The sequence below is a fragment of the Agelaius phoeniceus genome, chromosome 2 (assembly GCF_051311805.1).
Source record: "Agelaius phoeniceus isolate bAgePho1 chromosome 2, bAgePho1.hap1, whole genome shotgun sequence".
NCBI lineage: Eukaryota > Metazoa > Chordata > Aves > Passeriformes > Icteridae > Agelaius > Agelaius phoeniceus.
Genome location: NC_135266.1, coordinates 82,271,954 through 82,822,794, shown reverse-complemented (window position 1 = coordinate 82,822,794; position 550,841 = coordinate 82,271,954). Strand labels below are relative to the sequence as shown.

The 550,841-nt window shown below is 38.1% G+C and overlaps 4 protein-coding genes and 1 long non-coding RNA gene across 10 annotated transcripts; 2 read left to right on the top strand and 3 right to left on the bottom strand.

The window, feature by feature from the left end:
- Positions 1 to 111,758: 111,758 nt before the first annotated feature.
- LOC143693376 (uncharacterized) lies at positions 111,759 to 138,344 on the top strand. The gene is made up of 4 exons (XR_013180986.1): positions 111,759 to 111,814; positions 113,965 to 114,204; positions 118,679 to 118,737; positions 136,872 to 138,344. It is a non-coding gene; the product is annotated as an uncharacterized LOC143693376 (long non-coding RNA).
- Positions 138,277 to 176,577, bottom strand: RAB38 (RAB38, member RAS oncogene family). Its single transcript, XM_077174010.1, has 4 exons — positions 176,306 to 176,577; positions 160,492 to 160,762; positions 152,556 to 152,836; positions 138,277 to 142,636 (listed from the first exon to the last, which is right to left on the bottom strand). The coding sequence occupies exons 2-4, from the start codon at positions 160,694 to 160,696 to the stop codon at positions 142,484 to 142,486; spliced, it is 639 nt and encodes a 212-aa protein (XP_077030125.1). The 5' UTR covers positions 160,697 to 160,762; positions 176,306 to 176,577; the 3' UTR covers positions 138,277 to 142,483.
- Positions 176,578 to 176,722: 145 nt separating this feature from the next.
- CTSC (cathepsin C) lies at positions 176,723 to 193,415 on the bottom strand. The gene is made up of 7 exons (XM_054654539.2): positions 193,203 to 193,415; positions 192,094 to 192,239; positions 183,733 to 183,899; positions 183,169 to 183,324; positions 181,039 to 181,154; positions 178,463 to 178,594; positions 176,723 to 177,857 (listed from the first exon to the last, which is right to left on the bottom strand). The coding sequence occupies exons 1-7, from the start codon at positions 193,366 to 193,368 to the stop codon at positions 177,355 to 177,357; spliced, it is 1,386 nt and encodes a 461-aa protein (XP_054510514.1). The 5' UTR covers positions 193,369 to 193,415; the 3' UTR covers positions 176,723 to 177,354.
- A 41,349-nt stretch (positions 193,416 to 234,764) lies between these two features.
- GRM5 (glutamate metabotropic receptor 5) lies at positions 234,765 to 480,557 on the bottom strand. 6 transcript variants are annotated; one of them, XM_077174005.1, is made up of 11 exons: positions 480,420 to 480,557; positions 478,879 to 479,040; positions 470,361 to 471,240; positions 369,500 to 369,749; positions 296,044 to 296,279; positions 283,974 to 284,220; positions 278,086 to 278,254; positions 274,834 to 274,960; positions 263,435 to 264,374; positions 251,267 to 251,365; positions 234,765 to 242,178 (listed from the first exon to the last, which is right to left on the bottom strand). In XM_077174005.1, the coding sequence occupies exons 3-11, from the start codon at positions 471,037 to 471,039 to the stop codon at positions 241,356 to 241,358; spliced, it is 3,570 nt and encodes a 1,189-aa protein (XP_077030120.1). In that variant the 5' UTR covers positions 471,040 to 471,240; positions 478,879 to 479,040; positions 480,420 to 480,557; the 3' UTR covers positions 234,765 to 241,355. The 6 variants fall into 6 exon arrangements, with proteins under 6 accessions (XP_077030120.1, XP_077030122.1, XP_077030123.1 ...); XM_077174007.1 differs by lacking the exon at positions 480,420 to 480,557 and adding an exon at positions 480,152 to 480,306; XM_077174008.1 differs by lacking the exon at positions 480,420 to 480,557 and adding an exon at positions 479,639 to 479,847.
- Positions 480,558 to 507,067: 26,510 nt separating this feature from the next.
- On the top strand, positions 507,068 to 549,454 carry TYR (tyrosinase). The gene is made up of 5 exons (XM_054628022.2): positions 507,068 to 508,036; positions 517,528 to 517,744; positions 526,851 to 526,998; positions 544,930 to 545,111; positions 548,985 to 549,454. The coding sequence occupies exons 1-5, from the start codon at positions 507,194 to 507,196 to the stop codon at positions 549,206 to 549,208; spliced, it is 1,614 nt and encodes a 537-aa protein (XP_054483997.1). The 5' UTR covers positions 507,068 to 507,193; the 3' UTR covers positions 549,209 to 549,454.
- Positions 549,455 to 550,841: the final 1,387 nt, after the last annotated feature.

The window sequence follows — 550,841 nt, the reverse complement described above, 5'->3', positions numbered from 1 at the left end:
GAAAGTGACACCAGTGACACCCTGGGGCTTCCTTTGTCCCATCCCTGGAACTCTCCCTTGAGGCGTTCTCCAGACTCACAATACAGTCACTTGGGCTCTGTCTCTTGCAGCTTTATTTTGTTCTTTAGCAATATAAGCTGTTTTATTTCCTCTCAATGGGCCTGAACTGATGGCAAAGTCCTTGTGTCCTTGCCTGAACAACTTTCAATCTAAAGGCAGAGTGAACACAGCAGTGGCTATCCGTACCAAACAAAATGTCTGAGAAAACCAGATAATTTGTTGTGTCTGGATAGAATGTGTGTGACTTTCTAAGATGCTCAGGGCCAGGTCATCCTCAGATATAAATCCATTTACCATTAACTTAATTCATTGAACTTGAACCAGTTAACAGCAGATGGAGGTCCAAGCTATTTATACCTTTGCAGTCTTGGCCTCTGTACAAGAGTTATTCCAGCTCTGTGCTGGTAGAGGGTCTTGAGCAGTAGGGTCAGGCCACAGCAGAACCTCTGTGTAGCAGATAATATTTTATTTTAAATGAGTGCTCAGAACCTCAGACCTCAGCAGCAGTCAGATGGTGCAGCTCCTTGTCCACAGAGGTCAGATCCAGGTGGATATCACATTGCTGGAGGCAGTCTATCATGATTTCTGTTTTCCTTTTAGTAGTGCCACTTGAATAGAAATCCAGCCCTTATGTAATGAATAAAACACTTGTATCACTTCAGATTTCTCTTGTATTTAAAACTCTTCCCCATTCAGTTATTCATCTGAATAGAACATCTATTATCAATGGCCATTTTGTCCACTTCAGATCCTGAGAGAGCAAAGGAATATATATTGCTATTAAGCTGATGTCCAGCACTTTAATAGGCTTTTCATAGCATTTCAATGAAAATTAATAATCTTGGTGTCATATTAGCTTGATTTTGAAGAATCACATGAAAAGAATAATATCCTGAGTTAGCAAACATACTGTGTAAACAGCAATTACTATGGAGACATAACTGAGTTAGAGGTAAAGCATATTAGCTAAGTGCTTACACCAGGTAATTCACAGAAGGCTTATGGCCTCTCCAGCTAATATTGTCCTAAATCATCACCCAAAGAAATTGTGTTAAATTGTGTTAAAACAGGGAGTTACAGAATGGCAGACAAACAGCTAATTAACTTTATACCAGAGAGTCATAAATATTTTGCTGCTGTTCTTTTTCTGGAGGTTTGTGTGTAAGCAGATATTTAGGCAGAATCTATGCTGCTGCTAAAAGACAACAAAGGGAAGGTCCATGGTTCTGGGCTGCTGTGGTGGAAAAAACAGTTCCAGAGACAAGATACGAGGGCCTGGCTTACTACAGCCTTGAATTGCTGTGCAGTTCTTTGGGACATCCTGCAGTGTGTTACAACAGATTTCTAGGGCTTTTCTGTAGGAAAACTTCCCCTAGGCTGCTTCATGGAATTTAGATTATTTTTAAGGATAGGGGAAATATTTTGATCATTTAGCATGGTCTTCTTATCCCATGTATTTCACTGGGCATTTTCAAGACATGGTTGGACAAGACAGTAGATAATCTCAACTAGGCTTCCTTTCCCACAAAGGATTGGATGAAATTATCTTTCAAGGTCCCTTCCAGTGTGGACTATTCTATGATTCTATGTGGAGACATGAAAGAACACTTTCAAGAAAGTATGTTGTTAATGAAATTTTGGAATAAAAGGGCCTGGACAGTGGCTGATAAAACTTCAGTTTTGGTTCCAGAAGAGACTGTCTGGGAAAAAAGCCTCTTTGTCAATATGGATGTGTCAATAACCAGAGTAGGTCCAGTATTGGATAGCTTTTGTGTACTGAGAGAGAGAGAGAGGAGCATACCAAACACTGTAGAGAACACTTCTGGAAGAAAGAAGGTGAAGTAACCATAAAACATGGCCAGTCACAAGTGAAAAAATGCTTGAAGTTCTAATTTTTTAAATGTGATTTGTTATAAAAGGCAGAGCCTCAGCTGATATGAACAGAAATGTGTGATTGGGCAAAAATGTTTGTCAGGTGTGTTTTGCTGTTCTGCTTTCGAGAAAAATAAAAATCTCCTTTTCTAGGTACTTTATGACATGGCCTTCTTTGGCTACAGGAGAAGTGCTGAGGTTGGACTCCATAGCTGTTTTCTTTCTGAGTAAACTTGGAACAATTTGTACCAAGCTTTATGCTTGGTCCATGTACACATGGTCTCGTGCTTAAAGTGAAATGCACCAGGATCCTGTCTCAGGTCCTGAAAACAAGAGTTATGGCATGTCCTCTTTTCTCTTTTGTCCAGAGCAGGATAAAAAACCTATCTGTTCCCCACTGGGTACAGTCCCTGTCCTATTCCCCTGTGCTATTCCCCTGTGCTATTCCCCAAACTATGTCCTGCATATGTCTGGAAGAATGTTGGTTGGCATGGGCCTTAACTACTGGCCAAGGTTAACAGCTGAGGAGAGTGGATAGTCACAGCAGAGACACATCAGGAGCCTTTCTGGTGCAGTTATGGTGGAAATTGCTGTGCAGCTCAGTAAAAGCAGCCTATCAAATGGTGTGTTAACAACATAATGGCCCCAGTGACCCAGACCTTGTGAGCACCTATGATTTCTCAGATGCCTGGGAATGTGTCTTGACATGAGCTTTCAATCCTAATTTCACAGGGTGGTTTTACAGTGAACTGAATGAATTCTCTCCAACCATGCTCACATGGTTGGAGCATGGAAAATTGATCCCATGGATGGCACTGTCTTGCTGGAGGGCACTCTATGTTACTGCATGTTAATATTTCCTTTAAAGTATAGAGGTAAAATCTGAATGCTGTTGATCTGACTGTGGTGGGATTTTAGGGCAGAAAGATTTGTGTCCATGTCTAAAAGAAAGGTTTTGGATACCCCATCCCTGGTAGTGTTCAAGGCCCAGGCTGAATGGGACACTGAGCAACCTGATCTTGTGAGTGGCATCCCTGTCCATAGCAGGAGGTTTGGAACTAGATGGCCTTTAAGATCCCTTCCAACCCAAAGTATTTGATGACTCTGTGATTCTAAAAAGTGACTGATAACAACTCTTGATCCAAGTTTCTACAAAGATGCTTAGTGACAAACTGAATTTCTGCAATTTTCCAGACCCTCAGTATAGGAGAGAGTTTCTGTATTTTCTACTTCAGGGAATGAGTTTTGCCTTGAGAAAAAGTGGTTATCTTAGTGTGCTGTGCCTGGAAGAGGCAAGGGTGAGAGCAAGTGGCAGAAGGATCAGCTAAATGGGCTGGCAGAAATGTGACCACTCCAAAAGCCATTGTCAGAGCTCTGCCAGTAACACTGGTGCAATGCACCATGGACCTGTGGGACACAGTTGGAATGTTCTAGTGTGAAGTCCAAGGTTCATTTTAATGTATTCTGGCCTATCAGACCTCTTTAGTAATTAAAACAGGTATTTCATGCTTCTGTAAGGAAGAAAAAATAGATTCTATTTTAGATATGTACATCCAAGACATATAGAGGTTGTCAAGGAAACCTGTTCTGTTGTCAGCCTGAGGCCAAGTTCTGTGACTGGAAAAGTGAGCTACAAGAGACAATCCAAAATCCCAAAGAAAGCAAAGTAACATTTCTACTTGTACTACCCCTCGGGTCAGGCTTAAAATATACAAAGAAACCCTCACATACCAAGGTAGCAGCCCAGTGAGTCGTGGGAAGGATTTTGCTTTCGTGTTGAGGGCAGACAGTGAAGAAACTTGAAAGACCGAACCAGTGCCATGTACTGTTGACTGGTGGATTTGGAGCTGTACCTTTCTGAGACTGTTCATTTCTTTTTGCTTGCCTGTCCAGGACATCTCAGTGGGTATGAGCTGAGGGAAGATCTAATCCTCCACCCCCTTTCTCACAGTTTTTAACCTGTGCTACTTTGAAACAGCCTGCGGTGACTGAGGAAAGGCTAAAACCCCCGCAGACATTTGGCAGCATTTTGTCACTGAATTTTCAGGGCTTTGTCTTGTAAAGAGACTAGAATTCAGACACAACTGTTTTTCTTTTTTATTAAGTTGCTGGGCACTGTGTAATTTCAATGCGTCTTGGCATGAAAAATCTTGTTCTCTTTGCTTTTGTAAGCAGATTTAAAGGATAAGGTTGATTTTAGGAAATGATCTCCACAACTGTATTCATCTAAGAGATGTAGAAAAATTATCTGCCTTCTGTCTTATGGTTCTTAAGGTCTTATGTTCTTCTGGAGTGTCTCTGAGTTTACTTAGCTGTTAGGATGTAGGTGTGCATTTTACCCTGTTCCTGTGCCTATCTGAGCACTAGAGAAGATATACATATGGCAAACTAAAGAAAAAGGTGTTATTTAGTGTGCTAGTTTGGCTAGGAAAGTGCTTTTTTTTTTCCATAGTAGCTGCTCTGCAGCTATGATTTGGATTTATGTTGGGAACAGTGTTGATAACACAGGGGTATTTACATCACTGCTGAGCAGTTCTTACATGGAGACAAAGCCTTTTCTGCTCCTCACCCCACCCCATCAGTAGGGAGGCTAGGGGTGCACAAGGAGTTGGGAGGGGACAAAGCTGGGACAGCAGACCCAAACTGACTACAGGAATATTCCATACCACATTGCACCATGCTCAGCATATAGAGCTGGGGAAAGAATAAAAGGAAGGGGGAGACATTCAGAGTTATAAAATTTGACTTCCAAGTCACTGTTATGCAGCTGCTCAGTCCAGGTGAAGGATTGGATTAGCAGCCTGGATATACAAGAGATGTTCACTACTGGATTTAACTGGAAAAGGAAAGGCTGGCAAATCTCCACTAAGTTTTATCAATGTGCCTAATATCGCTTCCAGTATCCCAGGGACACAGCTGATTAAAAGAGAGTGGGACCTTAAAAAAGACATACATAGAGGACAGAGAAATGCTCTGTGAATCAGGTGAGTAACCATGTCTGTGGTCATTGGCCACCTTCCCTGGTCTCTTCCAGGGAGCTACATACAGAAGGGTTGTTGGTGAGCAGAACTCTCTTCATTCAGCTGTCTGAAGAACACCTCAGCAATGGGTGGTACCTCCTAATTTTTCCCATTTTACCTTTGTTTCTTCGCCTGTCTGTATTTTGCAGCTTTGTATTTTCTCTTGTCCTTGCTGGGATAGAGTAGCTTTTTCTTTTGTGTATATGAAGCAGTGCCCATGTTTTCTATCCCCCAGGAACAGGGAGGAACTGAGAGCCCTCCAAGTAGTTTGGAGAGTGTTTCTCACCCCCAGCACAGCATATCAGGGGTTAAGAACACCCTTTTTACTTTGCTACAAGATTCCTTGCAGTTTGAGGCTGACACTCTAATCATGGTGTATGATACCCAGGACTTCTTTTTGTCACTGTAAGGACACAGCAACAAGTTTTCATCTGGGAAGATTTGCCCCGACATTGCTCTTTTGAAATAGTGATCTAAAAGGTGAGAAAGGCCTTAATAGAAGGCATTCTGTAATATTGGAGATGTTATATTATGAGTGAGGATCAGAAGAAATGTGAATGAGTCTCCAGTGTTCTCAGAGCTGCTGAACAAAAATAAGTCCTTTTGAAAATGCTACTGCTAGGGATCAACAGAGGACATACAATGAAAGTGTCTTCTTGCTTTGGTCTTATTTAAAGGTTTGTTTGGACTATAAAACCATAAGCAATTGGCTTCTGCTCTGGGTAAGACTCAAGCTACCTGGGAACTTTAAAAATCCACTTTATGTCCAAATACGTAACACTACTTCTTCTTTTTTCTCTCATTTAAGAATGAACTGCAAATAGTTAAAATTATGACAAAGTGTAAGGGCAAACTCTACCCGCAAACAGTAATTGAGAGTGTTGTGACTCTCATATTGATATGATTAGGGGAAGAAGGCCTATTTATCCTTCTTTCTAATCAAATCTTTAGATAAGTTCTACCAAGTTTAGTAAAAGGAGCCTTTGAATGCAGTTAGTCCAACTGCCTTTTGAAATATTGTCTATCACCACACCTATTCCACCTCAGGAGTAAAATTCTGTAGGGAGTTTCTTGGAGCTATGGGTTTCATGGAACTAGGATCCCCTCCTTCCCCTATTCAAGACTGGAGAGACCTTCTTGGAGTCACTTTTTTCTTGAAGTAATATCCTTATCAGGTCCTGCTCCACTGGGCAACTGAAGCTGACTGTCTTTTTCAATTTAAAGGAATAACAAAAGGGTGGGATGGAGAAGAGGGTTAGTAGAGGCACAAGCCATGGCATGGACTAGCTCTCACTCAGCAAACTACAGGATATTTTCCTGGGTAAGGATTCTACCAAAACTACATCTGTCAAAAATTCTGAGTCAAATTCAAGCATTTTTAAAATAAGATCCTAAAGATGACCTACCTCAGGCTTGCACCTGAATGTAGCAAGTGGTGGATGTAAATCACATAAATTGACAACTCCTAGCTGAATGCACATCTCACCTGAAAAAAGTAGCTTTTGGTATTGTTTGTATGCCGTATTTTAAAGTGAAGAGCTTTGCACTGTGAGGAAAGATCATGAGTTCTAGTTAGTTTATTTTTTAAAGAGCTTGTCAAGGGAATCTTGAAGGCTCAGAGATATTTTCCAGTCAACATTTAGCCAAAATGATGCTCAGAGCCATAAAGCACAAACCCTGTGGGGGACAGTTCATCTTCTGTTTGTTTTTCTGTGTGCCTGTGGTACCAAAGAGCCTGTTTCAGTGCTGTAGCAGTTCAACATGTGGACTGTGCCTTGACAAAGAGCAGCTGAATTCAACCTAGTGGCAGAGTTCAACCTAGTGGCACACAGAGGTGCCTGTTTTGCTAGCCACTGAACAATAGCACAGTAGCAGGCAACCTTTCCTATAAGGAGAGTATAGTTCAAATAATCCAGGCAAGAGAGATGAGTTTTCTAAAAGTTTCAAACAGTTAAAAAAAAGTTCAAACAGTTTCTAAAATTTCAAACAGTTTTCTAAAGACACCCAGCTTGTGGTAGGTCATAAAGAGCATTTCTGGTAAGAAGACAATTTTTTAAGGTTTCAGATATTCTTCAGTAGACACACCATGCAAATTTATAATTATGGGATTTTGTGTTACAATAAGTGCATCATTTTTTATTTGCAGCAGCCTTTTTAATGAGACAGAAGTTATGTCACATTGCCTTGGTGTGAACCTGTGTGGAATGTTGGGAGGCTCTTTGAGGGAGGCAGTGAGCTGCCCAAAGGACTGCACCTGAGGCATCAGGCCAGGATTTGGCTGAGAAATGAGGCTGAACTGTGTCCAACATAGGCAATGAAGGAGTTGTAAGAAGGTGAAGAGGAATTAATTAAAAAAAACCATCTAATTATCTGGTTGGAAAAAGTGAACAAAGCCCTGCTTTATTCCTGAAAATGCAGAGCCTTTCCACTTTGTGGTGGAGAGTTAATTTAAATTTTAGGTAAGGAAAATGATGCCATGGCAAATTTTTTTATGCAGCAAAGGTAAAACCAAAACTACTGTAACAGTTTCTTAAAGTTACTTCTCTGCAACCTGTTGAAATATTTATTAATTACAACACTTATTTAAGTTAAAACTTAAAGAGTTTTTTAAACTTCTTCAAGTTTAAAACTTCTTAAAGAGGAAAAAACCCTATACATATATGAAGGAATAGAGTACAAAGATAAATACAAAAATTCCACCACTGACAGTTGTACTCTGTTGTATTAATGTCACCCATCTGTTTCAGCAAAACCTTCTCCTACCAGCAATTTAAAGTGCATTCATTGGGAAAGCAAACACAAACCCCTGAGCAGGATAATTCATCATCCTGTTGCATTTTTGTCCATGGAAGATAGCCATGCCTTAAAACTTCCACAGCTTAATGAACATTTGTCTTGTGGGTCTGGTAACAGTTTAAATCTCTGTGTAGTCATATAAATCTTGGTGCATTAAGATGAGATGGAAAAGATCAAAATAGGCTGCCAGAGAACTGGATAAAACAATCTGAATAACTTTTGTATCATAATTTAAAATTGAAAAGTATTTCCTGTGTATTTTATCTGAGTTCACTGGATTTGGTGGCATTGAGCTGACTCTGTTGTATCAGCTCCTTGGTTTAGTAATGGTGAACATCAGACTGCTTTCAGGGTTTATATACAGATAACATATAGAACAAGATCTTACAAGGAAATTAAGGTCTGGTTTACAGAATTGCACTTTGACGTTTTCTCTCTGGTCTGTGAACTAAATGCTACTTTTAAATTTTGTAGCATGTGAAAATGCCTGCAGGGGGAGGGGGGAAAAATTTGTTTTGTTATATCCATAGGGGACATGAAGAAGACTTAGATCATGTGAGGAAGGCTTAAACTGAAATAGTGTAGATTTGGAATAGATATTAGGAAAAACTTCTTTACCATGAGAATAGTGAAACAGGTTGCTTAGAGAAACTGTGTATGCCCCACTACTGGCAGTGTTCATCGGGGTTGGATGGGGTTTTGAGCAGCCTGGTCTAATGGAATGTGCCCTTGCCCATACCATAGAGGGATGTACCTAGATGATCTTTAAGGTCCCTTCTGACTCAAACCATTCGATGATTTATTCTATCATTCAACAATTCATCTGATTTGTAGATGTATTTGAGGACAACTGACCAAGCAAACAGATCATTCTCATTGAGCTCCTTTAAAATCTCTTCAGCTCATCCAAATTCTTTTGGAAAAGCAGTGCTCAAAAGTCCATTTGAAGCTTAGGTAAAGTGTTACTATTTCTGTGGAAAATGAAGGAATTTTTCTTTGGTGCTGTGAAATCCAGCAGAAGCCTCAGGGTAATCTGGCCTGCTTATCACCTTCATAACACCGCCAGTGTATGATGAGGTTTCTCAACGGCATGCATTTAAAAGAACAACAAGAAACAAAGCAATCTTCTAAATTACTTTGTTTTCATTTGGAGCTTAATGGTATTTCCAAGTCTTTCTATAATGACCTTGTAAAATCATTGACTGCTCTCTTCCCTTTTTTTGGTACAAGCTGCTTTTAAAATCTGAGTCAGGGCTCTATATTAGAACACCCTATTCAGTAAAAACAGTAGATAATTTAATTTTACATTGGGGTAATGTAATCTTCATGTTACCTTTCTGTTTTTATTTATAACTGAAGAATTCATTTCCTTTTGCCTTTCCCCTACCTTCTATGGCCAGAGAAGAGAAAAAGGTCATAGAAATCTCTACCAACATTATTTTGCATAGTCACCAATATGGTCACAGTCCTATGCTGCAGACTTTCCTCCCTCTTTTCCTTACTCCACCTCCCTTAGTGCCTCTGCTGTAGAGTCAGTTTGCCATCCATCAGCTCAACAGCACCCAAAAGCCCATCAAGCTGATTCTTCCTTGCAGCCCATCAGATTTGCCTCTTCTCTAAATGATCAGGGTGCTACTTGTCTAGGCTATTTCTGTCCATGAAAGTGCTGTGAGCCTGCAGGCTGAAAGCTGTTAGTGTATAGCCAGCTTTAAGATTTGCAAAGGGCAGTACTTTTTATTTCTTAATTTTCAAAGCATTGTAAATGCCAGGGTATGCAAATGTAGGACATGAAGCTTGGCAGAAACAATAGCTCTTGGAAAACCTCATTAGAATGAGTACCTCATGTACTACTGGGGACAGAGCAGAACTGTTCTTAAAAATACACTTTTGTTCAGAGGGCAATGCACAGCAACAGCTTGTTTACCATTGTTCTCCATCACCCTCCAGAGTCCAGCTCTTTCCACTTAGAAGGACACAAAGAAATAGGCTTGGGAATAAACTCTGTTATGTTCAATTTCCTGCATTGGCACTAACCTTCTGGCCCATCTGTTAGGAAATCACATAGGATGTGGAAAAGCTGGGTTTGCTTCCCTCCTGTCTGGGGAGATGTGAGCCTGATTTTTTCCAAGGGCATAGCAAGTCTTGTATTGTACTGGTACTTGTGAAAACTGCTTGACCTTGAGTTGTTAGGGACAGCCATGTAATTCCTCGAAAAGCTGGTGGTGTGAATATGACTTCATATAGAATTGCAGAGTTAAAAAATTGCTGATGTAGGAAGGGACTTCTGCAGATAGCCTTGTCCTACCCTCTGCTCAAAGTAAGGTCAACTGGAGCAGGTTGGACAGAACCATGTACAGTATGAAACAAAGAATCTCCCAAAGTATTATTCAAACACAGCCTGTCTGGGCAACATGCACTAGTGCTTTACTCTCCTCAAAGTAAAAAAAAAAAAACCAAAAAAACTTAGATTGAATTTTCTTTATTTTTAATTTGTACCCATTACCTCTTGTCCTGTAACTGGTCATCACTGAGAAGAGGTTGTTTGCATCTTCATTATTCCACTCCATCAGGTATTTATAGACACTGAAAAGATGCCCCAGAGCCTTCTGTTTCACAGGCTGAACAGTCCCAGGTCTCGTGACCTCTCCTTGCATGGCAGGTGCTACAATTCCTGAATGACTTTTACTGGACTCACTCCTGTCTTTCTTTGTTGAGGACCCCAGCACTGATCCAGCACTCCAGATGTCTCACCATTGCTGAGTATCAGGGGAAGATCCCCTCCCTTCACCTTCTGGCAATGCTCTACCTAAAGCATCACATTATGCTTTTGATTTTCTTTGCCACAACTGCCCAATTCTGGTTCATATTCAATGTCTTGCCTCTGCAAATCTGCATTTCAATCTGTTATGTGTTGGCTCATTTCTCCAGCTTGTTGAGGTCTCTCTGTATGGAACCACAACTCTCCAGTGCATCAAATGCTCCTTCCATTTTTGAATCCCCTAAAAACCTGCTGAGGATGCAGTCTGTCCCATTTAATGGGTCATTTATGAAGATGGTGAGCAGTTTTGGCTTTAGTACCAGCCCCGAGGTGCACCACTAATGTGTGGCCTCCAGTGGACACTGTCCTGATGACTGTAACATTTTCAGCCTGGCACTTGATAACAGTTTTCTGCCCACCTTGCTGTCCATTTGTCTCATCTGTTTGTCACTAAGTTATGGGAGGCTTGGTTTTGCTAGAATCAAAATGAAGAACATACACTACTCTCCCCTTATCCAGTAAGACACTCATCTTCTTATGGAAGGCTCTTTTTGTTCAGGCATGATTTTCCCTTCATAAATTTGTGCTGAAAACTCACAGTCACCTACTTGTGCTAAACAAATTTGGAAGTGCTCCATCACCTTCCCAAGGATCAAAGTGAGGCTAACTGTCTGTACTTCTCTGGATCCTCTTTCTTGCTGTTCTTGAAGATAGGAGTGACATTTGCTTTCTGTCGGTCCTTAGGAAGTTCCTCCAATTGCCTGGACTACCACAGCAAGAGTAGCCTCACAATGTCATCAAAGGGCTTCTCAGCTGTCATTAGTTCCCATGGGCTTATGTATGTCCACTTCAAGTCTTCAAGTGTTACCTGACCTGTTTCCCCTCATTGAGGGGAAATTGCCTTATCTAGATTTTTTTATCTTGTTTAGGGTCTGAGATTCCCAAAGTCCTCTTCTATCAGTAAATACTGAAGCACAAATTTTCCGTAATCTTTTTTCTGCTTTTTATAGAGCTGTAGAAACTTTTCTTACTGTTCTTGTCTTTTGCCAGATTCAGCTATTCAGCTCCAGCTTTTTTTTTTTTTTTTTTTGTGTGTGTGTTTGGGCAGTATCTGTATATTCCTCCTGGTTGATCTCACACTGCTTGTATGCTTTCTTTCTATGTTTAAGTTTAGTCAGAAGCTCCTTGTTAATGCATGCAGGCCTCCTATTACATATTTGATAGGTTTTTGCATGTTGGATTGAACCACTCTTGAGCTTGGAGAAGGCTTTGATATGAATCTGCTCTCCACCATTCTTTTCTCCAGGACTGTATTACCTAGTATTCTTCCAAGCATATCTGTAGCATGTAAACTGAGATGAGCCACTGGGAAATCCCTGTGTCACTTAGGAATTACCTTAGGCAACCTCAAAAAGAAGAAGAAATCCTGTTTGTTGATAAAGCCAAAGGAAAGCACAGGTCAGCCTGTCACTTTCTATAAAATGCCCTAATGTTCTGACATACTGGAATGATGAAGAGTAGGGAAGCTCTTGGGGTTGCATAAATATGAGAAATGATTCTCACTTTTTGAATTTCTGTAAGTGATCTACAGTAGGATAGAATGATCTTTACTTTTCCTTGGGAACTTTTGTCTGCCATTTTGTTTTTAAAAGTTTCCAATTTTTTTTGGTCTTCTTTTTCTCCTGCCAGAACAGAATGCAAGATATTTGGGGTTGAAGTTTGAAACTGTCTGTGTGGATTTCTGCAAACTTTTCTTTATTGCATCTCACATTTATTATGGATGAAATCGATGACGATTTTCATTTAGAGTTGCATGTCAGATTTTGAACTAATCAAGAATGATAATTATTATCAGGGCACATTCCAGGATGAACAGATATTGTTGACTCTCAAATAATTGCAAACAAGAGAATGTGGCTCAACTAATTCTATAACTGAAAGTTGTATGTTAGGGATTTTGGAGGAAATATTAGCAGAACATTCAACAAAATCTGAGACACTATAAAGTCCCTGACGAAGACTAATGATGATAATGAGTGGTTAAACTCCTGTTTAAGACTTCCTCAAGATAACAGGGCTTGTCTATGTGCACCTTGTTCCAGCTGCATCCTTCTCTGTGCTCTTCAGTACCCTTCTGAGGTGGAGAAATACTATGCTTAGATATCCAAACTGAGGTTCAAAAAGGTCTATGAGCTTAGACTGGGCTTGTTGACCCAAGAGCGACCTTCTGCTTCCCTATGTTCTCTTTATAAATAAAAGTTTGGATTTTTATTCACAGACAGCCCCTGGGCTGCAAGGCATTAATTATGTAGCTCACATGTAGATTGAACATACAGTGGAAAAACAATGCTCAGTTGTGTTTCCCCTTGCTCTGTGGTTCAATATGGCTGAGTGATACCTGGCTCTGTATGAGCTGGCAGAATTCTTTCAGAAAGCCTTGATCTTACAAAAGGAGAAGATGCCCAGTGGCACATTTAGCATGGCACATTTATATCTTACATGACAGTTAGTGTTATTAGAAGGTGAGTTTGCTATGCAGGCAAGAAAATTTCCATGATAAACTGAAGAAGCAAAGGTAGCTGAAGGACTTTTTACTCTGTCCCTTAGCTACAGTCCACTGTTTCCTATGTTTTATAGGATCTTTTCTACAATCTGCTATGTATTGCAGCCCTCTGATTTTGAAAGACTAAATTTTTTGCTGGTTTGAGCTACACTATAACTATCAGGACAACAGCAGAGCTACCAGAGCTCTCTCAGGATGTCTGTGTTGTGCCATTTGGATGGCAAAGATAATTCATATCAACTAGTCCCAGTCTTCTACTTCATGATGTTCACTTTATCAAAGCAAGTTACTAAGAGTTCAGTCTCCTCTTCTGCTTTGGGTGCATAGATCAAGCCTCAGTGTATTACACAGTGAAATCAATTGGTATTCAGCTGCAGATCCTCTGCACAGTGGCAGAGACTTGTTGGCTGCCTTCCAAGGCAGGTTTCAAAAGGACTCTTGAGCACATAGAAAATAGAAGAGACACTAGAGGAATTATTTCTTAGTTAAGGATAAAAGAGACATGACTCGCAAAGTGACTTGAGGGTCTTTTACTGACCAGTATTGATACAGCTTTTCTTACAGAGTATATATCCTATTTCCCTTTGCCACAAGTTGTAATCTTAGGGGTTTTTTCCTATTCTTTGCTCTTAATTCTCTCTTGCCCTTCAGTACACCTCCCTCTCTTTACCTTGTGCTGGTTCAGTCAGTATGAGCTGGCGTATTTGGTGCCTTTTTAAGAGTGCAAATACATGGATGGTAGTGTCACTTGCCCATTATGGTTAGGGATCTGGGTCTGGAAGACTGACAAAATGCATCATTTTGTTTTGAACTGAAGAACCCTTTCCTGAACTGGAACGGCAAGAAACATACAGCTTTCTCTGAGGACAAATTGTGTTTAGAGAGTTGTGTTTAATACCTTGATGTCCAGTGGACATTAGTGACAAGTGGAATTCCTTGGGGATTATTATTGAGACTGGTGCTCCTTAATGTCTTTTTCATTGATGTGAACAGTGGATTCACTGATCACTGGAGGAGGGTGCTGAGGGCACCCTCAGCAGCTTTGCCAAGCTCTGTGGCGCAGCTGACGCACTGGAGGGAAGCGATGCCATCCAGAGGGACCTGGACAGGCTTGAGACGTGGGCCTGTGTGAACCTCATGAAGTTCAACAGTTCAATAGAAGGCCAAGTGCTAGGTCCTGCATGTGGGTTGGGACAATCCCAAGCAAACACGCAGGCTGGGAGGAGGAGGCATTGACAGCAGCCCTGGGGAGAAGGACTTGGGGCTGTTGGCTCACGAGAAGCTCAGCAGGTCCCAGCCATGTGCAACTGCAGCTCCTAAAGCCACCCATGTCCTGAGCTGCATCCAAAGCACTGTGGCCAGAAAGGTGAGGGAGGGGACTCTGCCCCTCTGCTCTGTGCTGGTGGGATCCCACCTGGAATGCTGCATCCAGCTCTGGGAGTCCCAATGTAAGAAGGACATGGACCTGTTGGAACAAGTCCAGAGGAGATGAGGAAGATGCTCAGAGGCTGGAGTACTTCTCCTGTTAAGACAGGCTGAGAGAGTTGGGGCTGTTCAGCCTAGAGGAGAGAACTAGCATCTTCCAGCACCTAGAGGGAATACAAGAGAGCTGGAGGGACTTTTGACAAGGGTGTGTAGTGATAACATATGGGGGAATGACCTTTAAACTAAAAGAGGTATGCTCAGATTAGATCTAAGGAAGAAATTCTTCACCATGAGTGGGGTGAGGCATTGGTGCACATTTCCCAGTGTGAGACAGTGTGGATACCTCATCCCTGGAAGCGTTCAAGGTCAGGTTGGATGGGGCTTTGAGCAACCTGTTCTAGTGGAAGGTACCACTCATGTCAGGGGGGTTGGAACTCAGTAACTTTAAGGTCCCTTCCAACCCAAACCATTCTATGATTCTGTGATTCTATGAGTTGAGAGGAATTGCTCTCCTGATCTCATGCAAAATAATTGTTAAATAATGCTCAGGTGGATCATGTCAAAAACCCCCCTTGTTTTTCTTTTTTTCTTAAAACCAGCACATGACAAGATGCTTGCAAAACAAATAAGTGAGACAGGTAAATGAGACCCTACCCTATGAAATTGCTGGAATAGTGTTCACTGGAAGATTGGTGAATTCTCCTGATCTATGCAAATGCTCATTTGAAGAAGTCTCAAAAACTGCAGGATTGCTCGTCAGAGTCAATTAAGGTCAGTTTTGCCAGATGAAGTCTAACTATTTTTTGTCTTAAGTTTCATAGTAAGTCCTCTCTTGGAATACCTTTGTGTCAACCTGGCTGAATCCTGTATGCTTTGAGGATCTGAATCTGTCATCTGAAATGCAGGGCAATATTCCAGGTTTTGGACAATCTTTCTTCTTCATGGTAATCTCAAAAATACCTCTGTAGATTCCAGATACAATTTCTGTCAGGTGTAACGAGCTCCAAGTTTAATTAATGTGCCTGAACAAAATGCCTCATTGCAGTCATTAACAATGTTTAAGAGATTTATGTACCATTTTAAATTCTAAATATAAATATTTGCTACTTAAAAAAAACAAAACAAAAGCTGTAGTAGATAATGAAAGTTAAAATTCTAGAGGAATCAAGAATTTGGAAAATTTTATAAATCAGATTAATCCCAATATGTGAAATGAAATTTTGAGAAGCTGAAAATATTAATTATAATACCATTTTCCTAGCAGCACATGGTTTCTTCCCTAGATCTATGAAATACACTGGTATGCATTTTGTTTCTGTTAGCTTTTATGTCCTTGCTCTGGCATTGTCTGGCTGGCAGGAGCAGCTAGCAAAGCTGTCCAGCATTTATTCCTCTTGGCTAGGGATGAAAATGGTCAAATTTCACTAACTCTAATTTGGATCCCTATAACTGATATTTAGGAAAAGGATTTTTTTTTCTTCTGGCCTTATTTACAAAACCCTTTTACATTAATGAGCAGTTTTTTCTGCAACAATAGAAGGGTTCCTGAGCAAAAAGAAATTCCAAATATTTTGTGTGAAAAAGTAGGTGAGAACTGTATCACACTGCAGTGGGGAGAAGAAGAGTGGGAAGAGGCACTGTCAATTTAAATTAGATTGGTACATTTTTTATATTCTTGTCAAAACCCCTTCTCTCCTAATTCTACAGAGTCTGGCTTGTATTTACTTAGGTGCTTAATTCAGCTCTTCTGACTTAAGTTGAGTCCTGTTAGGCATGTGCACAAATGCCTTCAGTGAGAAGGGTGGAAACATCCAAATGGAAATATACAGGGGTTTGTATGTTTTGAGCATCTGTGTCTTGACTAGAGTGAAATTTGTAGGTGCACCAAAGTGTCGGGTCCGGCTGTCTGTCTCTGCCCCAACACGGGTAGGGTGGTTCTTGGGTGGCACGCGTTTCAAAGGACGAGTCTGGACTCCTCAGTTTTTCGGTCTTCAGGTTGTTTATTATTTCTTATCTACAAAATTTTCTGTCTGCCCAACAGAGGTCTGATCTGCAAGCAGTCACAGGCACTCTCTGACCACCCACGGGGCGGTCATGTCTTTTTATACTAAAATCTACGTACACAATATTTACCTTTATTTCCCAATGCTTTTCACCCATGTTAGCAAGTGCACCTTCACCATAAACCAATCCCCAAGTGCCAACATCATCACAGGAGATGGAGGACAAGAAGAAGAAAGAAGAAGGACGAGACACGCCCTGATCCCTCCATCTTGTCTCCATAACCCCCCTGTACCAAAAACCTTAAAGTCTATATCTCACCCTCTAAATATGTCTCTTTTACACTTTTCACTCTAATGTGATTCTCATGCCCTCAAACTCTTGTTACTTCTGTGGATGGATCAAAATCAAGCCACCAAACACTCTTGGCAACATTCCAGGATTTCCGAGACCCCCCCCCAAGGGTTCTCCTGGCATCTCTGGACATCGGGAACGATGTGCTGAGATCCCACACCAAAGCACTTAAATAAGTGTCTAAATGTAATTTCCAGGGTCTAAAAGGGTGAAAAATCTTGGTTTAATTTTATTGAGTTATTATTCCTTGGTGATAAATAAATAGAAACTTCAAGCACGTGTTCCACTAAATTAAACTACTGTTTTTCAGTGTTTGCTAGTAGGCCCCAAGAGTCAGGGAAAATCATTGCAGCATCAGCAAAGCAGTTTGCCACATGCCAAATTGTGCTCTGTCTACTTCAGAGTCAGAGCAGCCCATGTGTATTATTTAGAAACATTTAGAGCAGTTGATGGACCAGAAGGAAGGAAGGATCTGGTCTAATATATCTTGATGTGTGGTTTGAACTGCACCACAGCTGCTGCTCCTCCTTGTATTTAAAACAATGCAAAAACTCCATGTCTGAGTGCTCTGGAATGCAGTCCTCAATGGTCACAATTTGTCTTTACAAACTGCAGAAGAAAGGATTTTAGATGTTTGGATTTTTTTTTTTTTGGTGTTTGCTTTACCAGTGAGGATAGGGGCAGAGAGAAGGTCAAGGCACTTTTTGGAGATGTCTCCCTCTTCCTTTATTTCTGTCCTAGTTACTTGGAATGTAGCATTTGTGCTCTTCATGGCATTCCTGTCAAAGGGCTTTAGCTCTTGAAATAGCAACAAGCCCAAGATGGACATGCTGGGCTACTCTGCCAGTAGCCAGTGTCTTCTCAGTGTCCTTGGTGAACTGAACCCCTGGGAATGGATGGCGTGGGCATCCCTTGGCTGTAGGATACAGCACCACATCGGCATTTTTGGGCAGATCTGCTCATTGCACCCTGAATTGTGTTGGTGTACCAGGCTGGATAGCACTGACCTCCCCTGCCTTGTCTGCTGCTAAGTGATAGAAAAACAACATTTCTCAGATGTGCACTTGCTGCCTTAAGAGTTTTGTTTTAGAGCTCAGGTTTTAATATCTCTTTCTATTATTAGCAACAGAAATGGGGACATGTGCCAGTAGAAGCGGCCAAGTATTTAAGGAAGTGTCTGATGTTTGAGTGAAAGCCATTCTTTTCTGATTACAGTAAAGTGCATTTAAGCACCCTGATTTCATATTGTAGGGACCACAATGCCCAGGGGTAGTGGCTAAAGCAGTGCCCCAGTTCTGTTTGCCCACAAACCCATAGGAGGGGGCACTCAGCTGCACAAAAGCAGTGTCTGTAGCACTCCAGAGCATCTCCCGTACCTTCCAGCAGTGCCCAGGCTGGGAACCCCACAGTGGTTTCCTACTGTAAGAAAGCTAAAAGCATTCTTACAGGCTGGTAGACTGTAAAGCCAGAGAGAGCAAAATATTTGCAGGCAGGAGTATGAATACATGTAGGGATAGCAGAGATATAATGTTACTGAAATATTTCTTTCATCTCCTTGGATTTGCTGTGACTCCAAATCAACCTCTGTTTCTGTGACCAAGAGTATCTACAGGCAGTGATTAACCACAAAACCTCTTTTAAGAGGGAGCGATGGAGACAGGAAGGGATGGTTGCTGTATCTCTGTCTGACCTAAACATTATGTTTAATTTGTGCTTGCATATTACCTAAGCTGTGCTCAGATGTGCATGATGGGCTCATATGGGCTTACAAGCCCAGCTACGTGCTCTGTACATGCTTTCACCATCAGCTTTGACCAGCTCTGCAAGTCATAGCCACAAAGACTGTGGATGACAAGGTTTGACCATCCTTGGCCATTTTCAGGCATTGATTTGGGGTGACAACAGAGAGCTGATGTTGCAAGCAGAGGGTTTTGAAGCTGCAGCTTTGATTTGCTTTTGCCATAAGTGGAAGGACTTGATTTAAAGGCTTCAGTCGCCTTCCAGATGTCTTTCAGGAATGAATGAAACAGGGCTTTGAATCTTTGGTGAATTTGGTGGGAAGAACTGAAGGATAAACCAAGTATACTTTTCCTGAGTAAAGGTCATTTTTGATAGTAAAAAATAAAATGGCTATCTTTGATATGCTGAGAAAATACAGGACAGATAAACACTGATCCCTTGCAGTCCCAGGAAATTGCCACTCTACTATGTTGAAGAACTTCTCTCTGTCAGAGTTGATAAAGGAAAAAGTATTTTGGAGTTCATTAAAATATGTCAAATCATAAATACATCCAGACACTAGTATCATGAGAAATTAGACTCACTGCTTCTGTAAATATTAAAGCAGTGACTATTTAATGATTCACAGGTTTAATTACAGAGAGGATGACATCTTTATTATAACGGAATAAAAGTAATTATGCATCAGAGGAGCTGGACTGAACTGTGCTCGGTCCTGCATTCTCGGCGCGCAGCTGTGCAGAGCAGGTTGTCAAACACCCACAAGTCTGTGACAGTCTGCTTTTGTTTTGCAGTCAGCTGAGCATCTGTGAAAAATGGTATCCCTCCCATGGCAGAGCAGTGTTTAATTGACCACAGCTAAAGAATTGGCAGGGTGGATTTTAAGCAGTCATGGTCTGAGACAAGAGATTTTATGTGATTGTATAGAGAACAGAAGGTGTGTGCTGGTGGACTACATATCTTCTACTTATTGCAAATAATGCTTATTTGTCAATACTGAAGAGTTAAAAAAAAATTTAATCCTGTGCCATCCATAGAATTTTTATTTGTGTGGAACATATCCAACACCAAGCGAGCATCTTCGTAGGTAGATTATTCAGTCTCCTGCACAATGCATTTTTAGGCAAGTGGAATAAAAGGAACACTTCAGAAACACACAAAGTAGCTAGGGACAGTTTTTGAGGAGAAGTAAAAAAATTACGAATATACTCTTGCAGTTTTTGTTGCTGTTGTTCTTTGTTCAATCTTTTATTATTATCATTCTTCTCTAGCTCAATTGTCTCTATGCCAGGAGAAAATGGGTCACTATATTCACCTATTTTGTACTTCAATAAGTAATTTTTGTATGTGCATAACCCAGCTGAAATCCAGAAGAAAAAAAAAGTATTGAAAGAAGGCAGAGAGAGGAAAAGGGTTCAGGGAAAAGGAATATATCTAGGCAAACTTACCTCAGTGTTACCAGTTTGTCACTAAGACTGTGATTCAGGTCCTCGCTCAGGAGGAGTCTGTATGAAATCTTATTGGCCAGGTCTAGCAACTCTGGATCCCAGTCAGAAACTTGTGTTTGATGTGATGACAAGAGGTTAAGAGTAGAACTACAGTACCCAGTGGTGAGAGAAAGTGAGACAGAATGAGAGTTTGATAACCAAGACTTGGTTTATTCTACAAACAAGTACCTCTGTTTGGTCTGGATGGTTTCTCTTTGCAGATAGGCAAAGTGTTGTCTTTTGGTGTTGGTGTTGTCTTTTCTCTCTGCAGGCAGGATGACCCAGCTAGTCCTGGTTCCAAAAGGAAGGATGAGGATGTGTTTGTGCTGGAGTTAATCCTTTTTTTGGCACATCTTCTCCAGCTCTTCTTGCAGTGATGTGTATGTGACTGCCATCACGGGTCAGAGTACCTCCAATTCATTCTAAACTGGCTGTTGAGTTTCCCTCATTGGAGATAATCAAAAACCATCTGAGGTACATTCAAGATACTACTACTCAAGAGTCTGTATGTAGGAGCTTTCTTGTCTCATTAGAGAACCATAGACATACTGAATATTTTAAATTGCCAGTTGAGAACTCTTGGTGCTCTTGTCTACCTTTCTGCACTAGAAGCAAGGCCAAATTTCAGTTAACATTAGTCTTCTCTGTATGCTTATGGGACTGAAGGTCATTGTGTGCTTGTGGTATGGTGTAAAGGTGAGATGGTGTATAAAAATGTCCAATTATAGAATTCAAAGCTGTACATAGTGAATTAAATGGATGAGTCTGTGAATGAACCAGTCTGTCTATTACACTACACAGAGAATAAGAGCTTGAGAGATGTAATGTGCCTTCATCTTTCTGTCACTGTCTCTGTGAATGACTTTGGGCAACTTTCATCCTTTCCATATTTTGCTTATGAGAACAATGATATTTCCTTTGTCAAGGCCTCCATGATGTACAAATTAAGGGACCTGTGTAATAACCAACCTTGTTTTGGTTTTCTGAGACTATAGCATGGGTGTAGCTCACAGCAAAAGTACTGTGGCAGAACCTGCAGTGCACTGAGTGGATTCTATGAGTGAAGTGTTTGCCCTTGGAGGTAAATGGCAGATATGAGGAAGAGGTGTTTGGCTTCCTAGAATCATAGAAAATACAGCAGGAAAGCACCATAAAACTTTATTTCATTTACCTCTCAGCCCAAATAATCATTATGTAAAGTATTTGACTGGAGTTTGTCTAACATATCTTTCATAAATGCTCAATTTCAGGGGTTTCTTAGGCCATTTTTTCTAATGTTTTTCTGTCTTACCTATTGACAAACTTTTCCTATTGTCAAATTAAGTTTTTCCTTTTTGTGGGTTTTAGATCTTGACAATTTTCCCAATCTCAATGGACTTGAAAAATTGTTTCCTTCTTTGAAAATACCATTCACATATTTGAAAACTACTCCTGTGGGATTCTTCTTCTTCTTTTTCTTCTTTGCATCAAGAATTCCAGACTCTTCACCTTTTCCTCTTGAGACACATTCTGCTGTCCTCTAATTATTACCTCTGTTGCTTTCTTATAGACTTTGAGTGGCTCATTGTGGTGCATAAATCTGCTCACACAACTCCTGTTGAGAATTTTAATAAGTTACAGATAACAGCAAGATTACTTCATGTGTCCGGCAGATTATTTTGTTGACTTTTGTGTGACTTGTGGCTCTTTCAGATTTCTGCAGCACTGAAGAAAAGTTTCCAAAGCAGTTTTTTCCCATTGAGTAATTGCAAAGTTAATCAATCCCATAAGAGTGAAATATTTTTTTGAATTTTGTTTTATGTTGTTGGGCTACTTTAAGTCCTGGTTCCTTCTATTTTTATCAGCTGAAAATTCAATCTCTACACATAATAATGACAAGGATGGTAGGACAGAAATATAGTTAGTACTAGGTCATGGATAGACTCCTGAAGGAGCTGCACTTGATAAATCAGTCAAGTGTAAATACTGGTGTAACTTCTTGGTGATTACACTCTGACTGTGGCTCACAATGAGTTTTTTGTGTGACAAGAATTTCATCCAGGTCATTTTGCCTTAGCTCACCCTTGAGAATGTTGTAGAAGATAGCATGGCAGGCCTTGTTGCTGCTGCTCTGTCTACAGGGTACGCTGTTCCGGGCTAGAATTACCCAGTGTACTTTTTCTTTATGAGTCATTTGTATTTATCACATACTTAAGTCTGTTACCTGACACTTAAGGGGTGATATTTTCTCACTCCAGGGCGAAAAAGGATGTTTCTTCTTCCATTATAAAATAATTTAATTGTAAGCCCACTTTCATTATCATTGTTTTCTAGTGTTAAATCTCCTCAGACCAGAGTCTGGACATTCCTTCAGTATTCTGAAACCTATGAACGCTAGTAACTAATATTCCTTCTACTCTACCTTATATAACAGTATTTGTTGAGTTAACCTTTTTTGAATAAAACCTCAATTCATCTTGGTACTGAAGAGATATAGACAAGCAGATATCCAGGTGAAATTCATCTGGCAGCTGTTAATTTTCCTTAATTAACAGGAAGCAGAGCGAGACAAAACAGTAAGTCAAATTCAACCCAAATTCTGTTTCAACACATTTAAAAATTAATATTTTTTCCTTAGGTTTGCTTTTAGTAAAAACAGTAGATCATGCAATTGTAACCAGGAAAAGTAAACATTTTAGAAGGTCTATTCTGTAAGTGAAATACATAATTACTTTGGAACTTCTGCAGCTGGAAATAGTGTTGGGCTAAAGTTTTCTGGATGATGGGGTCAAGTGCACCTTCAGTCAGTTCACAGACAAGACCAAATGAGGCTGTAGCATTGATCTGCTGGAGGACAGGAAGGCTCTGTAGAGGAGCCTGGACAAGCTGGACTGACGATCTGAGCCCAATTGTATGAGGTTCAGCAAGGCCAAGTGCCCAGCCTTGTACTTGGGTCTCAACAACCCCATGCAATGCTAGTGGCCTGGGACAGAGTGTCTGGGAAGCTTCTTGGTGGAAAAGAAACTGGGGGTGCTGGCTGACAGCAGCTGAACCTGAGCCAGCAGTGCCCAGGTGGCCAAGAAGGCCAGTGGCATCCTGGCCTGGATCAGCACTGGCGTGGCCAGCAGGAGCAGGGCAGGGATTGTCCCCTGTACTCAGCACTGGTGAGGCCCAGTAATCCACCTGTAATCCACATTAAATCTCTAGTTGTGAATCACTGAATTTGTGGTCCTTTTTTTGTAGAAGACTGACTGTGCCAGTGAGTGTATTTCCTTGAAGGAGTGCCATGGAAATCTTCCAGAAGCTCAGTTAACATATTCACAAGAGTGTTTGAAGTGAAAGTATCTCCCTAATCATCTTGAAACTTAATTTCCCATAGCCTGCTTAGATAATTTTCAACTCTTGCCCATAGGAAAGAGAAGCAATATGACACATTTTTTGATGATAAGTCTTGTAAGACTGCAGGTTATTGTCCCTATAGTCCTTCACTCTGGTAAGTTTGTGTGCAATCGACTAATAGTAAACAGGATTTTTGTGGGATCAATAACAGCAGGTTGTCTAAATGTTGGTTATAAAAAGACTTATCTTAAATAGTAGCAAATCTCAAAAAAAAAACCCTGCACAAACATTTTTTTGTGCTATTGTTTTTTTCCACACTTCCTAATCTCTCTTATGTTAAAAATGCATATGAAGATTTCATCCTAAGGCACTCTTTTTAGATTTAATAGCTAAAACCTCACAGTAAAAAAATCCTATGAGAAGACTATCAAGTACAGACAAGATTCAGAAGCAAAGAAAAGCATTCGCAAGTTTTGGAAACAATTAAAGTTTCTCCTCTTGCAATTACAAAGGAAAGGAAAAAAGAAAAAAGAAACACACAGGCTTAAAAACTGTCTAGAAAGGTTTAAATGATCTGTAGTCTAGATTTGAAACCATCTGTAACTGGCATTTCATAATTAGTCATGATTGAGGTTTTCATTTTCTTTCAGCTGTGCTTAATTCTGAGTTTAAAGAAACAGTTTCTCATCTGTTTGCTCCATCATTTGGAAAATCAGTTCAGATCAGGATAAAAAATAGTCTTGAATATAATAAGAGAACATTATCATAGAATAGCTGAAGTTGAAAGAGACCTGGAGGCTGCCATCCACCGACTCTGCCTAAATAAGTGTCCTCTATCACAAGCTGCTCAGGGTCAAATCTACATAGGTTTTTATTAATTCCAAGCATGGAAACTTTAAAAGCCCTCTAAACAGCTTTTATTGACTCTTTCTCAATTGTTTAGGATTTTAAAGAATATTTTCTTTGCCTCTTTCTCCTTTCAGAAGTAGCCAAAATTGTTTGTGCTGCATTATTTTAAAACCGGAAATTGTATCCTTGTGGTCATATCCATCATGCTATCCTAAGAAAGGGTCCTAGAATTGACAGGTAGGTAATTTCCATGCCAGAAGCTACTAGAGAGCTTGATACATTTAGATTTCTATTTTTGGTCACACATTTCAGTTCTGTGGTTGAGATAATAAAAATGTCATCATTTAGATAATTTAAAATAATTTTTTTTCTACTTTGGTTTTAGAGCTGTGGGCTGTTCAGGCAGTTTTTCTCACAGAGTGAAGAAGAGCTCTTGGTAGCATCTGTGACTGGCATTCATGTTTCCTGGATAAAGCTCCTTTTAAATACTTATATGGAAATACAGGTCCTCAACCATGGAGTAGACAAGCACTCTCTTACATTCCATACCTATTAGTGGAGACACTAAATTCAGTCTACGCTGGTGGCTTAACTTAAATATGTGCTCATTTGCCTGAGTAACAGATGTCTTTTTCAATCACAGCCTCTGAAAGATCATTTTACATAAAAAAAGAATTTTGTATATGTTTGAGAAGAAAAAAATTCTCTGTCTTTATCTTATAAATTCATTAGCATATGTTTTTCTGAACTGCAAATATTAACATAATTTGTTCTAACTTATTTAGTTTGTATCCCACCTAATTTTGAATATCAATTATGGCACAAAAATGGGGTATATACTTACATAATGTGTTGCTCTTGCATAGAATATGTAACATCACAGAAGCCGACCACTGATGATTCACAAATACAAGGAAAAAAACCCAGTTTTGGAAATATTCTGCAATATGTCTGCAATTCCATAGGTTAAATATTTCTTGAAGGAAGCAAGCTGTTTTAGTGGATAAACACATTCTGTATGCTTGTGTGAGATCATGCTGATTATCTCCTGCAAGCTGGTACAGGCATAATCCTGACAGTTTTGAGGCTCACAGAGTATAACGAGTTTCAGACAGAGCAAGCATAAATTCATCTCCCTACTGCCTTTGTCATTTGGTCACAATGGGGGGATGCTAGAGAGCCACATTGTCACCCAGGCTGGTCAAGTTTCAACCACTAGCAATTTGGGGACAGTTTGAGGCGAGTCAGGTGTCTGGAAGTCCAAATACTTCACTTTGGAAACCTCAGTGCTTGAGGAAGGTTGATAAGGTAAAAGGCCGGAGTGGGTGGGGGACCATGTACTTAAGAGTTATCCAAGATGGAAGCGAGTTCTCCAGCCAGCTGAGCTGTGAAGTGCTAGAAGAGCCTTTCAGTCAGAGGAGAGCTATTTGCACAAGAGTTGCTCAGAACAGTATGTGTGATTTTCAGCCAGGATAAACTTGCCAACCTCTCATCCCCTGTGGAGCCAGCAGGAGATAGAGCTTGTGACAGAGGTGTGGAAACTAGTTTGGAAAATTTTATCTTTTTCACTAGAGAGATGACTCTTTTCCATAGCCTGAAATAGCTTCTTTTCACACCCATATTGGTTTCATGTCCCCATTAAAAATAAAAGCTTTAAATTAGTTAATTTAGATTTTTTTGTTGTGATCAGTCTTTGCCCTGACGTGAAGCTAGACTTCTAAGCACAAAGTACATCTTAAAATGCTGACCACGATACCACTGGCCACCTATGCCAGCTTTAATAGCAGATCTGCTGGGTGTAAAACCACTTTATCCAAAAGTGCTCTGTTCAAGGTCCAGCACAAGCTGGAATGTGCAAGCAAGAATATCTTACAGGTTCAGAAGGTTTATGGTTAAGCATGTTCGTGGGCTTTGGCACTGGACAAGGCTGAATAGATAATTACCCATTAGTTATCAGGACAGGGTCCTTACTGAGACACAGTAGGCAACCCTACAGCCCAATTTTTCCAGCACCAAACCTTATGTGGGAAGTCATCCTGCATTTCTGCAAGAGGGCTTTGCTATGAACCCCTCCTCAAATCCCTGAATTTATATATGGGTACAATCCAGTTATACATCCCCAAACCTAGGGAATACTTATATGGTGCTTTTTAAAACTATGTCTTAGCAGCAGAGATAGCAGAGTGAAACACTCTGTTAAACCCAGCCACTATCTCTGCATGATTTTGCAAATCTTCATCTTGCCAGGTTCACTCCCTCATGTGAGTAGAACTTCTTAGGATATACCTAAAGGATCTCTTGAGTGCTGAAATTTGGGTATGTGTATGAATATTTCCTTGGGTGTTCTCTGGGGAAGGAGGAGTATCAAATGTCACTGGGGGATTTGTTTTTATCTACACTTTAAAATAGACATATGACAGCTGAAATAAACAGTGGGACCTTTATCCTACATCCTTTCTGAGTGTTTTCTGGCATTAAACCTGACTTAAAACTTCAACAGGCTCCAGTGAGATGGCTTGGCATATGGAGGAAAGTGGGGTCAGAACTCAGATCCAACTTGAAGCTTTAGCTAACTCTATAGGGTGGCAACTTGTGTAACTTCAGATAATTTTCATTGTCGTAAAAATTCAGCTATGTAAACAAATTTTTACCAGAATTTTTCCTGTTGTACCTAAGGTGTTCAATTCTGATGAGGAGGTTACTTTGTATCCCTGTAAAATCCTACAATGACAAAACTTCCCAGCCTGAAATTACAAGTCAACTATTGCTTAATGAAGAAATGAAATTGCTATTCTATGCTACATCTGCATGTGAGTTTCTATTATGAGACAAAAAAATATTTAGCAGTCTGCTGATTACTTTTAATTAAGGAATTTATGAAAAAAATAACCTAGAAATGAAAACTTCACAGTTCACCGCATAAGAGAAATTGCAAAATTCTATCCTTTAATGCTATTCAGGCTTGAGCATCACCAGAAACATTGTCCAGAGACCAGACCTTGTACTGCTCTTTTGCTCAAAGAGCCCCTGGAAGTTGTCAATAAGTAGGATTTCTGTTTGCTGGCATATAAGTCTCCACTTCTTTGTATTTCTTTTTTCTTTCTGGAGTTTAGCCAAAAGAAAGCTTCTATTTGAGTGCCAGAAATTATTAATTGCTTATTTCTTTGTAAGATCTTTGTGACAGACTGGATTAATCTGCTGAGAAATAAGGTCAGGTAGAAACTGGAATAACAATCAGCTTAGAATTATCAAAAATAAATATTCTCCCTCCTAAGCTTTAACTGAAAAGGCTACTTGGCTTTTAGAAAACAAAAAATGTATGAGAAAGACTGTAACATGTCCAGAAGAAATGAGATTCTCTGCCTTGGACAAACATAGATAATTTTTTTCTGGGAAGAGTTAGAGTGACTTTAAAGAGTAATTTTTCATCCATTGTCTTCAGTGTTTGGCAAGTATGAATCAACATTTATTCTACACAGGGAAACTAAGGCATAGAGTGCTAATTACCCCCAACAATGGATCCATTATCTGGATCCAACATTGCTGTTAAGCTCATGTGGTTTCGAGCAAGTGAACACTCCTTCTGACATAAGTGGGTTTGCTACCACGCCTGCAGAAGGGCTGTTCATATCAGGAGCTGATAATAGAGATGAAGATACCCAGTCCTCAGTCAGGAAGTTGGAAAGGATGTAGATGGTGGTGTTCACCTTACCTTACTGTGAATGCCCATATCTGAGCTACTCATCCTGTGCTCCTTCCTCTCCTAGAAAAAATGGGCGAAATTCATCTGAATTTTTAAGGTGGGTTGACCTTGGCTGGCCACCAGATGCCCACCAAGCCATTCTCTTACTCCTTCAACTCAGCAGGACAGAAGAGAAAACAAAGTGAAATGCTCATGGGTCAAGATAAAGGCCATTTAATAAATACAAGCAAAGACCAAATGTGGAAGCAGGAAAAAATAACTCAATTTCTTCTCTATTTCCCATCAACAGGTGATTTCCATCCACCTACTAGGATGGTTTTGGTATGTGCAGTGGTTGCTTTGGAAGACAAATGCATTAATAATGATTGAGTCCCGCCACCACTTCCCTCCTTTTTCCTAGCTTGTATTGCTGAGCAGAAATATGGCATGGAATATCCCTTTGGCCAGTTTGGATCAGCTGTCCTGACTATATTCCCTCCCAGCCTCTTGCCTACTTCCAGGTTACTGTGCTTGGGAGTCAGTGGTGGTTGGATTGTCATCTTGGCGCTGTGGGATCACTGCCCAGGAATAGCCAAAGTGTTGGTGTGTTATTTTCTTCAGGATGAGATGGACCTTGGTCTGAGAGTGCCTTTTTGACTGTGAACTGCAGCAAAGAAGGTTAGTTGGGATGCAGACAAGCCAGAGTTTTCTCCTCTATTACTTTGGATTTAGGAATATTCTAGCCTACCTGACCTGTGTTGGACAGGATCAATTTCTAAATAATTACTTTAGTCAGAAGTTAGGAAGCAAGAAAAATTTTATGGTTCTTTGTAATCAGAAATGTGTCAAAAGTTTTTAACCTGACTGAAAGCACAGAAATAATCTTTGCAGCTGCAAGTGCCTAAAACAAGGGTGCAAGGACTTTTCTATCTGCTGGACTTGATGAAGGTTGATGCAATCACCATGTTCTGCAATTATCACTTGACAGCAGCAGATTAATACTTACAGTGGATGCTATTAATGTATGCTTAACAAGATGAATACTCTTGCTAATGAATCCCAGTAGTCTCAGAAATCAGAGGAAGGTTTCTGTGTGTGCATGTGCATGTGAAAGCAAAAGCAAAGCACCAGGGGTTATTGGAAAGCTATTATCAACCCTCTGAAAGCTGTAAATCAAAGACAAATAAAACAGCTTCCAGTTTGTCTTCTGCTGCTAATAGGTGTTTAGTGTTTGGACTGACATACATAAAGTTTAATTTCTGCCCAATGTATTGAAGACACTGACAGTGTAGTAAAGCATGATGGCCAAGGACACAAGGGATTGTCATGGCTAGTAAGAGGCCACAGACTGCAAGACTCTATCCTGTCATAAAGCCATTTTGCATGCAGCTTTGGCAAGCAGTTGGCCATTTAAAGTCCAAAATTAGAAAAGTTCAGGTGTCTACAGTTTAACCAGATGCTTTATACACCACCCTGAACCCTCATTCTCAGTGTGGAATTATTTCCATCTAGTTTAACTGAATTGTATGATCATGGTTTGCCATGGTATATATGCTAAAATTTGGCCTTACCATACACAGAAAACCTCAGCCAATTACCATGAGTAAACAAAAATTACTTTGAGTAAGCATAATATTATATTGTGGAATAATAACTGCATAAAAATAATGTCAGAACTCCCAAAACAAAGAAGTATTGAAACAAGAAACCAGCACCCTTGACATCAGCCTGCTTCTGATCATTCACACTAAGCTAAGAATCACGTCACAAGGCAGCAAATCCCCTAAATCATCATAAGGTAGCAAATATAGTTGGAGAACACAAAGGAATGGGGGCAGAACTTGCTGTTATGGGTTTGATGGGAGTAGTGAGCACTGGACTGTGACTGGCTTGGACACAGGGTGTCCCTGGTGCAGCTTTATATGGACACCTCCTGTCCATCAGGAAAGGGCGAAGATTGACCCCAAGTATCACAAACTCTCTCTAAGGTGTTACTGCAGAAAGCAACAGACACAGATTGGAGGTCCTGTACACCTTTCTGTCATCTTCTTCTTTCCTCTCTCTGGTAGGCTTTGCTTTTGATTCATTAGTTTTCCTTTGTGAGTGTTAGCATCCATTACATTTTAGTCACACAGTACATACAGGTGCAGAGGTTCTTGGTTCCCACCTACCAACACAAGGCATTGTTCAGATCTGACCTTGAGAGGTGTAGAAGTGATTCTGCCTTCCAACACAGGTAATAAAGTCTCCCTGCTTCCCACCAGTCATCTGCAGTCTCTGGTGTCCCATTGTTTGTCAGTGTCACAGCCCTGATGCCCTGAAGGACTTCTTTTTCCATCAACCTGTGCCGCTGGCTCCTGTCTTCAGTAGCTGTTGCATCAAGATGAAAGAATGTGAAATAGAGCTTCAGCAATTTTCTCTCTGTCTTGGCAATAGAAGGAGATTTTTGCAGGAAGGTCTTGATTGCCTTCATCTGGGCTTCCCTTTCCTTCTGCCACACAACCTCCTGCTGCCTCTACAGGAAGACACATGGGCTCCCTAGGCCAGGGGGAGCTCTACAAAACTACAAACATTCAAATGCAGACCAGACTACAGAAGAAAGAGCTTGCAGCCATCCAGCAAGCTTAGATGCTTCCTTCTTCTGATGACTGTAAAGGGATAAAAAGATTCATTGATTAGAAGAAACTTGTACTTATCTAGCTTTACAATTGGATGCAGATGGTGGTCTTTACAGTGTGCAACTGCTGAAGCACACATAGCAGCTTCCCAAAGACACCACATCCAATCATCTTCAGAAGCAGCATTTTTATTTATTTTGGGAGTAGGCTCTAAGAATTGTATATAGATTTCTTTTAAAATATCATTATGTCTAAATCTGTCAGTAAAGGCAAGATAAAAATACCTAGAGCAAGTTCCATCAAATGATACCATTTCTTTGCTAAAATAGATGTAATTCATCACAACAATAGATGCTAGAAATAGGAGTCACACTGTGGAGCATTAGTATGCTAAATTACTGCCTTTTGCATAAAGTAATCACTGAGCCAAAGCAGTAAATAGCTGATATTAAAGCAAAAAAATTCTTTTTATATTTAATTTACTAAATATTTCTATTCTCTTGCACTTCCCTTGTTGCCCTCTCACAGTACTAAAGAAATCTATTTCTTCCTTTGCACTCTAACTAAAATGAATTTTCCTTCATATATTAGTGTGGATGCTGGAGGCACTGCCTTCTCTGTGGGGCTAAAAACCAGCCTTCAGTTCAGTTCTCTTCTCACCAAAAAGGGTGATTCAACTTCCCAGTAACTGCATTAAGATGGATATAAATCCTGTAACTTTGCTTCAGGCAAAAACTCGCAGCCTTACACAGACAAGACTGACTTCTTCTTTCAGCACTTTACACATGTTATAACAAAAATGTTGTTTTTCCTTTTAAATGCTAGAAATTTGAGGGAAAGCACTACACTGGGATCTTACCAGTGCTTCTGAGGAAGGGTTATCCTTCAGGTGCAATGGTGATTTACCTCCATTTCAGAGCAGGGAGATACCTGTGCCTACTACCACCTGTGAAATGGAAATCCCAGATTCAGCTCTTTTCTCAACTTTGATATCTGTATATGTATGGTTACTGGAGAGCACACAACTGATTCAAGGTGCCAGATCAATACCTTACCCTGCTTTTCCTTAGCTTTTTCCTAATCCATATGGCAGCAGTGTTCCTCACAGGCAGTCCATAACTCCAGCCACAATGGTTGATTAACTTCAATAAAAGGGAGAAGAGTTCACAGTTCAGTGCATTGGTACTGCAGTGGTTGCTCTATGGCTGGAGTCCTCTTTATTATTGTTTTCTTTTGGAGATAAGTTCCAGGCCATCACTGGGATTTCAGAGATCTCATTTAGAAATGTATGAAGCACAGAAATGCCCATTCTCCACAAAGGTCCACTCATCACCTGGATGACATTTAGCCAAAAGCCTCCTTCCAGAAGAGTAAGAAAATTAATCTGCTGAAAGGTTATCAGCCCTTTCTCTGTCTTTTTAGACTCCTTTTCAGAATTATTCCCCTGAAAAACAGATCATTGCATGATTATTTCTATCTAGAAGAATTCTGAACAGACCATGGCAATTCCATGAGTGAGGAGGACCAGGTACAGCATCAAAAGAGTCTCCACCACCCTCTTGTCTCCCAAGAAGCAGCCAGAGAGAAGTGAAAGCCCAAAGGCTGTTCTTTCCTAGTAACCCTCTGGTACAAATCTATAACAGCCTTCAGCATAGGACAAAGATGCAGAAGGAATTTCACCTGTGACTTCATATCCAAATACCTCCTAATTCACAGCCAGAGCTCATGGGTGCAGCAGTAACACTGCCACATTTTCTCTCTGCAACTTGACAAAAGTAATATGATTTCTGCATTTCATCTTCCTCTCTGCACAACAGGGCTAATAATAACCTCCTCCCTGCTGCACCAGGTTTGTTGCATTAGTAGCTGTCAAATATCTGTAGAAGGGGAAGGGTTTATTCAAGGGTATGTCTCTCAGGCACAGCACACACAATGTGAAGATGAATATTCAGGAGAGTGTAATTAGGTCTTGCTCCTGGTAACAAGCTCATGGGGAACATGAGGAATGCCAGTCAGAAAAGACCTTTGCAGTAGCAGCACCCAAAGTTTCCAAAACCTGATGAATGAGTGAGTAACCCATGCTCAAGTACCTGCTCTGGAGCTCAGACACCAACTCCTTTCCTCTCCAACACTTCTCTCTAACACCACTCATGCTTTTGGCCTGTTTTTTAACCCCTTTCCCATGCATCCATCTGATCCTGAAACTACTCTGGACCCACTGCACCATGGAGTTGCCTCCGTGTTTTCTCAGATGGCTTCTCCCACAGACATCCTCAGTCTGTGACCTCTGGAGCACAGCAGAGGAAAGCCAGAGGTATGGTTAGCAATCTGGGCAAAAGCTTGAGAGAAGTAGTTAAAATTCACATATAGAAATAACTCTTTTCCAGACCTGTAACTGTGGAACAAGAATTCTATTTTGGACTCAGCAGTGCCCCATCTCCCCATGCTGTGCACACATTCCTCGTGCCCAGGCAACTCACTGCAATCCCTGCTGCAGCCATAGCCCCCTCATTTCCAGCTGTTGGCTCTGTGTCTTCCCTTTAATTAAGGGAACTAGCCAAAGGAAATTCATTACCATTTGAGAGCATAAAAATGCCATTTTCAAAGCTTTCAAAATCCATTCAGGGTGCTGTAGGAGTTGGAGTTATTCTAGTGAACTGAAGTAAATGAGGCTGCAGCATAGAAAATAATTCAGAGCAGAAATTTCAGTAGCTGGACAAATTGCTGGAAGGTTCACGTTCCTGGTATGATCTTTGTTTCCATTATGATTTAGATCTGTACTGTTTAGGTGTTCCTCTGTGTATTACTGAAGATCAGAAAAAACTTTTGAATTGCTCCTGTTTTTGCAGATAACTTTAAACAGTAAACCAGCAAAACATACATATGTAGCAGAAAAAATTCTTTGGGACACTCCCACACTGAATTTCCTTGATTATTGCAGCATTTTTTCTATATGAAATTCTGACAGCAAAATGAAATACCAGCAAAAGAGTAGGAAAGAAGAAGTAGACAAATTATGGTACTTCAGGGAAAAATTTAAATGCAGTTCTTAATTTGGGTTTTAGAATCAGATAATACAGTAGGAAGCAATTAGAAAGGTAGGGAGAAAAGATTTAGTTCATGTGTTGGTCTACTTAACATTAATCCCATCCACTGTTGTCGTTCATATTAATCAGCACATTGTAATTACTGTGTTGTCTCTGTCCTGGTGCTCCTGATGCTGTCACTTATTGTGACAGCATTGCATGAGGTTTAGAGGGGTTTGATAAGAAATGAAATATTCAAGTTCAAACACTGAAACTCATCATAATGAGAACTAAGGTAGACTAGAATAAAAAATTCCACAAGTTTCCTTAAACAAAGGTGCTCACATTGCTGTCCAGACAAAGGTATGTTTGCTGTGCTTCTGCCCTCAGAAACTGAGTTGTCACAGGAAGCCTTAGCACAAGGGCATGATGTAGTAACTATTTGTGCCCCTTTTACATGGAGTGCTAAGTAGAGTAGGGTATCTTACTCATTCCAGTTTATCCATGGCTGAGGTATCTTCTTTAGAAGGTATGAGGCATCTGATTAAAGTGCTCCTCCCACTAAGTGCACATCAAGGGCATTCCAATAAGGGCACCGCCCAGAGCAGCTAATTACGCAGCAAAAATGTGAATACTCCATGAGAAGTCAGCCCATGGCACAAGGTCATGTGTACTCCAAGTCCCTTCCTCTTGCACCCAGACAACCATGGGAACCTTTACTCTTGAAACCAACGAAGTGAGAAAGAAGGCAGCAGTTTTACAGCATAGGTTACAAGAGGGGAAGTGTGGACTGCTGCCAGGGTATGATAAAGGATCATGAAATCATCCTGGGCTGATGTTGGTGAAATCTTTCCAATGACACAATGACATTCAGAATGTAGATTTTCATCCTTTTGCTTTCCTCTGTCTAGTTGTGCCATTCCCCATCTCCCTTTTTTTTTTTGGTTTTGTTTTTTATCTGGCTCTGCAGTCCATTAGGCTGCAATCCTGCTGCAATTCTTCCCCCCTACAGAGCTGAGTGGGGATGTTGTAATCAGCACTTCAGACAGCTTTTCACAAGAAATGACAACGGATTTAAAAAAATGGTATCAATGACTGCTAAAGAGTCACTGTAAAGTGCTTGTAATCAGCATGAAAATTATCTGCAATATAATTACAGAAGACAGCCTTAAAGTATGTGTTCTGATGAATGTAAACAGCGAAGTGTCATCCACTACAGTTTCCCTGGTCTACGGGAACAGTCAACAGTCTCATGCAATAGTCTCAATGCTTCCATCAACATCACAGTCCATATTCCAAAGTGGTGTATGGGCCATGATGGGCTTTGTACACCACAGGAGGCACAGGGCCTCTTAATTCTCTTTGTGACCTGAGGATCACCACCCTGCCAAGCTGCCACAGGGAGCGTATATGTTAAGAGAGTCTAGAAAGCTGAGGGAGAGATGGCTGACCTACAGATCACACAACAAATTAACAGCAGGGGCAGGAAAAGAATGGTGATTTTTCAGCACACATGTCAACTCATCAGGCTACACTACCATCCAGCTGAATCATCTTCCATGCTAGTATAGACCAAGGTTGAGCTGAGTATGGAAATGTGGTCACCCAGAAATGTATATTGGCTATTTTTACATGGGGTAAATAAAGGTTCCTTTCCTTTGCTTGAATAAATACCTTGTTTGAAAAAGAAATCTGTAATTTCCCACAGACAATTGAAAGCCTCTCTTTCACACTCCAAAACACTCATGAAACAAGAGGCAGAAAAACACACGGTCTAAAACCACTTAAATAATCTCCGACCCCTCTGACAGTGAGTCGTTACTAGGTCATTAATAATTTCTGATGAGTTTTGAATGATCATGTTAACTAGTTATTCTACTAATTACGTTAGTTACAGCAAATGGGTTCAAGTATTTCAAATTTCATCTTAAAACCAAACAAGAATGACACATCTTTGAATTGAGAAAATGAAGCATGCAAACAAAAAAAATATTTATTTCTGAGTCTCACTGCAACTTCAGCAAAAAATTAATCCCCTCACTCTTCAGTGTGCATAATCAAACAAAATGCAAATGTGCCTTGGGTAGACAACTTCCCCTTTCCACTCTAGTCCATTTCTGCTTATAATTTGATTACACTTAAAACTGGTTTACCTTACAATCCTACAGAAATATACATTTCACCAAATTTTAGTCATCTGCATATGAGCTTGCCCAAAATATTCTTTGTAGCAAGTAAAAATAAATATTTTGGTGAAATTCTTATCTGATCTGTACCTCTGTGAAGAGTCATGAATTTTAATTCCTCTACCACTTTCCCAGGCATTGGTATCAACATAGACTTTGTTCAACTCTTGAGAAACTGCTAATCACACTGATTTGAGACCTGGAAAAAATCAGCTTAACAGTTTAATAGTCAACTGTGTAGGAACCAAACCTGTGAATATGGTGCAAAAAGGCTGCTATTAGACACCAGGATATTGATCGCTCATCTTTTAATATGTAGCTCAGTTTTCCTCTCTTGTTCAATGGTCTGTGCTGGAGCAAGAACCATGAACAAAGCCAAATTCAGCACAGCTTAGCTCACTAATTTATATTGGCATAACATGATTAAAAGAACACTCAGTTTTATCCCGAGGTCACTACAAAAGCTGGAGACACGAAGCTTTGGTCCAGTTAAGTTTTGTAGAAACTACTGCAGCATTGTGAAATCTTGGCTTGTTTCTCTCCTTCAGCTCTGCAGGAGCAGAATTTCTATCTAGTACCTCAGAATGGGCTGTGCCTGCAGAACTACACCAAAGTGATCTGATTCAGTGCAGGACGAGGATGAGCAGGAGGGCCTATATAAAAACTTGTTTATATATATATATAAAATATATCAACTGCCCAATATATGGGCCAACTTTTGAGAGTGGCACATGTGCATCACTTTAATAGTTGGTCTCCCAAGCAGTGGGAGAAAGCAGGATGTCAGCATTCCCCGCAGACCAGAAGAAAGCTACTGCCCCTGAAGAATGACCCAGAGAACCAGTGGAGGGGAACATGCTTGTCCATGGCCTGAGTAGGGAAAGGGGATGCCTCTCTCCCAGCCTGTGGGCCTTGCTGTAGGATGAGGAGCAGAGGCACTGTAGGACACACTCTGATGTGTGCTCAGAGCCACACTGTCAGACTGGCATCTGCCTTGACAAGACTGCCACTGCCACGCAGTCCTGGGGCTCTCCTGTGGCTGCAGGTGGTTTAACTCCCTGGGGCAAGCCCTTAACTTCCCATACTCACAGTTTAGCTTTACAGGACATTTGTTTCTTTCTGTTCCTCCTCCTCCATCCTTTAAAAGCATAACCAGAACTTTTCTATATCTTATATGTCATTCTGCTTTCCTTTAAGATTGAATTTAATAATTCTGTCTCCTCTGAGTTTGTTCACACTAAGAAAAGTAAACTCTGCTTATTTCTTTATGCAAGTATTTCTGTTTCAACAGCCCTATAATCCCTTTTCACATCTTTGCTGTCTCGTATTAGGCAATCATCCCCATTTTCTGCATCTTTCCATTTCACAAATAAATAGACATAATTTCAACTAACTTTTCATAGTTGTAGTGATTTTATAATGAAGGATTTCTGAATGGTTTTATGTATGACCTAATTTTCAAATAAATCCCAAATGGGAGGTGATTCATTACATGAGAATCTTACATGTTAAACATAATGTGGATGTGTAACATAACAAGACAGATAATAAAGAGCTTTAAAATTAGGTTAGAAGAATAAAGACTTTAAATGTTTCCTAAAATGAAATGGGAGAAAAGGTTAGCAAGATCATTTATGCAATAAAATAGTTATTGCAGGAAAGAGCCCTTCAAGAAGAAATTAAGACAAAAATAGACATTAACACATGTAATGACAAAACCCAAGAAGATCAGGGCAAAGGCTACAAAACAGTAATAGGGCAACCCAGCAGTATCAGCACTGAAGATGACTGATCTGTGGAATAGTTCTTTAGGGTGCAATAAGTTATGAGGTTTTAATGAGTTATTTTTTATCTACTAGTTAGAAAATTAGTGAGTCTGTGTTTGAAACATCACATTTCATTTTCTTTTCAATTTGATTTTACTGTTTAAAATCTGGGTAATTTAGTTTGAATTTTGCTGATGTCCTAGCTATTGGATCTTTTTGTGCTCTGCTACATAAAAAAGCCTTATGATATTGCATAACGTTTCTCTGAGAAGGTTAATTTAGATAATCCTCAAAATGGAAGAAAAAATATCCAATTCCATTTTATTTCATGTGTTTGAAGAAGGAACATGGTTTAGCTTTTAATGGACAGAGACAGGCACTTCTACATGACAATTTATCCTTCCAGTTTAAGATTGAACTCTCTAGAATTGACTGACTCGGGAAGGGACTTAAACCACTGAACTGGAAAGGATGATCAAATCTTAAAATGGTGGATACAAGGTGCCATGAATTCTGACTTGGCAGGAGGTATGAGCTCACTTGTTCAAACACACCATGGAAATGAATAGTTCACAGATTTAAAATGTCTGAAAGCAGTGCTAATTAAGGATTTAAAAGAGCTCCTGAGATAAAATTTTAAAAATCTAGCCATTATTTTTTTTAATTTTGATTGTCAAGTCTGAGATAGTTTGTGATAGCTTTATTGTATAGATTTGTAGATTAGGAATCAGGTAGAGATAATACAATTATACTGAGGTAAAAAATGATGACATCTGCATTTTTACAAATGAAACACAATTGAATGCCATGAATTCTGCAAGACCATCATATTGCCACCAGTTTCGAAGTAATTTGAATCCAAGTGAATTATTTTGATAGAAGGTGCCAGATTCTGACAAATGGCAGCATAACTGGACTAAATTCCAAATTTCAAAACCTATTCACATGTACTGCAAGGTAATAGTTCAGGATACCCAGAAGAAGAATGAAGAAGGGAGGGAGATAGCAATAGATTCTGCAATTTTAGATAAATTAAAGCGCCTGCAAAATTGCTACTGGTTTTCATCAGCAAAACAGTTGTCTGCACTTTGGTCTTTTATCCAGCTGCCAGTTCTTATTTCTGCCTCACTGTCACTTTGCAGGTCATGCAGCCTTGTGCCCTGGCACTGAGTGTCTGACAGCTATGATGCTGATCATTGCTGCAAAATTATATTCCACACTCCTACATCTGTCTTTTTCTGAAGAGTGCTATTGTGCTGAGTGGGCGTAAACTGATAATAAAGTTAGCTGGCTGGATTATGTCATTGTTGTTACATCCATGGCAAAAATATTCTGCGCTATTTTTCTTTAGTGATCCCAAGCTTTTCAAGCATTGTGGATGTCATTGGTGTTACCATTACCCCCTCTGATTTTTAAAACTGTTGAAAATTTTTTAAAATTATACAGCGGAGAACTTGTATATTGAGGGGTTTTGCAGCTGACTTTTTTTGGTAAATGTTTACTTGCCAATTTGAAATGCCAGTACCATCTCTAATAATAGTTGAAAGGGATGTTTAAAGAAAGAGTCCTAAGCATTTAAGTCCAATTCATATGCCTTTAAAACAAAACCTCCCAAATAGCTTAGTTATGGAAGTTTCCTATTTGAATTCTCTCAGTTCCAGGTTTGTTTTAAATCCTAGTAGAGACCTTTGGAAAATTAAACTTACACTTTCAATCCCTGGAAAAAATACTTTCATTGATCCAATTGCCTCCATATTTCCCACTCATCTGCCAACTGGGAAACTCTCAGATGCCAATGGCTCTGGAAAAAGGGTGTGAAGAGACATGATGGAGTTATGCTGTCACCTTTATCTGCCTGCTGTGTGCAATTGAACATCTGTGAGGGACCAGGTGAAGGTGTCTTCTTCCATAAAACCTAATAAAAATGTTATCTCTAATCACAGAAATGTTAAGAAAGATGATCAATTGGTGAGATGAGAGGAACAGCTGGTATGGGCTACTGTTGGTATTTTGTCATATAGTTCTAAAAATGCTATTCTGTGACTAAAGGTCTTTGGGCTAGAAATAAAGACTCAAAGGAGCAATAAACAGCTGGAGAAAGCAAGGTCTTGAAGCTCAGGTCAAATGGACAGTGAAAGTAAGGAATGGACACAAGTTAGAAGAAAAATGTAGATGTTTTGTAAAGAACACAGGGATACTAGGCAAAGATATATAATGAGCAGGAAGAGATTTATGAGGAAATCAGGAAAATTATGGTTTTAAAAAGCTTTATAGAATAGTCTGTAATGTTGATACATTGATAGCAAGCAAGTGAAGCTGGGCCAATACTGAGTACCCAGAACCTCCCAGTCTCTGCAGCTTGCAGATCTTTTCTGTCCTAAGAAGTATTTGAATTCTTGACAACTGTTAGTATTGGCTGAATAATTGCAAATATGAGCTACATTAATAAAATAAATAATTTTCACAGGATCATGTTCAATTTACTTTTGATGAATAAGACAAAATAATGTTTTACTTTCAGCATGTAAGATACACATCTTATATCCATATATGTTAGATACTGTTTTTTTGCTCTCTTTGTTGCCAGTAAAGCCTGTTTGTCCAGGTCCAGGGCATTTTTTTAACTGCCCATTTCTGAGTTGTTTCTAGTGTGGGGGCTGTAGAGCCAGGCTCAACCCCACCTCTTGTCATCCCATGCCTGTACTCCTTTCTGCTCCATCCTGTGCTTTCATATCTTGAGGCCTCTTCTATTTTGCTAGGTCTGTATTTCTGTATACTACATCACTGTGTTAATCAGAAATATCTCATTCCACACAGAATGACTGTTTTCTACCTATATAAAACTGCAATTGTACTGCATGAAGATAACAAAAGCAAAAAAAAAATTACCCACAGAGATGTAATCAATTAGAGAAATTGCTGTTACAGCTAAATCAAGTCATAGAAACCATAGACAGGTCAAGAAAGGTTTGGACAAAGCAAGCCTGGACAAACCTCGGTCCTGAGGTCCTATGGACCCGGTATCTGTGCTCTAGATTTCCAGCAAAACAGGGCTACACAGTCACATGATATTCCAAGTGGACATTATATAAAAATATAACTAAGCAACTTAATTGCAGAGGAAAGTATTATTTCCATTTCCTTTCGCAAAATTCAAGTTGCTGATAGATGGATGCCCTGCCTGTATAAAACAGGTGAAAATGCCAACCAATTTTCTAACAGGAATATGTTTTTTGATGCAAACCTCTTCATATGACAAATTATTTCAGATAGTGCACTATTTCTTTACTGGAAAAGTAGAAAACTCTCCGAAGCTGAACTCTTTGCCAGAATGATGCCAGAGTCTTAATAACAAAAAAGTGTCTGTTCTTTAAAAGGAAGGTGGCAGATGTTTGTACTGAAGAGTTGGTCAGCAATGAAATAGACTAACTTAGTTATAATGCTCCTCATACTGCTGAGATGTGGAGGTTCTTGTGAACCCTGTCAAGTCACAAGGATAATTCTTGTGATGGAAGTACCCAGATGCAACTTTGTGTTAGAAGTATGGTAACTGCAGAGGAAGATTTCGTGGTATTCAGCCATACATCTACTATTTGAGGCACAGAAAGAACAACATCCCTGTGGTCTGTGAGGAATAGAAGAATTCTGATTATTTTAGTCTGTGGTATTTAGCTGTATACACTTCCAGTCCCCCTCACTTCTAGTTGGTGGGGAACACTATTGGTCTTGCCCTATACTTGGTTTTGAAAAGAACAGAGCTCTTTGAAGACAGGTATTCATTTAATAAAGAATTGCTAACTCCCCCTTCTTTTTTTCTTTTCTGCCTCAGTCTATCCAGCTTTCAAATTTTTGTTCTGTGAACATGTTCATTTGAGTGGATCTCTTTATTGCTCAGTAATGCACTGGGAGATTTGCAGGCAAATGAAAGGCATAGGAATTATTATCTTTGTATATATCATATTAAATGTGCATAACTGGACTTTGGCAAAGTACCAGTTATTTTTTCCTTACTTCTTGAACTTCATTTATGTTATTTCATTGTATTCATTTTATATTGAGAGTGAGATTCTTCCCTCTCAAAGCTGCTTGTATTTCCAGGTATAGTTTTTCTTAATGACTTATCCCATTGCTGCAGACAGGCAGGGTGTGAAATACTTCATTTGTAAATTAATAGATGTTTTTTCTGTCAAATATTTAAGAATAATAAATACATGAAGTAAAGAAAATGTGATAGAGTTTATACTGTTTTTCTAATGGCCTACATTTGCAGTAACCAGCTAACTGTCAGAAAAATGGGGAAAATATTCTATGACATTTTTGCTTTTAAAAGTATTAGTCAATTATAAAGGGTGGCTAATTGCCTGACTTAAAATAGCCACAAGGGTTAAGTAAAGATTGGGATAATTTTGCCAGAATAAGGAATTTGTCCAAGTTAATATTTTGGGAGCAAATGTTTGAAACTTCAGAGGCAGGGAGGATGTTCAGACTTCAGCATGGCCATTTGTGTGATTAGCTTCCTATGGAGGATGGAAGGGTTGGTGGATGGATGGATGGATGGATGGATGGATGGATGGATGGATGGATGGATGGATGGATAGCTGATGTTCATGCACTGAAGGAAGCTGAATATAGTTTTCTATACAGTTTTCAATGGTCTTGATAACCAGGGAAGGCAGGTTACTGCTTTTGAATCGTGGACTCTGCCCTGTATCTGAGCAACAACACAAAGAGAATTTTTTACTATAAGGGATCTACTTATTCATGTCATCAAAAAAAGATCTGATGTGGCAAGGTGCTCAACACTTACATCTTCTGACCTGTTTCAACAGCTTGTCCCAGGAGATTGTCAGTACCTTGAAAAAATCCATCCATTGGCTCTTTGACTATTTTGTGCCTTTAGCCTGAATCACCCAAGATTTGTTGTAATGGTAGTTTTGTTAGGTAGAAGCTTGGGATCTCAGTGCTATTGTGCTCTCCTCTCCAAGTTAATCAGTTTTCACTTCTAGAATTCTTAACACAGATCCATTCCTGCTAACTAAGGCATGTTGCTTGCTCTGCTGAGAATCTAGGACAGACTGTCTCAGGGAGCTGGCATGGGTGTCATACAGGTGCAATCACATTCTATCTGGCTTTGAGATATCCATAAAAATTTCTTGGCATATTGCATTGTTAATCTGTAAACTGTAAATTTTAATGGAGTAAAACTTGACTGTATCCCTCTGGTGCAAACACTTAGAAAAATACTGTACCACTAAAAAGTTAATGAAAATGTTTACTTGTGGGCATTTTTATTCTTTTTCTACCAAAACCAGACAAATTTCAGACTATTTCCCTTCTCTTCCTGCTGTCTAGTACACCAACAACATGTTCAAAAGTTGTTCAATAAGTAAGAAAACATTTTTCTCCTGCTTATTATTGTGATGACATTGGAATCATCCACCAGTGCAGAAATGGTTAAAGAAAGATGCCTAAAGCTGTAATTCTCAAGTTTCCTGCTTTTGTTTTTGCTGATGCTACTGCTTTAGCAGTCCCAGATTTGCAGTCAGAAAAAGTGATTTTCAAATTAAAAAGAAAAAAAAGCATGTCTGCTCTCAGCTGGACCTATTCATTCATATCACTCAAAGCACATTAGGTATGCCTTTGAGCTCTAGGAATTTGGGGAATAAATGCTATATTGTCTCACGGGTTCACTTTACTCTTTCTCTGCACCATCTCCCTGGTGCAGATTCCCATGAGCTTTTATTAGAAATTCCTAGAAGTCAACCAAGCCAGTCTGTCACACTCAATAACAGCCATCATATCCCATGAGTCTCCACCGTGTCTGTTTTCTTCATTCTGATACTTAATGTAATAGAAAATAATAGATACTCTTCACTGTAATGAAAAATCTAATGGCATTTGTACAAAAGGAGAATGTTCAGAAAACGATATATTTTCACATGAAATAAAGAAAGAAGACAGGGAAAAGATAATCAGTTAAAATTTTGAAGGTAAATGAAGATTTATTCCATTATTTTAAAATGGGAAAAAGATATTTGCCAATGCTTAGTAAATATGTATAAATAAGTGGAAAAATAATCAATTTTTTTAAAAAAACAAGGCTCTTAGAAACAACATCAGCTTTTCTGTTCTCCATTGGCTGCTCTAAGTCCACTTTCTAGACACTCAACATTTATAGATCAAGGATTTTTTAGCTTTTATGATCCCTCAGAACTTCACTGGGAATTTTTTGCTCTCTGTTTTTTCTTGAAATGGTAGGACTGAAAGAGTTTTCTGAAAATCTGATATAGGAAGAAATGCCATATGTCAGAAATCTGACATTCCATCTTTATTTTATTTACAGATTGATCCACTGAATAGATCAAACTTCTGGATCACTAATGGATATACCTTCCAAATACTCTTGAAGGTTAGGTAAATACTAAATATCTTCAGTTTCAGAAGGGAATAAGAAATGAGGAAAGATTAGTAGTTTAATTTTCCATGGCATTAAGCACCCACTTTTTAAAGACACAGTCAATAGAAACAACAGCTCTCAGCACTTCTGAAAATTGAGTGATAATGGTCTTAATTAAGTCACCAAGTAAGTCGGTATCAGAGCTAAGAATACAGCTGAGGTTCTGTGACTGTTTGATTGTAAACATAAAACTTTTTCTTTTTTTAGTCAGCAATCAGAAATGAGCATAGCTTACAACAATTTTAATGCTTATGACTATAGATTAAGTATAAGTATGCAGTGTAAGACTATCTGCAGGGTTTTTTTGCAGGACAACCTGTGATTTAAGTCAATTGGCTGCTTTATGGAGTACTAAATGGCAGAGAGCAGCCATCTTGTCCTACCCTAGGGAGCTAAGAGACCTTGGAAAAGTCCAGGGATATCAGATGAAGGCACACATTCCAGATGTAGGCAGTCAGTACTTTATCTTCTAGGAAACATTCATGTTTCAATCCCTTAGTGTTATACTGAATGGCAGGATCATCCATTTCTTGGTGTTACAGCAAATGACTATTTTTTCCCATTGTCCTGAAAATCAGAACATCCATTTCTAGTACTCTAGGTAGTTTTAATGTTGGGCCAAGTCAATAGTCAGAATTAATTGGCTCTCTCAGACCCAAACCCAAGCTCCTAGTTAATTTTAATGGGAGCTTTTTCTGTGTCAGAATTGCCACTTTATTATTCTTCATTATTTTACTGCAGTGATGCTGAGCAACCACAGCTGTGTTCCCTTAACCCTGCACTTCTAGACAGTCCAAAAATAGATATCAGCTGCAGAGAATCCCTACTTTTAAGGTAAGACTTAGCTCATCTATGCTGAGCAACTATACACACAGTAACTGAACAGCAGTACAAAATGTCCCATAGTCAATGGACAGAAAAACACAGTTCCTGGGTGTAACTACAGTTTGAAGAAGCTTGCTGAGCTCTTTGCTTATGCTTCCCAGTTGTGAAACTAAAGTAAGGACAGATGAATTTGGGACTAAGTCCTCAAATATAGTAGATGACTTGCAGGCTCGGTGTTGGAGTTGAAAATGTGCTCAGTAACCCTAAAGTCATTATCATCCCAGGGAAGTTGATTGCCATTGTGTTAAATTGCAACCAAGAGCCAGTACTAAGCATTGTGCATTATCCCCCGTGCACTGTACATGATTATATAAATTTGTATGTGTAATGATGCGGTTTTATGATATATATATTTCTGAATGTGACAAAGTGCTTCGTGCTGAGATCTGAGTGCTGGTGTGCCAAATGAAAAAGCACTTAATGACCTGATTACAATACAGTTAAGAACTGGTACAATTCTTCACAGAATCTATTCATCATCAGGATGGGAGGGAAGGAGGGAGGAACGGTGGGTTTAGCCCTTCCTAATTTCTGTCAGTAGAACTGGGATTGGTTTCCACATTAGGGAACCTAAATGAAGGTATCTGTATGCATGCTTTGTGCTTAGGATTCCCTTAGAGTCAAAGAAGAAAGCTGATTCAGAGGTGAATTCGGTTGCCTAAATGCTAAGAACTAGTATTATTTGTGATAATTTAAAGTACTTGAGATGACTGCCCACATATGAAGACATAGGAATTACTGCACACCTGCACCCTTCAGAAGCAGGAGATGCCAGATAGGTTGCAGTATCTTGACCAACAATTTTTGTGAGCTCTAGATGTTCAGTTCCTGCAATGGGAGCCTAGACCCCTATCTCAGAACATGGACTCCTACATAGGTGCCTCTAAATACGTATTTTCAACAGAGTCTGAGGCTAGGGCCTTAATCTTCTAAATTTCTACATCTGGGCTAGATATCTACACTTGGCCTTGCAAACATAAGTTAATACACAGTCAAAGGAAAATAAAGGCACTTTTGGTTGTTTGTCTAGAAATTTTTTTCCAAATAAGATTTTGTGAAATGACTATACCCTGAAATACCAATTTCTCCCCACTCTCTCTAAAGGGAACCTAATTTGACCACACAAAGACACCTCCATTTATAAGTTGCCACATTTGATCAGAACACCAGCACAGATAGCAAAAAATATATTGAAATGGAAATGCATTTTCAAAACATGAACAGCAATTAACTTGGTGGCAGAAGGACTAAAACAAATATTTATTTATTTGTGAAGAAATCCTTTCTGAGCAGCAGGACCTGAAGGCTGTAAATCTGAATGGAACTGTGCGACCTACTAGAATACACAAAGTTGTATGAGTTCTCTAATCACATCACCATCTCAGAAGACAGAGACAAGGACAAAGGTCATGCCCAGTTATCTGATCACCAGCTATGCAGCTTTGTTAAGAACAAACTGAAAGTGGGAAGCACACAAATCTAAGCTTATGTGCTGATGTAAATAAGATGCAGCTGTGAGCTGGATCTCAATTTTAGTTCCTTGTATCTCTTTCTAAAAGATTACATGTATTTCATCAGTGCAATACAGAAGTTATTCCTACTAGTCCCAGAGAGCAGCAATTTGTGACTGTGTTCCCTGTTGAAAATCAGGCTTAAGATAGAACTTCAAACGTGAAACAACTTTATGATAGGCAGTTTCACGCTTAGATACTCAGAGAATGCACCATGGATGTATATTTGCTTAGGTTTTTGTTTTGGAGTTCTTTCATTGTATTCCCTTCTAGAAGTTTTCTGTCATCAGTGGATCAAAGCAAGCAGATAATTATTACACTGATTTAATTTTGTTCCCCAGAATAACTTCAGTTTTATTAGATGCTTTAAAAAGGGTAACAGTAATAAATACCCTATATGTTTTTTTTTTTCTGTAAATGAGTAAACTGATATGCTTTCAGAAATATTTAAATGAAAACAGCAAACTCTACCCAGAATAATAATGTAAAAGAGAAAAAAATAGAAAAATAGCATTGAAAGACATTACTATCTGAGTATTTTTCTCACAGGTCTGGACATAGTTTCTGGAAATTCCAGACTCCTGGTTCAGATGTGCAAACTGGAAGGCACAAGCAGAGGCAGTTGCCCCCACACATTTTTTCATGGTCAATAACTGTGTGGCTGCATCTTGCTTTTATGAGTGTATGAATATATCATCTGTTCAGTGAAAATTCAGATGATCCTTGGTTTGTGAAAGAGGGGTAAGAATTGTGCTGTCATCCCTCAATATTCTCCTTTGTTTTTTACTACCAGAACATACACCAAAAAAACTCAAACAAATACACACAACCTCCCCACCCAAACAAGCAAGCAAACAAAACCAAACAAAACTCCTGCAGTCTGCTTTAAAAGATTCAGACATTTTTCACCCTAGCACCAGCTTTCATGCAATATTCCAATCTGCCAGACTCACCAGCAGCAGCAACCCTGCTGTAGCACTGCACATACCAAAACAAATGTTGTAGTGACCAAGGCATCTTCACAGCTGTGACAATTAGCACTCTTGCAACACAACCAGCAAAACACATGGTTCATACACTTTTACTCTAGAATTTGCTAAATGTCATGCAGTGCACAAAATGTCCTCCTGAAAATTGGGAGTGTGACGCTAACAACCACTGTACATCAGAAAGAACGCACACTGGGAACTGGCGAAGGAGAGAAACCTGCAGTGGAAAAGCATTGCACTTCCTAATGCATCAGAATTCTAAAGAATAACTTCTAAAGAAAGCCCAGAAAAGGAATTCATAACCACAGGATTATTAGAATTATGGTCTCAGCAGCAACACCAGTTCTGGAGTTCATTGAGGTCTTTTTTGTTTCTGGCCCCCATTCTATTGCACAATCACTAATCATGTTTTCTTCTTGCTGTTGCTGTTCTCTCTTCCCCTGCCAATCCCCCAAAGCTACAAAGCATCCTTCTTTGTGTAACTGATTAACTTAATGAGGCTGGACTAACAGCACTTATATGCTGTCTGTCTTGGATTTTATTCCTTTTTATCATACTGGATGAAGGCCATCCACTTTCCCAGCTAACTCACCTGGGGCTGAAAAAAGATGAAGCTTCTCCTAAAAAACTTGTTTCTACAAAATAATTTTTCACCTCATGACAATGCACTCTAGTTGCTGTTTAAACAGAGTTACTTTCTCTTAAACCAGTATTCAGTGTAGTCAGTGCTGAAGGCAGAAATCTCACTGTAGTTCCAGCTGTGTCTGCAAAGTGACTTCGGGGAATATGACCTTCAGGAGACAGCTTGTTTCCTGAGAATTAATGAAAATTTTCTATAGCTGCAGAATTGAAATCATGTCCTACAAGAGCTGATTGTCCCTGTAGAGTAAAATGCAACTGGGTTATTCTGAAGGCAATATCTGGATGTTTCCTGTGCTGAACTGTGCAGAGGAGTGTTAGAATCACAGTTAGAGTTTTAATGGGATTAGAAAGGAGCAGTGCCTGCAAAATTCCCTGACCACCCAGCCAGCACGGGTAGCTGAGGCTAGCAAGGGATGTCAAGAATTTGCTATTTCATTACACTGGGGCTCTGTGCACCTGAATTCAAGTCACTATTCTGCTATGCCTCTGCGAGAAGCTTAGGGTGATATTCAACAAATCATTTAGCACTGAGGATCCCAAGTATAAAAACTGATTTTTTGACTTTCACTGACATTCTGGTTATCTAATGAGTCAGTCTGTCAAAAGCAAGCAATCCTGGCTGCAGTGTGATGGCACTGAGTGGCTTATGTCTACCTTTTTCAAGATTTTGGCCTGTAGAGCAGATTGGCCATGGCTGGACTATTTTGGGACAGTTTGACATCTCTTTAGAGCCTTTAAGTCTTAAAAGTCTTCTATTTGCTTGTTTGCTTGAATTGCAAGTGCCTAATTTGCTGCAGTAAAGTGTTTCCATAACCCTAGAGGCACAAGTATTGCTTCAGCTGAGACTGGGGAATGTAGAGATATTGGAGGAAACACAGCCTGTTGGCTGCCTTGGGACAGAAGGCTGCATGGGAATTTAGGAGTCAAACAAAGGCCCCGAAGTGCAGGAATATTTCCACGTGAACAGTTTATGTACTGCGCACTTTACACACGAGGTAAACCTTGAACAGTTATCTGGAAAAAATTAGGAATAATGAAAATGACAGAGTTCAAACATGTAGCTGTTTAATTGTCCATCTGTGGAATGGCATAACTGCACTTTTGCATCTTTAGGTAAACAGAAGAGTCCTGTAGTGACACCACTCCTTAAGCACTATGGCTTCTTTATAGGAATAAAAAAAAGTCAGGATAATCAAAATTCAGTATTGGGTAGTACCTATAAGGTCTCAAGAATTGAATCTTATTTTCTGGTTAATGCTGAGATAGGTAAAACAGCATTAAAAATTCAGAGTATTCTGACTGCCACCAAGCCAAATCTGACAGCATTAGATTTCAGATGTTTCTGAACTCTCTAGTGATACAGTCTTAGGCCTTTGATTATTGCTTTGATTCAAAGGACATTAGGTGCTGCTTTTCCACGCAAATCCTCTGTATCTGTAAGCTTCCAAATTGGGAAAAGTCTGAGTGGGAGGAAGAAATTTTCAGAAAAAAAAAATTCCTACGGCTCTTGTTGCTTGGCAACCACTGCCTTTGCCTCTGTGTTAAGAGAAATAGCTTCCTTTGGAGTTCAAGTCTCAAGCCTGGCTTGAACTAGAAACGAGAGGAAAATAAGAGAAAAGCATGCTGTAGGCTAGGTTTTTCAATAATTACACTGTTTTCCCATGCCATTCAGCCAAAGGAAACAGGGAAAGAAGTTAACAAGCAGTAAGGAAACATGACCCTTCCTGTTGGTCATAGGAATTATTATTTACTGAGTCCTTAAAATGATGCAAAAACATAGGAGATACCTTGTGGTGAGAGACTAAAAGATCTCAGCCTATTTCATACATCAAAAAGAAGATGGAAGAGTCACTTCACTGTATAAGTAGATTAATGGGGGAAATGTCTTGTGTAAAATTACTTTTTTGTCTAGGAAAAAATGTTAAATGAAAACCAGTTCTATGCCAGAAGAAAGGAGGCATATTTATGTTCAAATGAAGTCTCACATTTTTAACAATGACAGCAATTAAGCACCAAAACAAACTGTCTGGGGAATCTTGTATTTATCCCTTGAAGTCTTCAGGTTGAGATGGATGCTGTTTGAAAAACACACCTTAGCCAAATAGATTAAATACAAGGGAAACAAGCTACAAGGAAATGTTATGTGATACGCAGTATATCAACTATAATACATTTATCTTGAAACCAAAAGAGATGGTCAGAAAGTTTTCCTCAGTTATAGTGTGCAGGAAGTGATTTTCCCCTCTAGCACCTGGGGCAGCCTGACACAATGGCTTCACCTCTGAAATATGAGGAGTGACACACTGAGAATTTAGGGGCTAATGTCATACAGGAGAATATTACACTTAGGTAATGAAGTGACTGTTGGTACCACTCCAAGTTCCTAGGATGATTTAAATTCCATTAGAAAATGAAATATAGATCTGTAAATTTTATCCCCTTTCTGTTTTGCTCATACCAACACATAGTTTTTATGTGGGAGCTACTTAAATTTTCATCCCTATGAAGACAGCTAGATGTCCAAAAGGTACAGACAGAAGAGAAAGAAACTTAGATTAAGTTTGCTTCCTCAGATTCCCCCAGCAAATAGTGTCTCCTGATTTAAGAGTGCAATTGTCCTCAATTTTCATGGTTGGTGAGGGACAGAAGTTGTGCTATTAATGTGACTGCCCAAGGTGCTCTGCAAGAGCACCTAGAAGCACAGAATACAAATACAAGATGTGTCACTGTTGCATACAGGTAGGGATGTTATAAAAGCAAGGCCTTATAAAATCAGGCCTTGCTCTGCTAAATTACCAGCTGTCCTGTTACTTCTTCTAAGTGCAGCTAGTTAACTTCCCATGTGAAAAAATATAAGAATGAAAGGAGTTAGCACAGCAAGCTATTCTGCTAAGAAAACAGTTTGCAACTGTAATAAACAAGAAATCTGTCCCATGAGAATCCACAAAGGAAAAATGTAAACACTTAAGTAAAAGAGAGAGTTAGCATGAACATACAAAAACATCTTGAATTGAACACCTTGATTCTAACCAATGAATTGTGTGGCAAGAAAACTACCAGCCAACTGGAGTTGAACATGGTCTCTGAAAACTGTATAAAAATGAGTTATGTGAATAAAGAATTGGCTTTTCCTGCATGAAGAAACTGAGTCCTGGATGCTTTATTGCAACATGTCACTACACAATCTATGAAGAGAATTAACTCCACCTCAGCCAAAACCAGCAAACACATATAGGCTTCTCTTGTGAAGAGACAACCTGTAGCTTTAATTTTGAGAGTGTCACATGAGACTGCTAACTCATATGATGAGGTATACTTAAAAAAGTTAGATGAAGAGTTCATTTAATAAAGTTCTAGCAAAAAAAAAAAAAAAAAAAGGAAGAAAAAAGTTGATTCCACTGATGCATGATCACCTGGGAGCAGCAGTTTTGACAGATGAGTTTGGGACTTTAAATGGGTAGTCTGCCTAATACCCACATTGCAATCATTCCATCCATTCCCTCATTAGGACTGAGGGTCAGTCAGTCTGGAAACTAGTTCTAAGTCATGAATAATCCTCCTGAACAAAATATGAAAAATTGCTGTTAACTTAGACACCTAAATAAGGTAGTGCAAACTTAGTATTATGTCTGGTTTAGAGAAAATGGGAAAATGCATTTGAAAAATATGCCAATTATACACTTAAACAAATTTAGCATAAAAACAGTCTGTCTGTAACAGATTGTTTCTTAGTTCCAAGGTTATTGCTAAAGCAGGTTTTCACTGTTTTAGCTATATCACATATATTTCAGTTAACTCATTTCAAATCTAAAAATGAGCAGATTACCTTTAGCAGGAATTGCAGCTGAAGTTCACAACAAAACACCAAAATAGTTGGCACCTGCTGCATATTTAAAATGCCTAGTAAATTTGCTTTTATCAGTAAAGTGTCAGGCCATGAGAGCTTGTTTTACATCATGAATGTGTGCTTGATGGTTTCATGCAGTCAGGGCATTTGGTCAAAGTCAATGATGTGCAGATAGGAAGGCAATAGAAACATCTGATGGAAATTATGGCAGTCCATGCCTGTGAAGGAGCATTTTTCATCTTCAGGTATGACCAAAACAATGCATTAGTCCTTCTACAACTGGGATGAATCAAGGTAGGGACTGGAATCATTATGAGAGAACAACCTAAAATGGCATGCAGCCCAAATATGCTCCCAATCAACAAAAAGGGAGAAGTAGGATTTATGTTTTAGTTGAGGAGAGAATAGAGGTTTTGTATTGCCTTGGTCAAAGAATCACTCTAAAGAGTGATTACTTTGTGCTTACTTTCATACTTGTCTTGTGTCTCAGTAATATTTAATTACATCATAAAAGCAGAACAGTTTTTATATGATAGCAAAAGAGGTTTCCCCTACTTTTATACTGAAGTGGGTTATTAGACTAATTGCCTCAGGGGAGAAAAGAGACAGACCTTTAGCTTCTGAGGAGACTGTCTTAACCATGGGTTGTTTTGGAAAAGGCAAACACCTCTTCTTGTCTGCTGTGGGTTTGGTTGGCTGTTAGTCCCTGAAACACCCTGCAGTATCCATTGTGGTGGGGAATTGGGGAATATGGTCACTGCCTTGATTGTGGCTCTGCAGGGTTGTCTCTCTGACATCCTCAGACATTGGAAATCCTGGGCTGGAGCAGATCTGCAGGAAATTTTATTCCTGTTTCATTGGTGCTGTAGCATGGCCTAGCATGTGAGTGATTGGAGTCTGAGATAATAGGTGTTGGACTTTGTTACACACAAAGACTCTTAGTTAGGACACGGGCGTTTGACTCCTTAATAGACTTAGCTCTAGGTGAATTTTTCATTATAATAATGCTTACAATATCCTGAAGTGCTCTCATTTTTCCTTGTATATTATTTGAGTGCTGGTGGGAAAAGGAAGATGATTGTAAATTATGTTAATCATACCACTGCCAGGTAATTCTGATTCTGAATTATTTTCAGAACATGAGAAAAAAGGACAATAAGTAAATTTAGAAATTAAATATAAGAAGGACAGTACACTTTGAAAGGAATTGTGGTTTGAAATATGTGTTAAAGTTATGAAATAGTTATCATTAATAGTCCTTCTTTAGGTCCTTGAACAGGCAAGACTCTGAAAATTCTGTTCCTATTTTGAGCAGGGATTGAGCCACAGGGCCCTCACATGCTCTTCTGAACTAGACTGCTGAATGAGTCAGTGGTTTTACATGTCTTGCTGAATTAGGAACTGAGACTGGTTAGATAAATGGATGTAGTAACATTTTTTTCACCTAGGACACACTAAAAGATTATGTGTAAATCTCAGAAGTTCACTGTGATATTTTGTACTTTAACTTTCTTTTCATTTTCACTGTGTTCCTGAAGACCAAAAGATTGACTAATAATGACAATCACATGAGACTGACCCCCACTTGGCTACAATCTCATTTCAGGCAGTTGTAGAGATTGATAAGGTCACCCTTGGGCATTTTCTCGAGGCTAAAGACCTCCAGCTCCCTCAGTTGCTTCTGATAAGATTTTTGCTCTAGGAATTGTGATATTAGCTCAATAATTGTCAACATATTTTATACATGGTTGACACACAGCATTTAATTTCTGAATAACCTGGTACCTTCACAAAATTTGTGGAGTGGGGCAGAGTAGATTGGACTGGGAAGAAAACAAGGCTCTTCATTTTCCATAACAGAAGGAATGCAAGGATAGCTTAATGAACTGTGGTGCCTTTAGCAGGTGCCCTATAGATGAAACACAACCAGAACCTGCAATTCTGGTTCAGTGGCTGAAGATTGCAACCCCTTAGTCACATTGCCATTTGGCCTTAGTCTAAAAAAAAATGATTGCTTCAGCTTATTTACATTTTAGCAAATCCATTCATGGGGCTTAATTGTTTTATTATTAACCTAGAAAGTAGTCTCAGAAATTCACAAATCCAGAAGATTTGCCCACCTCTTACACAGCTTTGAATAATTGGAACAAATCAGATTGGCTTTGTTTTGCAGAAGAAACCACTCTGACTGTTCTTAGGACTGCTTTTCAAATATTTCCTTTTGATCTATGTGTTCTCCAATTGATGTCAATTAATGTCAAAATGACTGCTTTCTATTTTCCCACCATTTCTTACAGCCTTTCAGAAAAATGGTCAGTGGACTTTAATATCTTGCCTGCCCATATCTTCCCAGCTGTACACACACTTTTTGAGTGTAGGCAGTACTGAAACTTTAAAGGAACTTATCTAGTTCCTGAGGCAATGGAAAAGCAAATTAATTTCTAATATTTTTGTAATGGCTTCAAGAAAGCAGTTAAGAGATAAAAGCAAAGTTCCTTTTTCTTGGGAAATAAAAAACAGATTGAAACTTCAAGATTAACAAAATTTTTCTTTGACAAAACCCTTTGTCTTAGTTACAACACCACAGAACAATATATATACACAAAGGAAAAGGATATTTTTAGACACAATTCTGAAGACAGTGTAGAAATACTGACCTGGTTTGTAGTGGTAGTCTGTACCTTTAACAAAGAAACATTTTCTTCTTCATTTGCCTGTCTTTGTTAATAAAACAAAGAAATGAATCTGGCTAGAGTTGAGTGCTCTTGCAAACTCTTGCGAATGCGGAATGACTTTCTGTCAGAAGACACACGCAACCATCCTTCATTGTTCCTCTTTTGCTGTTAATTTGATAATTGCTATATTCCCAGAAAAGGAGCACCTTTGCATTGGAATTAGAAATTCCGAGTAGCCAAGGAGGATGATTTTTTAAACTTCATTTCCTGCTGCAGGAAATTTTGGGTTTATTCCTGTCTTAAGAAAAAAAAAAAAGATTATGTGTCTAACAATACAAGGAGAGGAAACCAAACACTATGTTTTGTACACACAAAAATATACCTTAGGTACAGATGCTTGAAACCAGTCCTGGCGTGATGTTATTAAAAAAGTTGATGGAAAACTGAAGAAACACTTCTATTTTCTCCCACAACCTGCAACTCATCTGTAGAACTCATTATTATATAATGCTGAAGCTAAAAGTCAGAGAAGAGTTAGGTGGTTTTTAAAAAATGAAACCTCATCCTTTTTCAGGATCATAAAGTTATTCAAAATTGTTATAATGGACAACAAGAAGACTATGCTGTCGCAGACATCTTTTCATTAAAAATCCTTTCTTAGGATTTTTCTTCCTGAGAAGCTGAGAGGCTTCAGGAACAAAATGTAAACAATGGTTATCTGCTGCTGTGGAATGCAACAGGTGCATCTGTGATTGGCCCATCTTGGATGTTTACAATTAATGGCCAATCACAGCCCAGTTAGCTTGGACTCTCTGTCCGAGACACAAACCTTTATTTTTCATTCCTTTCTATTCTTAGCTTAGCTAGCCTTCTGAGATGAAACTTTTCCTTCTATTCTTTTTAGTATATAATGTAATATATATATCATAAAATAATAAATCAAGACTTGTGAACATGGAGTCAACATTCTCGTCTCTTCCCTCACCTGAAAACCCCTGTGACCACTGTCACACCATGCTTTTTAAAGAAAGCTATGAGAAGGGCAGGTTTACTCCTTCCAGGATTTATGCAGGGAAGAGACAAAGTTGGAATAAGCACAGGATACTAATGAGGCATGTCTCGATTTTTAATTTTTCAGAGGTCAGAGTCCCCGGTGCATATTCTCCACTGCTGGCTGCCTGCAGGGTTTCTTACCACAGCTGGCCACAGTCTTTGTCAAGCACAGAATTTTAGACTAGCAGCATAATTACTCTGATGATAATGCTTGAATTCCTGTGGAAGGTACTGGAAGGCATAAAAGAACTCACACCAATTTTTATCTGAAGGGATAGGAGTTTCCCGGGATTGCTCACTGTAAAACATTGTAAAATTGAAAACAATCATATCAAAGGAGAAAAGATTCAGGCATTACCTTCCAACCTCTACAAAACGGCATCTTAAATGAATTGCAGATTTGAACTCCAAAACAGGAAGGATTGGGAGTGACACATTCAGCTCTGTGGACAGAAAAGGGACAGGACATTTGCTCTATTAATTCTATAGCCATTCTGTTTTTGCAGTGACAGCTGTAGAAGGCTTTTCAGATTCTTAAAGGGTCCAGTCAGAAGTGAATACTTTGAGAGGAAAATTAATTACAAGTATCCCCCTGCCTATTATAAATAATGTGGACCTAACTTCCTGAGAAGGATACGTGAAATCCCCCCTTCGTGTTCTGATACTGCTTAAATTACAATAATGTTCAGGGTTGTAAGAAGCCAGTGGATTGAATATAGTGATTTCCTGAACTCTCAATTCTAATTAAAATTCTGCAGGCTGACAACATAAAATACAAGTCAAAGTAATAATCCAAGGTCATTTTTGTGCTGCCCAAAGTAACTTATTTGAAGTGTCATGCTGATTAGGAATATCTAGCAGAGAACACATGGTCCTTCCCTGTGCTTGCATTTGTGTGATTTATTAGGTTGAAGGACAGCCTTCTGCCATTGTCAAACAGACCTTGTCAAAGGATAAAAAAGATATTTTGAAGCCTGATCAGGAACCTGAACAACACAAAAAATTTCCTCACAATGGAACATTGATAAAAGATTTTTCTGTTCTCTATTTATTAATTATGTGAAGTATTTGTAACATTAATATTATATATTTTTTTACTATAAGACAGAGGTTTAATGAGCACAGTGCCTTGAACTCCACTAAGAAAGGGAGCAAAAAGAGAGATGGACAGAAATATCTCTTCTGTCATTTCCAGTTTTCTACCATTTTCCCTTCCAGGGACTAGAATTCACTATTGTTAGTTGTTTGACTCTAATAAGATGTAATGTGGTGGCACATGTGAAATTCCAGTAGGTTATTTATGAATAAAATGTATGTTTGCAGAACAGCAGAACTCTTGTAATGAAGAATAAGCACTGAAACTTTATGGCCATCTCTGCCAAATAGGTGTAATTTTTTTCCCCCCCAAACATCATACATGATGCATTTCTTCCTGAATTGGAATTAATCCTGACAGGTTGTTTCAACATATAAATCCAGAATGATAAAAAATGTAACGTTTTTTTCATTTTACAACAGCATAGTTATAATTAATCTCTCTTAAGTTCAAGTTAGTTTTCTAGTCCTCAAAAGCTCTGAAAACAGTGAAGTCTCAAATGAAATTTTCTAAGCCTATTCTCATTCCATTTATCATGTCTGTAATCAGACAAATTTCAGAATATATATCTTGGAATAGCTATCTAAATTTTATCTTCATCTAATTACTTCTTCTGAGATGAAGTTAATAGGAATTTTTTAAATCTTCAGTTTGAAATTTGTGATTATTTATCATTACAGTTTCCTGTCTGTGCTTGACCTCAGAATTGTAATCAAGGCAAAGGTAGAAGCTATGCTAGGAAAAAAAGAGAAGAGTTCTTCACCTGGGTTGTCAGTAATAACTCATTGTAAATTGATGGCAAAGACAAGACAGGTTGAAGTTTCCAAATACAGTCGTTTGAGTAGGCCTGGGGCTTGTTAATAATAAAGAGGCTTTATCTGTCACTGTCTCTTGGTCAGGGGAAACTTGACAGGTCCTATTATATTTCCTTTTGTTTTTGTTTTTGGAGGTTTTTTTAATATTTAATTTAATGTGTTTTTTAAATTCACAAATGGGATAATTATTGCATATTTTTACTTCTGCATTTTTTATGTTTCCTTGCCATGTGCTCCCTCAGTTCAAGAAGTTTGCTGAATTTCAAAATAAAGCTTGAGAAGATCTAGCCTGGTACTATTATTTAAAGAAATGAGCTTTGCTCTCCTGTAGTAGAGACTACAAGTGTGTTTGATGTGGTCATGCCTTTCCTGCCTTTCTCAGGCCCTTGCATTTTATGCCAGCTTTGACAGAAAGTTCCTGACTAGGTATGTAAAGTTATGTCCTTGTGGGCTACTGTAGCCATTATTGGTCATTTCCAGGGGTGTTTGTGTGTTTTCTTCCCTTAATCTATTGCAAGTCTCAAACTTTGCACCTCTCTCTTGTGCAGAAAATGTTGGCACCCAGTTAGAAGTGAAAGTATTATGCTCTGTGGATTGTGGCAAATAAGATTTTTCATCTCCAATACTTGGTAGTGTGGGTCAGTCCTTTTCTATAGTGATTTCAAAGCTATTTGTGGTCCTGGGAGATCGGGCCCACAGCTGCCTGTGTTTTCCCATCAGGTCTGCCTGCAGAATTACACATTCCAGCTGAAATTTTAATTTTCCTGTGAACACTTGCCAAGGTGATGTTTCAGACATCACCATATTTGAGATCCATCTCCTCTTTCTGGGCAAGGTGAAGCCAAAAAGACTTTTACTTCTCTATGCCAGACTTGCAGGATGGCAATCAATGTGTTTTATTTTGCACTTAAACATTCATTTCTTGATGATAGTGCTTGAAGCCAGAAGAAAGAAAATATGGTGCCACAGTGCACACCACATCTCCTGGCAACATGAAAATTTTGTTGCCCCATTTCTGATTCTATCAATGTCTTCCCATGGGAAATATTAAAGGAGGCTTACACTGCTGAGAGATTTCCATGTTGGGGGAGAGGAGGAGATGTGGATGATGTGCCACCTCCATGTCCTGTGAGCTCCTTGTGCCAAATCCATTCCCTGCCTTTATGCGACAGGAAACAGAAACCAGCTATTCAGTCCTCTCGGTAACGTGTACAAGAGTAAAAATGAGCAAAAAGATATAAAGCCCTCTTTATTTTCACTTGTTTTATCATTTGGAAGGTAGAAGGTCTCTGTGAATGAATTGCTTGAAGAACACATTTCCTCAAATATCTATAATCTTTGTTTATGTACACACAGTTATAAGACATTTATGCTTAGCTCTTAGCACGTGGCATATTTCTTCAATTTCCAGAACATTTGCATATGCTTTATAAATAGTCTGAACAGGAAAATAAGACTGAAAGATTTTAGGTAAATTATTCAGATGATGATGATGATTAAAAATAATTGGAGTTCCATTAATACGGTGCTATTAAAAAACAAATGGAAAAGTACCAGGATGAAGTATGAAAGGAGAGATATGAAAGGTTCATAGAAGATAATTACATTTCAGTCATTTTGTATTGCAAAATACAAGCATGTTTTAATACTCTATTTTGTTAAGGAAAAAAAGACTCCTGACTTTAATTTTTCATAGCCACCATTGTTCAATTTTTAATAGAAAAATTTCTATATTTAATTATGTACAGATTTCATGTTTAAGTATGACATAGCTGAAGTTATGAAATGTTCATCTTGAAATCTTTTTACTTGCCTGCTGCCAAGAAATACCATAAAATGAGGTGATCTAGATTTTAATTTAGCTCCAAATTAAAAAAAAAAAAAACTTGGGTTTTTTTTTGAGACAAGACAAATATTTAAAATATTTTTTTTTTTTCACAAAAATTTTAAAAGTAAAAAAAATTATGATGATATATTTTGTGCCTGGGTAGGTGATTTTCTATAGTTATTTTCCATTCCATATCTCTTTTTTATTGTCACACTATGGTAGAAACAGATTTGACCATTGTCTCACAGGGCAATCACCTGTCACCTCACACTGTGTGCTGGTGCTTCTGTTGTTTCCTATGCTGCCCATGGTCTGTGGTGGATGAGTATGGGAGTGTTATTTGTCACTTATTTAATTCTCCTTGCTCCTAAACCTTCTTCAATTCCCTGTTCCCCTGAGAATGACTCTTCTCTCTTTCATTTTCACTGTCAGGAGAGGCACCATTTTTCATTTTCTTCATGTTCTAGTGATTTAGCTACATCTTGTCCTTCGGGGAAACTTCTGCAAAGTCAGGCTTGGATAATTGCAATAGAGCCAAAACAGGGGCAATACCTGCTTCTGTCTGAAAATCCTCTGTAGTGTTTTTTTCTAAGGATTTAAAACTGTGCTCCACAGCTCACAATATGCCTGCACTGTGCTGGAAGAGGAGCAGGAGCACAAGTTAAAGCTGACCCACACAGATTACTGACAAAGTGAATGCTGCATTTGAGTACCTATTTGGGTCAAGAAGTGACATTGCTGTGCTCATTGGGTGCTACCTCCAACCCATGTGCTTCTTTCATGGTTGAAGTGGCTCAGGCAGAGCCACACTGGGCACTTATAGTAACCATCAAGTCTTTCAACTTTAATTTTAGGTCTTATTTCATGTTGATGAGAAGGGATGAGACTACACAGAAATAATTTGGAAGAAAAATCCTAATTCTGCACTAGTTCTGTATTTCTCTAAAGTATCTTGAGATAGCTAACTATTCGAGTATTCAAGAAGTGATGTCCCAGCTGGAATAATGTTTAGCTGGGGTATAGTATTTGGGATGAAATATTTACTGATTTGAGTATTTTGAGATGACAGGCTTACCGTATTGATTTCTTCCAACTGCATAAACACCCATTAAATACAAAACTACGAAATGTCTTCACACTCTTCCAATCTTCCATCTGTTTAGTTACATCCATCGGGAATAACCTAGAAGCACAGAACAGACTAATGTGTTTCCAGCTGTAGCAAATGTTCTGCAGTGCTCCCTGCTGTCAGCCGAGGGATGACCCCCACAAAGGACAAGCTGTTGTGAAATGTGAGGCGTCCATCTCAGGGTTTGGGGAACACGTCCAGCTTATGGCACATTTGGAGAGCAGTCAAGGTGCACAGAGAAGGTGGTTTTATGGGTGAGGAGTAGGCGATTCAGAGTATTTCAGGTTAAAAGTAATGTTAACAACCCACCTGGGAGGCAATAAATAGCCTGTCTTCTACCAAAGAGTCATGTAATGTTTTAGTAGTAAGAGGAGAGCAGGGCAAGAACTGTCTGAGGAACAAGAGAAAATGATAATAAATTCTTCACTTTGCTCTCACTCTAATGCAGCTTTCCACAAAGATGAACCAAGTTACTCCTGTGAAGGGCAGTTTGATATATTGTGCCTCAAAGGGGACACCTGAGTGTACCCTCTTAGCTTTTATTTCTTATGGTTGTTTTGCAGCTCATTTTGTATTTATCACAGCAGTTCTCTTTCCTCTCATTTTTCCCTTTGTTTTTTTCCTTTCTTTTTTTTTTTCATATTTTCTCCCAAAATTTCCTTACCTTCTTCACTTTCTTATTTGATTCCTCCTTTCTTCTCTCCATATACACAAAAAGAAGCCAAAGTGCCTTTTTTCTTCTTTCAGCATTGCCTAGCTGTTTGGCTTGGAGGTGTTCATGGACAGCTAGATTTCCTTTTGAAGCTGAACGTTGACTTTCAAAGTCAGATTGGGAACAAATTTTAAAGCTCCTTCACTGAACTTCTTAATTCAAAGCTAAAATTTAAGCAGGCCAACTCTCTTAGAAGTGAATGCCACAGGCAGGACAAAGGACAAATGTGATCCAAGTTGCCTTCCAAGAGACTGAACATCAAAGAACAATCACTACCCATTCCCTGAGCTATGCAGAAGGCTGGATTTCCTGGGCAGACTTATTCTCATTTTCAAATCTTGCTCTTAGGACAAAGGCCTTTAAGGACTAAATTTTTCAGTATCTCAAGTAGAAATGCACTGTGTTAACCAGTCAAAGGGCAGTCAGTGGGAGTGAAGGTTTTTGTTATTATCTTCAGGCTTTTGATTCTCTAATTTAGGTAGAAGTTTTCACACCAAAGGGGGCCCCTTCACCCCAATTATTTCTTCCTGCTCCTCTTCCCCAGCCTGGGTCTCAGAAGCATTTGCAACAGTTTGTCTTAGTCGAGTTTCTAATAAAACTAAGCTGGTGCTTCTTGACCTGTTCCAAATTTCACTCTTATCAAATGTTCTTTTTTTCTTAATAATTTTCAAGTTCAGAAAGACATCTTCTGAGCAGAAAAGAGGATATGGAAGAAAATGGACAAGAAAGATTAGAAGAGCAGGGCTTCTTTCCTTTCCTTCCTTTCTTCCCTTTCCCTATTTATGCATCCCTCACTCTTCTCTCCCTGAGTGCCTGGCCAGAGGCAACCCCTGCACCCTCAGTTCCACTGTAATGGCAGAGCTTGTCTGGTCTTTGCTTTATTACAAATCCTGTCACATTTGGGAAGGAAGATTCAAAAGTTCTCATGTTACCCTGCCCCTTTCTCACAGAACATGAACTACAGCTCAATATACCTTTGAAAATCAGGGACAGACTGAAGGCAAAAAATCTAACAATGGTAACTTTAATCTAGAAACTACTATCTTAAACTTGATGGCAATTACAGTGACTTATTAGTGGTGGTATGTGGTTTAGGAGATAGAAATGTAATGTGTTGGCAACTGTTACATTTTGCTTCTTCTAGTGCTTGGCTGCATGAAAACATCAATAAATTGAACCAACATAGACCAGGATAAGTGCTTTATTCCATGCTGAGAGACTGGTATCACTTTAAATAAACCAGCACACTCATAGCAATAAAACTCTCCACTTCAAATAAATCCTAGATGAATAATAATATATAGTGTTTCTGAATGCTTTTAATGAAATTAAAATTCTATTCTGATTAGCACAGTAGCCAAGCCTTGTTTACTATGACCTCTTCTGATTCAGGTAGGAGACACATTTCTCTTTCAGTAGCAACACAAGGAGCTTGGAATTTTTTTAGGTTCCTGACAAGAATCTCCAGTATCTGTTTAAAAAAACTTCATGGTTTCATTTTTTTTCCAATTTTTAAATTTTTGTTGCTGAAAAACCATAAACCTTATACATCCTCAGACACTCATGTCAGGAAAATGAGAAAAGAGATGCTCCTAGATGACACATGAACGCAGAGAAGATTAATTTTAAATTTGAATATTTTGATTTTCAGATTATTTGGATGATTTGCTTTCACAGAATAAAACATCTCCTTGTAGTTTGGTCAATAAAAGAAAGACAAGCACTTTTCCTTCAATATCTGCAATCTTAAAAGACTAATAATCATCAAAGAAAAAAGACATCTGGGATACTTATGCTTTACAATTGCACTCCAATTCAAGTGTATTTTTATGTTATTCTTTTCTACAGAAATGACATTGAAAGTTTCAGTCATTGTCTATATGAGGAAAATGTGTTCTTTTTCTCCCGATTCAAAAATTTCCCACTGTTCGGCGTCCCGCAAAGTCGTATTATTGAAGTGATAAATTAGATTTTATTGTTTACTGAGCAACGATTGGACTTCTGCTGATCATTCCTAATGAAGCAAATCATGTTAACAGTGGGTTGCAAGAAAATCATTGCCAGTAATTTTATTTTAAGGAACTATTTTTATAAATTAGAGAAGGGAAATTAAAAAATATTGTTGCTTGATAAAATGCAAAGGATTGGAAAGAATATGGCATTTTCCAAATATGGATCATGAAAATACTTTTTTTCTAGCACCAAATTCTCACTGGGTTTCTGTGTCATAAAATACAAAACAGTAAATGTTTGTAGAAGAACAGAGGATGAATCCTTTCCTTTTGTTAGAAGAGACTGTGTGGAGACAGGAGACTTCCCTGTGTATTGTTATTACATGATGAGATTTCATTTCACTCTCTTAATTAACACCTCAGACTCAAGCATCCTCAGGATCACTTGTTAGTTATTAATATTTCAGATAAAGTGAACAAAGTCCCAACACAAATAACAGCAGTGATCAAATACTGTCCTTGGAGGCACTTCAGACAATGGAAAGAAGTGATGGTCTACAGTGGCTGCAGTTTTTAAATTTCATTGCCCATATGGTTTCATATTTCTCCCCTCCTTGTTGAATGAAGGCCCTAGATCTGGACCCCAGATCCACGTAGATGTGCCCTGTAGGTCCCAGTCCTCTTGCACTCCAAACCACCAGTAATCACCACTTTCTTCCTTACTTCCTTCATCTTTCTGACCTGAAACTTTTATTAGTCCATTTTTCCTATAACACTACTCTCTCTATAATCTAGCCCCCGTGTGCAGCTGCACAATTTCCATCAGACAGAATACTCCAGGAGATGATGGAAATAATGTTAAATGCTTACCTTGGTGAGCTAGGTGTCATGAAAGTGGCTGTGAGCCTGAAAGAAAAACTAGTATGGATTTATTAAGAAACTACAATAATTTTCCTAAAAAAGAGACATTGAAAGGCATCATCCGGAAAATTTAATAAGAAGCAGCACTGTGGAAGAGTGCAAACACCTTTTCTTTCTGGGCTTGAATTTATTTACTATGTAATGGGGTTTTTTTGTTTGGTTGTTGGTGCTGTTATTGTTTTTTTACCTCTACAGAGAAAAATTTTCCTGAAAGCATCTAGCTCCTCAAACTGGGAATGGGACTGAGAGCTGCTCTTCATGTATGGGGTTCAGAATGTGTACAATTGGATGAGGGAAAGGTTTGGGTCTTTACTTGCCATAAACTCAATAACCAAAATTTAAGTAAAAAAATGCTGTGCTACCCAAAATGCCACTGTTGGTGTTTTAGGTAGGCATGAATGATGGTTAAAGACAGATACCAGCCAAATAGTTTTGTCATATGACTGAGAACTTCACAGAATGATCCCATGGTGAGTGATTTGCTCCCTTAAATACAGAATTAGTTGTCACTTTAACATAAGTATGAAGGAAATAATTGATTAGAATTAGTATGTAGATGATGTAAATAAGGTGACTACTTAGTTTTATTTTCCTAAAATTTTTATTGGTCTACTTTGTAACCTGAGAGTTTTTTCTGTGTTTTCAATGTTTTTTTCATCTCACAGATTCTGAAAGTGAATTTAGAAGACCTTTGAAAGAATACTGGGAAACCTTGGAGAGTCCTTTGAAGAACTCCATCCTATTATTTTGCACAGTAGCTCACATAAAAGAGGTCTGTGTAGTGCATAATAAGAGTCAGCTCTCCTAAATGTCTCCTTACGAAAACGGTAGATTTCAGTCTTTCTGTTTCAGACTGACCTTCCCCACATTCACTTTTTGAGGCTACTTGTATAAAAGTTACACTTGAGGACACACATTTCTGAATTGTCCTTGAGGAGGAACACAGGACTCACCTCTCAGGCTCCACCTGCACTCGAAAACCCCGCATTCCATGGCCTATTCATTCCAACTTACCTTGGTTTTACATGTCTTATTTAGACCTTGGCAGAAGGCACTGACACCCTGGCAATGAGCTGACAGGGAACATCCAGCCCAGGTGGCTTGGGTACTTATATTATGGTACTGGCTGATGTCTGTGGTTCTGTTGGAGGGTATTGGAGCTTCTCTTCACTGCCACATTGAACTGCTCAGTCCAAATTAAAACAACTGCTGCTATAGGTCCACTTCATTTTTCCTTAAATTACTTTGAAGTTAATCTAGTTTCATGGACTTTCACTGACTTATTAAATTTCACCTGCAAAGATAGAAAGTTTTCTAAAAAAAATCTTTATGAAGAGAAAATTCGACATGATGAAACAGCTCAGACAATGTTAAGAAGTGGAACAGGACACATGAAAGGCTGGTACTTCTGTATATTAATTTCTCCATTATATCAGTCTGCTGAAAACAACTTAGTAATAACAGCCTTGTGGGTATAGTAATAAAACCTACTCTGCTTAGTGCATCTACACTTTTTTCAGAGGGACAAATATCATAGTTTAGGAAGAGTATTCCCCAATTTAATAGTCCCACTACAAAGAAATCCTCAAGCTACTTCCCTACCTGCCCTCCAGTGGGAGACACAAAAGGCAGAGATCAGGTTGAGATAAGAACAATTACTGGAAACCGCAATGAGCTAAGGAAACAAAGAGTAACAGCAACAATATCAATAACAAAAGTGTACAAAGAGAGGGTGATTTATATGCAAAATGCTGACCAAGCCTGGACAATGTTGGACAGACCCTATATCTGTCATGTTTGCTGCCCCTCCTGGAAAGGGTCTTCTTCCCTGAGTGAGAGGGTAGTCCCTTCCCCCTGCCCCTGGTGTGCTTCAGCCCTCATCCTCCGAGGCTGCCAGAGCTGACTGAACTTTTCAGTGTAGCTGAAAAATACAGGTCCAAACTCTTCACCTGGACTCATTTAATAGCCGTCTGGAGATCCTTCAAAAAAGGATCACCTCATTTGCTCACAGAGCTGTCCCTGAAAGTACCTATCTCTTTCCATCCACTACAAAGCAATCTTGGGCAATTAGCTGTAACTGCTCACAGCCATCTTAGACACCTGAGTTTTGGAAAGCTATTGCTGAAAGCTCCTGCTTAGAAGGGGAGACATTGGCCACATAAAAAGCATTATCCTCACCTCCATTTTAGAGATGGACAGGTTAGGCAAAGAGGCTGCTAGTTGTTTACTCAGTGTCCTGTCCTGTACTATGGCAGTAATAGGTGCCCCATGAAATTCTGTACATTAACCATTAAATAAGCTATTAGAATGGCCAGACATCTAAGTTTATATAACAGCATGACATGAGTGATTGTGGATTGTTTTTAACCCATTTATAACTTCACTGATTGAATTAATAGCTCAGATTTCAGGTCCTAATAAAACCAGCATGCAATATTTGGGAAATAATCTCCAGATTGCTGTTATTTTTTCTACTGATGCTTAAATAATTTTGATGGATTGATAAGTAGTTTTGAAAATGGTCAAACTGCATCTGACTTCAGGATTTGGACGTAATGACTTGACTGCAACAGATGTCATGTTTATGTCAGAATGATGCATGAGTCACACTATTCTGCCATGTTAAAAGAAACACTTGCTATTTTTAGCATTTGGCTTATAAACAAGCCACATTTCCATTTGCTGCCCAAGGGTGAAAGAGTAGCTGTCACTTTACTGATTGCACATACTCCACCATATGTCCGAACCCTGAACTTCTGCAAAGTTGGGTGGAAAAATCAAATGCAAAGTGAAACTTTTTTTCTCTCTCTCTGTCTTTGTCTTTTCAAGCATGAAATCTTTAGGGCATTATTTTCATGGTTGATCTCATTGTTTCCATCAACAGAATGCAAGAATCAGTCAATGATTATAAGGCTGCCTTGTATGTGATTTTAAAAATGACTGAGCTTTTCAGGGATTTGTACTCTTGGTCCACAAGACAACAGCAATTTTTGGAAATGAAATTCTAAGGTTACTTAGTTCTGTATCACCACTGCTGACAAATTTCTAAATTTGTGCCTTCTAGATATATTTTTGTGACCATAATATCCCTTGTTTTTTCTGTCTTTAAAACATAAAAGATATGTCTTTGTATGAGAACTCTCCCTTGCTGTTGTTTTTTGTCTCAGTGAGGAAAAAATAAAAGAAGAAAAACACTTAAATTATGCAGTCATTTTCAGGAAAAAAGGGCTTTCATTGTTTGGCAAGGAACTAAGATGGGAAAAATGTTGGACTGTGTTTTGGAAAGCCCAAAACATTTCTTTTGCGTCCTGTTTTTTTACGCTATTTCACTACCTTCAGATATTTTCCCATTTGATATAGTCCCTGTAGTCATTGTTTATTTGGGTTGAACACCCTGGTCTAAACTAATTCTTGATGCAACTCTGGTGTTTCTCTCAAATTGCAGCAGGGATGACATTATCCCAACTTTCTGTTCTTGTTTCACCACAAGGCAGAATGTATTGTGACCAAGATGCAACAATATGAAAAAATCAGCTCCCCAGAAAATTCGTCACAGAAAATGAGACTTGATAGACTGACTGGAATAACCCAGACTCTATTCTAGATAACATATTAGAGAGCCACCACTATAATTGTAATTGGGAATGAAAAAGAGGGGGATGAGGCATAAAAAAAAGTCTATATGAACATGAACCTATGACTAAGAATTTTTAAAAATAAGTTGGTATCAATTTACAAAAGTAAGAAGTGGATGGAAATTGGGAAAAGTGAATACAGAAGGCCTGACAGCAACAAAGATCTTGTATCTGTTCCTTGCTTTTCCAGTGCAGAACAGAAATTAGCCCTATAATTTTAAAGCTTTTCCTTAAACATAGGTATTTTTGCACTTGTGTATATATATGCATATATACATATATATGTTTTCAGATAAGCATAGGCCTTAATGCTTCTTCCAAAGGAGTTTCTGGTGTAAGAGAGGAACAGAAAAGTGAATTTGGGCATATGCAAGCCTTCTGTATGGATGCACAAATCACATCTCTCAAGCTGATTGTGCTCTCGGAGCAGTGTCTCTGAGCCTGAATTCCTCAGGTGTGTCACATTGGTTAATGGAGAGCCTGATGTCAGACAGTTCACTTTTACCTGTTTATAAGGGCTGGGAATTTTACACTGTCCTCAAACTGTGATCTGAATCCAGTTAGCCATATGTCTTCCAATAAAGGTCAGTTTTAATAGTAATTAAATGGTGTTTCTTGTTAGCTGTGAAATATTTCAAAACTATAACTATCTCTTAATATTTTTCTCTTTATTGAAATCTTTCACTTTTTCTTCACTAAGTAGACATAATTCATAGACACTGTCTTTGGCCAGATGTTGCTTTAAATCAGTGTCATGTTATTCAGAAAAATGTTGTTCTCAGAGATTTATACATAATTTTCTTCTGCTGCCATCATTGACAAGCCTGTCTTCATTTTTTTTACCTGCAGTAGACTTATTTTGGGAAGGAAGATGAAGCATAGCAATGGCTTTTGTTCAGCTATTGAAAAGGATTTGATTCTACATAACTCAAAGCAAGGAGAATTTGACAGGGTTTGAGTGCTAGTCCTGGCAGACTATAACTGTATGAAATGTTTTTTTTATTCATTGTAGATCATGCAACTTATTATGCCAGTAAAGAGGCTCTAGGAGCATAGAACTAACTCTTCATAATGCTGAGAATCGATCATGTTCACATATACATTTCCCACTGAACTGTAACACTTTAAATAATTGGTCTTACTGTCTGGTAGGGCTTAGGGTGTGCTCATGGGCTAAGAGGCAGCAGATGAGAGAGATGGTGATTCCACTCACAGCATGGAATTAGTGTGAAGTGGAAGTTCTCCTTGTCCATCTACAGGAGCTGGAATAACCCATTAGGTTCTCTCCTCCAGTGGCCTGCTTCTAAATACCAGGACAGCAATGCCTGAAAATATTAAAATGCCTTATAAAAGAGCAAGCATATGATTCTCAAATGTATTATTTAAAGTAACGGGAATGGAAGCATTTTTTAACACTTGGGATTGACAACATTGCAATATAACACTACTGTAATAAGATAATATTGTGTGCTTAAAATTTTTATGAATCACATCAGATATAATTGTTTTTTGTTTAAGAAATGTCTGTTTCTACCACCAAGCTAATAACTCGCACTGAAAGCTTAATTGGGTTTAATTATGGAATACTCTGAGCAAACCTAACAACTTTTTCTGCCTTTAAGGTGCCAGAGCAGGCATTGTTTCAAGAACTAATGTGCATTAGATGATGAGGGAAAACTGAATCTGAAACTCTTAGCCCACTTGGGAGCTTCATGGCTTTAATTTTTACACTGCAGATGAAGTAAAAGCTTGTAATTTTGCACCTGAATATCCATCCCAGTAGCACAACTGTTATAGCCTGCCCTGGAAACTGAAATTTTAGAAACTGTTTTGCATTTGAGTATATGTTCATAGAAATTGGGAAAAAAAAAGAGCATTTTTTAAAATTTAAATAGCACAAGTATGAGGTTTTGAATACCACAATGAGAGGTTTTGACCCATTCTTTAGAAAATTGCAGCATTTTAATATTATTTACAGATTCTAAATCTGGTGTTCCTCTCATAAGGTGTAAACAATGCCAATAGAATTGCACTAGAATAAGACATTATAAGAAAATAATTTGGAACACGGAAAAATAACTGTTTGGAAACTGTCCTTTGTTTATGGACAGTTAATAGATCAAAAGGAGGCCAAACTGTGCACAGTTGCTCTTAATCACTGCATGGTCCCAGTCTCAGCAAAGTGCCTTTGGAGACCTGAGTAGAGAGCTCATTCCACTGTAGTTCCTTTATTAGAAAAACCCTACCTACAAAGAAAAATATATAATGTAGCAGTTTAGTCATGGACCAAAAATAATGAAGCAGACTGAGATAATGGAATAAAGGGAAACCAAGAATACCTGTAGAAAAGGGAATAAAGGTGAAACTAGGGGTCTCTCCCATCCTCCTCCTACCAAGAGCAATGAGTCCCAACTGTCCTAGTGGTCAAAGGAGCATCTTGTTTTAGTTCATAAATTACAAAAATCTGCTCATAATGAAAAGTCTGGGTCCATCCATCATAGCTGGCATGAAATGAGATGTGCAATGCTCCACACCTGTCCCTGCTGGAGCCTCTAGTCCAGAAATGCTGTCAGCCCCTGGCACATGGGGAACAATGCCCTCACCCTGCCCATGGAGCCCCAGCTGAGCCCAGAGTGGCCACCAGACAGCAAGATCCACCTGGGGATAGGGGGGTGTCCATAGGAGGCCAGAGTAGATAAAATCCATTGCCTGCCCCAAGACAAATTTAGTAATTTCCCTATTTTTCTTTGATTTTATGGCAGCTGAGACCATGCTGGATGCAAGAGCATTAGCTATATCTTAGAGATATCTTAGAGGTCTTTTCCAACACTGAGTGAGAGGAAATGGCCCCAAGTTGCTTGGGGGAGGTTTGGGCCGGATATTAGTGAAAAATGTCTTCTGAAAGAGTGGTCAGGCATTGAAACAGGCTCCCCAGGGAAGTGGTGGAATCACCAGCCCTGTAAGAGTTCAATAAATGAGTAGATATATGGTTCAGTGTGCAGAGTGGTATGTGGTCAAAGGCTGGACTTGCAAGTATTTTCCAACCTTAATGATTCTATGATACTGTGATTTTAAATGGTTATATAAGTCTGTGATCTCAAGTGATTGCTTGATTGCTGTTCATATGTGAGTTATCTCCCTGGGGTATCTTTAAATATTTCTGTTTTCTAGTTTACTCTGTTATCTTAGCTGAGAAACACAAGAACATGGGCATATATGTAAATATTGCAAGCCAAGAGAATGAGAGGGAGCAATATGGTAGGCATACCAGTTATTTAATGAAATTTGGGACATCCAAGTTATTTTTTCCAAAGTACGTTAAAAAAAATCAGCTTAAAGCAACAGACCTACATCCCACAGAAGTGAAAAGATTGACAACGTCACAGCACCTATTAACAGTCTCATTCTGCTGTTTTGTAGTGCCTTTGTATAGCAATATGCTGTTTCTACCATTTTATTGAAAAGGAAATATGATTAACTGCTGACTTAATTGCCCATAGTTGACCAAGGATTGAATAAAGTGCATTTTCTAGAAACAGTCCTGTATATACTGTATGTAAAATTGCTCTTCAATGTTCGGCAATGCTAAAGCTCACTTTACTTTACAGAAGTAGGCTAATAACTGAGTATTCCTCCACAGACAAGCTAGTACTCATTGAGTGGTCAATGTAAAACCACTGTAAGCTAAAACATTTAATACATTGTTTGCTAAAAATAGATTGTTTAGTTTCTATCCTCTGCTAGTTATTCCAAAATTTCCATCCGAGTCAAATTTTCTGTGTTCTTAGTAGACAAAATAAAGTGCCTCACTCATTTTTACTGCAGAAAATTTGCTTTTCTTTCAGATAAATACACTGATTTTAGCAAAAGGTTCAGCAAGCATACAATCCCTGGAAAGAGGAGACAAATGCTTTTGGAAATTTACACGGGGATGAATTTTAGTCACCTGTACTGGAGTGTCTCTCTAGTACTGTCAAACAGCACTTCTAATGCCAAGATACAGAAAGACACCAGTTATACTGGGGGAAATCTTTCTTGTATGATCTTTTCCTTCTCATACATCTTCACTTCAGAGTAACTAGTGTGAATCTATTCTGATTGCCAGTAACAGCTTTTCTTCTTTAAACCAAACTCCCTATAAATTCTGGTAAAAATGTCTCTACTCTGCCATATTAACAACAATTAGATTTAAAAGAAAAAGAAAACCAACAGTATTTTGAAGTTCAAAATCACCAGTGTTAATACGCAGTCATGGCAACACAGCTACAGTTCTGGAAAAAAATAAAACCAAGTCAAAACAGCAACTAAGAAAAATACAGAAATAAAAAGTAGTTTTTTCTTACAGTGATCTTTCATTCACTTAAAATTTATGGATTTCTATTTTGCAACTTCTTTGAAAGCATATTTAATGCTTTTTAGAATATGCCTGGGCAAAGAAATGACAATGTCATGCCTCCTAGCCTTCAAAATATGGTGCTGTGTGCTGAATGCCTACTGAGGGTGCTCTTTACAAATTATAACTCCTGACTTATGCCAACAAAGCCTGTCAATGACTTACTAATACAGATAAGTGTGTTTGAATGCCCAAGTACATTCTTTGCCACCCTATTAGTGTAAAGTATCTACTAGTATAGGCTATTTCACTAATTAAAGGGAGCTTATGAGAAAGATAGAGGCCTTTTATCCTGTCCTGTAGTGACAGGAAAAGGGGTGTTTGTTTTAAACTGAAAGGAGGTAGATTTAGACTGAATGTAAGGAAGATTATTTTATGAGAAGGATGGTGAGACACTGGATCTGGCTGCCTAGAAAAATTGTGGATCACCATAGACATGTTCAAGATCAGGTTGGACAAGGCTATGAGTAATCTGGTCTAGCTGAGGTGTCCCTGTCCATGGCACTAGATGAACTCAAAGGTTCTTTCCAACACCACCCTTTCTATCATTCCAATTGCCACATCTAGAGAGGCTCTCACTCCATCAATTTCTACACTGTCTCATTAAGACAGTGTAAAATTGTTAAAGCATAAATCTTCCATGACATCATTCATAGCTCAGTGCACTAGGACTGTAAAGGAAGGTGACTCAATTTGGCAGGCCTTGGAGAAAATGTTCTGAAGTCAAAAAGTTATGGTGGGAAGTATGCATTGCTCCCGTGATAAGGCATGGAGAGCAAAGAGTAAAAAGGCAAGTAAAGAACTGAGAGAGTTGGAAGAACACATGAGCTTTAAAGATGAAAGATCTTCTTCAGATCTGAGCAAGAAGGAGGACATTTCATTTCAAGCAGAGACTGAGAACAATAGTTCTAAATTTAACTTTCTTATGGTAATGTATGAGATGGGAAGAAACAGCTATGTGATACATTTCAAACAGAACATGGTGTTAGTAAGTGGTTATTGCAGTTTGAGATATAGAAAGGTGGCAGAGTGAGCAGGTCTATCTTTTAATTTGACAGAAAAGCTGTATCTCCCTATACATGAATTTTAGAAACCAGAAAAATCACATATTTCAATTTCCAAGTATTTTTGAAGGAGATGGGAGACCGATTTTGTAGGTAACCCTGAGGGCTCAGGACTGGGATATTATAGAAATAAAAAGTACTTTGCTACTCATAATAGGCTACTTCTGTTCCCCAGTGATGCTTCCACAACTTTGTGCAGTTTGTGTTCAGTCAGCTCCTGGCATGTCTAGGCCAGGGAGTACAACACAAATGCAATAATGAAAAGTTTTCTTCCTAAAGGAGCTATAAAGTCTCTACATATCTGCCCTTGAGAAACTGCTGAGTGATCTTAAATAACTCAAGGGGATCAGGAATTTTCTGTGAGAAGGACCACATTTCTGATACAGTTTTGCTTTTACCTATCACTCTTGGAGCAGTTCTGCTGTCCTGATGATATTTCTTTTTTCCTTAATCACATGTGGCAACTGCTCCCTTTTAGATTTCCTGAAAGTCTCCCATCTCAGAAAAACCAAAACCCAGAATCATATAAATATACATAACGATTCTTTAAAAGATAAGGGTGTTTCTGGCTCATTTTTTCCTTACCCTCCTTCAAATCTTATACATATTCTTTGCTGCTTCACTTCAGGTAGCAATTTCTGAAGGAGGAATTTTCATTGTGTTGATAGGTCCTTGTTGCTTAGGAACAATTTTCAATTTGCCACTGTGTTGGTATTTAGGTCACCAGTGAATTAATCTTTTTAAAATTATAGCTAGGCAGTCCATCACCAATTCTGAACTATCCCATTGAGAATTGGCAGTACAGTACTTACTTGCTTATGGATTGAAAAGTTAAATTGAATGTTCTGTTTGGAAAGAAATTCTATGAAAGAGAAAAGAAAATGGTTTTCCTTCATAGGAAGAAAATATCTACACTTTGCAATAATAAACTCTGATATTTTCTAACCTAGATTAGTGTCTAAAGTGTCTTAGTGTCTAAAGGACAGACACTGCCTCATTAGGGTTTTCCCAAAACTGCCTTCACTTCAGAAAAGCAGGGTCAGATCTTATCAGAGCAAAGGAAATTCAATAATCTCTCTTTGAAGTCACTTACTCAAGATCAATGGAACTTTTCCATATTTCATGCTGCAATATATGGCAGTAATGACCATCCTTCTGTAAAAACTCTAAATAGTCATCATTCCTGAAACATGAGAAGACATGAAAAAAAAGAAAACTTTTCTTAATTATCAAGAAAGTTATTTCTTATGTCAGTATTGCATTTTGAGTATCTAAAACACAGGTCTTCTAATAAATTAGGGAAATTTGGTTGGTATATTCTGATTGCTACCTCATTTTTATCGTGTTACTGGGAAGGACAATTTGCAATTGAGACCAATCTCTTGCCACCTCTCTGGTAATTGAATCTGCTCATTCCTGGAATGCTGTAAAGTAAGAGAAATAACTGGATAAAGTGTCAATTGGAAGATGCCTTGAGTCACCCATTTTCCCCACCAAGGACCAGTTCTGCCTATTACCCTCAATATCTCAATGCTGGCCCTCAGAACTCTCCAGGGATGCCCAGAATTGAATGTGGTATTCCAGGCATGATTGTGGTAAAATACCAGGCCTTGCCCTGTAGTGCCTCTCCACACGCGCTACTCAAATTGGTAAAGGGATTTGAACTATCCGCATATTACTTCAAAATGATCCAGGAGACAATAAAATGGTTGTAATAGGCACAGAACAGTGTTTGTTCAACTTGCACTGAGATATCTCATTATTAAGGAAATAATGTGATACTGAATTTAGAAAAAACTATGGACTGGATCCTCTGCTGGTGCTTACCTCATTGGTACCATATGTGATCGTAACAGTGGGGGTCCTTCTCCAGATCACTGTTACAATGATAACTGTGCATAGCACTAAGGAGAGAGATACAAAAATGGCCCAGGTAAAGGGTTAAAGACAAGTCTCAGGGGAGATCTTATTGCTCTGTACAACTACCTGAAGGGAGTGTGTGGTGAGGTAACTGGACATAGGACAAGAGGAAACAGACTGAAGTTGTACCAGGGGAGGTTTGGAATGGATATTAGAAAAAAATTCTTCATTGACAGAGTGATTAATCACTGGAACAGACTTCCCAGGGAACAGGTGGAATCACCATCCCTGGAAGTCCTCAAAAACAAGTGGTGTTGGCAGTTTTGATATAATTTAGTGGGCATGGAAGCATTGGGTCAAAGGCTGGACTTGATGATCTCAGAAGTCCTCTCCAATATAATTTAGAAACAGAAACAGTTCACACTAGAGAGAGATTTCAAGAGAATGAGTTTAAAATTGTAGTAGTTCTAAGCCCCACTCTAGTCATTATAGCATTTATGAAGCATATTTCCTGGCATTTTCATGAGGAATACTTTTAGGTTGATTGGGTTATTTGTATGCAAAGTTATGTGATGTTATATTATTATTTGCTATGTTATTTTGTGATTTATTTGGTTTTAATGCCTTTTTAAAATTTAATTTTGATGAAGACGAATGCCAAATTAAATAATATTGTCAGACCCTTTATCCAAAAAAGGACACCAAACAGGTGAAAAGCACAAGTAGTCCAGAGGGGAACTAACTTAACAGCTTGATATATTGCATAAATAATCAAATCTTTGGGGAAATAAATTTAAAGTTTCTATACTTAAAAGTATTCTGGTAGAAGATGCTGTGATTGAATGAGGAAAGGAGGAGGGTGTGTTATCATAAGCAAGAGTAAGATTTCGTGAAAACTCTTTATAGAGATAACTGATGAACTATTGATTGAGTTCCAGGTGGGAAAAAAATCCATTTTATTTAAAGTAAGGTTCTCTGATCACGTTTACTGATTCATCCATTTAGACATCCTCTAAGATCTACTGGGAAGAGCTATTCACTTTTCCCCCCACATTTTTATACCTGATGTTATATTACTCTGAGGGATGAAACTCCACTGATCTCCTTTGCTCATGTCAGTTGGATAGAATTAAGTCTCCTGCTGTGTCAGGATAGTAGAGTGGAGATTGAAGGAGGCACTACCTCTCCCATTACATGGGAACTTCTCATGTCTCCTTTTGTGCCCTTCAGGAGATGCACAATCCTTTGCAGGACATTCAGGAAGCTTGTCAAGTCCTGTTTGAATACAGTAAGAGTAATTGGGTGCTGACTTTTGAAATGTTATTGTTCATTTCTGTAAGAGACAAGGAATAACAAGCTGGCATTACAAGGAGGTTTCCAGTTGCTCTCCAGGGGCACTTGTGCTCCAGCACTTGACAAATAATTTTTTTTGGACTGTGTCATTTGTTCAGTTCCTTGGGAAGATTTGGTATGAGCAGGGTTATATACTCAGTGCTTGTTTATTTTTTCCTAAAATAAACATGCAAACATTGAAAGGAGCAGAAGAGCAGAAGGGATTTCTTTATAAATACCATTTTCACTCGCATTTGTTTGCATTATTCCAAAATGTCCTGAAGATACAGAAGAGTGCTGCATGTTCAAAGGCTTTCAGCACTTTTGAGTCAAAGCAGACACTATGGGAGAAGATTTCCATAGCAACAGAATTAAAAGGAGGAAAATATCAAAAGTCAGTTTCGGATAAGTATACGAGGAGATACATATATCGTGGTGGGAGGGGAGTGCAGACTATGAGGGGCTATAGAACAAGCAACTGAGCTCTGATTGCTCATTCTTTCAAAGACAACAGAATCACCAAGAACCCCTAAATGTCCATTTAATCAGATTTGCATAAAAGATCTAGCTGATCATCCCACTCTAACTGTGATTATTAATTATATAAAAATTAATATCTTAATTATTTATTAATATTCAAAAGTATAATATTTCTTTCAGTACTATAAGCTTTCAATATGATTGAGCAGTGACACAAAATGATATATGTTGCCTCCCAAAGACCTCAGAGAAAGCATGAACATGCAGTGATCATCCTGTGAATAGACACACTAATAACACTCATCAAACACTCATTCAGGTGTTTTATTCAGTTGTATTTCTCATTTATAAATGCCCATTACCTGACAAACAAATTATTTAAAATACAATATAATTATCTTTTAATTAAAAATATTAATAAAAAGACAATCAAATTGTATGTTAATATGTCTTTGCAAAAGATTGCAAAGGATTATAATAATGTCTATAGATTATTATTAAGTAAGGACCATAGTCAAGACAGCATAAAGACAGGCATCTCAGTAGGAAGAAGAGTGCATGTCCGGGTCTGCCCAGCTGCAGTTCATGTCCTAAACTTATAGTTTTCATTGATATTTCAGTGTGAGACAAGGCTCCAGAGAGACATTAGTGCAGCCTTTCAGAATGAGCCTGTATAAAATATGGGCACAAACTTTCAAGAGGGGCTTGTTGAGATAGGACAAGACATAAAGGTTTCAACCTAAAAGAAGGAAGATATAGACTAGATATAAGGAACAAAAAATGTATAAAAGTGGTGAAACATTAGCACAGATTTCCCATAGAGGTGGTAGATGCCCCATTCCTAGAAATATTCAGGGTCAGTTTGGATGGAGTTCTGAGTAACCTGATCTAGTTGAAAATGCCCCTGTCCGTGGCAGGGGGGTTGGACTGTGATAGCCTTTAAGGGTCTCTTCCAATCCTGCTATGATTCATTGATAGACTTAATGTTAACTTAGGTTGGACTCAATGATAATATGGTTGTTTTCCAACCTAAATACTTCTATGATTCTATGATGCTAGGATGCTATGGAGAGAAATGAGATATTTTAGTTGTAAGTGGTTTTGTGGGTAAAAGATGGGAACAAGTATGGTGGGAGTAAAAGCAAATGCATGGCTACAGGGTAAGGAGGGTCTGGAAAGGCAATGGATGCCTCTGACATTTATGGAGAAAGGAACACAAACTTATGACTTCCAATGGACACAGGCATCCTTACAGACCTCCTGGCAGGTTAGTAGGAATTAAAGGGAGTTGTGGAGGACTCCAGCAACAGGTGATGAAAGATAAGCCCATACCTATGGGAGGATAGAAGAATGTGAGAAGACCCTGGAATGTGCAATGTTATGTGCACAAAGAAGAAACCTCCTGGGGTTGAAAATAAACCAGTCAAAAAAATCATTGTTGCTGCACACCAGAAGCATTTGTATTTAAACTTGCCACTTGCTGAATGTGCATTATTTGGAATAGATCAGTTATATTCAGCTGATACTTTCCTTGGTAATCTTCCTAAATTGTTACCTAGTTGTGTGTTCTCTCAGAATCACAAACATTGCTTTAAAATCTACATCTGATATAGATGATTTGCAGTAGACAGGAGCTAGACATGTCTACAAGAGTGATGATAAATAGCTACCTCCACCACAAAATCTGCCTCTCCCCCTAATTGACAAACATAGCCACAAATCCATGCTGCTTTTTTTGGGCAGACTGGCAAGCAGCAACATGGCACAATAACAGCTTAGTACTCCTCCAAGAGTTAGTGGTGTGCAATTTCTCTGTCTCGAAACCAAAATGGCTCTGTCTTCCTTCATGTGTGGACTACATTCTACTGCACTGTGTTGACTTTGTGACACCTACAATAAACATTTCCATGTCTGTCTTGTGCAAATTTGCAGACAGACACATTACTACACATGTAGTAATAGGGAATTGTTTTAAACTAAAAGAGCAGAGATTTAGATTACAGTCTTCACTCAGGGGTAGTGAGGCGAAAGTTGCCCAGAGAAGTGGTGGATGCTCCACCCCTGGAAGTGTTCAAGGGCAGGTTGGATGGGGCTTGGAACAACCTGGTCTAGTGAAAGGTGTTCCTGCCCATGGCAGGGGGGTTGGAATTAGATGACCTGTAAGGTCCCTTCCAACCCAAACCACTCTGCAATTTCATTCTGTGATATGCACACTTCAAGCACTATGCAAAGTTGTGTATCTGGTATGTTCTTGTCATGCCTGGACCCGTTCAAACTTGCAAGTGACTTTTCCTGAAATATTTTCTGATATGTCTGCTACGCTCCATGTTAGTTGCCATGTATAATTTTACAGCCAGTTAGGCACACTACACATTGATTGCCTCTTTCCCCTACGGAACTTACCCTTAATTTCCAAACAGCTTTAATTTCTCTTGGCATATGTTGTAAAAGAGTAGAATGGAGGATAGCATTTAATATACTTCCCAGTGGCCAAATGATATTCTGCTAGTTCTGCCTCAAAAAACAGAAGCCTGCAGATTTTGACATCAGCAACAGTACTGTACTTTTAAGAGAATGATGAATTCTCATCTGACTTTTGGTTCTACCTCCATTTAGATGAACTATCTTTTTTTTCAACTTTTGCAAACCCTTTTATTACCATTCCCACTTCTGGATCCAGGTGTTGTTTCTTTCCTTCCACCACACCTCAATGCGTATCTCTGATTTCTTCCCTGTTCACTCCTAACCAATTTGCGTTGTTGGACTGGGTTTGTGTGGCCAGATTTTGGTAGAAGGGGACCTATAGAGGTGGTGTTTGTGAGAAACTGTTAAAAGCTTCTCCCATGTCCAGTGGAGTCAGTGCCAGCCGGCTCCAAGACAGAACTACAGCTGGCCAAGGCTGAGCCTGCCAGCAATGGTAGTAGTGCAGGAAGGGAAAAGGTAATTAGAACGTGAGAGGAACAGCCCTGCAGAGCCCATGGTCAGTGCAGAAGGATGGAGTTCAGCTGCTCCAGGTGCCAGAGCAGAGATTCCCATGCAGCCCATGGTGCAGACCATGATGAGGCAGATGTGTCCCTGCAGTCCATGGAGGATCCCATGCTGGAGTACCCTATGGGAAGCCAGCACTGGAGCAGGCACTTGGCAAGACTTGTGGCCTGATGGAGAGAGAGGAGCCAGGTTAGAGCAGATTTGCTGGCAGGACTTTTGACTCTGTAGGTGACCCACACTGGAGCATCCTGTTCCTGAAGGACTGCACCTCATGGAAGGGATCCACTGGAGCAGTTTGTGATGAACTGCAGCTTGTGGCAAGGACTCACATTGGAGAAGTTGGTGGAAGACTGTCTCCTGTGGGAGAGACCCAACTCTGAAGTAGGGGAGGAGTGTGAGGAGTCTTTCCCCTGAGGAGAAAGGAGCAGCAGAGACGATGTGTGATGTACTGACTGCAGCCTGCCTTACTTGCTCCCCTGTGCCTCTAGGGGGGCAGGAAGAAGAGAAAAAGAAAGTAGGGAAAATGGGGAGTCAGTTTGGTTTTTTAATTGATGAGTGATCTCTCCCTGTCCTTATGTTGACCTATGAGCCTATCTTTGTATTTTCTCTCCCCTGTCTATTTGAAGAAGGGAGTGATAGAAGTGCAGCTGGTGTCCAGCCAGGGTCTGCCCTCCAAAATTGCTGAAGCTGGCTGATATTTCTCCATCCTATCTTGTTTCCTTCCTGGTTTCTGACCCTACTGATTTCCTTCTTCATCTCATTTCACCCACCCACACTCATCTTTAATCACTTCTGCACAAAGGACAAATTTCAAACAGTCCTTCATGTACCTCTTTTTGGTACCTAATTTTTACATCGGGACTGATCCTCACTATTGGAAACACAGTGGACCCTCTTCTAATTTTCCTGGATCTGGCTAAAATCCCTTTAAGTTTTGTTTAAGAACTCAGAGATGTACTTTTTTTCCCCCTGAACAGATTTAATTTTCTTGTTACTTTAAAGAATATACATATAAAAATCCTGTTTGTTTCCCTGACATTTCTGAATGAATTCTGAAAATGGAAGAAACATTATTAAAGGAATCATGGATAGCAAATGTAAGTCATGAGGTAATTATACAGTTTGTTAACTAATTGCAAAAAAAACTTAAGACCAGGTAAAATTGTAGGTTCTAATGTCTTATACTGTTTTCAAAACTGTGCTGCACTTTCAATTTTTCCAGTAAAATTCAGATCATATTATCTATCAAAAGACAGTAATATGCTCAATTAACTTGCACAATGTAACTTGTAAGAAAAATGCAGCTAGAAAGATCTTATTTCAACAAAGTAGCTAGGATGAATCAGTAAAACCTGTTCTAAAAAGTCATTGAAGAAACCAGTGAAGGTGAAGCATCTGATGAGACTTTTTTAATCAAAATTATTTTGGCTTCATTTCCTCAATGTGATACTGTGGTTAAAGACATCGGTAGCTTATTTTAATTTCTATTGTCCTCTGGGGAGCAAGTGTTTTTGTGTTGAGGTTGATTTGCCATGCTGGCTGTATCTATGCTAATAAGGCATTTGAGAAAAACTTAAGGCACAGTGTTGATAAACAGATTTCAAAGCTGATGGCACACTGGGATTATTTAGATGCCTGGTGACATCTGTATTTGCATTCACAAGTGTGGTCTAGTATTTTCTGCTTGCTTCTGTGTTCAGTCTGCAAAAGCTGGGAAAACATTTGAAGTTTTGGCATGAAGGCACGTGCCAAATGCACCATCCCACCCTACAATGAAATACCCTAACTAGCCCTTCCTAAGCAGCCTTGTGAAAAGTGAAGGCTGAGTTTACAGAGGAACAAAATCAGATAAAGCTGAACCAAGAGCTGTCCCTTGCTTTCCTACCTTTACACTGGTGCTGTGTTTAGTGGGAGAGTGAAGATAGGAAGCCTTCACCAGACCAACAGAGGAGTTACCACCAAAGGTGTCATTCATTCTTGATTAAAGCTGGTGAAAGCTGGTGTAAGTGGAGTAAGAATTACACTCTTATTTTTACCTTGTACATACACTGGGTTAACTTTTGTATTCTTGGCTATACAATGTACCAGATACCTCAGTGATCAGCTCTTAAAAATGGCAACATTTCACTATGATTCTGAAGGATTTGTTTTGCACTGCAGATGGAAAGGGGATCTTATATAGGGTTTCTTATATAGCATGTGCTGCTGTGTGATTTGTACAATACTGCAGCCCTAGAACTCCTACTTTGCTTTAGCTGTTTTTAAATGAAAATTTAATACTGTTTTTTCTGTTTTAAAGACCACTCAGATTTAAAACAAAGACAGCCAAACAGCCTTTATCTAACTCTTCAGAAATCATCCTTTAGCTTAGTGACTGAATAGCAGCTTCCCTTCAGAAACAAAAGAAGCACATTTAGTAATTTTGGCTGAAGAGAACATAGAAAGCAAAAAGGCATTAATAAAGCAGTGTAATTCAGATTAAATTTACCTTCCAAATGTATACATGAAAGTCTCCAGCAAGAGGAGATCCTTTCTGTTCTCTTGTTCTGAGTGATTCCTACTAGAAAAGACCTTGAAATTTTAAAAGTCCTCTATTAAACTTTCAATATGTATATTGTCAATAAAAACTTCCATTGGGTACACTATGAGCTCATCCAGATTCTTTCCAATGCTTGGGTAAGCTCCTTGTTGTCTGTATATTATCCCCAGATTTTGTAAGAAATATTTCTTTACATAATAACTGGTACATTCATAGGCAATTTGTGCTCAAAAATTACTCGTGCGAGTCTCAGAGCTAATGCAGCTCAGGTTGGATTAACAATATCAGCATTCCTATTTCACATTTTTATTGTGAAATTTTTGTGGCTGTAACCTTGTTATTTCCAGATAATTTTGATTTTCTCTTTTCATTTGATTTTTTAATGGAATCACAGAATGGAATTGGGGTAGGAAGCCTACCCTTGCATGCAAAGCCAGGGTTCTGTGGAATACATATCACAGGGCTGTAACTAGGCAGGTTATGAATATCTCCAAGGATAGAAACTTCACAGTCTCTCAGGGCAACCTCTTTCATTGTGTGACCATTCTCAGAGGGAAAAAAAAGAAGGTTTTTAAACTTAAATAGAATATTCTGTATTTTAATTTGTGCCCATTTGCTGTCACAGGGTACCACAAAGAAGAGTTCAGCTCCATTCTCTCTACACACCCCACCAGGTATTTCTACACAATTAATAAGATTCTCTTTAGCTCAATTCTTCTTCAGACTGAACAGTCCCAGCTCTTTTGTTCTTTCCTTGTATGAAAGATGCTGCAAGATCTGCATCTTCTTCCTGGCCTTTTGCCACTTCAGTGTGTCTGACTCTCTCTTGTGCTGGGAAGCCAAACACTGGACACAGAGCTCCAGATGTACCTCACCCAAGCTGAGTAGAAAAGAAGGATCATCTTCCCCGTGCAGGAATTCAAACTTAGACATTTTCACCTCATAGAAAAATATAAAATCTCTCAGGTCTACATCTCATGAACTCTTAACTGACCTTACAGTTTTGGGGCCCAGTTTGTGATTCCTGAACTGCTTTACCAGAGTATTTCTTATGGACATCTGTGAGGCATTCTGGAATGTCATTATCTGCTTTCTGATCTGTGTCCACCTCTTATTGGCAAGCAAAAAAGTTTGCCAATAAAGGCAAAAGGAGGGGGGCCTCTTTCTTTCCAGGGAAAGATTCAAATTACATAACAATTGAGACCACAAGAACTAAAGTTACACAGCCTTCTTCTGTATTCCTCCATGTTGAATTAAAATTGCATTAATTTTAAATAGAATTTAAATCAGCAGATAATGTAACAGAACAACAGCAAGGGAAATACTCTTGCTCCTCTTGACAGCATTTGTTTCTCTCAATTATACTATTGTTACTCCTTCTGCTTTTTCTTTATTTTTTCTCTACTTTAAATTTTTTTCTCCTTATTTTACTTCCAACTGACCATTTTTATTCAATGCTCTGCTCTTCATAGTGAACAAGTTTGAATGTCTGTTTGACAGAGCAGAAATGCATCAGGGGGACCAATAGACTTCTCAATATTGCTCTGAACAAGTTATTAAAAATGTTTCAGAAGTTTGTGGTACATTTGCAGAAGAGATGGTGATTGTCCACAGATGCAGTGACCATATATAAGAAGCAGGCAAGCCCAACTGGACAGAAAATTTCAGTGTTTGGGAGTGCATATGGACGGTGTTGCTGCCCACACATAGACTTTCCTCACCTCTGAAAATGTATAATCCTCTTCAGCTGCCCCTACCCAGGAGGACTTCTAAGTCTTCACTAGAATAGATTTTGATGAAAAGTCAAAGACATTTAGACTGATATTCCTAATATTTGTTCCACCCCAACATACAGCAGCCTAGTTGGAGAATGGGTTGTGAATGACCTGGTGTAATTAAGTGGATTTTAACCCCAGCACTTCAGGTTTAATGCTAGGCTCCAGGATGATATGATAACTTCAAAGAGAGAGAGGGAGACACAGGGAATGTTTCAATCTTTTGAGTGCTGCTTTTTTAATATCACCCTCTCTAGAAGAGCTGGCTTTCGGAAATTATTCCTGAAATTGTTCACTTATTGCTGCCTTGAGTAGGGTAGGGAACAGATGTGTGGAGAAGGCAATTTATTAAAAAAAGAAAGAAAGAAGTAAAAAATAACTCAATAAATACCCTACTTTCCTGCCATCCAGCAGCTGGTGACCCTCCAGAGGATGGGTGCAAGTAGCTTTCCATGTCCCCTGGGTGTGCCAGTGGCACCAGGCATCTGTACAGGGAGTATGGTGGCCAAAGCCCAAGGGATGACAGTGCAGGGCTGATTGATGAAAAGCACTGATCACCTGGGATCCTGCCAGCCTAGTTCAATGCTACTGTTTGCATGCAGACACAAAAGCCCAACACTGCACATTGCTTCCACTCATTGTCTTTTTATGTCTCTTAAACACATAAGAAATTAACTGGCAAAGTGATGTATTTATCATAAGATATAATAGTGCATAAATCTGGAATTATGGTTTTTACACATACATGTCTAGAGTAATGTTCTTACATTCTGCACATAAAAATTATTCACACTAAACCCTATTTTTAAAAAAATCAAGTATTTCAAGCTAAACAGTATTTCAGTTAAACAATCACCAGTCTAGAACCATATGAAACAATTTCTATTTTTAGACCCTGTCATGATAACAATATACAATTATTATATATCAAATTATTATGGATTAAATACTTGAGGTATTTGCAGTGGTTTAACATGCTGTATGTTCTAACACTTGTTGGAATTTTTCCAGTACTTTATTTATTTATCTTGAGAGAAAAGTGGGAAAAAATCTGCCTGGACATTGAGTCAAGATAAACCAGTAACTATTTTTATATTTCAGGATCTCTGCCACTGGTGATCAGTTTGAGAGTAAAGTAGTTTCAGTTACAATATTTGGGAAGAAGAGCTTGCTCTGCATTATACAAAAAGGAAAATCTTTGACAGAACTAGCAATAGTGAAATCAGAAATGAATTTTTTGCTATTGCTTCAAGGGGGAGTGGTAAGATAGGCTTGTCTCTCTGTAGTGAATTGTCTCAAATGGCAGGACATCTATTATTTTCCATCTTTACAGCAAACCTCCAAGCATCTGAATAACAAAAAATTGTGGTTGCTGGGAGATTTTATAATAAATTACTGGATCTAAAAGGTGACAAGAGTTATTATTAGTAAATTATTGTGCAACAGAGAATAATTAAGATCATTATTTATTTTACCTTTGGTAATGGTTTGAAAGTTGATGAGGAACAAAATAAAATAAAATGTTTATTAATTATCTTAATCAGGAAATATTAATGATATAAGGTGAAGTTTCCAAGCATCTTGGCTAGAAGGCCTGTATTTTAGGGCTTTACTGTTTTGGTGGGGCCTGAGGACATGCTCCTTTGTTGGGGTTTAGCTACGTGGGCTTAGGGCCAGCTTTTGGAAGGGCTGTTAGCCCTTACATTGATGAGCAGTTAGGAACCTCAGTGGACAATGTCCCACTTCTTCTAGTAGCACTTTTAAACTCAAACTCCCCTGTCAGTCTGTTTGAGGCATTTTTCAGGTGGCTCCTTTACTCTGACTCTGATCAGACCTGTCGACTTGGCATCGTGATTTGATCACACACCTCCCTCACCACAGTCCCTTTATCCCCATCTCATACAATTCTTCTGTCACTGGTTTGGCTGTATTATTGTAGCCCCAGCTTCTGAGCCTCTCCTCCCCTTATATTTGATAGTTCTGGATAGTCTGGCTTTAATCACTCCAGAAGAAGACACACCATTAATCATAAATTTTAAAAGACAGGATAGTGAGACCTCGTATAAAACAGAGAGTGCAGATGCTTCTGTGAGTGGCATGAATTTTGATGCAAATTGCCTTTTGTTTCAGAGGAAATCATGGCAGAGTGTTTGTTAGAGAGAAAATCCTCCTTAATTCAGATCTTGGCTTAGGTAACACTTCCATGAGCTATCAAATCTCCTAAGCTTCAGGACTGTTGGTAGGTGACCAGCTGGCAAAAGGATTCTCTTGCACAGATCCTCACAGTGACATCTCCAGCTGGACTTGGAGATGCATGCATTTAATATCTTAATTTTGCATAACCACATACCAAATACTCTCCCTACATGAAGATTAACGCCACCTCAGACAGAGCCAACACACCATTTGTACAAGGACAGTTAATACTGGCTGTTTAGAGATGTCTAATGTGTGCTGACCATGGCCTCTCTAGAAGCAAGGGCCTCATAAGGATGTGGCTGGAGGGAAGGGACCAGCTGTCCACCCAGAATAACACTTCCTTCAAGTGTGCAGTGTGGGCTGGACACAGCAGGAGCTGCCCAGGGAATCTCTAGAAGTGTCTGAAATTGTGACCTGTAGCAGCACTCAGTTGTGACGGTCCAGGAGTCAGCAAGCTGCTTCTTTGTCTCAAACCATTCCATGGGCTCATCCCTTTAGATAATCAGCTCCTGAGCAACCCAGGGAATTTATGAGCTTAGTGCATGGCTGTGCAGGGATGATACCCAACTACAGCACAATTATAAGTCAAAAACTAACTTTAGTTTCCTACTTATCATCACTCATTTATAACTTGACTGTCACAGCTTGTGCCATAGCTTGTGCATTCATCTTTGAAGAGACATGGGACTACTGCAGTGGGGTCACCAGCTAATTCCTAGAAACTGACTCTGGGACTGAAAATGCAATTTGTGAACAGTTTGTAGATATTTTATATTATGAATGTATTAGGCATTGTTGAGGGCTGGTGAAACTGTGCTCCACATGAGCCTGGGATTGGTTCTAAATCCTTTCTGTCTTGCAGTTTTTTGTATCCATTGGTACAGCAATGCAGGACCCCGACGTGACTGCATGGTGTTTTACACCTGATGTTCCTTTCTTTTGCTCTGTGTTCACAGCATGTGAAACAGTTTTTGCATGTGAGACACATTATTCCTTTTTTCTTCCTTCATGTATATCCCTGTCTGGCAAGGGCAGAGGCTCAATACGGGAAGTCACAAGTATTTATTTAGATCGCAGGAGTGCTGGCTGATTGGCAGAGCAAGCAGACCATGCTGATGTCTGTGTGTCTTTCTGTGTCTGTGTGGAACATAAGAAAAAGGGAGATGCAACTGCCATTAAGAGATATTATAGATTCACTTTAGCACCATGCAAACATGATTGAATTGGCCCAGCTACTCAGCATATGGTTAAAAATCTGTGTGGCTGCATATATGCCCACAAATAATCTGAATACACTGTTTTGGTCTGCAGACCTGGAATAAGCAATGCAGATTCAAAGAAGTGAGTAAGATGTGGGAAGGGGTTTGACTCCTTGTGCCAAAATGTGTTTCAATACCAGTAAGACACATAAACACATACATGTTTTTCCTGAAAGGATCTTGAGCATTATAAAACAAAGAACAATTTCTTGTCCAGAAGAAAAGTTAAGTTCCTGAATGCCAAGTGAATGGTTTCTTTTCCAGGGGTTGTTTTAAAGAATTGAGGAAATATTTTACTAAGTGTCTTGGTAAATGTAGGCCACAGAGGCCTCTCTATCACTCCTCTCCACAGCTGGACAGGGGAGAGAAAATTTGATGAAAGGTTCATGAGTTAAGGACAGAGAGAGATCACTCACCACATACTGTTGTGGGCAAAACAGACTTGAATCAGAGATATTAATTGAATTTATTACTAACAAATTCAGAGTGGGATCATGGGAAGTAAGGCCTTATAAGATGTTATAAAAGCTTTCCCCTCACCCCTCCCTCCTTTCCAGCTGTAGCTCTTCCCCTTCAGCAGCATAGGGAGATGGGGAAAGGGGGTTATGGTCATTATTTCTCTGCTGAGGGAGACGAGTCCTTCCCCTGCTCCAGCATGGGATCCCTCCCACAGCAGGAGCTGCCTGTAGTGCAGTCCTTCAAGGACATGCTGATAGAGTGTGGGTCCCCCATAGGGAACAAATCCTACCAGGAAACCTGCTCCAGAATGGGCTCCTCGCTCCATGGGTGTGCAGGTCCCTGCCAGGAGCCTGCTTGGGGTCTTTCACTGGTTCACAGTCTCCTCTCCGGTATCCACCTGCTCCAGCATGGATCTCCTCCTTGGGCTGCAGGTGGATCTCTGCATCCCCATGGACGCCAGGGGCTGCAGGGGAATCCCAGCTCTGGCACCTGGAGCACCTCCTGCCCTCCTTCTGCACTGACCTCAGGGGCTGCAGGGCTGCTCCACTCACATATTCTCACCCTGCTCTTCTCTGGCCCCAATTACATCTGCACAATAACTTTTTTATTATTTAAAGGTGTTATCATGGAGATGTTACCATCTTTTCTAATTGGTCCAGCCCCAGCCTACCTCCATCTTGGAGCCTCCTGGGATCGGTGCTGCCAGACATGGAGGAAGCTTCCAGCAACTTCTCACAGAAGCTGTCCCTGCAGCTGCCCTGCTACCAAACCTGACCATGCAAACCCAATACAATTTCTCTTAGAAACTGACCCTTTGTTCCAAGAAAAAGTTTTTGAGAACTGCTTTTTTTTCCTTCTTAAGAGTTTTCCTATTTATCTAAGATTTTACTTTCCCTAAAGCCTCTGAGAAATAAACAAAAACTATTGAAACTTTTTTATGGCACTATCATTTATCACAAATGATATTTGGTAAAAAGAGAATGTGGAAGACAATTTCCAAAACTTTTTCAACAATAACTGTAAATTCATATTGACCAAAAAAAAAAAAAAAAAGAGGAAGAAAAGGAAGAGTAATATGTCTCTTAAGTCTGTGAATTCTTAATGAAGGTGATGTTTTATATTTTGGCTGGCTCTGCAGACTGTAGGCAGGATGAAATAGAGTTTGGCTGTTCTTCTGTAAGCTTCCTGATATGGAAAGTGACCATGCAGATAGCCTAACATTTCTGGTCTTTCTCTTCCACATCTCTCTAAATATCTATAAGAGACTTGGTAAAAGAGAAAAATATTCTTCCTCATGGATATGTCCTCTATTTCTTTAATGTCTTGCCTTTTTACCAAACTCTCACTTAGAATGGGATTTTTTGAGTAAAATATTTTTTGTTACAATCTTACTTCTACCTCCAATTTGTGTCAACAAACTGAAACCTGTTTGGCCAAACATGGTATAGTGTATAGTTACTATCAAGGAAATACTAAATGATTTTTTTCTTTGTTTTAAAACTCCAGAATTTACCCAAATCAATCTTTAGTAACTTCTCTGTTGAGTGCATACAAGTTTTATAAGCTCTATTAAAATCTTATTACTGCATGGAGTTTAGACTTTGAGCATGTTTGGTTTTTTTTAAATATATGTCATGGTGAGATTAATTCCATAAGAAGCATCTCCTACAAAACACAGAATTCCTGCATATGGTAAATTATGCAATTATGCTGAGAGAGGGAAGAACACTCTCTATTTAACACCGTTGGGCATCTGTTAATAAATAAATGGAAAAAGCTGGTCATGATTCAGTGCGTAGGCTGCTTAATTTCTTTGTAAGGATTTATTAAAACCATAAGGCAAATAACGATTTTAGGTGACATTTCAGCAGTTTTCAGCTGTGAAAGAGAAAACTACAAAGGTTATGTTTTGAGAAAATAATTCTCTAATTCTCATCGAAATGTATACGCTTACCATTTGCTGTAGTCAGAAGTCTGATACATTTAATGGATGCTGTGGTTGTCCTTAAGTGGTGCAACACTTCTTAAAGACAAGACAGTGCCACCATCTATGTGTCAGCCTCCCAGATAAACTTTTTATAAGCTTGTTGTATTGAGAAGAAAATTTAGCTTAAGTGCTCTTTATTTGAAAGACATAAGCATGATGCCATGGCAGAATACAGACCCTTAGAGTTCACTGTAGGGAGTCAGAAGTTCATCGGCATTATTTTACTCTGGAGGAAAATAGCTACCAAAAGATTCTCCAAAACACAATAGGGCTTCCAATCTACATTTTGTGCAAGAGGAATCTTTCTCTCAAATGTGATAAGCTAAGAGGGTTTCTACTGACTTTAGTATTCTGTCCTAATCTTTCCTGTTTTTCACATATTGGAAAATTCCTGTTAAATTTGCTAGGAATATTTCTCATTTAAGGGTTTATAAGGCTTCTATCAAGACATCTTGGGAGGATAAAGATGATGACTAAGGAATAGAAAGTTTATTCGTTTAATATGATAGAAAATGTAATGATTTAAAAATCTTCCTTTTGATAATTTTTGACTCAAATATCAGAGATACTCAAACTGCCTGTGACATAAACTGGGATGTTTTTATTTATAAACTGCTAAAGCTTAAAGACAAAAATTTAATATAACTTAAAATTTATTATTTGAACATTTTAATCCTGGCAATGTTACCTCCCGTACCTCCTTCTCAGGAGAATGTTAACTAACTTAGAAACATTTGCAAAATTACTTGAAGTGGAAAAGTGGTATGCAAGTGCTAGCTGCTTGTATTACTAGATTATTTTAGATCAAGAATCTTCTTTTTGGGAGGGGGGAACATGAATTGGAGGAAAGTGGTCATGTTTCTGTGCTAAAAGTAAGGGAAATAATGTATTTCTGGTTTATTGACTCTATCTCTTATTTTGTTTTCCATGGTGATCCTACAGATTATATTTTTAATGTCTATCTGGTTTCACATCACTGTCAATTAAATAACTAACTACTCTTGTGTCATTGTGGTGCTGTGTCTTAATGCTGTACAGGATCTCAGTGCCAGCCACTGAAGGCAAAGGTACCTTCCTGTGGCCCAAAGAATTTACATGTGAATAGTTGAATAGCCCTAAAATGACAGACATCAGAAAGATACAGATGTACTTGGTTTATTAAAGTAACTACTAATTTCATCTAATTTTTGGGCTTTGCTGTGTGGAGGGCTGCACATGACGTAGTTACCTTGATTCCTTTTTAGATCAGTGGGAGAAAGAAATACACCTTGGCAGGCAACAAAACTGGCCTCTTTTCAAAAGCTGATTTAAAAAGGAAGGAGACCCTGATCTTTAAAAGTTTTCTGTCCATAAAGGGAGTCCAGCTCTGTAGCCATTCACTGTCTAAATATCTGGCAAACTACAGGACAGTTTGGAGGAAGACTGTCAGAAGACTAATACAGGAGTCTTGAGGATGTTTAGATGTTCTGCAAGGAAACTTGATTTGCACTACTGTACACTGAATCTGACAGGCTGATTATACACAAGAACCATAAAACTGAACAGTGCCCAGCACAGATGTAGGGCTCTGATTGTGTGATGTACAAAGATGTATTAATTACTAGAATTAGCTTTGCTAGAAAAAATTCACCAAAGCCATACAGGCAGCACATTAAATTTATTCTATAAGAACTAGTAAGTGGCCCTCAAAACTGTTAAGACTCAACTAAAATTGTTTATAGGTTTGTTTTCTCTTGCTTTGTTTGCTCTCAGGTTTTCTTAAAGATTTTCTAGGAAAGAGGGGGTATCCCAAAGTATAAGCCTAGGTCATTAATTGATATAAGTTCATTAGATAGATATCTTACCAGGACTTGTTTTGATATTCCTACCTCCTTTCACATTCCAGTTCCAGTTCTAATTTCAGATTGTGCTGGCCTTACTCCACCATATAAGAGGAGAAATTTGCTCCCAAGGCAAATCCAGCTGCTACTGTGATCTACTTCACAATCATTAGCTTGTTTTTTTTGTGTGTCAATGTTTCCTGTTTTGTTGGCCCTTGGAATGAAAATTAACAGTGAGGCATGACAGATGAGTGATGCCACCAATGGCCAGAAGGTTGAGAAAGAGAATGGCAATGTTCTTGTTGCTGACAGTCTTTTGGTATTTCCTTGTTTACTAGAAGTGCTTGGGCTGCTGTTTCAGGATCTAAGGTTTTCCTGATACAAATCTCAGGAGTTTTCAAAAAAGAGTTTCATTCGAGTTAAATACCTTTGATTCTCCTGCATATTCCTCTGTTTTGCCAGAAGAGGCTTGAACAGCTGCAAGGGCTGTGCTGTCTGTTGTCTGAGCAGTCACATCAGTATGTACCCTGGCTGACAGCACTAAACAACAGGAAGAAATATCTGGAGAAAATAAGAGGTATTTTTTTAATCAGAATTTGATCACAGATGAAGTTAAAGCATCCAAACTGTACTGGATGTCACAACATTTGCTATGATGATGGTATTTGCTATGGCAATGGTTCAAGGAGGGTCTGTGCATTACCTCCTCTCTTGAATCAAGAGCAAACCTTGTGGTTTGGTGGCAGATTGTTAATGTAGTCTGACTCCTTCTCAGTTGCTCTTGATCTTCTGACTTTTTGATTGTTGGCATCAGCTTCAGAATACATAGAAGCAGATGACAGGAAGGACTTGACAAGCAGCTAGAATTTCAAAATTCTTTCTATCTATCCATAGAGCATACAATCATGGACTGATTTGGGTTGGAAGAAACCTTAAAGAACATGAAGTTCCAACCTTCTGCCGTGGGCAGAGACACCTTCTACTAGATAGGTTGCTTAAAGCACCATCAAACCTGGCCTTGAACACTTCCAGGGATAAGGCAGTCAAAACTTCTCTGGGTAACCTGTGCCAGTGCTTCACCACCCCCACAGTAAAGAATTTCTTCCCAATATCTAGTCTAAACATGCCATCTTTCATATTAAAGCCAATACCCCACATCTTACCACTACACGCCCTTGTAAAAATCAGTCTTTCATACTTGAAAGGTCAATAAATTTATTCTGAGCATGCAAAGGTAGAATTACTTTATTCCCAACTAATTTCAGAGTGTTCCTGTAATGCAGGACAGTAAGTCTGAAAATCTGTTTTAGAACATTTAATATTATCATTTCCAAAGAAGGGACAATTTTTTCACGTCACTGCCTTACATTTTTTTTTTTGAACTTACATTTCTGAGAGGCCTAAGTATCCTCAGCAAGTCCAAAAAGTTGTTTAATGAAACTTTTCTTCTGTACTCAGTATGACAAGGTTTACATCCTAAGTATAATTTCATTGCAGCAAACAGACAGTCAGCCGTAAAAATAATAATTTAAAGGAGGTACACTGAATAAAAGGACCTGAGCTCTTTTATTAGAATTCTTCCATAGAAATAGGATCAGGCTGTCATGGACGTTATCCTGTGGAGCATGACAACCAAGATAAAACTAACACATGCCAATTTCTAGAGCTGTTCAAAATAAGATTTCTGCTGTAATCTTGAAACAACTGTGGCTCATTGTGTGTATTTTCCCAGCCAATTCCTTGTTTTCACTAGAACACACCAAAATTCGAGCTATGTCTTTGGGTCTTGTACCTTAATCAAATCAATGTGGCCCAAAGGTTAACCTCATTAATGGGAATGTGTAGACATATATCTCCATTGTCACTACAGTCTGGGCACCTGTAAACCAGGTAGAGGACTGTTATCCTGCTAGCTATCACACATAAAATGAATGCCTACACTGGTGGACTGAGAAGTTCACAAGCGTCTTCCCCATTTTTCTAGTTCCTTTTCTGGTCACCTTCCTGGATATTTATCTGCTTTTGAGATCACAAAGTTGCTCTGTACTTCAGAAAACAATGTTTCTGCATGCAGTGCCTGGTACACAATGTTCCTGTCCAGCCCAGGGTGTGCAGCCAAGGAACAACACAGGACAGTAAGCCGTAGTCTTGCCTGTCCCTTTTTCTCCCATTTGCACGGCCTGATAAGGGATAAGATTTGAATTGCATAAACTGCTTAGGAAACCAGCTTTGCTCCTAATCCTTGGTGTGGGATGTTGCCAGATGGGTTGTCAGAAGATAGGGGACTTGCAGGTGGCAAGGAAAAGGGACACAGCTGTGGCATCTGCTGCTGAGGGGGCATTTGTTTCACCCTTTATGGATTTCATGGAGGGACAATCAAAATCTCCCCATGCAGGGCAGAGCAATCACAGTGCAGAACCATGCCTTCATTAAGGATAGCTCCATTCCTGAGTTTCCTTGGGAATACTTTTTGCTGAGTCTTTGGCACTTCAGTGCAATGACTAATGCACATGTAAAGCAAGAGTATGAATATTGTCCCAGTGTGACTGAGGTAACAGCAGAGGGCACTCAGTGATTCTTTATGTTTAATCTTTCAGTACACCCCACTCACCTGGACACTGCTGAGTAATTGGAGTACACGTGCTCCTGGGGTACAGGATTTATACAGGCATAATTCCTAGTTTATTACTTCACATGTTGAGGTACAGTTTTTCAGTGGGGGGTTCAGATCCTATCAAGCAATTTTCATTGTCAGTAGAGGGGTAGTTACGTGAATGAATCCCACAGTATGTGAAAAATGCTGTAGTTTCTGCCTCTAACCACTTCACAATTTCCTGTTTATTTTTTCCTGTGTTGTATCCACGTCTGCTGAAATGCAAATCTGGCCATTCAGTTATTTGTGTTTAGCTGCAGGATCCCCAGGTTAGCTCCCTGCTTGAAGCTTTACGTTAATCCACTTTCTGGTTGGAAAAGACGTGAAATTTACTCAAGAATGAAATTGTACTCCACATCCTTACACTGTTCTCATTAAATCTATTATTTCCACTTCATCGCCCAAGAAAATACCCGATGCGAGAATCCTCCTAGAGTTCACTTCCCTAATTCACAGGACAATTACAAAATTGTTTTTGCCACAGTGGGAAATGTTGACTGCTGGGTCACTTAAATTCTTGCAGTGCCAGCTAATAAGAAAGAGCACTGTATCTTCTTGCAGAACTAGAATGCAGCAAAGTAGCCAGAGGATATGAAAGAGCTTTTGAATTTGACTTCTTTCTCTTAATTTTGTTTTGTAATTTTTCTTTTATTCTGTAAGAAAAAAAGTTTTCTGGGAAAAGTAAGTGAGATTTACATGTGGGTTGTTGGGTGGGTTTTTTCCAAGACTGCTGTCTTGGTGTTAAATAAAAGAAATTTGTTTTTAAATCAAGCATTCCATTTATGTAAGTGATTGCACTGTAAAAAAAAAGATTTCTCCAAAACTGTTTTATTCCAGTGTTCTCCTGATAGAAAAGTAAACCTCATATAAACACTTTTAAGAGCATATTGACATATAAAAGCTTTAAAAACGAACCTCTCTCCACATTCTTTTATTCTGTGATAGTTATGGAAGCATGCACAGAAATATTTGTTGCCTGTTACAAAGATTTGAGTATTTTTGTAAATGGCTGAATAGCCTCTCCACAGAGAGCTGAGAAAGCAGCTGTGTGGACTAAAGGCTACTCTATGTTATTTTGAGCAGGGACTTGATCAGCAAAAGCACTCTTAAAATCCTGATGAAATAAATAATAGAAATATTTTTCTTGATTTATGTGAAGAGTAAAGGCAGCTTTGAAGATTTTGGAAACCTTATCTTAAATTGTTCAAGGCTGTTCTGGAAAAGCAGAATCTTCCTCTAAGTTATATTAAGTTGAATACAGAATCACCATAAGAAAGCTATTTGATTTCTTTTTGAAATGGACTTTAAATGATGGCACAGAATTGGTTTTAATGATGGCACAGTGATCTTGTCTCTAATTTCTGTAAAAAACCCCAACATAAGGTTTTCAAATATTTCCATGACATGAGAAGGGTAAACTCTGTTCAGGTGAGTCATTAGTTCTTGCCATTTAGATTACTTGAAATGACCATTTTCTCTTACAGAAGAAAAACAAAAACAAAAACAAAACCAAAAACAAACAAACAAAACCAAAACCAAAACCAAAACCAAAACCAAAACAAACAACAAAACAAACAACAAACAAACAAACAAACAAAAAAAACCAAAAAAAACCCCCAAAACTGGGTTAGTAGTAGGCAAATATGGAAGGCTATAGTCTTTCATTAGACATCCATGTGAAAGCTACTTGTCTAAATGTTGCTTGTAGAGAAAAACACGGTATGAAGCCAAATTTGAGCCCAGTTTTGCTGAACTCTGTCTCTGCCCAATGTCTATGAAAGCAGCCTTCAGCTGGTGTTCAGATGGTGCCTCTGTTCTGTGGATCTCCAACATAAAAGCAAATCCCTCTCTGATACTTATTTAACAGAATGAGATGGTAATTTTCCTTACAATTTTCTCATAATTATATAAGCTACTGAAGCAAATTTAAGTCAAAGCTAAAAGAAAAACTGTACCTTAAAAATACTCCCTCTGCCCGAAAGACACAGTATTTTCAACTCTATTTTCTGTTCATGTTAATAAGGAGAAAAACAGGACCAGTTTTTATACCATATAAATATATTTGCACACCCATATTTATTTATGTGTATGTAGATATTCATGGTCTGCCTGTAATGTCTTCCATTCCTTCATGGTTTATAACCCATTAAAGCTGCCTCTAAAAGTGCTACAGATTTTGCATATGCAAACAAAATGCACATGCTATATCTAATTTTCATGTGATTTTAATGACCCTAACAGATGTTCAGGCAAGGCAAAAGTTGCACACCTGTTTGAGTTTGTAAATCTCTTCTTGCTTATTGTATTTGCATAATTATTTTGTGTATATAAAGCCTTGTATACATGCTTAAATGAAGGTTCTGATCATGTATTTGCATGTTCACATTAGCAACAAATGAAGTGACTAAACTTGAGCAGTTGCAAGTCTGAGTGTAGTAAAGCCTGAAAAAGAAGTTGAAGAAAAAGTAATAATCACAAAGCTGCCCAGCATTTCTTTATCAAGAGTTATATATCTAGTAGGAAAGAAAATGTGCAAATTTCATCTGTTACTGAATGAATATAAAAAAGAATGATATTTTTGAAACAATGACATGAAAGGTCAAACGCTTTCCTTATTTTTCTATCTATCTATCTATCTATCTATCTATCTATCTATCTATCTATCTATCTATCTATCTATCTATCTCACTATCTCATTATTTCACTGATGCCAGATGGCAGTTTTCAATTTATCCAATTAAATGTTATATAGTAGTGAAAAGTGAATAAACAAATATTAAGGAACAAAACAAACCAAACGAAACAATACAGCAAAACATAAAAATTCCCAAACCAACCATGGCTAAAGACAACTCAGGTGTACTCAGTGAGAATTTTCAAAAGACAGAAAACACATCAGAGGACACTTGCTAGAGGTTCAGAAGAGGACTCTACCAACTGTCTTTAAACTGCTTATGACTTTTGGCTGGCTAGTGAGAACTAGTGTCATATTATTGAAGAACAAATTTTGGTAACAATAGCCAATCAGTCTGGAACCATAAAAATTGTCCAGATTGGTTCTTGTGTAAAGTAGACTTGGATTCCTTACTCAGTACAAGATGTCTTCTCTCAAGGCTTGTGTCTCCTTCCACCTTTCTTGCTAGAGAAAATACAAATAGATTAAATTCTCTGTAGATTGTACTTACTGGGCAGTGTTGATGCAGTGAATTGTTGAAGGAACAGAGGAATGAGTACCTCTTTTCAGAACATCAGTCAAAGTTCAACATCCTGAAAGTTTCTTAGCATATCTCAGTTTTAGCTTCTCAAGATTTTAAAAAATTGAGAGCTTAAAAGCCTCTGGAGAGGCTACTTTTTAATTTTTGTGAAAAAACATATGATAATGTTCTTACTCTGTTCTGCTTTAGCACTTCATTTGAGGGCAAACCGCTACCTAATCAAAACCTATTGTCTGGACTGGATTAAAAGCTCTCTCTGAGGGAGGCTGTATCTTAAAAACACAGCTCTATGATAAGCTTTTACTTTGTTCAAAAAGTTATAGATGAAAAACTAATACACTCCATTTTTGCTGAAAGAGTGAATGTTTCAAGACTGTCTTCCACAGCATAAACCCCCCCTCCCCTAAATCTTCAGTGGTTCTGTACAGACACTGACTGGTTTATGACAGTTTTGTGGAGTTAGGCAAATAATCCTTTGTTTTACCAAATTCTGTCACTGTGTCCTCACCGACATCTAAACCAGAGACTTAGAGAAGAATGCTACTCAGAGGCACACAACTCACCCTTCTTTCAAGAGCAGTGTTCCCCAGAAAACTTGAGAGTTTTCAGATCTCTAGCAAATTTCCTTAAAAATAACCTATTCAAGGCTTTTCATACATTCTTTAGAATGACAAACAATCTGTATTTCACCTCAGCTTTAATTTTATATTATTTTTATCTTCTGTGTTTCAGTAACACATCAAAAGCTGCAAAGTACTTGGGAAGTTGGTTTAAAATGCTTTTCATATTCTAATTGAGGGAAGACCATAAATATTTTAGTACTGGAGGTTTTTGCAAATGCTTTTTTTAAACATGACTAGTCAGTTCCAGCTCCCACATATTGCAGTCTCAAGGGTGATATGCAATATGTTAAAAATATTTCTGCCAGATTTTACAGGTCTTAAAATGTGAGATTCAAAATTATTGATTGACTGCAGATCTTAGTAAAGCTAAATAAAAAAGGGTAGTTAAATAAAAGAAGGGTAGTTAAAATGCATATTTTCTTTCAGGATCTACACACGTATTTTCATCTTCCCAGTTACATCTTATCTGTCTTTGCAAATGACCAATTAATATTTGTGATGTTCACTGAACAACCCAAGGAAGTGTAAGAGCTCCAAAGAAGGTTAAACTGGCCTAAATATGGCTGGAACCTGAAGTCAATGGAGAGAAATCTACCAATTTTGTTACAAATGGACCCACTTTATAAGGAAAAGTTGTTTAATTATTCACTAAAACCATATGTAACTATATAAGCTGTTTTGAAGGTGTTTTTCAGCAATTACAGAGTCACAGCTCTGTATGGCCAAACTGCTCTTTATACTGCAATGCTAAAGGCAAGATGTGCTAAAGAGATGAGATTTATGCTGGTGTGGACTCTGGGTGTGGACTCTGACTGAAACTTAAAGCAACATCTATTTAGTTGTAGACAACCAGGGGTCTGCTTTTAACTTAAGAAGTGACTACATTACTAGCTAGGCAACATTTATAGGAGATTAACACTTTCCATTATGTTGGATAATGTACTTGGAAAAAAATAGTCAAGAAAGCCAAGAAAGAGATTTAAAGAAAAATTGGCACATCAGAATATTTTTCCTTTCTTTTCCTAGCAATAGAATTCTCATAATGGTTACTAAATCTTGTTACAATTGCTGCCATGTTGGTATCCTTAGGCCTTTGTCCATAACAACTCTGCTACTAGAGGCTGTATAATTTGAAGGTAATGAGGGATTTTCCAGCTTAAATCAAGATCTGTAAATCTATTGTAGCTTTCTTTTGAATCTAGTGGAGAATAATTTACTGGGCAGGGAGCAGACAAAATGTCATAGTTTCTCAGCCTGTGTGTCCTGGAAAATATCTTACTCAAAGAAAGGTATTTGTACTTAAAAATATGCAAAAATACTTTTTATTCATGATATCAATGCACATTAATCTAGAAGAGACAGTGCCACTGTCATTCAATCAAAAAATTCACCTATTAGGTCAATACATTCAGGACAGTGCGCTATTGCCTCTGAAATGCGAGATAGGTTTTTTAACTCTAGATTTTTGATTTATGATTATGATTATTCTGCAATAAAGACCCCTGAAAAAGTACTAGAAACATAATTTTGTATCTTGGTGCAGTCTTTAAACAGAAAATTTCAGCTTGTGACTTAGATACTCTCCCATACAGAAAAAAAAATCACATTTAAAAATCTAATAAAGTCGTCTTCTTAAGAGGCAATAATGTAACACATTATTTCTTAAGAGACAGGGCAGAAACATTTCTCAGGATGCCTTTTTTAATTATCTTGGCATTTATTTGAAGTTCAGCAGTGGTTGCGGTATAAAAAATTGTAGAATATATCAAATATGTTAGGTAAATAATTAAACTATGGGTTTGCAGCTTAGATATCACATTTTAGTAATCCAAACTATAATTTCTAGAACACACTACTTTTTATAATTTTGTTTATGCTGTGAGCAGGACCCAATGTTGATAAAATCCTTCTTTGTAAATTTGTAATTCTCTTGAATTCTTAAGAAAAGCAAAACCATAGCTAATCAACACTGGTCTGAGCCTTTCAGCTGATGTTTTCTTGAGTTTTCTTCTCTAGTCTCTCAATTAAGCTCCTTGGTAATAGTATGGATAAATGATATTTTTCTGACTGCATGGTGATCAAATGTCCTTTTGCAATAATTCATAGGAACTTTCAGGTATATATGCTTGAAAAAAACCCCACTTTTCTCCTTTGCTGGGTAGAGTTGGAAATAAATGAAAATTCACAAATTTATCTCTAAAATAGTATCCTAATTGTGTCATCCTTAATGAAGTTTATGCAGTAATAAGCCAGGGTGTTATCATCTTGTCTAGTAAATCTCTGTGATGGCTCTGATGTGGATTCCTCTCAGTTCTTTCATCTCTTTCTCTTATAGGGTCTTTTACCTGAATTGGTACAGCAACCTACTTTGTATTATTATAATTTTCTAGGTTGGTCTACTATTATGCAAAAGTTGAATAGGCTGTATATATTTGAGTGCTGCAAGAACATGATCAGAGACTCACAGAATCTGTATCATGCAGGCTAGTTTTCAATTAATGGCTGCTGAAGCGTTTATTTTACTTGGGACAATTTTGATTTTAACTTTGTTCCTTTATTCAAGGAAACAGTCTTCCATTGTTCCTCTCATGCTGGTTAATAGATGAAAGAATATTTTAAATCTTTTACAGAAACCTTTTCCAAAGGGAAAGCCAGCATCATGAAAACAGAAAATACGTCATAATAATGTGTCAATTTAGGCAATGCTTTTTATAGGAGAAATATATTAGCATACATTTTTTTCTTTTTTTCATAAGTAAATTTTTCTTTTTTATAAATATTTAGTACTATCATATACAGTACAAAACAAACCTAAATCAAATAAATCCAGAGAATACAGTAGTAATAACATATTTTATCTTATTAAAAATCACATTGCAAAGGCCTAAAGTTATTGAGGGCCATGAATTAAAACTTTGGATGATTTCCCCCAGCCTCCACATGGCTTTAAATTTCCCAAAATTTTAGTTTAAATTTCAGTGTTTCCATTTGGAAGGGGTGAGATGATGCTGAGTTAGCTCAGTTGTGTTCTTTGCTCAGTGTGTGGATTGTTACAACTTCAGCAGTGAGCTGAGGCTTATTTCCAGTTGTAGCTGAAGCAGGCAGTGCTTGGTAGAGACTGGTTGGATATTGCCCTTGGTTACAGTGTGGTTTGGAAATGTTGGGATTGCTGGCTCTGCCAAGCAAGGGGCTATCTACAGACCATTGTTCCTTCATTGTGCAGATGGTTTGGAGCACATTGCAAGATGCCTTCTTGCACAGAAAGCAGTAGAGGCTCTAACAGCTCTGCTGCCCTATTTCTTTACACAGCCCTCCCTTGTCAGAGAACTTGTAGGCATTTTCACGAGCTTTTCCCCAGCTGCTGAAGTTTCAAGCAGCAACAGTTACTGTTTGCAATAGTTGATGACCTGGGTTAGCACTGAGCGCATTTTCAGAACATTTCTGGAGCAAACAATGACACTTTTGGGAAAGGAATCCATGTCCATAAATTGGTTCATTTCACACAGATTGTAATAGCTCTCAGTCACATTTCAATGGACTTGGATTTGACCCAGATGTGGAAAGGTTTTCACTTTTCATTTCAAAACTGCTGAGTGTGCTTTTGAAAAGCTTCGTAGTATCTATTTTCATTACCAGCTTCTTAATTTTATTTTTTTTCTGTTTATTGTAAGTTCTCACAACAGAAATATACAAGACTGTATTTTAAGAATCCTGGCAACTGCAAAAACCCACAAAAAAGATCCCAACATAGAGACTACTGTGTCACAGACATCTTTTATGAAAAATCCTTTCCTTAGGATTTTTCCTCCTGAGAAGCTGAGAGGCCTCAGGAACAAAATGTAAACAATGGTTATCTGCTGCTGTGGAATGCAACAGGTGCATCTGTGATTGGCTCATGTTGGTTGTTTGTAATTAATGGCCAATCACAGTGAGCTGGCTTGGACTCTCTGTCCAAGCCACAAGCCTTTGTTATCATTCCTTTTTTTCCTATTCTTAGCTAGCCTTCTAATGAAATCCTTTTTTCTATTCTTTTAGTATAGTTTTAATATAACATATATAATAAAATAATAAATCAAGCCTTCTGAAACATGGAGTCAGATCCTCGTCTCTTCCCTCATCCTAAGACCCCTGTGAACACGGTCACACTACTGGGGCAAGGAAACCGGGCTTTCTTCAGTTTCCCACTTTGACTGAAAGGCCTTAATAATAAGGGACAGAACAATGCTGCCGTACATTTTAGTCCCAACACCATATGTTATTTTGAATGGATACTGTGAAAGGGGGCTTAACAGAGAAAAAACTGTTGAGCATGAGGTTCTAATTGTTATGTATTAAGCAAAGCCAACAAGGGCAATTACTAATCCTTTGCAAACATAATGACTACCATCTTTGTCATTACACAGAAAGCGAACCCATGACCTACAGGGTTAGAACATCCATTTTCAGGGTCAAGGTGTTCTACTGAATAAAATCTAATGGATCTATTCTCTTGTTTTTATTTTTCCTTCCACTGGTTTACATTCTAAAAACATAACTTTTTATATTGCAGGATTTTCTTATTTGCCTCAAGAACTTAGTAAAAATAGAGAAATATTTTTAAAGTATGCTTTATAAATGAAATAAGCAATTTCTGTTCAGGGGTGGCTGGTTTTGCCAAGTTCCCTTCTGGACTACTGTATTTATGAAGGGACCAACAGCCTGGTTGAGGGATTTTTATATTATTGAGGGAATAAAGAAGGAAATAGTTCCCAGTGTCTTATTTTCCATCATTCAGAAACTGATACAATATGTGATATTTTATACTGATTTTAAAAAATCCTGTCTCTCTAGTCAAAGCAGTGTGCATAGAATACTGAACCTTTTGAAACCTGTTTGCTTGAGGCTTCAGTAGTCTACTCTTGTATGGGATGATGATTTTCATGTTTCTTTGTTGATTTATTCTGCACCTTTATGTTTGAAAGGCTGCTTAAAGAGAACTTGTTCTGAAACTGCACATAAGTAATTTTCTCCCAAAGAGTTCTGCTAGAGAAATTTTTTGTGCTACAGTGAAAAGAATCAGGTGATATATTTAAAAAAATGTGTGTACATGCCTTTGGCATTTTTCATTAGTGCTGCAAAAATTCTTGGTGCTGTTTGCACATCTTATTCTTTGAGGAAAGATGATTATATGCTTTAGATCAAAGGACTTAAAAAGGTTACAAAAGTCTGAGCAGACACCAGATCCCTGATCAGTTTAACAAAGAGCAAGCTATACAGCAAGGTATTTCTATTTCTTCGGCCATTTTAACACATGGAGACCAGAAATTTTATAATAATCATATAATAATTCCCATATTTTATTAACTATTTATAAAATAAAGTTTTTATATATGGTCATTGGCACTATTATTACAGTAGTGGGCTTTTGCTGATGTTTCATGGAGGGCTGAAGGGCTGCAGTGTTGATAAACTCTCTGAATTTTCATCATTGTTCCTGCTCTCTGAATGATTTTTCTGTAACAGATTACATCAGAGTTTCATGTGAAATCCTGAAATTGTGCACAAAAGGGTTTATATTCAATCCTTTATTTTTCTTTTGGACAAAGACATAGACAAAGGATTAACACACAACAATGTTAGCACCATTTTAATTTTTTTTCCTGGATACTTGTGATATTACAGCAATGTAATTTATTATGATCTCTTTCCACCCATGGTAAGATGTCCATCCAATAATTATTTTCATTTAAAAATGTAGGAGAAAGTATTCCTCTTTTCCAAAGAGAACTCTGTATGTATCCACTGGGGCCAAGGGCAAAGATGGGCCATGTGTGCTTCCTCACCTATTCTGTTCATCTTAATCTTCCTTTCCTGCAAGCATTTGGATGGTGAAAACTGGCTTCTGCTTAAATTTATATGATGAATTTTTCATCACTGTGTTCTGTCCTTTAATCTTCATCATAACAGAACCAGACAGTTTCATATGAAAGCAAATATTCATTTTAATATGATTAGTTACAATTTTAGGATCTCTGATTAGCAAATCACTATTCCAAATAGAATCTCTGATTACCAAATTGTCTAAACATATATTTTTTTTCTCTTTGCTAAACCTAATATATATTATCAGTAAAGAATTTATCTGCTTTCTCTTTCAGAATTCTTTTCCTTTTCACCTGACACAGAATATTTATAGCGGGTGTCTGCAAATAGAGAAATATTTTTTGACTTTTCAACTGAGCATTTATTTTGCTGGGCTTGCAATATACACATTTTCTCTTAGATCAAACCATTTAGAAACATTTCTGTTTGTGATCTCTTATACACAATCTGAAAGCCACAAAGTTTATCATCTGTCCTTGGAATGGTGATTTCCAGGATCTGAGAATATGTCTTGCATCTATACGCACAACCAAGCATTTTTCCTTAACTTCTTAAATCCAGAATAATCAAACAGCCTTCTCTGATGTTGTTATTTTTCCTAAAACATATTTTATTTTTTTCAGTGAAGTGCAATTTTCCCACCAAAAAAGGTATTTTTTTTAATAGGGAGGGAGAAAACTATGTATGTGGTTTTATAGTAAAATCACTAGTCAGTAATCTGCGCTATATCACAGCTTTATACACATGCTATAAAGTTAAATGCCTTACATGCAGGTTAGTGCTCTTTTTATGTTTTCAATATGCTCAGAGTAATCTTTCCCTTCCCTTATATCTTGAGAAATCAAAGCAAGCTGTCTCTTTGATTTGTTTCTGCTGCAGAATGCCATAAAAATACTTCCACCTTCAGCCTGTCCTGTATGTGTCATTCCAGAACAGGTGGAGCAGTCTGCTCTTGGATGAATTCCAAGAGATTATCTTGATTTGTGCTGATAGAAGCCCATTTCTCATAGTCTTCTTAATTCCACAGGGGAAATATTAGAATTGTAGAAAAATCTAAACCCATGGGCTTTTTGGTTAGTTTTGTTAGGTTAAACCCCAGCCATTATCAAGCAAAGTGTGTGTCTGGAACCTGATTTTACTTTGCTGATGTATGTCATGTGCCCAGCATTGGCCACATTCCTGCCTAGGGTTAGGATTTCCATAGTTCCATGCTTGAGACAGGGCATGGAGAGGGATTCTGTTGGACATCCTGCACCACTACTGCATTACTGAGCTCACGACTTCCCCTTTGGCTAACTCTCAAGGAGCACCCCTGGGAAGAATTTATGGACATCTCTCCCGTTGCTCCAGGACCTTCCTGTTCAGTCACCATTGGCTCGTGTGGTTTACATAATCAAGAGGTAGCTCTATTTGACTCTTGAATGATGTGGCTAATTGGGGTTTTATACTGTCCTTATAAGTGCCTGTCCCTAGAGATAGGCTGGAGATCAGCATGCAACCATTTCAGTAAGAGGCAGCAGCCTTTTCTCTAAGCTCTTTTCTCTGTACATTGTAATTATGCTATGTACATATTTCTTGGTGTAGATGAAATCTCTGCAGATAAGAAGCAGGTGTCAAAATAAAGATCTCAGTTTGTCTGAAAATAGTACAGCTGAACATATTTTATCCTCTCATTTGATAGTCAAGTCTTTAGCTTCATAATTAAGCTGAATATCCTACTATCCTGATGAGTGTATTTTTACAAAAAGAAATCATATACTTTTAAATTTTTTCTTGGCTTTGCTTGACTTATTTCATAGAGGATAACTGCAAAGCTTATGGAAAGCAGAGCAGAATATTTTTGTCTACATGTTCTTTTTCTACATTTTTCCATCAGGTTGTTAGTATTGCTGGACTATGTTAAATGACTGGAATGTCTGTGTCCATTTTTCATCCTGTTGATTAATGTGTCATTAAACCAAATATTAGCTAATTCTTATGATGTAAAGAAGATTCCACCTACCTCACTTGTTTGTGGGCTATTTTTCAACATTTATAATGGTTTATTAATAATGCCTTAAGAGATTTCTGATTTGTTTTGCCAAAATTTGAACCTTTGCTGTGTGTAATGCAATCAATACAGTCAAACATCTGTCTTTAGAATAATTATGACTCCATTATTCATTTTGTGCAAAGTCAGCATGCATTGGAATTAAATTCTCAAAAATGTATTTTTCTCTAAAAAGAATAATTTTTCTGCATCATGAAAAAGTGATGCAGTTTCCTTGTTCATATTATACAGTTATCAAAGATTACTATCTGTTCTTAAAAAAACAGGTGCAGGAGAAAATCTCCTCCAGCCTCCTGTTGCCCATCACGTTCTTGTAGTTGTTTCATTCAAAAAACGTCTGTGAAAATCTCAGTCAAAGCTTCTGTGGTGGTATGGTAGAGATCTTTACATCCAAACAATAAACCTAAATGTCTTCACATGCCACTGAGTGTTTCTTTCCAATTATGTTTCTATCACTGTTTTCCATTTGCTGGAGTTTGTGGTCCTGACATACTTTCTCCTTATTTCTAAATTCTTTGCTTCAGCCAAAATAACAGCACACACCATAGTTATTCTTTTCTATGGATTAAAGTATTTCTTAACTTTTCAAAAGCAGCAGTACTAGGCCAGAAGAGTAACATTGCATTTTATTCCAGAATTTTGTTTGTAGAAGCTGCTATTTGTCCAAGGTCTGTATTTCAGTAAAGTACTGCATCAACAAGTTGCCTATTCCTTTATTTGTAGTCTCTTTTGAAGACCTTGAATAAGCATATTGAATAGTCTGATACCTCTTTGCATGTTCAGATGTCTGCTGTCAGGAGTAGTTCATTTAGATTTACAACTTGTCACCAATTTGGCATAAATTGGCAATGTGCTTTTCAAAATTCTGTTACCTTTAAAAGCAGCATTATGTAAATCTTCCTTGACATATAAAACGAGTTTGAAGAGAAAACAATGGTCTTAAATATTTCTCATTCCAGTGACTATCTCTGTGTGCAGTCAACACAGGTTGTGAGACATGTCTTGTTCTTCCAGAGATTTTTTTAGTTCTAGCACTGCAAAGACATAGAAGATCTAGAGAAGCAGAAGATTTAGAAGTCCTGCACTGTGATCTTATGCTGCCTGTAGCATTGGTACCTAGTTTATGCTACCCAAAGCATAAACTGAATATCCACTTTATGTCAAACATTGCCACTATTTCCCTTGAACACCATCACTGTCACTGTTATGGCTGACTGTGGAGTTTTCTTTGCTCTCTTGCTTTGTCACCCCAAAGCTGTTTCAAGAATTTGTTTCAATGTTATTATTGATCCTAATAAAAATACAGCACCTTACTTCCAAGAAATTGTAACTTTTTTTCCAGTCATACATAGGATTTGTTTCTCCAAACACCGGACCATACTAGGTCAGTTGTCTCAAAGTCAGGACAATATTCTTGGAAGATTTCACTTGGAGCTTATGACAAAAGAGGTGCCATCATGAACCAGACCAGAAGGATATATTGATCCTTGTAATGCTGAAACCACAAAATGGCATTTGGGAATATGGTTTAGTGCTCAATATTGTGGTGTTGGGTTAACCATACATTAGTTGGACTCAATGATATTAGAGTTTTTTCCTAATTTAATGATTTAATTATCCTGTATTGAAGATTCAACACCCCTGTTCTAGTTGTTTCCAAATAATTCAGCATATGCTTAATTAGTTTTAAACAGGAACCTGGAGACACTCAAACTTTCCATGCCTGCTTTGATTTATGATCTGTCTGGATCTCAGAACTCTGAGGGATGCAGGCTGTCACCCTCTGTATTTTCTACAGAAAGCCAAACCAGTTTCACTTGCAATTGAAATGTGTCCTCTCCACTGTGCCTCTTCTCACCAACATCAGCCAAGATTGTGCCTGGTTTTGCTGATACCTTACAACAAACTGGCTCAGCCTAAGTGTGAAGAGAATCTTCTTCCTGCCTGTGTGGTCTGACAGGCAGCACCTTCATATCCAACCACATCCCAGTGCTTAATTAGCACAGAGATTTCCCATGAAAATGGGGATTTAAAAAAAGACAACTAATCTCCTAACGCATTCCTGTCCTTTATTTTTGGTGGCTCCTGAGGCCTAAAAGGAAGTAGAGGGTCAGGAGAGATGACTATAGCAGATATCCTAAGGTCCCCTTCTGAACACACCCTATGAAATTTCCATGTAAATATATTTTTACAAGATCAGGACCCTGTTTATAGATGATACAATACAGTTCATACACCTAAGATGTGACTTATTAAATCCCACAGCTGGTCAGATGACTCACATAAGTGACCATATCTATTGCCTAAAAAGGAATTCAAAGCAGACATGTTTGAATGCAGACATTTACACTATAGAAATCACTAGACTGCAAAATTCACTCCAAATATCTTGATACCACCACAAATATTCCAATGAAGTGGTCAGATGCTGCTTTCCTGCTTGTATGCAGAAATGCCAGTGCACATTTTGTAAGGGATGTTACAAAGGAACAGTTACTGGGAACATTATATCAGTGAGGAAATTCCACCATCATCCCCTTTGAAGGAAAGATATTTAAAAGCACTTCATTAATATTTTACAGTTTATTTCAGACCTCAAGTTTTAAATGAGAGTGTTTTGAAATGTTAAACAGTTTTTAGTTTTAATAAGTGAGTATGCCTCCAGCTGTTCTGTAAATAACCAGGAAATGAAGGCCAATTGGTTCCCATTTGCAGTCTGAAGCTGGATGAGATCTGCTTGCATGCTTCACAGTTAGATATGAGCTTGCAACATCTTCCACACATTTCCCTCTTATTTCTGAATACACATATTAGCTTTTTCAGTGGTCTCATGCTTTATGGAAAGTAGAATATAACTTTTTTTCAGGTGTGCCTCATCCTTTAGTCCTATGGTCACATTGAAATACTTTTGATATTTGGTAATTAAATTGATTAAATTATCTTTTTTTCCCTCTTCATTTTCTGTGAGATGTTAGTTTATAATCAGAATAAAATGTATCTCATTATTTTCTGACAGATACATTTTTTTCATTCCATAGATATGAGAAATTCTGATACTACATTTCTTATGTGCCAGAACCCATCTTAAATTAATTACTAATCTTCACAGAAAAGACCAGTTTCTTTTGTTATAGTACAAATAAGTCTACTACATTGTTTTCTGTGAGATACTAAGTTAACAAAAAATTCTCCATAGCTTTTTTTTTCTGTTTTGAAAAATCTGGGTAGTCACAGACTTGTATGATCTTGTCATAACATCACAAATACTCATTGGAATTACCACCACAGTACCAGAGGACTTTTGTTTTCCAAAGCCATATGCTTTTATTCATCTATCCAGGGATTAGAAGTTCAGTCTGCATGGCTGCTACTTCCACAAATATCACGGAATGAAATTCTGCCTTTCAAAATGAAAAATAATCATGAAGTGGTTAGGGTTGGAAGAGATGCTAAAGATCATTTGGTTCCAACCTTCCTACCACTGTCAGGGATGCCACTCTCCAGATGCCCCCTCTCAGGAACCCATAAAATCCCATCCAACCTTGAACACTTCCAGTTGTGGAGCATCCACAACACCTTTGGGCAATTTATTCCAGTGTTTCACCACCCTCTGGGCAAAGAATTTCTTCCTAACATCTAATGTAAACCTGCACTCTTTCAGTTTAAAACTTTTGTCCCTTGTCCTGTCACTACTGCATGTATAAAAACATCCTTTCCCCACTTTTTACAAGCTCCCTTTAGGTACTGAAAGGCCACAATGAGGTCCTTCTTCAACCTTTCCTTCCCCAGGCAGAACAGTCCCAGATGTATCAACCTGACTTCATAGGAGAGGTGTTCCAACCCTGTGATCTTTGTGGCCTCCCTGGACCCACTCCAAGAGCTGGCTTTCCTGTGCAGAGGAGCCCAGAGCTGGATGCAGTGTTCCAGGTGGGGTCTCACGAGGGCAGAGGCCCCTCTCTCGTGCCATGCTGGTGCAGGCCAGGACATGCTTAGCTTTCTGGGCTGTGAGCACACATTGCTGGTGGCAGATTTGTATTCTGATGCTCATGTTTCATCTTCAATGATGCCACAAGTGCCAAGAAAGATACTGACAATATTATTGCTCTCTCAGAAGGAGAACAGCATTATCAAAATTTCACATGCATATAGACTGCAGCTTTTGTTCCACGTAATCCAATTTTAGCAGATATTTGTGTTTCAAGGGAAAGGAAGATTGTACAAGTCTATGACTACCCAGATTTTTCAAAACACACAAAAAGAAAAAAATGGAGATTTTTTTTTGTTAATTTAATTTGAAAGGCAGAATTTCATTCCCTTATATTTGTGGAGGTAACAGCCATGCAGACTGAACTCCTAATCCCTGGACAGATGACTAAAACCATATGGTTTTGGAAGACAAAAGTCCTCTGGTACAGTGGTGGTATTTCTGATGAGTGTTTGTGATGTTATGACAGTGTCTCTGCAATAAAACTTTTAGCAGAATAAAGCATTCTTTAGAAAGGTTTTATTCCTTCTTCAGGAAGTTTATGGAACTCCAATGTCTCTATTAGGCATCAGGAGACAAATGACTGATTGTCATTCTTGGGCTTTCAACATTTGTTTGGACCATTTCCCATCAAGTGTCTGGTTCATTTAGTACTTCATCCTTCATTTTTCTCTGGAGTAGAAAGAAGCTATAATTTTATTATGATTAACTTGCATGAGTTTGTTCAAGTGTTTTTTTCAGGTATATGAATTTCTACTGTAGACTGCTCGTTAATCTCTGCAGATTCAGAGGGACTTGTTAGAACCCAGAGGTTTGGTATCATCTCTGTTTTGTCTTAGTATTTGATATAATGGGGGTGACTCAGTGTAGGCTGAAAGAAATTTTCCACCATTATGCTTTAATAGTTCAGACTCCTGCCCATTGGTGAACATGACCATTTGCCCTGGACATCTGGTTTCTCAGTGCTAAAATGATCTTTCTATTTTTTTCATGCCCCACATGGAAGAAAACTATGCACTGGATTTTCTCCCTCACTTTCAATAGCTACTTACCAAGAAAAGTTGTGATGCTGTCTAATTCACAATGTATAATGTTTTGCATTGTTTGAACAAACATGAAATAATAGATTAAACATTTCTGGTGCAAGTATTCAAAAGTTCTTGAATAATGTGTGAAGTCACAGTTTGGCAATGTCAGTGTTTACAATAATTTACTGTAAGGGCTGAATGTAGATTTGAAGATATTTTGTCACAGATTTAAGACCAGTTAGACTCATTTCACAAAGCCCTTTATTCTATAGAAAGGAAAATTAGAGTTGTCAAAATCGTTATTGCAATTTAAACTATCATTAGAAGTGAAACACAGGTGTCAAAGATATCTTCAGACAGCCAAGAATTTTTGGGAAAAAAACCAATCAATTGGTATTGCCAAATTCTCTGACATGTTTGGTACAGTTGGTATTATGTGTGTTTTCTTCTTTACCCTGTGTGTTAACATCTCTGCTTTCTCTGGGAGTCTATAGTGACTAAACTCTCTTTTTTGTCTTCAGGCTACTTAAGAAAAACCTTCAGGCTGTATGATGAGTCATCCAGCTTTTCTTTAGGTATTTTATTTGTCTTCTGTAGAAATCAGACAGCACCATTATCCATTTCATACTGCTTTCCTAAGATTGCCTGTTCACAGGGACAAAAGCTCCAGCTCTTGAAATCATTATTTTACTCATAAAATGTCTTTAATTCACATTGAAAAATGGTAATACATTTTGTTTTGAGAAGATGCCAGTCCTTATTAATTCTCTTTTGTACCCTGAAATGAGAAAAACCTGTGTACCAAGAAATGGTGCACCAGTTTTCCAAATAACCTTTACTGAGAAAAACAATGGAATTCTCATTTAAACCATCCAACAAGATATTGTATAAAAATGTCCCTCCTCCCCCCTTATCAACCAAGGTAGTCACCTCGTAGAAGGTTATCATGTACCCTGCTTAATGCAAAAAGCATGCATCATATTCTGCTTTCTTACAACAGTTCTCTTTCATCCTGAACACTGCTGATATCTGTTGGGACTGGAAATCACTGTTTTCCAGGGCAGGGCTTCAGGTGGCCCTGCCAGAGCAGTGAGATTTGAGCAGATGACTTCCAGAGGTCCCTTCCAGCCTCAGCTATTGTGTGATCCTGTAATTCTGTGAAAGTCAGAGTATTTTAGATCTTTCACAGTGTTGCATGCACTTCTACTCATTTCTCAAATTCTTTTTTTGCTCCTGGATTGATTATTATGGTCACATATGTTTACATTATTCTTTGTTTGTTACGTTTTATTTTGTCCATGTGGAAGGAGGGAGATAAGAACTGCTATTTCCCTGCAGCTTGCCCCATTTTGGACAGTGAACCTTCCTTTTTAACTATTTGTCTTCAACTGGGTTTAGGGGTAATGAAAAGAACAAAGAAATACATAGGTAAAATGCACCTTATACAGTGCATTTGGGTGCAACCTGGAATTACAGACCAATGAAGAGAGAAACGTATAAATATATATATGTGAAAAGTGTTTTCTTTTAGACTGATATATTCAGTTTCTGAATATCTTCATGTGAATATGATATAAGGATCTGTAATATCTGATACATGTTGGAATGAGTTAAAGATGTAGTAGGAGGCTTAGAATGGATGAAAGGTATGTGATTTCAATAAGAATGGGACAACAGATTCCACCAGCCTCAATTTTGTCTGCTGTTCACTTCTTAACACAATTGAATGTAGATTATTTTCTGTATTAATTCTCACTATGAAATACCACCCAGTTTGTATGAATTCCTATGAACATTTTATCCCGATACACTGCACATTCTGTGCTGCTCTCTGTGTTTATACCGAATAATTCATTTCCTTATGTGAGTTCAGTAAAGATACATTATTATCATGAACTAATTTGAAAATGGAATGTTTATTGCTTGCATTTATTTTGGAACATCAAGATAGAAGCATTTCTGATTGATTCTCTCAATTTTATACACATCCAAGTTGGGTTGCATTTTGCAGTAATTTCTTCACATTATTTGTATATATGAAATGCAGTATTTTATTGTGCTGACAAGATTGAAAGGAATTTCCTATCATTTTTTCTTCCCAAGGGAAACTGCAACCCATAGAAATTTTCCATTGCTCAATTTTCATAAAAGCACTTGTCAAAAAAGTTTTTATATAATGCTCTATTATAGTAGATCGTTTTATTGCCAGAGAAACAGAAGTAGTAAAGTTATTCAAAGCTCACAACTGCACACTCGTTCTATCTTCCTTCAAATGAGCTGAGCAGAAAGCATTATTTATTCCCATTTTAAAACGTGAGGAGCCAGTCAATACACACAGAAAGAAATAAATTGTCTTTCCACGGGTGTATAGTGTTCTAACTCATAAATAGCTTGTACTAATTCACAGAAGGTATATCAGTCCTCTGTAATTATTTTCTTTGTTGTGATACCTGCATGATGGGAGTGCTCCATTAAACTGCCTGTGTTGGGATGTTTTTTACTGTTGTACAATATACAATCATGAACTGAGCTACAAAAACAAAACAAAACAAACCTTCAGGTCAGTTTCACAAGTAGTTGTATGTATTTGTGTGAATCTGCAAATTATGTATCTATTTTTTATTTCTATATGTGTTCAGTAGGAATGACTATACTGTGAAATTTCAATTTCAGATAGAATTCTTTCCGGAAAACCTTTCTTTGAAAAGTATTACTCTTGTTTCAGAGGTAAGCTCAGACATTCCTAATGAATGTGACCAGCCTTCATTTTCCTGGGATTGAAAGACTAACAGCCAACACTCACAGAATGGTTTGTGCTGGAAGGGACCTTCCAGATCATGGAGTTCCACCCCTGCCATTGTCAGGGACCCCTTCCACTAGACGAGGTTTCTCAAGATCCCATCCAACCTTTCCTCTCTCTGTCATCTGGAATTCTGAAGAAAGTCATCAAGGAAGGACAGTTGAGGTATTTTTGTTGTTTGTTTGAAAAAGCTGACAGTTGAGTGTTGTGACATAAACTTGAATATCACCTGGGTTTTAAGTTATGCTAAACAGCAGCAAAATTCCATGAGACAAAGTATTAAGACACCTACCTTTAGGCTATGTTAATCTTAGCAAGTGGTTTTTCATAGCAGGAGTGGATCAGCAGTATGAAATTAGTCATATCCATCTACAAGAAGGGCCCAAAAGAGGACCCAGGAAACTACTGACCTGTCCAGCCTAACTTCACTTCTGGAAGTACTAGAATGAGTCATCTAAAAAGTACTACTAATCAGAAGAAGTAGATTACAGGGAAAAAACCAGGAGGGATTTGCCAAGTACAAATCAAGCCAGACTGACCTGAATCCCTTTTTACACCAAAATAACATGTATTTATATGGGAAGTGCAGTGGATGTTGTTTATCTAGTTTCAAGCAAGGGTAGAGACATGGTCATTTGACTCTACTCAGCATTTGTCAGGCCAATACCTGGAGTATTGTCTCCATTTCTGGGCCCCACAATTCAAGAGAGACATGAACAGACTGGAAAAGGTCTAAAGGAGAGCTACAAAGATGATCAAAAGTCTGAAGAACAGCCCTCTGAGGAAAGACTGAAGATATTGGACCTCTCCTCTTTGGAGAAGGATCAGGAAGGATCTCATCACAGTTTCCAGTACTTCAAGAGGAGCTAAAAAGAGAATAGAGGTTCTGTATTCCCAAGGTGGAAGACAAGGGACAATGGGTAGAAGTTGCACCAACAGTTTTACCTTAGTGTAAGAAAGAGATTTTTTGCAGTAAGAGCAGTCACTAACTGGACCAAGGGAATGACCATCACCAGGGATGTGGTAGAGTTTCCATCACTGAAAGTTTTGAGCTACCATTGGACAGAACCTAGATCATCTCATACAGATTCTCTTTCCCATGAAAAGTTGAACCAAAGGATCTTTCAAGGTCCCTTCCAGCCTCAGCTATTCTATCATTCTACAATATGGTGATGCTACCACTTCACCTACAGTATTTGCCACTTGACAGGATTAGAATAGACAATTTCAATCAAGTAGCTCAGCTCCTGGTTCAAAACCTATGGTTTATTAAAATTTTCATGCTGTCATGTCATACATAGAAAAAAGTAAAGCTGTTATACATTGGTCACATCTATAAAGAAATAATTTCCTGCACAAAGTAAAAATAATGCAGTAAAAATATTACACATCAATTAGACTACTGTACATTTGCAAAAATAGGTGAATGAACCAATAAAATCCATGAGCATGTGTAAACCATGAGATAGCATAATCCTTTTATATCCCCACTGTTATGTATCTCCAGAAAACAGTCACACACTCTCTATCTCTGTCTTTGGTTTGTCTACACTCTAGAAATACAATTACTTAGTCTACAAGACTTTAAAAATTGTGTGGTCATCTGACTGCTGCTCTGCCTTTATGAGGTCATGTCTTAAATCTATTGAAGTTAATTAGCACATCTGAGGAGAAATTCTGAGAATAAACTTTCTGTCATTGTTATTTAACTTCATTGTCTTAGGCAGCCCTGTCTATGTACATTGAAGACAGTTAACTCTAGTAAATGAGTTCAAGTATATCATTTTTTGAAATGCATGAGACCAGCTGGCAAGAGATAAAATCATCGTTGATTGTGGAAAATTTCTTGATATCCTTTCAAAACAAAGCCCCAGTTATTTTGGCACAGTACCAAATTATATCTTTCAGCTGTCAGTGATGCTTCAAATGGAGAAGGAAAATAGTTGAGACAATCATCATCATTGAATCACTGCAGTTTTGCAACTTCACCAACAATAGTTTGTTTCATAATTTCTATTACTACAAATGAAACATTTGTGAAAGAATCTTTTCCTAGCTGACTTCCTGGCTCTTCATTATCCATTTACAAAAGGAAAGGGAAAAACATTCTGAAAGCAGATTTTGTCTATAGGAGCAAAGTATTCTTTCCAAAACATGAAAATTAGAATGTGGAAACATCCACATCTTATAACTTTTCCCTGAAGACCTGCATATTGCCTAAGATAACTTGTTGATCAGTAATGAGGATTACTTGGCAAATTGGCTCAGTGTTAGACCTTTTGCCAGATGGAGACTCCATTCTCACCTATGAGGAATAAATACTCTACTGAGAGCGCTATCTCAAATTCTCATCGTCTTTTGCAAAGTCGGATGAATCATAAACAGATGTCCTCTGTCTTTTGAACTGCCATCTGCTGTAACTCGTTGGAAGATCTCTGGCTATTTCTGTCAAAGTATTCTAACTTTTTTTCTGAAAAGACTATTCTTTAGACAACATGTTTTGAAGAGTAACCCTGGAAAGACAGCAGCTGGTTTTCAGAGCCTAGCAAGGCTCTGATTCTGTTAATTATTTTCTTTTTTTCCTTTCCTTTTAGAATGGAAACTGGTTGCTATTCTCATTCATCCTGTAAGTTTTAAAAACTGTCCAAGCTGTATAATTAGGATTTCTTCACAAGCATCTTCTGCTGAATAGTTCACTACCTGAATCATTGGAATCATAACAGATGGAATCATAAAAGTTCCCTGAGTCATTATTAAGCTGGTCCAATGTCATAAATAAATTTTTGTATGTGTTTGATGTGTTTTATCCAATCCAAGGGTCATAACTGTCTAATTGAAGGAGCTCCTATTCTAGCCTATAAAATGAATTTCGTAAGTATTATAGTAGGTATGCACTTTTTGTGAATGATTCACATTCTATGTGAATAAGTCTGTCCACATTATTTCGAACTTTAAAACAAGACTTTCTAAGTGTCGCTAACTTCCTAACTTGCAGAGAAAACAGCACAATTTTAGCATGTACCTGAAATATCTTTTAGATCTTGGAAGTTTTTGGATCTCATGTCATTCTGTATGAAGCTTCTTACCAATGACAGTGCTCTTATTCCAGCCAATCTGAGAGACATCAGGATTAAGACGCATCCCTGCTACTGGATTTCCCTCTACACAGGGAAAGTGATTTTTGTAGTCTCCACTCTTCTTTCTTCTTCTGCTCAAACACCATAAATTACATGACAGGGAAAAACAAATTACAGTGGTGCTTTAATTGTGAGTAAGATTACTTGTGATAAAAATTGCCTGTCACTTAAAAAATTAGTGATGAAAGTGATGAAAGAAATCACACCTTAACTGCTACTTATTCTCAGCTTTCAAGTAACAGATGCTATGAATACCATAGGTCCTCTGTTTTTTTAACCATTCACAAAAGTATTGCCTTGTGGTTTAATGACTTTGCAGAGGTGCCTGTTTCATTCTCTGAGCCCAAGGAATTACAGGTTATCACTTACAAAAGCATAGCTTCACACCATTTCCCTACATCAAGTGGGACTGCTTAGCAAAAATGTTGATTCTTTACACCAGGAGAATACTTCAAGGAGCTTGAAACTCACTTTGTTTCTAATTCCTAGCCCAGTGCCTTATTCTTCCTCACTGTACCTACTTTTCCTCATTTTAGTTTCAAGTCTGTGTATAACAGAACATTTATGTGGCATATATTAATATGCAAAACTGAAAGGTTTTTAATATGATATGTTTATGTGTATTCTGCAGTGGTCCACATACCTGCATCTGTTAGTCTGTCCATCCATCCACACATCCATCCATCCATGATGGAACCAAATACAAACAGCTTGGAAAGAGAAAGTTGTTTCTTTCCCATACTTACATAATATTTGAGATAACTTACATAATATTTGAGATAACCTACATAGCATTTGAGATAACAACAGTAAATGTAAAAGATATAAACATGTGAAGCAGAGATATGACCCAATAGTGGAAAATGAAGAAAAGAGAAGGCAGAGATTTAAAATGAAGTAGAAAAGGTGTTGTGAAGGAATAATTCATGATGAATGGAAAGAAAACATTTTGAAATTTTGTAGTATTCTTTCCTCCTACTCACACTCCTGTGTTAGCAAGGTGAATCACTTACTCCAGGACCAAAATCAATTTTTTTTTCAATTGACAAAGCATGATTGCAGACTTCCAGTTTAAATGACTTTGGATAATTTGTTCAAAGGAAACAACAACAAAGAGAAAAGATAAACATCTCCAAGAGATCACGATTATGTGTTTAACTTTGTACCTCCTTCAGGAACACTCCTTCACATATGACTGAGTAATGCCTAGAAATGACTGAAAAAAAATCTACTAAAAAGAAAACTAAAATACCAACACTGAGGTCTTTCCAGCAGCTAATGAAAAGATTTGCTTCTGACTCAATAGATTTGAGAAAATAAAAGAACAATAAGAACATGATATATGTGATGTTGACAGAACTGAATGGTGTTTGAAAGCAAACCAAGCTAGTGCAGCAAGAAAGAAAATTGAAGCAGGGACCAGAAGCAACAGAAAGTAGAAATGCTGTTTTGTATCCTTAGCAACCTAACCAAACCCCTTTTCTCACTGTCCTTACTTATAGGGCAGAGAAGTTTCTCCAAAAGCTCAGATTCTTCCTCATTCCCTGAGACCTCAGAAAAGGTAAGAGAGTGTTCTGAGTCCATGAACCACAGGAAGCTGTTGTTGGGCCTAAGGCATTTTTTGCAGCGCCTCATCAAAGTTAGGAGAACCTAACTCCCAACCAGCTGCTTGAATTTACTGAGGATGCTCCAATAGCCTTCAGCCAACCAAATCTAATATTATTGAAGTTATTATTAGTTAATTATACACTCACCATCAGCCCATAGAATACATAAGCAGATGTGAGAGCTTTTGTTTTTGTTGGAGGAAAACATGACTGTAGGGGAATAATCAGCAGAAATAAGTTTAGAATTTAGGGCTTCACGGTGAGTATATCTATCTTTCAGCTCATTTAGTGTTGCTACTAAAGAAAGAGAGAAAATAAATGTTCCACCTTCAGGTCAAACAGCTCAAGACTTTTCCCAGCCTCCTGGCACTTTCTCACCTGCCTTTAATATGGCACTGTCTCTGAGGCACAAAATGTCAAGTACAGCTGTAACTCTTCAACCAGTTGAGTCTAGAGTTCACTGGTGTTGATGATCAGCACAGGTTAACAAAAACATCCTGTTTCTCCTTCTGAAATTCTTACTGAATTTCATGAGTATCTTAGACAATTTTTTAAAACAGCAGGTTTTTTGTAGTTTCAATGTTATCAGAGCATCCTGACAGAATGGAGAGAAGTGGACTGGGGACAAAGCCTCACTTTAGCATCTCCTGTTGTGTCAAAGCAGTTTCTAAAGCTTCAAGAAAATTAATGTTTTTTCATAAGTATTCATTTCTTCCACTCAAATGCTGTGTTGATAAGCCTTTTAGGGTAGCAGATAATGTAAAGGACTTCAAAGGCTCATGCAGGCATTCCCACTTGGCTTCCTGAATACAGCTGGGAGTCAAACTAATTGGCAGTCTGCAGTGAGGCAATTAGCTACAGGATGAAGTAAACTGGAAGCAGAGACCTAACATTAAATATGTGTCATTACTTGAATATGTGCTTTGTTTTGTGTGAGAGGAACTGCTATCAGAGTACTGAGATAGTTTCAATACTGAAATTAATCTGTGGGGCACAGGTCTGAACCCCCCCCTTTGTATCCTCTGGAAAAACTGGCCAACCAAGTAGGGTAAAACCATTATTTAAAAAATTTAAACTGTTATTTTAAATTATTTGAAAAGCTTGTGTTCTGACTGCAGGTTTTGTACTTGGTAAACCAGTACTAAAGAAGTGACCTGACGTAGGTGCTGACCTCTACCACACAGTAAAATGCAAATTAACTATTGGCTTCAATTACATTTTTCTGGTTTACTTCAGAGATTAAAATCTAATTTGGCTCAATTATAATCACATCATACAGGAAGAGTGTTTCAATTTTTCTTGGGCAGATACTGGCAGTAAAATAATGAGATTGCCGCCTTCCTTTTTTGTTCCTCTGAGATCATGGGGACTGCAGCAAATGTTCAAAGATAATAATCTTTTATAAATGAAAAAATGAAGTGGTGCCATTCACTGTGACAGATTAAATGATTTCAAAACATCATAGAATCATGTAATAGAGTGTTTTGGGTTGGAAAGGGCCTTAAAGACCATCTAGTTCCTACCCCCTTCCCATGGACAGGGACACTTTCCACTTGACCACTAGGTTGCTCAGAGCCCCATCCAGCCTGATTCTGAACACCTCTAAGGATGGGGAGCCACAACTTCTCTGCACAATCAGTTCCAGTGTATCACCACCATTGTAGCAAAGAATTTCTTCCTTATATCTGTAAATCCAGAAAAGGAAATCTGAAAAAAGCTTACACCTGGGAGTAGGAGGATTGAGAATCTGCTCAGGTGAGTAAACACTAGATCAGGAGCAAGAACCCCCTACTGTCTCAATTCTGAGTTACCGTACCAAGTGCATTTCTCTCTTGATGTTTCTCTTGCAACCCTTCAGTGGTTCACCTTGAAAAAATGTGGCATGAGCCATGTTCTACCGGCTTGGCAAACAGAAATATGCAGCTGAATCTGTATTTCTAAGCTCTGGGCTATGGTACAGAGCAAGTTCACTGCTACTTCTCTTCCTTTTCCTTCCTACCCTAAACCAAAATTCAGTGCTCTGTTCAACCGCTAACTAAGGCCTCTTGATTTCTTGGTGTATCCTTTGCTTGTATCTTCACCTCTCTCTTTCAAAACCCTTTGGGATCTTAATACCATACATTTTCTACAACCTAAAGAGTGGCTGTAGTAACTAGTGCTGAATAGATACATAGGGACCTTGTTTAGGTGAGGAAGAAATAGTACCATAAACACAGTGAAATGTAGGTTTATGAGATTATTTGGCATTTCATGGTAGCAAGTGATACTATGACCTTGTCATCATCAGAAACTTAGCTAGGTTCATTAGGTGTTACTTCACATCTGCTTTGGAATTGCCCTCAATGGCCATTGCATTCTGAAATCAAAATGGTGCAATCCTAAAATAGATGTTCTTGTCATGAAACAGCTTTGTGCATTTCTGAATTAATTACTTTTATTTCAAAGCAGAAAGCCTACAGGGGTTACATAGAGGGAGCCAAGTTGGTTGCATTCCACCATGTATCATTAATATCCTCATTGCATTTTTCCACTCACTTTCCCTCTTGAACTGAATTTCATCTGTTTTGCAGGGTTGCTAGGGAAGTTTGGGAAATCTGGTGGAGTATTGGCACAGTCTTGCTGCCAAGGACAGGCAGTTATTTCTTCAATTTGTGGCTTGTCAGATGGACTAAACTTATCTAGAACAGGACAATTCAGAGGAAACACCATGTTGGAGGATCTGATGTAGATATAGTGTAATCCTAAAAAAAGAAAATTAGTTTAAAAGTGCAGAACTCTTTATGCATAAATTGCTCCAGAAACAGAAAGAGTTCTTTGCATCATTTTATGGCTTCATATTGAATTATGTCTTCCTTGGTTGGTGTTTACTAGGGCATGACAGGATATTTAATAGACCTATACAGAAGCCGGAAAGAAACCCTTCATCAGGAACTGTATTTATAAGGAACAGAATGAATGGATTCAAACTGAAATAAGGGAAATTTAAGTTAGGTATAAGGAAGAAAATGTTTACTGTGAAGGTGGTGAGGCATTGGAACAGGTTCCCCAGAGAAGCTGTGGATGTTGCAGCCCTGGAAGTGTTCAAGGCCAGATTGGATGGGGCCCCAGTAATCTGGTCTAGTGAAAGTTATCCCTGCCCATGGCAGGGGGCTGGAACAAGATGCTCTTTAAGGTACCTTCCAACCTAAACCCTTCTATGATTCTATGACCATGCAGACTGAAAGCTGAAAGGTTTTGACAAAAAATCCTATTATAAAATAACAAAAAGAGCAGAGACAACATCCTAATGAAACTAAATTGTCATCATCACTACAGTTCTGAGGCACCTGCTGTTTAAGCCCTCCAGTTTTGTCATTAATCACACAAGAAAGACATCAGCTGACATCACCTCACTGGCTTTTCAATAGCAGCTCAAGGGCTCTGACTCTCCAAACTCAGACAGCTGGAGACTTGTAAAGGAAATAGCTTCAAAACATATCTACTTTTGCTCAAATATTAATTGCACCAAAAGCAATTGTTGACAGGAATTTTCAACCTGATACAGTGTTGATGAATTTTGTTGCTGGCAAAATTTTTATTCAACAGATAATGCCTTGCTCTCCTACACAACCATGCGTTTTGTTACAGTGAATTGGACCTTTCTAGATTTATTCTTCTCCTAAACTATCAATGCAATATGTGTAACACCAGCACATGTTGTTATCTAAGTCAGTCCACTGTACCAGTTAGATCCCTTCCCATTATGTCTAATTGCATGTATTAAAAAGGCAAATCTGCCATTTTCTTTGTGCCTTTGAAAATATTTTATTGCCCTCTGAACACAGATATGCCATTTATGGAGTTGCACACATTAAAGTTTCCAGTAGCAAATTAACTTGTTCTACATTTCCCCATTTAGCTTTTTAAATATTTGCTTGGATGTTTGTTGCTGCAGTGAACAGGATTTAAAATTATATAAAAGCAATAATGAAGCAATAAAGTGCTCCCCTGTGTAGAGTTCATATTGCATTTAATTGGCACAATGGAGCAGTTTACAGCAAGTATTCTTAGGTGAGTGATAGTTTACTGTTACTGTGCTGCAGATGTTTCTAGGTAACCTTTAAAAGGAATGGAAAATATAGAAATTTCAGATTGCTGCTTGAGTTTTATGAGCATATTTTATAGAAATCTATAGAGATGAGAATGACAAAAAAATAAGTGACATTATTACACAAGAATAGACCACCATTAATATGTCTCATAGGGGTTCAATAACCCCACAGTCATGGTGCAACTTAGTGTGAAATCCAAGTTTGCCTTTTCCAGGCATAGAGATCTACAGAAAATCAGCAGAGGCAAAAGCTTACAGGAAAAATCTTATGGCCAAGCTCGAAAGAAGGAATACCAAAGATAATTTATTAAGAAAATGTTATATATATTACCCCAAAGTATAAAACGGCTATCAATATTTAGGTATGTACACATACATAGTGCATACACATTCTAAATACTTTCTAAATGTTGTGCCTTTGCTGGCAATACCTGACAGATGCTTAATATCAGCTCTGGAATCAAATGAATGAAGATTTTGCAACACTCTATTTTTTCTTTCTGTTGTAGTGTGCTCTGAACTGTTAGTAATGCCAATTTAACCTGTCTGAAGTCCCAAGGAGTCACTAAGCCTGAAGGGATTAGCAGTGGCTAATCTGCAAGTGGAATTGTCTGAGTGTTATACAAGAGCTGTAAAACTCTTCAGGTTTCATAGGTCTTATCTCCTCATGCATTTTTTTCCTATGGTGTTACATTTCCTTGCTAGCCCTCTTTGCCCTGTCATTAGTGAACCTCTTTACCAACACAGAATTCAGGAAAGCACACTGGCCCAAGGTGCAGGAAGTTGAACTTAAACCCAAAGGACTTCACTACAAAAGACTGTAGTCTTGGAGAACAAGTATGCTATATGTTCTCCTAGAAAAAAAAACATAAAAACCAACAACAAAACCCAAAGCCAAATAAATGAGATCCCAAACAAAGAAACAAGGGAGAGAAAACAAAGAAAACCACCCCAAACTCACATGTATACACACACATCAAGTAGAAGGCATAGGAGATATCACCCATTAAAATTCCATGCATATGCAGTAAATTAAGCACAAATACAGGCTGAGCAGAGGACAGGTCAAGATTAGTCCTGGGTACAAGGACTTGGGAGTGTTGGTGTACCAAAAGAATAACATGATGCAGCAATGTGCTCTTGCAGCCCATAGAGCCAATTGTGTCCTGGGCTGCATCAAAAGAAGGGAGACCAGCAGGTCAAAGGAGTTGATTCTTCCCCTCTCCTCTGCTCTAGGGAGACCCTACTTGGAGTGTTGCATCCAGCTCTAGGTCCCACAGCATCAAAGGAATGTGAGAATTTTTTTGGAATTTATTATCTGCAGGTTATAACAAGTTTAATATATGAGAAAAATAATTACTTTACTGTGATGAATTTGCAGAAGAAAATTACCATCTTAGTTACAGACATCCTCCACTTGAGGGAATTTTCCTGTAGAAATGAAGTCCACAAATTTGGGTTTGGATGCATTCCCATTTGTACTTGAGAATACTGGCAATAAAAGTACATTTAACTTTAACCAATTTAACAGTTATCATCTTATGTGATGCTGCCTAAACTGAAGGCATTTTTCATTGCATTTAACAGTGACAGCCATCCCTAATTGTTTTCACTGAATGTTTGAATCAAGATGAGATATATATTTTCTGCATGACTAGAGAGACTATTGTTTTTAAAATCCTATCTCCCTGCAATGACATCTTTGTTTTTGGTCATAGTTTGCTTCTGGAAAGTTGAGTTAAATTTGCTGCCTTAACTGGTCACAAAGGTGTGCCAGCATCTCTGCAGAATAATTCAGGAGATGACACCCTGAACATATCCTAAATGGTCTTAAGGGAGGCAGTGAAAATGGCACCAGACCCTTCTCCAAGGTGCACAACCAAAGACAAGCAGCAAGAAATACAGCTTCCAGATTTCCAGCAAGGAAAATTTTTAAGTTAGGTAGTGGAATTGTTATCCTTAAAGATTTTCCAAATTCAACCAGTAAATACTCTGAGGATCCTCCTCTAAGTCTGAAATCAGACCTCCTTTGAGGAGACATGTGGACTAAAAGGGATACAAAGCTCACTTCCCACCTAAATTATTCCAAGTAGGGATCCAAACCTTGACAAAGTGAAGTCACTTTCTTTGAACAGCGCTTGACCAATTACTTTCCTGTTATGATTTCCTTCAGAATTCCATAGAAATGCACAGTCTGAGATCTCTGTTCATACTTTGAGCAATGTCAGACAACTTTCATAGAGATTATTAGCAAACAACTCTGTTCTACTCATTTTTTGAAAGTTATCATTAAAAGAAGTAAATTTAATAATAATATTCTGTTCCTTTTCTGCAATATTATCCAAGATGGAAGACTGTAAAAGGTTTTACACATACATATATATATATCTGTACACAGGTTGCAATTACAAATTTCAATATACAGCTTGATTAGAAAAGGGATTTAATATGCTTAGGTAGTAGGAATTACATTTTCCCTCAACACTGAGGTTCAGGACTGAACCTTGTTCCTGCATTATTTTGATTCTGCAGGACCATGCACAATCCAGCTAGATCAATTCAGTGCTCAGAGAAACATTATGGCTTCACAATTCTCCTTTTGTTTACAAAGTTGAAGGATGCTATATTTCAATCTCTTGAACACTTGCAGTACCTACCTCTAGAATGAACAGTGCAGAGTTGTTACACACTGCTGGCTCACTTGATTAGTGCAGCAATTAATGCTGTATGTTCTCTGGCACCTGTTTTTGTTTTATATTTTGTCAGAGATGAACACATCCTCCCCCGATGAAGGTTTCCTTCTCCCAAGGTCTATAGTGCTTTCACAAATTTTTTCCCCTAAGATCTCCAACATTTAAATCATTTCACATACATTTGTTTCCGCAGGAAAAAAATTAGACATTTTTAGATAGAAATTGGTCTAGTTCTCCCTGCTCCTTCATAAGTAGGCACATCCTATATTTAGTATGTTGAGTGAATTATACTCCATGTATTCTAGTTAGCACTGTCTGGCCAAGGACCATGACTTAGAGGTAGGATCCTTGCGCTGGATTGACATTAATTAGATGTGACAGCCACCCAACACTCAGGCTCAGAGCAGATCCTGAGAGTGTCAGGAGCTCAGCACATTTCAGCAGGAGCTTCTATCCTTGACAGCAGAGTGTTGTGATTACAAGTCTAACCTGCTTGAAAAGGGAGCTTGCAATATTCATTGCTTAAAATTGATGGGAGAAGTACCATCTCATTAAGAGTGGGATTCTTTCAGTGTTCCTTGCATTTTTAATGTGATAAGTAAGGCTCTTCCCCACAGTGCAGCAAGCACATAGTAGGGTAATGCAGTAGTGATAAATGTCTGTCTCTGAGAGTCTGTCAGATCCAGCTATGCAGCATGGGCAATGCAGACGATGTTAAAAATGCCCCTGCAGGACCACAGATAGAAATGCCTCAGCAGGAACTGCAAGTGCAGAATCCCTTCAAGACCCAGTAGGCCTGGCTCAATGAAGCATTGGGGCATGTGATGGCTGGGGATGTCTCTAGATTAAGTGCCTGCTCTGGGTCTTCATAAAATCACTGAGTTTTAAAGTGTGGTTTTCAAAGTAAACACATTTGAAGGCACTGAAAACTGGGTTTGGGGGGAATGGGAGGAGGAAATGAATGTCCAAGAGTATAAATCCAAGAATCCTGATTTAGAAAAGCACTCAAATTCAAACACAAGCCCAAAACACTTTTCTGCACAGGATGTGTGGGATGAATCCATGCATTACAAAGTATGGCATAATGCTTAGTAGAGTGTGACATTACTAAGAGAACATGACTACTTAGCACTTGAAACAAGTGTTTTAATCTTTTAATTCCAGCATTACTAATGGTCTAAAGCTTTTTAGGTTGATATGGTTTCTTGCACTCTAGTCTCTTTTGTTTTCCTGCCTAAGATAAGGAAAGCAAAAAAGTGCTACAGGGAAAACAGCAGCACACCTTCTTCTGTTAACATTGGTCAAAACATCTAAACTTGTGTTAATGACCCTGGTGGTAAGAATAAATATACACAAAAAAACATCACCAGGTGCACAGCACACAGGATGGAAGTCTGCTGGTGCAGAACTACTGAGCATTTGTTTTTCCATGAAGTAATGTATGATTAGGCAAAAAGACTAGACACATCTCTTCCTGTGGGACAGGCAGTGGAAGATTTGTTTTTTCTGTGTTAAAATGAAGTTGGATATAAGGCACTAGGGATGAGGCCCCTTGGCAAGCCTTGGTTGTCTCTTCTGGTACTGATGACTGTATCATAAAGCTTATCTGCAGATCTAGATCTATCTGCTATCCTTCTTCTCAGGAAATTTGTTTCTTTCTTGAAGGTTTATCGTGCCCAAAAATTCAAAAGTAATATGCTCCCAGGAAGATTCTTGGGGCAGTGACAGACCCCAGATCGATCTCAAGGCAATTGTACTGTTTCCATCCCTTCCTCTTGCAGCTCAGAGGCAATGCAGTACAGGAGAGAAGTATATTCAGTGCATTGTAAAAAGAAAAATATTGCACTTGTTAAAAATTGTGGTGAATGTAACTGAGTTCAACACTGCTGTGCATCCTAGAAAAATGTCTCTTGGATGCAAAAATATGTCTTCTCAGGAGGGAAATTTGAGAGAGATTTCTCTGAAACTTCACCCTAAACAGCCTTGCTACTCTGTCATATAAAGAGATTTCTCTTTCTGGTTGCTCTTTGTTGACCTGAGAAGGTGTGGACTTCCTGTTCCTGGAAGCGTTCTAAGACAGGTTGGGTTTGGCTCTGAATAACCTGGTCTAGTGGGAGGTTTCCTGCTCATGGTAGGGTGTTTGGACATAGATGATCTTTAACGTTCCTTCCAACCCAAATTTTTCTATGATTCTATGATTCTGGGACCTGGTGGAACCCAGACATTGCGAGCTGTGTGGGTGGATCGAGCCCCATGGGCAGACAATGAGGCAGCAGCATCTGTTATGGTTTAACCAGGGCAGAAAAGAAAACCTTAACAAGTTATCAATGTGATGAATGTCATGAGAATATCTTTCAAAAAATCCCACAGTGTTTCTTGCTTCTGAGGCACAGTGGGAGTTAAAGTCAGCATTTTAAGGTAGTGGGGCAGATCACTTACAGTGTCAGCAATTCTTTCTTTTGTATGCTCTGTATAGAGATGTTTTTCCATCAGCATGACTTATTGAGAAAACCACTGTATTTTACAGCAGTAAGTTAAATTGTTCACTTGCCCAGGTGCACAAATACATCCTGAAACACATTTCATAATCTTCTGATTCACTACACACAACACATATGCATACAAGATATTTCATTATCAGAAAATACCCTGATCTAAAATTTTAATACAATTTTTATGATTCTAGTAGGTGGGATAATAAAACTAAATAATTTCAAAGAACTATCCACAGAAATTGCAAGAAAAATTCCACTACAAAATCTCAAAAAATATTTTAACATACTGAATTATTCCTGTTATTTCAAATGCTCCTGTAGGAGTAGCTCCATTATGAGACTTGTAATACAGAGTGAAAAATATTAAAGCCACTTATAATTGAAATAAAATCTTGCAATAAAGTAGATGTGTAAACTTGCTGCTATCACTCTTTTGTGGCCTCATATTTGAATGCAGTAAGTAAATATACCACAAATCTGTTGAGACAAGACCTGTAACTTTTGATTAACACCTGCTAGGGCTACCTTCATTGTGTAAAGATAAATAATAATAGAGATTTTATCCCACCTAAGCAGGCTGTTGGTTCACATACTGAGTAATACTCTTGTGTTTGGGCAACAGCAACCTTTGGGTCTTTGAAGGATTAGCAGATCTGTGAGCTTTGAAACTCTATTGCAATTGAATTCTTAAAATTGCCCTAAAGAAATCAGTACTTTTGCCATTTCTTTCTAATTCACTTAACATCTGACTGGTAGAGTGAGATGTGTAGTTTTCACTAGTTACAACCCAATTCTTTCTAAATCTCTTCTTAATGAGTCTATATCTAGGACTTCCTGTCAGGCAGAACTCTGAGCACTGGAGAAGCTACAAAGAAGGGATGGACTTAAATATTCCAAGTCAGTTTCTTCACACAGGAAAAAGAAAGAACAGTGAAGCTTTTCAAGCTTGCAAGCTGCTGTTATGCACTTACAATTCAAATCATTTGACAGTTTCTGTGTTAATTCCACTTGCCTGTACTAAAATGATTGTTCTTTGGCATGAAATGTTCATATATAATTTGATTATAATCTGGTGAAAAAAGGCTAAATTGCGAGAAATTAAGAGACTGATTTCTAAAGAAAAGAAATGGATTTTGGTGGCTAAGGATTTAGCAGGACTGGTGGTTCAGAGGAGCTTAACATGTGGGTATAATTTGCTAAAGGATTTCCCAGAGAGCTAATGTGGTAAAAGAAGTCAGATGTGTTACATGATTAATACAGCTGCTTTGTCATCAAAATTCAAGAGGTCATCAATTATATCAGTGTAATGGGGTCAACCACAAACTGTCAAAACTATTCAGATCACAAACAGGACAACCACTGAGACAAAGATGGGGAAAAATACAATGCACCGAAGACAAAACTTATGTCAATTTGTTGGCTGATAGAATGTGTTATTATAGAATAACTAGCTGAAACCTCATAAATGGGTTATGAAAAGATTAACATAATTATTTAGAAATGGCAGTACATCTTCTACCAAATGACCTGGAGGGGACCATTTGTTGCAACATGAATATTGGCTGAAATTGGGTAAGATCTCAGTTGGACAGGAAAACATAATCTTCATTATCTGCTACTGTCTTTGATGAAAGATAAAATAGACAAAGGTAAGATAGAGCCAAGAAAAAAAGAACAATTGACTCCTAATAAAAAACAACCACCATAAACTGATGTCTCACTTTGTCTTGTAAAAGGTAATCAAAGAAGATGCAAGGAAGACAAATCATTTCAAATAGCAAAGGAAACTAAGAATATATAGAAAAAAAAAAAAGAGAAATCCAAACTCATTTGCCTCAGAAAAGCTATAGTGCCTGGTGAAAACCAAGATATTTTCAAAATATAAAATATACATATAAAATAAAAATTTCCTCACAGGAGTTACTGTTAACTTAGGATTATTAGAAGAAATACATGTTATCTAATTTTCCATATTTATGGTATATTCTTTGCCTTTTTTCTATTAAACTTTTCTAAGTTGCAGTTTTATTTGTTATAGGCAGACTTACTAGAACACTTGATAATGCATCTCACCCAAAATTTTGATATAGGTCAGCCAGGTATTTGTGCTGGTCATGAGTGTGTCTGCCACATCCAGTGTCAAATCATATCCAAAGATGGCTCCTGGCTTCCTAAGACAGATACCTAAGCAATGTATCCTTCTCTTGGATGTCTTTCTTGTTCTCCACAGTCCAAAGACAGAAAAGGAAACAAGCTCAGAGTAGATGTTGGCATCTTTGGAAGAGTTGGGAGTGGCAGACATGAAGTGTTATGAACTGACTGCAAACCCCATTCCCTATCCCCCTGCACTACTTGAGGGGAGAAAGCAAAAAAAATTAAAGTGAAGTTGAGCTTGAGAAGAAGAGAGAAGGTGGGCAGAAAGTGTTTCAAGATTTGTTCTTACTTTTCACTATCCTACTTTAATATTAACTGGCAATACATTTAACTAACTTCCCCAAGTCAAATCTGTTTTGCTTGTGACAGTAACTTCTGGGTGATGCTCCTGTCCTTATCTTGACCACTGAGCTTTTCTATCACATTTTCTCCCCCACCCCATGCAGTTGAGAAGGAGAGTGACAGAGTGGCTTGGTGAGCACATGGCAGTCAGCCAGTCAACCCACCACAACATATTATGCATAGGAGCACTTTACATTATGCTAATAATTACAATATAAATACTCAGATTGTCAAATTGCTCCAAAGGGTTAGTGGAGAACAATTTTCCTAACACACAGTAGCTCATTATCTCTCAAGGCCAAAAAGTTGTAGCCCAATTACCCTGGATCCCTATTGACTGAAGGCTTGTTTACCCCCAACAGCAAAAGATTTCAGCTGTCTTCAATTCACTTACTGCATAACATAAAAAGGTCCATCAGGACTCAGACTAAGGGTCCAGTGCCCTATTCTCACTATCAAAAAAGCAACAGAAGGAGAGCAAGAAAAGTGCAAGTCCTTGATATTGCCTCAGCTACTAACTATTCTTATCTCAAGAACATTTAAAGCTGCTTGTGGTTCTTCAGCAGATTCTACTCCCTCTAGTTTTTCTGGTCTCTGAATGCACATGAAGTCTTCTCTGGTTCTTATACAGCCTTGCTGCCCTGAGATTCTTGCTTTGTTAGAGCTTATTTTTGTTGTTGTTGCTACAAGAAAATGAGAAGATTTCTTATTAATGACTGAAATCTTAGACAGCCTAATGACTCAATCAATGGCAATGATTTCTGTGGCTGCCAGACCAGCTCAGGTTTTAGTGAAGATTTCTTTGAGGCCAGTCATTCACTGGTGCCTGTATATCACTGCAAAAAATGGGCACAAGGAAGGGTGTGAAAAAGCAATTCAGCTGTTGGTTTGAAGTGTGGCCTCTGGGAAATGGATATTTAAATGCCTTACTGTGTAACTCTTACAGAATTGGTTCATGTGCTGAATGATCAGTACACTTCAGCAGCTCAGCTACTGAAGCTTTCCCCTTGGTATTTCTATCTTCCTTACCTAGGAAGGAAAGATACACTTGAGACTTAATCTAAGAGGGTGGTTTTCATTGATCTTCACCCTATAGCTTTTGTATAACAGTCACCAAGAGATAGGAAAGAATTACTCTTTCTGTAGCCTGCTAAGATTGGTACTTCCCAAGAGACTACAATGAGCTGTCCTTTCTTACATTTTATGAAGATACTTTAATCAGCAAGCTATGATGTAAAACACTACCTTCCACTGAGCCATCTGCTTTCCATTTCCTGGATCTGTCCTAGTTTTCTGACTTTAGGGTCTGTCTGAAGGGACCCTCTGTGAGAAGACACCACATGCTGCCCCCCATGTCACACACATACACACAGTTCCAGCTGGCTCCAAGTTGGACACACCACTGGCCAAAACTGGACCCTTCAATGATGTTGGTGATGCCTCTGTAATAAGATATTTGAGGAAAGGGATAAAATGCTGCACAGCAGCTGGGAGAGAGTAGTGAGAATATGTGAGAGGGGCAGCTCTGCAAACACCAAGGTGAGTGCAGAAGGAGGGGCAGGAGGTGCTTCAGGAACCAGAGCTGAGATTCCCCTGCAGTCCCTGGTGCAGACCATGGTGAGTCAGCTGTGCCCCTGCAGCCCATGGAGGTGCAGGGTGGAGCCCCTGGAGGATCCCAGAACTATGAAAGAAGCTGCAGCCTATGGAAAGTTAGGGCTAGAGCAGGTTTTCTGGCAGGAGCTTTCTCTTAGGAGATTTAGCATCCCTACAACCACAGTTGCATACAAATTGACTACACTTGTACTAAGCAAGCTATATAGATAATACCACAAGTGCATACTACGTGTATGCAGAGTATTATTACTATAAATTTTATATATATGTATGTATAATACTGTGTGTTGTAATAAAGCCAATATTTTCAAAAATGACCGTTGAATTTGGACAGTCCCTGAAAGCCACTAATTAACACAAGTTAGTGGCAACGCTTTTGCTGGGCCTCCAGTTTCTGGAATCATGTGGGTCTGTGGGAATTTTTTTTGCCTTTTTCAGAAAAAAGATATTCCAGATTTTGTTTGATGAGAAAAGCTAGAATAAAAAAATTGCATGAAACCTTCAGTGTTCAGAAATCAGAAAAGAAGGGTGTGTTTATTTTTTAAGAATCTCACGACTCTGAAACCAACAGGCTTGTATTTGGGGAGATTTTTTCCTCATGACCTTTGAATACTTGAAAAGCATTGTTGTTGATTTTTTTATTTTCAGTGTCTCCCTTGTATAACAGTAACACACCCACCAACAGCCCAGGGGGCCCTGCAGGTCTCTCACAGTTCCAGAATTCAGTCTATTTTTACCTCAGTACTAAGAAGCAGATACGCCGTGTGTATCTATCCTGTGGACAATGAGCATATACATATCTGAGGCATGGTTTTTGAGTCTGATTTTTGGTGCCATCTGCACAAATGCATGGCACAATGATTTCCCCTCTTATAAATGTCATCTGCCTGGGATAATGTAAAACTGCTGATGCAAATTTGCTCAAAGAGACATAAGAAGAGCTACAATCCCTTCTTGTTTCCCTTGTGAATTTGAAATGTTGTATTTCTTTCCCATGTAATTTTAAAAAAATTCATCATGTCATTTCCTATATTCCATGTTTTTTCTTTAATCACCTCAACGCATGGCTCCACCATGTTCTGATAGTCCCATCCATTTGACATATGTACTTGTTCTTATTTCCAATTATTTACTTAATAAGAGTATCCTTTTATAAATCTCCATTGCAAGATTATCCCTTATACCCTTATTAATACTCAAGAGATATTTTGAAATTAATTTCTCTCTGTTAACATTTTTAATTTTTTATTGTTCCCCTTAGTTTCTTTATTAGATGGTAGATTACATCACAAATACTTTTATTGCTTTCAGAGCAGAAGGCCAATGTCCATCCAGATGCACTTATGGTTTTTGTATCTCTTAAATCAATCACTTCTTACAGAAGTGCAAATTGAAGCTATTTCATTTCTATTCAAAGTTTACTTGTGATGCATAAACACACAGAGGCAATATATAAAAATGAAAAGAGACAGCACTTATAAAACCATAGAGGATATTTTATAGATTTTAGAGACCTTGTACCTCTCAATCTTAAGCTTGATTCTTAGCTGTATTTCCACAGCAATCCCCAGATCACTGGGCCATGGGATTCTTGACCTGAGGCATAAGGCTCATAAAAGCTGTGATGAAGCTTTCACCTTTCATCAAGCAGTTCAGGATTTATTAGGAAACAGGAAACCTTTGGCCATGTGCATTTGTAACATGGTGGTTATTGCAGCAGGCCAGGAATGGGAAACATAAGACCCTGTGCTTTTTCTCTTTTTTATAAAGCCACACGGATGTCTTGGTTCAGCCCCAGCCAGCAACCAAACACCACAGAGCCACTTGCTCACCGCCCCTACAGCAGGAGGGGTGGGGAGAAGACAGCAGTAAGTGGAAAAGTGAGAAAAGGAACCGTGTGGGGGAGGAAAACTGAGCATTACTTGGGTACTAAACTGCTCAGTCTTGTCAGCACAGGGGCATCCATGAGCATGCCAGGAGGCAGAGTGAGGCAGCTGGAGCACTGCTGCTGCCAGGAGCTGAGGCACTGCAGAGCTGGACACCTCAGGGCTGGCAGCTGCCTCTGCGTTTTGAAGATCACAAGGGTGGATATTAAGCTTTGTCATCCACTAAGCGATTACATCCCATTTTAGATCTGACTTTCCTTAGAGAGTTCAATCAGTAGTGAATAAGTCTGCATTTTGAGTTGTGTGGGGCTGTGCTACCAAAGCTCAGGTGAGGCTTCACAGGAGCTGTGAACTGCTGCTTTTTGTGGCAGGTTGGGCCCATTCCCATGTGCTGGCTTTACCAGGAGATAGGAGTTATGTCCTCTTCAACTGCATACTTGGGCTAAGGCTGTGTGGCCGCAGCCCTTGTCTCCTCCTGCCAGGAACCCAAAGCACTGCCTATTTCCCTTGAACAAACAGAGATTGTGAGCTCTAGCAGAGAGGATTTGCCACAACATTGCAAGCCCCCAGCTGCCCCAAGACATGGTGTTTCCAGGTATACTGCTTTCCATTCCCACACCGACTGCAGATTAGGGTGTGAAGATGGAGGGTGACCCAGGCAAACAATGCATGTGAGCTTATTGAGATGGAAACCCTAAAATGATTGCCATTTATATGTATACATACAGCCAGATTAATAAACACTGAAGGAAGAGGCATATAAAATGGGTAGATGGAGAAGTAGATCTAGTGAACATGATAAATATTCATCTTGTTTTATTATGCTGGTCATAGAGTTTGCAATATTTCCAATCACTATCTATATCTTTTTGAGTGTTTTGATTATAAGCCTCTTTTGGACAGAGCATTTCACTTTTTTCCATTAGTCTAATGTCTGCACTTGGATAGAGATGGAGACAGGAGGAGGAAGCATAATTCTTGGCCTTGGAGACCTTAGAACATCAAAGGCATCTACTGTAATGTCAGATTCTTAATGTTAATAACTATGAGACCTATGAAAGGGCAGACTCTTACCCCTACTTCTGCCAATTTGCTCTATTTGTGTAGCTTTCATTAATCTCTGGCAACCCCACTCATCACTTTCCCTGAAGGCTTTCTGCTGGGTGGATTTGTTACTGTCTGAACTACCTGAAATAAAGACCTTTTATAATCCATTTGGGGTAACCGTTTCTAGAGACTGGCTCCCTTTCCTCTCAGCTCGGCTCCTTTCTCAATTTCATCAGCAAGGCTGCTGGCAGAATTCCTCTTCTTTCTGTTCCACCATGACTATATGTTGAGGGTGTCTCAATTTTGTCACCTTTCCCAGGCAGTGAATCTTTTCTGATAGACTGAAGTTGGAAAGGCAAGCTGAAACATGATAGATCACTTTTGGGTAGTTACCCAGAACCACTGGTGCAAAATAAAAATTTTGATCAGACTCTAACATTAATTCTTAGTTTGTGCACATGAAATAATGTGACACAACAATTTCTCCATGTGTGAGCATATACCCAGCAAACAGTCTGACATTACTGTTAAGCAAAGGTTAAAAACCCCACAATGCTGCAGTTTTTTCTTTTATTGCCCCTTATTGCCTCTGTCTTCCTAACTCATTTGTGCCTCTAGATCAACAATAACAACAGTAATTTGTAATGAGAGAGAAAATAACAGAGTGAAATAAAAATTAAAAAAAACAAGTGGTGGAAATGAAAACAATTTCTCACCACCAACAAAGCAATGCCAAGAAAGTCATCAAGTGACCCCCCACACACCACCACTAACCTCCTCTCTAGCTCATTGCTGAGTGAGATGTCACATGGTATGGAATAGAGAATCACAAGATTATAGAAACATAGAATGCTTTGGGTTGGAAGGGACCTTCAAGACCATCTTGTTCTAATCCCCCTACCATATGTGGGGACATCTTCAAAAGGACTAGGTTGCACAGAGCCCCATCCAACCTGGTCTTGGACACTTTTAGGAATGGGGCGTTTACAGTTTCTCTGAGCACCCTTTGCCAGTGCCTCACCATCCTCACAGTAAAGAGTTTGTTCCTAATAGCTAATCTAACCTACTCTTTTTCAGTTTGAAGTCATTCCCCCTTGCATTGTCATTACACTTCCTCGTAAAAATCCCTCTCCAGCTTTCTTGTAACTCCCCTTTAGGTGCTGACAGACCACAAAAAGGTCACATTAGAGCCCTCTCTTCTCCAGAATAAGCAAAACCAATTCTCTTGATCTCTGTGATCTGGATGAACCTCTGTTCTGGTTTGGCTGGGATTGAATTAATTTTCTTCACAGTAGCTAGTATGAGGCTATGTGTCCTTTGTCTGAACATACCTGACATTTGAATAAATTAAAAAACTTAGAAACCTGACAGAAACTAAAAAGTAACAGCCTCAGTCTTAATGAGTTTGATAAAAGTTCCTCACCAAGTGTCAAGTCAAGGAGACAAGGTGGCACAAAAGGCCAAAGAGAGAAAAATCCTGAAATAAACTAGACATTTTTGGCAAGGCAGACAGTAAAGAAGCAAAATTCAAGTCACACAAGGCACAAGGTAAAAACAGCAATTTGTGTCCTAGAAAATTCGTATAACTCTATGTAATAGAAACTTCATGCTGTGTCAGATTTTCATAAAACTTCTTGCTGAGGAAGTTGTCAAGCATCAATGCTTCTTTAATTGGTCCTGGATTGGTCCCAGATGTTTCTGTTCACCCTCACCCTGGTTGCTTGCTATTCCTTGCTTCCCCATTCATTATGTTTACCTCCTTTGCAGGATTTTGGATGTGGCTGAGGCATCACTGTTAAAGGAGCATCTTGCAGTGGCCCTTTCCTCGCATGGTTTGTGAAGACTAAACACATGGATTCATGGAAACAGAAGATACATGGATAGATCTGCATGGTACAGCAAATTAACCTTTAGGTGCCACTAGTTAGGCACCACTGACTTAAAACTTTAACAAAGATGCCATTTTTGGAATCAAAACTTTCAAAACTATGTAAACTCTGTAGATGCCAGGTGGAACTATTACCAGTTGCTGTGGAATTGAGCTGCTATAGCTTCACAGCTTATTTTCTGGAAGAAACCGGGCAAATACCAAACTAGAACTTTCTGTTGTTGACCTACAGAGAAGTCTACTGGGAAATTTTCATTTTCTCAGCTTCCACTCCGTGGAGTGGTGTGCTGTGGTTTTTCTCAGTTTAATATCTTGTCTTTGTAAACGATTATTGCTGAATTTGAAACATAGGACACAGAGGTTCCAATCTTAATTCGGCATCTGATGCACTGCAACTGTAAAGGGGATCATTTTCAGAAAATTAACATTCCCAAATTGTGCAGTCAAATATATTTCCTTGTTGAGAGATGCAGTCAGTGTAGCTGCAACTGTGCCACCAAGTACTGGGGATTTGTTGAGGGTCTTGTAGCACCCTCAGCCATGGGGTGTGAGAGTGTCAGGTTGCACCATTAAAAAAGTAAATTAATCCAGAATGCAAATATTTTTGCTTTTGTAGCAGAAAAGCTGAAAACTGTAAAATAAATACTAGACTGACACTGCATGCAATCTTCTCTCTTTTTCTTTTTTTTTTCAATTAATAAGACAATCTAATATTTCTAGGGAATCATGAAAAGTAAAGTATGAAACACTGCTGGAGGTACCATCTTGTCCTGACAACTGAAGAAAAATGAACTTATTATATCCTAGACATGCAGGTGCCCATTTTACATATTTAGGCCATTTTTTACCCAGTAGGACTTTCAAGAACTGAGCCTGTGGTTACTAATGAGCCTCCAAACTGATGATGCATCTATTTGTGAGCCAAAAATTCTGCCTGTAAAATCAAACTTTGAACTGAGGTTCTTTGAAGAGCTGGAACCATAAAAATTGCATCTGGAATTGGATATAAAATAGGGAGAAAAGGTGGAAGGTTTCTGTCTGAGATATGTAACCCTTTAACCAAAGTCAAACATTAACCTGGATGGTTTAAAAGAGAAGTTGTACAGAAAGTAAGCAGTTTAAATTAAATTATTAAAATGGACTTTTATATATGTCATAAATTGTCTACATATGAGGAAAGCTGAATTACCTTATGGCTATTGTATGTGCCTACTTTGGCTAATGAATTAATTTTACAAATTACTCATATTCCATGTCTTGTCAGAAATACCATCTTTTATTACAATAGAACCTGTGGTCACATGCATAAATATTGGTGCAGTGAAAGATATTTTGACTGACTATTTCCTGGAAATTGACACTAAATTAATTTCTCACATCTGTTTACCAGTTTCACTTTATCCAGCTAGAAAAGGTGTTTCAAGAAGTAAAACAATACTGCTGTTTAAAGGTGCACATTCTCCTTCCCTCTCTCTCTCCTTCTCCATTTTATAGAGTCAGGTAGGTTAAAGCAGAAAAAAATCTGAAGATAAAATATTGATGTACAACAATTCAAGCTGAATGCATAAAGTACTGTTGGAACAGCTATTCCTGAATAGAAAAATTATTGAAAACACATTCTCTAATATAAAAAGTGTGTAAGAATAACAAAGCCTGATTTGCAGATTCCCAAATGTCTGTCTATTGAAAGCTGAACCTGGTCAAATAAATGATGATCTTTCTGGAATAACTGAATAATTATCTCACTCCATGTATTTTCCTATCAGCAATATGTCTATGCTGCCCTAAGTATTTAGGGTCATGAGGGGTTTTTTTTGTATGGAGCATCAATACAGAAAATGAAAGACATTCTGTCATTTCTGGTGTTGTAAATGATGTCCGGGGGTGAAAATGTTCAACCACTGTTTTCTTTGAGTATTTTGGGGTAATCTCTCATGTCCAGCACCTCCCTTGCTCCCTATCAACATGTGGTTTGAGGTGCTGGGACATCCACAGGGCTGTATTTTGAGAATTAGAATGAAAATGAATCTTAATTCTGCTTTGCAGTACCTTTGCCCATTTGCAAGGCAATAGAGACTCATGGTTCATTACTTATTGCAAACAGAAAGGGAAAATTTTTAATTTTGAAATGGACATGTGATTAAGATGCCTGGTCCCTGGTGACCAGAAAAGAGGACATAGCACAGAGTGCATAAAAAAACCTAAGGAAATCCAAGCTTTTAGGGACTGACACTTTACATTTCCTGAAAGGGTATTGGCACAAAGTGAGCTCATTAATTCTAAATTAAAGCTTTTATTCTGGTCTGCCTACAACAATAACCTCCTCTAAAAAGGCTCTGTTTGCTAGATATTCAGGTTGCATTCACACATTCATTGTGTTACAGAAAAAGACTTGACAGATTTTTATCACTTTAGTACAAATAAAAATGAACATATGTAATTATGTAACCTCCTAAGGAGGCCTGGTTCTTTGTGATACTCTTCTAATTCTCATGGTGTAAATATGTATGACTTTAGAACTTACATCTTGTATAGTCCTTAGTCTAGCAATTGACCACACTCTGTCCTCCATCTTCCAGAGGTGGAAAATCTGCCCAAGAAGGGACTGCAGTGGAACCTGACACCACAGAAACATTATGGAACAGATAATGAGCCCATACTTTAAAGCTGGTTTATACCATAGAGTGAGGAACAAAAATACCTCTAAGTGTTTATTTAAGTGTTTTATTTATGCAGGGTTGTTTTAATTACTGTTATACCAGATCTTTAGCCGTAGTTCTCAAAGTCTTGAGGAATCTCCCATTATATTTAGTGTGTATTGCTAGAAGCCACCAAATAAAGGTGATATGAAGATAAGCAAAACACATTAGGAACTGCTAAGTTTGTTGCGAGTTGGGCATAAAAGTATATTTGGACGAAATGGCAATTTCCTCTGCTTCACCTGAGATCCACAGATTCATAAGTGAAGTACGGGGCTCAACTCATGAAAAATTAGCCCTTTAGAAGCTATCTGAGATATCTAGTTCCTTGTATTAACCATAGTGTTGAATCAGGATATGAATTGTTATCCTTAATAAGGCGTCCATATGACTCGACTTAAATGATGCTTTAAATTTGAAATACCTGATGTGGCTCTAGTTCTGAATTGCAGCTTTGTTGCTGAGATTATTAAACTAGTGCCATGACATCTGTGCAGCCACAGCTTCCGTTTGCAGACCATCTGCAGCCAATCTGATCAGCCCATGCAGTCACACGTTGCTTTATAACCTTGACCAGCCTAACTGAGGTGGAATAATTGAAGTTAATTTTTGTAGCACAGGCACGCCTTTGATAGATTTAGAACACTAAGGCTTTACAGCACCATGTATTTATGCTAGAGGGCACTCATATTTTGTTCTGAGCAGTATCAGAGCTTGGCATTTGTGTATCCCCAAAGCACAGTGCCAACAGTATCTTTCAGGGAGTGCTGTGAGGTAGGCGTGTACATAGATCCCTGGTTTACAGTTGAGGAAACTGAGGCAGGAAGCTTAAGGTATTTGACACAGATCACAGCAGGAGTTAAAGAATGTTTAACACAGGCATTAAAGGATACACAGCATCCAAGACAACTTGAAAATTACTCTCAAAAAAGCTAGCTCATTATATTTATATATATGTATCCATACATCTATGTCTGTGCAGATTAATTCTGGATGTGAATTTTTATTTTTAAAACTAGAGACTTTGTTTTCTTAATCCAAAATTCTGTGAGAAAAATGGAAGGCTTTAGGAAGAGCACATAAAGAGCTATGTCTCTGTCCCTGGCTCTCCAGAGAGAGAAAAATAGCTCTTATCTGCAGTGCCTATATAGTAACAGAGAATTTAGTGAGAGGCACAAAGTCATAGCATCATTTAGGTTGGAAAAGAACTTTGAGTCCAAACATACATTGCCAAGCAGGATGAATTTTACAGGCACATGAAACTCATAGGTCCCACAGTATAAGGTCAGCTTGAGGATTTTTTTTTCATTTTTCCTATGCACCAGGTATTCACTAGACTGAGAATTTCACTCCTTCATTTCCAACTAAGTGTTCAGTGAAGTACTGAAGTGGCATCTGCAAACATAAGGCAGATTTTGTCTCCTCCCTTCTATGCTGTTACACCTCTCTAAAAAGAGGAACTCATGTCTGAAGACAGCTCCTGCAACTGACAGTTCACAGCTTAGGAAGGAAAAGTCTGAGTAAGAACAGAATTTGCAAGTGATTTGCAGGATAGAGACAAAGTTTATCTTGAAGGAGCTTGCAGCCAGATGTCGAGACTTCTTGTCTAGACACACTTCTCTGAATGACTCCACCAACCTGCACCTTTTGTGAGATGCTGAAAATCAACAATTTTATTTCCACAGTATGGCTCAATAAATTCTTCACATCTTCCAGAAGTGTCTCTTAAGACTGTTTCATTTTGCTTGCTTCCTGTGATGATTCATATACATTTTAGAAGAATGTTTTCAGAAAGCAAATACCCTTCTGCTCAACACAGATGGATTCCTGAAAAGTTCTGCTGGTATCTTGGAGTGTGGATAGTGAATTTTCCCATGAGAATAAACGTAATGAAGGGATGCATGTTAGGACTTATACAATATACACAGTTTAAACACGCGGGGATATCTGTGGCATGAGGGATGAGAGGGAGGGGAAAAAATCAGTGTGAGCTTTCCAGAGGACATGCTGGCTTTATAGAATAGATAACCCTTTCTGAAAAGCCTGATCTGCTTCACCCAGGAGACTGTATCCCCGATTGCCTGTTTTGTCACCCTTCAGCCTTGACTTGTTCCATTTTGCTTCATCTAAGATAAGGCTATCAACTGTGAGAATGCAACTCCTCAGAAAGAGGGAGCAAATTCTTCATCAGTCTCGGAAGGTCAGATCTTCTGGAGAACTGAATGATGGGAAATGTTCCTGCATGTTCAGTCCTGTCACTACATCCAGGAGACTGAACTTGCAATGGGAATATTTAACTGTGAGCATTCTTGGTGTCTGTTTCCGAACAGCTCAATTTTCATTTTCATCATCATCTTCTTCATATCAAACAAGATCATTCAAGTTTGAGGGGTGACAAAGAGTGCAATGATGAAATTTGCCTGGTCAAGGTATTGAGGAAACATCCTGGAAATCAATGGACAAGTAGGGTGCTGCTGCAGTCTCATCACAAATACGAATTTTCAGAAACCACATGGCAAAGAAATGGGTTTTGATATCACTGGTGCCACCCAAATAGGAAAACACAGCCATCACCATGAGTCTTACTTGACCAATAGCCATAGAGAATTTTGAATAGTTGCTAGGAATGAACACCTCATAATAAATTTTAGCTGAAAAAAAAAGAAAAATTTAAATATATTTTTGAGAAAATTACAATCTGCTTAGGGACAATGTAGGCAGGCTGGTTTTGTTGAATAAAGTATAAATTGTGAATCATAGCTGTGCAGCTCTTGTAATAGTCTGGAAGTCTCTTAGGATTTAAAGCAAGCTGAACAACTGACAATCTTGGAGGAATTCAAGTGTGGTTTTATAATATCTGGTTCAACCGATTGAACTGGATCACTCTCACTAGCAATTATGTGTTTCACCAAGCATCTGGAAGCTTCATTGATGTTTATATTTTCCTGCAAATAAAAGAGAAAGAGAGGTTGATTAGTCAATAATAATAAAAACATGTTGCGTATTTCCTGCGCATAGTTAAATTTTTCCCTCAGCAACATCAAAAGTTTACTTACCATAATAAACAGTTTTCAAAAATTGACTGTGTTAAATAGTGCTTACTGGAGTTTTGAAGTTTTATATATATTAAGATTCATATATGTTTTAAAATGTATACAGAGCTGATTTGAAATTACCTCAATCTTTTGGTGATTTGATTGCTTCAACAAACTAAAAAACAAATGCCAGAGAGGTGTTGAGGATCAATGCCTGAAGTAAAGCTCCAAAGTCCATATTTCACTGCTTGAATAATGGTTACTCATTTCCAAATAGTTAATTACCTACCAGTAATTACAGCCATGAATAGGACTTATTTTTTAAAGCCTATCCCACAATTTCAAGATTTCTGTATGCAATGCTTACAATGAAACCTGTGATGGACCAGTTTCATTGAATAAATGATACAATCTCAAATCACTCACAAAACAGTAAAACGGTTCTGTATGGTTTGGAGTCCTCCCTTATTTCTTGTTGAGGTTGACTGCAATGCACTGCATCTCCCATGCACTGATTCAGAAGAAATATATCACTGCTGGTTTCGTTTGTAGGACAGAAAGCCTCACTCTAGGGATTCAAAATGAAAGCTAAAGCACATATTTTCCTACATGGGCCTGATATCAACTGCACATTTAACTTGCAGCAGTTCTTACCCTGTTTGTAGAATAAGTAAAGCTGAAACAGCTTGATCAGTGAGACACAGCTCAATGCAGCATAGAAAATAAGCAGTAGTACTGAGTAAAGATTTTTTTTTTTTTGTAAATAACAGCCACCAATATGTTTGGAATGAAAATTCAGGCTTTCTGGCATAAAAGGCACTCTTCTAGTGTAACTATTGGCATTGATTACTTATTTTACAAGGTGGGAGATAGAAACTTCACTGTAGCTTCAATCTTCTAGGAAATTGTATCACACAGCCACATACATCCATATGGAAATGCATACCAGTATATAGGCATACATTTGTGTATATACACACACTACTCTTGCTCAGTAAAGATAATGTTCGATTTGCAGCCTAAGATTACCCAGGTTTTCAAGTTGAATCTCTGAGTCATAGACTAGTTTTGACTGGAAGGGACATTTAAATGACATCTAGTCCCAATTCTCAAGCTTGTCCAGGTCCCTCTGGATGGCAATCTAAAGCCTGCTGTACTGTGGCCATAAACTATAAAAGAAAGAAACGTGTGTGTTTCAGTAGAGAAGACACATTTATAGGAAAATCAAAAGCTAAAGGAATAGATTCTTTGTCTTTTATGCTATCTCCCACTTTCCAACTAGCCACCACATGCTGGACCATGACTTTATCTAATCCCCTTGAAATCAATGTCAAAACTCCACAAATTCCATTGTCCATCCCTTTGAATCACAGTAAAAGACTGAAATCTGTGGATCTAACTGAAAATGTGCAAGATTTCACAGGTTTCTTCAATGACAAACATGAACTTAAATATTTTGTATGTAAAGAATATCAGTAAGTTGTAACCTCCCAATACTTAGGAAAAGCACGTATTAACCTACATAGTAACTGCTAGAAAGTAATATGGGGCTGGGAATTGTCTCTCTACTGAGATGTTAAAATTCTGCTGTATCACATGGCTCTCTCAGACCAGACTAGAAAATTCCTCAAGCATGCACTGAAAACCCTTTTCAGAGCACTGTGAAATTTTATTAAAAAAAAAACCCAGACAATGAAAAATATCTCTCAGCACTGCTTAGAAAACTGAAGCCAAAACAGGATTGTGAAATGCAGAAAAACAGAAATGTAAAAACCTTTTGCATTGTGTTTGTTTTTACTGATGGACTGGTGAGCATTTAATTTGCCCATGTGCTGCTTATGTGTTGAAATAGCAGTATGTGTTTATTTAATAAGGTCTTAGGGACTATCTAAGATTCTACCCAAAATGATTAATGTTCAGATGTATTAACAGCAGCCATCTTTGTCAGAGGCTACCATTTTACAGCACTGGGAAAGGGGGAAGAAACCAAGCCCACAATAGCATAAAATTTATATATGTGGACACCCCTCATCCCTGCTTGTGATAGATGGAAATCCATGTGGCAGACGTGAGCCTAAAAATGCAGAAGAAGAAAAATTCTCCAGCCAGTACTCAAACAAGAAGAAAAAAAAAAAAAAGCAAGAGGGAAGGAATAAAAAGTCCTGTCCTGAGGCTACTGAGTCTAGAGAGTCAGTTTGTCACCTTTAACATTTATGTGAAGTGTTTAAGTTGTGTGGATGACCATTTCAGCTGGGGTACAAGGGGAGGAAGAGGGTGACCCTGACAGACAGCACAGCTGGTTTTGAGTTTGTGTCTAGCTCCAGCCTGCTCCTGTGGTTCAGATGACAACTGGCACACAGTATGGATGAGAAGTAATATGTTAAGTCACCTGCTGCAAGGAGCCTGTGGTCATTCCAAAAAAGCAACTCCTGCTGTTCCAGATCCCTGCCTTGACCACTTCCTTTCTCATGCTACTATTGCCTTTTGTTACTACCTTAATCCTGTGGTGTCCTAGACCTTCAGATCAGACATTGCTGTATTCTGGGCTGACTAATGAAATATTGATTTCTCCACCTCTCCTTCTATGGTGTGTTTTGCAAAAGAAAAATCTGTATTCTGCTAGGCAGTGAAAAAGCTACAGACAGTAGGAGGTGATCTGCTATCCAAACACAGACATCCAGAAGTCTGGTGACTTCAGGGCCCATGAAGTGTTGAGAGGCAATCAAGGTGAGGAAAGAGAAAGAAGAGAAAGTTAAAATCCACTCAAACACAAAGAAACCAACAATCAGAGTGTAAGATTGTACAGAGAAGAATAATCACAGACAACCCACTAATGGTATTGAGACATGGAAACTACCTCAATTATACCTGAAAATAAAATTAATTATGTTTCAAAAAAGCAAGAAAATATAGGTGAGACAGTGGAGTGAAAAACTATCTTTCAGTGGGTCTCTATGTTGAAATGCCATAACTGTCACCTCCCATATGGCTTTGTCCTACAAAAGAACATCACAGAAACTGTGATGATTGCTGAAGTTCAGACTTCTTTTTTTTCTCCTCTCCTCTCCTCTCCTCTCCTCTCCTCTCCTCTCCTCTCCTCTCCTCTCCTCTCCTCTCCTCTCCTCTCCTCTCCTCTCCTCTCCTCTCCTCTCCTCTCCTCTCCTCTCCTCTCCTCTCCTCTCCTCTCCTCTCCTCTCCTCTCCTCTCCTCTCCTCTCCTCTCCTCTCCTCTCCTCTCCTCTCCCCTCCCCTCCCCTCCCCTCCCCTCTCTCCCTCTTCCTCGCACCTGTAGTGCTTGTTATCCAGCCTCCTCAGAGGCCACTTTTACCTTCACAGTTCTCCAAACACAGGAGACACTCTGTCTCCCTATATTGCTTTCAAGGCTGGTATTACTCAGCCCTGCATCTTTGATGTGTTTATCTGGACAGCAGCTTTCTGTGATAGGGAAGTGCTGCTATGGCCATTTGTCAGAAGGAGAAAATGCAGAGCCAAATGAATCCTGGTCCACCATGCAGTGGCTATTTGGAAAGTGGGAGATAGCATAGGATGAAGTGTTCACATGATAAGGTAAGAATGCAACAATTTCCTTTCTCAAGAAAAGCTCTTTCCCAAGAGAGAGCTTTTACTGCAAGTCCAAAAAGGATCTTACCCACGTTATGGTGTCTTTATCAGTCCTGTATCCCTGATTCAGCATGCCAGCCTTTATAAAAGCCTTTCCCAAGCACCTTGCCTTGCCCTGTCCCCTGAGGTGCCTAGCTCATTTCTGTGTGGCTCAGTAAGCCCCAGAACCTGATACACTATCCCAGTCAGTGCAAGAGCTGAGATGTGAATCCATCCCTGAGTGATTTATCCTCCATCAACCTGCCAAAAGCTGCCAGAGCAAGGACCTGAACCCTGCTTCTGTGACAATGCCTGACTACTTGTTCAAGTCTTTCTTGTGGACTCATCAAGAAGGAATGGAAAGGTGAAAATCAGAACATGCTACTCTTTATTCTATTACCAAAAAAAACCAAAAAAACAAAGTAAAGAAAATAACTCTGATTAATCTCTGAAATCCAGAAAGGAACACTGGAGGACACAAATGAAAGTAGCATTAGTAGATCAATCTTATTAAAATATACCCTTTCAAAGGGCACTTTTATGGAAGGGATAGCAACTGAGGTCAGGGAAAGAGAGCTGCATTATTGAAAACCCTTGAACTGATTGCTATTGGAAATAATGTCTTGTAAGCAACAATCAACTAAAGGGAAAATAAATACATTATTGAATGTGACTCAAAGCAGTACACAAGCTCAGCAATCATTTTTGCATTCTGGATTACCTTACCCCTTATCTGTCATCTCTACTGCAGATGCAGAACATTAACATTTAGGGCATTCCTTTTTAATATATGAAAGAAGTTCCCACAGATTAGAGTGGCTCTTAGCTCTTTGTAGAAGAATAAAGGCCCTGACAAATTTTAATGGCCTGTATCAATTTCAGATGAAAGAAATTTTGTTTCTTTCCCATGCACGTATCTTGGATTTGACTATCTGGTTGTTTTCTGATAGAATGCTTTTCCCATTGACAGTTTCTTCCTCTTACTGATTCTGATGCTTCTGAGTCTTACCTTGAAAACCAGGGTGAAGAACAGTGTGGATGCAGGCACAGAGCTCTTGGGGAGCTCTAAATCAGTGCTGCCTAGAGACATGACCTTAGACTACTGCTGCACTTGAAGGAAATTGACTTCCCATAAGCAAACATTTACAAATTGTGAAATATTCAGGTATTAGATGGGAGCCTAGTGAGAAGCTCATAGCTTCCACATTTTATTTCCATACTGCACTAAAATCCAGGAGCAAGGAATTTACTTGAAAGGTGCTTTAACCTGCCCTCCCCTCAAACTAGCACTCTGAGGGAATGGTTCCACATGCTCCCTTAGCAGAACTCCCTGGAAACTGCTGGGAACAGAGCCTTATTAGGATGGTGTGCTGTGCTCCTGCAGTGGTGTTTCTAGGAAAATGCAGCCATACAACTTAAAAGCCATCTGGATGCAGGAACATGAAATTCATGGATGTGAACTGCTGTGACAGCAACTCTGAGAACAAGATCTTTTCTGTGATTGAATTCTTATATCTGGTTGAATAGCCTGCAACAAAATTATTTCACTTAATGACTTTCTGATTTCAACAATTTTGTGTTTCTCTGAATTTCCAGATTTGGGACAGCACTAAATAATGCATTGCATAAAAGTGATCCAGAGAGCTACAGGACAGCTCTAATACCCATAGGATAATCTGAATGGACTCCTTTTAATTACAGGAAAAAAACTCTGCAGAGGATTCTGCTCAGAGTGATTGTACATCTGAAATGAAATATCCTGCCTTAAATCTCAGCTTTATTTCTTGCTTTATGGCAGAATCTGAAATATTTCCTCAAACTGTACTGTGAGATTGGTTAGACTTTTTTGAGTGAATTAAAAAGACAATTTAGGGAGCCACACATCCCTAACTGGGTCTGGCAGTCTCAAATGGATTGCTTGGATTAAAGTTACCAGATCAGCAGATTAGTTTAGAGTGTCAGCCTAATTCAAATATATGTCCAAACCTTGTTTTTCTTTATGGAAATCAGAAATGCTTATCCAGTTCCTCTGCAAATATACTTCATAGCATGCTTTTTTCATGTTTCATAATAATTGTCCAATCAAAAGAACTGAAGAATCTGTGATTTAAACAAGGGCTAGTAGAGCCTATATTATTCACTGAGTTCCCTGGTAAGATAGGAAGAATTAATGTCTTTGTTTTTTGAAAGAAAGGCTGGAACAGAGGAGAGAATGACTTTCTGAAGGCAACATAGCAATGGCAAAGAGAACTTTTGATTGCTTGTCCAGCATTTGGGCTCTATAAGGGCTCAAACTAGATTATTTTTAAGGTCTCTTCTAACACTACTAATTCTGAATCTATGGTGGCACACCATGGACTGCCTGTCAAACAAAAGCTGAATAAAGGACATCTTATTATCCAAATTTTTTAGAGGCAGAACTATAACATTGTCCTGGTCCAAATAGGATGTATCTAAATAGTCCAGAGACTCAGACTGCTCATCAGTCTCCAGGTCATGATGCTCAGGAGACAAGGAGCTGTGTGCTTAACCTAGTTTTGTAAGGATCTGAAAAGCACAGCTACCAGCCTTTCTGGGCAATTTGGACAAAACATGAATGTCTTTTCATCTAATTCTGTATTGCTGACAGCAGAATTACAACAGGGAAAAGTGGAACTCAGGCATAATAACAGCACAGCCATAGCGAGTTGTAAGGCATTTAAGGTTTTTCTGAATTAGGTACTTTCAAGCACATTTAGTTTTGCCTGACTTGTCTGTTTTGTTGCACAAGTTCCATTTTTATTATAAAGTGATAATAAGCTTGAAATTGCTCCTTTTCTAATCCAAGTCAAAAGCTCACCTCTTTGAACTAGGCATGGTGGTGAAAACAGTTTGAAGGCTTGGAAATGTGAGTGGAGCTCTCAGCTGCTCTGGCCACGTGCTGGATAATTTAACGTGTGACAGGAAGAAGAAATTTCCTTCCTTTAAAAGAATGATTCTTTCACAATAGTTGTGGTCATGAAATTTATTAAAGAATTAACTATTAAGGGTTATTTGGTGACTATCTGGGGATGTGCCTCTTAGACTGCAATCAATATGGGTGAAGTAAAAATGCAGATATAAAAGAGACCAGGCTCACCACCGGCTATATGGCAACAACAGTGTAACTTGTGACTACACTGTGAGGTGGTGTTGCCCAATAAGGCCCTTCTCACATGGAAAACTATCCAAACAAAATCTTCTGTCCTTGTAGGGAGAAAACTGAAAGAGGGTTATTTCCTTCAGATCAATGTAAGAATCAGAACTAATACATAAGTTTGCATTAGGTGGCTCAAATATTTTATATTGGAGTGGTTACCTTACAAAAATAGCACCAGGAATAATACAGAGATTTTTTTTGTGTAATCTTCCAGTGAAAAGCTTAAAAACATTGACAGCTTGAAATATGGTAGGTACATATATAGCATGCTACTTTCTGCAAGGCAACCAGAACAAAAATATGTTCTTTTTATAAGTAATCACCTTTGTTTTTCCAAAATGCTTAAATCATATTCAGTTTGTTCTCAAGGCTTTAACATTTCCAAGCACATCTCCAGAAAACCTCTGGAGATCTAATTATTCCAGGGTACCACAAAAAGAGAGTTATTACTTATTCGAACTGCTAAAACTGATAGCTGCAATATGATGACTCCTTTGTCCATGCTATTCTGCTTCAAAAGAGTTCCTATTGTCTGTAGCAAACAGAGTTAGTAATTTTTTTTATCAGACTGAAGTTCAATTACTTATGATGCCCTAGGCTGAAAGAATACCAGGTATGTACAATATCCAGAATTCTAAAATAGTAGCAATATTAACTTTTGTTTAGAAAAGGAAGTGCAAGGTTTAGTTTAGGACTTAGATCAAGTGGGGAAATTATTTTGATCTAACTTAGTTTAAATGTTGTGATTCTACCATCTTTACTGGAATGACTCTCTGCATAATTTTAAAGTCAGAAGCCTCCAATTCTGGGTGGAAATCAGGTGTGTGGATTGCAGAACAACAGGTCCTAGCCTTTGGTGTATAAGAGCAGAGAACAGTCTGGTAGCATCTGTGTGCCCTCGATTCTCATCATTCCCTTCAGAGTGGCTTTTGAAAGCAAGTCTTTTCATAGCTGGATTTTTTTTCTGTTCCTACAGGATTGCATTGTTAATCTGGGGACTGCTTGGCTTTTGGAGTTAAATAATGTAAGAAGAATCTAGATATTTACCATATCTAAAATAAGAGAAATTCTTAATTCTGTGCAGCTTAGAGAAACTTGGGGAAAATTCCTCTGTTATGACTTTAAAAAAATTTTTGTTCTCTATACATCTTTTATGCTGCCATAGTTCTGCCCCAGACTGGCTCCATCATCATCGTAAAACCTCTCTGTGATCTTTGAAATTGTTTGCATATTCCTTTTCTGTCATGATCTGCAATGACTCTTGGCACAATAAATGTGGTTGTCCTTTTTGAGTGGTGGACATGTGCTTGCTGGGGACTGGTGTATGGAATTCATGGTACAGATGCCATTCTCACAGTAAAATGTAGTTTATCATAAAGAGGAACGCTGGATTCTCTTGGCCTCACCCAACACAAATCAGCAGACGAAGCACAGACCTAAATGCAAACGAGGTGCTGCATGTGAACGAATAGGAATACCCTGTTGTAGAGCAAGATAGTTTACATACATACTTAGACCAACATTTCTCTCTATAAATGGCATCTTAAGAAACAGTGGCTGGATTTGAGACCCATTCAGTAGAGAAGCAAAGGCATTAATTACAAAGGCATAGAATCATAGAATGGTTTGGGTTGGAAGGGACCTCTTCAAATCATCTTGTCTAACCTGCCTGCCAGGGCAGAGACATCATCAGCTAGACTGGGCCGCTCAGAGTCAAATCCAATCTAGCCTTGAATGTTTCCAGGAATGGAGCATCCACCACATCTGGGTGAACTTGTTCCAGTGTTCCACTATCCTTTGTCAGAAAAAAAGATTTCTTATCTCTAGTGTAAATCTACCTTCTTTTAGTTTAAAACCACTACCCCTTGTCCTATGACAACAGGCTCTCCTGACAGGTTTGTACCCATTTTTGTTATTAGCCCCCTTAAGTACTGAAAAGCTGCAGTGAGCCCAGAGTTCATGCAATGCTTGAGGCAGTCTGGGATATGCTGCTATTCCCCTGCTGTTACTTCTGCTGATTACTAGTGAAACATCTTTTAAATATTATTGCTTAAAGAAGGTGTCAAGACCAGAAAAGTAAAACACAAATATACACCCAAAAAGTTCTTAAGTACCTTACATAAACTGTTTAAAAGGAATTAAACAATCAAATGTAGCATTTTGGCTTCCAGCCTACTAGAAATCTAGGTTAAACCAGAACCAAACTGTTTACATTTCAAACATCCAAAAGTTCCCCAGAGCTGTTAATGATGACACCAGCTTTCATAATAGGATACAATCAACACAATATCCACTGAATTGTTGTGTTCAAATCAATATTTCACATGCCAGCTTCCAAATCCTGCACAAACTGAAATTATCCGAGACATCTCAAATTGATCTACAGTACCTACTTTTGGCCTTTGTAATTTGAAAGTCTGAGTGCCCTTTCTGATTTTTATCTTAATATTCCATGCACTCAGGAAATCAGTACCAAGGCAAAGAATTGAACCTCAGAGCAGCTCATTCAGCCTTTTGACCACTGATATTTTCCTTCCTCCCCAGATATGTGATTTTTTTGAAAAGACTTTTGAGAATGAGAGCTTATAACAGTGAGCATTGTACAAGCACTACAATAGACTGACTTTATTTCTGGAATCTAAGGCAATGAAGCTATTGTCTCAAATCAGCATTTCTCAGGCAAAGTGGTTACATAAATATTTAGAGACAATATTCAATATTAAGAATGATGAAAAACATCTTCATATCATTCACAAGAGGTAGCTTTTATGCCTTGCCTAAGGTCATCCTCCTCCCCAGGCTATTGAGCAGTAACCTGTTGACTGGGTACATACTTTACTGCTGGCCTATCATGGCACAGCAGCTGCATTTCAGAATGTTGCAACAAAATACCTGAAAGAAATAGAATTGCATACTATATATTTACAAATCTATCTTTAATTATTACTACCAAGAGAGGAGTTTTTCAAGGTGCATGTTTAGAGCAAATGAACTATTTTAGGAACTGATTTCTCTGTCCTTAGAAACATTTGAAAAGAAACAGAAACCTTACCTTGGCTGATGTTTCAAACCAGCCCACGAACCCATTCTCTTTGCAGAACTGATCCATCTTGATGCCGTTGTTCATAAGAACATCTATTCCCTGGTCACATTTGTTTGCTAATAGGACTGCTGGCACAGGTTTTCCATTTGGAAGAACCAACTTAGAGTCCAAATCCTCTTTCCATTTTGTCACTGCTTCAAACGTCGCAGGTCTTGTAACATCAAAGACAATAAAAGCTCCCATAGCCTCTCTGTAATACACCCTGGTCATGTTTCCAAATCTTTCCTGTCCTGTAATGAAGAAAGTAGGAGGGAAAAACAAACATTACCTTGTAAAAATCAGTGCTTCCAATCCAGGTCAGTATTTCACATAAAACGTTTTTTAAGATAACATTACTGAAGGCAGGACTTCATTTTAAAAGTCTCTGGGAAACTACTCTTTGCCTAAATAATTATAAATACCATGCTAGAATAATTTGTGTGAAAATGCAGGAAAGTATTGCATGAAAAAGGAATTTTCAAGCCAACATCCAAGGAAATTCAATGAAGTTCATTATAAGTGAATAATAAGTGTGATAAGTGAATAATAAATGTGATAAGTGAATAATAAATGTATGGTCTTATTAGGCTACCAAATTTCTCAGTCTGTGGACAGTGCCAAGAGTCTTTGAGTACATTATAGGACTTTCAACAAGAGACACAAAAAAATATAGGCACCAGATTGGAAACTCCGTGGTACTATGGTATTTTGTCTAAAACATCTAACACAACCGAAGTGCTCAAGCATGAAGAGGATCCTGCATATTCTCATGCAAATGATAATAACCAGCAGTACCATAACATAGGTCTGGAGACATACCAGGCATCAGTGTAATTATAAGTTTGCTTTTATTGGCAAACTAAAACACAGAGGTGAGGAAGGTGAATTTAAAGCCTTGCAAACATGGAAAGTGCTCCAAGAAATATCATATTGCAGTAGCATTATGAAGAGCTGCATTGCTCCACTGAAAAGATCTGTGAGGAGGGTTTCATACCAGTTCTGTCCAGAAGCTTCATGGTTTTATTTGTTGAATTCAAAGTGCTTTCTGGGAAAGGACAGAGTTTTTTGTGAGCTACCAGTACATTAGTATATTCAAACATAGACATTTGTAAATATCGTTCATTTTATATGATTAAGAGTATGAACAAATTAACACATGACATCAGGATGTGGTATGTTGATCAGCTATGGATTTGTTAATATATCTGCTGTTTTCATGGGAACTCTGGAAAAATAACTCTGGAAAAGTAAATTACACAGAACTTTTCTTGAAAATAAAAAAATAGATTTTTTTCTAATGTCTGCAGCACAGCTGTGATCCAAAGAAAAATTGTCAGCTCCTGAAACATTTCACAACAATAGGAGTTTTTAAGACAACTCCTGTACATGCTTCCATAGCTGGGAAAAAGTGCTATGGAAATAGAAGCATTGAATACAAAGCTGTTTCTAGCCTTATTTTCTCAACGTGAGCAATTTTGAGTAGGTTAGGAAGACAAGAAGATTGGCGGTCTGTCTCTGACCCCAGGAAGGTTATTTGTGGAGAATTTGTCTGATATAAATTTTGCTGTCAAATGTAAGGGAGGGCTGAGAAAGGAAAAGTAACAATTGTTTAGTTTCTAGACCATGCACTTTCATTTAATGGAAATAGCACTGAACCCACTTAGGGGGTCAACACCATCAGTTTGTGATGTTTATCTTTGGTTTTAAGCACTGTGGCAGCAAGGAGACAGTCATACACATGATTCAGAAACCAAAGAAGAAGCCTGTCTTCTCTAAATTCATGTAATTTTTTTTTTATCTTAAAGAGACACTGTGTCCTATTGATAAAGCAAGATATAAAGAGATTATTTCTGGGAAAGAAGAGGTCATATTCAAAATTTCTTTTGTCTATATTTTTATTCAAATGTCTTATGATTCCTATCAGTGGGATAATCAGATGAATGGCTAAGTCATGTGCTATTCAATAATCTCCTTATTGAGAAATTCTTTTTTCATCTGCAAGAAGGTGCCTTCCACCAAAAGCCAAGGTTTAATTAGAAACATGGCAGTGAGGTAAGCAGCAACATATACAAATAGTTTTTTTTTTAATATTGTATTTCACTGATACTTTATACTTCTCATTCAAAGTTCGTGAGATGCTTATACTGTAGGTGATATGAGAGCAGGTCAACTCAGGCCTCACACATATTTATTAGGACACAGATCACTGGGATAGGTGGGACATGGTGTCACAGAACATTAACTAAATTATTCATTTGCAGAATGAAATCATCCACCATGAAGGAAGTTACTAAAGGAATAAAAGGCTCCTAAGTTGTGATCTTCTGCTTAGTAGTGGCCCACAAATTTCTGACAAATTGTATGGTACTGATTCTTCCTCTGGCTTCCAGCTGCTTTTTCAGATACACAGGATTTTTACTGCACAGAAAAGCCAGTGTGTTCGTAAAAGCAGCATTTTGCAGGAAGACAGAGATAACCAATTTCCATCACCAACCACTTCAAAGAAAGAGAAAGAATGGAACTGCATGATTAACTGTCTAAACTGTTTTGAAGTGGTCTTTTTCTCCATCAGTTATAATTAATGTATCAACATACTTGACATAAAGGCATTAGGCCAGTTTGAATGGAAAAAGAGGTGTTTTATACATCAGAATTTTAGTTTTATGACCTTTGCATAATGACTTTAATTTAAATTGTGGAAAAAGTGATCTTGAGTATTTACATTGAGCTTGGAGAATTAATAATATGTCTAAAGATGCAGAAGTACTCTTTTTTCTACAGATTCTCCCTTATGTGAACAAAATCCTATATTAATAGATGAGCTTCCTAAAACCTTTTAGTTTAGCAGAATTGCTCATAATAATAGGCACTGCTTGATGTATTAAAGATGTCAAAATCTGGCCTTAGGTTTTCAGCAACACAATGTCTTAGGCAGGAATTAGACTAGAAAATAGATCAACCATTAGGTATTCAGTGATATCTCTCAGGCAGACTTGAACATTAGAATCTGCTTTACTGCAAGACCAACTGGGGAAGATTGGTTTTGCTTTTCACTGGAAGGGCAGGAAGCTTGGGAAATATTTGATGTGGCCCCTAGTACTTTACTGCATCACTTACAAGACCCCTGGCATCTGGAATCAAACCCTGCAATTCCAATGGCCTTTGTCCATTGAGATGGGGCTTTATGTTGGGATTATCAGCCCGGAATTAGATTAAAAAATTAACTGGGAGTACTGAAGGTTAGGATCCCTTTGTAGTCCGAGACTGGGAAAAAATGTCTAATTGTTAATTCAGATGAATCCTACTCTGCTTGGAAGCAAACTCAGTGAGACCAAGGTGATAAAGCAGCAAAATTTCTACTAAAGGAAAACACTCCCTGTCTGAAGGGCAGCTGCCTGCACATTTATCCTAATCTCAGTGGCACTGAGCAGGCAGCAGGCAAAGCTATCAGTTCATGGGTTTAAAGCAACCATCAGCTGAACTTTCACAGCTTATAAAAATTTACCCCAAATAAATTTGTACAGTAATCTAAAATTTTCACTAACCACTATCATCTCTAATAAAGGTATAAAAAATAATGATAAAGGGACTAAACTCAGATAACTTTCACAATTTTGACCACAGCATCTGAAATGTGGCACAAAAATTTAAATTAAAAAATTATTGAAACTGCCCAATGCTGAGTTTTATGATGCATTCTACTTCTTGCCACTGTCCTAAGAGATAATGCTTTTGGGAACAACCTTGCTTTACAGACAGCCTTTAGCCAACACTGAAAAGCTGGAAACTGTGGGAAAAAATTAAACATCTTTTATCTTTCCCTTAAAAATATCTTTTAGAATATTGACACTTGAATTCAAATAATTGTCTTTATGGACTGAAGCTTAAGCAGCCCTTGAGCTGATGTTCACCACCCCTGAATGAGAAAAGCAGGCTGTCAGCAGGATCTGGCCCACAGATTCCAGCACCCATGTCTACTGAAATAAAACCCTCCCAGCAAGAGACTTATTTATGTTTGCAGAACAGTAATTTCAAGGTAACTTAGCCTAGAAATCACCATGACTATCTTATTTATGCATATGTGCTGCAATGCTTAGCAGCTGCCAAAAGCCTAAAATGCTGAGGACGTGCTGTGCCTGGCATTAGTGAACAGGTTCCCACTTACTCCCTCTGCAGCATAACAATCCTAAAAACTTTACAAGTGCAGAGATACTCATCTATATCTGTGGCTAGACTGCTACTTCTGAAGGTGAAAGTGACCTGGAAAGGAAATGGAACTTTCCGCAAAGCATTGGTCCAACCGTTTATGAGATGAGAACCAGACTTTTAAACACAAAGCAATATCTTTTTGGTAGCAATGAATAACCCAGCCCACTCAAATGCAGAAGGAGTGATAAAGAGGATGCTGAGATGGCTGTGGAAAAGGAGCAGGGAGCAGGCACTGGTGTGCTGCTCTCTGATGTACGAAGCTCCTCCCTGCAGTAAATCTATGGCTAATGCTGGTCTTCAGAGAAATCTCTGGACTGTTTGGGCACAAAACAAAGACAGTAGCACAGAGAGCAGCCTTGCAGAGAAGGGAATAGCAAATACACCCAGATCTTCTGTCTGCAACAGCTGTTTTCTTCAGAAGCAGTGTGCCAGCCTGCATCTGCAGGGCCAACACCATCCATTGTAACCTTGTGCAAAATATGATTCAGAGTTTCTTTAAAGCTTTCCTTCTCAGAATTTGTTAATGAATTTAAAGAACATAAACACAAAGACAGCAGAAAAGATAAAGAAATAAAGACAGAAATTGACTGAGGGGCAAGATTTAATGTTGTATGACACAGCAGTGGAGATGATGGCACACTTTAACAGGAACACCTAAACTAATAATTTGTGAAACAAAATGGAATTGTTGTGAAGAAATTAAAGAAAGGTGAACTTTATCATGTTTATCTCCTCCCACACTCAATACTAAACATTCAGTCACCTCAAACTTAGGCATTTCACTGAATCAGACATAAGTTCACAGATTTTAATGACAGCATGTTGTTACAAACACCATAACATCACATAGCATTAAGGTTAATCTTACTATTCCTGCCTAACACCCACAGTTTCAGGAATACAGTATGTGTTAAAACCACTGTCTTAAAGTAACAACGTGTAATGCAGAGCCTACATTATCCCTGAATTAATTTTTGTAATACTTAGTTATCCTTGTTTTTTGGCATTACTTTCTCATCTAAATAAATGCAGTTTCAGCATTTAGCTGTTAGATCATATTATAGTTTTGTTTACAAAATTAAAAAACACAGAAAAATATCTTACACAAGTATTAACTAAATTCAATTAGATGGCACCAGATAAACCAAATTTACTTTTTCTTCTTATGTATGGTAAGGGTAAACCAGGCCAAACTACTTGGTCCAACCACAGCTGGAATGTGTCATTCCTCAAATAAAGTCACAACGTACATAAACCCTACTAAAAATGTAGATAAGTTTGACACTAGTTTTAATCACAATATTTTAAAGAAAATTATTTCTAGATTTTTAAACAATTTACTGCCCATGAAAAGCAAGGAGGAGTACACATATGCTTGGTACTAGGTTCACTGCCTGTATAATAGAGAGGGGAGAGGATATAAGAGCTAAAATAATACCTGATATATATATATATATAAATATGATATAAATATGTATTCATATATCATTGCTGATATGAAATATTATCAATGTATTTGCAGAATTTGCTTCAATTCAAGGTGTTCTGCATGCTAAGCCAACATCCTTCAGCTTGGTCAGGGACTGAAAGTTTATTTCCTTACCCCAAAAGATAAGCCTGACTTGATAACAGAGTCAATCAAAAGAGAAAGGATGTTTTTAGACCAGAGATTTTATTTTCCTCCCTCTTCTCATTGCCCATTTGTATTTTGCAAATGATTTTACATGACCAGCCACAGCCAGGAGAAATCAATTCCATTCTCTCCATATTTCCAATCAGTTTTACTTCTCTTTCATTTTTGAACCTCTTTTTCTCTCACCAGCCAGATGCCTTATGTGTGATAACTTTTATGCCTGCACCATGACCATCTAAATTCAGCATGTTGCTTACAGAACTTGCTCTCAGTGTACAGCCAGCAGCGGCTAAAGCTCCTTAAGCAGAAGTCATTAAAGCTAAGACAGCAACTCTTTTTATTACCAACCACTGTCTTGACCTTCACAATGATGCTTTGAATTGGGCAATTCATACGAAATTTAGTACTGTGCTGTAATTCTCTCTGTCATGTGTGATAACTCAGAAAGCATGCTAGTCATTCAGTACTACAACTAGGTGTAATTGCTTTTGCAGCCTGACTGAAAGCTACATCATATGATCTGCCAGCACATGATTAGTAGTGTAATAAATCTCTGAAACAAGGCATGCAAAATACATTCTTTAAGTCTCTGATACAGTCAGAATTTACTATTAAATGCTTTTTTTCTCATGCAGAAATGTTTTTCTGGCAGTGTACATACTTGTTGTTACAATCAGCCACTGGTGAACTGTAAAATAAATGTTTGCCACATTATTCTATCTTTTAATAAAGAAAACTGAGCACATATATATTTAAAACCATAAAACCACAAGACTGAATTAGTGTGTGAAAAAGCGGAGTTTATACGTTTTACATAAAGCAGTGTTGTTGCATAAGTTTTAGTACCTCAGTGCCAAATTCAGAGCTCAGACATGAGACAGCTCAGTGCAGCAGAAAAGCACTCCCTCCACCAATAAGAATGCCAGGAATTTTTTCATTTCACCAGTTTTACCCGGTGCTGTTCCAGACTAGATCAATGAACCTGAGTGGGCTCACAACTCAGGCCACAGGCTGGTACAGTTGCCTAACAGCTGATATGATGTTCACCTTTATTCCCTATTTAATGAAAGTAGTTTCTTAATTTAATTGAGTTTTTAAATGCCTCCCCTTATGCTGTAATCTATTGTTACAGTTGTATTTGATTTTTGCATTCCCAAAATGAAAAATTATTACTTACAGCATGGGATATATGCCATCAAGATAAACTTATTTTTTGGACTGAAACAAAAATGATTGATTTTTCAGAAAGGTGGTGGCAAAAAAAGTTGCCTGTTTAATTTGAAGCCAAATCAAAAATGTCTGAAGCACTGACAGCCACAATGTCAAATTCTGTGTGTTTTAATGATGTAACCATGTGGACATATCTGGACTTTACTGTTTTTCTCCTTGCAGAGGGTAAATAGTCTTTTGTTTTGCTTAATGTTGGAATAAGGGTATTTAAATATGAATAATTATATATATTTTAACAACCTGAATGATTGCCAAATAGAAACATTTCTCTTTCCAAAACACATAAGAAGTTGATTTCATTGGACTGAAGGAGGGCAGGTATGAGAGAGAGGAAGAAGGAAGGTATTTCAATAAACTAACTCATATACATTTTCTTTATTTTTTTAACTATAAAAATAATTTTAATCATCTTACTGAATGCCTCATCTATTCCACCAAATTAAAAAGATTTTACAGGACATTCTTGTTATTCTTCCTCCTGTCATAGAGACCTGTTAGTTCAAGGAAGCAAAACTGAACATTGTCAGCTACAGGGAAAACAACTGGGGCATTTGGAGAGAGGTGCCTGCGTCCCTTAATATGTCCAAGGTCTTGGGACAAAAATCAGCTAGCACACGTTCCACTCCCACTCTCTGGCTTCCCTGGTTTGGGAGTCTGCTGATTTTAGGGAATCTCCAAAATGTCAAGCTGCCCTTAAAGTTTTCTCTCCTCAATCTGCTCTCCCTCACTGCACAGGCAGTGGCAGTTCCCAGCTTTCAGATCAGTACAAACGAGTTGGGCTCTGTATTTTGTATTGTTCTTTGATAAAGGCAAAGGGCTCTCCTCTGTACTCACCCGCAATGTCCCAGAGCTGCAGCCGTACCACAGTCTCAGCATCCCAGTTCAGCACCTTCAGAGCAAAGTCCACCCCGATGGTGGCCCGGTAGTGGGGGGAGAAGTTCTGGTGGACATAGCGCTTGATGATGCTGGTTTTGCCCACTCCCAGGTCCCCGATCACCAGCAGCTTGTAGAGGTGCTCCTTCTGGCTGTGCTTCTGCATCTTTCCTCTGGCTGCGGCTGCTCCCTGCAAACTGATTGCATGCTCTGCCCCAGGAATCCTGCCAGCCTGAGGGGAAGAGAGGGGTGAGGGACTGGGGAGGGAAGGAAGGAGAGCAAGGTAGGTGGAGGCTCTCTCCCTTCCTACGGAAGCAGGATCACCAGGTCCAGCAGGCAGCCCTGCTGGGAGATGAAATAAGGACGAACTGGGGGAAGGAAGTCTCCCAGAAAGTTTTGTGTGTATGTGTGTAAAGGTCAGCACGAGGTGTGTCTGGGATTAGTCTGGCTGCTAAAGGCTTTGCAGGAAAATTCATGCAACAGTTCTGTACTCTGCTTGGCTCCTTGCTGAAAGGACAGTGTTTCTGTTGTGCACTAGTTTTACACACAGTAAATTTTGAATCACTGCCTTGGTGATAATATATGCTTGTTTCCAGATGTCTTTAAGATGCCAGGCACTGCAAAAAAACCCTGAAAACTCCCTTCAGAGGTTTCATTTTTGCACTAAAGTGCAAAAATTAAACCAGTGTGACTTCAGATTTGGATGAAATTTGGTTCTAATCTGTGTAAGTTAGTGTGAATGCAGTTACATCACTAGTTATAGCGATATACAGCAGCTCTACTTGTGTCCATACTAGGAGGGCTGTACAAATTAATTTACAGCAGATACATATTTTAAAATTTTGTTATCATAATTGTAATTGTCTCTCTCTACCTATAATCATGCTCCCATCTGAATGCAACATGCAGCTTGTGCTTTGTTTTTTCATACATCTGGACTCTAAAATGCAAAAAAATCCAGGTTTATCTCATGACTCCGATAATCAGAAGTTATGAAAGCGTAACATCATTCGAGCATATGAATGCCAGTGTCTCAACAGTCATCTGTTTTCCAAAACAAGTGATGCCAAACTTGCAAACTGAACCCATTTGAGTAAATAATTCCCCTGACATGACTGTCCCTTTATTTTGAATGAAGAGCACTGTGAATTTTACATAGGCAGCTTAGCTGGAAACCTCTACCCATTACCTAGAGGTGTTTGATCCTTTTAGCAGCTTTGATAGCAAACCCACAGAATTTAAATATTGTGTGCAACTTATCAGTGAATTTTTTTTATATTTTTTATGTTCTTGAAAATGAAAACATATTTTTTACTTATTGCAGTATTATTTGATAGAGTTCTTATCCAAGTGTGGACTGAAACGGCATTAGTATTTTGTCATCTATCCAAAAAGCTGGATTTTAGTAGACAAAGAATCCAGAACATTCATATTATGCAATCTTTCATAATCGGTCTTTAAACTCAAATTTTAAGTTTGTTTTTGTGTGTGTATATATACATAAACACACAAAGTGGAAATAGCTAACTTTAGAGGAAAAATGTCTTATTTTCCTTGAACCTTTTTTAATAAGAGGATTTTTTTTCAATAAGATAAATTGTCTTTCCAAAAACAAGCTGTCATTTGTATCCTGTTTGGAGAGAAATTTTAAAGAGCTTCGCCTTGTTAGGATGGACAACAACTTGATAGGCAAACCAGTTTGATTAGTTAGTATATTTGCATGATTCAAGCTCATTATTGTTATTACTGGCAGTGTGTGCTATGTCAATTCTTGCCTTTACAGCACCTCTGTTTCTTGAGAGGATCCAATACTTGAGTACTTCTAAGCATTGACCATTACCCTCTAAAGTTGAAGATTTCCCCTTTTAGAGCTTAAACAAAGAACAGGCTGATGGGATTTAGCAATTTTGGAAATAACGAAATCGGTGTTTTGGATAAGATTTAAATTACATCTGATGTTTCATCCTTCTTTGATGATGGCCATTGCTCAGAGAACAGTGTGTGGAAGGTCCCTGAAAGCAGGTGTTTGCTAACTGGAGGTCTTAGGCTATTAGTAAGTGTAGTTAGAGGCTGGCCTATACCCAGAAGCATGAGGCTTTATCTCTCTTCCAAAGTTGTTGTTGGAATTAGCTATAATAGCTCTGGATAATCGTGTTAGTTGTTTAAATCTCCAATTCTTCTCTGAATTCTAAATTCTTGGCCCCAGCAGCACCCTGGTACAATGAGCTCCTCACAGGCTCAATCAAGGTCACCCTGGGCTGGCAGTAGGGCTAACCAGTGAGATGCTCAGTAAGGTGTTCAGATGTGGGGGGAGCATGAAGGAGGGATCATTGCAGTCAGAGGGATGATTTGCTGAGCTAAAGGGAAGTAGGGACTGAAGCATCTTGCTGAGTGAAGGCTGTACCCAGATCTAACTTCATGGTGAGCTGGCTTTTATAGGCACCCTCTGCTAAAATGCTCCTGAAATGTCCTGCCTTGCTCCACCTTTTTGGAGCCATGTATCTGTACTGGTTTGGCCTCCTTGCCATCCAAAGGCACTGGGGTGGGGTGGTGCGGACCTATCATTAATTTGCAGCCCTGCTGCAGCACTGTCATGGGAGAAGACAGCTAATTTGGGCTGTTTATGGCTTAGATGATCATTGCAAGGTTTGCTTGATGATGCCAGCTGATCCCCTCATGCACACAAACAGGTTACTGCAGCTCAGCTATCTCCTGCAGGCAGAGGTGGCCAGGGAAGCGCACTGAGCCTGGAGATGATGCAATGAAATCTGTCTTGGCTGAGACCACACTTAAGGACAGGTAATATAAACCATACCAGCTTGCATTTGCCAACCACAGGTAGGTGGTTAGCAGGGCTCAGCTGACGCCAAATAACTTGTTAGGCTGGGTGAACCAGATGTTGCCCCTGAGCCCTTACTCTGCTGCTGTCCAGGCAACAAGAACATGAAAGCACGCCAACAATTTGGGTGATATTTCTGTGTTTATATTTCATTTGTTTGTGTTTTCTCTGGTATATGTACATTTAAAACTTTATAAAATCATTGTAAAAAATAATTGAAATTCCATGTGACATTTTGTATATCTATGCTGTTTTATTTTTGTATTTTCTGCCTAACCATTTTTCTATGTTAATACTATACTAATATTAATTAGAGTCTATTAGAGTCTATTAAAATTCTATTTTAATTGGCAGAGTTGATGATAACTCTATACATCTCAGTTGTAAATAATAACATTTTTGAAAATTCCATCAAATTAAGACATTACAGGCTGTGTTGTGCTCTGCATAAAAGTGAAACTCATTTTACAGTATTAATTTTCAGAAATTCCTCACTATTTCTCTGTCACTAGTAGAGACCTTTTTCTCTGAAAGAATAGATAAAATTGAAGATATTGAAGATGCAATTACATTGACAAGAATCAAGGAAAGCATAACTGCATCCTGGATTCTACCACTCCTCTTTGTGTGGCTTACACCAGAATAAAGGATTTTAACCTTGAGCACCAGACTTGTTATCAACATACCTTTTAAAAACAAGTGCTGTCTGAGATAATGAAAGCAATAGTTTTTGTAAAAAAGAGACATTCACAGAATCATGGAAGATGCTGAGTTGGAAGGGACCCACATGGATAATCGAGTCCAACCCTGCCCAAGAGTTACACCATGTGCCTGAGAGCATTGTTGAAATTGCTGCTTCTTGAACTCTGTCAGGCTTGGTGCTGTGACCACTGCCCTGGGGAACCTGTTCCAGTGCCCAACCACCCTCTGGGTGAAGAACCTTTTCCTGATATCCAACCTAAACCTGCCCTGACACAGCTTCAGGCCAATCCCTCAGGTCCTGCCGCATTGGTCACCTGAGAGAAGAGATCAGTGCCTGCCCCTCCTCTTCTCCTCAAGAGGAAGGTGCAGACTGGATTGAGGTCTCCCCACTCTCTTCTCCAGGCTGAACAGACCAAGTGCCCTCAGCTGCTCCTCGTAGGGCTTCCTCTCAAGGCCCTTCACCATCTTTGTTGCCCTCCTTTGGATGGTCTCTAACAGTTTTGTATACTTTCTTAGATTTTGGTGACCAAAATTCAAATTATTAGAAATGTATGTATTCAAAAGATTTCCATCTAAAATGACATAGGGTTTTCACACCACAGCTATTAATGTTATATCTGGTAGCTTTGAATGTCTTGAAGGGAGTGACCTACACCATCATATTGATCTTACCTAATATGACATATCTATAAATGTTATGCTGCATAAATGACAGCATAATTCAGAGACATGTTAATACACATCTCTCTGTGTGTATGCATATATATATATATACACACATATACATACAAATCAATATCATAGACTATAAGATAATTTAATTTCCTACTTTAAAAAGAAAATACAAAACATTGACATTCTGCACAGAGTTTTTTGCCAGTTTGTATTCCAATTAATTCTGGGATATGGAATGAATATAGAGTTGTCAGCTACACAGTTAAAAGCTCAGTGGTGCATGAATCATTGTGTTAAAAGAGTAAGACTTTGTGGCTCTCTCACCATTGCAACCCTTAGTCTGACAAAGGAACCAAGTTTGACTACTTATTGCATATTCCAACATAGCTTCCATGTCTATCAGCCCTGTGTGAACACAGACAATGCTCAGATGCAAATGCATATTTCTACTTCAAAAAGCTCAAAATTAATAATAATTTGATAGAATTCCCTCTCTCAAGGATATTTGTTTATATAGATCCATACAACCTAACAAAATCCAAGTTCAAGTCTATCCTTTGGAGCTTGCAGCAAAAGATCTTAGATGAACTGCAGAGCATTTTATACCAAGTGTATTTGAACAGTCACCTGGGAATACATGAACACAGTGCAACTCAAAAAGCAATAAGGCAAGGACCAGAATGTCTGCCAAGGGTAAAATCTAATAACAGGGGGGTCAGTAATACTCTGGGAAAAGTAAAATGGCTTGTCCCTGGGGCCAGACAGCAGTGAAAGCATCATACAGCACAGATTTAATCTGAAATGTGCCAGTTCCAAAGGAAATTTGTTGTACCTTAGATTCAATAAGTGAAGTGTAAGAGCACTCACTGAGGCTGCAGATGGAAGCATCCCACTCATTGCAGGAATGCTACTTTGGAGCTGGACAAAAGCCTGGACCATATGACATTGCAGCAGTTTTAACCCTCTCAGGCACTGAAGAGTATTTGTGTGATGAGAATCAGTTACAGAGCTACACACTTACAGAGGGCATGTCTAAGTCAAGCTAGAATAGTTCTGATAATCAGTAACCTGCATTATGCCCCTCCCATGAGGGTCAATTTGAAACCCCAGAGGAGGAATTTAGAGAATAGAATACCCTGTCCTCCACAGAGACAATCTCCTTTAAGAATGGGGCTGAATCACATTGGTGAAACTTTTGTCCAATTCATGTAGATTTAAGTGTGTTCTTGAAGACTATCACTATCATCAAGTGCAGGGAAATTTGTAAGAGTAGGTCCTAAATTTATATGCATTGGCTTATATAATTTCCCTTGTAACTGTAAATTGAAACCATGGAAGAAAACAACAAAAGATACTACCTTTACCTGATAAAAGTTCATCAGGAGTTTCTTTTATAAATTGTATTCAGTATCATTTCAAATAGCACGGAAGCACTGAGGCAGGAAAGTACTTCTGGAGATTACTGAACCTAACATCCTGTTCAAAGCAGGGCAGGTAAAGGCAGGCATGAAGATTTCACAGTCTCTGGGCAATATATTTCACTGTTTGACCATACAGACAATAAAAAAGCATTTTTTAAAATGTTTAATGAAGTTTTCATTTTTTCTGTATTCTTTACAGTTTCTTCAAGATTACCATGAGCTTTCTCTACTCCAGATTAACTGCCCTAGCTCTCTTCTCTCTCCTCGATGGTCCAAACTCTTAATCATCTTTGTATTCCTTTTCTGGACTCAGTTACCCTCATTTGTTTTACTGGGGAGCTCAGAATTGGACAGGGCACTCATCATCCACTGTTCTCTCTTTATCCACACCCAGAGATTTCATCATAGGAGGCTATCTGTTTGGTAAGGCATGATATATCCTTCATAAACCTACACTGACTACTCCAAGTTGCCTTCTTATCTTTTCTGTGTTTTGAACTACTCCCAGGAGCATTGGCTCCACCACCTTTCCTATGATCAAATCCTGTGATTTTCTCCATAACCTTTCCTGTGATGCTTACCAGCCTGTAGTTCCATGGATTCTTCTTTCTCTTTCTGAAAATACCAGGAGAGGAACCTGGGTGCTCCCACCTGGGCTGAATGTATATTAATCTGTAACATAGTCTGTGTTTTGTGGGACTTTATCATTGAGAAGACAAGAAGAGGACCAATGGGATGCTGTTGGAATCTATGGAGTGGGGACACTTTTGTACCTAATCTGTCTCTCTATCACTCTCTCTCCCTTCTTGTCTCTTTTTATACTTCTTTCTGTTTCTGCCTCACATTTACAGTTCAATAAAATTCATACTATTTTTACTTCAGCATAGGGTCTCATTTGCACCTTAATTTGGGCAGAGGCATCTCTAATAATTTTAATAATCAGACCTCACCAAGGCTCAGACAGAGTGTATATATCCATCCCCAGTCACCTGTCCCTTCCATCTATTTTATAAATTTCTTTTTTATTTTTGAGTTTAGTCAGAAACTCCTTATTCATCCTTGCAGGCCTCCTGCTGCCTTTGCTTGATTTGCTACATGTGGAGACAGACCATTCTTGAACTTGGAGGAGGTTATCCTTGAAAATCAATTGGATCTCCCTGACACCTCTTCAGTCCAGGGTCTTCCAAAGGATTTTCCTGAGCAGGATCAGGCTGAAGTCTGTTCTCCTGAAATCATGGCTTGAACCTTGACTTTTCCCTTTTTCCTTCTTCTCAAAATCCTGAACTCCCCTCTCTCCACATTGCCAGCCAAAGCTGCCCCCAGTTATCATATATCTGTACAGTATTCTTTTGTTTGTAATATGTGGTCCAGCAGAGCATCTTCCCTCATCAGCCAATTCATCTGTACAGGAGGTTGTCACCAACACACTCCAGAGACCTCCCAAGACACAGGTAACACACAATAAATGTTTTTATAAAGACAGTGCTGGGCTTGGGTTCCTTCCACACTTACTCGTTGTTTTTTAGCCTGCTATCAGAGTAGCACCTCAGGGCTCAGCAAGAAAGGCTCCTGTGTGCTGAACACTGCTCCAACCCTGGATGGTGGCCAGGCCTGCTTCTGGAAGCCTTATCTCAGCAGGACAGACAAACAAAAAATAGAGATAAGGAGGATAAGTAACACTGTGTGGACCTCAGTTCATCTGGTGAAGGGTTTCCAGACTGGGATTTTTGTCAGTGTTCTCAACTGCAAGAAAATTAAAAAAAAAAACCAAACAAACAGTCCTTTCTGTGACTGTTTGTGTATACACAGTCCTTTCTATTCAGCTTGTGTATATATGCATACACAGAATATATTCATTATTTTTATATATATATATATATATATATAAATAAAAGAAATGTCAGGGCATGTTACAAAGCAGCTGAAATTTTGCATTTTTCTCAAATCTTCCCATTTTGTAGCTTTTTTATGAATACGTTTCAAAATAAGAAAAAATCCCTACGTAAATCAGAAATACCAAGATTTTAGGTTTGAGGTTTAGTTTTCTCACATTTTTGAACACTTTTATCCTGGTTTTAGCACTCTTGTCAAAGAAGAAAAGAAAAATAACAACAAACAAATGAACAAACAAAAAACTCCAAAATAAAAAACTCCCCCCAAAAAACTCCAAAAAACCAAAAAAAAAAAATCAACAACCCTACCCATTCTGGAAGTTATCTTAGCAGTGAGACAGCTGCCTTCTCAACTGGTAACCAGACTCCCAGCTGTGATTTTTTTTTATCTGATACATAACAGAAGAGGGCCATCACCTGTCCTGGTAGAGCTAGAATTTCTTTTCTTTGTGGAAGTTGGATTGGAGGGAAGGGTGCAAACAAATTAGAGGGTATACATGAGCTTTGACATACATGATTGTTCATGGGTTCAAGACAGCACACAAATTAACTCTGAGGAAGGGAACTGTACTTGGAGACCTGTAGTTGAACTCTTAAGCCAGAGATTTTGTGGTAATTAACATTGCTTCTCTCTAGCAGCAGTGCAGCAAAACTCAATCCAACACCTATAGAAGGGGAAAATAATTCTATTTTAAAACATACATCAACACACTGACACCCACCTCCTTACAAGTGCCATGCTCTGTGTTAAATTATTCTACTTCCCTATACCCACATTTATCACAGTGCTTTAGCCAAGTTTTCTTACAGCAACAGGAAGGAAGTGGATGCCAACTACTCAGCCCCCACCACCTCCTCATCCCCAGGTTAGCCTTCAGGGGCTGCTTTTGGAGGAGTCATGTACTGCTCCATATCTGTTCCACTTCCATGAAGCATTAGGTTTTGCTTATTAAAGCATCTGTCTTTTTACCTGGAAGCTGCTGAAGAGGGTTTGTCCTTACTATCACCTCTTAGTGGCATTTGGGGTTTCCCATGTATGAAAAACTAGATAACCTGGCAATGTGTGCTCACAGTGCAGAAAGCCAACCATGTCCTGGGCTGCGTGGCCAGCAGGGCAAGGGAAAGGATTCTGTCTCTACACTCTGCCGTTGAGAGACTCTACCTGGATCATTGTGTCCAGTTCTGGAGTCCTCAACACAGGATGATGGCATGAAGTGAGCCCAGACGAGGCCACAAAAATTATTGGGGCCTGGAGCACCTCCTATGAAGACAGGCTGAGACAGTTGGGGTTGCTCAGCCTGGGGAAGAGAAGACTTTGGGGAGACTTTACTGCAGCCTTCTAGTACTTAAATTGGCCTTATAAAACAGAGGGAGAGGGGCTTTTACATGGGTAGATAGCAAAAGGACAAGGGTTTTAAATGAAAAAGAGAGATTTAGATTGGACATTCTTTCCTGTGAGAGTGGTGAGGCACTGGCACATCTTGTTGTGGAAGTTGTGGATGTCTCATCCCTGGAAATGTTCAAGGCCAGGTTGGATGTGCAACCTGGGATAGAAACTGGCATACATGCTTAAGGCAGGAGGGGAGGGAGTTGGATCTTTAAGGTCCCTACCATGCCGATCCACTGAATAGTGTTTTTTTCTTGAGATTGTCTGTTTTTTTATGATATCCCTTGCTTTATTTAGTTTACTCTTTGTTTCCTGTTTTGGGTGTCCCAATGTACTTCATGCAGATGTGCTGGGAACTTAATTTGCTGTCAACCCAGGCACCATCAACACCTGCCTTTCCCATAGCTCATCTCCTGTTATCCCTCCTGGTTCTTCCACCCTCTGATGGTCCCATTCATTTTCCATTTGGAGACGTTTTAATGCTGCTATTACAACCTCTGCAATCCTAAAGGATAAGATGGAGCTCAAGTTTTACAACCTCTTTAATTAAAAAAAGAAAAAGAAAATCATCCTTTCAATGTTACAGCTTAAAAATCAGCCCCCAAAAATCAGGAAAATGCAATCACCCTATTTCTACTTTCTATATAGAAAATATATGCCTTTTGTGAAAAGAACATTTCATTGCTTTTATTTTATCATCCCACTGCTGAGTTTTATGTATTTGATTTGGCCTTTTAGTCTATTTGATGTAATTGATTTTTTCCCCCTCCCACAACTGGATACAAGTATTATCCTGCTGAAATTTAAACTTGTGCATATAATCCCAAGGTTAATAGAGGGTTTCAGGAAAGCAGAGAAAAATGTAACTGAGTGACGAAACTCAGCAGCCTTACTAACGTATGAGATTTAGAAGGAAATCTTCATGAAAGTAAAATATAGTACAGACTGCAGACTTAGTCACCCAAATGTCAAGCTTTTGGAGTATTCTTGTTTATGCCTAAAAACCTACAGGGAGAAGTGAGAGAGTCCCAAAATAGGATCAGGATTTTAAGCAGGCTCCAGATTTTCCTGAACTGTGATGCAGAGATAGATTTGGGAGCAAGAAGTGGCGCAGTCAGACCAAGAGCAAAGTACAGAGTCAAGTCAGGAGACAGTAGGCTTGGGCATCACCATTCCCAGATGAAGTAATGGCCTCCCAGAGGTCATGGACCGTGTGCTTTCAGGAAAATTTGCCTTCTGAGATACTCAGCTTCCTTCAGTCATCAGCGCTAATGAGAAGAAAAACCCTAAGGAATTCCATTATATAGCCCAGACCAAAAATCCTATTTATTCCAGCAAAATGCTAAACAAAATGATAGAAGGGGCCATCAATTTATATTAGTGTTACAAGTGTTAAATAAGAGAGTAATAGAAAAGCTAATTAAATGAAGTTTTAAAAAATCTACATACTGTATCCTTATGTATCCTTTGCTAAATATAATTATAAGGGTTCTGTACAGTTAGTTAATGGTTTTGGGAAGTTTTCCCCATCTAACACAAAGAATGTCAAGTTCGGAACTGCTGGACATTTAAGAATATTAAATATTTTTCAAGATTCTGAAATCCTCCTAGGGCAAAGACATCCCTTCTAATGTCTTTGGTGGTTATGACAGTACTTCCAATTTATCACCTGTCATATTGCTAAAGGGATATCAGCCCTTCTACACGGCCCTTAAAAGTATTCTTTATTTAATGAGGTAAGCTAGAGGTTCCAAGGATCACTTCAAGCATAAACATGCACAAATATCTTAAAGTGCAAATAGCAAAATGTGCTTGAAGAGCAGTGAGCTAAACTATCACCCTAGTGAAATGTTAAGAGAGATGAACTGAGAGTTTAATTTAGCTTGTGCATCTCATGCTAAATAGCATCTGCTGGATCAATCCAGCTGATCCAAATGAAACAATTAGGAGTAATTGGCAGGACTACGTGTCAGTGCCTTTCCTATTACAGACATAGAAAAATTCTACATGTGCACATAGGCTATACAGAAAGGCTTCAACCTCTCCTCCTCCTGCACCACCTGTCATTCAGAGGGAACTGATAAAAACTGATGCTCTGTTAATATCCTGCACCTGACCACCTCCTAAAGTTGCAGGTTACTAATACCATTTTACTGCCATTAAATGCTTTGTACTTTTTACAGATACACATGCTTACACTGCTTCAGCCAACAGCCTATCCAGAAGCCACAGTAACTAGCACAGAAATTTCAGCCTGTTTGAATTGTAGTCTCCAATACCTTCTCCTCAGCACATAAGATACTCTGGCTCTCAGTGAAACAGAGGCATTTCACTTAAAACTCACTGTTCAGAAAGGGTATTCAAGTACGTTGCATTATCTTATACTGAAAAGCTTTCACTATTGTTTGTTTATGACATGCTACCCATATTGCTCAAGGTAAGGAAAAGACTTGTATTTTCTTTAAATATGTTCAGGCTCACCCTCAAACTTTCAAATTCAATGTCCAAATTAAAATCAACTTATTTTAAAGTAACTTGTTATATCTACACGTGTAGTGAATGGATTGCAGTAAGGAAAATGTTAGCCATGAATTGGTCTGGGTACAAGCATGTTCACATCCACAGGCTTTTGGCCCTCATGAACACATTTTACTTTACAACTCAAGTGCTGTTTTGCTCTCATGGTGCAAATGAAAGCATTAATAAGGCCGTGTTGCCAGACACCCAGTGAGGATGGACCCCCTCTGCACAGCCTGAATCCCCCCAGCTGTCCCTGCCCTGCTCCTGCAATACCCTGGAGTTCCCACAGTCACTAGTAGATCTGGGCAAATTCCCCCAAGACTTCGCTCCTCACCCACTGTGCACCACTGTGCACCCACTGTGCACCACATCCCTGAGAGGCTCCTGGCATTACAGCACACTCTTCATTTCACTGTGGAGACCACACCAACCCCAAGCGAGACAGTTCCAGTGGTTATCAGGCAGCTCTATCCCTGCAGGTTGTCTAGAGCAGAGTTAAATAAGTCCCACTCATTCAGGTGAGAGTAAAATCAGTCATGGCTTTGATGTTTTAACAGGATTTTTAACACATACCAGGAACGGCTGTTCTGAAGTGTTGCAGTGTGATGCCATTTCCTGTTTCACCTATCCCAACCCCTCAGGTGTGCCAACCTTTCCTTTCCCCTTTTGCCCTCCTGCTGAGAGCTGTCCATCAATTTTAGCATTCCAGCAAGGGCGTGGTGTGGTTGGCAGAAGTTCAAAAGATGCCCCTCAGGTCCGGGCTCATTGGCCTGTCCAAGCATCTGTATCCCTTGAGCCTTCCCCTCCTCACACCTGGTTGGCCCTCACCTGTCCCTTCCCCTTCCCCTGTCCCCGGGGCTAAAAAGGACATGAGACCATGCGGCCCAGCGTGCTACTGGGAGCTGTTACAACATTCAGAGGTCGACCATCCTGGAATAAAACTCTGGATTAAAACTCTACAATAGAATCCTCTCCTTTCTCTTCACCGTCACCTGAACCTTTTCCACCAGAGGTAAACTGAGTTTCTACTCTGCCTGGATTTGTTCCGAGTGCCCAGCTGCAGCACCCAGCCGGCCAAAGGTATCTCTGAGGTGAAACACCACAGCTGCCGCCTTTGGCCCAGCAGCAAGGGTCAGATGAGGCCAGGCACATCCCACCCGGAAATATTGGGATTAATATTCCATACTGAAGAAATTAATAATTTGATGGGGAGAAAAAACATGCTATGATGTTTGGTTTTTTCCCTAAAAGTGAAGAACGAAAAACTGAAAATTGAAAATCTTGGTAAAATATGCTCTTTTGTAGATTGAAACCACTGCGAAAGTGCTTCCTTAGTCCATCTTCCTTTTTGTTGTCTAAAATAAATAACATCCCTCCCTCAGCATTTGACCCTTTTAAAATACAAAAATTGAGGAAAAAATGCTTTTCAAAATTCTGCATTAGACATCCTTGGAAATGTTTCACTAACAATACCTCCAGACTTACAGCCTTGTTTTAATCTCATCTTGATCAAAGTACTTTAGAAATATATCTTATTAATTTCAGAGGTCATAGGAAGTTATGGAATATTAATCCCAATATTATAGGGTGGGACGTGCCTGGCCCCGTCTGACCCTTGCTGCTGGGCTAAAGGCAGCAGCTGTGGTGTTTCACCCCAGAGATACCTTTGGCTGGCTGGGTGCTGCAGCTGGGCACTCGGAACAAATCCAGGCATAGTAGGAACTCAGTTTACCTTTGGTGGAAAGGCTCCAGGCTTTCCACCAAAGAGGTGGAAGAGAAAAAGGAGAGGATTCTGCCGTAGAGTTTTAATACAGAGTTTGATTCCAGGATGACAAACCTCTGAATCTTGTAACAGCTTCCAACAGAATCCAGACCGCATGGTCCCGTCTCCTTTTAAGCCTGGGGACAGGGGGAGGGGAAAGGAGAGGTTGGCACACCTGGGGGGTTGGGATAGGTGAAACAGGAAATGGCAGCACACTGCAACATGAAGTCTGATGTTAGCAGAAATTTCAAAAGTAGTCTAATGTTCTTAACTCCATTTAAAAGCTAGTTTTAAACCTCCAGCAATGGACAAGAAAACAATGTATAAAATGTAAATAATTAAAAAAAAAAGGCAAGAAGCTATCAAGCTTCAATATTGTCCTGAGCTTGCCATTTTAATAACTTGACCCCTGGAACAACACAACTTTAAAATTATTCAGTCCTAAATTCAGCACTTTGAACAAATCTAGGAAAAAATCCCTGCTGTCACTTTATATGAAGTTTATTTACACTGCAAAGTTAGACTGACAACTTTGGAATTTACATGTCACCTTGTGTTTAAAGTTCTCAGGTCACAAAGCAAGAAGGAGTCATGATGACCTTGCCAAGTCTCCTTCATAAACACATTGCATGAGTCTCTGAGCAAGTCCGGTGTCAGGGGCAGTCCTCAAACTGGAAAATCATCCCACTCCAGTGATAGAGACTCCACCACAGTTCTTAATAATTTTTAAGGATTTCAACTTTTAAAGAGATGTATCTTTCTTGTCCTCTGTATGCATTAATTTTCAAAACACAAAACTTTTAATATCTCTGTTCGCTATGCTGATGATAAGCTTTATTTCCCCTGAAAGTATTTATCAGTCATGACATTATCCATTAACCTTTGATGATAAGTCAAACATGTTAGGGCTTTAAATGTTCACTACAAGACCTATCTGCCAACCCTACAATTATTCTCCTGAGTGATAGCATGTTTTCCATTTCAGCTAATGCATTGTTTATAGGAAGAAGCCACATAAACAATCTACATCCACATACCAGCTCCATCAGGCTGACTGACATTCTTCTGTGCAACTCTGGAATACAGAAAACAGGGACATTCACACACTGCAGTCAGCCAGAGGCAAACATCTGATGACAGTCACTGGGAGCAGTGACAGTGACAGACCACTCTGAGAACACTCCTATCTTCCTATTAGCACTGGTGCAGCTGCCACACACAAGCAGTGGCAGACAGATGAAGGAATTGCTAAGAAAATAACAGAGAATGTTATTCAAAACACATGAAGTTAACACGATACAACGCATGGTGAATAGCAAGTACTTTTGTATTTGTAGTGCCATGAGTGTTAGCAACAGCTTGGTGATAAGGAATCAATTTCCTAATGGCTGAAAGATAGTAAAAAGAAACATCTAGCTTTCATATTCTTATTCTCAAGCTAATCCCATGCACTCCAGCTATTAAAAAAATACAGGAACCTAGCTCCTCTCCCACCCCCAACTCCCTAAGCTAAAACAATGCAGTGCACAGTATGACCTATTTCAGAAATCCTTGTTCCACTTCTGGCAAAACACAAGTTCTAAATTTCCAAACACATCTGCACAGAACCACAGAACAGGCTGAGTTGGAAAGGACCCACAAGGACCATCAAGTCCAACTCCTGTCCCTGCACAGAACACACCAAGAGTCACACCATGTGCCTGAGAGCATTGTCCAAACCCTTCTTGAACTCTGTCAGGCTTGGGGCTGTGACCACTGCCCTGGGGAGCCTGTTCCAGTGCCCAACCACCCTCTGGGTGAAGAACCTTTTCCTGATATCCAACCTAAACCTGCCCTGACACAGCTTCAGGCCAATCCCTTGGGTCCTACCACTGGTCACCAGAGAGAAGAGGTGCCTGCTCCTCCTCTTCCCCTCACAAGGAAGCTGCAGACTACAAAAAGGAGTGTCCTCAGATTCCTCTGGGCTGAACAGACCAAGTGCCCTCAGCCACTCCTCATATGGCTTCTCCTCAAGGCCCCTCACCTTTGTGGCCCTCCTTTGGACACTGTAATAGTCCTTTTTATAATAGCCCTCCAGATAGTCTTTTTTCTATTTTGGCACCCAAAACTGCCCCAGCACTCAAGATGAGGCTGCCCCAGTGCAGTGTAGAGTGGGACAATCCCCTCCCTTGCCCAGCTGGCCATGCTGTGCCTGATGCACCCCAGAACCCCTCCTGGCTCCAAGGGCACTGCAGACTTGTGTTCAACTTGCCATGGAGCAGGCTTAATATTTTTTGGGAGGGGATTGAAAAAAACCATGAAGCCTTTTTCTGCCTCTCAACTTCAGCAAACTAGAATCCAGGATTTCTTGTGAAATTCTGCTACTGAAATAAAACGTAAGTTTTCCCTTCTAAGTTAAATGGGATAGTTTGATTACAGGAAACTGTTCCATTTTTCTGCATTTTATAAATTTCCCTACACCTAGAAAATCGACCCATGAGGCTGTATTTCACACAGAAAAATACCAAATAACTTTGGTCACATTTTAACAGAAGGTTACTAAAGAAGTTAGCTTCCATGTATGAAACTGGCACTCACCTTTATGCCATTTTTGTTTCCTCAGGTGAACAGCAAAGACCAGTTTGCTCCAACAAAGTACTGTGTTGCTGCTGAGAAATGGTTAATTCCAAGTGTTTCAATCCCTCCTCTCAACCCTATGTTTCTACCTTGTATATTTGAAAGAAATAGAGCAACAGATTAACAGAAAGGATTTAAACAGGATTACTGGGGAGTTAGCAAATTTAGTCAATGAATTGTTCTACATCCACAGCAAGGACTACTGCATTTCTGGACAACTTGCTTGATGCTGTTGTGATAATCTCAGCTTCACATGGAAGATTTTATTAGCTCTTCTGCCCTCTCATCCTTCTTTCACACCAGCTTCTGCTGAAGTAAAAAGTTCTTGACAGGAAGCTCAAAACTCAGGTCACCAAAAGAACTAATTTCTTCCACAAATACAAACTCCTATAGGAGTGGGGTGTTCTTTATTGAACTCTGAAATGATCAATTGTGAAGCACAGCAATAAAATCCAGAACTAGAACATTTAGTAACAGCCTGAAACATAGAATTGATTTTTATTGTCATAAAGATTTGACATGCAGTTTTCACAGAACACTTAGAGCTTTAGAATTTTATTTTCATTGGCATAATTGCTCATTTCCTACCCAATACACATTTATGCTCCAAATTGCAGTGACTTCCTGATTTCTGAGAAGTAAGGCACTACAGTGTCCCTTCAAAGCAGTTACAGACTATCATAGCAGACACTTCCCTCAGATTTGAAGGTCAAGATTGCCCATGGAAAAAAATGCAACTGGTAATTGAAGGTACATCCAATGATGAGTAACTAATCACCACCGTTGCCAAAACAGCCCTTCTGGGTGATCTACTGTCAGACTTGAGAGGAAGCCTCCAGTGCACAAGGCAGATTTAATAGTCTTCATCTTCTCACATATGGAAACTGCTCTGTTGTTGAAAAATTCCTAAAAGCTGCCTTTTCAAGCCAGGGAACAGATTTTAACCAGAATTTTCAACCATCAGTGCGTTCTCGTGGCTCAGGACAAGGCACTGGATGAAGACATTTACATTATAACTTTGGAATAGGAGTTGCAGCCACTGCAATGCTTTCAATTGCACATTCATCAGTGCCACGGCGGATTCTGAAGTAGCCATCTTCTCCCCATGAGGTGCCCCAGCTGTTCTTCACAATCCAGAATTTCTCACCACTTTCTGGATCTTTACCATAGCCCACCAGTAAAACAGCATGATTGGTCAATTCAAAAGGATTTAAATCATCCCGCAGCCCGGTGTGATGGTAGATCCCCTCTTTATAAAGCATGAAATCATTATAAACCTCAAAGGCAACAGCCATTGGGCCATGCATAACAAGCTCAAGTTTCATCAGGGCTTCATTGCAGCCTCCATAGAAACCACCAACATAGTGGTACTCAGATGTGTAGTAGTGGTAACAGCTTCGCTTGAAAAGGCACGGAGAGTCTTGGGCTGTGTAAGGGAAGCAGTCCTCTTCCACCACACCAAAGTCTTGGACATACTTTCCACCAATGAGATATGGGAAGCCACCATCACAACCTTATAAAAAAAAAAAAAACAAACAACAAAATAAACCAAAAAAGTGCTTCTTCCCTTTGAAATTCTCTTATTTGTGGTGGGAGACTCTCCCACTTAAATCTTTCATAATTCTTTCAGATACAGTATTGAACATACGTCAGTGACCCAGATCATCCTAGTACTCCAGTTAGCTACAGTCAGCTTTCTGAAACACTTGGGCAAAAATCACATCTCTGGGAGCTATATTGGGAGCACTGATACTTGGACCTTTTCTCATCCTGACAATTCCTTTCAGAACTAACAACTAGTTACATGCAGTACAAGGATCTGTCCTAACAAGGACAGGGTCCTCTGGAAAGCTTTAGTCATTGCTTTTGCTCATTTCCCCTCCCTCTGAATATACCACTGGGAGAATATTTAGTTCCATTCCTTCTAGGTAAGCATTGTAATCAGCTCCATTTTGAACCTTACTCCTTAGATATTTCCCATCTCACAGTGATATGTATGAAAAGGTTTTATGGAAAAAGTAACTTGATGGGGAAGGGATGGAAGTTTTCAAACTTCCTGCTCCTTCTCCAGCATTGTCATTACTTGAAAGGTGCCTTTATATACACCATCATCCTTACCCTGAGAATACTGGCTGCAAGACACAACCTGCTGGGGGCTGAAGACTGGTTTCTGAGTGTTATTTGTGAGGATACGTATCCTTGCCTCCAGCATGGCCATGGAGGAAAATGCGTAACAGCTGCCACATGAGCCTGAGGAGGGGAGAAAAAGGAGTAGTCAGTAACATAAACAAGGCTAGTCACCTGCCATCAGGTACATCTATTCCTAAAGTCCACTGAAAAGAGTAAAAAACCTACTAGACAGTGATTAGAACTTGAACATCAATAGAGCAAAAACTTTAAATCTTCATTTAGCTTTCATGCATGCAATTCAAAACCCACTTCTAACAACTTCTCAAGGAACACTGAGCTTATTTTCAAGAATAAGAGGCAAAGTACTGTTCTAGTGTTTCTCAGCAGTAGCACTTAAGAGCTATCCAATTACTCTACTCCTTCAGAATGAACCTCCAGGGACCACATTAGCAGGGCTGAGAAGGCTCTATCTACCTTTTATGGAGCACATATGCTATGGGGCAATGAGCTATTTGAAGTGAATGCTGACAATATTGCTCTTATTTCAACCTACCAATGGATTTAGTCCCGTAATTTCCAGTTGAAAAAAATATTCTACCTCTACAGCTACCTCTAAAATAACTGACTTTTAAGAAAATAGTGGTATAAATAGCATGTTTAATATAATGGATTCATCCCCGCTCCTTGCTTCCCAAGGGCATGTAATTGTACACTCTCTTTTCAGAAGCACCCTAATTTCCCTTCTGCTTCCTGGCAGACAGTTAAGTCTCCTTACTTTTGCATCAAAATTTAGTATTGCTTCTAGCTTTAGGCCTCTGCACTCTTTAGGACCTTCCTTTCACTCATTAAAGACTTTGGAAATGGAATGACAAACCTCACAGGAAGAACAATTACTTGGATGAGATCCTATTTTATCTACTGATTGTCATCAAGGTGCCTGATTTCCTTTTGTTTCCTGACGGTGGGAAAGTCAAATATTTCAGAGCTATGAAAATGTGGGAGCCTTGAGGAACAAAACAAAATACTTTCTCTTGAACTGTGTAGGCGTATAAAAGCGGAGCTATTACAACAGCAAGACTTCGTGAAATTGCACCTTCACTCAGGTGGATGCACCTCTGAAGGGACAAAATCAGCCTGAACAGGAACACTCTTTTCCCAGCAGGGCAAAGTGAAGCAGTGAAAGATGCCTCCCACTCACTGTATCACATGTCACAGCATCTGAGATGGGCCACACTGTAGAACACTGTTGCATTATGTGTGCAAAAACATAAAAAATACAATTCACTCAACCATTTCAGTCTGAACTCTGCTGGACTGGCTGCTAAATTTCTTTTCATGTTACCACAGTGGTATTTATAAAATCCACAAAATGACCTCTTTTGTAGGTTTTGTTTGGTTTTTTTTAAAGCCTTAAAGCTAAAATTCTAATTTGATGGAGCAGAATGCATGTTCTACAGACATTTAACATACTCAGCATGGACCCTCAGATTACATAAAAAGTGTAGGAAGCTCTTTTATTGGAAACAGCAGACTAGTTCTCATTTAGAGAAACTTTGAAGCAACACCACAGAGAAAGGTAAGTATGGAACTGAGTGTTCAGTTGTTTGGAAGATAAAAGAGCCCTTGGGAAATTCATAGTTCACACCAAGAGAAAGTACAGGACTCACACATACAGAGGATGATATAATTTCCTGTTGCCATCTTCCAGTGCTTCCACATAGCTAGAAATTCTATAAACCTTTCTATGCTGCTTCTGCTACCAGGAGTACAGCTGGCAGAATTTGTCAGAATAACTAAGTCATAAAAGAGGGATTGGTGATTTAAGTCATCCCTTTCCCACCATGCTAATGTTATGCTTCTTTCCCCCAAAAGCTGCCACCACATAGCTACCAGTAGATGCAAGTTTATGGTGGCACGGGGAAGGGACACATTAATGGAGCTTACTCCTGGCCTCCATTATATAAACATATAATTTAGGCATCTCACACCACAGTGCTATAAACACTCCCTACAGAATCAACACATATCAGCATGGTATCCTTCTAAGTTCTTACCAGTATTTTATATTTATCATTATCTGCAATTTTCATAGTGACTAATATCTCCACTTGCAACTAGCCAGTTAAGTAACATCCGAATTTATCAGGGTGATAAGATTTGGAGGGAGTATAAACAATTTTCATGGGTTTATTCAATAAAGCTACAAGATAATTTGCCATCAAACGAAATCAGGGAAAAAATTAAACGTACATCAGTTAGTGTGCAGAAAACCATGGCTAAGATTGTTTGAACAAAACCTGACAGCTGTGTTTATGCAGGGTACTGTGGTAATAGGCTTTCTCTCCAGCAAGTCAGTGCTATCTGGACAAGCCAGTACCACCACCTATTTCAGTACAGCATTGTTAGCCAGGACTCCACCCAGTTTCCACAGGTTATTCACAATAAAAGTGCAACCTGTCAGCTGCAAGACACTAGGCAAAACCTTCTGGTTAGCAGCAAATTACAAACTACATCAAAGGAACTCTAAAACGTTGAATTCAGAGGTTTTATTTATTCATTTTTACCTTGATTCCGAACAGGGCTGACATAATTGACACCATTAACATTTCTCCAGTCCCAGGATTCTGGCAAGCTTGAAATTTTCTTGAGTAACTCAGGTGTTAGAGGTGCAGGCTTTGGTCTAAAGAGGAGAAAATATTTTTGAAAAACATATCCCACTGTAGGCAAGGAAACAATTACATAACACTCAGTTTTCATCTTTGGCTTCTACTAGTTGGACTTGCTTCACACTATGCAATTTAAAATAGTCTCCATCTAAACTGAGTGGGTGTCAATATGAAGAGATAAGCTTGAGCAGGATTCAAGACCTACTCAAACTGCTCCCTGAGGGAACTATATTATTAACTATACACTGTTGAGGAATACATTCAGGACAGGTAGTTCAGTTGGCAAGCAGCAGTGTGAGCTTCAAAGAGCTCTGGGTGGCAAAATCCTTTTGTATAACAAAGGGAGCAGGGACCTGTGACCCAGCCAGGTAACAGGACACTCAGAAAGGACCCCAGACTTTTCACACTTCAGGCTGGGGGTTAAAAGCCCAGGGGCTCCTTTGCTTGGGGTCCCTCCTCAGAGGGACCCAGTACGAACTGCTGTTCTACTATTTAGTTACTGCACCAAGATCAAATTATTTTAAAGATCTAGACATCTGAGCCTCTGCTATTGGAACCCTGGCATCAAGCAGGTAAGGAATGCTGGTATGACTGTGAGTGTGGGATGCAGCTGCAAAGGGGTCTCGGTCCCAGCTCAGGTGGTGTGAGTGCAACAGCCAGAGTGGCTCCTGGGTGGTCCAATGGGGGAGTTTCCTTAACATCCATGAGCTGCTGAGATCAAGTACTTTTGCACCGATCTGACATGCTGAGGTAACTCTCAGAGATTATAGCAACACAGTTCTACAACAGTTATTTTACTGCAATTACAAAGTATGTAGAATATCTGACTGCAGAAACCATTTTGCCTTGGCAGCATGCACTGACAGCAACTACAGTTTCACTTCAGGCACAGGCATGGCTTACACTGACAATTCACTAACCCACCTGCCCTGGAGACTTCTCTGGGGCAAGTTTTTACTGTGACTTTTGAAGAGGTATCGAATATTACCTGTCCTCATCTACTACCTGCAGTCAAGTGATGCTCCTATCAGCAAAACAAGAGCTTCCTGCATTCAACTTTCACATAACCTGATACTTGTCCTCAGTGCCATTCACAAACACCAGACTCTGGGGGCTGTTTTGAATGCCCAAGAGGGTCAACAAAATACTGTCATGGTACTGCATGGGTGGAAGAGAGCTTCCAAATAGGTGACTGTATTTAAGATCATCTACAAGGTGACTTTATCTATACATCTGCATGATATTCCCATGCAAATCAGCATTTTTATTCTACAATAGGACCTTCTTCAACAAACATACAATTGCCGCAGTTAGGAAAAGTACCATTCCTACTCACAGAAATACCAAGAGCTGAAAAAGCAGAACTATGAAGATTCTAAGACAGCTATAAAGAAAGGAATCTCTAAACCCTAGTTCTCAAATTGTGTAGCACATGATGTACCCATCCCCATTACCACTCTCAGCTAAGTGATCTGCAAGACCCTGAAGGTATTCTCAGAGTTACTTTCATGCTTCTTCACTGAGACACTTTACTCCTGCTAGAGGACTCTTGTTGCAGGCGTGGCAAATTATCAAAGTAACCAGGGAATTCTCTCAGAAATCTTTGATATTCATGTTTAGGAGCAGAGAGCAGTTCACAGCTTTACAACTGCAATTATGAACTAGCAGAACCAAGATGAAGCACAAGCAGAAACTCCTGACTATGGCAAGCAGCTGATGAGCAGACAGGACAGTGAAATGATAACTGAGACTGCACTGAGATGGTAACTGCTTCCCTGCATATATGAGTTCAGCAGTGAGTTACTGAGCAAGACTAAAGGGTAGGTGACTCTAATTTTCCCAACTGCTTGAGACAGCAGAGGCTCAGAATAATCATTCAAATGAAAAATATGTTTGCATCCCATGAACAAGAACTGGAAGGCCTTGAAACTTGATTAAACATCTGAACTAAGCACACCTAAGAGCCAGGACAAATACAAGCAGACTCTTGGCAGCAGTGGGGTTTGTTGCAGAACAGTGTCCTATTACCTTGAAGCTCTGGAATAGAGACCCCCTGCTCTTTTAGTTAGTTCTTCCAGGGCAAAATTCTCATACTCCTCATATCTTGTCGCTCTCCATGATTTCTGGTGAGCATTGATAGCATTTACAAAGTCGAAGTTGTGCACATAACGTCTCTGGGAGAGTCTGCAAACAAAAGGAACCAACCAAGTAAAACAGTAAGAAAAGGACTGAGATTGAAACTAAAGGTGTTCTTTAAACTCAGTATGTAACTCTGGAAGTGTCTTCCGGTAGGTACTGATAAAGAAACATGGAATTACAGGATCAAGGCAAGGTTTCTGAAACTTGAGACAGACTAAATAAAACCATCTTAGACATGCCAGATTTATAACAGGGCTTCATCACAGACTGAAGAGACTGTGATGCAGCAGGCAAGCCCTCTTCTGTTATTCTGCATTCAGGTTTATTTCCAACATTATCACTGGCATTAACTTTGTCCTCAGTACTGGAATTGTTTCTTACAATTTTAACTAAACCTCAAGCACTGTTATGAAACATTTTATTCCAGTAAAAGGTAACTTATCTGTTGCTTACCTTCCCCCAGGCTTCTGGAGAGGTAGCTCGTTGATATGAACATCAGATGGAGATGAAGAAATCTTGTGTCCTATGAAACAAGCCCAGTTGCGGCCAAGTACATCGTGCACCCATCCTGGCAGGGTCTCATTGCAATAGCTGGTTACATTCAGGCCTTCCTTTTTGTACTGTAATGTGAAGAAGTTATGCTTGTGTTGAGCAGATGCATTTGTTAGCATAGCCGTAGTTCCCCACCCACTCACAGCTGCTTCTTCCTGCCTGTGTTTCACAGGAAGTGGCCAAACACACTCCAGAGGTTAAGAAGACGAAAGAAACTGCTATTTACCAAATAGCTGCAAAAGACAATTGGGTTGTGACTTGCACTTTTAGCAAAAAAGCATGCATTCGTATCAGTATCAACTAACCTGTGCTAATCATTTCAGTCCAACAGCTACTTTCTCAGCAAGATTCAAAAGACCTCTTAGTACTCAACCTTCTCCTCAAGGCCCTGAGATGTCTTATACCAAATATGTGACCAGTCAAACTACCTCTGGATTGCCACGGAAGTTTGAGAAACTAAGACTCAGAGGGAGAATGGCAAGTTTGTCATCCAGTAACCTTACAGGAAGACATGCACTATTTCTGTTTTAAAATTTATGTACTATTTATGCACTGTTATTGTTTCACAAGTCAAAACCAAAGACGAAACTTCCAGCCAGTTTTTTAGGTTTGAGCTGTGATGGCAAAGCATCAAGAACAATTTCACAGGAACTATCAAAATGAGCCAGTGAGAAATGATGATCCCTCGAGAACAGCTCATTTAAAGATTGCAGCAGAGACTGCCACTAAAGCCTTGAGTCCCAAGTCCCAATATTTCCTTATTCAACCACACGAGTCTTCATTTTACCACTGAAGAGCAACATGTAATATATTCAGCAAAATGTGTCTTCATACAACAGTTACCAGCTTTGCCCAGGTACCTAAATTTTCTGGATTTGTAATTCTCTGACAACAGAATGTCTCACTGTGGGGGTGTGTGGGGCTCTTTGCTCATTACTCACCTCTTAAGGTTAGTGTTTTGTGTTACACTACAAAGGCACCTGAAAATCCCATGCAACAAAGCCTTTAACTTTACTCTTCTATTCACAAAAAAAAAATCACTTATACAGAATTCAAGTTTCCTAGTCCAAGAAAATTTCATTAAATCTCATCCTCTTTGAGCAGCACATGTACAATGCAGGAATCTGTAACTATGTTTCAATAAAATGTTTGCTCAGCTTCTTTACTGAAGAAGGTGGTGGCTTACAGTGATGGAAATGCCCCAAGAGGGATAAGATTAATTAAAGAGACTGGGAGGTTTGTGTCTATGTTGAGGTTTTTTGAGAAATCTGAAGGAGAACTTACAGTAAAATAATTAAGTTTATCGATCAGCAGAATAAAGGTTAATCCTCTGACTGTTTTGGAACAATGGGAATGTGCTTTGTCCCCAGTCAGGAGGATGCAGAGGCAACACACCTACACCCAGCAAGTGTGTTTGCTGGCTGGAGCAGGGTGGGGGCACTAGAAGGCTGAGCTTGTTCTATTCTTCCTATCTTATTGTGCAAGATTGTGCAATGTGGGAAATAACTACACCTGGCCAAATACCAAGGGCAAGGTCCAGAGATGACTTTTGAGACACACACTCTTCACAACAGCAGAACTAGAAATCCAGACACTTCCAAAAGCAACAGGTAGTGACTTTATATCTAAGTTACTGTAAGATCACTTTTCTGGCTCTACATGACCATAGAAATTAATACCTGGTTTTTCCTATTTAAAGTTGCCACAGATTAAAACAGTACAGCTATTCTCAACAAACATAGGCCTTAAATCTGAAAACTTGAAGATTATCAGAGGAACAGGCCTGCTTCCTGCCACAATCCTGCCTTGCAATATGTTATTCTGAATTAAAACAAGTAACACAGATTTGGGGCTTATCTCCATGGAAAAAAAAGACGATGAGTTATCTGCTAACTAGCAAATTAAAACACCAAAACAACAACAAAAAAGTGTTTTTCTCCTAGAAATCCCTCTCCCTTTCCAGAGACAAAATTCATTGCTTTTTTAAAGACACTGAGAGACAACCAAGATAGCATTCACACCATTTGTGCAACTTATCTTTCAGAAAAGTGAATGTAGTGAATTTCTTGCACTTTTCTTTCAGTTCACATGTATCAACAAAATTTAGAAAGGAGGTGAAAAGACAGCCAGTAGCAATGCTTCAATATAAGCAAGACATAAAAACCAATTTCAGACAGTCTGTGTAGAAGCCTAAAATTAAGCAATTCTAGTCCTCTGTAGCTACCTTTTTGTAGAGTGCCAGACTAAGCTACTACTGAACTGACTTTGGAAAGTGGACATGGATACTCTGAGACCATAACATATGAATGACATTTGGATAGAGGGAATTTCAACTCCAAATAACAGTGTATCTAGGAAATGAAAATATACCTACATAAGGTCACAATTGCTTCCCCCCCGCCCCCGACTTTTAATCGAGAACTGCTGATGTAGACAAGTGGCAGACAAGCCTTTAAAAAAACCTCATCAGTGCCATAACAATGATGGCCACTGATTACCAGAAGGTACACCATAAAATCATTGCTAAAACCACTTTGCTAAGAAATGCAGCATTTCTTATTTCTACTTGTGGAGGACTGACAGATAGGATCTAGGAAATTTGACTGTACCAGTTTTAGGGGACTGACTACGAGTACACCTGCCCAGCTAACAGCAAGTCATATGACAGGGACATGGCACCATTGCACAAGCAACACCTGACTCAGGTGGATATCAATTACAATGTCAGACTCAGCAGAAGCTGCCAGCACAGTACCCAAAATATCCACAGAGCCCACCCCAGAACAACATCCTTCATGGAGGGTAACAGCCATACAGCTGGGATCACCAGCAACTGCTGGACAACTGCTCTCACGTGTTTCTCGGCAGACTTTAAAGATGGTTTTCAGTTTTGAGTTAAGATGACGGCAACTGTCACATGATAATTTCATCAGCTGGTGAAATCTGCAGCATTAACTCCATCCAGCGACCTGACCAATCTAGGAGAACTCCTTTAGAAAGGCACCCAAACTATATTCATAGTTCCAATTCTGAGCTTTGAAAAATTTAATTCTACTTCAAATGCATATTTTTCTCAATCCTGACAAGTCATGTGGTTTTGCCTAATGCCAAAATTTAGCCAAGCCACGCCAACATTAACCTTCACGTAGCTAAACTTCAAAAGCTTGCTGTTAGGTAACTGAACCCAGGTAAGCTTTCAAGTGAAGTATCCTTTTAATAACGCCTTTCCTGTGTCGGTCATCATGACAATCTAATTGTATGTTCAATTCTAGTCCCAGTAAAAATCATAATTGTTTAAAGCTTTTTTAAAATCTTTAATCTCCCTAAGAGGAAAGCAAGAAAGGATGAAGACCTTATTAGTCACAGCATTTTAATGAGAATTCAGCAGTGCCACATAGAGAGGCAGCCATCCCATCCTCTTTGAAATCTACTGTTCTCAATTTAAGCAATGCCTAGGCAATAAGCCAACTGAGTTCCAGGAGACAGGACCACCCTACACATTAAACCTGGTGGAGAGACTTATCTCACAAGTTTACAAGTGTGCCTATGCATTTTATTATGTGAAGCACACATTGAATGAGAACAGAGCTGCAGACTTTCAGCTGCCCTACTACACAAAAATACAGTAGATAATGTTACCAGAAAAAACTAGTGCATCTTGCTACACAATATAAAATGCAAGCAAATATCAACTCCAGGTGGATTTTCTTTACTTTTGGAAACATTCTGCAATTCTGACTTTTGTGCTTTCAGATTTACACTTTAGGAAAGCAGCAGTTGCTCACTACCAGTTGAGCAAGCCCAAATTAGACAGGTTAAAAGCTGACTTTCAATTGACTTGCAGGATGATTGAGTTACATTAGCAACTCTAGCACTTCTACTTCAGCAACATGAAATAAAAAGTTTGGGGTTTTTTCCCATATCCTGAAAACTTAAACATTAACTGCTGTCACTGTTCTAGTTTGTTTTCTGTTTGTTTCAGAACAGCAGTCCTTGATTTTAACCAAATTTGGGAGCACTGGGGAAGAGAGAAAAAGATATGACAAAGATGTCACCAAGGCTGGAAAAGATTAGTAACTTGAGTGGTGAAATATTCTAAAATCTATATTTTTTTTTTTTTTGAAATAGTTGTAATGCTTCAATGTGAAAAAGAAAGTCAGACTTCTGGTATTTGCTTAAGAGCATCTCAGGATCCGAAGTAGAACCACTTTGCTTAAGGGACAATGAGAAACTTAGGAGACTGTCTCATGTCCAAAGTGGTAGCCTTAGCAATAAATAAATACCTCAAAGACATCAAGTAATTGAAACAAGTTGGCCTCCACTTTCCCTTCAGCCTCACTCTAGCTTTTTATGTTATACTGTTCCTATTTCTTTTGCCATCCCTTGGGGGTAAAAAAAAAAAAAAAATCACTAAAGCTTTATATATTGCATAACCCTAAAAAATCCTTCTATCATCCAGCAGAAGCACATGAACAAGCTTCTGCCAAAAGCAAGTACACTAACTTCACATCCAAGTTCAGTACAGGGATGTTTCAGAAGCACACATTAAATAACTTAGTTTGTGCTAGAAGCAGAATGCAAGAATGCAGTAGGATGCTGCAATTTGGCAAACTTTAAATGTATGTACAACAATTGTTAGAAAAAAACAGTTAAAACATCTTTATTTCGGACACTAAAGTAAACTGAGGAAAAAAATAGGATTGATAAGCTCACCCAATCCATACCTCTGGTGTATAAAGTCCTTTCCCCACAGGCCTCAAGTGAAAGAACAAATATCTTGTAAAGGCAATGAGACCCTACAGAAGTTTCAGTGGGTGTCTGTTTAGTAAGCCACAGGAACAAAAAGCTATTAAAAACTCATTGAAACATGCACAGCCAAACAGGCTGTGTCTATATCTACACAGTGCAGCAGCTCTGATAAAGTCACCACTTAGACAAGCCCACAGCATTCCTGTCAGTAATTAACAGCTTAATTCTTTAACACTAGGAAAAAACACACTGGAGGTTCAATTAGCAGAAGTGGCACTTCTATGCCTGAAACTCACAAAGTACTGTATTGGCTTAAACACTGCTGCTCATTGTACCTGGTAAATCCTCCCTCTGCTCAATCTCAGACTTGCTGTATTTCTATTTCATATGTAATGCAATATTTACTGGATTAAAATTAAATGCACAGTTAAATATGTCACAAGGTCAAACAGTTTGTAAGGAACCACTTCCTCCCTCCAAGTGCCCACTAACAGTTGTGAAATTGGGAGTTTTGCAGATAGACACATTGCATGTTGTTGCCCAATAACAGCAAGTAGCTGTCTGCAGCAAAAAAATGCATTTAGTAAGTGCTGTGGTATTTCCTCATGATTCTCAGCATTAGACTTGCATCTTGGTAATCTGTTGGTCTTTTTACAGCAGCAAAATTATTAGAGAGGGTAACTGACCTGGGCTCTAATCCTCCCTATGGTGTTTAAGGAAAGAGGTCTTTAACTTAAATATGTCTTGTTGATGCTGCCCCATTACTGAGCAATGACCCACACAAGCTTGCTATTTCTTAATACTGAAGCCAACTTCAAAACTAAGAATTAATCCATCAGCTTACAAAGGGCTGAGACACATTTAATGACCACAAAATGCAAGCTATTGTGTATGCTACTGCTCAGTATATTTGACTTTGTTTTGAGCAGCAAGATGAATCAGATGACCACCAGAAGCTCCTTTCAGCTTAAACTATTCTGCAACAGTTTTGGTATGTTGTTTTAAGAGTACTTTTGCAAATCAATGCAACACGTGAAATCAATGCAATACATGACATCAGTGCCTATGAGTCACTTGACTTAGTGCTCATCTTCTGGGGATGTATTTCACAAGGTATGGAGAGCAGCAGCATTCAATGACTCTCAGCTGTCTTCAAGTTGGCAACTAACAGATCCATTTATATCCCAGAGCAGGCCACACTGTTTCTATGATTAAATTCCTCACACTCAGGAATTTGTTTGATAATCAGCAACTCTTTTATGGCCTACAAGCATATTGGCTTGTAAAGCAACTCTGTATTTCAGTGTAAAATATCAGCCCAAAGTCTGCTAGTTCAAGTATATTCTCCTCAGATGAGTCCAACAATGACTGCTGAATTGTCCCTGCCAGAGATGACCCCTCAAAACCAAGTTCATGGACAACACTACAGCATACAGTGCTCGGCTGTCCTCATGGAGGCAGCAAAAACTTTTAAGGCAGGTCCTCCCACTGCAGGTGAGCTCACAGAGGTGTCTCTGCCTGAGAAGTTTCAGAGTAATTCTGCTCAGTTAGATTACCCTTCAGTGTCTCTGCAGGCTTTGCTTTATCACCTGCCAAACCTATGAGGAATGCACATCACGGCAATATAATTTCACTATCTTATACAGATGTTTCAATCAGGTGTTTCTCTCTCATACTTTGCTTCTGCTCAAGTACAAGACCCTGTCTTGTTTAAAAGATTGAATTCTTATTTCAAAAATTTCCAGTTATAAGAGTGTGCTAGGTCTTGACAGTTCATTTTATTTACAGTGGCTCATATAATGCCACATTTCAGAATTTTGAAGAAAAGAGTGATTTTAATGCAGGGATGTTTTAGTTTAGCTGAGCAGTGCTAACACAGCACCAAGGCCTCATCTGCTCCTCAGACAGCTCTGACAGCAGATAGACTGGGGGTGCATAAGAAATTGGGAGGAAACACAGCTGGGAAAGCTGACCCAACTGACCAAGGAGATATTTCATGCCAAAAAGTATCATGCATAGAAATTAGGAAGGAGCTGGGGAAAGGAGAAAAGAGGAACATTCAGAATCATGTCATCTGCCTTCTTATGTAACAGTTGTGCACAATGAAGCCCTGCTTTCCTGGAAACTGCCGAACACCTGCTCATTATGGTGGCAAGCAGTGAATGAATTCCTCATTTTGTTTTGCTTGCACAAACACACAGCTTTTGCTTTACCTATTAAAGGACCTTGATCTCAGCCTATGAGTTTTTGCACTTCTATCCTTCCAATTCACTCCCACAACACACTGATGGCTGAGTGGTGCTTTGCTCTTTACTGGGGTTAAGCTACAACAATGAGCATGTAAAAAACTTCCCCGGTAGTTGTGCTAAAAAGTCTATACAGTCCTTTCCCTTTCATGAGCCCAAATCAGCACAGATGGAACCTGCAAGGAGGTTGCAGTTAAACTGGAGCCTTCTCCAGAATTTCTGTTCAGTAAGGATTCCAGTTCTCTTGAAAGAGTGGATCACTTGCTTTTTTAACACCTGAAAACAGTGACTTTAAAATAGTTGCTGTAAAATAAACCATCTACAGTGGCTCCCAGAAAGACAATTTAGAGCAAAAGTGATTTCTTCACCCTCCTTAGTACTAGCCAAAGTTCAGAGATTTTGTGCTTGGACAAGGCCTGGATGTTTACTACTGACTCACAAGATCATGCCTCCTGAAACAACCAAAAACACATTCATTGTTCCTGCCCAGGGCTGCACTCACCAGCTGAGAAGCCCTGCTGCACAAAGCATCTGTCTTCCAGGTAGTAAAGCCATCCTGCAGAGATTACTCCAAACCACCCTTCAGATTCATCATGCCACTCATCAGGACAGCAGCAGAGCACTCCTAACAAGAGTGTTTTCTCCTGTCTAATCCCTGCCTACCATCACTGTTTTCAGCTTGACCTGAAGGCATTAACAGGGGCTGAAGAGAACAGTATTACTCCAAAGGAATAAATACAGGCAGTAGAATGATCCCTTAGATATTAGAGTAGTATTCTGAAATAAAATTTATATATCCCAGAAATCCTCCATCAAAGAAGATAGATGGCTCTAAAGTGTCCATGCATTTGATAACATTTGTAAGGAAAGATAAAAGCAATGGTATTTGCTACTTGACTTGGGTCCACAGAGTAAAAAAAAAAAAAGAAAAAGAAAAAAAAAATCCAGGCTATCAGGAAAGTTAGTTTCATGAAGGCCTTCAATTGCTTTAAGCATTCCCAGAAGGGAAAGTAGCAGCATCTGTATTTTTTTCAGATAATGACCAGTGTGGAATACCTCTTCCCTCTCTCTGCTCCCTACCCAGCCACTGATTGCTGTTTCCTTATGTTCAAAAACGAAAAGAAATCCTTTATCTAGCAATCCAGGCAAACCTTAGAGCCAAAGATAATCAAGTGTCCCAACTGTGGCACCCAGGGACTGAAGAGAAGCCTAACTACAGGCCATTTTGGCAACAGCCAGTGGTGTAGAACACACCAGGTTAACTCACCTTAAAAAACGCGAACCACTTGTAGTCATTTATCACAATTTCAAAGCCTTGATTGTAAATCAAAGTGAAGAAACCATAATTGCCCAGACTATCCTGAGCCACATCTAGCTTCTGAAGATTGACAACCACCTTTTTCTCCACAGGCCCTAAAAGAAAGAAACATTAGGGCATGATTACTGTATGGAAGAGAAAAATAACACAAAAAATGCATAAAGGATGTTGTAACATTTATTCCTGAAGATGCTATAGTACACTTGTTGAATACAGTCTTCTGCAAAAGGGCATCGAGACACTTCAGGACCTCCACTTACCTGTCAGTGGGACTACGTGCTCATTTTTTCCACTGCTACACAGTATCTGCACATTTTATTAGCAGTAGCACCAAACAGCTGTGATTGGGACACACCAGCTTATTGAAACACAACTTGCTGTAGGGCTACAAAGGTGTTGGATGCTGTGTCATTTAGGCACTGAGTCTGCATTGACAACTCTTCCCGTACAACATCTGGGATGAGGCATCACCCATCCTACACTCCTTCACACCAGTGCTCCAACCCTACCACGCACCTCACCTCCAGTGCTAGTACTGCCACTTGTCTCCTCTGATCAAAAAGCAGATGACACAGAAAAATGCAAAGCATCGACTATTTTTAAAATGACACTGACATATGATCATTAAATAGTAACTCCCCACTACAATTATCCTCTCGAAGGAAGTGATATTTCCATCTGTTTGGATGCTGTCAGGCTTCCCTGACAGCCCCTTAGGGGGTGCCCAGGTGTCACCGGCGCTGCCACCCTCTCCTGCTGGGAGCATCCCCGGCCTGGGCAGGCAGAACCTCGCAGGAAGGCACCCGTGAGAGAGGGGCAGCGAGCCGGCATGAGCCATGGGGCCCGTGGAGAGGCCTAGTCAAGCCCTCATCTGAACAGCAGAGAAACAGAACCAGTAAAGTGGAACTGCAGCAGCGCAGGAAGCCGCCTTCCCTCGCCCATGCCGGCTCCGGGGGCTCCGGGCACAGCGCGGCCGCTCCCCCGCCCGCTCCCGGAGCACCTCCCGGCCGCCCGCGGCCCCGCGGGGCGGGAGCTGCCCGGGCCCGCCGCGCTCTCACCCGCCTGCGAGCAGTTGCCGTGGCGGCCGCCGGCCCGCCAGACGCGGAGCTCCCAGGCGCCCAGCAGGTCGGCGAAGGAGCAGTTTGCCGGCGTGTCGCCCAGCACGGCCGCGGGCAGCGCCGCCAGCAGCGCCAGCACCAAGCCCCGCAGCGCCCAGCCCGCCATAGCGCCGCGCCCGCCGCCGCCGCGCTGCTCAAATGCGCCCGGCCGCCGCCGCCTCCCCGCCCCCGGGCCCGGGCCCGCCCCGGCCGGGCCTCCTCCCCACAGGGTGTCCTTCCCGAAGGTCGTCCTCTTCTGCAGAGCGCATACACCTCCCCAAAGGGCATCCCCTTCCCCAAAACCCACCTACCTCCCCACAGGGCATCCTCCTATCTAGCCCCCCTGCCCAGCCCCAAGCCTCGGCAAGTCCCCAACAGGGCTTGTTCCCGGTGTCACTGCAAGCCTTCGTCTTGCTGCCCTGGAGGACGGGGCCTCCTGTTCGCCATGGGTTTAGCAGCGCAAAGTGACTCAGAGTTTCCGCAGCAGCCGCGCATCACAGCCAGGAAACCATGCGGCACGAACCCTGCTCGGGGTGTAACCACAACACCCTGCGCCACCTGCGAGACCCTTGCACACATGAGCAGTTGACATAAAGCACAGAAAACCCATCCTGAAAGTAGAAGCTATGGTGACCTGCAAAATCTTGCTTGTCCAAGAATTTAGAGTGTTTGCAGGGGACGGGTGCTGTTGGGATCAGAGATATCTCCACCGAACTGCGAGACCCTGGGTGCATGGCGGGGTGTGCAGGGAAGTGGCTCTTTTTCCTCTGTCTCTCCAAAAGCAAAATGTGCCCGCTTTCACATTCCCAAAGATATATGTGCAATCAAGAAGGCTAAAAGACTTGCTAATGAGTAAATATACCCTCATTTAAAAAAGAGTTATATGAAAAATAACCCCTTTCTGGGGAACAATAAATGGATATAGTATGAAAATTTTGGCTATGAAAATGATGCACTAGCTTGGCTATGGATATAAATTTAAAATAAATGTCGTAAAACTAGTATAAATCTGCACGTAGATGCTCATCACAGATTTCAAAAGTGTAGCTTTAAATAACTCAGGAGCTAAACTAGGTTAAAACTGTAAGTATCCTGATCTATTTTTGTATTGATTTAAATCAGGAGATTAGGAATTGCATCAGTAAATTTAAACTGTTTTAAGTAATACATTATTTTGGCACCATTACATTCTTTTTATGCCATCTTCTCAGCCTTTTGGGGAAGGATTAATTTGACATTTTGCTGCTGATTTTTAGAGCAACCAGCTGATAGATGCTCTTACTCATACCAGCAAAGAGATAAAAGCTCTTGTTTAAGACAGTATTTTGAGGATTCTAAAGCACTGACTTAATTGGAGAAGCAGGATTTCCTCTGTGTTTCAAACAAATGCTGTTTCTGTTCACTAAGATTCTGTTATCCAGTAGTGCTTTGGTATTAAAAAAAATAGTTCTAGGTTAGTTTTTTGCAAGGGTAGCTGGACATAACATACAAGCTGGACATTTTGCTGGTTATGCCATACAAGTGCATGCACCTTACTGCTCCTGATCAAGCCTCTCTAAACAGATGTGGCTATATCATCCTGTCTCTTTTCTTTAACGATGACTTTTTTTTCTTCTGGCTCTGCATTTTCAGAGATCAGCCCAAAAATTCCCCATGACCTTAGGAAAAAATCCTCTGTTACTGTTCTTCTGGTTTTATGTGCAGGAGCTGAAAAGGTCTGTGGTATCGCTATCTCATCCCCATGACATTGGTTGGAGGATCCTGCCTCTGCATTCTGCAGTGCTTTGAGTCTCAATTTTCAGTTTCAAATTGTGGCCACTGCAGGCTGTCATTGCACAAAACCATATGGGTTTCTCTGTAATTGCCTTAGAGTAACAATAGATTATAGAAAACAGAGGTGTATTTTACATAATGAGGTTGTACCATGGTCATTGTGACCAGGCAGAGATGGTTCACTCTGACCTGTTATGTTCACTCCAGTTCTACCCTTCATCTGTAACCTATTTCACCTGTGTAAGGTAAAGGCACTGCCTGTGCCTTCTCTCCAATAGTAATCCTAAGCTAATTACTTCTGTGGGAAAAAAAGTCTTCCTTGCTCAAAAGCACTGATGTATCTGGATTTGTCAGTGAAATACAGCCTTAAATTAGTATCACCCTGTGTGTAAGACACATCAGATGGGACATCTGTGTTTGGTGGCAGACTTGTTCTTTGTTTGTCACGCTGTTACTGCTTTCTTGAAGCCAAAATTTTACCACTTAAAAGACTCCCTAAAACTCTGTTTTGTCAGTGTTTTACAAAGTTCCCGAGGAGAGTTAGATAAGGAGTGATCTAGTCAGTATGATGGTTTATTGTCCCCAATAAACCATCATATAATAAACCCCTCCCAAGGGGAGTGGTTGGTCTACTAAGCTCCTGATAGCTATAGTATGCACTGGTCTTATTTGTAAGGTAATTGAAGTCACTGTCACAGGGTGGGGGGAACCCCTTAAAAATAAACAGTGAAAATCTTCCCTCCAAAAGGTGAATAGCTTTCTGCTGGGTTAGAGAGTTGAATCAGCACAGCAAAGGATCCAGGGCTCTTTGCTCACAGCAGTCAGCAGGAATTGCATGGGGAAAAGGCAGATTTTCCTTTAGGTGTCAACATGTGAGAAGATGGGCTAACCACATGCTGAATGCTTGTAAACAGAATTTTGGTGAATAACGACAAATAAATCTTTTACTTTAAGACTCAGTCCTGGCCACTTTGACTTATCACTGTCTGTACAAGCAGAAGTGGTGTGTGAGTGGATAGTGAAGTGCTGTGGGAAGTGAACCAGCTGAAGAGAATTCTGGGAGCAGAAGTCCTGGGGTGGTTGTTATTCAGTCAAGTCAGTTCCCCAATCTGGGAGCTAACCATGACCTGGGTGGTAATCAGCCATCCACTTTACAGGGGAAAACATAAAGATTACATTCCTGGAGTGGTTCACAGAAAGCTGATTTTAGGGTGAACAAAATTAAAGAAAAAGGATCCTTGTGCGCAAGAGCTACCCATGTATTTCAGTGGTATCTGTCTAACAAAAAATGATACCTCCTTACAAACCCTGCTGCACTTTTGTTGGTGTGTCACCGTCCCTACCTCTGATGAAGCTGTTAGCACAGTATAATGGGAGTAATTTTAAAAAATTTGGAGCCTAAACTTAACTGAGGACTGCTTATTCCTTTTCTTGTTTTGGAAAGGTGTGAGAATATGAGCATTTGCACGATCCTGTGTAGGCTCTGAAATTAACTCCTTACTGAGATGGTAGGTGCTGTTCTGCAGGTGGCTTTGCAAGAGCAATGTCCTACTTATATGCCTTTAGAAAGTTAAGAGCTGTACACAAAGACTTATTTTTCAGAGCATTAATAATATATGATCACCATCTCACTATAAAATTTGACTATTTTGTTTTATTGCAGAGTACTTACACCAGTTTAGCACTATATACTTCTAGGCATGATTGAAGTAAACATTTGCACTGTTTACTTCGCAGGGAAATTGTTTCTGGCTGTTTCTGGGAGGTGGGTAGATAATATGTATTCATCTGTTACAACTATAAACTAATGGTGTTTCAAGGGAAGATGCTCTGCAGAACAAATCAAGCAGTTTCTAGCAGCTACGAGAGTTAATTTTGTGAACAGAATGAGCGTGATGTACATGTACAGCTTGTTGTTCAGCACTTTGTCTAGGGGATCTAAATTAACAACTGAAGTTTGCAGCTGTCTAGAAAATGTGTTTTTCAGAAAGTTGGTTTTGAAGGTTTTTCTGGGAATTCATTATTTATTTTGGTGCAGGAATTAGTAATAAAACAAACAAAAAGACTGTTGATTAATTCGATTAACTTCTTCCTTTTAGAAACAACCATATATTTCCTCATATTCTTTTGGTGTTTTTTTAAATTATTTTCTTCACTGGTTCTAGTGGGAAAAAAGTTGTGTTAGTCCACCTGAAAGACCATCCTGCTGAAGCACAGAGCTGGGAATAGTTGGATGTAGGGGAAAAGAGACTCTGTTCACTCCAATTGCTGTGGAAACACCCAAATTGTAGAAGGATGTCAGCAGAGTTTGGCTTTTTTTCCACAGCATACTGCAAATTTGAAAATCATAGTGGAATCTGATTCTATAAGTCAAACATAAATATCACCTTTCAGTTAGTTTACCTGGCTTTTTGTCCACTTAGGACATTTTTTCTGCCAACTTTTTCTGAAAGATGATACACAGAATACTTGTCTGCATAGCCTGTGTGTATATGTGTTTGTGTACACAAATATAAGTGCTTTGTTCCTGGAAAAACATGTTATTATTTAAATAGTGTTTTTTTCTCCTATTTAAAAACTTAGGAAAATTATTGAAATCTTCCTGGAAACTATTGCTCCACAATTGAAATATCTAGATAATGTTCCACTTGGGGTAGAGTAACAGGAAATGTCACTGTAATTGAAATCAACAAGAAAATCCTATTATCTTCAAAACTGCCAGGAATGTAATAAGTTTAAATATAAAGAAACTTTACCTCAAAAAAATCTTTTTTCCTTCAGGTATTTAGAAGTGTAGAATATTAAAGCATCAGGGAATCAAGAAGGTGTCAGCTGGAAGGGTTTGGAGTAGTCCCTTGCGGAAAGATGTGAGAGAACTGCTGAGAGTTCACAAGCATCACCCCATAGTGCATCATGTATGTGTTGGGAGACATAAGCTGGTATTGAATAGATGGTGACCTCTTGGAGAGTCCTCCAGCCCTGTGGTTCACTGAAAGAGGGTGAAGAAGATGAAAAAAATTTAAGTGACTTTCTCAGAGGTGCCTTATCTGAAAGAAATACCATTTTTCATATCTCATCTCATAAATGAACAGCTTTTCTGTCTGAGTGCTCGGTACCTATGAGCATTTTTAATCTTCAAAGGGTAAGGGATTTTGCAAACCTGAAATAATTAAATAACTACACATGTCATAGCAAAACACTATTATTTCTACTGTTAGGAAGTGGAAAAAAAATAGAGAGAAGTTAAATTAATTTTGTGTCCTGGAATTTGATTTTACAATATGTAGATCAGATGGGAAATTGAATGGCCACAAAAAGTAGAAATTCTGATAGAAATGTAGCTGTATCATGTTGAAATAAAATAAGAAAATCCATTATACTTAGGATTTCCAGTTGACTTTCAAATAGGCAAACAAAATGGTAACTCATTTCCCTTTCCTGGTGTGTGTTTGCAATTTGATGTTCAGCTTTAGCTGGTATAATTGCAGGCTGCCAATGCAAAACAAAAAACAGTCCTGCTCTGCCTCTTCCTGCCTTTTCCTTTAGACCCAGCAGGTGCTTTTGTGGCATCAAAGCCAGAGATTGAGCAGTCACAGGCAAGCAAGGTAATCAGACAAAAAAAAAAAAAAAGAAAAGTATTTTTCTATTGCATTAGATCACTGAACCCATGTCTAGATAATCCCTGAGCACAACGGAAGGCAGAAGCAGGAGGGGAACAGCAGGATCTCTTTCACTACCATAACAGTAGTGGAATTGAACTACCCTCCATAATAGGACTAATTAATTAATGATCTAACCATTTCTCCCAGTCTTCTGGCAGGTTTTCTTATTCTGAGATGCAAGTCTGCAGTTTGCTGAAATCACTTATTTAGGTACATGGTTTTGCCTATTCCAGGCAAAAAGGTCATCCATCCACTGCACCCTTGAGGTGAAGTTTATGTCCCAGCTCTTGGGGGGGTGCTCTGCTGTCCATTGCAAAGCCAACTCAGTTTTGTGCCATGGAGTTTGAGTGCTGCCTCAATCATGGCCATGCAAGGTGTGGTCACAGCACCCAGAAGGCTGACTTAGTGCTCCCTCTGCCAGGTGAGCACCTGCACAAGTCAGGGACAAGGACATGCTCAGTGCAGCAAGGTGGGTGCATTCTGTGTACTTGGTAGGTAACAAGGTATTTCCAATGCACCACAGGCTGTTGTTACTGCCCTGTAGGAGCTGGAGAACTGCAGACAGTCAAATGTAATTTTTCTATCAATTGCTAAAGTGAGACAAAGCAAGGTAAGCTCCCACTCAAAACCTCCCTGTTCTTTGTTTATTGCTATGTATTGCTATGTTTATTGCTATGAGAAACTCCAGGGCTGGATCGGGTATGCTCCTATTTGAGGAAGGGTGAAAAACAAAAGATATTTGTGATCAGAAATGCTTAGCAGCCATCCTTTTTGCTATTGCTATCTATAATGCAGCTGAAGTCCTTGCCTAGTTTTGAAATAGGTCTGCAGGGTGCAGACCTATTGCAACTGCCTGGTGTGACTTCGTGGTGTGACTGCCAAGATAAATGCCAGTTAAAGTATGTGTGTACCAAAGAACCCTGTGCATATGACAAGTATTTAGTATTGCTTTTCCACACTGAGTTTTGAAAACAAACACTGAATGTCTTTATTTTCTTTTTTTTCCCTTTTATTTATTCCCTTCTTACTCCAAGATGCCGGAGGATTATACAATCAGTGCATTTTAAAGTGTGTCAAGTGCTTGTCAGTTTGTAGCAAGCACTTTTTTCTGAAATGCTGGCAACCCAAAATATTACAATTTTTTGATCAGACCTGAAGTCTGGCAGGGATGAAATGTAATGTAGTCTCCCAAAAAAGGTTTTGTCGCTGTCTTTCTGTTTATCACTAATTTCATTTTCTAATTGTTTTTCACTCATTTGTTACCAGGCCACAAAAAAACCCAGTCTGTCTTCCATTCTTTCTCTTTCACCTTGTTTTACCTTTTTAATATGAAATTAAAAAGCTTCTTATCTGAGAGTGTTCCTTAGCTATTTTGAGACACAGATGCAATCAGACTTCAATCCAAATTGCAGGTTTTGCAAGTGCACTTTGCTTGTCTCCATTTACAGGGGATAAAGGAGTCTATTATCAGCTCTGCCAGTCACTCCTTGCATCCAGGCAATTATGAAATGCAGGATACAACATTGCTGGCTGTTACAGCACGGAGGAGGTAACACCAGAGACAAGGACATGTGTAACCTGAAGCCAGACGACTACTGGCAGAGCAGCAGATGGGCACATACTGGCCAGGTCAAAATTCACTTTGGAATTCAGAAAGCAGCTCCTACCCTGAAAGCTGTTGGGTTATCCTACAGAAAGGGGGAAAACTTGGAAAGCCTTGTTTTAGGAGGATTACAGGGAGCTGTTTGGAGCCCAGTCTGAGCTCAGTGACCCAAAGGTATATCTCCAGGCTTTCAACTCAGCAAGTATGTAAAACATATGAAGAGCAAATAGCCTAATTTAGGCTCCTGTTTTGAATTATCCTTTGAAAGAGCCTCATTCTTTCTTTTCCCACTGTTTCCCAAACTGGGAACCTAAAGAATCACACTAACTTGTGCCTCTGTGTTTAAAATTGCCTATTTTCTGAATGCTGCTAACTAAGAAAATCAGAGTAGGCTGTTCATTTCTGTTATTCAATAGCTGATTTTTTTTTTCCTTCAAAGAGACCAAATTTTCTCTTCAGGGAAAATCTTAACTGAGTCAGTGTTGGTTTTAATGGAATAAATTGAGTGTCAGAATCTGCTGCTTCTGTTTTTAATCTGTAAAGCCACTCAGTTGTCGTGAGTCTGTCTCATCCTTAAACATGATTTTTTTAGCTTCAAATACACTTGCAGGAAGCCATTCAGTGAATATTCATTCATCTTTTTTGCAAAAAAAAGGAAATGGTCCCATATTATCTAAATGTATTTTCTAAAATATCAACAAAAATATTATGTCTGCATAGTTAAAAGAAATTTGCACCTATGTTGAGATGTCAGTCATTTTAATACATGCCAATGCTCTGAATTTGTGCCACAGAAGTCTTTGGAATGTCAGCGCACACACAAGATTTTTGGCAATCACAATACACTTGGTTTTGGACAATACCCATATGAATAGGGGTGCTTTAACTTTTATAAATACAAAACTACATGCAAAAAAATTGCATTGAGTTGCAAAATTCTGAATTAGTACATCTGCGTTGTATGGCTTGAGGTAACAGGAGTCAAAGGTGATTTGCTCTGAAGTCATCATAAACAAAAAATACAGCACATAAGCACAAGAAGCCTGTCTGTTAAAATCAACATTGCTGATTAGTCAGGGCAGGAGAAGGCAGGGATGGGGCAGAGGAGGCTCCAGGTCTCCAAATTTGAGCCTGTTTTCCAAATCATGTCAGGTGTGAGACAGTTCAGGAGGTGGAAGTTGGTACCATGTCAAAAGTGGGGGAAGTGCTGCAGACCCTCACTTATCCCTAGTGCAGCAGAGATGTGTTAGTCACCACAAAGCAGATGTACCACCCCCATTGAGATAGACCTCTGCCTTTTTTTGATTCACTCTTTTAGAAAAAAAGCAAAAATTTGGGATTTTTCATATCATTTTTTCCAGCAATTGGAGTTACATGTCACAGCATCATTTTGAACCTTAAAAATTATAAAGCTACCATCTCTGGATTTTTTCCCCTCTTCTGCCTTGTGCATTTTGTTTTGCTTTTTGTTTGTTTGGTTTGTGGATTTTTCTTCATCTTGTTGTTCTAGTTTTCTACTTCTCATTTCTGCTTTGATTCTCCTTATATTGCTCCCTCTTGCAAGCAATTTTTGCTTTATTGGAAGCAATATCAGACCTATTACAGAGCTTCAGGGCTTGCATTAACTTTAGGATTGCTTCACACCACTTTGGGTAAGAAACTGAAGGACAGTTTCCCACTATGTCTTTGTTTGTACTCCCCATCTATTATCTGTAGATATTGTCTTTGACAGGAAAATCCACAAACACCTGAGGTTTATGTCCAAAAAGGAGACAGAGGAGTCCTGCAACTTTATTTAAACAAAGGCAGAGAGTCCTCTGGGGCACACACACCTGCGGGATTTTCTCTCTCGAGGTTTCAGAGGGCGCAGCCTCCTTTTATCCCAAACTCCCTTCTGCATGTTGCCCTCTTCCTTTCCCCATTGCTGAGGTACTTGGAGGGTACAGCCTTCCTGAACTGCCTACCACATATTCCCCCCTTGAACCTAGTGTTTTACCCCAAAGTTCAGAAGTTCAGGGGTGCAGGCCCACTTGGCTGTTTCAGGAGTCAAACTGTTGGGGCTCTGTAGTGAACCTGCTGCCCAAAGCCAGTAGAGACATTAAGACCCATTTCAAAGATGTTAACACCCATCCTTTCATCCATCAAATTATTTGCAAAGACATTAGCTTTCCTCTCATCTTGTCTAGCACATGAAAGTCACAGGGATACAGAGCTCAAAGGTTAGGAGTTGTCACTTGATTTTGGTCTTGTACAGGACCTCCCCCAGCAGAGTCCAACTCCTAGGTACTGTTGCACTATAAGCAATGCATTTTTTTAATGTGATTTTTCAGTTGGATAACATGTAAGTTTGAATATTACAAATCAGGAAAAGGAGGTTTCTGTAAGAGTGAAAATCCATAACTTTTTCAGCTTTTAGCTCTGCAGACCTGATTTTATAGTGATAATATTCTTGTGTTGATCCACATTCAGTAGAGATGCCTTCAGAAGGCATCCCATACTGGAAACTTGCAGTGGCCTCTGGAGACATGTGCAGTGATGATCTCATAGAGAATTTACATTTATTTGCACTTGCCTTATTTTCTAAAACAGCAGTGAGATGGGAGAAGAGGAATGAGGCCTGAAGCATTGAGCCACACCCTGGTACATTTTTTTTGCATCTGACTTCCATTTTACATGAGTATAAAGAGATTCATGAAGCTGCAATCTAGAGCAGAGTCTGGCCCATCTGTTTAAGATACAGTATAAATCCATCTTTTCACTCTGCCCCACAGTACATGAATACTTGCATGAGAAATTAAAAATGCAGAATACATTAACACAATGCTGAAATACTTCCTACCACAGAAACCTCTGAAAGACAGTGGCAGGAACATCTTTCTGGCTTGCATCAAATGTCACTTGATTCATAGTTACCCCGACTGATGATGATTTCAGTATGGTGATTCCAAGGCCATGACTGATTTTAGTACACGAGTATGGTGATTCCCTTTCTGGACACTGACAATGTTTAACAAAACATAGGGATTTTTGCTCTGATGAAACCAAATCTTGCTTAAATGATGCAGACCTCATTTCTGGTTTTACAATCTGATTTCCAGGTCATGAAAACAGTAAGATATCAGACATTCTCTCCAGGTGGTCCACAACTTTACTGCAAAACTCTGCTCACAGGCAATGAAAACAACTTTCTTTTGTGTGCTGAATGCCTCTTGAAAGGGCACTTTCAGATTTTAATATTTGGAATAATTTGGAATTAATGTAACACTTCTCTGTTCAAGAGAGGAAACCTCTTGTCTCCTCAGACTTGCACAGTCGTCTTTAGCACTTCCTCGAGGCACTATCAACACCCCTTCAAGGAGGTACCAACAAAGCAGTGCTTCCAAAATAGCACCAATACTCATTGTGCCAGAGCTCTGGGACTTGCAGCCTGAGATGTCACCATCTTGAATTCCTGCTCAACAGCAGCCTGGAGCCAGCACAGGGGACATGCACAGAGGACACAGGGGCTGGCCCAGGCACAGGGCTTGCAGCCACCCTGCTCAGCTCTGCAGCGGCTGAAGGATGCCCTTTTGCTTCTGCTCCCGTGATCTTACTGCAGTTATCTAATCTCACTTTTAAACAAGGTGTCTGCCATTTATCAGCACAGCACAAATGCAGGAATGGGCCAACCTTTTCTAAACAGGTAGAAAAGTGGAATGTCCCCAGAAAATGACCAGGCTACTCAATGGTCCTAATTCAGGGCAATGGCTAGTTCACATCCAAACAGTGTAATTTCTCACTTAAATTAATGTAATGCCTGATAGGGTATATTTCAGAAACAGCTATTTGAAGCTTTTTTTGGGGGGGTTTTCTCACTAAGTTTTGCACTGCTTTGATGACATAGTTTTTGGATAAGATAATTTTAAAGAACAGTCAAGCTCTGCTCAGGAGTTATGTGTATACAAGGAAGCACTTGGTTGCTAAACATGTTTATATTTACCACTTCAGAGCAATAGCATTCTCATTTGCATAAGGATGCACCTGTGCCTCTTCCAGTTGTGGCCCAAATTCCTTGCTGTTTGTGGAAGGAGTGAGTTTCTATAGCAAGGAAGCAAGGAGAGAGGTGGTGTTTTCTCCTGCAAGCTTCTGCTGAAGTTACTGCTTCTAAGGGTTGTGACCACTTGGCTTCTCTTTGTTTGCTCTTCCTTCACAAATATATCAGACAAAATAAATCTTAGCAGAGATTTCTCTGCTTTCTGCTTGAATACTATGGTCTCCTCAACATTCTTCAGGTAGAGATGAAAATCTGACAATAGGTTCCTGCAGGAGCAGGAGACCATGTCCATGCACAGGGAAGCTTGTCTTTCTGAGCCACAGCATGGACGGGGAGATTGCAGTCTTTGATGCATTCCCTTGGAAAAGAAGATGTCCAAAATCTATAGGATCGTGGAACAATTCAAGGTGGGAAGGGCTTTGTGCATCTCCACTTCCAGCAACCTGGCCAAAGCAAAATCATCTTTGAATGAGATCAGGTTGCTCAGGGTTTTAGGCAGTTGGGTCTTAAAAACCTGCAAGGACAGGGTGTTCAGAAACTCTGGGCCCCTGTCCCACTGCCTGACTGTCCTTGTGGTGAAAAAACCTGTTCCTAATATCCAGTCTGAATATTGTCTGTCATTCTCCCACCAGGTACCCGTATGGGGACCTTGTCTCTGGTTTCATGAGGACACCACAGGAAAAGCTTTGCCCAATACCTTCCTGCAATGCTGTAAGGGGCAATGAAACCATTCTACTTAGCCCTCTGCAAAGGCATGGGGCATATGATGATTCCTGCCTGATTTAGAACTGGGGGGACAGCGACAGATTGAATGCAGAAAGAGATTGTAGGAAAGCCCGTGAGTTTTAAGCAGTCTTGAAATTGCCTGAAGATATGGAAAAGCAATCAGGTCTCTTTCACTGTTGTCATCCTGTGGACAGAAGAGTGCTTTCTGCAGTGCTGGGAATAGAAACAACAGCTACCTGAACTTCCTCCACTGCTCTCCAGAAAAGTGTCCATCTGGCCCCTGAAGCATAGGTCTCTGGAGGTTTTCTGGTGTGTCCTGTCAGGCTAGTGGGATTACCCTGTGTGTGATGCCTTGCTTTTAGGTTGGTCTGAGGTTTTGGGGTGGAGGGGACATTGTAAGTTCTGTACTGCAGGGGTTTTTCCCTGTGACGGTTCTTATCCACAGCTTTGTGTGGATAAGAACAGAAGAGTTAAGCCTCCATGTGATACAGTTGTAAAGCCAAGAAAGAAACCCCAGCTGGGAGGTTTGTACTGAGATTAGCCATGTTGATGCAGTGTTTTGCAAACCCTCAACTTGGGTGATGTTTCAGCTACAAGGCTGTCCTCTCCCATTCACAGGAGAGAAAAAGTGCAGTCTCAGCTTTGGGATCTCCAAGACTCTTTCATAGCAGAAGGCAGTGAATCTGGCTGTGTACTTCATTTTTACAGAAATAAAGGATACTTCTGTCCAATGAAATGCCACATCAAGTGATCTTATCTCTTCTTTGCTTCAGTAAGGCCAAAGGAATCAGCTTTCTCTTTCAGTGTGAAGTTTGTTGCTCTCATTCTCATTCTTGCTTTGCTACTTGTTTTTCTACCTCCAGAATTTGTCCACCTCTCTTACTTAGATCCTCTTCTCTTCCAGGCAGTCACTTTCTTGCCCATGGGAGAACTGCTGAACACAGACTGCAAAGAGCCTTCATTGCTGTGTGCAATGAGAGCAAGTCCTACTGCAAACTGGAGATTAGCATAGGTACCAAAAATATAGTTTGTGTGTGTGTGTAATGTATTAAAGCATTTAAGCAATCAGGATTACTTTTACAATCCTATGATTGCTCCTTGCCTAGTTGGAAGTATTTGTTAATCATTGGCATTAAAAGCTAAAGTCCGTGAAACCCAGCATGTGCCTTCATTTTAGGAAGATCATAAGGAAATTTTTTAGCCAGTTGGACACATACCTATTAAGCAAGATCTTGTCTATAAAAACATGCATATTGCAAACTAAGGGCTTTCTCATGACTAATTTTGCAATATATTTATTTTTGTTCTCCAGGATGGCATTCACATCAGTGTTTCCACTGCACTTATTTTGCACTTGCTAGCTTTGGCCTGAGTTTTGTTTTTAAGGAAGCATGAAAAAAACAAAATCAGAAGATATGTACGTGCGTTATCAACACTAGATCAACTTCTTCTTTATCAGTCATCTATACTTTTGCTGGCTACTAGCTTACAGTTGAGGCTTTGGGGTGGTGATTAGGTTGCATCCTCTGCCCAGAGTGCCCATGCAGAGAGCTCACTACGTCTGTCCAGGACAGTCAGCAGAGTCCAGGTCAGACTGGTTTCATGATGCACAAAATGAAGAAAAACAAGAAATTCCATAAGTGCAGAACAAGAAAGACCAGTATTTTGTTTTTAGACATAGCACACAAAGAAGTTTGAAGATTAATTATTAATATCTTGTCAGAATCTGGATGGTGCAGGCAAACTGATATGCCCAGATATCTCATTACCTAAAGAGACATTTGGGACGAATAACAGTGGGGGAAGAAAGGAAGAAGGTGTAAGTGAGTGCTGTGATGCATGTCACTGGTGTTACTGTTGCTGTTTTAGCTGAGCTGGCAGGGCAGACGTGTATGATACACACACCAGCATGCACACAGCACAGGCTTGCTCCACCACAGCCTGGCATAGGAGCTCAGGCTGAGGCTGAGGGGAAGGGGTGGGTTACCCAGGACAGGAGGTTTGACACAAGCATCAAGGAAAGTGTAGTGCTCAGATAACCCAACTGCATATTAAAACATGCAGCTCAAGCTTCAGGAATGGCTTAAAGCTTTCAAATAGATGTGAACCCAAACATGTTTCCATGGATTTAGTGTTCAATATAATGGCCCTTCTCAAGAAAGAAGTACATATGAGAGATTTGTTTCCCTAAAGCAGTCAATAAAAATGCTACACATTTTTTTCTCCTTAAAATATTGCCTAGCACAAAAATGCTGAAGTGGTACTGAATGATACTTGATATCTGAATTTCCAGGCACATTGCTGAGCAGCCTTTGAGAAGCACACTGATATTTATGTGAGCAGAGAATTCCCCATGGCTCTGTCTGAAGAGTTCCTCACCTGGGCTGAGCTCTCCTGTTGCTCCCTCCTTTGCAAGGAAAACCTGGCATAAGTAACACAAAACCAGAGTGCAGTGCCAAGCTCTGCTCCACAATCTTGGGCAAAGCAGAGTGCATGGGGTTTAAAATACCACTCACTGATGATGGAGTGAGCTGCTGCTGAAAGCACAACAATTCATCCAGTGGCACTTGCTTCTTTTGTTTTCTTGGCTTGTCAGAAGCAGCTGTAGTTACCTAGCAGCCAGATTGGACAAAGTCTATTAGGTTAACGTAAAGTTAACATTTGCAGTGTATGTGGGGAAGAACAGAGGCTTGGAATCACTCATTATCACAGAGTAAAAAAATCTCACAATGAGGAATAAGCCTGAAGCTTTTGCCTTTCTCTTTTTTGCATGCAGAAAAAAACCCTAAACTAATTCTGAAACCATCTTAAAAAATTCTGAACTGATTTCATACAATCTTGACAAAAGGCTTTCAGACTGAATTTTGGCAGGGTGTTTGATAGGCTCTGAATGTAGAATTGAAGCACTCAAAGAAGAATCTGGGCTATTTACATTAGAAAAGCTGAACTCCTTTTAGTAGTACATGAAAGCACATAATTAATCTGTTCCCTAAATCATTATTTTTCTTTCTAGTGATTCCACTTTTTCTGTTATGCAGGTTAACAGTGGATGATTCTTTGGGTAGTGTGTGTTTAATTTATTTTATAGTTTAAAATAGTGTTTGTACAGTAAAACTGCCTCGGTCTGGATGTTCCCATACTTTTTACTTTTACCAATACACAGGGAATATTAGACATCAATCTGGTGAGTTTTTAAATTCCTATTGCAGAAGCGAAGAACAGGCATGAGTATTGGTGGAAACAATTAAGTGTGAAGTTTCTGGTTGCTGCCCTGCTGATTAACTGCCCTCACAGAGGGCTGTGTGGTTTTATGGTCCATGTGCCTTGCTGAGAAAGTCTCAGTGCCTGATTTGCTACTGGATCTTTTTCTCATGGAGCTGGAACCAGATCACAGTTATGGGTCATGCTGACTTCTAGGGTACCAAGAACATGATCCCAGGGCACACCTGTGAAAGATTGTTTTCAGTTAAACTATGTTTCTAGAATCACAAAATGGCCTGGCTTGGAAGGGATCTTCAAGAACACCTGGTTCTAATCCTGCTGCTGTGGACAGGTTTTACTGAACCAGATTTCTCAGAGTTCTATACAGTGTAGTCTTGAACACTTCCAGGGTTGGGGTATTTACAACGTTTCTGGGCAGCCTGCACCAGGACCTCACCACTCTCACAGTAATGAGCTTTTTTCCTAATATCTAACCTAAACCTAGTCTCTTTCAGTTTGAATCTATTCCCCCTTGTTCTGTCATTGTATGCTCTTATAAAAAGTTCATCACCATCTCTTCTGAGGGATGCTTTCAGGTACTGGAAGGCAGCAATTTGGTTACACCTAAACCTTCTCTTTCCCAGGCTGAACAGCCCCAGTTCTATCAGCTTTTCCTGCTGGGAAACGTTCTGTATCCTTCCAACCACCTTAGTGGCCCTCCTTCTTCCAACAGGTTGATGTCTTTCCTGTGCTGGGGATGTCGCTGGTTTTATTTCAAAAAATCAGAATGAGCACAGGTTTTTCTAAAGAATGAGCTGCCAGCTAAGACTATAATGACAAAATGATTTCATTTTAAGATAAAATGTGCAGTGATATAGCACAGAGAATCATTTTTGTAAAACAATTTGGAGTAACACCTCGGGGGATTTCATCCTGCTTTAGAGTGCTCTGCCAATTCACATTCACAATAATGAGAGCTACACAAACACCTGCCATGTGTTTAGCAGAGCACAGCTTCCATGGAAACTTCATGTATAATGAAGTCATCCTAATTTGGATGGGTGGAAGAAGTGGGAGAAGGATGTCTGTCTAAGCCACAAGCTCCTCATATGACCTTGTACAACTCATATATAATTGTGCAAGTTCCCCATTGGTGGAGCTGAGCAGTGCTTTAACATTTTAATTCATCAAGGGAGAAACTAAAAATATTCTTATAGGTGGTCCCAAACTTGGAGAAATTATAGGGGAATGTGATCTCTACCTGTTACTTGAGAGATGAATCTTTTAAAAGGATTTATCAAGAGCATAGTGACACTGCTGGAACCCAAGCCATTACCTCTGCCTCAAAGAGACAATACCAAGCATTTAATGTGAGAGCTGAATGGCCAAGCTGCAGGCATTCATGGCATCTGCACTAGCCAGCTCTGCTCAATACTGTTCGTGGATTTTCCTGACCTGTTGCCTACTTGTTTTTCAAGCAGCATTTGGCTGTCTTCTGACAGTGATAGCATAAAAGGTAATGAAATATATTCATTCACTAGTGCTTCAGGCAAATACACAAGTTTAGCTGCACATAAAGTGTTTCTTGGAACCTGATGACTACCTTCATGCACACTGATGATTGTTGCTGTGTAATAATAGAAACCAGAGAAGGGAACACTTGAAATAAAAGAAAATAAAGAGCAAACGTTTGTTAAAGTAGCTTTGAAAAATGAGGGTTTAGTAATGAACTGGGAAAATGGGAAGGGCAACTGAAACCAGAGAGCAATGCAATAAATATGTTCGGATTCATTTTTCAGATAGTTTTGTAGATTTTGTCCAAGGGAAAAAAAAAAAAAGTGATTCATGTGTCCTAAAAACACTACATTTATGAGTAGTAGAACTAATTACATATTAGTTCTAGAAATATTGCTGCTCAATTTAAATGACTTCAAAATAGGCAAAGGCAATAAAGTAACTAGCAGCCAGGTTTCAGAGAAGATCTCTGAGCTGAGGCTTTCAAACCACAGCTTAATGCCTTGTGACTGACTTGAGGAGGATGATTAACTCTTGATTCATAGCTCTGGGGCCAGCAGCCAGCAGCCACTTCCTCTGGAATAGTGCTGATGTGCAGGGCACTGCTTCGAGCAGAAAATGCTTACTACATGCTTTCACAGAAATGTTGCAAGTGCTTTCTAGTGCCCCTTGCACTGGTCTTGCTCATACACTCATATGGAGCAGCTTCTTGTGCAGCACTGCTGGCAGGTGGTTGCTTGCCTGTTCTAGGTAATTTACTGTCTTTAATTTTGATGAACAAACCTATGCTAAGGAGAAGAGGAGAAGATGACATCTCCACTTTTTTTTTTATTTTGCCAGTGCATTACTGACAACAGGATTGATGCCAGGTTGCAGGATGCTATAGGTTTGTGTGCTTGAATAAGGTATGTAGGTTTGTTGAATAAAGAACCATGAAAAGGTTAAAAATTCACTTAAGTACAGGACAAATAAAAGAAGGTATGAAAAATGAAGGAATAACCAACCTGCAGGAACTAAGAACCATGACCCATGAAGAAAGAACAGGAGAACACTGTAAATCAAACTATAAAACTTTCCTTCAACTATGTGTTCATTGGCTCAGTAAAGCACCCACTGATAGACTGTCATTGCCCCTTATTCACATAAGCTCCTTCCTCTTAGAGCATGAACAGTAAAATCAGTGTCCACTGTATCTTTATATTTAAACAGAGACCAGAGAAAGAAAAGCCAATGTATATTTAAGTTGTTACATATACAGGAGATTACTTCTTTTAATTGTGGAAATGTATAAAAATGAGCACTTAGTATACTGAAGGTGCACCAACTTTGTGCCTTCATCACCTACAACCCATCTCTGCACAGATATTAAATGAGTTCAAATATCTCAACTCCTTGTGTGGGATGGCCTCTTATACAGTGGGAAAAATAACCCATGCTTGGGAATACAGGTTTGTAAAGCACATTCCTATCCTTTGTCAGTGGAGAAGAAACCATCAGATGGGATCTCAGATCCTAGAATTCAGAGCTCTTTTTTGACTGTCGTCAACATGTGATCACCTCGAGTCCATAAATGAAACTGTATTGCTAAATCATTCACCTGTCACTAACCCATCTTCACACTGTTTGGATTTGGCTTTCTGTGTTGCAAATATTTCATGGGGACATCTGATTGGAATGGCACAAAAGAAACCCAGGAGGAGAGAGTTAACCAGAAGTGCATGAATCACCATATTCCAGTGATTCAGCTTGCTTTTTCGTGTTCCTTGTTTAGCTTCACAGATCTACTCTTAAGAGTCTCAAGATGGGTGGGATGGATGTTCATTACCCTGTGGGGCTGGGTCTTTCTTTTTCTAGGGTGTTTTCAAATTGTTCCATCAAGGAGCTTTTTGCTTATCATAGAACTCTGCAAATGGTGCTAATAAATACAGGATGTTTCTCCCCAGTCAGAGTTATTCCAAGGACTATTCCAGGGGAATTTCTAGGGCACATCTTTCTGATGTCCTTAGTACAGTAGCAGTTATTTAAGATAAGGAAGTAGGAGGCCAAAGGCTCTTTAGCAGCCTGCGTGGCTGATGCAGAATTGTTGCAGCAAACGTGTTGCCAAACCATGAACAGCATAGAACATCTGATTTCTTGGTTATTGAACCTACGGCCACTGGATGAGGCAGAAAAACATTTCACTCAATCATACTTCTGCTAAATCAAACTGAAAGTTCATTTGGAGGATTTTAAAATTTTTTAAAAATAATTTAGTCTGGGAAAGACATGCAGTTCATGGTATTAGTGATGTTGTGGAAAGAAATCACTCAGAACGTACTGATACAAAATTTCTCTATCAATATTTTAGGAAAAAATAAAATTAATAGAATTTCCTTACTTTGAAGCCTGGGGCTGTGCTGGTTATCTGAAAATAGGAGTCTCAGAGCTGTCTTCACATGACCTGCAACCGCAATTCAGAGGGAGGAGGAACAGAGAAGTGACACAAAATGAAAGAACAAGAGAAGTCCTAATCAGTGGTTTTAAGGTCAAATTTTAAGTGATCTTATTGTTCACTCTTTTCTTTTTTTACCAGTTTCCATCTTGTGTTTTTGTCAGTTCTAAATCTTGCTCCTAAGGACAAAGTGCAGATAAAATCTAATCTTCTGATGTCAGACAGCTTCATGACTTTGCATCAGACTCTGTCTCATTTCTAAAGATCAACACTAACTTTTTATCAATAAAAATGTCCCTGATAAGGTGGGCAGGCTAGGTCCCAGCCTGAGGCTTAGCTGAGCAGACCATGAGAAACTGTGGGTGTAACAACTAGCAGTCAGAGGAGATGGCAAAAACCATGGGTAACACTATAAAGGATTTTTAAAAAAATTGATTAAAAATCAAATTTTACAGGTGTTTAAGAGGAAATTGTGTGAGAAGCAGCCAGATCCCACAGACATCTCTTGAGAGGTACTGGGGACCTCTGGGAGCTGAGGTGGCAAGGTCTAGAAAACTCTTTCAAGCAGCGTGTCATGTGGCTGAAGAAATTATAGAGATAGCAGCATCACAGATACCAAATTGGGGTACAAAGGCAGCAAAAATGGGACTGAGATAGAAAAGTAACATGGGGTTTTGTTTATTTGGGAGAACTGGGAGCTAGAGAAAGGGAGATGAAAATGGGCTAGAAAAGAGCAAGTTTGGGAAATGGGGAGAAGAGAGAACAAAAGGAGTTTGTTTTGTATAAGCAAGTGGCTGGTTAACAGCTTGGGCCAAACCCTTTACCCTATCTTGCAGGTTACCCTGTCTTGTTAAAATCTGTTTCAATTTTCTGTGTGAACTCACTTTCAGTTCTGTGTGTGAGATGTTGGAACACACAAGGGGTCTTGTAGAGTTCTAAAGGAAGTGAAGATGTGAGCCTAAACAAAAGGAGGTGAGACAGATAAGTAAAGACCTATAAACTGCTGACAGAGGGCAGCTTCTGGTGCATGTGGACTTAATATTGCAATAAGGCAGAGGGAGCCAGGGAGCATGGATCATTCACCTTGTTTTCTGGAGCTGAGTAGGCACTGGCTCCATTTAGAGTCCCTAAGGAATAATTTACTATACCCCCAGTCTACTAAAGACCCAATTTTTAATTCTACCTATTCTTCAAAATCCAACCACCTCTGACAAGACCTGTTTTTTCAGGAAGGTCAGCAGTTTCCCATGCTTCAGCCAATTCTGATCCAACAAATAACTTTTGCAAGTCACTGGTATCTAGGAAGTTGACTGATTTACAAAGTAGATGAGCTTTCAGGACAATAAAAACCACTGTATGCAGGACAAAGTATTTTAAAGAAGAAAGGATCTCAGTTTGGGATTAAATAATTTTTTAGACAAATTCAATAATCTATCTCATTACACAGTGTTCATTTAATTTATTTTCCTTTTTTTTCCTCTGGAATATTCAGTTTTAAATCTGGCCTCAAGAGAGCTGAAGAAAAGCACAGAAGAAAACATGAAAGATCACAGATAAACCTTATGAGGACACAGGACTTCTATCCTAAGTCAGTTTTTCCAGTGCAATATCTTACTCTTTCTTAAAGAAAAGAGGCCTATTGCTAAAGCAAATGACATAGAATGGTTTAAATATCAACTATTTTTTTCCTCTGCAAGTTAATGTCATCAAAGGTCTTAAATACGCCTGTTTCAAATGTGTAGAAACAATCAGTTGAAGAGACTATTTTATACAGAAGTGCTTGTTTATCACCACTCTTTCCTGAAAGGTGATACCTTACTAACTTCTGGTTTAGGACTTTTAGGGTTATTCCAGCCTCACCTTCACGGTGAGAGGTAGAACTAATTTTCCACTGCACTCTGCATGCAGTGAGGTGGAACATTTCACAAGCTCCCTGTGCCCTTGCATTCTTTGGAGGCTGCAAAGATCAGGACCTGTGGGTTGTTACTGGCTTGGGAAGTTAATTTCTCAGTCTTGAGGAGGTGACCCACTATGACTGAACTCTAAGCATTGACTCTAACTCATTATTGGGTCCAACTTTTGACATAAAATACATTGAGTTGCAGTATATTTTATTACCAGCACACAGGCCAGATTTACTTCACTGTAAAATTGGTTTCAGAGACCTGACACAAAGCCTTGTAAAGATGCTCCTAATTCACATCGATGAGTACAGCACCAGTCTACGGAACACACGGGTGTTCAAAATCTTCCAACTGTCTTTGACAGATATTTTTGTGGAAGTTTACAGCTATTATGTCTTTCAGCAAAACAAATAGCAATAATTTCATTCAACAGAATTTATAAAAGCAAGGTAATCTCACATGTGTCAACTCCATGGACCATGTGGATACTGACATGTTCCAGTGGGAGGAAGAAATACAAGGCACTCACTTTATGATGCTTCGTGTTTCAGCGGCAGACAAATATTTTTAGATTTTCCAGTCATATGCTTCTATATACACTCAATTTAAAAGGAAAACACAGAATTGGAATAAAGAGAATCCAGGTCATCTTGAGGAGTAGGTATCTTGACAAGAGATCAGGAAATGTGCATAAATATAAAAACCAATGACAATTTGTCACAATTTTATTAGGTCTATGACAGCTTAAGGAAATAAATCTCACTCTTTTTCATATATTCTTAAATTGGTTGATGACTTATGCAGTTTTGAAGAGTCCTTGCACACAGCAAGAAGACTTCAGAAGCAATAAACTACAAAGCCATATTTGATGAATATGGGTGAGATTTTAGCTTTGGAGCAGGGTTTTCTAATCTAAATGTCTTAAGGTCATCTCTTTTACATCATTATGGCAGATCTTATACTCAGTGCTTGCTTAGAATTCTCAGCAACTTCAATGTGAGAACAAAAAGATCACCTGCAAGTTAGTGATAAGTTCATGCTCATTATGAGCTTCAACTTTAATGTGCCTCAGTTAGGAGTTGTGTGGGAGGACTAGACCAGTTCTATTTAATTTGGAGTGACTGTCTTATACCACAGATACCTAAAATTAGTGAATCTTGTGTATGGTGTGCAGGTCTTCTGGAATTACAGCCACTTCAATAACATCCTGAAAAATTTGCAATATACTGTGAAAAACATGTGGACAGGACAGATGGGGAGAATGCAATCTGCCAATGAGATCAATGTATTACCTGTATTTCATCTAAGTCAGACACAAAATGTTCCATATGACCTTTGGCAAAATGTTTGCCACACTTGTGGTGACTTACATAGAATTGATAGACTTCTAAAGTTCATGGCAAAATATTGAGTGCTCTGCCATATTTTTTAGCTTTAGTAACCAGACTTGCAATAATCACTCAGCAAATGCATCTGCTCACCATCAACATTTTTCTATCACATTCTGATTTCCTAATTAGTGGATTCAAGCAGTAGAGGAAGCAATATGTTTATATTGTTTTCCTTGAGTGCTATTTATAATCCCTTGATGGCCATGTCAAACCCCAATTGCTTTTGTGATAGCCATTTCCTATCCAAGGGTATAATCCTACCCAGGGAATTTATCAGCTACAAAATAGACATAAGCATCTCAGAAGAGGCATTAAAACTGTATTTTAACTTATCCCATTGTCATTAAGCTTGATGAGATATTTTCAGGTCTGTCACTAAAGGAAATCTCATGAAAACAAAAGACTCCAGATGTTTGGAGCTCCTCTGTAAAATGACTTCAAAGAACCAGAACAGTCTAGGCATTATGGGACAAAATTCTGTGGTACCTGATTCAACAAAATTATTAGTGAACCCAAAAACTTTTTGTGGTTTTTTTCCCCACATAATTTATTTGTGAAGAATGCTGACTGCTTCTTATTTGTGAAGAATACTGACTGCTTCTTCCTTTGTCCAAGAAACATCTATAGCTCGGACCCTTGAGCAGGTAATGACAAAACACAGCTCTTCCCTTCCACTGCACCTGGCTGCAGTTACTGCAAGCTCTGAGCAAAGACAACTGGACAAGCTAAAGCCAAACTTCTGATCTTGCAGGTAACAAAAAGCAGAGAGTGATTTGGATATACTGCTGAGATCTAGTAAATACCAAGAGAAATAGGCTGATGGAGAAGTATCAGCACGCTACTTAGACAGTGGAAATTTATAAAAAATAAATCTATCAAATCAAACGAAGAGTGAGGATAATTGGTGTTAAAATAATTGCTTTCTGTAAGAGATCCAGTCCTGTTGGCTTCCTAGAGGCATGAGGTGCAAAGTGCACCAGAGTCAGAACAGATCAAAACAGCTTATGTGTTAAAAGACGGTGGGAACAATTGTGTTGGTGCTATCCATGATAGACAGAGAACAAAGGTACAGGCAGAAAGGTAGAGACGGTTCATAACCAAGAATCCCAAAAAACATTTTTTCATCTGACTTTTTATGACCAAGAACAACTTGTTATGGAGAAGATTTTAAAAAAGGTTTTTTAAGGGAAAAGGAAAGCAAAACCTGCATAAACAATTCAGTTTAAAGAACATTTTACTATATATAAGACTTAAGGCAATATATAAGACAAAGACAATAGAGCATACAAATGATGCAGTCATTTGTGAATAGTCTTGAAGAACCAAACAAGCTAAATTATTCTTCCTTTGCTACTCAGTGTGTGCAACAGTGTTTAGAAGTGCAATTAAAAACAGTCAAACTAATTCCTCTTAGAAATTCTGAGTTTTGTCTTTCAAGGTTTTTTACCTCAAAGCATATGGTTTAACTGAGGACAAAAGAGGGCTTTATTTTTTTTTCTACTCTACAAACTTCAAATCACAGAATAGCTGAGATGGAAAGACATGTCTGGGTACTGCCTACTCCCCCTGTTCAAAGTAGGGTTAGCTAAAGCTGGTTTCCCAACATCTTGCCTTGATGGGTTTTGAAAATTTTCAACAACGGACACTCCACAATCTCTGTGTGCAGCCTGTGCCACTGTTTGACACCCTCACTGAAAGGGGTTTTTCTTCCATTTAAGTATTTCCTGTATTTGAGTTTGTGGCCTCTGTGTCTTGTGCTATCACTCAGTGTTATTGGGAAAGGTTTGGCTCTTTCCTTTTCCTCCATCCCTGGTATTCCTATACATTGTCAAGATTCCCCATGAGCTTTCTCTTCTTTGGCCTGATTAGCCACAGCTCTCACAGTCTCTCCTCATATGTGAGATTTCCAAAGCAAAGGGAAGGGATCACCTCCCTCAACCTGCTGGCAACACTCTGTGCCATTCAGCCCAGAAGGCTGTTGACCTCTTTTGCTGTGAGGGTTGTTTATTGGCTTATATTCAGTCTGGTGTTCATGAGGACTCCCTGGTCCTTCTCTGCACAGCTGCTGTCCAGCTGTCAGCTGCACCTTGCTGTGGTGCTTGGGCTTATTTGTCACCAGGAGCAGGAGTTGACATTTTCCTTTCTTGGACTTCATGAGGTTCTTCTTGTCCCAGTCCTCCAGCCTGTAAGGTCCCTTTGAATGTTAGCACAATCCTCTGGTGCATCAAGCCCTATTCCCACATTATATTCCCTGCAGACTTGCTGAGGGTTTTTCCTGTTCCATCACCCAATCCTAAATAACGCTGTTGGGCAGTGCTGACTTGAGTACAGACTGCTAGGGTGCACCACTGCTGAATATTCTTCAGTTGGGCTTTGTACTGATGACCACAACCCTTTGAGTCCAGAAGTCAGCCAATTTTCAATCCACCTGACTCTTTACTTATGCAGTCCTTACTTCATTATTTTGTCTGTGAGGATATAATGGGAGACAGGATTGGAACACTTGCTGAATTAAAGGTAAAAAACATCCACTGATCTCTCCTTTTGAAGAGTCCTCTTCACCAATGAAGCAGTCAATTCAGTCACCTGAGTTATTTCTTTTCCCTCTGAAAAATACTAAATCTTTCTAATTGGCAGTTAAATGGTTTGGGAATTGCAGTCAGATTTATATGTTATCAGTTCCATTCCCTTTGGTGCTACTGTCAGATTTTCAGAAAGGCTACATTTGCCTCCCAGTGAAAACTAACAGTAAAAGTAATTCTCCTCACTTGATTTTAAATGTTTAAAGAGGAGACTTTAGTTCAAGTCATATATTTTACCTGTTACGTAGAAAAATGGAGTGTGAGATATCTGTGGATAACAAGTTTTCCTGTCCTGATGTAAATTTCTAAGGTAAGGGGATGAATTTCCTCTTGGAAGTAGTTGTCTCTTTACACTGATGATCTATAGAGTCCAAATGAAATAAGACTTTTAGTTTTTATGATGATAAGTGAAATTATCCTCTCCCTTACATAAAAAAATGCTGTAATCATGCTTACATCCTTAATGTTTTACTGATGTAGGCACCATGCTGTACCCATAATTGTGGCAAACAGGGAGAAAGGCACAAAGTATCAGTCTTGGAGACTTAATCCCTGCCACTGGCATGGACTCCTGATCCTGTAGAAGAATGGTTTTCCTCTAGGACAGACAATATAGAGAATAATCCCTCCACTTATGTTTGTCCAACCCTATGCAGTGCATGGGAACAAAGGAACAACAGCAAAAGGTCTCCCTGCAGAGCTGACTAACAGCATCTGTAGCAGGGATGCTGCCAATAAAAGTGTAAGTGGCACCCTGGTGATGCTGCTTTCTTGACAGAGAGACATCAGACTGCCTTCTATACAGAGATGCTGCCTATAATTTTGGGTTCTTATTTGCCTATTTTACTGCTGTGCTGGAGTTAATTTTTTCCATAGTGGCTGTTTTGGAGCTGTGTTTCAGGCTTATGCTGGAAACAGTGCTAATAATACAAGGGTGTTTTAGTTACTCTTGATCAATTCTCAGAGTCAAGGCCTGTTCTGCTCCTCACCCCACCCCACCAGCAAGGAGGCTGGGGGTGCACAAAGAGGGGACACAGCCCAATTGATCAAAGGGATGTTCCATACCACATGGTGACATGTTCAGCTGATAAAGCTGGAGGGAGAAGAAAAAGAAGGAGGTTCAGGGTGATGACATTTGTCTTCCCAAGTCATTGTTACATGCAGTGGGTCCCTGCTCTCCTGGCTGAACACCTGCCTGCCCATGGAAAGAGATGAATGACTTCCTTGTTTTGCTTTCCTTATGTGTATGGCTTTTGCTTTCCCTATTAACCTTTCTTTATCTCAATACACACGTTTTTTTACTTTTATTCTTCCATCCTGATGTGGTGGAAGAGTGGGCAAGAGGCCATGTGGGGCTGAGTGCCAGCTGGGATTAAACCATGACAATGGCTTACTGCTGCTCCTTTACTCCTCTGTTTAGAGTGGCCTCACTAAATTCAGGGCCACCTCATCATAAACATGATTTCTCCTCTGCTGTTCATAGCCAAGCACAATTGCACCAATTGCATCATGATTAGCAGCAATATTCATCTCTGGCAGAGGAATGATAAAAGCCCTCATTGCAGTTAGAACAATTAATCTGTGAAGAAATGCTATGAAAATATTCTCACTCTGCAGACTGAGAATGGAATACATTAGCACAGAAGAGTCTATGTCAATATAACAGTTAATGGTTCTTTATTTTGAGGAACTAAAGAAAGGTTTTCACCAATTTGAATAAATCCATTTAAATGTTACATAAATGCATGAGATTGCATCTAGTGTCTGTTATAATAGGTCAGCATTGTAGATAATTTCTCCATTGCAATAAGGCCATGACAGATCTGGAATATATTATTCTGGAATAGCCAAGACTGGAACACAATAATACATAAAGATGAAAGAAGCTATAATACCTAATGTATTTCTATATGCTGCAGAAATCTGTCTTCCATATAAAAATTAATGAAGCCTCTTTCCTGGATATTGGACTTGCCTGTCCTGCAGTAGATACTTTCCGTAAGTGTGTGGTTTGAATGGTAGAGCACACAGCCATGCCCCCACCCCATAGCAGAAGTGATTTCTGATTCTGATATTGCAATTACCAAACATATTGTCTTAATTTTAAGTAATTGTAAGATGTGTAATTCCATAGCTATTTAAAGGAATTTTTTTTGCAGGAGAACACTTGGCTCATACTTATTTTTGAGAGCACATACTCACTAGGTTCCTCTTTACCATGGGCCAAACATCACATTGGCATTTCGTGCATATTCAGTTCTGCTTTTCTATGGATTCTTGTAAATAATTATGGTCATCTTCCAAATTTTGACTGTCCCTTTTTGATATCAATTTCAAGACTGTTGGCACCACAGTATTTTTTGTATATCTCGATATTGATGAATATTGAATGCCTAATGATCTGAGTGAATGATACACTCCCTCAGTTTCTGGTAGCTAAAATAGTTTTAAAAGGTCCAAAACAGTGAAACAGTCATCCCTGAGAGATGAGAGCGCTTTGCTCTTATCTAGACTGCAACTTCCATATCAACTTAACTTTTCTACATGGATGTTAATCTGGGAAAAATTGCTGTGAAATCATTGCCATCACTATTGACCAATATATTAATTTATATTCCTAATTAAAGTCAAGAAATACATTATAATTGTATTTATTATCCAGGCATTTAATTTTTTTTCCTTACTTGACTTTACTAAGCTTTTAGCTGTCTTGTCCTTCAGCTGGGAAGGAAGGAAGGAAGGAAGGAAGGAAGGAAGGAAGGAAGGAAGGAAGGAAGGAAGGAAGGAAGGAAGGAAGGAAGGAAGGAAGGAAGGAAGGAAGGAAGGAAGGAAGGAAGGAAGGAAGGAAGGAAGGAAGGAAGGAAGGAAGGAAGGAAGGAAGGAAGGAAGGAAGGAAGGAAGGAAGGAAAAGAAAGAAACCTTGCTTTCTTACAAGCAGGAAAGCATTTCTTACCAGGTTGCCAGATCCCAAGGTTTTCTTGGCACTGAAGAAGAAGGATGCTGGTTTTTATGACTTGTTTTTATATCAAAGAGCAATTTGTTTGCTGATAGATGGTGCAGTTAGCCATAATATTAACCCACAAAAATGATAAAAGTGATTTTAGATTGGTGAAAATATAGCCAAGTAAAGGGCATACAAAATACAAGCAGTCTGAAGCTGTTAGTAGAAGAAACAAAGGGAAAGAGCAATAAACATCAAAACTGCCTTGGAGTTCATAAGGGATTAAATGAAAGAATACCATCAAGTGCAAAATGCATCTTCAATAAAGCTTATTACTCAGTAACTTTCAGGTTAGTTACTAGTTTAGTAGTGTAACTAAAATCTTGGTATGAGAGAAGAGGGGGAAAAGTCATGGTAAGTTTGGACAAAATTTTAATAGAATGTGTGCTTCAAAGGGGAAATTCAGAGGTCAAACAAAAATTAAAACTCCACAAACTGTCCATAGGCTCACTCATGAGAACAATTCCTTCAGGTTGGAGGGAAGCTTTAAGGTTTACAAAGAGGTCACAATGTGCCTGTAGAATTTAACACTGAGCATGATAGCAGTGTAACATTGCACAAGTGTGTCACTCTGTTGGTAAGACAGTTAACATACAATATGAAAGAAAGCAGGGCTTATCGTGAGTGACTAAAGAAATTCCACTAAATTCACCCAGGATAAAAGTCCCACAGTATATTGAATGACAAACCTTCCTATTCCTCTGGTAATCTTTGAACGAGACCATCTGGATGAAAAAGTCTGTGATCTCATCTTGATTGTGGAGGTGGTCACTGTAAATAGAGGGACACTCTCACCTAGAGAAAATTCAGTAGCATTTTTACCATGAGAAAGAAATCTGTTGCTGTGGGTTGTAGCTGGCATCAAGAAGCTGAAGGCATGCACAACAAGGACAGCATATCCCATCCATCCTAATGAACACTGAGTCATAGAACCTGCCACTAAATTTAAACAGCTTGACACCACATGGTAACATGAGCACAAAATGTCCTGTTTTGTGTACTCACAAAACAACATGAAGATGGCATAGATAGTAAAGTGACTGATGGAATGGCAACACAGACAGGAGTGAAGAGGCAGTGTTGACTCATCTGTTGGATCAGAAAACACAGACAAGTTCTGTGGTTGCCTGTTTCACATGATGGACAGCCTATTGCTGCCAAGGAGAGTTGTGCACTGGGAATGACATCAAATAAAAACACAAAGCAGAACCAAATCCAAATACTGTGCAATACACAGCAGATGAAGAAGAAACAAATGGGGAGACAGTGGAGACTGTGATTTCTATCTGAAGATAGATTTTAAAATTTCTCAAACAGAATATTAACGAAGAAGTAGAAGAAGACCAGGATTTCAGCAAGATTAAAATGGGATGATGAGGACACTGCAACAGATTTGTGGACTCCCCATCCCTGGAAGTGTTCAAGACTAGATTGCACAGAACTCTAAGAAACCTGGTCCAGTGAAAGGTGTCCCTGTCCACAGCAGGGGGGTGGAACTAGATGTTCTTGAGGGTCCCTTCCAACCTGAACCATTTTATGCTTCTGTGATTCCATGACTGCTGTAGCACATACTGAAAACAAATCTCATTTCTGACTAAACAAGGCACCTAGTAAAACAATCTTGAGAACAAGGTCAGTATCTCTTGCACACCTTGGACATTTTTTGAAATATTTGGTAGTGCTATCAAACTTTTATTGCTTCACCTTTAATCAGTCAGTCTCAAGATATGGGATTTAATTAGAAAATTCAGTCAAATTTGTCAATTCAAAAGCCAAACAATCTCTCTACCAAGTTGTCTAGGTTCTTTCTAAGAGAAATAAATAGACCCTCCTATCTCCATGCATAGTGGTGCAATGAGGCATAGGGGACTGAAGGGATGATCAGAATTATCCAGCAACAACCATGGATCATTTTTACTAGCTGAAAGGTCCAGTGAAGCATCAGGCAGAGGTATTCTCAGTTCCACAATGAGTTAGCAACTATACAGCAACTATATATAAACCATACAGGCATTGTTTAAATTTCCAACTCAAATAAATAAAGATCAATTAAACCAGACTATCACCTGATTCTAATGTATTCTAAGACTCATTCTTGCTGTGGAATATGATAAATCCCAAAATTATGATATATTTTTACTTTCCCAGTAGTGGACTAGAATACAGTCTCAGCTGCAGAATGAGAAAGGATTTTATTCCTTATCATAAATATGTTTTTTCAGGCCTACACATAATTCAGAGTCTGTGAAAGTAATTACTTCACCAGAGCTGAAGTTCTGATAATTGGATGAGTTGTTTTAACAGTGACAATAGTTTTTCTTCCAATAAGTGCCCAGTCCCAATATAAGAAAATCTGAGAAAAAATGTGTTGCCTGTAGCAGTCAGGTTAGATTTTATGGTCAGATAATCTTAAGTGGTCTTAAAATGTTGGATGCTACATCAGGTTGCCTGTAGCAGGAACAGAATAGTAAAATAATAGTCATTACACTGTTATATTCTCAAGCATGTTTGGTGCTTATATAGGTGTTTTTATAATTCAGAATGTTTTCCAAACTAATATCTTGTAGGAAGGTAAATACATGATCATCCCATATTTGGAAATGAAGACAAGAAGAATTTGAAGTTTCCTGAAGCTGGTGCTTTTGTGCAGAGAATTGATCATGTCACTTACTGTCGATTTTGTCACAGAATTAATTTTATGAGGTTAGCAATCTCTGTGATGGACTGCTGCTTGCATATCTGGTCCTGCCAAACTCAAGTGGTTTTGCATAACTTTCAGCAACTAAAACTATCTGAAAATCCATGTTCATGAAAATCTGCCTTTTAAAGTGTCAAGCTGGAGGCCTTTCCAAACTGCTTCTTTTACATTAATCTTCTATGGCTCCTGAGAACCTGTCACTAGTGTTTCTTGCTATTGATTATGTTTGATTTACAGTCTCAGTGAAGCATATTTAACCCAGGAGAACATGCTCCTCATCTCTATTCCTTTAATTTAACCCATCAAGCAGTTACTTTGCTGATTCTCCTAACACCTATGAATTATTTTATGACAGCATATGCGGTGCAATGGAGGATCACAAACTTTCAGTGTTTTTTTCAATTATTTTTTCTCTCCTCACTTGCAAGTAAAGCACTAAATAAGCAATAGCCATCTGACATCTCTCCTCACTAGATTTCCTCCTCTCGGAATAATTTTGATAACTGTTGTGAAAATTTTTAGTTGCCTAGTAGCTGAAATGAAGAATTGCATTCTGTTTTAATGGTAGGAAAAAAAAATCAGTACCAGAAATCTGATATGTCTTCTTTTTAAATGGTCAAGTCTCTCTGCTATACAACAGTATTAATGTCATGACATAAGGAAACATTTCTTAGATGGAAGACATTAATTTCAAGGAATAAAAAAAAAAAAAAAGAAAAGAGAAAAGTGAGAACTGAACCTCCAAGATGGCTTGAACCTCAACTACTGTACCTTTTTATCAAAACAAGATGATTTTCATACAATACCCATGATAGTTGCAGAGTTACTTAGTGTTAGGTACATAGTTACATAGTACTATAAGTTAAGATTTTATCATAATCAATAGATAAAATATTTGAACACTGCTATACAATTTCCTGACAGTCTCTACTGGACAACATCAAAAAAATACATATGTGAGTCAGCATGTTCTGCTTGTTTCATGCATCATAAAATGTTCTCCAAATCTAAGAAAACAGTATCTGATGTGGCAGGAGTTGTGATAGGGTCCTTAACTTGCTTGATGTTGATATACTATCTTCTGGAAATTCCAAAAAAGCCAAAGGCAGTTAAATGGGGCTCTTTCAATTTCTCTCTTGTTTTATTATTATTATTAGAGGTCTGGGACTTACCTATGTTATTTTTCAAAAGACTTCTTTTCTTTCAGGCTTTGAAGATGGAAGTGATAGTACACATGCAAAACAGCAGGTGGAGGCAGTAAGATCTGAGATACCATATTATCATGGATGAACCTATGCATTTCTGATCCAGGCAAAAGCCATCACATGAATAAATCTTCCACTGAAAATGTTTTGATTGTTCATATTGTGCAGATTTTTTGGATTATTTTGAAACTGAAAATGCAGTAGGTTAGAGAAAGGTCTGCTTCTTGATAAAGAATTTGTTGCTGTGATAAGGATAGGAGTTCAGTACTGAGGTTCAGGAATCTTGTTTTGTTAAATGAGGGATAATCTCTTTCAGATGAACCCATGTGGATGCAGAAAAGGCAGAAAATTTCCCACATGCTCAAAAATCAGTTTTCAAAGCTACTTGGACATCAGTGTTTGTTGCTGGCAAGGGGAGATAGAACCCTGCCTTATTTTAAGGAACTGATCTTCTGAGTTGTGTCTGTGGTTCTTGGCAGCATCACCAGTGTACCTGCAGTGAGGCACAGATACATCTGTCCTAGATAGAAAACACCAAGGGCTTTTTCAATACCAGATGAGCTGTGTGATGAAAAACATGGCATGAGCTGATGTTTAACTGTTTGCTAAGATCACAGATGGATCCAGTGGTACCTGTGATGAACTGCTGCCAGTCCCCAGGCTGATGTTTTAGCTTTCTCAGATACAGAAACACCTCAGTGCTGTGAGCAGCAGGAGACTAAGTGCTAAATGCAGCTCTGCTTCACAACACAGGATACATCACTTCCCCAGAGTGAGCTTTCTATTTCTCCTCCTGACTTTCCTATTTATGTATTACGGTCTTTTTGGCCAAGCTATCTTGAAAGAAAGGAAAGTCCAGCTGCCTTTCACTAGAGTTGTTAACAAAATTGAGCTCACTTCCTCTATTACCCAGCTGGTGTAAATCAATAGAGTTCTGGTGAATTAAGTGGTGCTTTCTGCCATTTCCTCTAGTTACAAACTCAATTCAGGATCTCCTTGATAAGTGTCATGGATGAGAACAAAGAATGTCAACAGAACAGCATTATATCTTGTATTTCTTCAGTGGGGATATTTTTCCTCTCAGCAGTCCTTTTCAGTTTTATTTAATTTTAAATTTTGTTTGAATTCTTTGCCCCATTCTTCTGCATTAGCAGCTATGTGGAGAACTGTGAAGTAATCTTTTTGTTGCCCTGGCCTTCCTGAAGTTTTTTCTGATGTACCAGAGAGGTAGGCTGAACAGGTTCCAGTGGCACTTGCTTCTTGATCACTGCAGAGGCTTAAGCAACATTTTACACCAGAAGGAAAAGAAAGGCTCCCTGAAAGCTAAATAGCTCTGTGTGGTTTGCCACCCACCCACTCTGCTGAAATATGGTCCATTAACTCAGTGGGGCTGATGCAATTGAAAAGGGGCAGCAGTTCATACAGCAGTCTACATTTGCCAGTAATTACTTTGTAGATGCAGGGGAAAAAAAGGGGGGCACAATGCAGAAGTATTGTAATTCATTCTGAAAAACATATAATAACTAGCAATGTCTTCTGAGAGGAATAATCTTGAGCATGATAACATGAAGGACAATGTACAAGGTTTTTTTAAGTTTTATTTTTATGATTTGAATGTCTGGACCATTTACATGAGACATAATAAGAGTAGATATAGGTGAATAATGGTAGGTCCTCTCTACAAATACCTGAAAGGAAGTTATAGTGAGGTACAGGTCAGCCTCTTATCACAGGTAACAAGTGATAGGACAAGAGGAGTTATGCCAGGAGAGGTCTAGATTGGGTGTTAGGAAAAATTGCTTCAATGAAAGGGTGAGTCAGGGTTTGGAACAGGGTGGCCAGGGAAATGGTAGAATCACCATGCCTGGAAGCATATGTATGGGGCACTTAAACACATGGTTTAATGGTGGGGTTAGCAGCGCTGGGTTAATGTTAGGACTTGGTAATCTTAGATTTCTTTTCCAACCTAAAACCTTCTATGATTCTATGGATAAACAATACATCTACCAGGATTCACCTGCCCATATATGTGTTTGCATTGACACTGGAGTATTTATTCAATTGTGAAATGGTAATGGCAGTATTTCTAGTACACAAAACCAATCCCAGCAGCTAAAAGAAGATGAAAGGGAGACATAATAACTGCTGATCAGGATATAGTCTATTTGACAGCGTTTTGCTGTATTCCTTTGCAAAGTTTAAATTGGCAGCTCTAGAAGTGTGTAATGGGAAAAAAATCTGCTCCTGTAGTAGGGTATTCAGTGATAATTTTTAGCTGGCTCCAAGCAACCAAAAAGAGCCAAAGTGTCATTGATTTATTTGGGTTAGAGAAGGGATGTTGTGTGCTGCCTAAAATTTGGGATGAATTAAATTCTTTATTCTGCATTGACTTTGTAAAGGATTTGGGGGAAATAACTTACTCTCTTGTATCTCATTAGAGGTTTGATGGAAACACAGAGGAGGTGATGAAGCTAATGATCATCCAATAAGTAATAAGGCATAAAAAGACTTGAGCAGGTTAGAAGGAAATGTATCACCTGAAAATTTGCTGATATTTGCAAGTTTCTCCACTCCATAATGTGTTGTGTGTTTTATTTCATTTTTATATCTCTTGATTTATAGCTTTTCATTTTCTTCATCCTTATGAAGCAAGTTCAAGGAAGAAATAATAGGATTATCTCTGATGTGACAAGACAGTAAAATCCACAGAGCTGACAGCCAGCACCATTCTTGTTCCACCAAAGGGATTTTTGACATTTGGAAGTAGGATTCTGCTAGATGGAATAAAAATAGTACTTAAATAACCCTATTTGGAAATAAAACCCTCAGGAAGAGCTTTGCAAAAATGTTTTTCTTTAGAGGCCTTTTTTTCCCCAAATACTTAACCAGGTGGCAGTTGAGAAAGGAAGTGTAGAAATGACAAAGCTAAGGTTTTAGCTGTAAGGTTTATTGCACTGGGTCAGAAGCTTTGCCAGCAGAGCTGAAACTGAATGGAGTTGTGCTGAGGAAGTAGGATGGATGAGATGGCTTCAGACCTTTTAGGCTGACCATTAAATCCTCACCCATTACTGAACAAGACTGTCTTTTTACAAGTCATAGAAATAATTAGCTAAATCCCACTGAGTGAGAGGTATGAGGGGTGGCTCACAGCATGTGCTTGGGGTCAGCCTTCAATTATCCACCTTGGGCTGACCTCAGTTTGCTGCAACGCATAAAGCACTATCACTGCCTTGTATTCACTCAGATTTTGCAGTGCTAACTCTATCAGTGCAGATCAAAATGTTATAACTGTTTTTAGAAGTGGAAACACAGCTAACGGAATTAAAAAAGCAGAAGTTACATATCACATTTTAGTCATACTTTTTCCCCATGTTTTGGTCCCTTTTACAGTGGAACAAAAGCCTCTTCTTTGTAGCAGACAATAATTTGGAACTTGGTTCCTCCTTGTCAGCTTAATTTTTTGCCTTCATAATGTTGAATATTTAAAGACAGAATTACTTTTTTCTTGTTAAAAGGAATGCTAGAAAGAAAGAAATTTGGTTGTTCTGCTTTCTTTGGGAGGGGGGGTTGTCATGCACGAGTCATCTTGCTGAATTAGTATATTTTGGCTGATGCATAGCAGATCATGTATTGGATTTAAACCTGTGGTATAACTTTAAGTTCAGGGAAGAATGTTTGAAAAAGTACATTTTACCACTTGGGAACTCTGTGTATTGATGGCAGTGGTGATCTTGCAGAGAAATGAGCTAAACCCCATTATCTTTTCCAGCTTTATGACTGAGGGAACTTTTTGAAGACAAAAATATTAAAATACTACTAAAACAAGAAAACAGTCCTTTTAAAAAATCTACCACTTAAGGAATCCCCTTTTTGTATCTATCTTCTCATGCAAATATATTTATTACAAAGAATGGTTCAGAGAATACAGATACAATCAGCCACTGAAAATACTAAACTCTGTTGTCATAGATAATATCACAGTGGCTTTGAATACCAGAAATTTTATTATCTGTCAACTCTGAATCGACTACTAGCAAACTGAAATGTTTGAAGAATGAAACCTTGTCGCACATAACCCTAATTACATTTGACCTATTCTGTGCCTTTTGGTTTGATGTGTGGGTGGAGGAAAAAACCCAGGGTTCCGAGTGCAGGTCACATCCTTTGCCTGTCAGGTGCTGTGCAGCGTGAGATGACTGGCTGTAGAAATACAGCATCAGAGGTACCAGCCTGCTCTGGTAAGAAGCTGTCAAGAGAGGCAGGAAAACAAAATGCAGTGAACAAATAGAATATTTTCACTGCTGTCTAGTGTAAAAAAAAATAAAAATCATAAATTAAAAAAGTCAATTCTAGTGTTTGCATAAATGGCAACTTTGGAAAACATGAAGTGCTATAAGGAAGACCAGCCCTGGTTATTTCCTGAAAGCTGCATAAAATGCCATCTTGGCCAGTTGTGTACCAAAACCCCCAGTGAAAAAAGTGTATGAAATACAGGGAAGTATGTGTTTATGAGTGATCCAGGGGTATTAGAAATTAATAACATGTTTTTAACCCTCCAACAACCTGAAAGCTGCAATGAAAACACTGTCATCACTGACGAGAATGGAATTTAACTGTTGTACTGGTGGTTTTATGTCCCAGCAGCTGCAGCAAAAAATCTTTGGGGCTGAATTTGAATACTGCATTGGAGCTCTTCCCCTCTTCCCACAGGACAGAAGAAATGAGGCATGAAATTTGTTTAATTCAGAAAGATTTTGACAAGACAGTGATCATTCATCTTAGATCCAGTTGTGTTGAACACTTAGAATTCTGTCCTGATTCTTTTCATGTTTCAAATATAAGTCAGTCCTGAAACAGAGAGCATGGCTTTATATCTATTCTATTCTAGTAAATTTAAGATGAATGGGAACATTTCCTGACACTGAGATTGACTGGCGTGATGAATCTTTGACTATCCTCATGAACTTATTCTCCCAGAAAACAGTATTAAAGGTAATTGGTGCGGAATAAAACAGTGTATTAGTCAGGAGGAAGTACAGCTCTAGTCAGGAGATGTATTTCTGTGAGCATGCAATCTGCAGAAAATTACCCCCTTCAGCAGTTGTTGGCCAGGAACAGTGTCCCTGCTGATGCACATGGGCTGTTACCAGCTCCAGCATAGAGAGGGCTTAACAATGAACTCCAGGCTTACTCACTGGTTAAGTAGTTCTATGGCTGAATTCCCATTCACCTAATTAGAACTGGGAATTGTTTTTCTGTGGTTTTGCTTAAGTAAAAAATGACCAGTATTGGCAGTACTAATAGAAAATTACCAAGGATTGATTAAAATAATGCAAGTAGAAGGTTTAATGGGATTTTCAGTGAAATTCAGATACTCTGATTTTTGTAGATAATTTTTTGAGAAAATTCAAAGCCGAGAAAATAGTAAAAATAATCAAATGTAGAAGCTGGGAAAAAGAATTCTAGTAAAAACAAGAGATGCACATTCTTTGGAAAAATTGTGCTATGGAAACATACTGAGAAAAAACAAGCTTGTGAAGTATGACACTGCCAGCCATACTGAACACAGCCTCAGACCCTGATCTGCTACACACTCATAAGTCTCATTCACATGCATCACCACTATTTTCAGTGAAATTATTCAGGATTAATATCGCTGTAATCTGAGTCTTTTTTTTACCTTGTTTGGTAAAACATGTTTTCCTTCCTACATATGGCTTCGTGCTCCCTCTGAGCCAGTGTTGATGCATTGCTTGTATCTCCCAATCTATTTGGAAGACAGCTGCTATTGATGCAGTGTGAGATGATTGAACAATCCCTGTCAGTTACTGTGTTGAGTATTTTTTGTATGATTGGGGTACTGAAAGGATGATGAAGAAATTAAAAACCCACTATTCCATGGTCTGTCATCAGACAACTGAGGTATAATAGAGGCAAAAGTACTTCCTATATTTTCATGTAAGTCCAGCAGTGCTGGACTTTTCTATGCAATTTTATATTTCCTTCCTTTCCTTTGGCATTCAGACTGTTCTAACAAATCTACAGGCAGAGTTTTACTACATGGTGCAAGAAATGTGCACCTTTTGGTCTGAATTCAAGCTGTCATTGCCCAGTGAACTCCCCTTTATTTCTGTTGGTATTTGCATCAGATGTGAGTTCTCTTTAGCTGTGTTCAGCTATGGGTTTTCATTTGTGGTTGGGAGCTTTAATTCACTGGAGACATGAATGTTTTGTTATGACTGGGCTATTGTTGTGCTTTTCCCTAGCCTGAGCAGATGCAGTTGGCTTTGGAGCAGCAGTGCAATCAAGAAGCCTGGTATTCTGGGGCCTAATGGACCAAGCCTCCCAGAACTATTTGTGAGGCAGCAGGGGTAGACTGTAAGTGGCACAAGCCAAGGCACCCTGTTATATTGCTTTAAGATGAAGCTTAGTAAAGCCTGTTTGGATGAACACTCTCTGATATTTGGTATCAGCTGGCCAGCCTTGTCTTACCAAAGAGCATGGCAAGTCTTTGTTTTTTCTCCAATTCTGCTGCACTAACTTGGTGCCAGATTTTCCTTTACCAAATATCTAACTGTTCAGCATCTTGCTGGTCATCAAATAACAATGACTTAGAAGAGGAAATGGGACAAAATAATCTATCAGGAAATAATGTAATTTCACACAGTTTATAACCCTGATAGGATTTCGGTATGATGCCAGCATGAAAATCCTGACCTCAATAACATCTTTACATTATTTCTTTCCTGCTCTTTACTGCTCTTCCATCCATAAAGTCTGCTTTATGTCAGTGTGATACTTAGCACTTTTGACTGATCAGCTTCCAGGTGGAGCTCCAGAGTTGTGCTGGCCTTTTAATTGTTTCCTAAATTTACAGTTTCATGATTATTCCCTCAGTAAAATCTCACTTCTAATACAGTCTTGTATTTTTCATTTTGGTGTACTTTTCCTTATTTTTCTTCCTTAATTTACCTCAATATTCTATATGTTGCCTTTATTCTTTCTACATAAATTACAGGCCATCTCCTTTTCATATTTTACCTCACTGGAATTGCTTTTGTAATCTTGACATTGACACCTAAAATTCAGGGCCCCCATTTGTGTTCATATTCTGCTTGGAAGTAAATCTTATCCTCCCAGTCTTAGACTGAGATTTTTAGGATTCCACATCTTCTGGGCATTTTCCTCTCTGGGTTCATCAGTGATGTGTCTACACAGTTAGTTAAATATCTGTCTAAAGTGATTTTTAAGCTGAGATTAATTGACATCCTTGGTGCTTACACACATGTTTAAGGGAATTTATAATGGAAGCTCTGGAGCATCTCAGGAGTGCTTAGGCAGAAGGCAGTAGAAGTTCTGGGAATTACTCTCGTGAGGGCCAAGGACCAGCCCACAGTGTGTGTGTAACACACCACACCAATCTTGTGACAATCACTTGAGCCCACTCTTCACCTCACCCAACAAGCACAAATCTGATGTCTCACTCCTCATATACTGATGGAGGATGTATTTCAAGCAATGAAACAGGCTGCTCAGGATGTGGTGGAGTCATCATCCCTGGAAATGTTAACAAATACACATAGATGTGAGGCAAGGGGACATAATTTACTGGTGGATTTGACAATGCTGGGTTAACATGTGGACTTGATGATGCTAGAGGTCTTTTTCAAAACAAAAAATTATGTGATTCTATGACACATATATTCACAACATATGTAAGAAAGCCCAGGAAACCCTTAACAGTGAAGGTTTTCATTTGCTAATCTTTGGAAAGAAGTTACATAAGTTAAATAAGTTATGTGGAGGTAAGTTTTGAATCCCTGTTAAACAGAATCATAGTGAGCATGCTGATTGCTTTGTTTTAGTCTAAAAAATTGACTTAATTGTAGCACTTGGTTTACAAGCAAACAAATAAAAGCAGATGGTGATTTGAAACTACTGCCCTGAAAAAATGTTAGTACAGCACAAATGTCTCTCTATATGTAAAAGAAAGCTCATCCATTTCCTTTGCAGTAATAAACACCTCACGCTCTCCACTGTGATTTGGTCTTAAACTCCTACAATAGGAAACCAAACTTAATAAATAGTCCCTGAACAGACACAAAGGGTGATTAAAATTCCAGCCCTTTTCCCAATGTTCTGTGAGCAGACAGAGAAGGTGCTCCTGTAAGAAGGAGAGGAGCACCCAGTCCATGTATTAGTTTAGCTGAGGAGGACAGTACTGGCAGTAAGGCTTCTCTGGTATCAAATAACAATTATGGACCAAATGTGAAGGAAAGATAAAGCTCCAGACAGAGAGAGAAATTAGACTCCAAACTTTTTAAGAAATTGAACTTTTTCTCTTCTCATTACTAATTGCCCTGATATTTCTGAAGGTGTATTATAGAATAGTGCCCCACTCTTTTTAATCAATGTAAACATTGATTTGTGATTTAATTTGGAATGGGATTTATTATTTCATTAGTTTCTAAATGTCATCATTCTGCAGTGATAACAGAAACTCAGAAGAAACATGGCTGAGAGGTGGTCACAGAGCATGGCATAAATTAACTGATCTTGCTAACAAACCAATTTTGATCTAGTGTTCCAGACACTGCTTTAAGAATATTCTGCAATGGAACAAGATGTTGCATATGGTTTTCAAAGTCTTTCTCTTCAAATTGCAATAGTTGCAATGCTTCTTTTGGTACAAAGCAGTATATTTTGCTGAATTAGTTGCTGTGGATTTTTACACTGAAGGAATTAACTTTGGGATGTGGAGTTTTAGGTGGTTCAAAGACATGATATGAATTCACATTGTTTTTTAGCTGGAGTTGGGCATTTTACTTACCATTGTGTTATGAATTAGTCACCTTAATTTGTCAACAGCAAATTAACTGATTCAGCAGTATCTCTAGAGATGTGTTTAGAAAATAATGTGTATGATTGGCTTTTATCTGAGAGCTGCAGTTCATACTCTGCATTTCACTGCATGCAGTATAATTATTCCAAATTCTTACCAGTCTATGTAAGAGTATTAAGACTATTACAAACCCCAGATTTTGGAATGGGAGGGAGAGGATTTCCAAACTAGAAAGTTGGTTTTGTTCTGTGGGGTTTATTTGTTGTTTGTTTGTTTGGTTTGGTTTTCGGTTTGGTTTGATTTGGTTTTGGGGAGGGCTTTTAGGTTACATTTTTTGTGTGGGTTGGGGTTTATTGAGTAGTGGCTTTGTTGTGGTTTTTTGTTTGTTTGTTTATTTTTGGGAGTTGGTTTTTTTTAGCATGTAGCAGGGAAGATAGCAAAATCTATTGGCTGGAAACAGAATGTAGCCAGATGTGAGATAAGACATTTATTCCTATTGGTCAAAAAGGCAGAACTCTAGAAACCAAATGTTAAAGGATATAAAAAATTTCCTCTGATATTTTTCTGCAGTTCAAGATTAGATGTGAATCTACAATTGCAGGAGTATAGTAGTTTCTTAGGACATCTATAAAAATAAAGTTTTGGTATATGATTCCGGGTGGAGGAGCTTTGTTTTCTGTTGCTCAAGACTAGATTATTTTACTATTTTCTCTCAAATCTATATATGCCTCATCAATGAGATTGTGTGTGCGTCAAAAGACAAAGATCAAACTATAGTAGAATGTTATGTAACTATGATACCATTAATGTTAACTTAATCCTTTAAAGCAACAGAGAGGGAGGAGTAAAAGAGAGAGAGAGATTGTTTTTCAAGCGTTTGTGCACAGGCATACCTGGTTTGTAGAAAAATGCACTGAAGACATAGCTGTAAGTGTTCTGGAGAAAAAAAAATCCAGTTTTCAGTCATATCACAGATTCTTTTTAATACTGTTCAAAAAGTACCTGACTCTACATAAACACCAACTATAACATGATGTAGACAATTGAGAAACAAGCAAGTGTATTCTTCAATGCTAAAATAAATTACATTTGTACAGGTAGAAAGCAAACCAAAGCTGATAAAAATGTTAAATTTTTATGAAAAATCTTTTTCAGTTCACATCAAAATAATAACTTTACATTCTCTATGTTTTAATAGTATAAGCAGCAACAACATAAAAAAGAACAAACGGTCACAGAATGTTTGAAACCAGTTCTTCATAAGTTATTAGCAAATTAAAAAAAATAATTACAAGCACTTGTAGCCCACATAAATCTTTTGGAATTGGCACCATCTCTCTAAAACATCTATATTCTATATAGATTTCTAATTACAAATACCACCAGCAGCTGCCATATAATCCTATTAGTACATGTAATATACATAGTATATTTGTTCCCATTTGGCAGATTGGAGTGACTTAATATTTATTGTTTGTTAATACTGTCATTGCTCAGGTGAGACAAAACCAGCCATATACACCAGTTCATCACCCAGATGAATTTTTTACTTACCTTTATGCTTCACTGGCCTGTATCTCTTTTCCTTTTCACAGTATAAAATTGTTGGTGGCAATTGGAGATATTTGAACTGAGGATAAAATAATAAACCATCACAGAAAAAAAAAGAATTCAGGTAATTCAATGTAAGTATTTACTAGATTAAGTGCACACTGAAATGGGTAGCAGATGAATGATTTTCTTGTTCATGGAGAGTATTGACTTCATTTTTGGAGTTTCATTAAACTGCCAGAAAATTGTGATCTCTTGGGTATTTTTGGACATGTTCACTCACATCCCTTAACATGTTTAGTTAGAGGATGACTTTCCCATTGGGATACCAGATAGAGTATGAATGGTAGGAAGGACCTATTCACCAAGCCTAACTTCAGGAATGAATCTAGTAAAATCCATCTGCTGTTTGATTCAAAAAAGAGTGGGAAGAATTTCCTGTCATTGTAATTCTCTGCAGAACAAATAGTCAAGTCTAGACTTCAGTGACCACTATACAACTTTGATTATCTTTATATGGATATTAATCTGGAATGATTCTATTGACCCAAATAGATGAAGGACTTCAGGACTTAAAATTATTCTGTTTAATACATAGCTTTTTGCTCTAGTGTGGAGGTCAGGACCTTTTGTTAAATATCTAGCCTTTCTGTGGAGTTTGTGAGAAGAGTTAGTGCCCAAGAAATCAACACAACAAGGAAAGAGATGTCTAGCAATACTCTATTTGAGCCAGTATGCAAATGTGCATACTGGCTCTGCAATGTGCAGAAAATGCTAATTTTCCTCTGGGATAATATTCTGGAGACACCTATACTTTTTCTTACAAAGATGGGCCAGGTCACCTTTGTAAAAGGTGGCTGGAGGAAAATGAAATAAGTCCCTTTTTCTGCAGTCTCAGAGAATAAGGAATTCAAGTTTAATTCCTTTGCCTATCCAAGAAGATTCAATCTCTCCTTTCTATGTTGGGGTCTGAGAACTCCAGATGGAAAACAACATTTCTGCAGATAAGAAGTTATCTAAGGGCACATCCTTCCCTCCTGTCACAAAAACATTTTTCAGGGAAGCATTTAACTTTTTTTAGCCAATATGTAGCACAGACAAAAAGTTGCCTTTACTTCTTTGAAGTTAAAATACCTTGTCTCTGATCCAGAAATTTTAAAAGTATTTTATATTAAATGGTCATATATGATCTATAATTTTATTCAGTGTATGTCTTATCAGGTTGCACTGTTCCTTTTCCACTGCAATACTCTTGAATTTGTTCCTGTCCTATGAAAATACCTTGGGGAAATGAGTAGAAACTCAACACTGAGTCATTGGAGCATTTTTCAGCCAGGAGACTTTATGGTACATTCTGTGTACTCTCATGTATTTTCTGCATCCTTGATGGGTTTTAACATGAGTTAGGTACAAAGATCCTTAGATGTGTGATGATCAGGTTAGTTCTGAGCATACACAGACATGCTATGCTAGATGCTGGAGGAAGGTGGCATTCGAATAGTTGTTTTAAAATTGAGTTTAAATTGTAGGTATTAAATTCTACTTAAATCCTAACTTTAGGCTCCAAAGTCTCTTTTTTGGGGTCAGCCAAACCAGACCTGACACTGGTCTCCAATACAATACAAAATTTGTGGTCACGTTGTTAGTCCTGATCATAGTGCTCTGATTTCCCTAAGGAACCCACTCTTTTTTATGCTGTCTGTTGCTGTCATCTTTTATCCTCTCACCTCATAAATGATGTATTAAGCAGAATAACAAGGTTGCACACTTTCCTTTACAGAACTTATGCCCACAGCTATGCAGTCTTCCAGTTTGGTCTTGCACACTAAAGAAAACATTTGCAGGGGAACTCTTCTATCATCCAGAGTGAGAGTCATGGATTGGGCTTCCCATTTACTTGCTTTTGATAGCTTATTCTCTCTGTTTTTAACACTAGTTTTCCTTTTACAGACACAGCAACTGAATAAACATCCAAGAAAACTAACATAACTTTTTTTTTTTTCTTTTAGAACTTATAACGGTTTTTGAATTAGCATTTAGTTTCTATCTCACTTTTGTAGCTGGAAATCAATGGAAGAAGCCAGCACCTTGTGATCGACCAGGCTCCATGAAATATCAACAAGTGATTTGTGGACTGTGGTCTAAAAATCTCTGGTCTAAGGTATCTGCATGAGTCTAGGCACCAAATGTTCAGATAGAAGTACAAGGAAGCACATCTTCAAAGTCATGCAATCATTATTCAGAGACAATTTAAAAATACAATTCTTCAGTATTGCAAAGGCTCCTTTCCAAATGGCCTGAGAATGGCTCACTTTATTTCAAAAGCATTGATCCAGAGGTGATTACACCATCACTCTTTAGGGCTGGCCTCAAGCACAAAAGAAATAAGAGATTTTTTTTGAGGTCCATGTGGTCAAGAATGACAGTAGTTTCAAATCCTTTAATTCCCTTTGTGTCAGCAGCACTATATTGGAAGGCAAATTTCAAGCCATACAGTTGGTACTTGCACATTCTTTAGTTAGATCAAAAAGTGTTCATGATTGTAACTTTTGCATTTATATCTGAAAACCCTTGCCACTCTAGCTTAATGTCTTAAACTAAGACTAGCATACAAGCAGCATAATGAAGTCATGATGTCTGTCATTCATAATTTTTTTTCTCTTATGTCAAACCCACTGGCTTCTCCCAAAGAACTTTCCAGTCTTGCAAATCTCCCACTGGGCTCATTTGGATTATTACTACAGACATTACACCATTTTTGCCTTCTTCTCCACAAAACCTTTCCTCCCTTTGTTGAAATTCAAACATGTAATAAAAAATTACATTGATGCACTCCAGTCTGCACAATTAAAGCAGATTCTGCCTTCCTTAAATGCCTCTAAGGCTGCCCATCTTTCAATAAAAATAGACTGATTCCTAGAAGATACTACCTCAGCAGGGTCCATCCATAGTTCCTTGCATCACTAAAATGTCTGCTGTGGCTGATAGATACACAAAAGATACATGACTCCTCCAAAAGTGCGAGTGAACAAAAGTGTTTAACATTTCGGTTGCACAGCATTAGGGTTTTAGGCTCTTAAAACATGCATTCAGGGCACATGGGGCATCTCCACCCAAATTGTCATGACAGTACACATGACCATTGTCAGGAAGCTCTGAGCAATAGCTGTGGTGCAGTTTGAGAGCAGAAGAGGTATATTTATGCTGAGCTTGACAGTTTCTATTTTTCACTCCTTTTTACTAGTTTTGTATTTAAGGAAATATTTTTATATTTGTCATATAATCCTTATTTCCACTGTTGATTATTTCACAGTGCAGTGAAACCCACAGATTTTAGCAGTAATACAATTCTATTAATTGTCCACCACCATAAGAAAAGACTAAAGGGGATCTGAAATTCTAGGGAAGGATTGAGATGGAGGATGTTCTTGTAAGAATATTGGTCAATAATTTGAAGTATAAGAGAACAGGTAGTAATAGAATCCCTTTGAAATTCACATTAGTTATCTCAGTACACTCTATATTAGAACAATATTGCACTGATGGGAGACAAATATTATAATATGAGTCTTCCATGAACAACATTTAAGTGGTCTAAACTCCCCTAATAAGAATATTTGTATCACAGACTGATTGGACATGCTTTTCTCTTAAATGTGGGTTGTAACCTGTAACAGAAGATGCTTTCTCCTGATGACATGGACAGCTAAGGAATGATGAGACATGCTAGTACTGTGAACCAAGAGGGCAAAACTGAGCTCTAGTCTGGGAACCGTGCAGCTGCACAGAGCTGAGTCTGTGCTGATCAGTCATGCGAGGATGCAAGAACTGCATATGGGCAACAAGGACCTTCAGTCATGCCTTAGTGCAGGGATCTGCCTTCTGGAGTAGAGCTGTTTTGTGACCTGCCTGTTCATGCTATTGGCGAAGCTGATAAATGACTGTACCTGACAAGACAAGCATGCCCAGACTGCAATTGGATAACATTGCCTGACTCTAGAGTCACTAGAGTACCTCTGTGAGGTGCTGGTCTGGATTCAGTCATCTATTACTTTTAATTTTTAAATGTTGTTGAGCAGCAAATTGGGGTGCAACACATAATAGTGAAACAAGCATGCCAAAGAAATAGAAAATGCTCTTTGTTAAAATATGTGAATGTGCTTTCATCTTTTACTTGTTTGATCAAATAGCTATTTTGAACAAGGGGGAGAAAAAGGAGGTATGAATTTTGATTACAAAATATTTGTTATTTTCGAAGAAACAAGATCTAAAGGTTTTGAAAATAAAATATAGCAGCCTTATTTCAAGGCTCCCTTCCTTGAGGCTGTCTTCTATATAAGGCTACATCAACTCAACTTTGAATTGAAGTACATTACTCATCACTTCATGCTATCCTTCAATAAAATAAAACAAACCCATAAAAGTTTGGCACCTGAGGACAGCTATGTCATGAAGAAGAGAGCAAATACAGTGTGCGTTTAGGGTCTGACTTACAAGTTCTATGTAACTACACCTATCAAAAATTATTTAGCTACTATTCAAACTTTAAAACTCTTCCCTGCCTGTATTAAAAAAGTGCTGTGACAGTATGAATTGCACTAAACTGTACTACTTTGATATAGGAAAAAAAATTTGAGGAATCCCCTTGTTTCTTCTGTGAGTTGCTAAGAAACAAAGATTCTGTTGGTTCATATCTCATTAGGTCTTTGTTTTAACCTTTACTCTGTATTGCTTTGAATGTACTTTTTTGTCACTGTTCATAGCTGCAAGGCATCAGCAGCAAAACAAATTTTAAAATTGTTGCTTATTAAAGAATAGCTTAATCACCTCTAAGCAGACTTTGACACAGGGTTTTTTTCCATATATATGTGTATATTAATTAAGATTATGACAACCTTTCCCACTGATAGTTAGCATTTGTCATAATCCAAATTGGTATCCTAGAATTCTGTCATTCAAAGGATGGAGAAATCCTTAGGGAATAACCTGTTTGTTACAAGCAAAGATGGGAGTCTGAATAAGTATTTTAACTGGTAACATTATTATGAGGATGTCCATAAAAATGTGTTAATTTCTCTAGGGAGTGCAGCTATAATGTAGCTTGGTAGTGCTGCTAGAAAGAGAATATTCATCTCAACAACTTGCCCTGGTAAGTGAATTACAAAACAGTACTCCAGAAAATATTTTTTGCTACTTCAATATTAGTTGGCAACATGGTGAAATAGTCAGGAGATCTTCCTTGGGTTTTGTTGTTGTGAAGGTGAATCCAATGATAACAAATTGAAATTTGATACTGATAGAAGAGAATTTCATAAACAAATGCGTAGGTTGAGAAGTCACTTGTAAAGCCCTCCATATTGCAGTCACTCACTGCAAAGCCTCAGCTTAGTGTTATCCATGTGTAACGTATCACAGACACAATATTCTTCAGCAAAAGGTTTCGTAGTAACATACATTACTGCTTTTTGTGATCTTCATAGAAAAAAAAGAGAGAAAGCTTGACATGTTGGTCCCAGATTTGAGTCTGTTAGAAAATGTACATTCAATGTTTGGTCTTCTATTCTTGATAAAAGATCAAGGTTCACTTCTGGGCAAGGGATCAGAGTAAACAAACAAACCATTGTACAGTTGTTTACAATCTAGTTACCCCCTGTCCCCTATATTGTACACACAGTTCATTGTAATACTAAAGCAAAGCACTTGGTATGTAACTGGATTAACAGACTCCTTATAAGCCCTCAAAAATAGATACAGTGTTTCTGAAAAGCCCATGTTTTTTTAAGGCCACGATAATCTGCCAAGAGTCATTTTGTCTTTAAATCAGCAAAATTAATCTGATGTTTCCGCCTCTCAAGTGATTCCTCCTCTTCCATTCCTCGCAAGATGACCCAATGCCTCTCACTGTGTCTGCGTAAACACTGGAGATCTTGAAGACTTGGCTGTCCCCTCACTACTTGCTTGCAGTTGTTGAGCTCCAACATTGTCTTGGACCACATTCACAGCGAAGAGGAACTTTGAGTATAATCTCTGATGAGGAGTGTGTCGTATTTGGGGGAGGACGGGATACAGAGAGCTGATTCAGAAGCTGGAGAGCTGGGAGATGCACTTCCAGAATCAATGGAGTCTCTAAAGGGAGAAGGAGGAGTTAAAGCCACCAACTCCTCCAGGTCTTGCTTGGTTGTTGGGGTCTCTGAAGTGCCTTCTTTGATGCTGTCATTTGAAGGTTTCCTAGCAGCCTGTGAAGAGCCATTGACTTCAATGGCAGGAAGTGGTTGGATCTCTGCAAGTGTGGTCATTGTTGTAGGGAGCTGGATTTCCCGTGGAATCAGGTACGAAGAGCAGAGAGGAGCAGCCCCCGCTGTCCCTGGAGTAGGTGTTGAAAGCATCATAGAGTTCAGCTCACTGATATTGGCTGTGAAGCGAGTAACAACACTGCTGATCTGCTCCATGATGGACCCTTGAGAGGAGCTGCTTCGCTGAGGAGGTTCTGACTGGAAGGTGGGGGCTTCATCTTCTGTTCGGCTGACAGAGGCAGTTCTGTGGCTCAAAGTGCTGATTGGTGAGGGAGTCTGTGGTCGGTATTGAGCTGGGTATTGCTCTTCGGCTTCCGAAACGTCGTAAAGCGTTTTGGCACTAGCCTCGGGAAATGTAGCGCTGCTACTGTGCCGGCTACTATCTGTGCTTTTAGAAAAAGGCTTGATCACTGCAGTTTGGTTGGTGTTCTCTTTTTTGTTGATGTGGACTGACAACCGCTGCCAAAGGTGTGCTCCTCGGCTGCTTTTCTCGTTCTGGGCCCAGGAAACTGATTTCCCATTAGAGCTGTAAACACAAATGAGATAAGATGGTAACTTGCTACAAAGTTAAAAATTTAATTGCTGTACCTATATCAAGGGTATATGGTATTTTAGAGTTTATATTTACTATAAAGCTGACTGTAATTTCATCTATATCTATTTATTGCAATATATCTATCATTTATACCTGTATGTTTGAGGAAAACAAGCAGCAAGTCAGCTCATTTCACGGGCCAGTTGTGCACCCAGCCACCACCTGTCCTGTGCTAGTTCATGGCCACTGCTGACCCCTCTGTTGAGGCCCTTGGGGCATAGGCAGTGTCCATGCTGAGGGAGAGAGCAACTTGATGGCTTCCCTTCTGTTGGTCTGGTGTCAGGAAGAGGGCCTGTGGGACTGAGGGATGCATAGAGGAGTAAGGAAAAATTAAATGCTTGAAGAGAGTGAGAGACTCGGACTGGCTAGAGTGCAGAGGCAGGTGTGTGGGCAGGCCTGGGAGCTTTCAGTGGTAAGGAGCTTGGTATAGTGTTCTAAACATGGATTCATGGTATAGGGCAGGGATTGTAGACTGGGAGATGAAGAAGTTTAATCTGTTAAGGCTGGGGAAAAAAATCTGGTTTTGTCCCACTATTTGAAAGCATTGGAGCAACACACAGAAAGGGACTATACTGGTTGTAGGTAATGGGCAACAACTTCTTCATCAAGGTACTTGGCAAGCTACCTGCCACTAAATTAAAGAAATAATTAATTTTTTTCAAATTACAGGTCAGCTCAAAGAATTAAACTATGTTCCTAGTAGGAAAGAAATATCAGACAAACTATACAAGCTCTTCATGGTAACATGAGTTTGGAGACAGCAATAAACATTTTGCTCCACTTTTCTGCAAAATGAGTCCTCTTAGGGTAAATTCTTTTCAGATCCCATCATACTCTTTTTCAAAATTACTTATTTGTCTCCTCTTGATACCTAAGAAAAGCCAGCTGTGGCCCTTATGAACACACAGTATTTCCTTCTACATGTTCCTCAGTCTGATGAACTGGTGTTTGCACATGCATTAACATATAGTTCTTGGAAATAATGAAGATATTAGAAATATCTCTTAGCTGAAACAGACAATGACTCTGAAATGATGTCAACAGGAAAAACAGTCCACACATACAAATAAACATGATTTATACATAAAATGCATCAAAACTTTAGACAATTCGCTTTGGTTTCCAAAACATTTGCTATAGCCATTTAGGATTTGTGAAAAGACAACATTGGAGACCCTGATAGACTAGTGCAAATTTGTTTTTTGTTTGCTTTTTAAGTCTGCAATAGATATCCTCAAATGTTAGCCTGCAGCATAATAGTTTGCAAAGCACATACTTTACTAAATACAGATGACTTTATACCAGCCTTCATGTGGAGGCTTCCCTCAAACTATCCATTTAATAGCTCTTCTGGCCATCTAAAAAAAGTTGCATGTTGAGTGTAAAATAAAACCTCCTGATGGTTTCATGTCTGTGATTACATTACATGGAATTACAATGGATCATGTAACACAACATATATCAACAGATTTTCCCTTCAAAAGAAGCATGACAGAATCCAGAAGACAAACACAATGTAAAACAATGGGTACTTTAGGAGAGGGAAGACTGGGAAGGGAGCTGTATAAGTACATATGGGTTCCCCCCTTTGCTGCAATGGTCACTGGGATGATATTTGTGTCTTGGAAGCTGTCTGTTAGGCCCCTGTCCCCAAAATGCCAGGCAAAACAGCTGGTGGTTTGTAACTTGCTGTTCAGACAATCCCTTCCTTCTGCTGTACTGCAATCAGAGCAAGAAGGAAAATCAAACTCTGTCCTGTAGCACTGCTCACTGAATCTCTGGGAGTCCAGTTCTGGACTGAGCAGGAGATGGCACCAATGTCTTACAGAGTAAAACTGTTCCCTCTGAGGACCATGCACTTTTTTCCTTGCAACACATACTCTGAGGGTGTTGAGAACTGTTTGAGAGCCCTGGCTCACTGGTCATGCTGAGTCCTGAGCTCAGTGGGATCTCAGTGACAGCAGCAGGAGCAGATTTTGGATTGTTTGGCGGATGAGATCTTGCCTCTAGTTCTGCTATGTGACCATGAAACCTTGTCCCAGCTGCTGCTGCGTTTGACCTGGACCAGGAGGGAGAATGATCTGGCACTTGTAACTTTGATCAGGAAGAGAGGATGCAGATCCAGTCCTGGATATCCTCCTAGTGAGGTCTTAGAAGGGCTTGTGACAGGCCTGCCTGCCACAGGGGTGAAATAAATGCCATTAACATGAAGGATTAGTCAATGCAAATAGAAATGTTTGCCCAAAGAAAGTGGTGTATTCTAGCACCCCTCCTGACTTCAAGCACTGACTTAGTACAGATGTTCAAACCCTTTTAATAGTGTACTAAATGCATATAAATATTTTCACGGCCTGAAGACCAGATTGTAAGAGTTTGTGAAAGCAACATGCTACTCCCTCCCTGGTCACAGTTAAAAAGACAATAATTAAGGAGGGATATGAGGCTGAAGAACCTGGAGAAAGGGAAAGGATGAAATCTGAGTTTGCATCGAACCCTTGGGAAAGATAGTGAACAGTTAAATGTTCTGTGGTGCAAGTCACCAGCCTACCTGAATCTCAGTCTGGGTTTGGGTAAGTATTGGCTGAAATACACTTCTTTTGTACTCTGCCCTAGAGTAATTTCTGCATGTGGCTCTCATCTTGATCCTAGGGCTCTGAAGGAGACCCAATGGCTGTTTAGCACAAGTTTTGTGCAAAAGTCTGAAAGACTTGACCATTATTCACTGCAAATACCTTGATATTACAAAATGAATAGGACAAAAACACCATCCACTGAACAGGGGGTGGGGCACTGGAATGCGCTGCCCAAGGAAGTGGTAGAATCAGCATCCTTCTAAGTGTTCAAAACACTTTTGGATGCAGCACTTGAGAAAATGGTTTGGTGGTGAACACAGTGATGTTGGGTTAACAGTTGCACTTGATGATCTCAAAGGTCTTTTCCAACCTTTTTGATTCTATAATTTTTCAGTAAGGAGTGTACCCTATAGCTAAAGAATTTTTGTGTCAGAAATGCATCCTATGTTTTATCATGTTGCACCTACTTACTAGGAAGTCAACACTGGACTGAATTGTGCAATCATTTTTTTGCCTCTGTAAAAGGAGCACCACTTGTTTTCTTATACTGCCATGAAAGTGGGTTGAGGAGATATTGTTGTGATAATACTTTAAGATCCTGCTCTAACTGCATATTGATTGGTACTCCGTCAGGTTAACTGGAAACCACGCAATGCTCACAACTTAAAAACAGAGAAATAAAGATAGATCACAGACATAGAATAGGATATCTAGGAATGGAATTGTTTACATTTACTATGCCCTGTTATGCCTTCACTCTTCAGTGATGGGAAACTTTAGGATAGTGAAATTTTAGATTTTTCTTTTAAACAGATTTTGGCTCCATCAGTTGAAAACAGAAGAAATAAACTTTTGAACTCTCAAAGGAATTTCACTGCAAAGTTTGGCTGAATACAAATTTTTCTATCCCATTCTTCTGCTCTGCCAGTTCTTCTGCTAACACATTGCACTGAATAGAGCAGAGGAGAATGGAGCAAACTTCAACCAGTGATACCAAAATGTTCAGATTTTTTTTAAACAAAGCCTTTTGCAAAACTTTTATTTTTGTTTTTAATTTCTTTTGCTATAGGTTAATTAGGTTCACATTTATGCACAAGAGAAATTTCCTGAGAACCAGACAGTAATTTTTTCTCCATTGTCTTTACTAAAAGCTGCTTTGATTTTGATAGACTGACTTTTTCTCTGCCTTCTAGACTTACATAATATGTTCAAGAAACAAAATTAGAATAAATGAGAAAATTTGAAGTAGCTGATATTTCAAATATTTCTTCTGCAGTTGTCCACTTGATGACAGAATAGCAATTAGTTTTGTTTCTATTTTTTTTTCTCCTACTGAATCTCTTCAGAGACACTTGAGTTTTGTCTTTAAAGATTTTTTCTGTTCAAGAGAGCTATTAACTGCTTTTTATACACTTAGATGTGAAAAAAAATTCCTCTCCCTTTACAAATATTTTTTAACTGTCTAGAATGGGTCACTTGGTCTTTTGTTTTTGTTGAGGTAGTAGAACTTTGTTGCAGTATTTTCTTCCTCTGTTGTATGATTATTTATGAGATGGTGCATAGGTCTGCCACTAGCCAGGTGCTAGTGAGGCAAATTTGTTTTGTAAGGTACTTCAAAGTGCAGAAGAAATGAAAAACAGGAAGAGGAATTTACAGACACAGCAGCTGAAAACTCTCATATTTTAACAAGGGTGCCATTCTTGTTAATTATCCAGAGCTGCTAAAATTAATTCTGTTGCTGAATGCCTAGGGACCAGTACTGGGGACAGTTACTGAAAACTATGCCATTTGAAAATAAGTGACTTCCTCTCTTAATATCTTTCACTGAACTAGGAAAATCAGTTTAAAGTGATGGAATTCATTATTTTTTAAGAAAGCCCAGAATGTATAGCTGCATAGTGGAAACCAAAATATAAGTGGAACCATAAAAATGTAAGGGAATTTTTAGTCTTTGTCACATACTAATATGGGTATCTAACTCCAAATTTGAAATGGTACAACTGCAAACACACACTGGACAATAACTTGATGGAGACGTAAGATATGTTTGCAACCCATCCTCATGTGACTACGGAATTTCATATTTTAGAACACTGGTCCAAATTTTATGGAGCTAAAATTGGTAGTAAATTTGTGCCCCAATGTTTCAATGGCTGAAGTGTTGCAATTAAGGTGTAGTTCTGACACTGTGCAGACTTCTTGCATCTTTAAGGGTGAACTCTTCCCGTGTTATCCCCAGAAGCAATTGGCAGTGATAAGCAGGATAAACTTCTGTAATTGGCTCAGCCCATATAACTTTCTGCCAAAGAGAACCCTTATTATTCAAAGTAAATAGTAAGAACATTTTAGACTCCTTTGCTGAAACCTTATTGAGGACCCAATGATATAATCATTCTGCCTGAAAAGGATTTGTGTGCTATCTGCAGACTTAACTAAAACTTGATTCTTCTTAAGGGATGGTGTGTGTATGTGTGTGTGCCCATGATGAATTCAAGTAGGGGCAAATATGCATTTTCTTTCATCTTGTCACCTGCAATCTCAGATCATTATTTCTTTTGCTTGTAGTGACCCAAGTTCTTCATCCCTGGGAGAGTGCAAGTGCCTTGCAACATGCTAAAAACACCGAAATTAAATAAGTGGTAAAGTGGTGAACTTCAGTATACAACTATGAAGAAGCAAGTCATAGTTTCTCCCAGAAATATAGAACAACCTGGATAACTTGATGCAGAACCAAAGATGTCTAAATTAGGTAAATTCTACCACTGTAACGTTTTATTTTGTTGCTATTCCTCTAATTTAAAAAATCTTTTAAGAAAACTCGACACGCCTATGTAATTTTTTCCCTGGGTAGAAGACAATTCTGCCACAAACAAATAACCTGCTAGTGATATATCACTCAAGTTATTTAGTTTAAATTAATCTCATACTGCTTTTTCTGTGGAAATAAATGACAACAAAACAGAAAAGAGGAACAATACAAGGAAAAAAAAAACTTTTGTCATGTCCTGAGCTCTAGAAATAAACAATGATTTGCAATTATTTTTTCAGAGTAGTTTTCTGTTGTGAACAGCAAGAGCAATTATTTATCATACTCTAAAAATCATAATATGTTGATACCTCCTTTCCTCATGAAAATCCCAGCTGACATTTATATGAGTGACTTTAATATGTAAGTCTGAAAGAAACTACAAAGTGAGAGAGAGTTGATGGACAAAACCTTTGTCAGTGACCTTCCAGTGTAGCCACCAGTGATGCTGATTCTGGTAACTGCTTCAGCAGCCTGCCTGGTTAGATTGGGAAATGGAGGGTCTGGTATCTGAATGAAACATTTCTAGTACATCATTACCCAAAATGCAAAAATGATCCTGGTGTGAGATGTATCTTCTTTTCTCTACTACCATGACCTCATTGCTATTGTTAATTAAGGTAACTAGAGTTGTGTTATGCTTTTTGTGTGAAAAATGCCCTTTCAAGCATCTCTGAGCACATCTCTGCTACACTGGAGCATTCTATTCACAGGATGGAGAGAGGACAATGACACGTCTTGAACTCTGAGCTCCTCTTCCTGAGTTCCACTTAAAGCAGAACATGCTTTAAGGTGTTTTCAGCATTTATTGGCCAACTTGATTTTTCATTGTTTTCATTGCCAAAGGTATGAAGTGGGAATTGGGAAAAATTGAAACCATCACCTTATCTGACACTGAAATCAAGTGTAAAAGCAGTGCACAAAAAATAGAAACACAAGACCCACACACAACACAAACAAAAAACCAACCAACAAACCAACCAATAGACCAATGAAAAAAAAATTAACTCTCCTAGTTGTATCTCCAAAGTCAAGAGTTGATTTAACTTCTATCTTCTGCAAAGCGCATGCAATTGGAGGAATTTTACATGTTTGGCATGCCTAATAAATAATTACAGAAGTATTTTTGCGCATAGGACTTATCAGCAGGAAAATTACTCCTGTGAGTTATTAAACAGTTTCTTATTCATTGCATTCAATCAACTAAAAATGTATATATTATGCAAGAAGTGCAAAAGAACTGATGTTATGGCTGCTTTGTGAAAGCTTCATAAAACATCTCATTCCTATAGTTGATTTTATCATATATGTGTGAATGATTCTCACAGGTGATGCAGGAGGTTGTAACTTCCCTAATTAGAAACAGCCTTTCAAGGCAACACATAATGTACCCACTACTTCTATTTGTGTGTCATTTTTCATCTTGCAACATCCAAAGCCACTTGTAATACTAATATAAAGGAATAGTTAGGCCCAGATGTGGAAAATGTCCACACTAGGGCTGGAATGCAAATATAACTTTGCATGAGGTATTTGAGGACATAAGCTGAACAACACTGCCCAGTATGAATTGCATGGCATTATTTAGGCTGGAAGACTGTAAGGTGGGTCAGTATCACGAGACCTCTTTGTCCCATGAGATGATGAGGTTTTTTCATCATTCACAAATGGTCAGGCCCCTGTATGTCTTTTTCCATCTGCTCTTCATCTCAGTGACTTCTAACACTGGTCTGATACCTGCTGGGATGTCAGAATGTACCTGCTTTCTGAAATGTCTGAGTTCTGTCTGGGAGATTCCCAGGCTGCTCAAAGGCACCTCTGCTGAGCTCACAAAATTGGAAAAGGACCATTGGCCAGGACATTGTGGCTGGAGACACAGCCATCAAATGCAATTGCACTCTCTATTAAGCAGCAGGTGTTCTTAATTGTTTGAGTATGTCTTGCAGCTGACAGACTTCCTTCCATTAGACTGACAGAGTTTCCAGTCTTTTTGACTGTTAGGGCATCCTCTTTAACAGGAACCTTTTTCTTCTCTCTACTTGACTCAGATCGATTACAGTCTGGAATGCAAACAGATTATTCACTGTGAAGATATAAAAAAGAAGTTTTTCAAATGTGTATAAATGGCCAGGTAAACCAGAGTTGAATGCTGTACAACAAAATACAGTTGTCTGACAATTATATGTACTTTTCCACTCTTCAAAGTTCCATCATATATTGATTTCAGATAGCTTTTAAATGAAGAATAAATATTTCTGAAGGCAATGCAATGTAAAAAAAAAAAAAATTCCAGATGACACATAGACAAGAAACCCCTCCAGTTGACAAAAATATACTTTGTGTGCAACACTAAGCAATCAAGGTTTCTGATGGTATTTTAACTGCAGAAGCCCTCAGGTGTGTGCTGTGTGGTGTGAGTATTGATAGCCCTACGAATGTGTGTGAATGCTGTACCCAAGGGAAACATAACACTGTGCAAGTGCAAGTGTCTCCCTGAATACCCTCCTGCATTGATAAAATTTCCCAAGGGATGTAACACTTGGGAAAAGTGACGGTAAAATTTGGTCACCCTGTGCTCTACTGTTACATTTGTAAATATCCTACAGGGCTTGATAAGGAATGAGCAGGTATTTTATTAAATGGTAAAATGGTTCTTATGCTTAGTAGGACATAACACAATGACACAATGCTTCTTAAAAACATTGTTTCATGAAAGATGTATAACCATCTTTGGCATGTATGTGCTTATATATTTATGAAAGGACATATATGGAGAAATGAAAATTCTGTCCCATGGGAGAGCTCAACATTTGGAAATCTGGCTGGACTCAAAATGAGAAGAATTGCTGAAATCTCCAAGTATTGCACAGAATTATGTAGTTTGAAGTATTTCAAGAGGAAAAACATCAAAATGGCCATACTAAAGCAGTTAATCCTAGTAACATTGAAGAAAAACCATTATTTGATATTCATTAAATTGTAGTGTTGCTTAATGTCATGCAAAATATAATGACAATGAAGCAAAATAAGTATATGAATTAAATTGAGAAAGTTATTAAAAAGATGGTTTAAACTGTATTTAAAATTACTTTGAAACCTTTCCTTAAAATAACTGTAAAACTCAGCACTTTTCCATAGGATATTTTGATTTAGAAGAACCAACATTTTCGTATTGAATATGTTTTTATCAATCAGTTTTTCTCTGCCCTTTTTAAAAGTTCTTTTGGTTAGACTTAATGTAACCCCTGAAATGAAGTGGACCTACCCTTACTCCAGGTTTGAATTCTGCTTCTTTTCATCTGCCCAAGTGGCTTAATGAGTCTTAATCTTCAGTTAGTGAGTAAGATTGTGTAAGATTTCTCCTCCCCAAAGCACCATATTACAACAACATCACACAGGACATGTGGTTCAGATCACTGGAATGAACACGGTGCAGGGTTTTTTTGTAGTCAGATGGAACACATAAATCAGCAGTGGCAACATGTTTTGTTTTTTTTTTTTTTCTTTTTTTCTTTTCTAAACATACTTTATGGGATACACAGGAATTACAGACAGAAGATCTAGCCTGGAATTATCCAAGGCTGCTTCTTCTGTTCACAGACATATCACACTGACCTAAGGCCACTTGCTCTTTGCTTACCTGGTCATTGTAGCTCGCCCACCATTCCCCATACTCCCTTTTGGGGTGAAACACTCTATTTCCGACTTGTGCGGGGGGGCCAGTCTCCTGCCTTTGTACCTAATAAATCACGACAACAACAGGAGCAAACAGAGAGAAGTGATTGTGTGCTCAGCTTTCTTTGTCAGCTGCTGTGCAAAGGGCCATGCACATGAATGTTACTGTGGCAGTGCTAGAGAAGAGTGCAAAGCAGCTGGGGGAGTGGTGGAATAACTGCATAAAATCCCAGACCAGTGTTAAAGCCAACAGGGTTATGCAGGATGGGTGCTCACTGTTTTCTTTATATATATCTCTATATATATGTATCTGTAACTCCATATAGGAGGAGCCAAATAGTTTTACAGAATAAATAGCATGCTAACACTTTAATATTTTTTGGAGTTAGACCAAAACAGAGAAATTAGACCAAAAAGAGAAAAAATCTCCTTCGAGAGAAACAGTTTAAGGGAAGCAACACTTAAGTTAACTATCTGTGGGAAATCAGCTGGTGTCCATGTTCTCAACCATAACTTATTTCCCTGATCCTACATCTCTGTAATACGTGGTGTGTTTCACTTTTCAAAGCAAACACCAGTGTAGTGGGTTGTTTTGGTAAAATTGGTGTGGGCTCACAGTTCATGTTGTGAATGGGACTTCCTCTCTCCACTGGCAACAAACTGATGTTAGATGACTTGCTGAGATCTAGACATAAAGTCAAGTGAGATCAATCCCAAACCTAGAGCCCAGTGCAGTACTATGTGTATTTTATGTACAAGACCTTACACTTCGATGAAAAAAATAACTTGGATAAACAGTTTAATACTTGATCATCTAATTAATTTATGGATGAGATACAAGATAAGACCTGGTCATTGTTTACTGTTGGAACACTCAGTTGGGGTGTGAGTAATGTAGAGGTCTCATACGGTCTCTCCTCCCAGCAGTGAACTTCACCCTAATTGTACAAATTCTTGTGCTAGGTGTTGAAATACCTATTTAGGTCCTTTAAGAAAAATTTGGGGAAAGTACCTGCGTATGTCTTCTCAAAGAGATAGTGATATCCCATCCTCAAATCCTATGAGCTTCACTGTGGGGTTTTAACATACGTCTGTGGGGAAGCTTGTGCATTAAACACTGTTAAAATCACAGAATAATGAACTTTTCTGTTGCTCATTCATTAATCTGATCTAGATAACAAAAGTACCTTGAAGAGAATTACCCTGTAAAAGATAAATAACCTGAGTACAGAGAAAGTGAACTAAATATTGGATGCAGATGTAGTAGACCCTCAGATGCAGAGTATATTGAATAAATCACTAATGAAGAAGCTTAGTGAATCTGAGAGTGAACCGGAGACAGCAAAATGAGGTGTATAAGTGCAAAGTCCTTTGGTTTACAAATTATAACCTTACTGAAAGGAGAACAACAGCAATTTTGCAGACTGGCTACCAAGGTTTTAAGACCATCTGGAGTGTGGTATATGTAGTGCTCCCAGTTAGGCACGAAGCTCACACAGGACACATGTACTAAATGGAAACCGATTCCTAGAGTGGAGAAAAAGTGGATGGGTTTAGAGAGTAGATAAATTTACTGGAAAATACAAATGAAGTCAAACTGGATTATACAAAATTAATTGGGATAGTCAGAGAAAAAGAGAAGAAAGAAAAGAATGTGCAGAAACTTCACAGGAAAAAAAAAAGGAAATAAACTTGAAGTGAAGGTGTTAGACATCAAAGAAAGTAGAATTTAAGAAGAGCAGGATGGAAATACAGTTATGTTTAGAGTAAATAACCAAAAAAGATATTTTGTCTAGCATAGCGTAGGGAAAAATTTGAAACTAGGAAAAACTGGGAGACTCTAAATACTCACGATAAGCAGGATTCTAGAAAGTAGCCAACAAAAAGGAGAAAGAGGTAAATAAATGTCCTTGGTAATCCCATCCTGAAGAGCCCCAGGTTAGGATGGATGTGACCCAGATAAATAAATCTCCACAACTGTCCATTTCACATTAGCATAAATTTCACTACCATGAAAATCAGCAGAGACACTGTTATGAATCTCTCGAGTTTATCCATCCACTCAAAAGCAAATTGCACTACCAGAAACACCATGTTGCCTCATAAAACCTCAAAGCCTTGAGCCATAGTAACTGCTACACTGCCATTCAGTCAGTGCTAAATGTCCATGGAATTATGAAAACAGTGACCAAACTCTCATCAGTCCTGCGGGTGTGGAAAGTGCTTCTAATTTGAAATGAAGTTCCAAAATTCTTTGAGTGATGATTCTGAAAAGGCACACCAAAGATTCTGCATAAAATGTTTTCAGCTCTCAGAGCAGACACAGGAAATTACTTTGGCTCAGAACATCTTGCATTAGAAAAATGTCCCCTTCCAGGTTGTTAAAATCAAGGATTGCTTTAAAAGAGCAAATCTGTTGAGAGGGAAAACCCTCAGGAATTTCTTTGCAGTTGACATAAGAACTACTAATGTGAAAAGTAATTGGGTATTTTGGAAGAGTCATAAAACAGTACAGTGTGAGCAGTATACACAAGAACAAATTTATTTTTTCATTTTTTCCAATTCCAGGACTATATATTGGCTAGAAAAAAGATAGAAGACTTTGATTCTGTGCAGAAAGGCAGCAACTAAATTCTGTTATAGGATTTAAAATATTTTGGGTCATCTTTAAGTGTTTTTCTCACCTCTTTTGGTGGAAATGGTGATCTGTGTCATTTTTTTGTCACAGGAGCAAGTTTTCTTAAGGAAAATATTTAATGATAAATACTAATATGTTTTATAAGTGTTGATCAGTGACAGGAAATTTGGGAAGTAATTCCCAATAACTCAGTCACTGCAGAGCTTATCCATTTGCCAAACGCTTGGTCACATCATTCTATCTTACACAACAGTGCTCTGCTCTCTCCAGAGCCTCACTAGAGAGAAGGAAACTCCTGGGCTGAGAAACCATGACTACATTGCCTTGGTTTTTAGGGAAGTCAATGTACATTTGATACATGGTAGGAAACACCAATGAGACTGCTCAAGTTTGAAGGCCTTTCTCTGGCCTTCTTCATCTTCCAATAAAACTCCTCTTGTAGACCAATATTAATGGATACTATGGGAAACAAAGGGGGAATATGGGTATCAGCATCCTGAATGAGATCAATAGTGATTCACTAAAATATGTAGAAATCAGCTTTTATATATGTGTAGAGTCCTACATGTTTTTCCTTTTTGTTTTTTTTTTCTTTTTTTTCCTGTGCTGACAGGAAAAGCTGACAGGTGCTGACAAATTTCTAGATATGGGCTTTTTTTTACATTATGCCTGCACAGTAGATCCAGGTGCTGGTATCCTGGTGGTCTTAACTTCATGTTAGGATGAGACCCATCTTCGTTCATGGTCCCTCGTACTTCTGCTCTTTCCCAGTTTCCCTGCAGAAGGTGTTGGATACCTTGATCAGCAGCACATTTCACATGGCTGCACATCCCCTGTCTGCTGGATGCTGGCAGGGGAGACCTAGAAGTTGTGCCATAGCTTACATTTGTCAGTAGTTTGGTCAAAGGCACCCTTTAAAAATAATCTATGGATAGAATGTGGATGGTAATGCACAGGTTCTGTTAAAATGTCCACACTACACAGTGAGATTTATCAAAAGACAAGAGTTTGTAATACCAAAAATTGTTTTTTTCTAGCAACCTGTTCTCTGAAAAAATAATATGAGCAATTATAAACTGGTTTGTACTCTTTGACATAAGGGGATTTTTTTCCTCTTTTTCAGTAAAAAAGTTTAACTAACTGAAGATATCTCAGGGTATCTAGGTTTTTAAAATGTAAATCAAATGTAATTTATTGTGTTGGAGATGGAGATCAGTCATAAATCCCTATTTCAAATGCAATCTCATACTGCCATGTAGAAGTGCCATTGATTATTGAGCACCCAATCTGTGCTTGACACTGTTAACTTATATACAAGCAGTATATTTCACCTGCAATATTCCTTGGTCTTGATATTAAGAAATGATGAAGTATTTAAGTTTCATAGCAGCAGAGTTAAGCTTTAGATTAGATAATATCTTTAAAGATTTAGATTAGATAATATCTTTAAAGATTTCTGCATAAATGCTAAAGAATGGAATTTGAAAAATATTTAGTGTTTTTACTGTAGGGGTTGCTTTGATCTTTGATCTACAAACATATTGTATTCTTGAGAATTGATTCTGTGAGATTGGACATGCTATCTTGAAATTGCAGCATATTGCACTGAATATTTTGAAAAAGTCTCTGCTTATTGTGTGAGATTTCCCCATTTATGTAGTGGCTAAAATAAATTGTATATTATTAATCATGCCACTTTTTTCATTAAAAAACCCCCAACATTTAAACATTAGTTGCTTATTAGCACAATTTCAGCAAGTAAAATTGCTTTAGATCAAAACTTACAATTTTTTTTCAAGTTCAGCATAATATTTCACTTTTTTAAAAAGCTTGTTCTAATTAAGCAATCATATGTAATTGTAGCTGGTGAATCAAAATAACATTTTTGTTGGAATGATATACAAAGCATTATACTGGCTCAGGGGAAGATTAGACTGATAGCAAAATATTACCAGTCTTTTTAATTCCCTTGTTCCAGAAAGTTTTTTCTGAGGTGTTGGAAAAACCATTGTACAGGTTTTTAATACAGTAGAGTCTTACTTATAGAAATGTTCAATATATAATACTGTAGCCAATACTACAGCAGATTAAGATTGCTATATATTATAAACATATATAATGATTATATATTTTAGCAGACATCTGCCTTAAATTTCAGTCACAGTCATGAAAAGGTATTTGTCACCAAATACAGCTCTCAGCCAGATGAAATGCCATCTCTTCCATTAGTCCACATCAACATTCAGGATACAAGTACAAATGCCATTCATTGTAATTCATACAGGTGCTCCCTCAGTGGCAGACTGCTCCGTGTCTTGGGGGACCTTGGAAGGAGGAGGGTGCATGTCCTAGCCTTTTGTTTATCAGATTAATTACAGTGCATCAAATCAATTACAATGCCAGTTTTTATCAAAGTTTGCTGTAGAAAGAAGCAGAAGTTCCTTGGGTAGACAAACCTGGTAGACAGGACCTACATTGTGCATGCTAATGAACATGAGACCACCTGCATGGAATCTCTGGGTGCTCTGCAGCATGTGTGACAAGGACAGTGGTGATACAGCATATGGTGGCCTTTATTTCTCACCTGAATTTTGGGAGACAGGCTTGAAGATTAAAAAAAATGTAAAAAGGATAAATATTGCTATTAAAAAATAGAAATTCTTCCTTTCCCCAAATAAATATGAACTTTTGGGTCCTGTCTTCACTGTTCCTTCATTTCTTTTTTGCAGTGCGGTAGCAAGACCTCATTTTGCAACCTAAAGCATATGTGGGCAACAGTAGGCAGGGAACTGTTCACAATGTCATTTAATTTCCAGACTTCAGCTATGATATTTGTTTCAAAATTATGGTAACAATGTCTTAATAATATAAATAATGCCTAATATTAGGCTTGAAGACATGTGCTCAGTTAATGCAGCTGAAAAAATGATATCAATCAATCAATGAATATTTTAATTAAATTTGAGGGGAAAATTCAAAACAACAGCACTAGCACTGTACACAAAGTCTATTGTAAACAGGTCATTCAAGAGTATAAATTTATTATACAGATGGAATGTTTTAGCAGCAATTTATCAAAAGCTTTCAGTAATACCTTTCACTAAGTTTTATAAAATATTCTTCAGTCATTTCAGAGTATTTGAAGTTTGTCCAAAAAGACACTAAGACTAAATTATTTAGGGAAAGTGAAGGACTCAAATCATTCAGTAATCTCTCAATCTAAATTTTTGTAGCATATTAGATTAAAATAGCTCTAAATGATCCATTTGGGAACTGATTCATTAATAAATGCAGACTAATCCATCAAAAGGATAATGACTTTCTCTGAAGAGTCAAGTTTTTTTTTTACCCTGCATGCATCAAAATTCAATTTTAGCAAGGCTATGAAGCAAACAAATAGTATCTTGTATCACTATGCCTAGATTTCCTTTTTTTAGATAAGAACAATACCTGTTGGGCCAAACCTTCACCTCAAGTAAATTGTTATCTGCTCTACTAAGTCATGTAAGATGTTTAGCCGTCACTTTTTGACCATAAAATCATAATACAGAGACATCAACCACTTTTGGGCAATTTGAAGTCAAGTGTCCCATTAAAGAGCATCTGGAGAAATTAACTTAGTTTTTGGTGCACAATGATTTTTCTGTGACATCTTTCACCCTACAGTAATATGTGGTCCTGTTTTGAACAGCTTTTCTACTTTTCAGTTTCCAAAAGAATTTATTGCATTGAGGTGGGCAATGGCTAAAAGGTCATCACTGTTACCACTGTTAGTAGTTGAAAGATGGTGCCAATCATTTCTAGAATGTGACTTAAGCATTAGTTCTTCCAGTTCACATTCTCTGATAATCTCCCAATTAATTCTCTGTACACACAAGAGCTGTTTAGCAACAATAAAAATAATTTCTAAATTACTTCTTTAGTCTATGAAACTTCGTCCCCCACATCTTTTTTTTTTTTCCATGGTGAAATAAAACTGGAATTGGAAAGCTCTTTTACTGTAAAGGTATTATAACAGTCTGATGTTATAACAGCTTTTACTGTAAAGCTATTATAACAGTCTGATGGGTATAAGACAGGTGGGCTGGGACCTCTCCTCTGACATTGACTGACATTAAAAATAATTTTTCTTTTTACCAGGGTAGAAAGTAACTATTTTTATTCCCAATGCTTTTTTCTTTTTTCTTTTCCAAACAGTGTTTATTGTATACCAGAACAGAATGGCTCCACCAAGTTCCAGTAGGAAAGCAACCCATGCTGTCATATATTACAAGCTGCTGATATTACTCCATACAGCAGTTATGCACTAGTTATGCACTAGTTTTGAGCTCAGTCTTGTGGGTTTACAACCTTTTCTATATTTAGTTTCATGATTTCCATGTTTCAGTCAGTTCAACTGCCTGCAGAAACTGCAGAACCAATGACTTTTATGAAATCTGTGACTGTTGGTCTAGAATTTAGGAAAGTTGTGTTTTGCCTTGTTTTTCCAGGCAATGGACCTGATGGAATGTTAGTCTTAGTGTACTGTATGACCAATCAGATCACCAGGAGTATCTCAGACCTTTGATTATGAAAATTTTGAGTATGAACCTATAGGCTGTGTCCTGGAGAAGTCTGGTAAATAAAAAGTTTTTAAAAATTAGTTTTGAAGTGAGGTGTGGTTTTTTTTATCATGGTTCAAAACGTGTCAGAGAAATTGTTCAAGCTGTATATATATGAAGTCAAAACTGGCACTTGCACTATAAAAATGTGTCTCAATTGAATGTGCTGTGGCAGAAATTCAGGATCAGTATCTTTCTCAATATGTGTCTGCACATGAGGAATGAGAACCAGCTTCAGCTTTCCACAAAAATCTCTCAGTTTTTCTTGAACTTCATCTTCTTTACAGGACTAAAACTCTGTGTCAAACAACAGGCCTATTTCATATCTCAGGCAAGTTGTTGAGGCATGGGAAATTTGAATCTTTCCCATTTACATTTGAAATCCTCATGCTGATAATAAACCCATGAACTCTAAAAAGATTTGATCACAGCTTGATGGCCATGACTTCAAATCTATCTGCTTATTCATATATGTGGCTTTCAGCCAGTGAAGAGTTGATATCTGAATAGTGAGAATTGCATGGGTTGCATCTTGGGGACCTTGGCATGGAGTGTGTAACAGTGGCAGAAGTTTATTCTGATGGGGTTTCCCACTTGTCTGGAAAATCAGTGTCTTCTCAGGACTTTCTTTATAATGCAGCATAGCAGTAGTGAAACCTCGAAGTTTTCACATTTTCAATTCTCTTGGTCTTTTTCAGTACTTTGTATGGATTTCATTCATATTCAACATTAGAAATATTGTTTTAAGAAATTCTAATGGAAAAAAAGAGTGGACTTTTTGAGAAACTTAAATTCAGACTTCTGAAAAAGCTCACCCCAAGATTTCGGTGCTGAAATATGGTATGCAGATGCATTATATAATACTTAGACTGGAATATTTCTAACTATGAATGGCAGCTTCTGGACTGATACAAGCACATTTTATGTTATTTTTTGGTCCAAAATAGCTTCTGTTAGAATTGGAACAAAATATATATAGTCAATCATAAGCAGGAAAATAGGAAAGGGAAGGGAGAAAACCAGCTGCTCCTTGCAGAAACAGAGCATGCAGTGTGCTAGTAGACACCTGTTTCCAAAATAGTTCATTATGGCACAGTTTGGGACTGCCTGATGTCTAATTATACACTAACTATAGACACTGGTGGTCCAGGACTGAATCCAATTCAGTGGGAAAAAATCTACCTTGCTTACTATGTTTTCTTCATAGGAGAAATGGAATGGCAATTAACAGCATGTGAGCCCAGGCACCTGATGGCTTTTTCTGATGTGGCATTGTAGTGCTTGAGGGGAAGAAACCTGATTCTGGGGTGGATGTGTGAGCATTTTTGTTTAAGTTTAGTAAGATAAAACAAAGTGATGGTGATTTGTATAAGAAAAAAATTGTGGTTCCCCTAATGAAGCACAGGTGAGTTTGGCTCACTAGGACAAGGGATCCCCAGTCCTGATGAAAGCTGTCAGTACTATCACTTCTGCAGATGCACACAGAGCAATGCTCAGTTCTGTAATCATACAGTGCAGGACAAACTTCTTAAGTGGGCAAGACAATACATTAAAAATCAGGTGAGTTTTCTGTTTAGTTTCACAGCCATAACTTATTTTTAAATATTTGGGAAATACTTCATCACATAGTTAATCCGAGTAGAATAAAGTGTCACTGCCACACTGAGTTATTAAGCTTTAGTCTAAAAAAGATTTGTGAGAGAAGTGTCTATGATAAGGTGCAGAAATTTATGTGCATAGTTATTCTGTTGTCTAGTATTGTGCTGTTCACAGCTGTATGGAATAATTAGGCACAAAGCACTGCCAATGTATCTTGAGTACACCTAACATTATCTGGCTGAGCTGGTGATGATTCTTTCCTTTAGAGTGATCACAGCTACCTGCCTAGGTTGTAGATTGAAAGTGCTGCTCAACCTTCTGGCTTAGTTACAGACTAAGAAGATGATAATCAGTCTTGTTTTGTTTCAGGAGGGTACTTTTGGCTGGTACTGGACATCTGTAGGCTTCTCTCTTTTGAGAAAAATACTGGTAGGACTTTAAAGAGTTAAATAGCACATATATTTGCGAAAGACAGTATTTAGGGAGGTTTTTAATACTTGGCTGGTTACTCAGAACAGTTTATTACTTGCTTTAAAGGCAAGAAATCTTGCTGTTCTTCAGGTAGTTGTGGGGAGGTGAGTGTGAAGCTTGGAAAATGGAGCATGTGTGCCATTTAAAGACACCTTCCAGAAGACATAAACAACTAGTGGTTAATTTTTTGTGCGAAATCCAGGGTAATGATAATAAAAAGCCAAGAGGAGCTTTTGAACATCTGCACTATTATCCAGGTCAGGGTAACATGACTGAGACCCTTTGATGTACAGGCCTGACTAGAAATATCATAATAGCAGCTCTTGTAGCAGAAATATACAGCCTTTATCTTGCATGGAATAGTGAGTTATCTGAGAGTGAGGAGAGGATAAATTAGCCCTGTACTTTCGGCCCTTGCAAAAAGGCTGTGTAGCATATGTGACAATAATTCCTGGTACCTCAAGGCAAGATTTACTCAATGTACTTTTGGCCTTCCTAGTCACTATGAAACCAACTGGTAAGATGACTGGAATCAGAAATTCCAGATGCCTCTCTACACCAGTTATAGGGCTTTGACTCCAGCTCTGTAGTACTCTCCTTTGTGAAGTCACTGCTGATAATGTCAGGTTTGTTAACCTCACCTTAAATGAGGGCAGAATATCTTTTGGTGAGTACTGCTGAATCACAATAGCCTACATGAAATGATTTTCATTTCACTGGGCAATGAATAGTTTTACTCTCTCCTTCTACATATTTCAGTATGCGAAGATTCATTCCAACACACAATCACAGCTTGCCTGGGTTTTCTTAATTGAAGAACACCCCATGCAAAAAGTCATTTAGGACTGTAACAGATGCATTGCTTTATTTAGGCAAAAGCAGTCTTGTTATCTGTCATTTTGTGGCTGATGTGAAAGCTCTGAATGGAGTGTTGGCATTATCTGTTTGACAATGATTTGATGCAATGCTACACTGTGCTATAAATTAGTGTCAAGAAGCAAAATGCTAATGATAAAGGCCCCTCTATGCACTGGTGACTTAAATAGCATGTTTCTTTTAAATTCAACAGTGACTCACTCTCTTTTAAATAAAACCCCTCTGAGCTATTTAAATGATGCCATGAAGTTCTAGTGCATATTTCCTTTGATTCTGAATACTTTGGTGTTTACTTGAATAACTTTCAAAATAATCTTTTGAGCATTGTACTGAGCAATACCTTGAAACCTATTGCTTTGTGTAACCAGATATTTTTTCAAAGAAATATTTAATTATCAAGTAAAAGGGTGGAACTCTGTTTGCTCATTTTCTACACTAAATGGAATTGAAGCTGACAGTGGTTTTCTGTACTTTCTCGGAGATTATACCAGACCTAGGCGAAGTCCTGAGCACCATTTTAAATGTTCTTATCACCTTTTAGGACTCTCTCTCATGTAATTGAATTGGTATTGACTAGAGAGAATTTCCCAGGATTGATGGAACCATTTTGCTCTTGGATGCCTTGACCCTTCAGGCACACACTAACTGAGCCCTACTAAATTCAGCGGCACCATCACAGCTTAATTGGCTGGGGATTCAGATACATGAATTAGGAGGATCTTCTTTGCTCCAGTTTTGTGCATTGATGAACGCTGCTGATGACATATAAGTTTTTCTCCAAGTTTCAAATGCAAAGTACAAGTTCTTTTCATCCAGGGAAATATGTCAATGTATCAGCTTTCTGCTGCTATTCTCATCCCTACACACACATACTGGGCGCTCTCAAAGCTCTTTTGGATTGAAGTAATTCCCAAGACAGTCACTTCCAGGCTAGACATACATAGCTGAGGAATGACAAAATTTGTGTCATTTGCTTCTTTGCAGTTTCATATCAACAGATTTTTTTGTTAATGCCTGCAGTTAAATAACCTAAATCATTCTCATAGCGTCCATACCAAAAGTAAAAGGATCAAAGGATGAATACCAACTACTGGGCAAGTACACAGTACAGGTTCTGTTTATGGAGCAGGGCAGTTTTCACTCCAGAGCTCTCCTTTCTATTTAATGTTCACTTAAGATAATTTTTATACATTGAACATAAAGTTGTCTTCATGATTGCTGAATTCAAATAATATATTAGGAAGAAACAAAGAAATATAAGGGAGTATCTGTTCAATGGCAGGGAAGGTAGACAGAGCGGGGCCCATGAGCAGCTGAATTTGTCAGCATTAGGAAGATGTTTACAAAAAATGGTAAGGAAGAGAAGATAGGCGAGGACAAAAAGAAAGAAATTAGGAAGAGATAGTATAAGAGAGGAAAATCAAGGGAACAGGAGATAAAAGGTGTAACAGAAGAGCCATACATAACAAATCCTCAGATCCCTTAGAGTGGCTGCTCATGATGACTCTTGTGTTTAACACTCCACCTCGATTATGGAACTCTAGCAGCAACCCTGTTGTCTTACTGTTGTCACTAGAGGCAAAATACAGACACTAAGATGTTCATTTAAGGGAAAGAGATAATAAATGGGTCCATTCAGGACAAGGGATTGAGTTGTATTTCTTCTCTTGGGTTTTTTTACTCCCACAATCTTGTTTTTCTCCCTAGATTCATACACAGTTGTCACACCCAGCACTTCCAACTTTGTTTTCCCATTGCTTTGTCAATAATTTTTGCACAGCATTTTGACTAAATCAAACCCAAAACTTGGAGATGTGGGACAGAGGACTCACTCCACTCCCAGTGCAGAGGCAAAGGAAATTAGCACACTTCCCTTTGTCCTTCCACTCTTAGTAACTCTCAGAAGATGACAATTGCTTCCCCACACTCCCACATTAGAAAACTTTACCTAAGCGTTTCCCCAGATGATCCCCTTCTTTTCCACAGGTTCACCAGGCTGCTGGAGCGGCTGGCGGCTGAAGAGGACTTTCCATCGCCTACGTGCATGCGGACTACTGTCGACGTGGTGAACGCACTGCGCACGTTCCTCTCTGGCTTGGCGAGGATGATGTACACCTTGGGCACAAACATGCAGCCAAGGGCCACCGTGGCACTCAGACTCACTGAGAAACACATGGTGATTATCTTGTAGTTGCTTCCAAAATATATTGGCACAAAAGCCAGCCAAATGATGCAGGTGGTATACATGGTGAAGGCAATATATTTTGCTTCGTTGAAATTAGCTGGGACGTTTCTTGTCTTAAATGCATAAAAGGTGCAGCTCAAAATTAATAACCCATTATATCCAAGGGGAGTCACAACACCCAAGTTGGTGGTGTTACAAATCAGGTAGACCTCTCGGATGCTTGGGTAATCATGCATTATGTCTGGTGGCTCCATTATAAAGAGGGCAACTATGATGCCTAACTGTATACATATCAAGATAAATGCAATAACCAGCTGGGCGCAGGCACTCATGAACCTAGGTTTCTTTGTACAGATTTTCTTCTTGCTTCCAGCCAGGATTCTTGCAATGCGGTTGGTTTTAGTTACTAAAGCAGAATAGCTCATAGCGGGTGAGAGGCCGATGCCGATTCGCTGAAGGTAACAGTAAATCTGTTGAGGTTTTGCAATCAGACAGAAAGTGCACAAGTAACCCAGGCAGATGCCAGCCAGAATGATGTAGCAAAGTTCTCGGCTGGATGATTTGACCACTGGAGTGTCACGGTACATTATGAACACGATTGTAACAAACAGTGTGGCCAACAGACCCAGGCATGCAAAAACTACGGCTGCAATTGGTTCGGGATCGCCCCATCTGAGATACTGGACTGGGATGAGGTCACAACCTGCAGAAAAAGAAAAAGAGAAAGGTAAACTGAAGTATGTAGATGTGTGATTCTTTAATGGTAGTTAGAGGTTTTCCTGGTATTTCTCTTTTTTGTTTTTGAGGAAGCTGTCATTGTGTGGAGTGTAGGCTCAGATTGTGTTAAAATAATGTCAGTATCATGGCACAATAAGTACATTTCAATGACAGCTTTTTTCAGTAGTACACTTTATCTGGAATAGAACATGACCAGGCTGGTTAAGATAAGTCACCTCTTACAGTGCAAATTTGCTCTTTAAATTCTATGAAATATAGGAATTTGTGAACAAATTTCTGCAACAAGTTGCACTACTTCAGTATAAAGTGCTTCAGAGTTTTCTGCATGCTATTTGCACATAAATGACTAGATGTCAATCCTACTAAATATACTGTACACCGTGAAGGATATTGGTATTTGCTTAATGATTGTGGAGAGAAATCTTGTAAATTTTGACTGTCAAAAAAAAGAGACAGTTTCTCAGATTTGCTACCTTTTTTCTAACAAAAAATTTCTAGAACTGGAGTTGTAATAGGTAATTTGGAATGGCACACTGTACTCACTTCTTTTTCTGACATTCATCCTTCTGAAATTTCTGAAAAATTAAAACCTAATCTAACTTGTGAAATAAAATTGAAGTTAATAAATTAGCAACAAAGCTAAATTAGCAGTGTAACCCATTTAAGGACACTTGTTTTTCAGTTTTGCATAGGTTTTAGTAAATCATTCGATGCATCTTGGTCATAGCAAGTCAAAAAGTCTTTTAATTCTACAGTGAACAGATCAATAGACAGGAGTAAAAAACTGTCAGAAAACTTGTTGCTGTCATCCCTTCTTCTTCCCTCCTTTGGGTATGCACTGTCAAGGCTGGATAGATATTTTTGCATTCTGGCCAGTCTATGGTCTCTTCCAGGATTTCTGGGCAAACATAGTTGTTGTGTTGCTGACTACAGCCATAAGCATCCATCCTTGCATTTTATTTCCAAAAAACTGAATCTCCTGTTCAGGTCCTTTGACCTTGCTTGTTTTCATGACTTTCACGCAAGATGCAGGTGGGTTCTGTGTCCTGTGGCACCAGAGTATGTTATACCAGTGACTACCAGCAAAAGAATTGTTCTCTACTTCCCATCAGCAGGTGATACACAGGCACTTCCTGGGAAGCAGGGCTTCAGTAAATGTAGCAGTTTCTCCAGAACAAAAATGTCAAAACGAAAAATGTACACACCCACACCTTTCTCTTAGGTTTTATTGCTGAGCAGACATCATATGGTACAGGATATCCTTTTGGTCAGTTTGGGTCAGCTGTCCTGGCTGTGCCCCCTCACAAGATCTTGCTCATACCCAGCATACTGGTGAGGGAGGAATGTTGAAGAGACAGCCTGGAAAAATGGCTGCTGTGTTATCAATGTGTCTCTAGCTACCACTGCAAAGCCCAGCACTGTGAGGGCTGCTATGGGGAAAATGAACTCCATCTCAGCTGGACCCAGTAATAACAAAGGGGAGGATCTTGGTGTTCTGGAGTGTAACTTCCTGAAAACAGTGGCATTGCCAGCCAGGGCAGGATAGCAGGGAGTGGATGATGGAATGGAAAAAATGCATTTCTCCATTACATGTGTTTCTCCTATACATGTGTTAAGCTTGGTTGCAAAATCTAAATTAATTCAAAATATTGTGGTTTTTGTAATCATGTTGCTGTCTCCTGGTTAGGTCATGTAGGGGAGTGTCATTCTGACTTGTGGCTTGTGACAAGGCACTTCACCCTGTGAAGATGGAGTGCCACGTGCTCACATCTGCATTTTCTGCAGTGAGGGTAGTTAGGACTGTCTGCTGGATATTTGGATGACAAGAAATTTCAATTAATTAGGCAACCTGGCATCTCAATGTGTTGATGAGCAGGAGTAAATGTAGATATCATGACTATAATTTAGGAATTTCTACATGGGTAATCTATTGTATGCTTTTTCCCGTATTTTATGTTGGGTTTAGAGTTTTCCAAATGTGCCACTAACATTCTTAGTGGCAAAAATCATGAAACAGTATGGTTAGATATTAGGCCTAACTCCTTTCTTCTCCAAGTATCTTTGCATTCTGTATGCCTACAGAAATAATATTTTTGAAGATATAATACCTTCAGTCAGGTGGCAAAAGTACAAGGCAGATACTTCTGTGTTCTTGAAGTGAGTGGAAAACTCAGTAGGACTGGGGTCAATGAGTCTTGACATTAGTGCATTAAAATATACAAATTTGCAGTTGGGCTCCTTACTGAATACAGATTAATTTCCTATCCATACTTGCCTGCTTTGATGTGAAAAGCTTTCTCTTGCATTAATAAAATTATTACCACATCTAAACATATGAAAGACATTACATTTTCATGAAAAATTTTCACTGCACTGGTTGATAATACCTTTATAACTCTTTCTGGTTTTATGGGTTTTCTTATTTAGTATTAAGTGTGAGGGAGACATTGTATTTCTTTCTGACTTTTTCAAGTTTAAAGTAGCACAGTAATCACATCATAAAAAGCAGCATTTTACACAAGTGAGAGTACGGGAAAAGGGTGAAAACAGGAAGGAATCCTCTCTTGTGTGCAGATATCCTACTGTGGGTTTTTCCCCAGGAAGTTTTATAAATCAGTGACTTCTAAATCTATTTCTGATTTTAGCAAGATTTAGCTAATATTTTGTGGAAACAAATAGTTTCCAGCTTCTAACACTGCTACTTATTCTTGACGGGAGATTTGAGAAGAAAAGGTCTTTATCTGGCAGCTGGCCTTTGCATGCAGACAATGATATAGGGGCTAAATTTTTGCCTCATTTCTAACTTTGTAGCAGAGGTGAATCATAACCAAATGTTTCTCATAGTTTCAGACTATTTCATGCCCTCCTTGCTTTATTACTCTTTTTTTACATTTTCTTGATGAAATACCTAAGAAAAGAGTTGAAAACTTGTCATATTTTTCCCATCACTGAGTATACTTTACAAGGAGATTGCTAAACTTGGCAATGATTTATTCCTCAATTAAGATTTAAAGACTGGATCATCTTCATGAAACAATGATTGGTGAAGTTTTCATATAATAATTTTGCAGGTAATGGTTTCTGACAATTGCACTTTTCAGAGAAGGACAACTAGATCAAGTAAAAGAAAGATGGGAAAACAGCACTGTGACTGTTCCTGTTAGATTGATGACCTGGACAATACCAAGACAAAAGCTGAAAAATGGTAGCACAAAAAGAACTCATTCTTGTCAATGGCCATGACAATGCCCCACAGCCTATCTCTTACACTTTGTCAACATCTCCAAGCACCTAGAAAATTTTCTCTCCTAGCTGGCTCAGAAACAGGTAGAAGAAAGCCAGTAGTCTTGTCCTATGGTGCCCAGTCTTGTCCCGTGGTACCTTAGCATGCTGAGGCACTAAGGTGGTCTGTGGCTTGTGGAAAGGCTCTTTGGACCCAGTCCAATTTGGAGCAGGTGTTGAGTTGTTCTATGCTCAAGGGTGCCTGGAGTTCAGTAAAATTGGCATAAAACTGTAATTATGCTCTGCTGGCCAGAAAGATAACCAGTGTGGAGCAAGACACCAGATACACATGTGAATAGCAAGATGAGCAGATAGAAAAAAAATCAGAATTCCATTTAACATGCTAGGGAAAGGTTTTCTTGAAGGACCCCCAAAAATCACCAAGAAAATACAGATAAGGATGTCTAAGGATCTTCTGAGAAAAAAAGTAGTTTTTGATATTTTGGAAAAGCCTCTAGCTACTTCATGGATAGACCAAATTTTGCCACGAACAAGGAGAAGAAATGCTCTTGAAGGCCTGACCACTGCCATAGGTAAATTAGTAGGTCTATTAGTATACTGTCCTCTTTCTGTAGAGGCAAATTTGTACCTTATTTCTGATCTTTCATATTACATTAAAATTAGTTCATCTGGGAGAAGAGTTTACAGATATAAAGCATTGTATTATAGACCATATTTTCTGTGGATTTGATTCTTAGCATGGTTTTAATTTGTTATTACAACCTTGACACCTAGAAGATGCCTTCAGCATCCGTAAAACTGCATTAGCTTAGCACTGAGAAATCCCTTCCTTGGTAACCAATATAAAATACAGAACTAAACTATTTTCAAAGGTAAAGTTGACAGAATAGGGATTGTGAGTAAGATTGAGACTGAAAAGTGAAGGTAATTCAATAACTTCTCTTAAGTTAACATCACGAACTAAAGTTCACTGAATCTGCACATGGAGAATAAAACTGGAAGAAAATTGCTGCTAGTTTAGTAAGTTCTAAATATTTTTTAGTTGGATTTGGCATCCTGGTCAGCAAGTTTGACCTGTTAAAATAGACTTGATTTCCTTGGTAGTTTTTCAGACATCCTTCCAAGATTATCAGAAGTCCAGATTTCAAGGTTGAAATGCAAACAACAACGTAACCACATTTTAATAATGAATGTGTCTTCATATGGTATCTAACACTAATTATTCAAAGTCTATTTATGTTATGAAATCAAATATTTTATATCAAGGCTTCTAAATTTTTCTCTTGTTATTTAGCACTAATTATTCAAAGTCTATTTATGTTATGAAATTAAATATTTTATATCAATGCTTCTGAATTTTTCTCTTTTTATAGTTCCAAAAGATGGGAGAGGGATCTCTTGATTAGTTATTTAGGCTTCCACATATATGGAAAGCTGAGATGCAAAACCGTCAGCATCAGAATAAAAATTTGCATAAAGCTGATGGGGTAGCTTTTATAATTTGTTTATTTTTTCAACCCCAACATTATCCAAACAGAGGATTACACTCTCCAGAGTCCTGGGGGACATATCAGGCCCCTGACCTTCACATGGAATTGGGACCATCTGAAGGGAGAGAGGACATTAACATGTCAGAACTTTGCTCTGGTGCTATAGCAAATTACTGTAGTCACCAATCATTTGCCCTACTCTGGTGGGACCTTTTGAACTTGTTACAAAAGCAGCTGCATGCTGCAGCACCCACACTGGCACTCGTTACTGAAACTATCAGCAAAGGTGGCTTTGCACAGGCAACAGAGGCAGCTGATGACCGGGCATGTGTGTATCCTGACACCTCTGCAGGACAGGATTTGGGGCGGGTCACATCTTAAACCATGAAAGCTGGAGCACCTGCAGCTCAGGCACTTGACTCCCCAGTAACTGGAATATGTGGATTTAGCTGTGTATTGCAGTAAGAGGTAAAGCCATGAATCTTAGAATAGTACATTAAAGTTACTTTGCAACCATATGGGAAATTATTCCTTAATTACACAAGTATGCAGAATGACGGGAACAACTGATGAATTACAACAATCAGGTCTATCCTTATGCCAGCTCCACTGGTTTGATTTAAGTTTCACTAGAAAGTGCTGGCTCTGTGTGTTGTAAATGTTTTGTTCCAAATGCAAACTTTCCATAACATAAGGCACAATTACAAGTGGATCCTTCTGGCTTTGTTGGCGAGTTCCTCTTCATCCAGCCAGGGAGACTCCAAGTGCTGCTTGTTGAGCTCACAATATTGAATGAGCTCACTTGAGCCAGAAGTGCTGTGTGGCTCATGTTGGACTGGAAGCTGAAGTTCACACTCTATCTGGAACAAGCAATTGGGGAAAGAAAAGTGTGCAAATCCAGAACCAAGGGAGCAGAAAATGAGACCCTGGTCATAATATTGCCAGCTGAACCCTTAACTCATCCACATACACCTTTTCCAAGAGGAATAGAGTGAAAGTGACTTATGGCAATGGTTACATTTCCTTTGGAGTAAGAAATAAAAAGGAAAGAGAAATAAGGGGCACAGAAAACAGGACATCTCTGCTGATGTGCATTTAGAACTCTAGAAATAACCACATGAAAATTGTGTTCTCCTACCCTCAGCCTCAATTATAGCCTTAACAATTATGATCAAAAAGCAAGGTCCTAGTAATATTTCAGCAGAAAAATCAATGTCAGCACAGACTAGATTGTGTTCTGACCTGCGTCAGACAATTGCTGAAATCACCCATGGCTGCAACATTTTTGTAAGAGGGAATACAAGAAAGCAGCCTGATGGGAGCAAGCAGTTACCTTTTGAAAATATTTCAGGCAAGAGATGAATCACCTTCTGCTTGAGTGAGGGGCAGAATCCAGTCTTATGAGACAACTGAGGCTCAGACCCTACCACACACATTTTTCAGTCTTTTTCATCCAAGGGTTTTTTGGATAAACTGTCTCTTATCTGTCACTTCCAGATGGGCAGTAAAATCACCCTGTTATCCTGGCTTTACTGTACTTTATTTGGTGAAAGCATTTTTGTGGCTATAGAAAAAAAATAAATATTTCTGATATATACTCTCACCCTTGAATGGCAAAGAAAACATTTCAAGAGGTGTAAATAGTTAAGCTCCTATTTTCATGGGAATCCAATTAAGAAAATCAAATAGTCAGCATATTTTGAATACACAGAGACTGAGAAAAATGTCAACACAACCTGAAAATAATCCAATTGTCACTGAAATTAATATAATCTAATTTTCTTGCCCTTCCTGAAGTCACTAGACAAAACTTTGGTTTTTGTATTGTTGTATGCTGTTCTTGAATGCCAGAAAGACAGAATAATTGCTTCTTTCTCACCTCAAAAGGTCCTTAAATGTTACTGGTAACTGAACCAAGATGCTCCTACATACACTGGAAAACCTCTGAGATACTGAACAAAATTTATTTGGTCTTTTTAGAGCACCATTTTTGAATGCAGAAGGTCACATCCTCAGATTCTCCTAAAGCTTCTGAAAAATCAGCGTTAGTGTTGGTCATCAGCACTAAGAAAATTCCTCCACCTGTATCTAAATTTGTGTGGCATGTATTTCTCTTCCACCTGCTGTGAATAGAATGCAAAGAAGAGTTCTGAGAAAGAGAGAAGTGACTGGCATATACTTCTGGACTTAAACCACTGAGTTCCTCCTGCTGTAGCTGAGTCTGTGGCTCAGCCATGCTGGCCACATTAGTGTGTAAATTGGTGCTGTATTGGATGGATGCTGCCAACACAACACATGGGGACTTAGAGGGGCTACAGCAGACTGGGAAGCATAACTTGATAACAGGCCAGGAGGAAGAAGATTACATCTGGTACATGTTGGGATAGTACATATAAATCTTAAGGAAGCAACTTACTAGGTTTCTGTCCAAGGAGGAGCCTGATCCCTGGGGAATTTTGCATGCAAAAGCAATCTGAAATTTGTGACATAATAAAATATGGGCAGTTAACGTTCTCTTTCTTGCCTCACCTTCACTTCTAGGTGGAGACATTTTCCAGTATCTGGTTTAATCAGGAGAAACTCTTGTTCCCACTTACCTTTTCCATTACTTTTGGATTCTCTGTGCCTTTCTGTACTTCAGCACTTCTATGTCTTTTTCTGTTCTGAGAATAACTTTGTTTTCTTACAGATATTGCAACCTGTTGCAATATGTCTTTTCCCTGCTGTATCTGAATTCTGATATTCCATAGGTGGCTGAAAAAGTGCATTAATCTGTCTTCCTTTCTGTCAGTAACACCCCTGCCATTACATGTTTTATTTAGTAAACTTTGTTGTACAAAACTGATGCTGATCATTGAGCATAAGAAAGATGTAAGCAGTGTTTTCTTATGTGAGCCAAGAAAGGATTCCAAATAAGTTTTTATCCAAGGTCAGATCTCTGGCAAACAGTGAGGTGCAGCTCCATGTTGAAAGCCATTTCAGGTGTGTGGCTGATAAATTTACAGGACTCTCATCTGAAGGTGATCATGCAGGGAAGACTTATTCTAATGAGGTTTTGTATGTGTAGCCTTGTGGAGCTGACATTCCCTAGGAAATGGCTTTATCAAGCAGCAAAGCAACTCAGTATGCTGCAGTATCAGATGTAGGGACATTTCAAGGAGATTGCTGTATACTTTAATAAACAGAAAGGAAATTTCCTTGCCAGAATAAAAAATACACCAACTTCTCCTTACTTTTAATGCACATTTATTACTAAATCCTATGTTTTAAACAAGATTGAGAGGTAGTTTTTTTATAAGCGCAAAAGTTGGCGCTAGGAATCCGATAATTAAAAATAGAGCTCATTGTTTTGTATGGACGGGCTGGCAATAGATTTCTTAAAATCCCTTTGTGATACAAAGTTAAATAAGACAAGATACAACCATCATGCTGATAATGAGCTGGGTGAGGACTAGGCAGCTCTGGAGTTGTGAGATGGGTGTCCTATTACTAGGAGGGCACATTCCACTAGCTGTGCTCAGGGAGGGCAAAGAGGGCTTGGTTTCCAAATAGGGCCTGCCAAATTTGTACCTGGCTGAGGAACAAGTGTTAGATCTCCTATGGAATATTGCTTGGCACTGATGTCAAGGGTTCCTTTGTGTACAGATTGATTTTGGTCCCCATAAAGGCATAAAATGCATGTCTGAAACCAGACAAATGGTTTGCAAAATGTAATTTTACAAACAAACACAAAATGTTTGCTCATGTACTGCAAAAATCTATTGGCTTGGATAAAAATACAACTGATTTCCTTAAAAACAATCACTGATAGGTGGAAAACTCAACCTATGAAAGCTTTTGAGGGGCCAATCCATCTTACTTTTCCATTGTGAGGGCAAAGTGAGACTTTCAGAGGGTGAACCCTCCCAGGAGACCATAACACCATGTCATTGAACATGGAACAATGTTCAGTGACATGGTGAACCATGCTTGAACCATAGACATTTGTATATCCTGGGGATCCAGCTCAAAGCACAGAGCCTGAGGGTCAACCTGGGGCCTGGTGACTCCACTTTGCCTTACATGTGGTGCATAGTGTCTAATTACACAAACTTCACCAAGTCAGTGGACAGTTCCTTCCCACCACTGGTTCTCTGGCTTCTCTGTTGGCACTTGGAACAAATGCCCTCCTAACTGACTTGCAGCAGTTCCTTTTTTAGCTGATCTATGCTGGGTAAAACCTCAGGTGCTCATCTGAGCAAGGGCCTGGGCTGGGATATACAATATCTCAGACAAAATCTCTGGAGGCTGAAGAGCTGACCAGTTACACTAGTTGGCCTTCATGAATTGACCAGCGTGGTGCAGTAATATCTGGGGCCTGCAACGTGGCCTTTGGAAGCTTCTGAGAAGTGTACCCCGCGTTGTAACTGCACCCTCAATCCTCTGTTTTTGGGGACACACGCAGCCTATTCTCCTTTTCTCCCCTTCACCATTCTCCTGACACAAGAAATCTTTCCCTGGGAGAAGAAGACTTTGCTGGCTGGTTGCTGGTTGCCCAGGGAGGCAGAACTGGGGGAGCAGGGCTACGGGAGCATAGATGCAGCAGAACTGGAAAGTCCATTTTACTGCTAGTCCAGTTTCTCCGTTGAAAGATTTTTTTTCTTAGCGAAAGGGTCATGTTTGACATTTTCTGAAAAGTACCACATCAGTTCAATGGTTAAATAATATTCTTGCAATAATTTGGTAGCCAAGCTCATTTATCACAGCAATGCAACGGTCTTTAAACAGGAAAGGCTTAACTTTCTAAATAAAAATGTGCCTAGAGGCCAAGCCTTGCGTTACACTTTCCCACTTACATAAATTCATGCATCAAACTGCATTTTCCTTTGTCTTTCCTCACACCTCAAAGTGCTTCCCCTCATCTGTAGAAACTATATGCAAATCAGGTCTGTGAAGTCTTCTAGAAAAAAAACAACCTGTCTTTTCTCCCCTTGTCTATATAAAGCCTGGCACAGTGAGAACATGATCCCTGAACAGTGTTTTGAAATGGTTTGTGCTCCGAGCATTTGAATACTTGAATTCTGTTTCTTAGTCATAAAGAAGAGGGGCTGTGGAATACAATGTTGGAGTAATTTATCTCCAGAGAAGCCTAACTGGTATTCTGCAAGAGCACAGAGGTCTATGCCAAGGATGAACACTGTGTTCCAGAAGACTCTGATGAGCAAAGGACTAATGCAAACCAAAGTCTGTTTGGAGAACTTGAGCTTTTAGCAGCAGTAACTGCAGCAACTAAATGAGAACTTTGTCAGATTAAAAAAGAAGGTAGTGTACTATTCCTTTGCTTGGGGGGATAATAAAACTCCTAAATTCAATATTTCTTAATAATTTCTTTGATAAGCATTTATTTTCTGTATAGGAAGGGTAAGATCTGTATTATCAGCTAGAGGTTAGGACCGGTCTGAATACAAAACCAGGACTTATTTTTTATTTCAAGATCTAGTAGTTCAGGTCTTTAGAAAGGAGTTAACTATGTGAATAATTCCTAGATCAGGTTCAAGAGATAAATATCAGCTTCAGTTCAAATTCTAGCTTCATCCCCATGTTCCCTCTGACCAAAATCATCCTCATACTCACCTGTATCTGCCAGTTGTTTCTTCAGCTCATTAGATGAGCAGTTTCATTGACAACACAAGCACAACTCAACTCATTTACCTGTGAGGTCCTCGTTGGGCCAGGAGCCAAGCTGGCAGGCTTTGCATGTGTATTCATCAGAGACATATTCATTTTCTTTACAAGGAGTGCAGGTCCAACAGCAACTCACTTCTCCTTTACGGATCACCTGAGACAAAAATTGACATTTATTTTAGCAGCCTAAACACACATATGTGCTCACCCAGTTGCTAATTTAATTTTTTAATGTATTTTTTTTCTAATAGAAGAGTTTTTGAAATTTAATTATTGCTTTTCATTATATGTTTTCAAAGAAAAAATGTGACAAAAGTTCTTAGTTCTCCCATTGTGTAGGTACCAAAAGAAAGAATCCACCAATGCCAGAGAAGTATAAGTGGAGGTACAGGATGACAAAAAAGATGAGGTTTTTTTCCTCTCTTAGAATTTGCAAAGCTCCATACATGTCAATGTGCTTACAGAAGTCAGTCCATGATAGTGAAGACACATAATTCACTCCAAGGTAGTCCATACAGAGAAACATGTCAACAGTACTGTGTCCCTACATGTTGGTTACCCAAAGACTGTTGGGTGCTTATTTTTCATCCAATAGTGAGTGATTTATTAAAAACTTATTTTTCCAGAGAGCAAACTGAACATGCTTTTTCCAGAATTATTTAATTACTGCATTTCTAGTTACCATTTAAAGGTGAGAATCTTATCTTTCTCCATTCTAACATCTGACCTGATTACTCATTTCATAATTTACTACCAAATGTTATTGCGTGCTTAGGATTGAAATGCAGATTTTTAAAGACCCTTATTTATCATCTCTGGGAACATCTGTGCTTCTTGACAATAAGTTTTTCTTTTGAAATAAAGTATTCCCAGTTTCTCTCCTCTTCCCAAACAGTTTGCAAACAAATACTCCCAATTATAGCATAAGAAATAGGTTGACTTTTTTTTATCTTTTGCAATGATGAATTCAGAAAGTGTATTTAAAGGCAAATAACTTTATTGCAATTTCAATTAAAAAACCAAACATGTAAAGGAGCATAATAAAAACGAATAGGATTGCACTTTGCAATGCTGCAGTGAAAAACATATTCTATTGACTAATTTTCATCACCAATATGGAAACTTGAAAAACTTCAAGTTTTTGTGGTTTGGTTGGTTTTGTTTTGCTTTGTTTTTAATTGTAGAATGTGAGAAGAAAAACAGCAAAACTCCAAAACAGTTAAATTGATTGAAAGGCTAGAAGACCTTAAGTGATTTATTCTTGAAAAATTGAGACTAGAACTACTTGCAAAACAGAATATCTGTCCTCCAGAATAAATCAAATTTTGGGATTTCTTTCATTTTTAAATAGAATGAAAAGTTGAAAAAATGATTTTTTTTTTTGTATTTGGGAAAATCAATTTTTAGAAAGCTTGTACTAATTTTAAGGTACATATTTTGATTACCTTGACACATTATAAAATCCATCATTTTATTTTTATAAAATAGTCAAGAAAATTAAATGGAAAAATAAAACCTTATGTTATTATTAAACACCTGAAATTCAATATGAACAATTAATTTACCCTTTTCTGTGTAACTTTCTGGTCAATGAAGATCCTCTGTAAAATACTTGGAATTTTACGAATCAATCAGGACACTGGGACACTGATAATTTCTTACCTAGAACTACCAGAGAAGGATTATGTATCCTCCTCTAGAAATCAAGATAATTGTTCCTCAAGACTCAGAGTAAAGTCAAACTTTTTTGTGTTAAATTTCTTAGCCAGCAATTTATTAATCCTTTTATTTTTCATTTCCTGAATAATTCTTTGTTGTATCATTTAACTCTAAGTTATTTTTTCTGTCCCTTTTAAGAGAAATAATAATCTTTAAAACAAATATTATTTTCCTTTCCCCTTGTCATCTGTACAATCCTTTGAACCTGTATTTATTTAAATAATCATATGTCCACACTCTTTCAAATATATAGAGTTGGGTTGCATTTGGGTTTTATCAGATCCTGTGGTTGGATTCCCCAACTCTAGCTGAATGTTGTATAGCATTACATTCAATGTTTTAAATCCCTGCATAATAACTCAGTCACAGAGAAGTTTGCAGGAAAACCACCACAGAGCTTGGTAGGGTCAAGGTCCCACCATCATGTATGAAGACCATGAAGATAAAGACTGTCAGGTAAACTCTGAGATTTATGATCAATAACGAAATGAGGAGCAAACAGAACATTTCCAACACCAGGCTTCATGCATATATCTAAGTGTGTGATGACTTGGCTTTGTAGTGAAGGATCGTCTTGAGAGAATCCCTGGGAGCATGGGCAGAAGGTGGAGGGTGACTGTGTTAATGGAGATCACAAGATACTTCCCTTCAGCTGTGTTGTGACAACATATCACAAAGGAGCTCAGAGCCACACAGTTCTGAAGATGTTAGCTGTTTGTCCATCTCTGTCCTCCCTGTGTGTGACAATGCCTGGAGCAGGCTAACAGACCCGAGTTCAGTGTCTGTGGGAGTAACTCACATCTGTATTAATGTGTCTGCAGAAGGTGTGTTCTCGTCAGAACCAACTGTCCTGTCTGGGTGTCTTTTACTGTCAATGAAGAGAAAGAAGTCGTTCTACACCAAGCCTGATCTTAACTGTTTTTATGACTCCTCATCTGGAATAGCATATTATTCATAAGTCTGACATAATTCCTTATGTTTACACTGGAGACAAATACAATCAGTCTGATGAAACTCACTTAAATGACTCTGCCAAAGACTAATTAGTGACTAAAACAGGGTGACCATGTCCTAAAATTCTGTAAAACTCAGGCTAAAGAGATTAATTTCGTATTGCAGAGACTGGTCATGCTCCCACCAGCCCTTCTCTGCAGCTGCTTCCCAATTTTCAGTCATGCTGTTTTAACACATGAGAAAATTGAGCCTCCAGTGAGACTTGTCAGAAATCACACCTGATTTTTTTTTACAGCTGAACATGCCCATCTCCTCATTCCACTGGCTTTTATATAAATGACTGCAAGGTAAGCTACGGACTTGCAGTATTTTAACTATTCTGCAGGAAGCATCATGGGCAACAGTCCACAGATAGAGGAGTCACGAAAATGGCAGCTTATTAAAATAGCAAGATGATTATGATAAGAGTAAGAATTAAATACATACATCTGTACATTTTAATTTAAGTGTGGGATACTATCTCCATGTAGAAGTCAAGAAAAACTTGCTTTCAAATTTCAAGGCTGTGCATACTACAAGACTGAAGCAAATGAAGAAAATATTTACCTTTATCTGGCCTTTTTCACAGGGTTCACTGCACACAGATCTGATGATATTACTTTTCTCTGCCCATATTTCGTCATCGTCCATTTTCAGCTCACCATTGTCCCAGCTGCCAACATTGATATAATCAAAGTAGTCCTTCCCCATTTGTTTAAAATTCATGATTTCATATCTTTGGAAACAGAAAGGAGAGACATAGATGAGTTGAGGAGAACATAATGAAATATTTCAAATTAAAGGAATACCATACAGTCAAAAATCAAGCATGTTGAAATTAAGAAGAAAAAATTTAAATAATTATGAGTACAATACCCTTGAGTATCTCACAATAGTTTCTGTGATATCATAATCTTGCTTTTCCTTTGTATGTTAAGTTGGTGGGTTGGGGTGTTTTTTTTGTTTGCTTTTTATTGTGTTATGTTTTGGGTTTATTGCTGGGGGGGTTTTGGGGTTTTTTTTCCATCACCCTAAAAAGTTCCCTGAACACTCTGGGGTTAAGTGACTCTGTTTTTGGGAACAACTATTTATTTAAAGAAAACAATGAAATTAGTCAAACAGAATTAAATCTGTGCAGCTTCCAGTCCTGGAAGCCAATTGCATATGGAGCCCCAGTTACCACTATAGCAGATATCAAGTAATCTAAACCTATAATGCCAATTCTTAACATTATGTCTTCCTCATTGTCTGCAAGTGCTTCTTCCCCTCTTGAGGGAAGAAGATGATAGATAAACTCTTAAAATGGGGTAGAAGCAACCTGTGTATGATCAAAAGAAAGTTCTTGTGCTCTAAGACTGCAAGATGAAATTTGGTGTGGCACCCAGAAAGGAATCAGGCATCACTCTTAAGGCACAGAGTCCAGGAATCTTTCTTTTTTTTTTTTTCTTTCCCTTTTCTCTTCTCCAACATTGCATCCGTAAATGCTGGTCTTTCCAATCTATATATTCATTTTTATGTAATTCCTTTGTGATTGAAAGACATTTCATTCCTTGTAAAGTATGGTGTGGAAGAGAAAAAGTACTCATGACTCAGTCCTAGGCTGCTTTTGGGTCAAAGATGGAGCTCATCAGAGTTTTCAGTTTCGTGTTCCTCTTCCTCCTACTTTCTTTTCAGTTCCCACATTCCTGAAGAAAGTCTGTGGAGCCGCGCAGGGCTCACTTTCTCCTACAGCTGAACACCAGCCCACCTTTTTGCCATATAGGCCTCCTGTTCTTTGAGCACTATCTTATAAGGCGTGTTTGCAAAGTTGGGCAGCTCCTGAAGAAATTGTTCCATGCTTTTCTTTGCCTCTTCTTTAGTGGAGTTAGAATTGATATGTCTAAGCAATATGAAATTTACTGAAGGCAAACAAGAAAGCAATGTAGACCAAGAAGGTTATGAACCTCTTGACTTTAAAAAGCTGTCTCATAAACGAGGAGACATCTTTTTCCTGTCAGTCAGCACCAAATTAGTCCTGAAGGCAAAGCCTATAGACAGACTTGCATTAACAGTGGTATTGTAAGAGTGTAATTTATGAAGTTCAATGCACAAACAAAGAAAATAACCTGCTCATTAAATCAAACAATCTCTCTAGTAAGATACCCTGCTGGGTTTAGAAGGAGTAATTTTCTCTTAACAGTATCTGGTATAGGTTTGTGTTTTGGATTTATGCTGTAAACAGTTTATAATATAGAGATGTTTTTGTTATTGCTGAGCAGGATTGGTACGGAGCCAAGGCCTTTTTGCACTGGCAAGTTGGCAAGGAGGCTGGGAATGAATGGGAAGTTGAGAGGAGACTCAGCTGACTCCAAGTTACTCAAGGAGTATTTAGACTACATGACATCAGACTCAATATATAAAGTAGAGGGAAGAAGGAGGAAGGAGGTGATGTTTGAAGCTCTGGCTTTTGTCTTCCCAAGTCATCATTATGTATGATGGGGCCCTGTCTTCTTAGAGATGGATGAACACTTGCCTACCTAGGAAGAAATGAAAGAATTTCTTGGTTTGGTTTTCTTTGCTTGTGTGGATGACTTTTGCTTTTCTTTTAAACTGTCTTTATCTCAACCCATGAGGTTTCTAGCTCTTGCTCTTTCAGTTCTCTCCCTGATTCTATTGATGCAGGACTGAGGAAGCATCTGCAAGGTACTTGGTTTCTGGCTGGGATTAAACCATGACAGATACACTGATATCTCTCTTAAATTTTGAGGAAACACTTCTAAGATGGACAAGCAGTAGCCATACTATATCTAACAGCAGTATTTTTCCTGTGCTGATGTAAAAAACAAACAAACAAACAAACAAAAAAACCAGGAAAACTGCTTTATATTATTGTCCATCTATTGATCTCAAGATGCTTTGCATCATAAAAAATTCTGTCACAGTGGGGAAACTATGGTACAGCAGGGATTCAATGCCAAAATCACACACAGGGCAGGATCAGGACTGCAAGCAGCCTCTAAAAGGAAATGAAAGTGGAGTCTGACTGAATGGACAATGTGATATTACACACATTATATTGTTTTTGAATCTTTACAAAGAAGAAGAAGTAAGCACATGTAGAATGAAAAATTTGTTATACTTCTACATTTTGAAATATTTCACTTTCCATATTTTATAAAGAAGGAAATGTCCACAGCTTCAACAATGATCTCAAGGTTGGAGATATGAATGCTAGACTTACACAAAATAATTGAATCCAGATAACACAAACACAAACCCAAAGAAACAGACTTGTGCACATGGTTATAAACTAACTTTTTTCTGAGGTTCACAGCCATAGTAACAGTTTGTCAAGGATTAAAGAGACTAACCAAAAAGTTAGCACAGAAGCCACAGTAGAACCATTATTCAACAATGTCAGACACTCAACACACCCATGAGTATAACTTTGTTAAAGCTTTCAGTTTAGGGTTTCATGGACAGACTAACAAAAGTGCTGCCAGTGTTTGACAGGCCACAGAACCTAAACGAATGATCCTCTCCAGTAGTAGTTCCATGCATACATCACAAGGGGAATACTGGAAAGGAACCTAACAAATTTAATACAGTATTGCCTTAATAAGTCTTGTCTCTCTTCTCTGTGGAGAGCAGCATTGATGAATGGGTAGAAATAGCCAGATTCAGTAAGCCCATTGCTACAGTGAAGGCTCATGAGTCACTGGTTCCCTGGAGGTTCCTTGAGATAATACAGGGACAGTTTGTCACTTTAGGATAGGAGAGACCAGATGGTACAATAGCACATTTCCAGCAGTGCTCTAATCACTGTGCAAAATACTTGTTTCAAAACAGAAGTGCCATGATGTTGCTAGGAATACACATTCTGCTGGTAGCACAGTCAAAACATCAGCATCTTTTTCATGCCTGTTCTTCCCTCCTCAATTTCTTCTTTCGAGTTTTGATAGCATTTAAAGATAATTGTTATCTTCCTGAGCAATCATGGCTTCCATACTCTTTGTTTTTATTTCCATGTCTCCTGACTCACATAAAACAGGCCCTACACTAGACTGCTTAAAACTCAACATACACATAAAGGACTTTGAAATAGGGTCAGGATTCAAAACATCTTGTAGGATTAATCATCTGTTATATAATATCAAAACCTTTTTTCTATACATTAAAATCCTGAGTTATCGAGGTCAGAAAGGCTTTTTATGTTCTGATTTTCTGCTTAACACCACCACCACAGTATAGCTGTGAGGATTTAAATTCCTGTTTTACAAAGTGAAGATGGAGCTATCAGTGCAAGGAACCAGGGCAGATGAGTTGTTCCAGTATGACTACACTATCTCCAAGCTCTTGCAAATAGTGTTTGACAATGCTTAAAAGACTATATTCTACTCAAATCCTGGAAATTAGAAATAGAGCTTCCTATAAAGTCTTCTTAATCATGAAAGAGTACATTTTGACTCAATGTTGTCCGACTTAAGCACATAGACTGGATTTAATGATGTGACTATTTTTGACAAATAACTATGATTCAAAAGAAAACAAATTCTGGTACCACTTGTAACCACTCACAGTTCATTAGTTTGAGTAGACACAAATACCACACAAATCCAGGGAAGCTGGACCTTCTTAAAGTTGGGCTATCCTGAGGTACACATTCCACATAGTGTCCCCATGCTCTTCAGGGAAGTACTTATGTCCAATTGTGACTGAGCAAATGACTTCACATGATATAATTTCCTCATCATCTTTCTTAGAATTTAAAAATATCCAAGGTATTCAATGAAATTCATTGAAACAAATGGTGCTAAATTATTCTTGTTAAGAATGACAACATGAGGAAAAGAAAAGCAAAAGATCTCTTTGCAATATTTAGATATTGTTATTGATGTTGTCAAGTCACATATTTATTTTTGACAGGTCACACATCACTCACTAATCACAGTCATTTTTATACAAGAAACTGATTGGAATGGAGTAGGATAAAGTCCACTGCATCTGAGCACCTTTAAAACAAAAAAGAAATCCTTTTAAAGAAGTCTGAGATGTCTTTTAAAAATAATTTGGCCAGAAAAATTCAGACTTAACACCTTCCTTCAAAATTCAGCTATTTGTAAAAATAGAAACATTTAGCAGAAGACAGCCTTGCTCATGCTAAAAATGCTCTGAAAATAAATTTCCATCTGAAATTTTCCTAGGTTTCTGCTAGTTTGTGCCTGAGTTCTCCTACTAGCTCACAGTGCCCTTCCTTAGAGTCTGATTCAGAAGAATTTGAAAATTTGTGTCTCCAGAAACAGACACAGACTGCCGTGTAGGTGGCTGTCCTGCTCACTTTTGGGGAGAATGCTGAATTTACAGGTTTGCAAATAGAATGAAGAAAAAAATCAGGTTTGAAATCGCAGAAATTTTTGGAAATGTCAAAATATTTTGACCAATGAATTTAAATTTTCCAACTCATTTCTACTAAGAAGTTATTGATTTCATTTTTGTTCACATTAGCGGGAGGAGACAAAATTTAAATGAGTATACAGGATAAAAATTTTCCCTCTAATCATCTGTTTATATGGAACCATAACAAAGATGTTTAAAACCTTCCAATAATGTGGACATAATGGGCTATCTCAAACAATATCAGAGCAAAAGCAGTGAACAAGGCAGAAAATACGTCAAAATATAGGAAATAAATATACTTTGAATAATATCATACTTGCTGTTCTTCCTCTGAAAATTCAGTAGGAGAAACCCAGAAAAATCCCCCTTCAAGAGTGTTTCCACTATGCATTTCTGTGGATGCATGTGTCATAGAGAAACTTGCCTTATATTTTGTAGATGTATGTATACATATTTATGCATGCTACTGGCAAAATAAACTTTGTTTAAATTCAATTTGTCTTAGAGTAGCACAGTATGGATTGATAGCTTAGTGTGATATGCAAGTGGAAAGATTTCATTTGGAATATATGTAAGCAGGTTTTTTAACAATTCTGATTTAAAAAAATCCCAGATGCATCAGTACAATATTACTGATATTGTTTTAGCTTTCTTAATGAAAGAACTAAGTCTGCTATGATTGTTTATAGGTCAACCAAACACATACACTTAAAGTCCCACATAAAGAGAGAAACAGGATGTGGTGGACATCATGGTCTACAAACATAAAGGTCCGATAATTTGTTTTCAGTAATAGTACTTTTAAGTGGTACAGACAAAAATGCAAATTAATGCAGGAAGCTTTTGCACCTGAAAGCCCACATCTCTAACTTGAAATGCCATAAAAAATGCACATTAAAAAAACCTCTCTATTTTCGCAAAATAAGCACAGGAATCAGGAAATGTAAAACTAGGAGTATGAGACCTTAACTCTGTTGCAAAGTCTGCACATACCTACTATGTTCTGTTATCATCTCTGCTATTAAATAGTTTAATAATAATATATTAAGAGACAAATAATAGACAAATGTCAGCGTTACCTTCCTGGTGAGTCACCATTCTCATCAAACAAGATCATGTCCCCAGAGACCCCAGTAAAGTTAGTCTTCATGAGGGATTCCAGGAGTTTCCGACCATCTATGGGCTTCATGGCATCACAGAGGCCCACGTAGCCTGGGCACAAGGACAGCTGCATGTTGTGGAGCCCATAGGCCATGGAGTATATTGCATTGATTACAAAGCCCATCTTGGAGTCCTGAACATGCTGGGTCCTCAGAGTCATCTGGCCTGTCAGGGAACAAGCAGAGGGTTTAGTGAATTGGGCTGGGATACAGCCAGATCTTCAGACATCTGCTGGTGGCTTAATTATTAACAGTGGGAAAGGTATTTTGAATCTCTTAAAAAGCTCATAAAACATGTTTTTATTGGTACACATGCTGACCATGTTAGAATAAAAATGAAGAAAGGAAAGTAGAGGTTTTCTTTAAATATTGTATTAATCAGATGATATATTTCTTTCTGCAGCTCATCAGCTCACCTCACATATGTTGGTTTTAAAGTGCTGCTCTTTCATGTGTATTTTTAAAGCATGCACCTTGGACACTATAACATAATATATTAGGGAACCCAGAAACTTCTCTCCATCAGCAGAAATTTCTTCAAACCTTCAGAAATATTCGTTGAAGTGTAAATGCTAATAAGAGGTTTATTCCCTAGAAACCTTATAAAAAAAGTTCCGTTTGTGGAAAATCAGTGAACTCTGTTGCCCAGAGAAGTTGCCGATGCCCCATCTGTGGAAGAGTTCAAGGCCAGGTTGGGTGGGGGCTCTCAGCAGCCTGATTTGGTGGAAAGTGTTCTTGCTCATGGCAGAGGAATTGGAACTACATTATCTTTAAGGTCTCTTCCAAGCCATTCTATAATTCTATGAAAACACTTGTTTCCGAGACATGGAGCTAATCCTGTGCAAAGAGAATGACCTAGGCACCATCCCTCTTCTGTACCAAAAGTTCCCCCCAATATTTCTTCTACGTCTCTTGCTCTTCTCTCTTTACCAAGTGAAGATAACAATGCAATACAGATGACTACATTAAAATATCTGTGAAGGGTTTGACAGTGTGGGTTAGGCAATGACTCTGTTTAGCCAAAATTGGTGAAAGTTTTTTTTTTGGCTTTCAAAACATGATGCTTACATTTCTATTCTCTATTTATGCTTCTGTAAAATGCACAGAAAAAAAGAAATTCAGCAGCACCTTCAATACCTTTATTTTTTATATCACACTGTTATTACTAACACAGATTTCCTCTGTTGACAGCACCAGGAGAACTAAGGAAGGGTAGGTTGGAGATTTTCTTTCAGCTGCACTCTGGCCACAAGATCTTTAATACTGGGGAAGAGTCAGAGATAAAACAACTGCATCAATGGTGCTGGATATTTATCTGACACTTAGAAATATTTATCTCTTGAGGCAGGACAAACAAAAAGCTCTATTAGAACATTTGCTCTGCTTTTATCAACCAAGCAGTGACCCAGGAGCTAGGGGATGCCTTGTGTGGGCAGCCCAGAGTAAAGGGAATGTAAATAACTTGTCCACTCAATGAGAGTCTGCCTGCCACTGAGGCATTAGTGAGGGGCAGGGATGGTGCTCACACCTGCCCATCTGAGCTGCAGAGGCAGCACAGTCTGAGAAGTATTTTATGCCATGAGAAGATTGAAGCACAGACAATATTTTTCTTCAAAGAAATGAAGGCTAATATATGGCTCTCAGGGTGGCACTCATCTACTTTAACAAGATCCATCCAGAAGACAGGAACCCATTCTGATGGGTAGACACCTTTATTGGAAAAGGGTAAGAATCTCCAGCTGGTGATCAATTCTGCCATAAAGCAGCTATGACTGCATACAAGCACACCTTTTCAGTGGTGAACAATGACATCACCCCACAGTTCTAATCACTAAAATCTATTGCAGCACTGGAAACACCAGGAAGGGTAATAAAACACATAGCTGGAACTAAAAAACACTGTGTAGAGGTCAGAAAGTAAATGAGAGAACTGAACGATTCCTTTTTCCCCTCTGTTTTATGTGGACGCTGGCACCACCATTTCCAGTCAACCTCAGGAGCAGTGATTATTAACATTTTGGAAGGCTAAACAATACAAACTTGAAGTATGTTAATGAAAAAATAAACTTGGAAAAACGCACAGTGCTGCTCATTTGTTCTGTTCTACCAAGGTATTTCTTTTCCCTAATTAAAAATAATAGGCATAAAACTGCAACAGTGGAGTACATGTAAACCCATATTAATTGAAATTAAGTGGAAAATTGAACAAGCATATTACACTGCAATACATAACACTTGTTTTAACCAATTATTCATCCACAAAATTAGCACCTTACACACCATGCAGTTAATTACAGTAGCCATTAGAATGAATCAGATTTGCATTGGCAATATTATTTATCATAAAACAATATTTCAGCTGCTTTATTGCATATGATTGCTTAAAAATCTAATAACTTGCTTCTTAATTCTTACTCTCCACTGGGCTTTGTGCTTCAATTTTATGAAATTATTATTCTGATTTTCTTGAAACACTGAACCTCATTCCGTTCACCTGATGATTTATAATGAGGCTGCTTAGCTCTTCCTAGAAGCTGGTGGCAATTGTCAATGGAGTTGTGAGGGATTTAGCTGCTGTGAGAATTTTAATATACTTCCTGCAGCTGCAGAACACATTCACCTGAGAAGTCAATTGCCTCACTTGGCCATATACAAATTCAACCGGCCAAAGTCAGTTTATAGTACCACAAGATTCTGTATTTAAGGTAATATCACAAAAACTAAGACAAAAGAATTTTTTCTCTTTTTATTATATTGTAATAAAGCCTTAAAAAATGCCAGCATTAAAAAAACCCAATCAAAACCAAATCTAAAAGTTACTTTCCATCCATTTCACAAAGTATTTTGGCATGCCAAACTTGAAGCATATAAGTAACCCTTACACCAGTAACCTTAGCAGTGGTTTTAAGGTCAAATACACAAGCTAAAAGGTAGTATCTCACTCAACAACAAAAACAAAAAAAGTAAAAATATTTTAAATCTATCTCTGCAACAATTATACTTTAGGTAGCCTTAAACACATTGTTCACTCAAGAGTTCTTGCATATTGCTCTTGCTGGAACTCTAGCACATGTTCTTGCCCTTATTATTCATCCATGAGTGCTGTCTTCAGTAAAGAACCTTTCCTGACCCAAGGTTGTGACATGGAACGGTGGCACAGATGAATTTAATGGGGATGACAGTGTTTGGAATATTTCAACCTATTTATGAATCTATGCTGAAGTTTTTAAAAGGGCACATAGTGATAGGACAAAGGGGAATGGCTTTAAATAGAAAGAGGTGAGGTTTAGAGGAAGAAATTGAAGGTGGTAAGTCATGGGAACAAGTTGCCCAGATTAGCTGTGAATGCTCCATCCCTGGAAGTGTTCAAGCCAGGCTGGATGGGGCTTTGGTCTAGTGGAAAATGTCCCTGCCCATGGCAGGGGAACTAAACTACTGGATCTTTATGGTTTTTCCTTTCCAATCCAAACCATTATATTCCATGATTCTATTGTATGATTAACTCTATGGAGATGGCCCTGCACTAAACTCCTCATCCAAATTTGTTCTTTTCTGTTGTCAAGTCTCCAAAGCATACAAATATGTAGATGATGAAAAAGAAACATTTTCTCTCACCTAGAAAGTGATTCCAACTAGCAACGGTTAATTTCTTGGATCTATTTAGAAACAATTAGTGTACTTACAGGCAGTGATCCAAGAAAGCACTTATGGATGCTGTTAGTCCCTGTGCATGGTGAGCCAGCTCTGGACTGCTTCCCATGCTCCAGAGCTACTCCAGCAGCTCCCAGAACTGGTGGTCCTGGCTACCAGAGACTAATAAAATAGTTCTAGGAATGATCCCCTTCTTCCAAATATGGGAAAACAAACCAAACCAAACGTACATCTTTGCAGCAAATTCTGAAATTTGGCTACTGTTTCTACTACTGAGCATGAAATAAGCATTCTTTAATAGATTTCATTATTTTATACATTTTTGATGTAAAACTTCATTCCTTTTTTTTTCCAGATTTTAACCCTCAAGAAAGATGAAATACTATTTTTTTTGCTTGCCAGCTTGTAATACTACAAAGCCTCATCAAGCAAGGATGTTAAAGAGTGCAAAATTACTATGGCTAATATGCTATTTCTGCTTTTTAGCTTTTCCAAAGATGACAATACTTTGCATTTTAAAGAATTAATAAAGGGTAAAAGGAAGAGTGAAAATACTTTACATTCCAGGCAATCCCTCAACCCCTCATTTCATTTCCTGAGGAGAAATAGGAGAACAAAATAAAAGACACAATATGGGAGAATATTTTTTTTCAAAGTGCAGAGCAATTTGCTTACTTTGCCATGTGTTTAGCACTGAAATGAATGGAAATTGTTAGTTATTATTATTATTATTATTATTATTATTATTATTATTATTAACAGTAACAACAACAACAATAATAATAACAACAATAATTTAAAAATTCTCAGTGATCAAAAGGTTGTTTATTACAAAGTCATAAGAGGCATTACAATGAAAACCACAGGCATATCCTACTGCCTCCAATTATTTCATAATGTTTCTCCACGATTATATCGCAATTTAGTTTCTCTATGATTACCATAAATATGCCATTAAAATATTCAGTGATTCTTTGTGATAAGTTTTGTTTTGAGGGACAAGAGGCTGACAGAGATGAGATCTAGTTTTGCTGGCAAGTATGTCCCACATTCACATTCTGCTCAGCGTACTTTAAGTCCATCAACCAATGTGTTTTCCTTTATTTTCTTTCCTTTGCTTTAGTGAATTTCTTAAAAAAAATCAGGACAACAGTAATATTTCCAACAAAACCATGGTAGTGTCTATCTTCTGCAGGATCTAGTGTGTGGCTTCTTATCTCTGTCAGCAGTCCATGTTGTCCCCGTTGTGTTCCTTGGGAACATGTGTAACTTTCCCTGGATCCATATGCTCTGGATGACATGCCACCAAGTCAGTCATCCCAGAAACATGCACTGAAGAAATGTGTGGTATCTGGTAAAACAGAGGAAAGGTTGTACACGAGAACCATATTGTTCCTATCTAGTTAAATTGTCCTTGTTTAAAGATATAGGGAAAAATCTGATTTTGGAACCTTTTCCAGAGTCTATTATCAGAGCTTTCTAGCAAAGCAATGTGAAATGATAAAGTAACTTTCAGTTCTGTATAATTTGTAAGGTTCTGGGTGTATTTTTCTACTAAAAATCAATTGCAGTAGTTTATTTATTTATTTGTTTCCCTATTTTAATTTATTATAGGCTCTTGGACTGAAGAAAAAAGGCATTTTTTGCTCTGTGGGAAATTTCATGCAGTTTAAATATCCTTTTTCACCGGGAAATGTAGTTTTGATGTTGAGGCAAAACACGTAGCATAAAACTGAAACAATGTGAAGGTAAATTAAAAGCTTAACTCAAAGATTTTCAGAGAGATAAGAAAGCCAAAAAAAAAAAAGAAGACCCATTTTAATGCTGCTATGGAACATTTTTAAAATTTGACAAGGAAGTCCCTTCCAATGTAATTCCCTCACCCAATGCTTTTGACCAGTTCTAACTCTCACTCTTCTTAAATGAAAGCCAGCATCAGCACTGTTACATTTTACATGTTGAGTAGAACCAAAATGTTGAGAATGACCGAGAGACCAAATTCAATGTATTGAGATCCAGAGATGACTTTGAAAAGATTTTTTCAGAGTACTTATCTGACTTTGGTATTTTACATCTATTTAAACCTGCACAGCAACTGCTATCTCAGAGCACTCACAAATCTGCTGAGAGCTGGACCTTCACCCCTGGGTGCCCACAAAACAGTGGCAGTCTGGCTTCTCTAGTCAAGTTCAGTATGATCAGCAAAAAAGAGTATCAGCAAAAGGTAGTCCTAGGAGAAGGTAAGTAAATAGATACCTATTTCTCCATATAATTTTCTTAACAGTACTATTATTTCTCTACACAATTCAGTTTCTTTGGTCACAAATTGCAACAAAGCTCAACTGCTACAGGTGCAAAAGTACATTAAATGGTGGCATAAAACTCTGTACTTGCAAACATGCTTATATGAAGTATTTTAGAAAGTGGAGCTGCTGAGAGAAAAGAATGGCCAATTGAAACATCCAATATGAAATGTATATAATCGGAATAAATTTAGATATAAATTAATTTTTAAGGCTAGAGAGACGTGATCCAGATAGTTACCAAGGCTCAGAAAGGCAGTTGGAAAACGAATTGCAATATAAGGGGTCATATCAGGTCAAATCATCACATACATCTAATATATTGAAGGAAGAAATCAGGGAACATAAAGAGAAGGAAAAACAAATGTGGTTTTGCAGTCAGACTTTGGAGGACCTTGATGAATTCTGTAACAACAATAAGAAGATTCAAGCTATTAAAGTGTTTGAGTTACTGTTGTGTTAAATTCGGGATTAATTAATATCAAAAAGACTTTCAAAAATATAAACCAGAGCATATAGCAGTTTTTAGTGTCACACTGCTTCTTTCTCTGAATCAAAAAAAATAGCAACACGTCTGTGTGGGCTCCTGGCTCAGATTATATCAGGCTGCTAGAAAATTCAGATCTGGACTTATGCCTTACAGTTGATTTGCCTTTGGAAATTTCTGGATCTGACCCAGCATTACTGTAAAAATAATAATAACCATGTTTGAGTTCCAGGTCTGAAATGTGGGGCATAAAAATGAGGGCTGGACCATAATTAGGCTTGCCAGTGCCCAAGCATGAATATCAAACTGAATGACACACAGGATTTATTCAGGAGAATTAAAATGCTTTCTAATTCACTGTTTAAAAAACAGAAATTAATTTTTACTTTGCTCTGCTTTTATTTGCCGTCTAAAAATAAAAGTATAGGAATGTTAAGTCTGAGGAATATGATGTTTAAATGTGACACATTCCTTAAAATATGGAAAATACCTTTCCATTCTGACTGCACTTATGTTTTGTTGGCTGAGTTCTGATTAAACCAATTTTGGCATTAGAGCCTACATTTAATCAACAGATTTGCATGTTGCAGTGCAAAAGACTAGACAGTCATGTTTTATTCCTTCATTCTATCTGGAAACCCAAAAGGGACATTTGTTAAACTAAATTTCTGTTCATCTGAAACCATGGACTTTCTGTGTGTCCCTTTGTACTCATTAAAAATAGCTGGAACTGGATGAGATTCAGCAAACAGGTAGGTATTTTTTGCACTTTCATTTTATGTGCACATTTGTACCTTTAGCAGAAAAGCTTTTCTCATATTTATCCCAAATTTCCCTAATCTCCCTTTCTGCAAATAAACTCATTTATTCTTAATCCTCTTCTAAATTGCTTGGAGATACATTGGTCATCCTTCTTTTATGAGAAATTTTACACCCTCAGAAAAAGCACTTTTATCTCAGAGAAGACACATGGTTAATTCATTAATGGATTTTGGGATTTTTGCACCCTTCTATGATGCACTCAGAAAGCTCTGCAAATCACTGCCAATCTCCTTTTCCTGGGAGCTGTAACCAGGACACCTGTACATCACTGTGTGTTCTTCTTCTCTATAAACCCTGTCTGTGGGTCCTTGCTCCCAGCCATGGCAGACATAAGCTGCCTTCCTCACTTTCAGTGCCCTCTACGTCTTGTTTGTGGCTGACCTTTGTCTGTGATGACCCAGCCCCCATAATTTCCCTTTGTTTTCTACTTCACTGCTTTGAACTGAAGTATTTAATGTCAGGACCCTGATGTAAGTACCTGCACAAGTGACCTATCACCTTCCTCCAGATTCTTTTCCCACTGTTCCTTTACATGAAACTGCTATTTTTTTCTTAAGTCTGTAGCCTCTGTCAATCAAAGTTAGATACTGCAGATAATCAAAGTAAGATACTTCAACAGCATCAGCCTCTATTTACTCTTTATTGTCTGTGACTTAGATCACAGATACTTGGGATGTGTATTCTGGTATTGCTCTGTGTTTGAGTATCACCATAAATAATGCTGTTCCATCCATGCCTCCAGCTTTTGCACAGCATGGGAAAAATAATATCAATTAACAGTGCAGGCAAAATAAATAATTTAACAGACTGGTAAATGTAATAAATATGCTTCTGCTCCTGGTGACTTTGAGGACTTGTATTTTTCCAGTACTGTCCACTTAGCCAGAGTTTCATCACATAATTATGTTGGGTTTTGTTTCTGCTTGGTGTAAAGATGCATTTTTTAAAACACCCTCACCAGGATGAAAAGGTACTAGGAACTCTGTCTAAAAGAAAGCAATAGCATAAACATCTCATCTTCAAAGGTCTAAAGGCAATAAATACCAAGGGTTTAGATTAGCCTTTTGAGACCTAAAGCTGGTCACTGAGTGGAGTGAGTTACTCATCTAGATCAGCTAGCACAAGTATTTATTAACTTCTTTGAATTATGGTCTTAGATATTAAAAAAAATCTCTGACTGGTGCTAGATGTGAAACCAACCCCAAATCTTGTAAAATCCCTAGTGTTTGGAGGCCATTAAATGTCTCCTTTTAGACATGCATTTTAAATTCTTTGTTCTGACTCTTGTTCCTCAGAGGTGGCTTGTAACAACTTTCCTGTGTCGTGGAACTGATTACACTGAAAATCAAGTCAGATAAGTCTGTGAACTTCTCACTTTCTGTAGTGCTCCAGCTGGGCAGAAAGTCAATGTTCTTAGCAGCAACAGCAGTGACACACATTTGGATTAGGCAAGTATGTTCTAATCTGCAAATGAAAAATGAGCTGGATGCTGAAATTTTCATCTCAGTATGAACTAAATCTATGTGTAGGAATGGAAACTTTTTAGTCCTTAATAGAAATGAATGGAAAAAAAGCTTTATTGTTTTTTGGATTCTCTTTGTTCGGATGATTTCATAATTTGATTATACATATGATACTGAATCATGTATTAGTTAATAACAGTACCTTCCCTGAAAATTTCTATGAATAGTTTATGTTAAAAAGTGAGAAAAATACTCACAAGTCACTGGAGATGGTTACAATTGTTTATGGTTTCATGTATTTTCTGTCACAGGGTTAAATGTAGCCTAGTATTCTACTAGGCAGGATTCATCAAAGCAAATGAAGAGATTTTAACAGCTAAATTCATAGCTGATGCATAGGTGAAGTCAGTTATTACTTAGATTTCAGCCATATTTTCCAGTGTTTATTTTCTTATTGAATAAACTTGACTATACTGTTAACCATTCTTTATGGTTTTGTGACAACACAACTGGATTACAAAGAACAATTAAGTTTGTTTCCCACTAATATAATGGTTACTGCCTTTTATATAGACATATTCATTTAATAATGACTTTGTTTATTAACATCAGCTCTAAGCTTATCTTTTTATCTTTATTCCAAGAAGTAAAGAATTGCTTGACTTTTGACGTAGAAAATAGGTTTTGATTTCTCTCCAGCATTTCTCAATGAACTTAATCTCATTATTTGTAATCGTAAGAAACACCTGTAGCTTAATTTTTTAGTGTGTTTGGGGTTTTCAATATTTTTTTTAATGCAGCTTCTGGAGAACACCATATAATTAGTTAAATAAAATAAAGGACATAGTCCTGTTTTCTTACCTGGTGAAATCAGAAGCAAAACTAATTCCTCATCATGCAGAAACTCTTAGGACATTCTGTGAAACATTTATGACCACTGAGGGCAAGTATCTTTATAATTGTGAAGTCTGGTCTGAGGGAATTTAGAACTCACAACTTTGACTGTTCAAAATAAATAAATAGTAATATAGGAATTGAAAAGATATAATTTTCAAATTCGTATGGGTGATAGGAAATGAGACAGAAACAACAACTACCATGCCAATTTCAAATATTCATGGTAATTTTGACCTCATAGTCGCAGCATCAAATGTCTCACTCTTGCAATTCTCAGTGAATACATTTATGTCTGTCTTGCTGGTTAATCCACAGGAAATTCTACAACTGCAATTAATGTTTTTGCCCTACAGCAACAAGAGAGAATTCAAGCTTTTATAATCTGGTTTTAATTATTTTACTATATGCATCATGGTCCAGCCCATGCCATGTTTTATTAAAATAAAACTGAAGAAAAGGAAATTAGAGCTATCTATTTGGAAAAAACCCTTTTCTATTCATGATTTGCAAATCAGAAGATTTGGATTTTTGCACCTTTTTTTGTGTCTTTGACATTCCTAGGTTTTAGGAGCCTATTTGAGCTGTGGTTCTTTGTAGGAAAGCTTCCAGCCATGAGTACTATTCACACCAAACAATTCATGCTTAATGATTGTCTTATATCCATGACTGGTGAATTCATGTATAAAATAATATCTCCCTGCACCCCCATGATAATTTTTCTGTGGTGGTGAATTTTATTTTAGGTTCTACAAAAGACTCTTTAGGCACTTACATTTCACAGTTCCCAATCTTTCACATAAAACATAAATTAGATTCTCACATTGTTGGTAAAAGGTAAGTTAAAAAAGGAGACAAAAAAAGTCAAATTGAAATGTTTTTTACATGGCACACTGATGGAAACCAGGTATTTATTACCCTGCATCCAGCTATGCACACTACATTGACATCTCAGGAAACAGGTCTATATTATCATGGGGAAATCAATGAAGTTTGCTGCTCAATATGCAGTAGCTGTCAATAGTGCAAATAAAACCTGTCTCAAACTTTGTTGGAAGGGTAACTGAACAGAAATAATGGGGAAAAGTGAGTAGAGTGTGGAAGGTGTCCACTGAGATTTTGGGATTCCTAGTTTCAATTTACATCTCACTCACAAACTTCCTCTGAGACCTTGTCCAAATCAAAAGAAAGACTTTAAGATCGTTAAGTGGGATTTAGGTAGGAGTTTGTGTTGTGTAAATCCAAGACTCTGATCCTTTAAGATATTTCTTGGTCTCATGGGTGTGTGGAAGATTTTCACAAGGGAAGAACCCTTGGGGTTTAGAGCTGTGGTTGGACGAATGCCCAGCACAGCACCACATTATCCCCAACACTGCCAGAATACCAGAATACTAATACAATGGTATTAGTGACATCTCAAGGGTTGGAAATAGTTAAAAATTTGCCCAGAGGGTTACAGAGAAGGAGAAGGGGCTTGTGAAACAGTCCTGCTAGCCTCAAAGGAAGGACTCTGAGCCCAAACAAAGGACCCTTTCCAGATAGTCTGGGGTCTTCTTGCTGAGGCACTGAGTTGGTTCCTGCTGAGTCTCTTGCCATTTGACTGGTGCCACAGGGCCCCATATCCTTTGGAATGCAAGACATGGATGCCAGTTCACAGTCTAGACAACATTAGTATTGCTTGGCACCTCATGAAGTAAAGAGCAATTAACAGAAGTAATAAATAAAAAAATAAAAAAAAAACAAACCTACAAAATCCCAGAAAAATGTATCACATCTATCTGTAGTGCAGAAATGACAAAATGTGTGAGTTTTTGCTAAAATTAGTACAATGGAACAAAAATAATCAGATCAAAATGGCATATCCTGAAATGACCCATGGCTGAAAGAAAACCTAATGACACCTTTCAAATCACCTTTTTTCTGAAGTTCATAAATACTCATCACTGCCATAAGGGCTTCAGATTACTTTTAGTATATTAGCACTGTTATTGCTTTTGTGAGCTAAAGCAGTATGATCAGCTTTTTTTCTGAAAAGGTACATTTTGTACCTTTTGCACCTCTGTACATTTGCACCTCTGAAAAGGTGATGCTTTGTGTTGCAGCATTTTTGAAAGTGTTTACATGCCTATGGAGGTGGAGTAGCATCAAGTTTTTCAAATACAGAGACCAGTTAGGTACCGAAACTCTATCTGTTTCTTTAGAAACCTGAACACTTAAAATTGTGCTTTTTATAACTTTGAAAACCACAAGCATGGAAATTAAAGCTTCTTCTCCTTCCAATCTGACTCACTGTTTCACCAGACCATGCTGCATCAGCCCAAACCTTCATTCACGTTGTTTCACTCAGCAGAAGCAATAAATTCACTTACTTGTGCAGGTCTTGTTGTATTTAGGGTTCTCTTGGGGAAACCCTTCCAAGCGACACTGGAACCTGTGCTGCCAAAATTCCTGAAACCATGGGTTCCGATGGTTGGTTTCTGGCCGGAGCTGTAGGTAGTAATCATCAAACCATTTCACATCTGGGGACTGCAGCTTGATTGTTATCCCACCGACAGCTTCGTTCTGGTACCCTTCTGTCACGTCATACCTGTCTGCCCAGCCGTCACTGTAGGGGTAAAGGAGAGGGACACCACATTGGCCATCCAAAGGAATAAGAAAAGAGCTTCCTAGGCATTGAAAATCAGAGCCTAGGAGCACACACACTAAGCAGTTGTGGTTCTGAGTGGAGTCCTGTAAAGCACCTGTAATTCTTCCAGAGGAAGAATTCAGTGTTTTACTTACATTTGCTTGACATCAGGACCTTCTACTTAAATTATCTATTCCAAATCCTCCACGTAGGGTAATTGAAACAATGTTAAAAGTCACAGATCCTGAAATCTGCTGTATATAAGTGTATCTCTGCATCAATTAACCTCACTGAGGGGAGAAAACCTTGTGTTCAGAGTTTCCCTGACACTGGGTTGATACTACTCTTACCTGGGAGGAGAGGATGTGGCTTTGGGGACAGGACCTCTCACTGTGCAAAGGGCAGGGCTGTGTTGCAGACCATGTCCCTACTTCTTGAGGAAGCACAGCACAAGGAGCCAGAAGCAAGTCTTGAATGGGCTGGCACTGCTCAAGCAGAAACACCAGCACAGAGACAACATGACATTGCATCTGAAACAATTAATTCTCTCTGCGGACATGGCTAATGAAGCTGGGCAGAGCATTATGCAGATCCAGGTGTTGCTCCTATTTCTTTGTTGCTTGTGGCTGGAGCTTTATGGAGTTGTGTGATACTGTACTGCACACAGAATTTTAATCCCCTTCTGTTAACCTTTCATCTTGCAACACGCAAACCACAAGGAGACAGAAGCAACTGACAACCCCACTCAAACAAAATATCACAAACATTCAGGGTAATTGCCCTCTCCTCATTTCACAATGGAATTCTTCTGGAAGTACTGCCATTTATGAAGTTTCACTCAATCCTAAAAATGTACATATCTTATTAGAGCATTTCAGATTTCTTCTCTTTTATCATGAACATGATATTTCAGTTTTTCAAAGCTCAGAGACTTGGAGAAGAATCTCAGATTAGCATTTGTCCCTCCTCTAAGAAGTCACTGATGTTGACTATAGAGAGTACCTTTAAATCCTAAAAGTTGAGTAATTGAAGGATGAAAAATAAGCTCAACTTGTCTTATTTTACATCTTCATGATTTGTTTAAAGCTAGCCCTTCTGTAAGTTAGTCATGCTTTAAGTGATGTAGGTGACCTTTATATGTGTGGATCTGTTCTCTTTTGATCATTCACTGCCTGTCTTAAACTTTTCTTCTGTACTGCAGAATGGGCAGGAATCCTGCTGCAGACACCTGGTCCCCAGTGCATTCCTTAAGCTGTGCATTCAGCTGTCCACACAGAGCAAACACATCCTCAGAGAGTGACTCCTGCACAAGACACTATTTCAGCAGAGCCTGGACTCTTGACTATGTCGTCCTAGCACAGCTGCAATGTCAGTAAATAGCAGCTTCACCATGGGGAAAAAAATATCCAGTGTCTGGAATCAAAATGAAAGAACCATTAAACATGCTTCAGATTTCAAATGCACTGATTTACTCAGCACAGAAGAGTAAAATATGCATTCAAAAAAGGAGGAAGATAAGCATTGCTGTTTCGCTTGAGTATAACACTTGGAAAATTTACCTTCCAGCTTAGGGGATTAACACAGGTGTTAATGTTCCCAACTGCACTCAATAGGCTCAGTAAGACAAACAGCCCCCACTTCCACCAGGAATGTTTACTGGACAGACTTAAATCCCATTATGGGTTGTTTTGTGATAAAAGCCACAGAAGGTGTTTTAAATTTATGACTGATTTAACCTTTCCTTTAAAAGATTCATCTTGTTCTTTGGCAAGTTTTTAAAGCAGTTTTATCCACCCTCATGAAACCTGACAAGTTTTTTAATGCAGGAAGTAATAGGCTTTGTAGTGTGGGATTTTTTTCCTTAAACTGGGTGGAATTTGAAAGAATTAAAGCCATGCTGTCAGTATCCCAGCTTTATGAGTTGTCCCATGAAAAACAAACAAACAAACAAAAAAAAAAAAAACAAAAGAAAACAAAATAAACCCAAAAAAAACCCAGAAAAAAAAAAAACTGCTTTCTTGTAATTAATTTCTTTATAATTTTCAAAGGTGCTGATTTGTAGATCTAATCCAGGAGGGTGCTATAAAATTTACAGAATTACTTTATGATTAGCTATCCCTCCAAGAAGATTTGCAACAGAGATACCATTTTATACCTTTAAATTATTAAAAAATATGGAAATGACAACTTTTTAATGACAATTACATAACCCTCCTTCTCAACTTTTCTGCAGGAGAGCTTCTTAATTCAACAGATCTGCTTCTCAGTCAAATAAGTATTTCAGCTTAGCTTCTTGAACAAAAGGTGTTTAGGAATATTTTATAAAACCTACTCAAAGTACATATTGTACAGACAACAATGTAGAGATAACAAAGCCTCAGATAGACAATGTGGAAAAGCAAATGTTAAACTACTATTCCAAAATTGGTGAAAGTGGAGTATTCTACAGGAGAGAATGACTATTTAAAAATCTAGTTTGTTTCAGAGGTGAAGGGTGAACCAAAAAGTGAGATGATCTAGAAAACAGGCTTGGTTGAATTAGCTGAAGATTTATAGCCTAAAGAACCAAACACAGTATTAGGGAAGACGTGCTATTTGTCTTCAGGTACATCAAAGCATGAGCTAAAAGATCACAAGTTGTTTATCATATCGAGATAAGCATCCAGGACTTAAACTGAAAAGAGAATGACTCAGACAGCAGGAAATTTTCCTCACAGCAAAGAGAATGAGGAACTAGAATAGCTTGAAGTGAAGACTCTTAGGAGTGTCACAGAGCAAGACAGACAAGCATCCATCTGATATAAATGTCCCTGCCTTGGTGAAGGGATGGCAGCAGGCTATCTGACTTTTTGACATCCACTATGCATTAGTAGTTGTTGAGATTTGACATATATCTGGGAATGATGATTCCGTAAAACCCAGCAGGCTAGACAAAAAATTCAGAGAAATTTAAAACAATAACTCTCCTTCACAGCTCCCCCAGCTTCTTGTAGTGTTTTGCCTTAGTTATTTTTTTCATTATTGTATTTTTTCTCTCTCTGTAGTTGCTACGGGAAGCAACAAGGAAGAGAAATTTATTTAGGCTAAATGATGTGTTAAAGCTATACACATAGCTAATTCCAATGATGCAGTCAGGGTAGGCAGGAGTATACACTGGGTTAAAATAACTCTTACTGAAAATGAAACTGTTTTATCTCTCTTTTATTGGGTGAAAGGAAAGTTTTTACATCTAATCCCCAAATAACACTGTCTCAGTACAATTAAGATAATCCTTTGAGGTTTAAAAACAGAAAAGAAATTCTACATTCCCTAATTTAGACATTTTGGTTGACAGTCTGAAGTAAACAAAGGTCTGGCAGTTTAAGGCCACTTTCTCAGTTTTGAATATCCATAGCACCAATTCTATAATATTGGCCCTATATGTAAGACTTGTGACTTCCATAGCCCAAATGACCTTTATCATGGGAAATGGAACTCCAAAACCAATGAGTCAATGATAAGGTATCATATTTGAACAACTACAAAATGATTTGCTCAAACTGACATGCCTACACACTAAATAGACACAGATTTAATTTTTACATATTACAAGTCTTTTATACTTGATTAAGCCATTTCTTAAATCTCAGTTATAGGGTTTATAATATTGATTTCAGTGAAAGTTTTCAGATTCTTGAGAAGCCTTTCAAGGAAGTGGGGAAATTCTGCCACCTTTTAGGGACAGCTGGACTAAAAAAGTTTCAAACTGGAAAATCCAATGCTGATAAAGAGATTAAATAAATATTATAATTGACTATTTTTCCATTCTGTACCACAATATCCTTCAAGGACAACTTCAGATTTAAGTACTCCTGAACAATGCCAATGTCTGTCGTGGTTTTGTTTCATTCCATGCAGTATCTTGGCAGAGTTGGAACTTTGCTGTTCTGGGAATCAAATTATGGTAAAAAATATACAACCTTCAATATGAAGACCATTAACTATAGTCTGTTTCAAAATTTCGCAAGAGTGTATGTTGGATAATACAAGAGGGGCAGAACAAAGAGGTACACTGTGCAAATTGGCAGTCCATGAAACTACTGCAACCCTTTTCAGTCACTATTTTGTGAATACACTCTTTTGTGAATATTTGACAATCAACTCCTTTTAGTTCCCTTGTACCAATAAATTAAGCAACAGTGAGTTGCAAATATGGTTTTTTTGACTATTGGAGATATTTTTCAAGCTATAGCTAACATTTCTTTTCTTTAAAGCTGCACACTTTAAAAAAAAAAGGTTGCCATTGATAAGCTATCAAGGTATCAGGTATATACTATCAAGATCTATTAGGTATTATTAGGAATATACTATCAAGATATAAAGATGTTTTTGGGAACTAACTAACTAACTAACTAACTAGAATGGTGCAGTTGCCTGCTCTGGGCTGCTGCCAGTCCAGGGTGGGAGAAGGCAGCAGGGAGAGGTCTAATGCTAAGCCAGCTACATCTGCAATCTGGTGGATGTCCAGGACACCAGCCGGAGGTGATGTTCCTGCAGAAGCTCCTCCCCATGCTACCTTGTGCCCTGTCTTTTTACTGCAGTTCTTTAGAGCATATAAAGCTGCAGAGATGTCTCATGGTTTGGTCCATTAAATGATTCACTAGACTGAAAGAAAGTTTTCAGCTCTTGGCTCTGGAGAAATTATGATCAGTAAAACATTGTGAGTTAGTACCAGTGAGCTGGCAAACATAGCTTTAGGATTCCTGTGAAAATCACCTGGAAAATTCAGCACACATTCTAAACCTCTATTTCTAAGATTAGACAAAATACTAAGAGACACAGGTGTACAACAAAAATAGACTCCCTTTTGCAAACTATTCCACTTATTTTTCTATGTTGAAAATGCAGCAGGGTCTTGGAATCAGTTGAGCTGGTTTCTTTTTCTCTGAAGTCCCTTTCAAGCTATAGCTAACATTATTACAGTTAATGAGTGCATTCATTAGGCTGTATACTGGTGTCTTTTTTGTTATGCAAAAAATCTGTTTGTGGGCAGGCCACATAACAATGATGAAAACTGCTGTTCTGCCCACATCTATAATCACTCTCCTGCCAAAAATCTGACCAATAGCACTTGAAAATATATTTCTCCACCTGTGTAGGAGTTTTTGTCTAAGTGGCTTTAAAATTAATTTAACTTATTTCTCTGCTCTTCCAAGGTTTTTTCCATATATTTTAAAAGCTCTATAAGTATTAAAGAGTCCTCATGCTCTTCTCAAAGCACTATGGGTCTTGCAAAGGTAAATTTGTTTGGTTAATACTGAGAGAAGGGTCGCATTTCTTTTGCTGAGCAGCTGTAAACTGATGCATTTAGATGAGCTCATTTTATAATAACTGTGCATGCAATGAATTCTTGTTTTGCTGCCTGGCTTTTTTTAGATTGCAGTTACTCTTTTTTTTTTCCTTCCTTTTCATGTATTTTTTAAAAATAAATAAATTTAAGGGTAATTCAAAGGAAAGAAATTACTTGATTATTTTTAGGCAGTTTGGCCCACAGTTTTCTACAATGTGATAGCTAGAAGTAACTATGCAGTGAATTTGGCCAGTACCTTACACAGGGGGTTGCTGGTACTAATTACTTGCTGAGTATCCAAACTTCCCCAAGCTGAGAAAGGTTGTGATGGCAACTTGAGGGATGGTAGCCTATAGCAACATCTAATTTGCATGAAAACAGAGAGTTTTGCAGCTGTGTTCATCTCTAGTTCAGAGCTGCAAAGTAATTCAGCCTGACTGTATTCGGGTACACAAGAAAAATACACTTTCCAATGTGTGATTCCTATTTCTTTACACTTACCAGGTGTAAAAGCTGACCATTTTAACTGAAGTTATATCTATATATATAGAAGTCATGTGAGATGCCCCCTAAATTGAGGGGAAATTTGCCTGAAACTCCTGAAAACACCAAGAACACTCAAATTGTGCAGTATGCTCTCTTGATTCTCAAATAATTCTTTCATGAGGAGAAGGAAAATATTTGACATATTTCCAAGAAGAAAGGCATTTTGGATGGCTAGAAAATTTGCTTTTCTTGGGATCAAATGCAAAGTTGCGCTACAATGGAAGTCCCTTTTTTTGCTATGTTCACACTAAATCAATTGTTTTGATGTTTGTCTAGACTAATTAGACCCAGTTTTATCCAACTTTCCTCTGACAAGCTGATTTTTAAATTTGCTGTCACTCAGGGTGTCATTCTTCCTGAAGTGCCCAGCTGGTCCTTGTCTCTACAGACTCAGTGCTACCTTGGGATGCTCTGGTAATGCCGACAGTGTCATGGACGTGACTTGGGTGCTGCTGTCAGTGAGAATCAAAATGAGAGCTCTGTGGGCTAAAGATGAGAAGGCAGGGATGGAGTGTCTTCTTGTGATCTGAATAGACATAGGGATGTCCTATCCCAAGCTAATGCTTGTTCACATTCCAAGCAGGCAGCTCCCACACTGTGTCCAGTCTCCTGGCTATAGTTACCCAGGAGAAACTGATAAGCCTTTAATAAGGGGCAGGGAGGGAAGAGAAAGCAAACTTTTCATGACATGTTGTAAAAAAAGTAGTGGGAAGCACTTTTCTTCAGATTTTGCATTAGATAAGGATGGTTAAAAGAGAGTAAAACCAAATGAAGGGATGTGCCCTGTAGGAAAACCTAAAATTTCTTTGGGAACTGGCTATCAGACATCAGGACTGCTTCTTCACTGCTGTTTTACAGGGTAAAAAGATTACTTCATATCCTTGAAGTGTATTTTCCAAATGTTGCAGCAGCTTTTCTTTTCAACAATGTTAATGCTGTTGAGTCATATCTAAAATTCACTCTAAGCTCCTCAAACCATAAACCTCTCCTAGTGACAGCCTAAAAGCCACCACTTACATAATGTCAACAACAGCAGAAAAAAAGGAAAGGAAAAAGAATGGTTCATGTCTAAAGCACTTCCATTTCATATGTATTTTTACTGTGAAAATACTGATTTTTATCTCCTCCAGAATCCCAAACTTCAGAATAGTTTCAGGGCCCTAGAAAGTAGTATCCATTGCAGTATTATGTAATCTACAAAGAGTATATAAACAAATACCAAAAAAAGTCATGAACAGAAATCAGGGCTTGGCAGAAATGATAAGCAAATACCTACTGTCTTCAAATGCTGTCACAAAGCTATTTTCTACACATCCCATGCCCCTGGAATGGAAACATATCTGGGATGACCCTAAATGCTGCAAGATCCTCAGTGTGTTCTGCTGCAGAAGAGATATATAAACCAGTACTGCATTTCTACTCATGATTGGTCCCATTGATTCAGAGGATTTTTTAATTACATCAAGTCCACCAGGACTATTTTATAGTCCTATAAAACCTATTCTGAATCAGAGTTATCTTATGATAGTAATTTATAGAGGCTGCCAGTGATGAAATGATTCCACATTAGACATCCAACCTTTTAGGGACATGCAACAACAATCTTTAAGATAAATTCAAACATAGGCATATGAATGAACAGATAACTATGATGGTCTTACTACTTTCAAAATATTCCAGAAATGGAAAAAAAATGGTTTAAGGGAAGCCATTTACTTATTTGACAGAAAATGTAACACATATAATCATATGATTTATATATGCATACATATATATTTTTTTTTCCTATGAGTGTATATTTACAGGATTTTCACCCTGAAAAGATGCATGCAATAATCAGCATGCAATAATCTCTCATGTCTGTGTGCCAGCTATTAAGTGGTTTTTTTTAACATTTAATGGTTCATTTAACAGTTACTAAACTATGCTATGAAATATAATTCAAAAGAACACTTGAAGTGTTGCCTCTTGTTGTTGCAGAATAACACTTTTAGTAATAAATAATATACTTAATGTATAAACAAGGAACAGTATGATTAAATCAGTATAAACTAATATATCTAGGTATTTTATAGAGAAGTAAACATTAAACAAAAATGAGTTTAAAAGTTAGTCAGCACCAAATAAAATTTAAAGAAACATATTTCATATTTCAGTAGCTACTCTTAATAGCAATGCATATGTTAACACGATACGTTCCTATTTTGGAGAGAATTTGTTTACGAATAATCAGAAACTTTAGGATGAACCGTTGAACATGGAACAGAAAGGTAAGGATGGTATGTTAAAAATATTATTTAGGACCTTTTTTTGAAACCGTGCCTACCTAGAAAAGTTGCACTGGTCTAATAGTACAGAGGTAAGCAGAATATTACTTTCTAAAAAGTCTTAAATCTCCTGACTTTGGTGTATACTCTAGTAGATCTAGAGGGTCTAATATAAAATTTCTAGTTGAACAATGTATAGCGAATTCTGCATGTGCAAAGGTTTTAAAATGAAAAATATCATGTAGGCTTTTTCAGAGAAAGAGTAAGTCATTTCAAGCCCATAAATGCACTAATTAGCACACAGTTAATCAAAAATACAAATAAAATAATATTCACAGTCTCCCAGGGAGTTAGTAATTTCAATAATTTTTTAACATCCTGTCCAGCAAATGGAGGCAAATACAGCAAGGGAAACCAAGCTAGTGAAAATATACTGATATTCTCTTCCTGCTTAAATCAGCTGAAGTTTTTCCACTGACATCATCCAGGACTGCCTCTTGCTCAGATCAAGACATATCCCTCTAATTCAGTGCCTGCCCTCAGACAATATAATGCATGGTGATTGGCTCATCCCATCCACTCATATTGGTATTATCCATGGATATAGAGAGAATTGAATTATAGAGCAGCTTTACAATCCCTTCATCTTCTAAAGCTCAATTCAGAATAATTCAGGCATCACAGGCTATAAACATGATGTTCTTCTAGTCAACTCTGTGAGGAAGACCAAGACTCAGAAAAAGAACATCACTAGACAGTAATTGCCTTCAGAGGAAGAAAATGTGTCAAAGACCTTGCAGTCTGACTGCCTCTTGCTCTACAGCACCCAAAGCCACCTTCTTCTTGAAAAGAGCGGTTCATATTGAATGTGCTGACACCTCAGAGCTACGATGCAATATGTACATCACAAGGTTTGAGAAGTCTGTTGAAGGGATTTGTCACTGCAGCAAATCACAAATCTTTTACAAGAATCAGAGCTCAGGAATATATTTATATCTTAGTGGCACAAACTAATCTGAAACCAGAGTGACGTCCATTGTTTTATTTCTTTAAGTAATTGGGTCTCTTTGAAAAACCTGATCTAGTGGAAGGTGGTTCTTCAAACCCTAGCCATTCTATGATTTTATGATTTCTTTTGTTGAAGCATTTTTTATTTCTCATTTCTACAGGTTTAGGACAATCATTTTCAAAAGCAAATGCACATCTATGCACTCAACTAATTTTATACCAATTACTTGAGGTGCCCAGAGCTCGGAGTTAGACATTTTAAATAAGTGACCATAACTCCCACAATGAGGGATTGATTTCTGTGTTGCCATCCACACAGACAAGATAGAACTTGCTTTACCGTGCTCAAACCAAAGCTCACGAAACCCAACAATCTCCTCCTAATGGAGTTCAGTAAAAAAATTTTATATGTAGTCAAGGCCCAGAAGAAGAATTTGAATAAGTTTAGCAAACAGCAGCTCACGTGTTCCACCATTTTAATGGGTGAGAATTTATGTCAGCAACATGAAACAAAATAAGTCTGATTTGAAGTAGTCTTTAGGATCATTTCAATTTGGGTGAAAGTAAGACTGTAAATCATAACACCTGTTTACAATACCACTTTCCAAACAAGTACAGGAAATCTTTAAAATTCACAGCCAGTGGCTTCTTTACCATATCTTTGTGTTTTAGTGTGTCATTAAAAAAAGTAATTTCTCTCATCATAAATATTGCTGAGATTTCTTTACACTGTCCTAACCCATGTGGAGGAGGAATATTTTTAAAATAAGGTGAGAGAACTCACAGATATGAAGCCCATTAGATCAGGACCATTAAATTTTCCCTAGTTTCTCTGTTCAAGTAGGCCTGATTTTCATTGAACAGCACATTTATGGCTCCTTTGTTGTATTGAATTGACAGATATTTGCCTTAACAAAAATAGAATGAGACCCATGGGTAATCTGTACCCTGTGAAATTGCCTTCTGCATTAGAAATTTGCTTAAAAATACAAATGGTGAAAGTGTAAAGTTGAAAACAAATGCCATCCAGAATATATTGAGAGAAAAAGAACAAAAATGTGATGAGGAGATCATACTTCAAGTGAAAATGTATCACTTAACACATATTCTGTATTAAACTGTAAGTCTACCAAGAAAGTATTAGTATGTACTTTTAACCTATTTTTGTTGAAATTACTGAAAACAATGCTTATACATATGCAAAGCCCTTAAGACATCATGATCAGGCTTTAGGTTTCAGAAATGTGGCTGTGGTTACAGCCACATTTGAATCCTGCACACACTTGAATCCAGAAAGTGAAGTTTGGCAGTATCTCCATGTCTGTCTCAGAGCACAGTCTATCACTAGAACTGCTCACTCATCTGCAAACATTTAGATCTGGTCTGGGGGGTTTTGGCTTAAAATCTATTGAAACAAAGCTTTGAAAATAAAGGACTGTTAATGGCCTACAGGAAAAAAAATGGATGTGGGGTTATCTAAAAAGCTTAAATATCTGTTCTGCAGTACAATAACACAACAGGTTGTTATTTGACAAGTTCTTTCAAAAATTGCATTGAAAATACATTCCAGAATTAACTTATATAGAGATCACATGGATTACAAAAATTCAGGAAATAGTGATACAAAATCAATACCTGATTCTTTTTTGTAAAATAAATTTTAACTTCATGAACTGCATGCCTGTCTGTCTTGCAATTATATGTCACAGATTTTAAAAAAAATCTTAAAATTTGAAAAAATTCATTGTTTGAAAAATGACATTTGAGATGTACCTTGTTAATATTTCCAAGTGACATGAAAGACATAGGGCAAGGTGCAATGATTCCATCAGCAATTTTTTATTACTTTCCTTAGTGTATCCATGTCCTAAACCAGTGATAAATTATGATAATAGGAACTCATCTATCATGATTTATCAGTTCATACATAGCAAGACCTTTCCTTGTGACAGGATTGTAAGTGAAAACCTCCAACTAAAATAGCAAAATATGTCTCCAACTAAAATGGCTCACATATGATAATACATTTTGTATCTATTCCTCTGTAAATGGTACATTAATAGTAGCACTATATCCCTAGTTTAAAATCTAATTTACATATTTACATTTAAAACACTTTCATTCAGGGTTCTTACTCAAGGGCAAGTCTCTTGATGCTTGCAACTGTTTATCACTAGCTTCATGGGCAACACAAACATTATTTATTGCTGGGAGCAGCTTAATGAGTTTTCTTGTTAGACTGTATTTGAGCCAAATCCTAACATGAATATTCCACTGGAAAATTGATTCCAAATTTTATATATTGAGAGAACATTTTCCAGAGATTTGGTTGGCATTGGTCAGCATGAAGAGAGAAAAGCCTCTACATCACAGCTTTGTTTTACATATCTTGAACTTTTTGGTTCCATAATTTATTTCAGTGCTTACAATACTCTAGATATTTCATAAAATTTTATGGGAACATCTTCATAACATTACAAATACTGAAGAAACAGATCTCTTTATCAATCTTTCAAAGTTAGAAAAAAGGTAAAGTGCTGAATCCATATCCATGTTGCCAAGCAACACTTTTCAACTAAGAAAATATAAAAATATAGAAGGAAATATTAGAGTCAAGATGGGATCTATGCCAAAGAAGATCACTAAGCCATGTTAAAAGTTTGGATGTACTTTCTTGAATCAAAGTGTCAGTAGATAATCTTCTGTTTCCCTGACTGAAAAGAAATATTGATTGAGGGTATAAACTTGCTCTCCTAACTAGGAGAAGCATGATAAAAAGTAAAGTGAGAAGTGACTCTGAAAAGAGTTAATATTAGTAGGGTTATAGTGCCTAATAGAGCTTGAAGTACAAAATCATATAAGTGCCAGGAGAGATTTTGGTTGTAACAAAGTCTCAATAGCAGCTTTTCTCAACAGAGTGATGTTATTTAAATTTTGTGATAATAGACTGGTAGAAGCTCTGTTTTAAATTGAATTATGCCAAGAAGAAAAAAAAAGAGAATCTTTTAAAAGGATTTATTTTACTTATTTTACTTATACATCTTTTGAGCCATAAACTATTGCTCAATCACTTAAAGACTCCAGAAGTACCTAACAATAGTAAATCAATGGGCATCCTGACCTTTTCAAAGAAAGCTTACAAGAACTTTTTCAAAGTGCACCATATAGTCCAATATTAGCAGTCTCAGAGGCTTTAAAAGGAGCAAAGGAAAGGAAGCAATGTGAAAAAAAAATAGAAAAAAAATCTTCTCAATTCTCCACATTGAGGGACATTTAAAAGTTTAGGAGAAAGAACCTGCCTGCCAATTTTAATTAATTTTCATTTCAAAATCTATTGAAATACTTTTTCTAGTCTATTTAATACCAATAAATTTGAAACAAAGCCGTTGGGATTTTTTTTACCAGATAACCCTTTCAGCAAAGCTGGCTGGCAGTATGAAACCTAGATATTTAAAATAGTTTTATTTGACTGTAACTCTATGATAATTAAATAAAAATTGACTGTTTACATTGAATATTTTATTTCATAATTTTTAAATCTGTTGCTTAAAATAAGTATAGTTTCAGTACTTTTACTTCTTTCCTTTTTTTTTAAATACAGCATTAAAGACTGTCCTCTTTATTCTTAATAGATTAATAAATAAATCTTAAGAATATATTTACTTATTTTCATTCGTCAGTATCAGCCAGAACTCTGAGTACCTCAACAAATGATGCCAAGGTTTTATTGGATGATGATTCTTAGTTCCTGTTGTAGTCAACATCCTGACATGAATATTTGTTTATAGCACTTAATAAAATGAACCAAATATTTATCATCAGACCTCTTTTTGTCATTCTTTTTCCTGTAGATATCAAGCTGATATTATTATTTTATAAAATCCTGTCTACATCAATTTATTAATTGGAAGTGTGAATGAACATGACTGAACAATTTGGTGTTTAGACCATTAAGCTTGGAAATAGAATCCTTAGGCTGGAAAAAACCTCCAAGGTCATTGAGTCCAACCATTAACCCAGCACTGCCAAGTCCACCACTAAAACACATCCCCAAGTGCCACGAGAACATTTGGATGATTTCTATGTAGTAGAGCGGAAATACTGATGAGACTGAAAGAGAAGTAGCTCAGAATAACTTCTAAGGAACTTATTGATAGATCAATTTCTATCCTGACTGGAGGAAGAGGGGAGCTGAACACTCTTCCCAGGAAGGTGAACATGATGGAAGTTTGTGCAGCCACATTCTATGACTGCTGGTTTGTCACAGGTGAAAAAACTGCGACATTCTACCACAAATTATTGTTTAACATGTTTCTCCTGAGATATGAGTAAGTCTCTTACCATCATGCCATCCATTACATGTGTGCCTACTCCCTCTGCAATATCCTGGGAAACTTATGAATAGCCTACATGAAGCAAATAAAACAGGCCCATGGTGCTCTCAAAGACATGAACAAACACTGTGAACACCAGCTATTGGAGAGAGCAAAGCAGTCATTCCTTCTGAACATGCTATGCAAAGAAACACCACTGACACTGAGGTGCTCCTGTGGTCTATGAGTGGGCAGTGACACAAAGCTTACAACAGCATTTGCTGGCAGCCAAGAATTCATATTCATAGGAGAAACAGCTTCTCCAGCACAGTGAGACAAAAATTTATTGTGTTTGTTCTGTTGCCATAGTTTTGGTTTCCTTGAGGCTGTTGTAGGGACAGAAAGGGCAAGAAGGAAATACTATTGGGTAAACATATAGAAGAAAAGCTCATAGTGAAAAAATACTGTGTTTGAAATTATGGCAGTGTGTAGTAGGGTTGGAACTGCAGTTCATGTGCTGCAGATGGCTGGTAGAGCCCTTGGTGTGTGGACTGCATGGTACCCAGCCTTGAGGGGTGACTGCTTTTTGGAAAAAACATCTACATCATAAGCTGAGACAGAAATATCAGAGGCGGACTAAACTGTAATTTAGTCCCTCTAGTCATGGCACATGAGGCAAAATTAGGTCTACATAGCAAAGGTGGAGAAAAAGACAAATCATGTGTCTCTGCTCATGGCAGGGAGTTGGAGCTATGTCATCTTTAAAGTCCCTTCCAACTCCAATCATCCAATGATTTTATGATTCTATGAACCTTGGTGCAAGTAAACAGCAATAATGTTGGGCCTGAGCATACCAGCAAAACAGCATTTTCCTTAAATAAATAAGTCACATACTGCATTACTTATCTTTTTTTTTTTTTTAATTTCTTAACCTTGCACTAGAAATGGAATTGTAATAAGTAATATGGCATGAGGAAATGTAAAATAAAGGTGCAATTAATACAGTGACAAACAAAGACCAAGTCATTGCCAATGTAGAATTTTTCAGGAAAGAAACTAGCAATATACAGAAACCAGATAATTCCTTCTTATTGTTTACAGAGATTAAGTTGACTGGGAAAGATACTTTAATTTGGGGGGAAATATCTAAATGCAAAATGCTGTCGATGATAAAGTGCCATCACAACTGAGGTCTGAAGAGGCATTGAGCAGATGGCTCCACCTAATGTTCAGGCCAGTGATGTCATGAAGAAACCACTCTCCTCTGACAGGTTACACAATTATTTGGATTTTTTTTCTTTCTTTCTGACAATAAATCAGAAATTCCACCAATTCCGTTAGGCTGGAATAGTGTAGGGTGTTACAGCTGAGTGTCTATCCACACAAGTATTAGTGTGACAAGAGGTGTGGACTACACTTCTGATGAAATAAAGTAACTTGTGCTGGTAATTTCATAGTTCTGAAAAGTTTAGAAACTTGTAAATATTCTTATGATTGATTCCAAACCAAGATTATATCATCATTGTATTTTGTGACATTTGAGGATTTATTTTGAACCTATATTCTTAAATTCTCTGCTGTGCTGTAAACTATCCAATCCTATAGGTTGGAAGAATGAGACTCAAATTAGTTTTACTGTGATCATGCATTTGATTTCTTAACTGAGAAAGTTAAACAGTGATAGCAATGATCAGAGTACATTTGGAATTTGGGGATTTATTTCTGAATTCTTTGTGGGTTAAGAACCCAAGACTCATGCTTCTCCATATTTGTCACACACCCATTTATATCCATCTATATTTTTATAATTGTTTTAATAACTTGAATTGCTCATAAAGAAGAAAGATGAAAAAGAGCTGTGGGGACATTAAGAGATGAAACTGCCTTAACCAACAACTTCAGGAAAAAAAAAAAAAGAGAAATCAGAAGTACTTTTTTTGTAAGAACTTGTTTCAAAATAGACTCAGCAGCGAGGGTCTGATACAGGTAAAGAGTTCTTATATTTTGATCTTTTATAGCCCAGACTGCCTTCTAAAGTTCTGCCAAAAGGATTATAAAGGACATTTAAGTATTTTGTGAGGATTTTTCATCCCAGAGAGGCTGCTAAAATAAAAGCATGACCTTATCTGAGATACTTATATTAGTCACAGAAAGTTTAGAACAATAAAAGAGTTTTTGAAATTGCTTGGTGTCCTGAAATCAAAGTGCTTATGTGATGAGAAAGAATTATGCAATAAGAATTGAAGGGAAAAAAAAGAGACAAATAAACATACTTTCTAAAAAGAAACACATAACTTTAATTCACAGAAAAAGATCCCAAACTAATCCCCTGAAATTCTTAAGGGAAAAAAAAATTAAGATTTACATACATAATTTCCATGCAATTAAAAGTCCCAGAGGTTTCTTTATTATTTTTCAATGATAAAAATGAAGATAATGCTAATAAGTACTGTTATAAAAAAAGAGGAATGGGAAGAAAGACATGAAAATACCTGAATCGGTTATTTTCCTAATCTGAGGCAGAGGTTCCCAAACCATGAAGTATGAGCCAAGTATATGGACAGAAGAGAAACTAATAAATTCTTCTGATGCTCACTCTCTCAATGGGATCTGCTCTGGCTGGTGTGAAATTTGGCTTATAAAAACTGGGAATAATTGATTCAGAACATTTCCTGCACAACATTCCCATGTTACTCAGAAAGCTATACTTAGTTTGGCTATAGCATAAGTATTCTTTGGCTAAAATAATTAGAAGTCAAGCTACCAAGAGGCTTGTGACAGCAAAGGAAAATATAAGACTTTGGTAACAGCTCATGTGACAGGGCAAAGACTGAGGGCATGGGGAACATAATAGAGGTGTTTTATTTTGTTTCTCTGTTGTTCATGGCTTTCTTGGTGTTTTCCAGTAGATTGCTGTCAAATGTCTTGGGACATTTTCATGGGACTGTGTTTGGCAGAAAATACTTGGATCATTTCCTGAAAAAATTAACATTGTATAGTTTTTACTCATCCAACCAAACCAATAAAACCAACAACGTTTTATGCTCCTATGTATCTGCTCAGCTGAAAGTGCAATACTTCCAATAGGAGGACAGCAGAGAATTCTGGTTTTATTTTAACTTTAGTGTTTGCTGATCTTGAAATTATTTCTGCATTGAAGGAGGTCTTGACGGTAAAACACATACGCAAAAGTAAATTTAATAATAGAACAAAAGTGCAGCCACATTGCCAAACTGAAAAAAAAAGTAACTCAGGAATTATTCAGTCTGGAATTTCATGGCATATGTAGCATAAATTTAAAAAGAAAGAAAGCCAAAACTAAAGACTGCAACCACAAAAAAAGAAAAAAAAATGTAAAGGTTATTTACAGTGAAAGTATAAGAAAATTACTGCAGTTTGTTAGTTCTATGTGGGAGGGATAAATTTTCCTTTACTTTATTTTCTAGGATGATTGTAACTGCCAAAGGACAACAGTAAAACCTTCCAGAAAAGAGGTAGTGATGCCAGCTCCAAATCTAAAAGAAAATATTACAGAAGTGCTATTTATATGAGAAAATATGGGGTGGTGAAATGCAGGGGAGTAAAGAAATAGAGGTTTGGTTAGCTAACCATGGTCATTGAGCAGCCTTCAAGTGACTTTCTTTAGTTTCATCTTCCTTTAACATGACTTTTAATAATATTTATTGCTTTTGCCATAGCCATCTATGATTCCATGACAAACCATGGTGCCAGAATGTCATCTCTTTGATATGGTGCTGTCTCTTTGATCTGGTGTCCTTTTCCAGCAGAACATGCTGGGCTTTGTCTGGTACACTCTGTTTAAACTGCTCCTTGAGGTCTTCTTGACCTAGCAGCACATTAAGAAGCCCAAGTTATTAAAACAAAGCTTTCATTCATCAGATGGGCATTCATCAGATTTGAGAACTCCTTGGACTTGAGAATTTACAGTGGAGCATCTGTTCTTTCTGTTTTTATTCTCAAATATTCATTTTTGAAAGACAAAGATTTTTACTAATGTACATGTGTGCTGTGTAAGATGCTGATTCATTAGAACCAGCTATAAAAGTATCAGGGATTTGATTTAGATGCCTTCTCTAAAGCAATTGTAATTCCAATTGTCATCTGCTCTAAATTGAAGTGTAATTAGAATTGCCTACTGTATTATAACTTAATTCAGAGTATGCAAACCAAATTTCTTCTTCTAGGAATTTATAAAGAATAGGATGTTAATTTTATCTTATTCCCTGAAACTTTTGCTCTAACTGCTTAGAGTGATGGACAATGCAAACTCTTAGGTGAAACTGAATAATATCTCTTCTTCGTGAGAACTTACATGAAAAATTTAATGGAAGTACATTTATTTTTTCCTTTTAATAAAGAAAAAAAGGAAAAAGGTATCTAGGTTGAAGTATATAAGCCTCACTTCCACTGAAATAGATGTAAGGCAGTAAATCTCTGTCTCATTTTATCAAAAGGTTTGAGATTCTGTGAACTTTGTGACAGATATGATTTTCTCTCCCATCTCTTAAAAGATAGACAGTCCTAATGGTTTCTGTTTTGTGGTAGGGTACATTGAAGTGTCAGCTCATGACTGTGTCCTCTAAGGCATGAAATAATTAATAGCTGCCTACAGTACTGAACAGTGGGACTCCAACCTTCTATAATACAAATTCAGAAATATCTTTAATTTCTGCATTTCTTTCCAAGTTGGTTTTTCTCCTTTCTTATTTTATATGACCAAAATTATATCCAAAAAAGGAACTTCATGATATAAAGTAAGATGGCTGGTCCTTACGTTCATCTTCTGCATAATGATTATTTCACTCAAACTGCAACTTCAGTCCTGAATAGAACCACAAATAAGGCCAGCATCTCTTTGCATGCCATTTAGACAGCCTTTCCACATTCACTCTCCATCCCAGTGTAGCCCACTTCACTGGATGTACACCAGCCTGGACGAACTAGGAGTTATGAAACCTTCTTAACATTTTTTTTTCCAAATCTATCTTGGGTTTAGGGTGTTTGCTTGAGACACATAAGCTCAGTCTACCTTGGACCATGGAGGATCCAGAAGAAAAGCTTCCTATCTCCTGGCCAAGTGCTGTACATATTAAGCTATTACATGCAAGGTACGTATTATCTCTAAAAACCTGTCTCCACAAAAGTGGTAATGGTAACTCTTCATGGGGGAATCCATTCAGTAGATGTTAAGCTTTCTGTTGCACATTCCCTAATCAAACCTGTTAGAGGATTAAGATACATGAATGTATCTCAATCATGCCTGCAATCATCTCAATATAACTTGCAAACCTCCTTTTGGTCATGGGAAATGATGGCATTTCATGACTTTGTTCAGGTCTGTGGAAGCAGAGCCACATGTTCTAATGACATGGACTTGGGGCCTCTCCCATGTCTCTGAGCAGTGGTCAGGCAGAAAAGTGAGACAGTAAGGTGAGCAAGACCCTCTGAGGCCTGAAGGGCTTTGCTCAGTTTGAAGGGATGAGAACCATAGTGCAGTAGGATAAGACCAGAAGGCAGCTGATGAAGAGAGCACTGCTTGTTGTCTGTATATAGATAATAATAATTACAACTTAGGACTGTAATTCACTCTTATTCTGGGCTTCTTCATGCTGCTCTGCTGGTATCTAGGGGCCTTTCATACACAGATTTAATCAAACCTGGTAGGATCCCTCCCTTGAAAAGCAGTCTGTAATTAACATAAGACGACTATACCAACCTTGTTCTGGCCGTATGAAGGGACATACTGAGTGATAAAAGAGAAAGAAAAAGGTCAACTACTTTTACATCATTAAGCAGGCAGTTATGCCTTAGAGCAAGAATAGAGCTAAAGCTACTGCTCAAATTTGACCTGTGCTCCAGCCTGGGAATTCAAGCAGCTAGTATGATCTGAAGTCCTTGTAGTCAGCTCATGCCTCTCATGAGGCATTTCTGAAAATTTCTGAAGCATATTCATCATTACTATGATTTAACTCAGATAATTCTCAAACACAGGGACACATGGGTTTACATCCCTGTGCAATATCACATTGATTTTACTGTTGAAGATTTCACTTGAGATGTGAATGAGCATGGGGAATTCACCACACCTGTAAAATACAGTAGCAGTTACCTGCTGTAAGGCAAACAAAATAGCTTACATAAAATCTGTGAATTCTGCTCAGATTTCTTTTATCTTCTCTGTACAGTGATGTGATGCAGCAATTTGGGATCCCACCTTGATTCAATCTGGACTTGCAGTCTCAGCCTGGAAGCAGGTCTTAGGGCTGTAACCTGAAAAGAGGTTTTAAGGAATGTCCTATTCCCTCAGCACAGACTACAATGTCTGGACATACACTTAAAAGTCAGTGGTGAATGCATATGTTGCTGGAAGCACAAGAGTAAGTATCACAAGTTGATTGTTACAAAAAAAGCATCAGGATGAGAAAAGAGCACTGATTCCAATCAGCGTCACATACTCTCAGAATAGCCAAATTCCAAAATAGCACTACTTAAGCTTCTTCAAATGAAGCAACAAGAGCTAAAAATGTAGAGCAAAACCTGCAAGTTGTACATAAAAACATCCTTCTCAATGAAAACTCATCATGTAGTGAGTATGACATGAAATACATCGGGATGGAGACATGCTAGTCATGCTTCGGACTAGATGCAAGGAAGATAAAGAGGGTTTCTACTCAGTGTTTGGAAAAAGAAAAGAAAAAAATCCCAGCTTGAAGAAAATTGTGGAATAACATTTAATTGTCTTGCTCAGCAGGTTGGCAAGCAGCACCTCCAGAGGCACACAGCAGTGACAGGGTTAAACAAGTAAATCTGTGAATGGTTTGAAGAGACATTGCAACAGAGCTCAGTTCCCAAATTCCTGCATCTTGCTTGTTGGCAGCACACAAGGATCTCAGCAGCAAACCAGGGCTCTGACACACTAAGTACTACACAACCAGCAAACAAAACTGCAGTTCTTGTCTCAAACCAACTATGACAGAAGAGAAGATTTTTGAAAATATGAGACTACAGTTAGAGAGATGCTTTGGAATGCTGGGTTGGAATGGGTAGTGATGCAGGATTACCTCTGCGTATGAAATCACTTTCTCAGATATGCGTGTTTCAGGTACCCAGCTTAGCGGCACTTTTAAACAGTCAGCCAAGTGGCTTCAAGAACAGAAAGTCTGTGCAAAGAAATAGAAATTACGAAGATGGATGAATGCGGCTGAGTTTGGAAAATGTTCCTTCTGTAGCTTAACTACATGCCAGGGGCCATTCTGGTGCATTGCAGATCATTATAAAACCCAAGAGCAGGCCCCACTATTTTTGCAGAATCACCTACTTGGGAGCTGTAATTTTCATTTTAGGCTCACTGCATCAGTAAGCTAGGTTCTTTTTTTCTGATACAGGCATCAAACCTGATTTATTTAAGATATATATCCATTAAGGCCATATTGAATTACCTAGAAAGTAGTACTTCAGGTAGTTGTAAATTAAATAAATAAATTAGAAGGTATTACATGGCTTAACATTCTATGTTTCAACATCAGAAAAGCTAAGGAGAGATTAAGGAGACCAACCAAAGAGACTAAATTTGGGTTCCTGTCAGTATTCTGAGGCAATGTATCAACTTACACTAAAAAATGTTGAAACCAAACACTTTGAAAATAAAATCCTGATAAACCATTTTTCAAGTCACAACCTTATAAAAGATATCCCCATTTAAACCCTTTGCAGGACAGTTTGATGAAGTACCAAGTAAGTTAGGCTCTGAATTTCATCTGCATTCTATTGAACTGGATTCCTTTTATAGTTACCTGTTCTTGGATGAAATGGTTTAAAATTACTCTAATCTACGAGAAAAAATATTTTGAACATTTTGAACCCAAACTGCAAAATAAAGAACACTGCAATCTCTGCAAATGATGTCATTTTAATGAACTTAGTTTTTACCTCCCAGAATTAAACTGCAGCAACTGAAAGTTTTGCTCAGTAAAAGGGAAAAAAAAAACCCCACAAACATAAACAGAAGCAAAAAAATAATTGAACAAAACAAACCTCCAACCTAAGACTAATTGCATAAAGAGATTTATCTGTTCATAAGAGCTAGAACCATACTTGTAAAACAGCTAATTGAGATTACGCTGCAGGAAAATCTTTGGTCCATTATTATGTGCATTGGATAAATTTGTGTAAATTTAGTGGCTAACAAGAATTTTCCTGAATGAGAGATTACAAATTTATTTAAATGCAGCCTGGAAAAGGGCCAAAATGCTTCTAACTTTAGATAACCTGCACCTAGGAGTGAGAGGATGAAGAAAGTAGCACTTGACCTCTAGTCTTTCTGGCAAGAGCCTCAGGAGAAATAAAATTACTGATTTGAGGATTTTATAAGTAAATAAGGGGAAAAACCCCTCACTTTCACAAATAATCCTAAACACATTGCTGTGCAGACCAGTTTAGCACCATAAACTGGTCACTGCTACTGGTAGGTTTGAAATCTCACTGCAATAGCACCATAGCAGTTGGCTGTCTCCAGCCTCCAAAAGCGTTCTCTGCTCTTAAATCTCCACTTTAGGCACAATTACTAGTTAAGTTGAAAGGAAAAGAATAACTTAAAGTGTATATTTTTACTTCTAAAACATTCTGGGGCCATTCCCTGGCACTGTTGAGAAATGGCACTGTTAAATTTGCCCATGACTAAATGTTTTCTTTCTCTCACTTCCCTTGGCAATATGGTCTCATACTGCCTGCTGAGAGCAATTTATGGCATGTACTATTTCCCAAACCACTCTCCTGTCCAGGAAAGTGCTGCTGGGTTCAGGTTAAAATCATGCCTGGGAGTGTGCTAATCATATAGCAGTCAAAACAATGATGGATTAGTGTTGCACTCTGTGTCCTTAACCAGCTTCCTAAGTAGTGTAAACATACAAAATAGCACAATGCAAGTTACAGTACTCAACCCTCTTTTTTTTTTCATGGGCAACAGATTCCTGTAAAGTTGGACAGAGACTCCATCCTTAAGTTGTCTTGGTTTTTTTCTTATTCTTTGGAAGGCTGCTCAGGAACATTAGTGTTTATTTCCCACTATTACGGAAAAAAGTGACATTTCTAGTTCTTCCTTACTCATAGATAATTGACATGATTTGCTTTTCTATTTTTTTGTTTTGTTATTTGTTTTGTGCTTTTTAATAAATTGCTCCTTCCTTTCCTTATGATTTTCCTTCCTCTTTCCCACACAACCCTGAGGGTCCCTCTTACAGGAGGAAAAATTCAAACCTCTCCATTAGGTCAGCAAAGTCATTTTGTCTAACTTGTCTATAATATAGGATTCACTGCTTACTTAGTAAATGTCTCTCATTCCCATTTGAATAGAACTCCGTGGGACTAAGAGCAGAGTTTTTACTTCTACCAGAGTTTTTTCTATCAGCATTTATCTGATTGGAGACAAACAATGTGTTTTAGGTGATCTGCCTCTTCTCTTAACCTTATTTGAGTCCAGTTAAAGTCAATTGAAAGACTGTAATTGGCTTCAAAGTTAACAACTATCTAGTCTTCTGTGAAAAAGTGGCCTTTTAGTGTGGGTGCTTTAAAGCTGGTGACAATCTTAAGTCCTTTATTTCACATTTCATCACTAAATAAATTGCTTTAAAATTCCATTGTGGGACAATGAATTCCTGTGTAATGGTTCATTTTGTTTATGACAATTTGTGTGAGGCTCCTTGTGGCAGTACACCAGCACATCCTGGTCAGTGTAAGCAAGCTTGGGCTGTACCCAGCTGTGTTGGAGATACATTCACAACCTCTCTTCATAAGAACACCTTGATAAGCTCACCACCATTCATATTTTCTGCATGGCATTTCAATGGATGGATTTAAAGGGTGTGAGATTTATTTGCAGTCAAGAATGCTGCCACAAACTTCTCTGGTTGGAAGACAAGGAGGCTTGTTCACACACGCCTTCTCACCATATGGTCCCATCAGTTTGAGTCATTCCCTGTGTCAACATGCTTTCACAGATTTGGAGCTGACACTACTTTTATTATGCTGCATAATGCCACTTCTTGTAATTGAGTTTCTTCTAGATTGGATGAAAGGATTCAGCAGTCCATTTTGAATGGATTCCAAGTGGGAATTGCTCTCTGATGACTTCCTGCTCTCCTCAGATTGGAGTTAGCTTAGTTGCACACCTAGGTTTCATATATCACTTTCTTCCCTTATTAAGCCAGCAATGGCTTAATGTTCAATGTAAATTAAACATGATCTATGTCCTTAGAATAGCAAGTTTATGTTTGCTGCTCTATGCCAGTTATTGGAAACAGAACTTAGACTGAAAGATTTGACTAGAACTCTCCTTGCACTGTAAACTCAACTTTGGGGGGAAAAAAAAGTTTCATTTATTAGTCAAATTAATTCTTCTAAAAATGAGATTTCTTTTTTTAGAAGTATCCCATAGTTATCTTAATTCCTTGAAAAATTAAATTTGTCAGGAGTTGAATACAAAATCAAAACCAAACCTCTATTTTCTCAGTGGGAACTGAGTTTAAGAATCACTAATTCTCCCTTTCTAATCAGAGGATTACCCCTGATATTTTTCTTCCTTCCTGACATCTGAAGGCTCAAACATACTTTCTTAGCAAAGGGGCAAATTCTGGGCCTCTGGGTTGTTTTGTCACTCTGACTAAACCAGATTTGTCTGTAGCTGTAAGTGCTTGAAAATTTACTCATCAGCAAAGTAAGATATAGAAAAATGAATTGGGATTTGTTTGTTAAAAATATTAATTTCATACCATGATGGTTGTTGATGTTCATGTTAAATATGTTAAATGTCATCTTTCTATTGCCCAATTCTGGGCAACCCAGTACAAGAGAGGCATAGACATACTGGGGAAAATCCAATGAGGGGCCACAGAGGTGAATGAGAGACTGGAGTATCTCTTCTCTGAGGAAAGGCTGTGAGAGCTGGGACTGCTCATCCTTCAGAAGAGGAGACTCAGAGTGGATCTTATTGATATATATAAACACTGGAAAGGACCATGAAAAGAAACTGGAAACAAGCTCTCTTCAGTAGTGCTGTGCCACAAGCAGAGGCCATGGGCACAAACAGAAACATTGGAGCTTCCTTTTGAATATCAGGAAACTATTTAATTTTTTTAATGCAACAGTGGCCGAGCATTGAAAAAGGTTTTCCAGGGACGTTGTGGAGATTCCATCCCTTCTGATAGATATTTAAAAGCTATCTGATACATGATCCTGGGCTACTGGCTCTAGGTGGTCCTGCTTGAGAAGGGAGGTGGGACAAGATGCCCTCCAGATGTTCTTTCCAACCTCAAACATTTTGTGATGGTGTGATTCTGTTGTTAATGTAGACAGGCATATTAAAAAGTATGTTATTCTTTTTATATTACTCAGGAGTAAAGGCAAAGTCTGAAGCAAGGATAAAAAGTTCAGGAGCCTTCAGAGCACAACAAATTGGCTTGCAAGCCAACAGACTCTCATCTTAACCTCTTGACTTGTAGTGCTGAAGATGGAGTAAGAAGCAGATTAGAAACTTTAGGCTGCTCATGTGAAGCTGGAACTATATCAAATGTGCTGGGGAAGGCTGAAGGTTTCTGAATGATTTTGAGTCTTAGCTGTATGCAGAGTAACATGAATGTAAATAATTTGGTATAGAGGTAAGAAAAGCTCATTAAAATTAGGGCTAAGTTGGATGCAAATAGGCACAAGAGCATTGGCCAGACTGTAGTATATAAAAAGCCAATGCATTCACTTATATTATTTATTAGTGTGGAAGCTGTCAGCCTGACACTCAGGCTGTGAATGCTGATGAAAAGAGCTTCAGCAAAGAACTGAAATGTAAGTCAGCTGTGTCCTTCAGCAATTCCCCTTAAGCCTCTTCAGCTGCTTCTGTCTTCTCAGCTTTGGACTTTTCTCGCTGACTGCTGCCCTCATACTAACCCTGTCACAATACTGGGAAAGCCTCCCAGACAATCTCTCCCTATCAGATAAGACAGCAATAAAAAACTGGAAGATGTGAACCAGCTACAGACACTTCAACCTTCTTCCATCATTTTCCTTACGCATCTTAAAAATACTGAACAATCTAGGCAATGCGTATCAGTTTGACAAGATGTGATAGAAACCTAGGGGCTGCAGAGCATCTCCCAGCCTCTCTGGAGAAGATTTCAGGTGATCCTAAAATATGCCCTGAACATAACATCATTCATTCTCATCGTGGACAGTATTCCAGCATCTGTGTGTGTGGGAATGTGTGTTGATCTAATTTGATCTAATACCCATAATGGGACATTAATCTGAGCCACACGTGTCCATCCACACAGCCACAAAGGCTGTCTTATCTCCTACAATTTTGCCTTGGTACACAGTAACAAACAAGTCCAAGGACACAGAAATGCACCCTGTGCTTGGTGTTTATTCCAAGCATATAGATGCTGGAACAGCAATAAAATTGCTCAACTTGAATTGGAAAGCATTATGGCTGTTGGCAAGCAATGACACAGAAAATATCTTACTCTGGCAATAAAGTTCCCATTTCAGAGTGCCTGTCCACATACCAATTGGTAGAGAGCTGTTTCAACTCCCAAGAAAACTCAAGCTATATTTTAAAAAGAAAAGAAGGTAAATATCTAAAAACAAAAGTGCTAACACAGTGGGTCAGACCAAAGTGACACGGAGATCAGTATGCTGTCTCCAGTATTTGCCAGAATTGGCTATCAGTACACATTTATCTTTCCATTGCTGATTTATGCTCATTTCCTGCTACTTCTCACTTGGCAGCTCCCTGAACAAGAGACCGTATTTGGACCTACGGTATTCAATATTCACCAAGTTTACCTTTCCTGAATTTTTCTCATGCTTTTTTATTGTGCATTTTGGGCTCAAATATCAAAGCTTAAAGCCTCAGGTTCAGAGGAAAAAGGCCAAAACAAAAGACATTTCATATTCTTTCCCATAATGAAAACAGTTTCTAATGATCGTATTTGTCTCCAGCTGTTTCTAAATATAAAGGATACATTACTCTTTTACAAAACACTGACATTATAATTAAGTGTAGATTAATCAAAGAAAATTTTAAAGCATGTTATGAGTTATATGATTTTACTCAAGAATGAGAAAAAACTTGAACTGGTGTCCACATTTATTTTGTTTTCTATATACTGCCCAGGAACTGGGAAATCATTTGAATTATTTGAATTAAATGAGGAGAACTTGTCCTACTTTCTATTTTACTTTTTGTTATAAAGTAGCAGAACACTCATATCATTGCTTCTTTGTTCCACGGTGCTGGTTATAATAAATCCATCTCTGGTTCCCCAAGATGGACCTTCAAGAACATAAACTTGATTCGGTATTGTGGGTAGTAGAGACAAAGTAAAAACAGAAGGATGGTCCCCTGAAGAGCTTTGCACCAAAGAGAATAATATGCTCATCATTAGTCCCTGCAGAAAGCCAATCATCAGGAATCTGGAGTGTTTGGGTAGAATATTTTTGTAAACCTAATACAACTGGTACAATGAAACAAAATTTGAGACATGAACTATCGGATTCATATAAAGCTGGTTAAAGGCAGAAAGAAAACTATGGCATATAATTTTCTATAATTTAGCTAGGAAATGCAGTACATTGTGTAAATGGTCAAAAATAACCATCACTTTAGGTAGCCTTCTTTTCAAAAAGCAATTACAACTTGTTACCCTTTGAATTTTGCTTCTTCTTTACAGCATTAAAAAGAGCATGTTTTTTAGCTTCAGAGGTCTAAAATGTTTTATAGAAGCTTTGTTATAAGGTTGTTTCATGTGCCAATATCCACTACCCAATTTAAAAAAAAATAAATTAAACTCAGTGGCGCATTTTTGATCTTTCATTTCCAACAGAGACATTCTTCAAATCTTTTCTATTTTTCTATATTGCATAAACTAATGTGGTGTATAATCATTTCTCAATTTTTCTCTGCAATCTGTTATCAGAGACCTTAATACTGACACAGACCTCCAGACTTAAATGAAGCTCTGCATGGGACTGCTGTACTGCAGAAACAGATGCTAAATTGGAAGGAATAAAAATAACTTTTCTGTACAACATGTGGAGGTTAAGGAGACTTTGCAGTGCACAATTCTGCATGATATTTAACTCTACAGGAACTTTTTTTATGTCCAGAGGTGTAAGAGAATCAATCTTGTATTTCATTCTTTAAACAGATATAAAATAATGATACCAGAGATTGAGTTGTAATTAAATGGAATAACTGAGATTTTTTCAAAATAATGCGGGGGAGAATGCAGTAAACTAACCAAAAAAAGAACAGATTTCCTGGGATCACCCTTGAAGGTTGGACCACTCTTAACAACATGATCACCCCTGAACCCCTGTGGTGTAGATCTGTGAGACACATGCAATCTGAAAATCATCTTCCCTGAGCTTCTAAGTGCTCTGGGGGGGTTTAGCTCCATTTTGCAGCTGTTAATTCAAACCTGTTCCTGTGACTACAATTTTGACCAGAAGTAAACTCCCTTTACTCTGTGGAGTTCTTCAGTCCTTTGTCCAAGAAGCAGTGTTAAGGAACTAAAATGGATTTTTCCTCAAGTGCTTTCTGAAGAAAGTTTCCTTATTTATGCTCAGTCTGTTTCTCCTTATAGCACAGTCACCTGCACCCCTTTCCTGTACAGTCTAACATCGTTTGTCACTAACTGCTTTTCCCTCTGACTAGCTCCAGCTCTCAGCCCTCGGTTGTGGATAGGTGGCCTTAGCTTGGTGTGGTTGTCAGACTTGTTTTAGGAGGTTCTAATTCTCAGCAAGCCAGACCAGCTTATCTGGGGAAACATGCTTTTAGCACAGACCTTTCCATCCTGGATTTTATACCCACTACAGTGTCACACTAGAATGCTGCTCTAAAATGAAGGAGAAACTGTTATAGGAAGCCCTGTCCGCTTGGACACAGAGGCAGACCTGGCATTTCTACCTTTGCATGGGTGACCTACCTGGACAAAGCTGCTGACTGTGATGATGGCTTCAGATGGGCACCATTCCTATCTGTACTATCTGTTTTTACCCCAAATCAGAGCTTAACCTCAGATTGAATTAACATGTAACAACTGTTAATTATTTAACACAATTAACGCAGTAACAACTGTGGAGAACATTCTGATATCACAAAATGGAGAGGAGAAAAAATGTGCTTATCTTTAAGTCAAATCATAACTGAAGATTTACTATGCCTGTGTATGCTAAATGGGAGACCTGTGGACCGTGACAGCAAGTTCTGTTAATGCTATCAAAAGCTGTAGAAGTTTTTCTAATCAGTTGAAACAAAAGACAATAAAAGACATTTAAGAATAGATGCTGTTGCTTATTCTGCATGAAAAGGAGTTATCTTTATCACAGGACACCTACTTCTCTAACACTAATTTCTTATCTTCTCACGATAATAGAAAGCAGAGGTTATTACATGTCAATCAAGTGGTATGAAATCAGAAGTGTACTATTCCATTTTTATTGGAATAATGTTCCTTCTTGCTGTGAGCAGTTCACAAAATCTCCTAAAAGTGAGTGCAATCCACTGCTTCCCATTGTTCCCTTGTTCCATTATCATTAAATTGGACTCAAAAAACAGGCTGGCAAATGAATAGGCAAAAGGAAGATCAGGAAGATCAGGGCCTGACACACACAAAAGCTGTGGGACAGTGAAATACAATTCACTTTTATATTGACACACCTCATTACTTTCCCATTCCTTTTGAGAAAAACACATTGGGATTGTACTGTATATCTTGCCAACAATTGATGCCTAGTTATCACAGACAGAACTTACTGGCTAAAGAGAGTGGCTGGTCAATGGGTGTTTCCAAAAATAGAAATAGTCTGAAGAAAACGGAAATTAAATACCTGTAATGTAATGGAAGTATAAATGTCTGTAAGTATGCTCAGTTGCCCTTCTGTAATGCAAACAAGGGAAAGAACAATATCTGCAAAGTGGTGGAATCCTTTTATTGCTTACCTAACCACAATTATATTCCTGTCTCCTTTAATGAAAATGTATTACTGACCTAAATGGGTGAAAAGCTGAATGCCTGAGAGACATCATCTACTGAACTGCTCAGATTAAAACTGAGCTGCCAGGAATATCATTCTCATTTTAGTACATTCCCTAGCAGTCAGGAAAAAAAACAAGAAGAAAGAAATGTTGAACAGGTCTGTAAAATCTGTTTAACTTGACAGATGAAGCCAACACACACACACACACACACACACACACACACATACATATGGTTAAGGGAATTAAAAGGATATTTATATTTGGGCAGGTATATTCTAAAATTCTTTTTTAAAATTATTTTTTCAGAGTTTAATTTTCCAGTAAAAACCAGGTTTTTAAAAAAAAAACAAGTTTGCTACACGCAGATTTTCTTGTGAGTTAAAATGATATTTCTTACAGGTATTCATCATCTGCAAAAGTAAGTTACCAGCCAATCAGGGAAGAGGGCTTAACATTTCTATTAGATTTTAATTGTAAAAAAGGTCTTTTTCATGTGTGTTTTCATATGGATATAATGTGTACAAAAAATACACAGAGAGATAATGAGTTTAAAGTAGAACAAAGTTCCATTAAATATGCAAGAATCACAGTTTATCTGGAACTAAACTGTGAAAGTACCACTGGAAATAAAGATACCTATTGTCTTAAGTTCTCCAAGTACACAATATTGCAAAGGCAGCTGAAGAGAGTTACCTCTTTGCAGTAAAGGCTGGAATCAAACACATCTATTTGAGACCCCCATTTCTCAGAAAAAGTATATTTTTTAGTTAACCAAGTATAAATTCACTCCCTATTGCAGTAACTTTCAGGAGTTACAACTTAGACCCCTCCTGAGCTACAAAGTGTTCATCAGGTCAGAACTGATGTACCTGTGCCATCAGGTGGAGAGAGAGAGAACCCAGATCAGAGGGAGATATCTTCCTCAGGGATACAGCACAGAGTACAGGGCTGCCTGCTGGTATGCCAGCTACTGACACTCCTCATCCCTCCACTAAGGAGAGAGAGACTGCTGTAGTGCCAAGAAAGTCAAAGAGCTTGCATCTGGCATTGCCACCTGTGCTTCCATAATTCCAGCTGTCATAATATGAGAAGGGTTTTCATTCATGGGGGAAATGTTCTACCTACCAATCCTACTTTCCCTTTGGTAGTTTGAGCAAAAGCTGCTGGAAATAGCCTTCATGCATTTATTGGGATGTGTGAGACTCTTGTCCATACCATGGATGTTACTTTGGTAACATCTCTTCCTTTTTCTCTCCATCCCCATACAAAATGCATCTCTTTTCCCACACAAAGGTTAGAAGCCACATGGGAGCTGCTTGGTGCTAGATCATCACAACATCATAACACTGTAAATACTTAAATTTCAAATACTGGGAGTCCTGCAGTTACTGCTTAACCAACAGGATTTGTATTTCAAATAGAAAGATAATCTAGAAGCCACAGAAGCTGCATCATTTTGCAGCAGATGCTGATAATCCTCATTTGTTTTATGACTGTACTGATTTGAGTGGATTATAAGGACAGCTCACTCAGAGAAAGCTTAGCCCAGCTGGATGTCATATCAAAACAGAGCAGGCACAGAGATATACAGCTTTTATGCTTTGAGCTGTAATGTTCAAAGGAGACTATCAACTTTAGATTATATTTCTGTCTTAGATTGTTTTAGTGGCTGCTATTATGAAAACACTTGTGCTTATCAGAACTGCAAAGCATTATTTCTCAGGAATTTGTGTATTTGCATTAGTTTGTGCTTTTGATATCACTTTGTGTCTAGTCTGTGCTATTTCTCTTGTAAAAATCAGGCTGCCACTGAGAGCAAATTATTCTACTTGTGCATTTCCTTTGGTCTTATATCTGAGATCTACAAACGTAATAAAATGTGCTATCACCATTCCTGTCAATTTGCCAGTATTCTTCTGACATGCTGCTTCCAAAGCAAAGAGAAAGCAAATAACAGTTATGTAAGATATGAAAATAAGACTGTGAAATAATTATCTTGGGGTAACTAGTCACAAGTGTGTAGCTAAAAGAGATTTCTAAATGCAACATTCGTCTAGATTTTACACATTTTTTTCTTTTCTGATTTCATGTCTTTTCCTAGCTAGGCACTACCTGCTTTCAATAACAGCTGTTTTCAGTAACAGATGTTTGATAATTTAAGACTGCCAATGGAAAAGGTTTTTCATGGTTGTAGGGGATAGGTAAACTCATAAGAATAAAGATAAAGCAGTTTTATGACTGTGTGTTGCTCAGTGAACAGCTGTTATATAACTACAATATAAAGCTGTGTCAGTGCATTGATTTCACTATGAAAGAACCTTAAAAGTGCAAAACCGGCAGTGTTGGCTTGTCTGGTGACATACTTCTCTGAAAAATGCAAACACACTTTGCAGGTAAGACTTCCTAGTGACAATCTGACTGGTCTGAATGTTTAAGATTTCAGAATCCCTTTTTTTACCACTGTTAGACTCTTGTGGCTGGTTACGTCTATCATAGCTCCTAGAGGGAGAAGAAAACACCAGTGCAGGAAACAAGGTTAATTTCCAGGTTAATCATCTCATTTGATACAAAATGACAAAGTGCTTGGTCTTTTTCCAGAAAAAATATGTAGTTGATTGAATGGAATCAGGCATTTCAGGAAGTATTTTTCTGTCTCATTTTCAACATGAAGTGTTGATCAGCTTCCAGTGCTTATGTCGGACAGAAATTTTTTCTTTCGGCTTAAAGTAACCAATGTTGAGGGCATCCTCTTCAGCTAAGGGATACTGTAGTTCAAGTCTTATTCTTGACTTAAACTAGGAACTCAAGCTGCTTTTTTTGATGATCAAATCTGAATGCTCTGGCATCTGCACTGCAGTCTGCCTAAAGGTCTCTACTCCTGGGATGGTTTCATAGGAAAAACCTGCACATAGTGGTTGCATGAGATAGGCAAATTGAGTCAGGTTTATTTTATAGTACAACTGATATTTAATACTTTAAATAGGTAATGCCACAGAAACCTCTTCCCTGGTAGTCAGAAGAGTTAGGATGCAGACACTTGTCTGGGGTGTTGGTGTAGTACAAGTCACTTCAAGGAAAATGTGCTTCTCCTTTATGTCTTAGAAAGCAAATGGAAAGATCTGTGCAATCTCAGCACCTTTCACAATGAAATTATTTAATCTCTGACAAGTGTTATGCAAGGCTTGAGAATTTTAGTGCCTTGTCTAAGGCTTGCAGGATTTATTTGCAAGAAAAGGGTAATAATGGAGACATTTTCTGTAAATGTCTAGAGCCATTTCAAACACTCTACATTTGCATAGGACTGAAGAATACAATACAGGAGTGGGGGAAACTTTTACCAGTGAAGAATGACTGCTGGGGGCCAGGCAGGAAAAAAAGAGACATCTGAAGTAGAAGTAGACCACTTGCATCTAGGTAATCCTTTAGTGACTGGAAAGGGTAGAGGATTATACTGAGAGTCTAGGAGGGATAAGGAGTAAAGCAACGCTCCACAACTCTTAAACTTTCATATTTTTCAAAATAAGCACACACAGGGGAAGTTTCATTTGCCTAATTATAAGTATTTAGCTCTATTTGAGATGCCCAAGGGTATCCCACCCAACTTCCGACTACTGGTTTAGCAGGAATCACTGAATCCTGCATCTCATATTGCAGTTCTGGGAAGATGTCCTGATATCTACAATAAACACATATACACTTGTGCACAAAACTTATGTATGGATGACTTGTAGCTGAAGTCACAAGCCACCCATAAATTGCAAAACTCTTAATGACAGATGCAATCAAAGGTATTATGTGACAGATATTTGTGAGCTTGCATTACATAATATGCATTTTGGCTCTAATTTTCTCTTCTAGTAGGCAAATATGTATGCTGTAAAATAGGTGACATAATTCGAAATCTATTTTAGTAGATTCAAGGGAGAGATAAACATTTTTTATTAATATTTTTCATGATTTGTTTAATACTTGCTGCATTACCCAAACTATTGTTACTGCGGTTTGGAGCTGTGATATTGTCCCATCAGTGTCATTGAAATGGTGCTGATTTATATCTTTGGAGAATATTGTTTTTAGAGTCTAATTCTGTTTGACTCTGTTAGGTCTTGTTCATGTGAGTAGTGATCGCAAGGACATCACTTATAGCAACATCAAAATAAGGTGACAGGATTAACACGACATGTAAACGTCTACAAAGTAGAAGTCAATATCTGGTTAATGACTCCTGTACTAGTAATTTGAAAAGAGGGAAAAACATTAGCCATAACAGCCTTAAAATCCTGCTGAGAACAATTACACTAAAATACAAAATGATACCCAATATCCGGCCCAAGGGGACTGATTGAAACCATCTCATTTCTAAGTTAGATGAGTCTGTCCATGTCATCCACTTACAGAATTTTAAGACCTTGATTCATCTTGGAAATTCTGTCAATCACAGTAATAATCTTTCAAAATGATGAAAATGTCTTGGTTAAAAGTGCATTAGCTATGAGGACAGTCAATCACATAGATCGTATAAGGAATATTCAGTCCTAACAGCCCTCACCATGCACTCATGACAAATTCATGACTTTGCCAAACACATAACTTTCCCACTCCCCATTTTTCTCTCTCCCTGTGCCTCAGTTGCTTGGAGAAGATGTGTGCCAATGGTGAACAGAGGAAGGATGGTGAGCGCCATGTGACATCCCCTTACTCCTTTGCTCACAAGCATTTCTTTGGTGAGACTGGTCAAATGCCATCACCACTAGTGCAGGAATGAGGGCAACAGAGATGGGTGCAGTGTTTCATTATTTGTGCTGCAGTGCTCACATGAGTAAAACTTTTGTGCAACTGCAAGATTTAATGTATACTACAATTACCATGTACCCTGCACCCTAACAGCTGAAAATAAGAGACAAGAGTTTTCTCCATCCTAAACTATGCACAAATGTGTGTAGATATAAGCAGAGTTTGAATGCATTCCCTCAAATAAATACTATTTTATAGAGAGAAAAATTCTTTGCCTACTCATTCCTGGAAACCTATCCAGTCCTTTCTGCCCCAAGTTCACAGATGTAAAAAAACAGAAGCCTTTTTCTGTTGCATATAATCCATAGTGCAATTTTTTTAATGATGTGTCAACTAGCCTCTGATTTAACACTTCACTTTAACTTATCCAAAAATCATTTTAACAACTACAAATTGCTGTACAGCAGTGATTTTGATGTTTTCTGAAGGTCTACAGATTAGTGTATTCAAAAATATTTCAAAAACAGTTTCTTATTCATTTTTTCTTCTAAAATGTCACTCAGTTCCAGATGCTCTTGTCCAAAATAAATGAAAAGCAAAGAACCTTGTACTGAACTCTCATTTTTCAAATAGAAGGTTCTGATTTGATGCCATTGTATTCTAAGATTAAGAAATTGCTCATTTAGAGAATTGCTTATATAAACTACAACCATATTCTGTTCTTCCAGGGTTCCAAAACTGAACTAATTTCTTTGGCCATCATCTTGTGAAAGAAGTAAAGGTAGAAAAATGGTAAAAATGACTGATTAAGTTTTTGGTTTGTTTTTGTTTTATCCAAAGTGAAAGCAAAGCTGTTACTGTGTTTCAGAAACACATGAGGTGCTTCCGTTTTATTCTGCTAATACTCTGTAGGTTTACACATATAAAGTAAGGTATTTGTAAAGGTTGGTAGATATAACAAAGAAATACTTAATAAGGCTATATTAATGAATCTGCTGCATAATACTAATTTTCTATGTGATAAATCAGTTCATTTGTTTCTGTCTTCTTCATTCTTAAAGGAGTCCTGCCCGAGCCCCAGACGTGTCACAGCAGCACAAGGACATCCTGAAATAAATCTAGTGTCTAAATCTAGAAAACCATGCATCAGCATAGTCACTGCATGTTTTACTAAAAAAGTTTATTTACATCCTTCATAAGTTCTGATCCCTTTAAGTTCTGAAAAGCTGCAATAAGATCTCCCCAGAGCCTTTTTTTAATATGAAAGGTGTTCCAGCCTCTGACAATTTTTGTGGTTTTCCCCTTGGCTCGCTCTAACAGGTCCATGTCATTCTTGTGCTGAGGACCCCAGAGCTGGATGCAGCACTCCAGGTGGTGTCTTGTGAGGACAGAGTAGAGGGACAGAATCCCCTCCCTTGCCCTGCTGCCCACAATGCTTTGGATGCAGCCCAGGACATGGTTGGCTTTCTGGGCTGTGAGTGCACATTGCTGAGTCACATCCAGTTTTAATCCACTGGTATTCCCACGTTTTTCTTGGCTGAACTGCTCTTAATTCCTTCATCCTCTAGCCTGTATCAATATCTGGGGTTGCCCAGCTCAGGGCAGAACCCTGCACTTTTCTTTGTTGAACATTATAGATTTTGCATGGGTTTACTTCTCTCACCTGTCAAGCCTGTTGAGCTGATTATTGCTAAGAAGGGGCCACACCAAAAAACCAGGACGGAGTATGAAAGTCAAGAAGTAATGAGTAGCCTCCATGTGAGGTTTTGCTGACCAGATCCATGTCCAGCACTGGCCTTCTGAGGGAATGACCTTGGAGGACAGATCACCTCTCAATCTCTCCTTACCTAAGGACAGATATGTAATAACTACTTTCCTTTCTAAAAATTGTTTGAGAAGAGAGCGATGGCAAGTGTAAGGAGGAAGAGCAAACACAACCAAAAAGAAAGGAAGAACATAAGAGACATAGAAAGAGATATAGGCTATGCCAAACAAAGCGATGGGACTGATGGAAATAAAGGAGCGTGCAGCAGCATTTGGATGTGGAACAACATACTAGAGGGACAGCAAAGGGAAATGTACCAGCAGGATCAACACAGTGAATGGGATCCAAGTATGAGACTGACATGCTGGCAGAGGGACAGTTTGAGTTTTTACACATTAACAGTGTAAAACAAGCAGAACCAGATCCACTAAAGCATGATACATCATGAGTATAAAGCCTCCAAAGAAACAATTAAAAGTTACTTCTGGTTCCTGCCCAACAACAGATACATGAAAAATGCCAAACCACATGAATAAATCTTTCTCACCAAGTTCTACACATGAGGAAGACATTTCTGCTTCTATTTTTTCCCAAATGCAATTTTGAAATTATTCTTTTGTTTGTATCTCTGGACTGAATTCCTGGAAAGTTTGGATTGCAAGTATAGGGTTTGTGCATTAAAATTTTCTATGGGGTTGCCCAGGGAAACTGTGCTTTGTATGTCACTGTTCAACAGCATGCCAATAAAAGTCTTAAGAAAAGCAGAGCAATCACCTCTAATCTTTCCTCAGCTCTCATGCAGTGCAGCCTAAATGCGAAAATTTGCTAGTTTTCTTTGAAAATGGGAAAAAAATAATTTAGATCTAAAAAAGAAAAGCCCACCTGAACCATAACTATTCAAGGCATATGAAAATCACAGTGATTTTTCTTTGAGTTGGAGAAAGAATGGTTATTGTTAGCCACTGAAGTAATAAATGGTGATGGGTCAATTTAGCATATTTTGTTAAAAAATATTTATCAATTACTTTGAGTTTAAAATATTGATTCAAGTCCATATATTCAAGTATATATACTTATATGTAACCTTACCATTTAGCTTTATGTAAATGAAAATGACGTTATTTTGAATCAATAGACTACAATACCCTGAACTTAGCCATTTACACTAAAATAAGACTGTTATAGAATATTCTGAGTTGGAAGGGACCCATAAGGACCATTGCATTGAACTCCTGACTGTGCAAAACAACCTAAAAGTTAAACCATATATCTAAGTGTGTTTTTCAAACCCTTTTTGAATACCACTGGGCTTGAGGCTGACTTAAAAATAAGAGGCTTATTAACGAATGGTTCTTCAGTCTGCTTTATACGGTATTAAGACTTTTTTTATCTTTGCTTTCCTCTCCTTGTATTTTATATCTTACTAGGATTTCTACAATTATATGAATTCCAAGTGTTTAGAGACATACACAACAAATCTAAAATATCTAGGAAACACATCCGAGCTACAGAGCTGTAACTCAAGATACGAAAGATAAGTACCTTGAAATACAACGTGTTAAGGCATCCTCTGTAGCTGTTTCATTACTGCAGAATAAGACAGGTAAGATCACTCAATTTTACTGCTTAAACGTTAATATGCGTGTAGGCTGATATATGTTCAGACCATGCCAACCAGCACTGTTTTGGACAGTCAGTCCACAAGTATGGTCTGTAACAGCCCATTCTGGAAAGCAACATGGTTGTTGTCACCCTGTTGTGGGAGAGGGATAATTAGTCTGTGTTTACAAAAATTGTGCCAGTCTTGTAAGTCAAGGGATGGTCCCTAAGCTCTTTTATTCATTAACTTAGATGTTTTTTGCATGTCTCATCTGTTTGCCACTGGCTGTACAGATGGTGGCTCTGTGTCTAAAGTAGGGCCCCAGGTAAGAGTATAGTGATGGATGGAGTCAGTATGGGCCAAAGTGAAAAGCACAGTGGCAATAATGATGTGTTGCTCATTCACCTTAGGAACAGATGCCAAGAAATTGAATTCATAAAAGTACCTCTCACCCAGCTGTGCTTTGCTTAGAAAGCTCAGATAAATGTGATATCTGTCACATTTCCTGGAATCACTAAACATGGTTTATTGGCCTCAGTTTGAAACATGGCTGTTTGTTCTAAAGGTTGCTGCTGTCCCATGAAACTTCTGTAGTAGTGCAAGTCTACAGTTTTTGCATAAGGCTCATAAGTCATCATCATTGCAAACATTATACATAGATCACTGTGCATACATGGACTAAATGTGATTCTTCTGTGCTGGAGACTTATATGGCCATTTATTATTTTGCTCATCTCTGTAAAATGCAATTATTTTGTCTCTCCAACCTGCATACGAGCATGTGATATGCCCTTTTTATCATGAATTCTTTAGCAACCAAAATAACAGACTTATGTCCCTATCTTCTCTTCATCCTGAATTTTTCTAGCTTTCAGTATTCTCTATTATGGCCTCTCCACTTCTTGCCTTTTACTAATATTCTGCATGTCTTCTTCTCCTAAGGAGAACCAAGCTTGGACCTCCTCCTTGTTTCATTGATGACAACAAACATAATAATCATGGTCACCATAGAAAAATATTCTTGGTTTAACAGTATGTAGCAGATGACAATAATATGGAAGATATTAGCTATCATTTCCCAAGGCTGATACTGTTTGAAGATAATTTTGCTGCATATGGACTGCAATGCTTTGGTTTTTACATAAAGATAAAGAGGCCAAAGCCTGTAGATTTAACTTTTATATTTAATGATATTATTTCATAGAAAAACAAAGAGTCTAATAGTGATAACAACAAGTGCTTCATTCAAATTCCATAGGGAAACATCAGAACAAAAAATCTAGTCCCTCACAAGACCCACAGCATTCATGCATCAGGCAGTGCACTCCAGAAGCTTGTTTTTCTAATATATATAGCTAATAAACAAAGGAATTAAAGAGGAATCTTGTATTTTATTTCTTATTTACCTAAACATACTTGTTAAGTACCACTCTGTCAGTAGGAACACAGATTGAAGCCCACAGATTACTTCTATTCCCTCACACTTGAGCAGTTCTTACAAGCCTCATTCTTGTTCCTTGCAGAAATATCTTGCCTAAAAGTCCTTTTCAAATGGGTGACAAACTTAAAATATGTCCTTCATTTAAATATATATTTTAAACACTAAATTTTTGTTCACGCTTCTCTACATTCAAGGAGGTTCTACCATCTGCCTTGGTAATTCAGAGCAGAGGCCTGAAATGTCTCCTGCTGCCAGTAATAGACTTTGTCTATGTTACATAGCAGAACTACTTCTAGAGCAGTTTACTGAGTAAAAGCATCAGAATCTGTCCTGGATTGCTATCTACATCTACAAATTATCTGTCTTCCAGAAAAAGATCTTCAAAAAACTAAGAAGTTAGCAGAGAGAAGGTAATTAAAATAATTGGTAGCTCCTTGGTACTTGAAGTGCCAGTGAAAGCACTGAAATAGGACAAAATATTCGCCCTCTGTTAATGCATTCCTGCCCTGTGGTTTCATGGATTATGGCAAGAATTAATGCAGACTGTGTCCTGTAGGGCTGCCCGTGCTGACTACCTCTGGATTTTCTGGAGCTGGCACTGGAATCCTTAACAATTTCATAACTGAGCTGAAGAAAATATCTCTTTCTATGCAACCAATATAAAATGTAGAGAGACATTCTAGTTACTGAACAGTTACTGGTATAAATCCAAACATACCTATCATACATGCTTTATAAATTCAACTTTACAGCACTGATGTTAAGCAAAGCTATAAAAGATTGGACTTTTGCTCTGCTAAAAAAAAAAAAAAAAAGAAAAGATTGCTGGTACTAGTTTTCATTTAAAAGTGCAATAATCTGCAAATTTCACTGGTGATTCATTTGAACCTTAACCTGAGTTCAGCTTTATTGCCTGTCTTTCAGTTCACTCCTGTAACACAGTCTGAAAATGTTATTGTTCAGTTCGACCTGATATAATTTTGAATGCTAGTCCAGACACATATGAAGGCAGCTCTATGTGAGCAGGTGGTAGATCACAGAAATGCAGGAAAAGAAACAAATACAAGAGATTTTTGGCATCATACTGGTTTATTCCATATTATGTTTTATTCACCTCTGTAGCAGATACTCTTTTTTCATCCTGCCTTTTCAGTGTGCTTGGAGTTTGCAGTGAGACTTACTCAGCTATGGCCAGCTAGAGATTTTGCCACAATGACATGGGTAGCTTCTCCAACAACACAGCAGAGAAGCTGGAGGGTTGCAAGGCTCTCTAACACCTTGGCATCACTGCATGTTACATGGCTATATCTATAATGGCAAATAAAACAACATTAGACACTTGCTTGGCTTTGAAGCCTAGAGTGTAAACCAGTTGTCCTAGGGTGACTTTATGATGTTTGTATCCCAAGTTGTCAGTTCTGTTTGTGCTGGATATTAAGCTCTGAACCTTAAAGACTGGTTCCAAGAGTGAAGAGGGAGAGAAGAAGCGTGCAGTTTGTTTTCAGGAGTTGCACTTGCTCCCCTGCATCCTCTCCTGGACTGTGCTCTCTGCAGCACTGACAGACAGTGGGAGAGAGCTCTCCTTTGCTTTTAGTTTGTTTTTTAGCTAGCTGAGGCAGAGAAGGTCCCCAGACTGTAGCTTTTCTTTTTCTTGGAACTGATCAACCCTGCTTTGGACTGAAAACCCAGAAAAGCACTGGGAGCTCATATCTGTGGCCCAACAGGGCCTGGGACATGGCATTTTCCAACACAGGAGGAAATGAGACTGAGTGACCCAAGCTACACCCCATGAAAAGGACTTTCTGAATTTTCCACCTCTTCAGAATAACGAGAGGTTCCATTGTTCAATATTATTAATTTTTTTTATGTTTGTGATTACTTTGCTTGTTAAATAAACAGTTTTTTCCACTATTCTCAAAGGAGGTTTATCTCCTAAGCAGGCTGGGGGACAGGCTGCTTGAATCCACTTTCTACAGGAGAATAAGTCAGAGATTCCTTTCTAAATTTGTCCCAAACCAGGACACTGATCATGTTCAGGATAGACAGCCCTTGTTCATGGGTTCTTTCTGAGCTCCATGCAAGGATTCTAATATATAATTATTATTTTTGCCATCAAGAAGAATTCTTTATACAAGATGTGTAAATAATAATATCAACTTAGGTACATCATTTAATACTCCATTTAAGAAAGACAAATCCAGGCCACAGATATCTACTTTCTGAGAGAAAATGAAGATGTTGTTTTGCTTCAGGTGCAGATCAATAATGACTACATGACTACTATTAAATGACAGAAAGCAAGTCAATAAAACCATGTTCTCACAAGCCAGTTGGAGGCAAGCAAAAATGCACAGACAAGTCATGGCACTGTATGACATTTCTAGCCTTAATATTTAGCCTTATTTCTAGCCTTATTATTCTAGTCTTATTTCTAGCCTTAAAAACTACTTATTTTAAAGGGAGACAGTTAACTCTGTAGGGTTTTCTTGTGTCTCATCATTGGGGTTTCTAATGGTTTCTCCTTTCCTAATTTTTACCCTATTTATTATTAAAGCTAAACTAAAGCTAAAGCTACAACATTCTACTATATTTTCTTATCTAAAATTTGAGTTTCACATATCTATTTGTTGATTTCAAGTTATGCAGAACCAAATTGATGTGATAAAATGAAGAATCATGAATTCAAGTGAATTGAAGTTTGAAATGTTGTGGTCTGGGTTTTATCCTAATTTTAGAAAGGTCTGGATCATTCAGGAAAAAAAACATTGTTTTGGCAATATTTTTATGGTGGTATGGTGCATAAAGCAATATTCAGTGATTAAATAGTGGTGTTTAAAGTGTTATCCTAAGATATAGAGGAACTAAGTCTTCCAGTAGCAGAAATAAGGAGACTAGAAAATGTCTGCTTTCAATCAGCATTTGAGAACACCGCTCTTCCAGAATTGGAGGTTTTCACACAGTAGAGAATCTAGTTCTGGAATTGCTCAGCTAGACATACATTACATTTTCACAGGAAAATGTGTCTGGCTTGAGGATTATCATAGTGTGAAATTATAAAAATAAACTGAAACCAGAAAATTTCTTAGAAGAAAAAGAACCTTTTGTTCAGCTTCTTTTGCTAATGAATGGAGGGAAAAAAATATAAAATGTGGTGCAACTTGAAATTTATTTATATTTATTTGAATTTTTTTTTCTATCTACCCAAAAAGCAATTGCAAGATTTACTGCATGGGCTGGCAAAATCCAGACTGAGAGACCAGATATGAAAATTTTCTCAGTGGTGGAGAAGGTAAAATGACATTGTACTCTACAAAAGGTCAGTCAGTGAAGAGTTAAAGTTCTTGGTGCTTGAATAGGATGGGATGTTCTGACATTATGCTGATTCAATAACCTTTTAGCAGGTGGTTGGCTCAAATAATGCTTATGTTGTTTGCATATTGCTGTGTTTTACTTATCTTTGCTCTTGGTTTGCGTGGAACTTTCGGTCTTTAGAGAAGGCTGCATTGTTACTTTTGTGATGCAAATCATCAAGGAAGGAGCTGTTGCAAGTAACAAATGTTAGCCTTCTGCTATAAATTTTCATAGATAAAACACTTTTCTTGAGGTACTATTTCTAAGATTTTTCAAATTATTCCTTTAAGCCCTGGGAAAAAAACGTTTTCCATGTTGTATGTCCGTGTTACTTTTGCATCCCATTCCAAAGAGGGCTTCATATTAACCTTCTTCATTCTTTGTGAAAAATAAAGATAAAATTGCTCTTCGTGGCACTAGTGCAACTCTGGAATGGAAGCATCTGTGCCCTTATTAAGCCATATAACCAAAAGCATAATTTGGCCTATGATTTTCCATATGTTTTGGAATAAGAGTGATTATACAAATGGAAATGGTTGTTATTGTTATTGTCACTGGCAGTGCTAGTACAGCAGCAAGAAAAAACAATTAAAAAACAATTAAGTAGTCTGTGTATCCAACCTGTTTTCTGCTGGCATACAGTTCTTTCTATTCCAACTTACATCTACAGCTTTGCATGGTTTTTTAATGAAGTACCAAATGATAAGTCTTACATGGATGCCCATTCTCATACTAATTGTTTTAATATGATGATCTGGAACCAAGGCTACAATTATGTCAAGCAAAAAAACCAGAAGAAAAGACACTATATTTTTTTATTCAAAACCAAATACAGTTGCCACTGTAGGGCAGTGTTTTATGGTGTTTCAAAAGGTTAAGTACCCTTCCCTTCCCTTCCCTTCCCTTCCCTTCCCTTCCCTTCCCTTCCCTTCCCTTCCCTTCCCTTCCCTTCCCTTCCCTTCCCTTCCCTTCCCCCCAATAAAAGACTTATGGAAAGACAAAACTGAACAGGAGAAACTTGAAATATGTTTCACTCTGCTTCAATGATCCTTAGTGACATATTATTGTATCCGTTAACAGCTAGTTCACAGCTTTTCAATATTAAAGGAACTGATGAGTAACCCACAAGGTACTACAAAAAAGCCCAAGATGGCATCACTATATATAAAAAGAGGTTTTAAAGATGAGATGATTTTACCTGGCTGGAAGCTAAAAACCAGTGAAAGTTTTTAAAAAAGCTAAAGATCTTGAAGAGCTACTTAAAAAAGAAATATAATTCTGCCTAAAGGTTTGCCAGGAGGATTTTGGTCAGACCCAAACTCTGACATCCATGAAAAACATCTCTGAAATCCAGCCCTGATGGAGAACCTTTGTGCTAGGAAAGACATGGCTTGTTCCGGACTCAACAGACTATGAGTTAGACTGACTGTAAAGAAACTCCTTATTAAACCATCAGAATGTTAGTCACAGACTATCCTCTCTTTAATATACTCTTTTGACCAGCAGTGATCTTTCCTGCACTGAAGGAGTGCAATTAGTTTTGAATGGAATTAAATCAGTTTCTTCCACAAGCTCTTGCAGAACATTAAGACATGAGTATGAAAGTGTCTGTACCTCCTTTCTAGTGAGTTTTCTTCTGTTTACTACAAAGATGCATAATTCCTGGTTTATCCCCCTAGGGGAGGAGGGTGAGAAAATCCATATTTTTTCATATTTTAGTGAGATAAATCAGATATCCCTGTGTGCATCTGCTGCTCTTTCTCACTTCAGAAGTCAAGGGATAACAAATACAGAAGCCACCTTTGCTTGAGGGAGAGATTCTTTATAGAGACTTTCTATCACGCGTGCCTAAGGCAGAAATTAATTCTGGAGCAGGGTCTTATACCCTATAAGGAGATACTGCTCTATTACACAGTCATGAATGAAAGGGAGGAAGGGAATAGCTGCAGATTGATAAAACATCATGAGAAAAAGATATCAAAGACCCTGCATAGCGGGGCTGAATGTCCATAAAGGTTTTATCAGCAGTTCATCCTGCTAGAAGATTGAATGAAAAGTAGAGAATCAAAGGTACACTATAGAAGTAAAACTCAAAGTCAGGAAAGACACTTTCCCTCCAAGGCCTTCAAATAGCAGAAAAACAGCACTGCAAGGATGAGAAGTTTCAGGTGGCTCAAATTCAGCGGAATTAAACTCAACCCTCAGTATTTACCTAGTATTTACCACTTGGAAAATATGACATGGATACATGAGATAGAAACATGAGATGGATTTTAAACTGGAGTTGCAATAATGCCTGGTCTAGCAGACTTTATCAGTGAAGATGTTATTCTCCAGTCCAAAGTGAAAACTCCTCCACCCAAAAAAGCCAAAGGTATTTTGGTTTGTCTTCATGGGTGGTCTGCAGCAACTGTTTTTAATAGGTGTATCCAGCAGCTCAGTCGAGGGCTGGAAGGGTATTGTTACAGCCTCTTGATGGATATGGAAACTAAGGCTGTGTTTGGCTACACCGATTGCAGCCAGAGGTAGTACCCTGACTGCTCATGCTCCTGTCTGTTCATGAGGCTGGTTGTGTGATCCTGTTCCCTCAGTTTTTGGGATTTGTGAGCATTATAGAAGGTACCAAATGAACCTATGTGATACGGACATCTTCGTTGCAGAGGAAATCTTTGCTACAAGGCAGCAGTTGCAAAAACACCCTGTCTCTGATCATGAAGCCTGTTGATACTGATCTACTCAAATAAGCCTTTTTTACTTAGAAATGGATGGAAAATACAGTGTGCCTATGATGACCCTCAACGGCCATCCTGAGACCACATAATGGCACCTCTCAGAGGATATATTTTCCCAAAATTAGAAGAGATACTTAAAAAATTCCATGGCATTTATTTATGACGATTCAACTATAATGAAAAAAAAACCCCTGTATTACTGTTGGAAGTAGTGAAGTAGCTTAGACCCCCCCCCCCCCCCCCCACACACACACCCTTTTCAAAAAAGGATTGTAACATGTCTTTTTTGGCTTCCTGTTTGATTTGACCTGGTAACTCCATGTCTTTGTTGCATAGTGTTTTGCTTATTTAGAAAACTGCATCAACCAGATGAAAAGGAAGGGTCTGTGTACACTGGATATCAGGCAATACATCTGAAAACTTTTCTATGAAAAATAGACTGGATTGTGAAGACTTTTAAGACTAGAAAAGTGAGACTTCAATGCAAATAGCCATCTAGTGAAGATCTAATGAGATACTTCACTAATAAACTGCCAGGAAATAGCTAGCCTTGATTCTGAACATTGTTGAATACTTTCTCTAGATATTTTAATCCCTTGAAAATGTGACTATTAGGTAAATGTTTGTAATAACACATCTTCAAAAAGTTTCTAATCATTTAGGGTGAAATTATCTTACTTAATTTCAAGGGCTTAAAAATTAAATGAAATACTATTGGAGAGGTAATTTAACTACCTACACACACCTAACTGAGAGAGACTAAATAACTATATTATATAAAACATTCAGTAAGCAGATAAAGGGGGGCAAAATAACCCTGAGTCTCTAATCTAATATCCAGAAATCAAACAGAGATGCTACTTAGATTAAAGAACAGGGACATGAAGAATAGACAAGTGCTTTATAGTTTGACTTTTTCAAACTAAAAATCTTGAGTAAAAGAGATATTCATAACTGATAGATTTTGTTCCTGGGATACTCATTTTATCAGTTTTAGTATATTCTAATACTGACTATTGTGATAATGAAATCCATCTATACGAAAATATATGAATAAAGCACAACAAATAGTCAAGACAGTGTAGACAGTATAGTACACAAGAAAGGACAATGGAAGAAATTCATTATTTGAAAGCAAAGCAGCAGACAGGACAAGATTTATGAAAACCAGATTTTTTTTTTCATAAAGCAATTGAAATAAGTATAAAAAAGTTCCAGTTAAGTTTGCAGTTAGATTTTTGAATATTATGAGAGAAAGTTTCAGGGTGAAAGAGAAGACAAGAAAGAACATCATTAATTTTTAATCTTTGCAAAAGTTGTCAGTGAAAGGGATTATGGATTCATTCTAATTATAATTTGTTAAATGTAAAACAAATCCATTTATTTAGACTTCTTTCTTAACTCCCTTATGGATAATTTAACAATTTGGATAATTTGATTTAACTTAATGATTCCAAGGGAAGTTCTTGGCCCTGAAGAAATTTGAAAGATACAAGACGTTGTAAATTTGACATTATGTCTTAGGAAAGACATATCTCTAGTTACTCTAGTATCTCTAGTTACTGTTTGAATGATCAACACTTTATATTTGCTTTAAATTTGTAGTCTTATATACTGTATAGATGGATGTCTAAAAATAGTTAAATAACTATCTTTAATGGATTCAATATAATGCTTTGTTTCATGCCTTCATTATACCTAATTTTTTTTGTTGTTTGCTGATATGAAATTGTAGAGACAATCTTCATAGAAGAAAACAATACCAATGATTAATTTCCAGACAATTACACAGATACCTACCTGGTTAAGCTTTACTTTCCAAGTTTCTAGATGACTGAATTAGTAGTTCCTTGCATTCTTTCAAAATTTAAGGGCAAATATGTTCTATTTAGGTTTTTTCAAATCTTTTTCATCCATTCACATCGGTCGATTACCCCTCAGTTCAGCAAAGCATTTAAATACGTAAAAAGCTTAATGACAGTGAAAAGTGTCACTAAATATCTCCTACAAAACTTATTCTAGCATTCAATTTGTTTTGTATTTTTGCTGATGTATTTAGAGATCATCTAATTTGTCCTTTAGCCATAACTTGTTTTTCCCTATTTTTATTTTTCTCCTGTTTCATTTAACAGGATTCATAATTGTAATCTTCATAGATGCTAAGACATTGCACTTGTCTTACTCTATACTAGGATAATATCTGAGGCTGCAGAGACTGGCCACATGGTCATAGATGGGCAAAATGGACAAATGAATTTGAGTATGATGCATCAATTTTAAGATAAACTTGAGTGTTTTGGGTACATGACAAAACATCTTTTAATGGGAAAGGTAATCATATCCAGTATCAATCCCGTTCTCATACACTGTGAAACCTGACCACTTCTGCTTGGGGTCCTCAGCTGTAAGATTCTTTCCCCTTCAAACATTTTAAAGTCTTTATTAGAACTCTTGAGCAGTCTAAATAGCTGTTCTTGTCCTGGTATTGCCTGATAGAAGACACAGGTTTACATAACTGCTTCTTGTGGAATACTTGAGATGAACATAAATCTATGACCATCTCCCAGTTCTGATGAAATCAAAGACTTTAAACTGTGCTGGAAATACACTTGAGTGTGCTTTTACTGTGGCTTGCTCCTGCTGAGTTGCAAAAAAGAATTTAGAAGACCTAGAAATACAAGTGATCATGGCAAGTCTGTGACTCACTCACTGCTTAGCAGTCTCACTAAAAATCTGAGAGAAACATAGGATTGGGAAAGAGTTCCTTTATTATTAAAACCAGTTTCCTGATGCCATAAGTAAATGTGATGTAATTCTTTTCTTAAACTGCTCAGGTTTTCTCTGAAATCTAAATGGATTTTGGAAGCTTGGTTTTCATTACTACTACATAAGTGTTCAACAGATGTGTAAGAAAGTTTTCAGACAGAAGAATCCTTCAGTGGACACAGCAGAGCAGTTATCTGTCACCAGTTCTGAGCAGGAGAGAATGATTTCTTCTTAACATGCCAGCAGTGCTTTTCCTAACACCATCCACGAAGCTATTCATCACCTTTGCTCCAGAACTTGTTGTTGGGGGTTATTTTTAAGATACATTTCTCCCTCTTCAACTTTTACATGGGTTTAAGCTGATCTACTACATTTACTGAAAGGAAGCATGACATCTTTCTTCCTCCACTGTGCCACACCGAACAACCTTTCTATCTTACAGCTCCTCAAGTGGACTTTAATTTTTCAAACCATACCACAGTGCTTTTTCATGCTTATTCCAGTAATGCTGTACTTTCACAAATATGAAAGATGCTATGGAGTCTTCCAGATGAGACTGTAAGAAAGATCAGACCAAAATTTTTGATTTACTGTCTATGTTGTCTCAGCTGTAGCTTAGACAGTGGTTCTATAAGAATAACATTATTACCTGATTCCTGTTAGAGATATTATCAGCTCATTTTAAGACAAGAAGAGCATATTCATAGAACATAAAGATTAGCAAATTACTATGTGAATGTGTTTGCTTTGTGACATTTCTATTTAACTGCATGCTTACAGTGGAAGTCTCTTCATAGATGGCAAATACTGGAAGATGTCACCTCAGCCAAACCATCTAAAAATGAATTGGTGTGGTGATGCACAATTTTGAACATTGTACTATTACGTTTTCCCTTTTGAATTACTAAAACTGCTTCTATCTTCTTCAATTTTCTGATTCTTTGTTTTGGCAACATGTCTCAATTTTAATGTATCAAAATGAATTTTTATCCATTCACATTCTTTTATTTTTTTGTGCCATCTGCCTTTGTGAAAATAATAAACATGAACCCAAGACCCTTTCTCTACTTGCAATATTTTCTCTCTCAACAAAACTAATATTCATGAAGTCTTTTTGTAATTCATTTCATTTAATTTCACAGAACTACAGAATGGGTCAGGTTGTAAGGGACCACAGTAGATCATCTGGTCCAACCCTTATGGTTGGTGAAGCAGGGTGACCCTGAAGCACTAATCCTACAACAGCTTTTTTTTTTTTTTTTAGTGTCACCATATCATCTGCCTTGCCGAAACTCAAGTGATAGTTGGAATACATTCACTTTTTCCATAGGATTATTTATCTTAGAGAAAGTTAGCAGGTAATTCCTGTACAATCTACCTTTTGTATCTTGGGTTTTATTTAATTTTATTCAATTTTCTGCTTATCTCTGTACAGCTTGGAATGATACTTGCAAGATATTAATATCTCCAACACCATTTTTAAATATATCAATTTTTTTTTTTTTATCAAGAAGCCTTTCAATGACCCTCACAAATTCATTTACCAATTTCAGCCACATTCTGGAACGAAAAACTGCTCTTTTGAATCATTGGGTGCATCAGCTGCATCTCAATCAATCTGAATGAGCCCCTTTTCCAGAAGTGGTGTAAACACTGAACTCTCTACCCTCTACCTTTTGTTGTTCCATACAACTGCTTTGGGCAAACATAAAGAGGCCTTTTCTGTCACGTCCAGCTGTTTGTTGATTCATTTGACATACTCAGATATGCTTTCACGTGCTCTGAAAATTACTTTCTGACTCCTTATGAACTTCCACATTAACAATCAGTTTAGTCTTAACAGCAGGTTTAGGTCCTGACATAGTGCTAAAGACAACTTTCAGCAGAGGGTTAAGGTATGTCCTGTTTTACCCCCACCTCAAATAGTTGAATTTCAGTTCCATATCCAATGAACTAATGAATAGTCCAATTTTCTCATATTTGGAAAAACTATTCTTATGGAAAGTGAGAGGAAAGTATTTGTCTCCCAAATCTGCTAGGTGGAATGGTGTGGTACTGCTACTGACTTAAGCTCCATCCCTTTCAAGTGGGACAGGTTGGCTGTGACTAATGGACAAATTGATGTTGAATTCATGCCAGGATCAGTTGTAGAAGATTTGGGGTGACATTCAATGCTTTTAATGTACCCTGTGACAAAATGTCAGCTGTTTTCATTTGCAATAGTATATAAAAGTGTGCTTTAAATATAGCTATAAAGTTATATATACAAAAAGTGGCTTGCTGTTCTTAGCAAAATTTAAAGACCCTCAGGTTAAAGATTTTACATATGAACTTTACCAAAACTGTAGAAAAACTAGATCTTGACCTTCTGAAAACTTCTATTAAATAAATCCATCATTTACTTCCTGAGAAGGAATTTAAACCAAAAAACTTCCAATGAAGACTGAATCCTCCCTGATTGTGACATGAATGTCTTTCTTTTCAGCTGTGAGGGAATATTTTCCTGTTTGTTTAAAACATCTAATTGCTGCTTCTACCATTTAATTTCTTTAGGTAAATTTATGATTTATTGTATTTCATCTAGTGTAGGCAGAGGGTAATACTATTTAAACTTAAATGATATAAGGGCAACATCTGTTACTTAGTAACACAAATATATTCTGAGGTAGGTAGCTGTTTTTCTAAGCTTTTTTGAGCAAATTACATAGCTCATTACACTTAGAGTCATCCACATCCTACACAGAATCTGTGGTAGTGCAAATTACGATCACAAATGGCCTTGGGGGCATTTTTGCCCTAAACTGCTTCTGCTGGGGCTGATGTGCCTGGGAGAGGGCTGGTACCACTTGAACTGCTGAGGCACAGCACGTTCCATCTGGATTCAGGACGTGTCTGTGCCTTGAAGCCTGAAAGGCTGCAATCCTTCCAGTCATTCAGGACTGCCTGAAAGGTTTAGCTTTGTAAGCAGAGAGTTAGAGGGACAAATAGGTAGGTAACAAGGAGATGGTGAAACAAAAGTAATCCATATGACATTCAAGGCATGTAGAAATTAACAGATAGAGAAATGCAGTCATCTGAAATAAAGGGAATGTGTAATCTAGAGGGGTCCCTGGAGTAATGTAATGCTAGGAATTTGGGCAAAGGTGGAATAAAAAAGAAACACTGTTAAATAAATAAGATATTAGGTCAGGTTCCAAGCTTCTTTAATAAAGCTTTCCTTTGCTGGGCCTGTAGCTGAGGATGGATAACATCTCTATAGGTTTTGAAGCACTTCAGGTAAAGTCATACATCACCTATTTCTTCTTTGCTGCAGCTGATAAGAATGATGACACTGGGTAAGTGAGGCTCAGGTGGGTCATGCACAAAGTGCATCACGCACCCAAACATAGATGACTTCTGCACTGTGCTACAAAATGGTGCACGAAAAGGAGACAAGGCCTGAAATGACATGTGAATGAGGAAATTTATATCCCTGCAGATGAAAGAGCTGGATATTGCATCCTGAGGAAAGGTATAAGCAGGAAGAGAATAAGCATTCTTGGCCCTGATGTATAGGTTTTGACAAATTTTTTATCCTCTTCCCTTTGTGCAAGTGTCACCCACAGATTTTGGCCTCTGACTCTTGCAGCAGCACCTGAATGCAGAACTACCAATGAATGTTGAGGAGCTATGGAGTATTTGCTCAGCATGGGCCACTCTTACACCACTTCTGCTATGATACTTCTGATTTTTGATTTTCTAGTGACATTTCTTCAGATATTTTCCTATGTGTTTTTACTTCACAGGCTAGATTTAGAGATTAATATACAATATTGACATGGATAAGCATAAACAATTACTGAGAGACTGATGCAAGTTAGCAGGGTCTCAGTTATACTTCTTATAGTCAATTCTATAATTTTTGTGCTCTTTTCTATCAGAAAATGCTGCTGGGTCAAAACTGTTTTTCCATATTTTGAGAAGTAGTAGAATTTAAGAAAATCCTTTTTGATGAGGCACTTTCTAAAAATAACCCGACTCTTAATAATCAAATCTTTAGAAACCAATACAAAATAACCTTTCCACTTATGAAAAAATCTCAGAAGAAGTAACACTTCAGGCTAATTTGCATGCTACTTTCAGTTGATTAGAATCCATTATAATCAGGATGAGCTGAGAGTGAAATGATATGCTGAAAGTTTTGATCATTTGCAAAATTATTCATAGCATGTATAAATATTTAGGGATTAGACACATTTTATTATTTAGCACATCAAGGCCCCAATCTTCACATTAAACTTACAGTGAATTTTGAATATTAAAATCAAAAACTGAAACAAATATGTTCAACAGAACTACAGTTGTGATACAACTGAAAATCATTGAGGTGCCTGGGGCTACAGAAACTGCACATGGAAATTAATTCTGAGCCATAAGCTAATACAGGAGCTCTCCACCACTCTCAAAAGATGATTTACTCCAAGGCAAGGTTGGGGCAAGCCCAGTCATAAATACAGGCTGGGTGAAGATGGATTGAGAGCAGTCCTGAGATAAAGAATTTGGGGTTGTTGGTTCATGAGCTTCTCAGCATGAGTTTTCAATGGGTGCTTGCAGATCAGAAGGTGAATCACATCCTGAGCTGCATAGAAGAAACATGGGCAGGAGGTCAAGGGAGGGGATTCTGCCCCTCTGCCCTTGTGAGGCCCCACCTGGAGTGCTATGTCCAGCTCAGGGACCCCAACCACAAGAAGGATGTGCACCTGTTGTAGCAAGTCCAGAGGAGGGTGATAGAGGTAATCAGGGGGCTGGAACAGATTAGATAGGCAGAATCACGTGTGGAGATTCACTTCCCCTCACTGTATTTAGTGATGGAAAATGGACACTTGGATAGGTGGCTCAGTCACAAGCTAAAGAGTTCTGTATTGATTGCCTAAAAATATTCTAACTGCGTGGAGGAATCTAATGCCAAATAAAATTAGGCATATGCATAAAATTTTTCAAGGTCTGTATTCGAATTTCAGAAAGGAGATGAGTGTCAAAAATTTGGTTGAAATCATGTAAATGTTTAGAAATAAGTAACTGAATATATTCAAAATATTACATGTAGCTTCCCAAGCCCACACATACACATAAGCTGTAGCAAAAATGAATTGTCACATACATGAAACACTTTCAAAATATCTTCTCAAACTATGAGGAATAAAAACCCATAGTAAATGTCATATGCAAATAGCCACATATATCAAGGGTTTTTGGGAAATAAATTCTAGAGTTGGGCACAGATGATTGCAACTAAAAAGAAACAAATATATGTTCATTTTCATTTTTTTTTCGTGGAAAACAAAATTTACTCTTTGGAATAAAGCTACTGATAATTATGCAACCATGTGAAAATGTATTTATTCAATATGTTTTGTTTTTATGTGCTTGCCTACTCTCTTTCTAAGACAAAGGCAAATTTCTAGGCAAATTAATACATATTTACTGCATACTCACACATATATAATCAAATAACTAACCTGGGATTCTGTCCCAAGATACATGGTAAAAAGATCCACCATAGAAAATTATGGAAATGTATTAAAAAACCCCTTTTTACTAGGATGGGTGATAACTCTGCTTTATGAATCTCCTCCTCCTTTATTTTTCTACTTTAGACTATGCTTTGAACATTCCTACATGCTTGGGTTCATGCAGTTTTTATTTTAATGTATGTTTTACATAACCTTCAGGAGAAAGAAATCTCTGAATTTCTGCTCTTGACCATGATGTTGACACTATTCATCTATCAAATAGTGCTATTCTGAACTAAATTTACTTTGCTGATTATTGTAAATTGACAGGTCTTTCTGGGGAAGAAAAGAGAAATATTTTCAAGACCATAAGAGTAAGATTAAATTTTAAAATTTAAATAAATGGTATATTTTTTATCTCCCTAAATCTCATCAACTGGAATTTGATGCAGTTGCATTTATGCAAGTATCTACTTCAGCATGTAGCAGAAGAGACATCTGAAAAAGGCTAGCAGATGCAAATCAGGACTTAAGGATATTCACTTTTCCAGTGGCTGCTAGGGGCCTGACAGAGTAGATGTACCCTGGTTTTGGCTTAAATCACAACAGATGCAACTACTAAAACTGAACTCTTGGATTCATTCTGGAAGTGATGAAATGACAAAGGAGTGTATTTTAGAGAAAGGTGAATTGTCCCCCAGAAATATTTATCTCTTTCTATTTATCATAGAGCAAAACTGATTTACCAGATTGGGTCATGTATTCAAATTTTACGTGGCTGAAATTAAGTAAAATGGGTCATGTCTCAAACATTCCCAGTGCTACACACTTTTTCTAAGGATCAGAAGTCTTCTCATGTAAGACAAACAGTTCTAGTCTACAGGCCATACACATACTATTGTGGCAATATGTTGACTAGACCTTTCCTCCTAACCTGTAAGTCTGTTTGTCTTGGTTTATACTACAGATTTAGTCAAAGAACTGAACCAGCCAGGTTCAGTATGGATAAGTTTTTGGAAATCCTGTCCCAAACTGTAGCTTGTCAGCACCTACAGAGATAAAGGTTGGTAATGCCAGATTTTAAACCTGAGCACGTGCTAAGTGACTACAAAATATCTCCATAGTTAATGTGTGGTAACCTCTGAAGCTTTTGAAAAACTTGATATCATTCAACTTGAAGGACATAAGCATGCATATATAGCCAAATTACTTTCTGTAAAATTTCCACCAAGTCCAGCAAACAATTTTTTGTTTGTGTGCCACTAGCTGATAATGAAATACAGTGGAAGTGATCTTGGTAAGTCATCTCCAGCTGCCTCTGCTTCCTGTGGAAATATCATAAAATAACAGCAGTTAAAAAACCAACTGGTGTTGCAGCTCTTCTATATTGGTTCTTAAATAATCACAAGTTCAGCTACACCATTCCATTGTCATCAAAAGGCATGTGTTATTGGTTTGCCATGAATACAAATGTTATATCTTAAAAGTTATAGCTTTGTCTGGACATATTTCAAGTCCTGAGGATGGTTTTAAACTCACATTTCTACAAAATTCATGTGATGAGAGTCTCTGGGAATTGTTAGTTTCAGCAATACCTAATTCATACCCTCAAGCACGTGCAAGTGAGAAATGTATTTCAAGACGCAACTCATTTTCTCTTTGAGTTAAAATGTTTGTCTTGGCATAGGTCTTACTGCCCACCACCGTTAAGATTTTTGGGAGCATTCATAATTATTTATTTTCTAGAAGTTACAGAAGAAAAATGACTGATGAAAATTGAAGAGATGTTTGAAGATATGATTTTTTTTTAGCCTTTAATGGTGTTTTTTAAAATCTGGTAGTGTTGAGATGAATCAGCACATATTGAGATTGTAAATGGAATGAGATAATCGGATTTATTTTTAAGTAGCACAATGCATTTCAAGCCACTAGTGCCATTTGCCTGCTTAGAGTTGACATACAGATGAACAAAAAAACCTCCCCTATTTGTCAATCTTCAGTGTATTTCTTTGATGGAACTGTGATGGTGGAAATGGCACAGAGGAATTAGGGAAGATTTCAATTTCTCCTAAATAAATTTTTTTCAGAGTTTGTAAACAGCTGATGATCAGATTCATTATCACAGCAGTTTTCTTGCTCATCAACATCTCTGCTTCATTTTTCCTTTTCATTCAGTTTGGGATTTACATTGTTCTCAGTATATAAGTTATTTCTTCTGTCTTCCAATATATTATTATAGCAAGTCTTCCTTCATTTTTAGATAATATTTATTCTAGCCCTTACCCATTAATTTAATTTTTTATATTATTGCATTTATCCTTAAACATCACGAGCCATTATACTGAAATATTCAGAGAATAATTACTAGCAACCTAATTTTCCTTAATTTTCCTGTATACTGACACATAGCATCTCATCTTCTCATTATGTTTTTTTTAACTTTTCTCTAAGGACTTTAAGAACAAAAATGAAAATTGAACCACTATTTAATGACATTTATACATGTCTTATTAGTTTTATTTGCACTAGCTGAATTCACATTTTTAAGTTTGCAATTCATCTATATAAGTAATAGAAATAATATTTTCTTACTAGCTATTATGGGCAATGTTTTTAAAGTGGCTATAAATCCACTGTCATAATTAATTGTAGAATGAAGGACGAACCCCCAACCTGACATTTCTTTCAAATCAAAAGAAGACCGGACTGGTTTGATTGGACATTTTCAAGGGGGAAGGAAAAGAAAATGCCTTTGGGTCATTTTGCAGAAAGAGAAAATATCACGTACATAACCAATCTTAAGTGTTATTTATTATTGATTTTAAACATCTCAGAGTCTTCTGATTAATCCATAGGCATGAAGAACAGCTCTTTTACTTATAAAATTTGAACACCAAAAAGATATTTAATATGACTTAAAATGGAGAGGTTTCTTTTTTGGTTATGCAAAGTCAAGCCTTGATTTTGAGGGCAACCACAGAGTTTCTCCATGAACATGAACAAGTGACTTTGGTGATAGTTATGCAGATGGATGTGGGCTCCTGTTTCTGCATTGAAGGTGTTTAAACACACTCCAGGTTCAGATCATTAGAATGTCACTGAACTTGTGTGAATGCATTCTTCCTGAGTGACCACCTTCATGCCAATTGGGACTGAAGAATTTACTTATTCTGCACGTACAGCCCACAAGTTCATTTACAAGAGTGCAATTGCTTATTAGGAAATATAATTTTCAGCTATTAAGGAAAGTAAAGTCAAACAATTCTTTTGAGTTAATGCATGAAATACATTTTTCCTCATTAAAATGATGAGAAACCTCATTATTATGTTGTTCAAAACATCCAGTCTCAGAGTCTAACATTAGCTGATTACATTGATTGGATTTCCCTCTATACAGAACAGAGGGGATGATGAACCGTAGATTTCCAACCTAAATACTAAAGAAACATCATGAATGCTATCTACTGTATCTTCCAAACTTACTGGCTCATACTGATCTTAAAACATCTGTTTAGGGCTCATCACCTTCTTTTCTTTCCCAAATGGGTCCTATGAATAAAACTGAACAGAAATTGCGTATTAATCCTAGGGAAGAGCATACCCATACAGTAGTAATTTCAGAGTGACTAAACCCATGTGTCCAACACAGGGGATGAAAGACTCCACCCCACCTGAAACCCAAAACTCCTGTCTCTCAGATGTTCCAGGACCCAACACATCAGACATGGTCTCCCACATAAAAAGGTAACATCTGAAAAATGCTTGAAGGTTCAAGGACTGAAAGACCAAGGCACAAAAAACCCCTCTGGTGTACATAAAATCAAGCAACTTTTCCCTTCCTGTTAACATCTCAATGACCCTGCACAATCACCAGCCAGCCAAGAGTTTTGGTTCAGAACAAACACACTTCATCTCCCTTACAATGATATTTCATGCCTGCATAAAGCACTTGGGTATTTTTAACCTAGTGACTCTCCTTTATTGGGCTTTTCAGCTTACTTGAAGCTTCTCTGTGTTGTGAGATCCCTGGCATGCCAGTAGTTCAGCTGCCATAACAAAATGCACAATTTTAAACAGCTTGTTTTTAAATTAGTGTCATCATGAGATATTCATTTGTAAAGTGCTTATTAAACATCTCACATAGATTTCCATGATAATTTCTAATTACTTATTTTTCCTACAGGAGGGTGAAGTAATAAGAGAGATGATGCAGATAAACACAAAATCAAAGGGAAAAACATCAAAAGTGGGGGAAAGCATAGAATACATATCTCTACATCCAAGAATAGCACTGTTACCAGGATTACAGAATAGAAAAAGAAAATCACTTTTATAATAGAGCAAATAATCTGATTGTTCCAATAAAATCTGTCTCTTAGGATCTGCAGTCCACAATCCTTTTAAATGTGGAAGTTCTTGTCTCATTAAGACTTGAAAATGTCCCTATTTTCCAAGCAGAATCATAGAATCATAGAAATATTTGGGTTGGAAAAGAATTCAACCATTCAACCATCAACACAGCACTGCCAACTCCATCACTAAAATGTGTCCACTCTACCACCACATCTACATATCTTTTAAATCCTTCCAGCATTTCCCAGGACAGGCTGTTCCAGTCCTTGACAACCGTTTCTGTGAAGAAACATTTCCTAATACCTAATCTAAAACTTCCCTGGTACAATTTGGTTGATAGAAGCATGCATACTAAATGTGAGCTTACTGAATATAATGATCTTCTTGAAGTAGATCATAAATGTGATGGTTTATAAAGCTGTCCTAATTTTATCTGGGATACAGTTAATTTCCTTCTCAGTAGCTGGTACAGAGTTGTGTTCAGATTTTGTGGTTCAGATTTTATATGAGAATAATGTTGAAACACCCTGATGTTTTCGTTTTTGCTGAGTAGCAATATTTTAAAACAAGGTTTCAGATTAAATTTTCTCAATATACAGAGAGGGAATGACTTTTTTATGCACATCCTTTTACAGTGGATAATTAATAATCTCTGGATTAGTGTTGCTGAACATAAAGCTGGATGGAGGAATAACAGTAAAATTCACCGACCAGCTGTTAACAAAAAGCCCAGTAATGAACAGTGTCAATTAAATTAGTTTGTTCAAAATAGTAAGTTAAGTAATGTTCAGGACTGACAGAGTTATCTACTCTCAACACATTTTTTTTTGAACATTGAATTTGAACTGGGAATTAATGAATGACAAATTCCTCTTACATATTCAGTATTAATCTGGTGTGGGACTTTAAGGCACATAATTAGTCTTCCTAACCAAACACTTCAAGAGAACATCATATAGCAAAGACAAGCTGAAGGGATGGTGAAAAATCTGGGAATATCTCATAAACAAGAGTTTTTCATTTCATAAATACATTTTTCGGTAAAGAGCAAGGCAAATACAGTAAAATCAGGTTTATATGTGTGCAAATCATTTAGTTCAAGGTAAAGATAATTCAAGGCTCTAGAGAATTTTCCTTAATCAGCATTAATTCAAGATCAGAACTTGCTTCAAATGCAGAAGAAAAGCATTTATTAAGACACTTGTTTCCATTCAACTGATTTTTCCAATAACCACATCCACTGGAATACAAGATCCAATTTAGAAAACAATTTAGTGTATCTTAATTAAATATCACAGACCGTTGAAACATTTTTTTTCTATGATCTAATAACAAGATAGCCAATTAAGATGCTAATTCTGAAATAAAAGGCAAATTGTACCCTGTGATTTACACAATGTCTCTGAGTTTAAGAGTTGTTTATATAAACAAATGAGAACAATCTCTGATTTAAATGAGTGATTTACCTGTTTTTTTCCCAAATGCTTAAACTCTTCCTGTCTTTTTAAGCATGTGAGAGAGGATTTGCCTGTAAAAGTCTCAGACAGGGAGTAAATGGACTAAAATATGTTAAGGCCTGAAACCAATGGCTGGAAAGCTACCTAACTAGGAGCAGTGAGTAGAATCTATCATCAATATTATTTTAGAATCTAAGATTCATAGACACAGTCCAGGAGTCTGGGGTGTTAAGACCTCTGCAGGACTAGGCTACATAAAATATTTAGAAATAAAATCAGACAGAAGAGTAAAAACAACACAAAAATACATAAATACAGGAGAATAAAAATCAACAGTATCATGAGGTAATATGATATTGACTTTCTGCTCACTATTGGCATGTTTTTAGAAGGAACATAGAAGACAATATCTAAACTGAGATTTTAAAAGAAAATGACACATTTGTGAATCTTGAGAGGAAGCATGTCCCAGATAAAAAAGGCTTCCATGGCAAAGAGTGCTCTGCAGAAATCATCACTTCCTGAAATACTTATGGTCAGAAACATAGTTCATAGTTCACATTACTTTTTGACTGCTCCTTATGGCTTGATACAGACTAAGGTTAGCATTTAATTTCAAAATCAATATTTTTCTGGGATGAAAAATAACAAAAAAAAAACCAAAAACACTCCAAAACAAAGAAAATAAATGTTTTCTGGTATTCCTTACAGCTACTGTGTCTGATTTGAAAGTCCCTTAAAATGCCAAAATTAACTGAGTTTTGTTAAAATAGTTGTGACAATTATATTCCCAGTGTAATACAACTATAATGAATTGAATGACAGTGAGCAGAATGCCTACCAAAGAAAAAAATTTTAAAAATTGATATAAAGGGAAAATTTTCTAGTTGCAAAGTTTTGTAATTTGGGATTGAAAACCATGTAATTTGTAGTACTCTAGAAAGATTTTTTTAATTCTTGAAGGTTTTTTTTTCCCAGAAATTTGAAAGAACATGTATTATTACAGCTGAGGATTTTTCAATTCCTAATCTAGCAAGAAAAAGTTGATATTTCTAAAGTGAATATTTTAAAGAAAAATAATTTGTAATAAAGTTTCAATACAGTTTATGCAGCAATGTCATTAATGAATATTGATCAGTAATTTTTTTAAATAATAATTGATTTCTTTTTAATAAGATGAAGTTTCTGGTTCTTGACCACTGATACAAATTATAATAACAAAACAGACATCAAGCTGTCTATTTTCTAGTCATTTTTTAGAAAATTAATTTTCAAAAGACAGTAACTTAAAAATACCCTTGCAGATAATCTGCAGGAGTATACAATTCATCTTAGAAGTCATTTGCTTTCTTCTGATAGTAAATTCTCAGTTGTTACAAGCATATTCTGTTTTAAGAGCCTGAGGGAGAAGGTCACCACTAAAGCTACTACACATATAGAAGAGAAAGCAATGTTAGAAACGATTTTGTAGTGTATCTGTGCATCTGGATCCACCTTGGTCTGTCTCTGATAGCTCCCAGACACTAAATCACTAGAAATGTCAGGATGCAACATCCTCAGACAGAATCAGTGGAGCTGAAATCAAGACCAGGAAACAAATTTCTTCCTTGAAATTTCTCACAAATAACTGTTTTGAACTTTTGAAGTTGTAGCCTCCAGGATAATCCTGGATGGGAATTCCTAAACCTGGAAGAATTTGCACTTGCTTCCTCAGAGTCAGGGGGAAGCACTCAGTCTGTTTGGTAGGCTCAGCAGTTCCTTGGCACATCCAACTGATTGTTCTTTTTATAGGTAAAAGGGAGCAGATGATGTCAGAACCTGCCTCTGAGCACAGGGAGAAGGTGCAAAGGTATGCAGGAATGTGAATTTACTGTGCCATTTCTGGGAAAAAAGGTTTCAAGGTGAAGAATTTTCTTTCCTGAACATGTGTAAGTTCATACCTTGAGTAGAGTCTCACCATAGACATACCCCTCTTTTAAAGAACAGATGTCTGATAAACCTGTTCCTGACTTCACATCTGTCCACCCTTTTGGAGAAAAATGGCCTCTCCGTTTTCCCACAAAGGCAATATTCCCATCTGAGAGAGGAATACATTAGGGAAAATTTTATCTTCCCTGATTCTCAGCACACAATGGATGTTTGGAGGTATTCACCCCAAATCCCCAGCAGAGGACAATTTTCCTTATCCTTGCCTGAATCACAGTGTACAATGCCTACACCTTGCTACTGATTATTGGAGTAAGCTCAGGCCAATTTAACACTTGTCTTATTTAAGATGAGTTTTGTGCTATATAATGGTAATATAGAAAATCTAAATTAGGAATGAAATTATGATATAAAGCCACTAGTGTTTATTTTGAAGAGCAATCATCTCCTCTCTAATATCTATGACTTGAGGTTCAGACAACACTCATGTCAGAGAATCAAAGAGGATATAACCTCAAAGAGGATATAACCTGAGTTCAGGATTAGCATCACCCTTAGAGAAATGTAACAGTCACCACCTGCTACAAGAAAGCCTCAGATAAAACCCAAGAACTGTTTCCTTGCCTGGGATCTATGCTCTAACCCTGTGCACTTTAGAAGGAAGGTGTTAATTTTCACCTGGTCTGTTGGAAGCACCTTGCTGCTTTCCTGTGGTTAGGAATTTCTGCACCTCCCAACCAAATTATTGCAGTTGAACAAAATTCAGCCTCTGTGATCCCTGCACTATTTCTTTGTTGTAGTTCTCAGGGTGCTCCTTTGGCCCTGTTGTTTTCAGCTGGGAGAGAGGAGTTAATGCTTTGTTGGAGTACGAATCATTTACTCTTCTGGTTACAAGAGCACAGCTAGAATGAAATAATATGCCATGGAGCTTCTGGCTGACAGCAGGTGAAACTAGCATATTAAGTTCAATGTAGTGCAAAATAAGGGGGGATATGATTAGAAAATACTAATTACTAATTACTTTTACCCAACCCTTGTACTGGGAGGTTCCCTGTGACAAGGACTTATGGAGCAGCAAGAAGTAATTAGATTTCTGACAGAGAAATTGCTGCACAAGTAATTAAGCTGTCTTTTTTCTTATTGCTAGATAATATCAGTTATATATCTTATAATAAAAAGAAAAAAATCCATATCAAGTTTCTCAAAAACACAGCTAAGAGATGACAACTTCAGAAGTAGTTCTTTGATTTTTCTTTTTAAAGACCAAAACCAATTGCACACCAATTGTGCATTCATTAATGCCTTTTTCTGAAGGCAATTTCAAGTAATGAGCTATGAACAAAACCAGGCAAACAACCTGCAGTTGTCGTTTCAGTTTCTTGACATTCCCTTCAATGCAAGAGTTTCTAGCTCTTTGTATAAATACTGGTGTCAGGTCAAGCAGCTAAATAACACATTTTTGTGTAATAATTTTGCTTAAAACCCCATAAAATCTCTATTAAATGTAAAAGTAACATCAACCCCTTTATTTTGTGATGGTCATCCTCCTCAACATGTTGCTGATTTGACATTACATTATAGTATAGTTTTCCTCATGTCTGAAATGCTCAGATAAAATCAGATCTTGAGTGGCTAACATGAATTTTTTTTACTAGGGTAGCATCCACATGATACACATTTGGCTATGATAAGCAAACTGACTTAGCTAAGGCTTGAAACCTTTGAACACATGAAGAGTTTCAGAAATATATTTAATTTACTTTAGGAGATGAGTAATGTTTCTTTTAGTATGCATTGGTAGAATTATATTAAAAATCATATCAGCCAATCATATTTCAAAATAGTCAGCATCCAAGATTAACATTAATTTGTGCATATCAGCACTGCAAGACATGAAATGCTTAAAAACATACCAGTTAAAATGTATTAAATCACTATGTTTTATAACTACACCATTTCCCAGGACAGAGATGATTTACTCATTATAATTCAGTCTGTCTTTACCTCCTTCAGTGTCACTAACCAACATGCATAAAGGTTGAACAGTATGACCCCTTAGCAAATATAAATTTTATTAACTTTAGCTCCCTAATTAAAATACTGTTCATTTAATCAATTCTGCTATTACACATTTCTAATATGAAAATTATCAACAACGTTCAGCTTGGGCCTTATTCCTTGAAATAATACATAGCTTTTTTATCTGGTCTTCTTGAAAGTAGTGTATTCTTGCCACGATTTGTCTTTTTTAAGGAAGGAGTGGATGTAATTCCACCAGAATGAGGTTTAGTGAGTCCTGGCACTTCATTCACCTTGTCAGTTGCCTTCAGCCTTAACCTCTGGAGAGACAATGGCTTCACTAAAAACTATCAATTCAGCCATAGGGAGGGGGATATGTGCTGCTGTGTGTGCTTTGTCACTTTAATAGAGTGATAGAAAAATGAATTACACCACAAGTTTACGAATCAGAAATTTTCATTACTCCGAGTAATACTCTTCCATAATCACTCATCAGTGTTAGTGAGATGGGTCCACCTGTATAAGTCTCTGCTGTGTAGGTAATGTTTTTATGTTCAGATTTTCCAGTTGTTCGAGGTACAACTAAATCAACTGAAATGTGAAGATGGAGAAAAAATCTGTGTGTCTGCAGTGAGTCACTAGCCCTGGGTGTCGACTCTGGGATGATGCAGATAAGTCAGAAAAAGAAAGAGTTAAAAAGAAGTCATGGAAAATATCATACCCACTTGCTGCAGAGAAAGACAACAGAAAGGAAACATTTTAAGTGCTAAGCCAGTACCTTATGGCAAAACTCTATTTGTCAAAGTGTTCATTTCAGAGGAGAAGAAACAGAATTATTTTTTTAAATAAAGAAAATTTTAGGCTGTCTTGACTTTATTAATCAAAATTCTGTAGCTTTTCTAAAGATCAGAAAATTTCAAGCATAATGCTAATTTTCATTCTATTCCAAGTGCTTTTAAATTTTTCTAGGAATATATACTGGATCACATTTTTCATTTTAGCTTTAATGTTTTAAAAAGTTATATTTTAGCATGTAGCCTGCAGCAAATTGGAATAACAATGATGGGGTTTAAGATCTACATTTATTTTTACCTCTTGAATTTATGTTTTTGAGAAGAAAGCATCCAATCTCTTCTCAAGCTTGAATAAAAAATATTTTCATTGTTCCAAGGGTATTTTTGATTCCTTTTCTTAGAATTGGAAGAGTCTCTCATTCTCAAAATAGTCTTACATCAGAAAATTCTCTGATAGCTGCCTATCACTCTCAGAAGACATATTTGAAGAGAACAGTCTTAAGTCAGCCACCCATAGACGTCTTCCATTCTGAATTTTAATAAGCTGTGAGATAAAACAGAGCTTCTTAGTCAAATATAAAATCAGAAGCATACGTCTCTTGAGTGCGAACAGAGAGGCACCCACAGATGCACACAATTTCCCAGCAAAGCCTCTGACTTTTCATGCAGAACTGCAAGCACAGGTCTGTTGGCAATATGGAGTTATTTTTGAGGTTGCCTCACTGTCTATTTTTCAACCGTGTAGGTCATCTCATGAATTTGTCATTTTGCAATGAAAATAAACCTTATATAATTCTTCAGGATTGTTTGACATCTCTTTTTCTGTACTTTGCCTCGTGTCTCATTTCTGCTGGGATAATAGAGAGATCTCGTGCTGTTCCAAAGTGTAAAACCTGTTTTCTGTTCATACTGAAAGTTGTCAAAGCAGAACAAGGGTAAGCATAAGTCTTCAAATATAGAACTTGCAGTCTTAGAAACTGCTTCCTTTGTTCCCCTGGGTAGGACAAGGAGTAATGGGCTTAAAAGAATTGTAGGTTTGATGTTAGGAAGAGTATAAGGAGTAGTTACACTCGGGGAGAAGCAGACTGAGAGGGCTGTGTAATTTCTGTCATTGAAATACTTTGGATAGATCTGCTTTCAGATCTATCCAAAGATGGATCAAGCATGAATTGGTAGAGATGAATCAGTGCAGAAGTAAAAGACTTGAAGGAGCCACTGTCTTTTTCTACAGTGCTGAGGCACAATTCTATTCAAACATACTGACTAACAAAGCTACCTTCCTTTGGCTGTTAATGCTAGTTGTAGGTGAGAAAGAGTAGACCTTTATTTACAGGAAGTAAGTAATTTAATTGGACACACGTGATTTGTCATGACAAGGTTAGAGGGAAGAGATGCCATCCAGAGGGAATCTGAGAGATTTGAGAGCTAGACCCATGTGGACCTCATGAAGATAAACAAGGACAAGTGCAAGGGGCAATGCCAAACACAAGTACGGGGCGTGCAAAGAATGGATTGAGAGCAGCCCTGAGGAGAAGGACTTGGGGTTGTTGCTGGATAAGAAGCTCAACATGATCCAGCAATGTGAACTCCCAGCCCAGAAAGTCAAACTCATCATGGGCTGCATCAAAAGAAGTATGGATGAAGAAACATGTTGAGGGAAGTGATTCTCCCCCTCTACTCTGCTCTCATGAGACCCTGGAGTCCTGCTTCCAGCTCTGAGGTCCTAGCATAGGAAGACTGTAGACCTATTAGAGAGAATCCTGAGGAGGGCCAGAAAGATAACCACAAGGGCTTCCCTCACAAAGGTGCTAAGAATTCTCCAGGAGAACATTGCTCCATCCTGGCCTGGTGTCACTTTTTGCCATTCATTTGCTGCTGACCACTCCCAGAAATAACAAATTGTTTTGATGGACCTTTGATCTGACCTGTCCGAGTATTTTCTAATGCTACATTTTCAGATGTGTAGAAGGTGTGCTTACTTGTCAATGTGCACACTTGGAAATACTTCATGTTTGTTTGCTTCATGCCATGGTAGACATCCACCCCGATACCACCACCACCACCCAGCCAAAGAAATACATATCATTCCTGACACAGCAAAATGAAGACATTCTTCCAAATAGGTATAGAGCTTACTCCAATCCCTACTACCTGATTTACATTAGTGACTGTAAATTTGGATGGCAAGGTGCAATATTTATTAGAATCAGGTCAGATAGGTGCCGAGAAAAAAAAACATGCAAGAAAGTATAAAAAGTCAGGCAGATTGATTTGCTTTCAGTGTATATAGCTTGTGGAGCCTGAACCACAGAAAGGAAATTATGTTTTTTTGAATCATTGCACAAACAGCCTTGACCAACCACTTCACTGCTTCCATCTGCAGCAGGACCCTGCTGCTATTGCTCACCCTCAGGGTCTCTGAGCCATGAGGCTGCCACAAACGGACACCACAAAGCTCCTGCTCAAAACCAAGTTATTCTTTGCCCTCTAGTCTGCTTTATTTCTAAAAGTTTGGATATAGGAGGGAAAACATCTTTTCACTTCCCTAATTTCTTTTACATCTCTAGAAAGCAAACCTTTGTTTTGCTATTAAGTTCCTGGGTTTTTTGGGTAGCAATGAAGATTCTGACTTGATGTTGTTATTTACAGTGCATTTAGTTACTAGATATACAATGATACGTATTTTCTTGGGCTACACATTCATGCCTGAACAAGAGAACAAAGATAAATAATGAGTGGGCAGCAGACAGTTTTCTTAGAGAAAACAGCTTTCAGGTGAGGTTGCACCAGACTCCTACCTACTATGGATTGAAGAAAAAGGATCGGGATGTTCATACAGGCTGGGGTTGCACAATTTTACTCTAAAAATACCTTTTCACCTGCTTATTTTGGAGGAAATATCTACACATTTATATTGCATTTATCTTCCACAATTTTGTCGTGGGTTAGGCAGCAAGAAGTATTCTAGATAGAAGTATTTTGTCTGATTAATATTTCCCTGAAGTAGCAAAAACAACCAAAAATTAATCTAGAGTACATTTCAGGTCTACAAAATTTCATATCCTAATTTATTTTACAAGAACTTCATCACCAGTTGGACTTGTACAAAGATAGAAAAAGGCATGTTAACCCACACCACACAGCATACTTTCTGGAAGGAAATCACTACATCCTTTACATTGAGATCTTTCTTCATTCAACAAACACTTTTTAAAAATCTCACAAAAGATTTCTTTTTAATCTGTTAGAAAGAACTAATTTCTCTCAGATCATCTATCTTGCTTTAATTTTCCTTCAGCTACAGTTGCCCTTTTTAGCTACTAACTACCTTTTTTTCATATATATTGCTGAGTTTCCTATCAGCTGAATTACTTTGTGGGCTTCCTGGAAGTAATCCTTCTCCATATTTTATTCTCCCTCCTTATCCTCATTTTGACTACTTACCTTCTGCTTAGCTCATTTGCTGCAATATCTCTTAAAATCAATAACAATTTCCTCCAATCCATCTCCTCAGGAGCTAAGGAGATATCTTATTAGGAGAGGTGATTTGTGATAGAGAATACCTGTGTTGTTCTGAGAAGAATGGGCACTGCTTCAGTGGTCCCTCTGCCCTCTTGCAGAGCCTCCCTTGAATTGCTTGTGATCATCACACTGCTAGAAGTGGTGCCCTGCCCTCACCCATCTTCATCTGGACATGCTCTGCAGCCATGGCATGCTTCAGAGGCACGGCCCAAGGCATCCTGAAGCACAGAGCTCACATATCACAGAACAGAGTGATTCCTGAAAATGCAGGAGCTGGTTCTTCATCTTTGCAAGGATGTTACAACATATAGAAATCAAGACCTGACTACTTCAAAGAGGATGGAAACTGTGAGGGATGCCCTGCAGTCTAGATTTCCCATTCCTTTGCTGCAGATATTGCAGCCAAGTCACAGTTTTATGTTATTTCTGAAAATCCTGGCTAAGTTAAGTATCTAAGAGTCATGTAGAAGTTAAATCAGACTGATAAATTTTGGCCATGTTTCTTCAGCTGGACAGCTGAAAATCAGAATCAGTTCTAGAGCCTAAGGACATATTTCTATCTCTGCTAATTTTTTTTATTCGTTGTGTATAATTTTGTCTTTTAATACCACAGAAAAACTGGATAATTTTAATTAACTCTTTTTTTAAATCAGATATGATAGTGAATACAGTAGTAAATCTGCATCTCCGTATGCATACATGAGCATGTGATGCAAATGGAAGTCCCAGTAATTTCTGGAAGATGAGTACTACTTGTGGGATGTCATTTGGAAGCTGGAGACATTGAGCAAGAAATTTTTATCTTTATATACATCTACCTTCCATTTAGAATCATAGAATTACTAAGGTTGAAAAAGACCTTAAGGATTATCAAGTCCAACTGTTCATCACTAAACCATGTCCCCAAGTGCCGCATACATTTTGAACACTTCCAAGGATTGTAATTTCACCGCTTCCTTGGGCAGGGAATTGGTTCAATGCCTGACCATTCCAATACCCTTGTCCTTTCCCTTCTCTTCTCCTTTAGGTAGGAATAGTCTGACTGTCTTGCACTTGGAATCACAAATTCTTTACAAAATTTCTGTCTTTTGATTTTTAGGTTTTTACAATAACTATTTTCTAATAATAAACAAATCAACCAGTGGAAATTCTCTCGTCTAGAGGTAAAAAACACATAGTGACCGCATCTGTGAATCTTGATGTTCTTCTGCCCCAAAACAGAGTATATATGTCCCAACTGCTTCTTGGTAATAATCCCTTGGTAAATGCTGTCACCATCACCATGTGGAGTCCCATCTGGAAAGTGTTAATCGATATTGGATGAAATAATTCCAGCAAGCAAAAAAAATAATATAATTATTTAGTGCTGTGGTAGTGTTTTCTGAATCCATTTCATTTAGGACAGTAATAGTCAATATTTATAATTTCTGTTGCAACTAATATTTTCTATTTTATTATGAAAAATCATGTGACTTAGCACTAAGCTACTTAGTCATTCTGAGACAAGTTTTGGAATTCCTGCAGATGAAAAGAATCAAAAAAATGATTATTGTAGAGAAATATCACAGACACTTTGTCCAAAGATGAGAAACTAGGTATTAAGAGGAGCAGGATGAAGGTGGGCATATAACATAAAAGAAAATTTCAGCTGTTGGGTCTGACTAATACATAAAATGAAGAAAAGCTGGAAATCATGTACAACCAAGCTGGTTTTATCTACACAATTAATATTCCATGGTTCCTTCAGAAATCTGTTTCAGAGTTATTCTGCTATGTGAATGTATTATTTATTCTCAAATTAATTTATCTATAAGGATATCTCCTGGTGTATGACCTGTGGATGACAGAAGTAGTAAAGACAAACAGGTGAAGCCTGGTGTCCACATCTCAATTAAGCTGAATAATGGTTAAAATAACATTTTTTTTCACATTTGAAAGTCAACACACTCGCCTTTGCATTTGAGGTTAAGGCTAATTCTTCAAGGTGCATGAGGTAAATATTTGCCAAGAATTTAAAATGTTTTCCATGAATCAAAAAGCTCTGGAATGTTACAATCACTAATGACATGCCACCTTGCATATCTGTCAAAAGCAGGCAATGCAATTTCAGAAACTGCATAGAAGGTCAAGAGTGGAGAGTTTATTGAAAGGTATCTTTTTCCTCCCCTTAGGGTTGTAAAGGAAATTTATGTGATATGCATTCCTCTTGGCCAATCCATTTTCTCTTTATCTGAGCATGAAACAGATGCAGTGAGAAATCCATAGCTTAAAAAAATCCAAATATTTTTGCAAGGCTTTGGATTTAAAATATTATAGATGAATCCAAATTAAAAATGGAACATAAAGGAAAGCAAAGAGGAAGTGGAAATGCTGATTAATTTATGATTTCCCATAAATCTACTGTGTGTCTTTGTGACTTTAGTTCTTTCTATGCATTTGGAAAAGAAACAAAATAATTCTACACTTAACAAAACAACAGGGAAGGATTTTTGGGACAACAAAAGAGTATTCATTAGTAGAGGTAGTGTTTCTTGTAAGCCCATGGCATTCCAGTGAACAGCACTCTCACTACACTTGAAATGCCCTTTCATAATCTTCTCAGTTGAATGGGTAGCCCAGAGCAGCTCCAGGATCAGATGAGGAATGAAAGCATAAATCTTATCCTAGTCCATTTTCCTGCATAGAATTGCAAGAAAAGTTAATTTCATGACCCTTCTTTAATTTCAGATGTAGCACTTTCCCCTTAGTGCACTCTGAACCATCTGTTCTTCTCAAAATCTTGCATACTGTCTTTTCCCCCAACAAATGATGCACAAAAAGGTCCCCAGTACAATCTGCTTGTATGAGATCTGGGTTTGTACTGGTGTCACATCCATCATAGGTCAGTGCCTTACATCGTTCTCTACAGAACCAACCAACGACCCTGGCTTCTGACCAACAGGTAAATATTCACAGACAACAGAGCCAAAGAGTCAAAAACCAAGAGAGCACACAGTACATTAAGGTCCTGGAAAACAGATCTTTAAATCGATACAGGAACTCAGATTATCACTGGATAACAATACTATTGTTTTATACCCCATCTATGTCAAGATGTGCTTTCAAGTTCTCTGTTTTTTCTGCTGCTTTTTTCTTTTGCCTCTACCTCAAAACCTAGAGATTAGCCCATAGTGGAAGGACAACATTTTCGTAAGAATGAACATTTTTGTGGAACATTGTTACTCCACAACTTCCCCCACCCTATACATGATTCTTTCTGCATGGCAGAAACACAAAACACTGCTCTACAGATTCAGGGTGACTCAAAGCCTAACAAAAGTCGTCAGCTGGCAAAATTAGTTAGTTTTTATTTGTTTATGATTTTGGTTAATTTTTCCCTGGCTTATAGCTGATTTTGATATCAAATTGGAAACAAATCTGTTGAAAAATACCTATACTAATATATATATATATAAATATCCTTGAGGATGCTCAAAGATCCTTGGGATCTCTGAAGTGCAGAGCCAAATGTAGAGAGACTATACCTCTCTAGCCATCCTTGTCTGATGCAGCAATTACTGGCTGGGACATATTAACTTATGCCTGAGTAGCCACTTCTCAGCCATTACCTTGGAGTCTCTGGTAATAAATTGAAATGGTAGGAAAAAATCCCTACACTTCCCTTTTCCTTTCTTTGTAAACACCTCCAGTTCATGCTGCATTTTTCACAATTAAATTGGGTAGTACTGCCACAGGCATGGATACACCCCAAATGGTCAGGTACAATTAAGGATTTTTGTCTCAATCGGAAAGACTTTACCGTTTAGGTTTCTAAGAGAAGCTATTACTGTCAATTTACTCAATGGAAGTCATATACCGAATAACAGCTGTCTTATAATTACTCATGACAATTTCCACTGCAGCTAGAAACAGGTATTTTCCACAAAGAAACAAAACAAAACAGACAAAACAAACATAAACTTGAAGCAAAGCCTTAAAGCCTGTTCTCTTTAGACCTTGCTTTTTTTTGAAGAGATAATCTGAATTGCTCTACTCTTATTCACCATCAGCAATTTCTGAAGTCCTTATTCATAAAAGCATCTCAGAGGGCTAAATTTAGAACTGTTCTACATAAATCCCATTAAAAAAATTATGTACAGTTTGGAGTCTGGAGTAGTTAAAGGCCAACATATTTTTTCAAAACAATCCTTATGTGCTTCTAAATTTGGGTACTGCTGTAGATAATGGACAATTTCTTGTATTTAGGACAGAGGAAGATAGCAAACATCCTATGGCACCAGATTCAGCTAGAGATAGTGGAGGTGACATTTGCTCCAATCTACTTTTAACAACTGACAAGTTGGCTTTTCCACCAAAGGTAATGATCAAGAGAGTCTTTGTACAAGCTCTTTTCTAGAATATGATTTCTCTGAGATACTCGAAATAATCACATTACAAACAAGGGACCTCAGAAGGTCCTATTTTGTTCAATTAACTGTAGAGCAAATACTGATGGCTACATGGAAGTGTCTAAATTATAGAAATCTATAAATGTTCGTGTGAATTTCACCTTGAAGTTCGTGGTCCCTTTGGGTGTCTGTCCAGAAAAGGACCAAGACAGTCCGTGGAAGTCCCTACAGATAAAATGTATTAGAAAAGAAGGATAGAGACAGTTGCCATGAATCAGAGAAAGAATTTAGAAATTCCCATCTGAAAATGCCAAAATGTATGCTGATGTCAAAGAGTAAGGGCAGAGACAAGAGCCACAGTTGTTGCCTGTTTGCTTTCCCCTTTGCCCAAGGGGGAAGGGCAGCTGTGTGCAATGGGGCAGACTGGGAGCAGAGGCTGGTGTCCTACCAGTTGGACAGACTCAGTCTCTGAGCTGCCAAAACAGTCTTTGAAGTTTCCCTGGAGGTCTTAACATGACTTCAGGTTTCACTAACACCATTTTACTTGTATTCCTGTAGGGTTCATGCTTGGGACAGCAACAGGTCATCCTTCTAATAATGCACTGAAAAGGCACCGAGTACATTAGTTGACTCCCAGTATACTCCCTTTTGTTTTCTATACATCATTTTTCCTGTCTTGTTTAGGATCCGCTTGCTGAATAAAGGGAAAATGTAAAGATCCCTTTCGGTTCACATCAATAATTTCTTAACTTCTTTGCTTATGAGCCCAGGATTTTTTCCTTCTAGATGAGCACACACTAAGTGACTTTTCTTTTATTCCTTTGACAGTTAGGAAAGGAAACACTGATATCATAGAGCTAAGCCCTTAGGACAGTATGCACATCAACACACTGAATCAGGAAGAAAAGGTGATAGTTAACTAACTTAGTTTCAGGAAATCCTGTTCCAAGCACACCCAGAGGCCATATCAGCAATCTTTAACACAGAGTTACTGGAATGAGACACAGCCTCAGGCTGTGTATGTACATAATGCATTTTAAACCGCAGTGAACAAAACGGTGACATAGATCAAAGATTTTTGTGCCAGCTTCCCCTCACTCATTGTTGCTAGGAGTGGCCAAGCAGACTTGTGTTTGTCTGGCATGTCATGAGAATGATGCATGTCTTTGTAGAGTTTGTACTGCTATGACAGAGCTGACATTACTCCCTATCTTTTAGATATGCACAGGTATAGGAGAGGCCATAAGTCTGTGATGTATGTTCTGCAGTCCAAAAAATGTGATATTTTTTGTTGTTTTGCCCTGCTGGCTAAAACAGCAGGCTATAACTGCATGGTATTACTCACCTGCCTAGCAGCAAGAACTCCCCAGCGAGTCCCAGGCGCCTCATGGCCATCAGGAGGCCTCTGACAGTCATGCCTTCACAGAAGCAGGCAACCACTCTTGCCTTGGGCAGGTGGCTCCGAAGCTTTCGCAGCAGCTTGTCAAAACTCTGCTCGCCAGCATTGCTGTAGATCTTGTAGGAGTGTGCAATGCAGATCCCTTCCTTGGCTGCCATATCTTTGAAAGCTTCCATTCCACTTTCACCATAGTTTCCTAAATGCAAACAGAAACACAAATGCATATATTAAAATCCATGGCAGCTTTACTTCCTTGGGAAACATCAGATATTTTAAATGTGTTACATATCTGCGGAGAGATCACTGTACCAATCTTAACAATATCACTTTAATCTTTTAATTAGTCAATTTTTCAAGACAAGGTCAATAAATTTTCCTGGAAAATTCACTGCTCTTCAAGAGACTGCATCTCTGCTTAAACCAAAGGCTGTTGAGTACTTCACTACCTGTGAGGATCTGGACCATAATGTGCACAGTAGTGTATATACAAATGGCAATCTCTTCTGATTCTCTTAAACTGACTAAATGTGGCCAAATTCTCTGTGATTACCTTCAGTAAATTAAAAAAAAAAATACATTGAGAATTAATTTTTAGGTGTAATATTTTAAATATATACAAAAAAAGCTCACAATATCACCTAATTCATAATGCAATCTGAAAAGCAATATTTTTTTTTAGTTAGAGTGAAAAGTAAAATTTGTTTTGTTGAAGCAAAAACTTCTACTGAAGAATGAATAATGAAATTGAGGATTAGCATTACAAGGATCACTAGAGTGCAGATGAACTCAATGTGCTTTAATATTTTTCTGGGTTTTCTTCCTGTTTGTTTGTTCTGAATTAAATTTCTACCAGTGGGAAAAACTTCATATTTTCTTTCAATATCTTCTTCCTCTATGGGGATAAACTGGTAATAGATATTAACAGACAGATACCTTTTTTCCTTTATTCTGTCTCAGCACAGACACTTTCTTCACTGCCAGGCCTACAAAAAAGTCACAGTGCTTAAACAGTGGATGTACTGATACCACTGACAGTCATCCCGACCAGGATTGTGTGTCTGCTTCCCTGTGCTCCTCCATCTGGCTGTTGAAATCTGTTTCATGTCTCATTTAAACAAGAAGGTCTCTGAGGCAGGAAATCTTTCTCAAAAGTAATGTCTTAAACCCTCAGTAATATTCCACAGAAATACAATCAGTTAATTAATTAATAAAACTGTGAGTGTCAAGTGGTCAAGTTGCAAGAAACCACTGATCCTTCACAAATTTGTTAGCTTGCAAACGGAAGAATCTGTAAGAAAAATACTCTCTTACCAGCAGAATTACAAATACCCAGGAGCACTGACAGTGAAAATGCATGTGAAGCAGTGAGGATCAGACAGGGATTTGGACTGTTCTCTGTTTTTTTCTTTTGATTTGGACATTGGAGCCACCAAGAATTCATCTTGCCCACCTGAGGCGTCATCCCTATCACTCTGGGGCTGCAGCTCAGAGGTTTTGTTACACTCAGAGCTGAATATGAAAGCAAAAACAGCGCCCAGTTTTAGGATCTTACCATCCAAATAGTCAAAAGAGGAAAAGAACAAGAAGACAGGAAGTAACATTATCTTTCTTTCACACCAGCAATGAATCACTGAGACCTTGAGACCACTAAATTTCCAAATTGCACCCAACCAAAATGGCAACTTGAATGTAGATCTTTCTACCTGAAGGTAGACCCTTACCCAAAAGGTCTTTCATTTTCTTCCTTGCTGTGATTAGGCCTAATGGAAACCACATTATCATGCAAATTGTGCCCGGACAAAATGCCATTTAAACTCAGTTGTTCCAGTGCTTCCTGAGAGCAGTAAATCAGGAGTCCAGTGCTTACCCCCATGTCATGCCCTTAGGGCAAACTGTGTTTCCTGTGGTACATGAGCATCAAGTGATTCCCATGGGATGCTGAAACAGTTCATCTAGAGGTCAAAACCATGGTGTCTCATGAAATATGTATTATAGCTGCCAAAGCCAGCCTGAAGGAAAAATTGGGGTCAGTCACATTTAACTCCCAGCAGACCCAGAGGTCTTCAAAAATAAAATTAAGCCATCTGACAGGAAATAAACTACTTTGTCTAAAATTATTTTCATTTAGGTCATTCTGGATCAACATTAAATATTCTATTTCACTTTTTCTAACAGAAGATGAAAAGAACAAGGAAACATTGTCAATCTTTGCCATAGAAGATGTAAGTTTGAGGAAAAACTATATATCTCAATATCCTGGTTTTGGTTGTGGTAGAGTTACTTTTCTTCACAGTAGTTAGTATAGTGCTATGTTTTGGATTTGTGCTGAACACAGGGTTGATAATATAGAAATGTTTTTGTTATTGCTGAGCAGGGCTCACACAGGGCCAAGGCCTTTTCTGCTCTTTGTGCTGCCCCACTGGTGAGAGAGTGGGGGGTACATGGGAGGCTGGGAGGAGGCACAGCCAGGACAGGTGATCCCAGCTGACCAAAGGGATATTCCAGACCATGTGGCATCATGCTCAGTGCATAAAGTTCGGGGAAGAAGGAGAAAGGGAGGGGTGTTTGGAATGATGGTGTTTGTCTTCTCAAATCTTCATTACACGTGATGCGGCCCAGATTTCCTGGAGACAGCTGAACGTCTCATGGGAAGCAGTGATTTAATTCCCTGTTTGCTTTGCTTGTGTGCACAGCTTTTCTTTATCTGTTTAACTGTCTTTAACTTAAACCATGTGTTCCTTAGCTTTTACTTTTCTGATTCTCACCCCAATTCTGCTGGTAGGGGAGTGAGCGAGAGGCTGCCTAGTGCTTCATTGCTGGCTGGGGTGAAATTGTGACACCCAAAGACATAGAAATTCTGAAGATCTCATTCTCTGTCAAAAAACTGAGTGTAAAATTCCAAGCCAGGTCTAATTTACTTACAGAACTGCATATCTTTTATGTTGCAAATACTGCAGTATTTGCTTGAAAGTGTTATAAGCATTCAAACTTTTCTGTTTGAATTCTGTTATCCTCAGGCTTGGTATAAAGTTGACAATAGGTTTAATTACAGTACTGAAAAATAGCGGGTCTTTTAGAGAGCACAAAGTGCATTAACTGCTTTCCAATCCAATAAAATCTGCTCGAGCACAAACACCATGGTTTCATCAAGCATCGAGACAGGGAGATCTTATGAAACCATACAAAAAGTTATGTGTCATCCAAAATCATAGGAAACATGTTAAACTACCAGGAGAGGAGTACTTAGGAAAATGTTATGTTCTTAACATTTGGAAGAAAATACATCCTCACAGTCCAAATCTGAGAGTCACTGAGGTCTCCAGCTGGGAAAACTACAGCTCTATGACATGAGCTCAAGGGAGATTTGATAAAAACAGAAAGCAGCTTTGCTTCAAGGCACTCATACAAATACACCAGTGGTGCTCTTGCCTTGCTGATTAACCTCTATGCAATTAATTATTCATAGTGAATTCTCCTGTTGTGCAAGGGTTTTGATGAGGTATGTATATCTGTATGAGCTATACTGTGGGGATAATGAACACTCTTTGATGGAAAAAGAAAATCTTTTCTGTAAAATTTTTTTGCACCATATATTAGCAAAAAATTTCATCTGGGCTCGCTTTCTGAATAAAACATGTATGTGCATAAACATATACATTTAGCATTGAAGAAATTAGAGTGGGAAAGAAGGTAAGGTATATTGTGTCATTTCCTTGAGGATGTAAGGTTCACAGTGGAAGAGAATCTCCACGCTTTCTATATGGAACTGGTCTCCTCAAGGACATGATTCTTCAGTATACCTGTAGCAGTACTACCAAAACTGCCTCAGCTAGAGCAAGTTTCCACCAATGGGGCAGTTCTCACTGTTCAGCCAAGTCTATGACACAAGAAAAAGGATAAAGGGGCTTCAGGATTTACACAAATGGATGGACAATAGTGATGTTTTACGCAGTTTGTAGTTTCATTTCCAAGTGAAAATTAATTCAGAACTCCTTGGCTGGAAACAAACTAACATTTTTTGGTGAGTCCCATATGATGAAAGTTGCCTACATCCTGGGAATTTATCCATGTATCTATTTTGTTTCCACTTCTAAATTTAAAGAAAATTCTGAAGGAAATGTTCAACAGAAGGGAGGGATTGATTTACTCTTGCTTTCTTCATTCCAATTCATCAGAAAAGACTCCACAAACAACACAAACTGGAGCTCAAGTATGGTCAATTTAAATTCAGCTCCTCTTGCCTCACCAAACTCCATCTCCATTTCAGTATTTGGAAACTGGCACCTTTATACTGCTACTGGTTCTGCTGGAGGGTGTATCAGTTTTTTAGCTGACGTTCCTGTCCTCTTGAAATTTTGTCTGCAGTGCTGTAATCAGAACTATTAGCAGTAGATGGCTTTTGTAAATGTGTGCTCTTGGCAACAAGTGGTATCTGGGTTCTTTTAAAATACCGGCCTGGATCCTGCATGTTGCCTACCTGAACACCTGGCCCTAAGCCCAGTCAAAAGCTACTCCCATATGTCACTTCATGTTTTTTTTAAAAAAAATTACATCATTGTGCGAAAGGCTTGTCCCTGCTGCAGAGTTGGAATTTTGTTCAAAACTCAAGCATATGTGTCCCCACCTACAGTCTAACTATAACAATCTGTTGGTTCCACTTCCCATGAATCAGTACTAGAAACTATTAAGAAGCTTAAAAAGAACAGATTGTGCTTTTTTTCCAGATGATGCTTAATATAGTACAGTACATAATAATACTTCAATCTGATAGAAACGGGTCAGGCAAACTGCAGGCAGCTCTTGCTTCCCCTCCTGCCCCCAGCTGAGCCAATTAAACTACCTAACCATAAACCATTAAGATCTTATGTGCATTACAAAGCAAAACAACAATGTTTTAATTCTTAAAATATTTAGCAAAATGTATTGACATCTGCCCTATCAGATTAAAGGTTATCAATAGGAGGTGAAAAGTCTCTACTGTCAAATGAAAGAACAAACTGTGTTTTCTCGTGCCCAGGAATTTTTGGGATGTCATGTATGCCTTTTTGCATAAAAGAGCTTTTTTATCCATAGCTATACATGCAAATTGTTATCAGCCAGTTCTTTTGTTTAAGATATTTTCATTGACCATAGATGAGCATCAACCTTTAGGAGAGTTTTAAGATGTAGGATTGTTTCTGGCAGGTCACAGTGAAAATTCACAAAGCAAAAGAAGAGGAGCCTTGAGTGGAACAGAAGAAATGCATTATGTCGTTCATTAGGCTGGTAATAATCCTACCTGTCACAAAGCATATTTATTTAAGCAGAAATACTCATTATTTTTCTAGACAAGAAGGAGGAAACCAGAATAATATTCTATGTTGTGTCTGAGCCACAGAAAAGAAGTCAAGATAGGTTAAAATTTGCAGTATATGTTTTGCAAGAAATAAAAGGAATAAAAGAAATAAAGATCTTCATTTTCCCCTAGCTTCCATTTGCACCAAAAGGATGAACTTCGCAAGAAATATATATAAAAAAAAAAGAAGCTTTGGTATAATTTTGAAAATACTTGTGGGTGTAATACCATATATTTATGAAAGGCAACATGTTGGTTGATTAGCATGATGCTCTTCCCAAAAGTTGAAGATATGGGCGTGTTTCCCAAATGGAAATGTTAGATGTGTCCTTGACTGTTACAATTCAAATTAATAATGGAAAAACACCAATAGTACCTGCTACTACCTGCCAGATATTTTCTACATTTTGCTCTTTTGACTATGGGTCTTTTAAGGTACCTCACTATCAAGAATAGGGGCATAAACCAAGTCTTTCGAGCAGCTGGAGCAACCACATGCCACTGATACAACATGATCAAAATCACAGCCTTCTGTGTAGTTATGTCTGCAAATAGAACATGACAATAGAGTGTTACTTTATTCTAAAGGGTACAAACCAAATGAAGTCAAAACACATATGCCTGAAATTCTGGAGTTGTCTATATGCGCTTAAAAAAAAAGAAAACTCAACCTCTTTTCATCTGATCCAAATAGTTAAATGATTTTTAGATAGGATTTCAGTTTCTATATTAAATATATATGTGTAAAACAATAAAAAATAAAATTAAAATTTCATTTTGAAAGCAACCCATTAAAAACAACTTAAATGAGAATAGTTCCTCCAAATATATTCCACTTAAATATTTCCAATATTTTCTTTTTCCTTAATAATCATTTGGAAGACTGGGCTGTTCCACTTCAATCATCTTGAGTGTTAGATAGCAACTTCAAGACCTTTGGGCTCTTTCCTCATGATATAGTAAACATAAAAATCTGAATTTAATGGAAAAAAGGGATAAATATGTACACACTTTTGTATGGACAGGTTTCTCCCAAGAAATGACCCTCTATTGAAGCAGACAGGGAATGTTAGCTGGGCTGGGAGAAATCATCTTTCTGCCCTGCTCAGCAAAGGAGTGCCACAGGGCAAAAATTTCCATAAAGGATTAAATTAGGAGTTTACTACTCCATCCTTGAAATTGCTATACTTGCCTTCTGTAAGCACAGACAGTCTCAAAGTGATTCAAAGGACAAAATCTAACATCTGAGGCCTCATAGGGGTGCCCATCACTACTGATGGCTGCAGTTGGGACTCTGTCCTTAGCTGTCTGTGTGATAGTGGAGAATCACTTACATCTTTCCTTGGGTGTCAATCTTATCTGTTCAAACTAAAAGCTCTGCAAACATTTACCAAGCACTCATAAAACTCAGACCAAAAGGGTTGCCTATGTCCCTGTATGTTGTCTACTATGATTCAAGATGTGTCAATACAAAGAAACGTTAGTTACCATGATATCACACTTGCTATAAGCCTGATTTCCATTTCTATGAAGAGTTTTGGGGTTTTTAGTTTTCTACATTTGAAGACATTAAATTTTTTCCTAATCACAAAAATGTTAGCTAAAAAAAGCCCTCTCCCCCATTTCTAATCTTCTTAAAATTCAATCCAGTGAAATAATGTGTGGAAATTATAATATTTAATTTAGATATTGACCAATTTATAATGTAATGTAAGACTCATATTTCTTTCTGCAATGTAAAGTAAAATCAAACATGTATTTTGAATCAGGAAACTATTTTTATTTCTTAAGTAATTAGCTAAAATATTAGAACATTAAAAACAAATTTAATGTGTTTAATTGGGAAAATAATTAACTATTTTCTATGAGGTTAGGTTTCAGCTACTAGGTATTTTCTGACTAGAAATTCTCATCCAAAGTCTTTTAGACCAGCTCTATTCATAAGGTATTTGTTTGACTAACCAACTTTTAAATTATTTCAGAAAAGAAACATATAATATACTCCAAACGTAACTGTACTTAATTAATTTAAACAAATCTGTTTATCTCCTCATCTGAGATCTCATAAATATCAGTTTGATATCAAAGTCTCCTCTCTCTCATCTTCTCTGAGCTATTTTGAAATAATAAATTAATTTCTCAAGATAATGATGACCTACTTTCACAGTTTAATGCACCCCACTTTTATGTATTTTTAAATTATCACCTCATAACTTTAAAAGAGAAACTCATTTAAACATTGCTGTTATGTGAGCAAAGGGAACAGTGTGGAAGCAGCCTTTTCTGTATGCTTCCTTTGATCCCTCCAGCTGACTGGAATGTCTGCAGCTTTGTGGCTCTTGTCCACTGAGCAACGTTTGAAGTCCTACATGATGCTAATGTCTACTAGAGGATTTAAAGTCTGACAGCTCCTGCAGAAACATGCTGATGTCTCTGACTGCTCTCCTTGTTTTCAGACTGGAGTGATTAAGATTCTTCTGTACTTTGTGTTTGGGAAATAGCTCTTTCTATCTACCTGGTTCTAAGACATTTCCATTAATAAAAAATAGTTTGAGAATACCTGAGATTGACAGTATTGGACAGGAGGCTGTTTCTTCCAGGACACAAAAGCTAAGACAGAAAGGAGAGGGCTTTGCAGTGGGAACTCTTCAGTCTATGATTCTGAATCCTTCATTGTGGGTGTAGTGAATTCCCAAGGAATTCAGCTGTTTGGGGTTTATTCGCTGGCATTTGGACCTAGTCCCCATTCTAATTAGGCTATCAGTTATTGTATTTCCCAAAAGAGTTGGTCCATTCTGCAAATCAACAACATTACACTTCTGTAAATTCACAAACTGGAACATAACATCATGTAATATTAATTCCTTACTCTACTATGGCTTGCATCTGGTCTTTTTTTGAAGTACACATGATGTCTTATTTTGCTGATGCAGTAGGTGAGCAATACCAGAAGTCATCCAGCAAAAGGAAGCATAATTCAGAGATTATTAGATTCTGAAGGCCTTCGATTAATCTTGAGTTTTCTGCTAAGTGCCTTTCTCTCTGCCCTCTGTCCTCATATGTGAAATGAAGGTAAAAATGTTTCCCTGATGGTCATGGTGCAAGAATAAGTATATTATGAAAAACTCAGACAACTGTAGCAAAAGAGCACCATCTACATTGGTTAGACTGAATGAAACATGACAGTTTTGCCTCACAAAAACCCACTTTTGCTTTGTTGCAATAACAACATTATTGCAACATATATTATATGTTATTATAGTTACAATCACTGTTTGTCTAACATTCATTTAAAAAAAAAAAGCCTAAAATATCCCAACAGTAGCTGAAGTTAATGTCAAGGCTACTGCTAAGAGTACACCTTATTTTCACTCTAAATGATTATGCACATTTATATTCAGAACCTTCATTTGGGACAAGAGTGAGTTTTTTGACTTTCTCAGTATAAACTTGGAGATGAGAGAGGAATCCATGAAAGTTTAGTATGGTAACTGGAAGGCAGGTTTATTGACTGCATTTCCTGGAAGTGCTTGTCGAAAGGGTTTGAAGGGTGCAATATGAAGTTTCTTGGGGTATATTTCTAATTCTTAGAGTATACTGTGAAAAACAACAAGAAGACCAAAACTGTAGGACCAGCTACTTTCTTACAGATGTTCTCATTTCAGGGACATGTTGCATAATCATTTCTCCTTGATCCATAACAAAGATTGAATTCTTACAAGAATATTTGAAAAATATATTTGAGAATGTTAGGGTAAAGGTGGTTTTTGAAATGTACCTTCACGTGATCTCACTAGGACACTGTGATCCTCAGCTTTGGGATGCAGAAACTGAAGATGGAGAAAATAGAACAGGGTTGAAGTCAAGAATATGATCTTCTTCACTGTGTGGGTGACTGTGCACTGGAACAGATTGCCCAGAGAGGGTGTGGAATACTTGAATATCACTGCAGATATTCAAGAACCATCTGGACACAATCCTGTGTGGTGTCCTCTGGGATGGCCCTGCTTGAGCAGGGAGTTTGGACCAGATGACCCACTGTGGTCCCTTTCAACCTTACCCATCCTGTGATTCTGTGATTTACTGACTTTCAGACTAAGCTGCCCTATAACAAAAGGATAATTAGTTCCTAAAAAGTGCATAATTACGAGCTCTCAACAGTAGTGGAGATTGCATGGCTACCTTGAAGAATCTGTCCAATGCCAAACTAGTCTTTCTCTTCCCTGGTTCTTAATCTGGTTTTTTGTATTCTCTTTGAATTTGACCCTGTTAAATATTTTCTAGCAAATATTGGAATAGCTTCTCAAATTGATATTTTCAGAAGCCCTCAACAATTTTTAGAACAATCACCATGTATCAACTTAATTTTTTAAAGATTAAACAAATCCAGTATTCTGGTTTTCTTGTGGCTGATTTCCAATGAGTTTTTATTGTCCAGACAGGACACCATGCAATTTTTTTCAAGATATGGTAATTTCCCATCTTATACTTTGCAGGACAGAGTAGAATTGAAAGACTATTTCATGCCTCAAAAACTCATTACCTCTTTGTGTATTTTCAGTAGGACATTTAGCTTACTTAAAAAGGGAATGACATTGTTGACTCAAGTATAAGTTGTGATCCATTTTAATTATCTAGGTCTTGTTTTCTGCAGAATTGCTTCTTAGTCAGTCATTCTTCACCCGGTATTTAAGCATTAGCATATTCTGTTCTAGGAGCAGTGTCATCCAACAGAGTACTCTTTATAGGTTTAATAACCATACTCTGTTTATCATAATTCAAATCACTGGAGATATACTTAAAAACAGAATCAAGGCAGATCTCTGAGAAGGCCATTGAGCTTATGTCTCTTGTGAGAAAGTGAGAAGTACAGTTTGAACAATGATTTAAGTTCTGTTTTGCACCTAACACAGGTAGGTTGGATTCATATCCTCTAGTATACGGTTTTAAGATAAAGTTACTCATTCCACACAAAGGATCTGAACTGGATACTAGGTTGACTTGATATGATTTATTTTTAAGAATACATTGTCCCTTTTTTATGACACCAGAAGGAAAGTACTCATTCCTTACAAAAAAATTGCTTATTTTTGCAGAAGTGAAATACAATTGGCTGAACTCTTTCCTCAGTTTCTCTTTCAAGAAGCAGTACTGTTATCTCATTTCAGTTTTTCAGAAGGTTATGCACCTCAGGTTTTATCTAAGAAAGCATTAAAAATACATGCAGTTATTCCAGAGTGCTGAGGTCCCCTAGAAGGAAACAGAGTAAAAGCCTTATGGCCAAAGTGATCAGAGAATATGAAGCTCTTTTTGACTACAACATGCTCAAGATTCAGTAAGATGGCCTCACGTGATGTGCTAAACATTGTCATCCATCATATTAGCTTGTTCCTTAATGATCTGAAAAGGTAGTAAACAATGTTAATTAAATCTGCAGATGGAGATTTTAACTGGACAGTGTTGAGGATGCCAGACAGGACACAGAAACATTGCAAAATTTTCTGAAGATATTGTTGACTTGTCTAGAAATTGGGCAAAAGAAAAAAGTTCTTTGTCATAGTTAAACCAAAAAGTCTGGGAAAGATCGCCAAAAGAGTCAAAATTATTGTATAAAATAAAACATTCAGTTCTGTAATGCTAAAGCTAAATATTTTAAATATTTGAATTATTTGAATTGTTTCTGGTCTTTTTCTTTAGAGAATTTCCATTTGCTAAGACTAAAAAAATAATTACTTTTCCTTCAGAGCTGCCATTTGAAAAAAAAAAAATCAGGATATTAGAAACTGCATTCCCAACAATCTCTGAGGCTAATTTTTATCTCATTTTAGAAGAGACATATACTTTTAAAAGAGGTAGAAAGATAATTAATATTACCTTCCTTTCAGATGTATACCCACAAGGCACAACTAGGTCTGAAAGGCTGTGGCAGGAGACCTTCCCTATGTGATTTAATGAATTAATTGTGAATCTAAACCTGTGAGGACTTAGTTTAATTAAAATTAAAGAGCACACAGAAAGAAGAAGCTGGAAATAGACTGAGATGTCAAATGGGCTTTTTTTTTCTGTCCATATTTATAGCTTCCTCAGAACTTCATTTTTATTTTTATGTTTTCAAAAACACTAACTTACAAGGCTCTAACAAACTCCATGAACCTGTTAAAGACCTGATATTGCACTAAGTGACAGTTTTCACCAACAGTGAAGCACTTCATTATAAAATGTGTTTTATGAAAAAACACCACGAAAAGGGAGAAAAGAAATAAAAGTAAAATTATGAAAGAACCAAAAAAGCAACCTTAGAATCTCCATTTACTTTTAATTTTTTTTTTAAAGTACTATGTACCAAAAGATGACAACATTCTTCATGATTTTTGCCTCAGGTTACATTTCATCTGAGATCCCTATCAACTGCAAAGCTCAAGGCTGACTGGGGAAGTAAGAGTCCTTTTCATTGTGCATACACTTGGCACATTGTATTGACTTCAGATATCAATGGACATCATAAAAATCAGCCCACACCACAGGAGCAGTTGATTTTCAGAAATGTCTGACCACAGTGTACTGTAACAGGCAGCATCCACACAAATGGTAACTAAAGAAAATTTCCCTTGCAAAGATGGCACAGACACATAACCATATGTACCAGTCAGAAGGAAAGGTGACAGAAAGGAGATGAGGGCAATATTTTTTATATATTACTTCGTTGATAAAGCAAAGTATTGAGTAGACAGATAGATAAACTGGTATGTATTTATATCTTTAAATGGCAAATTAATAATTATTATGATTATAAGCTCCAAAAAATCCTGCCCAAAACATGCTAAATCACAGAATCATAAATCATGGAGTTGTTTGAGTTGGAAGGGACCTTCAAAGCTCATCTAGTCCAACCTTCTTGACATGGACAGGGACATCTTCCACTTGATGTATTGCTCAAAGCTCCTTCCAATCTGGTATTGACCCTGGCCATTCTCATTCACTAACCTAATTCCAAGAAAATATTTCCTTCCTCTCGTCACAGGGAAAACCTTCCTGATTTGCAGGGTATTTTTTTACCAAATGTTCCATGCAATTTTGGACCTGAAAAAGAATGTTTCTCACTCTTAAAAATAAATTGCCAGCTCTAGTAAGAATGTCATCATGGAAATTATTTAGTCCATCACATAAGGGTAAGAAACTGAGCTGAAAGGAATCAAATACGCAATTTAGGAAATTTTGTATTATTAGGTTCCAGTGAGAGAACTGGATTATTTAGAAAATATTTGCATATATTGGAAAACCTCTCATTCCATGTTTCTGTGAGCTTTTATGGTTCCACTGGCTGCTTTTACGTCAAAGAAAATGAAGCAAAAATATAAAGTCCTCTCAAAGAATATTTTATAAACTGTAGGTGATAGACAACTTTATCTTCTTTTAGATGGCTCAGCACCAGCTGTGAAAATTTAACAGGTTTGTAATAGAGTGGCTGGTATGCCTTTCATTATTGGCATTAGAGTCAAAACTGTTGACTACTGACTAGCTGGACCATTGGAATAGTATGTAATCCTCCATTATTTGAAATTGATGACTCTGCAGAACTAGCTACTTTTCATTTTAGGCAGCTAGGGCAAAAATTTGCCTCTTATTTCAGTATGGTTTAGACGCCTGTTGACTTCCTAGTCCTTTACATCAATGTGTTGAGACCTAAGCCTCAGTTAACCATTTCTCCATTCAAGTGACTCCCTCATGACAAGCCCAGTTCTAGACTATGTTAGAGAGTGCAAACAAACATTTACCACAAAGACAGAATCTCCATACCTGCGATATATAGCTGAATTTCACCTTGGATCCTCCCCAAGAGTCAGTTACATCTAAAGCTTGTTTTCCCTTCTTATTTGAGGACATGATGAACTCACCACCTTCCTTTGCAATTTGCCCTCACTGTTATTCATCCTCAGTCTTAAACAGATATGTCTCCAATAGCTATAAACAATAGTTTTCTTGTCAAATTCAGTGACATACCAGTTAAAAAGCAGACCCGTTCTTGAGGCAAACTTCTCTGATTTTTCAGACCTCTTTGCATTTCTATCACCTCATCAGCTGTAACGGAGTGTTTGCTTAAAAAAGGCCACAGCAGCATGGAATGTCGATGTTATGAAATGTAGCAGCACTTCAGAGTGAGCAGAGGATCCACTGGGTACACCACAGCTGAGGGCTCAAATGGCACAAAGAGTAATGGACCACAATGAGCGGGTATCACAGTATGTTAATCTCAGTGTAAAATACATTTGACTCTAAGTAATGATGTTCCTGCTTGGACCAGATTCCAAAATTAGTGCAGAAAGCAGCAAGCTCTCTGATCTGCTGCCAGGTCATCAGGCACTGGCTTGAACAGATGCTCCTTATAGAATTTATTGTATGAAAGAAGGAACACCAGTTAATCTGATTTACAAGGTTATGCATAATATTTCTGCACCACAGATTTCCAATTTTTTATTAGCAAACAGCTTTAATTCTCCAATAAATATGTTTGAGAAGATTTGCACTGGGCTTTGTTGGTATGTACACAAAAAACTGCTTTGCAAAGATCCATATCCCCACAGCATGTGTAAGATTTGTAATTCTGGAAAGCACATGAATAATGGAGGCAATTTTAACCAATGTCTGCAATAAGCTGTAAAATTTAGTCAAAAATAACACTAACAAGGTTGGCAGGTGGAAATCTGCAATGATGCCTGCTGGTCTCCAAACAATCACGTTCCTCCCTATATGTGTTCCTGTGTTATGGACTCCTGAATGTTTGTCAACTTTTCATTACTATATATTACAACATTTAAGACAGTTTTTTTTATTCTGTGTGTTGCTCCTGCATAAAAGTTAATGATGTTATGTTGATTTTCTCTCAGTATAGCAGCATAAGGCAGAAAATTCTGATTGAAGTTCTGCAAAATTCTACTTTTTTTAGCATTATTTTTTACATTTTATTTTTGTATTTTCCTCTAAAATACTGTGTGCTTTATATGATTTATTTAGGTATGTGCCATTATCTTTATTATCCCCATTTTACTTGTAATACATAATTATGTGACAATACCCTGCTTAACAACAAAGTCGGTTTACTTTCAATGTCTGTCTCCTATCAGAAAGATTAGATATTGAAAATTTCCTATGAAATTTCCAAGTTGATTTTCAGCATGTGAAGGTTTCAAACAGAGAAGGACCTGCTGTGAACATCTCAGTGTTATCTTTCACAACAAAAGAAACACATCTTTTATGTTTTCAGGAAATTAGTTACTTGCTTTTGGTTACAGCAAATTATTCAGAACTCTTCAAGAAGAACAAAAATGCAGGCAGTAATGTTTTTTTGTCCAAGGTTTAATAAAAGCAATTTACTTGTAAGTTCTAAAGCTAAAATCATGCCTTTAACCTGCTGTTCAGGTAATAACCAGGAGGATACCAGCATATTGCAAAGCTACAATATGCTGTCACATGAACATGGCATCATGTGTTCTCATCTTTCTCTAAAGCACAGAACCTGAACCTGTGATATAAGGGAGATAGCAAAGTGCCTCCAGCATTCTGAGATATGGCAGAAAACAGTCATGTAGCCCTCAGCAGCTAAGTACCAAGGGAATATCAAGAGGACAAATGAGGATTTGAGTGCCTTGAATAAGATTTTAGTTTGTGTCTGGGGAAAGTGTGGTCAGTATAATCTGTTGCAACTAGATCTTGATCTCAGTGTCCAGAGAATCCAGGGACATCATTCCCTCAATGCTGCCATTCACGACTGCTTTGCCATTATCTGCTTCACTCAAATGAACAGAAGCCAGGATCAAAGGAGATCTGTCAATTGTACTAATTGCTGTAAATAAAAATCAAAGATACTTTCAGTCTCAAAATGTTCAAAATATGATAGAAGAGAAAGATACAATGGTTTAAAAACATGAAAAGGAGTGGGAGATGAGAGAAACAAAATACATTTTGCATAGAAGTCAGAATTTCTACCAGACATATTCTCCCTGAAAACAGATAAGGCCACAGTGTACCAGTATGTTCACTTTTATTTTCATTCACCTTAGCATTGGTTAGCAATTTTCCATCCAAATAATGCAGCTTCCAGAGTCTAGTTCACACAGAGGAATAGAGATGAGACACTCCAAATTATCCATTCTGTGGGCCATAAAAAATGTTATTTTTAATTTTGAGTAGGCTAAAACCCCATCAATCCCATGAGGACATAAATGTTTATTTAGGTTGAAAAGCTAATGTGGTTTTGGTCCAACTTCATTTATTTAATGTTCCTCATGGACCTTTGGCCCTTCCTGATGTTCTTGTATGCATCAACAGGACTCTAAGAGAAAATGTGACAAAGCTGAATAAAATTATCAGAATAAAATTAGAATATTCTTGAAATTAAACAAGACTTACTCAAACTAGAGACAAAGTAGAAAATAAAAATAAAAAAACACCAAGGAACATGGAAGCTAAATTAAGCCATGAAGAAAACAATATTAAGTCTATTTCCCCAAACTGATAATAATTAGTAGTAATAACTTTCCTTTTTATTGAATAAGTCATCAATGGACCTCTAAGTGCTAGTTGAAAATGAATGTTCATATTTTATCATGCTCTCTGCTATGGTACCTGAGACACAATATGATCTAGTAAATGCTCCAAATTTCTTCTTTTTGCAACTGACAACCTACAAAAAACTGTTGCAGTCCATCCCTTCTCAGATTATAAATCTAATCAGTCTCTCAGGGCTATACTGAAATGTAGAGAAATCTTTGAGAATGATCATGTTCACAAGATACATGTATGTTGCATCAAGGCCAATGCAGCATTGTATTTCGTATTTTTATCTGGTATGAAGTGCTGTGTGAAGCTCTGATTTGTGCAGTACACCTTTTCTTGTCTGAATTTATGCCCTATGTCTTTGTATGAATGGAATGTCCAGTCACTAATATTCATCTGAGAAGATGGAATTAGGCAAACAGGGAGAGCCATGTGATTATTCAAACCTCGTGTCACCATGGAAAGCCAAGGGCAGCATTAGGGGTTCAAGAAAATGAATATAATCACTGCTTAATTTCTGCTCATAATTCAGGTGGGACATTGCTGGCCTGCAAGGGCCATTCCAAAATATCAATTACAACAAGGCTTAAATAATTAATCAATTGATCGGCCCTATAACATGTATGAAGCTAAACTGTTTAGCAGTAAAACAGAGGAGAAAAAAAAATGCCTCAGGAGCCTAAGGACTATCTAACAAAATTGCTGAAAACCCACACTCTGTTATGCACCTCTAGCTCTCTACTTGCTATACTAGTTAACCATTTTCTGGGCAGAGAGAGTATAATAATTTGAGAGAGAGTATAATATTTGAAAATAGCCCTGTAGGCAGAGCTCTTGACATAGAAGTTTTTTACCCTGAGATTTGGTCTCATTTACACACAAAGCTAATCCTAGAGAAATACCCTCTTTCCTGCTTTAAATAGTGAAGACAAGAAAAAGTGGTTTTGGAATAGTTGAGCTTCTGTTGTATCATGTTAATTGTGAAAATCTTGCTTAAAATGTTTGGGAGATTGAGTCATAGGTGTGCAGATATAGGGCTACTCTCCTTAGACTCTGTAATAATATCTTCTCTGAGCAATTCCTACATTTAAAACCAAATTAATATACCTGGAAATCAAATTAATTTTATTATTTTCAAATTTATTAATTTTATTATTTTAAAAGCAAGAAAACTTTGCTAGATCTCTAATATTAAAACAAAAGTTTCAGTTCACGGGGCTGCAGAGGGTTTCTGGACACTTCAAATTATTTTATCATTGAGGAGAATTCCACCATTAGGTATTTCAGACTAAATTCTCAACAATATGAGGTCTTTTCTTTCCATCAAGTCTCTCTTTTTTTTATTTTTTTCAAACTTTATGTCTTGCATGCTGTGACCAAACTTGTACCATGTTTCTCTTTAGAGCAGGATACTGAGCCCAGATTTTGTGTATAACCAAGGGAAAATGACGAATTGCTTTCAAGCATCAATATTGTGTTTAATATGAAAATACAAGGCAAAATTTAGAATGTCTGAACACTGCTTTGGTAAAGATTATTCTAGAATTATAAAGACATAAGTACCCAAAGGTATCGAAAAGTAGATAACGATACTTCTGGGGTTATCATGTTCTTTACATTTATCTCATATTGGAAATCTTTTGAAACTAGAGTTTGGTACACTGTTATATGGGGACTACTGGTAATTTTTTAAACCACAGTACATTACTGTTGACTAGCTCATGGATTATGCTGTCAGGCCTCTTCTGTACCATGATAGAAGTATGTCCTTTCCCAAGGATGTGACAATGTCATGCCAATCTCCATTGTTTTATGGCTGTTCTTCATAAAAGTAAAGAGAGAGAAGGAATCACAAAATATGTTACATCTACAAGTTAATTCAATGTAAACATAGGTGATTATTTCTTGAAAATTATTGCATATGTGTATGAGAACAGATATGATTCTTGCATTTAAAACTGTGAAAGTTTTTAAACTATTACCTATGCCTTTAAAACCCTGAAAAGTAGATAAGGCTTAAAATTTTTTCAAACATCCTATATAAATTTGTTCAAGGTCATATTAAACCACTTTGTGAAAGAGACAGTCAATTCTGGAATATGAAAGTCTAGATTACCTGGTCCCTATGGACTTCAGCAATTGCTGACCATTTTACCAGCAAAGGCTCTAGAATAATAGACCGCCTAGTAAATTCAGGTCAGATTTTCAGCCTTCAAACTGAATGAGATGTCTTGCATTACTGGGTCTCTCCAATCTCTGTGCTATATCAGCTCAGATTTTGTGGTTGCATATCCTTTCATTCCGCTATTTTTTAATACATATTGGCAGGCATCACCATCTCAGATTTTTGTGAGTTTCACTTCAGAACAGCTGCCAAGATAATACATCCCAGTCTGATGGCATTTCATTGATGTGGACATAGCATCCTCAAGGGAGTCTCCTCAACAAAGATGCTGCTTATTAATGCAGACATCCATCTATTGTATCTAAATGTATCTCTTTCTCTCTTGCATCATAAAGATTTAGAAAAACTGACACGTTCTAGTGGGAGTGTTTTTCTGTTTATCACATGCAGAGGGATTCTGGAAGGACAGCTTGCCTTTTAGAAGTGCAAAGGAATACATTCTGCAGCAGAATATATAAATTTATGTTCCCAACACTAACAGATTATCAGTAATTCTAACAAATTTAAAAGGAACTGTTATGATCTGGGTTGCTTAAGGTTTTTTGCATCTTTCTATTGTCTCTCTGCCAAAGTACTTATTTTCACTTCTAGTTGTTTTCCCTCCCAACGCAGCTTCTCCTCCCTCACTCTATCACCACTCACTGTCCTGAAATGTCAATTTGATTTTTGATCAGGTTGAAATGTCAGCTTCTTCCACCTGCTTGCTACATTTTGAAATAGGTACTTTTTTGAGCTGTGTCACACCTGAGGGAAATGCTTCATAGAAATCTTCAAGCTTACCGTGTTGCAGTCTGGAAACCTCTTCAATTCCATGACACCCCCAAAGCTCAATAATTATTTCATTGCTGGAGCACTGAGAATACAGTGTACTGTATACTGAGAAACAGTATACTGAGAAACAGTACTGCCTGTTGTGTTGTCAAGTTCTAGTTTCCTTGAGTGTACATTATATACCTCAATGGAATATAAATATAAGTTATTCAGGGAAGAAAACGTCACTTCCCCTTGCCTGGAAAGCTCCCTGCCTTTGAAAGAAGTCCATGCTGCTCTTTATGGTATCTTTTGACTCTCACCTACCTGACACCTAAAAATAGGATAAAGGTCCTTATGAAACTGCTGACTAGCTGAGTGTCAAGGAAATGTTTGGTGAAATTTAAATAGATCCTGGAATTGCCAGTCGGATGCTAAGCAAAAAAAGACAAATGTATGAGGGTGTATACTATGGTCTATGTTGCCTTGTACTTTTGGTGAAACAGGGAACTCCAGCATTACCTCCAGAGATATCCAATTTCCCTACTCAGTCAATAGCAAAAAACAGGATTAGTGAAACATATGGAATAGATAGCTTACTTCTGTACTTCATAGGATCCTGCCTCTTTCCTTGTGTGTACAGAAGCATAGTGTGAGATGATTGGGCTGATCTTTCTTTCAATTAAGAGCATATCAAGCCAAAAAAAAAAAAAAAAAATTAGGGCTATTGTGCCATTGCATAATTGATGCAGACCAGACTTTACAATCACATTTTACAGTCTTTAGAGCAAAAAATTCTTTTAGCAGCCTGGTATGCTGAAGGATGTAATGTAAATGAGACATAAATACAGGAAGCAAACAAAATATCATCTTTGCCTTTCGCTATACAACTAAAAAATATACTCTTTACCAAGAGTGTGAGTCTGATTGTAAATAATTCAGTAAAACTTTTACTGTTTTACTGGAAAAAGGATCAGACCATGTAAATACAAAGTTAATGATCATCTATAGGAGCCACCAAATTTAGTTGAAAATGTTGCCCACTTTCTAGTCTTATTTTCCTTGTGAACATAAACTAAATTTAGAAAACAAGAGTTTGAAATTTTCTAAAGAATTAGGGGAAGGAATATCAACTTTGAAGATCCTTAACCATTTTTCTGCTTATGATATCAACACAAATCCCATCAGCTTATGTCCTCACTGAACCACACAATTAAAATAGTACAAAAATATTATTCCTAAACATTTTTACATGGGGATAAGTAGAACTTTGTGATATCATTGGTGAAACCTCTCAGGTTTTGTGACAATTTGCATTAATTGAGAGATATCAAGATGCATTTAAGCAAAGAGCGATATGATCCCTCAAATAACTGACCTGAATTGATCAAGAATTTACAAAAGTATTTTAAAAGCATATTCCTATGAGTTCTGTAGGAGTAGCTTTTAATATTCTCTACAGCAACACAACCATTTTTCAAACAGACAAGTAGGTTATTCAGAGTTCAGAATCTAAAATGGATTTCTACCATGCTTGGAAAAAAGCACAACTAAATATAGTTTCATTCTATTAGAAGTCATAGTAAATTTTTCAAATGATACACCTATCAAGCTAATTGAATCTCCTGATTGCTCTCAAAGTGAACTCTCAGATGTATATTCAATCACAGAAAAGCCTGAAGTATTTTTCATACCTTTCCAATCTTTATAAATTTTCCTTTTTATACTCCAATATTTGCTTCAAAACCAGTTTATCGAGAAGCTCAGAGTTCAAACCTCCATGTAAGGAAATTATTTGCCATACAAGAAATACTGAGGTCTCCTTTGGGTGATCTCCTATTTGTAAGGAGACCAAGGCCACATGTCTTGGTTTCTGTGTGATTTATAGACTCATCAGAATGATGAAGGCAGTTGGTCAGAAACTAAACCAGGTGGCAGTGGTAAGAAGGAGATACAGATGGACTTGAGATTGACTGGAAATATGAGCCCCTATAACAGGATAAAATTTACTGAGCTGAGCAAGTGTATGTGAGATGGGCTGAATGATATCCAAGGGGACTCAAGAGATTTTCAGAAGACTGGAACCGAAAGGAATTAAGCAAAACCTAAATAGAGGAGCATAGATAAGCATATAAATCAGCATACCAACGTCAAAAAGCCAAAAAAGATAACATTAAATTAAAGAAACAGCTTAATGTCAGGACTACCAACAACCTCTCTCTCTTGAGAGCAACAAATTTTTTCCTGTCCCTACATTTAGGACTTTGAATCCAGGCTGGCACCTCATCTACATGGCAAGACTATGGAGCATTTCTGCTCTCCCCTGTGTGCTGGATAAAAGCTGGGGAACACCTCCAGTAAGAAATTGCCTCCGTGATCATCCCAAAAGCATGATCTTGTCCCCGTGTTTCACAAATTAGTGACATATTGTAATATATGATGGCCTCACATATGTAATATCAGCTGACTTCAATATGACCACTTTCTTCCTTAAAATGGACCATTGTTTTTGCTTGTTCTGATTTTAAACTTCTTCCAATTTCATTGATTTTATTCTGAAGGTAAAGAATCAAATAATATCTACAAAGATTTGTGTAGGAAGGTTTGTACAGTCACTGAATTCAAACACTGGGGAGAACTCGTCACCTCTCAATTATTGTTATACCTGTGTCACAGACTGAACAAAACAAGAGATCATATGATTTAATTTGTGACATTTCATACAATTAGATAATTTTAAATCAATTAAAAAACCAAAAGAGCTGATTTTTCTTTCTCTGACTTTAATTTTCTTTTCTTTTTTGGGAATGTACAAACTGCCTAAGTCAAAAGACTTTCTTATCTCTCAGTCTGTAACATAGATCCAGTCTTGATTGGGCACAAAATATGGATTTCAAAGTATTATTTTTTCTCAGAGAGAAGCTCTGGAAGAAAAATTCCACTAATAAAAAATTTCTTTTTTTTTTCTCGTATACTCTATCATTGTTTAGCAGTCTGCACCAAAGTAAATGGTTTGGACATGATTCTGCTATGATGGTGAATGGAAAGGCAAAATTTATGTGGGTTAATAATTTTTAAAAAATATATTTTCCATGAAAAAGGTATCTTGAAAGGTTTTTTCCTTTTTTCCCCCTATTTTTCTTCCAGGGATTTTTTGCAGGATTTTTTGATTAGCACTTTCTTCCATATTAACCCCAAATTTTATTATGGGACAGAAAATCAGGTCTTCTAATTGTTTTAGGTTGAACATGGTCTCTAGTCTTGAATATTTTCTGAGCAAAGAAAATCTGGCATAGCTGATCAACATGTAGAGAGAATAAATGAGCTGAAAAAGTTATTTATTGAAATTATGTTTGAAAAGGCTAATTTTTAGCTTTCCAACACAATAAAAAGCAAGTCCTAGAAAATATTGCTGACTTGTTAATATTAATTATATATTTGAAAGAATGTCTAGGTTCTAAAAATTTCCCAGCTTATTGAGGTAAAATTTAGCTGTAGCAAGCTCTGTTCCACAGGCATGGGACAGCTAGTATCCTGCTTTCTCTCTAGGTATCTTTTATTTAATGCAAAACTTAAGGATCAAAGAATGCTGCAGTGACAGCCACTAGCAGAAAAAAAAATTGTCAGTCTCCTTAACCTCCACCATGCGTTACTTATGGTGGCTGACTTTGCTTCTTCATGTAAAAATAATAATTAGTGAGTTTGAGAAGCAGTGTCAATCTACAGAAGTGCTGCTCCCAACATTATCAGTCAAACTCTCACCTCTCCTAGTCACACCTTCTCACCATCCTTTCCCAGCACTACAGTGCTCATGACATTGCAACAAGAAAAATCTAATATTTTTTTCCTCTCCCCAGCTCTTTATGGAGCCAGTGGAAGGCAGCAATGAGACAACACAGAAGGGGAAAAAGGAGAGTGGAACAAATTCTTTAGCAGTGCAGGCTGAACATGAAGATTATCTAATTATCACACCAATGAGATATGTGTCTCTGTGTGCAAGTGTGTTAGTGTAACTTAAATCTCTCTTTCTTGCCAAGCATTTCAGTCAGTATCCTATCTTTTTTTTTCTGTAATCTTGACTTCTAAGGACTTGGAGATGACCTCTTCTGTAACTGTCTGCCAAAAAATACCCTTACAGGAAAGAATGTAGATGCCAGACAGCTGGAAACACAGACAGAAAGATGAGTAAAGAGATCCATGGAGCACCATGGATTTATTTAGATGCAGTGACAGAAAGGTTCATGTTGTGCTTGTTCCTTAACAAAAAGCTTTTATTTTTCTCACCAAAATGAACCAGCCTGTTTTTACTTTTATTTTCCCTTTTATTTGTGAACTTCAATTTGAGTTCTCAAATAATTTTGTTTTCCTTTAAACCATACCCTTCAGAGAAATAAAGTTGTTAAAATAATATTATGCAGTTTTAGAAAAAAAAAAGAGCATAATTTCCAATTGCACTGAGGAGACAACACCGTTCAGGTGAAACATTAAAACAAATCAGACCAAGGGATGTCACAGCAATCCTTTGACCCTTTGCTTTCTACTTCACTCAATGCACTAAATGGCCCAAAATTTAGTTATCTGCCACAGGCATAACTCCAGAGCTTAGCAAAATGGAGACGTCTGAGGGCTGATACTCCCTTAAATTGACAGGTTGGAGCATCCCTCCTACACTGAGTGCTGATGCTGCACTCTACTCATATTCCCTCTCTCATGCTGTAGATCTGAAATCCCCACTGCATCCATCACCTTCTCCACAGCTGACACAGGGACCTTGCATTTCTTTTCATCTCTATGCTCCATAAAAATTGTGACCAGGTGGAAATTGGATCCTCCCAGCATCTGCCAAAAGCACCTTAATGTCATCCCAGAAAACACTCTATTTAAACATTTATGTTAACTTTACTGACTAAAAATGCTTTGCAATCAATCTTCACATAATACATTTTATGTCCTCCATAGAAAATGTCATTCTTGGCAAGAAGTCATGGCATGAACTGAGACTCAACAGGCTTGGACAGGGATTGCAATATTCAATATCAATGAACTACTATATTTCTGAACTGTTCTCATTGTTTTGCTGTTATTGAAACTCAATGTAATAATATGTAAAATTACACATATGAAGTTGACTTCTTACATCTGCTGCAAAACAATTTCTCATAATACTTTTTTCTAAGAGATTTTCTATCTTCTTTTTATTATGGTCAATTATGTATAATAAAGTCAATGATGGATTTTGACAAAAAAATACTTTGAAGACATTACTTATTGTTCAAATTTCCCCATTAAGGAATGTAAAGTAGATCAATCAAACACATCATAATATAAAGTGGAATGAATAAATATTAACTTTATTTGTATCACAGATTGATTTAATCTCAGAATCTACTCATTCCTAAATGTTTATTATCCTTCTCTAAATGGAAATAAAATTCTTCTACAGTTTAATATTAGCTGTTCTTCTCTGCGTTTGGTAAACATCAATTCTGGGTTTGACAGAGTTTATTGGACATGCTTTTTACCATTACACTTCCTAAGAAGATCAGTTGCAAAGCTAAGAAAGGAAGAATTTTTTTAAAGCATGAAAATACAGTAAACATCTTCCTATTGTACAAAATGGAGAAAGAGAAATGTGGAAGTATCTGAATATCACTTGTACTAATGAAGTACACCTGTTTTTTACTATGAGCAGAAATGTGGCAGACAGCAGAACTTCAGCAAAGACTGTTGTAGAGTCCAAAAGTGTCCATTTGGTTTATATACCAAGGTTTTGGTAACAGAAAATCCACAGCAGTGGTTTCTGTGAGAAGCGTTTTCCCAAGTGGTTGGCCTGAATCACTTCCAGCTGGCTCCAAGGTAAACTCTACAGTGACTGAAGATGAGCCCATCAGTGGCATTCGTAGTGCTTCTGTGATAACATATTTAAGAAGGAAAAAGAATCCCACACAATTACAGCAAGAGAGAAATGAGAATAGGTGAGAGGACCATCCCTTTAGACCCCAAGATCAGTGCAGAAGGCAAGGAAGAAGGTGAGATTCTCCTGAAGCTTGTGAATACCTTGGTCAGCAAGGATGCCCCTCAGCATAATGATCCACAGAGAAGCAGAGACCCACCTGCAGCCCTCAGAGTGCCTCATTCCAGAGCAGAGCGGTGCTGAAGGAATTTGTTAACCTGTGAGAAGCTTGAGCTGGAGCAGGCTCCTGGCAGGACCTGTGGCTCTACGGGGAGAGGAGCCCACACTGGAGCAGATTTGCTGACAGGACTTGTGGCCTCACAGAGGACCCATCCTGGAGCAATCTGTGTTCCCCTGGTAGGCAACTGGTGGCTAATGAAGGTTGACCCACCATATGATGTCATTCAATTGTGAAAAAGCAAATTACACATTCTAATCGAAGAAAAGGACTGGACTATGACAAACGTGTAGGTGTTACTGGAGGACCAGGAGGTCCTGAGCTGAACTTCGACAAAAGATGAGAAAATATGTACAAAAACGTTTTTGTTGTCATGGAAGAGTATCTCATATCTTTCTGTGAAAAGCTGACCACACAGAGTGACAGTACTAGTCAAACCAGGTATTCGTCTGGTCTATTTAAGTATACTTTTATACTCTGATTATGGTATTGATGCTATTTATGGCTAGAACTGTGCAAGCCCATCTGGTTTTATTTAACCCACTACTACCCATGGCAGTAATGTTGATCACACAAGAAAGAAGCTGCAGAATCAAGATCTGTGTGAGTGGTTCTGCTGGCTCCATTAGGGATTTTTAGACAAGTTAAACATGCCTGTCTGTTGATCCATATCCTGAAGGTGAAGACATTTGCTATGACTTTCTCGTCTGGAATCAAATTTCCAAAACTCTCACATATTCACAATGCCTGACACATAGTTGTTATTATTAGACTTGACAGAAAATATCACTTTAGAAAATTATAATTTTTTAAATAACATTTTAAAAAATTTCTGACATTTTTAAAGAGGAATTTCAAGTCTAGTTTGAAATCTAAAGTTGTAAAAAAATACATAGAATGTCATCAGTATGAACAATTTTGACTGACTCAAAATAAATTATTTTTCAGATTGCATCTTTTAAAACAAAATAAAAGCCAAAACTTCATTCTCTTGGACTAAAAATAAATTCCAAAATTGACAAAAAAATTCCTTCACAATGAAAATTCAGGTTTAGTTCTTCATGTGAATTACTGTTTTCATCAATGTGACTGAACTAACCAGTTGGAGTTCTTCTGTTACAAAAACTTCAGAATCAGTAAATTCTACAAAATCAGTGAATCAGCCAACTATTGGCAATTTATTAAAAAAGAAAGATCTCTGTGACCCCTGAAATAGTCTTCTGTCTACATAATGTTACAGTCCCACATTCTTCTTTTTTAGTTTGATAGATATTTGTTCTGAACTAGCTCAGAGTACATTTCTTAATGTGGTAACAGAGCACGTCAAACCCAGATCTCTATGCCAGACCTGAGTAGCACTGTGTTACAGCCAGTAAATTGTAATCAGCAGGTAAGATTGGTAAGAAGAAACAAATAATCAAGGTCGGCCCATGTCACAAATACCCATCTCCAAAGTATCAGTTGAATCGTATCATTATTCAGCCATCCATTAAATGTATTTGTAGTTAGTCTTTCCCAAGATATGAAAATATCAGTTGCTGCCATCTAAAATACACAATTTACAAGCAAAGTTCATTTGATGAAACTGAACTGTTGGAAATAATTAGAGACATTTATTTTCCCAAATGAAAACATTGAGTCAGTATATTATTGATTCAACCAACTGATTGTGGTTTATATCCAAGAGTAAAGGGAACACCGACATGTAGTTTGTAAATTGGAACTGATTTTCTTGTAATATAGCTACTTTAAAAGAGTATATCAGAGGCAACATAACACAGGCAACAAATATATTTTTGATCATAATTATTAGGAAATTAAATTAACACATAATGTTCACAAATGCTTACTCAAAACAAAGATGAATAATGATGAACAGAATGAAGGTGTGGAATAATTTATAGGAAAGTTTGGTTTTCTAAAGTTTTCCTCATAAATACACCACTCCTATCCTCATTATTCCAACATTTGGCATGACAACACCAGTAATGATTGCACTGCCAAGTCTGAAAATGTAGTGGTGCAAGACAACTGCTAATGAACCCTGGAGGAATGGAAGAGGAAGTGTCAACTATCTGCTGATTACATTACACCTATATTAGACTGTTCACTAAGTACTCAGTCTTATTAATGTTGTTTTATTTGTGATAAAATAACTTCTTCTACTCAGATTACGTTTTGTTTATAAGTAGTGCACCTTTTGGATTGTTACCTTAGTGAAGAAGCAGAGAAGCAGCTTCTCAAAACGCGGACCTGTTAATGAATCAATTCCTGGCCAAAGTCCCTCCAAACATAAATAAGTGATGAGTGACCTTTGTGTTGTGAACCTTAATTTTTCAACTTCTTTGATGAGCTTTCAGGGGGAACAGTACAGAAAGGTCACCACTACATATTTAGCAGTTTCAGTTTCATCACTATGTACAGCGTTTTTATGTCACAGTGGATGTGACAGCCCAGAAGACAACACCTACCTTTAAATATCATATTGGAGAAGAGCAAAGCAAAACACTCAGTGATAATTAAGTTTAGTTTCACCTATTACAGCAGTAAAGACAAAATGTTGCCCTTTATAGCTGGACTTGAATGTGAGACAATCCCTCAAGATAAAAAGATTTCAAGTCCAATTTTTATATTCAGATTTCAGTGTGAAATATGTTATTGAAATGGAACTCTTTACAGAATGCACACTTCCCAATTAGGGCAAAAACATTCTATAGATTTTTTGCATCAAATGAGGAAAATTTAGATTCTCAGTGTTTTTATGATAGCAAATGCAAGTTTCTTTTCCATTATTCTTGCCAGAAATCTTGATCTTTGGAAGTATATTTAAGTCAGTTGAGAGGAAGAAGAAAGAAGAAGAATATTGTCCCTCTACAAGAAAGTAAATGTCTTAAAATTAATAAAGAATAAACTTATTATTTAAAATTATAAATTATTTAATAAAGTAAAATCTGCTTCATATTCATTCAGCTCTGGGTTTCCAACTGCATAACAATTATGATCCCTACAGTATTGTAAGGTACTTATCATGAGGTCATTTTGGTAAGGTATTTTGGTACCTAATGTATCTCTACATTAATCCATCACAATATGCTGATGGCACATCAGAAAGATGATAGAATAGAAAGCATAGAATGCTCTCTAATAGTGAAGCCACCTGCATTCAGGATGATCTACATGCAGCTTATGTGATTCATCCTTGAAATATCCTTTAATATCTGTGTAGGTTGGCTGAATTCTTACTTGGTCCCCACTCATACTCTACTGTTGACAGTCTTGTGATAAATTTTTAAGTCCCTGGAATTATTAACGTTATACTAGTGTCCTGCAATGCAGTTCTTGCCAATGAAAAATCTAAAGGAAGAAGTAATTATGCTCTCAAAGACATACAGTGTAACTTAAATTAAGATGCAAAAAAGGATTGTAATTGAAAAGTAGGGAAATCAAAAAAGGGGTAAATGACAATAGGAGCGTACTATATATTTGCCATTGATGTAAATAGATATATGACTTCACAAGAAGACTAGGAAGCTTAATTTGTATTTGATCTTCAGAAAGGAGGTCACAATTAATTGGTAAATGTAAAAAATTACAACCACTATCTATTATTATCACTAATGTTAGCTCTAAGCATCAGTGAAGGACGGCATGATAAACCCAGGAGGTATCTTAATATTTTAACACAGGTAACTACCTCTTAAAAAATAATTACTTTTGAGCTGTGAAGTTTCTTAAACAGAATGTTCACACACTTACTTTGCACCTACCATCAAAATTTGTTGCTGAAGTGCCTGTGCCTATGTTTTGGTGCCATGCTTTTTGCTATGTCAGTCACCTTTAGACTTAGAAATATGGTGCCGAAAAGGAAATTCCACATTACAAATGATGGAACTCAGCTGATCAAATACAGACTGTTGTCTGGACTATTCAATGTGGAATTATAAAGGCACTCTAAAGGCAAAATATGTCCTATTGAAAGGAGATATTTAGCACTGACATTTTTGAAGAAAATGTGACATAAAAGGCTCTGTAGTATTTGAATGAATTTTACTTTGTTTACAAATATATATTCTGTGTTCCAAGAACATACCAAGTAGGAAAGAGCTAGAGATATGAGATGAGATGTAGACAATAATTATTAGTGGCTCTGCCCAGTTTGCAAATCTGAAAAAAATAAACTGCACAGGAAGTTGGATTACTAGCTTAAAATATGCCATGTATGTATATGCACATTGATTTTGAAAATTACTGTCTCCATATGAAATACAAATTGGAGTGTTCAAGGACAGTGAGGAAGAGTTTATTCAGTGTTGGTGGGCAGAAATGCTCACTCTTTCTATATTTGTGCCTCACCTAAACCACTTGTTTCAGAAGTGTGTATAGATTTGATGCCTCCTCCAACAGAACGACCTGAACCTGCAGCTACTGCTGTTGAATAGGGATTACAGAAGTTTTCCAGGTCATGCATTGTGGAGGGATGTTGGAAACATCCCTCTTGGTGAGACATGTCAGTGGGCATGCAAAGGACCAAATAAATAAACTTTATTCTAAATTTGTCTTCCTTTCTCTAGAGGTGCAGTTTAGGAGACACAGGAAACAGTAATGTGACTATCCTTGGACCAACCTGTCACTTTCCTTTCCCCTTTATTTTCCATCTGGCAATTTTTTACCACAAGGAATGTAAAAAGGCAGATGCCTTCTCCACAGCATATTCTGACAACCCTGGACTTAATATTTCATATGGCCAGACTCAGGTATTTTCTTTATAAATGTGCAGTATCTCTGAATAACTCCAAAAAACCTTAAGAACTACCATTACCTGTCTCTCTAAAAGGCATACCATCTTTACTCAGTCTTAGTCTAAGACCTTAGAATAATTCCACAAGACTAGGTACGTGCAAGATTAGACTTTATAATGTCTAATTTATTACTCAAAGTAAATGATCTGACCACCTCTCCATCATCCCATTAGTGTTTGAAAAGTTTTCCAAGATTCTCAAAGCCATTTAAACATTTTGTTGTACCTGTTTTGGAATTTTTTTCTACTGAGAAAGATCTGATTTGCCTTTTTAAATATTTTTCAGTGGAAGAAGGTAGAAGAAGCGGCTTATACTGTCTTCAAAGGAAAAAATCCTGTATGTAAATTTGAGAAATTCAACTACTATTTTTAGCTTCAAAACTGGTAAGAAGCCTAATATTTTTTTTCCTCTTTTGCATTCCTTGATACTGTCTATGGTAAGAATGGAAACAAAAACACTGAATTATTTAGAACCTCTTGTTTGGATGCCACAGGAATCTGCTCCTGGATAATAGTTGCAAAGGTGTTCATCTGAGTATCTCCCAAATATAGCTTCTTTTCTATTATTCTGCTTATTAACCACTTCAGTTGATGCTTTCCTATCTCTCTCATGCCCTCTAGATTTCCATGCTGTTCTTTTGTTCTTAGACTGTCTATGTAAATCAAAGTACTCATAGTGAGCCCAGGCACCACCACCTGCTTCTTGCCTTTAAACTTTGTGTTTTTTTGTACATTTCTTTTCAGAGCGTACTGTACTTCTAAAACATAGAATAAAGTACATTTCCCTCCTCTTCAACACCCACACTTACAGCATGAGGAAATATTTTTTCACTTGTAAGAGTACTTCTACATAGGGCTTCATGTTAGCAGATTAAGAGACAAAGAATGCAGACATTGGGAAATTTGATGTAAGATGTCCAGTGTGATCTCATCTGCAACTCCATTTTGAGGGTATAAATCTCCCCAGACTGATAATATAATTTAGAATAGAGAAAATAGTGATTAAAATGCTTTCTACAGTTGACTTCCATTTTATGTGCAGATTTATTAACAGTTAATGACTAAACCACAGGCAAATAGTGACGTCTTGCGCCTTCAGTGCTTATGTGCAACTTTCAAATGTCTATAAGTACTGCAAAATTCCAGTCCAAGTATTCCATTTTGGGAAAGGACATTTTATTTCTGTGGTCACATTTACATGAGCAGGAGATGTAATTGTATGGATGCAGACCACAGTAAGCAGGGCAGATGGAAATGATCCCTCTGTCCAAGCAACAACACCGGTCTCTGAGCCCTCCAGACTGCAGCTGCCCATTGACTCCAGGCTGCACTGGCAAGCTCTGTCCAGCCTGGAGCAATGAAACTTCTGTCACTTCTTGGTGATTATTCCTTTTCTGGTCCTCTGTTTCCTTACTTGTTTTCCCTTTTCTTCCCTTCCTTGGAATTCTTACCTTTCTCATTAAACACTTAATTCCTACTGTTTGCAAACAGATTATGTAATTCTACTTTTCTCAAAGTGATCAAAATACCTCACACCATGTTTAATACAAATGAATTCGTTTACAGATTTTGATCATATTAGCCTGACTGAATTAGGTTGAGTTTCCTGCAGCTTCTTTCTACAGCTGTTATTTTTTTTCATGCCTTTAGCCTACTCAGTATATTTAGTTTCTGACTCATTTCTTTAGAGCTCTGAACTATTTTCTGACTCACTGGGAATCATTTATTCTGTTTTGGTTTCACCAGGGCAGGTTTTCAGATTTCAGCTCTCAAATGTCATCATTAATGTCTCAAAGTTTGTTTACAAATTACTTTTTGTCTCACACAGAGGAGCACTGATGGTGTCTTGCCAATAAAAGCTTTTCCAATGCTTCCATGTCCTAAGATATTTTCTCTCTCTGCAACCTTTCCATAACTTGTTAATTAATGATTTTTTCCCAGAGTGCACTGGTGGTTGGCTCTTTTCCCTAAGGAAGGAGGTTGCCCCAAGCTTTCTTTGAATAAATGTAATATCATCAACTATTAGTATACAAAAATAGCAAGAATGCTGTGTGTACTGTCTGCTAAAATTAAAGCAAGACTGAAATTGATAAAAAATGATATGATGTATCATTAGTGAATTTGGGGTTCTACTCATTTGCCTTATGGTGCTCAGAATCTAGGATGTACTTGGCTGACATTTCCAGCTTGTTCCCTGAAAACATAAGGGCAGAATTTTCATTTTACTAGTGAAATAAGATTTTTTCCTCAATTAATGCAATGGAAGGACTTGGAATATTTAAAAGAAAACATGCCAATATTATAATTATCATTATGAACTAGATTATAAGAAATATATCTGCATTATTAAAAACAACCACTACCAAATTGATTACTGGCTCCCAGTGCCATTTATATGCCCTAATGTATCCAAACCATCTGCACAGAGTTGGCATGAAGGACAGGTTTACAGAAAACCCATCTCCTTCTGGAGCTGCAGTTGAAAGAAAGGTGAGGTATCTATCAACACATAAATTAACACTGAATATTTAGAATTAGGCAGCTGAATCCCAGTCTGTGTGTCCACAGTGCACTGCAGTGTTTTTCCGAAGCTTCACATGCCCACGTCCCAGTTGTGTTATTGCAGCATGACACTGAAGGTGTTTATCTGTAGCATGATGAAGCATAAGGGCAGAATTCAGTGCTGTGCAACACATGGTCCATTGGGATAGTGCTGGAAGCAGACTGCATAGGATGGAGGGAATGCATCCCATTCCCTAGGGCAAACTGTCCCCAGCACCACAGCTGGCTTGGAGAGGAGCACACATGGCATGGCACACAGAGCACTGCACATGGTTTGGGGCTGGGCTTCAGGGGTAGACCCTGGATCAGCTGGATCAGAGTTACCTGACAGTGGAAATACAACCTGAATGGCAGCAAGGGAGAGGGCCAGCGCAGGGGCACTCAGTAAGGCACCCCAGTTTGGGTCTCTACATTGTGTCACACCATGAGGGCTTGCTTGGGTGTTCCAGCACATAGGGCCTCAGTTCTGGAGGTGCCTGGTAGGATCTAAGGCACCAGTGCTGCTCAGACTTAAAAGCAGGGTTATACAAATGTGATTCAGGACATACAGGATATATTTATCTTATGGGACTGGCAGCTGAAAAGCAATCTGTAGAAAAAATGTAGGAAACTTGGAGCCTATTTCCTGACGTGATGAATAGTGTCTAGGCTCCACAGAATAGATCTCTCATGAATATCATGGGAATTTAGATCACAGTTCACATGCACATAGCTACATTTTAACATCTTAATCTGAAGTTAAACTTCTCTAGAGGACTTTATTTTTTAAATTAATATCCACCAGCAAATTGTACTCTAACAAACTTTTTAAAAGTTTCATTAAATGGGAAATTAATTACTTAGAGAATTATTAATAACTTGAAAGTATGTATAAATTGAAAAAGAAAATGAAGTTGCATCCCTAGGAGCAAAAAGAAACAACTAAGCAGAAGTAAGAATTTTTATCATATCCAGGATTATTTCGCTCATCATTTCCTCTTATCCTGAGCAGGAATTGAGCACTGAGACATTGAACAAAAATATACTTTCACCAAAACTTTAGCAAAAAATCAATTTAGAAAGTATAAAAATAATATCAACTATCAATGAATAACAGTTTGGTCTTTTTCTGATTCGTATTTGGTTTAGTTTCTGACATGTATACATTTGTTTTTGAAATGTGAATCTCTCATATTTCTTTGAGCTTAGAACCATGATGATATGTTGGAATTCCTCTCTTACTTAGATACAAAATGGGCCTTGTGATCATCTTTTCTGGGGTATCCAGGTGTCCAGAATAGAATTATTTGGATAGCTGAAATTTCCCCAGATGGAAGTAGAAGATTTAGAGCTGCAAGAAGTACACAGTGATTCACTGAGTTTGGATGGGATGTCTCTGATCTGTGAGTCAGTCACTTACAGAAAATAAGCAATTAGGATATGTATTTAAAGTAGGCCACCTTTTGATAAATATTACATCCATGACATGCAAAATAGTAAAAAGTAGGGCGATTTAAGTTAGCATGAAATAATCCTTTTTAATACCAAATAATGAGAAAGAATTTCAAAAGCCAAGATCTTAATGTCCTTCAAAAGGATGCAGCTTGCTTTGAAACTAGGCTGCCAAGTGACACATAAAATATACTTTAATAAATTTAATGTGTCTTGGTCCCAAAATAAGCACAAGTACACAATGGACAGATCAAGTAATGTGAAAACCTTGTAAACTTCAGTTAAAAGTTCTCATTTAAATCCCTCTTTCAAACTCTAGTCATTACATAGAAACAGTTACAACTGCTTCTGGGATTTATAACAATAGGAGTAAAAAATAATTTATGGATAATAACTTTCTGTTCAGTAACACATCTTGTTTTTTTCAAGAAATGGAAGGGACATTTCATTCTGCCTATTGCAGCTGAACAACACTTCTTCAGGCTTTCCATTTTTTCTCCTTTCAGTTTCCTGTACAGTCTGACTTCAAACCAGTAACATTTGGCTGAGTCAAACCTAAGATGACAGAATAGGCATAACTGTTTGCTATAAACCCTAAACAAAAGAAATATGAAGTTTAACCTACTAAACAGAAGTCAACTAACATCATTAATGTTGTACAAAGAAATTGCTGCTAGCAAAGCAACATGACTTTAATAGGTAAATTAGGATTTTTTGAAATAAAATTAATAATCAATAATATTAATTTCAGCTTAGTAATTCTCAATATTTTAATTCATGGACCTTAAAAGCAAGTGTCTAACAGAGTCTAATCATCACATTAAGAATTGAACAACAATTTGTTAATGTAAAAAGGGCACTAATTAATATAATGTAGCCAGATCCTGCAGGGAGTAATTCTGGACCTTCTGGAATCTAACATTTCTATTACAGGCCTGGAGAAAAATTAAGAAGTGTTAATCAATTCCAAATCATATGAAGGCAGATGAACTGAAAAACATAAACAAAAATAGAGCAAAGTTTTGGAACATCCTGAGTGATTCAGCAATTTGGACATAAACTACAGAAGTATTTGAATATACCCAAATGTGAAATTATAAGTTTAGAAACAGAAGAGGAAGTCTGTATCTGAAGAGTGGTAATGTCTATTCAGACAATCAATGGCTCCTGTAAAGGACTTACAATAATTCATTATCTGAACATAAGTTTCTGGGCAATGAGGCTCTACAGAAAAGGAGGAAGATTGAAGCTCAGTAAACAGTCACCTTATCTGTGTGCTTGGCTTTGGTACAGCTGCTGCTGTTAGGTTAGTTCTGTATAAAATAGCAGAGAAAATGATAAATTGTTGATCATTCAGACGAAAACCATCAAGAGATCAATGTGTTCAACTCATCCAAAAGAAGAGCAACTTGTGTGACTCATTCACTGTCTGATTACTTAACAGAGAGTAAGAGATACAAATGGATGTGCAAAGGGAGATTATTATGTTTAACTTCACATGTCTACCATGTAGATAACTTTATCTGATATTGCCATAAAGGGATCTCTGTAGCTTAAAAAATTATTGAACACAAGGAATCTCTGCAACCTGCATTAGAAGATTTTCACAGCTAGGTGAGCATCTGTAGTATCTTCTGCTTGACAGAGATGACAGGTTAGCAAAGGGGCAAACTCTCCTGCTAACTGTGAATTTATGCACAGAATTAAACCCATTTCACACAGAGTTTATTTGTTTCAATTATAGGACACTGAACCATGAATTTGATGTAGAAAGATTTTTTTTGCTTTTTCTATATATTTTCATATCTTTGTAGCCTTATAGATTTTTAATATATATTTGTGTAGCTTCTAATATTTTTCCTGTCACCTCTCACAGTTTAACAAATCCTTACTAATACATTCTTGAAATTCTGTTTAGTAATATTCATCATAAGATAATTCCTGACAAAGACATCTTATTTTCTATCAAAATTTAAGAGACATAAAAAGTAAATAGGGCAAAGAAGCCCCTGAACCCACCCCAGGGTGCTGGAAAAGGTTTGGGTTACTGAGGTAACTGATTTCCTATTGCATATACAGGCTAGGTATACTAATTCATTAACCTTATAAAAGTTATAGAAATCCTGTATCACCTATGTGCAAGGCTGTATTTTGTGCACCTGAAAGCTTCCATTAAAGATTTGCTTTTTTATCTTACCTCTTTAACTCTGTTGCATAGCTTTTTTCCTTTTGTTATTTGGCAACAAAATAATGACAATGTTAATCATCACAGGGGTTTACAGGAAATCAGAACTTTAACATTGTACATTTATGTGCATGCATAACACTTGTACATAGATGTTTCTCTCCACTGCAAAGTTGTTGGCACTGTATTGATGCTATGCTGACACATGTAAGACTAGAATATGGTCCAAAAAGAAGAGAAAACCTTTTTTTTTTGTTTTCTCGGTCCTTGCTCGCACTGGAGTGATTGTCATCAATAATTATTCAAACACAATGATCCCCAAAATAATGAATCTCTAAATAGCTTTCCTTAGACAATATTGTACCTACATAAAGATCTATTGACACTGTAAAAGGTATGTCTGGAAAAGGTACTCAATTTCAGGCAATAAAATTACCATAAGATTGAATTTCTATCCTCTAAGTTATTGTACAGACTTTGCATTGGGCTTTTTTGGTGTTGTTTTTATATTCTAAACCTGTCGAAGGTATGGGAAATCAAAGTCTTTTATTTCTCCTGGACATCCAGGAATCAGTTTTCAGTGTAGCGACTCACAGACATTATTATCTTGTAAGTTTGTTGGGCTGACTTATAAAAGAGAAAGTTTTGTTGAGCATAAGTCATTCTCAGGAGATGTCCCCACTACACGTGGCCTGCACTTGGATACATATATGCTGGTAGCTTCAAGAAAAGACTGAAAAATCAAATAGCCATCATGTCAGTCATGTTTCAGCCTGTGGTGGTTTGACGGGAAATATGTTTTCTGGGATGCTGTGGTCAGGCCAATGGATGTTCAGATTTTAATATTGGCACCTAATGTGGCCATTGGGACATGGACATGCCTCTGAGAACACGGGGTTAAAAGCAGAGCTCTCCCCTGGGAGGCTCTCTTGGGTTTCCGGCAGGAAAGAGTTCGGGTCTGACCCCGGCCCAGCTGCTGGCTGGACAGGGAGAGGGGAAAAGCCATGAGGCCGGGAGAGGTAGGCCTGAGCCCCGGGGTGGAAGGGTGGAACAGAGAGAGAGAGAGACCGGGAGCCATCGGGCAGCCCCCCCCCCGGGATAGAGAGAGAGAGAGAGAGACGGTGCCTGGGACTGTAACCTTGAGACTGGATAAACATGGGCCTGTGCCAGCAGCACGGCTGGGACGGAGAAGAAGGGGGGGGTTCAGCCGGCCACTTGTAGGAGCTTTTAACCCCTTTTTGGAGAATGAGAACTTTACAGATCATTGACCTTTCCTAGAATATAGAGTGGAAGATGAAGGAAGGAAATGTGCAAGTGTGAGAGAGGTCTGGGTGCGTGAGAAATAGTGAAAGAGTAGAGAAGAATCTTAGTGGGAAAAGATGATGGAGTGGCTTTTGCTGGACTCTTTTTGTATAGCCATGGACAGAACCATGTTCCTTGTGACACAGAGACTGCATTCTAGGGGGAGGCAATGGCCACAGAACCAAGAGGGTTCAGTGTTGGTGCCCCTCGGCCCCAGGGGGTGAAAAAATATGGGGGGGACAGGTGTCCCAAAGGAGAGATTGTGGGGACAGGTGTCCCAAAGGAGAGACTGTGCCTTTTTTTGGATTGGGACAGAGCATCCTTAAAAAGACAACCCTAGAAGCAGCTCTGGTCCGTGTTCAGTGGTGAGAGCACTGGACATGAAAGGAAGAGGTCACGACGGCAGATGTACTCCGGGCGGTGCCACGAGTGACACGGAAACACACGAGGCTTCAGCTGTGTTTCCAGGGGAAGCCCATGGTACAAGAAGGACTCCTCTCCTCTTGATGAACTGAAGATTGATTGTTTGAAGAGTGGTGTTGGACTAAGAGTTGGTGATTTGAGGAATAGATGTATTGTGTTGGGAATTTGGTGGGGGGAGGAGGAAATGTATTTGTGAAGTTTTCATTTTCCCTGTGTGTGTTCCTTTTATCTATAGTTGTAGAGTAGTTAATAAAGTTCTGGTTTTTTTTCCTTTCCTAAGTAGGAGCCTGCTTTGCTTATTCCTGGTCACATCTCACAGCAGCTACCAGGGAGAAGGTATCTTCACTGGCATTGTGCCAGTGTCAAACCATGACACAGCCCACACTGAAAGATTACATACTTGTACACAAATAATCATACTGGCTTTCTATCCTGTTTCTTTTGCATCTATCCTGTTCTTATTTGACATTTCTTGTTGTCTAGAATTTTCAATCAATCCCTATTCGATAAGAACATGTTTTCTATTAAATAAAATAATAAAAAAAATCAAAACTTGAACTTACACAGGCTGACAGTGTGCTAACAATTAGTTTAATAAAACTGAGAAACCTTCATGTTTGCCTTGCAGAGAAAATAAATTTTTGCAGCAGATCGCTTTATGAAAGTCAGAAGCAGGCTTTACCTGACCTCACTTGTTCTAGTTGAGGACCAATTTTCTCCAGTGTGAGATAGATGGAAGAAGGTTCACAGAGAACACTGACTAGCAGGTTTCAAATTAGGGTTGTGTCAGAGAGACATTCAGCCAGACATGACTTTTGATAGGAATGTGTTCTGGTTCAAGAGAGAAAGGAATATGAATCTCAGAAGAGGCTGAATGACTCTCTAGCCATCAAATGAACAACATTTTTCAACATGGTCTTGTTCTGTTTAAAGTACTTTTTGTGACCCCCCTCATCTACTCTGACACTGTGTACTTGTGGCAGATAATGAGGGATTTAAACTGAAATAAATGTCCATACTGTGGCCTGACTCATGCAGAGTGAATCAAGGAAATCAGGATTTATGGCTGACATACAGTCCTTACCTGATCTCATTATACATCAATACTCCAAATTAGCTGGATAATCATCATAAAAATAATTATGTGGACATTATATGGGTGATTTAAAGATGGAGCTTAAGTTTTAATTTGGAAATTTCTTGACTCGGTAGTTTTAAAGGTGACTTGCAATGGACTTGACAGAGAACCTCTTTAACTAGAGGTATAAAGCACAATGTCAGCTAGTGCTCAGGTTTAGTTTGAAAGTTTTGGGATATGACTGCTATGATTCTGATGGTTATCAATCAGGTCCAATGAGCTACTTGAATTTTTAGCCTAATCTTCATGACAATTTATGGTTTAATCCACAGGAATGAGGATCCACATCTACCATAATCACCAAAAGGTGTGTTTTATTTGGTCAATAAAAATCACAAGATGCAGGTTGATAGAGATTAGGTGCAAAGTGAAATTTTACAAGTGGTGTTATGGGAGACACTGGACAAGGTTAGATTATTCTAGTGTGTGATCACCATCAGGAAGATAATCTTCCACTAAGATAGAGCTGCCTTGTTATAGCCACAACAATGTCACAATATCTTCACTAGGAGAGACAAACAATTCACCCCTACATGGTGAAATACCCTGGTGCTCTTGTTTTTGACAACTGGGTAGGTAAAAAAACACATTTGAAGCATTAAAAAAACCACATTTGAAGCATAAAAAAAAGCATTTGAAAAGTCTTGAGAAAATGCTGTATGTTCCAGACTAATGAAGCTTAACCTCTTTAGTTTGTGAGAAATAAGGGCAAGCTGACTTGATTATGATGCATGAGAGTTGCTGATGTTAGTATGATGTTGGGATGTTAGGAAGATGATCACAGAAGAAATTTTATCTGTAGGGTACCAGTAGAACACAGGGAAGTGGATTTCTGTCTCAATCTGGCCTATGTGCTGGCAGATGAGCCATGTTGAAGGAGGGAAACCATCAGGTCTTGAGTGTATTTATTCTGGAAACTTGGAACTGGAAGTAAGAGTTTATGATTTGACTGATTAACCTACAGAGAAAGATAATAGTTGTATCAATGAACTACAGATGTTTTCAACACAGAAAATCAGGTACAATCTAAGGGTTCTATGAGACAACTCAGTGAAATTTGTAAGCTATATTAAAAAGTTAGATGAGCTCTTCTGAAGACTATTTGTCCTAAACTATGCAGTGTTGGTACTTGGAACAAAAGTCACTGACTGGTAAAGGGGAATCAGAAAAGTAAGGGTTTTGGTGAAGTGATTTGGAAACACATTGGCTGTGTTATTCAAGACAATAATTCTCAAAATTTATAGCAAATAGTGAAAAAAAGCCACATAATCCCTACAGATAGGCTTTTTTTTTAAGTAGTAATTATATTTAGAGAATCTTTTATAAATTAAATTTATAGAAGATTGTCTTTGGTGAGAGGTGTAATATGCAGATTTTTCAAATTTAGATGAGTATTTTCCAGCTGGAATCTCAAGAACATAATGACATTCCAGGACACTGAAAACAGTTACATCATTGTTTTTTCAAAGTTGTCTTACATCTTCATTAAGTTTTCTCCAGCTGGAACAATTCCTACATAGGACATAAACCAACAGATTTAAATGTTCACATTGATTATAAAATGAGACTGTTATTTCACACTTCAATTTGCAGGCCTGTAAAGTTACAAAACCTAAGTTGTATATCTGTTCCTTCCCTGTTTCTTTGTGATACTTATAAAATTACAAAGCTAACCAACCCACCAGAGAAAAAAATCAGTTCAAACCAGTATAGAACTTTTGCACCCCTTCTTCTTGTCACTCTCCTGCTTTCAGAAACTCTATTTCTAGCTTCTATGGGATTCACATAATCTCCTATAATTTTATGCAAAACTTGGGTTAATGTGCAGGTGCACACACTGCCAGCAACACACAAATAAGTAAGAATAACAATGATAATTTAAACTGTTACTAAACTATCCTTACTATGCGGAGTTAACATATTGAGACTTTTAAGGTTAATCAGAAAATTTCAATGGGAAATTATAAGAGCTTAAAATGGTAATTATAATGCTGTTATTATATTATGGATACACAAGGAAATGTGAAAAATCAATATTGTTTTGATAAAATAACCACTTGTGAAACTCAGAGACTGTAACAGAGGTTGCCAACATTTAGGCAATCAGTTATAAAAACAATAATTAAACATTTCAACACTTTTCAGACAGATATGGAAAAAGAAAGTTCAGAACTTACTATAAAATTAAAATTTTGCAAATTTTTCAAAATTAATTTGAAAAAAACCACTTGGAAATGGAAATAAAGGTTTAAGATATTCTTCTGGCATGGTTTCATGTTCTAATTTTTTTCACGTTATTTCACAACGTGCAAATAACATTAGAGCAAAATGATGTATCATCATATATGAGATTTTGAGGTGGAATTCACACTATGCACAAAGACCAAAATGTGTTGAAAAATAGCAAGAATAGTAGTTGCAAAAATATGACAAGTCGTTATATTCTGAAGTGACATCATTTTGCTGTACTACTGCTGATGTAACATTGAAATTCTGGAAAATAGGTAAAAATAGCAACATGACAAAAAAAGTATCATGTATCTTGTGTGTATTGTATTTTACTTTTTTCAAAAGATTTTTTCCATGGAAAGAAACAAAGACCCACAATTTTCAAGGGTCATTTCATTTGTCTCAGTGTGATAGCATTCATTTTCTCCACTCTTTCAGACTGCCCCTGTGCTCTGAAGAAGGATATGCAGGTCCATCAAGCCAAAAAAAACCCAATCAAGACACCAAAAAAAAAAAAAAAAAAAAAAAAGACAGCCTTCTGTCTGGAAATTAATTATGTTCTAGCCAATAATTAAGTGGAAAGGCCATAAAATCTAAATGTCATACTAACTCTGTGAAACCCTTTTAATCTAACTTGAGTGAATTGCACCTGTGGTTGCATTACATTACCTAACTACAACAAAATCTTGCTGATCAATCCAGCAGTCAGCAGTAGCTTATTTCTACTACTGCCCTTTCTAGGAATATGTTCTTCTGCCACACTAAGAAAGGGAGCTCTCCTATATTCTTCAAGCTGCTCTTCTGGGAAGAAATGCAATGATTTCTGCCTCTTTGCCCTGATTACAAACTATACTAGCTCCTCTCACAACAGTTCTTGTGGGGCACACAGACAGCCTGAATGAGGGAAGGAGTAAGACCTGTGCACCCATGGCAGCCTTGTGTGTTTTGGGAGCAGACACTACAGCTCTGGATGAGGGATTGGAGAGCAGCAAAGTCTTTGCTCATCCTCCCCAGTAAACCCCAACTAACTGAGCCCTCAGTGATTTTCAGTGGAGAGCAAATGGTTTGCAATCAATATATCCAGTGAAACAAATAGAAGAATCATGGCAAAAATATTGAGTGAAATAGAATAGCAAAACACCTTGAAGAAATTCATTCTGTAATGCCCAATAAGAATAAGTGAATTATCCTGTTTGCATTGTTCTCTCAGATCCTGTCTGCTGGTGTGAACCAGCTCAGTAATACTGTGAGATAAAACCATGGTTTTAATGCTTATTTCCAAGTACTTTGTTGTTGACAGTCCCAGAAATTGTTTGGATAATTAGAATAGATGAAGGAGATCAAAGTTATTGAGATCACATTTGCATTAAGGACAGTTTTATGCAGTGACGTTTACAGCTCTGGCTGAGACCTTCCTCATAGGAATGTGATATGCCAACTATAAACCATGTTAATCTCTGTGTAAGACACTAATATTTTGTTTACCCACTCAGAATGGAATAGTTTAAAGTTCTATGTCTTTTCCTCAGTTTGTATAGAAATTTATATGGAAATTTTCTAACAGTCTAACAACAGAAATTAATATACCAGTTAATTTAAATGAAAACATTTTTGTTTCTTGGTTATATTTGAATTAAATTAACAATCAAATAAAAAAGGTACTATTTATATATAAACAAAAGACTAGAGTGGTTAAAGCCAAGTTATTTAGGAGTTCAGTAAAGCTTTCATTTTCCTTCACATCTGAGAAATTATTAATCTCATAAAACATATTACAAAAGACTCGATGAAAATGAAGTCTCTGCTTATGAAAGGTAATCTGGTTTGTGGGACATTCACTTGGAGTACATCTAATTATCTTGTTTTCCAAACCCAACTAATTTGATTAATTGTATTTTCACTACCAATTTTAAGATCCTTGGGAAATTATAACGTGGGTAATAAAGAATGGTATTGTACACACTAACATTGTCACTCATTCTGGGTTTCAGGACATCAGAAAGCACAACAGGAGGCTTTTAAATAAAACAATTAAATTTTGGACAACTTCATGTCAGACAGTTGCCAGTTAAGTGATCATTTCTGTAATTAAATACAGTACAAATAAAAAATAACAGATGGTTTCTGTTAACAATTTTTTAAACTTTGTTCAGAGGACCACGCATTTTTCCAGTTTAAACAGTAGTGTGGTGATGCTTAAAATATCAGGAACATCTGTAAGGAAGCTGTATCTTTACTTATTAGCATGGAACTTTGAAAGGTTTGATGTAAAATAAACCTGAAACAGGTATGATTCCACTCAGAACGTGTATGGGTGGTCTGTATTTCTGAACATAATGTTGCTTTATGCAAGAATCTTCTTTGACCTCAAACCACAACATCTGATGGGACAGTCAGGGACATTGGGATCGTGTTCTTCTGAGAAAACAGAACAGTACTAGGGGAAGCAGAAAGGGATCACTGCATAGATGGGTTCTTGGAAATATACCAAGTTTATCGTGCAGTTGGATGTGCAGAATGTAAGTATTCCTGAGCTCAGACTCTGCTCTTGAAAACCTTTCCAACAGTAAAGATAGCACTGAAAAAAAAATTATTTAAACATTAAAAATATCGAAACAGATTTAACTTGTTCATCCTAGAGGACACGGAGGATAAGTGAGAGACAGAAATGGAACCAGAGACATGAGCTATGGGCTCTCCCTGATGACATTCTGTGAAACCTCTCAGACCAGCTGTTTACACACAGAGGTTCTCTTGCTGCCTGGGTCCCAGGAAGAGTGGATACACACTGGCAGGAATGTGTGTGTCAGGAAAAATAGCCCTGATTTTATCCTTATCAAAACATTTCTCACAACGCTTCCAAGACACTGATTTTACTATAATAAATCTAAAAACATTAGCATTATCTGCTAGCTAAATATGCAACTAGTCTGTGTAAAATGCTTGGATAAAAAGCATGAAGCTATCAAATATAGCAGATGTGCTACCAGTCACAAAACTCATAATGCTCTATTTCACCAGCATGGAGTTTTTTCCTTGGAGTATCGATGCTGCTGACAGCGGGATAGGGCTTTGAGGCTGATGTGAAACAACCTTCATGATTTCTCCACAATCATCTGTTGTTCTCAGCTGCAAAGTTACAGCCACTATCCATCATCAACAGTGGGTTCTAGGCCCTGCAAACTAGCAGCATCAAAGGCAGTTAATTCAATACAAAGGAGAGCTGTACAGCTGAAAACCATGTAAACATCAGTACTTTTGCCTTACACTTTCTAATATACAGTATTGCAAAATAAGGGGTAATTTTAACAAGTTAGTTAAGCAAATGCCAAATCCAAGAATATAAATTGAGAAAAAGACAGAAACTGAAAAAGTTTGGTCAGAACTTTCCTATCTGTCCTTTCCAGATAGGACAGCTAAAATACGAGATAAACAATTAATGTAAGAGCCTGGACAGCTTTCTTATATGTTTCTTTAAAGGCATTTGAACAAAACAAATATTTCAGAGTAAAGCTGTTGAAGTAAGCTGGTTAACTTTTGTTTTAGTTAACACTTCTCTTATTCTGCCTTTCAGATAAATGTCACCTTAACATAGTTCTAAAGTCATTAATTTGTGAGCTTTCCAATATAAAGAATAAATACAAGTGTGTGGTGATGACATGAAGTATTTGAAAAAATTTAAAAATCAATGTCTGTAATGTCTATATTATCTGAGAAAAATATGCTGTAATACAGGTCTCAAGGGAAAGAAAGTAGCAAATGTAAAGAAAATGTTCATGCGATGTATTGGCAAAAAGGGCAAAAGTATTTAAAAATTATTTAAAATTGAGGAGTCATCTCTCACACGTCCTGGAAGGCAAGAGGATAAGGAAATAGTATTAAGTAGATGTTATTGTCTTCTCAATGTCTACAACCAATCATTTTATCCTTTGGCTGGAGAAGGGACTTGATGGTCTTCCATAAGAGTCAAAAATGTCAAGATAGGGCAGTTTCAATACCAAGTGATAGACCTGGAAAATAAAAGGGTTTGATTTGATGTCCCCTTATGCTCAAAGTGTCCACTAGTCTTTACCCCAGGGATGAAGTTTTTGAGATGAACTTTTTGAGACAAAATCTGAGGGAAGAATGACATGACTGATTGTAGGTTCTTAGTAATAACACATTTGGAGAATTGCTATGTGAATTACTAACACCTCAAAGACTATTCAGAGTTGTCCATTCACCACACAGACAATTCAAAATTGCCCACCTATAAAGAATCTCCTTTGCAGTTTAAATATTCGGTGAAAATAAATCTAGAGCACAGATGAGATTTTAAATGCCAAGATTAAAAAATCAGTTGACTTCTGTTTATGGTAATCATGTCCATAGCCTGAAGCATGTGTTAATTCATCTGTCTATAAATGCATTAGTAACAACTGAAAAAGGCCAAGAGCTTGAAGGTTCAAGTCAACACTGAATTGTTCCTTATTTTGGAAACAGAAGCAAGCTATGGTGGTTTCAGTAAAGGGGATGCACCAGTATTTCAATTAACAGCAAAAACCTGGTCTTTGATAGCCATTTGAAGATAGAAATTTGAAAATTATTTATTCTTGTAAATAATTTTAGTTTTAGTGTTGATTATGCAACAACATATTGGCCCTTTTTAGGGTCACTCAAAATGTTTTTTTAATAAATGATTGGTGGGCACAAGGGATTTTGTTAGAATTCTGTAAATAAGTCAACTGTATGATTTTTAGAAAAACAAGCAAATTCCACATTAATGTGTCCTCTCAGTGTAAGTATTATTTCTTTTTGTTTTCATCTAACTACATGTTTATCCTGGTGCACAGTTTCCTAGCTCAAGTCTCATGATATTTATTCCTAAATATTTCATTTATAAAACATGAAGAAATCTTTTCCCCTTTACAAATAAGTGTCAATAAAGTGCTCACAAAAATGTCCTACGTATCAACAAAGCAACTTTGTGAATAAACACTCTTACAAATACTCCCTCCCTTTCATGTTTCATAAATGATAACATCAGAGAACACCCTGTCCCTAAGCTCATGGGCGCCATTCATGATCCCTTCTCAGCTTCTGGGCTGAATGAAGGCCTTGAGACCTCAAAGGACAAACCCTCACATCCCTGGAAAAGACCAAAATGGTCAATAATGGGTGGAAAAATATTGTGGATAGGAAGTTCATTGTTTCCAGTGTTGTTGCCATCTGAATACCCTACAACACATGATTGCTCTTTTCTTGCTAAGGATGTGTGGAACATAAATGGATTCTGACAGACTTTAACAGTGAGGAGATCTTTTGGGGATTCTTGGGAGGGAAATGTTCCAGCCGATGCCACAAGAGTTGGACAATTGGATATAATTTACAAATCTCACTTGTTTGTAAAAGGTTCACTATATAATGCACATAAGAAACCGATATGTGATAAATGTTCCCCACAGCTTGAAGCCGATGGGGGGAACCTTGTTCCTGATTAAATAATGTTACCTTGCAGCCAGTAATGCAATAGTCCTTAACTGGATGGAGAAAAGGCAAGAAATGCTTCCTATTGGTTAAAGTACAGCTCTTACAACATTCTTCTTCCAAATCCAAAACGCATCACTGTAACAGCTACTGAGATAATTAACTCTGCCCTAGCTGAAACCAGGACAGCATCCCCTTTTCTGGGAGCTGCAAACACCATTTGGAATACCTGCTGTTTCTCTGAACCTTGTACAAAGAAATTTAGCAACCTAGAATGGGAGACATCATCACTGAAACTGAGACTGTTAGAAGCAAGCAAGCCAGTATCCAACAGAGTCACATGACACACATTTCTAGACCTCCCCAGAAATATATTCTGCTTCCAAGGCAATTTTATGTTCTGCATCAGCGTTTTAAGTTATGGTGTTATTAGCTTACTGAAAAGCTCACTTAAAAATAATTTAAAATCATTCCATTAGTGCACAAACTTATCTGTGAAAACAATAATTGAACCATGTTTGGCAACTTGCTTTTACAGGGGCTTTCTATTTACATTTAACCTTTAAGACCTGTGATCCAAATTTCCCTGTAACAGTCACACAGAAGCATCTGGACAAATAATGGATGACCTCCATCTCAAAGAGCTGAGGAGGCTGTGACAGCTTTTGAAGGAAACTGCATTATGTGAACTGAGAATGTAATGAAATATGTGTTTCTTCAAAATTTTTTGTAATAATGAGGAAAGTACATGCTGATTTCCATCGTCTACCTGTTTATTTCCATTAAATTAAACAGCAAGTCCTGCCAATAAAGATTAAGTAACAAAACAATTATTTTTAAATCCATTGTTCAAACTGCTATCTTCCTTTCCACACATGTCCATAATAATCAGCAGAAAACAAGACAGAATGTAAATGGATGTAAAGAAAGAGATTGTGTTATGAATTATATTTATTATTGTACTGACAGCTACAAATCCTCCCTTGTCTTGTCTTTCCTTTTTCTCTTTTCCTTTTCCCTTTCCATTTTCTTGCCATTGCTTTCTTTTTCTCCTTTTCTTTCTTTTCCTCCTCTCTCTTTTCTCTTCCCTTTCATTTTACTAAAAGTACTTCAAGTCTGAGAAGCAGCAATGGAAATAATTTGAGGGAAGGCTACAACTATTTGAAAACCGTGTCACATTCTCTACTTTGCTCAGTCTGAAAAATTCATGCTTTCTCCCTCTGTACTGCAGATCAATTGAGACAGAATTGTTTAGTACAGGATTCTAGTGAGGGCCGTCGTTCTCGCTTGTTTCAGCCAAAAAAAAATTATTATTACTTATTATTCACTCTGTCGGATTGCAGAGTAACAGGTTCCTTAGGGATGTACAGGCAGCTGTTCATTTATCTGAAAATCCATGGGCATGGTGATTGCCAAAACCCTCTGGTCTTTCCAGGACTGCTCAAAAACTCTAAATAAACTTGCTCTTCTTTGTTCTTCCTTAGATGTGAATAAACACCTTGTGTAGCAGGCAATGTATTGTTCCTTCTGCATCTCATGCTGCACTTTGAGGTCAAGGTATGGCTTAATAACTTGGCAATGTAGGAAGCACAGGTGGTAATAAGGGGATACAGGCCTGTGGCTGTCCAGACTTCATTCACAGTTGAAATAGGCTGATACCAGTCACAATGGCAAGAATGCTGTGGCACAGAATCACAGATGCACTGAGGGTGGAAGACACTGCTGGAGATCATCTCATCCAACACTGCTGCTCAAGCAGGCCCACCAAGAACCAGTTGGCCAGGACCAACTGGACTTTTTGTTGTTTGAATATCTCCAAGGATGGAGACTCCATACACTGAATTTCACACTACTCATTAAAAGAAAGTCTGAAAGACAAGCATCATTAAATCTCCCACAATTCCTCACAATTATTTATTGTATTGAATTAGTATAAAAAGATAGAAAATTTCTGATTTTTTATTTTCCCAGTCCTTTTTGCTATTCTTCATGGAATAGTAAACTGTGAATGTTATCAGTATGTGGGCATACTAAGAACTTTTCTCTGTCTTGAAGTGGACTACTTGATGTCCCATAACAGCTTTAAAAGGACCAAACAGGACAAAAAAGATCTTTTAAAAGTGAACTTTAGTTAATCTGATTTTTACTGTTCTGTTTTATTGTTTTCTTACAGAAAGGGTAAAGGTTGTGCAGACACTGCAAATCATAGTTGATAATCTGATGAGTCTTTATTCTAATGCTTCATTTTTAATGCCCATACACACATTGATTGGAAATCATTATTAATTCAGGTTATTTCCTTTGGGACACAGTTTGGATCAGGTTCACCAGGCAAAAAAATGTTATAACACAAGAACATAAACTGAATTTTAGTTGTTTCCGGACAATCAGTACCAGGGAAAAAACAAATGGAAAAAACCCCCAGAATGATAAACTTTTGTTCTAAGAACAAAAGAGAAATGTAAATTATCAGGCACTTTAACCCCCACTGAGTTAGTGCTGTATTCTGCAGCAGATCAATTAGGTGCTAGAGTACAGCATTCCCTATCAACATCCCGACATTTGTAGATTTAGTGGAGTTGTTTCAAGCTACTCTGAACTAACCAAAATGTTTTACAAATATAGCCAGCTTGTGAACATCTTCCTAAGTCTTTGCATCCCCTATTGGCACCTGTTTTGATAGGTTCTGTTTTTAATCTGCATTTCTAAGCCCAGCTGAATAAATCATTATCCTCTTTTGCTATTCTTCACACAAATGGTAATGATAATTTATCGGTCTTCAATCAGTGATTACTTAATAAATACAAGTCTCCCTTCCAGGATGCCACTATCTATATAACTTTTGAGAGATTTCAACTAGATTTCCTGAATACCCGTGAATCTTCTTTCTCTTACCCTTTCTCCCTTGTTGATGGTACACAGTGTTAAAAATCAGCATTGTGATTAACAAGGAACAATTTATTGTATTCTATTCTGTGGCTAAGCATGTGTCTCTCTTTATTTTTCTGCCCTTTGAAGCATTTATTCAATTGTAAAATGCCACAGAAAAAAGAGGTATTAACTAAAATCTTGTATCAGAAAAAAAAGCAAACACAAAACCCCACAAAAAACCCACAACACTAGAGGAAAAGAAAACACAACAAAAAACATCCCAAGACACCACGAAAGAAAAAAAAAAAACAAAACCCTCACAAAGAAACAACAAAACCAAATCAAACAAGTACTCAAAACTTTTGAAGTGGATTGGGATTTAAAAATAGTTTTGTCCATCAAATTCAGAATTTTTTCTTGCCTAGCAGTGCTTGCAAATTCATCTCTTTGCAGGTAGATTATTATACCCATCAGCTTTATGGAAGCAACAAAACTATTTTCCCCACTTTCCTCTCTGATTTTGCTGACACTAGACATTTCTCCTTGTTGTCTTCTGGAAAGTTCTATTTTTTTTTTTTTTTTGCAGTTAGTCAGATTTACCATATATAGGCTGGCATCTCCCCATTCCTGTTAGCTGCCAAAAGCTCACTAAAAGGTGACTTTCTTCTTGCTCAGAGTGCTGGATTGGTCTCAATAGCTTGAGTCAGTATTTTGTGCAGTACCTTCACTACCCCCTCCAGAGAGAACCCAATAGCCTCCTAAATCCTTTTCCATATTCTGTGGTGATCCATTTTTTCTGGAATATTTCCTGTCTTTTACTGCACATAGCTTGTCCATATTATTGTTGAAGAACCTCGCCAGATGGGACCTTTCAACCTGGTGCAGGTCCAAGAAGAGATAGTTTTTCTTTTGTAGAAAGGGACAACTCTACGTCTAATTTATGGTTCTCTGCATATGAGAGAAATTTCTGAAGTCTACGTCTGGCTACCTACCTCTCTAAATTCTTTATGAATAAATCTATATCCTTTCCCATTCCCCACACTGGTGTACTTAGGAAGGAACTGCAACAGCCAATAAATCACACATATTCTCCAGGTTTATTCCAGAATAAGGGGAAACAAAAAGACAAAACTTTTATCAAGGAGAGGCAGTGGCTAGAGAAATATAAAGCCTACCTTTGTGTATGCTTAGGCTGAATTATCCTTGACAGCTGTTTCCATACTACAAAGGCATGAGAAACTTTCTGAAATTAGGATACCCTTATTCTGTTATAACATTCCAGCATTTCCTGAGGACGGGGACTGTGTAATGGTAGACAGACCACTGCATCACTGCCTTTATATGGACTTGAAGTTGCAAAGAGATCAACAGGCTGGACACAAGCTGGAAACAGAATTTTGCTTTTTATATTAACAGTTTTGATCATCTGTGATTGTTAGGGCATGGATGCAGAGGTTCACTTGTGATCAGACACTACACTAATAAGATATTTCATGATGTTGCAGATAGGGAAAGTAATATTATGTATGCAGGTTGTCAACTCTCACAGGTATGATTACATTAAGGAGATAGCAACATGGACAGTGGTAGAAATGAGAGATATTATGGGTGGGAAATGAGGTACTAGCTTAATGGAATTGCTGACCAAGCTAGAAATGACCAAGGCAGATGTGCTATGATGATAAAATAAAGGTATCAAGCCAACAAAATCAGGGCAAGTGTGGAAAGATTAAATGGGGATGAGCTGTTGATTACAGAAGGAATGAGAATAGCAAATAGGAAGAAATTTGGAGGGGAAAAAAGCAAAAATAAGACACAGTGACTCACTTGGCAAAGGCCTTTCACAGTCAGGCAGCCTAGATCTTGAGAAGCATAGCTTGGAGCATAATAGCAAACATGCTGCTTCTCTGAAAATATGAGTTTCCAGCTGATTAATGTAGTCAGGATATACCTGTGGTGCCTTCCCTTCCACTGGCAACTGTGATCCCTAATGCTGCCACTAAAAATACTATTTGAATCACTGTTGTTACTGTTGCTGTTGTTAATAGTATCAGCTACAGAAACTATTTGAAGCTTTGAATATTTTGAGGATTTCTCTAATTTGAAGATAACAAAATTATTCTTCAAATTCTCCAAATTCACTAATAGTTTTACCTGGGCACTGTCCCTTTTTTCTTGTTCTGCTCATGAGGAAACATGGGATTCTTTTGAAAGAATTAATGTAGCACAATAAAGAGCTAACGGAGTATCTCTCTCTCTACCTGTCACACTTTCCAAGTGGTTTCTTGTAGCATATTTAAAATCTGTATTTTTTCTTCCAAGAATTAAAGCTTCTGTTATTAAAGAAGTGTTCCTGGAGAGTAAATGAGTACTCTAGTCAGGTTTTACCTGCAAATCATGAGGAAGAGGTGTTAAAAAGCAGAATCTGCTGTGGTCCAGTGTCATTGCTTAAGCCCACTTGAAACCAGGACACCCAATCATGCAAAGGACTCCTTCAATGCAGTTATTTTATTATTGAATATTTTTTTCTACATTTATTATGGGCAGAATCAAGAACAGATTACAGTAGTGTCTCTTGCTATTAAGTTTCCTGCAGCAACATATGTGTCTACAGAACTCAAGATTGTAGGAATATGTATAAAAAAATCTACCACACCTTATTCATAAAAGAGTGAAAATTAAAGGTGAAATTTTATTTTTATTCACTGCTTTATGATGGTAGAGATCCCTCATTCTTCTCTACATTTGCACAGTATTCCTGAAAAATTTCATGTCCCTTAGTTCTATTTTTTTATATGTTAATTTCAAAATAATGTTCATTAATCTAATTGAATAAAAAATCCTCTAACAGGCAGACAAAAGTTTTATGTGGATTATCACAGGGCTCCTATAACATTGCAACATCTGAATTTCACTCAAATAAAATTTTCTTTAGCTCCATTCTGGGTTACTGAGCAGAGAAGCAAAATTGTAACACTTCCACTGGGGTTTCTGTGCCCATACTAAAATTCACTTTCTCTCTGTTTGATGGCTCCAGAAACCTAATAGCTGCACACTGAAAACTTGCCAGTACTATTCAGTCTCCTTGTCACAAAATCTTTGGTAGTAACAAATAAGTTTTCACCAAATTCTAAATTAACAGAGAAGGAAATATTCTGGTGACTCAATCTCTCATGCAACCTTTGCAGCAGACAATGTGCAGAAGAGAAGGTGAAGTGAGCATCTTCCCCAGCATCCCTTGAGCCTCTCAGGCACAGAGCAAGGAGAACTCTGAGGTCTCTGAGGACAGAACTTACAACTGTCCTCTGATATCACTGTCAGCACAACATAAGCCACTGAATGTGATCCTCACAGATCCCCGAGGGTCTGTCTGACCTATGTGCACAGTCTGAGTTCAACAGCACAGAGCAGTGGAGGTCACTGCACACAAAGAGGCCCAGTGGTTAAATTATTCTACTAATGGGCCACCAATAACAAGGGGCATAATTTAACATCTTGGAAGAGTAAAGAATAGAATGTGACAATCTAAAAAAGAGAAACTCAGGCTGAAATCTCAAATGGTGTAAATGCAGTGGAGGCAAAGTCTGTTTTTACAAAGGTGGGAAACAGACAATTTGTGGGGGGTTATTACATTCCCAAATCATCAAGCCAGCACCAAATAGCTTTTAAAGGATTCAGACATAGCTATCTTCTATCCTTATCAAAGTATGCCATCCTATATGAATCACAGTTGAAATAAGCATGCATGATTCAAGAGGGCACAAGTCTATAAATCCCAAAAATCCCCACATATCTGAAAATTGTAGTCAGCTGCTGGGGATGCTGAGTGGGATATGATTAGTGTCTTAAAATATTCAGCCTTGTGGAGAAAAATCAGACCTACTCTGCAAATCATCTGATAGGCAATTATGTTTAAATAATTCAGTGCTATTACTTAAAGGTGAAATCAGCTTCTTCTTACATCTGAGTTTCTAAGTTGTTGTCAGCAGGTTTCTATTAGTAGGTAATGTAGTCTAGAAGTCCTTGTTCATTGAATTGATCTTATTAAAGCAGAACATATTATTTTTATGTGTCCTTTTTCTTTACATGGTGACTTTAATAGTTACTTTTAGTTCCAGTAGTGTTCAGGATCCACATTTCCACTGACAATTGAGACAAAGACATAAGGTATTTTTACCTTAATATTCATTCTGTGGGGGATCAATAGCTTCAGTATGGAATATATATGTATTTTTCATCATAACCTTCTGCTCTACATACCAAGGAACGTTTGAAGGAAGAGTCTTACAATCCAAAATGGAAAAAAAAGCAATAGAAGTAGTCCAGCCTGTTAGCTCCTTCTTTCAGTTCTAAAATGCAGTAAACCTATATCACAATACCTTCTGAGGGGAATTTGAGATGCAGGTGTGCATACAGGTTACACACAATGCATTCCACGTGTCATGGCACATTTAAACTGGGAAGCTCTGAGGTCTGTCAGCAATCAGCATTCTCCTCGTGTGTCTATTTAGGTCAGACAGCAGGATGCTAATAATACAGATCATAGTCTGCATGGTAAATTTTCTTCTTTAATCCTAAAATATTTATCAAGGTCTCAGGTCTTTAGATCCAGCAGACATAACTTCATTTGAAAGAAAGACATTCTCTAGCTGAAAATGTTCTCTGATCATATTTTCAGCTCTTTTCTTTTTAGTAGGAAAGACAGAATAAATTGAGGGTGTTTTTTTTTCTGAAAGCTTGCTTAAAAAAAAACACAAACAGGCCTTCATTTATAAACTTGGGTGAATCAGCTGAGTCAGTATTTTATATAATAAAGCAATTATGTTATTAAATCCCAATTCATCAAAACAGTTTTAATTACTGCACCCTTCTCTTCATCTATAATGGAACTGAGAAGTCCACTTTCCTGAATCAAGGTCACAGAGACATTCATCAATATCCATTTTATGTCACCATGACACAAGCTTATTTAAACCCTCAGGAAACAGAGACACCAGACTTCACTCTCAGTTAGTCTTCAAGAGCTCCAGAAAAGTGGTAAATTTTCCTTTCATGCTCTCTGAAATAAAATTATGAGTGTTCTTTTTTCAGCTCCCTTACAACAGTTTCTAATATTCATTGCTTTTAATTTACCAGAATATTACTGGTAGTGTTATTAAGTTATATTAAGAAAAGTTCATACACTTAGTAAAAACATACTGTTTTAAATTATCATTAATCTCCTTCCTTTTTGAGGATCATGAACTGTGATTATTAACTCAAATTATTTTAATTAAAACTTCATTAGATTCTAAAATTAACATATCAAATGACATGTGGCATTTGGTGTAAGAAGTAAACACGGAATTTCAAAAGCAGCTCTGTACACACCCCACAGTGCCTGACACCATAAATTCAGTGAAGGAAATGTCACTAAAGGGCTCAACATTGTGTAAGTACAGCAGAAGGCAGAAACATTGGAAGGTAGATCAGAGCAGATACATTAGCAGACTGCAGAGAGCCCAGGCACTTGATTAAGATGAGAAAATTCACATCCTGCAGAGTCATAAAAGCCACCTTCATGGTGTGACTCAGCTTTTCAAAGAGAAACTCTGCACATGCATATTTCCACACTGATTTACTGCTGCCACTGCACAAACTGCCTTGTTTTACGAATTATTAGGTAAGGCCAAGCTCTTTGCTTCATTTATGACAAGGCTGTCAAGATCTTCTCCCTCTGCACCGTACCTGTGATCTTGTGGAGGCAGTAGTTGTAGTATATATATATCTACAAGTGTCTCAACCCATGCCTTTAGATCTTTGTAGCCAGTAAAAGAGCAGAAAGAGGTAAAACTCAGTTTTGTTCCATCAGTAATAACACTCCTTGTTTTCTAGAAATGGAGAATCATTGAGGCTGGAAGGCAAAACTTGTGGATGAATGCCCCTCCCAGACATGGATTGACCTTGTTTGGTCAACCTTGAAACACCATCAGAGAAAAAAGTTCCACAAAATTTCTGTGCAGCTTGTTCTGGCATTTGTTCGTCATTATTGTGAAATCAGAATTTTTTATTTCCTGCTTTTTTGTTTGTGCTGCATGTGGCTTCATGTCTGGAAGCCTCTGGAGTGAATACTCTTTTTGGTTTTTGAATTCTGCCTTTACACTCATTTCTAGAAATGAAACTCCTGCATCTAAGCAATGAATCTTTCTGTTGAAGAATCTTTCTGTTGAAGAATCTTTCTGTTGAGTTCCTCTATACCCATATATGAAATAGGGTTAAGCCATGGACTCAGACACAGGCCTGCTGCTGAGTACAGCATTTAACTGTAACCACGTTCCCTCGATGGCTTTGCTCAGGTTAGGCAGCAGCATTTCAATCAGACATGATTCACAAGATAGCACGGGCCAGGGAGTGCTGCATCATAGCAAAGTCTTACAAGATGAACATGGACTTTTTGTGATAAATCTGACATGATGGAGTCTCCCTCTGCTTAGAGGGAGATGCTTAGAACTTCTAGATATAATACAGGATTTACTTTTATTTATACATAATCTGAGATTCAAAGAATATCGCACCAAGCTTCTATAGATAACAACTTAGTTTATTGCACAGAACATTGCATGTTCCTCAAAGACAAATATCACAAAGAAATTGTTGAAAGTTTCAACATCTTCCTTATGTATGGAATGACAGGGCAGACATATGAGTTACACAGACAGGGATGGCAAAAGAGCTTAAAGGCTATTTAAAACCTAAGAAGGTATCTGGATCTGATCTTTCACAAAGCAGGGTGTAGGATTTTGGAATCAGGTTGAGAACTTATTTTTCTTCTCAAAAGCCTAGTTAAGATCCCAGTCCAAAAAAGGCAAGAAGTCCACAGCTTGAAAAATAAATTAAAAAAAAAAAGAGCAACCCCAACAAATCCTAAAATATCTGACTATTTCAGTTACACTTCAACAGAAATCTCCTTAAGACTGTGATATTTAGTCAATAAATTATGTGAGAAGCTCTTCCAAAACTGTGACTGATTTCCATAGCAATAGAATCTGCTGGCAGTGACCAACTTTAGGAGTTCTTATCTCTAGAAGATCTTGAATATCCTGAACACCATTTTACATCCTTTTATCTGAGGTTTTGAATCTTCCAGATAAACTTTATTTTTACAACGACAGAGATTAAAAAAAGGTTAATTAGTCCGTGATGCCTACAAAGAAAAGGCATACTCATTTTTAATAAATTAATGCTGCAAATTTTGATAATAAAAATTAACCTAATCAAAAACAATTAATCATACTCACTCTTTCTTAATACATTAAAACATAAGAAGACAAAAATGCACAAACAATATTTGGACACTAAATTTTATTTAGAGGCCTTTGTCTTCCTATACTAAGAGAGAAACTCTCTCTATTTTTTAGTCAAATGCTTCTTTACAGGGGAAAAGAAGGTGATTGCCACTCATTAATTTTTCCTCTTCAATTCGTGTTTGGAAGATGTTTTTCCATTTTAAACGTATTTTTATTTACTTCCCAGGAAAGCTGACAGCTCAGTAATAAATTCTATGCCTGTTTGTAAGACACTTACTGGGGCAACACTTCTAAATAGGTGTAAATAGATTTCATGGCATAAATAATGTTTTTTCACACTACCACTCTCCTGTTGCCAGCTGATACTAATCACACTTCTAATAAGCTATGTCTTGACAGAATGTCTTGCATAAACCTATTCCTTTCTACAGCCTTGAGGCTAATATCAGCAGTATGCTTTCTTTCAGTCTAATTCCAACTGCACATTAGCATATGTACCTCTGCTTACCACTGTCACGGATCTGGAGATTACAATGTACAAATAAAAATCTGTCTGGATCACAGTACTAGCAACTCTAATAATTTAGTGCAAATCACGACTAATTTTTTTTATTTTTAAGTACCATGTCCTAAATTCATGCGATTTATAGGGAGAAATAAATGTCTTTTGGAACATAAAAGTAAGTGCAGATGAAAATCAGAAATCACAGCCAAAGGAAGAAGCCTGAAAGAATCATAAACCAACAAACAAATAAATGAATATTGATTAAATCAGTGACAAATCATTTGGCAGAACCTTGCAGGTTTGGAATTGTCTGGCTGAAAGTTTTGGATTGTCTGTGGGGGAGGAAAAGGGCACACAAACTATTATCATATAGCTCCTTCATGGAGAGGTCCCTCACCCTATTACAATTCCAAGCCGTGCAGCAGGGCTGCACCTAGGGCTGGTAAGGGCACTCATTTGTTTTAACTATCATGGATCCTGGTAGGCTCTGAACTTATCCATGATTGATGGAAGGCAGTAAAATGTCTTTCAGAGATCAAGAGAATTAGATGTGACAATTTTTTGGCTGTCAGAACATGAACTTTTGAAGACTGATGGAGCAGTAGATGAGAACTGAATGATGTCCAATGATAAAATAACCTAATTTGCACAATGATGGAAAAGTCTAAGGAAAGAAATTTTACCCTAAACTATCTTCTGCTTTCAGGATGATTATGCAAAATCTTCAGAAGATTAAAAATAAGAATTTTAGGTATTCATACTTATTCATCTTACTAGTTTCAAACCATTTGTGATCTATTGGCTCTGAAAAGGGTAGGGAGTAACGGAATTGTGGAGGTTCAACATTTGAATTGTGGAGGTTCAACATTTAGCTTCTCCTGAGACATCTACCTCTGTGTTGTGTTGTCCTAAGAAAAAGTAAATTGTTTTGTGTTTTAAGAACACTGCTGCTTCTCTCCTTTCAGAATAGCAGCATTTTAAGGTCTTCAGAGTCAAATTATGTATTTTTTCCTAAAGTACAAAATTATTATTAATATTTAAACAAGTAAACTGTTAAGGCTCTTGTATCCTAAATCAAAGCATTATTCCAATGCCTGTTGCCGTAGAAACCAAATGTTTCAAATCCTCCATGAAATGCCATTTGCTTCCAAAATAGACAGTGGACTTTTCATTCTGTTCATTCTTTATTTGAATCATTTAAATAAGCATTATACCAGCCCTTGAATATGTCAATGGCAGCATTACTGAAGATAGTTCTGCTTTGTTCAGCAGTCTTTCAACTCAAGAAGGAAAATGCTGGCAGTTTGAAAATGGGATGCTATACCTCTGTAGTGCAAGAACATTAGAAAATCTGTTTATTATCTAAATGACTTCTTCTGGCTTTAAGTTAGGTCCTTTCAAACCACAGATATGCAACAGAGGTTTTGATTGCACAATTGTTAAATCAAAATTTATTAAGTATAAACATAAGCTAAATTATATAGAAATATGTCTCCAAGATAAGGGGGGAAATTAATTAGATTATGTGAAGAACTTGCTGATATTTCCACCAATCTTGATGGTATTTCCAGAGAAGATGGTGAGAGACACACTAGGCTTCTATTTCAGCCTTTAACTAGAGCTTTCTTTTCTGACACAGCTTCTAAGACACCTCTTCACCCATCTGTTTCTCCTTATCCAAAAACTCATGGAGTTCAGACACTTCTTCTGGCTAGTCTCTAACTTCAGCAAAAACATTTATTACTTTTTTCAGCCATCATGGGTTCACATCCACAAAATTTCCTTTCTGAATCTTGTGGACAAAGAGAATGTAGAGCAACAGAAGCTGTTTCTTCTGAAGAAAAGCAAGTTCATAATGCTGAGAGGAATGCAAGATTCAGAGGGAAAACTGAGAGTTATGTTTTATCAATTTGTTGCCCTCCAAGCTTTTTTTCTTCTCAGCCATCATCAACAGTGTTGGGATCAGTCACCTCCATGGTAATTAGTTTAAAATCGTGCTCTATATTCCTGCTGTTGTTTTACTATTTTGCCTGATTTTGACAAGCTCTTTTTATCTATCTGTGTGGATGAAAGTGTGGTGATACCAGACTAACAGACTGAGGTGTATGTAAGATTCATAAAGAAAACACACTTACCCAAACATTTCTGTATTGTCCCTAGCATATTGTTGCCTTCCTTATTATAGCCTGCTCTGCAAATAGATGTAGAATTGCCTATCACAAAATAAGGCACATTATCATCCTTTCTCTGATCATGCATGCAGTTGGGCTAATTTCCTGGATGGAAAAGGATGCAGGTGCCTTAGTGCAGATTCATAGTGTTACTTTGGTAGCTGTGAAAATGTAGCCACATGCATATAAATTTGCCATTATTGATTAAAGGCCCCAGATTTTTTCAATGCCTGAACATGGTAAGGTCTTCCTTGGCTTGAGCCAATTCTATCTTGCCTTAGCTGAGATAGCAGTAGTGTAGCAGTCAGCTGATAATTGCCTGTATTTGTTTCAGTTTTAGTTTGGCTTTGAACCACCCAATGCATAAGGAACTGTCTGGATTGTCCCACTCCAAGAGTTGTGGTCAGCAGTTCAGTGTCTAAGTGGCAAGTGGCACTCCACAGGAGTCGGTATTTGGACTGGCACTGTTTGACATCTTTGTTAGTGACATGAACAGTGAGATTTAGGGCACCCTTAGAAAGTTTGCTGATGACACTGCTGCTGGAGGGGAGGGATGTCATCCAGATGGAACTTGATAGGCTTGAGAGCTTGGTCCATGCGAACTTCATGAAGTGCAGCAAGGCCAAGTGCAATATAGATTTTGATTAGATATTAGGAAGAAATTTTTCATCATGAGGGTGGTGAGACACTATAATTTTCAGGAAAATTTTTGGATGTCCCATTCCTGCAAGTGTTCAAGGCCAGGTTGAATGGAGCTCTGAGCAACTTGGTCTACTTGGAAGATGTCACTGCCCCTGACAGGGGGTTAGAACAGCATGATCACTCAGGATCTTCCAACTCAAATAATTTCATGATTCTGTGATTTGTAAAATTGTGTGGTGTAGCTGATAATGTCAATTAATATAGTAGAAACTGGTATCTTTTCTATGTAGAAGAAACTATCTATGATCAAAAACATGAACACAGTGGACAATTACAGGCCCTTGAGTGAATACAGGCTTGTAGGTCTGGTAATAACAGAACAAAAAAACCCAAGTGTTATATGGAATTGCAATTCAGTAAGAAAAGAGCTTTTAGGCAGATTGTGTTAAAAAACATATAAAACAACTTTAAGCAGATACAGCTGGGAAAAAAATGAGGGAAGAAATCAGCCATTCCCATCATACTCCTCCTCCTGAGGAAAAGGTGCTAAGATACTCTACAGTAGAACACCCCATTTACCCACGAACACAGACAGACACACACACACACACACACACACACACACATATTCTCACTTGTCAGGGAAGACTAGATAATAATTTAGCCCAAATTTTGAACTCAGGGCTCTGCTTATCAGGTATCTTCTCTTCTTGCCCAGAACACAATATTAAACTGAAGACAGTATCTAGCTTGGTCATAAGTGCATTAGAGTGACGTGAGTTTCTTGTAGTCTTTCAATACATCTGTGTGTCTCATAGATGTGCATTTTATACACTAGAGTGTCTCAGTAGCAACCAAAACTCTGTTTATGCAGATGAATCCCATAGTCAATATCTGTGAGATTTAATTCTCCCTTCCAAACCACCCTTTCAGTCATAGAGGAAAATCACCATGGATGTGCCTTCCAGTCACACAAGCTCTGTCTGCACAGGACTGCTGCCAGCTGCATCTGGCAATCACCCTAACACTGGTGACAGAGAGTACACAAAATCTCACTACAAAATATTGGGCCTTAGTTCTCCTCCTCTTTTACTGTGGACCCAGAAGGAAATGATGAGCAGGCCAAAAATGAAGGACAGTAGGTGAATTTACAAGCAGGAAGTCAGACAGGCGGAAGTTAGCTAGTTGGTGGGTACTTCTAGGTATGGAAAATATCAAGTAGGGAGAAATTCTGGGCAGTAGGCAGTGAAGGGTAATGGTTGTCATAGCAGACTCAGATTAGCAACTTCAGTGATTCAAAAGCAGGCATCAAAGAAAACAATTTCAATCTTTCAGCTATGTAATGATACTGTAGTACAAATGAGTTTAATCAATGCTAATGAAAGAGACATTAGGTTTTGAAATCAAAATATCTCCTTTGTTCTTTTGCTCCCTGTTGCTCCTCAGGTTTCCTGCTTTTCACATGACATGGCTTATGTACAGTGCTTGGGGCTTTCATTGCATCACCAGCATCCAAAGCAGGCTTGCCAATAATTTCAACAAAACCAGGAAGAAGACTTCAAAGCATATCACAGGACTTATTGGCTGTGAATAGTTCATTTGTGATGTCCCCCAAAAAATGTTTTTGGCACAGCAATTGTGCAGCTCATTCTCCTCATATGATCAGGGGTGAGGCAAATGGGAATGCACAGATACGTCAAGAGGAGCGTGATTTCTGTGGTGGTTTATCCTTGTACACTAGTGAAACCTCAGGGGATAAAACAGAATTTGCTACAGTGATTGATTTCTTTTTTTTTTTTTTGTAAGCACATCTTTGTCAGAGAGACAGCATGCAACTGCACTTCTCAGCTGTCACTTAGCAAAGTTGCCACTGAGTTCACTGGGACTTTGGCTGAAGAATTTTCCTATATTGCCAAAGTATGAGAGGGCTATTCCTTCCACTAATAGAATCCTTTATGGAGAAACACAATGACAGCTTCTTCTTCCCGTTCCACATGAAGATTTCTGCATAAATTTAATCAGTACATCGTGGACCACCCACAGGCTGTCACACAAAGCACTTTCAATATAAGAGACAAGTTCACTGTACAGCTTCTCAGTTATGGACCAAAACCCCCTCATCTAAATTCAGTTCATTCTTTAGCCAAGCACTTCTTGAAATCAGTGCCTAGCAATTTAGTTCATAAAGCCTGTTTTCCCTTGAAGTTTGCTTGGAGAAATAACATACTGATAAAATGTAATATTCAGCTTCCCAACCCATTTTGTCCTTTCTTCCAAGTGGATGGACAGACAGTAACAATTTAACTTATAATTCAATTCTGCATATTTACTGATCTAAATATCTAATATTTCAGGAGGGTGTGCACTGACTATCCAATCTGAAATATTTTTGAACATTTGGATATATATAGTCATCAAGATATACTGGTTAAGATCAAGCACCCATCTATCCATCCTCTAGCTTTGCACCTTTAGCAGACAAAAGATGGTGCTTAGAAAGAACACACTTAAAAAGTGGCAAAGATATCATGATGGTAAAGATCCTCCCTCAGCTTTTAACTGAACACAAAACATTTTTCTACCTGTAAAAAAAATTCACCAATGTACAGTCATCCATTTTCAGCAGAGGTAAACTGTGGTCCAGGAAACTCATTTTTCCCTAATAATAACCAGTGAATTCCTCAACTTGTCTACTTGAATAGAAGGAGATGGACAGTGCATCTACACCCTCATTCTCTTCCTGGGGGAGACAAGGGGAGACAGTGAGCTCTGGAACCTCGTAGACTAATTACAAATTACTCTTAGCTGAAATCTCCCTTAGCTTAGTGAAATCATCCTCTGACCAGTGTAAAACCTATCCAGTGCTTTCTGTTTCTCATCTCTACATTAAAAGCAGTATCATTTTTATCTGTCCTACAGGCATGCAGTCAGGCCTAATTTCTGAACCACTTGGAGACTGTCAGATGAAATAGCTGCATAAATGCCTATCAGTTAGAAGAGTAGATACAAGAAAGCTGGGGGCAATTTTTAAGTGTGCTAAGAATAGTATGAGATCTACAGTGAAGTATTTGAGGTTTAAATAGGGATGCATGGAATGTTTTTTTCTTACCCATATCCCATCTAGTACTGCAGCTCCCAATCCCAGTGGGATTTGTACTAGTTTGTCTTGTCGGTAGTCATTACAAAATATAGGTGATGTGCAAGTTTCAGGGAAGGGTTGGTAATTGTACAGGCATTGAAATAGTTATAACAGCTTGCCAATGGAATAAACTTCCAAGGGAGGTAGCAGAAGCCTTGTTCCCAGAGAAACTAAGGAACAGGTGAGAAAAATCAATGGTGAGAAACCAGCAACAGAGCCAAGAAAAATTTAATGGACTAGACTTAATCATGTGGATTTTTCTGATCCTGTTTTGTGATATACTACCTATTTTTCAGCATTTGTTTACTGAACACATTAAAGTAACCAAGCATTGATGCTTTCTAACAATCAGGCTGAGGATACTGAGTACCTTCCACTCATGAGTAAAATGTAAGTGGCTCAGATATCCACAATATGAGCTCATACAGACCATGAGAGTGGTAGATTCTTAACAAACTATCAAGTTTTAACATAATGATTGTTTATGATAACTTTTCTGAGTTATACTCTAGAAACAAGCATCACTATCTGTGTAGAAAACAGAGATGTGACACTGGAGATAGGAGGAAATCTGAAAACCCAAAATGCATGTGCCAGTAGCAGATGATTTGTAACTCTTCGAGCACAATCAGATTCTCGGATGAATATATTATCATATTTTTCTCCTTTACCAAGATAATTTTCTTGCTTTTAAAGACTACATGGAAATTATAGTCTGTGTGACTATTTTCACAATCTATCTTAATTAACAGCCTGAGTCTTCTTGCACATTCCAGATATTTTAATATTATGTAACAAATTAGCACTGTCTTTATTCCCTTAACTCATCAATGGAAATTTCCTTGCATATAAAGATAATTCCCAGCATCATCTCATTTGATGACAAGACTAATAAGGTCTGGAAACCAAAAAGGTTTTGTAAATGTAGGTTTTTAAGAACTCTGATTGAAACATCAAACTCTATAGATATGCTAGGGAAAAATTTTTACTGGGGTGCAGTAACCAGCAGGAAGAGGTGACTTCAGAAGTTCAAAATTATGTACCAAGGTGAAACCATGATGTCAAAAGTCATGTCCATTTAGCTATGCCTTGCCTGGCAACCTCCAGTGACTCTCAGTGCTATTTCCAAAATTTAAATTGGAAATAAGATGTATGCTTTTAATAATGAAGGTACTTAGCAACTAAACAAGTATCCAATGGAAAGATTATATCCATTATAACTTGAAACCTTTCATTACGTTTTTCCTCATATTGGCCACAAATCAGGATAATAGCAGTTTGTTTTATTCTGGAAGAAAATAATTCCCAAAGCAATTAGTGCTTGTCAAGGTGCTATACTATACAGGCTGGACAGAATATGAATTTTCCTTTATAACTATCCGGCTCTATAAGAAAAATAATGCCAGACCTTTAAGCTCAGAGTTGATATTTCAACATCAAAGTAAAGCAAACACACCAGTGTCTATCAGCTTTCAAGACCCTGAACTTGTTTACATCAAACAGAAACCTGGTTTACAATGGGCTGCCCATACTATATATTTTAACATTAAAGGCTTTTCACATTAAATTGTTTTTTGACTGGATACAAATAAGTTGCCTCTTTTTTCTTGCAGCTAATTTTTTCCCCGTAGGTAACACAGTATTTGCATTTTACATGGCTGTTTTTTTACTTGGTGCCAAAATTGTGATTAAATGCTAATATGAACATTAGGACAAGGTGAAAATTATGGATTAAATTGATTGTGTACCATACAAAACTTCAAAGAAAAAGACTAAACAGTGTTAATGATGAGTAACATCTTGGTGACAAAGAGCATTTATATCCTTTCCTGCAAGTACATTTCTCTTGTTATTGAAAAGATCAGACTGACACAACATCCTTACAATGACAAGCATCCAAGCCCAACCAGAGAATCAAAATTGCTGCACAATTCCTGCTGTAGGAGACAGCCAAGCTGATGGATGAGGCTGGGAGTGGCAAGTCTGAGAGGAGACAGTATTTAAAGATCATTTCCTACAAATTTTCAATGTGATCCCCACTGCACATATATATCTCAATGCCATCATTCCATATGTTGCAAGTCTAACATACCAGAGAACGTCTTTCAGATTAGGGGAAAAAAATTTTACTCATGATAAATTAGGAACTGATGAGGAAATAGCCAATGAAACTACAGGAAAAGCAGGCAGAATTGCATGAAATGTGGTTGTAAAATTCTAAATTTAGTGTCTTGGATACAAATTCTTCATGTAAAATACATGGAATCAAAAGTATAACCTGAAAAATGTACACAGACAAAATAAAAGAGTAACACTGATATTCTCATTTTGCTACAATTCATTAAAATAAAATTTTTATAATTTTAGACAAATTTTGGTAACAGACTGCTATCTAGCTAAATTTCACAGAGAAGATTCTTCAAACTGCCATCAAAATTGCATGGTAGCGCCTATACCACACATTTTGCTTGAATTTGTCCAGCTGAAAAAAAAAATTATAAAGAAAACAAAAGACTTGCAAATCCTTGTGGAACTGAAGGGAGTTTCTTATCCTTATTACCAATGAGGTTGATGTCAGCACTTGTAAAGAACCTCAACTTGTTCTGTAAAGAGGCTCAAAGGTAAAGCAGTCAGTAAATGCCAGGGATCAGCTATCACAAGGAGGTGAGAACATAATGAGAGAAAAGTGAGGAAACCAAGGCCAGTGCAAGACTCCCAGGGCTGGAAGGTAACCCAGGCTCATGTTGAAATAGGAATAGCTATGCCTTGGGTCATTATTTCTCACTTGGCAAACTGTCATGGAGCAGCCTTCGTCCCTCTGTTTTACCTTCTAAAGCAGGGTGACTGCAATCTGGCTGCTTATCCCAGCTACTCAACTGTGCCCTAGAATTTCTGCAAAAATGGTCATTTTACCAGACCAGGGAGTTTTCTAATGGCTTAACAGGATGGGTAATCAGGAGTCATATATTCAAATCAAGCTGAGGCCTGACTGCCTAGGTGACAGCTCTGCAGGAAAAGAGCTAAGGGTCCAGGGGAAAGATTTAAATACCAAGTGTGCTATTGCAGTGATGGAAACTAGTCATCCTGGGATTATGAAGAAAAGCATACCCATCAAACCAAGTGATTTTTCCCTTCTGCTTGTCACACATGAGGCTTCTTTTTGGAGCCAAGCAAGGCAATTAAGATTAATAGGTAAGGAAAGTTGAATTTGTAACTCAGAATGAATGCCAGACTTGAAGAAATCTTTTCAATGAGGAGAAAAAGGCATCTTTTCTGCTGCTGCTCATCTTTTCTCTCAAGAAGTCAGCCATGTCATTTTCATACACATAAAGAGCAACCTGACGTCCTCTAAGTAGGATATAGCTATAACCATGATTGTTACTTATGGGTTATTTTAAGGTCAGTGTTGGGGGAAATAGATGCTTCTAATGCAGAATTCATTGATGTCATTGACATATCAACCTTAGGATGAAATAAATCTCATTCTGAAGGCAACTATATTTCTCTTTTGGCAGTAGACATCCAGTTGAGACTTGCTCAGAGGAAGACAGTATTGCCACTAACATATAACTTTCTGGTAAATCCCTCCTGTTTTACAGGTTTCAGTCTGAGGAGTGTTTCAAGACATAGGACTCCAAAGTTGGTATTCTCTAATGGAGCTTTCAAGAAAAAAACCCTAAGCTCCTATGGCTGCTGGTCAATACTTTCAAAATTTTGGTACCAGGGAATCTACAAAAAGGTTTTTGATGATTTTGGATAAAGAATGTACTCGTTTGTCCCATTCTTTCCTCCCAGCTTGTTCCCTGTCCTACTCATCTCTCTCCGCCATACTAGAATCATTCATGACTTGTGATAAACTTGGCTCAATTAATTTCCTAACTTAATTAAAATAATGATTCAATTGTTTATTAAGTGCAATGTTCATACTAATTTATTTATTTCCCTAATAGCTTTCCTTTGTTACTTTGGAAACTTCAATATCACAGATTATGTTCAGGAGAAAACCAGTTTTTCAGCAGTGAAATTACTTTCTTTACCCTATCATATTATTATCTAACCTTTTATTTTTCCCTTCATATAATAGAGAATGCAAAGGCATGATAGTGTCAGGCACCTTTAGGAAGAAGCAACTTAAGATATTTGACATTGTAAGGAGGACAGAAACAGCTTACAAGAACCATATTGAATGTGAGATTTCATGTGCTTGTTTTATGGGTTTCAACTGGCTTCAACAAACTCTCTTTACGTTAATGAGGGTTTGCACAACAGGGACCTAATTAAACAGGGACTTAATTTGAAAAAAAAATGGAAAGGACTAAAGATAAGAACTGTGGCCAAAAGATGGGATTTCCTTCATTGATTGAATCTCCTGTAGAAAAACTACCAAAATCAAACTTTGAACAATTTTTTTCCATTCACTTTGACATGCCAGATGTCCAGCAAATATTCTACCTAATGAGGATGAACTACACTGAAGTATTCAATTAATATCAACCAGCTGTATATTTGGACATGACAGTAAAAGGATGTTTATATGAGGGTAATAAAGAATAGCTGAGGGGAATGTATCCTAGTTGCTCTTTACTTCTGGTTCAGCACATCAGTTTTTATGCAATATAAAATGGTAACACTCAAGCAGGTACTCACTGTTAGACATGGTCTCTGTAGGGTTTTGTGATCCTAACATTCTTTATGTGACTTTAAAAAGTGATCAGAAGCATGGAACCCCTCCCCTATGAGGAAAGGGTGAGTTGGGATTGCTTAGCATTCAAAAGAGAAGGCTCTGGAGAGACCTTATTGTGGCCTTACAATACCTGGGGCGGGGGGAGTTTATAAGATATATAGGAGACAGAATTTTTAACAGTGCCTGAAATACTAGGTCAAAGGGGTAATAGTCTTCAACTAAAGAAGGGTAGACTTAGACTAGGTGGAAATTTTTCATGATGAAGGTGGTAAAACACTCCACCAGGTGTGGAGTGCCCAGAGAGGTGGTAGGTACTCATCCATGGAAAAGTTTAAGCATTTCATTGCAAGAGGGTTTTATTAAAATAATACCTATCTATTAAAACTGAAAGCAGTTGGAATACAAAACACAACTTAAAGCTGACTTAGTAGTCTGTCACGTAAATTTAATGCATCTTTTGATAAGTATAACACAGCAAACTCAAATTGAACTGATCAGTATAACTACTGCTAACCGAATTCTCCTACACACCTGCATCTGTCCTCCTGTGCTAAACATCTGCTGAACCTTAGAAAAAAAAAAGAGGCCAATTCAAAAAGAGATCAATCTGGGGATAAGGCCAAGAAATTCACTGATATTTATTCTTTACTACTCTCCCTTGCCTACAGCTGGTCAAGCTGGTGTACTAAAGTCATCTGAATAGATATTGCTGGCCAGATTGGCTCCACAGCTTACAAAAGAAGTCCAGGGCTCTCATTTTCTGCTGCCTGAATAAAAGCTCTAATGAGTAAAAAAGGATATTTTTTTTTTCTTCTGTAGCAGATATTTCTCAACAAATAATGGATATATCTACATTTAGTTCAAACTTTGCTTCTGAAGTAATTGTTTTCACACTTTTTCCCTTTTATTGTGGTCTGGTAGATTCCTATCGAATGGAATAAACTTGGAACATGTGCTCCAAAAAGCACAACTTTGGTACATGAGCACAAACAAGCACTAACACTTGATGACCAGAGGAGAGCTACAAGCAAGATTAAAAGGAAAAAGAAAGCAAACAAATAAAGATTTACGGTGTCTTCCTCTACAAATACAGATATTGCAACTCTACTTCATCAATACAAACACTGGAGCAGTGCTACCAAGAAAGCAGCACCAGCTGAACAGTTTGACTCAGTAACAACTGTTTGCCCTGACAAGGAATGGAGCTGCAGCTCATCATGCTTTCAGCATCTTTTCAACTGCACTATAGGGAGGTATGGATGTACCACTGAATAATGCATGAGTTGTCTGCACAAACATCAGAGTTTTATGTTCAAGAGCTACCTTTAAAAGAGAATTTTGGTACATAACATCAGTCAGTAACAATTCTCCCTTGCTAACCTCATTTTTCCAATGCTGTATATGATATTATCCGGCTTATTTCACTTGCCAAATTCCTTTCATGAAGGAAAAGAACAAACTCCTCAAAGAATAGTTTGATTTTGCTTATCAAAAACCAGCTTACATTTTTAGTTGAGTTTTCTCTGTCTTAAAAAATAATTAAATGCCCTACATGTCACTGAACCTATTCACTTCTTACCTGAGCAATGGATGGATACAAATGACAAGTGATGATGTTACTGAAGACTTGTGAGTCATAGTAAAATTTGTCATTAACTCAGACCAATTAAACAAGTGTTTACAAGTTTGTTACATGGAATCATTTTTGTAACATGTACAAGTGTGGTGGACATGTTACTGTGACAGGAGGGATGAAAACCATGGGGAAACCTGGCCAGGAGCCCAGGATTTTGAGTAGCTTTGCTTTTATAGTCAGGGGACAGAATGGAAAATCCATATATTGAAAAAGAGATGCAAATGTTTGAATGGAAGATGTGGATTCAGATAAAGAAAGTACAAAGAACAAGGTTATTTAGCCTTCTTACTCCCTAGAAAGCCCACTGTGGAAATTTAAATTGCTCCAACATACACCTGTGCATTTTGTGCTTCTTACAGGGTTTTTTGTTAGTGTGTTTCGAATAACTACTTTAGAAGTTTACTATCTACAAGTGGGTTGTTTTTTTGAGGGAAAATTCAAGAAGAATCTGAATTTCTGGCAATATTTTTGGTTTTCTTTCTCTGGATGATGGTAAAAAACCCCACTTGGCACACCTTTGTGAAGTGTAGAATGGAGAATGTGCCTGCCATTTGATGATTAAAGTTTAGGAAAAAATTTGTACCAGATCAGTTTAAAACCAATGTGAATTGAATTGTTAGGATGCTAAAAACCATATGAATTTGAGAATTAAAGAGTGGCAATTCAATTAACTGAGAAAAGTATTTTGATTTTTTATTCCCTAAGCCTCCTAAACAATATAAAGTGGGATGAAATAAACTGACAGCTTTTTTATAAGATTTCCCTTTTGCATTAGTAGCCTTAGTCTACTTATATGAGGACAAATGAGGGCTAGAGTAGTCTGACAGATGATTTAGATGGTTCATTTGTATGTAAAAAAGAAACACTGTGGCATGACTTTGACACTAGCTAACACAGCATTTCCCAAATTGAGAGCTAGGCCCTTGTTGGAAAGGCAGGGATTACCTGAGGGTAAGTGTTCCAGTAAGCTTTACAGTCATTTGACGTAGTCCTGGGTTTTTAAACTTTGTTTAATTTTTAAAAGATTATTTCCAGCTGTTTAAGACTCAAACAGTATTTTCAAAATGTACTCGTGAATCTTCACAAAGCCTGAGGAATCACCTTTTGAAGTCTCAAAGTGAAACATTCCTTCCAGGAGTTGCTAAATTCATATGCCAGTATTTTAAGTATCATCATAATAATTATTTTACTGTGATCAGAATTTATGAAAAGGACAGAAAGTATCTCTTGAAGAACATCAACATTAAAGTGTGTGGTGAAAATTATGTCAGAAGTTACGCAATGAGTTGGCTGCAATAATATGGTAGATTTGTATCTGTTGTTTGGTCTTACTTTGTTTGCTTTTCTTTTTCTTTGAAATGGATGTTCAGTTTGTAAAAGGTAGATTGAGAGCATGGCTGCAATGTTACTTACTCTCAGAGAGGCAAAAATACAAGGAACTTGTGACTTTAACAATAGAGGTAGAAGCTGTGAATTGCAGCTGGACATACTCCAACTGCAGTGTAAACAGGCATTTCTAAGAATGAGGGTAACTCAAACCACCAAGAGCTTCTCAATCTGTTCATTTTTCACTTCAGCCTCTAACACCTTTCTAGAATCTCATCCTAAGTTAATAACAAGCTCTGAGGCCCAGTGTAAAAGAAAAAAAACCTTTACCTATTTCAATAGGTAGGCTTCCAGACTAGATGATCTAATGATTTTCTTATTCTTAAACACTCTAGAAGTCCAAACCTGTGAAGAAGGATTTGAGAAATGAACCTGGTTTCCCATAGCTCTGCACCAGACTACCCTTAGCTTCCCCCTGTTTCCTGGCTGCCTTTTTGCTGTTTATTTTGCTCTCTCAGCATATCTGGACTCCAAATAGATTACTTACCTTTTGAGAGAGAGATTGGAGCATCCAGCACGAGGGGATGTTGAGATGGACCTGCAGGCTTGCTGTGCTCCACAAAGTAAAAGAAATCAGTGAAAAACCAGATCTTGCCAAGGGTATTCAGGAGATGGCAGTGTTGCTCTCACCATCCGTCCCTGCTGCTGGAGATTTCATCTCAATCAGCCCTGTGTCAGTGGAAGTTTTCCAGGCTTTTCAGATCTCTTTTCTTTCCCCTCTTCAGTCTTTCAGCTTCTGTTTTGCTATTTTAAATTCTAATTATGCAACGGAACTGTACCCATTAAAAAGGATGTGTAATATGCATGGATAGCAACCTCAGGGTAAGGGACATGTTGAAGGCTCTCCAAGGCTCCCTGAATTCAGTAGCATTTTCCCTAACAACTCCAGAATGAAATAAAGCTGTTTTCCTCTATCTGGAAATACCCAGCAGTGCCCAGGACTGCATCAGTGTTCAGTGCCAGGCATTTGAGTGACTGCTGAATGTCAGAGCAGTACTCCAGTAAAAAAAAATGTGAGTATCCATGAGCAGAAGCAGAGTTAAACAAAACTCTAGAGGATAAAGAAAAAAAGGGCTGACTGATACAGCAACCAGTCACTGCTGATGTTACACAGGCAGATGCCAGCAAGCTGGAGCAAAGCAGAATTATGTTAACATCGTTCTGATGATACTTGGCATCAATTACTCACAGCAGCAAGTAATGGGAATGTCTTATTGACTCTCTTATCTTGCAGCACTGTGAATTCATACCTGGCAATGCTGCCCTGTAGGCAAACACTCAGGCAATTTTTTCACCATGTGCAGTGGAAATCACGTACCAGTTCTTCCATTATGCAGCTGGAAGCCAGAGGAGTTCCTGGAGTGGGAGCTAAAACTAGGCTGGGATATGTAAAGACATGGTTGATAAGGCCACTAACGTGGATACCCCAAATAGTCCCGATCATATCATTTGGGACAGTATGAACAGTTTTTTAAATTGAAAATCTGTCTAAGCCTCAGCTAAACTCTAAGCACTGCTTAAATGTAAATGGATATGTCATCTTTAAGTGTGGGCTTCATAGGGATGTTTAATTCATCGATACTTAATTCATATATGCAGAACCTTGATTTATGTGTTGTTCCACTACACCACTTGGCAGCTATCAGCAAGAACAGCTGAGCTAAACGGCTGGGACTGGCATCTGTGCTGACAAGAGTCTTGTATTCACATATCAAGAACTGGCAGAGGGCACCTTTTTTGGTTCTGACCTTATTTAAAGGAAGATGTCTGGTGTGAAATATCGCAGTGCAGTCAGAACCAAATGACCATGCTGATTTCAAGCTACAGAGCCTTTTCTAATGGAATCATGAAGAAATGCAGCTTTTGGTCCTTGAGAACTGGATGGATGCATATTTTTAATAATAAGAATAGCAGTTTTAAGTGTGTCTGAAATTTTTCAAACTTCTACCTCACCCAAATTTCTGAATTCTCAGAAAAATGTAGTTTATTTTTTACATTATAGTTTTCTGGACATGTCAGCTTTATTTACATGACAGGAGCCAGTAGGTGTGTGAAAAAGTGATAGGAAAACTCTGCCTTGTCAAAGTCTTGATGAGTGCTGAGCACTTGCTGTACAGAAGAGAGATTTGCATTCCTCATTCCCAGAGCCTCCACAGGAGGTTGGCAGCTCTCAGTCCCTTTTAGCATCAACCTGTGGGTGCACATCTTGCTCACAAAGTCTTTCAAAAACATCATCTTTGGATTCTCTCTTTGCCATCATCCAAACATCATCAAATATGGCTCCATGGATTCAGTAAATAGGGGGTGAACACATCAAAACCAATGAGTGCAGAGGGGAGCTGGAGAAATGCCCGTTTCGCACAGCACACAGCCAGATCACACAACTACCTAAATCAAGCAAAAATATTCATCTGTTTTTCACATCTGTGTCACTACAGTATTTAAGTGGGGAAAGAAGCAACAAGCAATCCATCTATTCTGCTTCTGCAAAGACAAGTACATTGCCAATTGTTAAACAAAATCAAAAGACATGTGATTCCTAAATACAGAAAAGTGAGCTACAGCAAGGAACTTGCATGGAAAAACTCATTGAAGCCAATATTTTCTACTGGGAAATGGTAAGAATAGCTGGGGGGAAACCCTTGTTCTTCTATCACCAAACAGTGAAATAATTCAATAAGATTTTTTGATTTTAAAATAGAAAACATGGTTGGCCACAACTGAAATGTAATATGGCAGGTAGGCTGCTTTTGTACATGACTTGATTTCTATTGCCTTCTGCTATTTTCAATAACAATATTTATAAACAGGATTATGGAACAGACAGAAAGTCAGGAAAATAATTTTTACAGGCCTACAATGGGCAAAATTTTGTTAAAAAAATCCTTATATGTTCTACCCCAGAAGTTTGAAAAATACTTCAGCTCTCACTAAATATAATCCAAAATAGATCAGACCATTATTATACCTGTGCAAATAATACATTTGATCTCTGTGCAACTTAAAAAAATACCTAAGATATATAATTACTAACTGTAATAATAATAAAAAAGTGATAAATACCAGTTCAATAAGCCTTGAAATGAGTTGCATGGAAAATGTCTCTGTTTTTATTTAGTAAAATGAAAGTGGTTCTGAAGGCAAAGTAGATATAAAGTAAAATTTCAGATTTGTGAGAATTTTCTAATCCTCATAGAGCATGATATAAAATGAAAGTTAAAATAGACTGCAAAACATTTAAATAGAGAAAGATAGGAGTGGAGGAAAGGGAGAAAAGGAAAGAAAAGTGGATCAATCTTGTCCCTCCCTAGGTTCAAACACAAGTGACATTTTCATGACTAAAAAAACCCCATGCTTTGATGGATGTCATCAGAGATTGGACATAACTTATTGGCCCTACACAGTGTTGGTTTCCTGCAGCTCAAGAAAAAGGGAGAAATCAGAACCCACCTACTGGAGAGCCAAGGTGATTGGAAGTTGAAGAACTTGATATGTGAAGAAAGGTTGAAAGAATTGGGTTTATTCAGTCTAAAGAAGAGAAAGCTGAGAGGGATCAAATCACTGCCTTCCAGCAACTAAAACATCTTTACAGAATAAAAGACAGTGTACTGGGCACAGCAACCCATGGGATGGGAGAGGAAATTGCTTCTCAATACAGATTAAAAAAAAAAAAAAAAAAGAAAAAACTTTACCATGAGACTAAGTAAAGATTGGAATAGATAAACCCAGAGAGGTGGTAGAACGTCCCTCCTCACTGCAAGACTTAGCCAGGTCCTTTTTATTTGCAATAAAAAGCCATCAATAACCTTTTTTAATATTGTTTTTTAATAGAGGAATTTTTTTAAATTTTATGGGTTTTTTTAATTTCTGAGTACTTAAATGAATTACAATTATGTATTGATTATTTACTCAATAATGTCTTTTTTCAGATCTGTTTAAGAAGCAAAACAGTCTTTCGGCATTACTTTTTTTTTTTTTTTGAGACACAGAAGTTTTTCAAGCTATAAAAAGCCACATAAATGTTTATTATCTTACTTCTGTGACCATGCTTTATCTGATAACAAATTATATGACTCAATGCAGAGACTATGAACATAAAGACTTGTCCTATGGGTAGCCAAGGCTGATAAAAAGTTACCAAAAAAATCAAATGCAATTAAGACTTAAAGGCCACACTATAATTACATGAACTGAAATAGTGAAAGAATTCAATTTTTCCCATCTTAAGCGCATATATTTGAAGCTCAATTTTTTGGGGATTTTTGGAAGCAATAAACATGTTTGCTCTTTATTGTGCTCCCACAAAGGCTTGCTAATACTTGTAAGCTTGATTTCTTCAGAACACAGTATGCTTGTCAATCCCATTCTGTTTACCTCTTGAATAATTTCAGTCACCTCAGGCAAAACACAAAATAGAAGTCAAAAAGAGGCTACATTGCAATAAATTTCACAAAACAAAAATTGGTGTCACTCTCCTGAGTGAAAGGGAGGCAGAGCTCAACCTTCTTCTGCTGTGTTCAGCAGCACCTGCTGGTAACACTCTACATGTAGCCTCTTGCCTTTATAGAGGAACCAGATTACACTACTTTGGATTCCAAAACAGATTTAGAAAGATGGAGGAGTTAAGGGAAAGTTCATACTTTCCTGAAGCCTTACACAACAGCAGGGAAAACTTGAAAAACCCTCCAAAATTTATTATTTGATACACTGGCACCAAGAATTTTTCAAGTTGAAGATAAAGGTTGAATGCCTATACAAGAACTAATGGTCATAATGACAGAAATATGAATATATTAAATAAAATATAGATTTATCTGATGGACTGACAGCCAGAAAGGACTGTGGGATCATCCCAGTTCTTTCAGGGCATGCTTCAGCACCACTTTCTGTATCTCTCCACCCCTGTCTTTGCATGCAGGCTGTGGCTGGATACACCTTGGCATCAGGTTATTTCTACCCCTTAGAAGCTATAGGAAGACCAATAAAGGTACAAATTATCCAGCGGCGGGATCCCTTTGAAACATGAGGTGTGAGACACTACCACACATGAAAATCTGGGGCAAATGGAATTTTATAGACAAGTTGTCAGGCTATTTTGGTTTCTGTAGACATCTTATTAGAACCAGATTTTTTTAACTGTTGTGCTAAAGCTGACCAGTTTGCAGACTGAGTTATTACCAAGGTGTAAGGTCCTAGTCAATGCTTTTGAAATTATTAGTGAATTTACATGCTATGTAAGCATAGTCAGTGGAAATCAGCCTAGACTCTCCACTCTTTCCAATTCACAAATTCCCTGGATGTTGCCTGTGTGAGGTAGTTTTAAAGCCCTCATCTCCATGGAGAGAAAGCACGGAATCTGAAAAGCATAATAAATTAAAATGACTTCACACCCTTTCTAGCCCTGGATCCAACTACCAGTATGCTGCTGGTCTTAAGACCCTCTCATGTGGACAGTGCATGACATTTGGGTAAGAGTAAATGCAAATTACAGTGGTTCTGAGCATCTCTGTCACTAGCCAATTCTCTCTAGTGTATGCCATGTCAATAAAATAACATTTTAAAATCACTGACTATATTTATTCTGGTATTTGAAATAGGCTTTATCAAGACTAAAAATATGTGTAGCCAAATATGATTGTTTCAGTCAAGCTTTGTCAGAGACAGGCATAAGTCAAAGCTCCCAAAAGCTAGATTACATAACATAACTGGTTTGAGCCTGAACAGAATGTGAGTGCGTGTTTAGGAGATGCTGACAACAGAAGAGAAGGCAGAAATATATCAAGGACTACCTTGAGTAGTCTCTGGCTCAGAAACCCAGATTTCAACACCTGAAGTAATTTACACAAAGAAATCAGAAAATTAATTATTAAAATAAAGAGGCCAATTGCTATTTTCATCAAGTACCTCAAGCCATAAGTAATGACCAACAACTAATTGATCAGTGACACCACAGCGTGATAAAATCAGGCTGGTATCAGTAAAAGACAAGCCTCTTCCTGAGAGAGATTAATTTCTTTTTCGATATGTCTTTATGAAGGTGAAATCTGTGATATTGGCAAAAACACCTCACCTCCCCGGGGCTGAGAGCCAAGTTGAATGGAAATCAAAACTGGAAACTTTGATTAAGTTTGTTCAGGAGAAGCCAAATTGAGGCACATTTTACAAATAATGATTTCTTCTAGCTATTAAGAGCAGCATGTGAACTGTGAGAGGCAGACTTTGGTATGCCTCATACTCATGTACATCTAAAACACACTTTTTGCCTTGATTAAAGGAGATCTGATTTACACCAAGCTATCAGGATGCATCCATCAGCTGGGATGATTATAGTCTAAGATTAAGACAAACAATCTACAAAAAAAAGCAACAAATTGAAACCTCTATGAAGAGAGAGGTCATGGCACCCTATTCTTCCTACAGAAGAATGTCTCCATGGAGACAGACACATTCAGATTGGAAACAAGACAACTTTTAACGCAAGAGTAATTAACCATTGTAACATAATTAAAGGATGTATCTGATTAATCATCTCCTGGAGCCCTTACACTTAGACCAAATGTCTTTCCACTAGATATACACAGGTTTAGCCACAAGCTCATGGGCTTGATAACGCTCAAATTAAAGGAGGGGATGATTTCTTCTATAGCTTGATTTACTGGGTAAAATCTCATGACCTGTGTTACGCAAAAGGTATGAGTGTCTGAGCAGATGGGCTTCTGGCATTTAAATCTATGGAGCTATGTGAAAACCCACAACACACAAGCCTGTCTTAGGGTTGGTAAGTAAAGGAACCATATCATCAGCAATACACAGAAATCAGTCATTAATATATTCTCTACATAATTCATTTGGCTCTGCTCATGTATGGGTAGAAATTTGACATGCTTCCTGTCTGACAGGCTGTAGGTAACCTAGGAAAGAGGAAACTCTGCCCTTACATTTGGAAAAGTGGGCAGTAAGTGCAGATGAGAGATAGGAAAAACAAACAGAACACCGATCGTTACTTCCTCTGCACTTCCTTTTCCTTGCGTACATTTACCTTCTTTTGCATATTTACATTTGGCTATAATAGTCCCATGCAGTTCCTTTGAGCTTTGGAATAAACCCTAATCATTTCATGTAAGACATATGTGTATATTTATTTATAAACATGTAGATGTGCGGGACCCATGAAAAAGATCTGCCCCACTCCGTATTCATAAAAGTCAATCAGCTTACATCTACTCAATTGTTTAAATCACTCTTCATAGATAAATCCAAAACCGTTGTTTTTCTGTGAATGTCAGTTATTCAAGGTAGAATCCACTTAAGATTTTTTGACACAGTGAAATATTGCTTGCTGTCTGACTGCATGTGTCAGGGAAAAAAAAAATCACCAGCACTGAATCATTGCAGCATTAACAAGGGCAGCAGAAAACTTGAGTATGGCTCCCAGTGCAAGCACTGATAATTGTGTCACATAGGAATATGGACCCTGAGTGACCACACAGTCAATCCACACAGTTATAAGGATCAATTACATGCAAATGTGACTGCTTACACACAGATTTCCAAATGGATATACAGCAGTCCAGATAAGGAAACTCTTTAGTCCCACTGCAGTGTCTGTATAAACTCTAGTTTGTTCTCCTGAGAGGGTCAGGATGGAACACTCCCACTCTGCTGCAGTTTAATTACAATGCTTGTAAACACACAACCTAAGGTTCTCACAACACAAATTGATTTAAAAATTAAAAGTTAAAAGTAAAAGGTTTTTTACTTCGACTTTAATTCCCAGTGTTACAGAAGATAATAAAAGGTTAATTTAAAAATAACACTTAGCAACAGATTGGCATCACACACCAACCCAGCATCACATACCAACCCACAACCAATATGCCTACCTCCCATCCTGAAGTCCTTTTCAGCTTTCTAAAACTATTGTTTGATACCTAGGAGAGATACCACAGGCCTACATATCTCAGCACTGTTTAAATTTACATGCTCAGATCTAAAGGATCATGCTATATTTCTTGACAAGAAATATGAAACATAGATTTCATTTTCCTTCACCTACCTTCTTCAATATGCCTGCTGTAAGAAGAGTTTTCTCTATCTGCTGCAGAAAGTTCATATCTGACCAAATTAATTCAGACACAGTTCAGTGGGAAGTATATGGGACACACAGCTCCACCCCAATTTGGCCCAGATCAGTAAAAGATGTCCATGCCCATCCCACAGTTTTCAGTGAGATCAGTAAAGTAAACCTGCCTCTGGTTTCTGTTAGTTATAGTTATATCCCATTCATGAAACAAAGGCTGACTCAGCCTTCATTCAGGGTTCAGAAGTCCTGCTTCAAAAGAAAGGTTTAGGAATACCTTGTGACCACTCTCATCCTGTATCCCTTCCTCCCACAAAACAAAGGATCACAGTCTGTCTCATAAGACTTTTGAGAGATATTATGATCCCTAAAATACTAGATTAGGAGAAAAGAAGAATAAGATTAAGATAAATCAAAATTCAATATTTTATGTATCTCCTTGCTTTTTCTGCACAAAACATTTAAACCAGAGAATAAATGAAGTTGGAAGAAGCATCTGGAAGGCCTCTGGTCTAACCCCTCATTCCAGGAAGGACCAACTTAAATCAGGTTGCTCAGGACCTTTTCCAGTCAAGATCTGAATGTTTCCAAGGATGGAGATTTTACAACCCAACTGGGAAACTTGTTGCAAGATACTTATGTTAAAATCCCCAAACATAACAATACTTCCCTTGGTTAACACTTGTGATCCCATCTGAATAAGAGAAAAGCCAGCTATGAGGTTACCCCAGACCAGAACTAGCATTCAAGCATTCTACTGTGCATGCAAAAAAATTCAGTCTCTCTCCTAACCTTAGGAATACATTGAGATATAACTTAGGTTTGTGGGTCTCCTTCCTTCCTTCCTTCCTTCCTTCCTTCCTTCCTTCCTTCCTTCCTTCCTTCCTTCCTTCCTTCCTTCCTTCCTTCCTTCCTTCCTTCCTTCCTTCCTTCCTTCCTTCCTTCCTTCCTTCCTTCCTTCCTTCCGCCACTTCCTTCCTTCCGCCACTTCCTTCCTTCCGCCACTTCCTTCCTTCCGCCACTTCCTTCCTTCCTTCCTTCCGCCACTTCCTTCCTTCCGCCACTTCCTTCCTTCCTTCCTTCCTTCCTTCCTTCCTTCCTTCCTTCCTTCCTTCCTTCCTTCCTTCCTTCCTTCCTTCCTTCCGCCACTTCCGCCACTTCCGCCACTTCCGCCACTTCCTTCCTTTTCCTATACTGAGAAAACTTTATTGATCTTTTACTTTTTTCCCCTTTTAGCTGTAATTGGCATACTAGGCTATTAATTATTAATCTATTAAATTATTCCTTTAGAATTTTTAGGTTCCTCCTATGCACAAAACTACATTCCATTCAATCCTGCTTTCTTTTTTCATTGCACACTGGAGTATAGAAAGGAAAGGGGACAGGAGAATGAAGAACAAGACACAGAAATGTGTTTGTTGACATAGAAATTCTGTTTAAGAGGAATTATCTCTTTATTGAATAGTAGGCCATTTTTTCTGGCCTCCTTATCTAACTTGAACATGGCATAGCTATTGGTTTATTTGAATGATGGTACAGTTTTGACATCAGGCTCTATAACCTCAGTTTCATTTATCAGGGTTTTTATCCAGTTTACAAATATCTGCTCTTCTCCCACTCACAGCCATTAGCTCAGGCCATTTCAATCATCATTAATGCCAGTGTTTTTTCTCAGGGAATTAAAGATAATGCAATCTGAAAATTAATTGTATTACTGCCTTCATCAAGAATAACTATGCCAATCTTTTTATATGCATTTTCTTCTCCTACCTGTTGCTTTCAAATATTCTGGGTGTATCATTTCTGGTACACCTCCATGCAGTTTTTTCTTTCAAAATACATATAGACATACTGTTGAAGATCAGGCATGCACTGTAACTCAAAACCAGCTGCAGACTGAACAAAAAGCTTATCCATTGTGGGGTTATTCTAGGCCACATTCACCCAGGATCTGGAAATCCTTGTTATACTCAGCCTAGATTTATTTAGCATTTTTCTTTTAGACATAGTAGCCATCCAATCTGCTGTATTTAAAAATGTTAATTGTATCATTAAAGCTTCATTTTCATGCACTAAATAAAGGCAAATCTTTAAGGTTCTGGTTTCATGACAGGCTCTTCAGATTGCACTAATAACTCTTCTCCACAGCTGTCCCCACTTTGATTCTCTCTTCCCCAGATATTAATGACTTCCAGACTTCAACGATCAGATGATAATTTACAGAATTGTGTATATCAGGACAAATAATCCATTTTTCTGAAAATACCACTCCAAGATTCCATTTGCCTTTTTCATATCTATATCATACTGGCTTCTCTTTTCTCCTGCACCCTCTCTCCCTAAGTGCTGAGGTCCTGGGAAACAACAGAAATTAACATTAATCAGTAAGGAAAAAGGAGTATTTGTGGAAGGCAAGACAGAAACTCCATCACACCAGGCTTCTCACTTAGTCAATAGAGATCATGACACACCTCAGAACTCAGCTGGAAACTGCTTAAAAATTTGAACCTCCCCTGGCAGGTTTCAGAATTTCTTACTGATACACAGACAGAGCTTATGATTACTATGGTCCTGGTTAGACTAGTTAGGTTAGATGCCTAAAGACAGAAAAAATTTTAATTGCCTGGTACAATTTCTTTTAGCCAAGTCTCCAAAATCACCCAGTTCTTCTGTACAATTGCTCTTCTTTTCCTTTCTGCTGGTCAATATTTTTTACATCATTAGAAATTCCCAAGGAGTAAGCTGATCATGCTTACATCAGTTACAAAAACATTACATGAAACTAGGCCCAGTACTGATCACTGAAGACTGCTGACAATAACGTTATGCAATTTTGCACCTTCTTTTCCCATTTCATCCACTTTCCTGCCCATCTAAGTTTCACTGTAGTTTCCAGCCACTATGAAACCCAAACCTCTAACCCTAATTTCCTCTGTAGCACTATATCACCACTTAACAAACCTTAAGAGACGACATCTAAGCTATATTTTCTCCCTTTACAGAGAAAACTATTAAAATTAATAATCCCTTGTAAAAATGGTGACACATATATAACATTTACTTCCATACCCTTATCTTCAAAATTTTTCTTGAAAGCAAACATACTACAGAGACATGATCTGTGGAAAATGAAGTCATTTCACTCCGACAAACATGCATTATATCGTACCCATTGTCCGTGTTATTCTCCAGTATTACGGTGCTACTCCTGAAATAATGCTTTCTTTAAAAACACCCAAAAGATGATCTAAAAGTCTTTCCTGACAAAATCCTGCTGCCAGATTTATGATTTTTCAAATAACAGGTCTTAATCCTTTGGGACCACAATTATCTGACTCTGTCTTTAATTTTACTGAGGAGTTGTTCTTCCAGTTTGGTTGCAGTCATTTCCATATTATTTCTTCTGCCAATTGATTTGCTTTGCCTTCATATTCTAAAGTCTTCATCTTTGTTAAGTCCGTTATTCAGCACACATAATTTTAAATATTTATCTAAAGTATCTAAATTAGGAAGGCAGTAATCATTAATGAAAAGTTAAATGAAATAGAGGGTTGAATCACCCCTCAGAAGCGACTGTGCATTGGGTGAACAGGGTCTTTGGGACAATTTAGTTAGAAGCTTGAAAAATTGAAATAGAGTCATCTTTTCTACCACTTTTATGCCAAGAAATGTTTGTTCTGGCCTAGGACCAAAATTGAATTACTTTTAATGTTGACTCAATCTGTTCTTGTTCTTCTTCATAACTTTGCAGACAGCAACATCAGAATTTAGCTATCTGTTTTTATTTACTTTTTGAGACATAATTCATCTTGACTTTTACAATTTTTACTTCATTATTATTTTGGATATCCATGATACATTACCTAAATAAAATTCCTTAAGGTTTTCATAGCTCCTCCCTCGATTCCCAGTGGGAAAATCCATTAAAAGTAGATTCCAACAGGTATCATTAACTGGCATAAGAAAGCCAGAACCATAGAATAATCACCATTTTTGCTGGTGCCTCTTCTTTGTATTCAACTATTTGATCCTGAGTGTTCTAATTTATATAATTCATTATCTTTCTGAATTTCTCAAACACCTTTTCCTCTGAAATGAGTCCTCTTTCAATAAAAGATAATGTTTATACAAAATATAGTCATTTAATTAAAACTGAGTAAGCTCACAGCATTTTTTAGTGTCTCATTATTCGCTCCAATAAAACAAAGCACATTTAATAATAATACATTTGCAGCTACTAAATATCTCAAGAAGCTGTAGAGAGCAGAAAAGAAATTAAGATCCTTGAAAAACAAAGAGGAGTATGCAAAGATTCAAATGGAATAAAAAACCTGTGTTTGCACTTCTACTGGTAACTGTGTTGTTTAATATATGCCTACAGGTTAGGAAAGGTATTTATCAAGAAAAAAAGTTAACATTTATACTGGTATATTCATCATCAGAGAACATTCACTAGCAGTGAAACATGATTCTCTGCAATATTAAATTGCTATAATAGTCCCTGGAATCATTTTTGCCTGAACTGTCCCAAATAATTTCCAGGCACAGTTGGAGACAGCATGAATCACAAAGTATTCAAAATATGCAGGTCTGGTATGATCAGATTTAACCAGCTTTTCAAGAAAAAGTAAATTGAGATTCTTCACATACAGCAACTGAAAAATCGTAATTCCATGACATTTACTCCTGTAAAAACTCCCAAGAAGAATGATGCCTTTTTATGTTTACACAGGGGCTTCTTCACAATGGGAGAATGGACAGAACAAGGACAAGTAACGTAAATTATTCTGCATGCACTGCTTAGCTCCAGCCTTCATTGCAGCAATTTTGCTTTGTATAGGGGTCATTGCAATAGTCCATAACTGAAGCAGGTGATGAGTTATCAGTTAGGAAGTTAGAAGTGCAGTGCCTAAGCATGGCCATTGATCTTTTTTGTTCTCTGATATGCACATGCTCAAGGAGATTAAATTTCCTGTTCCAAACAACTGAAGGTTAATCTATTTCAAAAAGTCTACAATTACTCTCAGAAATATGAGAAACATAAGGCGTTGGCATCAGAACTGGAATAGTTAGCCCAAAAGTTCCATGAAGGTATAATTTACAGATACAATTTTGAGCCACCAGCATGTTACAACTACCATTTTTTATCTACTACACAAATATGCAGAGCAAGCATTTCAGTAACCACCAGTATTCCCCAACAACAATTTTATTTCAAGGTGCTAGTTTTGCAGAATTTACAATAATATACCTGTTTCTGTTTCAATCAAGACCAAAGAGTCAAGTGGTTTTGCTCAGAGAAAAGTATTGTGGGGAGGAAAATGAATAAACTGATTGCCACACAAAATAAGAGTCCTTGTTGAAACATGTAATTAAGACAAGCAGGCAATTCCTTCATCAGCAGGAACAGTTCTTGTTCTTGTTCCAACAGACAATATTAAAAATTTGTCAAACATTGAATCAGAAGCCTATTGTCTATCAGAAAAGAATTCTTTCTGATTTGCTGCTCCTTAGACAGCTCACTTGTTCAGAGTAAAAATAGCAAAAGGGTTCAGAGCACTTTCTGAACCAGAACCCTGCAGAGTACATGATGGATTGAAACTGCCATCACTTTTAGTCCAATTCTATTGCACTCTCTGGACTACAGAAATAAAAATGTTGATAAAAGGAAAGGACTTGGGTCCTATCAGTAAAGGAAGTCATGACTGCAAGTGCTACTATTTGGGAAGTAATTCTTTTAGCAAAATACTAATAATGGTGTATATGAGCACCAGCTAAGGGGATCATACCTGGATGGTAGATGCTATTCAAATGCATAATGAGAGAGGAAAAACTTTCAGTGCAAATAAGTAGACAGCAGAATCACAGCAAAGGCAGAGGAAAAAACCCAAAACAATTCTTGCCTGTGAAAGAAATCTTCATGTTCCTTTTGAGCAAACTGGCAATGCGTGTGTTCACAAATCAGCAAGACAGGACACCATAAAAAAATTGTAAAAGCACAGCACTGAGGCAAGGCAATGTGGCTCAGACTGAAAATTAGTCTGAAGAACCAAGGCATGGTTTTTCCACTGCTCTTTTATTCACAGATGGGTCTGGTAATTCTGCTTGGTACTTTTTCGACTGCAGGAGTGGGTGTTTTGCTACTACTGACTTTCTACTAGAAATGTTAGATATCTAGCTAATATAGAGTTCATAAGTAATTGGTAAACAATTCTTGATTGTTTGTAAACTGCTCATAACTTTAAGCAGTATTTGATTACAAAGAGAATAGCAGTAAATATCCTTTCTTACTGCAAGATCTTTCCCATCGGAAAGTGTAGCTTGGTAACTTTTTTGTAGACTTTTCAGTTGGAAAGATTATACTGGGTCAATAACCTCTTTGTAGACCTTAGAATAATATATTTTATACATAGCACATTTCAAGCAAAGTCCTTAAATAGATCATCTTCACAATCTGACCAACTCCCTGTGCCTCTGAGATATGTAATTACTTGGTGCGGTGCCCCAAATACTTTTTAAATTATATTTAAACCCAAAGCAATCAGTCTAATTATTTATTCAGCAAATTTTGCATGCATGGCAAAGTTCTGATCTTTGAAGTCAGAGCATCTTCTCACATATTGATGCAGATTAACGAAACAGTTTCACTGCAAATTCACTGTTGCTATTTTTGGAGGACAGTAAAAATATCCATTGGGCATATTACGTCTCACCTATGGATGTCCACAACTGTGGGCAGTAGGAGGTAAGACAACAGCAAATTCCACCAACAGAAAATGAAAATGCACAAACACACATTCTTGTTGTTTTGAAAGACAGGTTTTTTTAAATTTTCCATTAAAAAAAAAACTCCTCTCCTTTGTCTATAAAATGTTTATTTGCTTTCCACAGAAAAAATATGAGGAAAGCGTTATATGTTTTCACACTAATGTAGAGAACAAATGCACAAAAATCTCTCAAATATTATCATAGTTTAAATATGATTTTTTTTACAAACACCTCTACAAAACTGTGAAGTAATTACTAATTTCTTGCTTGTGCAATGAAGCAAGTAGCACCTCTACCATGTTCATATCAAAACGACACATCTAGCCAGAGAGAAACCATCAGCTTAAGAGAAGGTATTAACATGATGGATTTGAAGAGTCATTTTATAAAGCAAAATTCAGTCATTTCTACTTGACATATTTAGGACAAATCAACTGCTTATAAATGCAAACACCGCTCTGAGTGACTGCTGCATTCCATAGTTTGCTTTAGCTTGAAATGTAACTGTATCTTCAATAATACTGAGAGCACCTCACTGCACTTTCACTTCTGGTCTGAATAACAACTTCAGGACTTGTGTTACACATACAACAGTTGAAGGACCCAATGTGGCATCTCCTGTATAGTAACAGGTCATGACCATCAACCATGAAAGAAAAGCCCAGTTCAATGAAGAATAGAGGTCTGAGAAAAAAGATAGGTGCCATGGTTGTCCTCCAGTACAGCATGCCAGCTTTCAGGCCTTTGGTTTCCGAGTAATAAAATTATATTAAATTCATGAAGCATTTCAGGGCCTGTAGATGACATTTTCTGAATAGGATCTAGGGTATATTAAGAACTCATGTCTAGAAATTCTGTCAGTGAAGCAATTAAGCACCATTGCTATTTCTGCAATTTGTTTCTCTTAATCCTAAACTCGTTTCTCCTTTGCCTAGACCTTTGATATTCTGCTTCCTCTTGCAAAGAGCCCTCTTAGCACTCATATCCTCTCTGCACAGAGTTCACTCCTGCCCTTCCACACCCCACCTGATAAGATAATCTGTAATGAAATATCTGCAAGTGGCATTACGTTGTGCTCATGTTTTTGAGCCAACGTCTCAGCAGGACAGACAGGACAGGGACAGCACTGCCAAATCTGGGCCATTTTGTTCCAGGTTGTCTGACAGAGGATATCAACACTCGCTGTTTTAAGGAATCTGTCTACCTTTGGCCAGTTTTCTTTATGGACAAGACTGCAAAATGCTGAAATACTACTTCCTGGGAAGACTGACAATTTTTAAATTTTTTAGTACATGCACAGATGCTGCCCCTTCTCCTCCAAACCCTTCAAACATGTCGGAAAAGTCTTACCTTTTACTTCAGCTAGATATTAAAACTTAGGCTCTATAAAGCTTGATGAAGCTGTCCATATTGCAAATGTCAAATGAACTCTCTGATTTGTGTAGGAAAACATACTTTAAAATTCTACAGGGCCCATACAGCAAACAGGTCCTTTAGGACTTGCACCTGTATTTTAACAGGCAGTATAATTAGGTCCCATATGGTTAATGAAATGTAACATGTCAGTACTTTGTAGGCTGAGATTTGTCACACGGAGGTGTTGAATATAACACCCACTCTACCAACTGTTCAAGAAGAGAAAAAAAACAGAATCAGATAAAAGCTTTTGTGTAAAAGAGAAATAGGAACCAGCCTTACAGGTTTCATTTTCCCATGGTTCTAGTGTTCTCTTCCTCTTTTCCAGGGGAGCTATGTCAATCAAGTTACTTTTCTCAATGTTTCAGAGCACCTTCTCTAAGGGCACAATCCCCTGTGTGTTTGGTAACAGAAACATGTATTCAAACTGCATGTCTGTGAGTTTCTCTGCCCCACATTGCAAGCAGTGTCTGAGTGTCCCTTCTCTCCGAAGTATTGCTCCTCACAACACTTCCATCACACACTTGAAATGTGGGTGTTTGGAATAAATGCTTCAAAGACACCAGTGTGTGCCAATGCTCAGCCTACAAAATGCCAAACCATTATAAAATCATTAAGCACGCCCCTTGCAGATGGCTGGAGGCATGTCCCCACCAGGCTACAGATGGGACTGCAGGCACACCCAGTGCAGCTCTGATCCAACCTGTTGTGTTGAGATGCTCAGCTCCAGAGTGCTGTGCCCCATGCCATACTTCCCAATGGACTAATGAGTTTCAGCACAATACTGCAACAGTACAGCCCAAATGTGTATTTGAACCAGTCTCTCCATCGTAAGACATTGACATGATATCTACAGTTTCTTCGGGGCCAAAGAGATAGTCCAGAAGAGGAGGCAACTGGATGTCACTTCCACATAAACCATCCCAAACTCCCTTCTCCAGTAGCCACTCCAGTGTCTTGCTTTCCATGGCATGTATTCCCAGGCTGACTTTTCTGGTTTGGGGGATTTGATTCGACTGCCACTCTCCAAGGGCACTATAAGAGAGAGCATTATGTTTCCATCCACAGACACAAAATCTAGCAGCAAAGGCAGGTCCACGGAGTAGAAGACACAACAACCTTCCCTCTCCTAATGTGGCTGAGTGTGATGAACATGCCATCACATGAAATTGCAGAGGCTTCACCATAGCCTGACATGGGCATAGCTGACCACAAATGACTGTGGCTCTTCTCAGCACTTTGTCTCCTGTGCCAGACCTATTTGCATGTCACTCCTCCACATGCTGGAGGAAATGGAAAACTAGTAAATCTACAGGTCAAGCAACTCTCACTTCTCAATAAAACTCCATGGCAGGATGTTGTTAAAACTATAAAGCTTACACAGTTCAGTTGAATCTAAGGTAGCTTACCAGAAGATACTATGTGCCTAACCCATCCCAGTCATTGCAGCAGTCGGTCTTCTATGCAAAGCGCATAAGGCTGAGATCTCTGAATGCATGCTGCACCAGATGTTTTATTCTGAACAACTTCTTAAGTGTGATGACAGACATGTCTTACCTTTAGACTGAAAATAAAATAAATACCTTTAGACTGAAAATAAAAAAGGACCTCCACAGAAATTCTGTCTGAGTGAACAAAATCTTCAGCTCCATATCCAGCAAGACACAGACCATCTACATATCACTTTCTTTTCAGAAGGCATGAACATGCCAAAATCAGAAGCTGAGCATTGAAATACCCTGTACAGTGGTCTTTCAAGGCAGATATTTAAGCCAGGGAGAGAGAGCATCTGATCCAACTTTAACTTTTTTTAGACCTCTTAAATTTGAGGTTTTCTCATACTTTCCCTTTAGGACAAGAAATAGGTCAGACAAATTTCTTGTCTTTTTGCATATGCATGAAAATGAGCAAGGTAATTTCACATCCCACAATGCTGCCAGAATGAAAAAACCAAAGTAACCATTTTTATATATAACCACGATTGAAGATGTATGAAAAGCTTATATTCAAAAGATAATATGTACTCTCTCACAGTTCTCTTTCGGGAACATATCCTAATCTTTTTGAAAGTTTCCGTTAATGTGAAAAGTATTTGAGTCCTGTACTTTTGTGTGGCAAAGATGGAAGAAAAAGGAAAAACTACTTACAAATGCAACCCGAAGTTCTGTTCTACTCATAAAACCAAATGAGCAGTGCATACATTACTTATTTTCCTCCCTGGACTTCTTTAAAAACCTATGATAAAATTGGTCTCTGAGATGCAAAGCTATCCTGGAAATGGGAAAGGAGCTGACACTTCCTGCTTTTTCTCCATCAACAAAGATAAAAGATCCCGTTCCAAACTTCCAAAGTTTGAAATGGGAAAGGGGTTTTGCTCTTTTTTCATGCTTAAATATATCTTCCCTGATTTTCTGTCAGGATGCATGTCTGTTGCCTCTTCAGCAGTGCTCTCAGACCATGGACACTGACAATTTTTTCTGCAATTTAATGAACACCCCCAAGAGCATGTCCACATCCTCCCTGACTGCTCACTCCTCTTGCTTACAAGAGCCATATTTGAAGCAACCTGATGGTGTTGAATTCTTCAAGTGCAACACATATTGTGTTCAAGAATCCAATCCTAACGTAGTTGAGACTGAAGTTGGGTATGAAGCGTGTTGAAGGTAAAAGAGAGGAAGATTTTCAGTTTATCTTTCACCTTCAATGCTTTGCTTGCATGTGAAAAAATGTCCTGTTTTTCACGAAATGCCAAATCTGCAAATTTAATCACTGTAATACATTAAGCTTAAAGAAAGAAGACTTGTTGAAAAATATATCTACTTAGAATCATATATTTTAAAAGGAGAATATGGAGCTTAAGCCTGAACTTTGGAATTCATCTGGACTAAGTCTGGATTCTCTAGGTGAAAGAACTTTAAAAATAGTGTGTAATTTTGATGGCCTTTGTTTTATCCAGGGGTCAGTATGCATTGATTGATAGTCAGGGTCACATGAACCAAAAATTTTACAAAATTTCCAAATCAGTGCATCCTATTATATTTATGAAACTATCTACCTAAAGTTGATCAGTAATCTTATTTTGACCAGGGAGGGATAAGAGCAAAAAAATCAAATCTAACCAGGGGTAAGAGTAAAGAATTAATGCAATCAGAAAAGAAAGTATGGGTTTAAAAAAACCCACTGAACCTTGAGAATGGTGAGATAGTAAGCCAGATAAGCAGAAGCTATGACAAGAGGGAGGAAGATAACTGTAAAGGGAAAAATCAACAGTATAGAATATATTTTTACAGGCCATTACTGTATTGGTTTGCTAATAAGGTAAGAAATATCACTCTGTATGCTGAAGTCCTGTCTGACTTCAAGGTGAAGAAAATAGAATACCAATTTCCCTGAGAGAAAGGGTATATGTTCTTACAAATGAATTTGACAAAACTGGAAAGATTTATACAAGGACTATAAGAAAAACTCAGCATGTGGAAAAGCCAATTTACAGAAGTGGCTTTTCAGAGAACTAGAGCTCTTTGGTTTCACCAAAATAAAGATTAGAATAATGCCTGAGAAGAGAAGATTTTCCTGAGAAGAACTTATCTGAGGTGGTTTGACAGGAAATGTGTTTTCTGGGATGCTGTGGTTGGGCCAATGAATGTTCAGATTTTAATATTGGCATCTGCTGTGGCCATTGGGACGTTGGATCTGCCTCTGAGAACACGGGGTTAAAGGCAGAGCTCTCGCCTGGGAGGCGCTCTAGGGTTCTGGTGAGGAAAGAGTTGGGGTCTCTGCCCCGGCCCTGCAGCTGGCTGGGCAGGGAGGGGAGCCATGCAGCCGGGTAAGGTAGGCTGAGGCTTGGACCGAGAGGGGTGGTGAAGAGGCCCCCGAGGATGGAAGGGTGGGAGAAGTACCAGGAGGCACCGGGCAGCCCCCCCAAGAGAGAGAGAGAGAGTACAGCCTGTGCTACCTTGAAACTTGATAACATGTGCCGGCAGCACGGCTGAGAAGGAGAAGCGGAGGGTGGGGGGGATGCAGCAAGAAGGTATCCGGCCGCTGTGGGAGTTCCTGAGAAGGCAGAGTCTAAGCTTTTAACCCTTTTTGAACAATGAAAACTTTACAGAACATTGACCTTTCCTAGAAGAGAGATAGAGGGGAAGATGAAGAAGGAAATGGGCAAGTGTGAGAGAGGTCTGGGTAAGTGAGAGATGGTGGAAGAATAGAGAAGAATTTTAGTGGGAAGAGATGATGGAGTGGCTTTTGCTGGACTCTCTTTGTATAGCCATGGACAGAACCATGTTCCTTGTGATACAGAGACTGCATTCTAGGGGGAGGCAATGGCCACAGAACCAAGAGGGTTCAGTGTTGGTGCCCCTCGGCCCCAGGGGGTGAAAAAATATGGGGGGGACAGGTGTCCCAAAGGAGAGATTATGGGGACAGGTGTCCCAAAAGGAGAGACTGTGCCCTTTTTGGATCGGGACAAAGCATCCTTAAAAAAGACAACCCTAGAGGCAGCTCTGGTCCATGTTCAGTGGTGAGAGCACTGGACATGAAAGGAAGAGGTCACGACGGCAGATGTACTCCGGGCGGTGCCACGAGTGACACGGAAACACACGAGGCTTCAGCTGTGTTTCCAGGGGAAGCCCATGGTACAAGAAGGACTCCTCTCCTCTTGATGAACTGAGGATTGATTGTCTGAAGGGTGGTGCTGGACCAAGAGTTGGTGATTTGGGGAATAGATGTATTGTATTGGAATTTGGTGGGGGGAGGAAGAAATGTATTTGTAAGGTTTTCATTTTTCCTGTGTGTGTTCTTTTTTATATATAGTCGTAGTGTAGTTAATAAAGTTTTGTTTTCTTTTCTTTCCTAAGTAGGAGCCTGCTTTGCTTATTCCTGGTCACATCTCACAGCAGAAACCAGGGAGAAGGTATCCTCATGGGGGCACTGGCATTGTGCCAGTGTGAAACCATGACATTATCATAATGAAGGGCTATAGGTGGAGAAAACAGCTGGTTATTTCATTTGAAGGGTGAGTAATTCACAGTCTGAACCAACTACCTGATAGTGAAATCAACTCTGTCTCTACATGAGGTGCTTAGGTGAGGTGCCCTGTATTTTCATAAACAATATGTTTTAGCCTAAGTGATAACTACTAATAACTAGCTGTCATTTCATTACCTATCCTACAAAGCAGAAATAAGATATGGAGAACAGATTTCTATAAATTCAAACCAGGGAGGGGTGAACATGTTCTGTGATTCAGCCATGTGTGATCAATCATAGTTTATATATGTTCGCCTTATGCACTCCAGAATCTCAGTCTTGGACAACTGAATTGTCTGCTGTAGCTATCTTCACTGAAATTTCCTAGATCCTTATCACAGTCCCCTCGCTACTATTTTGCACCTTTCTTTTGGGAGTACTTTGTCTATTTTTCCTCCTACCCCCCATAATGTCAACTAGAAAGTAAGAAGAAATCTATCTCAAGAAGAAAAGATACAAAAAAACCATGTAATCCTAGCTAAAGACAAATAGGAGGCATCTGACTAGATCACAACAGACTGAGGAACAGTCTGTGGAGGAATTTTCCTCATACTTCCACTGTTCTCAACAGTTAGGTTGGATTTTGGCCATGGGACTCATTCAGTGTGATGGTTTACCATCCTCCCCAGATATTATCTTTGCAATTCTTCAAGTATATATTGCACTTTGAGAAAAACCATTCCCCATACATTGTTTGCTTGCCCTTTGACAATGTAATTGATTTTATATGGAGGCTTTCACATATATCACCTGGACCATGTATCTGGCCAGCCATAAATGTTGTCAGACTTCCAGAAAGAAAAGTCAAACCCCTCAGCTAAAGGAAATCTTATATACATTCTTTTCCAGTCAGTATATTCAAAATTATGAGTTACATTATGTTCATTTAAAAACAAGGCAGTGATTTATGAGGAATATTGTCTGCAAATTCAGTTGCCAAGGTAGATGGCAACTATTCTGTTAATAACCTTCCCAATTACTCGTTTAATGTATACACGTACAATATAATGATATAAACACCATGTATTACAGCATGGGCTGCCTCCATATCATGAGTCTGCAATCAGATTTTAGTAAGATGGATGCAACATTATTCTCTCTCCAGTGGCTTTCAAACTAAATAAAAGTAAATCTATAATTATTGGCTCCCCTCCAAGATCACTGTCTCATGCACGATTCAAGGATTGGCTAGTCAGAACTGCCTTAGGGAAAGGCGGAAAAGTTTAAAAGATCCAGCACAAGCCCTTTGCCCTTTCTTAGCTTTTGAAGAAATCACAAATTAGCTCTTATAGGCACAGGAAATGTTCTTCATGTATGGACAATGTAAATATCTATTCTGCTCCTTAAATGCACAGAAATTTTCACATTTTGAAGCATCTTTGGTTTAATTCCTGCACTATTAAGCTCCGTACTATATGGTTTTAAAGATACTGACAAGTGCAGGACATCCTCTTTTTTCCTTGTTTCTGTAGGAAATTAAATCCTAGTTTCTTGTAAAGTCTTCTCCTACCTGTGGTCTAAAACTAGCACTCTGAAAAGTGTGTTCTAATCCTAGTCCTTCCAATGGTGTTGGATGACTTTTTTTCTCTCTTCTCCCCTTGTTCCTGGCTACCATCTCAAGAGTGTTCTGATCACCCCCGAGTGTTCTGATCACCCCTGAATTCTTAATAATTTAATCTCAATCCTCAAGAATCTATTTCAACGAATATGAAACAATGCTTTGGGAGTTTTTGGGTTTGGTGGTTTGGGTTTTTTTTTTTTAATATATCAAAATTTAGTTTTGACCTTAAAATCTGTGAAAAATTGCTTAATGATTTAATGATTTAAATTTCCTGCCACTAGGTAACATACACGAAAAAAGAAATATGTACAGTTTGAAGAATAAGGAATACAGATTCAAAAGTACCACAAATGTTTTCAAATAGTGAATAATGGGACCTTGTTTATCATCTTCTCCTTAACTATTGGATTAATTTTGGATACATTTCAATATATCCGAAAATGTTTAAGTTGTGTACCGGATTGGTAGTACAAGACATGCTAAATAAAATGGGATATAAGGCAAACTTCCAGCTCTTTCTTGAATAAAACACTTTTTGCCAAAACTGTTAAGGAACACTAATATCTGTGACAGGCAATTAAAAGTGAACACAGTTTAGAACAAAGATCTCATTTGATTAATCAAGTTATCTTTTATCAACTCAATATAAAGCCGTCAAGCAGTTATTTTGACCAAATTCTAATTTTTTCAGAGCTTTTATTCACTAAAAACATGTTGGTATTTTAGCTATGAATTATGACTTGGGACAAAAATTATCTCAGGAAATTTATTTTTTTTTAATTGCATGGAATATCTGTTTTCCAAACAGGTCTATAGCACATACTTTTGAATCTCAAAGACAAAATATCAATGAGGGACACAGAAAAGGAATCACTGCCACTACCCTTAGGCATCTGATAACACATATTAGAAGAACCATCTTTGATAAAACTGCTCTGACCCAGTAAGCACTGTGTGGTGAAACTTTGTTTTCTGACAGATCTCCAAATCTCATCAACTTTATAGATCCTTCTCTGATTGAAGGGGTGCAGCCTGGGCATGGGGACAGTAACTGGGCTATTTCCAGGCCTCGAGCAGTGGAAAAAGGGAAGATGAAGCTGGAGGTTGATGGACTCCCATTCTTTTCCTCTCAGTGAAGGCAAGTTTCATGACACTGAGACTTTCACTGAGTCGCTATAGAGTCTAAATGGCTGGAAAAGTGACATTCAAACACTTAGTCCCTAAACAAAAGAAGCAAAGTGACATTTTGACAACCTGAATGACCTGAGATTTAGAATAACACACCTCCTTGCTCATATCCCATTTGCAGTCTCGTGGTATTTTCCCTAAGAATTTTCATCCCCATTACACTAACAGAATGCAGAGTATACCCCTCAGTTTATATTTTTCTGTAAGCCAAGATCCTTCACAGCAGGTGTGTCTGGCCTGAGCAGTGTTAAAATGTTGTCTGGGCAGTCATTCACTGCAGAGCAAGACAAACATTAACTCAACGTTGCTTCCCATTTCTGTCTCAGTATTCCCAGCTGGCAGAGAGCATTTACCCACTTTTCACAATTGGGATACTGTGATCAATATTTGAAATTAGGCAAGGAAACAGCTACCTCTTTCAGATGTCAATATTCAATAAAAATGAGCAAGTGACAGGATAGGACTGGAACCTGAACTGAGTATTTTTTTCCCCCATATTTTCTTTCAGATGAGAGATATTTTTCAGTTTTGCCAGAAGATTAATATGATTAGGAGAATATCAAATTGTGATAATTCTGATCTCAAAATTTATGTTTGAAACAGTTTAAAAATAATTTCAGAAAACTCCAAACACATAATTATTTTTATCCAATAGCAAAAATTAAATGTTGCTGGAATAGAATATCCTCCAGTCTTTAGACAGGAAATTCTTCAATTTTCAGAAATGGATTTTTAGAGATAGATTTTGTCTGCAAATAAAAATATTTTCATGGACTAGCACAGACATTCTTGGTATATTATTTCAACATGGGGTTTTTTTCTGCATACAAAGCATGAAAAAATTTCACCTCTTCTTCAACTAAAATTAACCCAAATTTCAATTGTATTACTTTGTGAAAAGCAAATAATATTTTTGACCATGATACAATTGTTGTCTCTAAAGGATACAAATCTAGAGTCTAAAGTAAAGACTTCATATAAGTACAGTTTGTTCCAGGCAACTGGTTTAACATCAACTTGTTGCAGTTCTTTCATTAATTTCTTCTTCCTATTCTCACAGACTATGACTAATTTCGATTTAGCTTTTTATTTGGGAGCAAAGGATGGGGGCAAAAAAAGTCTTTTAACCGGACACATTTGAACAAAAATGAAAGGAACTGTGTGAAATAACCTTTATGTGCAGGGAAAAAGCAGTCTGCTTTCGTTATGCTTGCCAGATTACATCCCAAGAAAATGAATGTGAACCACCTCTTTCTATGCACTTATGATTAATTTAAATGGAGGAAAGTGAAGTTCAACACGGAGGACTTTGAGGATGAGTTTCATTCAATGTTTACCTGCAGAGCTGCCTGAAGAAAATGTCAACAAACTGTCTTATTTCTTAAGACTGCCTTCAAAAGCAAATTACACCTTTTACATAACCAGAATAAATGCCTCCCTTGCCACCCCCAATATATTTGGCTTATTGTGTTTCAATTGTACCCCTGTACAGTTCTATTTTTCCAGCATACATCACCTCTTCACCCCATTCAGTGCAGCAAAATAAATGGTTTCCAATGGCAATGAAAATAGCCTTTCTAGTTATTAATTCATTTGACTCCAGGCAAATTTTAAGTAGAGATTCTCAGGGATTGATCTTGTCTCTGACTAGGAACAGTCAGAGATCCAAATGTCAGTCTGCTTAACAGGAGGGTACTGAGTTCAAACTGGCTTTCAGAATGAAGCTTTCAAACCTCAGTGACTGGAGAAGAGAAAATTGCACATATTTTTCTTTGATCTTTCAAAAAGAGCAGGGAATGTTTTCATATGGGAAATGAGGTAAACAGGCAACTCTATCTCTTCCAAATTTCTCCCACCATTCCAAATTTCTCCAGCCTCTTCCAAATTTCTCCCACCATTTTCAATTAACTGTGGTGTCAAGTGGTTAAGCAAGAAAAGGCTGAGAAAAATGCCCACGGTCCATGAGCTGCACGGCCCGCCTGCCAACCATCACCACCCAAAAACACACATGTAAATTCCCCTCTCTACACTTTCCTGCGAGCATTACTTTCCACACAGGTAGGCAACAAAAAAGGATCTCAAACATTCTTGCAAGATTGCAAGACTAAATTAGGGGTCTTCTCTCTGCTGTACTACTTTTCCTCACACAGAAGCACACACACAGTTCTTGGTTGCAGTATTGACTTGCTGTCTGTCTGTGAAGAGGGTTTAAGAAGTGAATGTTTGTTTAATTTTAAGGAAAGTTTGTTTAACCTATGCTCCTACCACAGAAGTGGAAAAAAAATCTGTAACCTCAACCAAAAGAGTTGGATCAGTAGGAACTCCAGCACACCCTTGCATGCCAGTTGTAGTAACCCATAAATTTTGAGACAATTGCTTCTGGCTTTGAGTGATAAGTCCTTAGTACAAGGAGTTTCATATCCCAGTTTCCCTCATTCCTGCTTATTCCTAGTTCCCTGCCATGCACTGCTAACTTGTCTGCTCATGGGGCCACAGCGTGGACTGAACCTCAGAACTGATATGACTTTTTGGAAAACAGCCCTCATTGTACATGAAAAATTTTATTTTAAACCCAGGTTGGTTCAGAGTAGAGTACCACAAGTCATAATGTAAGGAAGAGTTGGAGAGAGGGGGAAAGTGATGATAATAATTCCTGACAGAGCCAAGAAAGACAGAGTTACAACCCAAGATTAAGACTTGCAAAGATTTCTGATTGGCTTATGTAAAATACACTACAGAAATATGACTTTTTTTAATAAGAAATGTCATTCAATTGTTGCTCACGTTTTCTATTGAAGGGATTGAAGAACCTTCCTTCTCAAAATTACAGAACTATGCTGACAGCTGTCCTTGCTACCTTCCCATTTTTAGGAAAAAATTTACTTTTAGAAGTTTCTTGTAAACCTGGAGGCATCACCTAGTTTAAATTTTAATGCTAAATGTCAAAGGAATTAAGTTTACAAGAGTTAACATTTTTTGTGTATTTTAAATCTGTAAGTCTTAAGTAAGGATTTAAAAACACAACTTCAGATCAACCTTCCAAAACATTAATCCACTGCAGACAAAGATAATTAGTAAGTTCATAAGGAAAGATTCAAACAAAAAGCTTTTTATTATGAAATTGTTGATGAATGCCAGGCTTTTCTTACAATAGACCCAAAAGAGACCTATAAATTTATCTGCTGATGAGACTATCAAAGGAATGAAACTAATAGGTTTTTCATGTCTCTTTCTTGCTCTCCATCAGGCTTTGGAGGAGAGGATCCACCCTCTCCATGGAAATCATTCACAGAAGCCAAAGATCATATTGATCAGAATATGATCATAAAGATCAGAAGAATCTGGTTAATAAGCAAATTGATAAATGAAAATTAGTTAAAGATACTGACTTAGCTGGTCAGAACTACCTTCTATGTGTGAAAAGCAGGACTGCCTTCTATGGGATCGTCTAGGATCCTACATCAGTAAAAATCTCAAGGAGAAGGATTCAAAATTTTTTTTCTGTTTGAAATAATACCTGTGAATGTAGGACACTGAGTTGAGTGACATATTAAGAATGTTATAAGTTACAAGATGCCACAGTAAAATGAAAAATAATTACAACATAAATAAATAAATAAATAAATAATCTCTCCTTTGCTTATTTACTCAATTCCTTTTCTTTAGCATTAATATGTAGGGGTTTTTAAAGGTAGTTTAAAAATAATACAAGGGATAACATGTGCCACAGTCCTTAGAAAGTGCCCTGAAGATCATACATTGTCACATTTCAAAGAATTATCTTGATCAGCTAGTATTTTTTTTTATTACATCATAAATACCATCGGTTTTATTGTAATAAAACTTTTGATGTTTTATCTGGAGAGTCTATTCATCATCCTTACCAGATTATGCAACTAGATGATAGGATCATAAGATCCACCCAAGTTTAATGTTCTTTCACTGAAGTCCAAAATTATATTGCTGTAAATATGCTATTAATGAGGTCTCAGGTTTTAACAACGCTCCACCTAGTATATCCACTTTAATAATGGCAGAAGCAGGCACATGTTATGCTACATATATAATTTTGTTTTTCTCCTTCTTCACATTCAGCTCTTTTCTCATTTACCTCTCATCTTGCCCACAGCATCTATGTTCCACTCCAGCCCTTGTGTCCCTATTCCCTTCTTTCCAGTGCAGAGAACAAAGTTCCTCTGCTGTAAGATTAACACACCATATGCTACCATCTGCTCCAAGGAGTGTCCACAGAAAGTTGAAAAAGTACATATTTTCACTCTGTGAAGAACCAGACTTTGATATAAGCATGACTATTCCCACACTGAATATGAAAACATCACATCTCAATAAGGAGAGGTGTAAAAGTTGTTCATTGCAAAAACTAGATGAGTCATCAAAAGTATTCAGAATATAAAATCTTATGCTATTGTTAGTAGCATTATTTTTGACCATGATGTTATTCATACATATTTGTGAAGGGTAGGTTGCACACCTAACTATGCCAAAGGCATCAGCTGGTACAGAATACCCTCACTACATAATGTCATGTAGAGTGACTTATACACTGTTTTGAACACTGAAGTTTTAGATTAAACTGTTGCTGTATTCATGCATCCCTATACAAAAAAAGGTTCAGCTATTTACCAGCTCTCACTATCATGATGAAAACATGGTTGCAACAATCCACATGCAAATTCTTACTTTTTTTTTTAATACTGCAGAGTAAGTTCTCTGGATATCTGTAGGAGGAAAGACATCTTGACATTATACTATTGGACAAGCATCTCCTCAGAAGGGGCTCTGAATAGTATAAAGCCTGCCAGAGAAATATACTCAGTGTGTGGGAAGGGCAATCTGCTCTCTATTGGTTATAATAAAGCCAGCAGCATCTGCCACTGTTCAGCAACGTCACCACCGCTACTCAATGCCTTAACATTTTTCATTCTCAATTTGTATTCTGAGCCTGCCATACAGCATCTGTCTATTTGAACAGAGGCAATGGGGTGAGGTCCTAAAACTCATCACAGAACTTAATTCCATAAAACTCCTTAAATGGTGATGTCATTAGGCAAGGCCTGACGAAACTTGCTCTTAAGGCAGTATCAAATTCTAGTCACTTCTAGCAAGATGAACTCAATTCTATCAGTACAAAGAATAATGAAATCAAGTGCACTTTTCCATAGCATTTCCCTTTAATTACATACTCTTCTGAATGCTGGATAAAAGGCTTAAGCTCTATGTCAAATAAATATAAAGAGGAAAGCAATTTAGCAGACAGTTCTGATTTTCTGGACACCTGATGGCTCATAAATGTTTGAGGGAATTCAAGGAAACTTCCCTTGCTCTGTCCCAAAACCAATGCCCATAGGCAGAGGAAGAAGTAGTGCAATACTCCATGGAGTACTGTAAAAAGGATAAATATATATATAAATATTGAGGAGCTGGAACAACTTGCATTCAAATATTAGTCAGAATTGCATGTTTTTAAGTACCTGTGCCACTCTGGCTCAGACATTAAGTAGGAACACATTCTGACTCAACTACAGTTTCAAATGATGATTTAGCTCTCATCTGCACTAAGACCAGATGCTTTCCCACAACCCATTGATTCAAAAACAGTCATAATTACTATTCTACATATTAGTAGATAAAGAAAAATAAATAAATGTCAACTAAATTAAATTAAGTTTGGAGAGTTCAGATCAAGCACTTTTACCAATGAGTGGCCCTAGAGCACACACCATCCCATGTGTTTCAGCCATTGACAACATGAAGCTACTTCAGCTGCTACTTCAGACCCAGAGAGAATATAAAGTTATTATTAAGTAGAGTAAAAGTCTATACTGTTGAGAGCTGGCTGGCAAAAATCCAACAACATCAAACTATCATCATCTATCAATTAGACCACATCAGAGTATTTCAAAGGCATTTTTATGTGCTAAAAAGCGACCTCTTACCTTCAGTGTGTACAGCAGAAACGTAGGTCCAGTTATAGCGTTTGACAATGTCCACCATGGCCTTTGCTTGCTGTGCGTCAGAGGGCACCACTCTCATAAAATACTTGAACAGAGTTTTGTCGCTTAGGTCCATGCTTGTGGCAGAATAAGCAATCTGAGGTATATTGAAAAGCTGCAGCAAGTTCTGGACCTGGATAGCAACAGAGCTGGAGCCAGGCCCAATGACACCAACAATGGGTTTCTTGGAGCGGAAAGACGATGATGATCCATCCACACATCGCACCATCCCTTCCTCTTCTTCCGAAGAAATGAGAGAGTCCCTTATAAACTCAATGCTCTGCTCCAGAGCCACAGCAGAATGCCAGCAGGAGTCCCTTATTTCGCATCCTAGTGTTATATTTGGCAACAGTGTGGGGTCCAAATTAATTCTGTCAAGGGTATGTAGCATTGCCTCCACTCTCTGAATACCATACTGCTCTCTTACCTCTCCACATTTCCTCTCATGAACTTTGTCAACAGTTGGTTGGTGATGGACAGAGAATAGAGCTCCAATGATAATATCACCAGGCATGTGTGCAACCACTCTTCTCTCATTTGCCTGTGCTGAAACCAAAAGCCCAAAGTTCCCGCAGACATCTTCCTTCAACAGCAGGATTGCAAGGAACAGCAAAAGGACCATTTTAGGAAATTTTAGGCTGGTAGAGACAACATGATGGAAAAAAGTTGGAGAGCTGGTGAAAAGCAGTTATCAAATCTTCTGGAGAGAAGGAGCACTATACTGATTGTTAACCAGGAGTTGGCATCTGTTCTCTAAGGAGTCACCATCATCTCCAAGTGGACAGCTATGCAGAGCTGCACATAAGGTCATAATCCTCATACCCTTCAAAAATTAATAAACAAAGAAATATCTTTAAAATTATTTATAAAGTCAGCAAAATATATCATATATATTATGATACAAAATCTTACAATCTTTTCTAAAATTGCACCTATTCCTACAGTGATCAATGCCTGTAATACATTGTCTACTGGATATGCTTCCTTTCATCGTTTTCAAGCTGGAAAACTTTATCTCACTTGAGTGTTTTACAATCTTAGGCTTGTACTTCTGCCAGTTTAAATCAACTTCTTTCTTTTTGACAATCACATTTAAAAATTCTTTGGGGAAATGTTTTCAAATGCACAAAAGACTGGCAACTATTTAGTTCTACAGAAGAAAGGTGTGTTGCCATTTCTAATACATGTCTTCGAAAACAACTCCCTTTAATTTCAGACACTTTCTATATCTCTAATATACATATGTCACACTAATGTACCCTGGACTGCACCCTATTACCCATTTCAGCACTAGGAAACTGCTGTTGACACACAAAGCTGTTATTCTAAGGAATGCAGAATGTATAAATCTGTTTTTATTTTGCAAAATACAACGTGAAATAAGTTGGCTTTTAAGCAAGATTAAGAAAACTGTTTTTATTATTAATATTTATATTTGTTTTAAGCAAAGAAACAATAATTCTAAACCAGCAAAGCAATGAAATTATTTTTGCCTTTTTACATCCTTACTTCAAAAATCATCAAAAAGCAATTTGAAAAATTCTTATTTTGTACACAACCCTACAGACTCCACTGGTATCAAGAAGTCAACACAAACACTGTACAGATGCACTAATTCCCAAAAATATTATATCAGCTACATTTACCTATAGACTGAAATACAATCTGCACTCATCTTCACTGTTGCTGAAGGATAAATAAATAAATAAATCAGCAAACACTTCACATCTTGGGCTGTGGTTAACCTGTGGAACCAGAAAATATATTTGAAAATGCTCTGCACCTGGCAGTGGATTTACAGCAGAAGGTTTCCAGTTTTAAATATAGGGCTTAAACAGTTGTTTGCCAGGTCTTGATTCCTGAGCACATAAATACCATCTCACCTGCCAGTGAATACATTGGTAGTACAGAAAGTTAAGTGCACTTTTATATCTAAGATGCTGAGCTATATAGGGAACCAATATGCCCAATTTCATTTTTAACAAAACAACTGCAAAATTCTGGGGAAGACCCCAGTCTCAGTTTTATTGACATAAATCTTTTGATGCAATAAAAGAAATTTAAAATTTCATACATTTCAGACACCCCCAATCACTTCTAATCCATTAACAATGACTCTAACAGTGCCTACATATTGTAAAGTGAAAGAAACTATCACCATTGAAAATCTACCTCTGTTTCTTCGAGTTGAAATCTCACAGGATTTTAATCTTGAATTTAATCCTCACAGCTAGCTCATTCAATATAGTGGCACAGTGAAACTCTTCCTGATTCTGAAGATGAGACACACAAATATATCCTTCTGCTTGATGTTAGGCTTTCTCTATTATTTTACCAAGACATATAAATTATAAATTATTTTCACAGAGGAGTGAGTGATTTTGAGTGAATATTCCCAAATAAAACACAAATCCTTAGAAAGAGGAAACAATTAATATAATATTTAAATCTTAATTGCAATATTAAAAATTTCAGGTAATATTAATTTTAGTAATATAAAGTGCCAATAATAAAATAAGTTTCAGACAACTGTAAACACTTCAAGAAGGTTTGGTTTTTTTTATTTTCTGAAGAGTTGGCTTATCAATGCTGCAACCCTTTGCCACTAAGGAATAACAGCAATTCAGTTCAGGTTAATTAGTCCCTAATTACAGACTATCATTATTGCTTACGTCTTGCAATTATTTATTCCATCACTCTGAAATTGGTACCATATAATTTGAAACAGTCAAAAGGATGAACTACAGGGGATATCCCTGTACAAGATCAGAGCTCTTAAATTCATATACCTTTAATTAATTGAATGTGTTATGACTTTAAAAATTTTTTAATTATTTATAATCTTACTAACATTTGAACAGATATAGTACTCTGTTACTTAACACCATGGATACTTATTTTTCTGAACTTCTCAAATTAAGGCTACGTATCCAGAACACAAGTGTATATATAGACAAGTGCCAGCTCTGCTGCAGACTGTAACTGGATATACAATTAGATGCCTTTTTATAACCCATCTGCCTTTGAATCTGCAGATGTGCAAGCAGAGAGAGTTCAGGGGCTTGGGGTGAGCTTGTGGTACAAAAAAAATCCAATCCACTATTTTAATTCTGCTACTCATATTCACCAAATTTTTTGGTCTTGTGTTTATGGATTAAAAATTTCCATACAGGATATATGAGAAAGAGAGGGAAGGAAGGCCATTTTTATCTTCTTCCCTCCAAAGAACAGCTGTTTGCTCTTCTCTGCTTATAGTTGTGTCTATCGGTACAAAATTACAGGGTAAAGAGTGAGACAAAGTTGAACGGCTCCTTCATATTTCTGGTTCCACAATGTTAGAATATGTCATAGCTGGGGGACTCCTATTTCTGAAAACAATAAAACCTTTCCCTTCCATGGCATCCAAGGGGAAAGAAGGGGCCAGATGCAGGCTGCGGCTGCTCCACAATTAATGAATTATTGTCTTCACTAGATTAAAGCTAAGGTCAATTTACTTGGGACTTAAAACTTTCTTAATTACACTGAGAACACTTCTTCTGTTTTATTGTATCGGGCTTAGGATTCACATCCAAAGCACCTGAAGTCAATATTTTCACAATGTAATGGAACAACTTGGAATTTATATTGACAAATATTTCAATGTATTTGTGTTGCATAATAGAGTTCTTGTTCTCTGGTCTTGCACTCATAAACTTGAGAACAGAATGGTTGAGGTGGAAAGCCAGTTCAGGAAGTTACGTGGTCCATTCCCTCTGCTTACTGTAAGTTCAACTAAAACACATTTCTTAGCTTCATGTCCTTTCAGGTTCTTAATATCTCTGAGGGTGGAGAGACAGAAACATTTTTGGACAACCTGTTTGACCACAGTAACAGTAAAAAAAGATTTTTTTTATACATATTTAAACAGAATTTCCAGTGTTTCAATTTGTGTTTATTGCCTGTCATCCTTCTGATGGGCATAGCTGGCCATGCATAAGAAGATATCCTGAGAATAATCAGGTAACAAATCCTATTTCAGGCAAAATGGTTGAGCAGAGAGCTGGTAGACTAAGCACACTAATAATATTTCCTGGAGAAAGTCTTCCTGAAGAGAAGATGGCCAAGGGAACTATTCAAATATACAATTTCACTGTGCTTCTCTCCCAAAAGAATCACATACAAGTCCCTTCATGTTTTGATTACAATTCTCTCTTACTACAGACAGCTTATTATTACAACCAGGATGAGTACTAGAACAAAATTAAGTAAAATTTCATAAGCTTAAATATAACTCTTTAATTTGTTAGACATAATCCTAAAGGGAATTTGACATGCCATAGCCCTCAGATTGAGAACAGACTTATCAGCAGTTTCAAAGACAGTGAACTCCTAAGTGCATGCACAAAGTAATGGGAATTGCTTCCCATTTAATAATTTATCTGTTTTGTTTTCATTGATGGACAACATTCACAGCACTTATGATCACATTTATTTTTCACACTGTTCAATTTCTTCATCATCAATGTACTTATCCCAAACTGACAGAACCATAAGCGAAATGGAATCAGGTACTTAATTACTGGTGTGTCAATGTTTCTTGCTTATTTCTGTTATGGATTTAACTATAAACTTATCCTGAAGTCACATGCTTTAACAACAGAGGACACTTTGGTCTCAGTCTTTTGCTCCACTAACCTGAAGCTTGGAGCAATTGCAGAGGAAGTAGGACAGAAAAATAACACTCCCTATCGGTCCTTCGTTCAGTCTCGTCTCAGATGAAAGTTTACATACTTCCCAGATGACTGAAAACACAGATCTGATGAAGCACTCAACATGTTCCTGTGACCTCTGTTCTCCCTGGCAATCCAAACTTCATGCCAGACTCTGTCAGAAGAAATTCTCAGCTGTTCCCTTAGGGCAGAGTTCCAGCTACATCATGTTGAGGTTTAACCGAGTAGAAAATGAGCATCTGTAATATTCCATGAAACATCTCACAAATCTTTTGTTATTAAAAATATATAAATCTTTCAGAATTATACCAATCTCAAATGCATGTCCATCAGTACTTGCAGTCTGTAGAGACCAAAAGAAGCAAAAAGCACTCTAATATCTAAGGGCATTATTAAACAACTTGATCAAAAATCAAACTATGAGCAGCGGCTCACAAAGAGCTGATTTTCCACTATATTTGTGGCTGAGACTTTATACAAGGGATGCATCTGACTGTTGTTAAGGGCTTCTGCTCCCGCAGGTGCAAGTGTGTTCAAAGCTGCAGGGTGACCCCCTTTCCACCGGGGCTTACATTATTATAGCAGCGCCCACTAGCGAGCCCGCAGCGAGGCACCTGTGCTCTGCAATCTGAGCCGCTTGGCACCACGGCCTCTCACAGGCAAAGCATCCACTCGGCAGAGGGAAATTGTTTTATTTATTCTCATCTGTGTCATGGTGGGGGGGGGGGGGGGGGGGAAATTTAAAAGAGATAAGTAACAACGCTTCCCTTTGGGTTTCTTGCTTGTTACATTTTCGTAAGTTTACAGCAGGCTTGTTCACAGTTTCTGAATCTTCAGGCAGATTTAAATAATAAAAATAAAACATCAGATTACTTAATCAAAGAACAGTGCTGTAATAGAACTCATGGCCCAGGCCAGGAAAGCACTTAGGAATATGTTCTGTGCTTCTCAGAAGAATACTATTGGTCAAATAGCTGTAAAGACTTATCTAAAGTTTAAGGTTCTCCTTAAAGGATTTTTAGGATCAGAAAAATCACAAAAACTAATGTCCTTAAAATCCATTCACTTGTAGTGACAAAATTTACTTATATATTATGTTTGTATAACTTTAAGCCATTTTACCTGCTGATTAAATACTTTCCAGGCATTCATTTACAATACCTACCACAATTAATTTAAATCCATCACAAATTAGATAATACATGTTGATATAGATCAAATCAGTATATCCCAAGGAATTAACCTATGTTTTGTGATCAGAGAAGACAAAACCATAGCAAGCAGCAACTGAATTTCTTTTTCACAGTCAGTCATGTCACTTCTCTCACAGTAAAGATCTTACAGTAGCAAAATATGGAACAGCCTTAGAAACAGTTACATAAAGAGAGCAATCTCTCAGCTCATCTTGATTTGTACCAATGTTAGGAGAAAGTACACTGAGGATGCAAAGCTTTGCTGAATTCTGCTATGGCATTTCAAACTCCAAGCATTGCATTCAAACTATTCTGGTAATCTCTCTCCCAACATTCTGGGGAGGCTCATTTTGCAGAAGGGGGTCCCCCCTACCCATTCCTCAGAGGTAATGCACTTTGGTCACACAAAACCTGACACACTCAAATGGTATTTATTTGAAAATATTAAAATATGAGCACCCTGTTCTGAGATTCCTACAGTGGTTTCTTTTTTTCTGTGCACAAACAAAACAAAACAAATAAAAAACCCAACACCAAGCCAGCATTTTTCATTATATTATCAGTTCTGCAAATTCCACTGGACATTACATCAAGATCTTTGGAAAAAAAAAACAAAAACAAAAACAAAAAAACAACCAAAAAAACAACCAGAAAACTGACTTTATACAAAAGGAGAGACTACAAAGCAGTTCTCCATAATTCCACTTAGAAATATGAAAAAGCTAAGCAACAAGGGAGAATTTTCACCATTTGGTCAGAACATCCACTGGAAATGATAGACTGAAGTGTTGATCTCATTTCTTCATAGCTAATAAACAGAGAATGCTTTAATTACCAACAAGACCCTTAGGAATCCCTGGAAGTTCTTCCCCATGTTGCGTTTACACACACTTTCAGGTTGCTGAAACAATTTTGGCTTTAATATGTAGGTTCCTCATTTCCCAGGGAAACTTGCAATGGTCTCTGTAATTTTGCCAAATGTACTATGTATTGCTGCTGTTACCAAAACCCACTTATACCATGTGGTGCAGGAACTAATAGACCAGGTGTGTTTTCATCTATAATCCTTGACATTTTAACAATTAATAAAACTGTATGGGATGGAGGAGGTGATCAAGAGAAGGCAATAGCAGTTTCAGAAAACATTTTCCAGCAAGTTGCAACAAGAGTGGTTATGGTGGGATGCCACTATGCCAGCAATGTCATAACTATGCAGGAAGATAAAATGACAGAAAAGCCATATAGGGACCCAAAAAATACTCTGTGAATATTTGAAAGAATGATTAATGATCGTGTTACATAAATATTAAAATGTAGTCAAAGTATTTGAGAATTCACAGAAGATTAGCATGCGATAGAAATGTTTAGGAATATGGTAATCAAAAAAACCGAGTCATAGGGAATTTAAAGAGCCTGTCAGTTAACTCCTCTATACATCTTTCCCTTTCAGGATTTAGAGTGGTGTATTTTTAAGATGATTCTCTGCCACTTTTGAGATGATCCCCTACTTTGTCCTCAAGCCTAGGAGAAAGAAACGTCTTGGCTCTCCCTGCACCCAGTCACCTCCTCCCCATCACCGGGAATTGCTTCTCAAGGAAGAGATGGGATGTGAGTGAGGCTGTGGGGGATGGCGGGGCCCCAGGGCGCGGGACAGGGCTGCCGGCGGGCGGCGGGCAGCGAGGAGCGGACGCTGTCCCTGGTGCTGAGCACCGCCCGCCGCCCGCGTTTGCACCAGGCAGGTCTGGGGAAGAGGGAGACAAAAATAAAACAACCTAGAAATCAACCGGTGGTAAAAAATGCCACGGTGGTCACATTTGGCACGCAGGATCATCTTTTACATTTTTTACTAATAAATGCATAGATCTGGGTCTTAGAGAAAACTACTGAAGGAGAATAACTCCCAACATAGCTACCTGCGCCGGCACAACTAAGCGGCTGTGCACACAGACAGACATGCATGTGTGCATCCACACTGGTGCTTAGGTCTCTGTCTCCATGCTCGGCTAGTGCTATCACTGTCCCCTTCAACCCATAATGAATCATTTTTGCACGTGGGGGGATTAGCTTTGATTATTAAATAAGTAACAGACGGGACTCGCTGAGCAGAGCCAAGCGATTTGTCCCAAGGTCACACAGAAAAGTCTATGGCTGAGCTAAGCCTGGCTGTCTCTGGAAAACAAATACATCCCCATTTCCATTACACCTTCCTAGCAAGACAAATCCCACTGGTGAGCAGAGGGACTATATCACACATCACCAAGCCCAGGTATGACAGTACCCCCAGTCCCTGCAGCCCCACACAAATCATGCTCCTTGGGAGGGATCAGTGCCAGCTGCCCTCCAGCACCCTGACCTCACAATGCCCCTGCAGCCCCTAGAGAGGTACCCCACCAGGTGGCTTGTTGATGCCCCAGGGGTTGTGCTAGTCCTGCATCAACCAGGGCACAGAGCAAAAGCAAGAAGGGAAGGAGGAGGGGGGGAAGAGTCCCTCCTTCATCCACAAGGTTTCTGTCCACAATCCAGGGCACATAAATACCCTCTCCCAACCCACAGCATTACCTTGTCAGTGGCAGCAAGTGCTTCTTCCCACAGTGGTGGCAAAATAGTCCTTTTGGTGGCAATAATTAAGACAGGTAGGGGTAGGCACCTCCTATTTTCAGCCACGGCAGAGATAGCACTTCTCACACAGACCTTCTGGAGCTGAATAATCCTCAAATGCCTCTGCAAAGATCACCAGCAGGTGAGCCCCACTCGGCTAGCATTGTCACTCCTCCAGCTATGGGCACATCCTATTTTCTTCTGATCACAGGCAAATGCTGAGGACCGAGTACCCTACCCTCGCAAATGCATGCACATACACGCCATGCAACACGCTGCTCTCTCAGCATCGCCCAAATCTCATTTGCAAGAGGCGTGAACAGTGCCTGGATTTAAGGGAGGGGGAAGGCATGAGGAGGAGGAATAAACAAACAAACGATGAAACAACAGATGGGTCTTTGCTCTCTGCCACCACAGCCTTGGTCTTCCTAAATACTTGCTGCAGCCTGACCCACCTGCTTCAACACCTCCGCCCTTCCTCACATTTGCAATCTCTCTGTGTTTATAGTGAGCTAGCCCTGCGTTCTGCCCTGTGAGAAAATCTCTCCAGATGCTCTGAAGGTTGTAAAGTCCCCCTACAAAGCGACGCCTCTCTCCGGCACTAAGCTCTGGCAAGTAAGAAAGCAGTAATCGGTTCAGAACAGCATCATCCAAAGGCAGGGAAAAAAAAAAAAAAAAAAAAAAAAAGCGGTTTAAAACGGAGTCGCGGGGAAGAGTTTACCCCTGCGGTACCGGTGACCTTTTGCGAGCTGCCCCCCCCGAAGTTTGCTGTCTGTCCAGGTCGTGGTGCTGGGGTCCCGGGCACTCCGCTGCCGCACCGGGCTGGGGGGCGAGGGGGCTTTTTGTATGGGCGAGTACCGGGCTTCAGCGCAACTTTTTAGTGCCACCAAGTGGCACAGATCCCTCCAGGAAACCAAGCAGCATGCCAGCCTGCGCTCTGCCTGCTGCGCTCTGGCAAAGGGAGAGAAAGGGATGCAAGAGCAACCACCAGCCCTCTACACAAAAATGCACATGCAGAGACGGGAATATCAAGCAAAAAGGAGGGAAAGGAGGACAGGTTGCCCTCTCCAGCCCTCGCTCCTTCCCTCGCCTGCAGGGTGACAGCACTGGGCACGGCAAGATGAGGAGCGATGCCCCCGCCAAGGGCAAAGCGAGCTGCCAGCCCCTCGGCCGGGATGTGCCCCCTGCTCCTGTCCCCGCGGGCTGCCCCCGCTCCTCCCCAGGCAGGTGTTACCTGCAGCCACCCCTTCCTGCCCGGCTCTCTCCCCTCTGGCAGCCCGGGCTCTCTGGACCCAGAGGCTCTGCAGTTCCCTGCCAGCCCTCTGCTTCCTCAGCCAGCATCCCTGGACCGTATCTGCAGACCTACGGACAGGCTTTTTATTTGCCTACATTCTGCCCACAAGCTCGGTACCCTCGGAGCCCTTCCGCTTCCCCGCCCTCCCACAAATCCCACAGCAACACTCTCGCCTGCTGACTACCTGCTGCCCGCAGAGCGCGTTTACCTTTCCTCGGTTAACCCTTCCCTTCGGAAGCCAGCCGAAGCTTTACCTTCTCCTCCGGTATCCCTGCATTTCCCCAAATCCTCTCCTCTCCCTCTCTCCCCCGTTCCACGGCTCAGCCCCGCACACCCGGCTCCTGCTTCCATTCACACCCAGCCATCCCGCACGGCACCGCACCGCTCCGTTCCTCCACCGGCGTGGGCACGACGGCTCTGAGCGCGGGGAGCGGGGCTGTGGCCAGGCGTGGGTGGGTAGGAAAGGTCCGGGGTAGCCTGAGCCCTGACAAACTCAACACATCCCTGCAGCCCTACTGCAACAACAAGGAACACCAAGGAAACACCACCACACAATGCCAGACAGAGATCATGTCTTTATTTAAAGCTGTTCTTAGCAAATAAAAAAATTAATAAAGTAAAATGAATTAATAAATAAATAATAAAGCAAAATGCCATTTAAGTAAGAGCTGATCAGCATTTAAAAGGCTGCTGACCATTTACCAGGCTGTATTTGCAGGGAAGGATTAGCTCGTGCATCCATTTTCAAGAATTAACAGCCTTTCTCTGCCACTGTTCCACAGCTTGACACTCCCTGCTGGTTCTCCCCTCTTTGAGTTGCTGCTTAAAATATTATCTCTTTTTATTTTTTTAAAGCAGCTGCTGAATGACCCAAATCCCAGCCACTACATGATGTGGCTCCCCCAGTGTGACTGCATTGCCATGTCCAACCTGCACTATGTCCTCCTCACACCCCTGCCCCTCCGAGTTAACTTTGATAAAGTTGCTAGAGCATAGAGGAAAAGTCTTACTATGACTCCATATGTGCCCCTAATTCCCTGTGATCCCTTTATTGTTGTGTCTCTCCCACTAGATTACCAGCTTGACTGCTTCTTTCATCTCAGATTGTGAAGGATAGATATCCCACATGCCCTTACCAGGTGTGGAATATGGCTTCTCCTTCACATCATCCTTTAGTCCCAGCCACGGCCTGGCTGGGAGCCCATCACCTGGCACCTGCTTCACACCCTTACCCAGCTCTCCTGGCTCCTTCAGTCACAGAAGCCCTGGAAAAGGCCAGGTCTTAAGCAGAGGGCACTGTGAATGTGTGTGACTCTTTTTTTTTCCTCTATACAGTTCCAAGAGCTTCTGTGCAGGTGCATAAAGGAATCAAGGAGGGTTATTACATGACAGGGTACACCCCAGTAGTTGCCATTTCTGTCACTGCCCTGCTGGGCTGACAGGTAAGGAGCATCTTTCCTCTTCTTCCTTAGACCCATACTTCTCTCAGACACTCATCTTTCTGATTGTCCACACTTCTCTCAGACTCTCTTCTTTCTCATTAACCATGTGCTGTGAAATGGCTAGAAGGTCAGGAGCCTGGAGACAGAGAAGAAGAAGGGACATGTATCTGTAGAAAAGCACAAACAGACAGAAGTAGGGGAGGCTTGTGTCTGTAGAAAGTAATGGTGAGACCAAAAGCAAAGTGGCATTGCTGTGCACAGGGGTCTGGAAGGAATCAATGTCGGATGAATTGAGGCAGAGGGGAGGTGCCTTTGCTTTGCTGGGCTGTCACAGCAGTTGTCTGCCTTCCCCTGGGACTGTGTGTGTGATGAGGGAGTTGGACAGCAGGCACATCTCATTGGCAGCAGAGACAGCCAGCTGGCTGGCAGGGAGCAGGGTGACCCCAGCAGGAGATGGAGAGCATCCCCACACAAGCAGGACACACAACTCTGGGTAGAAGCAGCCATAGGGGATGCAAAGCAGCTCCTACACACACATCCCCAAGGACTCCCTGTGAATCACAGCCCAGAGTCAGAGTTCATTGTGCCAGATGTTTGGAGCAGCTGGATCAAAGATTAAAGGAGGCAAGCAGAATGGATGGGGGCAGCCCTAGCATTTGCATTCCTAATGCCTCTCATTGACCCTTTAAACGGGGTCCCAATAAATACAGACATATAAAAGGTCCTTGTCTTTTCCTCTCTTTCTCCCCTTTCTCCCCTCCTCCCTTTCCATCATTCTCAACTATTTGACAGAACCCATAAAATTAGCTGCTGTCTTCTCTACTGATGGTAGATTCAGTTTCTCCTACTACCAAATTTTCCCTCCTATTTTGATGCTATTTTTAAAGTTAACGAAAAGAAAGCTTCTCCTTCCTGTTTGCAACATCACCAACAAAAGATAAATAAACTGTTACCTGAATAAGGAGACATAATGACTACAATTTACAAGCCCAGTATTGGTAATACTCATTACTTCTGTGGCAGTAGCACCTATAAATACTAACACATTGGCAAGGCTGTACATTTGCTGTATCTCTGCACTCTGAGGAACTTGTACATACAGAAAATTGCAGGGGGAAAAAGAGTATGAGTAAGTCTCTGGTATAATCAGTGTCTCTGAAGAGCATCCTAACCACAGTAACATTTTAAGACAGAAAATAAGGAGGCTAAGGGAATAATAATTTGAATTCTCCTCAGTTCCAGAATTAATATACATTGTGGGACACGGGCAGCACAATCAAAGTGTGGACAAGAAGGTTGCTGTTGTATTGACCAAATTAGCCAAGTGTCTGCTTACTTGCAAAGTAATCTCTAAACCAAAGAAAAAAAAAGGAAAAAATGGATATTATATATTTGTATGTATATTACTTATACAATACATATTATTTGTATGTATATTATGTTTATATATGTGTACATATACATATATATATATATATATATATATATATATATATATATATATGGCAATGTTTGCTCCTTTTTGGATAAAATGGAATAATCCAATATGCTTATAGTTCATGATATACTTAAAATCAAGAAAATTACTCTTGCCTCCCTAGCAAGTACACTAATGGTAAGTCTGTTATGTAGGAAACAAAAAAAGGTGCCAAATATGATATGAAACACATATTAAAAGAAAATCTAGCCTGCTAGGGTATAATAATACTTTTAGAATCCTTATCCTTAGTTGGTGTTGTTCTTCCAGACTTGAGGAATACAAGGGCCTGATTTTATATGCTTCTTTTGTAGAGATTTATGTATAAACTTCAAATTCACCTAAGAGTTCTCCTAGTTTCAGCTACCATAGGGTTCAGTTCTTCTCAGTGACAGTTGCATTGCTGTGTTTTGGATTCAGAATGAGATATTTTGAGGTTTTGCTAAGTCATGTTTATCCTAAGTCAAGGATATTTTTTTCTTGTCTCTTGCTCTGCCACTGCATAAAAGAATCTGGGACAGAACATAGTTGGGACAGGTGACATGAACTGACCAAAGGGATATTCCAAACCATAGAACTGTCATGCCTACTAGGTAAACTGGAGGAGTTACCCAGAATTGGAACAAATCTGGGGTCAGGAAAAGGGGTCTGACTTTGGTCAGCAGATGGTGAGCAATTGAATTGTGAATCATTTGAGTTTTCCCAAATTGTTATCATTATTATCATAATTTACAACAAGTGCCATATTTTACTTGACTTTTGATTATTAAATTGTTCATGTCTCCACCTACAAGTATTATTTTGAGTCTCCTCCCCATTCCACCAGATTGGGTGTAGGGAAGAGGGGGGTTGAGAGACCAGTTGTGTGGTGTTTAATTTCCAGCTGGGCTTAAACCACTACAGAGTGAATAAAGGAAGATTTTCTTTATAAGGGTGCAGTTCATGTGATCTACCTTAAACATTTTGTTTAGGATGACAAAGAGGGAGACATTAAGATGCACCCACTTCTCTTCAGAGATTCCAAAGTGAATCTATTCCTCAGAGGTATATCCATAGCTTGAAAGCACCACTGTGCTTTCAAGGAATCTGACTATTTTTTCACTCTTGGTTGTGCATAGGTATAAAAGAGACAGTGAAATACCAAATACTTTAAAGACTGTTCTAGTTCTTTGCAAGGAAGCAACCCAGGTCTTTAAGGCTGGGAAAAATCAGAAACTCCAAACTGAACCTAGGTCTGAAACTCCTTCACTGTTATTCAGGCTCCAAGTAAGGATTCTTACCTTAGATTGAGATTTAGAATCTAAAATAAGAAATGCCCATAAGATTGTGTTAGGCCTAACTCTTATGCTCATCATTGGAAAACAGGACATGAGAGAGGAAGAAAGAATACAGAGCTCTGAGAAGGATGCTTGCAAGAAGAGTTAAAGGGGAACAAGAATTTTTCTGTGGAGATTCAAGTGTGTAACAGAGTGCATCAGGTGTTGCTAAGAGATTATAGCACACAGATGTCCTCAGATTTACCCACAAGAAATTATTTTAAGAGAACAAAACCAGTTTTCCGGGCATCTGAGTAAAAAATGAAAACCAAATTATTGAATTTACCCTAGAAAATTGTTCTATGTGTCCTCCCTGTAGCTCCTTCTTGGCACTTTCTAGGGAATTAATTTCATGTCTAACGTAGCTGTACTTGCCAAAAGGGGTAAGTGGAACTTTTGCAGAATTACAACTCTGGTTCACATTAGTAGGAGTATACAGGGGCAGTAACTTCAACTGCAAAGGTTTGGTTTATATTCATCTTTATTACTAAAGATATTATCCCTATTATTCAAGATAAGTTTCCTGTTGGTTCAAATGTTATAAGCATTTTTAACTTTATAAAATCAATAAAAATGTGTTAGATTTACCTGATTTCTTCTTGTTTCCTTTGTTATTTCCACTTTCTTGAAGTATCTGTGCATTTTATGTCTACCTATTGTATCCTATGCTATTCCAATCACTATTTTCCACCAAAGAATTGTAGCTCAGTCATCAAGAGACTCAAAACTGTGTGTGAGAATCTAAATTAAATGCAATCAGCATACATACATTAAAAGGAGAGCTTAGGGTATAGTCAGGCCTCCCTATTAATATTGAGTGAAATACATGACTCCAAAACAAAAATAAAAAAGTAAAATTCGATAACACTAAGGTTCTCAGGAAACTCCACACCCTACAAAAATGTTTTTGTCTGTGCTGAAAAAAGTGGTTTAGCATTCTCACATCATTCAAAATCTGATGCTGCTGCTCCTATTTCTACTCAGCAAGTTCCAATCTGAGTGGGGGAGTGCTTCTAATGAAGGCTGACAGAATGAAACCTCCAATTATGCTGCAGTATGATACACTATCTTCTCTCTGCAGTGAGAGTAGAATATTGAATGAGTGAAACTCACCCAGTTGGGCATCTTCAGCTGAACAGTGGGGAGGTAATGGCAATGGGGCCATTGTGTTGTGAAGTCCCCAAACCCACACAAAATGGGATCCATGTTGTGTCAGTGTTATTGATTCATGTGAATTCAAGGCAGAGAAGTTCCTGGCTCTGAACTGGATTCTCCCCTGAGAACTCTACTCATTCCAGGATACAGACCATGCACCCATGAGAAAGAATGATATCAGAGGTAAATATTCTTACAAATTAATTTTATTCATAGAATCATAGGTGTGGTGCAGGTGTTGGGAGGGATCTTAAAAATAAAAATCATCTCACTCCATCCTCCTTGCCATGGGCACAGACACCTTCCATGAGATCAGGCTGCACTAAGGCCCATCTGGCCTGGTCTTCAGCACCTCCAGGGATGGAGCATTCTCAGCTTCCCTGGGCAACCTGTGCCTGTGTCTCACCACCCTCACAGACAAGAATTTCTTTCATATATCTAAACCTCCCCTCTATCAGTTTAAAACCATTTCCCCTTGTCCTGTCACTGCATACCCCTCTAAAAACTCCCTCTCCCACTCCTTACTTGTCACTTTAGTTACTGAAAGTTGCTAGGAGGTCTCTCTGGAGCCTTCTCTTCTCCAGGCTGAACAACCTCAATTCTTTCAAACTGTCTTCACAAGAGAGGTGTTTCAACCCTCTGATTCTTTAATGGCCCTCCTCTGGGCACACTCCAACACATCCTTGCTGATCTTGGAGACCTCAGAGCTGGATGCAGAGATGTTAGACAGCTCTGGTCCCAACACCTGTCCTTGAGGAACATCACTTGTCATTGGTCTCCACTTGGATATCGAGCTGCTGACTGCAGCCCTCTGTAGCTATCTGACCAAGTCCTTATCTCCTGAGTGGTATACCTGTAAAATTCATGTCTATCCAGTTTAGAGAGAAAGATGTTCTGCAGGACAGTGTCAAATGCTTTGCACAAGTCCAGGTAGATGACAGCAGTTGCTCTTTCCTCATCCACCAACACCATTAGCCTGTTGTTAGGAAGCCTTCCAAATTTCAGGCATTTGCCCTTAGTGAAGTCATGCTGGCTGTCATCAATTGCCTCCTTACTTTCCGTGTACCTTAGCATGGTTTCCAGGAGGATCTGCTCTATGATTTTACTGGGCACAGAGGTGAGACTGACTGACTGGTGGTCCCCATGGTCTTTATTTTTTCCTTTTTTAAAAATGGTGTTAAGTTTTCCTTTTCCACTCTCTGGATTGCCATATGTTCTCACATATGAATGTGTGCCTGCTTCTCTCTGTCTACAGAAGACCTCATCTGTTCAGTGCTCCTGGATGAAAACAGACACCTACTAGAAAGTAACCTGTCCATGTTCTGCCTTTCAGCCTCTCCCATAAGCTCTTTCATTCTCAGGTGGAATTTCATGCACGCCAGCTCATCACTGACCATTATGGAGAACTGCCCTTTGATTGGAGAGCCACCCTCAGGACTACCCTGCATGAAAATAAACCAAACTGAGTAAAAAGGTGGTGAATTTCACCTGAAAAAAATTCTGTCCTCCAGAAGAAAGGGGCAAAATGTCACCGCAATGCTTCACACTGATCATCTTACTGGTATATTTCAGCTGAAACACTTATATTTCCAGCTATTCTTGGCCAGCTGATTCCTCCTGCTGACACAGTGATATGCATCCCGTTCCCCCTATGAACAAAGGAGGTTGGCAGAAGACTGGGAAATACATAGCACAGAACAACCTTGCCCTAGCAGTAACACAGACTTGGATCAGCACATGCCTGCTTGGCAGTTCACCTGCCACAGAAGGTGACTTGGAGCCAGCTCTGTCTCCTTGCTTGTAGCTATTTCTGTGCAAAATGTCAGCTCAGAAGTAGAACTAGTAACAGTGGCAGGGGACATAGACACAAAATTATTTCAGTCCTTCACCAACCTGCAGGACCAAAAAGAGGGGGGAAAAGGACTAAGGCAAGCAGTAATCTGAGGTGTTGTTTGGTGTATATCTTTAAATTATAAATCCCCAATATTGCTTTCCAAGGTAAACAATTACTGTAGTTACCATAGTAACACCAAGTTGACAAAAAAGTCTTTGTATTTTGAAGATGACTATTTTGTTGAGACACAGCAATGTGGCTGCTGTTCACAAATTGACGTTTCTGTCAAACTAATTAATTCTCTATGGCCCATTGAAGAAGCAGGTGCACCTCAATTTTTTATTGACACTGAGTAAGCTCTTGAATTTGTGAAATGGTTCTGTTTTTGGTTTTGGGGTTTTTTTTCATTCCAGAAAAGGAAGAGGCTGATGAAGAAAATTAGTATATAAATTACTTCGACCTATAATTAAATACCAAATGCATTTCCCTTCTCTTACATATTGCTCTGTTTTTCCCTTAGTTAAATATATCTACACAACAGCCCAAAATTTTTTCTCTGTCAAACTTTCTCCCTTTGACTATCAGTGCACACTAAAAGAAAATACGACTAAGAGAAATGCAGCTTTCTTTTCAAATGGTATATGACTCTGGACATATAAATGTGCTTTATTGAGACAAACCCACAGCTGACTGGTCATATTCTATTTATACTTAGGGCTTCTCCTAATATCTTTTCTGGATTCTTCTTTCAATCAAAAGTTGTGCCTACTGGATCAATATTCTGATTGCTGATGGAGCCAAATCATTTACAGTAATGTCTGAGCATGAGCAGCTTGGATATTCAGAGTGGATACATAACAAAACTTTCCTTATCAGATGCAGGCTGCTGTAATGTGAATTCTGCCTCTGGTTGTCTATACTTCCTTCATGATCAGTGGATAGGAACTGGTGCGTGGCTGATAAAATTAGTGTCATAGTGTCATCCCTAAGAAGTCCTCAAGTGAAAGTACCTCAAGATTGGCTAATTTATGGAAACAAGAGTAACTGAGAAGAAAATACCTGCCTTATGAACTCTTAGATTTAAGCCAGATGAACATGACATGGTTTTCATAAAAAAGGAAAAGAAGTATTTAAAAAATTGTTTAGTTAGGAAATTGTCAAGACTCAGGTATAAACTTCTTTGTGGAGAGTGACTGAAACAACCACCTGTTTTTTCCTCAGCATGGGCCACTAGCTGAATATGAAGTTTAAATGATCACTTCTCCACTTTTCCTGTGTTTAAATATCAGTCTGTGCATTAAAGTAGCTCAGACACATGGTGTGCTAAAGAACACTCTGAGCTTATTCATTCGTCAAACCTACCTTATTGTGCATATTTCTAATGCAGCTACACCTACAGCATTGAGCTGACAGAAATACTTATCACAGTGCAGCCCCACTGAGACTCCCAATATGAACTCTCATCTTAAGAAGCCACGTGAAACATCCCACTGCGGCCCCAAGAAGTTTTGAGACATCATTTCAGGTTTAAATAGGATGGAAAAATAAAATAAATAAATGAAAAAAATTGTTAGAATTATATCTCTGAAGGTCTCATGTATGAGCACTTGGATGATCTCTGAATGCAGAAGTAAAAAAGAATAAAGAATGAGTAAGGCAACAATGAAACCCTCCTTGTGTTTTGGTAGGAAAAAATCAGTGTCTCTTCTTTTTTTTTCCCCCCACACAGGTACAGCTCTTCTGCACTTTATTAGAAAACTACAGTAACTGTTCCATGTTTCTAGTACAGCTCTAGGGTAGGCCAAATGTTTGCCTTACCTGCATCTCCCACTTTTCTTTGAAGGTGGTCATGTTTTGCTAAAGCAAAAAAATTTTAAAAATTTGGAAGGGAAGTAAACAAAAATCTGCCATTCCCTGTTTACTTGATATGAAACTGGGGTGAGATGAAGATGAGTCTCATAAAGCCAGCTAATATGCAAAGCCTGCACAAAGAGAGAAAAATACTTATTCTTATAGAGGTGAATAGGCTTTTGATTGGTTCCAAACCAGTACCACTGAATAAACAGTATGAATGAAAACAACCTGAAATAATAGGTCAGATCTAAGAAAGAGAAACATTTGAACCTCCCAAGTGTCTGGAGGACCTGACCTAGAAGATGGATGGTAGTTGTGTGTAATGCCAAAACTGCAGTGATATCTATGCATGTGCTACTGCAAGGAAGACAAAGAGGTATTGTTTTAAGCAGAGATAAAATGTTGTGCTGTATAGAAAAAAGAACCAACCCACAACTCTCATGCACACAGGCAAATTTCACATGTAAAATGGCCCCAAAACACTACTTTGTGCACAGGTCTATTAACTCTAATGAAAAAGAGAAACAAAGCTTTCATGATATGGTTGAGTTTGTTAGGATCAGGCTTGACTAGACAATTCCCTTCTGAGTTGATTCTAATACTTCCACAGCAAAGAACTTCTTTTTGTTAAGCTTTTTATAAATACTGATCATACTTCTGTTCTTTTGACGCTGTTGTTTACAAATAAAACATGTTTTTGCTTACATGGAGTTTAAAGTCTCTGAAACCAAAGATGCAAAAGCTTTGATGATGCAATGAGGGAACCAACTTCACAAGACATATCAGCCTAGATTTCTTTTTTTTTTCTTCAGCTTTGCACACAAAGAATTTGCAGCCTCTTTGATATTGACACTACTGACCTGCTTTTGCAGCAAGAGGATACTTGTTAATTCTTCAGAAATACCCTTAATAATTTCAGTAAGAGAAGGAAATAATACAAAGAAAAGGAGCTAAGTGTGGGGGAAGACTGTTAAACAACTGCAGAAAGTACAAACAATTTGGTAATGATTTGCTACATTAAAGAAGATACTGAGAGTGTCATATTTTCTTTGCGGCCATATTCAAGAAATTAATTCCAAATATAGAAAGTTTGCTGCTTGTGTTGACTCAAAATAAATTACTCCTGTAGCCAGAAATGAGTTATTCAAGGATGGCTTCTGGAACAAGCAAAGATTTTTAAAATACTGTTGGAAAGACAGCAAAAATCACCTACCCATATTCAAGGCTTGCTGTTACAATTCAGCACCCAGGCCAGCTATCAGATCCACTGACATGACAGCAGTATTCATCACACCTCCCGCTGGGTTTTTGGGATATAGATTCATTACTTTTTTCTATAAGTTTGCTCATATCAAGACCTAATATAAAAATGCAATTTAACAAACCACATTGTCTTCAAAAATCATGCCCTCTGAAACACAGAACTTTGCTCTGTTGCAGTCCTGTGAACTGCAATCCTCCAGGGTTTTAATATCACGACTGTCCATGTAAATTAAGTTTTATGGGTTTACTATGATTTGAAAGCTCTGCAGGTTACCATCCTTCTGTGTGACCTTTTCCTGAACTTGATAAAATAATCAGGATTTTGATTTAAGTAGAAAAACAAGATGAGAAGTATTTAGCTACAAATATTTTAAAGCTTGCCTGCTCATCAATTCTATGTCATCCTCTGTTTTTTGTAGGGGAGAAGTTGAGAAGTCAATCTTCCCATTTTTTAGGGCTTTTTGTCTGTTTTTTGGTTTGATTTGCCTTGGTTTGGTTTGTTCTGGGGAGAACTGTGCATATGCGTGTTTTTGGGAGGCCTGAGAGGGGGAAGCACTTTGTGTTAAAAGCAATTTACAGAGAAAGAAACTCCTCCCCATATGCTCACACCCCTAGATGTGGCAGGTGCAGATAACAATACCCATGGACAGCAAGAGAAAGAAGCACATCTTTGGTTTGTGGAAATGGGAATTCCACCTCACTACAACAGTCAATGATAGAGCACAGAGATTGTTCCAACTTTCATCCTAGGACAGCTGGATGAAGGAGTGTGAAATTTCATAATTAGACTCTTGCTTATAATCAGAATGAAAATGTCTGAAAATTAAATCAGCAATTTCAGCTTCCCAAAGTAGGGCTATAAAAATTTTTATGTAGTGAAATCCCATCAGTTTGCTCATGATGATTAATACTACTCAGAAGATAAAAAAAAGAATATTTATTTTACTTAAATATTTGCTTTGACTGGAGTGCAATGCATAACAAGACTCATCATTGATTGGCCCTTCAGTGGATATCATGCCAAAGAAATAAAGGATTTCTGACAACAAAGTTTTAGAAGACCTTTCAAAAAAATACTACATTTTAAAAAAATCCCCTATAAATAGCTATTGTAAATGAAAATAAAATTGAAGTTGATAAGTGTAGTGCAGTATTTCATGAACTCAGAAATTCTTTGCATATTTTCAAAACTTGCAGACATTTGAAATATTGAAAAAAAAAGATGAACTAAAAAAATCTAGTAGGATACAAAAAAGTATTTTTATACTTTTTATGCTACCCTTTACTGTTTCCTTCAAAGGACAGTAGCATAATGCAAATATTTTTATGTCTTTTTGTCATTCAGATGCTCTATAGATAGAAGACACACTTGGATGTTATTCTGCTTTGACAAGATTTCAAAATCTGCATGAGAAAACAAGGTTGGAACCAGAACTTCTGCAGCTTCATGCAGATACAGACTAAGAAAGACTATCAAGAAAGAACATCTAAAAGGTCTTCTACTCTTTAGAAACCTCGGAACTGACATTTCTTGCTCCCTCTTCCCTTCACTTAGCGCAGAAAAAGCAAACAAATAGAATAAAATTACTTTTGCCAAGAATGAGTACTGAATTGCAAACCTCAATACATTTTTCTCCCTTCTGTACATAATCAAGAAGCCATTTGTTCTGCAGTAAAAGCTGCTTGATACATTGCCTCAAAAGCACTGCAAGGAAGGCTGATAACACACTTCACCATTTTAGAGGCAGCAGGGACTGCACATGCTCAGTGCCGCTATCACCTAGGAAACAAATGATTGCATCTTATTTTTGGCATAAGGCTGTAGGTGTAGGAAAGATCTGAAATTCGCTCCCACACAGAGCTGAACTCATTCCTCATGATGCCAATGGGAGCACTGAGCGGAGCCGTGGAAGCACCTCCTAGTGGCAGCCAGGGAACCACCCACGGGCACTAGACATGGCATCAGGGCTCCTCGCCGCGTGAATTCCCCAGGAACAGGCTGTTCTGGCCGGCAGAAGGCACAAGTCAGGCCAGGCAAACATAAGAGGCTCTTTGGAGCTGAAGATCTCCACATGAAATCTGTGAGGGACCCAGAAGTAGCACGCATCAAGATGTAGAAGCATTCAAATGGGTTTTAATGAAACAATTAATTTAAGTGCTCTTCAGAAGTTGATGTAAATTGCCTCTGCATCAGAGCATTACAGCAGGAGGCTTAATATATTGATAGATTTTAAGGCCAGAAGGAACCATTATGATCATTTAACCTGACTGCTTGCATAGCACAGGTCAGACACTCTCACCCGAAATTCTGTAAGTAAAGCCCATAACTTTAGATTAAGCGAGAGCATCTCTTCCTGAAAGCCTTCCAAACCTGATTTAAAGAATTTTAATAACAGAGAATCCATTGCAGCCCCAGATAAATTGTTTAATGGAATATTATCATAACTCTTAAGGGTTTGCCTCTTATTTTTAATCTTCAGTTTCCAGATTATTACCCACCATTATTTTTCAAGCAAGCAGTTTGCAATATAATTGCAACCTACTTGGAAAGAGCTTGATTGTGAGATCTTGAGCAGCCTTGATGAACACAAAATATGTACATGTAATTGCCTTTCCATCCTTTCTTCTTTTTCTCTGAAGAGTCACCTTTATAATGTTTCTAGGATAGATAAGCATATCCTTACCTTTGTTGGGTAGATCAGCATCATTCTTTTCAGCTTTTACATGTAAATATTTGCCATGAAAAACATAGCTGTCAGGAAATAAACCTTTGGTTTCATTCTGCTGTCATTATGCAGGATTTTCCTAAGAAGGGAACATCTGTAAAGCACTATAGGCATAAATTCATATGGAAATTGGTGTTTTACAGTGCCTTTCTGCAGGGACATGTTTACTGAATAGTTTACTGCACCCAGCTTTAAGAAAAATGAGCTCCTGTAAGATTATTAATGCACTACATGTTCCCTTTATCCCATATTACACAGCTACCTCCCTCTCTAGACATATCTGGAGTGCAAAATGATATTTCATTGTAACCTTAACACACATATGTGCAACCTCACCAACAGCAGGAAAGAACACTAGTGATTTATACCCAGAAAGGAAATGAGAATGACCTCTTCTAGAGGGATGCTCAATAAAGGGAATGATATAAAAATGGTGATTTCATTAAATCTGACAGGGTAATACCAATATGTGCCATTTAACAGTCTAGTCTGCTACCATAATGGCTTGCAGCATTCATGCTATCTGTACTGTGATGGTTTATCTGCTAGCACTAAGATTAAGTTTTTCTTGTGTCTGTGCAGTGCCTGGCACAACAAGGCCCATGGTTAGGGACTCATGCATGTTATTATAGCAGAAATAAGAAATGCTAACCATAGTTCACTTCAATGGGACTCAGTGTGCCCATATGGTCTGTCCATATGGAGCTGATTTCAGAATGGGTTTCTTTATGTGCAGAGCCTTACTGGTTCACAGACAAAAAGATGAAACTTTCAATAAGGAAAATAAGTATAGAATAAAAAGTAAACCTGATGGACAGAGGCCATAATATTATTTTTCCTTTCAAATCTCACAAATGAAAAAAAAAGACAAAAATAGCAACAGAGAAATTTAAATCATGACTGCCTAGATTTGAGATGCTCATTAATTATGTATACCACTTTGCATCACACAATGTTAACACTGTAACCAGGATGTATGCTGGGAGAATTAATATCTAAAAGCAATGATTGTGTGTGGGGAAGCTGCTTCTTTTTTGAGCAAAATAATGGATATCTCTATGCCAGCCTGATAATGCTTCACAGGTTATGGACTACTGCTTGGTAAGCTGAGGTTAATATGATCATGTAAAAATTCCATGTCCCAAGACATCTGTGAAATTATTTCATCCTCACAAAGGGCAATGCACACAAATCAATGTTAATTGCAACATTCATATTTTTGATGTAGTCAAATACATTTAAAGCTTGATGATAATAAACTGAAATCAGCAAAGTGAATGTAGCAAGATGCAGCCGAGACAAGGATCATGTGATAAGAAAGGAGAACATTTCTAGCATCAAAGTCACTCCTTTGGAAGACTCTGTCCATGGAAAACAGCTTGACCTCTCTCCAACACATCTACTATTGCAAACAACTTTTCACAGAGGCTGTGTAACATGCTTGCCAGCAATCCTTCTGCTTCAGAGCTAGGTCTATGATGAAGCACACCACAAAATGAAGATAAAATATGGCATTTTTTCTTGAACAAAAATGGCTTGTCATGATTTAAGGCTGCAGAACAAATAACTCTGTAGGTAAATTTGAAGAGGAATGGGTGTATGGATCACAGACTGTCTCTGCAGCCTTTATTAACATTACTGTGAATTTTTGTACATACCTAACAGAATAGCAGACCCCGGTAGCTCCATGCTAGGACTGTATTTACTCCTATAATTATTCAGTTTTGCTCATTTTCATTTTGACATCCTGAAGCCACTGTTTACAGAAAACTGTTCTATTTTTTCTGCTTTTTCTTTATTGTAATTATGTTGAGAGTGTGTAAGACTGAAAACAAGTCACACACTTTTTTTTTCCTCACTCAGATTTTCTTCCTACTCCCTTGCCTACAAGTTGCTTAGTGAAATGATTCTGGAGGTTTTGTCCTTTACATGCAGCTTTCATAAAATATCACTTTTTGTGTACAATTGCTCCAGAACATGCCAACTCTTTCCTTCTCCCAGGCTTTTCAGCCCATTCCTGCAGTCCACTAGAAGCTTACTGGGCTGCTGGGAAGGAGTATGTGAAAAACACTACATATATTGCGTGCATATACATTGTAATAAATTCAGGACTGACACAATATTTTTATTGAGTTTTGTAGTTATATTATTTAATCTCTTGTATACTCTCTGCCTTTGTAAAGGAAATGGATTGTAAAATTACTCCTCTACAGTAGCCAGACTCATAACGTGTATAAAGTGAAATGATTTATTACACAGGACACAATACTTTAAGACTGGAAGTGTCACTTTGTAATTAAAGTGTCGGAACAGCTGGGATGATTTATAAGGGTGATATAATGAAATTATTATTCTGAGGTTTGTCTGTTTCTTGTAAATTTTGTCTACTCCTGGCATGTGCATTAGTTGTGTGGCATTAATAGCATGGGCTTTCCAAGCATAGTTTCAGGGATTAATGTACAAAAAATTAATGTATAAATCTTTGAAAATCAGATTAGCAGAATAAAATAATGAGGCCATTGTCAAAATAAGAATAACAGCCAGACTTCTCAATGTATTAATTCTCTTTTGTAGGGCTCTGAAGAAATAGCACAGGTCCGAATGTGCTATGCTTTACACATAGCACTAACTGTACAGATTCATCTCACCCAAGGGAGTCCTCTCTGCAGCAAAGGCTAAAAGCATTAAGGACATGGCCAAGCAGAGGGAAATTTGAGTCCTCAAATGGTGATACTTATTGCTCACATTTTGCTTCAAAGCCACACAGGTAAATGCATTCAGCCTGCCTAGTTTCCTCAAAGGTTTTCAAGCTCTACTGTGAACCACTGTTTCCTGCAGATAAACTCCAGTTAAAGGTGGATGTAAATGTAACATTCAATCAATGTTTGTTATCACAATATGCCTTTTGAAAACCAGGATTATTTTTTATTAATTGTTAGCATTGTTTTGTGACTAATAAGACAAAAGTTACCATGGCATTATTTAGTAAGATTGTTTTTTGCAACAGGACTCCCTTGAGATGCCTCAGTCTATTTCATCAACTTTCTGTCTGCCTTGTCCAAAAGGTACCAGTCTGCCTCCTGGTCTCTCTCCTAGTCCACTCCATCTGAAATGGTTCAAATATTTATCTCCAGAGACCTGAACTAAGTCTCTGTCTCACTTGTCACACATCCATGAAGGCACCTGCTTGCAGGTAAATAAATGGATGCATCTTACTCCCAAAATAAACTTTATCTGCCAGATACAATTTGATTTTTAATTAGTTTCACCCTTTTCTTTGACAAGGCTACACAAAACCTTTACATTATAAAAACAGACTTTGCAAGGAAATGTCAAAATAAAGCTGTTTTCATTTGAAATTTAGCAATTTATGAAATATTTTGCTCTTATGAGTTTTCCTCTTGTTCTGAAGCCAGATTGTGCCTCTTCAGATGTTTGAATAGATATTTAAGAGAAAAAAAAGGACAGTTTTTCATTAATAAATATAGGTTTGATCACTCTAAAACAAAAGCAAATTGAGCTTGAAATTGGCCAAATGCATAAGAGGAAATTAAGACGAATGGAGATTTTGTTTGAGAAATTTTAATATAATACGCAAACTTTTAATTTAAAAATGGAACGTCAGGCTATCTTTCAAAAAACTTATTAAAATCTTTAGAGAAATAATTTACAAACGAAAAATACAATGGTTCGATTTTTTTTTCATGAGAAACTGATTCTCTGTTTCTTTTTCCCTTGATATACAGTGGTTTGGGGCTTTTTTTTTTTAGGAAAAGTGGAAGAAGAAAACTAAACTGAAGACATTTATAATTACTATTATTCAACTCAAACTCCAACTCCAAATTTAATACCTATTTAAGTAAGATCAGGAATGAGGATCCTCAGTGTTCTCTATATTGCTGCATTTTCAGATGAAAGCCTTTCTGCTTCCCACATTTTAATTGTTCTGTACCCTTATAAAATATGTGCTGCAATATTAAGGAAACTCTGAAAATTTAGTGGGTTTAAAGTTTAAAAAACTGGCAATACAGCTACTATTTTAACTCCTCCATTCCAAAGAAGTATATGGCAGATGCAAAACCTTCCTTAAATGTCCTGATTATTCTTTGGTTTTTTGCAAAAAAATACAATTTTTTAAAAATTTGACTAGGCACATTTTTTCACACACTGTTAAACAAAAAATTAATTCTTTTCATTTATTGTTTTTAATGACAAGCAGCATTCTATATCTTGCAAGATTTAGTATTTTCTCCCAACACTGTCCTTCACAATTATTTCTATTGTATTAAAATTTGAAATTTCTGTAATGTTTTATTTCTGCTAAAAATATTTTTTGTTAGTTAAGGGTTTGAAACACAAAATGAATTGATTACTAATAAAACAAACCCTCTGAATTGTTAGATTTTCAGTTTATCAAAATACAAATTGGTTTCTGAGTCTCCAAGGATTTTTTTCCTTCATATTTCAAGATTCTTTTAAAATTGGGTGTTTGTCCCTAGGAAAATAATCTGGTAAACACAGATTATTCTGTATATGTAGCTACAATATTTGGTGTAATATACCACAACATCTTTATGTTTAGCAATACACTCACACACACACACACACACACACATATATAGTGTGTTGCAGATTCCCTTAACAATAAATAGGTGTTTATAGAATGCCTTTCAGATCCTTATGATGTAGATATCTGAAAAGGCCATACTGATTGCAACTAAAAATCGTCCATTTCTCTGCTTTGATCATAAAAACCTGGACTGACATACTCAGGTGCATAGTTTTGCAGTGTTATTTTTACATGGTAATATTTGAAAGTGAAAAATGTTTAACAAGTAGTTACCCCAAAATCTGGGGCATTCAAAGTTATTAGCCTTTAAGAATAAAAAAAAGTGTTATTCATGCCTTGTAATCAAAAAGGAGCAGGGAGAAGTCAAGGAATGAAAATAACATGCTGGAAGACTTTTATAATAGAATTCAGCATGAAAACCTTCAGTGTTAATTCTCAGCAAGGAAAAGACTTGAAATCAGTCCAGGCATGAATATGAGCTTGGCACTCTCTGTGATATCCTCTTTGTTTGTTGTTTCCATAGAAATTGCATTTCAAAGTCAACATATGTACAGACTCCTTTAAATAGTTCTGCTTTACATCTTCAATGCTATTTTTCTAGAAAGGGAGAAATACTCCATGTCATGTATTTGCTCATATATCTTGTAATGGTGAACTTTCCTTTTATTTGTAGGAAATATGCAGTTCACTGTTAGAAAAGCTACTTATCTCCTACTGTTATTTCTATTTCAGAAGGTTGTCTAGAAATATAATAAAAGTTACAAAACAACTGATATTGCAGGAATTACTGTTCTTTGGTTTATCTGTATTTTGAATGGTATAGGTGCCATAGCTCTCATTTAAAAATCAGAGAATTTATCCAGCCTATTTCTTTGTAAGGATGGTTTTGTAGAATTAATGTAAACTTATCAGTACAGCTCAAAAATAGATAGATAGGCAAGTTCATTTTTCTGATAGATGCCTTTGGCAACTCTATCAGCAACTCACTCAGGGATGTTTGTGTTTCTGTTTTCAAGAGGTAGGAAAATGTTTCAGTGAAGATGAATGCCAGTTCCGTACAGGGGAGCAGCACATTACACCTTGGCTGGGCTCAAGGACTGCTCTGGTTTGCCCTGGGGACGCAATGCATGGTTAAATGTAAGGTTAAATCACCTTTCTTATGTCTCAACCTGCTTCAGATGTCTGCATCTGGGCTGGTTATCTTGTCTTTTCTTTCTAGTGATGGAGAGAAATTGTCCCCTTCTGAAAGGGATTAAGCTGAATTATCACGGTCATCTGTTTCAGTGTGAAATGACTGGACATGTAGGACACAAGTGGAAGGGCACTGCAATCAGCTCTCTTCTGCATTATGTTCATGAAAATTAAATTTATTTATCGTTTTAAGTTTTGAAACATTGCTCAAACACATTAAAAAGAGGTTTTGTGTGGCAGCACAGGGCTGCTTTGTTTGTCTCCATTTCATTTTCTTTATCTGAGAATTAAGGCAAAATACATATTACATACCATGCCAATACATTAACCATTTGCAGTTCTTTAGATGACATAAAGTATTTAAAGTCCAAGATGTTACACAGAGAAACTTACTGATCACACTGAAATCAAATGCATGCAAGGACAGTTTAAAAAACAAACACAATTACAAAATCACCTGTGAAAGTAACTGTCGTAAAAAACACCTCTCACCCAAATTGTAAGGCCCACCAAATATTAAGAAGTCCAGCATTTTTCAGGCACTGAAACAGAAAAGAGGATATTTGCCCTCATGAAATGAAGGAAGTCCCAAAAGTAGAGCAGAACTGACACTTACTTCCAGTTCTGGGAGATCCCAAAATATCAGACCTAGAAAACTTGAGACATGACTTCATATAGAAAAGCTACAGGCAAACGTTTTTAGGAATTTCTCAGCTTTGCATCTTTCGATGGTGGAATCTGATGTGGCATTTGTGCCAGTGTTTGCTTTTAATAATCACTTGCAAAATACTAATAAAATACTGAAAAACCCCAGATTCCTCAAGAAAGCATTCATACAAAAGACATTGATGTCCCTTCTCTTCATTGGTATCTTCTTATTTTTGGTGTAAGGGGCAATTAAGAGTAACCATATGTATGTTGGCAGTAATTTTCACACTCTGACTCACTTTTAGTCCTTCTTTCAATCTGCATTTATCACTCCTTAGTGGTGAAGAGATATTTGGTCATGCTTTGGCCAGGCATGTGCTATCAGGATGCACAATATTGCCCTGCAGTTCCCGTGTGCTTAAATGAATTTTACCTGACATAAGACTAAATGTGGCTTTGTTATTTGTAAGTGGAAGATCAAGTTCAAAATAAATTTGGCAGTACTTAATTCTAGATCATCCCAAAATTCACTAGTGTACACAAAGCTTCCAGCAAAACATTTTCTGTGCCTGACAATGAACTTATTTGAGAAGTGTAGCAATTTATTGTTGGTGTGTCAGTCCATGTCTGTGGTGTGCAAAAGCCCAACTTTGCATCAGTGCAAGTGAGCATATGCATACAAAATAGAATCCTTTAATTTATAATGTAGCTAGATATTCCTTGCAGGGAGATAAACATGTTAAGTCGAGTATATCTGAAGATGAGCAAATGGGTGACAAAAGACCCTGGCATAAGCATGAGGGCTTTTAGTATTTTTATATCATCACAGCTGAATCATAGTGATCAGAACCCAGTCAGTCATTTACATTTTCTGAAATTAACCTTGCAACCCAAGGCTTTCAAAATTTTTATATGGTTTGGGATTTTTTTGTCGAAACCATACTCTAATAAAAAGGTTGGAATGGTAAAATTGCTTAGGCCAAGTCCATCTCAGATGACCAGGGACAATTTAAGATTAATTTAGCCATTTAAGTCACAAGAATCTCTTACACTTATGTCAGAAGTATTAAACATATTACTTCCTAAAGTTTTTGATTTCTATTATTTAATACCTTAGTACCCTGCACAACTGATGCATCACTTGCTTTCTAAGCTATTTATTTCTGGAATATTCTAATCTTTGTTCTCTGGCCTGGGGAGAAGAAAGGAATTCCAGGAACAAACCTGGTCACTCATTTCTTTCAAATGTTTTTCTAGGTGCATTAAGCTTCCCAGAATGTATAACTTGTGCACAAATAATGTTTACAGTATTCATGCGAATAGCCTCAACAATATCTGCTTTGTTACCCACAAAATTGTTAGGCTTTTTTTTTTTATTCCAAATCTTTGCTTTTTCTTCTGAAAAATTGAAAGCAGGCTTACCTTTTCAAATGTATAAAATAAACTCCAAATCTTTGTATCTTTTGCATTCTAACTGCTTTAAGGATCTTGCTGTCAAATATCAAGGAGTTATATTATATGCACTGTTGTACAATACAGACCAGATGCCTGGTGACATTTGTGCTGAAGATACCACTGCAATTGGGCAATATTTAATTCTCTTTTGTCATAGGAATAATCAAAATAAAGGACCTTGTTGTCCACTATCCTGCTCCTTCAATGGCCCTTGGCAGATGCACTGTGGATCTGGGAAAAGAACAAGCCTATACAGTCATTTCCCTGGAGTGATCTCCCTTCCTCAAGGAGTTTAAGCTTCTGAGACTTGAGGAGCCAGAGATGGTGCATTGATGTTCTATGATTCTGTGGCTTATTCTTTCCTGAATTTGTCTGATTAGTTTCTGAACTCATCAAAATTTTCAGCTACAATGAGCATAGCAGCTTAACTATGACTTGTAGGAAGGAAAGATATCTCCTTTTGCTTGTTTCAAACACACTGCACCGTAATGGCAAAAAATGAAGGAGGACAATAAGAAAAATCTCTCATAATTCCTCTTCTCTTTGTTGCTCAAAACTGTCAGCTATTATCAGAATAATTTTACACTGGAAGGAGTTTTTCATTTTCCCAGATGCCTAATGTCTTACCAAGACATTTTGTTCTTTATTCAGAGAGTTTGCAGTCTGAGTAATAGAGTTTCCTATCCACTGTTTGCATTGAAGTGAAATTGAATGTCAAGGTCTCATTTATATATTTATTTAGCCATGGAATAATTAGTGAAGTTCTACAAGAATGTAAAATTCAGTATGATTTGATTCTTCATTGCAGTCATTATTTGGCAAGCAAGGGGTTGTGAAATTAGAGACCATATATACAGTCTTTCATGCAGCTGGGTCTTTGAGTACTATCAGACAGTTATGGAAGGTTAATAAGACTTTTTGAATTCTAAACAATGTATGTCTTTTCCCCTTATCTTTCATATGCTGTAGAGAGGTTTAAATTAATAGAAATGTGAGTGGAGCTATTATAGTTATCATCTTTGTTATCTGCATTTTTTCCCTGCACTAATCTGGGAGTGAAGGACCATGTGATCTCCCCTCTGTAGAGTAGGGGAAGAAGAAGGAGGACACACACCATTCTCCTGTGGACTCATTGGGCTTGCAGGTCATCTCCTTCTTGCTCATTCCAGCACATTCCTCTGTTTGCAAATCTTACAATAATAAGCAGGTATGGAGGTAGCAATCTGGGATTTAGGGAACATTTGTTTCCCACAGCTTTCCTTCTCTCATTGTATCTCATGGAAGATGTCCACATGTTTTATTTTGTAGTCTGTCAGCACAGTTTTATCTGATTGCTCCTTCTACTCGTTCCCTTATAAAGATAAGGGAGTTTCAAGGGAAGAAAAAACTGCAGACTTTAAGAACCCACTAGCAATAACAATCACAAAGTTTTACAGGTTTTCTGAGGTTTCTGTAAGTCTATTCAGCTAAACCTCTTTTCAAACCGAAATGAGGTAAAGCTTACTGCAGGTAAGGATAATACTCAAAGGAAAATCTGAAAGCAGCATATGATATTAATGTCTTCTGCACATATTTTCTTTCCACTAGAACTTGACACATTTAATCACATTTTTTGTGATTTTTTTTTAATTTTAAAAGATATTTTGTTGGTGTGTAAAATTCAGGCTCTTTTTCTATTCACAAATTTTTTATTTACCTCAGCAAATCTCTCTCAGATACACTTTAGAAAGACTATAGTATTTTTCTCACCACTTTTGAGTATTTAAAGGATCAATTTAAGAATAAAATAGTGTATGGTTGAATTTCAGAGAAAAAATATGCATTTGAACTGCTTATTTGATGTACTTCTACTTATAAGCAAAAGCTAGGTTTAATGGAAGCCTAGCTGCTCTGGATCCAGAAGAGCTTATATGAGATGACCTCAGCCTCCAAGGGTCCCAGCTGACTTATATACCTGTACCTGTCCCAACTGATTCTCTCATTCCTTTTCCAAATTTAGCTTTTTGACACTTCACAGCTATGTTTGCCTTACCACCAGGAGCTGCTGTGACCTGCTCTGTGCTAAATGTCACTCTCATGGTTCTTAATACACTGTTTGATTACCTGTTTTCCAAAGCGTGCACACAGAGAAAACCAACACACAGCTACTAGTAGTTTTTATTCTTTTTCTGTTTCTTTGCAGAGCTGGATAAATGGAGCAAGACAAGTCTGTGAGAAGCACCCAGAGGGCATTTGTTAGATACAGATGGTTCAGAAGGCAAACCCAGCACCATGGGCAGCCCATGAGGAAGCTTACTCTGGTCAACTTGCAGAGGAGTCACTGGTATCAGAGGACACTGGAAAGGAGGAGGAAGAGCCTAGACTTTTATCTGCAAGAGTTAAACTGTGTCTCAGCTGGTTGAGACACAGCTGTGGGGAACCTGCCATGATGGCAGAGCATGAAGCTTTGCAAGATGAAAGACAGTCCAGGAGAGCTTCAAGAGAGGAAAGACTGGTCTTGTCTCTCCCTTAGTTGTTTCCACCACTAGTTTTGCACAGGATGGATTGCTTGTCTGAACCCTCAGCAGGAAAGTTTCCCTTGGAAGATTAGCAGAACATTAACCAAGAAAAAACATTAATGATTTCCCTGTAGGTCACCGAAAAACTTTCTGTGCTTTCAACCTCAGTGAGCTTTTAGAAGAGACAGGAATTTCCTGAAAGAGCGCAATATTACCCACCTAGTTATATCTGGGCCCTGGCTTGCTATCATGGCCACAGGTATGAGCCACATAGTACTCAGAAATTGTTTGACACTTTTCCTCTGAAAGATGATAGGAAAGCATTCAGAGACACATACCAAAATTTCTACTTTGCCCAGCATGTTTCCAAAAGCCAGAAGTCAGGCTGCCTTTCAGCAAAGACCTGAAAGCAGAGGTGAAGTGTAAGTGTAGTGTAACAAAACTGTAGGAAATATTGCTTTAGCATCTTCCTTAGATGCTGTCCTGTCATCATGACTGACAGGTATAATGTAAGTTTTGTGCAGACTGGAGATTGATTGATTGATTGGTATCTATCTATCTATCTATTGGTAAGTAGATTGGTATCTACTTTTCTGCTATATGCTATCTGCAGTCTCTAACAGGAAGAGACTGTCTTTTGCTTTTTGCTAATGTTTTTATACTTTCATTGATTGCATCAGCACCTCTTCTCCCTTGCTTTGGACTACAGATCAATGACATTTTTCTTGCTCCTAGAAGTTGCTTCTAATAATTAGCCTGTGTTTTCATACCCCTCTGAATGTCTGTTTTCTGATGCATTAAGCCTTATCTAGGTATCCCAGTATCAGATCAAAAATAATGTGGCCACATAATAAAAGCATTGAATTGGTAACATTCACTGCTTCACACAATCTGAGTCTGGTTTATCAGACTGAATTTCCTGGATGGTTAATAGACTATCTGTCTTTCCATTTGTTCTCTAATTGTCAAGTGGTCCTTGTGCTTATCAATCTCAAATAACCATTTTTTTCTCTTTTTCTCTAGACAATTTGTATCTCCACTGGTAATTTTGTCTATCCAGCCCTTGTTTCTGCAGTTTTATGCTTGACTTTTAAAGTAACCACAATTAAAATTATTCTCCATTTTCCCATCCCAAGTTTTTTTCCCCACTCAACATAGCCAACTAGACCTAAACCCCCCATGAATTCCTAACAAGTAATTTACAAGCAACACTGAAGGATACTTCCTTCATGGTGCCATCCAGCTATCAGAATTTTTTAAAATCCACTTATATTACTTGATTGCTTCAGTATTATCAGCCCAGAATGGAAACTTCCGTGGCATTTTACAAAAGGAAGACATGATATTTTGAAGATCAGCCCACTCAGCTCCGAAGAAACAAGGAATTAATTTTGTGAGGTAATTGAACCCCCATTCAATGTCGTTGTTTTTACTTGGAATGTTCCTTGTCTTTTTCCACAACCACATCAGAAATCCATAGGCCAATCTCCCTGAAGCTCGGTTTAGCATTGCAGCACAGTGTTGAAAATCTGATCCTAAAGCTGCAAGCATGCCAGCAGGTGAGCTTCAGGAAGATTTCTCACTTCTCTGGGAGTTTTCCTTCTAGTAACTATTGACATCTCTATAAAGCAAGAGGGGTGTGTGCTGCTCCTGAGTCACATTCCTGATTCGAGGCTTCTCATTTTAACCATTGAACAGGGAATTCTGTGGTTAATCAGCTGCTTTGGAAACTCATCATATGACAACTCTCAAGGCTCAGATCCTTCTTTTGTGACACATAAAATCTCATTTGAATATTAAAACAGGGTATTGAATGTATTTGTTTGTATCCCTGTCTGCATAAATATATATTTGAGGGCTTTTCTGGTTTCCTCTGCGGCTCTACCTCAAATTTCTCCCAGTCCCTGAGGCTTTTCAGTGGAAATTTAAAAATACATATTGCCATCCTCAGAGAGGGGTCTCTCCTCATGTATAGTATTTTTGTAGTGGCATCCATGGGAAGAACAGTTAACGAAATGGCAAGGTTTCCCAAACAGCCAGGTACAAACAAAAAAAAAACTAAATCAAACCAGTAGCCTTTCTATGATAGAATATATTTTACAAGCGTAACATGGAAACCAGGGGAATCAGCTAAAAAATAGTAAACATCAGACTATGGTTAGAAATATTTTTTGAAAAAACAAATACTTTCCCTTTGTTCTTTTGCTCCAGGCTCCCCCATCACAGGCTCCCTGGAAGTGGGACTCAGGGATAATCCCCCGGAATACCTGAGGCGTAGAAGCCAACAGGATTAAAGCACCTCGTGCTCCTCATCATGGTCATGTGATGACCTCCTGATCCCAGCAAAGGCTTAATTTCCCAGCAAAGTTCTCACTTCATTTGCCTATATGTTGTTCCTGCCCCACTTAAGCACAAGGAAATAATTCACACAGCTTTTATTAAGAAAAAAAAAAAAACAAGAAACCACTCTTATTAACAGCAGTAGTAGATGAAGAAAATAATGGATAACTCGTGTGCACTTTGCCCAGCAGTAAAACAACAGTTGTCCTCTTACAAGGGGCAGCTTCAAAGAATTTCTAACTTTTAAATCTGCTCATGCAGCTCTGTCAGCTCTCCTCGGGCTAATGTACAAGAAGAAAGAGGTGGGTGGTCTGGAGGCTGCCCAGTAACATATTGAGTAAGGAACACAGATACGGTGTTTGCAAACTGCTTGATGGGAGAAAAACAGGAGTCAACGGTTTTTTTCTTGATCCAGAGACAGATGCTAAAAGTGCTTTCTGAAAATCTATTGGCAGATTGTCTGTGTTTCCCACAAAACTGTAGAGAAGGCTGTCATGGAGACTTCTGTGTGTCATCAACTGTGAAAACACTATCAATTCTAGAAGAACAAAAATTATTTTCTTATTTAAAGTATATTACTTCCCTCTCCTCCTTTTTCCATGCACTAATCCAAGAAAGGCAATTTACACTGAAATGTAAAATGCTAAGTCAAATAATTTTTTCTGGTTCTGCCCTAGTTCGTACTTAATTTGAGCACATTTTATTTTTGCTTCCTGTTAAAAAAAATAGTTTGTTCACAAATTCTTTGTTTTTTCATTTCTATGTCCACTGTTCTTCCTATTTAACCAACCAGATTCTGCCACGTCTTTATTTAACCAACCATTTGCTCTAAAGCATATAATCAAACTAGGAATTCTAAGAACTTACAATTGATTCAGTTCCCAACTTTAATTTTACTTCCTCTCCAATTGCCAGGAGAGAGCAATCATGTGCTAGGCAGAAGATGAAAGTTTATAATAAATGCCTGTATTTTGAAACTTGTAGAGGGTGGGGGGAAAGTCACTTGGCTTTCACTTAAAACATGTGACAATGAGATTAACCCTGAAGTGCATTTTGAGTGTAAATGCACTGTGTGTAGGAATGGGGAAGGACATTGAAGGGTGCACTGTAGCAGAGTGAGCAGTGAAGCATTCCTGGTGGAGGGGAGGAATTCCTTTCATACACAGGCCAGAGGGGTCAGAGAGAGCACTCCAAGCACTCAAGCATAACGCTGATGCTCTCCTGCTGCTCTGTCAGTATGCTGCTATTTGCCCTTGGTTTTCTGCTCGTCATTCTTCAGCCATCCACTGGGCAGTTCCCCAGAGTCTGTGCGAACGTGCAGAGTTTGCTGAGCAAGGAGTGCTGTCCCCCCTGGGATGGAGATGGGTCCCCCTGTGGGGAGCTTTCCAGCAGAGGGTCCTGCCAAAACATCCTTCTCTCCCAGGCTCCACTGGGACCACAGTTCCCTTTTTCAGGAGTGGATGACAGAGAGGACTGGCCTTCTGTATTTTACAACCGGACATGTAGATGTGAAGGCAACTTCATGGGATTCAACTGTGGGGAGTGCAAATTTGGCTTCTCCGGGCTCAACTGCACTGAAAGGCAAGTGAAAACAAGAAGAAACATCTTCCAGCTCACTGCCAGCGAGAAGAACAAGTTTCTTGCCTATCTTAACTTGGCAAAGAGCATCCCTAGCCAGGACTACGTTATTGCTACGGGCACGTATGCTCAGATGAACAATGGCTCCAACCCCATGTTCAGAGACATCAATGTCTATGATCTCTTTGTGTGGATGCATTATTATGCCTCTCGAGACACACTCTTAGGTGGGTCCAATGTGTGGCGGGACATTGATTTTGCCCACGAAGCCCCTGGTTTCCTGCCTTGGCATCGGGTCTTTCTGCTGATGTGGGAACGTCAGATCCAGAGAATAACGGGTGATGAGAACTTCACCATCCCCTACTGGGACTGGCGAGATGCAGAGGACTGTGAGGTCTGCAATGATGAGTACATGGGTGGCAGACATCCCACCAACCCTAATTTACTCAGCCCAGCATCAATTTTCTCCTCATGGCAGGTAAGATCTGGCCAAGGAAAGGGGAAGGGAATGACCCCATCTGATTTTAAGCACTTAGGTGAGGTGCACAAGATGGGGGCTTAGCCATACTGCCTTCCCTTAGATACTCCTGGAGAGAAAGGAGGCGATACCAGAAAGAAAATTAGATTTTATGTGGACTTAATCATTATTTAGAACAGTTCATTTGTAACTTTGTCTCATTTCTTTCTGACTGTAGGGTTTAGGTTCTTTAATTAAGAACATAAAAGTAGAGTGGAAGGGGGACAGTTATGCCTTTGTGTCCAAACATGGCTTTTAGCAGGTTAAACATGCTTGACTCTGGTGTGCCAGTTAGGTCAGAGAAGCAGGATTTATGCACGTAAATTTCTAGCACCATTGCAAAACAGTGGATGACTGAATGATGGAAATAGAAGCAGATGCTTCAGGGGCTTTTCAGGCACTCTACCCCTCTCCCACTGTATTCCTCCCCTCCATGAATTAAAAACTATCAAATTCAACTAACCTGCTTTCAGTGTTAAACAAACAGACAAACAAGTAAACCAAACCTTAAGAGCAGAGAATAATCAGCTGTGTAATTCACATCAGTAGTCCAAAGTAATAGGGAAGAAATACTATCTGTTGATTAAAGGATCTGAGAGGCAAATGCAAAAGTGATTCTTGGCAATTAAAAGCACTTCAAATGAGGCCATAAAACACGGTGACATTACATGTATATGTAAGTGATAAGGTCTCATATAGCTGAATTATAGTGTCCTACTCTTACACTGAGGGGTTTTTTTTGTCTTGCTCGTCACTGCCATATTGCCTAAAATACAGTGACAAAGGTCTATCAGCTTTGATAGACACGCTCCATCATGACAATAGCAACAGTTGCTTCTGGTGTTCAAGTCCATTATGTTCATCTAAATCTGTCTTCCATTTATTTCTGAAGCAGCAGCCCAAATGAAAGTTGGGCAGTTTTAGTGATTTAACAGAGAGAGAAATTCAAGCAGCTCTGGGATATTCTGGCATATTACAAATCAGCACCCAACTGGGCTTACTGGGCTGGTTGTGCTGTATTTAATCTTGATTTGTGCCCTCTGAATAATAGAGGGCATGTAGACCTCTAAATTCAAGCATTTGGAGATAGAGTAATAGAACTATTTAAGCTATTCTGTAGCATACCTTTTTCTCCCTCAGACAGGAACCATTTCAGGGACCATTCACAGGAGACTGTTTGCATAGATACACCTTGGAAAATTATTTTATTGACATAAACATGGATTATTTGATGTCACTTGGCCTCAGTGCCTGAGAAATTTCCTGAACACATTTAACTTAGTGTAGACATAGCCATAAAACAGATATGGATACAAATATGCATTTTCATCCCATTTTTTAAAATTCTTCATATTTCAAACAGCTTGAATCTGTATCAACTCTACTAGCTTAATTAGATTGTATTGTCAGAAAGAAGTGGATTTTATGCTGTCCTGCACTGAGCTGAATAAATGGTTTTGTGAAAAATGTACATGTGGGGAAGTGGATAAAATGAAACCAGAATTGCACTGGTTATATATATCAAGTGGAGCTATCAATACAGTATATTGGATGAGATAACCAGGGTTGGAGGAGACTGGTAATACACAGAAATCAGTAAGTTACTAGCAGGATTTTTCTAAAAGACATTCAGTGCTCAGGTAGTTGTGTTTAGTTGTTTTTTTTTTTTCAAAGGCTTTATTGTGTCCAGATTCTTAAGTTATTTTTATCTCGGCAATAAATACCCAGAACATTTATTAGTAGCAATTGATATATTTAAGAAACAGTCAGGTTTTTCTCATTTAAAGTTAGTCCCCACTAATACAGTCTTAAAATAAAGATTTTTTTTATGGAACAAGTTGTTCAAAGTGATATTTTTGTATAACTTTAAGAGGTGCAGGAATAAAAAGTATGCTATATTTAAGACACATTCAGTGTCAGTGTACATAGGTAACACCACCTAAGTCATTTGCTGACATTTTCCAGGTATTTTCTAGAAATGTTTTTCACTTATATTTTTCAATGACTTTTGGAAATGTTACAATTTTTTCAAAATTTCCAAAATATGTGATAACTTTACCTTCAAATACTAACATTTCCCTCGAATATCTTCCATTTATTTATGGCTCTCCTATCTTATCCTGAGAAAGAATGAAAGAGATTGAACAGATCTGCATTTTCAGTCATGAGTTTGGGGTAGAGATACTTCTTTATTAGCATTGAATCCAAATTTAAACAATTGCTTGATAGGGAATAGCAGTCAATACAGTAACTTCAAGTAGCACAAAGTAAGAGATCAAAATATCACTCCAGAAAATCAAAAGGGAACAAAAATAGCCTTAGCTTGAACCCGAAAACAGCCATAGATCTGCTGCAGAATGCTCTGATTATCTAAGCTCTGTAGCTGAACAGCATGAGGGAAAAAGAAAGAAAAAAAAAAAAAAAAGAGGAGGATCCAGAAATGTGAAGGAATTTGAAGGAATTTAACAAGAATGCTTTTAGCAAGCATTCAAAATAAAAAGAGGGCAAGAGTAACCTTGGAATAGCACATCAATAATATGGTGTCCTTTTTAGAATTTTAAGTGTCTTTACAATGCCTGCTATGTTAGGAAATGGTTTAGTTTTATTTTAAAAAAGGTGAAGTGCCTATTTGCAGAAAAGCATCCCTCTTTCTTTTTTTTAATCCCAAAGAAAGGAGAAAATACTTTATTCCATTGAAGGGTTGCCATAGCAACGTGGATACCCATGGATACATGCTGAAATTCTTGCTTTCACCTTACTTTTTCTTCAACATGCTGCTGTTACCACTTGGCTGAGTGAATTATCCATCCACATTTTCCTCATATTTGTCATCTAAGTGACACTTCTGATTCCTGCCTCTTTTTCACCAGCAAGACTATCAGGAATCTTTACTGGTTTTGTTTGTTTGCTTAGCTCATGTTTTAGGGTGGGTGGGAAGGGTTTTCTCATGTTTTCACTTACTTGTTTATGATGAATCAAGTGTTACACTCAGCATTAGGACTGCATGAGACATACTAATGCTTTAGCAATTTTTGTAATTCCATGTCAACTTATCAGAAAAATATGTGGGAATTGGAGATATTCCATGACATTTTTAGAGGTTTTTTTTGTTTTAGTGCTCTCTTCTACAATTATTCAAAATAATGGATTTGCAAAAAAAAAAAAAAAAAAATCTAGCTGAAAATGTCCCTGCCCATGGCAGGGCATTTGGACTAGCTGACGTTTAAAGGTCCCTTCCAACCAAAACTGTTCTGTGATTCTAAACAGTAGGAGGTAAATTTTTCTCTTTTCTACACCAGAACTAATTTCAAGAAACAACTGAAGTCAATGGAGTTGCAGATGCATAAAAGCATACTGCAAATTAAAAGCAGAATCTTTCTTCTGGCAGTTAATGTTAGAGTCTGGGAATCTCCACAGTGTGCTAGACATAGGATGAAGAAAATAGAGTTGGAGAATCTAAGTGCTATTTTGGTTTGCTGTTGTGGTAAGCAGGATACACCACCAACTTCAGCTCCCTCTATTCTGCCTCCTAAGACTTGAGAGAAGCAATTGTATAACATGGAGAGATGGCTGCTCTCAGATGTGCTGGGGTAAGCCTGCTGCCAATTCTTTGTTGCATGCATGGAAAATTTCCCTTAGCACTTCATTCCATATCACCCTGAAGAACCACTTACACAAAAGCAAAGCTACTACAGAAGAGAAACAAGTTACACAAATAGAAAACTGATAAAATGCTTCTGAACTAATAATGACAGTACTTTAGATCCATTACCTGAAAACATGACTTCATAAGGAATATTCAGCTATTCAGACACAGTTATTTAATTCTAAGTACATTTTATCAGGGAGCTGTATTGCTAGCTGAATTGTCTGAAAGCATTATTTGAAAGATTATTTTACATCTACCTTTAAAAACTGCAGGAAGTTTTCAGAAATACAAACACCAGAAGCCAGCACTTCTTGACTCTTGAATCAGTAAAAGTCTTACATCCATCTGCTTATGGACAACCAAGGAACTCACAAACTTTATTTTTTATTGCAACTTAATAGATTGTGGTGCCAGCTACAGGCTGGTATGTTAAAAAACAAGAGCCCAAATGGAGCAACTATAAAGAAAGAATTTATGAAGTGTGTTCTTAATGATACACTTACATGGATTATAAATTTGAAACATTTCCTGTTAGAAGAGGTTCTTTTTCACATGCCACCTCAGGACTGCAGCAGGAGGGTATCATGATGTGTGCACAGCAGAAGGAGCCCCTTGGGTATCCTCAGCCTCTGTGTCCCTGTGACTGGCTGTCCATTGGATCATGTGTGGGTGACAGTGGAGCTGGGCCCCTGGATGCTTGGCTGTCCACTAGTGCATAGCCACGCTTGCTCAGGAGTCATGTAAGGTAAAAGATAAAGAATATACACTTCTAGAGGTGTATAAATCAATAGCCAGGTTGACTTCATAAAAAATGGGGTTTGTTAATAATTCACCAGCAGAAGAAGCCTCCCATCTCTCTCCAGAGAGATGCGTCTGAGTGATTTCAGGTAGACATGGAGACAGCAGCAGTGACGGTACAGCTTGGAGACAGCTGCAGAACTGTCAGACCAGGAGGTGCTAGTGAATACTTCATCAGTAATTGGTAACAGACTTTCCTACTCCAGCCCAGCACCATTTTGAGGTGCTTAATCAGGTTTAGGTTGCCCTCCAGTTCTGGGCTGCCTTCAAGCAAAAAGGTGAAACGCAGCCAGCTTTTACTGAAGGCTGAGAAAATACCTTGGAGTCCCTAGGTTTGTTTTAATGCTGTCAGTTCATGTTTGTCTTATCTCCTTTTAGCTTGAGTTTCACAGCTCCCCCAGTTTATGTATGTGCCATAAGGGGAAGAAAGACAATCAAGGACCTTACCCTTTTAGATGTTTCTTAGAATTTCTTCAAGGCTTTGTATGCTTTGTATATTTTCTCCTTTTCTTTCAATTCTCTGCATGTTTAACTTTTCCATTCCTGCCAATATTCAGAAGTATATAAAGAACCAGATATAAATATACACAATCTCTTAAAACCTTTTTGGTCTGCTACAGATACAGCACCTTTCAAAGTTTCACCTGTGAAAACAAGGTCCCAAGATACACCTTGTATCTGGGGATTTCCTTGCATTTTCCCAGTTTGGTGAGTAAATGGCTTCTGGATGCCACTTAATTAGGATTAAATTATGCCAGGCCCTAATGCAGCCAAAAAAAGAGAAAAAATTAAACCTCTTTATAGCTGCCAAACGTTTTAAATCCAGTGTGAGAGCTGTGCTTTAATGAGATTCTCAAGCAAGGTCATGAGAATAAGTGGAGAAAAATAAAGAAAGATAATGAATCAGTACCAAATATCTTTTGGTTCTATAACAGCTCCCCATTCTGGTCTCCAGCTCAGGAGTCCAGACTTCATGTAGGACAAACAGGTGAGGGGAGGTGTGAAAAAAGGCAGTGAAATGCCTATATCACATCTCTGTAGCTGACACACATCAGCAAGTCAAGTGGTTGCTCTGACTGTGGTCTGAAGTGGTTCTTTTAGGCTACCTAAACTGCAACACAGCACTATGAAGATGTGCTGCTACAGCTTCTGGAGGGGGACTCAGTGGCCTCAGAGGAGACACAGTGTAAGGGATCAGTTCTAAAGGACACGGAGTTGTGGATTAGCTTTGAGTGGCTCTACTGCCCCAAAGAACTGAGGAACTTCAGATCACTTTGTGAGTGAGCACCTATTTTGATACCATAGAGAATTCTCTATTCCCAAGTTTTAGGTTATATATTACCAGTGTTGAATGCCTTTGTGAGCACAGATCTAATAAGCAAAAGTAACCCCAAGAAATCTGTCACAAAATTCCCCAAAGCTTTGAATTTAAAGACAGTAGGCAAAAGACTGAACATCACTGAAATCTTTTGTAGTGCTGTTCCCTTTATTTTGGCACAAGGGCTGGTCTGTGCAAGCAGTTGCAAACTAAAAGACAAAAGATTTTCCCATTTCCCAAAGGTATGAGACAGTAGTTTCTACAGTCTGTTTTCTAAGAAGCACTCCACAGAGCTCTGTTCAAGATCTCAGCTGCAGTGCACAGAGGGATGTTTTTTGCTGGGTGCTACAAGGTCCAGAAGTGATGCTGCATATTCTGGACTGCCATCTACTGGTATTTGCTCTGCTCAGTACTTATATAAGCTTTTCCTCAGAGCATCTTCCTAACAATTTCCCTGGAACTGGCAAATTCACACAAGCAGGTGCAGCTGGGATTTGAAGATGTGTCCAGGGTGAACTGGAAAATTTGACCAGGACTGTTCTAAAATGGAATAAAATATCATGTTTTAAACCAACATGTTTACACTAGAAAGTATTCCTGATGAAGGAAAATAAGGCAATGGTGTGACCCATTTTATGTATGCTTTATGCAGATTACATCCAGAAAAAAACTATCTGATTGATCTATGTTCTATTATCACTTACACATTGCCTGACTGTTAAAACAGCAAATTATAGTTTCAGGATACACCCATAATTAATATCACCTAAGTTAAATATTTCTGGAGAAGCATTCTCCATGAACAGGCCTTAATTTTTAGTTCACAAAAAGAAATAGCAAAACGTTACAGACAAGCATTTTCATTCCTGGGACTTCTGTTGTGGCATTTCTTGACCATGATTTTCCAAAGGCCTTGTGGGATCTGGTTTCTGTTTAGGATGAATTTGGTTAGTTATACAGTTAATGAGGGCTATGCTAAAACATAAATGGAAAAAAAAAAAACATTAGCAGTCTAAAAATGTAGAAATCTCATGACATTAACAATTACATTAAATCCCACTGAAATGAATAAACAGAACAAAGAGGGGAAGTTGCTTTGTTCAGAGATATATTTAAGCTCATGCTTGAAGATTCCCTGTCTGAATAGCTGAAAACCGGGTCTTGAACACAGCATGTGATTCCTCTTTAAGAAACAATAGGGATATATCCCTAGGGCAGAGGGAAAAATGATGAAAGATAGGAGATGGCAGGATGGAGAATCCAGGAGATATGATCCTAGATAAAGCTCATAGGAGACATAGATACAAAATCCACACATAGGAAGCTTCTGAGCCAAGAAGCAACTGAGAAACAGTGTGAGCTTCACCAGCCAAGACACATTTGCCTTCATCACTAATGTACTTCTAGGGACACAGAATGGTACATTTTTATAAACAAATTACTAGAGCTTCTCCTGAACCATTCACCTATTTTCCTGCTAGTGGGAATCAACTCACTCAGTAACACAAACTAATCATAAAACCAGCATAAACTATGGTTTGTGTTTATAACTGTGGGCCTCTCCCTGTCACTACCTCTCCTTTCTAGGTGTGGATTCTTACAAGAGACTCTTTAGAGACACACTCCTGACCCAAGTCCCTCTTAGAGGTGCAATCCTGATTCATTTGATGAGCTTCTGGGGGAAATGTGCTCGTGCAACTCTCTGCTGGAAAACTATCTACAGCCTCCAAGGACTCCTCAGTAGTTTTAACAGACATGGACAAATTGCAGCCAACAGAGCAGTGTCTAAGGATAAATTGCTCTGATAAGCTTTCTTATGTATTCCCAAAAAAGATGAGAATAATTTTTTCATCATATTCATATTCATAGAAAACTTATCATTTAAGAGCTCCAAATTCTTAAAGGGTCTGTGTTATATCACCAGCTTCATCAAACATTATCTATGAATTTGTCATCAAATCACTTACAAAAGGATTCATCTGATCTCCTTCCACTTGTTTAAAAGTTTGTTCAGCAGCACATCAACTTGCCTTTGGCTCTGTCTTTAGTTAGTTCAGAAGCACATCTGAGCCTCCAGGGTGTGATTCATCCCACCCTAATGCAGAAATAGAGCATTAAGTTGAACACTTAATTTTGCTTCCCTTGCTAACTGCAGTTCAGAGACAGTTTCAGCATTGATTTTTTACTCATTTTATTTCATTGACTTAGTCAATGGAGAGAGTTACATCTCACCTACCAGATATCTGGTTTGGGAGAGCTGTATCACACAGGAGATGGCTCCCTCTCCACTGACTGCAGAGGTCATCCTGAAGTGTTGCTTCAATCTCACAGTTTCTATGTGGCTAGTATATGTGAAATGAATCTCCCACCCACTTCCTTCAACAGAGAATTTTATGTTCTTCCATCTATCTCATTCAAAGCAGAGATGATTGTTTTTGCTCATCTTCTTGTTCATTGTTTTGGTCCATGAAATAGAAATACACTTTCAGGATAAAAAAAGTTGAGGTTTCACTTTTATGTGTTTTCTCTCCTATGATGTTTCACTCACTAATGAGAACTATTCTTTCCCTAGCCCAATTTCTCATTAACCACATTGATGACTTCCTAAATGCAGAGTCCTCTGTTTTAAAAGGGTCTCTGGTGGTTTGGTGTTTTACTTGTTTTGGTGTTTTTTCCTGAAGAAAAGCAAAACAATAGACAGTTAAGTTTGATTCTCAATGTTGAGCCTCAATATTACCTGATGGTATACAAAATAACTTCTGGGAATTCTGAGGTGCTGTTGCTTTGTTTCATTCCCATAGACCCACCATTGAACTACCTTTGTCTTCCAGGAGTCTCAAACTGGACTGGCAGCTTCTGGAGATCATCTGACAAAAAATGACTTTTTATGCCATTGTAATTGGATTTTGTCTGTGAACCCAGAACATTTATATAAATGATGTTGGATTCTGGCAGTATTTTACATCTTTATCCATCTCTCTCTTTAAGATCCTTTCTCAATATCCATCACTATGGCATTTCAGTTGGTGATACAAATTCATCTCTGCCACATTTCTAGGAAGCACAGCAGCAAATTTTCCCATTTAATACATGTATTAGCATCTTCATAGAGAAAGTAAGCATCCATTTACCCTAAAAAAGCACACACAGATATTTTCATAATTTTTTTTTTTCATAGTTCAAGTCAACATTTCCCCCTCTTACTGTACAGGGTAAAAAAAAAAACAACTGTGATTATGGCTTTGTTCAGTAGCCTGATGCAGCCAAAAATCCTCCATTTAGCAAATTCAGCAGCAGATTTACCTCTGTGTTCAGCTGCATTGGTGGGTAACACTGTATTTAGCTTCAGTGAGCTTTCAAGAGCATGAATGATTTGATGCCTTAGTCCACTTGGGCAATTTCAGTGTATTATTTCAAAATGTGCACTGTATTAGAGGGCTATTTTCTATGAAATAACCATCTTATATTAAAATCTTACACGTAAAACATATAAATCCAATTCATGTCTATTCATAAAACAATATATATTCTTGAAACAAACTTATTGTATCGTACATTTTCTTTGTTCTTCAAAAAACTTCAGGTATTTCAAGTACCTCTTTTTTTTTTTTTTTTTTGTTTTGTTTTGTTTTGTTTTGTTTTTGTTTTTGTACTTGCAACTCCTCTAATAGAAAGTGTTTTATCCAGGTAATCTGCACTCGGTCTGAAGAGTACAACAGCCAACAAGCTTTATGCAGTGCCACAAGCGAGGGGCCTATAAGGAGAAATCCTGGGAACAATGATAAATCAAGGACCCCAAGGCTCCCATCCTCAGCTGATGTCGAATTTTGCCTTTCTCTGACTCAGTATGAATCTGGACCCATGGATAAAATGGCCAATTACAGTTTTCGAAATACTTTGGAAGGTAACGTGTTTTATTCTGTTACACCATTTCCAGCTGTAAATTGATTCTCTCTGGGGTTAGAATCTTCAAACTCTGGGAAGTTTGAATTGATTTAGTGAAGAATAACTGTAAATAAAAGAAAAAGTTATGCTTTCACCAGGAATAGCAGAAGACAGAAAGAGCCACATTAAAGGCATTTGAAAACAAACTAGAAACTCTAGACTGTATCGGACCCTAAGCCTGTTAGGAGATAACTGTCTCCTGCTACAGTCAGCACCATGCACTGCAAAAAAATACAGCACAGCAGAAAAGGAGAACATCCAATAATCTGCTTGTGCACAACCATGAGTAACCCTGTAACCATGGAGGGTGCATGTTTGCCCTAGAATTCACTGTCTTCCAGGGACCAGGCTGGATAAGAAGAGTGAAAGAGGATCTTGCCAGCTGGCATGTTATGTCTACATCATTCCACTGTGAACTCCACAGCAGACTTTTTCCCAAACACTAAGAAACATGGATTAAGTTATCCATCAAAAATGACACTTAGTATAATTTCCAAAAGAATTTAGCAGTTTAGTTATCTAGCTATTTAACCTGTTTTGAATTTTCCTAATTGACTAATAAGCAAAAGTTCTTTACTAAAAGAAATTCTTAATAATCTCTCTACTAAACTCTTTTGAATCTTGTAAAATTCCAAATAAGCAAGGATGACACGTTTTACATTTAACAATAAATATATTTCTACAATATCATATATCAGCTGAATTGAATGTGATCTACTTTTGATCCCTCAGAGGTTTTGGTTTTCAAGGAACTGCATAAGGGCATAACAGTACAAAATAGTAGTAGGAGTGAGGGTAAGAGAAGAGTCATAAAGATGATAAGAGGGATGAAGCAACTCTTTTATGAAGACAGGCTGAGAGAGCTGAGGTTCAGCCTGCAGAAGAGAAGGCTCCAGGGGAACATTACTGGGGTCTCCTAGTACATTAGGGGGCTTAAAAAAGAAGGGAGAGGGACTTTTTATATGGGCAGATGGTGAGAGGACAAGGGGCAATGGTTTTCAACTGAAAGAGTGAAGGTTTAGATCAGATATTAGGAAGAAATTCTTCACTCAGAGGTTGGTGAGGCACTGGCACATGTTGCCTGGAGAAGCTGTCCCATCCCTAAAGTGCTCGAGGCCGGGTTGGTTTGGGCCCTGAGCAACTGGATCTAGTGAGTGGCATCCCTGCTCATGGCAGAGGGGTTGGAGAAAGATGATCTTTAAGGTCCCTTCCAATCTTAAACATTCTACGATTCTAAGACGGCAAAAGTTTTAATGTGCTCAGTCTCAGTCTTAATGCAGTGTGGAATGCCAAAAAGCTTTTTTGGGAAAAGTGGGCCACTTTCTTTTTTAAAAATAATCAGAAATTCAGACTTTGTCTGTTGCAGCCTAGGAAGAATCCAGACAGTAATTGTCTGCATCTCCAAACATTACTGTGCTTTCTGTCCCTGAAAACAGAAACTACATGATGTATTGGGAAGAAAAAAGTGACATAATTGAGTAGAGCTTTGCCTAACTTTTACTCCATGAAGTGTGTGAATAGATGCAAAGGAGTAGAGAAAAAGGAATTGAAGTAAACAAGTAATTAATTACTGAGGACCTACCATCATGCTACTGGTATTGCAAACAAAAGAAAAAGCTCAGCCTGTGAGAGTTTTTCTATTTTATTTTTTAACCTGAATTATTTCAAAATAACTTTACATCACAGGACCACAAACATTATTTGGATAACAAAATACCCAATATGAAGTCAAGAATTCATGGCTAATGTTGAAAAAGATGGAAACTTTTTAAAGAAATTTTACTGAAAAAAAAATCCCTTATAATTGCATAAATTCCTTTCTTAAAAATAGCTAGCTTAGTTTTTTGTTGTGTAAAAATGCCAAGCTTAGATTGGCAACTTGCATTTACTGTCTCTGTGTCTACTTCTTCTTAATTGTGTTCTTACAAACACCTTTGTAGGTCCTAACATTTTGTTCTTTTTCAAAGCAAAACATTTTTCAACCCTGCTTTACTTATTTCCACAATCTTGTGCCAATACACCTAAGGTCAAATTCTAATTCCTTTTAGACCCCAAGGAAATTCAAAGTAAGTGCATTGACCTTATTGGAGTTACTTTAGGTTTATGAAATGTGAGCAGAACTAGGTCTGTAATTGACCAGCTCCTGATTTACAACAATGTGAGGTTTACAGCTCAGTTTTAGTTCTGTAATGAAAAATACTTGTGATCACATAGAACATCCCCTTCTGGGCAAAACTTTATGCTTTTTCATTCTTCAGTGCACTGGAACAAAGGCTAAAACTTTCAACCTTCAAAGGGGCAAGTATCAGCATCATTATGAGCAGATGAACAACAAGGCAGGCTGAAATTTCTGTTTGACTAACATAAAGTGCTGCTGCAGAGACAGAAATTATGTCAGTGAAGAATTTATATCACAATGTCCATAAACAGAAAAGGTCAATATTGTTCAATAAAATACTCCCACGGGGCTGTGCCCATGAATTGCCCTCTCTGTGACAGCCCAGATTCTGCTATGAATGAAAAACAACAGGTTAAGAGCAGCTTACACTTTGCCCCTGGAAGCAATTATTTTAAATAGGATTTGTTGATTCGTGGTCCTAACTGGGGAACACTGCTGACTTCATTGGAAACTTCATGGACACAAGAGAACAAAAAATCAGCCCAGTTTAAAAGCATCCAGAAAGATCAGAAATGGATTAGCTGATTGCTAATTAGGTAATTTGTCTTCTTTGTTCAGTTCAGTTTTAGAGTGTGACACCTTGAATGTTACTTCCTAAGAGATGGCTGAAAAATTTAGACTTTCTTTTTCTTTATGAGCAGATTTCATAGTTGAAATTAGTTTATTCACAGCAACTTCAAATGAAAATCAAGGCCTTCAAAAGTGTTGCACAAAGTCACAGAAGAACATTTAAAAATTCTAAAACCCTGTATCACTCATTATTCATGAATTAACTCATGACAAATGGTATCAAGCCAAACCGTGTCATAGCATTCCATTGTCTGTCACAATTATGTATTATTACTGCTATTTTGTCACAAAATAATGGAATAAAACATCAAACATTTCAAAATGTAATTTCATTTCAAAAGGACATTTTCCTTTTTTTTTTTTGAAATGAGAAATTTTCATCTGGAAAACTTTTCTCAGTATGTTCACAGCAATCCATAAAGCTACAGAAAAAATGATTTCTAAAAATGAAGTTAGCCAACAGAAAACTTCTAATTGAAAAAGTTTCAGGCTACAGCCAACATTTCTCACCCAGCTTGAACTTCCACCCCTAGGTAAATTTATGCTGTGCACTGAGAAAATGTTGTCATGTTGTAAAGAGCCATTGCTAGAGAATTAGAAAGACTACTCAGCACAGATCACATTGAAACTCTACCAGAGAAATTTTAAGAAAAAATAAGTAGATTGTGACATGGTCTAAATTAGATAATCACAAACTTTGGTTTACTCCAGTGACATAGGCCAAATTCCATGGATCTTACTGCAATCCCTCTGGAGTTAGCACACTCTAGAGGGATTACAGTAATAACACCACCTGAGAAAGTATGAAAGATTTAACGCTGAAAAATTTCCTGTGAATTTGCCAATGGCATAAATACTGCAGAAATAGAAGGTAGAAGAACATCACTAATTTCAAAGAGCTTCAAGAATATGGCCTTAAAATTCTTATATTCCTCCTGTTTTAAAGCAGATGCATCTATCTGGCCTGAATTTCTCTAAAATGTGAAAACTTAATTAAAAAAAAAAAATTATACTGAAGGAGAATGGCAAAAAAGTTGAACTCAGATAGAGAACCATAGAATCATTTAGACTGGAAAAGATGTTTAAGACCATTGAGTGCAACCATAAATCCAATACTGTCATGTCCATCACTAAACCACAGAATCACAGAATCATTAAGATTGGAAAATGTGTCTAAGATCTCCACATCCTGCCATTTTCACTATTAAAACGTATTTCCAGGTGCCATATACAGATGTTTTGCAAACACTTCCAGGCATGGTGTTTCTACCACTTACCTGGATAGCCTGTTCCAAGGCCCAGCCACCCTTTTCAAGAAGAAATTTTTCCTAAAGTCTCCTCTAAACTTCCCCTGTGGCAACTTGAGGTAACTTCCTCTCGTGTTGCTTGCTGCCTATGAGAAGAGGCTGACCCCTATCTTGCTGCAGCCTACTTTCAGGCAGCTGTACAGTGATCAGATCCTGCCTGATCCTCCTTTTCTCCAGGCTAAACACCCCCAGCTCCCTCAGCTGCTCCTCACCAGACTTGTGCTCCAGACCCTTCCCCAGCTCTGTTGCCCTTCTCTGGACATGCTCCAACTCCTCAATGTTCTTGTAGTGAGGGGCCCAGAACTGAACACAGGATTTGAGGTGTGGCCTCGCCAGTGCTGAGTACAGGGCGACAGTCACTGCCCTGGTCCTGCTGGCCACACCATTGCTGATCCAGGCCAGGATGCCACTGACCTTCTTGACCACCTGTGCACACTCTGGATCATGTTCAGCTGCTGTCAACCAACAAGTCTTTTTTCAATTGGTGGCTTTCCAGCCACTCTTCCCAAACCTGTAGCATTCATGTTGGGAACCACCAGTTTCCCTGATTGAACCTCATACAATTTTCCTCAGCCCATCAATCCAGCCTGTCCAGATCTCTCTGCAGAGCCTTCTTCCAGCTCAGAGGAGGGCAACAGGGGTAGTGAAGGGTCTGGAGCACATGTCTTATGAGGAGCTTCTGAGGGAGATGCAGTTGTTTAGCCTGAGGAAAAGGAGGCTCATGGGGGACCTTAGCACTCTCTAAAAGTAGGTTGTAGCCAGGTGGGGTTGGTTTTTTCTCCCCAGCAGCAGGAAGAGAGGACATAGCTCCAAGCTGTTCCAGGAGAGATTTAGGATGGGAATTAGGAGAAATTTCTTTACAGAAAGTATGATTAGGCATTGGAATGGGTTCCCAGGGAGGTGGTGGAGTCACCATCCCTGGAAGTGTTTAATGAAAGACGGGACATGGCACTTAATGCCATGGTCAAATTGACATGGGATGTTTGGTTGGACTGGATGATCTCAAAGGTCTTTTCCAACCTCATTGATTCTGTGATTCCTGGCCTCCAGCAGATCAACCATCCAGCTTAGTGTTTTCTGCAAACTGACTGGGAGTGCAATCAATCCCCTCAACATGCAAAAAACAAAGCAGAATTTGACCTTTAAAGTACCAGCTGTCCTTTTCACTGGCCTAGAAAGTGACAAAAACTAAGATTTATTTTGTAAGAAGTACTGTTTTGCAGTTCAGAAAACCACTTGCAAAACTGTTATGGATATCTAAATGACGCTAGGGATGCCAGAGATGCTAAGCAGTTCCCCAAGACAATTAAAGCAAATAGGATTGTTGGAATGGATCCTCCATTTCTGTAGCACTTTGCAGTGCTAATGCTCTTCAAGCTCTGCATACCTGCTGTTAAGTGTAGTTACAGCACTTCAGTCAGTGGCAAATGAGCAACTGAGGAAAACACTACCTGCTTTCTACATAAAGTTCTGCACTTCACTGATGGTGCATGGACATCTATGGTCTCTGTTAGCAGATTGAAAAATCCACAGTTAATGTAATTAAGTACTCTATTAAAAGATATACACCTGAGGTAATTGCATGCTGAATGAGAACCATCTATATACCATACTAAAAACTATCAGGCAGCTTTAATTTTTGAGTGGCATCATAATTTTCAGTTAGAATAAAGTTTTGTCTAAATTCCCACCTGATTTAATTCAGCCTGGCTCAGTGAAGCTACTTCAAATCCACTGAATCACTGTTGCTGATCAACAGTGTTAGAAGCAGGAGCAGAGCAAGGTTTACTGTGACTTTTCTCCTATCCAAATCACTGGAGAAACTTCACTTGAGTGATGTATGTCCTGATAGCTATTTCTGATGCACCATAATCAACCAAAGGTTTATAAGAACATCTCAAAGTTACAGCTTCCTATACTGACCAAGATGATTTAATAGCTCTCTGCAGACTCCTTCAACCATTTGTCAGTCGCTCTCCCTTCTTTTTTGGTACTATCACTTGTCCTCATCATATCCTTATCTGAGAGTCTACATTTTAGGGGCCTGGGAAAAAAACCTCACATCCCACACTCCAGGATAGTTTACTGCCAGAATAGTCCGTAAAGTCAGTTCACAAAAGGACTGACGAGGTAAATTTAGTGCAGAGGAGAGGAAGGCACAGCATGGGGCAAGGCAGCTGGAGGAAGAAGAGTTCCCCTATACAGAGACGAGGAACTCTTATTTCAGCTCACTGCTTGTATCTGTAGTCTCACATCTGCTTTAGAGGTGATTTTACTGCAGCTACCTCAGCAAAGTTTCCTGTACTCTGAGAAAACTTTGAAGTTTTCACATGTTCTTTTTGGGCGACTCCACTCTAGTATTTCATCCTGCATAACTGATTGTACTGAAGTGCTTTTAAAAGTCTGAAATAAGACCCAAGCTAATAAGATGCAGTGACATCACATCATGGCTTTATTCCTGCTAACTTATAAATTTATATGAACTTTTTATAACAAGTGATCAGATATTAGAACAGAATAACGTGCGCGGTTAAACATGACATCAACTTTGAGACTGAGTGGATGCACCCCAATTATCTGGAGCTGGAGGGTGGGGTTGCCAAAGCTCTTCCAGTGCAGAGATTTTGATGATTAAGACAAATTACTTATGTGCAGATGTTCCATGAAAAGCTGTCCAGAGCCAAAATGAGTATTCTGTGTATTTTTATGAATTATTAGATCAAGTGTTTAAAATGCATTAAGAAATGTAAGACGCATCCAAAGTCTGATATCAACATCTAGCTGTCTACCCAGACCCTGAAATAAGTTTTATTTTTCCCTTAAACATACTTTGATACTTAATGCAGTAGAACATGAGTGGAAGAATTGCTTCAGAATGATACACAAATATATGTTATCCAGTTAACGTTCACAGAAATGTCCTAGTATTGCCAAATTGATTGATTCCAATAACCATGTGCTGTGGCCAGCAGCAAGAAAGCCAAAATTGTTGCCACTTCTTCCTGTGAGTTCTGGACAGACTGTCAATGTACATATATTCTTTATAAGTAATATTTTGCTCTGCTTTTCCCCCTTATTTGATAGCTAGGAAACATAGCATTCACCATCCTGCAGATTTCTATGGGCCCAATTTTCACTATGAGAACTTCTGTCCTTTGTCATTTATGTGACCAAGCAGACTCTGGAATCCTGGTCCATATCTGATGTACTTAAAATCTGCAGGTGTTAATGTGTTCTTTTTGTTTCCTGAATCCAGATTTTCTTTACCCTAAAGTTTGCAATATTCAAAGCAAGCCAACTCTACCTTCTCCAAATGTCCAAATTATATTTTCAACTCTGATTTCCCCTGAATTTTTTAAAAGCTTTGTCATACTATAGACTCAGAAAGATGGATGGCTATTACTGGTTTTTTGGTACTTAGGTGCTATAGTTATGATTTGATGCTTCTTATAAATACCAGTGGGTTTATGCCAGATGCTCTACCCTTGTTTGAAGAGGTTGACTGACAACAAAAGGCCCAGTGAGGGAATTTAGAGTGACAAAGCAACGAAATCATTTCACACAGAAGATCAGAGTCTCAGTTGGGTGCAAAACTCAGGTCTCCAAGTTCAGGGTATGACCCTACTCATAAGGCAACTCTAGCCACATCTCAATTAATACCTTGTCTGACTCAGAGTGGAGCAAATCCAGAGCAAGACAGCTGAAACCATGGATCCAAATTCCATGTTACACATTAGGGTTTTCACAGGGAAGTGGTTTTTCATACTGGCTGTAGTTCAGTCCCCTGAACTAAATACCCACTGATAGTTGGCGCATTTTAGATTTTCTACAATGAGAATCCAGCTTGCAAAGTCATCAATTGCCCTATGGTGTGAGTAACAGTGTCAAATAGCAAGACTGGGACATTCACTTCAACAGTATATTACTGATTCTCATTCAAGTGCTAGTTCTTCATCCAAATAAGTAAATAAAGCAAGTGTTCAAAGTCCATTAGGAATTCCCCTTAGATAAAAGCTAATATCTTTATTTTTTCCACCTTCCAGATGTGATAAACTAAAACAATATTTGGGAAATGCTGAGGATCAACACAATGATCATATTGTTCACAGCTCTCTTTGTGGCATGGATTAAATATCAGAACTAGTATCAGGTTCAGAAATAGACTGGGAAGACAACCTTGCTTTCTCTTTCTTTTCTCTGGGAAAATCCCAGAGAAGGATCAGATATTTGAGTTGGCTTTTACTGGGAGTCCTTGAAAGTAAATTGGAAGCATGGCTGATGGGATGATGAGTAGGGCTATAACATCAATCTTAAATATAGACAGGCTACCAAGATAAAAACTAATGCACAATCTCATCTTCCAGTATTTCCTGCTTGGGGCTTGGTCTGTGCAAGCTCTTCCTAAAGTAATCTTTTAAGTGTCCTCCAAAATAACAGCAGTCCACAGACTTCCATCCTGCAAGTCTGACTGTAAAAAATTATTAATTACTCACCAAATCCTTCTGTAGAAGTTATAGATTGCATTGTGTTGGATCCTATCAATAAAAGAACGTGTTCTATAGAGGCAAACATTAATAGATTACTGAGTATATGATGAGATAAAATAGCCTGGTTTATCTTAGGAGCCTGTAAGTATAGAGATTAAAAATTGAAATAAAGTGAAAAAGTTTTCTCAACATAAATAAATGTCCACATATAAATGTCTATAGGGATTATATTGCTTTGTATCAGCCAGACAAAATAGACCAAGAAATTTAAAAATATAAAGCAATTAAGCAGTACATTTGCTGACATGCTGCATTAGCTACACTGCAGGAGTTTTAATTAAGCTTATTTTAATTTCATCTTTCCTCTGCCTTTGAAATATATTAGCACTCCTTTACAAGTTTTCCTAATCTCTTGTCTAAAAAGCTGAATATAAATGAATGGAAAGTAAGTACTTTGATCTTCACTGTTACTGGAAAAGGAATTATACACATTGTCATATCAGAATATGATTTTCTCCACAGGCTTTGCTGATCCACAGACTGCGATATCAAACCCGGCACAAAGCGGTTTGCACAACGCACTTCACATCTACATGAATGGCTCCATGTCCCAAGTACAAGGCTCTGCAAATGATCCCATCTTTGTTCTACACCATGCATTTGTGGACAGGTAAGTTTCATTTTCCTTAGTAAAACTAATTCATTATGTGGTTTGTTTTCTTTTCCAGTGGGCTTTTCACCTGCATTTCAAAGAGTGCAAACATTTTACATGTTCTTACACACACAACATTTTCAGACATGTAGAAAGGAGCTGTGCTGTTATTTGAAAGCATGTGTCTTTCCTAACCAGTCTGTATGTTCACTGGATTAAATATAATTTGATGAGTTGACAAATGCACTCAGCTTTTATTAAAAAGGTAAAAATAGTCCTTCAATGATGTCACAATGATTAATATATATGAATGTGTATGTCAGGAAGTTGGGATCAAAAGTGAGTGACTCATTTTAACATGACTATAATCATTTGGAGCGATTCCTTTACATTCTAAATGCCAGGGCTGTTTCAATTTCTATTCCATAAGGAAAATCTAAGCCTGTTATTCATAAATAAAGGGGAAAAATTAGTATTTAAGTGTGACAAACAAAATTATGACTGTTTCTTGATGAAAGAGAAGAGTACAGCTGTGCATAATGAAAAGAGAGCAAACTGAAGGATATCATGTTTATTAATAAGAAAGGGTAGGAGAACACAGTTTTGCAAGAAACTGGTGAAATTGCTTCATTGAGGGCAACATTCCAAGATTTCATTTCTGTGTCACTACTGAACATTTCTGTTCACTTCTGTGTCACATGTGAATGGCTACAAACAATTTACTCTGGACTGCATTTACACCAAATTGTGATGACTAAAGAGCAATTAAAAAAAAAAAGCTAAGCAAAGAACTGTAAAAGCCACACAAACACTTATTCCTGAGCAGTTTATATTTTCTTATTCATCTTCTACTTTTTCTCCACTGAATTTTACTTGACTTCTGCACTGCTTAGGGCAAAAAATAAACAATAAGCAATATACTGCCATAAATCTGCATGCTCAGAACTCTGAGACTCTGCCTGTAAGCAGTAAGGTGCCTATTGAGATGAAGACCAAAATGGTTTCTTCCTTTGGGCCACTGAAGCATGCAGCATAGGAGGGATGCAGATTACAGCTTGCAAGGATCATCTTGCAGGGTCAGGCAGTCTCAGGCACATCAAAACTCTTATATAAAACTTTATCCTATTTAACTAAAAAGCTAGCAGGTATAAAAAGACAAAATTGAAGTTAGGCTTTTGCTCTTTATATATATTTAAAATATAAGAGGACTGAAAAAAAAATAATACCATTTACATCCAATAAAATATTATATATATATATGAGATAGATTATATATTTAATGAGCCTAATGGTTATATTTCCCATCAAGAAATAAGGCATCAAGTCTTAGCAGGTCACCCAGGCATCAGTGGAATTGTTCCTTCAATGGCTGGCTTACATGATTTCTGCTCCTTGTATTGTAGGGTATAATTAGCCTTCTGGAGGTGTCAGATTTGAAAATCTTTTATGTGAAAAGCTTTTCTTGAGGACATTTTAAACCTTACACAGTGTAGCTTAGCTGTGATTTAGCATATCCATACATTGACTGCTTCACAGGATGGGTGGATGAGGGTTTCAAGTGTGGTTACTAATCTCAAGATGGTGCCTGGAAATTAACTTTCCAGCATCTAGGCTATTAAAAAAAAGGATCAATTGAATATTCAGAGAAAAGGAACACAGAAGAGAAAAAAAAAAATGTTGTGCCATATCAAAAGAATTGTTTTCTTTAGACATTGACACTTGAAGGAGACCTGTGCATCTCTTAGCTCCTACTCATTGCAGGCTTAAATAGCACCTTGGTCTTCATGCTGACCCTTTCCTCTGAGGATTTTCAGTCATGGTCATTATGAGTCGCTGGAAATGATTCTCATAACTCTAGTTGTTATCAATTTTAAAAGGCAAAATTATTTGCAAAAGATTACCTCATTAAACTGTACTAGTGTTGAGGAAATAAACCACTGCACAGGCTCTGCAGGGGCAATAGAGATATGCAGGATGCAACCTCATCCCATCTGGCAGAAAGGCATCACCAGTGCTCTGCAGCTGCTGTGAATATGGGCCTTAGTACACACAGATGTAAAATCTGAGAATAATTCTGCCTTTTGTGTAGGTGACAGAAATGCATTAGCCTGAGTTGGGTTACTTAGCATCTCTATCTGTGACAGATTAATCATGCTTTCAGTTATAATTAATAAGTAGATGACTGATAGGTACATACAGTGCATTTTAGAAAATCCTGTTCCTCTCCTACATAGACTTGAAGGGCAGCAAAGAAATTCTTTTTTGAGAGGCAAGCAAGAATGTAAAGAATAGAGGAAGTGGGAGACAGTCTCCAGAGCAGCAGAAGCACATTTGTTGGTCCTTATCAACTTTTCTCATTAGGGCAAAATACTTTTGAGCTGACTGCTAAGATTATATTGGGCCAATGGGCTTTTAAATAACTTTTCAACTGTATCTTGTGATGACAACAGCAATCACAGTTCTGCTGGGTTTGCAGAGGCAGGGAGCAGCTCTGTGACAGGAAATCAAGAATGGTTGCCCACTTTGAGCATCCAAGTAGGATCCACAGAGGAATTTCCTCACTCCACTGCACATTTCCTTGGGTGAAACCCAGCATGCAGCTTACTCTCCCAAACTTTCATCCCCTGGAGATGTGTTTCCTTCCCATTGATTTCAATGAAGGTTTTGATGAGCTGTGGATCTGAGCTTGAGCTAACCCATCTGTACAGTGGGAGATATTAGATGCCTACGCAGCAGGGATGCTGTCAGGCTAAATGTATTAATGACTGTGAAATGCTCAGTTACATCCATAATAGGAGTGATAGCAATAAGGCAATAGATCATTGGAACTGATTTTGCATAGAAACATATGGTACAGAGGAGGATAAACAAGTGTATACGGAGTCTGCTGACAGGTGTGAGCCAAATGTTAGGAGTTGCTTTCTAAACTGAGCAACAGGCAGCCTACCATCTGCTGTCCCTCACCTGCCCTGCTCAGGCCTGATGCACAAAAGGAGGGAAGGATAGAGGAAGCAGAGGTGCAGTTGAGATCACACAGGTGAAAGAAAAAAGCACTGGCTTGTAAACACTTCCATTTTTTTTTAGGCCGTTCCCTCTCAGTAGTGCAGAGGTATGAAGGTACTCAGGCAACAGCTTTATTAGCAATGATTAATCAGGCTCCTTGCCTTCTTATTTGCTAGAAGATGTCAGGATCAAATCTCAGTGTTTGGTAAAACCAGGCAACCACCCTAAAAATTATTAATTGTTAATTTAATGGCTTAAAAAATAAAAAGAAAAAAAGATGCAACAAAATATACATTCAGCAAAAACAAGAGCTTTTTTAGCTCTCTGAAGCATTTCTCTTAATTGCAAATCTCTTTACTATTCAGATATGCTCTACAGTCAGCACAAGGGAATAACAAGGGAGGAGTCAACCCACACAAGCTGTAAGGAGCAGCTGCACAGGCCATGAAAGCACGAGCCCACAATCCCACTTGAGATCACTGGGGTGTTTTCTGTGCTCAGAGATGGAACTCTTTCCTCTCTGCTGGATCTTTTAGACATTTCATCTCTAGAGGCATGTAGCACCTTCATCTCTTAGCCCTGCACTTCTATACTTTGAATATTTCAGTTTTCTTCTCATTTATTTCATACCTCTATAACTCTGGATTTCCACTCCACAACCCAACAATTTCCCTAAGAAAAGCTAAAAAGCAATAGGGAATAGAAGTTGTCATTAAAGATCTCCTTACAGCTTTATGCCCATGCAGCAGCTAATGTAATTGGGCCTCAGTCCTCATCTTGTTCTTAAGTTCTGCAGCAATGGGCAGAGTTAATTACAATAATGTGGATGGCTTCCAAAGGTCCTGGTTTTAGAACAAGAAATTTAGAAATAATTTGCTGAAGACACACAGCCTATGTGTAGGATATTAGTCTCTCACCTCTCTAAAGCCGAGTATTTGTTATACTATTTGCGTATTAGTCTAGAGCTAGATCCAGATTGCCAGTTCTAGTGATGCCATCATTAAAAGACCTGTTTTCTCCAGCTATCATAAATAACTGCACAGCTCAGAATGCTGCTGCAACCACCATCACATCATCTCAATGCTCTTCTTTACTCCAAGTTCATACCTTCTGCTGCTTCTTTGCTCTCTTCACATCAGATCAGCTGGTTTCTACTGGGAAGGCCCTTCACTGCTCAACACCAAATCATTGTTAAGGAACTCATGCACCCCTCCAAAATGTAAATTATATCATTCTGTACTGTACACCCTTTTGGCATTCAGGCAAGTCCCTCCATACTCCTCCTGAGTGAGTGGACTATTGCAGTCCCAGAACATGGGTGCCTGGTCCTCCTCCTGTCTGTTTGCATCTCTCTGTTGTGCCTTGTCCTGCATGCATGTTGTAAGCTCTGTCACTAAGGGACTATCTCATTCCCCTGGTCTGTGCAGCACCTGGCATATCCTTAGCCTCTGACTGTGGCTCTCAAGTATCAAAGAAACAGGAGGTAACAATTGTTTCATTTACTGTCACATGAAATAGCAAAGACAAGACACAGCTGGACATCCCTGCTCTGATCAGCAGCACCCTATTCCCTCTGTCAACTTTCTGGACATTTTTAGTCCCTTTGGATTCAATATATTCACAATAATGCCAGCACCTTCTTCCACTTAAAAAAAAAACTCATAATAGTAAGCAGCACTATGGCAAAAGTGGAAAAAGTGATTTCGTCACAAAAAATGCTTTAACAAGAGAAAATTTGATTTTCACTCCCAGGAGATGTCAAAATAAAAGTTACTTATTTTTACTCTGTTTTTGAAACAGAGTAAAACAGAGAACATTTTCGTTTTCTCTTGAATGTCATCTCAGGGTTTTTAAACCAAAAAACAGCACAAGAAAAAACCAAATTGTTCTCTTGTTTTGAAATGTTGACAGGAAACAAAAACTTATTTTAGAAATTAAAAACTATTTGCTTCAAGGATTTGGAACATTTGGAGAAAATGCATTCAAAGAGAATCATCAAAAATTCTTGTAAGACAACATTATGTTTCCAGACTTGTTTAATACATGAAATAAGACTGATTCTTTACCCTGAAATGTCTCCAGTGGGAGACAGCACAGATAAAATATGAGGCTGAGGAATTATTTTCTCCCTTTGGTATTCAAAAACTTACAAACACCAAAACTTTTGACTGAGGTGCAGCTGATATGGGAATTGTAGTACAATAATATATCAGCCAATAATAAAGCAGTCTAAAAATTGAAAACTCACATTATAAACACAAATTATATGATTAATTTTATTCCTTGATATGGGCACAGCAAGGCTGTTACTGCTTTTTGAGGTTACATTTGCAAATGACACAGCCGTAGAAGTCATATTTTTCTGGAGCTGGATGAGCTACGGCTTGGAGCCACTTGAAATCTATTAGACAAAGGCAGGTCAAGAGGTTGCCATTAGCAATATCCTGGGAAGAGAGCTCTGATCAGCATGCACAGCTACGTCCCACCAGCAGGTTCTGTGGCGCAGCAGCAAGGTAGCCCAGCTCTCATCCTTCCCTGGTATTTAAAAAATTAACCTTGTTAGAGCAGCTCCTGCACACAGAAAGCAGATCTGTTCTATCAAAAGGGACTTTGAGGAAGAAAACTTCTCTTCAGCAGAATCTCTGAGATGAGGGTGGGCCAGGAATGACTCTGGGTCACAAGATTTATTGGCACACACAAGCTCCTACAACAAGTACGAGATACAGAGCAGGTAAGTACAGAAGGCGGGGATAAACTTGGGCATGGAAGTTTTTAGAAAGAAATTTCTACATTTTTAATTTTGCTTCCCCTTGGGGATGTCTGCAAATGAGCAGGAGGACACATGCTCCCTCTTTTACCACAAGCCCACTTTTGGCACCAAGCAGAGCTGCTAACCTTTCCCTCCTAACCTCTCAGGCTTTGTAGCATGTTAACCAGAGCTACTCAGCTTGTTTGATGGAGCTGACTCACTCAAAGTGGGCTCGGTATGTGGGCAGAGTGAGTTCACATCTCCTGTGAAATACCACATAAATCTATCCATGGAAAGCAGAGTGTAAGTGGGAAGGATGGGGTGTTGCTGAGAAACAGCTCCCCAGTATCTCTGCTTTCATATCACTGTGGCTGGGGCTGAAAGGCAAATCACACACCAAGATACTGAGCTGGGCTCTAACACCTACTTCAGTAAGCCTGAGCAGTTGCAATTGCAAAACACTCAAAGGGATGCAGGAACAGCCTTGGAGGGTCACATCACCTGTCATCTAATATGTACCACGACCAGAGGCAAAAGTGAAGGAGTACAGGTGTAGAGCATCCCTGATCCAGTGGACAGAGGGGGACTGAGTATCTGTAGTACATTTGAGGGTGCACCTGCATTTAAAATAACATTAAATAAGTCTTCTGGATATCCAAAGATACACCATACAGAGGCAGACACAGAGAGAAATAATGACAAGGATCAGGCTCTGGAGATAAACATTCTTTATATTGATTAAGCATATATTGATTAAGCATACATATAACCTACAGCACTGCTGCTCCACCTTACTTTAGGGGAATGACCAGAGAAAGCTTAAATAGACATTTTCTGCATCATATGTGAAATACAGCAGTTGGCAATCTCACCTGCCATGCCATTATTCAGGCTAGATGTTTGTAATGATCCATTCTGTTCATAAAAGTCTATTATATAGCAGGGTCAGTTCAAAGAGTCCCATTTAAAGTGCAGGTTTCATATCAATCTTACTGCAAGATTTTAGTTCAACCAATACAATTACTGAATGGATCATGCCATACACCACATATTTTGCAAACAATTACTGGTTTTTAAAAGGAAAGGTTACACCACCCTGAAACTTCACAAGAGCTGCAGGGTTAGTCTTCACCTATTCTCTTAATGCTGGAGGAGGAGGAAGCTCCCTGCGGCACAGCAATCAAAATGAACTCTGATGCAGACAGCTAGCATTTCCTTCCTGCAGCACTTCTGCAATAACAGCTGATGTAATTGTTCAAATTGTAAAAAATCACAAGAAAACATGGTACTTTTCTCACCCACATGTAGCTACCTCCTATTCATCAAAAGAAATTATCACTTCACTTCCATAGATGTGATTTATGTATTATATGCCCTTGTGAACTTCAATAATGACAATATTTAAGTCTCAAAAGAACTGAATTGCAGAGCACAAAAGCGGGTTCCATGGTGTCAGTCCAGCTACCTCCACAGCTATCCATTTTAATCTGCTTGTTATCTTTGACTTCAGGGAAAAGTAGTTATTAAACTTTGGAGCAGCTGGCATTTTTACTATCTCTGACTTCAAGTGATGTTTTTGTGTTAGCATCAAATCATGGCAAAAATGAATCTGAGAAATTGAGCACAGGATATACATTCCATCAAATGCTAACTTCTGTTTTCAATACAGCACATGGTTGGTTGCATTTCTATCTCCTTATTTACAAAGCACACAGGACACCCCATAATGTCTCATCTATAACCTGGGGTTTGCAGTGTTGGGCAGTATTGGAGACCTAAATCTGAATGGAAAACAAATATCTCTAGTCAAACATTACTCTGGTTTGTCAGTAAGGAGTGAAACAACATACATGATGACAGCCATTTAAGGAACAAGAATTTATCTCCTGTACCTCAGAAAAGTTATTTACACCATTGTGCTAAACAAAGGCTGACTTGACGAAGAAGAGCAACCAAGTTTAGATCAGCTCTGACAGAATCTCAGGACAGCTAATCCTCACTTAATCACATTTCTTTCCTGCAGAGGTATGGACAAGCTCCCACAGGAATTAGATTATTTTGCCAATAACTGGGTTAGGCTAAGGCACTACGTAGTCCTATGCTAGAGTATATGGACATTCCTCTGCACAGATTCCTACACCCTTTTTCCACTCAGCTCACTCAGACACTCAGCTCTTGTCTTTAGTGTAAAGCTTAGCTTATCCATTATCTTCCTCTTTAGTTGAAATAAAGCTCTTTACATGGTAATACAGCAGCAAAGTTGGGCTCAGCACTTGTTTCATCCTACCCAGTTTTCTGAGAAGGCCAAACCCAGTAATATTTCAGTAAGGTTTCTTTACTGGGAAAGTAGGATACAGGACTGCTCAGCTTGTTAAGCTCTGTGGCAGGGGAGCCCAGACTTAGATGCAATGGAATTGAAGCCTCAGGGAGCTACATGACTTTCTTGGGAAGCTTAAGCAGTTTGCAATGTAACCAAAGGATATTGTGATAGCAAAGGGGGAATAGAACTGCAGGACTTCAGCAGCCCTCTCTGGGAGAGGAACAGAGAGCAGTCATCTCTGCTCAGGATCATTCTATCTAAATTCTCTGCAGGACTCTGGTGCTTGAGCAGCTTCTTTTCACAAGAGAGGCTTGAGGAGCTGGTAACATTTTTTATTCTAGGAGAGAAACATTTGGAGGACTGCATGATTATTGGAGCAATGAGGGGAAGTTATATTGCACTCTGCAGCCAAATAATCATGCCAAGCAGCAATGGGAGATCCAATTGCATTTTCTCCAAATAGCTGTGGAAGCTCAAGTCATTTGACATAAAGAGGAAAAGTGTCAGAATGAAAGTATAAAGACCCTTCTCTTCACTTAGTCCTACAGATATGTTGAGGGTGTTTGATAGATTGGGGGAAAAAGTTCTAAAACACATTGGTAGGGGAAATATTTAAAAAAATCTCATAAATGCATGGTACCGTGTCAGGCAAGATCTAGGTTCAAAAAGGAGAAGCTCAGAAACCAGGTCCCTAGTTTAGGGAAAGGTTCTTCACCCAGAGGGTGGTTGGGCATTGAGCAGGCTCCCCAGGGCAGTGCTCACAGCACCAGCCTGAGAGAGTTCAAGAAGCGTTTGGACAATGCTCTCAGGTGCATGGTGTGACTCTTGGGGATGTCCTCTGCAGGGCCAGGACTTGGACTCAGAGATTCTTGTGGGTCCCTTCCAACTCAGGATATTATATGATTCTATGAATGCAGCAGCTGAAGTAACCTCGAGGTTTTCAAGAAACTGTGACATAGGCAAAGTAGCATTGGTTTTCTCTTAGGTGGAATTGGTTGTATGATACTACCCCTTGTCAATTCCCTCCCTCTTGTTTCCTTTATCTGACACTTTCTAAATATCCAGTGTGTGCAGTGAGAACAAAGGAGATGAAATGGTTGTAGTGAGATCCGTGAAGCAGAGCAGTGCCAAGATCCTCAGGTGTTACATAGCTGCCCAGCTCTGGTGGTATTTTGTAGTGGGTGGGAAGGTGTCAGCATACTATATGTTATTATATCTCACTCAGAGAATACAACTTTAGGAGATAGCCTGCAACCTTGCTGAATAAGGAAGGGGCTTTATGTCAGCTGCACATTGTGCCTTCATGTTTCAGGTGATCTATTACACTCAAGTTCACAAAAAAATCTCCACTTTTTGTTCAGAAGATGGGAAAAAGGGAAAAAAATGAAGTAGGCTAGACCTTTCCTGAAAATGAATATCCATATTTCAGATGCATGTAATTGATCTACATGAGGAGTACATGCTCTGAGAAAAAATATCAGAAGCACAGCATTATGTGGGAAGACAGCTCCACCAGGCTAAAACATCCTTTTTTTTTTCTGTTTCATGCAAGTCTATCTTGAAGCCCAAGCTGGTATGGCTTCATGTTCTTAGGTGCAGCCAGTACTGAGGTTGATCATGTATTCCCAACCTCACACACACACACACACACACACATGCACTATGTGTATATATATGCGTATGCATATATGCAAACACGCTTGACCAGATATGCAGATCAATGCAAAAAATTCAGCACTCACCCAAAATTCCAATGGCACCAACAGTCTCATCCTCTTCACCTGTTTGGCTGACCATGATGAAAGCCTGTGATGGGAAAACATTCGTACATCTAGAGATATATACATGCACAGGTGTCTCTGGTGGCTGGCCCAGGGACTGGCACAGGAGTAACTTCACAGAGGTACTGCGAGGGTTTGGGGAAGAGGCAAAGTTGTCCAAAGTTCCTTGCTGCATGCTGCAGCTTGGAATTGATGATGGAAGCCCCTGGATGTTCTCCAGGAGCTGGGACTAGACAGAATAAGCACTGTAACCCAGGGCAATCCTCAGCAGTGATTCACCAGTGGGGGACACAGCCTCAAAGGCTTTGGATGGGTTTTCACAATAATTGAGGGCAGTATCTTAATTTTTAATCAGACAGTGTAACTTGTTTACAACCTTCCTGAGAGTCCCTGTAGTGTCTTTAGCCAACTTAAAACAAAAAGAACCAAAAAGAATACTGCAATATAACTGCATACATTGGCAAACAGTACAGTGCCTTGACTTTACAGCCTCAGCATCAGCACCTCTTCCAGGACTGAAGCACTGATCTTTCTCCCAAATGCTTGGGATGGGAATTACCTGAGGTGACTTTGCAATCCTAGCTGACTAGTGCCAACTTTTAAAGTGATGACTACTGTGTAATCACAGTCCTTGGGCTGGCATTTAAGCTTTCTTTAATTTATTTCCTTTTTCTTTTCTTTCCAAATGCAAATACATGTTGCTTGCCAGATTTCTTCTACATCATGTCAGATCTCATGATACTGAAATAAATTGTATAAATGAGCTCTAAGCAACAATGTTCTGTATTCCTTCTGACATAGTCAGTCTGACCTTGCCTCAGTCTCACAACTGGAGATGAAGAATGAAAATCTCTGTGTCAAACCTGGCACAACCAAGTACATGGCTTTGGATTTGAACCTGACAAATTTATAAGTGGATTACAAAGCAGATGTCTAACAGCTGAGTGGTTAATACTGAGTGCAGGCTCAGCTGAGGCAAAGTTTTATCAGGCTATTGAGAAACAGAGGGCACAATTTCAATGTTGCTTTAAGTCAGTTTGACCTAGCACATAGGTTAGGAAGAAGAAAAGTCCTACTCGGCAATTAGTGCTGCCCAGAGATGCTCACCTCAGTTTATCCCTTGTGCTGGTACTGGCCATCACACAAAAGGATAATTAATCAGATCCACAGCTTTATCTCACCTAAACTATCCCAGAACAAATGAAAATAAAGGGAAAGTTTGGTTTTAAAACAAACCAGTCCCTTAATCCTGCTTATGGCATCGTTATGCAAATGCTTACAAGGAAAGTGAGGACAAGGAGGCAGGAGGAAATCTGTACTGTGTCCCCTGCAGTGCAAAGGACCCAGAGGGACCATGAGCCTTCATCATAAGGTGACTGTAGTCCTCCACTGGGCATACCTGCAATGCCACTCTTGCTCCTTACTGTGTGACAGAAATTCATCCAGAGAAACTGCACCCTCTTCTTCCCCCTTCATCTCTCTCCAGCTGTCCTTCATTGCAAAGTAAAACACACAGGATTAAATTTTTCTGTTAACTCTTCCTGAAGGTACAGTTAGTTTACACTATGAGCCAGTGCCTCTGAGGTGGCTCAATGTTAGAAACGGGCATTTAAAGTCTGGTTTCTCCTCTTACACTCAGTCAGTCAAGAGTACCTCTGCCCATGACTGTGGTAGCACACTTGGGAAATGATAAAGGAAAATGCCAACTCTTATTTTTTACTCTGATTTTTCTAGATTTTAAGATTTCCTTCCTGTGAGCAGCATCTTTTTCAGAGTGCACAACGCTATCTGGAACAGTAGGAAGGAACCCAGCCTACATACAGCAATGCTTTTATACTCTGCCTGGTATTTCCCACTGGCAGCATAAACCCAGTTATTTCTTGTTCATCCTTTCATTAGTTATAATCCCATTGCATATATTATTCATAAAATAATATGAATTCATACTTTCAGTAAGAAAATATATATTGGTGGCCTTTTTTTAATCATACTCAAATCAATCCTATTTTCCCACCACTCATTAAGCCAAGGTGGGTTTGTTTGTTTGGGTTTTTTAATTAATTTTGTACTACGGCTCATTTAATTTCATTTTTTATAACCTGGTATGTATGGAGCAGAACAAAGAAAACACTTGAGTCTATTTATACACAATTAAATAGAAGTGATATATCCATGTCTTTTATAGATGGCTTTAATTTTCACCATATCACAGTAAAATGTTTCGCAAAAGCAAAGTATATTTTCCCTGAATGAAAAATTTAAACTGACAAAGCATCTACATACCAGGTGGGCGTTATTATTATCTTTTCCCACATAGCAATACTTTGGAACCTATTAAAACTGGTAAACACAAGTATTAACCTCATCAGCAGTTACAGTGACCCATATACAGATATATAGAAAAAATTTAAGTAAAATTGAGACTCCATGCTTTGCAGTGGTATAACCTAACTTTTAGGGGTTCCACAGTTTGATACAAACTGGCCGCAGAGCTGAGGTCCCATTCCCCTACAGTGTGGCCATTGTGAATTTAGGTAAGTTATTTTTACTCTCTGCCTGTTTTGTGTAGAGTAAAATGAGTCCTGTAAGAGTCTCTAAGAATTTTCCAATATGCAGGAAAAATATTCTTTGCCTTTATGGCTTTTTGGGAATCCTTCAGACCTGATTACCTTCTTTAGCTATTTCTGCATCAAACATGGCCTATGACTGAATCAGAGCTTAAGTGACAGTGAATTTATCATGTCCCATGATAAATTTTTCCAAGGTTTAAATAATTTTTAAACATGATCCTTATCTTCAGGTGTCTAAATCCAGCCCATTCTACAATATTAAAATTCTGTTTCCTACCACAAAAATAATCTTTGCACAGGGTATTGATCATCATAATTAGTAATTACTTTGATATTACACCCACTAGAAAATTATTTCTACTTTGGAAATGCACTTTAGAGAGACTGAGCCTCTCTGAGCACTAAATGTGAGACAGGTCATCTTCCAAAATTCAAATTAGTCTCCAATCTCTTTCAGTTCTTGGGCCTCTTATTTAAGACATTCAGTTTAGGCACTTTGATTTCTTCAAGTGAATGAAGTCTTTCAAATGCAAACAAATTTTTCTCTAATCTAGACAGAATTATTTTTTCATCTGCCCAATGCCTTTAAATAAAAACTACCCTTTCCAAGTCAATTTTGCTTGCTGCTGAGGAAATACAGAGGATGTTAGGAGCTATCAGGAGACTAAACTCTATTTAATTTAGTTATTTTCCACATTTCAAATTTCTTTTTCTTAAGCTTTGATTGCCTGGGACCCTTCTCAGTAGACCCATCATCCTCAAGGATTTATGGTTTATTGCTGCTAGTCCCAGGCTGGATTCTCTCCATTTCCATTCTCTGAATAAAATTCCCAAAAACTTTTGGTTAGCTCTTCTCTACTTCCCTTTATCCCTCCTTGTCTTCCCACCACGCTCACATCCCATCTGCTCCCATAGCACTGCCAACATCTCCCAAGTGATGCTAGTCTAGCTGGAATTGCAATGCTAAAAAAGCCTCTGGAAAATATCACTTCCAGCTATACAAATAGCTACTGATCTGTTTGCTCCCTTTGTCTAGATGCTGAGGAAGAAAAAGTAACTAACCAGACTTCTGCAGGAGACAGAGATTTCTCTCCTTCTCACTAAACTTATGTCCAGTACTCTTTTTTTTTTTTTTTTTTGGCACAGAATTAGTATGGAGATTGGATATAGCAGAACTTGATCTGAACTTTAGATGTCCTTTTTGTTACCTTTAGTTAAATTAAGGCAAGAAAGGGAGGCAATATGGAATAAAAAAGGCCCTGAAGATGCCCTTCCCTCATGGTCCTACTTTGTTAGGCTCTCAGGTCCAGGGAAGGATGCAGAGGTTCATATGAAGAGAACATAAAAGCAGTGTTTTGCCAAGATAATGAACAATTTGAGGGAGTTATGGTCTGCTGCTTTGCCACAAACCTGGCTTTTTTACCAGGAGCTTTGTCGCTCCGTGAAGGGACCAGCTAATTACCTCAGCATTTTGTCTCTCTGCATGTAGCATTAATTCTGCAGACCTAGGCTCTTCCAAGGCTGCAGATCCTGAGAAAAGAACAGGAAATAACCACACATTTTCAAGATGCTAAAGGGAAATAACTTACATGACTGCACAGGGGAAGAAAAGAAAAACTTCCGTCAACTTTAAGCAGATCAACATCTGATGATGGAACCACTGATTTCTTTCTGTCATGGAAACCACATGCCTGTTACTGGACTAAACTGTCTCTGTAGATCAAGGCACATGGAAGAATTGCAGTGATCCATCATAGCTATTCAGATGTGGTCTCTTTGCCTTCAGGAAATGACAGCCCTGCATGACAGAGAAAACATTTGATGCTAACTGCCTTAAATATAGCCAGTGCTGGAGAAAGCACCTTATTTGAAGAAAAAGGTATTCTACAATGTTTGACTCAGTGGTCACAGTAGTCTGAAACAAAAACAGTGTGATTACTTTCTCCAAATACATTTTTTTTTTCCCCAAATCTTTTCAATTAAGTCCCCAAGAACAGGAGCACTGTTCCAGTGTCACTACCTGGCTGACGGCAAAAGCCATAAGCTTTCAGTTTTCCTTAAAAATGTATTAAGGGAGTTAATGGACTTGGCTGGGGAGTCATAAAACTCTCTGATGTGAAATGGCTTATGATGCCCAAGGAGAACCATTTGTACTTTACCAATAGAAATACAGCTGAAGGCATGCCCTGTCCATGGGTTTTTCTCCCCAACTGGATGCCAGTGGGAGTTTTCTTTTTCCATTAAGCTGGGAACTGTTCATAAAAAGCAAGAATAAGGTTCTTCTTCCCTAACTCACAAAATATGAGAGAAGGGAAATGGCAGTTCCCCCAGAAGTGCCCCATTAAAAGCAGGAAGACAAACAGATGAAGCACACATAAAAAATATTACTGATATACTACATCTGTCAATTTTGTCATGCAAAATTAAAAACGCCATGAACACTCTTGAAAACACAAATCACCATGCATTATCTGGCCAGGAAAAAAATAGTGGTTTGAGTCCATCTTACTGAATAAGCTGGGAAGGAGCCTTTAAATTGAAATAATAAATGCAACTTCACCCAATCATTTTATTAGCAAGCAGAATATGATCCAAATCTTTCAAAGTGCCATTTAAAACCCCAAAGCAAAAAAACCAAAGACTACTGCAAGATAAATGCACATGACTAGCTGTTCTGAAGGGAGTAGAAAAAAATGTGACTCTTACAGCTTTAAAGAATGTTTGTGAGATTCCTATGGTGACATACAGATATCTTCAATGAAAGAGATTTCAGCCAGGGTGATAAGATCTTGTGCCATCTGATGGAGAGAACTGTTCCCAAACAACTCAGTGAATTGTGCAACACATCATGTGCATCAGCAAAACTCATCACATCAGGATTTAGAGACATATGATCACATCTGAATCTAAAGATCAGCTGCAAGGGCAGGCAATTCAATGCTCCTGCTACTGCTAAGTAAAGCTTGATACCTCATGTAGGAACCACACTGCAAATGAAGGAATTCAAAAGGAGGAATCCAAAAGTACATATGTTCATTTCCATGGAAATGCTTTGCATTTGCATTCTGCTTGAAAGATTACTGGCTTAAGGATTCTTATTAAAAGCTCTTATGCAACAGCAACACTTATGCAGCAAGGATGATGCACTTCAGGGCATTTCTTGCAGAGCTGTTTCAGGCAAATGATGAGTTTTATCTCTGAACCTTGTGCTTATCAGCCCTCTGAATTTTCAGATTGTGACTGCTCAGCATTTTCTAAAAATCAGGCCCCAGGAAGAACCTCAGATTGAACATTCCAAAGTTAGGGTACATACCATCACCAGACATTAAAAACTTCATCCAAGTCCCACCTCTGCCTTAAAATATAACCATTTCCCCACAACCAGAGTCTCTCTGCACCCCTAACAACCTTGTGCTGCAGAGAAGAGCTATCTCAGCTCCCATCTAAAACTGCTTGGGAAATAAAGCTTTGATAGTCAGGGTACTTTACCCAAGGCATGAGTAAAAGCCAGGCAGGGAAAAGACTGGAGTACAACACTTCCCCACATCCCAGCGCTCCTCAAGCTTAATTATTCCTTTATATTCTATTTATTTTTTATTGATTAGTGATTTTCTTCATGCTGTGCTCCAAAGATTACAGAGTTTCTGTTCAAGCTTTCTTAAGATAGCACCAGCTGAAGTCTTCATATTGTTTAAACTTATCCAACTGAAAGCTTCAACTAAACATTATTATTCAGATAAGAGTTTTTCCAGACAGGATTGATGAAATTAATTGAAGAAGAGACACACAAATGAAGATTTTAATCAAAATTAATACCTGCATTGTAAAGGGTAGACAAGGTATATACACAGTCATGTTTTCATTTATTAGAGTTTTTGATCCTAAAAAGAGAACAAAGATTTTGGCCCTACCTCTATTTTGATGAGTATGAGAGGGCTTTAATTTGGTAGGCTATGCAGAGTGCGCATATCAATATTTCTGCCCAAAAATAAGAGGTAGAAATCTGCTGGCAGAATTCCTTGATAACCTGCAGAGATCCTCATACCCCTGAGCACTTGCATTTAGGAACTGTATTTCTGAGATAACCTGAGGCCCTGAACAGCTGGGGGTGCAACAGGGGAGGGAAGTCAATGTCCTTCGGTCAGTGGCCAGTGTTGGGGAGGAGCAACTGTTGAGCTAAGATCTCCATTAAAGCACAATTTACAGGTCTCTTTAGACCATTTCTATCCCTTATAATTAATAAAAGAATCGAGAGATGCCTCCCTGAGCCTAATGTCGATAATTACCTCTCACCAGTATCTTTGGATTTAGTATGGAGTCCTCTTTCCTCATGCAGAAGATACCTGCATCTGCTTGCCCTGTAGCATTTTCCCACCTTCCCTATTCCAACCTGGCACATTCAGGTGAATAAACACAAAGGGATCAGAGAAAGGGTTTGAGGATTGAAAGTGAAGAGTTGACCAGAAAAAAAGCTCAAAGGGAGGAGAACTGAGAATGTTTTGGAAGGTTCTTAATTTTGCTTTCCAAACACATTCAGTAGTTAAGTTGAAAATGCCACTATATACTTCCCCTGCTGCAGCCTTTAAGCTTTCTGCATCCAAGTTAAAGAGCAGACACACAGGCCTGTGGTGACAGACAGCAAATGGAAGAAATTTTGGAATAGAAATATGGAATGGAGCAGCTGAGGCTGGAGGCATGGGGAACAGCTTCTATTGGGTTCATTGGTGAGGTTCTGGCAATTAGGGGGCTACAGGGTTGGCTTCTGCCAGCAGGTGACAGAAACTGTCCCCATGCCAGATGGAGCTTGCTTCAGCTGGCTGCAAGATAGACCTGACACTGGCCAGAGCTGGACAGTGGCAGTGCCTCTGGATAACATATTTAAGAAGAGGTAAAATAAAGCTGCACAGCAGCTGGGAGAGAGGAATGTGTTAAACAACAGTGGAGACACTGAGGTCAGTGAAGGAGCTCTGGCTGGAGAAAGACACTTTACTGACAGCTGACCTGCTTTGTCAGCTTATCACTTCTTCCTCAGATGTTTCCACTCCTTTGGTGATATCCATAGGATAACAATGTAACTCATACTTCATTGAAAACCCTTACTAAGAAATTAGAGGAAGAGGAACAGGACAGAGCAGCTAGAAACAAGACCGTCCAAAACTAGCTACAAATGTTTCAGAGAGTGAGGAAGAAGTATTGAGGTCTTTAATCAATTTCTCTCTATTCCTCAAAACCACATGAATTGCTGAGCACAGAAAGAGAGTGATTTATATTTATGGAATTTCAAAGCTCATTCAGACTCTTTGCAGCAGCACAGGCATTTGCTTTTTGTAGGCTTGCATAGGAACTTAGCACTGAAGTGGATAACCCCAAATTTGGAAATTTGGAAAGCATTACACACACAAACACAAGACATTGCATGCAACTCTGTCTCCAGCATTTAAAAAAACCCCATCAATTTCTTTTAATATTCAAGAAATAAAATTCTGATAATCCCCATCATTAATTAGCATGCTTTCTCTTCCACAGCATTTTTGAACGATGGTTAAGAAGACACAGGCCCATGCTAGAAGTATACCCAGCAGCTAATGCACCAATTGGGCACAATCGAGAAAATTACATGGTCCCCTTCATCCCTCTTTACAGAAATGGAGAATTTTTTAAACCCTCAAGAGAGCTGGGGTATGACTATGAATATCTGCAAGAACCAGGTAATGTCATAATTTTGGGTAAAAGGGGAAATGTAAAATTTGTTGTCTATAACCTGGAATATGTCTGTTTTATGAGAAGATAAAAAATCCTTCTAATTCCAGATTTTTTCAAAAACATGTAAAGACTGGGCAATCACTAATTGTATAAGGTTCGAAAAAAGGGGAAGTGTAAGATTCTGCACCTGAGATGGGGCAATCCTGGATGTATGGACAGATTGCAGAATGAGATGCAGAAAATACTTAGTCCAGGTGCTGGAATATAAGCTCATGAAACAGCCAGATCGAGACCAGAAATACATATACATATTTCTCATATTTAATGACTTAATCATACATTAATTTCTTAAACTCCTGTTATTGCTAGAATTGTACAACTCAGGCAAAGTAGCAAATACCATGACTTTCAGGAATTCTGAATCCTGAAATTGTACTGCAAGAGGAAGGAAATGGTAAAATACTTACCATCCAATAATTAATTTTTGCTGTCTCTTAGACTCTTGCCTTTTCCCAGGGGAGCACATAGTCCTCAGAAAAAGGAAATCCTATTAAATTCTGCCTATGTTTTTAACAGGGGTAAGGAAAGTAGTTCCTTAATTATTCTGAAAGATCAACACAATTAATGAAATTCAACCTTGTTCAGAAAGTCCAGATAATCCTCAGATGTCGTTCAACCCCTAGGTAATCTCACTGAGAAGAAGCAAGTTTAAGCTATTTCTTATCTGAAGGGAAGAACTGATTACAAATGGAAAATGGTTGGACTCTCAAATTACAGACACAGATTTTCTCACTCCAGTGTATAAATACAGACTTTTCTTTAGGAGAAGAGAAAGTCTGTGATTGGCAAACAGGAAGTACTGGACAAGTAGGAGACATTTATGAAAGAAAGAAAAAACTCAGTAAAAATATCTTGGTCATCAAGAAAAGGCAGCATTTCTGCAATCTTCCAGATGAGGAAGAAGTGTTAAGGCAGAGGAAGAGAACAAGACAGAATGAGGAATGGGCACACAGGATCTGGCCCAATCCTATTATCAAAACCTGTCTTGTCTGCTCTTAAAGAAAGTGGTTTGGGGGCAATTTTGGTGGTTCTGGGTTGACAGGTGGACTAGATGGCCTTGGAGGTCTCTTCTAATGTTGATGATTCTGTGACTCTGTGAAGAGCAGCAGTTCTGAGTTACAGTACCAGCAACTTCGAAGAGATGAAGTAGGACTAAACTAAGCATGGTGAGGCTGGTTAAGAAAGAAGATGAGAAATAAAACTTGGAAAGATCCAATGACAAAATGGCTTTTTAATGCTAAATTATATTGTTGTTGTGTCCCTGAGGAAAAACTGATGCCTGTAGCTCTGCTTTCCACTGCAAAGCAAATCAGTGTGTGAGAGTACATAGTTTTAATTGCAGCTTCATTTGTTTTATAAGTATGACAGTGCTGAAGCAGAAGTGGTCTCAGTGTGTATGGAAAACCATCCCTCAGGGCTCCAAGACACATGTCACAGTGTAGGGGAGCTGCTCTGAGCAGAAGCTGGAGCAGACACCCAGCTTTCTGTGACATGAGACCTCTGAGCTGTAAAATGTCCACAACCTGCACGGCTGCATGAAAACAAACAAGAGTTAGCATCAATAACAGAGATTTGGAAGATTAATGGCACCACCTAACAATAGCTGTCAAAAGAAGTTAGTCTGTTAAGAGTTGTTTCAAGAGTTATATTTCAGCACCTGGACTAAGTTTTTTCTGTATTTTTTTCCTTCTTTCAGAAATGAAAACAGATAAATTTACAGATGCAGTTTTGACTTTTGCCCAGAAAATCTCTCTCTCACACTGAGAGAGAAAGCATAAAACTGGTCCTGTCAAGCCCATCAAACCATACCCTAACAGCACATCCAAATGATTTTTGAACATTTCCAGGGATGGTGATTCTACAAATTCCCTCAACAGCCTGTTCCAGTGCTTGACAATCTTTCCATTAAAAAAGATTTTCCAAGCTGTAATAGTGAGGAAACTGATAAAATCTGTAGTAGCTAGGAACTTTTTAACACTACAAAGAAAACTAACCATGCCTTAAAGCTGAGGGACTCCACAACTGGAATCTCTCCTAGCTCATCATTCTAGTTTTGATTGTGGAAGTCTCACAGGTACTTTTTGTGAACATCCAGAAGTATACAACCAGTGAACAACAAACACACAAGAAATGGCAGAAACCAATTATCCCACTCCCCCTTCATGCCTAGTTTAAAGACTTCTCTATCAACCCTGCTAATTACTGGGCCATGATCCTTTTCTCCCTCTGATTCAGGTATACCCCATCCAACATGAACAGGCCTGGTGCTGTGTAAGCCACCCTGTGGACAGAAACCCCAAAATTCCACCTACGGCACCAGTCTCTTGGCCGTGTATTGATCTGTTGAGTTTTCCTATTCCTTTCAGTATTTTCCCCTAGCACTGAAGGAATCGAGGACAATACTACCTGAACACCTACTCCTTTAACTGCCCTGAAGTCCCATTAGATTACCCTTTAGAGACTTCCTCCTTCAGTCTCCCCCTACCCACCTGGAATACTAATAGAGGGTAGTCAGGGGGCCACACAAACCAGGCAGCTTCCTGGCTACATCCCTTACCCAGGCCCTGGGGGGCAGCATCTTTTCAGAGCACAATGCATGTGCTTTTAGAAGTACCATGACCCAAGAGGATATATGGATTGTTTTTCTGGGCACCAGTGAAAATGCAAGATAACAGGAAGACATTTACAGCCTTTGTGGGGGTGCAGCATTCTAAATATGGTTGAGTACATCTAAATCAGTCCAGATGCATAAAGAACATTCAGAAATAAACCACCATAGGAGTTCCCAGAGAAGGTGCCCATAGAGGTGCTCTTTCTTTTCCTTACTAGCTAGTAATTACTGCTAATAATGGTCTTAGAGCTAATAACTGGGACATGTGGATTCCAAATATTCCTTGGCCCAAGCGGACAAGTATCATTATTTTTCAAATTCAAGCCAGCACGTTGTTGGATGCATTTTGAACAGGTTTCTTCCCAGCCTCTGCTGTGAAGTGAGAGCCCAGTATGGCAGGGTTTTCATAACTCATTAAGCCATAGCAAGAAAAACACACACACACACACAGTTCATATCACAAAGCCAGAAGGCAGCTGATCATCTAACAGTGAGAAGCTTCCCTGGATTCACCAAAGAAAGAGGATTTGTTGTGCAGAATAACCACAGAATAGTTGTCTACTGCCTCTCCCCACAGAGGAACTGTCAAGGCAAGTGGCACGCAGGTTCACAATTAGTAAAAGGAAGCTTTTTCCCCATCCAATATGTAGTTAATGAATGTACTTAAGGCAGGGATGTTTATGCTGCTAAAAGCTGTGATAAAAATTCAAAGAGCAGCTTGAAAAGATGATGGAAGGAGAAAAAAAATCCTCCAAAGACTATTACACACAACACAACAACATCCAGTTCAGGAAATTCCTGACCTGCAAATTTTGGAGGCTGGGTAAGTATTTTGTAGGCATTGTAATAACTTGATCTTTCCTTAAACTCTCCCCAGTGTTCTGCCTCAGTTACTGCTTCCAGAGGATGCTGAGATGGCAGGACCTTTGGTCACACAGTATCAAACTTTTGGGTTACAGTCTGAAGTTTTGACAAAACCATGAGGAGCAGTGGGGACAGAGAACTCTGTGCCATCTTTGGACATGAAGATTGAGACTATCAGGGCTGAAGAGATTTGTTTAAAACTATTTGTAGCTCTCAGATAATTTCTACCACTCTTGTCTCTTTATATTCAGCCTTCCAGAATTATCTATTATAGAACTTCCATAAACTGACAGTCAATTGCATCAAGTAAAATGATCTTTCTTTCTCTGTTTGATTTTTCAAGCCCTTCAGTCTTTCCAAGACTTTTTGACACCCTATCTTCAGGAAGCCCGTCAGATCTGGGCTTGGTTGGTCGGAGCAGCTGTGTTTGGAGGCATCATTACTGCTGTGCTCACAGGGCTTGTCAGGGCCTGTCGGAAGAAAAAAGGAGGAACTTCTTCGGAGATTCAACCCTTGCTCATAGAAAGTGAAGATTACAACAATATAAGTTATCAGTCCAATTTCTAGAGGCCTCCAGTAACGCAGTCATGTTACTACGGTGCTAATCAAGCATGCAGTGTTTGATTGATGTTTACAAATACCTTGTTGAGGTGTGCTGCAGAAGCAGGATGGACCGTCTCAAGTCTCTTTAAATCTCCAATGTTGTAGCATCTTATCAGATCCACTCCTAAAAAAACTCCCAGATTCAACATAAGCTATGATGCCACCCAAAGAACACTGTGTATTTCCTATGCTTGATTAAATAATGCTCCTATGAAACCAGACTGGCTTGTGTGGTGGATTTAATGTATAATTCTATTTTATTTGCTTTTTAACAAGTGTAAATTGGGTCTAATTCTGCTGTCCAATCCATGTGTTTGGCACACGGATACAGTCACAGGTGCCTGACTGCATAATTGGTGCTACATCCACTCTGTGTTAGAATGTAAGAGCAAAAAGAATCCTTTAGTTCAGTTAGCACAACATGCAGTGACTGAGCAGACTGACTGTCCCATAGACAAATTTTCTTCTGGTATAGGAGTTTTTCCTCCAGCTCCTATAATGTCCCATAATGTTTGTCCTTGACTGAATGCCATCAGAAGAAAGGAAGCTCAGAAACCACTTCTCACTTGCTTTAAATACTTATGAGTTGCTGTCTTTTACAATGCCTTGCATTTATCAGGAGAGCTGGGTGATTTTTAGGAGAGGAAACCTGGTCTCACCATGCCCACCTCTGTTCCACTTGACATAATGATTGCTCACATTTTGGCTGACTATTGGTTGTTCAGTATGCACAGATTCCACAATGTGACCCACTTGTAACAAAACAAAGTGTGGTGGCTTGACCCTGGCTGGACAGCAGGTGCCCACCAGAGCTGCTCTGTCACTGCCCTCCTCATTCTACATGGCACAGATAAAACACGTGACAAGATAAGGACAGGGAGAGATCATTCACCAAATACTGTTACGAGCAAAACAGACTTCAAATGGGAAAATTAGTTTAATTTTAATTTTCTGCCAACCAAAAGTCAGAATAGGATAATGAGAAATAATAATAATAAAAAAATACACCTTCCCCAAGCCCTCCCTTCTTCCCAGGCTCAAATCCAGATTTCTCTACATTCTCCATGCCAGCAGCACAGGGGGATGGGGAATTGGGGGCTGTTATATCTAAGATCTAAAGACCCATTCAGGTCTTCAGAGGGAGGGAGAATGAAAATCCTGTAAATTATCAGGGGCTTCCCAGTGAGAGTCTCCTGTTGGAGTCTGGAGTTTGTACGCTTCTGGGGTCCCCAGTCCTGGAGTTAGAACATGACCAGAATATGTTGGAATTGTGTACCTTAAAAGTCCCAAATGTCCAGCTTTGAGACAGTCTGAATGGCTGTGGCAGTCTGGGACTGACTGGCAGAGCTGTGACCCCTGGTTGGGTGCCTGCCCTGACAGAAATGCCACTCCTGTGTTTCATTAGACGCTTGGTGAAAAAAGTGCCATTATGCAAAATATTTCAGTGTCAGTAAAGCAATGTCATCCTTTGAAAAGTTGTTCTGATAGAAAAATCCTAACTTGTATTAAGCAAGTATATTTCAGTCTTTTCACTATTCCATTGTGATAGCATTTCACTTTCACACTGATCAAGTTAATTTTTACCAGATGTTACCCA

Bases quoted from the DNA above. Each gene is read 5' to 3' on its own strand.
- RAB38 (XM_077174010.1), bottom strand. From the start codon at position 160,696: ATGCAGAAGCACAGCCAGAAGGAGCACCTCTACAAGCTGCTGGTGATC. The intron at 152,837-160,491 runs GTGAGTACAGAG...TCTTCATTACAG, and splicing joins GCAGCTCTGGGACATTGCGG to GACAGGAAAGATTTGGAAAC. The intron at 142,637-152,555 runs GTAAGGTTTCTG...TTTTATTTGCAG, and splicing joins GGTTTGAAACATCAGCCAAG to GAAAATATAAACATCAATGA.
- CTSC (XM_054654539.2), bottom strand. From the start codon at position 193,368: ATGGCGGGCTGGGCGCTGCGGGGCTTGGTGCTGGCGCTGCTGGCGGCG. The intron at 183,325-183,732 runs GTAAGCAACAGA...TTTTGTTTGCAG, and splicing joins CTCCAGAAGCCTGGGGGAAG to ACTCTCCCAGAGACGTTATG. The intron at 181,155-183,168 runs GTAATAGGACAC...TCTCCTCTTTAG, and splicing joins CTCTATTCCAGAGCTTCAAG to ACCAAAGCCTGCACCTCTAA.
- GRM5 (XM_077174005.1), bottom strand. From the start codon at position 471,039: ATGGTCCTTTTGCTGTTCCTTGCAATCCTGCTGTTGAAGGAAGATGTC. The intron at 369,750-470,360 runs GTAAGAGGTCGC...GTTTGCATTTAG, and splicing joins TTCTGCTGTACACACTGAAG to GAAACTATGGTGAAAGTGGA. The intron at 284,221-296,043 runs GTAAGTGAATTT...GTTCCCTGACAG, and splicing joins ATACAACAAGACCTGCACAA to GCCAGATGACTCTGAGGACC.
- TYR (XM_054628022.2), top strand. From the start codon at position 507,194: ATGCTCTCCTGCTGCTCTGTCAGTATGCTGCTATTTGCCCTTGGTTTT. The intron at 508,037-517,527 runs GTAAGATCTGGC...TGTTTTATCCAG, and splicing joins CAATTTTCTCCTCATGGCAG to GTAATCTGCACTCGGTCTGA. The intron at 517,745-526,850 runs GTAACGTGTTTT...TTTTCTCCACAG, and splicing joins TTTTCGAAATACTTTGGAAG to GCTTTGCTGATCCACAGACT.